The sequence below is a fragment of the Dasypus novemcinctus genome, chromosome 28 (genome assembly GCF_030445035.2).
Source record: "Dasypus novemcinctus isolate mDasNov1 chromosome 28, mDasNov1.1.hap2, whole genome shotgun sequence".
Lineage (NCBI taxonomy): Eukaryota > Metazoa > Chordata > Mammalia > Cingulata > Dasypodidae > Dasypus > Dasypus novemcinctus.
In genome coordinates this window covers 37,468,814-38,022,123 of record NC_080700.1, presented here as the reverse complement: position 1 = coordinate 38,022,123, position 553,310 = coordinate 37,468,814, and the positions used below count along the sequence as shown (strand labels likewise).

The window sequence follows — 553,310 nt, the reverse complement described above, 5'->3', positions numbered from 1 at the left end:
ATTTCTTGCTGTATGGGTTTCCTATGCCTTTGTAGGTAATTTAATGGGAATATATAAAAAGCTACTGCAGAGGCTGTTAGTCCTTCACTAGTTTTTCAATTATAAACAAAAAAGAGTTTTAAAATCTAAGAAAAATGAGAGAATGAAGCACCATCAGATATTAAAATATTCAATTATAAAAATACAGTAAATTTATTAAATGTAAATGGAAAAATACAATTTTCAGCTTTATTAACTAGACTGCATTGAGTGAGACACAAGTACTTTTTTGGTAAGACAAACCTCTATCTTCAAACCTAATCTGTCAGATGCATTTTCTCTGTACCTAGATGGTAACACAAGCAGATCTCATGGCTTCTAGGTAACTTTCAGATATTGATGAACAATCCCACTTTTAGATATTAAGAAGTCAAGTCTGATCTACATCAAATCTGTCATTCAGCCAATAGCATATAAAAAATAAATCTCTAGTGGGGAAAATGGGTGCTGGTTCTGGCCATTTTTCCCCACAGATTTTCATTACTCCTTTCCTAGGATTTTTTCTTTAATTTATTGAAATATATCACTCATACATGAAGATACATAAACAGATAAACAGTAAGTGTATAAAAGTTGTAAACTTACAAAACAAACATATATAACATCAAACAAACATATATAACATCTCACCCTACCACCAATAACTTGCATTGTTGTTAAACCTTTTAAACTAATGATTTGGTGCTTGTGGCTCCCCTGAGGTTGGTGGAGAGAGAAGCAGAAGAGATAAAGCATTGAGTTGTACACTGGTGTTTAGGTTGTCTGTGCCATTTGATGTAAGGTAACCAAATGTTAGCATTTTCCTCTTGTGGGGCGTGTAGGGGTACTTGGAGATATATCGAGTACTTCATCAACTTTAATAAACCATGGGTACCTAATGCAGGTTGTTGTCTCTGGAAAACTGCCTATTATTTCTCCTAAGCTTCTGCTTCCAAAGGCAAATCCCATGTAGCGTCTCTCTGTTGATATAATTTATGAAGGCATTAAAATCCAATGAACAGGGACTTAAACAGATACTTGTGGCTGAATGTTCGAAGCAACATGATCCACAGAAACCAGAAGATGGAACCAACCCAAGTGGCCGTCAACACATGAGCAGATTTTTTTTTAATTGTGGTTTTTACATACAATGTACTATTAACCTTAAAAAGAAATGAAGTTCTGATACAGGCTAAAATATGGATGAAGCTTGAGACACAAAGAACAATTATTGTATGAACCCACTTATATGAAATATTGATAATAGGAAAACTCATAGAGTCAGAAAATAGACTACAGGTTAATAATTGAACAAAATTTGCAAAACAAAGGATACATAGAAAAAGTACAGTTTTGAAATAATGCAACATGTATACATTCATTTAATACTTGATCTTGAAAAAGAAATTAACAAAAGACTCTGAAAAGTAAACAATAGGACCTGTTTTGGCTACTGAATTCAGATCCATAGTGGGAATGAACACAATTGCAAAGAATTTCAAGAAAGTAGGGAGCAATAAAACCCCAAGAAACAAACAAACTTGGTGTTGTTCTGGCGAGGGGAATGGAGGAGAGGACCTTAAGAGCCAAAGGGTGTAAATCAAATCCAAAGAGCAGATAGTGAGAAAAAGGGACTCCTAATTTTATATATGAGTTTTCATAAGCCTTGAGCTCACTATTGAGCCAGGAACATGCAAACCAAAGGAAAAGAGGGATTAAGACAGCTTCAGGAACTGAACTATGATAGAAACCACTGCCAAGTCCAGGATTAGCTCCTGAGTGGTACAGACACTCGACAAACTCAAACTGTACAGCAAAGACTTTGAAAACTGAAGAGACCCACAGAAGAGGAAACATGTGGTCTGAACCTAACTGGGTGATTATCTGATAAACAAAACAACATACACAACAAAATCAAGATTCTCCAGCAGATTTTAACAGGACCCAGAGTATTACAACATATTATTCAAAATGCCCATATGTAAAAAAATTATTGGACCTAGAAAGAAAGAAAAATATCACCTTTTATCATGGGAAAAGACAATCAATAGATGCCAAGTCAGAGATAGCTCAGATGTTTGAATTATCAAACAAAGACTTTAAAGCAGTCATTATAATCATCCTCATTAAACTAAATGTATATGCTCTTGAAATGTTTGGAAGGATATATTGCAGTTGAAAAATAGAAACTATTAAAGATGGAAATTTTAGAACTGACAAAGACAGTATCTGAAATTTACTAAATAGATTCCATATCATCATGAAATTAGAGTGGAGTCAGTAAAATTGAAGATGGATTATAGAAATTATAAATCTGAAGAATAAACTAAAAATTAATGAAAAAAAAAAGGAACCTCTTAGGGATTTATGGGGGAAATATAAAAAAATGTCTAACACTCTCCCAGAAGTAGAGTAAAAATTGGTGCAGGAAAAGTATTTCAAGAAACAATGTCTGAGAAAGTCTTAAATGTGGTAAAAGATATAAAGTTACAGACTTAAGAAGCATAGTGAGCACCAAACAGAAAAAAAAACAAGGGAAACCATACTCAGACATGTCATAATCAAACATGTTTAAACCAAACAAAATCTTGAAACCAGCTAGAGAAATGTGTCACTTTACGTGTAAGGAAACCCCAAGTCAGATGGGCCATTGGAAACCAAAACTGTGAAGACCAGAATAGAGTGGGGCAATAGTTTTAAAGTGCTAAAATAAAATAACTACCAACCCAGAAACAAAGATATTCTTAGATTAAAGAGTCCTAAGAAAATACGTTACCAGTAGAAATTGTGTAAGAGAAATGTTTAAAGTAATTTCTTCAGACTTAAAGGAAATCTACTAGAGGGAAATTTGTAACATCAGGAATCAAAAGAGAATAATAGAACTATGAAATATAGTACATACATGGATAAATACAACAAACTATATTTCTTCTCAAATTCTTTAAAATGGGCATGACTATTGAAAAATGTATATGCTTATCTTGGGGAGGTTAAATGTATAAAGATGTCACACATGAAAACTACAACATAAAAGGTAAAAGGTAAAAGGATCCATTTAGCTCTAAGTAATCTTTTTATCTTAAAGTGGTAAAAAATTAACAATTATTATAAAATAAATATAAAATATAATTCTTATTAGTCTGTGAAAATGTAGGATTGTATATAATATTCCCTAAAGCAACCATTAAAAATTATGTGAAGATATGTAGACAAAAAGATAGATATATTTTAATGGCATGCTGGAATACATCCCCCTACCAATAGAAGCAGAAACAGAAGAACAAAAAAGAAAAAAGGGACAAATGGAAAACAAATAATAAAATGGTAGACCCAAATCTAGCCAAATCAACAATAACACCAATTTAAAAACTGCAGTTGTCAGATTGGGGGAAAAAAAAGTAAAGTAAAGGGATATTTTTTAAAAAGATATACTATGCAAATGCTATGTATAAGAAAGCTGCTAGAGTTATATTAATATCAAAGTAAATTTCAGTATAAGGGCAATTACCAGGGATATTATATAATGACAAAAGGGTAAGTTCACCCAAAGGACATAAATATCTTAAATGTATATGAAATAAAGAAAAAAGAAGTTCAGCATACATGTAGTGAAACTGATAGAACTGAAGGAGAAATATTCAAACCACAAGTGTACTTGAGAATGTTCAAGTCTTCTCCTTAGTAACTGATTGAACAAGCAGGCAGTCAGCAATTATTTACAAGGCCCAACTCTCAAGCAACTCAGCTTAACTGACCTAGGGCCAGAGGATCCCAGCCAACAACTGCCAACAACTGCAGAATGCACATTCTCTTCCAGTGTACATGGAACAGTCACAAGATATACCATATTCCATATTCTGGGCCATAAAGCAAAACTTAGCATGCTACAAGAAAGAAAATCATAGATGTTCTCCTACCAAAGGTATTAACTAGAAGCCAATACTATTTCCTCATAGCAGTGGAGGCTAGAAGTCTAAAATCAGTGTGACAGGAGGCCATCCTTTCTCCAAAGTCTGTAGCATTCTGGTAGTAGCTGTCACCAGCACATTACTCAATCTCTTCCTCTCTCACAGGGCTGTTGCCTTCTGTCTCCTCCTGCACCAGTGCCCAGTTTCCTCTGCTTGGATTAAGCCCACGCTGATTCATTTGGCCTCTTTGAAGATGGCATTTGCAGATGGGTCACATCCATAGGTCCAGTGGCTAAGACTTGAGCATGTCTTCGTTTTGAGCATGACAATCTATAACGGGCATTTACCCAGGAAAAATGAAGTTATCTTCAAGCAAAAACCACTAAGCAAATATTTATAGCAGCTTTTTTTCTTTTTTTTTTTTTTTGTCATTTTTTAAAAATAACAACTTAATTTTAATATTCAAAACCTGGAAACAACATGAATGCCCATCGATATGGAAATGAATAAATCAATTGTAGCCTATCCATACAATGTATTCCAATAAATACATTGATGCACACAGTTATGTATGAATCTCAAAATAAGTGTGCTGAGGGAAAGAAGTCAGACAAAATTAGTATATGCTATATGTTTCTGTATATTTAAATTTCTAGAAAATGCAAACCAAGCTATAGCAATCAAAAGCAGGTGATAGTTGCTTGGTGATGGGGTAAGGGGCCAAGGAGGGCCAGGAGGGTACCCATAGAAAGGTGCTAGAAAAATCTTTGACATTATGATATATTATCTTGATGTGGTGATGGTTATATGGGTCTTCTATATGTCAAGACCCCTCAAAGTGTTCGTTAAAACATGCAGTTTATTGTGGGTTGGGTACATCTCAATAAATGTAAGGAAAATGAATGTAAAGATGACAAAGACACAAAAGGAATAGGTAAATGGAATTATACTATTATAAGTGTCTTACGTTATTTATAAATGTGGATAGAATCTGCAAGTAGATAACTGATTTTGAAATGAAAAATTGCTTTGAAATTCCTTGAAATCGACAAAGTGGAGTTGCCGGGTTTTTATCCTCTGCTGTATATACGCTGACCAAGCGTTAGTCAGGCTTCTGTCATCACTTGTGGATCTCTTAATCTCTGCTTACCCCCAAGTCAGAGGAAGCACGAGAAAGTGGAACGCGCCCCCCGCCCCATGCCCCATCAGTTTATCCCTAGAATGGAATGATCACAGAGAGACAATTTTCCTGCTAGACCCCACTGGTCTAGCACTGGTCTGCCCGACTTCCTCTTCCTTCCTGCCTACTCCTCTCTAAAAAAGAAAAATCTTTTCTCTTAGATAGTGAGATGCTTGCAGTTCCCCATTTCAGAGCACTCTCCCTATTGCAATAGTTTCTTTGAATAGTTTTCCCGTATATAGGTCTGAATTTGTTTTCACTTGACAAATTTACCCTGGTTAAGGATTTGTGCATATGTCTGTGTGTGTTTTAAATCTCCCTTCCTCAGTCAAGTTACTTTATTTTTCTGACATAATAAATGCTTCTGTGGTCCACAAAACATCCCAAGAGAAAATGAGTTCTCCCTATTAATACTTTAAAGAGACTGACAATTTAACAGGGGTGTTAAAAATGAACACTGAAATAGTCTCAGAAAAGTATGTGTCACGTTTGCCGGTCGGTGTCTCATTGCACTATTGGGTTTCTCTCTGAAGACCACTGGTTGCATAATTCTGATCAAAATGGAATCACTGAATTTCAGAACTGGAAGTTCCTGTGTGTAGTTAGCCACAGAGTTTTCAGAGAAGTTGTCAAGTCTTACAGTTACTTGAGCCAGCATACAATTTTAGTTGAAAATAGTCAATAAGTCTTAGACAATCTTGGTTGTTTTTTTTTAAGAACAAAACAATCTCTGACATTTTCTCTAGCCAACAAGATTTCACTCCTTGCACATTCTTACTATTCATCTCAGCTTTCAGTTATTCTTATCCCATCATGGGGAAGTGTGAATCACCCTTTAAATTTCTCTGTCCTTGGCAATGCAATCAATTACATTGTAACCTTTTTATACTCAGTTTAAATCAAATAGCCTTTGGTTTTTATGTAACATCCCCTTTGTAAAAGTTTCTCTGCCAGGTTTTTTCTCCTGATTCATTGAGGCAAAATTTTGTTTTGATTTTGAAAAAGATACATACTTTTCTTTAGCATTGGCAATTCTTAATTTGCTTTTAGCAATGATGGTTGGCTAAAAGTGTTTGTATCCTTAGACTTTAGCCAGGTGAGTTTGTCCTTTGATCATCTCATGTTACAAACAGTAAGGCCTGAATTCTTCAGTGATTCACCAATATTTTAACTTCAAATCATATTTGGCATTTGCTTAGATTACTTTCTTAAGTGATTCCTCGAGTGGCTTTAGTGACCTCTTTAAATATAGAAGATGTGAAATTTGCCTGATTGTCTCCTAATGCAGGTCCTGATTTTCTATGTGAGTAAATACTCAGCTTGTCTATATTAAATGATAAATAAAGCTCAGTGTAATGCCATTAAAATTGGAGGAATGAGTGATAAGAGAACGTCACTGTAAAAATAATCATATGTCTTAAATATTGTAGCTTGTCATTTTTCTTCAAGGTAAAATTTGAGTCATTGTTAATAAGTTACTTTGTTTCTTTCTTTTCTTCTTTCTCTAAGTTAATTTTCAATAAGCACATTTTTTCCCATCCCAAATGCTCACCTATTATGCCAAACCCTGAATAGATGCAGTAGATTTTTCTTCCAGTTTTGCCATCTTTGTTTGGCCAATTGAATCACACAACTGAAATCATCATCAGAAAACTGCATTACAGTATATGACAAAGCTTTGCTGTTTAAATCTCAGAAATTCCATTTAAAAGCCGTGGATCATTCACCTTCCCTCACTAGTTCTCTAATGTATTTTCGTTTAGTTTATTGGGTCTTATTTTATTCTTTATTGGATTTATTTTATTTTTTATTGAAAAAATTCTTGATTTTAGCTTAGTTTATTGGGTCTTAGATCAAGTATTTAGAATTCCTTCAAATACTAAAAACTATAGTAGTAACAATGAAGGGGAAAGTCTTTGAGTAGATTTCATTGGTCCCACCATTTTCTCCTATAATAGCTTCCTCAGCAACTTTGTGGTTTATTTCTCAAAAGATAGTTATTAGGCTATTTCTATTAGAATCACTTCGGAAGGGAAATGATTTTGTTTAATTAAATATTTCTAGACTATGTCCAACACTGAGCATCATACCCCCAGGGCATATGGCCTAGGGAATATCCCAGAAGGTTCTTTTACACATTAAAGTTTGAGAAACACTAATCACTCTGTTTTTTCATCTCTCTCCCACCTTTTTTCTTTAATATCTTCATGTAGTACCTTGACTGTAAAAATGGCCAAGCTCTTCACCCCTGCCTTTAGGCACTCTGCAATGTGTCTTGGCAGCTCCTCCCCGTCAGTAGGTAAAATCTCTTTCCCACCCCTCAAATTTGACTTGCTTTGACCAATCACATGCTGCAGAAGTGGCCGTGTGCCAGTTTTGAGTCCAGACCTTGAGAGGACATGGGCTATTCTACACATACCCCTGGAACCCTGCTATTACCACGGTGAGAACAAACCTAGGATAGCCTGCTGGAAGATGTAAGACCATATGGAAAGAGACCCTAGTGGTCCCAACTGTCCCAGCTGAGGCCATCCAAGACCCAGCCAGCCATCCACCATTTATTCAGCCAACTGCAGACACATGAGTGAGCCAAACCAAAACCAGAATGATCCTGCTGACCACTAGATCCATGAGCAATAATATGTGTTTACTGTTTAAGCCACTGAATTTTGGGTTGTTTTGTTACACAGCAATAGCTAACTAATACACTTCATATGTCCAAAAGATGAGGCTTATATAATCTAGAAGGCTTTCCAAAGTTTTCATAATCAAAGCCACCTTTTTGCCACTAACTTAAACACATTCATAATTTATGCACTTTTACAACTTGAAATTCTCCTCTGAATTTTTCTAAGCCTACAACTTTTTTGTCATCATGATAATTGTTTACTATACTTACATTAAATACAATTCTTTCTTAAAACTCATTGGACATATACTTTAATTATAAAAGTTTCTCTAAATAATTAAAAATGGGCATATTTTAATTTAATTTCACAAAGCAAAACATAGATCCTAGTAAATATATTTCAGCCCACATTATTAACTGAGAACTCCTTTCCAGTTTGAAATGTTTAAAGTATCTTTGTATGACAATATAATCTACATAATCTTAGAGAGTTTGTTTTCATTAGCTCCAGACTTCTTTGAAGAAACAGACTACTAACAACTGGATCAACATGTTCAATAGGTAAGGATAATATAATTATACAGTATCAGGAAAGAGAGAAATAAATATGGAATTCCCTTCTTGCACATGAGCTTTCCTCTGCCCACACTTTTTGTTCTAACAAATTCAGTCACTTATTTACTTAGCTATTAGGTCTATGTAGATTACTCCAAAATCAATGTGTCCAACCATGGTTTCTCCTTGAAACTTCAAATACACTGCATCAACTACTTGTTAGACATTTAGAATTGGCATAAACAAAATTCATGATTTTGTTTGGGTTTAATAAATTTTAGCTTCATTTTTTTCAAGCTTTTTGTTTAAAGTTTCATTAAAATTACATTTCATGGGTCAATACAGTTTTCTCTCAAACAAAACAAGCACGTCTTTGGCAATATTATAGCTCTAAAGGTGAAATTTTCAAGCCAGAATAAAAAGCAATTTGACAGAAAGAAAATGCTTAGTGATTTTTTTAAATATTGATTCCAATATAATCAACCTATTATTTAAACTATCAGAGTTAAATTTAACGCTTAATAGATTACTGCAACCCTTTTAGTTAACAGACATCCTCTGTTTAGAAACTATGTTTTGTTTTGTTTTCTCTTTTCATGAAAGTAATATGCAACATAGTGTCAGAATAAACAAAAATACTTTTAGGTTTGTGACATTTGCTTCAAATTTTCCTTTTAATTAAATCTGGTTCTCTGCTTAAAGGCTGACTCATATTTCAGATGTCATGTTTTCCTTTTTCAAAGAGAAATTTTCATATACACTTTCTGTACTCAAAAACCAAGATATTTTCAAAATAAAATGAATTCTTTGTTTGCTCCAGCAAACCTCAGATAAACAGTTTGCTGTGGTTTTTGTTACTGTTGGAATTTTCCCTTCTAAATAGCATTACACTTTCAAAGTTTTCTTTTTGTGTATTATTTGAAGGTAAATATTCGTTGAATGAATTAAGAAATATTAAATTTTCCAAAATAAAATCTCTAACATTTCCTCTTTGATAGTACCCAAAATACTCTTTTAGGGAATATCAAATGACCATTGTGATGCTTAGGCTGATATGTCAAATCACCTGGGTAATGGTGTCCAGTTGTCTGGTCAAGCACGCACTGGGCTAACTGTAATACAAGGACATTTCTTGGATTTAATCATCAGTGACTTGATTGTATAAATGGCTGGTTACATCTGCAATCAACTGAGGAGATTGCTATCAGCAATGAGTGACATCTCATCCAATCAGCTGAAGGCCTTAAAAGGGGAAGTGATTTCAACATTCAGAGAGAGAGAATCCCCATGTCTACTTCTGAAAGCCAGCGTCTCCTGGGAACTCACAGAGGATCTGCATCAGAGTCCTTTGTTTGGAGCCTGCCCTGCAGAATTCGAACTTGTGCATCCCTATAGCCATGTGAGAGAATTGTATAAAATCTCACACTATTGACAGATATCTTCTGTTGGTTCTGTTTCTGTAGAGAACCTGATGAATACAACAATTAAAGGCAAGTAACTAGTCACAATAGTTCTATAATAGGTTACCAGTAAGTCCACTCTAATCCATATTTTATTCCTCCATCCTGTGAACCCTGGTTTGATGATGTCCCCTCCACCTCTATATTGAGAAGGGGCTTAGATCCCACATGATTGATGGATGCAATTCTCCTGCTTGGAGTTGTAGGCATTCTCAGTTCCCTGGTGTGGTGGTTGACCATCTTCACCTCACTGTTAGCTGACCTGGGTAAGTCCAATGAACTGGAGAGTAGGAGCTGCAACTCTGCTGAGGCTCAGGGCCCAGCTGCACATGGCCAGTCCAGAGATTCAGGTCTCCTGAGTATACACCAACCCCAGCACCAACCACAGGTTCAGTAAAAGTGACAGACGAGGCATGTGTACAAGGGTCACATCTGAGTCCAACTCCATCACACTCAGGAGCACAAACTCCAAAGTAAGGCCCACTGACAAGGCACTGAACTCCAGAGTCATCTGTCATGACCATAGGACCTGGGTGTCTCTGTAGCCCTCAGGAGCACCAGTACCTGGGGTTGTATCTACTTTGGCTGTCTCTGGGATCCTGCTGAGGGTTGTGTAAGCACGAACCCTCCTATGACCTCCCGACTCTTTTTTGAAGACTCTTAGCCATATAAACTCATTTCTCTTTACCTTTTTCCCCTTTTATTTTGTAGCATTGATCTGGAGAAAGTGTTCATGGTAGTTGCTGAGGGTGGGGAGAGGGAAGAAGAGATATGATGTGGGGGCATTTTCAGGTCTTGGAGTTGCCCTAAATGACATTGCAGGAACAGATGCTGGACATTATATTTACTGCCATAACCCACCTAATGTACTGGGGGTGAGTGTAAGCTACAATGTAAACTATCATCCCTGCTGTACAGCAGTGCTCCAAAATGTAATCACCAAATGCAGTGAATGTGCCAATGAAGAAAGAGGTTGTTGATGTGGGAGGAGTGGGGTGTGTGTGTGTGGGGGGGGGGAGGTATATGGGAACCTCTTGTATTTTTTACTGTAACATTTCTGTGATGTATGTACCTTCAAAAATACAATTAAAAAAGAAATAACAAAAAAAGAAGGAACTATGGATACACGCAACAACATGGGTAAATATAAAATATATGTTGAGTCAAAGAACCATGATATAAAGAGAATATATTATTTCATTTATATTAACAGGTAAACAATTCATGATTATAGAAATCAGAATGGTGGGTATCTCTGGGGGAGGTGCATACACTATGAAGGTGCAAGAGAGAATGTTCTGGCGTGCTGAAAATGGTATATATCTTGATCTAGGTGGTGGTTACACAGGTATATTCACATGTAAAAATTCATGCAGCTATACATTTAAAAATAGTGTCATTTATGCACTTTACTGTTTGTATGCTGACCATCAATTGAAAAGTAATGGGAAAAAAACATACAACTTTTTAAGGACATTTTAGCAGTATCTATCCAAACTTAAATGTGCATGTACCGATCCCAGAAATCCTACTTCTAGCATACTATGCTAGTACCCTAGAATAGAAATACAAAGATTTATGGGCAAGGCCATTCATGGTAACACTTGAATAGTGAAAATCAGAAATAAGTTAAAGGTTCATCAATAACAGACTGGTTAAATAAATGTAGGTTATACATAACATGGAATATTATGGAGCTAATAAAAAATGAGTTGTATCAATATGAAGAAAAAAAAAAGCAAATAACAACAACAACAAAGCCAGGAAGGCACTCCGTGAACATCTTCGAAGATTCCAGCCACTCTTGCAAGTTGGGAACTTCCTAATGCATAATAGTTCCTTGAATTTTATTTTTCAGAAGTGTAAAGTTTCTCTTGGTGATGGCAGAAACCTATGTTTAGGTATCACCTAGACTGCACAATGCCCTCCACGGACTGTGGAGAAGCAGATCTATTCACCCCAGAGGGACCACTCTGCAGATTTGGCAAGGTTGTGCATGATGGTGCCTGCCAGCTGGTCCTAAGTGAGGAAGATCACATGTAATCCGAACATGCCAGCACTGACCAACAAGAACTCAAGTTTGGAGCATTCCATGAGCAGCAAGAGAGCAGAGAGCGATCTTCCTAATCTCAGTATCGGCCCTGATCCAAATGACCCTTTGTTCATGCGTTGAGGTGGCAACAGATGTGGACAGGAGAGCGATATTGAGTTCAGATACTGATACTCAGAGAGACCACCTTTCTGTTGTCTCTTCAATCGGTTAGCCTAATCGTACTTTTGGATAAATGGTTTGATGTTTGTCTATCAATGTTAGCTAGTGTTCCAAGAAGCCCAGTCAGAAATCAACATTCCAGCATAAAATTTGCCTTCGATGGAAATAAACGCTGTCAAGAATGATTACTGTTCATTAGAAAGATTTTATTATTTTGGACAATCTGTATCCGAAGTTTTCATTATCAGCACAAGGAATATTGAAAATTATTTCCACTGGTCAAATGAAATGTGATGGGTGGGGATATTTCTACCACCCACCTAGGGTTTGTGACCAACCATTTATTACCACATGTTTTAGGTTTGGCAGAATATCGTTCAGTGCTGGCTCTCATTATAATCTGTCACCTGTTACCAAGGTTGTAGGGGAAGGACTGCACAATTCTCAGCTGTCTCACCCCTGAACAATATCAATATTTGCACACAAAAAAACCTGACATTTGCTAAATGACTCGGTTAGCTTGGGTCTTATCAAAACAAATATTGATGAGGATTAAAACAGTAGCATGAGCTCGGGCGGCGGGAGGAGAGGTAGCGGCCAGCAGTCCGGTCCCGCAGCACCGCCAAGATGCCCAAGAGGAAGGTCAGCTCGTGGGGGAAGGAGGAAGGAGGAGCCCAAGAGGAGGCCGGCAAGGCTATCCGCCAAACCCGCTCCTGTGAAAGTGGAAGCGAAGCCAAAAAAGACAGCGGGAAAGGATAAACCTTCAGACAAAAAAGTGCAACCAAAAGGAAAAAAAGGGGAGCAAAGGGAAAACAAGCTGAAGTGGCTAACCAAGAAACTAAAGAAGATTTACCTGCAGAAAGTGGAGAAACTAAAAATGAGGAGAGTCCAGCCTCTGATGAGGCAGGAGAGAAAGAAGCCAAGTCTGGTTGATACCATACACCATGTCTTATCGGTGGTCCCTGTTTCCCCCTTCTTGTACAATCCAGAGGAATATTTTTATGAGCTATTTTGTAAATGCAAGTTTTTTAGTAGATCTAGAAGAAACATTTTTAAGAAGGCGATTGGAATCCCACCTCATCCCATTTTTTTAAGTGTAAATGCTTTTTTTTTTTAAGAGGGGAAATCATTTGCTGGTTGTTTATTTTTTGGTATAACCAGAAAATAGTGGGATATTGAATTATGGGAGGCTCTGACTGTCTTGGGCGTCAACATTCCACTGGGGGTGGCAGTTCTTATACCCTTTAATACAATACGTACTAAATGGTGATTTAGAAGCAAAGTTACGCATTTAATATGTGTTGAACATTTTAAATTACTTCTATTCCCATGTTTTTTAGGAGGCATTTTTCTTAAAACCACTCCCTGATCTTGGCTCTCCCTGCCAGCACTCTGTAACATCCTTGGTCTTGGTCGTCTAGTCTTTCTAATAACTGTTAATGTGCTGTAAAAGATTGGAAATGTGAGTATGTAGTGTGTATGGTATTGTGAATTTGTGGGACTTAAAGATATAACAGTTTATCAACGTTTGAAAATATTGGTGCTTGATATTCTCCTAAGGAAAACTTGCCTCCAAATTTTAAGCTGGAAAGTCACTGGAATAACTTTAGAAAAACAACTACATGGCTTTTTAGGGTTTTGGTACGTACATTAAGAATTGTGTACAAATTGTTCATAATGTCTGTGCTGATCTTCAAAACAACCAATAAAAATCTCAATTATGAAAGAAAAAAAAACAGTAACATAACTCTTAGCTCTGCTGTGATAACGTCCTTTCTAGTTCTTGAGCGAAAATGATAGTTTTTAACAACAGATCTTTAAATCGAATAGATTTATCATTGATATTGGTTCTTCTTATGTGTACAGCTGACAATGATGTCTGCATTTACATGTATTTTCATGTATGTATATAAATGCAATTTGTTAAATTGACCTAAACTCTTCCTTTTATGGGGCGATATCCTGGCGTAAGGACATTTATAAGAGAGCAAAGGAAACAAACTCCCAGGTAAGATGTAACAGAAATACAGGGTAAAATCAATTACAATGTTTTGAACAAAGTGTTGTAGGGAAACAGTGTGAGGCACAACTATCCATGCTGGACAATCAAAATCCTTTTCACAGTAAAGACCTAAGGATGGATGTGTATGCTAGTTTTCCTAGCAAAGAAGGAGCTAATGAAAGGGACTTCAAATAAAGGAAACGTCATAGTTTCATGAATGGGCCCCTATATTTCAGGGATGGTAAAAAGTTCAAAGTCAATATAACACTGAAGAAAAGGTTTTAAGATGAGGAAGAAGAGGCAACTAGAAACACATTTTTTAAAATCATATCATTCATAGCTTTGGTTATCAAAGAAAGAAGTGACTATTTTATCTTACAGCAATAGCCAAAGAAGTCTTTTTCCTGGCTATTTTTATGTTTTATTAAAACTTTTATTCTGGTAACATATATAAACCTAAAATTTCCTTTACTACTGTTGTAGCAGTTGAGAGAGGTTCAATTATTTGTGTATAGAAAGGCCAGGACTCAGGAATGATTTTGAGAAGGAAAAATGGTTTACTGACAGCCGGCTGGCCTCAGGAGCTTTCTGTTTCAAACCCGAGTCCCGAACAAGAATTTTGAGTTCCTTTTATACAGAGGAAGGGCTAAATCATTCTTTGTTTCAGTGCTCAATAGGTTTGAATTAGCATATATATCTTCCACATCTTAGGTAAGCTTTTAGCATGGACTTCATACATTCTAGATAAGCTTTTAGCACATAGGGTTTGCATTTCCCCTGAATATATAAAGTTTATAGAGTTTGCATTGATAAACTGTTTCCTGGGACTGGAGCTGTTGCCATGGTTACCAAGGGCAGGGCTGCAGCCTCTCACCATCCCACACCCACAAGTCAGGACAGACAGCTTAGGTTAAGGTTATCTCCCAAGAGACAAAGAGCCCCCCACCCATAGCCCACATTAGTACCACATTCAATCTATGATTCAGTGGAGTTAATTACATTCACTATGTTGTACTACCAACACCATCAACCATTACCAAGACTTTTCCATCACCCCAAAAAGAAACTCCATACTAATTAAGCATTCATTACTCATTCCCTACCCTCACCCTGGCTGTAGTAACCTATATTTTAGCTTATTACTCTATTAATTTGCAAATTCTAATTATTTCATATAAGTGAAATCATAAAGCAGTTGTCCTCTTCTATCTCACTTATTTCACTTAACACGGTATCTTCAAGGTTCATTCATGTTGTCGCATACATGAGAACTCCATTACTTTTCATGGCTGAGTTAATATTCCATTCCATTGGATGTATATGATGCATTTTGTTTTCTACCTATCTGTTGACAGACACTTGAAATGCAATTAGGAATAATGCCATTATGAACATTGGTGTGCAAATATCTCTTCATGTCTCTGCTAAAAGTGGATGACATAATCAAACCAATGTTTATGGTGGCAATGGAGACTGGATTCAGTTGGGGAGAGATGCTGGGAGAGAGATAAGGAAAGAGAATGTTGTCTAATGCATTTTTTTTTCTTTCTGATGTACCAAAGATTAAAAACCAAACAATTCCTGTGGTTTTGAAAAGGACAGCAGCAAACACCAACCAGAAATCTAGTTGCATAAAGATGGTACATGGCAATCAAGCTAAGACGGATAGAACAGACATAAGATCTTCTCTAAAATTTAAGCCAAGGTATCACAAGAAGAGTGAAACAAGAAATTAATCTGAGGTTATCTTTTTCCTTTCAGGGATAGGAAGTTAAAATTCAAGGACCTTCTGATGTACTTTGGAATCTGCCTTTTAACATGCACTTAAGACTCAGCTGATCTTCTCATATGGATGTTGTAAAACCCTTTTTATACATGCTCTCTGTACCCTATGACAAGAATCACTGTGTCTTTGAATATTCATTTTGAATGTCACAGTCATATGCGTTTTGCATAAAATCCTTATGCCTGAGTAAGCATAAAAGCTACCTGAAACATTAATCCACTGAATAACTGTCAAACCCAATGAAAATACAAAATGTATCTGATTCTTAAAGTTCTAGAGCTCGGTATATATATGACCTACACTGAACTGCCATTTTATGTTAAGAATAGATCATAGATAGACCAGAATTTTTTTAAAAGTGTGAGATGCTTTATGTGTGGCTTTGATGTGTGTTTTCTTTGAGGAGCCATGGCTTGAAGCTGTAGGTAGCAATCACGATTTCTAGGGCACTATGACCCTTAGATTTGAACTGGAAACTAAAGCTATGTTCTTGTCATTTTCTATCTGCTGGACTCTCTCTCAAAGGTCATTCTGAATTTTTTATTTATTTTAATTTCACTGTTAATCAGAACATAATTGAATACTCTCCAATTTCCAAGCTGGGAAGTGTGAAACTGACAGTAGCAATTATCAAGACTTCTTATTTCCTTCCAGACCTAAAAAGACTCTAGACTCTGTCCTAGATCTCTAAAACAATAAAAGTCTTAAAAGGATAGGTTTGCTTTTGTCAACAACTTTGAATAGCAGAGTTTCTGCTGCATTGTCTGATATAGAAAATAGCACGTACAAAGTCCACACAGAGTTAATATGCCTTAAAATTGTCCATAGAGGGATACCAAAAAGGAGGACATTGAGCAGGTGTAGGAAGAGCGTGGAGTTATTCTAGATCTATCACAAAGAGCCTTACTTTGTGTCTTCGATCTTGCTGCTTCATCTCTTGTGCTCCAGCAATCTCATTTACAATGCAGGTATAACACCTGGCCTTTGTGTCGTTGATCTTACCCGTCCTCTCTTCTTTCCTTACATATTGTAAAATTGCCTGAAAGATAATATGCAAAATATAAGTGAAAAAACATGCCACTAAAAATAATGTGTTATAGTGTTGCCCTCATTCTACCAAAAAAGAGTTGGTTGAAGGTCCAGAAAGTAAAACAGCAATAGGTAAGGAAAAAGAAAAAAAAAAATAGAGTTCAGTTTCAAGCAATAAAGTGGAACTTCTATCCAAAGGACATTCATCCAGGATAGACTATCCTAAATTACGCAATAAAATATTTCAAAAACTTTCCAAAATATACCGCTGGGCTGGTGCAATAGTAAGAGAAATATTCTGCTACATCTCCCAAAATAAAACAAGAGAAATAAATAAAGAATCTAGGAAGGATTTAGTTTACTATTCTGGATTCTTTATTTGCCCAGGGGCATCTAAACAGCTTCACCTGCCTAGAGTTTGGGCTTAATGGTCCGTTTAAGGGAATCAGAAGAAAAAGCCTATAATAAGTGCACAGTAGAACCTTTCATCCATGAACCCTGCAAAAAGTAGAGACCACTAAAAGCGACAAACTTAATGATAAATTAGGAAAAAACCAATTCTTTAGTAGAAGACCCTGAGAATACTGCCAACCATCAGCAATGACTCTGGATAGAAAGTAAAAATTATTTCCCACCCCCAAATCCTTAAACACAAGTCAAATTTTATTTAAATTGAATAGTTATTAGCTTTGCGAGTGGGGAAAAAAACGAATCAGAAAAGTGCACACAGGTATCTGGAAAATGCAATCGAAGGAATGTCTCTGAAGGACTGCAGTTTAGACTGAGGTTTTAAATAATTCTCACAGATTACATTTAAACGTACATGGCCTCAGAATGAAAATTAACAGAACACACAATCAAAGAATACACCTTGAGGGACAATAAACAACATATTCTAGTCCACAAAAGAGAGCGGATTTTGGAATTATCAGCTAAATACTGCAAAATAACATATTTAACTCCTTAAAGAACGAAAATGGAAAATTAAATGAATGAGAAAGAAATAGGAAGCAATGAAATTTGATGGACTATTTGAGAAAAGAATATAGAATTTTGTGCAGTATGATACAAAGCATTTGAGGTTTGATACTCAGGAAAGGTGTTTAGCAGCAGATTCAAAGACACTTAGCAAAAGAGCATTGACCTGAAGGACTAGCTCAGAATGCATCACAGCGAGGCACAGAGACAGAAATTATCTTTTTTAAAGGCTAAGAAACAGACAAGAAAGTAAGTAATCGTGCTTAATGCAAGCCCAGTAGATTATAATACTTCATCTAAATTCAAGTTTTAAAAAAAATAGAGAAAATGGGAGTGAGCCAGTGATGAAGGAATAATGGCTGTGAATTTTTGAAAACAGATAAAAGATAGGATGGCATAGATGTAAGAACCTCAATGAATACCAAAATGAAAATTAAAGATGGCAGATTTGATAGAGATGATGATAGGTAGATAGATAGGTAGATATAAAAATAGAAATACATAGATAGGAAGACATTTGATAGAACTATAGATCACCAAAATATATTTAAAAGTGGACAGAGTAAAAAGCAATAAGGCAACACTCAGAACAATAGCTAATTCTCCAGTGCAAACACTGGAAAACAGAAAAGAGATAATCAGTACAGAAAAAGAGACAATTAAGTTTTAAAAACTGCATATAAATTCAATGAAACTAGATGACAAAGTCTGCAAACTTTAAATTATAGGCTAATTGGGGGAGGGGGACAAAAACGAAAATAATTGTCCCGGGCATTCGCAAGTTGCCTGGAAGCCACAATGGGGTAGCTGGTGAGCAGGTCATCAGGAAAGAGCTGGGATTGTTGGGCTGTTTATTGATAGCAGAATCAAGAAACTTGAGCAAAACTTCACCCTGAAAACAATGGGTTCGTCCTGAATTAGGAACGTCTATGGAGAAAGTCAAAAGCCCTGGGATGCTGGAGAAAGTACACGGAGGACAGAAGTTCCAGGCCAAAGTCAACACTGGTTCTAAAGCAGGAGACTCCCGTGGACCCCAGGGGCAATGGGCTGTGGAGGCAGTAGTCAAAGCAAAGAGCAGCGAGGAAAGGCTTACTGGTAGAAGCCCCCAGAACAACCCAGGATGGCAGAATCAGAGGAAATGTGACCACAGAAGGCGAGACACATGGCAGAAAGTGGTCCCCAGTGGAAAATGATTCCTGAGATGAGAAACCAGGAAAGGGCCCACCTCCACCCAATCTTGCAGAGAGCCTTTGCTGTTAGCCACCTAGAAAAGCCAATCCATTCAAACGTCCACACCATAAAATGTAAAACTGTAGCATTCGCTGAAAGATACTTTAGAAAACATGAAACACAGATTCTTAAGAGCCCAAGAGATCTCACCAGAAAAATGTCATCAAAAGCAGATTGTAGCACAACACTTCAACTTGGATTTAAAAGAAAAAACCTAGCAGAGCAATTTCATCTGATCAAAACACTGGGAGTCACAACTGAACACTGGGAGAGTGCCATGGGAGCGAACAGAACTCAGGCAAGAACGAAAGAGACAAAAATGTTTTAAAAATGAAAAGTCAGTTATGCAGAGAAGTAGGGGTACAGTCCCACAGGAAAGCGTAGGAAGAGGCCTGAAGAATGGAAATGAAGAAAATGAAACAAATATAAAGATTGAAACTGTAACCGTGATGTGGAGAAAGTGGCCATGGTAGTTGTTGAGGGCAGTGAGAGGGAAGAAGAGATGTGATGTGGGGGCATTTTCAGGACTTGGAGTTGTCCTACATGGTATTGCAGGGACAGATGCTGGGCATGATATATCCTGCCATAACCCACTGAATGGACTGGGGAGAGTGTAAACTATAATGTAAACTATTATCCATGTGGTGCAGCAGTGGCTCCAAAATATATTCACCCAATGCAATGAATGTGCCATGATGATGAAAGAAGTTGTTGATGTGAGAGGGGTGGGGTGGGGTGTGAGCTATATGGGAACCTCTTATATTTTTTAATGTAACATTTTTTTGTGATTTATGTATCTTCAAAAACATACAATTAAAAGAAAGAATAAAAAAATGAAAAAGTTTTTATAAAAGGGGATGGAAGGGAAAGTATTTTCGGCTAGCGTAGTTGGCCTCCTTGCAGAGGCGGATTCCGCCTTGTCACCTGCGGACACAGCTGTTGTCTGCAGGTGTGACAGCTCTAACCTTTTATTCTTGGGAAAACAGCAGCTTCTCTCCTGGAACTGTAGCTGCCTCCGTGCTTTCTTTTGATAGCTTCTGCTCCACACTATCTTCATCTCGTGGCCTTTCATTATCTTTATCATCTCCTGTAAGATTTGGGAGGAGGAGCCCTTGGCTTGTATTCTGTTGACACTTACGTGCCTGCAGAAGCTTCTCTGTGATGGAGGCTTTTGACACTGAGCATGTGGCAGGCAAATGGCACAGATGACCAAAATGTACCCAAGTGATGTAGAAGGCAGCAGGTCCTGGATATCATGGAAAGTCCAAACGTAAGGTGTCAGCATTGTAAGGTGAGTTCTGCCAAACATTCAGGAAGAAAAGTTAAGACTTACAAAAACTCTTTCAGGGACTAGAAAAGAGACAACACTCACTTTCCAACTCTTTTTAGAAGGCAGTGGTACTTTTATTCCAAAACCAGACAAAAGGTGTTCAAAAATGCATTCATAAACATAGATGCAAAATTCTTAAAGCATGTACAATATTAGCAAATGAAACCCAACCATATATACAAATTAATGAATCATTATCAAGTTCAGTTTATTCCAGGAATGAAAAATTTATTTATCATTTGAAAACTTGATATAAATTTTACCATATTAACAGAATAATTATATATTTATATATGTATGGGATCATCTCATTTTACAAACACTTGGACAACATTCAAAATTTACTTATAACCCATACCATGTGTGGCAGTTTGATATTACTTGAGTCCCCCCAAAAAAGAAAAATTATGTTTGTACATGGTCTGTTCCTCTTGGTGTGATACCTTTGTATTAAATTCAAAGGTTTAAATTTTAGTTGATTAAAGAATGGGGCTTTGATTCAACCACATCAGTAGGGCATGACTCTGGGTTGAATCTCTGCCCCTGTGGTGGACTGATATAAGTGGACACTCACTCAAGAAGACCCACAGGGGAAGTGGACGTGGCTCAATGGATAGAGCATCTGCCTACCATATGGAGGGCCCAGGGTTCAATACCCAGGGCCTCCTGACCCATGTGATGAGCTGGCCCATGTGCAGTGCTGCCACGCACAGGGAGTGCCATATCATGCAGGGGAGCCTTGCGCAAGGTATGCACCCCACAAGGAGAGCTGCCCCATGTGAATAAAGCACAGCCTGCCCAGAGTGGTACTGCACACGTGGAGAGCTGATGCAGCAAGATGATGCAACCAAAAGGAGACATAGTTTCCCAGTGCCGCCTGATAGTGCAAGTGGATGCAGAAGAACACACAGCAAATGGACACAGAGAGCAGACAGTAGGGGAAGGGGAGAAAAATAAATAAAATAAGTTCTTAAAAAGAAAAAAAAGATGACACACAGGAAGAGAGAGTTGAACACATAACAGGAGAGACCCTTGTCAGTTTTGATCCTGGAGCCCCCAGGAGAGAAGAGCCATTCACTGTTAGTTTGCAGCTGACGAGAATTGAGCAGCTGAAAAGGCCTGGAAAGAAACAAGCCCTGTGCCAGACTGATGTAGGAATCCTTGAGAGACGAACCCTAAGGTAACCAACAGCTAAAATCAGAAGAAGCTGGGCCCACGGAGCCTTAAGAGGAAGAACGAAGGAGAGACCAGGCAGAGATCACCCGCCATCTTGCTTCAGCTGACTTTGGTGAGAAAGCAGCCTTGAGTTGGACTCTTCAGGGTCTTACAACTCTAAGCTTTTACCCCAAATAAATACCCTTCATAAAAGCCATAAGATTACAATGTATCTTATGAAAACTAGTGTCCCTAACTCCCCCTGCTCCTTCTTAGGCAATTCATCACTCTTCTTGACTCTTTGCTCCTTCAAATACAGTTTTAAATAATCTTGTCAAATTCCAATTAAAACCCTGGTGGAATTTTTAAGCTAAGTGGAGAATCCACTTTTAGCTATATTATTTAACGAAAGCGTATTTATACATGTTTTGGCTATAGACCATATTTCTTTACTTAAATAAAAGCAAACATTTACTAAAAATGCAAATAGGTTAATCTGATGCAAATCAATAGATCAAACAGAACATAGAGAATAAATCATAATGTCCAGTTTTGATGAGATGATAAAACAGCTGTTTATACAAAAGTTTAGAGTACCTAGTATATCTAGGAAACGTCCTAAACCAATATGGTATAGCATGATTAATAATTCAACTTCTAGACAAGGTTACATCTGAAGTTTAACTAGGTTCAAAGGTTTTTAATCATGTTAAATAGTCTACCTGTCAGTCATCTATGGCAAAATAGACATTTAGTAGTATTTACCAAACACTTTTTTATCACTCAAAAATTATATATAACAAATTTTTTGTTCTTCTGCAAAGTCATTTTGCAGTGGTGATAGGTAAAACAAAAAATGACATGATTTTGTAGCCCTCAGGCCCAGGACACTGTTCTTGTAGTACTAGTGTATTAGCTGAATGGCTCTGTCTCTCTCCCTGGAGTTTCTACCATGTCTAAGGAGCCATCTCTCTTCCTCTGTGTTCTAATCTCCTAGCTCAGGTCCTCTCTTCCCAGGGCTTGCTTCTCTTTCCTCTGTGTGCTGATTTCCTGGGGCTCCAGCTTAAGACTTCAGCATCAAACTCCAACATCAAAACTCCAACAATAGAAACCCTCAACTCTGTCCTTTGCCATGCCTTTTATCTTTGAGTCCCCATCCACTAAGGGGTGGGGACTCAATGTTGTAATAATGTAACTGAATCAAAACCCTAATTATAACTCAATCATAATCCATGTACAGACCAGATTGCAAACACAATCTAATATCTATCTTTGGAATTCATAACCACATCCAACTGCCACAACTAATAACCCAGATCTGGGATATTGTCCATATTTCAATGCAAGCACAATGAATTATGACTAATATTATGAATTTTTGAATATTTCAGATATTTGAAATTATTTTAAAGCAAATAGTTGAAAAAGTATCATATCTTAATGAGATTTTTAAAATTTATTTATGGAAGAAATCAATTCTCAGGCCCATGATACTAGGACTCTAGTCCCAGCTCTAGTATTAAATAATTATGCAAATTTGGATGCATAATTTTATCCACATTGGCTTCAGTTTACCTACCTGAAAATTCATTTTGGTGAAATAGCCTATTTACTCCTAATGTTTATTATCTCTGTTGATGAGTAAGGGGTATTGAGATTTTATAACTAACTGTATTTCTGAGTGAAAGCTTTCAACATTATTTGTCCTTTCTCTTGAGGGGAAATCAAGTAGCTCCATTCTGCAATAAACACCAACTACCCACAATTAATGGAATCCTTCATTTCTGAATGGTCCTTCCACTCACAAAAATTCCTTGGGAGCAATGTAATGAAGGGGGCTGGACCCAATTGGGAACTGGATAAAAGCTCACAAAAGAAATGCGGGCAGACAGCCACTGCAGAACATAAGTATAAGAGCTGCATTTTGACAAAATGATACACTACAGCTGAAATCGAAGTGGAATTTTCTCATAATAGGCTTCAGGCCAAACTCTAAATTATGTAGCTCATATTAGCTGTATTACTTTAGGGGCGAATTAGCAATGGTAAGGACATGCTTTCTAAATATCGGTGTAGTCATTCGTTAGGCTTTCTCATTTTTAATTGAATATGGATATAATAAACTACCCAAATAGATATACAGTCAGGATATTATTATACAGCAGAACAGTTGCTCCCATCTGTCTCCTGAATCAATTCCTCTACCTAAAAAATGCATGTGTGTATGTGTGTGCATATGCTGTGGGTGGAAGTGTGTGTGAGGAGGGTCATTTGTGTTTGTGTATGTGCATGGGTGCCTGAAAAGGGCCACCAGCTAAGGAGGAAAGTGTTTCTAGGGTGTTGTACCGTGACCTGCCTCATCCCCCATGGTTCAGAGTGGCATAACTTTCTCTGTCACTATAGTAAATTCTCTTTGATTTGCAGTCCTAAGAACTGGAAATTAAATAAAAACTCAGATTCTGCTCAATGTAGCTCCTATTTCCTAGATAACCTTCTGGATAAATAGCTAGATCTGTAAGAAGTACATGGAAAGCCAAGACAACATAAGAAATAGTGTCCTCACCAGAATAAAGCTTCACACTTAAGCTTAAATCCAGTACATTGAACACATGTTTCCTCTAAAATGTCGTTTAAGAGATTTTTTTAAAGGTAGAAACCAAGAACCAAGAGAATGGTAAAGGAGATAAATACAGACAGAAGCTTAGCAGCTTTAGAACAGAAAAGGGTCTAATGACGTGGCAGAAAAGCTGAAGGCTATGTGTCCCTGGAGTGGGCCACTCAGATAGTCCTTCTATGAAGGTGAATTCCACCCAGCTACAGGAGGGGCTGAGTGTAGACAGCTTGCAACCCTCACTCTGTTTTGGGAACAGCCTCAGCTGAAGAAAGCTCCCTATCCAAGGATGAGCTGCCTTCTCATGGTGCCCACATCCAATGACTGGTTGATGTTGAGATACAAAAGCCCAGCCCCTCCACTCAATTCTGAAGGGCCCCTCCAGCTTCCGGTGGGGACACTGGGCTTTTCATTGGAACTGCAATGCAACTGAACTTCCCCTTTTCTCAGTCCTATTTCCTCCCCTTCCATGATGGATTATCTCAATGGTACCACAGAATAAATTCCCTGCATGCTCCACTCAGAATCCACTTCCTGGGAAACATACCTTGTGATCATTGGTTCCCATCACAATTCAAGAAAATAGATGATAAATATGGAATTTTGGTTTGGATCAGGTGTCCTTGCTTCTGCCCCTGCTCTTTTGGACTCTTTGTGCTTTGTAAGGGACAAGGAGATGAATTGCTCTTCCTTAACTCTTTATTCTGTACAGGTAATAAAGGGATCCTTTGCTGAAATTTCCTGTTGTACCCTAAACCTATAGTCCCATGACCCACTGTATTAGTCACCCAAGGAGTGCTGATGCAAAGTACCAGAAATCTGTTGGCTTTTATAAAGGGTATTTATTTGTGGTAGAAGCTTACAGTTACCAGGCCATAAAGTGTAAGTTACTTCCCTCACCAAAGTCTGTTGCCACGTATTGGAGCAAGATGGCTGCCCATGTTCAGCCTTCCTCTTCCTCTTAAGACTCCATGGTCTCAGCTTCTTCCTATTCCAGCCATAGGCTGGGATAAGTCTCATCTTTCCTGAGGCTCATTTCTCTCAGGGCTCAGCTGCTCTGCTTTCTCCACAAGGCCAGATATAGACTATCAGGCAAACAGCTTGTCTCTCTTCCCATGGCCTCTGCCATGTCTAATGGAGCCTTCTCTCTTTCCTCATGTATTTGCTTCTCTGTGTTCTTCTCCTGTGTCTTTACTTCCTGGGGCTCCAGCCCAAAACTCTAACATTCTCTTCTGCCATGTTGTTTTCTCTGTGACTCCCCGCCTACCAAGGGGTTGGGAACTCAACTTATGTGGCCCAATCAAAGCCTTGTTCATTAGTTAATCATGTAAAAGTGAAACCTCTGAATCCAATCCATTCTAATATGCCCAGAGGAACAGACCAGTTCACAAACATAATCCGGCATCTATTTTTGAATTCATAAAACATATGAAACTGCTACACCAACCATCATATCATCTGGCCTCACACATACTCACTTGGATCCTCTGGCAAGTCTGTACTACAGTTTTTACCCCAGGACTCAGGTTCCTTTCTTTCTTACAGGGTGAGGAGTTCTGGGCAGTCTGGACATCCTGAAAACTCCACACTGGTCCACTATAGCAGTGACATTCTACTAGCTGGGCAACATGGTCAGGATGTGGCTAGCATATGGAGGCCCTGGTAACCACATGAACTCCAGAGTGCAGGAGGTGCCCTCTGTGAGGGCTCAGGGGCTTCAGTAAATGTGGACACATCCAGTGGTTTGGGGTCTCCCGTGATGTGTGTTTCTATGTAAAACAAATGAGTGTGTTGTATACTTTGGATGAGTAAGCAATAGCCCTCTTTGTGTTCTGCAGGCAGCCTATTCCATACCTGAAAATACTGCTCTGACCCACATCCTAAGTGACAAAGAGAAGAGGAAAGGGCTCCTCAGCATTAGGCAGGGTATGCTAGAAAGAGAAGAGACATTGTGAGTGTTCAGGCAGGCTGAAGATCAGTGCGCAGGCTACGCAGCTGAGTGGAGCAAGCATGCAAAATGGTGTGGCCTTTTTTCACTCCTTTGGAATATTCAAAGTACTTTTTAAACATATACTTGTATGGCCCAGAAAACCCACTCCGGGTGTTTATCCTAGAGAAAGGAAACTTACATTCTCAAAAACAACCTAAATGCTAATGTTGATGGCAGTTTTGCTCATAATCACCAAAATCTATAAAGAGCACAAATATCCTTCAATAGGTGAATGGAAAAACAACTATAGTGCATTGATACAAAGGAATACAACCACCAATACAAAGGAACAAAATATTGATATGAGCAGCAATCTGGATGGATCTCAAAACCCTGATGGTCAGGAAAAGAGGCTAGTCTCAAAAATATTTATACTTTATGTTTCCTTTTATATGAAATTCTGGAAAGGACTTAAACAGGTGGCAAGAAGAGAGTCATTGTTTTATGTCTTTGCACATGGCTTAACAGAAGACAGCTGGGTTCTCAGAGCTACTCCACATCTGCTGTGACAGCTCATCTCAAGTACGCTTTGGACAGAATGGGAGAATGAGAGTGAAAAACACAAATAGCATCTTCTTATTTTATAAAAATAACTTTGACCACATGAACCCCCTGAAAAGTGTCTTGGTTCCATTTTGAGAACTGCTGTCCAGTAGAAATACTCCACTTGTTTATGAGGAGACATGTTCAAGAATATTCATTGCAACATTTCCTGAATGAAAGAAAAATCTAAGTAACACAAATATCCATTCATTTGGAATTCAACATACAATTAGTGGTATATTAATAAAATAAATATTATTTAAGAGTAAAAATGAATAACTAGAGATATTTATGTATCCGCATGGATAAATCTCATAATGAGAGAAAAGAAAAATGTTTCATAAGTATTCATACCATGTGATAAAATGAATATAAAATGTTTAAACATATATTTTCTGGGCATACATACATATACCTTAAGATAAAAAATATATATATGGGTATGTATGAGATAGATAAACAACAAATTCAAGGAAGTAATCTTATTTTTGGGTGTTGGGGAGGAAATTGGAGTTGAAGAGGGTACACAGTTGAGATTTACTTTGTTATCTAACTTCTTAAACTTGGTCATTATTTCATGGGCTACCTTATTTTTTTATATTTCTTATACCTTTTTATATGTTTGATACATTGTATACTTCTATTATTGATAATTGTGATAATTACACTGATAGTGATAAAAAAAAGCTATGAATAAGAAATAAGGAAGTGATGCGAGTATAAATTCTTTCTTAGAATTTTAGCTATGAAGGAAAAGAGTGTCACATAGGGATGAAAAGAAGTACAATAATTTCATCAGGGCTGCTATAGCCCAATGCCACCGACTGGTTTGCTTAAACAACAGGAATTTGTGTCTCACAGTTTTAGAGGCTAGAAGTACAAAATCAAGGTGCCAGGAGGCCAAAACTTCTACAAAGTCTGTAGCTTTCTGGTGGTGGCTGCAAGCAAGCTAAGCCTCAGACACATGGCAATCTCCTCAGTTATCACTGGTGCCTTCTGCTTCAGTATTCTATTTTTTTTTTTTTTTATTTGCAATGACTCTGGTACGACCAGGGTAAGGCCCATCCCAATTCAGTTTGGCTCACCTCCACAGGATCTTCAGAGATCCTATTTATGAATGAATTTACACCCACAGAACAAGGGGTTAGGACTTGAGCAGGTCTTTGTGGTGAACATGATTTGATCACCACTTATAAGATTAAAGAACATTTTGCTCTTTTGATGGGACGGATCTGAGAATGGGAAGGACTTGAAGATGGAAAGAAGCTGAAGATACTTGTAAGAAATGAAACAATGGATGGAGCAAGGTCTCTGTATTGGTGAGAGAAGATAGAATCTGTAGTAATATTAGGAATAGGTCTCGGGAAGAGAAGAATAGGTCTTTTTTCAACTGAGACCTCTCACAGATGAGGGAAGTATCAAAGTTATGGTAGACAACTTTGGTAAAAAGTACGACATTTAAGAGAGTTTATGTCTCATGGAATCTGCTTTGTTTTTTTAGATAGTTCTTGCTTTTAGATAAAGAATGAAGCTCTCTACTGCATCAGGTGGGATAGGAGAGACAGATAGGATGGAGTATTTAAAAAAAGGAAGTTAAGTGCTTAAGATAGTCAATTTTGGAACTAAAATATACAGGATTGCTGGTCAGGATTGAGGACTGCGCCAACTTACTTTTTCTTCCCTAATTTTCCATTGAACAACCTGCCCATAATCCTTTCTAAACCAGTCCTTCCATTGGGCAGTGGAACTCAATTTTACCACTCATAGTTATGGCCAAGGTCCCTTGCATTACCATCATTTCCCTTTTTATTATATTATTCCCATAATTACACAAATGTAATATATTATCTCTCATCCCTGACCTCAAAATTTGGTAGTCTTGGGAATCGGATGTGACTCAAGCAGTTGGGCTCCCATCTACCATATTGGAGGTCCAGGGTTTGATTCTTGGGGCCTCCTGGTGAAGGTGAGCTGGCCCGAGAGGAATGCTGGCTGCATGGCAAGCTGGCCTGAGCAGAAAGCTTGGCCCAGCAAGATGACACAACAAAAAGAGACATAGAGGAGAGACAATAAGAGACACAGCAGAGCAGGCAGCTTAGGTGGCACGGAAGATTGATCACCTCTCTCCCACTGCAGAAGGCCCGAGGAACAGTTCCCGGTGCCTCCCAAAGAGAGTAAATAAATAATAAATCTTTAAAAAAAAAAAAACAAGCCCCAATAGTCCTCATTCCTTCCCAGCTGCTCATTATAGCAAACTCCCCAAAAGTGTTGTCAACACTCATTTTCATTCACTCCAATCAAATCTCAACTAAAACAGGTCTTACCAAAGTCATTAATGTCTCTTTATTTTTTTGAATGCACAGGGCTTTCCTTAAACTGCATCTCCTCAAGACATCTGCATTTTCTGACATGGTTAAGCCCAGCTCCTCATTGAGTCTTCCCCTGGCTTTGAGGGCCCATGCACGTGGCTTTCTGGCCTCCCCTTCCTGTCCTTGCTTTGTTTCCTCCTCCTCTTCCCAGTGATAAAAGATTTGAGTGACCCAGATTTAAGTCTTTGGATTTGTTCTCCTCTCTACCTAAGCCCATTCCCTAAGGAATAACACCCAGCTTGAGTGGGACATTTCAGATTTTGATATTTTTTCATCATTGGCTTTTTGCATTCATTTTTATTTTTAAAATGTGAGCAAAATCTTGCTTATCTTGATTCCTAAGGCTTGTGGTACCCCTTTAAATTCTCCATAAGAGGCGAGTGCCTCCCTCACCTTATCCTAGTCCCAGACCTGTTAAATCCCATCTTTATTCTGAAGACTCACATATTTCTATTCTCTCTCCCCTGAACACCAGACTCTTAGATTAAATCATCCCCCTGACTTGCTTGTCAAATACACATATGAGAAACAACATATGCAAATTGACCCTCTTCCTACCACCACCAACTTGCCCCAGTCTTCCCCATTTCAGTTAACATTTCAGTACACCGTCCACATTTGACCAGTTCAGGAACAGTGGGATTCTGCTGGTGGTAAGAGAATGCAGTCTACTGTGTGAGGTTGCACTGGTATTCTCCCACATCCATTCACTTCCCTTTTCCTTGGGCCAGAAGGTGCAGTTGACATAGTTGTCTTTTCCCTTTTTCAAAGCTGAGACTTTCATTCCAGCACTCCACTGATCCTACTCAATGCTCAGTGATATCATCATGATGCCTGCCCCAAACTCCCAGTGCTGAAATGAATCTCAAGATAGGGGACTTAGAAAGGAAATCTCCCCCAAATTCTAGGGATTCCAGATCTACATTATAGCACATCTTGCCATTCTACCCTTATATATTCTTTCTCAAAAAACTAAAGCAATTTTCAACCATTTTTGATCAAATTAATGAATGCTATTTAGATTAATAGGCAATCTTGCATATACAATTAGATTCCTCTTTACAAGTTAGGTAGGACTCGATTGAGTAAGAAAAACAGTATTTTTTTTAAAAAGGTTATAAATCTCTCTTATTAGGAAAGGTGAATTGATCTCTGTAATTTTCTTTCATTTGAATTTTAGTAAGTGTTCTATAAATAGAATAAAAGTGTTCTGGTTTTGAAAACCTCCCTCCCTCATGTCAACCCTGGGAGCAATTTCACACTGTATCATAAATAACACCGACTTATTTAAAAGGACGTGAAAGTAAGCAATGTTATCTGAATTAATCTCTGCCTGCCAGATCCCTGGGATATGTTATTTGTCTTGCAGTGCTATCATTTTACTTTCGAGGCAGAGGTTATAGAATGTCTGATGATAGACTGGCCCAAAACAAATCTTCTGTGTAGTTGCTTACCATGTATACTATGAGTGGCAAGTGGGAAATAAGACAAATCAATGGTTCTTTCATCTGAGAATATATTTCTTAGACCCAAATGCTCTGCATAGCTATGCAGGTGTAGCTGTTTTGACAGTAAGAAGAGTGTTTTTGTAGAGCCAATGTTAACTCCTAATCATGTGAAGAGTTTCACTTTGAGGTATATTGTCTCTAAGAATCTAACATACAATGCAAATATTTTTATCTTCCCTTTGGCTCTTTATTCATTCATTTCAGTTCTCGACTTATGTTAGCTTCCTAGGCGGCTCAAAACCGTACCATGAAATGAGTTTGGCTTAAGGAATGGGAATTTATGCACTTAACAGTTCAAGTTTAGGAAAATGTCCAAATTAAGGCACCATAAAGGTGATGCTTTATTCCCGAACACCAGGAAGAAGCTCATGGCAATGTATTTGGTGGCATCAATTGGTTACTCCCTTCTCTACATGTTTCCTTGATTTCAGCTTCTTGCCTCCCTCCCCTCCCCTCCCTCTCTCTCTCTTCTCCCTCCCTCCCTCTCTCTGTACTCATCCCATTTATAGAGTACTCCACTAAGAGAATTAAGTCCCAAACTGAATGAGGCAGGTCACACCTTAATTGAAGTAGTCTCGTTAAAAGTTCCTCCTTACAGTGGGTTCACAACCACAGGAAAGGATTGAATTTAAGAACGTGCCTTTCTGGGACACATACAGCTTCAAATCACCGCACTGCTTTTTGTGATTCCTCCCCTCAAAATTGCCACCAATGTTTCTCTGATTTACTTTCTTTTACTCTCTCTCTTTTCTATTTACGCCCATTAATCATTTCCACCTGAACAGATTTCACCAGAGCAAAACGATTGGTTACGAACAATGAAAAAGTCACCTGTCACAAGCAAGAGATATAAATTCATTTAATGTAGATAAATGATATGAAAGCAATAGCACAAAAGCAGGTGCAAAGAACTGTGGAAATTGTATCAAACAGGCCACCAAACACAAAGATCCTGCCAGAACACACTGTTGCCCATTTTATCATCTGACAGCATTATAAATTCCCTCAGGTCCTTTGTGAAACTACTAAGTTATTTTCCATGGATCAGCGTCAACCAAAATAGTGAGTATTTGTATTGTCAGCATTTCTATATCATTCACGAAAACCTTTGACTTTGGTAAGTAAATGTAGCTTAGACTTTTGCAGACTTAACATCACCGTCCCAAAGTTCTAAGGAAAATGTTCGGAATATTGTAAATGGAAACATGATTGTTAGACTCCTGGGCACATCTGAATGAATGTCACCTGATGATCAATAACCTACTGGAGATTGTGAATGTTCTAATGAATGCCAATGTTGTAACATATTGACATAACAGTTTCTGACAGAGATAACTCTCAGTCTTCACGCATTCTCAAGGGCATTCACCCTTTTAAATAGCTTTCAGATTTCAGTCTGCCAATGACATTGACAGTATTTTAAGTCCTACCATTCCATTTGAAAGCTCTAAATATTATTCTTTCAAACTGCTAAATCAACAACTCATTCTGGGGTTCAATGACATTAACAAATATGCCAAGCACCTTGCTTGGAACTAGAACTAAAAGAGCAATAAAATACTAAAACATTATTTTTTGCAGGGATTCATAATCTTGAGGCATACAGACATTAAAACCTGAAGAAATGTTTGAGACTTCAAGGCTAAAAAGGGGAGGGTGGGGGAAGTCTCATAAACATCAACCGAAAGTAAGGACAAGATGTGCATGTCAATATATATAATGTATTTTGTTCTGTTTTTAAATTTATGGAAGTAAGAAAACTTCCACAACCATTCCGATAGTAACAAACAACTTACCTACAAAAGAAAATTTAAAAAACTGGATTGGCCATGAGATGATTCAGCCACTCTAATCAATGCTGGAACACATTTTGAGAAGACAATACTTCAATGCAAACATTCAATTTTAATTGAGCTATTATTCATGAGCAAAGACAATCTTAGTTATATTCAGGGATGCAGAAAGTTCCTGTACAGTTTCATAAATAAAACTAATCAATAAAATAATCCAGAGGAAACAGCAATTAATTTAAAAAAATCTAAGCAACAGTGAAAATGTGAAATTTTTTAAAAAAGAGGTGGCTATTGAAATCAATAAAAATGATCTAAAGTCTAAAGTAATTATTTTGGAAGTGATTATAAAATTTAATGCAAATATTAATATAATTCTTGGAGGAAATTCTATTTGTTTTTTTGAGTATCAAGTAATTTTTATTTATGGCAAAGATAGCCTATACACAACCTCATAGCTGAAGGGAACAGCTATAAACACAATCTTAGATGTATAGCAACCAACACTCCCACCCAAGCACCTGATCTCAAATTTCTAGTAACGTGCTGTCATCTGAATGGCCAATTCTAGAACAGACATCTGCTCTAAGGACAAGGGTATCCATATTCACAAAAATGTTTTGTTAATTGTAAAGCAAGTACTATACAAGTGTACCAGGAGTAACTAGTAACTGGCTACTGTTACAGAAAAAAGAAATTAATAATAATGAAAGCGTTCACAGCTATCATTTATGGTTAGTTGTAAAGGACTGGATTATTTAATACATGCAAAGTGCTTAGAGCTCTGAATGACACATAGTAATTACTTAGTAGGCTAAACCATGATGGTGATGATTGATGGTGGTGGTGATGATGAGATGATAGTATCAGTCTTTAAAGCCTAGATTATACCAACAAATCCAGGGTATGAAGTGAAGTGAAGGAAGAGTATTGTACCTCATTGTGAAGATATCCCTCATGCTCAGTCTTAATTAAACCTCAACATTACCAAGTTGACCTTTTCCTTATCCCTAGAAAATTCTGACTTCCCAATGGACTCATACAAAATCTTTAGCCTTAATCCAACAATCTCAGTAAATCCTCCATTACTCTAAAAAATAATATTGATTCCTTCTGCAAAGAGAAAAACATGCAAAAACCACCATTTTGCAACTTGCTTCATTATCTGTACAAAATGCTTGCTTGTATACCCAAGTATTTTTCTTTTCTTCTTATTAAAAAGAAGAGGCAACTCTGCTACTGTGTAAAGTAAATAAAGTAAAGAGTTACCCGAGGATACAAATAAGTATCCGAACCCCAGCCACGGAATAGGTATTATTATGATCCCATTTCACAGACAAAGGAACTGCGTTCTGAGAAGCACTGGGCCCTCAGGCAGGCTGATTAGCTCAGGAGACAACTCTTCTCCTAACTATCCCATTTGATAGATGGGATAGTGATACTAAGTGGAGCGTAAAGATTAGGTAAGGTGGAGGAGCCCTTCCTTTCTAAAGATTTCCTCTTACTACCTAGTTTAGGAGTGGATTTTAGCATCTATTAGTTATACTTATTTCACACATTTTCTATATCTGAATGAGTGCTCTAATTGCCTGACAACCCAGAGCCTGGACATTCCAGGAAAATACCAAAATACCTCTATTTTTATTTTTAATCCAACACCACAGCTGACAAATGTACTACTTCAATTCAAGAAGTAAATTGTCAATAGCCTTTAGAAATCAGTCATGTAATTAGTAAATCTGTGAGTTTTGAGATCTTCCTCCATCTAGGTGAAATAATCATGAAGCGAGACTGTAATCAGACAAAAAGAAGCTTGAAACCTTTGGCACTCTTCTTTATTAATTGATTATTTGGCACTTTATTTTGCTACCATTCTCTGTTTAGACTATAATGTAGTAGACGTCTAGAGAGGTTCAATTATTTGCGTATGAAAAAGCCAAGACTCAGTAATAATTTTGGGAAGGAAAAAGGAATTTATGTACAGTCAGCCAGACTCAGGAGCTTTCTGTTCAAAATCTGAGCCCCGAACGAGATTTTTGAGGAAGAGCTAAATGGTCCTTTGTTTTAGTGTTCAATAAGCTTGAATTAACATATATTTCCCACTTTCTAGATAAGGTTTAGCATGAACTTGACACATTCTAGGTAGGCTTTTAGCATGGACTTCATACATTCCATGTAAGCTTTTAACACATTTGGTTTGCATTTTCCCTGAATATTTAAAGATTATAGAGTTTGCATTGCTAAATTGTTTTTCTAGGCCTGGAGTTGTTGCCATGGTTACCAAGGGCAGGGCTGCAGCTCACACAGCTCAGATTATCTACAAAGAGATGAACAGTCTCCCACCCATAGCCTACATCATTTCACCCCTTTATGCTAGCCTAACTTGCTAAGCTTTGGTATAATTATTGTTGGAGTTATGAGGTGGGTGGCTGTTTGTTGTTTTGATTGATTATCCCACTTATCAATTTCCTAGTGAGAGCCCAAAGACAAAGTTTCTGGGTAACATCCGGGGCTTATCCTGTTTTCAGAAGAAGTTCTCATCCCAGAAGAAGTAGAATCCTGGGGAATATTGGAGCTTACGTGGATTTCTTGTCAGGCTCCAGATCCATCTATTAATTTATTTTACCTTTAGAGAGTTTACACCTTTAATCTTGAAGAGGGGCTGAAGGGAGATGATCTCTTTTCTGTAACTCCTTCCTGCTGGCCATAGGTTGTAGTTCTTACTAAAGAAGGTGTAAAAACTCTGTTATTTTATTTTGACTGGAGGAAGATGGATCTGGTATTCTGGATGAAACTGGATGAAGTTTTCATATGGTTAATAAGATGTTCATTATGAAAGAAACAAACTTAATTAAAATTTTGGAATACCTGTTTTTTTAAAAAGAGGACATTGGATTACAGAGGTAGACAAGGTGAGGTGCCTGTAAAGATTGCACCTTTTTAAAAGTTGGTGGGGAATATATAGACATATATTTATTATTTATTTTCAGAGAGAAATTGTAATAGATAACAGTATTAGCTAAGTATGTTTGTTTTGAAGACACATTTCAGACTGTTTAATGATTGGCACTTAGGTGCTTTGTCAGGTGGTAAACTGGAGGTAAACTGTCAGGTGGTAAACCAGGAGGTAAACTGGCACCTTCTTGGGCAGTTAGTTTCGTTTAGGGTTAGTGCACAAAGTTGGAAATTCTTTTAGCTGTGGGAGTGATCAGAACTACAGAATAAAGTGTTTTTTTTACATTTTGGTTTTAATTAAATAACTTCTGGTAATTGTGACTGTTTAATAGGTGACCCACTACTAGTAAGCAAGCCACATTTTGTTACACAGTAGAGTATAGTAAAGTACTAGGGTGGCTGAGCCTGGTAATAATTAACCAGTTACCTGTAAGCCACTGGAAGCCCCACTGATTTTAGCTAGGATGGCTATTTTATTTTATAGACATGTTTATTAACTATTTAGAAAATGAAGTTTACCAGGAATTTAACATATCTAATGTATTTCTGTACATGATTTAGAATAGAAAAGATAACATTATCATTATTAGGCTTACATTTAGAACAGGATAAAGGAACAGCACTTAATATTAATTAATGTATTACTTAATGCATAAGGATTCTGAGTTGTAATTAATAGTTTTGAGTTTCAGGTTTGTAATACTTTAGATGTTATCTCTCCATGGGAACAGGCCATAATGCCAATTGTGTTTAAGTTTTACTTAGAGTATTCTGGTATTTATTGTTCCACTTCATATGTTCTTCATAGAAGCTGCAGTACCATTGATCCTAGAGAGAAACTAGGGAGTAGATTTTACCAGCTTGGTGCATAGCGCTCTCCGGCATTGTGAAACAATGCCAGTTTGAAGATGATATTCATTGTACATTTGGCTTTCCTTAGCCACCATTGGCTGCTGCAGGAGCTCAAAACTGCAAAGTAATTTCCATCCACTTCAGGAGCACGACCAGAAAGGCAGAAGTTATTTATTGTTTTAAAGATCAATGACTAAATTAGCCAATAACTCATATGGAGAGGCAACCTGCAATGTATTCAAGGCCTGGTTTGAATATACAAGAGAGTTTGACAATGTTAAAGTTTATTCCTTAATTTTATATATTTTTAAACACTTTTAATTCACTACATCATATATTAAATGGCTTTTTTATTTTTACACTTTTGCCATGAAGATATTAGCAGGCATTTTACCTTAGTAATAGAGGGGGAAAAAAATTATTTTTCATTGTTAATATGAAAATGGAAGATTTCTAATGGATTTAAGGTAAACTTTTATTACCATTACTTAAATATGTACCTTGTAGTGGTTTTTAGACAGGTTTCATTACTTCTTGTTATTAATATTAATCCAGGTTTTTAGTTAAGAATGACCTTTTAGAACTAGAATCATTTAAATGCTTCAGTTTGAAAGATGCTTTTACAAACTTGTTACAATTGACCACAATTATAGACTGGCAAATTTATTTTATATTACAATTAGTGACTAATGGAATTTGCCTTATGCATTTAAGAGAGAGCAGTTCTATATTTAATTTAATTTCATTAAACTCGTGCTTGCAGTTCTTATTTTTTTTAATATTTAACACATATAATGTTAACTTATTAACCTGGTATTTATAAACCCAAGAGATAATATTTAAGCTAAACAAGTTGAAATTGTTATTGATTAAACAAAGAATGTTCTTTTCCTTTTTTACAGTGGCTTAATTTGTTTTTGATAATTTTAAAACCGAATAATTTCAAAAGCATACTAACTTTTAGGCTCTGGAATATAAAGCAATTATTTAACCTGTTTTAAATATAATTTAATAAAAATTCCATAGCTTTTTAACAGTTCTGTATTTAGATTTCTTATATAATCTTTTATTCCATTAAGTTTAATTTGGGTTTTAGGAATATATATATTACTTATATAACTGCATATTTAACTTTAACAATTTGGCATGAATAGTTTGATACAGAAACACCATTTAGTTATTTAAAACTTTGTCTTTGCTGGTTAATCAAAATATAATTCCCTCACTGACTTTCCTAGTTACATTGCTGTTTAGAGGGAACCTGGCAAGCATTTGGGCTTCTGTTTAGACTGGAAAGAAACTGTGTAGCTTTTACTATTTTTCCTCTGAGACAGCCTGAACAATGGGGGTTGCTTAGTAAGACCTGATACACTGAGAAGAGTATTGATTACACTTGGAAAATCTGGCAACAGTTATTTTTTATTTCTGGTGAAAATGGTCAATCAGAATTAATTTATATTATTTTAAAGGTCAAGGAAAAAAACAGTTTTTCCTTTGAAAGAATAAAGAGGAAATGAGAAGATCAAAAATATTTAGAATGGCATAAAAGTGATATGCATAAACCCCTTTTTAAAAAAATTTAACTGTGAGTTTTTAAAGTTTAATTATTACGTTGAATTGTTAAGGGGTGGGCCAGATTTGCAGGAATCATAAGCAAAAGCAAATGCGAATGCAGTTTGTAATTACTATTACAATAGTTGAAGACCAGCAGTGAAATTAGTTATAAAATAACTATAGGATAAGTTTGAGTAATAACCACCACTATCACAACCAGACAAACCCAAAGTTTAATATCACCATTACAATAGTCGAAATCCAGGCTACATTTACTACATTGTAATAACTTTAGTTATAAATTTATATATGTATACATAAAGGTACATAAACAATGATTTTAATTTTTAGTTACAGTTTTTTGTATGTTTTTACTATAAGATGACTTCGATATCTTTATTAATTAAGTTACAAGAAACTTATTAGCAACAATTCTGTGAAGCGTTTTTGTTTTTTTTTTTAATTTTTTAATTTAATTTTATTTTTTTGTGAATGCCCATGTTTTATTGCATTGTTCAGCTGATGTTTTGTCATATCAAGAATTTATTTATTTATTTTTTTATTTATTTTGTAAAAATATTACATTAAAAAAATATATATGAGGACCCATTCAACCCCACCCCCCACCACCACCACTCCCCCCCCCCCCCAGCAACACTCATTCCCATCATCATGACACATCCATTGCATTTGGTAAGTACATCTCTGGGCACCTCTGCACCTCATGGTCAATGGTTCACATCATGGCCCATACTCTCCCCATTCCATCCAGTGGGCCCTGTGAGGATTTACAATGTCCGGTGATTGCCCCTGAAGAACCATCCAGGGCAGCTCCAAGGCCCAAAGACGCCTCCACCTCTCATCTCTTCCTGCCTTTCCCCATACCCATTAGCCACCATGTCCACTTTTCCCACTCCAATGCCACCTTTTCTCTGTGGACATTGGATTGGTTGTGTCCATTGTACCTCTATGTCAAGAGGAGGCTCAGATTCCACATGGATGCTGGATGCAATCTTCCCACTTTCAGTTGTAGGCACTCTAGGCTCCATGGTGTGGTGGTTGTCCTTCTTCAACTCCATCTTAGTTGAGTGAGGTGAGTCCAATAAATCAGATTGTAAGTGCTGGAGTCTGTTGAGGCTCAGGGCCTGGCTATCATATTGTCAGTCCAGAGATTCAGATCCCTTAAATATATCTTAAACCCCAACACCAACTACAACTCCAGCACAGTAGCATGAAAGTCTTATGAAGAGAGATACCATCTGAGTCCAGATTCATCACGCATAAACACCAGCTCCAAAGAAGGGCCATCTGACATGGCAGTTAACCCCATCTGCCATGACCATAGCACCCATGGATCGCTTTAGCCCTCAAAGGAACCAATACCTGAGGGTTGTATCTACTTTATCTGTCTCTTAGACTCTGCTCAGTTGTGCATAAGGGCAATCCTTCTGACAGCCTCCAGACTCTTTTTTAGAGACTCGTAGCCATATAAACTCATTTCTCCTTTCCATTTCCCCCTTACATTAGGTCAAACAGCATTTTAAAGTCATGTTATTTTATGTAGACAGGGATATTCTGCTGATCCGCATTGAACCTTCCATTCAAGGTCATTTTCCAGTTGCATCATCAGTTGGTAGTTGATAGTGATCCCTCGGTGCCAAGGAGGCTCATCCCCGGGTGTCATGTCCCACGCTGGGGGGAAGGCATTGCATTTACATGCTGAGTTTGGCTTTGAGACTGGCCACATTTGAGTAACATAAAGGCTGTCAGGAGGAAATTCCCAGGCACAATGCTGCTCTAGGCCTTGTTCTTATTTCAGGCATATCAGCTCACAAGCAAAGTCATTAGCGTCAGGGGCTCACTGTTGGACCCTCATTCCTTCCCGGTCCTTGCTGCTGCACCTGGGAGACTGTCGCTGCTCCCCTAGGGACAACGACAGAGCACCACCAGCCAGGAACCCAGTACCCTCCCAGCTGTAGTTTTAATTGTTGCCACTATGAGTATATCCAAACTTTACCATGCACCCTGGACATACGTCCTGTATAGCTCCCTGTCAGCCATATATCACCTGTCAATAGTATCCTATACCAGTATTCCTCCATTGCCATTGTTGAACCACTCTGTGATCCAGAACTTCCTGAAAATTGAAGCCCAATATAATGTCAGGATCCCTTACTAGCAAAATGGCATATAGCGATGGGTTTAAAGGTTAGATATAGAATACTTGTTGACTTGGAAAAAATTCTACATCCTATCTTTTTCTTTTTTTTTTTCCCCTAATTATTGAACTTCTCTTAACAAGAGCCCTAGACCACAGCAATTCATATATATAATATACAGCACTCCCACACATCCACCACAAAACCTTTTCCCTTCCACAGCGATACTCTTACACCCTATTCACATCATATTTACTTAAAGTGATGTACAGAGTCTGAGACAATAGCTTTCAAACAAGGTGACATCTGTGCTTACATTGTGGTGCATACTTTAGGATACACAGTTTTCTAATTTTTTAGTTATCCTATGTTTTACATTATGGTTTACATTATCAGTCTGTCATCTCCTATATGTTATGGTGTAATATTACATGTTTTTATATCCATCCTTGTGTACTCTCGTGAAACTCCTCTCTTACCCCCATTTACCTTGGTTCCACACATTTAACATCCATTTTCCCATCCACCTTGGTGCCCACAGTGACAGCCAACCTCCATTTCCCGAGGAGCCACGTCCAGAGATAGTTGGAATAGTGTTCAGGGCCTAACTTGCTCAACTGCCCCAATGCCCTGGGAGCCACCCTTTCTCTCGAGAGATACAGTTCCCTCTATTTGATGGCATTAGTCCTCCCCAGGATGTGGGTCCACCCCCACTCTCACTACTTGGGTCTCTACCCATGGTGCCACCCACTCTGGCAAAATGAGCATTCAGACATTCCCCAGGAGCCCGTCCCGCATCGGACCATCCCCTCCAAGCATTCTAAACAGGTAACCCTCTTAATTATATTTTGATACGATTTTCTCGGCATTTTACTCTCCACCAACACCTGACACTCTCCTATGTTTGTATGCTACCCCTCCCTCCCCCCACTTTTGGGCAATATTACCCATCCGCCCATCCCCAGCCACCCTCAAACCCGCAAAGCCCCTCCCAAAGGCAACCCCTTGCCCCCATTTTATCTCTTCTTTGTGTTCATGCTTACCACCAGCTTGTCATAAATTTCACCCCTGCAGACGTCGGCTCACTTCCTTCCTCCACCCTCCGATTTCCTGTAAGCCTATCGTTCAGTTTCTTGCTCTCTGAGGCAGCTTGCTTATTTCATATCATTGAGGTCATGTAGTATTTGTCCTTCAATGCCTGGGTTGCTTCACTCAACATAAGGTTCTCAAGATTCATCCATGTTATCACGTGTGTTTGTAGTGTATTTGTTCTGACAGCCGAGTAGTGTTCCATTGTGTGTATATACCACATTTTATTGATCCATTCTTCTGTTGATGGGCATTTGGGTTGATTCCAACTTTTGGCAATAGTGAACAATGTTGCTATGAACATTGGTGTACATATATCAGTTTGTGTCCTTGTTTTCAGTTCTGCTGGGTATATACCCAGCAGTGGTATTGCTGGGTCATATGGCAAATCTATGGATAGTTTTTTGAGAAACCGCCATACTGTCCTCCAGAATGGTTGGATCCTTCTGCATTCCCACCAGCAGTGGATGAGTGTTCCCCTTTCTTCACATCCTCTCCAGCATTTGTATTCTTCTGCTTTTTTCATAGCTGCCAATCTTATGGGTGTAAGATGGTATCTCATTGTCGTTTTGATTTGCATTTCCCTGATAGCTAGAGATTTGGAGCATTTTTTCATGTGCTTTTTAGCCATTTGTATTTCTTCTTTGGAGAAGTGTCTGTTTAAATCTTTTTCCCATTTTTTAAATGGGTTGTTTATCTTTTATTTTCAAGATATAGGAGTTCTTTATATATGCAAGTTATAAGTCTCTTATCAGATATATGGTTGCCAAACATTTTCTCCCACTGTGTGGGCTCCCTTTTTACTTTCTTGACAAACTCCTTTGAGGTGCAAAAGGCTTTAACTTTGAGGAAGTCCCATTTATCTATTAGTTCTTTTGCTGCTCGTGTTTTTGGTGTGATATTCATGAATCCATTTCCTATTACGAGGTCCTGTAGATGTTTCCCTGCACTGCTTTCTAAGGTTTTTATGGTCTTGGCTCTTATATTTAGGTCTTTGATCCATCTTGAGTTGATCTTTGTATAAGGTGTGAGATGGTAATCCTCTTTCATTCTTCTACATATGGCTATCCAGTTCTCCAGACAGCATTTGTTGAATAGGCCACTCTCTCCCAGTTGAGAGGGTTTGGTGGCTTTATCGAATATTATGTGGCTATATATGTGAGGTTCTATATCAGAGCTTTCAATTCGATTCCATTGGTCTGTGTGTCTCTTCTTATGCTTTTCACCACCGTAGCTTTGTAGTATGTTTTGAAGTCAGGTAGTGTGATTCCTCCAATTTCGTTTTTCTTTTTCAGTATGTCTTTGGCTATTCGGGGTCTCTTTCCTTTCCAAATAAATTTCATAGTTAGGTTTTCTAGTTCCTTAAAGAAGGCTGTGTTGATTTTTATTGGGATTGCATTGAATGTGTAGATCAGTTTTGGTATGATAGACATCTTAATAATATTCAGTCTTCCTATCCATGAACAAGGAATATTCTTCCATTTATTTAGGTCTTCTCTGATTTCCTTGAACAGTCTTGTATAGTTCTCGGTGTATAAGTTTTTTACCTCTTTAGTTAAATTTATTCCTAAGTATTTAATTTTTTTTATTTACTATTGTGAATGGTATTTGTTTCTTGATTTCCTCCTGATCTTGCTCATTATTGGTGTACAGAAATGCTACTGATTTTTGCGCATTGATCTTATAACCTGCGACTTTACTAAACTCATTTATGAGTTCTAGAAGCTTTGTTGTAGATCTCTCAGGGTTTTCTATGTATAGGATCATGTCATCTGCAAATAATGAAATTTTGACTTCTTCCTTTCCAATCTGAATGCCTTTTATATCTGGTTCTTGCCTCAGTGCTCCAGCAAGTACTTCTAAGACAATGTTAAATAGGAGCGGAGACAACGGGCATCCTTGTCTTGTTCCTGAGTTTAGAGGGAAGGATTCTAGGATTTTTCCATTGTAAACAATGTTGGCTTTAGGTTTTTCGTATATACTCTTTATCATGTTCAAAAAATTTCCTTGTATTCCAATCTTTTAGAGTGTTTTTACCAAGAAAGGGTGCTGTATTTTGTCAAATGCTTTTTCTGCATCTATAGATATAATCATGTGATTTTTTTCCTTCAATCTATTTATATGGTGTATTACATTGATTGATTTTCTTATGTTGAACCATCCTTGCATACCTGGGATGAATCCCACTTGGTCATGGTGTATAATTCATTTAATGTGTTGTTGAATACGATTAGCAAGTATTTTGTTAAGTATTTTTGCGTCTAGGTTCATTAGAGAAATTGGTCTGTAATTTTCCTTTCTTGTGGTGTCTTTGTTTGGCTTTGGTACTAGGGTAATGTTGGCATCATAGAAGGAGTTAGGCAATGTTCCTTCTGTTTTGATTTTTTGGAATAGTTTCAGCAGGATTGGTGTTAATTCTTTCCGGAATGTTTTGTAAAATTCACCTGTGAAGCCGTCTGGCCCTGGGCTCTTCTTATTGGGAGATTTTTAATAACTGATTCTATCTCTCTGCTTGTGATTGGTTTGTTAAGATCATCAATTTATTCTTTTGTCATATGGGCTGCTTATGTGTTTCTAGGAATTTGTCCATTTCCTCTAGATTGTCATTTTTGTTGGCATATAGTTTTTCAATGTATCCTCTTATGATAGTCTTTATTTCTGTGGGGTCAGTGGTGATATTGCCTTTCTCATTTCTTATTTTGTGTATTTGCATCTTCTCTCTTTTTTTCTTTGTTAGTCTCACTAAAGGTTTGTCAATTTTGTTGATCTTCTCAAAAAACCAGCTCTTGGTCTTGTTTATCTTTTCAAGTGCTTTCTTATTTTCTATTTCATTTAGTTCTGCTCTTATCTTTGTTATTTCCTTCCTTTTTCTTCCTGTTGGGTTACTTTGTTGTTGTTTTTCTAATTCCTTCAAATGTGCACTTAGCTCTTCAATTTTCCCTCTTTCTTCTTTTTTGATATATGAATTTATGGCTATAAATTTTCCTCTCAGTACTGCTTTTGCTGCATCCCATAAATTTTGGTATGTTGTGTTATCATTATCATTTGATTCAAGGTAGTCATTGATTTCTTTTGAGATTTCCTCTTTGACCCACTGTTTTTCTAAGAGTGTGCTGTTTAATTTCCAAATCGTGGTGTGAAACCTGGGCTTCTGTCCCTTGCAAATTTCCAGCTTGACTCCACTGTGGTCAGAGATATTGTTTTGTATGATTTCAATCTTTCTGAATTCATTCAGCCTTTCTTTGTGGCCTAGCATATGGTCTATCTTGGAGAATGATCCATGTGCGCTTGAGAAAAATGTATATCCTGCTGTGTTTGGGTGTGTGTATATGTCTATTAGATCCAGCTCCTCTAATATACTTTTCAAATGTTTTGTATCTTTAGTGATTCTCTTTTGAGGTGTTCTGTCCAGAGTTGATAGTGGTGTATTAAATCCCCCACTATAATTGTAGATGCATCTATTGTTTCACTTAGTTTTTCCAGTGTTTTCCTCACGTATTTAGAGGCGCCCTTGTTAGGAGCATAAATATTTATGATTGTTCGATCTTCTTGACAGATTTTCTCTTTCACTAAAATGTAGTATCCTTCTTTGTCTCTCACAATTGTTTCACATTTAAAGTCTATTTTGTCTGATATTAATATAGGTACTCCTGCCTTTTTTTGGTTATTGTTTGCTTGTATGATTGTTTTCCAGCCATTCACTTTCAATCTCCATGCGTCTCTGGGTCTAAGATGTGTCTCTTGTAGACAGCATACGGATGGGTCATATTTCCTTATCCAATGTCCCAGTCTGAATCTTTTGATAGGTGAGTTTAATCCGTTGACATTCAGTGTTATTACTTTCAAGGAATTATTTGTGTTAGCCATATTTTGATTGGATTTGTGTTTGTCATATTTTGTTTGTATTTTTTTCCCTTCTCTTTTTGTCTTTTTGTTGTTGTTGTTGTTGCTCTTATACTCTCCTCCAACTTTGCCTGTCCTGTTTTTTCCTTTCTTCCTGCAGAACTCCCTTTAGAATTTCTTGAAGGGGAGGTTTCTTGTTGGTATACTCTTTCAGTTTCTGTTTGTCTGTGAATATTTTGAACTCTCCATCATGCTTGAATGCTAGTTTATCTGGATAGAGTATTCTTGGTTGGAAATTTTTTTTCCTTTAGTACCTTGACTATATCATACCACCGCCTTCTTGCCTCCATGGTTTCAGATGAGAAATCAGCACTTAATCTAATGGAGCTTCCCTTGTATGTGATGGATTTCTTTTCTCTTGCTGCTTTTAGGATTTTCTCTTTGTCTTGAGCATTGGATAATTTGACAAGTATATGTCTTGGGGTGGGCCTGTTGGGGTTTATGACTAGTGGAGTGCGCTGTGCTTCTTGGATATGTACATCTGTCTCTTTCAGTAGATTTGGGAAGTTTTCAGCCATTATTTCCTGCAACACTTCTTCTGACCCCTTTCCCTTCTCTTCTCCTTCTGGAATGCCTATAATACATATGTTTGAGCATTTTGCATTGTCATTCAGGTCCCTAAGTCCTAGCTGGATTTTTTCTATCTTTTTATCGACCCCTTCTACTATCTGTTTGATTTCTGATGTACTGTCTTCCACATCACTAATTCTCTGCTCTGCCTCTTCTAGTCTGCTGATATTTGCTGCAAGTGTATTTTTGATTTCTTGAACTGTGGTGTTCATTCCCCTCATATCTGTTATCTTTTTGCGTATGTCTGCAATTTCCCCTCCAAGTGATGTTTTCATGTTGTTAACCTCTTTCATTACTTCATCAAATTTGTCGGTGATAAATGTTCTGAGATCTTTCATTGCTTGTGCAAAGATCTGCTCTCCTTCCTGATTTTTGGTTTGTTGATTGGATTCAGCCATGTTTTCCTGATTACTGGTTTGGTTTGTAGATTTTTGTTGCTTTCTGGTCATTATTTAATCTTGATGGATTTAATCAGTTCCTTAGCTTCTTTGTTTATTCTTGGAGATTAATTAGTTGTTGTTTTTGCCTAAGTGTTATAGCTTCTCTTTGTCACTTTGTTCTTCTTATTCTAATTTCTTGTTTTTGGTTAGGTTCACTTTAAAGGAAATTATTAGTGCCGGGGAAAGGCAATTGTGTAAGCAAGGGAAAAGTGTAAAGTAGTATTGGTGATATATGTTAACAAAGCAAGAATATGAGGTCTGGGAGGATGGAGGTTAGATTCATGTAAATTGTGTAGAGTTATAGCAGTAGGTAGAGTACCTATTATGAGGTAGATGATTGAATATGGGAGGAATATGGTATGAGCTAAAAAGCTATTGTTTTCGTGAGAGAGGGAAAAAGAAAAGAAAGGTAATAGTTTCAAGAGTGGATAACAGACAGAAAACAAAACAAAGGTATTAGAAATTAAGACTTAGACACTTCATGGATCAAAGAAAGGGAGGTGGGAGGTGGAATATAGGAGAGACAGTAGATGATGGCAGATATCAAGATGTAGGGGAAAGAGGATAGTGTAGGTAGCCTAAATCAGTTCACACAGAAATGAGGCAGTGGAGGATGAGAAAACCCCAGCAAATGTGAGGGTTTTCTGCCGCACCTATTGTATAATTGAGTTAAAATAAAATAAGTAGAAGATGAGAGACATGAGGGAGAGAGAAAACAGAAAAAAAAAGAAAAAAGAAAAAAATTTTTTAAAAAAAGGGGGGAAGAGAAGAAAGGAAGAAATGAAAAGGGGGTGGGCAAAGGGTGGGAAACAGGTAGGGGAAAGAAAAAAAAAACAGATATACACGAACCACTATTAAAACACCAACTACACAACAACAACCACAAAAAAACCCCTAAATAACTGAATAAAAAAAAGACTTTGGGGGATACGCTGTGAGAAAAGACGAGGGGATAATGTGATGTTAGCAATCAGGACATTAAAAAAAGTAAAAAATAAGACAAAATGAAAATAAAAACAAAATAAAATGAAACGATAAAGAAAAAATGCCAACGTTGAAGGCTAGGGCATTCAAGGACCTCAGATGGACCTCAGGGCGTGATGGATTCAGGGGTGGAAAGTCTGAGATATTAAAGACTCAGGAGGTGTGATTCTCTGGGGTGTGGGCCACCAGAGTTTAGGGGATTCAGACCTGGCAACCTCCAGTCTGGTCAACAGGAAGCGTAGGAGCCCCGCAGTGTAACACAGCCCTCAGGGATCCCCACAGCTGGGTGCCAGCCCTATGGGGGAAGTCAGATCCGCAAACTCTATATTATGTCTGAACCCTGCAATTCACTTACTTAGTAGGGCTCATTAATGTGGGTATATCATCACTTCAGCTTTTGGACAGCTCCTGCCCTGTGCTTCCACAACACTGCCACTTGAGGGCGCCTTTACACCGCAGCCACTTTACTGGCACAGATCCGAAGCCCGGCCCATGATGCTGAAAACAGATTCCAAAACCGGAATTCCCAAGCTTCGCAAAATATTCCCTAATCGGCTTCCAGACGTGTCCCCCTCCCTCGCTGCACCCTGAAACAACTTCCCAATTACGTCCCTTTATTGCCTACAGCCTAATTCGGTTGCAGATCGGCAGCCGGGCTTGTGGGAGTGGGGTTTCAGGCGGAAGCGCTATTATTTGTGTCCGCAATAAAAAATTTTCCCCGCTTCACAGCAAAACACCGTCTATCTCCCCAAATTGATCCGGAAAGGTGACCTGTAGCATCAACCTGCCAACAGCCCGCCCAGGACTCACGAATTCCCCAGCACTGCAGAGCCACCAAAAAGCTGAGCTGCTGCACGGCACCGCGGCTCCACCCACCCCCAAGAGGGAGGAACCCATGTGCGGGTCTCACCTCCGGGCAATAGAACCCAAATTATACCTTCTAGAACAATCCTCTCCGTTACCTTTCCACCAAATCGATGTCCAGACACTTCCTGCCCTGCAAAAATCCCAAAAAAGCCCTGCCTTGGAGAACCTCCAGCCGCGCGCAGCCATCTCTTCCCAGGAGAGACCGCAAGTTCACTCAGTGACCATCTTGCTTCTTCTCAGTTTTTTTTTTTTTTTTTAGTAACTGAATAATTTTATCTGTGAGCTATGTATTAATTCACCAGCAAGGCAGCATTGGCATTTAAAGATTCATTTTTAAGTTACCTTTTTACCATGATTTTAGGTACAAACAAACTGACAAAAGCCAAACACAGATTTTAAGGTTGATCACAAGTTAAGTACAGATCAAAACAGAAGAATTTCATAGCATTTTAAGGAACTACCTGACCCTAATTGATGGCACATGTGGTCTTATTTTGATTACTATTAATACCTTTTATAGGCACAATTGAGTTTAAACTGAGAAGTTTGAGGTTTATTTTTTTTTCAACTTTTAAGGAGACATGACATGAGGTCTCTGGGTTTTCAGATTTATCTGTTTGTTTGTTTTCCTGCAGTTTTTCATGACCCTTACTGCTGACTATTTCCAGCCAAACCATTAAAAGGGCTATCGAGTGATTAGAGGTTTATTGTTTCAAGTGATAGCCTCTTCTTCTTTTTTTTTTTTTTTTTGACAAAGGTACTTTACCATATGCAAATATGTTTTTGGCCCTAGGGAAGGAATTTTATTGCATTTGTCCTGATTCTGATTCTGTGTCTCCCTCACTTCCCCCCTTCCAGGTTGATCAGTGATTCGATAGGAATGTGCTTTATGAGTAGAGGCATGGACTCACCGGAAAGGGGTAAGCCACTCCCCCCTTTCCCAGGCTTTCTACTTTTGCTATGAATCCTCCTAAGGGGGGGGGGGGGAGGTAATAGTGGTGAGTTCCAGGCTGCTAAAATGGTTTGAAAAGGACCTTCATGCTTGATGCCTTCCCAGGGACCCCTGCTGTGGCAGGGCTATGATTTAAGTTACTGGCTCCATCAGCTACTCTGACTGGGGCCAGTTTTAATAAACTTGGGTGTGCAGCATGGGCATGGACAATCCCCCGAGTCCCAAATGGGACGGACCCAGAGACGAGACAGTAGAGCATGTGCAAACATTCAGACTCCATGGTTTTGCCTTATAAACTACAATCATCTCACTCCTTTGCCAATGGCAAGGGAGAATTCCAGTTTAACTTAATTTATCACTTTACATAATTACACAATGTAACACCAGCATTTGAGCAGACACAGACAGAAGCACAAAATTTATTAATCTGACTCACAATTTTTACATTTTTCTGGACATAGTTGCCCCTGCAAACAAACTCTAGCAAGACAGAACTTTCAATAGTAAAATTTAACAGGACTTTTTGTTTACCCTGGCTGTTTACAAAGCAAATTTATCTGCAATTCAGCACCAAAGCAAAATACTCTGGATAAATTTTTCTCATTGTTTAACCTTACATTCAGATCATATCAAGCCTCACTGCAAAGCTGATTTATTTTCCTGTAACCAAGATTTCCTAAATCAAGACAAATTTTCAGGATGTTAGGACTCAAACCTATAAACATTCTTTCTTATTATTATCAAGGCTTCACTACCGCAGTGGAGACAAGACCAGAACTAGATCCTGACAACGCAGTTAGCCAAACCCAAACACTAGGCTTTTTTTCCCCTTTCCCTTCAGACCTTGAGAGAATGGTTTTCCCCTGAATTTCTGGGGCTACTGGGGCTGTCTCAGAAGCTGATCAGACTTCCTCTTCTAACATTCAAGGTTAGTTTTTCCTTACTAAGCTCCCCAGGGGAGTCTTACCTTTTCCCGTGTTTGCAGTCTATTTTTCATGCCCAGAATTTTTTTCTAGACCTTCTGTTGCCCTCACTTTTCATCAGGAGGATTCCAGTGGAGCCCACAACTTTCCTGGACTAAATGTAGTCCAGGAGCACCCAGATTTGGGGTTCACCTGAGTCCTCCCGGCTTCCTTGGGGATCCAGAAGGGGTAGTGAAATGCTACTTTCTCTGGCCTTCATTTGCAAATTCTGGATGAGCCCCCAGATGTAGTTGACATTGAGAGAGGTTCAATTATTTGCGTATGATAAGGCCAGGATTCAGTAATAATTTTAGGAAGGAAAAAGGAATTTTTTTATGGCTGGCCAGACTTGGGAGCAGTAAAAATAGAACTGCTCAGAAATAAGTTAGAAAAATATTTAACTTTTTGAGAAACTGCCAAACCCTAAACAAGATTTTCAAGTTCTTTTTATGCAGAGGAAGAGCTAAATGGTCCTTTGTTTTAGTGTTCAATAAGCTTGGATTAACGTATTTCCCACATTCTAGGTAAGCTTTTAGCTTGAACTTGATACAGTCTAGGTAAGCTTTTAGCATGGACTTCATACATTCCATGTAAGCTTTTATCACATTTTGTTGGCATTTTCCCTGAATATTTAAAGTTTATAGAGTTTGCATCGCCAAACTGTTTTCCCAGGACTGGAGTTGTTGCCATGATTACAAGGGCAGGACTGCAGCTCACACAGCTCAGATTATCTATGAAGAGATGAACAGGCTCCTACCCATAGCCTACATCAATAATAGATGTAAAATGCTCTTTTTCTTGTAACAACTTGGCTTATACTAGCTAAACTGTGTAATGAAATTTCTTTCTGCAAAACCTTCTATTAAAAATGAAAATCTAAATTATTTTATTAAAAATCTATGTGTTTGTTTTTATACAGAAACACTCAAAGTAGTTTACATTTTAATGGTAAAATTTTATAAAGATCCTAAGTTTATAAAAATAAGTAAATGCTGAAGTAAATTATAGTATTCCATTCAATGCAGCTGCCATTTAATATCAGATTTACCAAGAAGTTTTAATAACAGCCAGAAGCAGAATGTATATAAACATCACAAACACAACTTTGGATTTGTTTGTTTTCTTTTATGTAAGCACACATAAATAAAAACTAAGTTTGAAAAGAAAAAAAAATTGATGTAGAATGTCTTAGGGCAGATGTAGCATATGTACAGATATTGGTTATGACATGGGTAAGCCCAAAACCATCTAAAATGGCAGCCAGGGGAAGATGTGTTTTAGATGTAGAAAGTGTCTTGAACTAGCATTCCTGTCCACTGGAAAACAATTTTTAGTTGAGGCTCCAATCAGGAAGCCACTCTTTTCTTCAGATCTAGTTAAAATGAATCCTACATTGTCACAATATGAAGAACAAGGCCCCATGGAAAAGAGCTCTCTCCTTAGAAACAGAACATTGGCTGAAAACAAAGAACAGAGAGTGAGGGATATCAAGTGGCTAGGGAGCTCAATAAGAAAAGAAAAAAACAAGAACCAAAGTAAACAAAAATCTTCCTTCTCTGGGGTAATTAGCTATGTGTGCAGCAGCCAACACATTATCAAACAAGGTATAAAGGGAGATCCCAGAAGAGAGCACACAAGTGGCCTGTAAGTACATAAAAAGTTGTTCAACTTCAGGGGTAATTGGGAAAAGACCTTTAAATCACAGATGACAATTAGATAAAGAATCCTAATTAGAACGGTTAGCCTCCTATCCTCTCACCCAATTAGCTCTCTTTCCACAAGGAATAGTTAATATGTTTATTCATCTTGGTCTTTCTTTTTGCAATGTTTTTTCCTTCAAAGTCCAGTAGCCTTTGAGGATCAATCACATTTATGACTGAAATCGTTAGGAGTTTGGGGTAGTTTTGCTTCTGTCTCCTGCCTGCCCAGTAGCCCATCTTCCTGAACAGGAAAGCTGGTTGTGAGCTGTGTGTGCGTGGAAAGCTGGCAGCTGAATGTAAAAGGGCAAGGGCATGCCTTGCCTTGGGGTCCTAGGAAAAAGACCCTTAGATAGGGAATTGCATGCAGAAGGTTTGGTGGAGGGGACTGCTCCCAGGAGACACAGCTGCAAGGGAATAAGCACAGTCAGACTGGACAGAGGTTCACAATGCAGTAGCAGATGAGACCTCAGCTCATCCCACAGGAGCTGGAGAGCTGGGCTGACCCTTCAGTTATCTCAAAGGAAGAGGACCTTGTATATTTGAAATAGCCTGTCCTTAGGCACTGACTGCTCCTGGGAAGGGGTGATATCATGGAAAAGGCAGTTTCCTGCAGCCAAGGGTCATCTCCAGTGAAGGCTCAGCTGTGAGCCATCAGTCCCAGATATTTTTAGCTTTTGAGAGATGGATGTGTCTGTTGCTGAAGAGGTGCTCTGCTTACAGCACCACGATATCCACTTGATCAACCATTTTTATCATTCAATTATATTTGCTTCTTATAGAGTAAGTTCCTTACATTGGAGAACAGATTCTTCAAGATACTGCTAAGAGTGATATCCTGGGGAAAATGTCAGTGGGAAACGTACAGCCTCTGCTGCTTCAGTTTCCCTCTGTTGCCATAGGCAACCTATGTCCCTCTTCACTACTCCCACCTTAGCTGGGGCAGCTGTATTTTGTCCATTCACTGTTAAAATGGAGCAAGGAGCATGAAGAGACAGCTCAATGCATCACCTGAGATTAAAAATGTTCTCACATACTCTGATTGTAAATTAAAAGTACTGGGGGGGGGGGAGACTTGGCCCAGTGGATGGATGGGGCAGCCGTCTACCACGTGGGAGGTCCGCAGTTCAGGCCCCGGGTCTCCTTGACCTGTGTGGAGCTGGCCCATGCATGGTGCTGATGGGCACAGGGGGTGCTGTGCCATGCAGAGGTGTCCCCGTGAGGGGGATCCCCACGTGCAGGGGGTGCACCCTATGGGGAGAACCGCCCAGCATGGGGGAGGGTTCAGCTTGCCTAGGAGTGGCGCCCCATGCTCGGAGAGCTGGCACAGTAAGATGACTCCGCAAAAAGGGGGTGCAGATTCCCGGTGCCACTGACAATAACAGAAGCGGACAGGGAAGAGCGCATAGGGGATGGACATGGAGAGAGGACAACTGGGGGGGGAAGGGGAAAGAAATTAAAAAGTAAAATAAAATAATAAAAAAAATAAAACAAAGGGGATATGAATAAATATTTTTTTAAAAAGTACTGGGGAGCAGTTGTGGCTCGAACAGTTGAATGCCTGCCTCCCACATGGGGGGTCCTGAGTCAGTTCCCAGTGCCTCCTAAGGAAGACAAATAAACAATGAGCAGTCATCAAGCAGAAACAACAAGCAGACAATGAACACAAACAAAAAGCGAAAACAATGAACAAACAGGTAAGGGAGCCATCTCGGGGCTGGAGGTGGGGTGGGTGGAAGGATGAATAAAACTAAAAATTAATAAATAAATAAAAATACTCGCCTTCTCCCGATGATCAACATCAATTACCTCTATGAGGATAGCAGTTTCTTTCCATGCCTGGTGCTCTTTTGGCATGAGGAAATTCCAGTTATCAGGCAGCAGTCATAGCGCCAAGTTAGATGAGGCTCTTAAGCTCTTCCTGTCTGCCCTGGCAGAAGCATGCTGAACTGACCCATCCAGGGCACAAGCATTCTTCCTCCTCTGCTCTAGGTCTTCCTTGTGACCGGAGATGTGAGTTGAGGAGAGGCTACTGCAAGGTGAGTGGCGGACAAGGGGATGCGGGCCACCTGCTCGTGCACCTGCTCACATCCCAGATGCACTGAGTCCATCATAAAATGGATTGCTGTTGCATGTACCCAAATTAGTACCTGGCAGCCTTGGCATGTTGAACAGCTCTGGATTCAGGGGTATTTGACTTCCCATGGACAGAAACACCAGTTTTCCCAGGGTCCAGAAGCTAATTTTTGAATAATACTTGGTTTTCTATTCCCACTAGCAGTGTTTCCTCTCAGGAACTCTAGTCATCTAAAGTGCTAACCTGTGATTTTTTCTACTGGAATGTGCCCTAAACTCTAACTGGCACTGAACAGTCTGAGCACCAGGACACCAGGGCATCTCGTACCACAACCTGGACCTGCTACAGAGACATTTCTGGCTCTGGGACCCACTCAAAGCTGCAGTCGTCTGTTACTTTGCAAATAGGTTGGAGAATATCCCAAATTGTGCAATATGCTGCCTAATGCAGTGTTTCTTTTTAGTCGTGGGAGGAGAGAGATTCAATAATTTTTCCTTAACTTTGGAGGAGCTGTCTTGGCATGTCCCAGACTCCTGAATTCCTGAAAGCTTTTCTGATGTGAACATTTCTAGGCCTCTTCTGGCACTCCCTGGAACATGCATGGTTTTCCAAAGCCTCCAGCACGCTTGCCATTTCTTGCTCCTTTATTCTAACTGATGAGCTTAGGAATGTAAATGGTCCTGATCCATTTGCATTATATTATCATAGAGGATGAGAGATCTGAAGGGAAAAATGTTGTAATTAAGTACTGGTATCTAGCCCACATGGATATGAACTCTTTCTGATTCTCCTTATCATTAAGAACAGAGAGGAATTCAATCACCAACTCAATAGCAGAAGGTGGGTATCTGGCTTATTTGGTCTAGTAAAAACAACACATTAGGCACTGTAGCCACCCACCATGGTTTGTATAGGGGCTAGACTAGTGAATAAATTAAGGATAAAATAGGTACCCCCCCTTCATTCTTTAAGTCTTTGATGATGGTACTAACATCTGACATTCCTTTAAGATGTAATTTTGTTTTGATTTACTGTCTTGGCCAAGGGCACTTGGCCTTATTCACTGTCAGTCTCTATCCCATAGGTCAAGGAGCCAATGTCAGGGTTCTGCCAACTTCCAAGTACATCCATTCCAATTCTATACTCAGGCACTAGTAAACTGAGTACCTGTGAGTTGTGAGTTGACCTAAGCCAAGGGTTCATTTATTAATTACCCTTATCATCACCCCACTCTAAAAGGCGGCCCATAGTGATGTTTTGCATCCTAAGACATCACTGTAAATTCAGAGCCTAGGACTAGTGATCTTCATCATGTCTTGGTATTCCTCTAGTCTTAATATATAGTTGCCTGAGTAAACGGCCAATAGAAACTCTGAAAAAGGACTGGGAGAATTACTACTGAATTCAAATGTGGTATTGTAGGTTATTTTTTCACAGGGGTATAGAACCTCCTTCAGTCCATGGGTTCCGCTTCTGAGAAGTGGACAGGCCTAGAGACTGGATTGTGGACAACAACTTTTATCTGCTGCCTTTAGTGACCTAATTATCCACCTTTATTTTTTCCAGCTTTATTGAGATATAATTGATTACAACAAACCACATATTTAAAATTCACAGCTTAACGAATTTTTGACATATGCATATAGTCATGAAATCGTCATCACAATGAAGATAATGTGTGTGTGTGTCATTCCCTAAAGTTTTCTTGTATACCTTTAAAACCTATTACTTTCTGTTTGTTGGATTCCATAGCATAAGCAACATCCTTTTTGGCTCCCACCTGTTTTGTCTCTAGAAGCACCTGCTTTTAACCCTCTCCAAAGCACTCTGTGGGTCAAGGCCTGTTGGAGACCACTCTAACCTTGTCACCATTGCATTGATTGCCCTACTGTGCTTCTACTGATTAAGAGTCTCCAATACTTTGGACTCCTCTATTCCCCTATTAGAGTCAGGAAGCCCAGTTCTGCAACAGCTTCTACTACCACCATCCCTGTAGTAAGGGATTTACTACTTACTGAGCTTCTCAGTGATGCTGGTGCTCCTCTCACCAGGTCATAAATGGAATGCTCATCGGGCCTTCGCATAGAACATGGTCATCTGATAGATTTTCTGGCCTTATGAAGTATATCCACTCTAGCATATTTGGAGCTCTGAGCCTTTTGATCCCCTACTCCACCATCTTCCTCAGCGTAGCTGGCATTCCTACATCATTTAGTGTGGATAATTACTCTTTCCAAGCTGCCAAGGCCTTCCAGAGGCATAATGGTACCATCTTCCATATCCCTTGCTAAATCCCATATGACAGAAGAGTGCTACCATTTTGAAACTATCTCCCTAATGCATCTCTGTATTTGGTATCCCCTTGATCCAGCACCCTCGATCTTGCCCAAGGTATACTCTCTTGCCTCCTACCTGTACAGTAGTTTTCTCATGCCCCTCACCCAGCTCTAGACAATTATTGATATGATTTATGACACTATGGTTTAGTTTCCTTTTTATAGAATTTTATACAAATGGCACCATATACTATATAATCTTTTTTTGTCTGACTTCTTTTAATCAGCCTAATTATTGCGAGAGTCATCCATGTTGTTGAATATATCAATAGTTCATTCCTTTTTTTGCCAAGTGGTGTTCCATTAAATGGATATAACACAGTTCATCCATTTACCTGTGTTGGAAAATAGAAATGTCTCTAGTATTTGACTATTAAAATAAAGCTATTACAGACATTAAATACAAGTTGACATATCATGTAAGATTTCCTTTCCCCTAAGTAAATATGTAAGAATGGAACTGCTCAGAAATAAGTTAGAAAAATATTTAACTTTTTGAGAAACTGCCAAACTATTTTCCAAAGAGGTTCTATCATATTACATTGCCACCACAATGTATGAGAGTGCCACTAGCTTCTTATCCTTGCCAAGGCTTGATACTGGCAAGCTTTCTAATTTTTGCCATTCTGTTGTGAGTGTAGTGGTATCAATAGTTCATTCCTTTTTTTGCCAAGTGGTGTTCCATTAAATGGATATAACACAGTTCATCCATTTACCTGTGTTGGAAAATAGAAATGTCTCTAGTATTTGACTATTAAAATAAAGCTATTACAGACATTAAATACAAGTTGACATATCATGTAAGATTTCCTTTCCCCTAAGTAAATATGTAAGAATGGAACTGCTCAGAAATAAGTTAGAAAAATATTTAACTTTTTGAGAAACTGCCAAACTATTTTCCAAAGAGGTTCTATCATATTACATTGCCACCACAATGTATGAGAGTGCCACTAGCTTCTTATCCTTGCCAAGGCTTGATACTGGCAAGCTTTCTAATTTTTGCCATTCTGTTGTGAGTGTAGTGGCATCTTATTGAGGTTTTACTTTGCATTTTCATAACATCTAATGATGTTGAACATTTTATTCAGATGTTTATTTGCCATAAACACCTTCTCCTTCTTCTTTTTGGATGAACTATTGATATTTGCTAATATAACATTTCTAGAGGAGACAGGGGAGGCATGCAGGAAAGGTAGGGGAGCCTCATGCACAAGGAGTGCGCCCCATAAGGAGAGCCACCCAGCATGAAAGAAAGTGCAGCCTGCCCAGGAGTGGCGCCACTCCTGGCACACACACAGAGAGCTGACACAGCAAGGTGACGCAACAAAAAAAACACAGATTCTTATGCCGCTGACAACGACAGAAGCGGACGAAGAAGAACACGCAGCAAATAGACACAGAGAACAGACAACTGGGGCAGGAGGGGGGAAAGGAAGAGAAATAAATAAAATAAATCTTTTAAGAAAAACAAAAAAACACACAATGGAAAGTGAAAATTGGATAGACTGACAACTATCTTGACCGTATGGTTCTAATATTAGTTTTCTTTTGCTTTATCATGGATTTTTTAGAAATTTATTAACTTCTGTATATATATTTCTCAACCTTTGACCCTAGGAAACATGTGACAAAATTGTCATGCTCCTTTGAACTTATTCAGAATTGGAAGTAAAAATACCTCATTACAAACACGGACATTTTAAACATAACTATTCACAGCCTATTCCGATGGCTAGGTTTTACAGCAGACTAGATCTTTGACACACTTACTAGGTAAGGCTTGGGACTTACCTCAGAACTAGTGAATGGTAGGGTAGAGTGACAGAATTCGGGAAGCTGGGAAAAGCTTGTAGATTGATTACTTGAAAAATGTAATGGACCCATTTCCAAGGAGAAAGGTCTGGGAGAACCAGGAAGAGATTTCCGAGAGCGAGAGGAGAAAGACTAGAGTAGTTCCTCTGAGGTTGGGGGAATTCCACAAAATGGTAACCTCTGGAGAAGTTTTGAAGAAATTTTGCTGTGAGTTACAGCATAAATTTCTCAATTTGTCATCCTTCTGGAGACTTCAGTAAACACAATTTTTGTTATCACTCTTTGTTTGTTTCACTCTATACTCACAAAGCAAATAATCCCCTTTCTCCTCTCTACCCAAACCCTAGCAACCTCTGCTATTTTGCATCTCTGCAAATGTGCTATTTCTGGATATTTCATATAAGTGGCATCATATTAACACAATGTTTGTCCTTACCTGCCTTGCTTATTTCACTCAGCAAAATGTTTTCAAGGTTCATCTATGTTGCAGCATGTATCAGAATTTTATTCCTTCTATTGCTGAATAATATTCCATTCTGTGTTTGTGCGTATCATATTCCATTTATCCATTCATCTACTGATGGGCACAGGGATGTTTCCACCTTTTGACTATTATGACTATTGAAGCTATGAACATCGGTGTACAAATATCAGCTTGAGTCTCTGTTTTCAATTTCTTTGAGTAGAAACCTAGGAGAGAAAATACCAAGTCCTATAGCAATTCCATATTTAATTTTTTGAGTAATTGGCATACTGCTTTCCATGTGACTGCACCATTTGACATTCCCATCAATGCATCCTCTTCAATACTTTTTATTTTCTGTTTTTTTAGTAATAGCCACCCTCCTGGGTGTGAAGTGATATTGATTCTAGTGGCTAATGATGTTGAACATCTTTCCAAGTGTTTGTTGGTCATTTGTGTATCTTCTTTGAAGAAATGTCTGTTCAAGCCTTTTGCCCATTTTTAAATGGGGTTCTTTATCCTTTTGTTATTCTGATGCAAGAATTCTTTAGATTTTCTTGGATATAAAGTAGTTTGCAATTATTTTCTCACATTCTACATTTGTGTTTTCACATGTCCTTTGATGCTCAAACATTTTTCATTTTGAAGAAGTCAACTTTATTTGTTGTTTCCTTTTTTGCGATGCTATTAGTGTCATATCTAAGAATCCATTGCTGTATCCCAGGACATGAAGAATTTACCCCTATGTTATATTCTAAGATGTTTATGCTTTTAGCTCTTTTGATAAGGCCCTTGATCCACCTTGAGTAAATTTTGTGTGTGTGTGTTCCATTTGGACACACAACCCACCCTATTATTATTATTTTTTATATCATATATACATGAACTTACATAAACAATAAGTGTATAGTAAAAGATGTGAACTTACAAAGCAAACATGCATAATGTCATACAGGGCTCCCGTACATCAACCCACCATTAATATCTTGCATTGTTGTGAGACATGTGTCACAAATTTTGAAAGAATATCATTAAAATCTTACTACTAACTATAGTCCTTATTTTACATTTGGTGTTTTTCCCCCAACACATCCTATTATTATTTGTTAAATGTATTTTTATGACAGAAGTTGCAAACTTGCAAAACAGCCATGCACTTATGCAGAATTCCCATACAACACCCCTCTATCAATACACCACACCATGGTAGAATATTTGTTACAGGTTATGATATAATAGTCTGAGATATCCTCAGACTATTAACAAGTCTATAGTGCACACTTGGCATAATGGGGGGCATACTCCCCCATTATCAACACAGTACATCTTTGGCATAGATGCATGAATAATACATTATGGTTAACCACAAGCCATAAGTCACTCCAGTTGTATTTTTCCCATGCTTCTCCACATTCACATCACCCGGCAATAGTGATGTACATCTGCTCTAGCTCACAAAGAATACTCTTGCATCTGTACCATGAACCACAGTTCTCATCCACCTCTGGGTTTACTGTGCTATTCAGTCCCTAGGTTGTTCTCCAGCTTTCTTTCAAGTGGCATTTACATCCCTAGACTATCCTTATCAGCCACATTCCTATTCATAAACCAGCTGTTACTCACTCTACTGTGTTACCATCAACTCTATACATTTCCACACTTTTACAGAAAAGTTAGTTAAAACTTCTACTTACATTAAACATCAGTAGTCCATCTCAGTTCTCCTTTAATTTCCTTTAAGAATCCACCACCTACCACCAGGTACTGAAGATATTTTCCTACATTTTCTTCTAGAAGCTTTATGGTTTTTGCTTATATATTTAGGTTTTTCTCCATTTTGAGTTAATTTTTGTATAAGATGTGAGGTAGGAGTATTCTTTCCTTCTTTTGAATATGGATATCCAGTTATCCAGCACTATTTGTTGAATACTATTCTCTCTGAGCTGGATGGCCTTGACAGGCTTGTCAAAATCACTTGGCCATAGATGTGGGGGGCTATTTCTGAAGCATCAGTTTGGTTTCATTGGTTTATATGTCTGTCTTTATGCCAGTACCACACTGGGTTTCTTTTTTTTAATTACTGTAGCTAGGTAATATGATTTAAAGCCTGGAAGTGAGAGTCCTCCAACTTTCCTTTTCATTTTTAAGGTGTTTCTGGCTATTCAGGACCCTTTACCCTTCCAAATAAATTTGATGATAATGTTTTTCATGCTGGTAGAATTTTGATCAGGATTGCTTTGAATCTGTGCATCAATTTGTGTACAATTGACATCTTAATGATATTTGGTCTACTAATCCATGGAATGGAATGTTCTTTCAATTATTTTGGTCTTTTTAAAATTTCTTTTAACAATGTGTTGTAGTTTTCTGAATACAAGTGTTTTTACATGGTTGGTTAAGTTTATTTCTAAATATTTTATTCTTTTAGTCATTATTGTAAATGGAATTTTTTTCCTGACTTACTCCACAGATTGTACATTACTAGTATCCTTTAAAGTCTTTTTCATCTAAGTATAGCTACTCCAGCTTTTTTTTTTTTTTTTTTTGGTTATTCCATGTGTGGAATATCTTTTTCCAGTCTTTAATTTTCAGTATATTGGTATCCTTGTGTCTAAGGTCAGTCTCTTAAAGACAGCATATAGATGTCTCATATTTTCTTATCCATTCTTCCCATCTGTGTCTTTTGACTGGGGATTTTAATCCATTAGAGCGCAATGTCATTACTGTAAAGGCAGTTCTTATATCACCCATTTTGACCTTTGGGTTTTATCTGTCATATTTTATTTTGACCATTCTTTTGAGCCTTTTACTTACTTTTGCTGGTAAAATCTTCATTTCTAGATTCTCATCCAAACCTCTCTCTCCTGTCTTTTCTTTTCAGGCTGTAGCACACCCTTTAATATTTCCTGCAAAGCTGGTCTCTTGGTTACAAACTTTCTCAATTTCTGTTTATCTGTGAATGTTCTAAACTCACTCTTAATTTTGAAAGACAATCCTGCCAGATATAAGATTCTTAGCTGTAAGTTTTTCTCTTGTAGTATATTAAATATATCATACCACTGTTGTCTTGCCGCCATGGTTTCTGATGAGAAATCAGCATTTAATCTTTTTGGGTATCCCTTATATGTTATGCATTGCTTTTCTCTTGCTGCTCTCAGAATTCTCTCTTTGTCTTTTGCATTTGACATTCTGTTTCGTATGTGTCTTTGAGTGGGTCTGTTTGGATGGGAGTATGTCATGCTTCTTGGACATGGACATCTATGTCCTTCAATAGGGTTGGGAAATTTTCTACCATTATTTCTTCAGATTTTCCTTCTGCCCCTTTTTCTTTCTCTTCTCCTTCTGGTACACCCATGACATGTATGTTTGCATATCTTTTGCTGTCATTTAGTTCCTTGAGAACTTGTTCAATTTTTTCCATTCTTTTCTTCATCTGTTCTTTTCTATATTCATTTCTTCAAGCTCACCAATCCTTTCTTCTGTCTCATCAAATCTATTATATGAGTGTATTTTTAATTTCATTTATTGCACCTTTCATTCCCATAAGATCTGCTATTTTTCTATGTATGCTTTCAAAATCTTTGTGCTCATCCAATGTTTTCTTAATATTCTTAATCTCTTTAACCATCTCACTGAATTTATTAAGGAAATTTGTTTAAACATCTATGGTTAGTTGTCTCAATTCCTTTATGTCATCTGGAGGCTTATCTTGTTCCTCTAACTGGGCTATATCTTCCAGTTTCTTGGTATGGATTGTACTTTTTTGTTGGTGTCTTGGCATCTGGCTTACTAGAGTATTTATTCTGGGTGCAGTTTTTTCTCTTTAGTTAGGGCTCTCTGCCCTTTCTTCCTTGCTGGTTGTACAGTAGAAGCTAAGGATGCAGTTGGTGCTATAAGCTGTAGAGCCTCAAGCTGCCCTTACTGCCATGAGGACTGATGAAGCTTCTCCCAACTTTCTCCTTTGCTAGGGGTAGGGGCAGAGCCACAACCATGTGTAATAATCCAAGTCATGCAGTCCTAGACTGTAATTGCCCAGAGAGACTGATGAAGCTTCCCACCCCTTCTTTCCCTGCCTGGGGCAGGGATGGAGCTGCAGGTGTGGGCAGCAATCTATTTCATGCAGGTCCAAAATGACTGCAGATGCCTGGTAGAATTCCAGTTATTCCATCTGTGCCAGCCAAATGTACCTGCAGTTACCTAGTTACCTAGAAAGGCTGATGCAAGGCCTGCCAGCTTCTTCCATGTTAGAGGTGGGGCAAAAGCTGAGGCTAGGTCTGCAGGTCAATTTGGGTGAGAGAAGTCAGTCCCTATCTTCACTGTATTTCAGTCAACCCAGCTTCCCTTCATGGCAGGGGCAGAGTCAAAATGATGGCTACTGCCCTCTTTCCAACTTGGACAGGTTCAAATTTTAGCTGTTCTTTTTTTTTTTTTAAGATTTATTTTTTTATTTGTTTCTCCCCCTTCCCCACCTCCTCCCCCCACCCCAAGTTGTCTGCTCTCTGTGTCCATTTGCTCTGTTTTCTTCTGTGTCCACTTGTATCCTTGTCAGCAGCACCCGGAATCTATGTCTCGTTTTTGTTGCATCGTCTTACTGCATCAGCTCTCCATGTGTGCGGCACCATTCCTGGGCTGGCTGCACTTTTTTCACACTGGACAGCTCTCCTTACAGGGTGCATTCCTTGCACATGGGGCTCCCCTGTGCGGGGGACACCCCTGCGTGGCATGGCACTCCTTGTGCACACCAGCACTGCTCGTGGGCCAGCTCCACACGGGTCAGGAGGCCCTGGGTTTGAACCTTGGACCTCCCATGTGGTATGCAGACACCCTATCCATTGGGCTAACTCTGCTTCCCGTTAGCTGTTCTTAGGGTTATATATTAGCCAGCCGAATTTACTAATGTGTAGCTGAAATCGGTGGTGGCCAACTGTCTCTTCCTCCCCTATTTGGGAAATGGAGCTTCCAATTTCAATTCCAGACACAGAACAGCTCCCAAGGCAGCTTGCACCACCTGAGTAGTATGATCACCAGCCTCAATGTCATGGACTGTATTTTCCCTGAGAGGCTGGCACAGGTCCCCCCAGCTTCCTCCCTGCTAGAGGTGGGGCTGGGGATTAGGCTAGAGCTACAATCCAATCTGGATGGAAAGAAGCAGGTCCCTACCAGCACTGTGATTTTCAATCTGGCCCTCTTCCCCTTGTGCCAAGGGTGGAGTTAAAAAGGCAGCTATCGACACCTCTCTGATTTGTGCAGATTCAAACTTCAGCTGTTTTTAGGATTATACTTCAGCCAGCCAGGTTTACTGATCAGTAGCTGAAGTTGGTACCCAACCATCTCTTCCTCTCTGCTCTTGGGAAGTGGAGCTTCCAATTCCAGCTATAGAATAGCTCCTGAGGCAGCTTGTGCCACCAGTGGATGATGGGCATCAGCCTCCAGGGCGTGGAGTACTCTACTTGTGAATCTTCTCTGCAAATGGGCAGTCTCCTCCTTCCATTCCTTCAAGGTTGTTGCAGGATGCTCTTCTGGTCTCCTGGAGCCCCCAAACAGAAGCTTTTGATAGCTCTGGGTGATTACTAACTGCCCTGTAGCATGAGCTGATGCTAGGAGATCCTTACTCTGCTGCCATCTTGCTGGTTGTCCATTTTGAGTTAATTTTTGCATATAGTGTGAGGAAGGAAATCTTACTTTATTCTTCTGCATGTGGATATCCAGTTTTTTCAACACAAATTGTTGGAGAGACTATTCTTTCCCTATTATACGTGTCCTTGTCAAAAATCCATTGGCCATAGATGTCTTCTTTCACACACTGGTTGTTTAAGAACATGCTGTTTAATTTCCACATATTTGTACATTTTCCAGTTTTTCTTCTGTTATTGAATTCTAGTTCAGTCCATTGGAGTCAGAAAAATTACTTGCATGATTTCCACATTTTTATGTTTATTGAGACTTGTCTTCTGTCCTAACATTTGGTCTATCCTGGAGAATGATCTGCGTGATCTTGAGAAGAATGTGTGTTCTACTGTTGGGTTAAAATGTTATATATATGTCTGTTACATCCATATATTTTCTTTAGTGAGGGATATTTGAACCTTTTGCCCATTTTTATTTCATTGCTTATCTTCTTATAACTGAACTGTAAGAGTCTTTTACATCTATTAGATGCAATTTCCTTATTGTCTCTATATTTTGCAAGTATTTCTCCCAGACAGCTTGCCATTTCATTTTCAAAACAAGATCTAAGATCCTCCAAAAGTAAACATTTTTAATTTTGATGAAATCTAATTTATTGGTGTTTTATATAATTTGTGCTTTTTGTGTCATGTTTAAGAAATCTTTGCCAAACCTAGTATCATTTAGTTCTTCGTATTCTCCTATAGAAGTTTTGTATTTTTTAGCCATAATTTTTAGGATAATAATGCATTTTTAGTTTATTTTTGTACATGGTGGGAGGTAAGGTTTGAGAGTCATAATTTACATATGACTATAAACTTTTTCCAGCACCATTTGTTAAAAAAATATTTCTTTCCCACATAGAATTACCTTGCATCTTTCCTGTCTGTTCATGTTTTGGTCATCTTTTTCTTGGATCCCAGACATTTACTGGGTGATGTGTATGTTTTTTATTACTATAAACATTTTTTATCTTTGTTCCAGACTGCAGTTTAGTTATTTGGAAATAGCTTGATCATTTTAAGGCATATTTGAAAGGTTTCTTTGGTAGGACCTAAGCAGCCTTTTGTCCAGGACTAATTTTCCCCATTACTGAAGCGAGAACTTCTGAGTCCTGTACCCATGAATTATGATGTTTTTCTCCTCTGATTTGTGGGAACACAAACTCTTCTTAGCCCTGTGTGAGACCCGTGGATCATTGCTTTTGGTCTTTTCAAGTGTTTCTTTTTATAGTCTCAGGTATTTCCTGAGACATTTCCATATGTGCCGATCTTATGCAGTGAAAGAACTGAGGCAAACCCTTACCATCTCTCTCTCCTCTCTTATACTCTGCCCTATGAATTCTAGTTACTTGATGCTCAGACTCCAACCTCCATCTCTTCCTCTAAGAACGATGACCAGACTCCACTTTGACTTGATCCACTGCTCTCCAGTGTGTAAAATGGGCAGTACCTGGGACTATCACAGGGCTTTCTTCACTACTTCCTCCTCTCTCAGGGATCACTGCCTGATACCCAGTATCTGAAAAATATTGTACAATGTTTTGTTTTTCAGGGGGGGAGGGTAAATATTGACCTTGTTATTCTATTTTGTTCAAAAGTAGAAATCTACCCTAGGTTTTTAATGCATTTTAATGGAAACCTTGCCACTCAAAGATAGAGGGTTCAATGTCTTTAACATGATGTTTCTTACAAGGTAGTAGACAAAGGAAAAATTGCCTGAGAAACTTGTTTAACATGTGTATTCCTCTAGAAATTCAATCCAGTAGCACTGGAGTGTGATCAGAAACCTGAATTTTTAATAAGCCCCTGATGCAAGGAGTTAACAGAACATAGTTTAAGAATTTTCTCTTGGTGATTATTCTTCAGTTTTACTTTGGCAAAAATAATTCAGCAGCATAAATATCATGTGACTGTGACAGTTTTTCTGTTATTAATCCTTTGATTAATTATTGTGATTATATCCCCAGTTTTTTCTCCAACCTTGTAACTGCTGACTACAGCGGTTTTACTTGTAAGTATAGTTATTATTTTGGCTTCTTTCTTTTACTTACTATTGCAGAGCCATCTTACGTTCCCTGAGATTTACAACTTTGTTGTAGCCAGGTGCTTGCCCTTCCATCACAGCTCTTTGTTTAATTTGTTTCCATCTTTTACTTTTTTTTCTCTATTTTTTTAAAATGTTACATTCAAAAAATATGAGGTCCTCATATAACCTCCAGCCCCCTCACCCACATCAACAACCTCTTTCATCATCATGGCACATTCATTGCATTTGGTGAATACATTTGGGTGCACTGCTGTACCACATGGATAATGGTTTACTTTGTAGTTTACACTCTCCCCCAGTCCACCCCGTGGGCCATGGCAGGACATGCAATGTTCCTGTAGTACCACCCAGGACAACTCCAAGTTCTGAAAATGCCCCCACATCATCTCTCTTCTTTCCTCTCCCTGCTCTCAGCAGCTATCGTGGCCACTTTCTCCACATCAATGCTACAGTTTCTTCCATTACTAATCACAATAGTTCCATAGTAGAATATCAGTAAGTCCACTCTAATCCATACTCCATTCCTCCCCCTGCGGACCTTAGGATGGTGATGTCCACTCCACCTTTAGATCAAGAGGGGGCTTAGATTCCACATGGATGATGGATGCAATTCTCCTACTTGCAGTTGCAGGCAATCTTGGCTCCCTGGTGTGGTGGTTGACCTTCTTCACCTCCCTGTTAGCTGGCTGGGGTAGGTCAGTTTTCAAGGGCTTCTCAGACCTGCACTTGCACATTCCCTATTAACCATAACTGAAACATAACTAACCAATATCTGCCAATGTCACTGTCCACCTCCCTTTGCTTAATCCCATAAAAACCCGAAGCTCTTTAGACTTGGAAAGGCAGATTTGAGCTTTATCCTCTATCTCTTTACTTGGCCATCCTGTAATAAAACTCTTTCTTTTCTTGAAATCCTGGTGTCATGGCATTGAATTCTGTGCACATCAGGCAGTGAGCCCTTGCTCGAGAACAACCTGATTGCCTTCTTAACCAGAGCTAGGAGCTCCTCCATAGCTGAGCAGAGGGAAGAAGAGCCCTCAGGAGCACTCTAATCATTCTCTGTGTCTGCTCCAGATTGCTGCCCCATCATGGGATTGTCATTGTGATCCCATCTGATTTCCATCTTCCAGAAATGTTTCAAAGCTGTGGGTCACACTAATGGCCTGTAGCTCATTCTCAGAATAACTATGAATCTATTTCTTTATATAATTTGTCATTTCCACTGGGTTTTTGGGGAGGAATACAGTAATGATAGCCTTGTTTCACTAACAGGAAGACATATGATTTTCAACTAACATTAGAAGTAACATTTTAAATGAGTGTCCTCTTATTACTTGAGCTAAGAATATTTCTATATTTTTCTACCAAGGTGATATTTGTTGTGTTAATAATAATATTTGCATTTTCTGAAGAACCCATTTTCAGAGTCGGAGTTGGCCCAGTGGTTAGGGCATCCGTCTACCAAATGGGAGGTCCATGGTTCAAACCCCGGGCCTCCTTGACCCATGTGGAGCTGACCCGTGCGCAGTGCTGATGCGCGCAAGGAGTGCCCTGCCACACAGGGGTGTCCTCTGCGTAGGGGAGCCCCATGCACAAGGAGTGCTCCCTGGAAGGAGAGTCACCCAGCATGAAAGAAAGTGCAGCCTGCCCAAGAATGGTGACGCACACACGGAGAGCTGACACAAGATGAAGCAACAAAAAGAAACACAGATTCCCGTGCTGCTGACAACAACAGAAGTGGGCAAAGAAGACGACGCAGCAAACAGACACAGAGAACTGACAACCAAAGTGGGGGGTGGGGGGGAAGGGGAGAAAAATAAATAAATAAATCTTTAAAAAAAAAAAAAGAATCCATTTTCCAACATTTTATATTTATTGCTTCATTTTATATTTAAAGTATTCCTCTTACAAGGATTAGCATTTCGGTCTTACTTTACAAAAGTAAGTTAAGTGTTTTATTGAAAGGCACACAGGTCACTAAGGTTTATTTGCGTACTTTTTCTAAATCATGCTAATTTAGCAACATTTACTGATGCTAAAATCCATGTTGTTGTGAAAATTTGAGGGTGAATACAATTAAATAGTTGCTTGATGTTTTATTGATAGTAATAGCTTAGCTTGCTCTCTTAACGTTATTGTATAAGCAAGGTCTTTAAGTGCTTTCCACCATTAGCTCATTTAGTATTCCCAAGAACACTACCAGCTATGGGCTTGATGTTTTTATTCATTCCATTGATAGTAATAGCTTAGCTTGCTCTCTTAAGGTTATTGGGTAAACAAGGTCTTTAAGTGCTTTCCACCATTAGCTCATTTAGTCTCCCCAAGAACACTATGAACTATGGGCTTTACTACTATTAAGATTTACCCATGGAGAGACAGAATAAGTTGGTTTAGGCCACACAGCTAGGAACTGGAAGGAAGCCTGGGCTTTTGACTGTTATACTCTGCTGCCTCTTAAACTGATGAGCTCCTCTGTTTTAAATCTAGAGACTTAATTTTTCGTTAGTTAGCTCAATACTCTACATACTATCAGAGGTCATTTTAAGCAGTCTTCTTCAGAAAAATGCAATTCTACCAAACCTCTGATTGATATCTTCAGTGACTTTAACTGACTTAGACTTCTTTGCAGCCACTGTTCCTTTTAACCATCTTCTGGTTACTGAGATTTAAGTATTAGGTTCAAAAATTAATCTCCATTGCCAGTCAAGAGCAGTTCTCTTAGAACCAAGAGCAGTTCTATTAGCAGTTCTATTAAGGCCCTCCAATAAAACCAAATGTAGACATCCAACTAGAAAATTACTATTTCCACTATTTCATCTCACATCTGTGTTGGTTTTATGACTAGTGTGTCCACTGGAGTAACTAACAGGTGACATAATGAGGAAACGCTTCAAATAATCATTTTAATTTACTAAACGAACCAATGTCATTGATACATATTAATAAAGCATGCATTTCATCTAAAGTATACAATCAATGGTATTTGGTATAATAACATAGTTGTGTGATCATCACTTCAGTCATTATTAGAACATTTTCATTGTTTTGATAATAATAATAATAATAATAAACAAAAATGAGACAAACAATCAAGAAAATTCCTAATCTGTCAATCTCTCTATGCTTCCCTCTCTTTCCATAGCTGCTGTTTCTGCTGTTCTATACAGAGTGTACAATCAATGGCTTTAAGTATAATCACAATGCTGTACACTTATCACCTAAAAAATTTTAGAACAATTTCATTACTCCAAAAAAGAAAGACTACACGCCCCTTATCTTTCCTTCGTCAAATCTACATAATCATTAATCTCACTTCATCTTTATTAAATTGATTTATATTTACATTTTCTATAAATGGAATCATACAGTATGTAGTATTTATGTCTGGTCTCCTTCACTTACCTAATTTTTTTTTGTCTGATTTTAACATTTTGTGGTATTAACTTGCATTTGTTCAGCTTCAAAGAAAAATTGTCTTATGTATGCAAATCTACCCATATTCATATTTCACACAATATATTTATATTTCACATAATACATTTAGTTCAAAATATTTTAATTTAGAGACTCTCATCAAAAGAATGGTTGAAGACACAAATCTTGACATGGATAGATTTGCAGAATTGGCTTAGCAAAGAGTTTACAGATCCGAATTCCATCTTCCGAGTCTCTAGTTAATGAATAAATTGAGAAAAAGGCTGCACCTCATTGACTCTTGAAAGAACCTTACTAGAGGTAGAAATAGCCACAATCATAGAAGAAAAGCAAACTATTAGTATGGTAAACTATATTCAAGATTTTCTGGAGAAAGATGTTTTCTTAAATCACTAAGAATTATAAAACAGACAGGAGCTGAGGGAAGAAATGTTGAAGGAAAAATAAGTGAAAAATGAAATGTTGCCTTACTTTCCTTTTGTACATCAAATATGCCCTGAAGGTCTAGAGATGGCCCATTTGAAGAAGGGCATCATTTATTAAAAGAGAGATATGGAGAAGGAAAACAAGGAGAGGATTGGTGCTCAGGACTGGGAGAGATTTCTCCATATTCCTAAAACATCAGTAGGTTTCTTGGGGTGGATCTACTGTCAGACCCCTACACACTGAGTTTCTTGAGTACATGGATTGTCTTTATTTCTGTATTGCTAGCACCTGGCTTTGTTGGCAGGTACCCAGTATGTGAGAGCAATTCAAAATCATTCGTTGAATAAATAAATTATACTTATCACTAGCTTTAAAATTAAATTCCTATGCTTTTGAAAAGTATAAATAATAAGAATATATATTTTTAAATTTATTACCAGGAATAAAAATATTATTTAAAATGTACTAGTTATTCTTCCTCCTTCCATTTTTATTTCCAATTGTAGGAAAGTAAAATGTTTGTTGTCTCGAGACAGTTATCTTCAAATAGCAACTGCATGTATTTCCACCAGTCTAATTATAAGTAAGATCTAGTAAAAGAGAATGATATCATATTGCATATTTCCAAATTTGCAAGTATGTCCACCTCATTAAACGGGTTCTTAACACAATACAGAAGCATCTGTTTGTCGTTTAATGTTACTTTAACTTGGTTTTGGCAACAGCAAGAAATACTTTTTCTAGTCATTGATGGAAACCTAAATTTATAATATTCTGTCTTTGGTGAAAGAACATAACTCTAAAGAAATATATTTTTTAAAATACTAAGGATAATGCTATTAAAAGGTGTAAGAAATTCAAGAGTTGCAATTTAAATAACTCCTTATTTTTGTATATTTTTGTCTTGTGTTTATTGTTAAATAATCATCTTTGTGTTTGAAATATTTTTTCAAGCATCAGTTAAGTAGAGCACAGACACTCTTCTCTGAGTGAGACAACGTGAATGTCCCCTTAAATTAATTGTCATCAGTAAAATGAAAAAGGAAACTGCATTAGAACATCTCTCACAGCTCTGTAAAGTTGTGGTAACACATTGCCTGATTTATCAGCCAATCGAGTGTGGAAAACAAGGAATAAAATATAAGATGTCAGCATCATATTGTTGTAGAAGAGAGAGAACTGACTTGGGAGTTGTAGACCCATCTCCACACCATACTCATACCCCTGAAAATTCATGTATTGTGCCTGGCCCTCAGTAAAGTGGCCAAATAGTTTTGGCTAGATCTCTCTAAAGTCCCTTCTGACTCTCAAAATTGCATGTTCATAGGATGAATTTAAAGACACTGAGTTTCTCTTCTTTGATAATTTGGACAAAGCTAAATCTTTGGGTAGTTCTAAAATTAGAGGAAGCAGAGTTGTCAATACAATTATAAAACTCTTGAAGCTTGTTTTCTGGATGTTTCCACCGCTTGAGCCATATCCAGCAGATGGCACTATGCCATCGTCGTGGGACCAGCCAGTAAGTGCAGGCACTCATCTCTCAATCAGAAATCTTAATCATTTGCAGTAATTAACACTGTCATGCTTTTCTTTCCCCTTTACGATTATGGGATGAAATTGATACACTCTAATTTGAATAATCATGCCCCAGTTAATTCTCCTCTCTGAATTCAGGTAGATGAGAGCTGAAAAGGAAATTTGCTGGTTCTAAACCTCGGTAAATGCCAAGGGCAACGGTATTGGCATTATTTTTTCTCTGACAGAAAGGGAATTGAATCCAACCTCCCCAGACGACTGGTGGACCAGACGTTGCCACTGTGAATTCCATGAAGACAAAAACCATACCTGATTCATCTTTTTATCTTCATGTTCTAGCTTAAGAGAAGGGTTTTAATGAATATGTTGTTGATTAAAAACATAAAGTATAGGACCATCGACCTCCCATGATTTCCTTTTGACTATGATTGTTTCCAAGGCAATAATGACTAATTTTATTGGTTTGTTTGTCTGGATTATGTCTGGATGAATTAAATGTTGATGAGTTACCAGCATTTTCCATTATTATTTTCCCTTATGAATTTCCTCTTATTATTATTTTTTTCCTTCTCAAAATAAAATACAAAAGCCTTATGGACTACAAGGCTTATAATCACTTAATGTATTATACTTCCATGCCCCTCTCCATCACATTTTTATTTTCACTCTTTCTATAACCATTTGAATTTCTAAATTAAAGTGAATAACTGTAAAACATTGGATGATCAATTTTATATCACTCTTTGCTTGCTACTAATCAGGACAAGGATTTAATGTTCTCACACCCTGCACAGCATCTGTGATAGTTAAGTTGATATGACAGCTTGGCTAGGTTATGGCGTCCAATTCTTTGATGGATATTTCATGGATATAAGTCATTGGTCAGTTCACTGCCTCCATGGCTGATTACATCTATAATCGACCCAGGAAATTGCTTTCAGCAATGAGGGAAGTCTCATCCAGTCAGTTGAAGGCCTTAACGGGAGAACTGCTGATTTTAGCAGTCAAAAGGAATTTCTCTCTCTACTTCAGCCAGCCAGCTTCTCCTGGGACATTCATTTCAACCTTCACTGGAGTTCCTAGATTGGGGCCTGCCCTGTGGAATTTGGATTTGCCAATCCCTACAGCTGCATGAGCCAGTTCCTGCAATAAATCTCATAATATATAGGTACCCTGTCAGATCTGTTTCCCTGGAGAACCCTGATTATTAAACCATCCCTCCTTCCAATATAGCTTATATCGTTAATTTTAATTGCAATTCATTTCTATCCTCTTATGACTCATAACTATTATTTACTGGCAAACATAGTTGGTTCTGTTATTACATTTCCTTTTTTGTACAACTATTTTCCCCAGAAATAATTGTCTATTTTTTATTTTCTATTGCCTAGAACAAATTACTTTTGAACTTCTGAACTCAACTGTAATACTTCAATATAATTTATCATATGGGCATCAGATCATCTATGAGTTCCATATTTTTCCTCGAGACTTCATTCCTGGAGTCTCTGGGTGTCCTGCCACAAACTTCTATTGGCTATTCTCTAAAACTGTGGCACAGCCTTTGAAACACTTTTTACCACTATTCTGGGAATTTCCTTTGTTTATTTTTTATGCTGCTTTTTCTATGAAGACCATGACTTCAGTATGAGGGTCACATTTTCCAATAGCTCTCTAATAAACAATAAATAAAATACAGTAATCCAAAGATTTTACAAATCGGAAAAACACCTCTGTTCATCCCTTATACTTGACTGATTTTTATCATTGCATTTTGAAGACATTATTTCTCTCTCTCTATTTTTTTCTCTTCCCTTATTGCCCCCACCCCCCGCACCCCCACCCCCACTCCCCGCACCCTCACCCCCACCCCAGTTGTCTGTTCTCTGTGTCTATTTCTATTTGCTGAGTGTTCTTCTTTGTCCACTTCTGTTGTAGTCAGCAGCCCGGGAATCTGTTTCTTTTTGTTGCGTCATCTTGTTGTGTCAGCTCTCTGTGTGTGCAGCACCATTCCTGGGCAGGCTGAACTTTCTTTCGCGCTGGGCGGCTCTCCTTATAGGGCACACTCCTTGTGCATGGGGCTCTCTTATGCAGGGACACCCCTGTGTGGCACGGCACTCCTTGCGCGCATCACCACTGTGCGTGGGCCAGCTCCACACAGGTCAAGGAGGCCCAGGGTTTGAACCGCGGACCTCCCATGTGGTAGGCGGATGCCCTAACCACTGGGCCAAGTCTGCTTCCCATCTCTCTCTCTTTTTTTTTTTTCCCATCCAGTGTGGCCCTGGAGAAGTCAAATTGGTTCTGGTCCCTGCTAACCTGTAAGAGACCCATGTTTCCCCTCCTCTGTAAAAGTTTGCCAATTATTTGTTGTGTTTCTGAAATTTGATGATAATATTCAGTACTGGTGTCAATTATTTTTACTCCCTGTACTATGCTTTCAGTGGACCCTTTTAATCTGGTAATTTATTTATGGAGAAATTGCCTTCTTTAAATTAATCAACAAATGTTCATTGATCATTGCTGTAGGCATTTCAGATACATCAGTAAATAAGACAGAATCCTTACTTCATGGAGTTTGTACTCTAGCAGAACACTCAGAAAGTAAACTCTAATCTCAATAAATAAATAATATAATATTTCTAAAGTTGATAAGTCTCCTATGGGGGAAAAATGGGGCAAGATAAGGGACATTGACAGTGGTTACAGGAAGAGGAATTTGCATTTTTATTCAGGGTAAACCTCTATTAGATGTCAGTTAAGCAGACTGAAGACACTGAAAGACTTAACTATGCAAATATGTAGGAGAAACATGTCCCAGGTAGCTGAAAACCTTAAGTGAAAAGGGCTGATTGCTGTGCTGGAGAAATGACTGGAGGCCAGCATGGTTGATGCAGAGAAAACTAGTACTTAGGAGGAAAGGAGACCAGATGGCATGAGCCTTGTAGGGCCTTGTAGGGGGTTGTTGGTCCTTGGAAGATCGTGCATTTTACACTCTTAGAAAGGAGTCATTCCAAGATTTTGAGCCAAGAAGAGATGCCATCTGGCTGCCTTATGGTCACAAGGGTAGAAGGGGAAATAGAAATGAGGGGACCTTGTAGTACTCCAGGAGAGAGTGCATCGTGGCTCTGTCCAATGAGGTAAGGTAGCGGTGCAGGCAGTGAGAAGTGAGATCAGAACCTAAACGTACCTTGGAAGTCAAACCAACAGGATTCGATCAGTGTGGACTTACTGATATTCTATTCATGAACTATTGTGGTTAATAATCGAGAAAAGGTGGAACTGATGTGGAAAAAGTGGCCATGGTGGCTGCTGGGTGTGGGGAAGGGGAGGAAGAAAAGAGATGTGGAGGCATTCTCGGGACTTGGAGTTGTCCTGGGTGGTGCCCCAGGGACAATTGCCGGATGTTATATGTCCTCCCATGGCCCACTGGATGGAATGTGGGAAAGTGTGGGCTATGGAGTGGAACATGGGACATGGGGTGCAGCGATGCCCGGAGATGAACTCACCAGATGCAATGGATGTGACATGATGATGGGGGAGAGTGTTATTGGGGGGGGGGGGGGGGGAATGGGGGCGAATGGGGACCTCATATTTTTTAAATGTAATATCTTTTTAAAAAATGAATAAATTGAGTAGAATTTGGAAAAAAAAAAAACAAGCCAACAGGATTCAATGATGGGTTAGATTTGGACTCAAAGATGACTCTAAGGTTTTGGATTTGAGCTACTTCAAAGGACAGAGGGTGGTTGGCAGAATCCTAAAACTGCTCACTTACAAGCAGATGCTGCCTTTCATGGAAAAGGAAAGGGGAGCCAAGCTCAGGACCCAGAGCAAGGATTATCCCAGGGCTTGGAAAGTAATGGAGCTTGCCCAGTGGGATTTTGAAATTGCCTGACCTGATAACTACTTTTTACTTCCTATTTTTCCACCTTGTTGCAAGAGAATGCCTATAACCATTACACCGTGCCTGTTGTGTCATGTATTTTGGGAGCATTGTCTCTTTAATTTCACTCTTTAAGTCCTCAGATGCCAGGAGCTGTTCTTAATGGGTTAGACCCAGGAGCCTCAGCAGCACCTAATGATAAGATTTTGGACTTTTGAACTTAATGGGTTAGACTCAAGAGCCTCAGCAGTACCTAATGATGAGAGTTGGTGAGACTTTAGACTTTGAATGGATGCTGTAATGGGATGAGACTCTGGAAACAGTGGGTGGGGGTGAATATTTTACATTTGCTATGTTCATAAAGGTTGGGATGGAGACTGTGGAGAGCAGAATTCTAAAGATGCCCCCCCATACACGAGTCCCATCTCTTCGTTAGGCAATTGAATATTAATACAGTTTCTGCTGTGAAGGCACTTTGCACAAGTAGCTTAGGTAGACTTCTTTCTAATCAGTTGATTGTAAAAGAATACCTTTTAATATCCAGGTGGACCCAGTAAAATCACATTTGTCCTTTAAGAGCAGAAGAGGAAGGCAAGAGATTCCAAGTATGAGAGTTTTGACATATCCTCATTGCCATTTAGATGAAGGGGCTGTGAGCCAGTGAAATTGGAAAGCATCTAGAAGCTGATAATGCCCTCAGACAAATACCAGCAGGGAAATCAAGACTTACATCTCACAAGGATACAGAACTGAATAATGTCAAAAACTTGAATGAGCCTGGAAAAAGGATTCCTCCAAGAGCCTCCCAAGAAAGAGCTCAACTGATGAGCACCAACTGAGCCACGCTGTGTCTGGACTATGACCCATGAAATTGCAAGAGAATAAATCGGTGTTGTCTTGAGCTGCAAAGTTTGGGATAATTTGTTATTGTAGAAAATGATTGCAGGAGTTTCCATCAATTGAGAGAGGGAAAGTAGCAGGAGAAATGGATTTGACAGGAATGGGGAGATATCAGTAGATTGATTTTGGATATGCTAAGTCTGAAATGTGTGTTACACATTCAAGAAGAAATGCCAAGGAGAGAGTTGATGTCTTTGGAGTTCAAAAGAAAAGCCTGGACTTGAAATGTGAATCTAGAATACAAGCATATACCATATTTCATTGAATCTAAGATGCCATCAATTTAAGAGATATAATTAGTTCAGCAGTAATTAAGAAATAAATAAAACTTCAATCTAATTAGGACACACCACTAATTTTAAGACCCATCTGGTTTCAAAGACATTAAAATGTGCAAAAGGTACATCTTGGCATCTTAGAATTTATGAAGTACACTAGATCAGCTAACATATGGGTTGGCAAACTTTCTGTAAAGGGCCAGAGAATGAATATTTTAGGCTTTGTAGGTCATATAGTCTCTATCACAAGTATTCAACTCTGCTACTCTAGCATAAACATTATGCAAAGGAATGAGTGTGGCTGTGTTGGAAGAAACTTAATGTGAACACTGAAATTTGAATTTCATGTATAGAAAATATTTTTCTTTTGTTTTATTTTCTCAACCATGTAAAAATATAAAAATCATTCTTAGCTTACAGGCAGTAAACAAAGAGGTGGCAGCTCAGATTTGGTCTTCACACCTTATTTTGCTAACCTTTGATTAAATATATTAGACAGGAAGGCAGAATATGTAGGTACAGATGCCAGGGTACCAATGAATGTGGAGATGATAATCTCTAGAAATTGTCTTCCAAATTCTTTAATTTTTTCAGGAAAGTAGGAGACAAACCATTAGCTGAGAGTGAGGAAGAAGGTGTTAGAAATTCAGAGGGCAGAGAAGTTAGGACATGTCTTCTAAGAGAATGAGGGAGTGAATAAATTATACAAAGTAATATGGTATGATGAGTTAAACTGAAGTTTTGGTCATGAATTTAAATGAGAGCAGTAAATTTGTGAATTTACCTCCAGCTACCTTCAGAGGTGCAGGCATGATTTACACAGGCATTTTGATATAGTCAGGTTGTTATTTTTGCATACACAACCAGATACCAGGATGGAGCCGAGAGAGTCTAGGATATATGCAAAGAAGTGATTGTCATAATTGACTATAGAATTTAAGGTGATTAAAGAGGTGGGAAAACCAAGGGAGTGCCAAAGAATTGGTGTCCTGGTGGGGTTGAGGATTGTTGGAGTACTAGGTGGACTCAAGTGAATGACAGGTAACAGTGGTCAGAGAGCATGCATGACATTGACATTATGAAGAGGTTTGCAGTTTTTGGCCGTGACATGTTCTGGGATGTGACCACTGGTATGGGCTGAAGTAGGATGATAGGCAAAAATTCTGAAGAAGTGTCCTAGAAGTTGAGCGGTCACATTTTCATATTATTATCTTTGCCAAGACCTGAGCTGCCAGGCATGGTGGTAGTCAAGTAAAATGACATACCCAAATTAAAGTAGCAGTCAAGTCTTCAATCATTTGTCATGACAGTATAAACAAGAGGCCAGAAAGAAGGTGCTAGCTCCCACAGAATTCACCTTTTCCATCTAGAATGGCACCCAGCAAGGGTCAGAAGGATCAGCACAGACAGGAGTGTCTCATGAGGGAACTGCAGGGAACAAAAGGCTCCTGCTGCTTTCAGGATGGGGGGCCTGTGAGGAGGGGAGGGGTCAGAGTGAAATGGTACTGCATACTGAGTCCGGGTGGAGAGCGTGTCTTCAAGACCTTCTCATCCTTCCCTTGATAAGGAGGTCTCATTGGAGGCAATGGAGGAAACCTTCAAGTTAGGAATGAGAATTTGTACGGGCAAGTGCACAACTGGCCAGGAGGTCTGAGTCCTAGACTGCAACTCTGGAGACTGAGATGCCCTGGTCTGAACCAAGTCTGGTGTGGGAAGGGCAGCTTTCCCCGGGAGCTCTGCCAGGTAAAGCCTTCATAAACTATCTGTGGGCAGAACCGAAGGGTCATGCCTAGGATTTTGGCCAGCACCCAGACTCCTCAACGTGTACCCTGAAATAAACAGGAAGAAATTCGACTGCAGCGTTAGAAAGAGTGACACTGAACAAAAGTTTAAATCATCAAGAAATAAAGGGAATAACATGGGGCTTCTTAAATGATCCCAACAATGTTAATGCTACAATCTAATTAGGTGACCCTCAAAGACAAAGGATTTTAAGGAGGGTGGAAGGAGAATGGTTTAAAAACAGTACGGAGGGGCAAGGAGGACATTTCCTTAACATAGGCCCAGAGGTACAAAGATGATGCAAGTAGGAGACCCTCTTCCATATATTTGGTTCACTCTTGACTCCTGTTGGAAGCATGATGAGCCAGCGACAGAGCAGGGTTGTTGCCTGGAAGCCAGGTGATGGAGCTGAAACTTTCAAGAAGTCACTTGCTATTCTCTGAGTGTTGGGGCCCCCTATTCAAGGACAACGGGTATAGAAAGGCCAAGATGAGGCAGAGGGTCCTTCCCCAGAACAAAAAGAGTTTCTCTTTCTGGAACTCCTGTTATTGGATGCTGGGCCCTCCTGGGATGATTCTCTAATTTTCTTGTCTTTCTGCTTACTTTCTATATTTACCTGTTCTTCCTGAAAGATTTCCTCAACTTCAGTTTTTCTAGATTTGTAGGGAACATACAGGTGATATTCAAGAGCTCTTTCTTTTTCTCTTTTCCTCGAAAACAGAGTCTCTAGTGATTGTTTCATGGATGCAATTTTTTTCTCCCCAAGGTTGCTATTATTTCTTTTACATGGATCGCCTCTGATTCCTTACTCTTTTTTTTTTTTCCTTTAGGCACTAAAATCTGGTTAAAATCTCTCTGCACTGGGAGTCAGAGTTACCACCTGATGGGATAACCAGAGGAGATGGGGCAAGGGCCAAGATGTTTCCTTGGGGTCCTGATAAAAAGTCATCTCTGTAGAAATTCTTTTGGAGCCATTCTTTTTTTTTTTTTTTTTAAGAGAAGAATCTTTCAATTTCCTTGGAAAGTGAAACAGTGAGAGGAGCCTAAAGTATATAAGTTTCATGTAATTCCACCCTTTACAGTGCTCTTATTCCCGCTAGTTCTAGCTATGAAGAGAGCTAGTGCCTGCCCCTGTGGGAGAGGAAGTCATCTATAAACCAGGGGAAGAAGACCTCCTAATGGGTCTAGGGGCTTTTTATGGAGTGCACAAGGTTTCTCCCAGTTTTCAGCCCCTGTTCCCACAATCTGAGGTTTCTAGAGCTTATAATTCTTTCCTGTAAATTAGCTTGTTTCTAAATAGTGTTGCCTTCTGCTGACCCGGATTTGTGTTTTCTTAGCCCCACTAAGCCTTTTACCTTGAACACATCTGCTTTCCAACATCTGCAAGTCTACTATCGTCTTTGAGTTGCTGGGTCTCCTCTCCTGTGCTCTCTTTTGTTCCTGTAGAGCTATTTCAGCAAGATATATGAAGGAAGCTCAGTTCAACCAATGTGTGAGTCCCCATTGCCCATAAACCCTTTTCCCGGTGTTATGCCAAGACCCTGGCCTGCTGGAGCAAGCATGACCTGGAGTTAATGTCTGTGTGATCATTTAACTAGGGTTGATTTATTATTTGTGGCTGCTCTAGAAATCAAAAGGTAAAACTAGGAGGACAATTCTATGAATTTTGCCATTTTCTCAAAGGAAAGATGATTTCTCTACCTCTCTTATTTATTTCCATGTGATAAATGTCATCGTTGACATTTTACAGAGTTAACTGAGCTGCACACAGGTTACTCTGACAAGGTTGCCAAATGGAGAACAGATTTGTCCCGGGTCTCTGAGCCTATACCAGGCATCCTCTTGGAGGACCTCAAACTTCCCTTGGTTACCTGGTTAGGAGAAATTGTTTGGAAACATACAGTATGTTAGAATCTAGTGAGTTTGCATAAAAATATAGTTACTATATTCTTGTGTCACAAGTTTGCTGAATTACATATAATACGATGCAATGATTCTCGTAACCTATTAAAAGCAAAGTATTATGCAGTGCATCACTCTAATGATTTCAAAATCTTCTGTGTAAAGTCAGCCAAAGAGGTCACCCACTTTCTTGGTGGTGGTCTGGAATGGGAAGGAAGGAAGGAAGCATGTGGACTGCCTCTTCATTGATGACTCCGCCTCAAATCCAGGCACATCATCCTCAACTCACTTTGTGATGAGACACTGAAAATGAATATAAATAACATAGAAGGTAGTCCTCCACTTCAAAAGCATTGACCACCTTAAAACCAACGTAAGTCCTTGAAATATTTGCAAGTGGCTTTTCTAACAGAGTCAAGGCAAATCTGGGGCCATAATTCAGCAGATGAGGGTTAAGAATCTTTGGAGAAACTGCCATTATTCCTTCTACAAATTAGATCTGCATGTTTGTATATTCCATCAAATCTCTCACATCCAATGGCATTTCAAAAACAAATGCTCTTCTTCTAATGAGTTTTACATGTTTCCCTGTCAACATTCTTTCCTCATCAAGGAGGGCAATGTGTTTGTTCTTTCAAATACAAATGTGAATATAAATGTCAGTAGAGAGGTGAACAGTAAATGCCTGGCAAGGTAAATAATTTGATGAGACAGAAAAATAATGAAATTTCAGCTACCTGCACTGGAGCTTGATAGTTTGAGTCCAATAAGGAGTACAGAAAAAGAAAAATAAGCACCAGTGGGTTAAAATTTCAAGAATCATCCTCACTAAAGTAAAAACTAGGATGACTTACTGATGCAAATGGTCATGTTGTGAGCCAGGATACACAGTTCTTTCTGCTGTAATACTAGAAACTGAATTGTGATCTATTTTTGCTGTTGTTGTATAGCTTTTATTTCCAGAGTGTGAAGAATGTGCAGAGGGAACTGTTTCTTATCCCTCAGCCTTAGTGATAAAGATCTTGGCACTTTTAAGAGAGAAACTCCCTTCTGCTGTTATGATGTCCATTTCTCTTTTTGAGTCTCCTTCCAATTTCCTCAACATTTTCAGATTTATCTCAGAGAATCACCTGATTATTTTTAAACAAGGTAGTATGGTAAAGATCCTTCTTTACCATCATCAAATAAAAATATACCAAGTGCATATTTGGGCACTGAGCAAATCTCTTTACATTAATTTTTTGACTTTTAGGAATACTTTTATTTCTACCGAATCACTTTTGAGAGATAAAAGTTAGGCTCAAATAGTTTAAAAACATGCTCAAGGCCACACAACTAAGAAGGGGTTAGGCAAGTCCATCTGAGTATTAATTGCTAATAAAAATCGAAATTGAATTAGCAACAATATACTTTTTCAGGAGAGTCCATTAACTTCAAATCAACTCATAGTGAACTTGGGAAATTTTCTGAAAATTAGCTGACAAGCCAGTTCAAACATCTATAAACTCCACTGTAAATGTTAGCAATTTAGTGAGTTTAATTTGTAATGAATTCGTTACACTTGGAATAAATTATTTCTGTGGAAAAGGTCAACACAATAGCCTGAAGGAAACTAATAATACTTCAAAATTGATCCTTATGGAAAATATGCACTCCCCGGCTCATGGTGGCACAGTTTAAAGAACTCTGTGGACAAAAAAAAAAATATCATATGAACAAATATTTATTTTCCTTTGCTTAACAGATACCTCAGTAGCATATAACTGAATTGGTATTAAATATATTTCTTAGGGCACAGATAAAAATGTTGCAGGCATTCAATAAATAGTGGATTTAGTCACAAAGTTCATTGTATAGAAAAAAAGTTTTAATTCAGTCAGAAAATGGCATGTGTGTTCATAGCCATTTAATTTAGAAGCTATCTCCTCTTACAGAAGACTAGACTTCCAAGGAGAAGAAGCACTTCAAAAAATTGAATCTTTTAATACAATTACAGCTAATGAAACAAAGAAAAACAAACAAAAATACCAGTATTACAAGCTTGAAGGAAAAGCAAGAGTCCATTAATTCCCTCTAATTTTTCCCTTTTCTGAATGTTTGAGTTTGACCAAATCTGAATTCTTTTTGAGTGGCAAATTAAAAGTCCTTTTGAAAACTGCTACGAACATCTATCTGCAAGATTTATACAATATTCAGTGATATGGATGTCATCACTGCCCATACTATGGAAAAGATTAGAAGACAAACAGGATAAACCACAAGTTTTAGAGTAAGCCAAAGCTAGCATGAAAAAACATTTATCTTCATCATTTGTGTATGATTTGGAGGTGAGGAAGATCTCAACCCTTGCAAGTAAAATGTTTCAATGTAAATGAAAGTCCAGCATTCAAATGCCCACACTGCCTGCAGTGTGAGTTCCATCCAGTCTCAACTGTGAAGTCCAGTGGGTCGGCCTGAGAATGTGTTGAGCAGGCCCAAACAGCGCCTTCTAATTTATAAGGATAATGAAATATATCAGAGCAATCCTATTTACTGTTAGGAGCTGTTGTATTCACCGGCAGAGCCCTATGGCCTTATTTTTGCCAGACTTGCTCTATTAAAATCTAATCAGAGAAAAATGTGTCCAGGCAAAACCTTAAATACATTTTGGGCCAATTTTCTTACTTTCAAATGAGTAATGTGTAGTTTCCAAGAAGTAACTTCTAGGCTCATGCCGTGCAGAGATAAATTTATGCACCTTGTGACAAACCTAATGAGCATAATTAACTTAATTAGGAATATTATTTTGCCTGTGTCTATTACTTCTGTTCTAGAACAGGAACAAAAATAAATGCCTGAAAGACTGAGACTTGATTAGAGTCATGAAATGTCTCCAGCAAGATGCCTTACATAAGCAAATCAATCCAGAAACACAAACCATCACTGGTATTAATAAACATTTCTTATTTTCACTATTTGTTATGTGATTTGGAGGTGAGGACGTTCTCGACTCCTGCAAGTAAATGAAAGCTTATGAAATGCTAGATTACTTGTTTTGTGAGAAGAGAAAATTGGTCGTAGTGCTTACTGCTTATGTATTCAAAATCCGCTAAAATAACAGTGACTGTCATCTGAAGGCACTTACCGTGAGCACTGCACTATGAGAGTTTTATTTACAATATTTCACTTCATTTTCACATCACCCAATAAGATAGGAGTTAGCTCCCTACTATATAGGTAAGGAAGCTGAGAGGCTGAGCAAGTTGCCCAAGGTCAAACAAATAGTGAGTGATGGGCCCAGTTAATGAACTAGAGCTACCTGATCCCCAACCTGCCTCTTACCAAGTAGTTGATTCATGGCTAATTATTAATGACATCGTATAGTATGCACCTGCTAAACATAAAAAGCCCTTTCATGTTTTCAAATCCAAGTTTAGACTATCTCCACAAAACACAGTGAACCCATCCTAGGTGGGGTGTCTGGGGTTCTAGGTATAAAGACTGAAGCTCTTCCCTGAATCTCAGCAGAGTTGCAACACCTCCTCTCCAGTTCATCAGACTCACCCAGGACAACTAACAAGGAGCTGATGATGGACAATGCCCATCCCAAGGAACAGAGAGTGTCTGCAACTGCAAGCAGGATAGCTCCATCCATCTGCCCCATGGGATCTAATCTCCCTCTCAGTTAAAAGTGGAGTGGGGATCACCATCTCAAATCCTCAAGACTGGGGAATGAACAATGGATTAAAGTAGACTTATTATTATTCTATTATAGACTTATTAATTTTCTAGCAATGGAAGAACTTCTATCATTGATATACAGGTAGTGGCCACCAGAGGTTCTGAGGGGAGGGAGAGGGAGAGATAGGTGTAATATGGGGGCATTTTCAGGACATTGGAATTGTCCTGCATGACATTGCCGTGATGGATACAGGCCATTGTATATTTTGTCATAACCTACAAAATTATGTGGGACAGAGTATAAAGTATAATGTAAGCTATAGTCCATGGTTAGCAGCAGTACTTAAATATTTGTTCATCAATTGTAACAAATGTACCACACTAATGAAGGATGTTGCTAAATGTAGGAAAGTGTGGGAGGGGGAGGGGTGCGGCATATGGGAATCCCTTATTTTTTTATGTAACATTTATGGAATCTAAAGCTTCTTTAAAAATTTAAATCAAAAATTAAAAAATACAAGATTGAAGCTCTTCCCTTTCTTACTGAAAAGCAGTCACCAGGTGCCAGGTACTCTCTTGGCTCAGCAAATGCCCATGTGATCACTGAAGTACAGTGGCTTTTTCAAGAGGTGTAAAGCACTCCTTCACTTCCTAAGGCATTTAATGTAGGAAGAATGAGCTTGATAGTGATAAGAAAATAACCACAATCAAATAGGAACGGCCATGTTGCACTTCCCAGTCTAATTCTCAGCCCTTGACATCTACTTCTTTTTGCCAGCAATGGCCCATTAGAATACCTCCCAAAATCGATAGTGTTGCCTGATCAAGAAATATTTTCCTGATTTAAATGCTAACAAGTTTGGAACAACACATGTTTTATGGCAATCTTTATTATCATTGTTCAATATACTTTTAATGAATGCTATTTTTCAATGCTGCTCTTGCAACTCCACAATAAGTGATGAAAGGCTTGGAATTCAACTTGTCGTTAATAGTTCCTGCATTTTGTCTTCTTCAGCATTTACTGTGTAATTGCCATGGCATCATTTAAAATTCTTTATCAACAGTTTATCAAATATATTGATGAAAAGCAACGTGAAACACATAACTGAAACAAGTATTAAAGAGCTATTTCTGTTCAGGTTTGCAGATAATTAAAAAAATTATTCAAAGGAAAAATAGAATGGTTTTAAGAAAGGGAGAATTTCTAAAAGACAGGGCAGTGAAACAGTGATATTTTTCAAACTATAATTCTATGAACTTGAGGGTGGGGGGGCTTAAGCAATTTTAAAAGTTTTTCAATACATGGGGAATAAATTAATTGAAAACAGCAGGAACATTAAGAAATAACAAATGTTTGCCAGTTGCTTCCTATTATGTATTGTGATATCGTGATTATTATGAACATTCTTTAGAAGGACAAATTTCATCTCAGAATTTAATTAACTTCTCTTAAATCTTACAGCCAATACATGCTGGACCCAAATACAAATTCAGATGACACAGAAACAGTTAAACAACTTCTTCAGTATCCAGATCTATGGGAAAATTGGAAATATTTAGTTCCCTTTTTGGTACCCATCTCAAAAGAAATTTTGCCACTTCATGGAGCTCTGGGTTATTTCAGAGAAAATTTCCATTAGCTGGAAATAGCAAAAAAAAAAAAAAAAAGTAATCAAGAGAAATCAAACAATGCCATTTTATCCCATTCTGGCCTCTGAGATGATAGATTCCAAAGACCTGAGGGTTTGAAATTCCTACCCTGAGATATGTCAAACTCTACCTGCTTTTGGGTGTCTCCTGCATGAAATTGTATCTCCAGGTCAGAAAGAGACACCTGATACCTCAACAATGAAAACTATAACCACAGATTCATAAATCATCAATATAATGAGATAGTTAGATACACCTGAAACACATTTGTGACTCAACTTGCATGGTAGTTGTGTCCAGAGGAATTAAGAGATGTGTGCTATGTAGAAGGATTGCTCAGTTAGTTCTGGTTTTGTTTCCACTGTGTGTTAGACACATCTCTACTTGAAAATTTCATTCTAGGTCTCCACCATCGGAAATACTGAACTCATTGTTATTTTATTTAAATTAGCCTGGCTAACCACACCAAAGTAAGGGACAAATTTTTTTAAAAGTAAAGAACAGAACAAAAATTTAAACGAGACTGCCATAGAGATACATTTCTCTAGAAAAATAAAATATCTAGGCAGTAGAGAAATTGGCTCCAATAAAAAATAAATGCATGGTGTCTGAAAAAAGTAAAAAGCAAAAGACTAACTTCTGCTTTATGGGAATAAGTTACTATCTTAGTCTGCCAGGCTGCAATGACGAACACCACACAAGGGGTTGGCTTAAGTAGCAAGAATGTAGGAAAACGGACTTGGCCCAGTGGTTAGGGTGTCCGTCTACCGCATGGGAGGTGCGCGGTTCAAACCCCGGACCTCCTTGACCCGTGTGGAGCTGGCCCATGCACAGTGCTGATGCGCGCAAGAAGTGCCCTGCCACACAGGGGTGTCCCACGCGCAAGGAGTGCGCCCCGTAAGGAGAGCCGCCCAGCGCGAAAGAAAGTGCAGCCTGCCCAGGATGGGCGCTGCCCACACTTCCCATGCCGCTGATGACAACAGAGGCGGACAAAGAAACAAGACGCAGCAAATAGACACAGAGAACAGACAACCAGGGGAAGGGCGGGAATTAAAATAAATAAATAAATCTTAAAAAAAAAAAAAAAGAATGTATTGGCTCATGGTTTTTTGATGCCAGAAGACCCAAGCCAAGGCTTCAGCAAAGCCATGCTTTCTCTCAGAGTCTGCGGAGCTCTGGTGATGGCTTGCCACAATCCTTGGGCTCCCTTAACCTGTACCTCTGCCTCCATCACATAGTGATATCCTTGGTCTCCTCCAGTGACTCCACCTTCTGGCTTCTAATCTTATGACTCTCTTTATAAATTTTCCAGTAATATGGATTAAGGTCTACCCTGTTCAGTTTACCACACCCAAATAGGGTATCAGAAGATCCTATTCACACGTATGTCCATATCTTAACCAAAGATGCATCTTCAAAGTGTCCAACTTACAAATGGGTTCACTCCAGAGGAATGTGGGTTTAAGATAAAGAACATGTCTTTTGTTGAGGTCCACAAATTAATCTGCCACAGATATCAAAGCAGCAAACACAGTATTTGTTTTCCACTTGGAATTCTATTAAAATGTTAGTGGAATTATCGTCCTAGATGAGAGAGAAGCTAGAATCACTCTAAACAACTCTAAAATCAGGCAAAGCATATACAGCAGCTGATTCAAGACTTCAGACAGCAGATATCACAGAGCTGGGATCCTTGAGCAAAGGGAAACAATGAATGAGAACATAATCACTCAGGCTTCTGTCTGGAAGCATTTTCCAAATTCAGTGCAGGGAAGAGGACGTCAAACAGCAAGCAACAGTCATTGTGGAAGAAGGAAATGGAGATTGGAGTTTGCACTACTGAAGTGGCTGGAATTTTTAGGTCATGAATCTAGGCATGTGGTTGCTGCACAGGAGTCCTGGAAATCTGCCTCAGAACTCCCCTCTGCTCCTATGCTAAATGCAAAGTTGTACATGGGCATAGAGAGATTCCTTGAGGCCTATCAAAGAATAACTGCTGGTAAGGCTAAAGGACTGAACAGAGATTTCAGGGGTCATACACTAAAGCTCTGACCAAGCTAGAATGGGAGATCCTTGGCAAGTACTGAAGGCATTTGAGACAACAGAAGGAAGTGCAAATGATAACCTAGAAGAACTATGCTCTAAGACTTTTGATCAAAACCAACCAATACTGTGGAAAATGGATCATCTTGGACTCCTGGTAACTTATCCTTTTCAATAGCAATTTCATAACAATGTCTTTGACCATTTTATTCCAAAATAAGTAGATGAAGTTTGGCATAAAATGAGCTGGACCATGGATACGCTATGGAATGCAAGGCAGTTTCTGGATTGCCCATCGCTGATGTTTTATTCTCTGATGAGAAGAATCTAAGGAAGATCATCTCTACATCATCACCTCATGTAAAAACTGTCTTCCTTCACCACGCCCATGCCCAGAGATGCTCAGGAGAAAGGCAGTGAGCAGTTCAGTCCCCAGCTTCCTCTCTGCAGAGATGAGGTTCTGTTCCAAAACATTGTTTCCAGCTGGGGGTGGAAACACTGCTCAGTTGTGAGAAACATAGAGGGAATAAAAACAGAACAATGGAGGGGTAGGAAACTAGAACAATAACCTGAGAGCAACTCCTATTAGGGGTGGGGAATATTAAATCCAGTTCTAGCCGATCCTTCCAAGATACAAAAGAACACAGAGGGAGGAGGTTTCAGAAATGAAGGAGGGAGATGACTGCAGAGGCTGGTGAGGTTGGGTAACAAGGGAATCTGACCAAAGCCAGGTAAGGAAGGAGAGCAGGACCAACCTCTAATAAGTGGGACTGACAGGAATGAGGCAGGAAGCATGTCCCAGCCTGGATAAGTGATCAGGGAAAACTTCTACAATGGTACCAATGTTCTGGGATGGAAGTGGGAAAGAGAAAAACTTTGGGTGAATGAGAATCCCTAATCCGAAGCCAAATAAGTAGTTTTGCCTCATCAAAGGTACAACAGAGCTGGAAAACTCAACACTCCTTAGAGAAGAATAACATAATCCAGAGTTTTTGCAATGTATCACTTAATATGTTCAAAATAAGATAAAAAATTACTCAGCATCTGAAAAAAGTAGCAGAGAAGATGTTGTAATTATCAGATAAGGACTTAAAAATAACAATTACAGGGAAACGGACTTTGGCCCAGTGGTTAGGGCGTCCGTCTACCATATGGGAGGTCTGCGGTTCAAACCCCGGGCCTCCTTGACCCGTGTGGAGCTGGCCATGCGCAGCGCTGATGCGCGCAAGGAGTGCCGTGCTACGCAAGGGTGTCCCCTGCGTGGGGAGCCCCACGCGCAAGGAGTGCGCCCGTGAGGAAAGCCGCCCAGCGTGAAAAGAAAGAGCAGCCTGCCCAGGAATGGCGCCGCCCACACTTCCCGTGCCGCTGACGACAACAGAAGCGGACAAAGAAACAAGACGCAGCAAATAGACACCAAGAACAGACAACCAGGGGAGGGGGGGAAATTAAATAAATAAATAAATCTTTAAAAAATAAATAAATAAATAACAATTACATATATGTTAAGAATGTTAGAAGAAAATAAAATGGGTGAACATGATGGAAATTTTAGCATAGAATAGAATCTATAAGAAAAGAACAACATGCATATTTTAGAATTTTAAAAATTAAATATATTATAAAAAATTCATTGGATCAACCTAACAGAAGTTTAGATACAGCAGAAGAGATCACCACTTAAATCACAACCTGATAATATTCATTCATTTTGTTTACCAACTAAACTCCTTGCAAATAGGGACTCTGTTTTGTTCACTGTTCTACCTCCAGTGCATATACAGTATTTAGTGTTTATTGATGTTCAGTAAATGTTGCTGAAAGAGATAATGAAGAAAGAAACTAAGGAAGTGGAGAACAATGAAAAAATAAATAGTTCTGTGGTAAAATGGTACTCAGGAGAGCCTAAAAAGTCTAACAAGGAAATGGTAGCACAGTGATGGTGGTAATGGTTGCATTTTTATTCTTTTTGTTGTTGTTGTTAAAGATTATTTTTATTTATTTCTCTCTCTTCCCTCCTAACCCCTGCCCCCACTTGTCTGCTCTCTGTGTCTATTCGCTGTGTGTTCTTCTGTGACCGCTTCTATCCTTATCAGTGGCACCGGGAATCTGTGTTTCTTTTTGTTGCGTCATCTTGTTGTGTCAGCTCTCTGTTTTTGCGGCACCATTCCTGGGCAGGCTGCACTTTCTTTCGCGCTGGGCGGCTTTCCTTACAGGGTGCACTCTTTGTGTGTGGGGCTCCCCTACGCAGGGGATACCCCTGCATGGCAGGGCACTCCTTGCGCGCATCAGCACTGTGCATGGGCCAGCTCCACACGGGACAAGGAGGCCCCGGGTTTGAACTGCGGACCTCCCATGTGGTAGACGGACACCCTAACCACTGGGCCAAGTCTGCTTCCCTGCATTTTTATTCTGACAAACAACTGGAGCAATAAATTTCAATGGACAAAATAATCCAAGGACTTTAAAAACAAATTAAAGATTTCTCTATTTTATATGGTCAATCAGGCATACTATAAATAACGTATATACATTAAAATTTTATATAATACCTCTAAACTTTATTTTTAAAGGAGCTTTAGATTACAGAAAAGTTACATTGAAATACAGGGAATTCCTATATACTCCACCTCCTCCCCTCTCACATGTTCCCCATTAATAATATCGCACATGAGTGTGGTACATTTTTTACAATTGATGAACACACATTGAAGCCCTGTTACTAACCATGGTCTGTAGTTTACATTATGGTTTATATTTTGCACCATAAAATTTTATAGGTTTTGACAAAACATATAATGGCCTATATCCATCATAGCAATATCACGCAGACAATTTCCAATGTCCCCAAATTGCCCTATTCTTTCCTCTCCCTCCTCTCAGAACTTCTGTGACCATTGCTTTATATCAATAATACAAGTTCTACCTTGTTCCATAGTTGCATTCTCCTCTTATGATTGTTCTTTCCTCAGCCTTTAGGATTTTGGGATGGTGGTGCCCACTCTTTTTCTGATTGAGAGGAGGCTTAGATCCCGTGAAACAGAGTGGAACTGTCTTGCTTGCAGTTGTAGATACTCTCTGTTTTGGGGGATAGGTGTTGTCCATCATTACAATTTTCTTAGTTGTCCTGGGTGAGTCTGATGATCTAGAGAGTAGGTGTTGGCTGCAACTCTGCTGAGATTCAGAGCTCCACCAGCATATGAACATTCTAATTTTATATAATACCACTTTTATGTAAAGAAGCAATAAGAAATTAATATTTTAAAACAAACAGAAATACTTCATTCAGATTTGTGGTAGTTATGGTTAGGTAATAGGATACAAAGCTAGTGACAATTTCTAAGTGGTTATTTTGTCATTTGTCCTACCACATTATTGACAAGAATGTTCACTAGAAATACATTTGGACACTTATTCAAAGTTTAAATATTTAATTATTTCCTCACCTATACTATTTTTTAAATGTATTAATATGAAAGTCTACAATCTTATTTCCCCCCATATACTATGAATTTGTAGGGCCCATATCACTCTGGTAAGAAAAATCTTACAGACCTTTTCCCATATAGGATAAATGAAAAGATAAATAAAGATCAAGCTTCACCTCATCCATCTTTATTGTTTTTACCCATCTCACCAGTTTTCTCATTTATATTTTACACACTAGCAATTCTAAACTGCCAGTAATTCTCTATCTACACCATGATTCTATACATACATATAAAGTTTCCCACTGCCTGGGATTCCACTCCCCTCTGTCTTTGTCTATTCAGTTAAATTTAGCATCACATAACACTAAATCATTCCAACACTGAAATATTCAGTCTTTGTGTCAATGTAACACTGCTTTGATTACAACCCATAATGTGAATTAAAACACATGTTAAAACTAATATGCAAATATTTATTGGCTTCTTTGGCAGAAAATATGTAAAACACTTTTTTAAAGTTAAAATAAATGTTGTAAAGGACAAATTTGAAGAGCAATCCCAAAAGGCAAAGACAGAGAATATAGCAAATAAGTAACCCTGAAAAAGAAAATTAAGCAAAATCAATAATCATGAAATTGGGTAAACATATTGTTTTTTTTTCCCTCAAATAGGTAAGTTGAATAAAGACAACATTCAACTTAAAAGTCTTATATAAAGTTTGCAAAGACTTTCTTACATTCAAAGTCTCAGACATTATATCATTCACACACTTTATATGGGAACATTTTAAAAGGCAACTCCCAAATCATAGAAGAAATAAAATTAAGTCTCAAATATTGAAATGTTGAATTAAAAAAAAGCTACTTGCAGAGGTACTGGTTAGAGAAAAACTACATAGGAATACATCTGAAGAGACACAATAGTTGAAAAATAGCATGCACTTTTGTATTACTAGGATAACAGACAAGACATTGTAAGGGTTTAAAGTTTTTATAACTCTTTAGGATTGTATATTCTATCAAGAAAAAACAAATGACCCCATTTATCTAGTGCAGCAATTTGATATTGTTTATGAATTCCAAAACTAGGTATTGGATTATGTTTGTGAACTGGTCTTTTCCTCTGGGCATATTAGATTATATTGGATTCAGAAGTTTCATTTTTAGTTGAATAAATGATGATTAAGGCTTTGATTGGGCCATGTCAATAGGAGGTTCAGTCCCTGCTCCCTTGGTGGGCATAACTCACAGAGAAACTGCACTGCAGAGGAGGGAGGTTGGAGTTTTGAGCTGGAGCCTGGGAAGTAAACACACAAGAGAAGAACATAGAGAAATAGAGACAGCTCCACAGACACAAGAGAGGTCCTGTGAAGAGAGATGAGCCATTTTCCTGATAGTCTACAGCTGACATTGTGGAGAGAAGCAAGCCTGAGTCCAGAAAGAATCAAGCCGTGGGGAGAGAGGCAAAGCCTAGAGAGCCTGATGGCCTACAGCTGATATTGGAAGAAGCTGGGACCAGAGAGCCTTAAGAAGAAGAGGAAGGCTGAACCCTGGCAGATGTTGGCAGCCATCTTGCTCCAATACCTGGCAAAAGACTTTGGTAAGTGAAGTAACTTATGCTTTATGGCCTAGTAACTGTAGGCTTCTATCCCAAATAAATACCCTTTATAAAACCAACAGATTTCTGGTATTTTGCATCAGTACTGACTAATACATCTGGTAAGTTCATTTTAACTATCCATGGATTTAACTGTTATCATTCATGCTTTCTTCTTACCTAAACAATCTGTTCTACTAAAATGCATGTTTATATAACATGAATTAGTTCACTCATAATTAGCAAATAAGGGCAACTAAGTAGTAAGTTCAATGCTAAGTAGTAAGCATACCAACATATCTGAATGGAGCATGCTGCATATAAACTTTGCACACAATGTCCATTTACCCCAATTTCTTTCTCTTGGCTTTTGTGAGGTATATCCTCTGTTTTGGAAGCCACATGCTTTTGGTGCTATTCTCTCCAAACTTCATGAAGTTTCCCCTTGGTCCAAAGAGTCAATATCTTAGACTCTCCTTCATATCACTTCCGTAGACCTTCCTTCCTTTGATTTTTATTTATTTGCCTTAAAGTATTTTAATATGTAAATTTTCAAACACTTACAAAAGCATATAATATACTTTAATGAGCCTCTAAGTACCTATTACCTAGCTTCAATGGTTATCAAATCATGGACAATTTTGTTTCATTTATATCCTCACCAACTTCCTCCCACACCCAAGTCATCTTGAAACCAATCCCAAACATCATGTAATTTTATATATATAATACATATTTTAATCTCTAAAAGGTAAAGTCTTGTATTTTAAACATAATACCATTATTAAATATAAAATAATTTATTAATATAATCAAATACCTAATAGGTGATCATTTACCCAAGTACTCTAATATATTTGAATATCCAATTAGTATATTTGAATCAGAATACACCTAAAGTACAAACAATGCATTTCACTGATATTTATTAATATTATTTCCTGTCTTTTATTTTATAGTTTCTCTTCTGTCTTTTATTCTTACAAATTATTTGTCAAAGATTTGAGTCATTTGTCTTGTACGTGTTCCCAAATTCTGTACTTTGCTGATTTTATCTTTAAGAAGTTACCTTGCTCCTGGGTCTCCTGTATTTCTTATACTTTATTAATAGATCTAGAGTCTTGAATATAGTTGACTAGTGTATTTTCACTAGGAGACACGTGATGACCAGTTTTCTTCTTTCTAAAAGGTACATTTCTAAATTTGCTCTAGCAAATTTTAATAAATTTACTATATGTCTTTCTTTGCTGTGATTTTAAGATGTCATTTAATCTGTTCTAGGATATTTTTCAAAATTGTTATTATTTTTTGATAGACCTGTTTTAAAAGTTGCATATAAGTTTTGAGAGGTTTGGTCCCAAACTATTTTTCTCATGAACTCTGGTATTTTAAGTGATTTTTCAAAATGCACCTAACATGTTTGAGAAAAATAATATTTATTTTTTAATCTAAGCTATGAGCATCACTCTAGTAATTGCAAACTTAAATCTTGTATGTTTATCTTAACCCATATTTTTCCATCTTGTTTCTTGATTTTGTTTTTAAACATTTAGGACATGAGTTTTGCTATATAAAGATTTTTAATTTGCTTTATCTGCATATTTGGTTGATTTTTATTTTTATTTTTATTTTTTGGTATTTACAAGTTTATTTCTGAGTTGCAAAGATTATCTCCCCTTCTCCATGTTTTTAGAATTTCCTGTATTCTCCTATTCAATCTTGGCTTCCTCAACTAGCCAGAAAGCACAAGGCCTTTCTTTTTCTTGCATCAGTATTGGACACTTAGCGGCAGACACTCACTGCTCCAGGTCTGTCAGATTTGCTTTCATATTTGGTTTTAAAGGCAGCCTTCCTATACCTCTATTAATGCCAACAGTTAGGTTTTAATAAATATTTCATACTTTAGCCCTCAAAGGAACCAATATCTGGGGGTTGTATCTGCTTTATCTGTCTCTCTGACTCTGCTCAGTTGTGCATGAGGGCAAACCTTCTGCCAGCCTCCAGACTCTTTTTTAGAAACTCGTAGCCATATAAACTCATTTCTCCTTTCCATTTCCCCCTTACTTTAGGTCAAACAGCATTTTAAAGTCATGGTATTTTATGTAGACATGGATATTCTGCTGATCCACTTTGAGGGCTAAAGAGACCCACGGGAGTTATGGTCATGGCCGATGGGGTTAACTACCAGGGCAGATGGCCCCTCTTTGGAAATGGTGTTTATGTGTGATGAATCTGGACTCAGATGGGATCTCCCTTCATAAGACTTTCATGCTAATGTGCTGGAGGTGCAGTTAATGTTGGGGTTTAAGATATATTTAGGGGATTTGAATCTCTGGACTGACAATGTGATAGCCAGATCCTGAGCCTCAACAGACTCTAGCACCTACAATCTAATTTATTGGACTTACCACACTCAGCTAAGATGGAGGTGAAGAAGGACAACCACCACACCATGGAGCCTAGAGTGATTACAACTGAAAATGGGAGGATTGCATCCAGCATCCATGTGGAATCTGAGCCTCCTCTTGACATAAAGGTGCAATGGACACAACCAATCCAGTGTCCACATAGAAGAGGTGGCATTGGATTGGGAAAAGTGGACATAATGGACAAAGGGTATGGGGAAAGGCAGGAAGAGATGAGAGGTGGAGGCGTCTTCGGGACATGGAGCTGCCCTGGATGGTGCTTCAGAGGTAATCACCGGACATTGTAAATCCTCACAGGGCCTACATGATGGAATAGAGGAGAGTATGGGCCATGATGTGAACCAATGTATATGAGGTGCAGAGGTGCCCAAAGATGTACTTACCAAATCCAATGGATGTGTCATGATGATGGGAACGAGTGTTGTTGGGGGGGGGGAGAAGGGGGGTGGGGGGGTGGGGTTGAATGGGACCTCACATATATATTTTTAATGTAATATTATTACAAAGTCAATAAAAAATAAAAAAATTAAAAAAAATAAAAATAAATAAATATTTCATACTTGTTTCTTCAGTTATATCAGGGTGTTATATTCATCAGTTTCATTCACTGCATTTTTTTGTCTGTCTGTCTGCCTGCTAATAATTTGGGAACTTACAAAGTAGTGAAGTTTGTTGCATTTTCACATTTTTAAATTTTCTCTAAAATATGTATGGTGGTTTGGAGCAAAACCCATGTTCTTAAACTTAACCCATTCGTGTGGATATGATCCCATTGCAAGTAGGACGTTTTGATGACGTTGCTTCAACTAGTGTGTGGCCCAGGATGGGTCTTACCCCCATTACTGTGGGTCTTTATAAGCCGAACAAAATTAGTCAGAGAGAGAAAAAAACACAGAAGGAGCAGCCAGAGGCTGAACCCGCAAGTGACGTGAAGGCCTGGAGAGTCCGCCATGTGCATTGCCATGTGACAGAGGAGCCCGGGTCCAAGGACTGCTGGCAGCCAGACCCAGTGCACCAGTCTCTGGGAAGAGAGCATCACCTTGATGACACCTTGATTAAAAATTTAAAATTTTTAATTTTTATGGTTTTATTTCTTAACTTTATTTCATTTGTTATCTAATAAGCTTCTGAATTTAAGTAAGTTTCTAAACTTAAAATTTTAAACTCTAATATACTCTCCTCCCCATGGGACACTTACATCTCAGAAATACTTTGCAGCTGATGTATATAAAATGATGTTTTCATTTATGGTCCCCACATTAGAAAAATTCAGATAATTTTAATTTCCCACAGTAAAATGGACAAAAATGTACAAGGTCAGAGCAAATGGTAAATAATATCATTTTTTGCCTCTTAAGTTGGCAAATATTTTTAAATGTTAATATTGAAGGTTGGTTTGCATATAATGATATGGACTTTCTCATATACTGCTATTGGGGGCTCTAAATTGTTATTTACTTTCTGGGGGCTTATTTGTCAATATGTTTCCAGAGTATTAAATATATTGACTCCCTTGATTCAGTAAATCCTTTTCAAGAAACTTACCACTTGAAAACTGCATCAGATTGACACATTTGAGTGCTCATCAGAATGTTATTTATAACAGCAAAAATAGAAGACAGTACAAAGGCTCCAAACTTGGGGAAAAGTTAAATATATTTTGTATCTTTGAAATCAAATATTATGTAGCTATTAAACTCTATTTTGGAAGAATATTTTATGATAAAAATAATAATATATTAAGTGAAATACAGAATACAAGTCCAATATATAATTGATCCTATGACGGAAAATTATGATAAAAATCAGCAGATAAGTACGATACAAAGGCACGGGCTCAGAATACGCACACTTTTTCAAGATTTGGTTGAATTCAGCTCCGAAGTACCTTCTAAATAAAAGCAAAAGAGATGTCATATCATTTACAAATTCCTTTTCAAACTGATTTTGTTCTTGTATACATGATGAATCAATTTTATAATATATATGCATTCATTCATACATGTTATAGAAAAAACTCTTCTACCTCTTTTCCTCAGCCCTTAGAGAGGCAATGTTTATTCTTTATTACTTTTGACTTATTTTTATATGCAAAATTTCTCCAATGGTTTGATCCTTTTCTGTTTTCTTTTTGGAGTCAGCATCCTTTGCATTATAACTTAGTCAATCTTTTTGAAATATATATAGTTCTACTTTAGTTTCTGATTTATCCACCTGATTGTGGTTCTACTCTCGCCATTTCAAGCTGAATCTGCACTTCCTATTCTTTACCTCCTACTTTCCTGCTGCGATCAGCTCACAATAGGTTGGCTCAAAGGGAAGGCAACACAGAACTTTACGAAATAAAGGACAGAGAGACACACACAGGAGAGGAGATAAAGGTGGGACCAGGGGACTCACAGCTTCTGGAACGAAGAGCCTCGACCCTCGTTTTTGCATCCTATTTATTAGGAACTCCAAAGCAGCTGTTCCTCATCAGCACAGCAACATTTACAGTAATTGGGGACAAGTGCAACAAATAGGGAACAGGAAGGCTAGTTTCCCACAACATTTCCCCCTTTTGTTTCTGTAAACCAACAAAGGCAGATTTGGTGGTTTCTTGCTGCTTCATATCCCGAAAGGCTTGTTGAGTGCTTCTGAGGACTAAGTTCAAAAGAAATAAGGGACAAACAAGCCACGTTTCTCCCAGAACACCTCCTCCTGACTTTCCCCCAAATCATAGGTTTTAGTGACTGGAGTCCATCGGCAATTCTAGCCAGCGTTACATTTTGTAATTTTTCTCCCAAGTTTACAACAGCATTTTATACATAATCCATAACTACAGCAGATTATACAAACTTCCAACTAGCGATGACTTATTCCTTTTGGGTTTAAGATTTCCTACCAGCAAGGCTATATAGGCCAGTACTAGATATTAGGGCTGGCCACATCCAATTCACAGGCTAAGTCATTGCAAACTCCATTAACGTGAGGAAACATTGTATTTATCAATTACAGCAGAGAATATAGTTTTGTATTACCCAACCAAACAACATTTAATAATTTAATAGAGTAGCAGGGACCTTACAGCTTGCCCCAATTATTTGCCTATTCCAGGCCCTTAAAATACCATTGTCTCTGATGTTTCTTTTTTGTAGAGTCACCGGCACAGGTTTCTTCTATGCAGCCAGGTTTATTGCCATCAGGCCAGGGCAAAAATCCTTGAAGGGCAAAAGTCCATTACTGACCTTTTCACACACACACAATTTTTGCACTTTTTGTATTCATTCAAGCTTTCACAAAACACATTATCTCACTGAATGCTACCACAATACTTTTGCAGCTTGCTATATGCATACTAGTTCTGTCCCGCATATCTCCATTTCTGATTTTATAACACTAACCATTTTAAAAATACAACAATATAACATTTCAGTTAGTATTCCCACAAACTTTTTACCTTTTTCAGCATTTGCTTAACTTTTACATCTTTCATTCTTCCTTCCTTTTTCCATCTTTTTCTTTTTTCCTTCCTTTTCTCTCTTCTTTTCTCCTTTCTCTTTTTTTTCTTTCTTCCTTTTACTCCATATCTCTTTTTCTTTTTCCCTTTCTTTTTTTCTCTATCTCTTTTTCTTTTTTCCTTCTTTTCTCTTTCTTTCTGGGCACTCACCCTGCTCTGGGCACTCTTTTTCTTTCTCTTTTTCTTTCTCTTTTTCACACACACTAAAACAATTACAACACACACACTGACAATGAACAAACGACAAACACAAAAGCAGTTTCAAATCTATTAATCTAGAATTTCTTCATTGCTTCATTTTATAATTCAACATTTCTTTTCCAGTTTTCCTCCTCTCAATTTCTTTCTTAATCTCTTTCTGTCCCCAAGTCATACTTGCTTTATGATTCCATGCTTGAAGTTCTGTAGTTTAGATACTTTGATGTAAAGCCATTCTAGTCTTCAGAATGACACCCAGCCATGCAGTTTCCAGTGTTTGTCGTCCATCTGCATGACGAGAGGTTCTGGGTCCCACAGGAACTTTTGTCATCTCTTGGCATTCATGGTATGGCTTTATCTGATGAGCTGGTATCCACACAGGACATTCTCTGTCTCCTGGTGAAATACAAGCAAACCCTCGAAGACTTCAAAGTCTTTTCAAACCATTCGGGGCTCTACCCCGTTACACCAACTCTAGTTTCTCTCGAGGCAATCCTTCCCTTTGCATCGCTGATCTGGCACTAGTTGCTGTGAGCCTTCTTTCCTTCGTGCCCCACGTTGGGCACCAGTTGCTGCAATCAGCTCACAATAGGTGGGATCAAAGGGAAGGCAACGCAGAACTTTATGAAATAAAGGTCAGAGAGAGACACATAAGAGAGGAGATAAAGGTGGGACGAGGGGACTCACTGCTTCTGGAACTGAGAGCCTAGACCCTAGTTCTCACATCCTATTTATTAGGAACTCCAAAGCAGCTGTTCCTCATCAGCAAGGCAACGTTTACAATAACTGGGGACAAGTGCAACAAATAGGGAACAGGCAAGTCACTTTCCCACAACACGTTCCTGTAACTTGAAAAGGCAGCATATTCTCATTTTCTTTGGTCCTTTCTCCCATAAATATCCCCACATGCTTATCTTGCACTTCAATTTAATATTTCTTGCCAATTTTTTCCTTCTTCTTTCATGAGCTTTTAGCTAGAGCAGTAACATTTTTTTCTCTTCCAACACCAGGCTGTTCTCTGAATTGCTAATATCACTTCCTAAATGTTATAAATTTTGTTCATTTCACTACTTTGGTTATGTGTGTTGATTCCCCTCCACCCAATTGCTTGGGTTAGTCTGCAAACATCCTTCACAACATAGCCCCAAATCTTGATAGAATCAACTCCTTACAGAAATTCTCCCCTCCTTACCATTCTACCCCCCAGATCATCACCACTTATTGTATATCACACAATGTTTCCAAATTTCCCTTTAAACTCTTTCCAACATATTTCTGACCCCATAATGTAGAAACTGCTTATCTTCATAGCTAGAATATTATCACCCCCTCCTTAATTACAAGCATGGGAAGGAATACTAATTCTCCAAGGTCAAACAAAAATATTATTTCTTTGATAGATTCTTCACAATCTACCCTTGGCAAAATAGTTAAATCTTCTATGTTCTCACAGCACTTGGCTTCCATCTTAGAATACTGTATTGAAATTTCTGAGTTTGACTTTTCCCAAATGCAAAATGCTCTCTGATGAATTTTGCCACTATGGTTTCCTGCTGGTATTTTCCAATCTCAGTGCCAAACAGATTTGAGTATTTTGTGTGAACTGTGCTAACAACAAAACATCTTGCTCACTAAGGCTCTGCTTCTTCTTTTCACTGCTTCATTCCTACTGAGTATAAATTAGCCCTCTGGGTGGAATTACCAAAATAAATTCTCTCAGCAGTCCTTTTTCTTTGTTTTCCAATACTTTCTCCATAATAAATGCATTTCCCTGCTGATTAAATTGTGTTGAACTTCTCCATATAGGATTTTTTAATTAAGCTCAGCAAGGAAAAATGAAATAAATTTCAATACATAATAATATGAAATAACTGATCTGCAGTTAAGTTACTCATTTCCTTTTAAATAACAGATATTTATATGATTTTCCTACAAAATTACAAATGGAAGTATTTTCTACAAAAAGCATTTTCTTTTCCAGCACAATGGATGATGATGGCATGTCATGAAGTTTTCATATGTAGGCAATGGGAAAATTTCAATGTCTTGTAGTCACAACTGCAATCAAATTGTTAATTATTTAGAACTCTAGGAATTGCTTGCATGTTGCTTCCAGTATTTAAATTTAAGCTAACAATCTCCATTTTCCTCTTCGGTTTTTTACATTAAGAGTTGCTTCAATAGTCTGTGCTTTCCCATTAAAAAGTTCTACAAAATTTGTTGAACTGATTAGGCTTTTATGAATGACTTATAACCTTATTTATAACTATATTTATTTAAATATGACTTTTCTTTATTCTTGGTGTATCTTCTTATTCTTATAATACAAACATCCAGGAATATATCAAAATTTCCCATCCAGCTAGATATTTAATTTCATATGGTTTTAAAGTTGGTTTGGAAGATAAAATATTGATATATTTAAGTAGATTTTAATATTTAATAGCCAATACTACCAAAATAATGCTCCAGCCCTATGTCAGTATATTTCTTATTAAGAGATCTTAAATGTGTCAAAAGATCCATTGGAGAAGAGTTATATTTAGTTGATGTGAATGCTCTGTAATGAAATGATAAAATATCTATTCAAACATGTTCACTTTCTGGCTAGCTTTTTATTTGGTTTCAACTGGTAGCTTAAATGTTTATAAAGAGAATCCGTTAGCATCTGAAGTGTTTTGCTAATATGTCAACTTGACTAAGCTGAAACTATGTTTTCCAGAATCCTTTTTCATGTATGAGCCCATGTGACAGTTGGCTAACACAGAAGTGATGACTCTGTGACACTTACCACAGTTGTGGAGTTGACAGAAGTGATGATTCTGTGACACTTACCACAGTTGTGGAGTTGACAGACAGAAGTGATGATTCTGTGACACTTACCACAGTTGGAGCCAGAGAGCAATGGACGGGAGGCAATTCCAGCTAGTCCTGCCTCCCCCACTCAACATTCAGCTCTCCTTCCAGAGCTAGTTACCACAGTGGCCCAGGCTCCCTCCCAGCATCAGATCTTTCTCATTATCTCCTCTGCCTGGTCCAGGTCTGGCTCCAGGACATTGCTGGCTACAAAAGGGCTGGGTAGTGACTTTTCTCCAATCTCCAAGTCCCCTAAAAGTGAAAAAGACCCTTATGTTCCAGCTCCTCCCATAACTATGTGAGGACTCATGTTCACAATGAATCCTTACTCTGTAATACTGATGAAGGTTCTGCTTCTCCAATAGCACTGACCATTATTGCTACCAGGAGCTGGTCCAGGACAGCAGAACAGTAAAGATGGGAAACTGTAATTAGTTCATAAATAGTGTCCATTTCTGAAAAGCAAATCATATGTTTAAGTAGATAATATGGATAGATAAATGGAAAAACAAAAAACAAAAACAAAACACCGAAATGTTCTTTCTGAGCTCAAGGGAGAAGCCATGGGAGAAGAAAACTCAGAGTCATTAGCATTTAGGTAATATTTAAAATTATATGAACAAATTCGATTCTACAGGGAAAGAATGTAGATGGAGAAGAGAAGCAGGCCTCAGTCAAAGCCCAAGCGGATCCCAAAATACAATTGTCTAGCAGTGGAGGAAGGACAAGACAAAGAGACTGAGATAATCCAGGGCTTTAGAAAGAGGCAAGGGGAGAATGATATCTGAGAAGCCCAGAGTGGAAAGTAGGTAACTATGCTGAGTGCTATTGAGAGGTCAAGTGAGGAAGACAGAGAAGTTGCCTTTGAATTGGACAAGCATAAAGGTCATTGCTGACTCAGTCCTGAGCAGTGTCAATGGAGGGGTGGGTCAGAAGCTCAAATCAAATGGGTCAAGTGTCTATGGTGGACTGAACACATGGATTCCTTCCTTTCCTCGCCAAATCCCACTAAAACGATAGCAAAGAAACTTAAAAGACAAAATGTCACCATATTACACTGTTTGACTTAAGTAAAAAGTGTGATCTAGAAATAGTAGTAAGATAGGGAGATGTAATACAATCATTTTACGCAATGTAAAAGAGCTAAATCATCATCGGTAGGAGCTAGTCCTTAGTTACTATCTATATATTGAAAATTAAACACAGGAATATTAACATTTTAGTTATAAATATGTAACTTAGTAATAAAAATAATTATAGTAATAATTATAAAATATGTGCAATTGGCTAAGCACAGTTCCAATCATATATATGTGATTATATATATATATACACACATACATATATGAACTCATATATGTAAATAAGTAAATTCATTTACTCCTCAAAACAACCCTTTCAGGGTAGGTAAGAGACTTAACCAAGGTCACCCAAACTACAAGGGGCAGAACCTTAAAGCAAACCTTGCAGCCTGTCTTGTTTCTGCCCTAAAGGGCTTAAAGTGGTTGTCTCTTAGAGAGTAGGAATCAAAGTTGAGTAGATTAGGAAGGGGAATACTTTCCTATCCCATTTGTATATGTCCATATATTACCGGATGAAATTATAAATTACATTTTTAAAACATGAAGAGCCTATGCCAAATTTTTAGTTTGATGTCTCTAGGTGGTGACATTACTGGTAGTTTTTATTTTCCTCCTTTTTCTTGACTGTATTCTGACTTTATTACAATTGATTTCTCTTGGTTGTATAATTTTAAAGAATATCTCTAATAAAATAAAAAGCATGGGGAGGTGGGTGTGTCTTGAACGATTGGGCTCCCGTCCACCAGGTAGAAGGTCTGGGGTTCGGTTCCTGGGGCCTCCTGGTGAAGGGTGCTGGTGCACGTCCCTGGCCCATATGGAGAGCTGGTGCAGCACCAGAAAGAGACACAGAGAGGAGATGGTGGGGGGGTGCAACAGACCAGGGAGCTGAGGTGGCACAGGAGGTTGAATGTCTCTCTCCCACACTGGGGGTTCCCGGGATCAGTTCCCAGTGCCACCTAAAGTGAAGACAGGGAGACGTGGAGGAGCATGCTCAGAGATGAGACAATGAACGTGAAACAACGGGGAGGGGGGATAAATAAATAAATCTTAAAAAAAAGAAAGCATGAGTAGAAATTGAAAAAGTGGGGTATAGTGATATCTTTCCAAAAACCTTGCTCTAAAAGGGAGAATAGAAATGGGGTTCAGAGAGAAGTGGACTTGGCCCAGTGGATAGAGTATCCGTCTACCACATGGGAGGTCTGCGGTTCAAACCCCTCCCTGACCCATGTGGAGTTGGCCCATGCACAGTGCTGATGCATGCAAGGAGTGCCCTGCCACACAGGGGTGTCCCCCGCGTAGGGGAGCCCCACGCACAAGGAGTGTGCCCCGTAAGGAGAGCCACCCAGCGCGAAAGAAAGTGCAGCCTGCCCAGGAATGGCGCCACCCACACGGAGAGCTGACACAACAAGATGACACAACCAAAAGAAACACAGATTCCCATGCCGCTGACAACAACAGAAGCAGACAAAGAAGAAGACACAGCAAATGGACACAGAGAACAGACAACTCGGGGGAGGGGAGAAAGGGGAGAGCAATAAATAAAATTAAAAAATGAAAATAAAAGAAATGGGGTTCAGAGAAGTGAAAACAAGAAGGGAAATTCTGAAAAATGCTTAAGTGGTGATAGGAATGATCCAACAATCAGGAAAGTATGAGGTAGAGAGAAAGGGCAGGTGATTGCTAGAGTGAAGTCTCTGAGGAGGTGAGAGAGAATGGGATACAAAGAAGAGGGCTTTCCTGGGAGCATGACATGCCCATCTCATCCATTTTTACAGGAATAAGGTAAAAAGTGTAAATTCAGAAGTAATTGAGTGAATAAATCGGTAGTGGGAAGATAAATAATTTCCATTCTGATAGGCTCTATTTTCCAAATGGCATTTGAAGTCAGCTCACCAGTTAATGGGGAATGAAGAAATGGAAGAATAAGGGAATTCAGAAGAAAAATGGCAAGGTATAAAGGGATTTGCTAACAGACTCATTTGTGAAATAGATTTCTTATCAATGTTATCTGTCTCTTTGAAATATGTGGTCATTAATTTAAGGTGAGGAGAGAAAAACAATTATGATAAAAGTAGGTAAAGTTTATGACACATATAAATGCTAAAATAACGTTGTGTATCATTTCATTATCTTGCCACACCCCTGCGTAAAAATCTCAGGGCCAGGCTAGAGTTCAGAGCCTCTCCAACTGGCTTGTTTCACTCAAATTTTCTGAGACTTGATTCCTTCTAAGTCACCTTCTAGATGTCCATTACTATTTCTGCCTTTTACAGATTTGTAATAGTTTCCTTCTTATCCTCTTTATACAAATATGGGAACAAGGAGAGAAGGCAAACACTTGCTCCATACTGTGTCTGGAGCTGGGGAATAGATGGGCTATTATCTCCCCGGCTATTAGATGGGAGGATTCTGCAGGATTCATTTTCAGTTGCCTCTTGCCATACTATCTGGAAGGATTCTGCAGGATTCATTCTCAGTTGCTCTTGCCACACTGACGACCTTGCATAGCTATACATCTGTTAGCCCTTGGGAAGATAATTCCAGGAGCTCTATCCTTTTGGATAAGAACCCCCTGAATTCCCTGTTCCTTCTGTCCTTTCCCCTGTGGCACCATGGTCTCAGCATCTACTTTGAAAGTCCTTCCAGTTGTCCCCACATGCTAGTGTTTTGTCTCCAGGATCTTAGGTGTGTTGTGTTGAATTCCACTTACCCATCATTTGCACCATCCATTGCACCATGATGTTGAGACCATCCATATAACAAGCTCATCCACAGTGTTCAATGAAGAAGCAGAAGTAGAGTCAGGTGGAGTGTCTTGCCCCAGATAATCAGGCTGACAGACAGCAGGATAGGATTCATGTCTAGTTCAATTGACCTTTTCTGGGACAATGGTTCCCAAATTTTATAAAGCATGAGAATCACCTGGAGGATGGGTTAAAACTTATTTCTGGGCCCCAGTCCCACAAAGGCTGACTCAGCAGGTCTGTGATGGGGTCTGGGAATCTGAATTTCTAACGAGTTCCCAGGTGATGCTGCTTGCTGGTACAGCTCTGCAGAATTAAACAGGTAGCTCTTTCTAGTTCCACTTTCCCAAATGTCACCTCTGACTCCAGGTCCCAGAAACTTACTACTCCACCAAATCTCCCAACCTGTGGATAATCCCTTCAGCTATGAAGATTCTGATCCTGGACTCAGTTTTTGCTATTTCTACAGGTTAGACAGGCACTGGTAGTCTCTCCTTGCAGCAATGTCTTTAAATGCCTAGAAAATTACTCTTTGAAAGGGGCCTGTTAGTACTTCTACATGCATTTTTGTAATGGTATGTAGAATCTCAACTAGGGAATAGCTTCTTTACAGGAAATGAAACTGTTGTCTCTCTTGATATCAAGAATATAAAATCCTGGGTGGCCTTTTCTGTTTTCTTTTGTTGACAGGGCCAAATCCATCCAATACAATGTGAATTGCTCTTTCCTCCACATATCTTTTCAGGCAATGGATATTTTAAAGCCAATCACTTATTCCAAGCAGCATTCAGACTCAGATATGCCTGAAAAACTCAAATTGTTTTTCACAGGCCACAGGGGCATGTAATTAAGTTAATCCCAAGAGAAGCTTATATTTTCTCAAGAAAAATATGCAGCCAAAACTAATCACCTAAAATCCCAGTTTAATCTCATATAAATGCTTTTAATGTGAAAGATGATGCTTTAAATGCAAAATGTCATTTTGAATTTAGTTATTCAGTTACTCATATTTTACAGCTTAGATACTGACAAGATTTTGCACAATATTATAATCAATTCTCAGGAATATAGGTTTTTGGGTTTTTTAAAATTTCATTGCCAATCCAAAAAAAAAAAAATACAGTGGGCGGATTCCTGTAGACAAATGAAATAGTCTGCGGGTAAAATGGACTTTTGCCAAAGATGTATCTGAATGTGTGTTCTGACAATATAAAAGGATATACTTTCACATTAAAACCAGTAGATTTGAAAGTATACTTCGACATGGTACATTATGTGCAAGAAATCTGAAAAGCGTTCAAAGAATCTATGATAGTAACCATTTTTCATTAAATTGTCAAGAAAGATTTCTAAACAATAAAACAAAATTACACCACAAAAATGTCAGACTTGCCATATCAGCTTGAGACATGTATTATGTGATAAGAGATGTGAATTTTAACTAACATCAGAAAGACATTGTTATGCCTTGAAAATATTTCCATAGGTTTGCTAAGTATGAATTTATAAAATGACCATTTCTTTAAATGGCAGTTAAAAGAAAATGTTTAAATTTGTGCACATTGCTTCATGTCTCAATTTTTAATTGTCTCTTTAAATCTGTATTAAGCAGCCCTAGGTAAGTTTGCAAAGAATCAAAGCAAAAGAAATCCCCCAAAATGGAAGTTACCAGATCATTTCTATTGTTTCTATACATGGGAAAACAAAATATTTCATCCAAAGACCAAGCTCTGAAACCTTTCTTCTTGGGTGAAACAGTATTTTTTTTCTGAGTGTTTAGGCTACTCATCAGCTTCACGTTTAAGTCACTCCATCTTTAACACCCCATCTCTAATTTAGCATGTCTGCCTTCCCCTAAACACTTCCTTCCTACTTACATGTTTTCCCCTTATTGATAATGACTCTTTCATTAACAATTCTCATTCTGTGATATTTGTCTTCCTATTTTCCCGAAAACTTCCTAGTCTCTTCAGAATTGGTATTTACTTCCACCAATTCCATGGTAGTGCAGATATATGTGCGCAGTTCTTCCCTGAAAGGAAAGCCTCAACACATAACACCTTTTGGTACAGACCATTACCAGAACTTGACTCCATTTACAAAACTATCACTTCTAAGTAAACATGGAAAGATAGATGAATTTTTTGGAAAAGTGTTATTTTTTTCCCTTAGTTAACCACCTAAATTCCATGTGGATCTCACCATAATGGGCATAAATAATGCTGGTACAAAGCTCCTTAACTTTGGAGGAACTCAGAATTCTCAAATCAGTTCTAAGTACTACTTGGAACAAAAGAAGTAATTGATCTCCATTCTGAAAATACCAAAACAAATGGATGACAATGACATGCTTAGTAATTGTGAGAAGGTTGTGAATAAAGCTGACTTCTTTCAATTTTCCAAGAAGACATTATTGCAAAACAATTCAATGTTAATATTATACACAACATATCTTGACCCCAACTTACAGTATCACTCATGGAAATTCACCTCCTCACAAATCCCTGAAGAACTACATCTTTATCTGTTTGATGAGCAAAATAATACCACTATCTTTAATTTATTAACAATCAGAAAACCACTTCTCCCTCATCCTGAGAATGTCTAGTCATTCCCTGTGATTAGACCAAGAAATCATTCCAAGAACTCAGTCTTCACCATGGAGAAAAAACTAGAAGGTCTTATCTGCCTATTTCAGAGGTCTCTTCTCTTGATAATGCAGCTCCAAGCAGCCCACAATGTCCTTGTCAAATGTTGGGGGTTATAGATTTCGGAGTAAAGTCTTATCACAACCAACTATCTCCACCGTTCTTGACAGTTTGGTTTTGTGATGGTCGTGGCTTGGAGTAGGTAGTGTGGCAGGAACTCCTCTCTGCTAAGAAGTGTTTTTTTTTTCTTCCATCTGGTTGATGTCATGTAATTTCTCTGCTACTGCCGCAATAATTACAGCCAGGTTAAAAAAAAAAAAATATATATATATATATATATATATATATATATATATATATATATATATATATATATATATATATCAGAACTCTTCCCTGCCTCCAGTCCTGCTTCCAGATTGCCAGGAGCAGCCACTGAAAGCACAATTTTTGGGGGGCTGAGCAAGAAAGAGGAAGTCGCTCCCTTCTCAGTTTCCAAGTTGACCTGTATGCCTCTGTAACAACTTCAAGCTAAGATTATTCACCTGAGGTCATCCCTTCATTATGACTCCTAAACAACTTTTGTAACACTAATATTCCATACTACACACTAAAAAACCCATCCTTAATACGTCCCATCTATATGCTGCCTACAAGAGACACATCTTAGACCCAGAGACTCATGGAGGTTGAAAGTGAATGGCTGGAAAACAATCATACAAGCAAACAACAACCAAAAAAAGGCAGGAGTAGCTATATTAATATCAGACAAAATAGACTTTAAATGCGAAACAATTGTGAGAGACAAAGAAGGATACTATATTTTAGTGAAAGGGACAATTTGTCAAGAAGATCGAACAATCATAAATATTTATGCTCCTAACAAGGGTGCCTCTAAATATGTGAGGCAAATGCTGGAAAAACTAAGTGAAAGAATAGATGCATCTACAATTATAGTGGGGGATTTTAATACACCACTATCAACTCTGGACAGAACATCTCAAAAGAGAATCACTAAAGAAACAAAAAATTTGAACAGTATATTAGAAGAGCTGGATCTAATAGACATATATAGATCATTACACCCAAACACAGCAGGATATACATTTTTCTCAAACGCACATGGAACATTCTCCAAGATTGACCATATGCTAGGCCACAAAGAAAGGCTTAATGAATTCAGAAAGATCGAAATCATACAAAACAATATCTCTGACCACAGTGGAGTCAAGCTGGAAATTTGCAAGGGACAGAGACCCAGACTTCACACGACAATTTGGAAATTAAACAGCACACTCTTAGAAAAACAGTGGGTCAAAGAGGAAATCTCAAAAGAAATCAATGACTACCTTGAAACAAATGATAATGATACCACAACATACCAAAATTTATGGGATGCAGCAAAAGCGGTACTGAGAGGGAAATTTATAGCCATAAATTCATATATCAAAAAAGAAGAAAGAGCAGAAATTGAAGAATTAACTGCACATTTGAAGGAATTAGAAAAACAACAACAAAGTAACCCAACAGGAAGAAGAAGGAAGGAAATAACAAAGATAAGAGCAGAACTAAATGAAATAGAAAATAAGAAAGCACTTGAAAAAATAAACAAGACCAAGAGCTGGTTTTTTGAGAAGATCAACAAAATTGACAAACCTTTAGCGAGACTAACAAAGAAAAAAAGAGAAAAGATGCAAATACACAAAATAAGAAATGAGAAAGGTGATATCACCACTGACCCCACAGAAATAAAGACTATCATAAGAGGATACTTTGAAAAACTATATTCCAATAAAAATGACAATTTAGAGGAAATGGACAAATTCCTAGAAATACATAAGCAGCCCTACTGACGAAAGAAGAAATTGATGATCTTAACAAACCAATCACAAGCAAAGAGATAGAATCAGTCATTAAAAATCTCCCAACTAAGAAGAGCCCAGGGCCAGATGGCTTCACAGGTGAATTCTACAAAACATTCCGGAAAGAACTAACACCAATCCTGTTGAAACTATTCCAAAAAATCGAAACAGAAGGAACACTGCCTAATTCCTTCTATGATGCCAACATTACCCTAGTACCAAAGCCAAACAAAGACACCACAAGAAAGGAAAATTACAGACCAATTTCTCTAATGAACCTAGACGCAAAATACTTAACAAAATACTTGCTAATCGTATTCAACAACACATTAAACGAATTATACACCATGACCAAGTGGGATTTATTCCAGGTATGCAAGGATGGTTCAACATAAGAAAATCAATCAATGTAATACACCATATAAACAGATTGAGAGAAAAAAACCACATGATTATATCTATAGATGCAGAAAAGGCATTTGACAAAATACAGCACCCCTTCCTGATAAAAACAATCCAAAAGATCGGAATACAAGGAAACTTTTTGAACATGATAAAGAGTATATATGAAAAACCTAAAGCCAACATTGTTTACAATGGCAAAATCCTGAAATCCTTCCCTCTAAAATCAGGAACAAGACAAGGATGCCCATTGTCTCTGCTCCTATTTAACATTGTCTTGGAAGTACTGGCTCGAGCACTGAGACAAGAACCAGATATAAAAGGCATTCAAATTGGAAGGGAAGAAGTCAAAATTTCATTATTTGCAGATGACATGATCCTATATATAGAAAACCCTGAGAGATCTACAACAAAGCTCCTAGAACTCATAAATGAGTTTAGCAAAGTCGCAGGTTATAAGATCAATGCGCAAAAATCAGTAGCATTTCTATACACCAATAATGAGCAAGATCAGGAGGAAATCAAGAAACAAATACCATTCACAATAGTAAATAAAAAAATCAAATACTTAGGAATAAATTTAACTAAAGAGGTAAAAAATTTATACATCGAGAACTATACAAGATTGTTCAAGGAAATCAAAGAAGACCTAAATAAATGGAAGAATATTCACTGTTCATGGATAGGAAGACTGAATATTATTAAGATGTCTATCATACCAAAACTGATCTACACATTCAATGCAATCCCAATAAAAATCAACACAGCCTTCTTTAAGGAACTAGAAAAACTAACTATGAAATTTATTTGGAATAAAAAGAGGCCCCGAATAGCCAAAGACATATTGAAAAAGAAAAATGAAATAGGAGGAATCACACTTCCTGACTTCAAAACATACTACAAAGCTACAGTAGTGAAAACAGCATGGTACTGGCATAAGGAGAGACACACAGACCAATGGAATCGAATTGAAAGTTCAGATATAGAACCTCATGTATATAGCCATATAATATTCGATAAAGCCACCAAACCCTCACAACTGGGAGAGAATGGCCTATTCAACAAATGGTGCCTGGAGAACTGGATAGCTATATGTAGAAGAATGAAAGAGGATTACCATCTCACACCTTATACAAAGATCAACTCAAGATGGATCAAAGACCTAAATATAAGAGCCAAGACCATAAAGACCTTAGAAAGCAGTGTAGGGAAACATCTACAGGACCTTGTAATAGGAAATGGCTTCATGAATATCACACCAAAAGCACGAGCAGCAAAAGAACAAATAGATAAATGGGACTACCTCAAAATTAAAGCCTTCTGCACCTCAAAGGAGTTTGTCAAAAAAGTAAAAAGGGAACCCACACAATGGGAGAAAATATTTGGCAACCATATATCTGATAAGTGACTTATAACTTGCATATATAAAGAACTCATAGATCTCGAAAACAAAAAGATAAACAACCCATTTAAAAAATGGGAAAAAGATTTAAACAGACACTTCTCCAAAGAAGAAATACAAGTGGCTAAAAAGCACATGAAAAAATGCTCCAAATCCCTAGCTATCAGGGAAATGCAAATCAAAACTACAATGAGATACCACCTTACTCCCATAAGATTGGCAGCCATGAAAAAAACACTAGAATACAAATGCTGGAGAGGATGTGAAGAAAGGGGAACACTCATCCATTGCTGGTGGGAATGCAGAAGGATCCAACCATTCTGGAGGACAGTTTGGCAGTTTCTCAAAAAATTATCCATAGATTTGCCATATGACCCAGCAATACCACTGCTGGGTATATACCCATCAGATCTGAAAACAAGGACACAAACCGATATATGTACACCAATGTTCATAGCAGCATTGTTCACCATCGCCAAAAATTGGAATCAATCCAAAAGTCCATCAACAGATGAGTGGATCAATAAAATGTGGTATATACACACAATGGAATACTACTCAGCTGTAAGAACCAATACACTACAATCGCACGTGATAACATGGATGAACCTTGAGAATCTTATGTTGAGTGAAGCAACCCAGGCATTGAAGGACAAATACTATATGACCTCAATGATATGAAATAAGTTAACTGCCTCAGAGAGCTAGAGTCTGGAAAAGTGGCTTACTGGAAATCGGGGGGTGGAGGAAGGCTGTGAGTTAATGTCTGTAGGGGTGGAATCTGTGATGAGCTGGGGGTAAGTATGAGCACAAAGAAGGGACAAAATGGGGGCAAGGGGTTACCTTCGGGTGGGGTTTTCTGGGTTTGAGGGGGGCTGGGGATGGGAAGAGGGGTAATATGGTCCAAGAAATAGGTGGGAGGGAGGGGCAACATACAAACATGGGAGAGTGCCAGAAGTTCATTGAGAACTAAATGTTGAGTACAACGTATCAAAGTATAAGTAGGAGGGTTACCTGGTTAGGACACTCAGGGGGTATGGTCTGATGCGAGACGGACTCCGGAGGGAATAGCTGAAGGCTCATTTTGCCAAGGTGGGTTCTACCATTGGATGGGGTGGACCCATATCCTGGGGAAGACTAATGCCGTCGAATAGAGAGAACTGTATCTCTCGTGAGAAAGGACGGCTCCCAGGGCATTAGATTGGCAGGCGTTGTGGGCCCTAAGGGGAGGGGAAAATGGACGTGCAATGGATGGAACAAAGGTAAATAAGGGGGCAAAAGAGGAGTTATGTGAGAGTACACGAGGATGAATATAAAACAGCTAATATTACACCAAAAACATATAGGGGACGACAGACTAATAATGAAAACCATAAGACAAAACATAGGATAACTAAAAAATTTAGAAAACTGTACAACCTAAAGTATGGACCACATAGTAAGCACAAATGTTACCTTGTTTGAAAACTATAGTTTCGGAATCTGTACATCAGTTTCAGGAAATATGATATGAATAAGTTAAAAGATTATTGCTGTGGAAGGGAAAAGGTTTTATGGTGGATCTGGGGAAATACTGTATATTGTATATATGAATTTTGGTGATCTAAGACTCTTCTGAAGCTGACATTATGTTGGGATTCACTTTACGGGAAGTTTTGGATCACAGAGTGGTTCAACAATGGCAGCAGAGGAATACTGATATGGGATGTTATTGACAGGATATATATGGTTGACAGGGAGTTATACAGGGCATATGCCCAGGGTATATGGTAATGTCTATATATACTCATAGTGGAAACAATTAAAAACAACAGCTGGGGGGGTACTGGGCTCCTGGCCGGGGGGTCACTGTTGTGGGCCCTGGGAGAGCAGCGGCAATCCTCCAGGTGCAACGGCAAGAACCAGGAAGGAAGGAGGGCCCAACAGTGGGCTCTTGATACTAATGGCTACACTTTTGAGCCTATACACCTGCAATAAGAACAAGGCCTAGAGTAGCATTGTGCCTGGGGGTTTCCTCCTGACAGCCTTCATGTTACTCAAATGTGGCCACTCTCACAGCCAAACTCAGCGTGTAGATGTGATGCATTCCCCCCAGCGTGGGACACGACACCCGGGGATGAGCCTCCCTGGCACCGAGGGATCACTACCACATACCAGCTGAAGAAGCAACTAGAAAATGACCTTGAATTAAAGATTCAATGCGGAACAGCAGAATATACCTGTCTACATATAATAACATGACTTCGGGAAGCGGTTTGACCTAATGTAAGGGGGAAATGGAAAGGAGAAATGAGATTATAAGGCTGTGAGTCTCTAAAAAAGAGTCTGGAGGTTGTCAGAAGGAATACCCCTATGTACAACTGAACAGAGTCTAAGAGACAGATAAGGTAGATACAACCCCAGGTATTGGTTCTTTTGAGGGATAAAGAGACCCACGGGTTCTATGGTCATGGCAGAAGGGGTTCACTGCCATGACAGATGGCCCTTCTTTGGAGCTGATGTTTCTGCGTGATGGAAATGGACTCAGAGGGGATCTCTTTTCACAAGACTTGCATGCTACTTTATTGGAATTGTAGTTGGTGCTGGGTTTAAGATATATGTAGGGGATTTGAATCTCTGGACTGATAATATGACACTCAGGCCCAGAGCCTCAACAGACTTCAGCTCCTACACTTTGACTTATTGGACTTACTCCACTCAGCTAACATGGAGTTGAAGAAGGTCAACCACCACAACATGAAGCCTAGAGTGTCTACAACTAGAAGCGGGAAGAGTGCATCCAGTACCCATGTGCAATCTAAGCCCTCACTTGACATAGGTGTACAATGGACACAACCAATCCAATGTCCACAGAGAAAATGTGGAATGGGTGTGGGAACGGTAGCCATGGGGGCTGCTGGGTGTGGGGAACGGGAGGAAGAGATGAGATGTGGAGGCGTTTTCGGGACGTGGAGTTGTCCTGGATAGTGCTTCACGGACAATTACGGGACACTGTAGATCCCTCCCAGGGCCCACTGGATGGAACGTGAGAGAGTCTGGGCTATGATGTGGACCATTGACTATGGGGTGCAGTGATGCTCAGAGATGAACTTACCAGGTGCAATGGATGTATCACGATGATGGGAGAGAGTGTTGCTGTGGGGGGAGTGGGGGGCGGGGGCAGTGGGGTTGAATGGGACCTCATATATTTTTTTAAATGTAATTAAAAAAAATAAATAAATTAAAAAAAAAAAAAAGAAATATTTTAGGCTTTGTGGACCATACAGTCTCTATCACAATTACTGAACTCTGCTATTGCAGTATGAAAAAGGCCAAATCCAATATGTAAACAATTTATGTGTACCAATAAAATTTCATTTAAAAAAAAAAAAACCCATCCTTAAGAGTGAGGCATGACTGAGTCAAGTTGTAAACACGGAGAATATATGGATTGAAAAGAATAATATCAATTTTAAATGCCCTTGATGAGCACACTAAAAATTTTAAGAATAAGTAAAAGATCTTTCTTTGGTATGTAAATATAACTATCTGCTGAAAATCTTGCAATCATTGGTTTGCCACTTTGAACTCAAAGTACTATAGGATAGAAAAATCTCTAGGCCAAAAGACAAGAGGCCTGGCTTCTGGTCTATGATTTTTACTGATTATCTGTATAAAATCATTTAATTTTATATAAGTCATTACTTCAGGCCCAGTTTCTTCACCCTCATCTCTAAAATTAGGGTTTAGAAATTTATAAAACCTAAAATCCTCCAATTCCTGAAATCCATTTAAAAGAACAAAAGCTCACCAAATCACTAAATTCTTACCCATCATTCTTTAAAAAAAAAATACTTGTACACATACCAGCACTTCATTTACATAAATATTACTGAGCACCTGCATTAAAGATATGTTTCCAGGTACTGTTGGAGATGCAAAACAAAAAAACTTCAAATTTTGGTGCAGCAATAGAACTTAGAAAACTTGTACACAATTACACTAAATTTTTGATAGAGAAACTAAGACCACAGGTGAGCCATGCCACAAGAACCAACAACCTTGACTCTTAGTCCAGTGACCTTATTAGTAATATTATTAGTAATATTTGTGCCACTGAACAAATCACTCTATATTCTTTCCTTCCAAACCACTATCATCTATGAGAGGATGGAGGGAGTTAGTATGAAATGTACAGTTAGCAATGATATGTTAAAAAATGCCTTTAGTTAAACAATATTCAGCCAGATTCCTCATTCATTAATTCATTTCGACTAATGTTTGTGCAAAGCACTACTTTACCAACAAATAGAATCAAAACTTGTCAGTTTTGTGTATTCCCCTTTAAGATCCAATCTAATCATAGAAAATGACCTGAGGATTTTTTAAAAACTACAATATGATAGGAGGCTTAAGGAACTGTTAACACTTACTGAAATATAAACTAGGTTCAGAGAAAGCCCTGAGATGGTCTGTTGAAGAGAATTTAGTTCAGTTTGAAAACCGAGAATGAATGACAGAAATAAACACAAAGCTAAATAAGCATTATGGATAAAGGAAATGTAAAATTAATGAGAGTTAAGAGAAGAAGGTTAGAAAAGGAGGGGTGAATAATGTTCATTTTTTTCTGGAGAACCATTTTAATGGTATAAATAAAGCGCATGCTGTAAACAATATTTGAGCAAGTCAGTCTGCAATTTAAATGAAGCATGGATTTTTTTTTCATTTTTTTATTAAAGTTAATAGGTCACAAGGAACATCACATTAAAAAACATAAGAGGTTCCCATATAACCCACTCCCCACCTCATCATTTTTGTAAATTGTATTTTTTTGAAGATATATACATCACACAAAAAAAGTTACATTAAAAAATATAAGAGGTTCCCATATAACCCCCACTCCTCACCTCACTACTCCCACACCAACAACCTCCCCGATCATTGTGGCACACTCATTGCACTATTTTGGGACACTGCTGCACTACATAGATAATGGTTTACCCTGTAGTTCACACACTTCCGCAGTACATTCTGTGGACTATGGCAGGATATATGAAGTCCAGCATCTGATCCTGAAATATCATTTAGAGCAACTCAAAATCCCAAAAATGCCCCCACATCACATCTCTACTTCCCTCTCCCTGCCCTCAGCAAATACTGTGGCCACTTTCTCCACCTTGATGCTAAAATTTCTTCCATTACTGGTCACAATAGTTTTATAGTACAATATCAGTAAGTCCACTCTAGTCTATATTTTATTTTTTCATTCTGTGGACCCAGGGATGATGATGCCCTCTCCACCTCTACATCAAGAGGGGGCTTAGATTCCACATGGATTATGGATGCAACTCTTCTGCTTGCTGTTATAGGCACTCTTGATTCCCTGGTGTGGTGGTTGACCATCTTCACTGCCCTATTAGCTGACCTGGGTAAGTCCAACGAATCAGAGGGTAGGAGTCGCAACTCTGCTGAGGCTCAGGGCCCAGCTGTCACATGAGCAGTCCAGAGATTCAAGTCCCCTGAGTATGCACCATACCTAGCACCAACCACAGTTTCAATAAAAGTGACACGAGGCGTGTGTAGGAAGTTCACATCTGAGTCCGACTCCATCACACTCAGGAGTACAAATTCCAAAGTAGGGCACTCTGACTTGGCACAGAACTCCAAATCCATCTGCCATGACCATATATCTTGTGGATCTCCGTAGCCTTCGGGAGAACCAGTACCTAGGGTTGTAACTACTTTGGCCTTTTCTGGGCTCCTGCTGAGGTGTGCATAAGAGCAACCCCGCTGATGACCTTCTGACTCTTTTTTGAACACTCTTTGCCATATAAACTCATTTGTCTTTGCCATTTCCCCCTTTTATTCAAGGTCAAAAAGCAGTTTTTAACACTTGATCGTACATGTAGGCTGAGATACTCTGCTGTTCTGAGTTGACCCTTTTATTCAAGGTCTCTTTCTAGTTGCTTAACTAGCAACTAGTAGTGGTTGGTAGTAATCCCTCACACCAGGGAGGCTAATCCCCAGGAGTCATGTCCCACACTGGGGGGAAGGTAATCATTTACATGCTGAGTTTGCCTTAGAAAGTGGTCACATTTGAGCAACATGGATACTCTCAGGAGGTAACTCTTAGGCACCCTGCATCTCTAGGCCTAGTTCATATTTCAGGCACACATGCTCCTAAGCACAGTCATCAGTATCTAGGGCTCATTATTGGACCATCCTTCCTTGTTGATCTTTTCCCTTGATCTTGGGGGATTATTGTTGTTCAGAGTTGGGAATGAGTTACCAATTGAACTGTTGCAAAGTCATGTGTAGGCAATGTAAGTCAGTATTGTGGATTTTAACAAGGGTAGTTATATTAAAAATGTCCAATGATATTCATTCACCAAATAAATTATGGAACATGTAGAGTATTACAATGACTCTAGTAAAAAAACGGATAATTTGTACCAGTCTCTGCCTGTTACAGAGGAAAAAATTAGGATTAGAGGGATGAGTGATATGTCTAAGACTACATAGATTGGTATAAGGTGAAACCAGAATTCAAGTTCATGTTCTCCTGATTCCAGAGTCTATGTTCTGAAATGAATGAACAAATAAAAAAGAATGAATAAATGGTAGAAAAAAATTTTAAATGTAGCATGAGGGTGATAATAAGAAATACAAAAAGAACCTTAGAATTATGGTTGTCCACTGGAAGAAATAAAGCAAGTTGGAAATGAGGAAATAATAAAATATATAGTAAAAAAAAATCTAAGCTGAGTGCTTTAGTCAGGGTTCTCTAGGGAAACAGAATCAACATGAGATATCTGTCAATAGTATGCGATTTTATAAGAGTCTATCGCATGACCATGGGGATGCACAAGTCCAGGTTCCGCAGGCAGGCTGCAACCAGGGGCTCTGATTAAAGTCCGATGAAGGTTCTTGATGAGTTCTAGGAGATGTTGGCTGTTCAAAGGTGAGCTGGGAAATTCTCACTCAAGGCTGGAATCACTTCCCCTTTTAAGGCATTCAACTGATTGAATAAAGTGTCACTCATTGCTGATGGCAATCTCCCTGATTGATGTAATTGTAATCAGCTATCTATGATTTACCACTGCAGTAAAATCAATGGTGACTAAAGTCCATAAATGCCCTTGTATTACAGTTAGCTCAGTGCTTGCTTGACCAAATGACTGGGCACAATTACCTGGCTAAGTTGACACAATATCCTAACCATCACACTGAGTAAAGACAATTCTACGGATCAAAAAGGTACTATGATTTCTAGGCAACAACAATGAAGAAATTCATCTACAGTCAATCATATTTTGGCAATTTGTTTGTATTTAAAGGGTTGAAAACAATCCCATGAGTTCCAATGTAGAAAAAATTAAGATACTTAGAAAAGAATAAGAAGTTTAAAACATTCAGATTTTCTGGGCAATGCTGAATGACCAACAATGATGGAAAAACAATTTAATTGTTCTAAGAAAAAAAAATACTGTTGTGAACCACATATTCTACACCGTGTATATGTTAAATGTATTAGTTGAAGGAGTGCTGATGCAAAATACCAGAAATCTCTAGGCATTTATAAAGGGTATTTATTTGGGGGAGAAGCTTGCAGTCACAAGGCAATAAAGCCCAAGTTACTTCCCTCACCAAAGTCTGTTGCCACATGTTGGAGCAAGATGGCTGCCATACTCTGCAAGGTTTCAGCCTTCCTTTTCCTCCTAAGACTCCATGGCCCAGCTCCTTCATGGATTAGCCTAAGGCTTGTCTCTCTTCCCAGGGTTCATTTCTTTCCAGGTTCAGCTGTTCTGCTCTCTTCACAAGGTCAGCTATAGATTATCAGGCTCATTCTCTTCCTGGGGCCTCTGCTGTGTCTAATAGAGCCTTCTCTCCTCATGTACCTGCTTCTTTGTGTATTTACTTCCTGGGGCTCCAGCATCAAAACTTCAACCCTCTCCTCTGCCATGTTGTTTTCTCTATGAGTCCTTGCCAACCAAGGGGGCAGGGACTCAAAGTCCTACTGATGTGGCCCAATCAAAACCTTAATCATAATTTAATCAAGTAAAAATGAACCCTCTGAATCTAATATAATCTAACATGCCCAGAGGAACAGACCGGTTTACAAACATAATCCAGTATCTATTTTTGGATCAATAAACAATACCAAACTGCCACATTAAATATTTCAAATAGCATATTAATGCACTGATAGTAAGTACTGAATAAATAACTATTATTCCTATTTCACAGATAATAAATCAAAACAGATAGACTGGACACCTTTCCCACTCACACAGCTAATAGACGGTAGAACCATGGCTGAGAGGAGGCAGCCAGAGCCTAGGCTTTACCGCCACATGACACTATGCAGCCATATGTGGCACACTAGGACTATGTCCGTGGAGCAGAAAGACACTATAAAATAAGCAAGGAACCCATCATCATGCTACTCATCTACTGTCCCAGCAGACTCAGAGGAAAATCAAGGACTCAATAGAGTCCTTGGAATTTAGCATACATACAAATGAGTTAATTTGATGAGGTTAGTATAAACAGATGTTATAAAATTGAATGCAAATTTAAATAATATTGCCCTTAAAAATAGTGAGCTTACCTTTCCCAATCTCTGTTTCCAAAGAGTTTGAGAAGACCTGAGTATCCAAAGTACAAGGGGAACAGGTTCGTATTAAGAACCTAAAAAGCACAAGAGGAAAACAGATGTGGCTCAATTGATTGGGCTCCTGTCTACCATATGGGAAGCCCTAGGTTCGTGTCCTGGGGCCTCCTTGTGAAGGCAAACTGGCCCATGCCCATGGAGAGCTGACAGTCCATGCCTGCAGAGAGCTGGCACAGCAAGATGATGCAACAAAGGGAGACAAGCAGACACAGAAGAATGCACAGCGAATGGACACAGACAGCGGACAGCAAGCAAATGGCAAGTGGGGGATAAAGGAATTCTAAAAATAAATAAATAAATAAACAAGTAAATAAATAAAAATTAAAAAGCACAGGAAATATTAAAGAAGAAAACTACCAAATATATTTTATACACCATTATGCCAAAATTGGACTACTGTCCAATTGTACAGTAAATGGGAAAATCTAAGTCAAATGCAGGGGAAAAATAAATAAAATGCACCACATTGATAATGGTCTTAAAAAGTATACATACATTGATTTTCTTCTTTCTAAATTATATTTATGAGAGTAATTTTCATTTTATTATTAATTGTAAATGATTTTATAGTGATACGTTGTAATTTAATTATAGATTTGCTCTATTTGGATTTACTTCAAGTCAACAGCAATTTCAAATGTTCAATGTTAGAATCTATTTTCAATCAATTGTTTTAGAATGAATATATAATTTAGTATACAATAATTATCATTGCCTGTTTGTTCACATGGTGCTGCTCATTTAAATCTATGTTGTTTCTAAGAAAAAATATATTCCTTGATTGATGAGTGTAGATAGCAAACTTGTCTCCATTAGGCTATCATGAAAGTTTCAAAAGCTTTGTCTACTTATTTCTGTAAATGATCTTGCATTGACACTTGAATTTAATGTTCAATCAACAGAATTTTTATGCAGATAGTCATGTCATAAAGTATCTCTACCATTTCTCAAGTTAAATACTTCTTCAAATATTATATAAGAGAGATAAGCAATCAGTGTTTCCAGCTCTATTGGAAAATAATCTCTTCTTAGTTTATGGTAAAATATGATTAAAAAATGGATCAGGGAAGTGGGTGTGGCTCAGGTGGCTGGGCTCCCACCTACCACATGGTAGATTCCTGGTCTGATTCTCAGTGCCTCCTAGAGAAGACAGCAAGCTGGTACAACGGGCAGCCATGGCAAGCTGATACAACAAGATGACACAACAAGTGACACAAGAATAAAAACACAAGTGACACAGCAATGCAGGGAGCAGAGGTGGCTCAAGCAGTTGGGTACCTCCATCCCACATCAGAGGTCCTGGGTTTGGTTTCCAGCACCTCCTAAGGAAACAAGGAAGCTTAACAGACAGAGCAAGTGCAAACAACAAGGGGGTGGGGAGAAATAAATAAAATAAATCTTTAAATATAAATAAGTCAGCATAGAATTGTAGCTTACTTAAAGGGAAACTTGAATACATCTGTAGCAGTTTGATTTGGTTATGAATTCGAAAAACAGATATTGGATTATGTTTGTAATTTGATCTGTACCTGAGCATGATTATGATTGGGGCTTTGATTGGGCCACGTCATTAGGGCAAGGGATGGGGACTCAGATAAAAGGCATGACAAAGGACAGAGTTGAGGGTTTTTGATGTTCGAGTTTGATGCTGAAGCCTTAAGCTGGAGCCCCAGGAAGTAAGCACACAGAGGAAAGAGAAGCCAGCCCCAGGAAAGGAGGAGACCAGGAAGCCTGAACCCTCGCAGACATTGTCAGCCATCTTGCTCCAACTTGTGAAAATAGACTTTGATGAGGGAAGTAACAGGCTTTATGGCCTGGTATCTGTAAGCTCCTACCCCAAATAAATACCCTTTATGAAAACCAACCAACTTCTGGTATTTTGCACCAGCACCCCTTTGGCTGACTAATACAGCATTCCATGTAGACTTTAGTGTTCACGAATGCTTAACTTTTCCCATTCTTCTGGTAAGAACACCCAAATTCTCACTGAGGAAAACCACTGCCCACTCTTTGATTCTGTTGGGGCTGCCAGTCTCGGGACCCTCACCCTGGATGCATGTCAAATATGACCTGTTGGAGGATACTACCCCTCCCCACCCACAACCCCCAGGAGTTGGTTCAGGGACAGATATGTTTTCTAAGCCAAATTTGACTTAAGAATGTTGGAAAAGAAAGGCCCTTTCTTCCTTTTGAGGTTAATGAAGATCTAGATTTATTTTTTTATTATATTTATTTATTTATTTTTAATTCATTTTTTAAAAATATTACATTAAAAAAATATTAGGTCCCCATGTACCCCCCACCCCCCTCACCCCACTACTCCCCCCATAGCAACATTCTCCTCCATCATCATGACACATTCATTGCATTTGGTGAGTACATCTCTGGGCATCGCTGCACCCCATGGCCAATGGTCCACACCATAGCCCACACTCTCCCACGTTCCATCCAGTAGGCCATGGGAGGACATACAATGTCTGGTAATTGTCCCTGCAGCACCATCCAGGACAACTCCACGTCCCGAAAACGCCTCCACATCTCATCTCTTCCTCCCATTCCCCACATCCAGCAGCCACCATGGCCACTTTCTCCACACCAATGCCACATTTTCTTCGATTACTAACCACAATAGTTCATGAATAGAATATCAGTAAGTCCACTCTAATCCATATTCTATTCCTCCATCCTGTGGACCCTGGATTGGTTGTGTCCACTCCACATCTATGTCAAGAGGGGGCTTAGATTCCACATGGATGCTGGATGCACTCCTCCTGCCTTCAGTTGTAGGCACCCTTGGCTCCATGGTGTGGTGGTTGACATTCTTCAACTCCATGTTAGCTGAGTGGGGTAAGTCCAATAAACCAGAGTATAGGAGCTGAAGTCTGTTGAGGCTCAGGACCCAGCTATCATATGGTCAGTCCAGAGATTCAGATCCCCTGGATATACCTTAAACCCCTGCACCAACTACAATTTATGATTGTTAATATCGATATTCTTGCCCATGAAGAGAAATCCTTTTGAAGGAAGCCAACACATTTACAGAAACAAAGCATAGAGATGGAGAGAGAATGAGAGCAAGAAAGAAAGTATCTCCGGGTGTTGTTTACAACCTTGAACCCCATGCTAAAACCGGGTTCACCTCTCTGTTACATAACCAAAATAATTCCATTTTTGATTAACCTAGTATGAACTTGATTACTATCATTGGTTACCAAAGAGTCTGGGTTTATATACACTTTACCTTAATTTAAAATCACTAATACTTGCTCTTCAGCATTTATGGATCAGTAATCTATTTCCGTAATACAGTGGGTAAAATAAAGAGTCCCAGTTAATTTGATAAACCCTTCGATAGTCACCATGTACATTAGCAGCTAATGGTTCTTAGAAGCAACACCTGCTAATGGTTCTTAGAAGGAACACCTGCAACGTCAAGCTTGTTTAACCCAGATTATGATACTGTTATTTGGCACTGAACCCCACATTCCTTTTTCTATTTCTTCCCAGTAAAATTAATAATATGGACACACTCTGGGAATTGCAATGCTATGTTAAAACGCAAAATGGAAATTTTTTTAAAAAAGCATATCCTAATGTGATTTCAAATATGCTGGAGATATTATTGCAACATGACCTTCTGGGAGACAAGTCTACATATAGATGTCAACAAGGATATTTAGGCATTTATAAAAGCCAAAACTACATATGGAAGCAGATGTGGCTTAAACAGTTGAGTACCTGCTTCCATATGGGAGGTCCCTCCCTGGTGCCTTCTAAAAACAAACAAAAATAAACAACAAACCAAATGAAAAAAACAACTCAGGACAGTCAGTGTGGCTGAGTGGTTCAGCTCCAGCTTCCTACATGAGATCCCAGGTTCAATCCCCCAATCCCTGCACCCACTAACTCCAAAAAAAAGAAAAGAAAAGAAAAGAAAGAAAGAAAGAAAGAAAGAAAGAAAGAAAGAAAGAAAGAAAGAAAGAAAGAAAGAAAGAAAGAAAGAAAGAAAGAAAGAAAGAAAGAAAGAAAGAAAGAAAGAAAGACAATAAAAATAAATGTAACTGGTTTCAGCAAAAGGGGAAACCATTGGCTGTCATGAGTGACTTGGACACCTTATGAGCCAGGAATCATACTTTGTCCTTGAGTAACTCATGCTCTCCATTTCTTGGGTTCACCCTACTCTTACATTTTGGCCAAATTATCTGTGCATCTGAAGATACTTCTCATAAAAGGATGGTTGTTAAATGTCAGCCTCAGGTCCATATCCTGTCAGTTCATAATTCAAAAAGAAGGGAGACAAACTATTTCTGTTACTTCAACAGCAAATCTAGCATTACAGTTGCATTTTCCATCTAGTCATTATGGACATTGGGTCCATTATGGACATTGACTGGTCCAGCCTGGTCACATAGTATAGAAGGGAGTAAGGCTGTACCTTGTGGTTACCAATCACAGGAATTACAGGTGCGAGTTTCCAAATGATCCATAAGTGAGTGATGAAGCAAGCGAGGCTGACAAAGTTATAGTTCCCATAGTCTATTCATAATATTTAATACATTTACTCTCAGGGCTATAGAGACACATAACTATGGGCAAATGATAAACTGCTGGAAAGTTCTGAGTGGTTCTTCAGAACACAGTGATATACTACACTACAGAAAATAATTCTGTGCTAAGGCTATGAAACTTGAAAATGATATACTGTATTTCAACATCAACTGCTAGAGAGCCACAGAAAAATATGATGTGTATTTGATATGCCACTAAAAGTCTTGCCTTGACTTTATTTCAATGAAATGAAAACCCATGGAGAAGAAAAATTATTTCCACACTAGCATATTGGGCAAAGATATATTATTATCCATGTCACTTACGACTTAACAACTTGTCTTATAAATACAGTTAGATAGTGAGATCTATAGACTTTGCAAAACTTGAAAAATGAACCACTGAAAAGGGAACAATATTTGGCACTTTTCAAACAATAAAATGAACACCAACTGCAATATATATGTGCAGTTCTAAATTCCTTAAAATGGGAATATGAAAGTAAAACAACAAACTTATGCATTGATGATTGAATTTTTTAAAATCCACAGAACAAAGAAATAAAGGTATTTTGATTTTAAGCTACCAAGATTAAGAAAATAGTTAAAGGTTGAATGATGCATGTAACTTAACTGTAGAATTTAATAACAAGTGCAAATAGGATATCTTGAATTAAGCTTTATCTATCTTTCTTTTTCTCCCCCATTCTCAAACCTCTCTTCTCCCCCCCCCCCCCCCCCGCCATCACATGCCTTTTAAGTATTTTCAGCTCACCTCTACTCTGCTTTATCTACAGAAAGGGAATTAAAGTCAATCAATATTTCTGCAGGGCCAGTAGTAAGGACACCCTTTCCTGATTTCTGATTGTCATTATTTGTATCCTCTCTCTTTTTTTGTCAGTCTACCAAAAGTTTTGTCCATTTTATTGATCTTTTCAAAGGTAATTATTGATTACCTCTATTGATTTTTGTTTTCTATTTACTTATCTCTGTTCTAATCTTTGTTACTCTCTTCTTCTAGTCTCTTCGCATTTAATTTGCTCTTCATTTCCTAGTTCTTTCAGTTTCAAGGTTGTAACTGATTTTAAGTATTTCTCTCTCTCTCTTTTTTTTTTGCCATAAGTATTTAGAGCTATAAATTTCCCTCTCGGCACTACATTCACTGTACCCTATAAATTATGGTATGTTGTATTTTCATTTTCATTCACTTCAAAAGATTTCCTAATTTCACTTGTGATTTCCTCTTTAAACCCATTTGTTGTTTAAGAGTATGTGGCTTATTTTTCATGTATTTGTGAATTTCCCTTTATACCTGTTATTGATTTCTAGTGTCATCCCTTATTGGTAAGAGAATATACATTGTATGATTTCAATCTTTTTTAATTTACTTTTTAATTTACTGAGACTTGTTTTATGGTTTGTCCTAGAGAATGATCCATATGTACTTGAGAAGAATGTATATTCCCTTTTTGTTGGGTGAACTGTTCCATATATGTCTGTCAGGTGTGGTGGTTTACAGTATTGTACAAGTCTTGTATTTCCATATCAATCTTCAGACTAGATGTTCTATCCATTAAAGAAAGTGGTATGTGACGGTCTCCTGCTATTCGTGTAAAACTGTCAATTTCTCCCTTCAATTATGACTGTATTTGCTTCATATATTTCTAAGATGTTCTATTAGGCACATATGTATTCATAATTTTTACATTTTCTTGAATTGTCCCCTGTATCAGTACAAAGGACTGTGAGTGGATGTTATGAACAATAGTAAGCCAATATATTAGATAACCGTGATGAAATGATAAATTCTTAGAAACACTTACCTACACTGACTCAAGAAGAAATAGAAAAACCTAACAAAACAAGTACTAGTGAAGAGATTGAATCAGCAATAAGAAACCTCCCAACAAAGAAAAACACAGGGCCAGATGGCTTCACAGAGTACTTCTACTAAATATTGCAAGAAGACTTAATGCCAAGCCTGCTCAAACTCTTCCAAAAAACTGAAGAGAAGGAGATGTTCCTTAATTCATTCTATAAGACAAACATCACTCTCATAGCAAAGACAGCTAAAGATACCGCAAGAATGGAAACTACAGACCAATCCCTTTTATGGCTATAAATGCAAAAATCCTCAAAAAAATACTAGCAAACCAAGTCCAACAGAATATTGGCGAAGTGGATTTGGCTCAACTGATAGAGCATCCACCTACCATATCAGAGGCGCACGGTTCAAACCCAAGGCCTCCTGACCTGTGGTGAGCTGGCCAACACACAGTCCTGATGCATGCAAGGAGTGCCGTGCCACACAGTGGTGTCCCCTGCATAGGGGAGCCCCATGCTCAAAGAGTGTGCCATGCAAGGAGAGCCGCCCCACACAAAAAAAACACAGCCTGCCAGGAGTAGCACTGCACACACAGAGAGCTGATGCAGCAAGATGATGCAACAAAAAGAGACACAGATTCCCGGTACCACTGACAAGAATGCAAGCAGACACAGAATAACAAACAGCAAATGGACACAGAGCAGACAACAGGGCAGGGGGGGAGTGGAGAGAATAATTTTTTTTTTTAATCTTAAAAAAACACACACACAGACTATTAAAAGAATTATATACCATGATCAAGTGAGATTTATCCCTGGTATGAAAGATTTATAAAACAAAATCAATTGATGCAATGCACCACATTAACACAAGGAAGTGGGAAAAAGCACATGATAATTTCAATTGATGCAGAAGAAGCATTTGACAAAGTCCAGCACAACTTCTTAATAAAAATATTGGAAAACTAGGAATAGAAGGAAACTTCCTCAACATGATAAAAAGCATGTATGAAAAGCCCACAACTCACATCCAACTTTATGTGAAAAACAAAGTTTTCCTAGTAAGATCAGGAACAAGACAAGGATGCCTACTGTTATCCCTATTAATCAACATTGTACTAGGAGTTCTTGCCAGAGCAATTAGGCAAGAAAAAGAAGTAAAAGGCATCCAAATTAGAAAAGAAGAAGTAAAAATTTCTGTATTTGCAGATGACATGATCCTGAATATACCAAGTTCCCAAAAAATAGAGAACAAAGCAATTACAAATACAAATTCAACAAACAAAAAATCAGTAGTATTTTTACACACTAGTAATGAGCAATCTTAGGATGAAATCAAGAAAAAAATTACATTTACAATAGCAACAAAAATAGTCAAGTAACTGGGAATAAATTTATTCAGATACGTAAAGAACTTTCAAACAGAAAACTATAAAACATTGCTGAAAGAAATCAATGAAAATCTAAATAAATGGAAGGGCATTCCATATTTATGGAAAGGAAGACTAAATATCATTAAGATTCAATTTTACCTAAAATGAATTACAGATGCAACATAATTCCAAACAAAATTCCAACACCCTACTTTGCAGAAATGAAAAACCCAATTAACAAATTTATTTGGAAGGTTTGGGGGTCCCAAATAGCTAAAAATATCTTGAAAAAGAATGAAGTTGAAGGAATCACACATCTTGATGTTAAAGCATACTACAAAATGTACAAAACAGCATGTCACTGACACAAGGATAGATATATTGCTCCATGGAATTGATTGAGAGTTCAGAAATAAACCCTCACATCTACGGCAATTTATTTTTGACAATGCTGTCAAGTTTACTCAATTGGGAAAGAATAGTCTCTTCAACAAATGGTGCTGGGAGGACTGGATCTCCACATGCAAAAGACTGAAAAATGGCCTCCCTCTCACACCATATACAAAAATTAACTCAAAATGGATCAAAGACCTAAATGTAAGAACCAGGAAGATGAAACTCCTGGACAAAACGTAGGGGAGCATCTTCAGGAGCCTGTCTTAGGCAATTGTTTCTTAGACCTTATACCCAAAGCACAAGCAATGAAAGAAAAAATAGATAAAGAGTAACCTCCACAAAGTTAAAAGCTTTTGCACATCGAAGGACCTTGCTACAAAAGTGCAAAGACAACTTACTCGATGGGAGAAAATATCTGCAAACTAATATCCAATAAGTGCTTCATATCCAGAACATATAAATAAATCCTATAACTCAACAATAAAACGATAAACAACTCAGTTAAAAAAAAGGGCAAAAGAGTCAAACAGACATTTCTCCAAAGAGGATATACAAACGGCTAAAAGGCACAGGAAAGATGCTCAACATTACCATCTACTAGGGATATTCAAATCAAAACCACAATAAGATATCATTTCACATGCACTAAAATGGCTACTATAAAAAAAAAGAAATTAGAAAATCACAAGTTTTGGAGAGGATATAGAGAAATAGTCACACTCATTCATTGCTGGCAGGAACATAAAATGGTGCAGCCACTGTGGAAGACAGTTTGGCAATTCCTCAGGAAGCTAAGTTTAGAAATACTATATGACCCAGCAATCCCATCATTAGGTATACACCCAGAAGAATGAAAGCAGGGACTCGAAGATTATTTGCATGCCAATGTTTATAGTGGCATTATACACAATTGTCAATAGATGGAATCAACATAAGTGTCCTCAACCAAGGAATGGATAAACAAAATGTGGTATATGCATACAATGGACTATTATTCAGATATTAAAAAAGAATGAAGTCCTGATACGTGCAACAACGTAAATGAAACTTAATGACGTTATGCTGAGTAAATTCAGGCAGACACAAAAAGACAAACATAGTATGATCTCACTGATATCAACTAATTGCAATAAGTACACTCAAGACTTAAAATCTAGATAATCAAGGAATAGACTGGGGGTAGAGAATAGAGAGTTGATGCTTAAATTATACAGAATTTCTATTTAGGTTGATTGTAAAGGTTTGGACATAGATGGTGGTGATGGTAGTACACATTGTGAGTGTAATTAACAGCACTGAATTACATAGGTGAATATGAAACTTTATGTTGTATATGTTACTAGAATAAAAATTAAAAGATAAAATATAAGATTATATAACACAATGAACACAGTCCATTGTAGTCATGCAGTTTTTCATGAATTATTCAAATGTATAACACTAATACAAGGTATTAATAATAGGGTGGAAAAAATATATACCTAAGGTAAACTATGGATGATAGCTAATAGTACTATTTTAATAATTTTTCATCTATTGTGACAAAGGTCACAATTAAAATAAATTAGTGCAATTACAATAATGTGTTATCATCAGTTGTAACAAATGTTCCACACCAATGCAAGGTGTTGGTGGTGGGGTGTTATACGGGAATCCTATATTTTATATATATTGGTTTGTAAACCCACAACTCTAACAAAAAGAAATATTTAAAGAATACACATATTGTAGTTTTGGAATTGATAAGCTATACCACTGTGGAAAACAAGCATACTAATTGACTTCTATATTTGTTTATAGTTATTTTTGTCTTTGGCCTAAGGGTATATTGTTAAAAATCTTAAATCTCTTCTTTCAGTCCCCTCAGTGTGGTTATGTTATTCATTTAAAATATTCTTAGATTCCTTTGTTTCTCTCCTTATTCCATTTTGGATTTCCTCTTATTTGCTGATTTCATTTATTTATTTTGGGAGGAGGATATATTAAATCTTAACATGGTTCTAAAAGTCAGAATTATAGAAAATAATATATTATGTAAATGTCATTTCTTGATTCTTGTCCTCCTTCCAATGTAACGTCCACCACATTCTCACTCAGTCCCCATAGGCAACCAGTATCATTAGTTTCTAGTATGGCTTCCCTAAATTAAATTATTTACAAATGTGCAGGTACCATGAGCATTTTATTGTGTCCCTTTTTTCTACCACAAATGGGAGCATATTATAGATACTCTTCTTTACTTACTTAATGACATATTCTGGACATCATTCCATATCAGTTCATGGAGATCTTCTCCATTCTTTCTCAGGGCTTCATTCCACTGAATTTTTTATTTATAGTTATATAAATAAACAAACATCCTCCTATATATATATATCATTTAGGTTTTTCCAAGAACTTGCAATTACAAACCATGATGCAATGAATAAAACTTGTGCACACATATTATCGTATTATCAGAAGTGGTAAATACGATATATTTCATACAATCATTCATTCAACCAAATATTTATTAAACCTTGGCTCTATGACAAGCTTGCAAGATGAGACAGAAAAAAACATGCCTCTAATGTCATGAAATTTACATTTTAGTTTAGCTATTTGCAGTTTCCAACAATTCTCTTAAATTCATCCAGTTGTAGGTCAGTCCCAGGATCACTGGCTCATTCAACAGTGTTGAACACATGTGTTGAATACGATGACCTACTATAAACCAGACAATGCTTTAGCTGTTTGTAAAGCACAGAGAACTGTACTGGTAGAAGTGAAAACTGCCACCTCAGTCTCCTCATTGGGCTCTCTGATCTTCTATGCCTCTTTTTATGTATCCCTCTGTTTCAGTTTGCTAAAGCTCCTGGAAGCAAAATACCAGAAATGGATTGGTTTTTACAATAGGGATATATTAGAGGAAAAGCTTATGGTTCAGAGGCTGTGAAAATACCCAAATCAAGGTATCATCATAGATGCTGGCTCACTAGAGGTTGGTTTCTGGAGATCCCGGACTCCTGTCATGTGGCAAAGCAAAACGGCGGCCGATCTCTGTTTCATTCTCCAGGCTCACTTTCTTCCAGAGCTCAGTTGGGGGCCATCAGGCATATGGCTCCTCTCTTTCTAGGCCTCCTTGCTTCATCTTCAGCTGCTCTGCTGATTCCAGCCTCTCGGGCGTTCTCTGTCTTCCTGTGGCTGTAGGAGATTGTGGAGTCCTCCCTCACCTGGCAAGCCAAAAATAGCAGCTGAGTTTTTCTATGCATTCCTGCTTTCAGTCCTCAGCTTAGATAAGACCCCACAAGAGGGCAGAGACCCAACCTGAGTCCACAGCTCACTGGAAGTCCAGTCAAGGCCCTAAAGCAATCTCATCAAGTGAACGAATCAATCGTAACTGAATCAAACCAAAAGGCCCCACATAAAATAGGTTTACAAGGGACAGAGAGCAAGATGGTGGCTGAATGAGCTTACTTGATGGTCTCTCCTGCAAAGAAGTGGCTGGGCAGCGTTGGAGGTTCTCCGGGACCAGGCTGTTTCAGGATTTTTGCAGGGCAGGAAGGGTGTGGACATCAATTTGGTGGGAAGGTAACGGAGAGGATTAGTTTATAAGATATAATTGAAATTCTATTGTACAAAGGTAAGAGCTGCCCGGGATGCTCCCTCCTTGGGGAGGGTGGAGGCGCGGAACCAGCACTGCGGTCCCACTTTTTGGAGGCTCTGCAGTACTGGGGAATTCGCAAGCCCTGGGCGGGCTGTTAGGGGGTTGACAGGACAGGATGCCTTTGCAGACTGATTTGGGCAGACAAACGGGGTTTTGTTCCGAAGTGGGGAATTTTTGATTGCGGACACAAGTAATAGCGCTTCTGCCTGGAGCCCCGCCCCCCCCCAAGCCCAGCTGCCGATCTGCAGCGAAATTAGATTGCTGGCAATAAAGGGACATAATTGGGAGGTTGTTATAGGGTGCGGCGAGGGGGTGGATACGTCTGGAAGCCGATTGGGGAATATTTTGCGAAGCTTGGGAATACCGGTTTTGGACTGGGTTGTCGGTGTTTCTGGCTGGAGCCATACCCACAGGCCTGGCTTCTGATCTGCGTCATTAAATTGGCTGCAGTGTAGAGGCACCCTCAGATGGCCATTCTGGGGGCTTACAGAGTGGGAGCTGTCCTGAAGCTGAATTGATGATACATCCACAGAATAGACCCCAGTGAGTGAGTGAATTGCGGGGTTCAGACATAAGATAGACTTTGTGGATCTGACTTCCCCCATAGGGCTGGCACCCAGCTGCGGGATCCCTGAACACTATGTTACACTGTGGTGCTCCCAGGCTCCCTGTTGACCAGATTTGAGGTCGCCAGGTCTGAGTCCCATAAACTCTGGTGGCCCACACCCCAGAGACTCACACCTCTTGAGTCTTCAATATCTCAGACTTTCCATCCCTGAATCCATCACGCCCTGAGGTCCATCTGAGGTCCTTGAATGCCCTAGCCCTCAACGTTTGCGTTTTTTCTTTTTTGTTTCATTTTGTTTTGTTTTTATTTTCATTTTATCTTATTTTTTACTTTTTTTAATGTCCTGATTGCTAACATTGCATTATCCCCTAGTCTTTTCTCCCAGCGTATCCCCCAAAGTCTTTTTTTTTTTCATTTAGGGTTTTTTGTTGGTGGTGGTGGTGTTGCAGTTGTGGTTGGTGTATATCTTTTTTTTCTTTCCCCGACCTGTTCCCTGCCCTTTACCCACCCCCTTTTTCTTTCTTCCTTTCTTCTCTTTTTTTTTTTCTGTTTTTTCTCTCTCTCGTCCCTCATTTTCTTCTTATTTTATTTTATCTTAATTATACAATAGGTGCTGCAGGGAACACCTTCACATTTGCTGGGTTTTCTCATCCTCTACTGCCTCATTTCTGTGTGAATTGATTTTGGCTACCTACACTATCCCATTTCCCCTACATCTTGATATCCTTCATCATCTACTGTCTCTCCTATATTCCACCTCCCTATCTTTGATCCCCAAATTGTCTAACTCTTAATTTCTATACCTTTGTTTTGTTTTCTGTCTGTTATCCACTCTTGAAACTACTACCTTTCTTTTCTCTTTCCCTCTCTCACGAAAATACTAGCTTTTTAATTCATACCATATTCCTCCCATATTCAGTCAACTACCTCATTATAGGTACTATACCTACTGCTATAACTCTATACAACTTACATGAATCTAATATCCATCCTCCCAGATCTCATACTGTTGCTCTGTTAACATTTATCACCAATACTACTTTACACTTTTTCCTTGCTTACACAATTGCCTTTCCCTGGCCCTAATACTTTCCTTTAAAGTGAACTCAACCAGCAATAAGAAATTAGAATAAGAAGAACAAAGTGACAAAGAGAAGATATAACACTTATGCAAAAACTACAGCTAATTAATCCCCAAGACTAGACAAAGAAGCTAAGGAACTGATTAAACCCGTCAAGATAAAATGATGACCAGACAGCAACAAAAGTCTACAAACCAAACCTAATCAGGAAAACATGGCTGAATCCAATGAACAAACTAAAAATCAGGAAGGGGAGCAGAACTTCACACAAGAAATGAAAGATCTCAGAACATTTATCACTGACAAATTTAATGAAGTAAAGGAAGAGGTTAACAACATGAAGACAACACTTGGAGGGGAAATTGCAGACATACGCAAAAAGTTAACAGATATGATGGGAATGAACACCACAGTTCAAGAAATCAAAAATACACTTGCAGCAAATATGAGCAGACTAGAAGAGGCAGAGCAGAGAATTAGTGATGTGGAAGACAGTACATCGGAAATCAAACAGATAGTACAATTGGTCGATAAAAAGATAGAAAAAATCCAGCTAGGACTTAGGGAACTGAATGATAATGCAAAACACTCAAACATACATATTATAGGCATTCCAGAAGGAGAAGAGAAGGGAAAAGGGTCAGAAGGAGTGTTGCAAGAAATAATGGCTGAAAACTTCCCAAATCTACTGAAAGAGACAGATGTACATATCCAAGAAGCACAGTGCACTCCAATTGTCATAAACCCCAACAGGCCCACCCCAAGACATATACTTGTCAAATTACCCAACGCTCAAGACAAAGAGAAAATTCTAAAAGCAACAAGAGAAAAGAAAACCATCACATACAAGAGAAGCTCCATAAGATTAAGTGCTGATTTCTCATCTGAAACCATGGAGGCAAGAAGGCAGTGGTATGATATAGTCAAGGTACTAAAGGAAAAAAATTGCCAACCAAGAATACTCTATCCAGCTAAACTAGCATTCAAATATGATGGAGAGTTTAAAGTATTCACAGATAAACAGAAACTGAAAGAGTATGCCAACAAGAAACCTCCCCTTCAAGAAATTCTAAAGGGAGTACTGCAGGAAGAAAAGAAAAAACAGGACAGGCAGAGTTGGAGGAGAGTGTAAGAGCAACAAAAAAGACAAAAAGAGAAGGGAGAAAACAAAGCAAACAAAATATGACAAACACAACTCCAATCAAAATATGGCTAACACAAATAATTCCTTGAAAGTAAAACACTGAATGTTAATGGATTAAACTCACCTATCAAAAGATTCAGACTGGGACATTGGATAAGGAAATATGACCCATCAATATGCTGTCTACAAGAGACACATCTTAGACCCAGAGACTCATGGAGGTTGAAATTGAATGGTTGGAAAACAATCATACAAGCAAACAATAACCAAAAAAATGCAGGAGTAGCTATATTAATATCAGACAAAATAGACTTTAAATGTGAAACAATTGCGAGAGACAAAGAAGGATACTACATTTTAGTAAAAGGGACAATCTGTCAAGAAGATCGAACAATCATAAATATTTAAGGTCCTAAAAAGGGCGCCTCTAAATACATGAGGCAAACGCTGGAAAAACTAAGTGAAAGAATAGATGCATCTACAATTATAGTGGGGGATTTTAATACACCACTATCAACTCTGGACAGAACATCTCAAAAGAGAATCACTAAAGAAATAAAACATTTGAACAGTATATTAGAGGAGCTGGATCTAATAGACATATATAGATCATTAAACCAAACACAGCAGGATATACATTTTTCTCAAGTGCACATGGATCATTCTCTAAGATAGACCATATGCTAGGCCACAAAGAAAGGCTTAATGAATTCAGAAAGATCGAAATCATACAAAATAATATCTCTGACCACAGTGGAGTGAAGCTGGAAATTTGCAAGGGTCAGAGGCCCAGATTTCACACCACAATTTGGAAGTTAAACAGCACACTCTTAGAAAAACAGTGGGTCAAAGAGGAAATCTCAAAAGAAATCAACGACTACCTTGAAACAAATGATAATGATAACACAACATAACAAAATGTATGGGATGCAGCAAAAGCAGTACTGAGAGGGAAATTTATAGCCATAAATTTATATATCAAAAAAGAAGAAAGAGCAAAAATTGAAGAACTAACTGCACATTTGGAGGAATTAGGAAAAACAACAACAAAGTAATCCAACAGGAAGAAGAAGGAAGGAAATAACAAAAATAAGAGCAGAACAAAATGAAATAGAAAATAAAAAAGCACTTGAAAAGAAAAACAAGACCAGGAGCTGGTTTTTTGAGAAGATCAACAAAATTGACAAACCTTTAGCGAGACTAACAAAGAAAAAAAGAGAAAATATGCAAATACACAAAATTAGAAATGAGAAAGGAGATATCACCACTGACCCCACAGAAATAAAGACTATCATAAGAGGATACTTTGAAAAACTATATTCCAACAAAAATGACAATTCAGAGGAAATGGACAAATTCCTAGAAACACATAAGCAGCCCATATTGACAAAAGAAGAATTTGATGATCTCAACAAACCAATCACAAGTAAAGAGATAGAATCTGTCATTAAAAACCTCCCAACTAAGAAGAGCCCAGGGCCAGACGGCTTCATAGGTGAATTCTTCAAAACATTCCGGAAAGAACTAATGCCAATCCTGCTGAAACTATTCCAAAAAATCAAAACAGAAGGAACATTACCTAACTCATTCTATGATGCCAACATTACCCTAGTACCAAAGCCAAACAAAGACACCACAAGAAAGGAAAATTACAGACCAATTTCTCTAATAAACCTAGACACAAAAATACTTAACAAAATACTTGCCAATCGTATTCAACAACACATTAAACGAATTATACACCACGACCAAGTGGGATTCATTCCAGGTATGCAAGGATGGTTCAACATAAGAAAATCAATCAATGTAATACACCATATAAACAGATTGAAGGGAAAAAATCACATGATTATATCTATAGATGCAGAAAAAGCATTGACAAAATACAGCACCCTTTCTTGATAAAAAACACTCCAAAAGATCGGAATACAAGGAAATTTTTTGAACATGATAAAAAGTATACATGAAAAACTTACAGCCAACATTGTTTACAATGGAGAAATCCTAAAATCCTCCCCTCTGATGTCAGGAACATGACAAGGATGCCCATTGTCTCCCCTTCTATTTAACATTGTCTTAGAAGTACTTGCTCGAGCACTGAGGCAAGAACCAGATATAAAAGGCATTCAAATTGGAAAGGAAGAAGTCAAAATTTCATTATTTGCAGATGACATGATCCCATACATGGAAAACCCTGAGAGATCTACAACAAAGCTTCTAGAACTCATAAATGAGTTTAGTAAAGTCGCAGGTTATAAGAGCAATGCGAAAAAAATCAGTAGCATTTTTGTACACCAATAATGCGCAAGATCAGGAGGAAATCAAGAAACAAATACCATTCACAATAGTAAATAAAAAAATCAAATATTTAGGAATAAATTTAACTAAAGATGTAAAAAACTTATACACTGAGAACTATACAAGACTGTTCAAGGAAATCAAAGAAGACCTAAATAAATGGAAGAATATTCCTTGTTCATGGATGGGAAGACTAAATATTATTAAGATGTCTATCCTACCAAAACTGATCTACATATTCAATGCAATCCCAATAAAAATCAACACAGCCTTCTTGAAGGAACTAGAAAAACTAACTATGAAATTTATTTGGAAAGGAAAGAGGCCCCGAATAGCCAAAGACATATTGAAAAAGAAAAACGAAATTGGAGGAATCACACTACCTGACTTCAAAACATACTACAAAGCTACAGTAGTGAAACAGCACGGTATTGGCATAAGGAGAGACACACAGACCAATGGAATCGAATTGAAAGTTCTGATATAGAACCTCATATATATAGCCATATAATATTCGATAAAGCCACCAAACCCTCTCAACTGGGAGAGAATGGCCTATTCAACAAATGGTGCCTGGAGACCTGGATAGCCATATGTAGAAGAATGAAAGAGGATTACCATCTCACACCTTATACAAAGATCAACTCAAGATGGATCAAAGACCTAAATATAAGAGCCAAAACCATAAAGACCTTGGAAAGCAGTGTAGGGAAACATCTACAGGACCTTGTAATAGGAAATGGCTTCATGAATATCACACCAAAAGCACGAGCAGCAAAAGAACAAATAGATAAATGGGACTTCCTCAAAATTAAAGCCTTCTGCACCTCAAAGGAGTTTGTCAAGAAAGTAAAAATGGAACCTACACAATGGGAGAAAATATTTGGCAACCATATATCCAATAAGAGACTTATAACTTGCATATATAAAGAACGCCTATATCTTGACAATAAAAAGATAAACAACCCATTTAAAAAATGGGAAAAAGATTTAAACAGACACTTCTCCATAGAAGAAATACAAATGGCTAAAAAGCACATGAAAAAATGCTCCAAATCTCTAGCTATCAGGGAAATGCAAATCAAAACTACAATGAGATACCATCTTACTCCCATAAGATTGGCAGCTATGAAAAAAACAGAAGAATACAAATGCTGGAGAGGATGTGAAGAAAGGGGAACACTCATCCACTGCTGGTGGGAATGCAGAAGGATCCAACCATTCTGGAGGACAGTTTGGCGGTTTCTCAAAAAACTAACCATAGATTTGCCATATGACCCAGCAATACCACTGCTGGGTGTATACCCAGCAGAACTGAAAACAAGGACACAAACCGATATATGTACACCAATGTTCATAGCAGCATTGTTCACTATTGCCAAAAGTTGGAATCAACCCAAATGCCCATCAACAGATGAATGGATCAATAAAATGTGGAATATACATACAATGGAATACTACTCGGCTGTAAGAACAAATACACTACAAACACACGTGATAACATGGACGAATCTTGAGAACCTTATGTTGAGCGAAGCAGCTCAGGCATTGAAGGACAATTACTACATGACCTCAATGATATGAAATAAGCAAGCTGCCTCAGAGAGCTAGAGACTGGAAGATAGGCTTACAGGAAATCGGGGGGTGGAGGAAGGATGTGAGCTGATGTCTGCAGGGGTGGAATCTATGATGAGCTGGTGGTAAGTATGAGCACAAAGAAAAGATAAAATGGGGGCAAGGGGTTGCCTTTGGGTGGGGCTTTGCAGGTTTGAGGGGGGCTGGGGATGGGCGGATGGATAATATTGCCCAAAAATTGGGGGGAGGGAGGGGCAACATATGAACATAGGAGAGTGTCAGGTGTTGGTTGAGAGTAAAATGCTGAGAAAATCGTATCAAAATATAATTAGGAGGGTTACCTTTTTAGGATGCTCGGAGGGGATGGTCTGATGCGGTACAGACTCCTGGGGAATGTCTAAATGCCAGACATTTTGCCAGAGTGGGTTGTACCATTGGATAGAGACCCAAGTAGTGAGAGTAGGGGTGGACCCACATCCTGGGGAGGACTAATGCCATCAAATAGAAGGAACTGTATGTCTCGAGAGAAAGGGTGGCTCCCAGGGCATTAGGGCAGTTGAGCAAGTCAGGCCCTGAACACTGTTGCAAGTATCTCTGGACGTGGCTCCTCAGGAAATGGAGGTTGGCTGTCACTGTGGGCCCCAAGGGGAGGGGAAAATGGATGTTGAATGGATGGAACCAAGGTAAATGTGGGGGTTAGAGAGGAGTTTCACGAGAGTACACAAGGATGGATATAAAACATGTAATATTATACCATAAACATATAGAGGATGACAGACTAATAATGTAAACCATAATGTAAAACATAGGATAACTAAAAATTTAGAAAACTGTATATCCTAAAGTATGGACCACAATGTAAGCACAGATGTCACCTTGTTTGAAAGCTATTGTCTCAGAGTCTGTACATCAGTTTAAGTAAATATGATATGAATAAGTTATAAGAATATCGCTGTGGAAGGGAAAAGGTTTTATGGTGGATGTGTGGGAGTACTGTATATTGTATATATGAATTACTGTGATCTAGGGCTCTTGTGAAGAGAAGCTCAATAATTAGGAAAAAAGAAAAGAAAAAGATAGGATGTAGAATTTTTCCAAATCAATATGTATTCTATATCTAACCTTTAAACCCATCGCTATATTCCATTTTACTAGTAAGGGATCCAGACATTATATTGGGCTTCACTTTTCAGGAAGTTTTGGATCACAGAGTGGTTCAACAATGGCAGCGGAGGAATACTGGTATAGGATGTTATTGACAGGTGATATATGATTGACAGGGAGCTATACAGGGCATATGTCCAGGGTGCATGGTAATGTTTGGATATACTCATAGTGGCAATAATTAAAAACTACAGCTGGGGGGGTACTGAGTTCCTGGCCAGGGGTGCTCTGTCGTGGTCCCTAGGGGAGCAGCGGCAGTCCCCCAGGTGCAACGGTAAGGACCAGGAAGGAATGAGGCCCTGATACTAATGACTATGCTTGTGAGCCTATATACCTGAAATAAGAACAAGGCCTAGAGCAGCACTGTGCCTAGGAGTTCCCTCCTGACAGCCTTCATGTTACTCAAATGTGGCCAGTCTCAAAGTCAAACTCAGCATGTAAATGCAGTGCCTTCCCACCAGCGGGGACATGACACCCAGGGATGAGGGATCACTACCAAGTACCAACTGATGATGCAAATAGAAAATGACCTTGAATTAAAGGTTCAACGCGGACCAGCAGAATATCCCTGTCTACAGGAGTTAAAAATGCTGTTTGACCTAAATTAAGGGGGAAATGGAAAAGACAAATGAGTTCATATGGCTATGAGTCTCTAAAAAAGAGTCTGGAAGTTGTCAGAAGGATTGCCCTTATGCACACCTGAGCAGAGTCTCAGAGACAGATAAAGTAGATACAACCCCAGGTATTGGTTCTTTTGAGGGCTAAAGGGACCCACAGGTTCTATGGTCATGGCAGATGGGGTTCACTGCCATGCCAGTTGGCCCTTCTTTGGAGCTGGTGTTTCTGCGTGATGGAGTTGGACACAGATGGGATCTCTTTTCACAAGACTTTCATGCTACTTTACTGGAATTGTAGTTGGTGCTGGGGTTTAAGATATATCTAGGGGATTTGAATCTCTGCACTGAGAATATGATAGCCAGGCCCTGAGCCTCAACAGATTTCAGCTCCTACACTCTGATTTATTGGACTTACCCCACTCACCTAACATGGAGTTGAAGAATGTCAACCACCACACCATGGAGCCTAGAGTGCCTACAACTGAAAGCAGGAGGATTGCATCCAGTATCCATGTGGAATCTAAGCCTCCTCTTGACATAGATGTGGAATGGACACAACCAATCCAAGGTCCACAGAGAAAATGTGGCATTGGTGTGGGAAAAGTGGCCATGGTGACTGATGGGTGCGGGGAATGGGAGGAAGAGATGAGATGTGGAGGTATTTTCGGGACTTGGAATTGTCCTGGGTGGTGCTTCAGGGACAATTACCACACATTGTAGATCCTACTAGGGCCCACTGGATGGAACGTGGGAGAGTATGGGCTATGATGTGGACCATTGACCATGAGGTACATCAATGGCCAGAGATATACTTACCAAATACAATGGATATGGGAGAGAGTGTTGCTGGGGGGGGGGGGGGGGGGAATGGTGTGGTGGGGTGGTGGGGTTGAATGGGACCTCATATTTTTTGAATGTATGATTTTTACAAAATGAATAAAAAAATTTAAAAAAAAAGAAAAAGAAAACATAAATAAAAAATAAACTATATAACCAGGCTAGCTTCAAAAAAATAAAATAAAATAAAATAAAATAGGTTTACACGCACAGGAATGGGTGAGCTTAAGAATATACTTTTCTGGTCAGATGGCCCCTCTTTGGAAATGGTGTTTATATGTGATGAATCTGGACTCAGATGGGATCTCTCTTCATAAGACTTTCATGCTAATGTGCTGGAGGTGCAGTTAGTGTTGGGGTTTAAGATATATTTAGGGGATTTGAATCTCTGGACTGACAATGTGATATCCAGGTCCTGAGCCTCAACAGACTCCAGCACCTACAATCTGATTTATTGGACTTACCACACTCAGCTAAGATGGAGTTGAAGAAGGACAACCACCACACCATGGAGCCTAGAGTAATTACAACTGAAAGTGGGAGGATTGCATCCAGCATCCATGTGGAATCTGAGCCTCCTCTTGACATAGAGGTGCAATGGACACAACCAATCCAATATCCACATAGAAGAGGTGGCATTGGATTGGGAAAAGTGGACATGGTGGCTGATGGGTATGGGGAAAGGCAGGAAGAGATGAGAGGTGAAGGCATCTTTGGGACATGGAGCTGCCCTGGATGGTGCTTCAGGGGCAATCATCGGACATTGTAAATCCTCACAGGGCCCACTGGATGGAATGGAGGAGAGTATGGGCCATGATGTGGACCATTGACCATGAGGTGCAGAGGTGCCCAAAGATGTACTTACCAAATGCAATGGATGTGTCATGATGATGGGAACGAGTGTTGCTGGGGGTGGGGGGGTGGGGTTGAATGGGACCTCATATATATATTTTTAATGTAATATTATTACAAAGTCAATAAAAAAAATAAAAATAAATAAAAAAAAAAAGAATATACTTTTCTGGGGTCCACAAAAGACTCAAACCAGGCACCTTTCTATCCAGTTTCTGGGATCTATTTCTTAGAAATATATTCCTGCACTCTTCCAATTTAACACCTTTAGCGGAGCTCCACTGAAAAGAGTATAAAATTTAGACTCCTTATGATGACATTCCAGGCTCTTCACAACCTCATTGCATCTACCCATTTTCGTTCTTGTCAAATCTAACCTTAACTTAAATACTCATCAAGCACTTTCACACACCTGCCACTTAGGAAATGGCGCTCCCTACACTACGAATACTCTTTCCCTGGCCTGCCTCAACAAACTTTTATTCATCCTTCACTGAGAAAATTTGTTCCAAAGTCTATTCAGATTTCCCAAGACTACAGTTAGTACTTTCTTATCACATGCTCCCCAACACACCCCCTGGTCTTAGAGAGGTTCCCACTCTAGCTTCTCCACCAGCCTGTGAATTTCCCCAGGGCAGAGATCTTTGTGCTGAACCCATAGTTGGATATCAGTAATGGTGTTTCAAATGGATATAAAAGCAATCTTTTTCAGTAAAGGTTTATAAATCTTCATGTATTTTGCTAAGAGCCCCTTTAAGGCAGCTGGCAAAGGTAATATAAATGTTCACTCTTTAAATCAACCTGGCTATTTCCTTTGTAGAATGGAAGGAACAGCTTGGTGCTTAAACAACAAAATTGCTAAAGGTATTTTGCCGGTGGTTTCGCCAGCTATCCCACTAAGGCCTTTTTGGAAGACCTGCAGTTTAGCAGAGGAAAAAGCACCCTATGCATGAAAAAGTTATAAAGAAAATAGTTTTCCAGTGAGTGAGGAATTAATCCGTTTAGACCATTCGATTCTCATAACGGCTTGCTATGAATTCTACAGCTTTGTGGGTGTTCAGCTTTGACAACAGAGTGGATTTGCTTCACATCAAACTGACATTAAGATCTGTGTGTATTTTTGAAACTGAGAAACACACCATGCTTTTATCTGAGAAAGGTATTCACTTTTGAGAAAAATTATATCTTTTGAAGTAGCTCTCAATTTTTATCATTTTTCAGGACTTCTCCAAACTTCCATGTAATTTCATTGAACACAGGTTGTCTGCAGACCTTCGTGAACCTCAGAAGGATAGACAATCCCCAGAAGCTACAAGGTTTTTAGTTGTTTTAGATAGACAACAAATCTATGAATGGGTTTTAGATATTTAGATATTTTGCTTCTCTAGAAATGGGGGGAGATTTCTAGGGCAGCTTAGATCAGTGGTAACTGACACGAAAAGAAAAAATAAACTTTCAGGAGAGAGGACAGATGTGTGAGGAAACAGGCTTGTAAGTGACGGCATGGGTTGTGTGATATAGTTTTGTGGGTATTATCTGTGCATCTGTACGAAATCAGTTTTATAAAGGGAGAATCACATGATCAATCATTTCTGGTCAGTTAATGGGTCCTAGTTTCAAGTACTTATATTGGTTTAAAACTTTAGTATGCATAGAGATGAGATTTTAAATTTTTAAAATATATATACTTTCAGCTGAGGGTTATAGATGCTGAGATAAGCTCAGAGATATGTCAGAATTCTGCAAAACTATGTGCAAAACAAACATATACATATAAGTTTCCTGTTGCTGCTATAACAAATTACTACAAACTCTGTGACTTAAAACACCACAAATCTATTCTCTTGCAGTTCTGTAAATTAGAGGTAATCTCCCTGGGCAAAAATCAAGGTGTGGTAGGGTTGCCTTCCTTCTGGTGGCTCTGGGCAAGAATCCATTTCCTTGCCTTTTGCAGCTTCTAAAGGCCACCTGTGTTTCTTAACTCTTTGCCTCTCCCCCCATCTTCCAAGCCAGTAATCCCATCACTCTGACCTCTGCCTCCCCCATGGCATCTCCGTCTCTTTCCTCGGCCTTCCTTCCATCTTTAAAGGACCCTTGTGATTACACTGGATTACCCAGATGATCCAGAATATTCTCCTTATCTTAAAGTCAGCTGATTGGCAACCTTCACACCACCTGCAGCCTGGTTCCCCCTTGCCATGTAACTTAACATTGTTACAGCTTCCAAGGATTAGGAGGTGGACATCTTTGGGACCCTTATCCTGCCTATCACCTGTATCTGTATATTTTTCCAGGTTGTTTAGAGAAAATAAAGCACATATGAACTGTTGAGGTAGAACCCTAACTTTAGGATGAGGAAATAAAGAAGCAAGCAAATATGGAACTCTGATACTAAAAATTAGAGGTCATGTTAATAATCATACACTCTATAAGTTCATTTATAATATTGCATCTGGAGTTCTGTAGACGCAGAAACTGTTGAAATAAGTAAAACGCAATTTCATGTAATGAGATACTCAATTCCCCAGTGGCTTGCTTTCTTCATGTATTTTATTCAACCATTATTCTAGAGCAGGGAGTCTTAACAAGAGGTCTGTGAGCTTGAATGGAAATGCAAAGAAACATTCTTGCGGGGATGTGTTGGAGCAGGTGTGATCTATTAATTAAATAATACACAGTAGAGTGTGGCTTAGTAAGGGGTCTGTGGATTTCGCCTCACTGGCAAAGGGGTCCGTGGAACAAAAAAGGTTAAGAACCCCTGTTCTAAAGTATCATTATGATCATGTTCCACAGTCTGTAATCAAAGAGTTTCTCATATTTAAACCATTGGGCAACACTGCCTTCACTTTTAAAATAGTCTCTAACTTCAGCAGAAAAAGATTAGGAAGCCAGCCTAGTGACAGGGAAGTGGCCTTTAAATAAAGAATGCAGAAGCCTTTCCATCAATCCACCAGGCTAGCAGACTATAAATTAGAGTAAGGTGTGCCAAGAACACAGTTCACAGAGCATGCAGAGAACAACAGCCTCTACTCAAATTCCCGGCTCTTCTACTTACTATTGGTGTAGGTCAGGGTATTCAAAATGTCTAATCCCGGCTTTCTCACTATAGAAGGCAAGTAATATTTCCAATACCCCAAGATGGTTGTGAAATTTTAATTAGCTAGAGCAGGGGCTCTTTAACTCTTTTTGTTCCACAGACCCCTTTGCCAGTCAGGTGAAAACCAGGGACCCCTTACTAAGTCCATGCTCTACTGTGTATTATCTAATAAATACATCACATCTGCATGAACACGTCCCCACAAGAATGCTGTGCTTTTGAATTTCAAGTCAAGCTCATGAACTCCTTGTTAAGAACCCCAGAGACAGTCTGTAACACAATTAGCACATGATCTGGCATTTGTTCTATGAATGGTAGTGACTGCCCTGCTCCTGTTAGGTGTCCAGAATGGCTTTCAGAGGTGAGCACTTAATGCGAGAAAACCCTGGACTTCGCAGAACAGGTTCATTTGACACGGCAAAGGTTCGAATTGCAGCGGAGGGCACGAAGCGTCTAAGTATTACAGAGAAGATGAGGGATCATGAGTTGAACAAATTACTACTTACTAGGAAAAATAATTTTTAATAGAAAGGAAAAGAAGTATACTGGGATAGGTTTAAGTAGTACATAGCCATGCAATGGAGGGGCTATCACCCAACAAAGTGATTTTTCCAGCAGGGAAGCAAAGATTTTTAAATTGTATCACAGTATTAATAAACTAAGAAAAAAAGATCATTGAATCCAAAAGAGACTTTAGGGGCATGCACTTTTTAAAATGAATAATTTTCAAGAAAATTGAAGATGGTTTTGAAAAACACACATTGAAAGTAAAACATACATATTCAAAAAACTCATAAATGCAACCTAAACCTACAATTTTAAACTGGCAAAGTTAAAGAAGCCTGAGCAGAGAAGGAATTGTTTTATTATATGACGAGGGTATGTAAAATAGCAAATTGTTTTAGATCAGGGTAAAGAGGAAAACTGCAAAAGTAATTGAAGGTGTTAAAGAGGTTCCGAAGTGAAATATACAAAGGACGTGCTTTCTTTCTATAAATGAGGCTGGGACTCAAGCGATCTATGAAAGGTCTTGATTAACATGGTACAAAAGAGAAGGAAGGAACACACTAGGAAAATTCTCACTATAAAATTGTCTTTGAAGTAAAGTCACATTTCGAAATGATAGTAAATTGCTCAAGATGTCCTCAAAGTGAGATATTTGAAAATCTAAATTCAAATAACTAAAAAGATTCCATGCTGTATATGCAAAATTGTTAAAAAGCAATCAGCAATGAAATTACGAAATTGAAAAATTGGACTATGACTTATGCATAAAAGGAGTTCCAAAAATGCCCTGTATATACATGTCTGAATCCTCAAAACATGGTAAAACTTTAGAACTAAAATGTCAGAAGCATCTCGAAGCCAAACTCAGCATGTAAATGCAATGCCTTCCCTCCAGCGTGGGACATGACACCTGGAGATGAGCCTTATCACTACCAAGTACCAGCTGATGATGTAACTAGAAAATGACCTTGAATTAAAGGTTCAACGCAGACCAGCAGAATATCCCTGTTTACATATAATAACAGGAGTTAAAAATGCTGTTTGACCTAAAGTAAGGGGGAAATGGAAAAGACAACTGAGTTATGGCTATGAGTCTCTAAAAAAGAGTCTGGAGGATGTCAGAAGGATTGCCCTTATGCACACCTGAGCAGAGTCTCAGAGACAGATAAAGTAGATACAACCCCAGGTATTGGTTCTTTTGAGGGCTAAAGGGACCCACAGGTTCTATGGTCATGGCAAATGAGGTTCACTGCCATGTCAGTTGGCCCTTCTTTGGAGCTGGTGTTTCTGCGTGATGGAGTTGGACACAGATGGGATCTCTTTTCACAAGACTTTCATGCTACTTTACTGGAATTGTAGTTGGTGCTGGGGTTTAAGATATATCTAGGGGATTTGAATCTCTGCACTGAGAATATGATAGCCAGGTCCTGAGCCTCAACAGACTTCAACTCCTACACTCTGATTTATTGGACTTACCCCACTCAGCTAACATGGAGTCGAAGAATGTCAACCACCACACCATGGAGCCTAGAGTGCCTACAACTGAAAGCAGGAGGATTGCATCCAATATCCATGTGGAATCTAAACCCCCTCTTTGAGGGGAGGCTATCCAGGCGAGCTGCGGTGGGCCAAGGAACCTGGTACGCAGGGGCATGGGCGAGTCCCGCCCTCCCTGTCTGGCGAACGGGCCGCCTGCTCTTCACCGAGGTATGGGCGAGCCACGCCCTCTCAACCGTTCCCACCTAACCGCCAAGCCTGACCTACTGCCTCCCCCTCTTCCCCCTCGCCGGGGCCACGTCATCCAACGACCACTAGCCAATCCCCGCTGGCCAACTCCCACATTGCCTAACTCCCACCAGCTCCAACCGACCAATGCCCCATATGCCACCTCCTGCCTGCCCCGTCCCCTCACCCCACAATATATATTGTCCAGCACTTCCTCAATAAAGCAGACTGCATGTTACCATCATTCGCCGTCTCCGCAGCATTCTTCGCGCCCGCTGTGCGTCCATCTAGCCCCTCGCCTCAAGCAGCCTGGGCAAAGCCAGAGAAACCCCCAACCTCACCTCTTGACATAGATGTGGAATGGACACAACCAAGCCAAGGTCCACAGGAAGGAGGAATACAGTAAGGATCAGAGTGGACTTAATGATATTCTATTCATGAACTATTGTGGTTAATAATCGAGAAAATGTGGCATTGATGTGGAAAAAGTGGCCATGGTGGCTGCTGGGTGCAGGGAAGGGGAGAAAGAGAAGAGATGTGAAGGCATTCTCGGGACTTGGAGTTGTCCTGGGTGGTGTCCCAGGGACAATTGCCGGATGTTGTATGTCCTCCCATGGCCCACTGGATGGAATGTGGGAAAGTGTGGGCTATGGTATGGAACACGGGACATGGGGTGCAGTGATGCCCGGAGATGTACTCACCAGATGCAATGGATGTGACATGATGATGGGGGAGAGTGTTACTGTGGGGAGAGTGGTGGGGTGGGGGCGGTGGGGGCAAATGGGGACCTCATATTTTTTTAATGTAATATCTTTTTAAAAAAATGAATAAATTGAAAAAAAATTAAAAATTTAAAAAAATTAAAAAAAGAAATTACAATATTAAAAAATAAATAAAACCCTTAAATTTTAAAAAATAAAAAAAATTTAAAAATTAAAAAAATAAAATGTCAGAAACAATAAATTCTTAACCAAGTGACCATTTGAGGGAAAATAAAAACATGTTTTCTTAGGAGAATATTCTTAACCAATGTAATTTTATGATCAACTTGAATAATTTGACAAGACTCCAGACTGGCTAATTTATCTTGATTGTCATGATAAGGGGGTAATATCCTAATTCTCTATTCTCTAGACTTATTTATAATCCACATTAGTTCTTTATATTTTGGGGGAAAAAACCCTCTTTGAGGCAGACAAGTATAAGTTTTTCAAAGCAGGGGACCAGGTCTCTTACAATCATATTTGATATTTTCATATATGACATGAAATAGAGCACAGTCCAACAAACTATTAAGCCAAGTAGACATTTTTTTTTTTATCTTCAATGCTATTTTTCAAATATTTAAGGGCTTACTACAACTGAACCCAGCAAAAGAGCTGAGGTCATAGAAATGGGTAAGTCATGGCCTTGTGGGAAAGCAGTGCACACTGCCCATTGAAAGATAACCTCAAAGCAATCATTGGTTCAAGTGAAGGGAGTTACTGGAAGTCAAGCCTCCAGCTTTGCAGATCTCCCTACGCCCTTTCCAAGAGAGAAATCCTAAACATGAGAGAACAAACATGAGACTGTTTAATTTAGCACTGTGTCAAAATAACATCACCTTTTAAAAATCAAGTCACCACAAACAGTTCCCAAGAATATTGTGTTGCTATCTATACTCAATATGCAATCTTGTCCCCCAAATTTAGGGGAAGACAGATGCATAAAGCCCACTGAGTTTCGAAGAAAGAGATTAAAAACTTAGAAAACAATAGGACTTTCTCCAGGGCAAAACAGCATTGCTGCAGACTTCTGGGAAATGGAAGTTGCTTATTTCTGCCTTCTTTAGAACAACTCCTTCAGGGCAATTACAACAGAAGGAGCTCACAGTTTAAATGTTATTCTTTATTTTGAAGCAACAGGGTCTTTGGCTGAGAGACACATTAAAGAAAGGCGAAACCACATGATAGTCATTTTCAAGACTCACCGCTGTCTTCTAAATTCTTTTGGATGTATTTAAAACATCTTCCAACATTTTGTCGTTTTAATTCTGGTTATTATAATCCTTACTGGTACTTTAAAATTTGTATTCCAGACTCGTTTCTTAACTACCAACTGTTTTTTTAAAGATAATTCTTGTCTTTTTTATCAAATGTGTTTCTGAAGATTTTAATCTACCGGTAAAGACTATGTAAAGAGCAATTTCTTTTCAAATTCTTACTATCATGAACCATCTGCTTCTTTGGGTAGATTCTCTCCCTAATAGAGTGACAAACATAATGAAATACGTGTTATCAATCTCCCCAACAGCAAGTAATTGAGTTTATTTTACAAATAAACTGGGAAATGTAATTGATTACAGTGTTAGTGGTATGACCCTTTGCTCTCATAACAACCTCAACATCAACTTCAGGACTGTTAGAAAGAAATCTTTTGGAAGAAAATAAGGCTCACCCAATTGTGGAGAAGAAAAAAAGTTATTTTCAATCTTGTAAGAAGGGGCGCACAACCAGGAAACGTGGCTGGCGTGCCGAACAAAGAAAAATGACACAATTTATTCCCCTAAGCCTAGCACGCAAGCCTTCCTCTGTTTCTCCATAGATAGGATACTTCAGAAGTTACAGCCTATCTGAGAAGATCTAACTTTCCCGCGCAAAAGTTTGTGATGAACCGCTTCCCCCATCACATTCCAATCATTTTAGTTTTTACCTGCTCCCCTTTGCCAAATAAGGAATGGAATTTAGTGCTGAATTGGTATTGGCTTAGCTCTTTCTTGGGCATCTCTTCTATTGCTTATAGGACTGGCTTAAGCTGGTTTCCTTTGTTGCTGTTTAACCCGGGAGTGGGAGACTGAGGCAGTAGACTGCCAGGTTACATTAATTAATATTTTCTTCTTTCATGTGAAAACTAATCTTCGTTTCTTACAGGACCTTGCTAGAGGCTGGGGTAAGACCCAATAACTACCTTCAGCCAACCACCCCACTACTTGAATGTAGACTTCAAAATGAGAGTAGTAGTAAGCTTCAATCCTTAATGAGTTTAAGGTGAATAGAAAGAATAGTAAGTTTTTAAAAGTTTTGTAGCTTACCCTGCATACCTCGTTGGTGGAGTTTTTTTTCTCTTTGCTTCTAAGAAGTGGATTTATCTTTTAGTTTAGTTTCGTTTCCAAACACTATACACCATTGTTACCAGATTTTATTTAGGTTTTTGACTATGCTAGAGAAATGAATTTTAAGAGCACATTGGGTGAGTTAGGCCAGTAATTTACTCAGGTAGGGAGGGAAGAGAAATGGGAGAAAATAATGGAGGAGGGGTTTCAGGTAGTGAGGAAGGGGATGGAAAGAGATGAAGAGGGCTAATTTACAAACTATAATTTCCCATTATAGATTATAAGTCCCCAGGGTTGCTTGCATGGCCACATGGCAGAGGAAATACTGCCGCAGCGGTGTACAGGGGGCAGGACCTTCCACAGGCGGAGAGTAAGGCAAGAGAGTGAGCTCAAGCCTCAAGGTTTGTTTTTAAATTGCTAATTATTCCACCCCTTTGCTAATGGCAGGGGAGGAGATTTTAGCTGTTTGCTGTTTTGATTATTCCACCCATTAATTCCATAGTGACGACCCAATAATAAACATCTGGGCTTTTCCTTGTTTTTAGGAAGAAGTTTTTTTCTAGGTAGCAGAATTCCGGGAATGGGGTTCCTCCAGCAGCCATGTTGGGGGGTTTTGATGTTCACGCAGACTCCTTGTTAGGTTCAAGATCTGTCTATTAATTTTTTATGTTATTAGCCTGCTTCACAATGATATATAAATGTACCAATAACATTGGTAGATAATTTTGAAACTATAAGAGTAGTGGATCCAGATTCAAATTTGTAAAATATTAACACATTTGTGTGAGCAAAGGAATAAAAAGCAGTCTTCCTATAAAATGTATTTATCCTTAATTGTTATAGGTATGAGTGTTACTCAAGAAACTATCATAGGAAAATCTGTTTATTTCAGCTACTATTTTTATGAGGTTGATGATTATCATATCAATTAGCATTTATATTATTACTAAAATATTTTTATAACACTTCAAACAATCTAGAATCTTCCCAAAAATACAACAGGGGCTGGAAGTTAGTCTACGAGCCCTATCGAAGAAATAAGGACGGCCTTACTTTTTTTGTCATAGAGAACAGTCCTCACCAAAAATCTTCCTCCTGCAAAGAGCATTCTTCTTTACGCAAAACCATAGACTTTGCATCTTTGTTACTTTATTTACATTTTGTAAATATGTCTATAGCCTGCTGCCCCTCTGTTTTGTTGGAAAAGAAAATAAGCATTCATTCAGTCAACCAGTTAGTCCATTCATATTTTGTGAGCATCCACTATGCCAATCAGGTACTCTTTGAGTAGATGAAACAATGGACAAAAATCCTGCATTCATAGGTTTTACATTTTAGTAAGATGAAAGAGGATAAAAACTTGACACCAAATAGGCTGTGAAGAGAAGATCAGATCAGATGGGAGTGTTAATTTGGGAATAATCTGCAAAAACAGAGTACTGACTGCAGACATACTAGATGTGATCACCTGGGGAATCCAGGTAATAGAAAAGCAAAGAGAACCAAGCCCAAACTCTAGTGCATTCTAACAGTTAGCAGTTTAGGTGATGAGATGGAGTCCAAGAAGTACCTACAACTGCAAGCAGAGGAATTGCATCCATCAAGCATGTGGAATCTAAGCTTCCTCTCGATATAGAGGTGGAATGGACATCACCATCCCAGGGTCCACAGGCTGGAGGAATAGAGTATGGATTACAGTGGACTTACTGATATTCTACTATGGAACTATTGTGATTAGTAATGGAAGAAAATGTAGCATTGATATGGAGAAAGTGGCCACAGTAGCTGCTGAGCGTAGGGAGAGGGAAGAAGAGGTATGATGTGGGGACATTCTCAGGACTTGGAGTTGTTCTGGGTGGTACTGCAGGGACAGATGCTGGACATTGTATGTCCTGCCATGGCCCACTGGGTGGACTAGAGTAGAGTGTAAACTACAAGGTAAAGCATTATCCATGTGGTGCAGCAGTGCTCCAAAATGTATTCGCCAAATGCAATGAATGTGCAACAATGATGACAGAGGTTGCTGATGTGGGAGGAGTGGGGTGGGGTGTGGGGTATGTGGGAACCTCTTATATGTTTTAATGTAACATTTTTTGTGATCTATGTATCTTTAAAAAAAAGACAATTTAATAAAAATAAAATAAAATAAAATGAATTAAAAAGGAAAAAGAAAAAAGCATGCCACAATGTGGTATGATGTTAAGATTCGATGAAAATTTGAGATATGTATACAGTGGTGAGCATTATGTTATTCTCTATTCTTAAATGTGTTTGAAATATAATAAAATGAAAAAATAGTATATCAATATTAATTGTTTAAAATTAACTCTACATAAGTAAATGAATATTGTATCAAAAAAAATTTTTTTAAAAGAAGTAACCTGTGAGGTAGGTAGGAAAAAAGACAACTGTGGTGTTCTGCAGACAAAGGGGAAAAAGGGTTTTCCAGGAGGCAAAATTGTTCAACTGGGAATTGGAAGACCAAAATTAACCACTGCATATAGCAATTAAAGGCCATTGTAGATGTAGACAAGAGCAATTTTAGTAAAGTGGTGGTAGGAAAGAGGAGAAGAAAAGAATCTAACACTGATATGAAATAAGTAAACCAAGCTATCTCAGAGAGCTAGGGACTGGATGATAGGCTTAAAGGAAATTGGACCTATATGATAAGCTGATCCCTGTACAAATAAGTATTTGGGATAAGCTGATCCCTGTACAAATAAGGGATAAAATGGGGGCATAGGGATACCTTTGGGTGGGGCTTTGTAGGCTTGAGAGGGGCTAGGGATGGGAAGATGGGTCAGATGGCCCAAGAAATTGAGGGGAGGGGAGGGGGACCATTTGAACATAGAAGATTGTCAGGTATGTGGTTGAAACTATAATGTTGAGAAAACTCTTCAGAAAATATAATAAGGAAGGTTACCTGTTTAAGATGCTTAAGGGGGGGGCATCTGACACAGGGCAGGTTTCTAGAGAGTATGTGAGTGCTCATTTTGTCATAGTGAGTTACATCATTGGGTGGAGACCCATACAATGTGAGTGAAGGTATACCCGCATCCTAGGGAGGACTGATGTTCTCAAACAGAGGGAATTGTATCTCTCGAGAGAATTGGTGGCTCCCAATGGGTTAGGGCAGTTGAGCATGGCAAGCCGTCAACATTGTTGCAAGTATCTCTGAATATGGTCCTTCAAGTAATGAAGATTGATTGTCACTGTGGGCCCTGAGGGGAGGGGGAGAGAAGTATTGAATAGATGGAATCAGCGTAACTGGGGGGCAATGGAAGTATTCCACAAGATCATGCAATGAGGGATACAGGACATGTTCAATTACACCAAAAGTGTATAAAAGTCTATAGGCTAAAATGTAAACCATAATGTAGAATGTATGAAAACTAAAAATTTAGAAAATGGTACAATCTAAAATATAAACCATAATGTGAACCAAAATGGAACCATGTTTGAAAGCTATTGTTTCATATCTGTACATGAGCAGCAGTGAATATAATATGAACATGTAAAAAGACCATTGCTGGGGAAGGGACAAAGTGTTTGCTGGTGGATATGTACCCTATATTGTATATGTGAATTACTATGATCTAAACCTTTTGTGAAGACAAACTTAATAATTGAAAAAAAAAAGAATGGCTGCAGACACGAGGAAGAGTGAAAGAAATTGCTTTGCCACTGTACTGCAATAGGTGTAGGGCAACACCTATTGCAATGATGAAAGGCAAAACATCAAAAACAAAACTTTTTCATTTTTTCATTTTTTGATACCCCAATTTATTTTTACTTTATTTAATTTTTCTAAATGTATATGTATCCTATATTTAACCTTTAAACCTATCACTATATTCCATTTTACTATTAATGGAACTTGGCAATATATTAGGCTTCATTTTTTAAGAAGTTTTGGACTACAGAGAGGTTCAACTATGACAGGGGAGGAGCACTGGTGTAGGGGTTATGGATGGGGGGGCACATGGCTGGGAGGGAGTTCTCCAGGGCATGTATACAGGGTGCATAAAAACATTTGGATATTTTCATAGTAGTTACAGTTATAAACGACAACCAAGGGAGTGCTGAGTTCCTAGCCAGGGGAGCTTTGTCACATTCCCCAATGGAACAGCAACAATCCCCTAAGTGCAGTGGCAAAGACTAATAAAGAAGGATGGTGCAACAATGAGTCCTTGATACTGATGACTATGTTTATGAGCCAGTGTGCCTGAAACATGAAGTAGGTCTAGAGCTGCAGGATGCCTAAGAGTTACCTCCTGAGAGCCTCCATGTTGCTCAAATGTGGCCACTCTCTAAGCCAAACTCAGCATGTAAATGCATTACCTTCCTTAACCTACAATTGCTTGCCTCTTTACAAGTAAGCTTTCTTTTTTTTTTTTTATCATTTTTTGTCTTTATTTTTTTAATGTTACGTTAAAAAAAAATGAGATCCCCATATACCCCCCACCCCCCTCACCCCACTCCTCCCATAAGAACAACCTCCTCCATCATCATGGGACATTCATTGCACTTGGTGAATACATCTCTGAGCACCGCTGCACCTCATGGTCAGTGGTCCACATTATAGTTTACACTCTCCTCCAGTCTACCCAGTGGGCCATGGGAGGACATACAATGTCTGGTAACTGTCCCTGCAGTGCCACCCAGGACAGCTCCAAGTCCTGAAAATGCCCCCACATCACATCTCTTCTTCCCTACAAGTAAGCTTTCAGCTGACTCCTAAATCTATTCCTAAATGGCAATAATCCAAAATATATGTGCTAAATATCTATCTAAACCGTTAAAGTTTAACTGCATTTATTGTGCTCAAATATTCCTAACTGTTGCTGATTACTAGTAAAAAAGTGTTTCCAAAAACAAAGTTGCATATTACAAGCAACATTGATTCCAAAAAAATCTTGAAACCAGTCAAATAGCCATACCAAAGGAGTAAGAATTATAAGCCAAATTAATAATCTTTATGTTTCTGTCTAGGTGCTATAACTCTTTTTGTGTTTCTGTTTATTCACTGCCAGTATATATTTTAATACCTCCAGATGGTAATATTAATTCCTACAAGAGCTCTATTCAAAAGGCCAAAAATTAAATGAGTGCTTATATTAATAAATAGGTATGAGTGATGAAAATTTTGTCTTGACTGATAAAATTACTACAAATCGTTTCATGAAAAATGGTTTTTGCCTAAATTAAAATGAAGTTTATTTTTCTCACAGAATGAAATGTAAAATAGTGAAAGAAGTAAAAAGTTTGTAGAGTGCTCACTGAAATTTGATAAGTTTGTTCAAGAAAGTGTGTTTTGTGCTAAGATAAGATGGCTGGTTTTCGTAAAATCAGAATGTAAGTATGTAAGACAAAACTTGAACGCATATGGCAAGTCGTAGAAGGTATTGTGGTAACACAGAGGAAGGGAATGTGTTCTGTGAAGGTGGAGTTTGCCTTGAAATGAAGTAACTATACTCTATGCAGTTATGAATAGTTATAAAAAGTTTGTAAAAGCATTGCTTAAACTGAAATATTCAAATGACTAATTACAAAAAATCATTATTAAACAGAAACTGAATTGATGATTAGAAGCCACCTCAATCTGCATATTACAGTGGTAATAAGGATAAAATAATTTTAATTCCATTAAAAATCTTAAGTTTTCAAAAAATAATGAGAAAAGTAGTTTTTCCGGCACTGCTAGAATAAAATATCTGTTAATTAATATAATCATGATAATTGTATGTTCTAAAAAATTTGTTTTGAGACAGTTTCCAAAAATCATTTTAGGAACTTATACATGTAGGGTGTATGTGTTTTATTGTTAGGGAAAAAGATAATAATTTTGTCCTAAAATAAAACAACTGGTTTATCTTAAGAGCCTGAGATAGGCAAGTGATTAGGACAAGCTACAAAGTCCTGACCATCTGTCACATTCTTAAATGGTGTTTAGTTAAGTAAAACAAAAACTGTACCCTCTCTTGTAACTGATGAAGTATAACGTAACTGATGAAGTATAATACCATTTGAGTTTTAGCCACAATTGCAAGAAGAAACCAAAGTGTAAGACAAGAACAATGAACTGTTGTGAGCTGCCCTCTGTGCAAAAGAGAAATCTGTGGAAGGACATCTGGAGCACCTGCCAGCAGTGACAGGTAACTGCCTGTCATGTCCCTGCCCCCTCCTCTAACATCTCTCTTGGGACTGCTAAGGCAGATGCCCTCGCGAAGATCCAGAGCCATATCATTAAAACCCAAAAGCAGCAGAGTGGATCCACCAAAAAAGCAAATATCATGGATACCAGACCTTGCAGTGCCTAGACCAGCAGTTCCAACTGCCTGTCACTCACCAGCAGCTCATGAACATCACCCACAAGTGTCCGTCGTGCTCACGCCAATGACTGTGACAATTACCTCACTGGTGAGACAAACTGGCCGAGCACAGACTCGAGTAGCACGATGGCAAGTGGGTGACATCGGTCCCCTCCCTCTCTCAGAAGGGGCAAGGTGTGCTTTCAGTGCCGCAGACACTGCAACGGGATGTAACCTTGTAACCGGATCCTTACAACGAAAGACTAAGTCTAAATTACAAGTTAAAGTGCCAGCTGCCCCAAGCCGAAAGGGCGACATAATAAATTGTTGCCTGTGATTCAAACTACATAAACTGGGGGAAATGTGGTCATTTTAATCAGTGTACTGGTCTAGGCAGCTCTGCTGGTTGGGAACCTTAAATCCACGAAAAATCACTCAAAATCACTTATAAAATCAGAGTTAATAATCTAAAGTCTCCTTTCCAGCTAAAACTCTATGTGTACAAGCCCATCAAATCATGTAATTTCAGTCAACTATTATTGCCATTGTTTAATGCCGAATGTATAATCTTACTATTCCTTCTCCTCAGACTCCTGCAAGCGTTAACCTCACCGTCCACTCTAAATTTCCTGATTAATTCTTATCCTTACCACAATTATAACTCTCATTCTCCTCCTATCAGCAGGTCCACACATCTTCCATGCAATAACTCAGTTTATCCAGATAGCTGTCCAAGATGTCACCCATGATCATCGACTTGATCTTCTGCTGCAAAAATACAGTGCCAGGCGCCGAGACAGAAGCCAAAATATCTCAATGCCAAAAAAAGGAATAATAACTAAACCCCACAAAGCCTTCCTGCTGTCCTTCTCCACCCAACCGTATCAAAGAGTTGGGAATTTTAGGTCTCCCCTGCTCCAATACCAGATACCAGATAACCCCAAACCTCCATCCCTGTCCTTAATCCAACAGGATATACTAGACACCTGTGCAATCATAAATAAAACTTGTTGTTTTTACATTAACAGAACTGGTCAAATAAGAAAAAAAATCTTAAAGTCTTGAAAAAAAACAGAAAAGTCATTCAGAAAGCCCGAGGTAATGACTATGGAAATCAGTCATGGCTATCCTCATTCCTTTCTTATTTTTCTTCACCCTTAAAATCAATCCTTTTGCCCATTATAACACCATTACTGATAGTATTGCTGCTGCTTCTTTTTAGTCCTTGTCTCTTCCAGCTTCTTGTCTGATTCATACACTGCATCGCACAGTCAACAACTCAGAAATATGTAAATGGCGTCTTTCTGCTGCATGAACAACAATATCAACCCCTGAAACCACAGCCCACTGGACAGGATGGAAGGGAACTTCTTTTCTCCACCCCTTGACTACAGGAAAGAGCCAGATCCAAGCTGACACCCCAAATTCCCTCACCCTCCCATCCTGCCCAGTACCATATACCCCAATACCCAGGTCCCCATATATATATGTTAGAGACTTGCAATGATCACCAGGTCATAAGGCTATGGCTCCACTCTCATCGACTGAGCAAGCTGCTTCAAAAATGAGCCATATCACGGTGGGAATAGAGCAGATAAGGACCCTCATCCCTTCCGGGCCATTAAACCCTCCTGCATTCCTAGAAAACCCTACCTCCTAGCCCACCACCCCCAAGCCATACACAAGAAGAATTCACTTTTACAACCCTTTATTGACCCAAGACTGTACTCTAGACCCTAACCCCTCCCCACGAACTAACATTTTCCTGCCTATTGATGTGCTGTATAAATTTACATCTGCACCTTCCACGAGTGGGCTGAAGTCTCTCTTCAGACGTCCACCATGCTGATGGGGGGGATGAAGTCTATTCTTCAGACTCCCTCTGCTGGGAGAGCTTCTCAATAAATATATGCCTGTGGTCATATCAGTCTCCTTGTCCCAGTGAGCACCATTTTTCTCCAACAGTTGGTTTGCTTTTTAAGATGGAAAAAAATTGTGTGTTAATATGCTGATGGTGAAGATCCACGTAAGAGGGAACACTTTGTGTTACAAGATTGAGGAAAGGAAACTTTCTGTACAGGTGTCACAGATAACTGGAAAGGATGGTATCTAGTGCACAAGTAGCAAGTTTGGCTCTAGCTAGGAGTATGCACAGTTCATCAAGAATAAGGGAAGGGAAGATAATGTATGAGTTCACGTGGGGATATGTGGGTCTGTACGTCTGTACATAGCAAAATCTCATAGCCATTCTCTTCTGTTGGCTTCCTCTGCCACAAGTCAATGGCAACTATTTTCTATTGCCATTTATCAAGACTTCTGACATGATTGTTTTTAAAAGTATTCTCAATTACTTCAGAGTTTTATTTAGCTCATTAATAAATGAAACAATAGGAAAGACGAGATCTGGGTAAAAGAAGCACAGCCAAATAGTAAAGAAATGTCAAAATAAGCTAAGTTTTATGCTAAACTAGATACATTTCTTCAGAGCAATAAAACCATAACACCTTTAGAAGTTTTCTGTACCAAGCTATAAAATCCCAACAGCTTATACATTTTTATACATTAATCTCTAACTGTAAAGACTGCAAACCATTAATATCTCTACCCCTTATGCATTGTTAGTATATCCAGTGCAACAAGTTTTGTTTTCTAAGATTCTCCAGTGAGAGATGATTTAAGAGCAGGAAAATCTGCTTTTATTTTAAAAAGCTAGTTAGAAAATATTCTAGAATAATATCAAAATTTCAACCAAACATCCCTTTGTCTTTTTCCAATTTCAGATAATATTTTTAAGTTGCGAGGCAAATGAGATTTTTTACAAAATTTATGGTTTTATAGGAGACATTATTAAATACTTAAAAACCCTGAGAAATCTAAATTATAAAGACATACAGTTAGTAAATTATAAATTAACTCACCTTCATATAATAAAACATAACATGCCAAGTAGAGAATAGAAAACAGTTAATTATAAAGACTAACTACATTCCTTTCTCTAGAAAATTCTCTTTTGATTTTAACATCAGTATTTCCACATTTGTATAGGAGGTTAACATATTGGCTTCCTCAAGTGACTCTTTGTCACAAGTCTTGAATTCATATCAACAGCCCTTTCCCTGCCTCTTCACAACCAGTCTCGTATATGGAACTAAAGTTCTAATCTCCTTAGAAAGTACTTTTCTCTAGAGATCTTTTAATATACTGACCACTGAGTCCACAATCCTTTTGTACTATACCTATTAAAGTTTCCCTCTGCCTTTAGTGCTTCTAATTCATTCTTCTCATTCCTCTTAGTGAGAATGATTCCCCAACCCAAATATTTAACTTCTCCAACCCAATTATTTAAGCAATATATGTTTAAAATAGAGTTGATCCACTTGACACATCATAAGGCATAGATATATAACATTCATATCCACAAGCATATTAAATACAAAGATAGAAATGTCCATATTTACATTCAAAATTAAGCATTTATTGATACTCAATCTTATTTTTTAACCTGGGTAAGTACCAACTGTCATTCAGCAGAGAATATTTCTTTAATTTTTCTAAGTAATTCACTGAGAAGCCCATTAGATTGATGTGAGGAAAACAGTAATTTTAAAACAACTAAGTCAATAAAACAGTCTCACAGTCTCAGAGTGAAATCAATTTGGTAATTTGATTATTTTAAATTTACTTTTTTTTTTTCAATTCAGCAAGGCGTCTTTTTTGTTTTTAAATTAACTTCATTGATTATAATGCCCAGAACAAGCATTACACCCCATGTCTTGCCTGTGCTATCTGATTCGCAGAACGGATTGTAAAATTTTAAGAGGACCAGTTTATCCATTTGGCAATATAATAATATTACTCATCAAGGAGCTTACCACTGACTATTAGGCTGCTTATATGCTCTGGATGGATGTTAATCAAGTAGGTGAAACAGTTATTTATCCTAACCATAGAGGATTAAGACGGTCATGGGATAATATTTAATTATAAAAAAGTTTCAACTATAACCTAATGGTCAACCCTTCAGCAATTCTTATTAGAATAATTTTTGCTGCAACAATTATCCAGTTTGAGAAAAAGAAGATTTTGCTAATTTATTTAATCTAGAGCTGAAAGACATTAAAGAATGCTGCCCATACATATTGAAAATCACTGGGTAATAGTAAACTTTGTACACCTAGGCATTTCAATGAACAAAAGTTATTTAATATTTAAATAGATAAATTTACTTCTTTGAATAATGAATTAATTTTGAAAACTCAGTCCTTTTCTCTATTATTAATAGTCCAATTTATGGATTTCTAGCCCTTCGACCAGGGACTTCGTTGCCTTAGAAGTAAATCCCACATGGAATATTTTAGGCTGCATAAAACTTCCTCACCTCCTTCAAACAACAGCCAGGCAAAATTATTCCAGTGTAGGAGAGAGCTAATCTTCACAGGAGTAGATGAAGGGAAGGAAAAAAAAAAAAAAAGGAACTAATATTTAACAAGTCCCTACTATACGTCAATAAAGTAAGGTGTTAGATAAGGATTACAACTATTATACCACTTTGAAAGTGTTTTGTCTTAGATTAAAAGTGTGTTTTTTCTTTCAATATATTCTCCAGTCATCTTTAGCCCACATTAATTACCAAATGCTGCTTTTTAAATAATTTAAGAAAAAAATCCTTAGTGATTTCATAGTAAATCCTCAATCCTTGGCTTCTCTGATATAGTAATAGTTTTTATGAAAAGTTTTATATAGGGAAGCGGACTTGGCCCAGTGGATAGGGCATCCGCCTACCACATGGGAGGTCTGCAGTTCAAACCCCGGGCCTCCTGACCCGTGTGGAGCTGGTCCATGTGCAGTGCTGATGTGCGCAAGGAGTGCCCTGCCACTGCAGGTGTCCCCTGCGTAAGGGAGCCCCCCACACAAGGAGTGTGCCCCGTTAGGAGAGCAGCCCAGTGTGAAGGAAAGTGCAGCCTGCCCAGGAATGGCGCCGCACACACGGAGAGCTGACACAACAAGATGACGCAACAAAAAGAAATACAGATTCCCATGCCACTGACAACAGAAGCGGACAAAAAGAAGAACACGCAGCAAATGGACACAGAGAACAGACAAAACTGGGGCAGGGGTGGGGGTAAGAGGAGAGAAATAAATAAAAATAAATCTTCAAAAAAAAAAGTTTTATATAAAGATGTTTTAAAATGTTTCCTGGAAATTTCATACAAGAAAATGTCATTTTCAACATTTCTCACATCTGTAGTGAAACATAAATTTTTGCAAATTTATGTTTCATGCAGACATGAAAATTTCTCCTATCCTCAGGACACGGATGTAGCTCAAGCAGGTCGGCTCCTCTCTACCATATAGGAGATCTAGGGTTTGATGCCCAGGGCCTTCTGGTGAGGGCAAACTGGCCCGCATGGCAAGCTGGCCCATGCAAGAGTGCCATCCTGCGCAGGAGTGCCAGCTGACATGGAGAGCTGGCTCAATGAGATGACATGACAAAAAGAGACACAGACAAGAGACAATAAGAGATGTAGCAGAATAGGGAGTTGAGGTGGCACAAGAGAATGATTGCCTCTCTCCCATTCCAGAAAGTCCCAGGATCAGTTTCTGGAACCACCTAATGAGAATAAAAGCAGACACAGAAGAACATACAGTGAATGGACATAGAGAGCAAACAACGGGGAGGGGGAGTGGGGAGAAATAAATAATCTTTAAACATATATATCTCTCCTATCCTGAAACTAATTCCATTAAGTACAAATAGTAATAAAATAAAATTAGGTGGTGTGTGAGCTATGTGTCTTTAAAAAAAAAAGATAATAAAAATTGTTTTAAAAAAAGAAATAACCAAAATTTTAAAAAATAAATAAATAGAATTAGATAAAATATTCCAGCTATAGTTGAACTAAGAAAAAATCTGGGGCTTGTGAATAACCCAGAAGTTCCAAATGACCCCTGTGACTTGCTTTGATGCAATTATATGCTGTTTCAAATTCTATCTTCTGCAAAATGTTAAGGTAAACACAGCCCTAAAATATCTCATAACTAACCCAGCAAGGAGACAGATGTCTCTGTCTAGAGCCTCTTCCTTCAGTATCATCTTCAGTCTCAGGGTCAATAGGCAGTATTAAAATCAGTTATCATTTGCAGCCATATTTAACCAGGCAATTCAACACAAGACGTCCAGGTATATTTAAATTTATGGTAAACAATCATGTTTTAGTACAAGCATGGCCCATGTGACAACTGGGACCTACTTATACTAAAACACATTGTTTATCTGAAATTCAAACTTAACTGGGTGTCCTGTGTTATGATTGGCAACTCTAAGGATGCAACCTAAGGAGGAGGTACAGGTGTTTCTAAGGAGTGAACCCCTTATTTAACCCCGATGTGTGCCTCCAAGACAGACTTGAACATGTGCACATGCATGGGCTCACACATTATGGTTCATCCTGGTGAGTATCTACTAGAAAGTGGGAGAAGAAACTCTGAAGTCTACTAATCATCCAGACCTAATTTTCTCCAGTAATAAATCAGAAAATAGCCAAATGGAAGCTTCAACAAGAACTTCTAAATGGAAGCTCCAACGAGAACTTCTTAGAGGTTCTCAGGTGGTGCATGCTGAGAGTTACAGGTGGGAGGGATTGTCCTTTAACTGAGAGTTACAGGTGGGAGGGATTGTCCTTTAATTTCCTTCCACAGTGCTGCTTAGACAGAGTGGCCACATTTTTGAGGGAAGAAAAGGTTAAGGGCATATCTTGAGGGTGATATTTCAATGGAAGCTAAAGCTATGAAGCTGCTAAGCCAAAGCAAAGTCTTCAAAGAGGAGCTGTCTGCAGAGTCTGTGTGCACACCTGAGTGGAGCACACAGGCGTGTGGCATGCGCAACAAATCAGGTATGGCTGAGTATAAGACACATGGATACACAAAAGAAACCTACCATCACCTGCAATCACCCACACCTCTTGTGCTGGGTCACAGAAAACCCAACCCTTTACCTAGTGCCTCACAAGAGACAAAGAAAGGAGTCATAAGGTATTCAATTACTCTATTGCAATATGAAAAGGTTTAAACAGGGCCATATTATCATAAACAAGAAGAATATATGACCTTGCATTGAAATAAATACATTCGGAATGTTGAAAATAGAAAGAAAAATGGGGGAAGTGGATTTGGCTCAACTGATAGGGCATCCACCTACCACATGGGAGGTCCAGGGTTCAAACTCAGGGCCTCCTGACCCAAGTGCATTGCTAATGCATGCAGAGGTGTCCTCCATGTAAGGGAGCCCCATGTGCAAGGAGTGTGCCCCACAAGGAGAGCTGTCCTGTGCAAAAAATGCAGTCTACCCAGGAGTGGTGCCATACACATGGAGAGCTGATGCAGCAAGATGATGCAACAGAAAAAGACACAGATTCCTGGTGCTGCTAAGAATGCGAGAAGACACAAAAGAACACACAGGGAATGGACACAGAGCGCAGACAATGGGGGGGGCATTAAAAAGAAAAAAAATAGAAAGAAAAATGGGAGAAAAGAAGAGAGAAAGCAAGAAATAGATAGGAGGAAGGGAGGAAGGGGGAAACACAAATAGATCAAATTTAAGAAATTTAGTCTGGAAGATAGCAACCAAAAAGAAGAAAACTGGAAAAAAAATAAGTGCTTCATCATATAAAATAGATTAAAGATTAATAAAATGAAACTGCAAAATAGAATGCTATTTTTATAAAAGGAGATGTCAGAGTAAATTAAAATTAAATACCAATACAATAGCATTGCATAAATGATAAACAAATGAGAATCAGTAAGAAACCAAAGAAACAAAGCTGAAAATAAAACTGCATCACAGTAATGCATGAAGTAATCATAAACAATGGAGAGGAAAAAGATAGAAACAATTAAAGCAATTAAGGAGAAGTATGTAGTTATGAAAGACAGATAAAGATAAAAACCATATACGGTTAATTAGTAACCCAACAAATGGAAGAAAAAAGATATCCCAAAATATCAAAAGGAAAATTTCCCTGAAATAAAGAATTCAATCTGAAGATTGAGACTCTAAGTTTGAGAAAATAATGACAAAGGAGGATCATCATTCAGATATTTCCTGACCATTATTGAATTTAAAAGAAAAGGAAATAATTCCTCCATGTTGAAGTTGTGGGGAGCAGATTTCTTACAAGGGGGAGAAAATCAGACAGACTGATTTTCACAGCAGCATTCGGTCAAGAGAAAGTATTGAGATGAAGAATGCATGTATAAAGAACATTGCACTCCATCACTTATTTAAAAAACGAACAGGCCAATATTCCCAATTCTAAAAGAACTTAGAAATACAGCAGCATGAGTTAACTCTTTTTAATCTATTATGGAATTGAGCCAACTGAGATGAGAGAAGAAACCAAGCTAAAAGGACAAGTGGGAAGAGTTGAACTTTTTTTAAAAAGCATTATATCTAAAGAACCACATAAAATACAGTTTAGCAAGTGAATATAAATCTTGAAAATATAAAAATATAATAAAAATTGAAAGCTGAAAAGAAAAAGGAAAAAAAATTGATATAGCCTTCAATATCATCATCAGTCTCAGAGTCAATAGGCAGTATTAAAATCAGATATCAAGAAGCAGAAGGTTGTACCTATAATTTGGAGCTATAAAGGGAATAATATGAAGGAATAAGCCTAAGAAGAATAAAACCAGTCAGTATCCTGAGCCAGAAGGTGAAAAGGAAAATAATTTTCTCATTTGTCCCAGCATTGAGGCACTCTTGTTCATCCACACTAACGAAAGCAATAAAAGTAGTATATTAAATAACAAAAAGGCAAACACTAGAAGAACTAAAAGCGAATTATAAACCTTCCAACTTTCTAGAGGGAAAACATTCATATGACACCACCATAAACTAAGCAATTAAGGCAAGTTCAGAAAAGAACAGAGTTTTCTGGGAGGAATCATAAGAAATTGATAAATGTGGTTTCCCTTGAATAGGATCTCATGTATGTGGGGTGAGTGGGGGATGGAGTAGAAAGTCTTTTAACTTCTACTTTGAATTTTCTAACTGCTTTATACTTCTCTGCATTAAGAAATTCTATTAACTGGTATCTATTAATCATAAGGAAATAGTTCATGTTAAGCTGTATGGTGATCAGCAAATCTCACAAAACTTTAATGTGTACCACAAACACACATTTGTTTCTGCATAATCAATTATAACGTTGGATTTATAATTATATGTGGAGTTTATTGATTCTGCCCTTATACACATATGATTTAGCTTATGCCCCCATGGACAGAGAGAGTGGGGGTGGGGTAGAGGAGGGAGGAAGACAGCACTCAAATATTATACACTATGCTATTTTCAGTTTTCAATTTCCTTTCTTCTTTTTAATTTACTCTTTTTTCCATTAGAACTGGAAAGGAATATGGTCAAATTAGAATCTCTCTGTTCTCTGTATATACTGGGAAGTTTCCTTCATAAAGTGGAAACTGAAAGACGTTGGAGTCACAAAATAGAAAGCACTAGCAGGATTCAGAAGACGAAGCTAGTTTGGAGCTAGAAGGGTAGAAGTATATTCCAAGTTTAGAAAAATAGTGACAGCAAGAGAGTTATTTCCTACATTAAATAAGAAACAGAACTGCGGCTGTTTAAAAAGGAAAATTTTGTGATAAGTTAGGAAGGCTCAAGACTTAATTGTGAATGAGTGTAGAGAACGCATAGTATGGAGAGAAGATAATGAATCAAAATTTAAAATACTCAATACTTTGTTAGTTAATTATTAGGTGTGTATTACTTTAACTAAAGGCACAAATTATACTGATATTCAAGACAGATCCAGTAAATATATTGATGTGGGTCTACACTTTTACAATCTTTGAAGAAAAATAATGTTGCATCAGAAAGAGTGGCATATACCTAAACTATGAGTAAAGAAAACCACTGTATTCTGAAATGAAAAGGCAATGAATCAGTGAAACATGAACTCACCTTTGAATGCACTGCATATCTCCAAATCCTGCAGAACCGGTCTGGAACCTAACTGAATGCATTATCTAAAGTAGAATTGTTTCTCATCCCAAATACAATATAAAAAAGAATCCCACCAAGGCAAAAATCCAATAGTATCCAAAGACCCCCAGAATAGCTTGCCCCAGTTAGCAGCTCCTAAAAGTGGAAACGGATGCCTCAAGCTCTTTTAGCCTAATGCCACAAAATACTAAAATATGTAATTCTGATTCCACATTCACCACACTTCCTTCTAATTATAGCTTGGATTCTCACTTATCTTTTCAGAGAAAGGATGTGTCAGGAAACAATTGTACAATCCTCTTCATGTTTCTAATTCTAATTGTAAATAAATATGTAAATATTTTGATTCCAGCCTTTGAGAGCTTATTTAATTTGAAACCATTCTTGAAAGATAGAACCCTTCTTAGCCATTCTTGGCATAATAAAAAATATTAGCCTTTGAAACTAGACAGAAAGTGAAAGGCATTTTACAAGTGAAAGAGGCAACAGATAATATGTCAGAGGTGGAAAAAGGGCAGGGGTCAGGACGCTTTCTGCTCTTCTAGATGGTCAGCACACCAAGTTCAGAACTTATGCAAATGAATTTCCAAAAGGTTCTTATATATACCAGGAGCTGTGTCTTGAGAAACCATAGGGACTTGGGGTGATTAAAGAAAGTGTTCTAGGTTAAAACAAAACTGGGTTTATGGCTTTAAATAAAGAATCTGAACTTGCTAGCTTATGTGGAAATGAAGTAGTTTCCCTACTTGAACCCTTGCTTATGGTGTCCTTAGAACTTTCTAGAATACTCTACCATGTATGTTATAATTGGGAGGCAGAGCCACCACAAACCCCTTAGACCATACTGTTTTGAATAGGCTTTCAAATCCTTGCCATTCAAAGTTCTTTGGGGTTCTATTTTAGGATATAAAACCTAAAGATTGTAGCACAACAAGGCACCTTTTTAAAGAAATCCTACCTCAGACCCTCACAGAGAATTTTTAAAGTACAACTGAAGGAAGTCTAAGTTCTCCTTCGGCACTTTGGAATTTCACGGATGTGCCCCTTCCCTCAATTTTCTCCCCCAGGGAAAAGCTTTCTTTTCCCAGTATCTTGCAAGCTTATTGCAAATGAGGGATGTAGCAGTTTGATATTATTTATGAATTCCAAAAAAAGATAATAGGTTATGTTCGTAAACTGGTCTGCACTCTTGGGTGTGTTACCTTTGATTGTATTAAAATTTAGAGGTTTCAATTTTACTTTATTAAATCAGTGTTAGGGCTTTGATTCAACTGCGTCCTTAGGGCATGCAGGGGTGAGTCCCTGCCCCCTTGGTGGGGATAAAACTGACACACAGAAGGAAAACACACAGAAGCAGATATGCAGGAAGAGAGTGCTCCACAGACACGGCCAGGGAAGAAAGATAAGCCCGATAGTCTGTAACTGACCTTGTAGAGTGAGCAGAGCAGCTGAGCCCAGACGTAAATGAGCCCTGGGGAAAGAGATGAACCTATGCCAACCTACAGCTGAGATCAGAAGAAGCTGGGCCCACAGAGCCTTAAGAGGAAGAGGAAGTTTGAACCCTTGCAGATGTCACCCACCATCGTGTATCAACACATGACAACAGACTTTGGGGAGAAGGTATCTCTGATGGTACCTTGAGTTGGACTCTTTAGGGCCTGGTAACTGTATGCTTCTACCCCAAAGAAATGCCCTTTATAAAAGCCAACAGAGTTCTGGTATTTTGCATCAGCATGCTTTTGGCTGACTAACACAGTCAACATACCTACAATTTTTAATAGTTCATGGTAGATATGGGGAATATGTTGTTGAACCTGAGACTTTCAATGTCACATTTCTAAATATCTAGGAAATGTGACAAATAGATCTTGCAGGTGTCTCTTCCCTCCTTTGCCCTCTGATTCTCTTCTCAGTCACTTTGCTTCTGAGTTCACACAGCATTACCTCCCTTTCACATGCCACAGAGCTCTAGGGGGCCAAAACTCTAAGGATTCACTGGAACCTCTCTACCTTCTCAATAATTATAATTGCAAATGCATGCAAACTTTATCCCTCCTATAGAAAAGAAGGTCATCCTCTTGTGCTGAAGTTCTAGAAGAGCGGTTAATATGGACAAGAAACTGAAGTCAACTCAGCAATGAAGAGCAACCCATCACAGAACTAAATGTGAGTGTGCCAATCATATTAGACACTTATTTGGGGTTATGCTAGCACTTTATCAAGAAACTGGAAAAATTTCTTGAAGTCACAGTCTCATAATTAGTAGGAAGTCATTAATGACTGTGCCTATAAGATAAAGGAATGGCTCTTTTATGTACTGTCTTTATTTTGCTTGCCATATGCTTGTCTTGTTGTCTGCACTGTCTTTGTGAGTTTATGTCTAGGACAGTGCCTCTCCCAGCTATCCTAGGCATAACCACCACCATGATCTACCACAATATCTCCCTAGAGTTAACCAACAGCATAAAAGAACTCAAGGAAGAATGCTGCTTCCCATCAACTTCAGGAGGAGGCAGCCTCTGAGGGCATCTGGCCTTTCTCACTCTCATGGTCCAGTATGTCATGGCTGGCCACCTTTTGGGGCCTGCTTGCCACCATCTTCTGTATCCTTTTAGTAGAACCATGTGTTTTAATTCTAACTAAGTTTATTTCTTCCAGAATCAACATATTCCAGAACAAGTTATTAGTCACATGGGGATTTCATCCAGTTCCAACCATGGTGCTGGATCCATCTTCCCTCAACCTCGAGTAGCCAGAGGGTTTTATACTCTGACAGGCAGGGCCTTTTTCCCTAACCAGCAGGAAGCAGCTACAGAAGAGTGACCATCATCCTTCGCTCCCCCTTAAGAATAAGGGTGTAAACTCTCTGAGGGCGGAACTGAAGCAGGTTAGCATAGGGAAAGAGGGAAGATGAGTCACACCTGAGACCCAGCAGAGAACATGCCCAGTTGAAAACATGACCAGGATACCCCACCCAAAAAACATCCTGAAGGGAAGACTGATACTAAAAAAACAAAGCTGGAAAGACCCTGTAAGATCCTGGCCACGTCCCATTAGAATTCTTTCTGGGGTAAAGGGGAAGCCCCCTATAAATCCAAACAGGCCTCCCATTGTTCCCCTGAGAGCTAACAGGTGGGGTGAACAATCAGAACAGCAAATAGCTGGGACCCCTCCCCCAAATTAGGAAACGGGAGGAGAAAAGTTCTTTAAAAGGCCTAACCCAAGGCCCCATGGGTGCAACTCATGCTATAGCATGCCTGCAATGCAATTCATGCCTAGGATTGTGTACTCTTTTCTTGTTTCTTAATAAGATCTTTACTCCCTTGTCTTAAAAAAAAAAAAACCCAAATAACTAAGGTCTACAATATTTTCCCTCTCGTAAGTGTGGAAACTTTCCCAGCTCATTTTCAGACCTATAGTTGGCACAGTTCTGAAGAGTGTGTTCTTGCCAAAATTAATATTGTTTTTATCCTGGGTTTTAAAATGATGTCTATTAACCCTTACTGCTCAGGTTCTTGTGGGTGTTAATCAGCCATATATCATGTTATTTAGGTGGAAGAAGAGAATGACTTCCAGGGATCTAAACAAGGTGGTAACTCATGAACCTCTGTTGATTAGAGCAAAGTAGTCCAAGCTAAAGTCCTGTGGAATATGTTTAATGGTAAGAGTGGAAGATGTATGACACAATTTTTCATCTGGCTTCCTACTCAATCATTATAAACACAGACTTGACAGAGCATTTTAAATGTCTGGATACTGAATGTGCTAAACTGGAGATAGCTCCTTCTAGGGAATTGAATTTTGAAAGTGATGTTCAGCCACACAGCTGTTTTGTATGTACTTATTTTCTCTTGTGCATTTGTCTGTGTGCAAATCTATAAATTTACTCATTTTAATAAACTGGAATGATAGAAAAAAATAAACATAGAAATTATGGGGGTAAACAAAATGTGCTACATGCATACAATGGGATATTATTCAACCATAAAAAGGAGTGAAGTTTTGGTACATATGACAACGTGGATGAATCTTGAGGATGTTATACTGAGTGAAATAAGCCAGACACAAAAGGAAAAATACTGCATGGTTTCACTGATATGAATGAATTATAATAAGCAAACTCATAGAATTAGAATTTAGGATAATGGTTATCAGGGGATAGATAGCTGATGTTTAATTTGTACACCATTTCTATTTTGGTTGATTATAAAGGTTTGGAAATGGATGGTGGTGATGAAAACACATTATTATGAATGTAATTAACAGCACTGAATTGTATATGTGAATGTGGTTAAAAGAGGAAATTTTAGGTCATATATATTACTAGAATAAAAATTAAAAGCTAAAAAGAAATTTACTCAGGGTCATAGGAAATTTTTAAAATACCAATTTATTTCAATTTATGTCCATGTTTTATTACTGAGATGTATGATAGAATAAACAAAAATAGGTTTTCAAACATACAACATTATATCTGAATACAGTTGTATGAGGAATGTGGAAAAATAAGTTCAGGAAGAAAATGGGACAATGTAAAATTTCAGTTTATTAAGATATTGTCGTGTATATTTTTAATTGATAATGGTGAGTGGATTTCAAATCTCTTTAGTATTAGATTCAACTGGATATACTTTAAAAAGTGGTAAAACAGTATTCTATAAAATGTTTATAATACATTTCTCCTTATAGCTTCTACAACTAGTGTTGTGGATGGTAAAGTTGTATTAACCAGTTCTCCAAGGGGAAAAAAATCTCTCATTATTAGCATTTCCCAATTTCCATGGTATAAATACTCTCACTATGATTGATTTCAAGCCTGAAGTTTAATAACTGACTGGCAAAATTTCTGAAAATTTAACAATTGGTTCTCACAAGCTAGTACAAGGCAGTTTCAGCATACTGTTTATGATATAATATTGAATATCAAAATAAACATGTGTGAAGATTAAAAAAGAAGAATAACCATTCTCTAACACCACATATTGTTCACATTATTTATTTAGTATTTTTTAAAGACTGAGATACATATCACACATAAAAAGTTTGAAAAATGTATATACACACTTTATTATAAGTTCACTAAGTGGACAACCTTGTAACCAACACACAGATTAAGAAGTAAACATTACACATACCATAAAGGAAACCACTATCCTGATTGTAATAACCATTTTTTGTTTTCTTTCTTTCTTTTGTTAGTTTTACCAATTTGATCCTTACTATTATACATTTTATTTTTGAACTTTGTATGAATAGAATCATACTAAATATACATAATACACACACACACACACATATATACATATTTGACAGCAAGTGTCTTTCCTTCAATATGAGGCTTGTGAAATTCTCAGTGCCAATAGCTTTAGTCCATTTGTTTTCATTGTTCTAGAGTATTCATTTGTATGAATAGACCATAATTTAGTCAACAGTCTACTGTTGAGTGAATTTTGGTTGTTTTCCGCTTTTGACTATTATGTATTGCCTGGCATTAATGTGCATGATTTCTAGGTTGTATTCCTCAGTCTTGAATTTTGGATCCTGGGACAGATATAATATCAGCTTTACTAAAAAATGCCAGGCAATGTACCAAAATATTTGTATCAACTTAGGAATACATTTCCACCAGCAATGCGTGAGAATTCCTTTTGCTGCATATTATTTACTCATGCAATTCACGTGATTAGGCTGCTGCTTTCTCTCATAAAATCATATTTTCATTTCTGGCTCTCTGAGATGGTGCACTATTGATCTTCTGTCCTGATTTGAAAGTTATACTGTCTTCCAGGGTCACTGTTTCAGAGAGCTGTTCCTCTCTATTATTTCCTCCATGGTACTAGTTTATCTAGTAAAGGAGCAATTACAGCAGGGGTTCTTGACCTCTGAACTACTCATATTTTGGACTAGATGGTTTCTTATTGTGGAGCTATGTCCTGTGTAGTTTGGGATATTTCACATCGCCCCTGACTTCTACCCACTAGAGGCTAGTAGCATTCCCTTCCTTCAGTTGTGAAAGCCCAAAATTTCTCCAGGCACCACCAAATGCCCCCTGGAACACGAAATGCCCCCAAATTTAAAACCACAGAATTACAGCACCACCCCATGTCTTGACTCAAGTATTTAGGCTAAAAAGAGTTATAACAAAGCCAGTGATTTGAAAGAAATCACAGTCTCTAAACAAGAATGAGCAAAATTCTTCCTAGATACAAGCTTAAGGTTCTATAAAGCATTTTTTAAAAGATTTATGTATTTATATCTTTATTTATCCCCCCTCCCAGATGGTTGTCTGGTCTGTCTGCTCGTTGTTTGCTCGCCTTCTCTAGGAGGCACCAGGAACTGAAGCCAGGACCTCTCACACGAGAGGCAAGTACCCAACAGCCATAGCCACATGTACTTCCCGTGGGCTGAGGCAAGTGCAGCATCTGCTCGTCTTCTTAAGGAGGCACCAGGACCCAAACCCAGGACCTCCCGTGTGGTAGGTGGGCGCCCAACTGGTTGAGTCACACCCACCTTCCTGTAAAGGGTTTTAAACTTAAACTAAGATGTTCATAAAAAATGGAAAGAGGGGTAATTACAGAAGTATTGGTTTGTGTTTTTGTTGAGCTGGTTGATTTAATCATGTGCAAGAAATATTTCACCTGTCAGCAACTTCTATCAGGGAAAGGAAGCAGTCTGCTAGAGACGGTAGACCATCAACTTCCCGCCAACAAAGGAGTGACACAGAGAAGCCAAGGTGTGCTAGCGACTGATGTGCTGCTTGGAAGATGAAGACGACCTGCTACGTTTTCCTATTCCTTCCGCCTAAGCACAACTAAAAACCCTGGACACAATATATAAAACAAACATAAGACTCTCTGAAAGGTGGAAACGAGGTGGGCAGCCAAGGGTTCCCATGACCCAAGAAATGACATGGTTGTGAGTTCCCTGGTTTCTTTTTGCTTGCAATGGAAGAAGCCAGGAACCTGGAAACATCAATAGATATAGACCAGAAAAGCACTAACTAAACCCTGCTCTCCAAAGGACCAGGAAAGCCAGAAAACTTTTAGACCATAACTGTCCCACTCCCATGAAACACGATGGCTCCATACCTGCTCCTGCCCAACAAAGGTAGAAACTGGGAAAAGGCTACACATTATCTCTGTATTATTTCTTACAAATTCATGTGAGTCTGCAATTATACCAAAATTTTAAAAAGCTTAATTTGTAGTAAAAGTGTATTTGAGGCAAGAGAGGGAATTATTCCTAGTAAGTCCCCACTCCCCATCCAAGAAAGAAGGGGGAAAGCAGACTCTACCAAAAAGTGTTTTGAAATTTGTAAGTGAATACTTTGTCTTTCTTACTTAGTTGCCTTGCATGTTTACTAAATATGTCTTCAGTAGCCACTGTGTGCCTGGCACTGTTCTAGGGACTGGTAGCATACCTTTAGTAACATATGGAAAAATACACGGGCTTATATACTAGTGGGAGAGGTCATTGATAGCACATAAACGTGTGTTAACATGGTGGTAAGTCAGGTGGCCATACAGTCTATGAAGATAAGGAAGTTGAGGGTGACAGACAAGGGGGATTTTCTACGCGGGATAGTCAGGAAGCACTCCATGGAGAAAGAGTTCTTGGAGCAAATACCGAAAGACCACGAAGGAGCCAGCTGTGTAGATGTCTGGAAGGCGCGTCCCAGGCAGGGGGTTGAGGTTGGAGTGTGGTGAGGTTTCGGATTAGTTAAATTGGATGTTATGTTTGGATCCAGGTGGAAGTCAGGTGTGGCACAATGGGAAATCGAGTCCTTAATGCAAGAGAAAAGATAGTTTGTGACTTACAGGTCCTGGGGAGGCGGGCGGGGGTACACAAGGGGTCTTTTTTTTTTTTAAAGATTTATTTTTATTTATTTCTCTCCCTTTCCGCCCACCCACCCCAGTTGTCCGCTCTCTGTGTCCATTAGCTGTGTGTTCTTCTGTGACCGCTTCTATCCTTATCAGCGGCACCTATGTCTCTCTTTGTTGCATCATCTTACTATGTCTGCTCTGTGTGTGTGTGGCACAACTCCTGGGCAGGCTGTGCTTTTTTCGCATGGGGCGGCTCTCCTTATGGGGCGCACTCCTTGCACATGGGGCTCCCCTATGCGGGGGACACCCCTGCGTGGCAGGGCACTCCTTGCGCGCATCAGCACTGCACATGGGCCAGCTCCACACGGGTCAAGGAGGCCCTGGGTTTGAACCCTGGACCTCCCATGTGGTAGGCGGGCGCTCTATCCATTGAGCCAAGTCTGCTTTCCCACAAGGGGGCTTTGAGAAATGTATACACTCAAGTGGCTCAGCCAGCAAGCAGGGGGCACACTAGAGCGGGTGCGGGGGGGGGGGGTCGGTGGCCGGTCGTTTTGTGTGGTCGAGGGGTGGAGGTTAGTAGATTTCCCATAGGAGTCAAGGATTGGTAAGTTGAAAGAAAACACATGGAAAGGGACAGGGGCTGGGGATGCAAGGGCGGTGGACGGAGAGCTTGTCCCTTGGGCGCAGCCGTGTGCTGGGTGAGGTGTGTGGTGGTGGGTGAGGAGCAATTGTGGCAGGAGAGGGAAGTTGGTGATCGCAGTATTGAAGGGTAGGAAGTGAGAATTCTCTGAGAAGGAAGATTTATTACAACTGGCCCGGCCCGGCGGACTTCTGTCCAAAAAACCGAGCCCTGAGTAAGATCCCTAGGTCCTTTTTACCTACAGGATTTAGGAGCGGGGGTCAAGCAGTGCTTTCAGCCCATAAAGAACTTTCTTTGTTAGATCAGGTTTCAGTTTCTTAGGGTCTGGGGGTTTATTTGGAAACCAGGTAAGCTTGAATAAACACAGAGTCCACATTCCGTCTGGATGTGAGTTCGAATACACACAGTCTATATCCTTCCTGAAAACGCAGAGCCTATGGAGTCTGCATCATTTAACTGGCTTTCTGGAAACTGGGCCAACTTGGACACAGAATCAGATTAAGTGTGAATACAAGCACATCCCGTACAGGCTGTGTTACAGCGAGCTCTGACTTTGGTTTAGAAAAGAACAGCTATGCTGGTGTTTGAATGTAAGACAAGGGCATATGCAGGAAAATTCAAAATTCTCATTTTACTCATTCAACCCTATGATGAAGAGATGATATGTTTCGCCTTTTGAACTAAAACCTTTACCCGCTTCATACCCTGAAACGGATACTATTTTTATCTTGGTTAATAATAAAATAAAAGCCAAGACTCTTTAGGAAACCTAGTCATGATTTAGCCTCACCCCCCAGGAATCAATGGCTTGCAGTGTTGCATGGTAACCAAAGGGAAGCAGCAGGAGAAAGTCTCACAGTAAATGGATTTCAATTACAATATAATGTGCTACAGTTATAAAAGTGCTTAAAATGTTGATAAAAAGGCACACAAAACGCCATTTTAATATACATAAGTAAAAATGCAAACTATGATTTAATATCAGCATAAAACTGAGTTACTTGATGTGTAAATTACGGAAATCTGACTTACTCATAATCCGAAACGTGGCTATTCATTTTCTAATTTTTTAGTTACTTGGGGAAACTCTGGAGGGATCCCTGATGCATTGAGGGGATCTCGGGTGGTATCTAATGTGACTACTTGCTGTCACAGACCTGGAATCTCCTTCACAGAAACTGGGTGCCGGGAGCTGGCACCGAAACGTAAACGTCCTCTTGCAGCTCTAGAGCTCATCCTGGTCCTGCTTTGGGGATTGTGCTTTTGTGGCTTGTTAAAATAACGTCAATATATCTAGTCGGTCATCATCCATCCTTAGAGTCCAAATGCAATTCTCAAATCACTTCTTCAAATTAAGAAAAGAGTCCTAAAACACAGATATTTAAACCCTCGAGGATTAGTTTATATTACTCTTAAGCGTTTCCCACCATTTCAACTTTTCTTGTCTGTTATCATAATCTTCCCACAACGCAGTACCTTCTAGTGAACCAAACAACCGTCAGATACGTGTCAAGAGCTTTCTGGTCTTAGTGCCAAAAGTTAAGGATAAGTGTGCATAGAGTTCATGTTGATCTATGTTCTGATAAGGGAATAAAATACCAAGATGTTATAAATCATGATGTCACTACATAAAACAGGAGAATTCAAATATAATAAATGATTATTTGGGCACATTATACTTGGCCCTGAAGTTTTCTCTTGGATTAGGAAAATACAAATACATTAAATCATTATTATACTCATAAAACTATTCAACCTAAGATATAATATAACGTATAAGTTGAATAAAACAAACAACAATGATAATTAGGCTAATTCAATTTTGTTAAAGGCCAATATTTTCAAATTTTATTTGTATTTATAAAAAGAACAACAAGTTGATGATCTGGAAGCCGTCTCACAAACCTTGGTCTTTTGAAAGCTATGTCATAAGAAATTAGCCAAAAAACAAAGACCAGAAAAATTAAGCAGAGAGTCTTTTTTTTAAAATCAGTGGTACTATAGTAAAACAAAGAAAGTTTTATTAAAACTTTGGCAAATAGTTAAGTGGTTATATAACATTTTATTTTTCAGAAAACTATAACTGAAAAATAAAATTTAAATCTCTCTTCATTAGCAACTAGCAATTGTGTTGTTTTATAATATTAACAAAAATGACTGCAGTGCTTGATTGACTATTTTATTAAAATTGTGGATTTTTTTTTTTTGGATTGTCTTATACCAACATTTTCCCATTCTTAATTTTTCCCCCCTGTGGTGGTTGGTAAGAATACAGTGGAAGGCTCTAAAATTGTGAGTGATTTTTGAGGGGATCATTGGTGATGAGTGTAAACAAAATCATATATAATAAATATAGAAGTAGAGACATTAGGATCTCTATCAAGGGTAATATGACAGATATCATTCCTTCTTTATAGATTTCTTTTGCAAGTTCTTAAGAAAGAAATCACTTCATTGAACCTATTTATTTAGTATTTCGATGTCAGTTGTTTTTTTTTTTCCTGCACTTTCTTTTATTTTGTCTAAGGCCAAAAACTCTAATAATAACACTTTATTTTTTTATGTTTTGTAATTTACTTTGTTCTTTAAAAAGTGTTTCTGAAAATGTCCAATAAAATACAGTCATTCCTTGAATAAAAGGGGGAAATGGCAAAGACAAATGAGTTTATATGGCTAAGAGTTTTCAAAAAGGTGTCGGGAGATCATCAGAGGGATCACGCTTATACACACCCCAGCAGGACCCCAGAAAAAGCCAAAGTAGCTACAACCCTTTGTTGTATCTACTGAAGGCTATGGAGACCCACAGAGTATATGGTCATGGCAAATGGATTTGGAGTTCTGTGCCATGTCAGTGGGCCCTACTTTGGAATTTGTGCTCCTGAGTGTAATGGAGCTGAACTTTGATGTGACCTTCCTACACACAACTCATCACTTTTACTGAAACTGTGGTTGCGCTAGGGATGGGATATACTCAGGGGACTTGAATCTCTGGACTGGCCATGTGCCAGCTGGGCCCTGAGCCTCAGCAGAGTTGCAACTACTACTCTCTGGTTCGTTGGACTTACCCAGGTCAGCTAACAGGGAGGTGAAGATGGTCAACCACCACACCAGGGAGCCAAGAGTGCCTACAACTGCAAGCAGGAGAATTGCATCCATCCTCCATGGGAAATCTAAGCCCCCTCTTGATATAGAGGTGGAGCGGACATCACCATTCCAGCATCCACGGAATGGAGGAATAAAATATGGACTAGAGTGGACTTACTGATATTCTACTATAAAATATTGTGACTAGTAATAGAAGAAATTGTGGCATCGAGGCGGAGAAAATTACCACGGTAGTTGCTGAGAGCTGGGAGAGGGAAGAAGAGATGTGATGTGGGGGCATTTTTGGGATTTTGAGTTGTCCTAAATGATACTGCAGATCAGATGCTGGACTTTATATATCCTGCCATAACCTACTGAATGTAGTGTGGGAGAGTGTGAACTACAGGGTAAACTATTATCCTTGTGATGCAACAGTGCCCCAAAATGTGTTCACCAAGTGTGATGAGTGTACCACAATGATGGGGGAGCTTGTTGGTGTGGGAGGAGTAGATTGGGGGGTGGTATACGGGAACCTCTTATGTTTTTTAATGTAACATTTTTTGAGATGTATATATCTTCAAAAAAATACAATTTACAAAAATGATGGGGGTCAGGGGTGGGGAATGGGTTATTTGGGAACCTCATGTTTTTTAAAGTGATGTTCTTTGTGAGCTGTTAACTTTAGTTTTTAAAAAATGCGTCATTAAGAAACAAACTTTGGGGAGTGGATGTAGCTCAGTAGTTGAGCACCTGCTTCCCCTGTACAAGGTCCTGGATTCAATCCCTGGTACCTCCTAAAAATAAGAAACAAATTTAGTGCTACATGTCCACATGGTGAGGAATCAATAGTCACCATGACCTTTCTGTTACTGCTATGGAATGGTGCTCACTGACATGAAGCAATAACATCTCAATTCCAGATAACCACAGAGGATGGAGAACTCAGTTCTACCCCAGGCTGGCAGGCAGCCTGGTTCACATCCACCAGCAGCAGCCCCAACTCTGTTTAAATATGTCCAATGATAGGGCATCAGTTCACATCCCAGTAAGAAATAAGAAATGTTGATTCTGCCCCCAACTCTATAGAGAGTTACCCATAATTTACAACAGAAGCACTCTGTTCTCTGTTGCCTTGCTAGTAAACACATCTGTTAAAAAAGTATCTCGAGTTCTGCCGGACAGGGTATGGTTGAGATTGCCTTCCAGCACACATTTTTCATCTCATGTGAGTCAATCATTCTTTATATTCTAACTCAAGGAGCAGCACGATATAAGAATGCCTACTGAGTGGGGTAAGTCCAATAAACCAGAGTGTAGGAGTTGCAAGGCTGTTGAGGCTCAGGGCCTGGCTATCACATGGTCAGTCCAGAGATTCCAGTCCCCTGGGTATACATTAAACCCCAGCACCAACTACAGTTCTGGTAAAAGTAACAGGAGAGGTTTGTGGACAAAGATCACATCTGAGTCCAGCTCCACCACACAGAAACACAAACTCCAGAGTAGGGCCAACTGACATGGCAGTGAACTCCATCTGCCATGACCATAGAACCTGTGGGTCTCTGTAGCCCTCAGAAGAACCAATACCTGGGGTTGTATCTACTTTATCTGTCTCTGGGACTCTGCTCAGGTCCACAGGATGGAGGAATAGAGTATGGATTAGAGTGGATTTACTGATATTCTATTCATGAACTACTGTGATTAGTAATCGAAGAAAATGTGGCATTGGTGTGGAGAAAGTGGCCCTGGTGGCTGCTGGGGGTAGGGAGTGGGAGGAAGAGATGTGATGTGGGGGCATTTTCAGGACTTGGAGTTATCCTGGGTGGTGCTGTAGGGACAGTTACTGGACATTGTGTGTCCTCCCATGGCCCACTGGGTGGACAATGGGAGAGTGTGGGCTATGGTGTGGACCATTGACCACGAGGTGCAGCGGTGCTCAGAGATGTATTCACCAAATGCAATGAATGTCTCATGATGATGGAGGAGGTTGTTGTTATGGGGGGAGGAGTGGGGTGAGGGGGTTGGGGGGTATATGGGGACCTCATATTTTTTTAATGTAACATTAAAAAAAAAAAATGCCTGCTTTCCTTTAAAACACTTTGGTATTTGTCCTAACATGTAATTTCAAAATCCACCGCTTTCTTGTTTTCCAGGGGAAGAGCATCAGAGAATAAACAAGGGAGTTCTTGTCTTGCCCTGCTTTTTAAAGGTTCATTTCGTCTGCGGGGTGCAGCGGGTCTAAGCATTTGTAAATCGCCCCTGAGCATCTGCCTGGGGAGCCTTCCGTCCTGTCACTCTCTGAACACCCATGGCCAAAGGATTCATCTGAGCAGAGCCTGCAGGTCCACTCTTCCCTTCCGTGGCAGGCCACCACCCCCTAATTGGGGCCATCGAAGGAAGGAGACAAACGGAAGGAAAAGCGTTCTTGAGCTCACCTTGGGAAGAATCCCTCCCGGGGAGCGAAGGAAAACAGAACCTACTGGATCGTCCCCTACAGCCACGCACTCTGACACCTCGCCCCTCGTGGGCGATCAGGGCAGCGGTTCGCTGAGAACAGGCTTTGCGAGCCCCAGCGCGCCGGGCAGGCGGCTCAGCGCAGTGTTTTAGCGCCGTCTTGTGGTGGCGCCCGGAAACGCAGGCGGCGGCGAGCCAGCCCACGGAGCGTGGGACATGTGGACCCAGCCTCATTTTCGCAAAAGAATTTTCCCCTCTGGCTGACAAGTCCACCTTTGCGTAGAAGCGTATTTCTTCATTGCAGAAAGAACATAAAAATCTCAACAGCGGTCTTTTAAATGCGGAATCATTTCATCTTCATCCCGTGTCCTTAATACTTTTCTAGGGGGAAAAGATTTTGAACCAAAACAGGATATAAAACTTACACTCTCTCTCAAAATTCGTCAATTAAGTAAATATGTCGCACACCCCAATTTATTTGAGAGCTCTTTTACATTTCAAGTTTGTGCTATTTTTTTTTTTAGAGAAATATGATCCAACAACAAAAAAGAGATTAGAGTAACCAGAGCTGTTTCACTCATTTTTTTAAAAAAAATATTACTTCCAAGGAGTAACTTCTATCTCATACAAAAGAAAAAGACTCTCAGAAAATCAGCTTTAAAAATAAAACGCGAATTTTGTTAAAAAAACATTCTGAAAGTAGTTTGACTTATACAGAGTTGACTAAATGCCTGAATGGACAAAGGTACACTATGGAAAGGGTGAAATTTTGAAGACATGACCAAGGTCAAGTTAACACTGAATCCAGACAGGTTGGTAAAAAGAGCAAAGCAAACATCTCACAGTGCCGCGAGGTCCATTTAGCAAATGAGTTTTTCCAGGGTGCTGAGGAGCAGCTTTGTAACACCTTCCAAAGAGAGTCATTTACGCAGCATTCAGGTATTGTCAGGGCCAGATCCAAGAAAATAAATCGCAGATCGACATGGAGAGAATTATAAGCAAGCTAGTTTCCCCTGAAAATTATTTTAAAACCTTTCAAGCTACTGGGAGAAAATAACCGATGACAGTAGCACTGTCTAGAATCCGATAAAAAACAAATGTGGGCCACATGAAAAATTGTAATATCCCCACTCCACTAGTATATTAACATTTTTGCCACATAAAATGGGTGTAATGGTACTCATATACCCCCTGCTGTGCATTCAGCGCTTTCTCCAATGAAAGGTTTGCATTTAAATTGAATGTGTTAATTCAGAAGTTAGGAAACAAAAGTTGGAACCTGAAATGTCAAATCTGTTTAGCTAAGTATTGAGTAAAGCTCATTTATAAAAATTTAAGGCATAATTACTTTTCTTTTATTTTTTAAAGATACTTTGATTACATAAATGTTACATTAAAAATGTAGGAGATTCATAATTACTTTTAAGGTGTAATCATCTTATGAAACTGTGCCTTAAACTAGATTCCAGTTTGATGTGACATCTGGTTATCCTATACAGGGATGATCATACGTGAGGTGTACCTGCACCCTGGGTTCCCACTGGCCTTATAAGGCATATCCTTTTCCTCCTCGGTCATTGGCACCTGCTGGCATCCGCTGCTGAAGTCGACAGCCGGTGAACGGAACAGGCTGGCTCTGTCAGCTCAGAGCCTTCTCCTGCTCCCCTCCCTGGCCCAGACAACCACGATTGTGGTCACATCTGCTGCTTGGCCCCGTCCACCCCGTGTGCTGAGGTCACAGTTCTTTCCTGCAGAAGTCCTGCAACAGATCTGCCGTTTCCAGACTCAGCTTCCTCCCCTACCCTCGAGGGAATGTCTAACCCCCTTGGAGACCTCATGGGAGCTTAGGAAGTTTGGGCATTGAGGAAAGTTTCTCCATTCTCTTCTTTGCCTAATCACACTATCCCCACTTCCCAACAACGGTGGTTGCCCTATTGAGAAGTGACCTGATGTTCCCAAAGGTGGAACCAAGTCCGGTCACTTTGATCAGCCCTGGGGATTCCCTCCATCCTCCCATGATTCCCAAAAGATTTTAACATTCTCTTCCTGTCTCTCTCTCTCTCTCAAACACACCTCCCTATCCTTCACCTGGGTCAAAACAGGAAAGTTAGCAAGGAGAGGGAAAAGCACACAAGGTATTTCAAAAGCTTTCTCGAGCCATGGAAGTGCTGCCTCTGTGCTGCTACTATGTGCTCCGTGTGATTCTGGACCCTGAGGGTGCAATAAGGGAAGCCAAGCTGCCAATTTCCATTATTTCATTTCTTTTATTGTTCAAACTCTTCTTTGTAAACGTATTAAAATACCACCTTTGGGGAAGTGGATTTGGTTCAATGGATAGGGCATCTGCCTACTACATGGGAGGTCCAGGGTTCAAACCCCAGGCCTCCTTGACCGGAGTGGAGCTGGCCCATGTGCAGTGCTGATGCAGGCAAGGAGTGCCCTGCCACGCAGGGGTGTCCCCCATGTAGGGGAGCCCCACACACAAGGAATGCACCCCATAAGGAGACCTACCCTGTGCAAAATAAAAAGCTCAGCCTGCCCAGGAGTGGCGCCGCACACACAGAGAGCTGACACAGCAAGATGATGCAACAGAAAGAGACATAGATTCCTGGTGCCACTGACAAGAATGTGAGTGGACACAGAAGAACACACAGTGAATGAACATAGAGAGCAGACAACTGAGGGGGGGAGGGTGCGAAAAGGGAGAGAAATAAACTTTTAAAAATTTTAACAATTAAATTAGATTTTAAAAATACCACCTCTGGTCCTTCCTTTGAATGCCAATGCAAGGACATTTTGCTTCCTTTGAACAAAACATCAGTTTGACTTCTACTTTGGATCAGCACAAGGAATCTGACTGACATTCATAGAAATTGCCCAGCTCTTCTACAGTCTTCAAAATAGATAATGTATTTTCATCATAATACTGCATTTTATTTATTTAGAATTGTTCAAAGTCTACTTCATTCATCGCAGGATAATATTGACCGCCCAGGGTTTACTGCAGATCTGACTATTTCCCCTGGATATACTAAAATGTCTTGTTTTTTAGTGTATTGATCTTATGAAGCCGATGGTCTCTTGGGAGGTCTATTTAAGGACTTGAGTTTAGATAATTAAATGTATTGCTCATTGCCACATTCAGTGCACTATCCTATGCATTATTTCGGTTTAGGAAGACACTGCTGGTTTCAAGATGGAAACCCTCAAGTGGCTCTGAGTAGGCTGGTCTCCTTGCTAAAGATAAGGTCTGCACTTTCTCCTCACAATGCCACCTCCATGCTTCAACTATCTTCAGCAAAATACATGGGTCAGGTGGAACAACTCATGCTGTATTATTTCTGCTGAAACCCGAATCTACTTAACTGGAAGCAGAATCATGTTACTTTTCACCACTGAAAGGTCATGGGGGAATCTCTCCTTGCCTGGCAACAGAATTCAGTATCTCAGTCAAGTTTAGTGACTTTCCTAGATCAGCTCTCTGTAGTCCTTGGACCAGCAACCTTTAATGCAGCTTGGCTTGCACGAGTGATTTTGTCTCTTCATTGGATTCTCTGGCTCTAGCCCATTTCCCCTCCAATGCCTACTCCAATTTCCAGAGTGAGTATTCTAAAATAAAACCCAATTGCCTCAGATCAGTCTCTTCATCCTTTAAGATGGCTAAAAGCTGGTGCATCAGTTCACAGGGCCCGTCATTCTCCACCTCTTCACTTTCACTTACCTTGACATACGCCATTGCCCTGAGCCCATTTGTCTCCATCCTTGCCACTCCTGGTCCAAGGGACAGCAGCATCGACTGAAACCCAGGTCTACTGGATTAGACTCTACATTTTAACAACTTCCTTAAATAATTTGCAGGTATGTTGAAGTTTGCAAAGCACTGGTCTCCATGACATTAACTATCCTGTCAGAAATAAAGTGGCCCCCCAAGACATTTTCTCCCAAATACTTAAAAAAATATATGGGGAAGCAGTTGTGGCTCAAGGGACAGAGCTTCTGCCTTCCAATTTCAATCCCCGAAGCCTCCTGGTGAAAAAGAAGAGAAAGCGTGCCCGTGTGGTGAGCCAGTGCCCTGCGCAAGTGAGTCACGCAGCAAGATGATGATGCATCAAAAGAGAGACAAGGGGAGGGTCAAGGCGAAGCACAGCAGAGACCAGGAACTGAGGTGGCACAACTGACAGGGAACCTCTCTCCCCATCAGAAGTCCTCAGGATCAAATCCCGGTAAATCCTAGAGGAGAGAAAATGAGAAGAGAAGACAGGAAAAAACAAAAACAAAAACAAAAAAAAAACAGCAGGGTGGAAGGAGGGGAAGGGGGAAAATAAATAAATCTTTAAAAATAAATAAATAAATGGATTACCTTTTTAAAAATATATGAGTAAAGTTTTATATGTCTTAGCTTCTAATTACTTTCATATCTGGATTCTGGTTAAATAAATCTTTAAAAATAAATAAATAAATGGATTACCTTTTTAAAAATATATGAGTAAAGTTTTATATGTCTTAGCTTCTAATTACTTTCATATCTGGATTCTGGTTAAAGGGAAGTTCAAAATATTTTTAATGAAAGAAACTGCCACTGGAAAGTAGCCAGCTAAACTTAACATGGGCACATTTTCTTCCTCGTAAAAACTACTTGGTGTCTGCCCCATACAAGATGGTGGCGTGAGCTGCTTTGGAGCTCTGTCTGCTCACAGTGGCTTTGAAAAACCAGCCCAAACCCTGGCAGAAACATCTTTCTCATGGCTTCAGAACACAGTTTGAAGACTGCAGTAACAGGGTGGGTGCTGAAGGAGAACGGCCACTAAAAAGCAAGAGGATCTGCTGGCACCTGGCGGCCCTCCTCCATCTGCTCACTGGCTCAAGCGGGCAGCTCTTCCGGTATAGAAACCTGGTATCAGCGGTGGAGGCGGCAGTGCCACCTTCCTCCTGCACATACTGGGGCAGGTGAGTCTGGCCCCTTCAGTCTGCTCGTGGCTGAGGGATTCATTGACCCAGAACCTGCCATGCCTGTAGAAGGCGGCTCACCCAGCCACCCACAGAATGCTGTCAACTCCAGTTGCCTGGGGCAAGGGATGGCCCCTAGGGACTGCGGGATATAGGGCATATAGCCCAAGTCTGGGACCTGGGGAAACTGCTTCCTGGGAAAGAGGGGCCATTTGTAACCAGATAAGTGGAGGAGTTCCTGGGTCCAAAGCACGCCCCAGACAAGAGGCAGGGCAAAAAGCATCAGGGAAGGCTCCAGGCTTTGGGCCAGAGCTCTTCTCATGCAACCCATAGCTCGGGGAAGCCCCTGAGCAGAGAGCGCTGGCAGAGATCAGTCTGCAAAAGTGTTTTCTTTTTCCTTCTTCTTGTTGCTGGCTAGCTCCTGACTTTCAAAGAAAATGTATCATAATATTTAGCCTGATATAAGCTTAAGGAACAGATGCCACAGAGTTCTGAATTTCGGTGATACGTTAAAATATCAAAATGTCTCGGTTTCAACAAAAGGTTGCAAAACATACAAAGAACAGGATGCAATGGAGATTAGAGCATTAGAAACCAACAACAAGGAGGACAAGACCTGGACTCACTAGACAAATACTTTATAAAAATGGTCTTAGGGAAGCAGTTGTGGCTCAAGTGACAGAGCATCTGCCTACCCTATAGGAGATCCAGGGTTCGTTCCCCAGAGCCTCCTGGCCCATGTGGTGGGCTGGCCCATGTGCAGTGCTGCTGTGCGCAAGGAGTGCCGTGCCACACAGGGGTGCCCCCTGCATAGGGGAGCCCCATGAGCAAGGAGTGTGCTCCACAAGGAGAGGCACCCTGCGTGAGAAAAGCGTGGCCCACCCAGGAGTGGCACTGCATGCACAGAGAGCTGAAGCAGCAAGATGACACAACAAAAAAAGTGACAGTTTCCTGGTGCCGCATGACAAGAATGCAAGCAGACACAGAATAACACACAGTGAATGGACACAGAGAGCAGTCAATGGCGGGGGAGAGAAATAAAAACTTTAAAAAATGTTCCTACAGAGGAGCAGATGTGGGTCAAGCAGTTGAGTGCCCACCTCTCACATGGGACACCCGGGTTTGGTTCCTGGTGCCTCCTAAAGAAAAAAAGAAGAGAAAACTAGCACAAACAATGTGCAGAATCAACAAGTAAAAAACAATGAGCAAATGAATGAGGGAGCCATCTGGGTGTGGGGTTGGTAAATGGTCCTAAATACACTCAAAGAGCTAAAGGAAAACATGAACACATAGCTAAAGGGAATCAGGAAAGCTATAGATGAACACAGAGAGAATATCAATGAAGAGGAGGAAACTGTGAGAAGGAAACAGAGCTGAAGACCAGAGGAACAGAAATTAAAAATTCCCCAGAGGGGTTCAGCAGCAGATTGGAGCTGACAGGAGAAAGAATCCATGAACTCGAAGAACAGACAACTGAAATCATCCAGTCTGTGGAGGAGAAAGAAGAATGAAGAAAAATTAACAGAGCCTGAGCAACCTGTGGGCACCATCAAGTGTTCCATACATGCACTGGGAGTCCCAGAGGAAGAAGAACGAAAGGGGAGGAAAGAATACTCAGGCCAAGAACGGCTGAGAACATGCCACATTTCATGAAGGGACATGAATATACACATCCAAGAGGCTCAAAGAACTCCAAACAGGATAAACCCAAAAAGAACCATGCCATAGCATGTCAAATGCCAAAATAAAGAAAGAATTCTGAAAGCCACAAGAGAGAAGCAATGTGTCATGCACGTGGAAACCTTAATAAGATTAAGTACTTTATTTCAGAAACCATGGTGACGAGAAGGCAGTAGGAAGACATATTTAAAATACTGAAAGTGAAAAATTGCCTAAGAAAAATTCTAAATCTGGCAAAGCTGTCTTTCAAAATGGGGGTGAAATTAAGACATTGCCAGATAAATAAAAGCTGAGGGACTTTGTCACCCCCAAACCTACCTTACAAAAGATGCTAAAGAGAGTTCTGCAAGTTGGAAGGAAAGGACAATGGACAATAGATCGAAGCTGCAGGAATAAATAAAGATTCCCACAGGGTAATGTCATGGGCAAATATGAAGGCCAGTACTATGATATTGTAGTTTTTTGCCTTATACCTCCACCTTTTACTTCCTATAGGCTCTAAAAGGCAAGTGCATAAAATGTCATGATAAATCAGTGGCTTCAGGCTTATCGTTTGTGAACATGTAATTGGTGACAAGATCTACATAAATGTGTCAGGTGGAGAGATAGAGGAACATAGCTCATGTGTGCTGAAATTAAGGTGGTACCTGGCGGTGGACTTGGACCAGTGGTTAGGGCATCCGTCTACCACATGGGAGGTCCGCGGTTCGAACCCTGGGCCTCCTTGACCCGTGTGGAGCTGGCCCATGCGCAGTGCTGATGCGCGCAAGGAGTGCCCTGCCATGCAAGGGGTGTCCCCCGCATAGGGGAGCCCCACACGCAAGGAGTGCACCCTTCGTAAGGAGAGCAGCCCAGCACGAAAGAAAGTGCAGCCTGCCCAGGAGTGGTGCTGCACATACGGAGAGCTAACACAACAAGATGATGCAACAAAAAGGAACAGATCCCCGTGTGCTGATAACAACGGAAGCGGACAAAGAAGATGCAGCAAATAGACACAGAGAACAGACAACCAGGGAGGGGAGAGAAAATAAATAAATAAATAAATATTGAGGGAAAAAAAATAAAAGGTGGTGCCAGAGCATGTGCTCATCACTTATGACAAACGGGCCACACTAATGAAAGATGCGGTTAACGTGGGAAAGTGTGGGAGGGAGAGGGGATGTGCATATGGGAATCCCCTGTATGTTTTATGTAACATTTAGGTCATCTAAAGCTTCCTTAAAAATAAAAATTAAAAATTAAAAAAAATAATATATAGTGTCAATGCAAACAAAATTGCTATAGGTTTAGAAAGTTAATTTTAAGTCCCATGGTCACTACAAAGAAAATACTGAGAATATGCAAGGTTGTAGAGAGAGAAATTAGAGTACAGGTTGCTGGGGGCAGGAATCTAGGGGGAATGGAGTACTAACACATAACGGGTTTTGGTTTGGGGAGACTGGAAAGTCTAAGTCATTAATGGATGGGGAGGATCTTGTGAATACGATTAATCTCATGGAATAGTATGCTTGGCAGAGGTTGAGATGGGAAAGTTTATGTTGTGATGATGTTCTCACATTTTTTAAAAAAAAGAACAAATAAAATGACAGTAACAATTAAATTCAATACATGATCCTGGATCTGATCTAGCAAGGGAAGAGAAAAGGCTCAAAGAGACACTACCAGGGCATAAGAAAATATGTGAATCTAGACTATAAGCTTTATATCAATTTGCCTGGACTTGATAACTGCACTGAAGGTGGTTACATAAATGAATATACTTGTTCTAGAGAAATGCACATGGCAATATGACGCGTTCAAAGGGCAGGATATACACAACCTATATTCAAATGTACAAAAGGTGGATTTATAAAGAGAGGCAGGCAGTCACATAGATGGATAGACATAATGATATGGCAAATGTGGCAAACAGGGAAAATCAGTGGGTCAGGGTGCAGGGTAGTGTAGAGATATGTCGGAGCTCTGTATGCGTGGGGGGTCCTGTAAGTTTTAACATATTTCAGAATAAAAAGTTCAAAAAATAAAAAAGTTGGTGTCTTAGCTTCCTCGGGTTGTTGTAACAAAGTACCACAAACTGGGTAGCTGAAGGTTAGGAGGCCAGAAGTCCGAAATGAAGACATCCAAGGGCATGTGCTCTCTGAAATCTCAGGACTCTGGCAGGGCTGGTCAGCAATTCATGGAGTTCCTTGGCTCGTGGCATAACTCCATCTCTGCCTCCGGCCCGTGGCCACCTTCTCTCTGTCTGTCTGCATCCAAACTTCCTCTTCTTATAAACGCACCTGTCATATTGGATTCAGGGCCCTCCCTGCTTCCTATTTCCACCTGTCATGACCATATCACCAAACAAGGTCATATTTCAAGGTCCTGGGAATTAGAATTTCAATGTTTCTTTTTGTGGGATGCAATTCAATCCATAATATTTCATTATTGGAGGAAATGTACAACAAGCAAGGTTTTATTTTTACCCTTCATCCTCCTTGTGGGTGAATTAGCCTTAGGGTCTCCTAGGAAAGCAGTAGCGAATGGCCCTCACTCCTTTAGAGCAGCATTATCCAGGCCCTCTGACAGTGGCACTTCCCAGCGTCCATGGCAGGTCCATTGAGGGGACACAATGGCCAACTAGGACCACTGAGGGAACACAATGGCCACCTGAGGTGAACACTTGTCCCCAAGTCCTACCTAGGTACCCCTTGTTGACCCCTTCCTCTTTGGGTGCACGTTGTTAGGAGACGCCCTGTCCCTTCGCCAAGGGACCTTGCCCCAGTGTACTCTAGCATGTTACCTGAGGGACCCACACTGGTGCTTTTTCCTGAACTTGGAATCCCGTGGAATGACTTAAGGGCAAGGGAAAATGGTTTGTGGTTACACGGTACTTTGGAGAAATCCGTGGCAGAGCTGGCACGATAACCAGGTGAGTTCTGGGGAACTTTGTTTTGTTCCCTGGCCCCCATTTACCAGCCCATTCCCAAGCCTGGTTTCCCAGCCTCTGGCCAATTTTTTTAAATCCCCAGTTTCTTTCCAATCAGTTCTCTCCTGTTTAAGTTAGCCAAACATTGGAACTGGGCTAGCGAGCAAGAAAACTGGTAATAAACACACGATGAAGAAAGCTGTCATCGGGGCTAGAGACCTCAACTCAGAACCGGGCCATGTGGTCTTTTGGAGAAGGTTATTTCTGGACTGGCATGTGGCTGAGCCTGTAGCTTTCTACAGCCCTGACATGAAGGACCTGTTTCCAGCGGCTAAGCATGGGCAGCTTTTATTCTCGTTGTTACAAATTTAATGTGCATCAAGAAGCTTAACTTAAAAACCAGCAGTCTAGTAAAAAAGATCTATTATCACCGCATAGGGAAGAACAGGGTCCAAAATATATTTTCTTTTAAGTGTATTCCCTGAGCGCATTTATAAAAGTTGCTTGTATATTTTTACTGCCCACACCCAGTAACATTTAGGCATACAACATTTGCACAGCACCGCATCAAAAAAATTAAAACACCTTGTCAGTATCTACACACATTTCCTACCTCTAAAGTGAAGCAGGCTGGTAAGATAGGGAATCAATAGATGGATCTGGAACCCGGCAGAGAGTCCACGTGGACATCAGGAACCCCCAAGATGGCTGCTGGAGGACCCCCACGCCCCGGATTCTGCTCTCCAGAACAAAGACTTCTTCTGGAAGCCAGGAAAAGCCCCAGATGTTCTCTAGGGACTTTATCATTGGGTCCTCACTAGGGGATTGATGGGTGGGGTGATCAATCAAAACAGCAAACAGCTGGAACCCCTCCCCTGCCATTAGCAAAGGGGTGGAATAATTAATAGTTTCTAAAGCAAACCATGAAGCCTGAGCCCTCTCGCCCTGCTCTCTTGCCTCTGGACCCCTGTTCCTGCCCTCTACGTGCTGCTCTTGCCCTTTTCCCCTGCCACGTGGCCATGCAAGTAAACCTGGGGATTTATAATCTGTAATGGGGAATTGTAGCCTGTAAATCAGCCCTCTTTATCCCTTTTCACCCCCTTCCTCTCTACCTGGGACCCCTGCTCTGTTATTTTCTGTTATTTTCTCCCATTTCTCTTCCCTCCCTACCTGAATAAATTACTGACCTAACTCACCTGACGTGCTCTTGAAATTCATTTCTGCAGCATAGCCAAGAACCTAGATAATATCCGGTAACAAAAGTACTCAAGGAGCACTCTGTCAAAGGTGGGTGCAAATAAATGAGCCATTTCCTGGAGGAGCATAAACTCTCTGAAGTTGTTCTTTGCCCATAAAAATCCCACATTGGCCACACATTTGTCTTGAAACTGAGCTTCCCTAAACCATCTTATGTCAGAAAGGAATTTGGTGTGTGTGTTTGCAAAACTCTTGTCAAAGACTCATCCAGGTGCCAAGAGCCACGCCGTGCCCCGAGAAGCTGAGACTTCAAGGGTACAAGCACATCCTCTTTCCCACTGAGAAAATATGGCCAGGTCATCAAGTGCATCCTGGGCATGGCGCAGCTCAGCCGGGAGCCCGGGCACTGCACCAGCTCCTCATGGCACGGGAGCAGAGCGGCGCAGCTGCAGAACTGACCTTGCGTCGCTGTCAAGACTTGAACTTGGGAGCCTGATTCCAAAGCTGCAAGCCCTTTGCCCTTCCATAAAGGGGGTGCTCAGGAAAGCTCTGTCCACAAGACTGCCTTATTCCCAAACCGAAAAAAACTAATTTCTACCTGCTAGGGTTAGTTCATCTTGGGCTCCTTCCAAAAAACACTAAAACCGTTTGTTTGGTTTTTTTTAATTCTCTTCTTAGCATTTTCTCTCTCTAGCACTTTTGTGATTAGATTTGACATTGGTGTTGAATTTAAAACAAGTCTGTACTTTGGGGATTTATTTTAGTTCACGGATCTTTGGAACACAGAGACAAATAATCTAGAAATCTCAAAAACCAATTTGATAAGTGAGTTATTTAACAACAAACACAGAGTGCATATACCTCAACAATTACAACTGGCTATTTATAGAATTATTTAAATGCATGTCACATAAATTTCTGTTACTAAACGAAGAAGATGTAAGTCAGATGTCTATATATTTTTCTGCTATATATTTTGCTTTGGAATTTCAAAAATCAAATGGAATCGTATTCATTGAAATTCTTTTCTTCTCAATTAATGAGTATTTAGATATTACCTGGGCTGAAAATTACTTCAGGTAAGTGCTAAATATTCATTTTCTACACAAAGAAATTGAGAGATTTCACACATAAAACCTGTGTATTAACTATAATAGTATTATCGTGTGGAAAACTAGGGATGTAGGCCTGATTTTTATTTTCTAAAATGTATTTATGTCTGGTACCCTTTTATAAAACAATCATTTGTCTTTAAAATTGATTTGAGTCCGTGCACACACAAAAATGGTGTTTGGTACTGATTCTTAGTACTTTTCCATCATCATCTTCCCCACTCCTTAGTAATTTTGATTTATCTCTTATTTTAGCTCGAAAACATCTTCTGCTTATGTCTTTTAGTAGGTACTTTCAGCTAAAAGATACTAGCAGATACTCAAGAGAGCTAACGTTCCCTTACCAAAACTTTTGAAGATATAAGAGATGTAGTTATTTATTAATATAAATTTTTTTTAGTTATCTGGAGTTTACTTTTGTAGAAGTCTCAGAGAAGCTAATTTGTATTATAAGTTGAATAAACTTTTTTTCTCCCCCCCCCTTTTTTTTTCTATGTTTGTTTGTTTATTTTCTGCTCCAATGTCCTTCTGCTTAATGAGAGATTCCCAAACTTTCCTGGTTCAGGGAGCCTTTAAGTAAGTTAAACATTACTTAGTAACCACCTTTCAATGACTTAATAACCACAATTATTTACTAATGGGAGGTGGGTGCTTGTTGGTCCCTGTGCAACTTGGAAGCAGAGAGGACACAGCCGCCCTCATTTCCTGCCCACATTGATTTTCAGCCTGTCTGGGCTTTTTATCACAGCAAATATATGACCTCATAAAAAGGAATGCAATGCAATCTAAGACTGACATTATAAACTGCCTTAAAACAGCCATTTACACCTTGTCTGAAAGATCGCTACATTTCTCAAAAATTTGGAACACCCTGTTGTGATCTTGAGAGTTTGCTGAAGCCCCCGTGCCACCTCTGCATGTGGCTTAGGAGCCAGGAGTTTAAATGACTCTTTAATCTTGAAATTGTATATTATAAGACAAAATGAAAGCGTTGGTCTCTGGTAATTAAGTATTTTTTGTTGATAGGAGGAGCCACTTTCATCTTCAATATTTGCACGTTTGATATACGCTCTAAATTTATTTTAAAATTTATTGTGTTATTATTTTTGTTATATTTTTCTTAATAAGAAACTATACCCTATAGGTATACGTTGGATCATTTCCACTCCTTTTTGAAATCAATTATTACTCCACATTCTAAGAAAGTTTCCCAAGTTATTCTTCCACGTTACTCTTTCCAATTTCTGTGCTCCAGAAAACTGTGAGTATATTAATTTAAACAAATATTTTCTTCACATCACTCAATCCTTTCTTTTAAAATTTATAGGTGCTCCTTGGCTCCTTTTTCATCACAGGCTGTTATTTTATCACGGCTTCTTTTATTCTTTGAGTGATACAATTCATGTTTTCTTGAATTTAGCTGAAAGAAAGAAAAAATAAAGACACCGGATTTGTGCTATTAAAACTTTTTTCTAAAGAATACCTTTTCTCTGCTGTATTCTTTATCTTTTATGTTTCAGAATCTCTCCATCAAACCCACTCTGTTGGTTATTCTCGCTGCATTCGACTCATTGTTCAGTAAATAGGACCAACAGAAATGAATAAGGATCTGGTGATTTTTTCCATTTTGACTTCTGAGTATGATAATTAGAGTTTATTCCTGAAGTCAGAAATAGTCTTGCTATTTCTCTTTCTAAGAAGTGTGTATAAATAAATAAAACCCCCAGAATGTGCCCCCTCCATGAATTTTCCAGGCCTATCCCTTTTTATCCACTGATTTTATATCTGATGTGCAGTACTTTATTCCAACCACTTCTGTCCCCAAATGCCTTGTACAAGCAGAACTTTAAGTTCCAGAATCCATTCATGAAACAGTTAATCATGTGGGAATAAAGGTAATAAATAGCTATGGCCTGCTTAGACTACAGCTTCTGTTGAGGGGAAATGGCTTCTAATGCTCTGGCAATAAAACACAGCATCTGTAGTGTAGAAATAAGCAATAGCCATCGACAGTTGGAAGATTAAAGCATCTGCCAGTGGTTTCAAATCCACAGGCTCCAAGACTGATCAAATAAATTCACTCTCAGTGAGAAAGCCCACTGCTGGAATATCTCCGGGGCAGCATAAAAAATCATTAGCCTACAAATGCTCTCAGATTTCTTTTTCTATACTCAACCAAAAAATAATTCTCTGCCTTGTCCCATTTTGTCCGCTTCTGGCTACTCTGCTCTCAGGGGCATCCTGCCTTATCAAACCAGTTATTTTGGCTTCGGGTGGGTGGATGGGGATTGGGAAGAAGTCAAGAGGGCATGGAGAAATTATGGGATGCACAAAAGTAACGTTGGAGCAGAGCAGGTGTAGCTCAGTGGTTGAGTCCTTGATTTGCATGTAGGAGGTCCTGCGTTCAATCCTAGTACCTCCTTAAAAAAAAGAAAACGTAACTGTTGGAGAACTTTTGAAGTGATGGGTGTGTTGGACACAAAAGCAGCATTGGCATAAGTAAGGTGGGTAGAAAAGGGAACGAAGGGGATTTTAAGCATCATTGGGGACTAAGTGTTCCCTTCGTTGGGTTATTTTGAAATTACTCTTCTTACAAGGATGCTTTTCTTCAACAATGGGGTTGAGTCACCAGATCAAAGTTTTAAAGCATTATATTTGAAGGCGATAATGGGAGTAATCTGTGGGTTTAGAAGTCAAGGATTGCAGATTTAAATCATTGCTTTTGTTCTGATCTGTCAGAACATTCTCCCCTTGTCTGCCTAAATTCGGTAGAGAGGAATAAAGGAAAAACTTGGACCCAGTGTGAGCACGGGTGGCTTTTGGTCCACCACCAGAAACTAAAAGGGTTCTTACAGAGACCACACTGAGACTGAAATTGGAATTTTGGGGGAAAGACATGATTTGGTACTGGATGTTCCAGGCAAAAAACCAGATTTGTGCAGTGTTATGCCAGTTAACAAAATTCACAAAACATTTTAAACTTCCTAGTGAAAACGGACCAAGAACTGGACTCTTTTTTTTCAAGATTTTTCTTATTTATTTTTTTTATTTCCCCCCACCCCCCCTACTGTTGTTTTTGCTCACTGTCTACTTTGTGTGTCTGTTGTGTGCTCTCTGTGTCTGCTCATCTTCTTTTTAGGAGTCACTGGGCCCTTCTATGTGGTAGGTGGGCACCTAACTGCTTGAGCCACATCCACTTCCCAAGAACCAGACTCTTAAATGGACGTCAAACTTCCAAAAAACAAGATGCCAAGGGCTAATGCAAAGGTTTGGTCTGGCTCCGCCATCCCCAACAGAGGCTGTGTGCGTGGCCATCACCCTCTGAACACTTGCCAAGCTACTTGAGACCAGAATTGGAAACATTCATGGGAAATAATTGGCAGAGTATAGAAAAAGGGACTTCAAGGCAAAGATAAACCGTATCACAGAGATAGTATGTAGATGAAACGTCTTAGACTCCGATAGAAGTTTACAAAGATTTCCTCTCCCTGGATTGAAAGCCATTGAGGTGGCTCTTTCAGTCAAGGTCTGCCCTAGAAAAAGTATATTTCAGGACAACGACCATTCCAATGGGAAGAATTGCTCTGTGCTGTCTGCTAGGAGCCTATCATGAGTTAGGATTAGGTTTGAGTAAACACATAAAAATGTTTAAATTAGTATAACCTTGGCCTTCTCAAGATACAATTTATTTCTCTCTCAGGATTGGTCTTGGTTTCCAGTAAGGATGACCTCATGCTTCTGCTTGTTGGCTGGAGACCGAGCCATCCCATCCTTGAGCAATCTCCATGGTACACACAATGTCTATGCTCCAACCCTTTCCCTTAGCTCTCATTTGGCTAGAGCTTAGTTAAAAGGCCATCTCTAGCTGCAAAGAAAAGCAATAAAACAATGACCTTTTGCTGATAAGTTAGTTTTCACTCCAGATATGATTGGAGTTATGCTAGCTAAAAGGAAAATGAGAGAGAATATTGGGGTAAAAAAAAAACACTGGTAGTTTCTGCCACTGACCATAGAATTAGGGTGCAGGCTCCTAAGAATCTGAATGGATTTTGAATGAGGAAAGCGAACGCCCCCCGTGCAAGCACAACGTCTTACTAAGGGCAGTGCCCTTTTTCTGACTGGTGATGAAGGACCACTGCTAAGAGCTGGGCTCTGACCGCTCACCTCTTCTTGCTGTCCATAGACAGAGCCATTAGCTCTCCATGGAGAACTGCTTGGCAACCTCTGTCCAAGATAAGTATTTTAACCTGGTCACTTTTCCAGGCTCAGTGCTTTTGCAGAAGCAGTCGCCTCATTGCCAAACACCAGATCTCTCCTTCATTTTCCTTGCTTTGAATCTGCAAAATAGTTCAACTTTCTCCAAGTAATATCGGGCATGATAATTTAACCGATGGCAATGCTGAAAGAAGAAATACTCCTTCTGCTGCAGCTTGGAGCTCCACCCCTCACACAACAACAGCAGGAAAAATGATTTTTAAGTCTTTTGTGATGCTGAAGTTGGCACTGAACTTAAACCATTATCTAAAAATCCCTGCTCTCTAGAAGTCTGCAATCTACGATAGACCATCTTGTTACATAGATGAGGAACAGAATAAGAGCAAAATAAAAGGCCATGTCCCCAGAAGAGAAGTAAAATATGGGTGTCATACATAGTTTTTAGTAAAAAGAAGAGTAAGGATTCTCAATCAGATGGAGCTCAGAGAGGGACTAAGTGCTGCAGACAAGCGGAGGTGAGGTCGGCACGCATCTTGCCTGTATTTCCAAAAGATCTGGTCAAATTTCGTGTTGAGAGTGAGATTTCAGAGGCTCTTGAAAGGATGGGATAGAAAGGATTTTCTAGGTTCAGTCACAGAATATTCAAGCACCTTCCTTATCCTACATTGAACTCAAGAACGTAACTTAGACTATACACTTAGTCTCTATCTGCCCTTTCCTTACAGGGTTAGTCCATGAAAAGGAAATACAAAAAAGAACACGCTTAACTGAAAAACTGTGTGAGATCACCAGGATGTATTAGTTGTACGTGAGTAGGTGGGTCCTAATTTAAATCGCTGGTAACACCATCTACGATCTATCTTTACAATTACTTTTCCATCCTGTATCCATTACCTAAATAACTATCAGAAGCCAGTTATGTACACAGAACTATTCTAGGTCTCTTTATAGTGCATTTAAGTGTTTTCAGGTTTCAAATACATTTATTTTTAAATCCAAAAGGATACTTTCATCTCTTTTAACCTCAGATGAAAAGTGCCAACACAGCTAGACACATTGTAAAATATGAATAAATAAAATAATACCAGTGAAGTCCATCTAGAGCTTCTCTGTCCAACACAGTAGTCACGGGCTATATGTATCTATTTAAATTTAAATTTAAATTAGTTAAAATGAAATAACATTTAAAATTCAGTTCCCCAGTCACACTGGCCACATTTCACGAGCTTAGCAGCAGCTTGGCTAGTCACTGGTGGCTTGTAATCTATCATATTGGGCTGTAGGTGAGTATCTCCATCACTGCAGAAAGTTAGGTGTGGATGGTACAAATTGGAGACATTTTAATGTTGGCGCTGAAAGTGTGAGCCCATCCGTGTTTCCACTCAATAAAAGACAGAGTAATCCTAGATTTTTATCTAGTGTTATATGTGCGTAAGGAGAGCTTTAAATAGCAAACAATTACTAATTTCTATAAAGACTTTATTTCTGCAAAAATTTTTAAATAAGACAAAAAATAATTTTTGGATGTAGAAATAGGATGGCAAGGAGAGGTTAAAACTTTGCCAGCAGCTCTGGAGGTGGAAAGGAGGAAGGTAAATCCCTGGGCTCAAACAGTCTTTCTGCTATACCAGCAAAGACAAAAATAAAAATGTAGAAGGGGGAAGATTCTCTTGGTAGAGGCTACATGACATAGCCCAAGATAAAACTACATTCCCATAGGGTTAGCAAAGTTCTAGCTACCAGCAGAGGCTAAGACAATGTTACTCCCCTTCATTCAGAGAGGCACTGAACATTGTTCATTTATTTTGGCTTCTTTCAATAGAATGTGTGGCAGTTCTAGCTGAGAAAATAGAAATAACATAATCATGTCATTATTTTTTATCATCCATGGAAAACGTAAAAGCCCCAGTTTTAAGCAATCACATTTAAAGCCTTTGCCACCACCATTTGGGCACATTTAGAGAGAAAGAGAGGCACAATAACCTCCTTTTAAAAATCACCAGCTTTACTAATCATCTTAAATAATTTTTGTGTTATTTTGCATCATCATAATTCTTTCCACCCTTTGAGACGCTGATACTTTGACTTTTCTTCACCCAGCCATTAAAATCCTTCAGTGCAGTCATACTATAAGTAAAGCACCCTTCAGAGCCTAGAGACAGGAACTTATAAGGTGGTTTCCTTCACAATGGGAATGATTTGAATGCTTTCAGAGGCTCATTTCCCAGCTTCTCCTGTTTCTTCTCTCTTCCTCTCCTGCCATTCCCTACAACTTCACTCACATTTTTTTTCCCCTGGCCTGATGCACATGTTTGGCTACTTATCTTAGGGCTTTTTTGAAATTTATTTATTCAATTTCTTCAAATGTCCTGTGGCAGTCTGAAATTCCTTTATGAAGCCCCAAAAGAGAAAGATTTTCAACTGGGCCATTCCTGCCGGTATGAGACACTTTTTTTGGACGACGTCAATCAGGTGTGACTTATATTGAGTCTTGGCCCTCTTGCTGGGTCTGATATAAACAGAGACACAGAGAGAGACATACACAGGGAGAGGGAGCCGCCATATTGGTCCTGCCTTGTGAGAGAGAGGACTGCAGGAAAGCAGAGAAGACCCAAGAGACTGAGAGAGGTCCCAGAGTCTGGAACCAGCAGGGCACAGAGTCACAAAAAGAGGCCCCCAAAGAGGCTGGGCCTCCAGAGAAGCTCATGGTTGATGAGGCAAGCCCTACGCCTCATCAACCACAGCTGAACTCCATGCAGGTTCTGGAGGGGAAGGCAGAGACCAGCGGCAATCTTCACCACATGGCAGGAGGCTAGGACCAACAGGAGCTGACTTGGGTGAGAAAGCATCTTTGATGGTGCCTTGATTAGGACACTTCACAGCCTTGGATTTGTAAGCTTTTACCCCAAATAAATCCCTCTTATAAAAGCCAGCCCATTTCTGGTACTTTGTATCAGCAGCTCTTTGGCAAACTAAAGCATGTATCATGTTTAAAATCATGAGGTTCACATTTCCTACTACTTCAGAATGCCACTTACCAAGTTCAGTAACCTGAATGGTAGCCCAAAAGATATCAGGTCCTATTCCTTGGAATCTGTAAACATCACCATATTTTGAAAAGAGGTCTTGAAGATGTGATTATGTTAAAGATCTTGAGATGGAGAGACTGTATCGGACCGTCCTGGAGACTATCTAGAGGCCCACTGCTATCGCAAACATCCTTACAAAAGAGAGAAGAGGGGAGATTTCACACACACACACACACACACACACACAGAGGAGAAGGTGGAGTGATGATAGAAGCAGAGATTGGAGGGACCCCACCACAAGTCAAGGAATGCTGCAGGCACAGAAGCTGGAAGAGGTAAGACAAAACCTCTCCCCTTGAGTCTTGAGAGCAAGCATGCACCTACTTGCACCTTGAATTCCAAGTCTGGTCTCCAGAACTGTGAGAGAATAAATATCTGCTGCTTTAAGTGGCCATCTTTGTGATAATTTGTTACAGCAGTCTCAGAAAACTAACGCACCAAGATTAATTAAAAAGTGGAAATATATTTACTTTCAAAATGGCAAGAAATACACATTTTCTCACATGCCAGCTGTCCAAAGATAAGAACATGAGCAGGTTGTAAGTCATTGGAATCTCTTTTTGATGTAGTAGCTACAGCCCTTGTCACAAAGATGTATTGCTAATTCCTCAGACCAGAAATCAGCCCATACTTTTCTCTAAAAAAAAAAGCAATTTCAGCCCATACAAGAGCCTGTGCTTTTTACCAGCCATTAAGACATTCTCTCTACTGGAGATAATGATGACTTCTAAAGCAGGAATGAAAGAATACGGACTCCTCATTATTTCCATAGAAGCCCTTCTCATCTAAGATGAATAGTGTAGCCACTTTACTGTTCTTCTCTGGTTTGCAGACAAGCAGTCTACCTAGGACAAAGCAAATCAGAGAGAGATAAGCCCAAACCTGTTCTTGATGGCGGAAAGGGCTCCATTGTCCTGGGACCAGCTGGACTGGCCTCGACAGAGGGAGCAGCTGTTTGAGAGAGAAGCTGTCCCAGCTGCCAACTGATAATACACGAGAACAAGGTGTGGGTGTCTTCTCCAGACATGTGGCTCATCAAGTGGGTACTAAGCATTTGGAACTTGGGCTAACTGAGCCTGAAAAGAAGAAAAATTAGGATTTACTAGAATGTAACTATACATTTATGTAAGTACGAATGGTATCATGGCAGAGACTGCTTGAGGGAAGTGTGAAACTGAGCATCCTCCTCTAGTGCCATGATAAATGTTAGTCTACGGAAAGGGAGTGTGTAAAATAAATGCCCTAGTGCTGGCTACGGTGCCATATGCATTTCCTACCCACCAGCTTGAGATGGGAGCATCAAAGCTGTGGACTCTATGGACATGGTGCTGTAGTGTGGCTCCTCCTACGTCATCACCTTAAAGAAAATATATCACCACAGCTCCTATAAAAGGAGACATTAAAATCAAGAGGGACAATAGAAAGCGAGAACACTGGGAGACCTTGAATTCCTTTCACTGGGGTCTTTTTTTTTCCCCACACTAATCCATATTTTATTCCTCCATCCTGAGGATCCTGGGATGGCGATGCCCACTCCACCTCTAAATTGAGGGGGTGCTTAGATCCCACATGGCTGCTGGATGGGATTCTCCTGCTTGCAGTTGTAGACTCTCTTGGTTCCTTGGTGTGGTGGTTGGCCATCCTCACCTCCTTATTAGCAGGGTCTTAACAGAAGCCTGCAGAGCACCAGCTCTTGCCTGTGCAGGTATTTCAACTCTATCTACTTTTTAATTTACTTTATAACATATTTCACAAATATGGAGTACATTTTATGTCACAAACACTGTGCTCAGCATTTTATGTCCATTATTTCATGTAATCCCTTACAACAGCCCTGTGAGGTGTAGTTCTCTCACACTCCATGTATTGATGGGCAAACATACAGAGATACTAAATAGCTTTCCCCAAATAATTCCGAGAATAAGTTGAGAAATCAAATTTTGAATCCAGTTCTGTATAATTCCAAAAGCTAGGTTCCATCAGTATATGTCACCAAGATACCTAGGAGAACTAGATGCACCCTGAAAATTCCAGGTAGATGTTTTTTTCCATTACATTGCTATAGAAGAATGCAGAGGAAGTAGCAATGGCCAAGCTCTTTGAAACTGATGAGACGAGGAGCAATTTTCCATGAGATTATAAAAGCGGCTTAATTGTTTTCAGGAATGGACAGACTTAGGCCTACCACTATGACAATATAAGCTGAAACCCCCAACTCCAGTTCTGTTCACCCTCCCCCCAACCTCAAATATGCATATATCACTCCTTTATTAGGAAAGAAAACTGGTACCAGAAGGAAGCTTTTATCCATGGCAGTCCTGTCATCTTTGGTTAAGATATTAAGATGTTCTAATGAAAATGAAACCAGAAAAATAATTATATGTACATATTAAGATCAGCTTTATCTTTTTTTTGCAAGAAAGCTGCACTGCATTAACAGGAAGAATAGGCATTCTTCCCATGAACCAGATCCAGCAGTCTTGGAAAGAAAATTAATTCTTGTGTTGACAAAGTGTGTTTGCCTTTGTGTATTTTAGAAATAAACACCAGCAAAGCATAACAAAAGTGAGAAACCAAATGGGATTAAAAAGCATCTATGGGTCTGGATGAGAGTAGAATTCAAACTGCCCGAAGTCTGCAAAGCCCTACAAGGCCAAGTATAAGAAGACCTCACTGATATTCAGCCCAAGATGGCAGAGAAAAGAGGACCATGTGGATTTCATGTGAATGAACATCATTCACAGTAGGACTAGCAGAAGACTGGAGGTTCAGAAGAAAAGATAACTTAGAGCATTTTGAGTGGAAGGCATCTAACTTTCTGTGGACCTCAATTCCAGCTCCTCCGGAGCCAGGTGAATTTCAGCTTGAAATTTAGTTATCTGCTTCCTTAGGAGAGACTTGAGAGAAAGGAAGAAAATGGGGAGTCTTCAAGCACCCATTTCTTTGCAGGTCAAACAACAACTATTTCATGTGTTTGGTGGGGAAGAGCCGTAAGGAAGAGTGAAGTGACCTATACTGTGGCATTTAAGGACTCGTGAAACACCCGAGAGTGTACAGACAACCAAAAGAGTAAATATGAGTGTGCTGGGCTTTGTTAATTGAATATCTTCATCCTGTCCATGCCCAATTCCTGTGTAGCCACCAGATACTTTGAGTGTTTTGTGATCCCGTTCGAAGCGTCAACACACTGGAGACTTGAAAAAAATTTTCATGGAGTTTTCCTGTGAAAAGTTTCAGAGAAACGCCATTAATGGAGGCTGAGGGTTAAGGGAGGGTTTTCATATTTGTTTTGGACTTGCGAGAAATTTAGAGCACTCATAGGCTGAAAGGAATGACTCAGTGTATAGAAAGAAATTAATGACAACGGGAAGAGACAACTGCAGGGGAAAATCTTTGTCTTCTCTAAAGGGGACAAGTTTTGGAGAGGTGGACAGTCGCTGATTATAAGAAAGAAGAAGGCAGATACCCTAGCAGGTTGCTTGGCAGTTTTAGTGGAGAAATAATATGAAAGGTCTCTTCTGATTGTCTCTGTTTCCTCAGCAAAATATTAGGTGAGAAGGAGGTTGAAGGTATTGAAACATTGAAGAGAGAGAGGAGCATGTGTTACACAGGTTATGGGCAAGTTGACTACAAAACTATCGATGTGTATGTACCTAAAGTACAGCTAAAACTGGAAGAACTTCTATGGGCATTTGACAAATGCACAATCATTAGCAGGAGTTATTGGCTCACCATTCTCAGAAACTGATGGGCCAAGCAGGGAAAATTACTGGGAGTAATGAAGATTTGAGTTCCACTATTAAGTGTGATCCGATAGAACAGGAGTTCTTACAGGGGTCTGTGAGCTGGAATTAAAAATTCAAAAAGACATTATTGTAGGGATGTGTTGGTGCGGATGTGATATATTTTTTAAATAATACACAGTATAGTGTGGACTTAGTATGATTTTTATTTTGATGTACCATGTTCTGAGGGCAGTGGATAACTGCCTGCGCAAAGGTTGGTAAAGATGACGGAGATGGTTTTATGACGCCGTGGGAAAACTCGAATTTCTAAATGCTGAAAATGACTGTCTGAACAGATGTTGAAATGTGTTAGGTTATCAAGTATTGAATTTATGGGAAAGTTATAAAACATAATTTTGAATAATTCTAAAATTTTATTTAAAGACATGCCGATGTTGAGTGTCATAAAACTACCTGCAGCTACATTCTGAGAAGGGGTCTATGGTTTTCACCTAACAAAGGGGTCCATGGAACAAAAATGGTTAAGAACCCCTGCAGAAGAGATATATAAAAAACCTCCTTGCAACCTCCTCTCCCTCCCACTAAATTACAGCAGTCACAGACAAGTAAGAGAGAGCAACCCATCATATAAGAGAGCAAGACTTAATGTATAAGAACCTCTCAAATGTATTTTTGCATCCCACTTGCTAATCTCCTTTTCCTCAAAGCTAAGCCCAGAGTGAGAATGGAAGGGGACTACAATACTTTTGTGCAAAATACAATGTGGATACAGGGTGCCCATTAATAGACATCGTCAATGCCATCAGTCTACCACGTTCTGTGTTCAGAGATGAGAGTTATAGAAAGCAATTTAATATAAAGTAGAGAAAATTCAGTTTACCACCGGCATTGCTTTTTGTTTTATTCCTAGGACATTTATAGTGTATATTCTATTGTGAATGGTATCTCCTTTTCATTTCACTTTTTGACGAGTTTTGTTGAGTATTTTCACTTACCTATGCATTTTGCAATCAAACAACTATTTTTTGGTTTGGCCACTGTCTAAGTTTCTTAGAGCAGCTGTAACAAATTACCACAAACTGGTGGCCTAATGCAACAGAAATTTACTGAGTTGGAGGATAAAAACTCAAACTCATGGTGTCAGGGGTCCATGCAAGGAAGAATTCTCTCCTGCCTCTTCTAGTTTCTGGTGTTGGCTGGAATTTTTGCCACTCCTTGGGTTGGAGCAGCACAACTCTCTCTGGCTCCCACCGCTAGATCTGTGCCTCTTCTCCCGGTTTAATAAGGATACCACTCATTGGTAGGGGCCCATCCTAGCTCCAGTACAACCTCATTTTAACTTAGTAATTCCAACTGCATTGACCCTGCTTCAAAATAAGTCACATTCACAGGAACTTGGAGTTGAGGCTTGTATGCATCTTCTTTGGGGGACATAATTCAACCCATAGCTGCTACTTTATCCTTCCCATCTATGTAGTTACATAATCTGAAAATAACAATACTCATTCTCCTCTTTTCCACTACTTCTTTTGTTTCCTTGTCTAATTCCATGTACTATCACTTGTCAAAGAATTTCTTCTTCCAGATTTGAATCTAACTGCGCCTAACTTTTAAGTGTTAAATATAAGGCTACATAGTGATTTGAAATAGTTATGTCTCATGATGTGGGAGATTTTTTATCCTATATAACAAATGTTTTTGCTAATTCAGAATGCAGTTGCATTTTTATACAATTTGGCATTAATCAAGATGATGAAAAACTGTTCTCATTTAGATATGTATGTGATTAACTATGTTAATAGGCTTATTACTGAATTATTGAAAAACGCTTTACTAGTTTTGAATTATTTATTTAGATTTATTTACTAATACTTAATATATTTGCCTATATTCATTAGTGGGTTATGGTATACTTTTGGGGAAAACTACAAAGGCATTGTAGCAAGATTTGGTGGAAAGATTTCTGTCCACAAACAGTTAAATATTAATAGGATAAAAATTGTGTGCTCCTTTAAAATCTGATGAAGCTCTCCTGTAAAATCTTTTTACCTAGGCTGTAACTATCATAAACCCAATCTAAACTAGATTAAGGATAGCTAGCTAACTAGATAGATAGATAGAAGTAGATAGATGATAGATAGATGATGGTAGATAGTTGATAGGTATGTATGTAGGTAGATAGGAAGAAAGGAAGGACAGAAAAAAGAAAGAAAAGAATGAAAAAAGGAAAGAAGAAAGGAAGAAAGAAGGGGAGGAGAGGGGAGGGGAGGGGAGGGAAGGGAAAGAAGAAAATTGGTTTGTATAACTGGCAAGTATATGGTTACCCAGATTCTGCTGATTCCAGGTTCTCAAATATTACCTTGCAGCCCCTATACCCTTCTTCAAAATTTAGTTCTACTCTTTTTTGTGATTACTTTACTTTTAATCAGACTTATTTCACCTGGTAGAAACTGTGGCCAACAGAAGCTCCATGGTCCTTATGGCTTGACCCTTCTCTCTTTATATCTATACATGTACTCATTCTAACTATATACTTACCATCTGGACTAAACATCTTGGACAAGGAGAGCTATGACAGCCCACTCTCATATCACAAAGCCACCTGTTCATGGGGATTTTAATACATTATGAGTTCGTTGTAAGTGGGCTGCTGCATTATCCTCATGATGAGATTCTTTAGTTGCCACTCTGTAAGTTATTGTACCTGCATTTTACACACTCCTTTAATTTGATAGACCATTAGGTATCTTTAGTGGGAGAAATGAACAAATGCAATTAAGGAAGAACAAACTACTATAGTGGAACTATGAAAAATTAAGGAATTAGAATGCAATAAACAGAGAGGGGATAATCAAGCATATTTTTTAAGCCAGTAATTCATAATGTTCTCATTACTTAAGTAATTCTACTAAACCCCTTATTTGTAATGCATTATCTAGATTTTACATGGGCTAATACATTATCATCAAAAAATAATCAGAATGGTAGAAAATTAATAGCCACATACAGCATGAAAACTCATATAAATGTTTATGTTTCCTCAACAAAATGAAGTTACAGAATTAGAATATAATTTCCTGATCTTCTAAACTTCAATCGCCATTTAAATCCAACAATGATAGAAACAAGGAACCCAAGAATGTTGCCGTTTTCTTATGTAAAAATTATGTAACTGTGCATATATAAGTATCCTAAATACACTAAGTTCAAAAGTATATGATCTATGAACTTAATTATGTCTGCATCCAGACAATCCAATTTTTTAAAAAGATTTATTTATTTATTTTTATTTCTCTCCCCTTACCCCCCCACCCCCGCCCCACCCCAGTTGTCTGTTCTTTCTCTATTTGCTGCATGTTCTTTCTTTGTCTGCTTCTGTTGTTGTCAGCGGCACGGGAATCTGTGTTTCTTTTTGTTGTGTCATCTTGTGTCACCTCTCTGTGTGTGCGGCGCCACTCCTGGGCAAGCTGAACTTTCTTTCACGCTGGGCGGCTCTCCTTACGGGGCACACTCCTTGCGGGTGGGGCTCCCCTACGTGGGGGACACCCCTGCGTGGCACAGTACTCCTTGCACGCATCAGCACGGCACGTGGGCGAGCTCCACATGGGTCAAGGATGCCCGGGGTTTGAACCGCGGACCTCCCATGTGGCAGACGGACGCCCTAACCACTGGGCCAAGTCCGCTTCCCCAGACAATCCAATTTTAACATATTTTCATATAAAAATATATGATCATTTAAAATTTAACACTTTGAACTAGATATAACAAATTGATATAAACCTTGATTGGTGGATGATTGTTCATTTTTACTTCTTTTTTTTATAGTTTTGTCTACTTTCCAAACTTTACATAATAAACATGTATTTCAGTAGCATAAAAAATAATAAAAGTTACATTTAAATACTCTATACTCACTAATATTAAAAATATTATCTTTATTCAAATTTACAATGTAAAAATATAAAATTTTATTATTTATATGTTTAAGAAATTGCTGTATAAATATGACTACAAAAGTAATATTTTAGCTCTGAGTTTATCCTGATTATAATCTTCCAGGTTTTTTTCCTTTGATGGAATTCCTTAATGAATATTCATTGTTTTAGTAAAGCAATTTTTTTTTTTTACCATAAACTAAATGTTGGAAGAAATCCCAAGAGAAACTGGTTCCGGGATCACTTAATTATTTTTGATTGACCAGGGATTCAGAATTAATTGTTAGGACTTTTAATCACTCTTTAATTTGAGTAATTCAGGGCTTTTTTCACAATTATTTGGTAACTATCTCAGGTCCTTAAAACAGTGTTTTCTCAGCTGAACTGCTTTCTTATGTGCATTCTCTTTGCCTAAGTTAATTACTTATCTTTCACAGCTCAGCATAAACATCACAATTTAAAATTTTTTAGGATACATCCCCCTGGTAAATGTTATAACTGAACTCTATAATTTTTCTTCTTAGTATATATCAATGTTTATAATTTTCTATCTTCTATAACACAATCTCCTAGAGTACATAGATTTTGTCTGTTTTATTGTTGTTGTTTGCTCATTTCACTGCTTTATCACCAGCAGATCAAAACAGATGCTGGTGATAAAACAAACACTCAATAAACATTTTTAAATTTGTTGATTAAATGGGTTCAAATATTTGATTTGTGTTTCTCTCCTCTAAACTGTGAATTCAGTCAAGTAGGAGAGTGTCTGTCTGGCCATTCCCATGACCTCAGTTCTATACCCAGCACCTTAACAGAATAAGTATAACATACCTGTTATGAGCAAATCCCAGGAAACATCAGCAAAAGGAATCCAATGCTGATATGGCGATACTGGAGAAGGTTCCAGCAAGCACACCTGCCATGGAGAGTGGGCAAAGCAGATAACAGCTATTCTATAACCCATGATAGAGCTTGGGTCAGCCCAAACTAAGAGGCGAGATGACTGGTCAACCTGAGCAGGTCTTAAATGCACAGATTTTGAGAAGTCTTGAAAGGCATAGGTCTGAATATAGAGGCCAGTTCACTCTGTGACTCTCATTCCAGCCCAGAAAACAACAAAACACAGGTCACCAAAGGTGAGGAGAATGTTTGCTTTGAAATTTTCAGTGTGTGTATAAATAATACAATTATATTGAATATGAGATATTTTTGTGTAAAGAACATTAGCTGGGAACACTCTGTGTACTCAATTACCTGAAGAAATTCATTTAAGAGGTGAATTGACTCAGTTGAAATTGACTACATAGAGTACCACTCTCTTTAACACTATTATATAGCAGAAAACATTTCATTATCATTTGGTTCTAATAATTGAAAATATTTCAATATTTTGTAGCTAGAGAACAAGAAGCTATGACTATACTCTCTCCTTGAGAAATACAAATCCCTGTTGAAATACACTTTGCCCAATCTGGGTCAGGTATTCAACCTCGGTCCAATTGGTGATCATGAGAGAAGAGTGATATATCACCAAATTGACTATAAACTCTGTGACTTAGTGGATGGGTGGGAGAAGATGTGTCCCCAGAGAAAGGTGAACTAGGCACATAGCACCCAAATGCACCAACTTTAATTCAGTATTTTAATTTCTGACATCTTCAGCTTCAATTCTTCACAAGAGAATACTGAAAGCAACTAAGGAAGGTCCCCTGACGTTTCTTTGTATATTTACCAAGGAAGCATCTGGAAGCATATGGACCATGCCAACAAACTCATTAGCATATGGGGAGATGGCCCAAATATTTACTTGTCCAATTTATTTTAGTCTTTATTCACTAATTCCATAAACAAGGTTCCCTTATGCTGAAGTATCAAAGAGCCATCTGAGGGTTCTTTTTTTCCCATGTAATAAATGCTTTTTATAAAGAAGTTTTAGATTGCATGAAAGTCACATCAAAAGTATAAGGGATTACCATATACCCTGCTCTCTCCCCCTCCCATATTTGCTGGCTTTTACTAACATCTTATATCATTGTGGTATAGTTGTTACACTTGATGAACAAATATTGAAGCATTGCTACTAATCAAGGACTATAGTTTACATTATGGCTTATACTTTTCACTAGGCAGTTTTATAGGATTTGACAAAATGTATAATGGCCTGTATCCATCAGTGCAATATTATGCAGAACAATTCTAACGCCCTAAAAATACCCTACGTTCCACCTATTCTTTCCTCCCCCTCCCCACAGAACCTCTGGCAACCACTAGTTTTACATCAATATTAGAAGTTCTTCCATTACTACAATAATGTCTACTTTGGTCCATGGTTGCATTTCCCCCTTATGTTTTTTCATTCCCTCAATTTTGAGGCTTTTGGGATGACGATGCCCACTCTGATTTAGATTAGGAAGGGCTTAGATCTTATGGGGCAGATGGGAGGAACTGTTTTGCTTGAAGTTTTAGATACTCTGTTTTCAGGGGTGGGAGTGTCCATCATCATCATCTTGTTTGTTGTCCTGTGCAAGTCTGATGAACTGGAGAGTAAGTTTGGCTGCAACTCTGCTGAGATTCAGGACTCAACCAGCCTATGAAAAGACCAAAGCTTTAAGTCTCTGGGACATACATTTAGTGTGTAGGATGCTAATTATAGGTTCAAATAAAAGGGGTAGAAGAATCATATGCAGGGAAATTATAAATGAATCTAACTCTGAAGAACATTGAAGAAATAGATTATCATATATTCCAAGGTAAGGCCCACCAATGGGGTGATGATTTCATGGGGTTGTGTACCTTATCTACAGTGCCTGGATATCTCTAGAGCCCTTGGGGGAACCCCTGTTTTGGTTTTGTTTTCTGTGGCCACTAGTGAGATCTGTCTGAAACATGCATAAGTTTAACCTTTGAAATACCCTCCAGACTCACTTTGAAATATCTTAACCATAAAAACTCTTTTGTATTCAACATTTCCTCCTTTAGGTCAAGGTCTTTTTCCAAATGCATTGTTGGTTAGTGTTTGGTATTAATCTGTTGGTGCCTGGGAGGCTCATGCCCAGGTGTCATGTCCCATGCTGGAGGGAAGGTAGTGAGTTTATTTGCTGAGTTTGGCTTAGAGAGAGGCCACATTTGAGTAACAAGGAGCTTTTCAGGAGGTAACCCTTAGGCAGTTATTAGGCTAAGTTTCAATTTTACAAGAATAAATTTCATAAGTACGAACATTAATATCATAGGCTTGACATATTGGTCTGCTTTCCATTTGCCTATTTGAGAATGTAGCAGGACTCCCCAGGATGGGACTAATATTCACATTGAATTTCATGGTTAGAGTTGGAGTATTCTATACTACTTTATGGCCAAATGGCTCTCCTTCACCTACACTGTCATTGTTCAGAGGGAATTATTTAAAAGGACAAAATTTCTTCCCCAGCAAGTATTAGTCAAATACAGTGTCTTACAGTGGATGAACTAGTCCTATTGTAACCTGGTGGTGTGTGCAAATCAGACACCATAGAAATACAGAAACCAGACCTTGAAATGTGAATGCATTTGCAATGGCTCTCACAACAGTTTGAAATAGCACCACAAATAATAAAAATCTTTTCTGGAAATATTGAAAGACTGAGGCATAAAGGCATAGACCTTATTTATAATTTGATACTTATTTATAAGAGATTTGGATTTCAGAGACTGCCTCATATCTAATTCTTTAAGTCAAATTCCAGTCATTCTGAAACATAATCTTGGTACAGGTAGGTTGACCACACAAATATTTGTGTCAAAGCATTTCTGAGCCATGTGGCACAAGAACATAAATATCAGTCCCACCTTAGCCCCTCAACACCCATATAGAATCTGATGAATGTTTATCCCCACAGTCCAATCAATTAGCCCAGACCATGACTTGGATGCCCAGGTCTATATCGTATCAAAATTTCCTTTCCTCATTCAACCACTCCTATTGCTACCAATACAATTTCCAAAAGATTGAATTAAAAATTCAGTTTTTTAAAACTGAAAATTTTGATTTTCTATGAATGCATTATTTATTACAATGATTTTAATATTTTTAAATAAACATTTTATCATGGAAGTAATTGAAACACTATAAAAAATTAGAAAATAGAGAAAGGCAAAAAGAAAGTTATCCCTCAGTTCTTCTACTCAGAGATAACTACAACTATCATGTTAGGGCAGACTCTTACAGATATTTTCTATTAATGAAAATACACACAGTTAATTATGAGCTTCCAGTCAAGCAAATTTGTGGCATAAGATGATCCAGGGTGCATTTCCCCATGGACTCTTTAAACAATAAACAAAAACTGGCAGACCCATCTTCCTCACAATTCTGGGGGGCAGTAGAAGAACCAATTAAGTTAAAGCAGCCTGGGTGAAGGATTACCTGCTTTAAGTCACAAAATAGAGCACTAAGGAGGGGGATAAAGTGTATTACATAAGGAATAGTGGGAACATTGAAATTACTACAAAAGCCCAGGACAAAACACAGGTTCTGAAAATGCAGAGAGGACCCTGTACTTCTCATGTGCCTTAGACTGATCTTCTCAATGGTAGGGTTAAATTCTAAAGAAGAGCATCAGCCAATGCAGAGTCAATTTGCTGACAATGGAAAGTGTTTTTACATTGATTTGTTTTTGTTAGCTTCTGGCAATCAAGGAAATCTCTGTCATATCACTAACTAAATATAAACTTTAGAAAAAGACAGTTCAGGGACTATTTCCCAGAGGTAACACTTTAAAATATTAAAATGTACTGTGTGCACAAAAGGTTACAAGACAAACAAAGGAACAGTAAATGATGCCCCATCCAAAGAAACAAGATAAAAATCCAGAAACTATCCATGAAGAAGGCCGTGTTTTGAACATAGCAGATAAAGACATTTTAAAAAATGATCAATATGCTCAAGGAGATAAAGGCAAACACAGAGTAAGAACTACAGGACACCAAGAAAATAATTAATGAACAATATGAGAAATTCCATAAAAATATAGAAATTATAAAAAGGAAACAAGCAGAAATATTGTGGTTGAAGACCACAATAACTGAAATGCAAAATTCCTTAGAGGGTTTCATTAGTACATTGGAGCTGGCAGAAGAAAGAATCAGTGAACTCAAAGACAAGACAATTAAAACAATTCAGTTTGAAAAGCAGAAAGAACAAAGAATTTTTAAAAAGTGAACAGAGAATAAGAGACCTGTGGTATACCATCGAGCATACCAATATATGCATTATGGGATCCCCAAGGAAGAAGAAATAGAGAAGGTGGCAGAAGAAATATTCAAAGAAATAATGGCAGAAAACTTCCAAATAGTATAAAAACATGAATATGCAATTCAAAATGCACAATAATCCCCAATCAGGATAAATTTAAAGAGAAATATGCACAGATATAGTAGTCGTATGTTTGAATGCCAAGGACAAGGAAACAATTCTGAAAACTGTGAGGGAAAAACAGCTGTTCATTGCAAAAGAGTCCCAAAGGAACCGACTAAAAGTTTTATATCTGGCAAGATTTTCTTTCAAAACTGAGGGAAAGATTAAGACGTTCTCAGGTAAACAAAAGCTGAGGTTATTTCTCAACACTAGACTGTCCCTACAAGCAATGATAAAAGCAGTTCTTCAGACTGAATGTAAAGGACACTAGACAGTGGACTGAAACAGCATAAAGAAATAAAGACCCCCCAGTGGAGGTAATCATAGGGGTAATTATAAATGTCAATATTTATATATTTTTTGGTATGTAACTCACTTTTACTTCCTACAGTTCTATATTGCAAATGCATAAAAATAATGATAAATCTATGGTTTTGGATATAATATGTATAAAGATATAATTTATAACAAGTACAAAAAAGAGGTGGGGGGACAGAGGGTTATAGGAAGAGTGTAGTGAATGCAATTGAAGTTAAGGTGGTATCAAATCAAATGTTACAGATTTAGGATGTTAAATTTACGTTCAATGGTAACCACAAATACATGAAAAATTTCTACAGAAATATGAGAAGGTTTATGTTACAATAAAAAAAAATATGAAAGTAGACACTAACCAAAGAATAAAGGAACAAAAAATGGTGTTTGCAAAGATCAAAAAAGTTTATAACAAAAGAAATTCCTGCATTACCAGTAGTTACTTTAAATGTAGGTAGAGTAAACTCTCCAGAAAAAAAGGCAGATATTGGTAGAATGGACAAAAAAAGCATAACCCAATCTAGAAGTTTGGTATTATTTATGAATTCCAAAAATAGAAATTGGATTATGTTTATGGACTAGTCCTTTCCTCCAGGCATATTAGATTGTATCAGATTCAGAGGTTTCACTCTTACTTGATTGAGTTGTGATTAGGGCTTTAATTGGGCCATGTCAGTGGGACATCAAGTCCCCACCTCATTGGTGGGTGGGGAATTACAAAGAAAAAACATGGCAGAGGAGAAAGTAGGAGTTTTAATGCTGGAGCCACAGGAAGTAAATACGCAGAGAAGCAGATAAGTGAGGAAAGAGAGAAGGCTCCATGAGACATGGTAGATGCCCCAAGAAGACAGACAAGCCATTCACCTGATATTTTACAGCTGGCCTTGTGGAGAGAGCAGAGCAGCTGAGCCTGGAGAGGAACAAGCCCTGGGAGACAAGACTTGTCCCAGCCTGTGGCTGAGACTGAGACTGGAAGAAGCTGGGACCACAGAGCCTTGAGAGGAAGAGGAGGTCTGAACCCTTGGAGACATTGGCAGCCATCTTGCCCCAACACGTGGCAACGGACTTTGGTGAGGAAAGAAACTTACACTTTATGGCCTGGTAACTGTAAACTTCTACCCCAAATAAATACCCTTTATAAAACCCAACAGATTTCTGGTACTTTGCATTAGCACCCCACTGGCTGACTAATATACCAAACCATATGCTATTTAGAAGAGACTCACCTTAAATTCAAAGACACGAGTAAGTTGAAAGTAAAGAGATGGGAAAAAATACCATGAAAATAATAACCAAAAGAGAGTAGGATAGCTATATTAATATCAGATAAAATAAACTCTAAGTCAAAAACTATTGTGAGGACAAGGAGAGTCACTACATATTGAGAAAGGGGTCAATTCAGCAAGAAGACCTAACAATTATAAATATATACACACCTAGTGGCAGAGCTCCAAAATTTGTGAAGCAAATATTAACAAATTTGAAGGGAGAAATAAACAATTCTACATTAATAGTAGGAGACTTCAATACACACTTTCAATAGTGGATAGAACATCTAGGCAAGATCAATAAGGAGAGGAAGCAGGTTGAGCACCTGCTTCTCATGTAGGAGGCCTGGGTTCAATCCCTGATACCTCCTAAAACCAAACCAAACCAAACCAAACCAACAAACATGAAAAAACAACTCCCTAAACTACCATGTAAACTATAATCCACATTTAGTGGCAATGCCACTAGTATGTGTTCATCAATTATAACAAATGCACCATACTAATAAAAGATGTTGTTAATGTGGGAAAGTGTGGGAGGGATAGGAAGTGGGGCATATGGGAATCCCCTATATTTTTATGCAACATTTATGTAATCTAAGTATCCTTTTAAAAAAATTTTAAGTATATATATATATATATATATATATATATATATATATATATGTATGTATGTATATATAACTCTTTGGGGAGCAGATTAGATCAGTGGTTGAGTGCTTGCTTCCCATGTACAAGGTCTTGGGTTCCATTCCCAGTACCTCCTAAAATATATATATCAGTAAGGAAATAGAAGATCTGACCAATTCTCTAGACCTAACAGACTTAAATAGAACTCTTCCCCCAACAATAGCAGAATGCACATACTTCTCTAGTGAACATGGTTTTCTCCCCAGGATAGACAAAATGTTAGGTCATGTTGTGGGAAACTGGCTTACCTGTTTGTTATTGTAAATGTTACACCTGTTAAATGTAACAGTTGTTAGACCTTGCAGTTGTTTCCTGTTATTGTAAATGATGTTGCAGTTCAGATAGCAAATAGCTGCTTGGTAGTTTTCCAATAAATGCAATGGGAAAACTAGGGTTGAGGCTCTCAGTTCCAGAAGCTGAGTCCCCTGGTCCTGGGTTTGTCTCCCCTCTTGTGTCTCTACCCTTATTTCTGCGCTGCCTTCCCTTCGAGCCAACCTATTGTGAGCTGATTGCAGCAAGTGGCGCCCAATGTGGGGCACGAAGGAAAGAAGCCTTGAAGGAAAGACGGCTCGCAGCGACTGGTGCTGGACCAGGGACATAAAGAGAAGAAAAAGTGCCTCGAGCAAAACTAAAGTTGGTGTAAAAGCGCAGGGCCCTGAGAGGTTTGGAAAGTCTTTGAAGTCCTCGAGGGTTGTTTATATTTTTTCCCCAGGAGATGGAAAGCAGAATCTTCACTTTCCTGGCCAGTGCCAGCGGCTGCAGGACTGTGGGGACAACCTTTCCAGACCAGTGGCTGCGAGGAGGCTGCGGGGCCACCAGGCGCACATGCTGTAGCTCAGGAGCATTCTGTGTTGAGGTGCTAGCTATGAAGAGGACTTCCGGAGCTGTTTTGAGAAATGAAAGAACGTCCTGTGTGGGTACCAGCTCGTCGGATAAAACCATACCATGAACACCATGAATGTCAAGAGACGACAAAAGTTCCTATGGGACCCAGAACCTCCAGTCATGCAGATGGAGAGACGGATGCTGGAAACTGCCCAGCTGGGTCTCATTCTGAAGACATCAAAGTATCTTAACTACAGACCTTATTCAAGCATGGCATCATAAAGCAAGTATGACTTGGGGACAGAAAGACAGTAAGAAAGAAAGTGAGAGAACTGGAAAAGAAATGTTGACGCAATGAAGAATTCTAGATTAGTAAATTTAAAACTGCTTTTGTGTTTGTATGGTTGTTCAATGTTAGTATGTGTGCTATAATTGTTCCCAGTGTGAGTGAAAGAAAAAGAAAAAGAGAAGGGCAGGTGCCCCAAGAGGGCGGGAGCCCAGAAAGGTGTTTGTTCAATGTCAATGTGTGTTGTAATTTTTCTGTGTGTGTAGTAATGGCTTTAGTTATATTTTGATATAATGTGATCTAAAAGGCTCTATTCAATTGACCAAAAAATTAAATAAGCACTTATATATTATCTAAGTTTCTTGGTTAATAGAATTCTTGCTTAAATTGATTCATAGGATAAAAGGAAAAATGTAAAATTTAAGTGAATATTGAAAAAGGTAAACGGTTTGTGAGAATGCTAAGTGAAATTTAAGGTGTATTTTGTCTTAAAATAGTTAATATGGAGAAATGTGGGACAGAACTAGTATGCATATATCAGCTGTAAAAGTATTGTAGTAGCATTAAGTGAGATAATGTGTTTTGTAAAAGTAAAATAAGCTCTTTGAATACAAAAAGTGCAAAAACTGTGTGAAAAGGTCAACAAAGGACTTCTGCGGTTTTCAAGGCCTTTCTGCCCTGGCCTGATTGCAATCAATCTGGCTACATAGAAGAAACGTGTGGCAGTGACCCTACTAAGAAACATCAGAGACAATGGTATTTTAAGAGCCTGAAAGAGGCAAACAATTGGGACAAGTTGTAAAGTCCCTGCTACTCTATCTATTAAATACTGTTTGGCTGGGTAAGAGTTTGTATTAATTTAGCCTGTAAATTGGACGTGGCCAGCATTAATATTGAGTACTGGCTTATATAGCCTTGCCAGTCGGAAATTTTAAGCCAATGAAAAATGACAGTCTATTTTGCTAGTTGGAAGTCTTATTGTTTGTTGTTGAAGCTTGGTTTTGCATAAATTTGTCAAAAACAAAAAGGGGGAAATGTTGTGGGAAATTGGCTTACCTGTTTTATTGTAAATGTTACACCTGTTAAACGTAGCAGTTGTTAGATGTTGCAGTTGTTCCGTTATTGTAAATGATGTTACAGTTCAGATAGTGAACAGCTGCTTGGTAGTTTTCCAATAAATGCAATGGGAAAACTAGGGTTGAGGCTCTCAGTTCCAGAAGCCGTGAGTCCCCTGGTCCCAGGTTTGACTCCCCTCTTGTGTCTCTACCTTTATTTCTGCATTGCCTTCCCTTTGAACCAAGCTATTGTGAGCTGGTTGCAGGGAGGTCATAAAATAAGTCTCAATAAATTTAAAAATATTGAAATCATACAATGTATCTTCTTCGACAACAATGGATAAAGTTAGAAATCAATAAGAGAGAGAGAACTGGAAATTAACCAATACACTCTTATACAGCCAATGGGCCAAAGAAGAATTCACAAGGGAAATGAAAATGAAAACCCAACATATCAAAACTCATGGCATGCAGGAAAGGTAGTAATAAGAGGGAAACGTATATCTCTAAATGTTTGCATTTAAAAAGAAGAACGATCTCAAATTGGAGATAACCTCATAATTGGAGGATTTAGCAAAAGAAGAGCAAACTAAAGACAAACTGAGAAAATAGAAGGAACTAACAAGGATTAATGGAGATAAAATAGAAAGTTTAAAATCAATTGAATCAATGTTACAAAAAGTTGTCTCTTTGAAAGGGCCAATATAATTGACAAACCCTCAGCTAGGTTGAGGAAGAAAAAGAGAGGATGCAAATAAGTAAAATCAGAAATAAAAGGGAGGCATCACCACCAACTCTTCAGAAATAAAAAGGATTATAAGAGGAAACTAGGAACAACTGTACACCAACAAATTGATAACCTTGATGAAATGGACAAATTCCTAGAAATACATAAACTATCTGCACTGACTCAAAAGCAAATACAAGAGCGCAGCAGAATAATAACAAGTAGATTGAATCAGTAATCAAAAACCTCTCAACAAAGGAAAGCACAGTACCAAATTTCTTTGCTGATGAATTTTACAAAACTTTCTAAGAATGAATACCAATCTTGCTCCAACTCTCCCAAAAATTGAAGAGGAAAGAACACTTCCTAACTCATTCTATGAGGCCAACATCATTCTAATACAAAACACAATACTACCAAACCTCATCTAACAACACAGTAAATGAATTATACACCATAATCGAGGGTTTATCCCAGCTACGCAAGGGTGGTTCAACATAAGAAAATCAATTACTGAAATACAACACATTAGTAAAATGAAGGACAAAAACCACATGATCTACTCAGCCACCCCAGAAAAGGCTTTTGACAAAATACAGCACCCCCTCAATGACGAAATACTGAAAGCTTTTCCTCTAAGATTAGGAACAAGACAAACAAGCCTACAATCACCACTGTTATTCAGCATTGTACTGGAAGTTCTAGCTAGAGTAATCACACAAGAGAAAGAAATAAAAGGCATCTAAATTGGAAGGGAAGGGAGGGTGGGGCAACATACGAACATAGGAGATTGTCAGGTGTTCGTTGAGAGTATAATGCTGAGAAAATCTTTTCAAAAATATAATAAGGAAAGTTACCTGTTTAAGATACTTAAAGGGGATAATCTGACACAGGACAGACTCCTAGGGAATATGTGAATGCTCATTTTGCCAGAGTGGGCTATATCATTGGGTAGAGACCCACATAATGAGAGTGAATGTATACACACATCCTGGGGAGGACTGAGGCCATCAAATAGAGGGAACTGTATCTCTCAAGAGTAATGGTGGCTCCCAGGGCATTAGGGCAGTTGAGCAAGTCAAGCCCTCAACACTGTTGCAAGTATCTCTGAACATGGCTCTTCAAGAAATGAAGATTGACTGTAACTTGGGCCCAAGGGGAGGGGGAAATAAGTATTGAATAGATGGTACCAATGTAACTGTGTGGGTAATAGAAGTGTTTAACAAGAGTATGCAAGGATGGATATAAGACATGTAAAATTACAACAAAAATATATAGGGGCTGATAGGCTAAAATGTAAATCATAATGTAAAACATAAGATAACTAAAAATTTAGAAAATTGTATAGTCTAAAATATAAACCACAATGTAAACACAAATGTTACCTTGTTTGAAAGCTATTGTCTCAATATCTGTACATCAGTTTCAGTAAATATGATATGAATATGTTAAAAGATTATTGCTGTGGAAGGGAAAAGGTTTTATGTTGGATATGTGGGAGTACTGTATATTGTATATATGAATTACTGTGATCTAAGACTCTCGTGAAGATAAGCTTAATAATTAGAAAAAAGAAAAGAAAAAGATAGGATGTAGAATTTTTCCAAATTAATATGTATTCTATATCTAACCTTTAAGCTCATTGCTATATTCCAGTTTACTATTAAGGGAACCTGGCAATATATTGGGCTTCACTTTTCAGGAAGTTTTGGATCACAGAGAGGTTCAACAAGGGCAGCAGAGAAATACTAGTGTGGGATGTTATTGACAGAGGACACATGGTTGACAGGGAGTTCTACAGGGCATATATCCAGGGTACATAAAAATGTTTGGATATTTTCATAGTGGAAATAATTAAAAACAACAACAGAGGGAGTGCTGAGATTCTAGCCAGGGGAATCTCCCTGTGCAATGGCAAAGACCAAAAAAGAATGAAGGTCCAACAATGAGCCCTTGATACTAATGGCTATGCTTGTGAGCCTGTGCACCTGAAATAAGAACAAGACCTAGAGCAGCAGTGTGCCTAAGAGTTACCTCCTGAGAGCCTCTGTGTTGCTCAAATGTGGCCAGTCTCAAAGCCAAACTCAGCATGTAAATTCGTTGCCTTCCCCCCACCGTGGGACATAACTCCCAGGGATGAGTCTCCCTAGCACTGAGGACTCAATACCAAGTACCAGCTGATGACGTACCTAGAAAATGACCTTGAATAAAAGGTTCAACTCGGACCAGCAGAATATCTCTGTCTACATGTAATAACAGCAGTTAAAAATGTTTTTTGACCTAAATCAAGGGGGGAAATGGAAAGGACAAATGAGTTTATATGGCTATGAGTCTCTAAAAAAGAGCCAGGAGGTTATCAGAGGGGTTGCCTTTATGCCCAGCTGAGCAGAGTCCCAGAGACAGATAAAGTAGATACAACCCGAGGTATTGGTTCTTCTGAGGGCTACAGAGACCCACAGGTTCTATGGTCATGGCAGATGGAGTTCGGTGCCATGTGAGTTGGCCCTTCTTTGGAGTTGGTGTTTCTGTGTGATGGAGCTGGACTCAGGTGTGATCTCTTTTCACAAGCCTTTCCTGTTACTTTACCAGAATTGTAGTTGGTGCTGGGGTTTAAGATATACCCAGGGGATCTGAATCTCTGGACTGACCATATGATAGCCAGATCCTGAGCCTCAACAGACTTCAGCTCCTACACTCTGGTTTATTGGGCTTACCCCACTCAGCTAACATGGAGTTGAAGAATATCAACCACCACACCATGGAGCCAAGAGTGCCTACAATTGAAAGCAGGAGGATTGCATCCAGCATCCATGTGGAATCTAAGCCCCCTCTTGACATAGATGTGGAATGGACACAACCAATCCAAGGTTCACAGGATGGAGGAAGAGAATATGGATTAGAGTGGACATACTGATATTCTATTCATGAACTATTGTGGTTAGTAATTGAAGAAAATATGGCATTGGTGTGGAGAAAGTGGCCATGGTGGCTGCTGGGTGTGGGGAATGGGAGGAAGAGATGAGATGTGGAAGCATTTTCAGGACTTGGAGTTGTCCTGGGTGGTGCTGCAGGGACAATTACCGGACAGTGTAGGTCCTCCCATGGCCCGCTGGATGGAACATGGGAGAGTGTGGGCTATGATGTGGACCATTGACCATGAGGTGCAGCGATGCTCAGAGATGTATTCACCAAATGCAATGAATGTCTCATGATGATGGAGGAGAATGTTGCTATGGGGGGAGTAGTGGGGTGAGCGGGGTGGGGGTACATGGGGACCTCATATTTTTTTAATGTAATATTTAAAAAAATGAATTAAAAAAAATAAACTGGAAGGGAAGAAGTGAAATGTTCCCTACTTGCAGATGATATGATCCTACAAAAAAACTGCTAGAAATACTAAACAAATTCAGGGTAGTGTCAGAGTGCAAGGTTAAAATGCAAAAATCAGTAGTGTTTAAGTTTGCTAAAAGCTGTTGGGGACAATACACCAGACATGGGTTGGCTTTTACAAGGGGGATTTATCAGGTTAAAGGCTTACAGTTCAGAGGTCATGAAGGTGTCCAAATTAAGGCATCATCCGGAGAGCCTGATTCCCTGAGCTGTAGCTATGGGCAACCAGGCACATAGCAGGGCACAAAGGAGGTGTCCGCTCACCTTTCCCTCTCTTCTGGACCTTAGTGCTTTCAGCTTCTGGCTAAAATGGCTTCCTCTCAGCTTCTAGCTCCTGGATCCTTTTCTTTCTGCTTCTGGGCTCCTCTCTATGTCTGTCCAGCTTTTTTCTATGTCTGTGGCTCTTTATTCCTCCTTTTATAAAGGACTCCAGTAAGAGGATTAAGACTTACCCAGGGCCATGCAATCTAATCAAAGGCCCTTAAGCAAAAGTGTTGTTTACACCCACAGGAATGGATTAGCCTGTATGCACAGGATTTTCTGGGGTCCACGAAAGCTTCATACTGCCACAAAATGAAATGAAATATTATTCAGCCATGAAAAGAAGTGAAGTTCTGGTTCATGTGACAACATACACAAACCTTGAAGTTATCTGTTTTCTTTTTTCTTTTTCTTTTTTTTTTTTTTAAAGATTTATTTATTTATTTTAATTTCCCCCCCTCCCCTGGTTGTCTGTTCTTGGTGTCTATTTGCTGCGTCTTGTTTCTTTGTCCGCTTCTGTTGTCGTCAGCGGCACGGGAAGTGTGGGCGGCGCCATTCCTGGGCAGGCTGCTCTTTCTTTTTACGCTGGGCGGCTTTCCTCACGGGCGCACTCCTTGCACGTGGGGCTCCCCCCACGTGGGGGACACCCCTGCGTGGCACGGCACTCCTTGTGTGCATCAGCACTGCGTATGGCCAGCTCCACACGGGTCAAGGAGGCCCGGGGTTTGAACCGCGGACCTCCCATATGGTAGACGGACGCCCTAACCACTGGGCCAAAGTCCGTTTCCCTCTGTTTTCTTTTTAAGATTTATTTATTTATTTTCCCCCTTCCCCTCCTCCCGTCCTGTTGTTTTTACTATCTGTTTTTCTTTTCTTCTCATTTTCTCTCCTCCAGGATTCACTGGGATTCAATCCTGGAGACCCCTGATGGGGAGAGAGGTTCCCTGTCAATTGCGCTGCCACCTCAGTTCCTGATCTCTGCTGCACTTCACCTTGACTGTCTCTCTTTTGATGTGTCATCATCTTGATGTGTGACTCACTTGCACAAGGCACTGGCTCACCATGCCGGCACTTACACAGGCACTGGTTTCTGCACAGGCATGCTTTCTCTTTGAAGTTATCATTTTGAGTAAAATGAGGCAGACAGAAAAAGGCAAATACTGTATGAGCTCAATGATATGAAATAATGAGAACAACCAAATTCATAGAGTTAGAAACTAACATACAGTTTAGTAGAGGTGAAAATATGAATAGGGAAGGGGGGGTTAATGCCAAATTGGTACAGAGCTTCTTTTGGGTCATGGAAACTTTTAGAATGGCTGGTGGTCATGGTAGCACAATGTTGGAATTGTAATTAGCATGATAGAATTATAGACTTGAATGTGGCTAAAATGGAACTGTTTAGGCTGTATGAATATTATTAGAATTAAAATTTTAAAAACCCAGAAGACTAAAACTCAGTGAGTCCTCTTACAAACTATGGACAGTAGTTAATAGTGGAATTATAATTACATTCTTTCATTAATTGTAACAAAGGTTAACACTAATGTAAAGTGTTCACAATAGGGAAAACTCTGTAATATGGAAACTAGTTTCTGTGTCATTTTTCTATAGATGGTTCTTTTCAATTATGTTATTTCTGAAGTCATTTTCAGATTTTCTGTTATCTGTTATCTGAAAATATACACCATTATTTTCATTTTGATCCCAATTTCACTTTCCACCTTGCTTTTAGGATGTATGATCTATTTGAGTTATCCAGTTACAGGTTCTTTAAAAAGATCTTCCACGAAATTTCACAACTTGTGTTAGTAATTCAGTCCTCTCTGCTAATCAAGAATCTGCCCAACCTTGGCCTGGACTTAGAGTAAAATTTCCAGCACTTCTCAAACTTTAATTTGAGTAGAATTCACCAGAAGATCTTGTTAAAATGAAAACACTTATTTGATTGTTCTGGGATGGAACCTGAGATTCTGTATTTCTAACAAGTTCCATGACGGTGTTGGTGCAGTGCTGATTTGTGTGACTACACTTTGAAAACAAAGGAATAAACACACAAAACGTGTTGTGCTAGAGCTTGGTCTTTCCAGTTTATGGAAACCAATTGTTAAATGTAGAAGAATTTTGCAGGCCAGTTAAACCTAGCTATTATTAAAAAATAAATAATATAAACTTGCAATTCAATGAAATACATTAAAATAAAGGAAATACATATCTAAAACTCATCACTTCCTAATTATTCTAGGGCATTTTACTTTTATCTCTGAGCTTGAGGTTATTGATGTCTAATATATCTTTACAGCGGAAATACTATGTAACAATGGCTATTGCACATCTCTTCCCAACTCTGCTTTCAGTGATGTCACATTGGTAACTTGACATGACCATAGAAAGACTATTTATAATGTAGAAATTGGAAAAAATACTACAAATCAGCCCTTCCTTTCTTCCCCCAAAGATTCTATTGTTAAACATTTACCAGCACATCCCCTGGTCCTTAAGCACGACCTTGATCCTTTAACTGAAGACATTGACCAAAGGGTAAACCAGATAGACTCCACTGCTCTGGAACTGTACCCAAATTCTAAAGGAGAAGGAAGTAGGCACCACTTTATTTCTTCCTATTTGAAGTGAACTGCATTCTTGGCACTGAAATGCCCATTGAGTGTGAAGAAAACAAAAGGATACATTTAGGGTTAAATGAAATTTGTAGCGAAGAACATATGTTCAATCCACCTGAATTCTAAGAGTAGCTCAGAACTCAGCATAAATTCTTTGATGATTGTATCATTTCTGCCTTTACAACTTAAAGAACGCATTTGCATTTGTTATGTGTGATGATGCCCTTGTCACATTTTAATAAGTCAATGTGTTCTTGGAATATTTTTCTGAAATCTTTGGCTCTTTTGCTATACAAAGGACATAGTGTTTTAATTCAGAGACTCTTTTGAAGTGAAATATTTATGATTACATGGGTTAAAATGCATGCAGATTTAATGAACCCTTATTGATACTCAAAAGCTTTTTTTTTAATTAATTAATTTATTTTTTGTTACATTCAGAAAATATGAGGTCCCCATATACCCCACACCCCCTCACTCTACTCCTCCCCCCATAGCAACAATCTCCTCCATCATCATGAGACATTCATTGCATTGCTACTCAAAAGCTTTGAAGCAAGGGAAATGGATGTGATTCCAGCAATTGAGCTCCCACCTACTACATAGGAGGGTCTGGGTTCAGTTCCCAGTGCCTCCTGGAGAAGATGAGCAAGACAGCAAGCTGGCATGATGGGCAGGTGTGGTGAGCTGATGCAACAAGATGACACAACAAGGACACACAAAGAGGAAAGAGATGAGAGACACAAGAAAGCAGGGAGCTGAGGTGGCTCCAGTGATTGAGTGCCTCTTTCCCATTTGGAAGGTCCCAGGTTTGGTTCCTGGTACCTCCTAAAGAGAAGTTGAACAGAAACAGAGCACACAGCAAAAGGGCACAGAGAGCAGACAGCAAGCACAAACAATGAGGCACAAACAAAGAAGCTTTGAAGCAAACTAAAGAACCCTCTGGAATGAGAAAACTCGACAGTTGCTAGCTCTATTTACACTTTAATCAATATTGATACACATGTGTTTACCTTCCAGGGAATTTTTCAGCTTCTATTTTTGTTTTACATATGCATTTAGCCTTGATATAAAGTAGGAATACTTGGGTGAAACTAATATCTGGTAATTAGTTAAAATATATATATATATATAAATTATTCTTCCACCTGTAAACAATCCACTCATGTAAGTTCAGTTCAAATATTTCTCCATTCCATTTATCTCCATTGACCACAATAGTTAGAAATATCACTCTCACCATGCTTCTGAATTCCTGTAGCATTTCCAGCTTTGGAAAGAAATTCAAGAACACCATTCCCTAAGACTTTATTCAAAAATTTTTTGGTTTGTCTATGCATATAAAAGTTATGTTTCTATTACACTGTAGTCTATTAAATGTGCAATAGCATTATGTCAAAAAAAAAAAACAATGCGCGTACCTTAATTAAAATGTGAAACAGACATGATATGAGTACATGCTGTTGGAAAATGGTGCCAGTAGAATTGCCCAACACAGGGTTGCTGAAAATTTTCAATTTGTAAAAAATACAGTATCTTCAAATCACAATAAAACGAAGCATAATAAAAAAAAAAAAGACTTTATTCAAAACTGTCAGGCATGAGAAGGCTCTGAAGGAGTGAGGGACAATTCTATCTTGAGGAAAGAAAGCGGAATGTTTTATTGAGTGTTAGCAGGAGGTGGGTGGAAGTTCAGTCAGTTCCGGAAATGGGAGGAGAAGGAATCTTCCAGTGGATTATCAGCCTTTGTTTTGCAGCCTGGAGTTTATCAAGAAGGTGAAGCGGAACAGTTAGGAACCATTGTAAGAGTGGGTGGAACAGCTGCCAGGGACAAGGGTGTGTAAAGTCAAAACGGAAAATTCTAAGGTCTCAAATCCTTCCAGTTCTCTCATATACTTCCATTACTCATTTGACATTTTTATGTACATTATAATTAGGTTAACGAGAGCAAAAAAAAAAAATGCTAGTAATAAATATACTGGGAAAATAGGAACAAACCTATGGCCATCCTACAATCAGCAATTTTTATCACATATTTTTTGTTTGTTTACTCTACTCAACTAGAGTTTTAAGTTTTCATACGATACAACACAGTACCAAAGAAATAGAAAACAAAAACAAAAAACTCCTGACTGACTGCAGTAAAACCCACAGAGAAGATGCACTAATTTTAGCTGCAAATCCCTTTGGATAATTTAATTCAGTTCATTTTTAGCGTACTCTTCCCTGGGTATGTCATCAATTGATAATTGATATAATTATCAATGTGTATGTAAAGAGGAAGGTTTTATATGGGTTACTTAGAAATGGTTATGAAACATAAGAGAAGAAAATACAAAATTAGACCAAATATCTTGAACACATGAATAGTCAAGTTGGTAAATTTAAAAAGATACAAAATTAAAACACCAACATCCAACATGTATTATTTTATTGGATGATTTAATTAATCACTTACTCTTTCTACAAGTTTCCATCTCCATAATTAAACAGGAATAAATTCATTAAATTCAACACATTTTTAATAAGTTAGCAATATGTGAATGGCACTTCTCTAGTTAGGCATTTGTTTTTCAAATATTAATAATATATGACCTATAATTAAAGAACTTACAGTCTATACGACAAAGACAAATATTAACAAATAAATCCAAGAAATAATCTATTTTAGATGTTATTGGAGACATGTGCGAAGAGGACAGTAGATGACAGAGAACAACAAATACTTATACCTGGGGAATGAGAAATAATTTGAATTAGAAAAATATTCAGGTGATTCAAGATAACGAAAAAAATTCCAAAGTTATTTTCCTTTAAACATTGGATAAGTATTTTTAAATCTCATTTTATTATAAAATTGAATTATGGTGACAGGTAATTATGGAAATACCTAAAACAGCAAAAAATTTTTAAAAATTCATAATTCTAGCACACTTTTTAAAATCTTCATAAGTATACCCTAAAAATAGAATCTAAGTAATAAAAAATTACCTGCTCTTTTTATTTAACATTATACCATGGGGATTTTCTATATCATTAAATATATTTCACAAACATAACTTCTAATGGCTGCAAAGTCTTCTACCTTAAGATTTGTCTTTATTAAAATACAATAGGAAAAACATCTTTTTTTTTCTGGCTAGCATAAATACATGTGATGAACTCTTTTATAACACATTGTTACATGAATAAATGTTTTTTTCCCTAGAATAAATTCCCAGAAATGAAATTACTGAATCAAAGGAAATGAATATTTTAAGGCTTTTGGTACAAGTTACCAAATTGCCTTCAAGAAAGATTGGTAATTTACATGCTCATCAACAATGCACGAGAATTTTCAATTACCTAAACTCAAAGTAGCTGTTATTATTTTAAAAACAAAAAGACAAAAAACCCACTCTTGTCAGTTTGATAGGTGAAAAATAGTCATGATTTTATCTTGCATTGCTTTACCTCTAGCTGTGTTCAATTTTTAAAATATTTATCTGTTGTTTCCATTTCCTTTTTTTCAAATAAAGATTTATTTTTTTATTTATTTCTCTCCCCCCTCCCCAGTTGTCTGCTCTCTGTGTCCATTCACTGTGCGTTCTTCTGTGACTGCTTCTATCCTTATCAGGGGCACCGTAATCTGTGTTTCTTTTTGTTGCGTCATCTTGTGTCAGCTCTCCATGTGCGCAGCGCCATTCCTGGGCAGGCTGCACTTTCTTTCGTGCTGGGCAGCTTTCCTTACAGGGCACATTTCTTGTGTGTGGGGCTCCCCTACACAGGGACACCCCTGCGTGGCAGGGCACTCCTTGCGTGCATCAGCACTGCGCGTGGGCCAGCTCCACACGGGTCCAGGAGGCCCGGGGTTTGAACCGTGGACCTCCCATGTGATAGGTGGACGCCCTATCCATTGGGCCAAGTCCGCTTTCCCCATTTCTCTTCTTGTTTGCCTCATTTTATGATCTACCCATTTTTCTGTAGTGTTGTTCAATTCTTTCTATTGCTTTTAAGAGGTTTTCCAATATTAAAAACTTTAATCTTTTGTCTGTCATAAATATTGCAAATATTTCAAAATCGTTTCTTTTTCTTTTTTTTTAGTCTCACATAGCTGCTTTTATCAGCCTCAGTTCAGTTTCCACCTGAAGATTCCATTCCAGTTTCTTGGTCAATTCTTTCAGTCTTGGCTATCCACATCACAGAGCTTTGAATCTTTTTTTTTTATTAAATTGTCTTTTTTTTATAAGATACATAAATCACAAAAAATGCCACACTAAAAAATATAAGAGGTCCCCACACGCTCCACACCCCACTCCCCCACTCCTCCCATATCAACAACCTCCCCCATCATCGTGGCACATTCACTGCATTTGGTGAATACATTTTGGAGCACTGCTGCACCACATGGATGATAGTTTACATTGTAGTTTACACTCTCACCCAGTACATTCAGTGGGTTATGGCAGGGTATATAACAGTTCTCTAACATGTCCTCATACTGGTGATAAGAAACAGTTCATTCTTTTCTATCTTTCTCCCCACCACCATTTTAATTCCTTTTGTGTGTATAATGCAGTGCTATTTATTACATTCCCAGTGTTGTGCTGTCATCACCACCATCTACTACCAAAATTTTTCATCACCTCAAACAGACACTGCACCCATTAAGCAAAAGCCACCCATTCCTTTTGCTCCACCCCATCCCACTCCGTTGGATCCTCATAACCTTTAAACAACTTTCTCTCTATGAATTTGCTTATTCTAGATATTTCATATCATTTGTCCTATTGTGTCTGGATTATGTCACTCAATATGATGTTTTTGGGTGGCAGACTTGGCCCAGTGGTTAGGGCGTATGTCTACCACATGGGAGGTCCACGGTTCAAACCCCGGGCCTCCTTGACCCGTGTGCAGCTGGCCCATGCACAGTGCTGATGCGCGCAAGGAGTACCGTGCCACGTAGGGGTGTCCCCCGCGTAGGGGAGCCCCATGCGCAAGGAGTGCGCCCCATAAGGAGAGCCGCCCAGCATGAAAGAAAGTGCAGCCTGCCCAGGAATGATACCGCACAAATGGAGAACTGACACAACAAGATGACGCAACAAAATGAAACACAGATTCCCATGCTGCTGACAACAACAGAAGCGGACAAAGACACAGCAAATAGACACAGAGAACAGACAACCGGGGTGTGGGGGAAGGGGAGAGAAATAAATAAATAACCAAATCTTTAAAAAAAAAAAGATGTTTTCAGGGTTCATACATTTGTCACATTTATAAGCACTTCATTCCTTTTTACAGCTGAATAATATTCCATTGTACGTACATATCCCATTTAGTTGATCCATTCTTCTGCTGATGGCCATTTGGGTTGCTTCCACCTTTTGGGTATTGTAAATAATGGTACTATAAACATTGATGTGCAAATACCTGTTACTATATTGCCTTTTAACCTACTATTGATTTATTTACATGCTTTGCTTTGGGGGAATAAGGAGAAGGTTGGAATTTTTTTGAACCTTTGAGATCTATGTGTTTTTCCTTCATGGTTTTTGTTTTTGTGGCATTTACAAAGTCCTTGTCCACAGCAACATAATAACTGACTTAAAATTTATTTCAAATTTTACTTTACATTTTTATCTTTACATTTTAAGTCTTGAATTTTTCTGTGCCCCACTTAATGCTTTCCAGCCATTTAACAATTTTTACTTGGAATTCTATATATCTGCTGCTAACATTTGTAACCTCTCTATTTGTCAGATTAAAAAAAAAGTTGCCTGTTCTTCTATTTTGAAATCCTTCTGCAGTTTTTTGGGGGTGGGACTCTCTCTCAATAAATTTGATTTTTGCTTTTAACTCACCAAAGAGCTCTACCTTTAAATTAAAACAGCCACCTTGAATTATTTTCATATGCTATTAGAATTCATGTCTTTTTACTCGTGATTTGAAAAAGCCACACACTATACCTAGAGTAGGTTCTTTGTAATGATGTCACTTACATGGCTGATTCCTCTCAAAGAACTCGCCAACATCTCTTTTCTCAGCTCAGTTATACCTGGTATGTTTGGTCTGCTTGTGTTATCTTGCTGTATATCCCTGCCCTTTTCTTTCTTTTCTTTACCATGTGGACATTTAAAACATATTATTTTTAGACAATGTAGGCAGGGCAGACAATCCCAGGAATTCCATACCCTGTCAGTGGGCCTTATCTTGGAAAACATGATAACCTATCACCCCAATATATCAGAGTCAGGCTCATTTATAATTTTCCTACATGTAGCTCCATGGCCCCTTTTATTTGAACCTATAATTAGCACTATACTTATTAAATATGTGTCCCTGAGATTTAAATCTTCTAGCTGTTCATGTGCAATTTGAGTCCTGAATCTCAGCAAAGTCGCAGCCAACACCGCCTCTCCAGTTCATAAGACTCACCCAGGACAAGTAACGAAAGAAGAATAATGGAGGATGGCCATCCCAAAAACCAGAGTATCTACAAACTGCAGGCAAGACAGTTCCATCCATCTGCTCCATGGGATCTATGACCCTCTCAGTCCAAAGCGGAATGGGCACCACCCTCCCAAAATCCTCAAGAGTGAGGAATGAACAAACACAAGGGGAGAATGCAGCCATGAACTAAAGTAGACTTATTATTATTCTAGTAATGGAAGAGTTTGTAACATTGATATAAAGGCAGTTGTCACCAGAGGTTCTGAGGGAGAGAGAGGGAAGAAGAGGTCTAACATGGGGCATTTTGGGGACATTGGAATTGTTCTGCATGACATTGCAATGACAGACACAGGCCATTATACATTTTGTCAAAACCTACAAAATTGTGTGGTGCGAAATATAAACCATAATGTAAGCTATAGACCATGTTAGCAGCAATGCTTCATCACATGTAACAATGTACCACACTAATGAAAGACCTTGTTAACGGTGGAAAGTATGGGAGATGGAGGAGGTGGGTATATGGGGAAACCCCTATATTTCTGATGTAACATTTATGTCATGAAAAGCTTCTTTAAAAATAAGATGTTAAAAATATATATTATTTTACTTTTTGATCTGCAGAACTTTAGAAATCATACTCTATTCTACCAGTGCTAACCTTTTTCAAGATTTTCTCACACGCTGGTCTTTGTTAATACCATCTGAGGTACCACATGGGAACTGTTCTTCTATAATTTTAATATTATATATTTTAAATGTCTTAATTTTCATTTTTTATAGACAATAGTTCAACTTTATTCCACATAAAACTCTTTTTGATGTTCCTCACCATTCCACTTAATTACATTATTACCAATTTTTTCCTTTTTCATCTCCTCAGTCTATCACAGCTTCTGTTCACCTCTGTCAACTGAAGTGCAACATCCCGTGATTTTTTTCAAGAGTATCTATCACAGAGGTGACACATTTTACCAGCCATTTCTGTATTTGAAAACACTTCCTATCTGCCTTCACAAGCAAAGGGCAAATTGGCCAATTATACAATTGTTAGATGGAATTAAAATTTTGCCCAATGTTCTCCACGTCTTTGGCATTTAGGACTGCATTACACCTCTTAGTAGGTAGGTGGTATCTTTGCCTTTGTGTGGATGTTTATAAGGAGTTTATGGTAGAAGATGGGGTCTCTTGTTTGATTTTTTATTGTTTATTTTTTCAAACTCAAGAAGCTGTGATTCTTGTTGCCTGAAATGTGAGCCCTTTGATCTGCATGTGCAAAGTAGTTTTAAGCAATACCTGCCTTTCATTATTGTTTCTCTTCTATTCTTTTTTAAAGTATTTTTTTATTCAGCAATAACATCAGTTCTTTTATGTCCATCTTTGTCATCTACCTCTGCTTTCTCAAAGAATTTCTGAATCTTACCCTGCAAATCACTAATTCTGTTTTCCACTATTTAATTCTGACCTATAGGCCACCCTGGGAACAATTCTGCTATTTTCCTTCTAGTTACCTCACAGTCCAGCTGTGTCTGTGATAACTCATCTCTCGTCACATCTTATGGTATTGCAACGCCTTGTCTCCCTTTTGGGCTCTCTCATCTTTTTTCACAGGAATGATGTCTTTTTGCATTCTATTAAGAATTTTTTTTAAATCTCCCTGAGGTTTTCTTTTCAATCATTTAGGGACCATTTCCAGATTTACCTTTCAATCTGTCTTCGGGATGATGTACCTTTCCTTTGCCTTACACTGATTTTTCAAAAGATTTGAGGCAGAAGACACAGAGGTGGGTAGTGTCAACAGGTCTGCTGCACAATTTGCTCATGGTACTGCTTGTCCTATATGGTCCATGGCTCGTTTGCTTTCTCAGGTTTACAGTCAGAAAGCACTTGACTATACCAATATCAAGGCCAATATCTAGTTTCAGTGGTACTTTACATGGTGCAGGGGTTTTTTTGTGGCTTTTTTTTTTCACTGAGTTTGATTCTTTTCTAGTTCCTCTGAACCAAAAAACCCCATATCCAGCACCACCTGCTACCAAGCTCTGCTAGGATTTCTTTTGTGTCTTCTACTCCTCTTTGTCTTGTTTTATTTTGCTGTGTGAGTTTTCACGCTTGCCCGGGTCTTCAAAGATATTGGTGGAAATTTGGGAAAGGTTAAATCTGTAGCCGCTAAGTAGCAGTTATTTGAAACTTAGAAGTAAACCCCCACACTCTGACCCCTAAGAGTGCCTTTCTCATGAACACAAACTCTTACCCCCAATGAGTGTCTTTCTCATCAATGCATAATTCCTGACTCATCTAGTTTCATATCAAACGGTACTTCTTTACTCCATTTACTCTCCCACGTTGATAGATGACTGTTTCATGCACTCCTCTCCTCCTTCAGCCTTCTACCATCCTTCCTCTGACTGGATGATGGTGACTTTTAGTTCACTGGGAAAATAGAAGCCATCGGAGGAGAACATCCAGACACCCACTACTGCTTTTACCCCAAAACATATATGGCACACATATAGAAGAAATACGGAACATTGAGAACCTCTTAGAACTTTGCATGTGCTATTTCCACTGCTGGAATGTTCTTCCCCAAGATATCCGCATGGCTAACTTACCCTCCCTCCAAGTCATTGCTCCAATGGCACCTTCTTCTTCAGCTCTGGGTATGTCCAGTGCACTGCCCAACCCCCAACTCACACTTAGGCTGATTTTTTTTTTCCCACTGCACCTTCTAATATTCTGTAGAACTTGTGGATGTATTACATTTCTTGCTTATTACCTGTCATCAGATGATTAGCCCCAAGAGTGTAAGGATACAGGTCCATTTGTTCACTCAAATATCTCAAGCCCCGGGACAATATCTGGTGCAGAACAGCTGCTGAATGAGTATTTGTTAAATTAGTTAATGAACTGGAGAACATCCAACAATAACAACTCTTCTGAACTCAACCCTCCAGTTTTGTTTGTGGCATACTGCCAAAAAGAGAAAAAGAGAAAATACAAAGATTTGACTTGGGCCACGTAGTAGGGGTGAAAGGTCCACGAGTGTTCCCAACACATTCATCAATCCTGACTGTCTTAGGACAATGAATACTGGTCTGCTATTTATAGCACCTTCCTCACTAAGCAGGAAGAGCCTTTGTCTGCTCTCTATGCCCAAGAGAGAAAAGTCCTCTTTCTTTACTGGTTTGCAGGCAGTTCTTTGAACCTGTCCACTACAGCTCCGCTGCTGCACCTGCCAGCCCAATTCCCCAAGGTGGACCCTGTTCTATCTCCTTGTGACTACTTGAACTTCTCTGGTATGAGGCACAGGACTTGGAGACAAGAAGCCTCAGTCTGGTCCTTGCTGTCCATTTCCTGGATCCCGTACCTCGTCTCACCTGCAGCCTCCTCACCCACACAGTGGGTCTAAGGACAGTGCTTATTGTATAGACATTTGTGTGGATTGAAATAGTAATAGATGTCGCATGCAAACTATTTAGTAGAGGATTTGCAAGTTGTAAGCACCAAGATGCCATCTATTGCTACTGTTGTAGTTTATTATAATTATGGATCTGTCATCCACCTGATACCAAGAACAACTTTTTCTTCGAAGCTCTTGTGGAAACTGTTCTCTTTAAGCTGGCATCAGTCACACGAGACATTTAATTTCTTTATTTCCTTGTATATACTAACTTGGGCGGCAGATGGCAGATAGATTTGTAAGTAAAATTAATTTCTACCTAGCCCTGCCCTACACGGAACCTGGCTTGCTCCATGCCATTTGGAGCTCCTGGCATGCTGCATGGATTTGTTTGCCTGGGTTATCACAGTCCTTCCCTGGAAATGTCTGGCTGCCCAGCACCTCATTCGCCCAAGAGAAAGATTTCCTGATGGTACGTACCATGGACAGTCCTATGTCTAGGAAGGACACCAGGTATCTGTCTGCATCTGCATTCTAATCTCTGGTGTCAGCTTGTAGATATATTTATACAAAAATTTCCTGACTTTCATAAACTCTTTCCCACTTAAGCTATATTGTGCACTAATAGAAATTAATAAGCTACAACATGGATTTATTTTATATTCATAAATACATTTCTAATAAAATATAATTTTTATTATATAATAATATGAACTATAGAAATTATATAGCGTTATATAGTAAAAATTGTAGTAATAAAAATATGTGGTAATAACATCAAGTCATGGAAACTAGTTTTCCCAATGCCACCCATTGTATGATACATCATTCAATAAAATTTTACTGATTCCCTTTTATGTGCCAGTCCTGAACAAAGCAATCATTGTTCCTGCTTCAGCGTTTTACAGTACAATAGGGGAAGTAGATCTTAAACAAATAAACTCCCAAATCAACAAGGCAATGAATGAAATCGCCTGAGATATAGCACAACAGGTTATAGGTTTTATTGTGTCAAAATAAAGCTACTTTGCCAAGTATAAATGTTTGTTACAATCAAAGAATGCTTAGTTGTTTAGTAACCATTTCAGTGAAATGTGTTAAATGACTTCTTTATAATCAACAAAATATGTAAAAGAACAAACATCTAACCTTTATTAAGAGTTCCTGATGGGAAATTCTTGTACATGGCCAGCATTTGATAAATCCATTTAAAATGAACCTACTTATCTATACCTATTCTTTAATTAGAAAGAAAGGAAATTTATGAATAATGGCTCAACTCTGGCACTTGGCAACATACCCATTTTGATATAACCTGACAATTTACCAGGAAAATTTCACGTTCAACCCTAGATTTATGGAGTGTTTGATCCAGAAACAACTCAGTACGTTGAAGAGTCTCCTTCCAGTACCTTTGGCTCTTTGCCCAGTTTCAATCAAAGCAACATTTTTATTATCAAGTGGTTCCTTTCTGTCCCTTTGATGTAGCGTTAGCTCGTTAAATGCTTGCTTAGTTCATTCCTCCCCATGAAACATTTTTCAGATTGATTTCTAAAGGTAGACAGCATTTTAAAATCCTGCTTGTCTAACTCTTTTCACTTGCCTTATCAAATCCCAGAATTACAGGCAGGCATTCAGATAAACATTAGGTTGGAGAAGGAGACTGCATGATTTGATCAAAGTCCAATACATTGATGATGAAATCAATTAGACTGAACCAGTTGTCACATTTCCATTTCCTCAGCTGGAAATGAAATGAAGTATATGTCCCCCATCAAAATGCCTTGGTGCTAATAAGAGCTCAAAAAAAAAAAAAAATTAACTGTAGTTTCCCTGCTCAAAATCTGGGGAGCCCACCTGATTGGTACAGTAAAATTGCTGAGAATATTGTGTCAAAGAGATAAGTTTCGACTCATGGTTAAGACTGCCAACATGCTCATTAAGGCATTTACTTTATTAATGCCAATATTTGCATCTGCAAAATCTCATCAACTTCTTAATTATAATTGGTATGTAAAAATGCATTAGCCATGGCAGAAGCTGTTGACGTAATTCTGAAGTGGTTTGGCTCTAGCTAGAGCTTAGGAAAGAGCACTGACTCTTTAGTTGGCTGTATTCATGTTAGACCGTAATCTCTCTCTTTATAAACAGAAACCAAGTTTGAACTTTCTCCCACTAGATCCCTAGAATACTCATAGGCACCAGCTTAATGGTTGCGTAATAAATATTTGTGGGAAACCAGATGGATGATTCCGTAAATGAACAGACAAATCAGCTCTCAAGGAATGAGTTTCAATTCTTGACCCCAAACCTCGGCAGTCCTGGAATCGTGACATCTGCAGCCGGATGGCTCATTAATACTCACCTTCCTGCGCTATCAATTTTGCACCTGAGTCCTGCAAATTCCCATTTGTTAGAGACCTTTGAGCTCCCACTTACTTTAAACTTTGTGTTTCTGAAACCCGGCTTCCTCCTTTATACCTTGTAAACACAATTGGGAGCCTAAGCTCTCCTCTTAATTCACTTTCAAATGAAGGACTACTCCCCCAGGCTTGTCAAAATCTCAGAATCTTCCCAGTAGGGAAGCCGAAGAAGCTGAGTCCTAAAGATTTCCAATGAAGGTTTTCTTTAAGATTTCCTCAATTATCTCACCCCGCCCCCACAATGGACAATCAGCTATCAAGCACACAAAAACAACCACAATATTGCATCATGAATTATATCAGAATTCACTAGAGCATGAAATGTCTCTCTTACTCTGATCAACAGGAAACTTTCAGTGATTCATTTGACAGAGAAAACTGATGCATTGGTTATATCAGATTAGGATCTAGCTCGATATACTTGATGAATAATATTAAAAATGTAAGTAGCTTCATGCATATTTCAAAGCATTTTCTATATATAGCAACTTAATTTCTCTTCTTTTTAATTTGAAGGAAGTGTGTGAAATCTTTCCAAAGAGGGGTTGGGAGGTATATGGGAACCTCTCATATTTTTTTAATGTAACATTTTTTTGTGATCTATGTATCTTCAAAAAAATACAATTAAAAAATTGATGGGGGTGGGGGGTAGGGAGTGGGGTATATGGGAACCTCTTATGTTTCTTAATGTAACGTTTTATGTGAGCTATTAACTTTTTTAAAGAGATAATTTTTTTAAAAAGCCATTGTTGATTTTCCAATTCAAGAATACAGACAAGAATACAAACAAGTGTTTACTTCCAATCCTTCCAATACCCCAATAAAGTGATAATACCAAAATAAACCCAATACGCAGAGGGAATGGTCCTGCCAAAGATAAGAGATTTTCAACAAATTTCTGAAAGACAGAAACAGACTGACAACATGTTGACAGATCACACACAGAAGTGCAAAATATTCAGACCAGGAAGATGAACAGCAGAAAGTTAATCTTCCAAACCAGACTCCAAAGAGGTTCCACTCTAACCAGCAGGTCCAAAGCAGGACGAAAGAGAAGGAGGACAAGACAGAACTGATGTTTCAATCCTACTTGCAATCCCTTCTTTCCCCAACCATGATTTACAAAGCAGCCCAGGTTTTAGCCTAGCCAACCCGAGAACTCCAAATAAACTTACCAAACTATCATGCGCTAAGACAGGGGTTCTTAACAAGGGGTCCATGAGCTTGAATTGAAATTCAAAAAACGCATTATGTAAAACATAAGGTAACTAAAAATTTAGAAAACTGTACAGTCTAAAATATAAACCATAATGTAAACCAAAATGGAACCATGTTTGAAAGCTGTGTTTCAATATCTGCACAACAGCTGCAGCAAATATAACAGGAACATGTAAAAAGATTACTGCTGGGGAAGGGGGAAAAGGGTTTGAGGTTGGATGTATGGGAATCCCCTATATTGTATATGTGAATTACTGTGATCTAAAACTTTAGTAAAAACAAAATTAAAAATTAGAAAAAAAAGGAAGCAAGGATATAGACACTGAAGATGAAATGAAAGAAATTGCCTTGCCACTGTACATACGGGGTAACACCTATTGCAGTGATGAAATGCAAGAAGTCAAAGACAAATCTTTATAATATTTTTCATTTTTTAATACCCCAATTTATTTTGACTCTAGTTTCGTTTTTCTAAATTAGTATGTATTCTATTTCTAATTTTTAAACCCATCACTATATTTCATTTTCCTATTAATTGAATTTGGCAATATCTTAGGCTTCATTTTTGAAGAAGTTTTGGACCAAAGAGAGGTTCAACTATGGCAGGGAAGGAATGCTGATGTGGGGTGTTATTGATGGGGGCACATGGTTGGGAGGGAGTTCTCCAGAGCATGTATATAGGTTACATAAAAATGTTTGGACATATGTTGGGTATTTTCATAGTAGTTATGAAAGACAACCAAGGGGGTGCTGTGTTCCTAGACAGGGGAGCGCTATCTCATTCCCCAGTGGAACAGCAACAATTCCCCAAGTGCTATGGCAAAGACCAGCAAAGAAAGGTGGTCCAACAATGAGTCCTTGATACTGATAACTATGCTTATGAGTCTGTTTGCCTGAAATATGAATTAGGCCTAGAGCAGCAGGGTGTCTAATAGTTACTTCCTGAGAGCCTCCATGTTGCTCAAATGTGGCCACTCTCTAAGGCAAACTCAGCATGTAAATACATTACCTTCCCTCCAGCGTGGGACATGACTCCCGGGGATGAGTCTCCCTGGTGCCAAGGGATTGCTACCAAGCACCAGCTGGTAATGTAACTAGAAAAAGACCTTGAATAAAAGGGTCAACTCATACCAGCAGACTATCTCAGCCTACATGTAGAATCATGTATTAAAAACTGCTTTTTGACCTTGACTAAAAGGGGAAAATGGCAAAGACAAATGAGTTTATATGGCTAAGAGTCTTCAAAAAAGAGTCGGAAGGTCATCAGAGGGGCCTCAGTAGGACCCCAGAGAGAGCCAAAGTAAATACAACCCCAGGTACTAGGTGTCCTGAGGGCTATGGAGACCCACAGGTACTTTGGTTATGGCAAATGGCTCTGGAATTCAGTGCCATGTCAGTTGGCCCTATTTTGGAATTTGTGTTCCTGAGTATGATGGAGATGGACTCAGAGGTGACCTTTCCACACATGCCTCTTCTGTCACTTTTACTGAACCTGTGGTTAGCACTAGGGTTGGTGTATACTCAGTAGACTTGAATCTCTGGACTGTCCATGTGCCAGCTGGGCCCTGAGCCTCAGCAGTCTTGCAACTCCTATCCTCTTGTTCACTGGACTTACCCAGGCCAGCTAACAGGGAGGTGAAGAAGGTCAACCACCACACCAGGGAACCGAGAGTGCCTAGAACTGCAAGCAAGAGAATTGCATCCATCATCCATGTGGAATCTAAGCCCCTTCTTGATATAGAGGTGGAGTGGACATAACCATCCCAAGGTCCACAAGATGGAGGAATAAAATATGGATTAGCGTAGACTTACTGATATTCTACTATGGAACTATTGTGACTAGTAATGGAAGAAATTTTAGCATTGATGTGGAGAAAGTGGCCATGGTAGTTGCTGGGGGAAGGGAGAGGGAAAAAGAAATGTGATGTGGGAGCATTTTTGGAACTTGGATTTATTCTGAATGATGTTGCAGGGACAGATGCTGGATCCTGCCATAACCCACTGAATGGACTTGGGGAGAGTGTAAACTACGAAGTGGAATGTTACCCGTGTGGTGCGGCAATGCTCTAGGGTATGTTTGCCAACTGCAAGAGTGTGCCATGGTGGTGGTGGGGGGTTGTTGATGTGGGAGGAGTGAGGTTGAGGAGGGGTGGGGGTTATATGGGAACCTCTTATATTTTTTGAATATAACCTTAAAAAGAAGGAAGGAAGGAAGGAAGGGAGGAAGGAAGGGCCAACAAAAAACAAAACAAAATACATTATCCTTTGGGAACATGTTGGTGCTGGTGTGATACATTTATTAAATAATGCACAGTATAGTGTGACCTTAGTAAGGGGTCCATGGTTTTCACTTGACTGACAAAGAAGTCTATGGAACAAAAAAGGGTAATAACCCCTGCACTAAGGGCTATGGGATGGCACCTGGAACTCCTGAGCAAATCCATCACCTTCTGGCATAAATCCTAAAGGGAAGCCAGTTGATAATCCCTTTCTGATACACAGGGCTCACAGTTACATTTCCTGTTCATTGGAAAAAGCAAGTAGGAAAAAGACCCACACAAAACACTAGAATTTAAAGGACAACTTCCTTCAAGTTCAACCATGCCTTGATGTTTAACCATGAATAAGCAACTAAAGATCACCAGCTGTAGAAAGAAAAATGTCAACATTAAAGAAAATGGCCAAGAGCACAAATAGAAGACTTCCTGGTGTGTTTTTAACTTTGAGAAATTAACCTTTGTAAACCTGTAAAGTATCACTGTGGTTATAGAATGTAATATAAATGTTACAACCTTGACAATGTAAAAATAAAGGTGAAGAAGAACAGGCTGGGGTAGTAGCTCATCATTTTTCAAGGTAACAGGGTTGTCAAGAGATATTGCTTGAAGTTGATAGAATAAGTAGAATATATCATTTTTATTACTTTTTTATGACTAATTTTTAAAATTTTATTTTTAAAGAAGCTTTAGATTACATAAAAGATACATCAAAAGTATAGAGGATTCCCACATACCCCACCCCTTCCCCAGTTTCCCCAATTAACAACATCTCTCATTAGTGTGGTACATTCCTTACAATGGATGAACACATATTGAAGCACTGCTGCTAACCATGGTCTGTAGTTTACATTATGGTTTACATTTTGCTCTGAACATTTTTATAGGTTTTGACAAAATGTAGAATGGCCTGTATCCGTCATTGCAATGTCAATAAGAACAATTCCAATGTTCCAAAAAAGCCCCATCTTCCACCTTTTCTTCCCTCTCCCTCCCCTCAGAACCTCTGGTGACCACTGCCTTTATATCACTGTTACAAATTCTTTCATTGCTAGAATAATAAATCTACTTCAGCCCATAGTTGCTTTCCCACCTTACGTTTGTTCATTCCTCCATCTTGAGGATTTTAGGATGGTGATGTCCCACTCTGCTTCTGATTGAGAGTGGGGGGCTCAGACCTCATGGGCAGAATAGACATTTTAAAGCATGAATGGCCCCACAGAAAATCTATATCAAAAAATTGTAAGAGGATGGGGAAAGAGAATGTAGCATTAGATCAGTAAATCAACTGATATAAAAGTAATCACCAGAAAGTGTAAAATTAGAAACTATTTACATTAGTTTACTCTAGAAAATGGAATGAGGGATAATGAGGGTATAGAGAGAACTATTCTTTTTCATGATAAGCCTCTCTGCTCCATTTCATTTTTTTAATCGTATGCATAAATAACTTCAATTAGACAAATTAAAGCTGAGGATTAGCAGAAAAGGGAATTGCTTCCTCACATTCTTGAAGAGTTCATGCCAACAGTCCCTGAGGTTCATGCATTGACACAACCCTGATAGTTCAGGTTAAGGAAATATCACCCAGCCAGGAACTGGGCAATTCAAATTCATAGCAGTCATCATTCTCTGGAGGGTGCTTCAAGGGCTTCCCTCTCTTCATACCGTATTCTATAAATATTTTTCCCTAGAGTCTACCGTTAACTAGTTAAACCACTGTTCATTTTACCTATTGTTTTCGCTTCCTTGGCTGCTCACGTAAATACCATGCAAGGGGTTGGAATGGGAATGTGTTTGCCTGCAGTGTTGAGGCTAAGACAAAGACAGATCAAGGTGCATTAGGCCTATGCTTTCTCCTTGAAGACTGGCATTTGCAGTTGGCTGCTGGAGATCCTTGGTCCTGGACAGCTCTGTCACATGGCAATGCACATGGCGGCCTCTTCTCCCTTCTCTTTCAGGTTCCACTGACCTTCAGCTTCTGGCTGCTCCCTCTGTGGCTTTCTTTCTCTATGTCTGAATTTCATTCCTGTTATAAAGGACTCCAGTAATAGGATTTAGACCCACTGAGATTGAGGTGGACCACATCTTAACTGAAGTAACCTCATCAAAAAGTCTTACCATGGGTTCACATCCACAGAATAGATTAAGTGTAACAACACGTTTTCCTGGGGTACAGATAGCTCCAAACCAAACTAAGTACTGTAAAATATTCATTTTACACTTCACCACTAAATCTTAATTGCACACCATACAATTTATTCTGAAATGTATTATATTTATATTGAGCTTTGCACAACAGAGAAGACTCCAAGTAAACAGAAGACATCATGATGATAATAATATCGGGCAGGGCATTAACCAATGAAAGTGCCAAAATTATTCTTATTAAATATCTTGGTATCTGTAACAGTTTAATATTGATGAATTCTAAAAAGAAATAGTGGATTATGCTCATAATCTAATCTGTACCTGGGCACCACTGAGTTATGATTAGGGCATTGAGTCCCCATCCCTTGGTGGGTAGACACAGATAAAAGGCATGGCAAAGAACAGAGTTGAGGGTTTTTGAGAGAGCTGTATAAACAAAACCACTGTCAGCCTGGAATAAAAATGACATGGAAAGGAGAGATTGAAGGAGAAAGAGCTTTAAGAGGAAAACCATGGAAACTGAGATCTTGAATTAGGACATCATCTTGGGCCAAGAGAGGAACCCCACCAGTGTGCACAGAGAGGGTGAGTTTGCTCCAGCAGTTGAAGAGGGTGGACGTTCCTGTCCAATGTTCTGGGAGAGTTTTGCTGCCCCAGGGTACAGAGAAGGTGGAGCACATTCTCCAAGGATTAGGGTAGTTAAGGTCAGCACCCTAAGGTCTGAGAGGGGTGGGCCAGTCCTCCAAAGGTTAGGGAAGGCCAGGTAGTGAGCTCGTTGCTCTGAGAGGGTTGAGCCTGTGTGCCAAAGGTTAGGGGGAATGTTGTCTTCACGTCACTGTACTAGGGGAGTTAAGACTTAACCCAAAGTTTGGGTAAGGTGTGGCAATCACCCCAACACTCTTGGAGGGAGAGTTCTGGAGCTTGGTCCACACCTAGATGCTTGATGAAGGTGGAACCAAGAAAATGGCTGTTGGGCAAGCCAGTGGAAAGGGTGGGTCCCCATATGGACCCAGGGAGAAGAAACCATCTTCTTAAGAATGACTCTCAGACTTTGAAATCGAATGGAGGATGCCCTGCAGGTTTACTGAACTGTAGAGGACCCATGACTCATGTTTCGCTCCCAATTTCTCCTTATTGTGATAAAAACGTTTATCTATGTCTGTACATTTGTACATTGGTAACAGATAAATTGTTTTGTAAGTTTCAGAGGTCTATAGCAGACAGGACTTTGCCCCAAGACAAACCGTATTTCTTTAAATTGATTGTGATAATGATTTAGTACTTGCAGTGTAACTGATTTAAGGTTTTTTAAAAAATATTGTATTGTAATGTCTTTTTGGAATTCAAAGGGTTGAGTGTAGCAGTTTAATATTGATGACTTCCAAAAAGAAATATTGGATTATGTTTGTAATCTGATCTGTATCTGGGCATCATTGATTTATGGTTAGGGCATTGAGTCCCCACACCTCGGTGGGTGGGGACTCACAGATAAAAGGCAAAGGACAGAGTTGAGGGTTTTTGATGTTAAGAGTTTTGATGTTGGAGTTTGATGCTTAAGACTTAAGCTGGAACCCCAGGATGTAAGCTCACAAAGGAAAGAGAAGCCAACCCCAGGAAGGAAGGAACCTTGAAACCAGAGAAAAGCCAAGTCCCAGGAATGTAGGAACTCAGGAAGCCTGAACCCTCACAGACATCGGCAGCCATCTTGCTCCAAATAGACTTTGGTAAGGAAGTAACTTATGCTCTATGGCCTGGTATCTGTAAGCTCCTACCCCAAATAAATACCCTTTATAAAAACCAACCCATTTCTGGTATTTTGCTTCAGCACCCCTTTGGCTGACTAATACAGTATCCAATTGCATTATATTGCACAAAAGAACACCTTCCATTTGAATTCCAAAAAAACTGTCAAACTCTTTATCAGATAAAAGTATCCACCTTTTCATACATTTAACAAAATTCAAAGTCAGTATTTTAAAGGAAGAGTTTCCACAGATTAATTATAGTCACAGTTGCTCAGACATCTTGTGGGAGTTAATACATGTTGAATTCCTTCTCCACTACTCACTAGCCTCTGAGAACTTGAGCAAGACTCACAACCCTTCTGAGCCTCCCTTTCTTAAACACAAATGGAGATGTACTTGTCAGTTTTTGTTTACAAACAGCAGAGACCAAGTCAGGCTAATTGAAACAGAAAAGGAATTTGCGAGAATACTGGATTGCTCAAAGCCTGAAAGCAGCCCCATCTTAGGTTCAAAATATCAGAAATCAGGAAAGTGACCTCTGGTACAGGAACAGTACCTTTAAGAAAATATTCCTGGTGCCTGCGCCAGTGATATCTCAGATGCAGAGAATCATTGGAAACAAATCCCCTGCTTCTTTACATCATTATCCAGGCAAGAATATCTGAGGAACCCTATACTCCAACCATCTTGGGAGTTACTGGAAATAAAAATAATAGCTGTTATTTTTATTGCACTTACCACACATCTACTACTGTTCTGAACCCACATACCTGATGATTCATTTAATTGTCACAGTCACCATAGAAGATAGGTGCTATGATAACCACCATTTCACAAATTAGGAAACCGAGGCACAGAGTTGTTAAGTAACTTCCCAAAGGTCACACAGCTAGTAAGTAGCAGTGCTAGAATTCGAACTTGCTCTTTACACCAGTTTGTGTGTCCTCCCTGGTGATTTGTATACCAACCCCCTTGGCTTGATTGGGTACCTGGCACAGAATATGTGCTCAAGAAATAGATGACACAGGAGGCAGATGTGGGTCAAGCGACTGAGCTCCCACCTACCACATGGGAGGTCCGTGGTTTGGTTCCAGTCCCTCCTAAAGAAGACAGCAAGCTAGTATGATGGGCAGATGTGGCAAGCTGACACAAGAGACACAAGAAGGAAAACATAATGAGAGATACAATAAAGCGGGGGGCAGAGGTTTCCAGTGCCTTCTAAAAGAGAACAGGTGCGACAGCGAGCTGGCACGATGGGAAGACACAGCGAGGTGACACAACAAGATGATACAATAAGAGACACAAGAGGTAAAACAAAATAAGAGACATAACAAAGCCGGGAATGGAGGTGGCGTAAGCAATTGGATGCCTCCCTGCCATATCAGAGGTCCCAGGGTCAGTTCCCACTGCCTCCTAAAAACAAAGAAGGGAAGAGGATGCGACTCAAGTGATAGAGCTTCCACCTACCATTTAGGAGGACCTGGGTTTGATCCCTGGGCCTTCCTGGTGAAAAAGAAGAGAAAGCATGCCCGTGTGGCAAGCCAGTGCCCACGCAAGTGCCCGCATGGTGAGCCAGTGCCTGTGCAAGTGAGTCACGCAGCAAGACGACGATGCATCAAAAGAGCGACAAGGGGAGAGTCAAGGTGAAGCGCAGCAGAGACCAGGAACTGAGGTGGCGCCATTGACAGGGAACCTCTCTCCCCATCAGAGGTCTCCAGGATCGAATCCCGGTGAATCCTAGAGGAAAGAAAATGAAAAGAGAAGACAACACAGACAGCAAAAAACAGCAGGGTGGGAGGAGGGGAAGGGGGGTAGGAATAAATAAATAAATAAATAAATCTTTAAAACAAACAAGAAAGAAGACAAACAAACACAGCAAGTGCAGACAATGAGGGGGTGGGGAGTGATAGAGGTAAATAAAATAAATCTTAAAAAAAAAAAAAGAAATAGGTGGCAATGTTCATTTCCCCTCAAGACTTCATTTCCATTTAAAAAAAAAACCATTGGTACTAATATTTTTATAAAGGTTTTCTATCATTATTTACATCTTAGAAATATAGACAGGGTTCCTACATTGCACGTGGGAATTAGGAAACACGCTGGTATCTGTGGATTAAACTCCACAGAAGATGGGGAAAGACACTGACAATCAAATCAAGAGTACCTTAACCTAGTGCTGCCCACCCATGTACATTGTGACATTCAGAGGAAAAGGTAGTCTTTGTACAGCACCTGAACGAAGCAGGCAGGGATGGCTGCAGCAGGAGCTGCCCATGGCCCCGCCTGGCCTCTCCTGAGAACAATGGCTTCAGTGACCCCAGGAGCTCACTCACAACCCTTCACACACGGCCTCATGGGGGATAAGCAGCACTATCTGCCTTAGAGAAGGTCCTCAGATACCAGACGCTAATAATTGAGATTATGTTTCCATAAACTGTTCTATTTACTCTTTTACAAAACCATTCAAAGTTAACTAACCAAACTCAGATCTTCTACTTATCTTCAAATCCATGCATCCAGTGTCTCTGTAGTAGGGGAGGCAATAGGCCTGAAAATTTAACATGGATTAAAAAGAAAGCCATGTTTGGGTCACGCTGCCATAACGCCGTGCAGCAAATCGGACAGCTTCAGAGACTTATTATCTCACAGTCCTGGAGGCTGGAAGCCCGAAACCAAGTGACCACATGGCTGTGCCCTTCTAAGTCTTCTAAGCAGTGACTTGAATATTTGTTACAGTCAATAAAACAACATCTAAATATTGCTACGAACGATAGCCTGTAGTTTACATGAGGTGTATTTTTCCCATAAGCCCCCCTATTATGGACACCGTGTATTAATGTTGTACATTTGTTCTAATTCATCTCAGAATGTTCGCATATGTGTTCTGTCAACCATAATCCATCATCCGCCACAGGGTTGATGATGTTAGGTCATGCCCTGGGCAGTCCATCCCAATGCACACTCAGTGGCTCTCATTTTATCACGGAATTGTGCTGTCATCACTTCAGCCAACTTTAGAGTGTTTTCATTACCCAAGAAAGAAAAATCCCTTACCCCATCTGTCCCCCTATCGTTAAATCTTAGGATCAGTTCAGCACCTTCATTTCCCAGGAGACCAAGGCTACCTGGAAAACTGTCTTGCCTGAGAATTTCCTCCCCCCATCACTCTGTTGGACATTTAAAGGATGTTTTTAAGAGCAGAGTCCTTGCCATGATGGAATAAAGTGGAAGCCAGAAAAATTAAGCTGTTCAATAAAATAACTTTTAAGAGGATCAACCGCACATAAAGAGACTGGTGCATGCCAAAATCAAATCATTTTGTTCACAATTGAAAGTATGGGGGAGAAAAATCGAAAGAAGCCTGGTGGCTTAAAAAATACATCTTTCCCATGAGATCGGATATTTTTTGGCAAAACACTTAATGGAACTCTCTCAGAAGCTTCTCTTCATGAAACACAGTAAGAAAACCAGTAGGACAAATAACTATATGCTAGTCTTGAGAGCTTTGTGGCCATAAGGGAGAGGGAAGATTAGTCTGTAGGACGAAGCCAGCCATACCCAGAGAATTCTAAAATCATGTAAACATACAAATTAAAATCCAATAGCCTCCAAAGGAAAAAACGCTGCTTTATTAGAGCCTCAACCACCCTAACACAATACCAATGACCTAAAGGTAAGACATTTCTTCTCTCAAAGTAAGAGAGCACTATTAATCATGCACCAGGGACAATTCTCTGGACAGTGCAGGGTTTGAAGGTAAAGTTCCTGTTACTTGTCTTAGTCAGGATTAGTCAGGATTCTCCAGAGAAACAGAACCTATATATATAAATTTATTATAGGAATTGGCTTACATGACCATAAGGATTGGCAGGTCTGAATTTCACAGGGCAGGTGGCATACTGGAAACTCCAATGAATCCAATGAAGGTGACATTGAATTTCCCAGGAGAGGTGGCTGGCTGAAGCAGAGGCAGGAATTCTTCTTGCTGACTTCTCAAATCCTCAGTTCTGGCTTTTGAGACCTCCAGTTGATTGGTTTTGGAGACTCCCCTCATTGCTGAGGGCAATCACCTTTGTTGATTGTAGATATAATCAGCCATAGCTACAATCAGCTAGAGATACCAACAACCACTGATACACTTGACTTATCACAGACACTAATGCATCTACAAAATACCCCCACAGTAACAATCTAGCTAATGCTTCCTTGACCAAACAACTGGACCACCATAACCTAGCCAATTAGACACATGAAATGAACCATCACAACTTAGCTACCCCTGAAGCACTTTGCATTTACAGCCTCACACTTCCCAACACATCATAGCTGTTCCACTGAGGTTTTGCTAGAGTCTCTCACGTGTTATCACAGAACAGGTTGGAGACTCTACCAGTGGAGATTCTACCAGTGGAAAACCATACATCAAGCAGAGCCTCCTAGGAGGACCACTTCAGCAAGTTCATCCTTCATGCACATGTGCCCAGAGGGACACTGCCCTTAGTGCAAGAGAAAGTCTGAATAAGCAGTATTAATTTGGTGGATTACTTTTACACCTTTAATCGGTGCTTGAAGGAATCCCATCCTGATGAGACATAATATTTTTAAGAGGAAAAATAAACTCAATGCCTGAAAGCATTTTCTGTTCTGGACCACCTCTACCAAAATTCTGGAATTTTCTGCCTTAATTTCTCCAGCAGTGTCCCCAGTCTTATACCTCTCCTGCTGCAGCCATGGTCTCTGTAGTCCCTCACTACCATGAGGCTTCTCCCCCTGGTGGGACCTCCATTCCTTATTACTTCCTCTACACCGGAGCCAGGCATGAGGCTGCGGCCACCTGAGCCCCATGCCTTACTCACCATATGCAGCTTAGCATCCTAGAAAAGCTCAGTTGATGATGCAGCCATGTTTTTAAAGGTGGGCTAGTTTCTATTGCCTTTGCCTCATTGCTCTCTGAATACTGTGTATAGAGCAGGTAAAGTAGCCTAAGTAGTTTGTTGTCAAACGAAGTTGTGCACCTTTTAGTTCTAAAGGAGCCAAGTGGACCCACCAATGGATTATCTGGCTTTATAGGAGAATCTCTATCACAGTTGATATAGAGGTAGAAATAGAGAATATGTGTGTGACCATGACACAATGACACCAAGTCAACACATTTCATTAAAAGCATTCTAATTCCTGCCCGGCGTCTTTCTGTAGATGTCGACATGCTGTGGACTGGATCATGTCCCCACAGGGACATGTTCAAGTCCTAATCCCCAATCCGATGGGCATGGACTTGTTTGTAAATAGGATCTTCAAAGATTCTATAAAGATGAGGCCAAACCAAATCAGGGTGGTCCTTAATCCAATAAGGCGGGAGTCTCTATAATGAGAGGAAATTAGGACACAGGAGAAGGACAGGGGGCCATGTGATGGAGGCAGAGACTGAGTTATGATTGCTGGCAAGCCACGACCAGAGCACAACAGACTTCAGAGGAAGCTGAGACCTTGATCTTGGATTCTAGCCTCCAGAAGTGTGAGAAATTAAGTCTTACTGTTTAAGCCAACCAGTCTGCAGTACTTCATTGCCGCAGCCCTGACACACTAAGACTCTGTGTGTGAGCATAGACACACACTCTGTGTGTGAGCATAGACACACACATCCTTTAGATTCTACCTCTCCTGTCTGTCACTATGAAGTCTTTCTGGCAATGCAAGACATATTTACAACTTTGGTTATTAACTGTAAAAGATGACACTCAACTTGGTCTTATCTCTAGCCCAGCCACTGCCTCTGAGTGAGCTCTGGCCCTGTATCTATATATCTATTTGATATATTGTCAAACTCAGGGTTTCCAAGCTAAACACATATAGTGTTCTCATCCCTGGAGCAGGATGGGATTAAGGGATTAAAAGCTTTGGTCCTCTCCAGGTGTTTTCCATTGTACCATCATCCACTGTGTAGTATAAAACAGAAAGCTAAAAGTTACATTTCCCCTTCCTTTCCCTTCACCCTGAATATCCAATTGATTACTGTTTATTTTATCAATAATTTTTCCAATCTAATACATCATCTCCATCTCCTTTAACACCATTATGGTTAAAGCCATATAGGATAATGAATAAGATAGTTCCTGCCCAAGAAGGAGCTAAGGTGGCACTATATAGTAAAAATTATACTACATTCTAAAAAGCCAAGAAAAATATTTGGGGGCCAGTATTTCCTCAAGGTTTATTAAGAAGTGTCCTGTTCAGCTGGATCCCCCAGCCACCATCCAACTATCTACTTCCAATCAAGATAAGTAGATGAGAAGAGAGAGAATGCAAGGAGAACAGTAGAAGTCATGACTGGAGAAGAGTCTGTAGTTTTATGATCCACTCCTCACCCCATCAACACCATTCTCAAGTCAAGGGAAGAGGGCTACAGGAGACTGGAGGGTGACTTCTGATGGGCTTCCCTTTTTTAGTAGACTTGTCCCCCTGCTTGCTACCTGTGACTATTGTTCGAAGAGACAAAGAATTGGAAAGAGATATGAATTCAGAGATGCAGCCAAGTAATAGCCTGAATTTCTGCATTTGCTTGGGTATGGATGAATAAGTGTCCCACGGGTCCAGGAAACATCACAGGTGTGAGTCAGCCAGTCAGGATCTCCTACAGGAGGGCTGACTTCTGGGCAAGGAGAGTCAGCAAGCGGCCGTGGGAGGGATAGAGGAGTGGGAGTAAGCACGGTGAAGCGACTAGACATTGGGAAAATCCCACAGATGTTCCACCAATGACCGTGGCATTTGGAAAGGTGCCTCACAAAGGACATCATCAGCCCGTTGTAATCACCAAGGAAACAATGGTGGCCAACAGAGGCTAGCCTCATCATCCACTAAAAGAAAAGATATTTTCCTCCTTTTCAATATCTTCTCCAGAAGCATCTCAACACATCAAAGGATGAAGGTCAATAGCAGGAGTTCTCTGTGTGAAAGTACAGACAGCACTGCCCACCACAAAGTCTGGATGGTGTTGAGAGGAAGGAAGGAGGTCAGGAAAGTACGTGCAAGATTAAAATTTGAAATGGGCCAACAAGAACTAGACAAAATGACCAACAGCACCTCTTAGGTATGGGTCTGCTCCAGAGGCCACTAAGATACAGGAAAGGGAGAGCCAACATGATTTTTTTGAAGGAAGTAGGTGGAGAAAGCAAAGTGGTTTAATTTAGGATTAATGCTTAATGGAGCATGGTAGACCTTTTAATAAACTAGATCACTGAAATAAACTGTTGATTGGTCTGCCACCATCCACTTTGGTCTCTCTCCAATGTGATCTTCTATAAAAAGTATGTATATCTAACCATGTCAGCATCCCACACTTAATTAAAACCCTTCCATTTTAGGACCCATGAGTTTTAAGACTAAGACAAAATGCCTTCCCTTGAGCTGTTAAGACCTAACAACTCAGTATCACCTTCCATGGTTTCTTCTTTCTCTATTTGCTCCAGCCTTCTTGCAGCCTCTTCTACTTACCATGCTCTCTCCTGCCACAGGACATTTGCACATGTTCTTCCCATGACTTTCCTCCCTAGTTAACTTTAGTGATCCTTTAGATCTCAGCTCAAACATTGCCTCCGAACACCACTAACGAGGTGACAGCCCACGATTAAAACTCTCAAAATACTGTGGACCACTCCTTCCAGTGTTTGTCACAGAGGCAATTATTTAAAGTCTGTCTCTACACTCCCCCAACCCTGCCTGCCAACATTAAGCTCTGTGATGGCAAAACCCAGGTCCATTACTAATCATTTTCATATCCCCACTGTCTAATACAGTGTCTTGCATATGTAATAAGTCCATGTTTGTTGACTAAATGAAGTAAAAAAACTCATGTATGGTGATCATAAAAATAATGATTACAAAAACTAGAAATCCTGGAGTTTGTCAGTAGTTTTTCTATTATTTAATCAAAAGTAATGATCTTCACTAGGCCAAAAAGCATCAGTTTCTTGGTCAGTTGGTCAAAGCTTGGAAAGTTGCCACTGACAAATCAGATCTCAAGTTATAAGCCTCTGATTGTGTGTCCCAAACCACAGGGATATTATACCCTAATTTTTTCAAAGCACTTGGATAAATCCATTAGGGGAGAAAAGATAAAGAGCAGAATACAAAACTGCACAGAACCACTAACCAGACCTACTTACAAAATAGAGGGGAAATTGTACTGGCAAAAGCACTACAACAGTGGGTACCTAAAAATTCCCCAGTAAGTGTTGGAGAATTACTATGATTATCTACGCAGAGCATTTTTGTTTGCCAATACATTTTGATCATGTACACAATTCACTTGCAAGTTCTTTCCTGCTTAAGTTTTTCAAATATTTCAATATTTTAAAAATTCTGGCTGAGCTATATTTTTTACCCTTTAATAGCAGTTTTATAAAATTATTGCCAGAAGGTCTAACTTCCAGGAATATTTTTCTTATGTTTTTAATAAATTAGTGGTACATTGTTTTATTAGAATTCAGAGACAGCATTAAATTGGTTTAACTCATTTTATCTTTCAATCTGGAAAAGACTGAATCTTATAGACATATAGCAACCAACCTGCCCAGTATCAGTTGGCACATGAAAAAATCACTCAGATTTCTTCAAAATCGTTGGCTAAATGGAAACTGCCATGGCTCAGTTGTACTTTGCAGTTCTGATACTGAAGCAATGTCAGTCCTAGATGAAGTTATTCTTAGTATAAAATTGGCTGTTCACCTCTGGGAATACCTCTAATATTTGAAAAAATAATCTAATGTGTTTAAGGTTATTCTTAGCATGATTAATTTCCAACTGGCTGGTCTAGGCTAGAGGATTTTCTTTCTAGAAAGAGCTTCACCATTTTTTCAACCTCAGAATGTCACCTCCATCTACAAAATAGATCATAAACTAAAATATTCAAGTAAAAACCCTACCTTATATGTACATCGCAGGTTCAGTCTATGTCAGAGTGTGATGAGCTTTAAAAAGAAAAGGAAGGAAAAAGCCAGACCTCTTTGGAATATGAGTTCTCTAACATTTTACTAGAAACTTTTTGCTTTAAGTATGTGGTCTGATCACTGTAGGCACAGTGTTGCCATGTAATTAAAAATACCTTTCAGGCAAGTGTTCCTAAAAACGGTTTTATGCAATCATCTGTCCTGATCTTTAAAAAAGTGTACCTGATTTCACTTTAAATATTAGACATCATGATAAAAACCATGGTTTAGAGATGGCAGCGATAAAACTAGAAGCTAAAAGCTTTAAAAATGAACTGTCATTGAAATTAACAAGGTAAATAATTAGGATTTAGCTTAAATGAGGATGGCTGATTGTTTCTCAGTTGTTGTTTTTTCTCAAATTTCCAGGGCAAGTAATAATCCAAAATGATTATTCCCATGTTGTGATTCATGATTCTAATATTTCATGACTTTACAGGATCATTTGTAAAAATGTTAAGAATTATGTTTCCGTAGCTACGACTATATAAGGCCATTAACCACTCAGGAAAGCAAAACCTAAGGATAAAAATGGCAAGCTTTTATGCCAATATTCCACCACCGAGGCTTGCAAATTTATCCAAAGGATATCGGAGGCAGAGGATGGGTGCGGAGGAGAGAAATGGCAGACACCACTGCTTTTTGTAGAGAGCAGGATGTTTGTTACTCACTGTCAGGAAACCAAGCTCTTTAAGTGTCAATAGTGGAGATGATTTTTTCCTGAGTCACCCACTCTCTTGCCCCGATGTTTCAGTCACTAAGCCCTTAATTTCCAATCAATGCAACCCAGCAACACAAACATATAGCACTAGATGTTTATATTAATTTATAAATGTTTATAAGAATCAACAAACTACCCAATTACTGGCTAAGCCGACTTTTATAGATATGTCTATTGATTGAGCTCATCAATATTTTTCAGCACTAGTGGCCAAAGACTCTCTGACTTCCAGTGACTCAGCAGGGAGGACAATTTACATTACCAGTCGCTGGGGTCATTTTACTGCTATTTCCAATCTTACAAAGGTCACCCAATCCTTTTCTTCGCTCTGTCCTACAAGCTAGGAGGCCGAAAGGATTTTTCCAACTTGGCTGCCCACGTGGAGAGAGTACGCACGCATGAGAAATCATTCTCAACCTATCAGGCCGCATGGTTCCTGTCCAAGAATTTGGGTCACAATCATGAATCATTTTTCACTTGTACTGTGGCCACAGCCTTGTTGGCAGTCTGCTCTAACCAATGAAGCTAAGTGATTAATTTGAAAAAGAATCCCAGGCTTAAAATCCATGCTTCTATGTCATGAACATTCTTATCATTATAATGATGCTTCAGATCCAACACCAACCCCATTTCCTTATAAGTGTAAAAAGAAATATAAACTGAGGCAGCAGGGTCAGGTTTGGGGACCGAGGTCTAAGAATACAAAACCAGGGTGTATCTTTGTGGAAATCTGCAGTATTAGGTAAGGTTAAACCACACAATTTTTTGAAGGACTGTTGCAACCAAAGAGGGCGGTTCCTTTCCAAAATAAGCACCCTGGGGTAGCCCTAGCTCCACCCAATCTCTATGGATCTCACAATTAGTGAAGAGAACCCCAAAAACTCTAGAAGGAAAAAGTAAAAAACAGCAGACATGGAAAAACCAAGTGGATCATTTCAGAAATTAGGATGTTGCAAGAAGCCTGGTATAAATTTCAGTAGGTTTACTAGAGACCCTTCACAGGGCTTACTAAGATGAGAAAGCTCACTTGTTTTTCGTTAAAATTGAACCTCGGGAGATACAACAAGGAATCCTTCTAAAATGCAAAAGCTTCTCTCTTGTCTTGTTCTATTTACATTGATTGTCCAATAAATAGAGACCGCATAAGGCAGAAATCATGAAATTGCTATTATAGTTAATACTCATAATGGATTTATAGTAACTTGCCCATATATCTGACCACATATCTAATAACCTTAGAACCAAGAAGCTTAATTTGGGGGCAAAAAAGGGTTCGGTTTAGAACAGCAGATACATCATGGAATGACCTCTCTTTCCACTGCTTTCTTACTATATTATACAGAATGCATAATGTTAATATGCCATAGTAGGGATTCAGATAAGTACTTTTGAACAGTGGACATTACCTCATGTACATTTTGAGGAATTATTTGGGGGAGCAACATAGAGGGTGCCTTTAAACTTGGAGTACACACCATCAATTAAAAGGCTGTTTAACTCTTGTTAAAAATTGTTAATACTCCTGAACAGGGTAAGTTGATGGAAAGAGGGAAGGCAGCCCAGGACTAGATTTTGGAGTGAAACCTGCAGTTGGAGGATGGAGGTGGTTGATTTCAGCAGTGAGCCCTTTAATGGAGGCAGCATGGTGAGCCTGACCTCGGCTGCTGGAGGAGAAGAAGCTCTCAAGGAAGCAACAAGCCAAGTTTGAAAATGATGGTACAGGTAAGCAGCGATGCAGGCTGAAAGAATCCTCCCATATGGGGGTGGAGCAGGAACCACGAGTTTGTGTAAATGGTAAACTTTTCACTACAAAGCACAGAGCCAAGAAAACTCTGCAAGCAAGTGTGGAATGGGAAAGCTGGGCGCCTTTCCCATTATTTTATATTTAAGGTTAATCAATCCCAGGTCATTAGACCCACCAATATCCAAATGAGACTTCAAAAACACGGTCTAAAATCAATGAAAGTTGATTTCCGAATTATCGTCCGTTTGGGATTCCCTGCTCCATCACCTCCTCCAATTAGGTAGATAAATTGGAATGAACTAAACTTGTCTTTCAGTCCTTTCTTGTTTTCATAGTTCATTAATTTTCAAACAGTCACAATGCACTAAACATGCAGGAATTCATTTTACCACATGAATATTCTAATATTAATTTTTGAAGCTCCCTAAAACCAGGCTCGGTGGATATACATTCTCACTATGATTTATTCTCTGTTATAAGAATACCTTGAGCACAGCTTTAGAGACACACACTTTAGTTTCATGTGTAAATCTATACTTAGATAGAATACAGTTAAATATCTCAAAGGAACTTGCAAGCATCCTTACATGTAAGGATCATGTAGGAAAGTGTCACCACATACAAAGGAAAATATTTGCTTTACAGGAAATTCAACTTCAATTGGTATCATCCCTTGTCTTTTACCCCTACATTCCTTGTTTTGTTTTCCCCTTTGCTGAAAATTAACATTTACCAAAAAAAAACAATAATATGAAAACTCATTTTCCTATAGAATGCTTCAATATTTGAATTTAAATATAAAAGTACTCAATTTATTTGTAAAGGGCACCTTTATTAAAATAATTACTACTAATTACTGTGGTTCTAAATGTTTATTTCTGATCTTTTATTTTCTAAGGTGTATCAAGATTTTAAAATGTTTTATAAGAAAGAATAAATACTAACATTTATTCTATTTATAATACATTCTAGAACAAAAAGTCAGCAATGTTTTGATCAAGCATGTAGTTCTAATTTTTAAAAGAGTGGTATAAATATGTATGGAGAATTTGAAACAAAACTGAGAGCAGCAGAGTATACATTAAATATCCAGATATTATCAAATGCTTTAATATAAGCTTCAGAGTCACTTAATATTAAATAATATTTAATACTGTTCTAGTTCTATAACAGACCAAGGTTATACAAAGGACTTTTTCTGTTTTCTCTTCTTGATCCAAACGATGTCCTTGCTTATAACAAAATGTAGTTTTAATTTAAAACAATTTAAGAATATCATCTAATCCATATGGCTTTGTAAGACACAAATAAAAATATTTATCATTCTTCAAACTTAGTCCCCTTTTCAATTCATTCCTCTTTTCATATTCCTATTGTATTTTTCTCAAAGGGTAAGAATTGGAATTTGTCTTTTAAGGGCTGTTGTGCATGACAAAAGTAGACATAATAATCATACTTTAAATATAAACAAAGTGATTCATAGATAACTTGGTAATTAATCCATAATCCAGTGGTCTGAAAACATTAAATTCTATACTCTATATAGAAGGATGCAGATTACTTATTTCTAACAGTTAAGATAAAGAGCCTTCCAAAATATTTTTTGTTGTTTTCATGGTTTATTATCCATAAATATATACATTGATTTTGTATCTCCTTTCCTAATTTATATTAGTATTAAGAGAGGAATGAGTATTGGATAATCATGCTATGACACAATTTTATTCAATAACCCAATGACTATTAAACAAATACTTCTCATATCTTAATGGTATGCCATTGAAAGTTCTAAAATAAGGAGAGATGGAAGCCCTTCCATTTTCTCTCTTTAAAATGGAAGTAATTTTGGATTGCCAATTTATCTGTACGTTCTTTCTCTTATCTGTTTCCAGCAGCCATGCCCACCAACAAACCTCTCCCACTCAAAAGTATTGAAATAGACATGCTGAAATTGTGAAAAGGATATATGTCTGTGATAGGAAAACAGGAGTGGGCTGCTTCACTTCCATCTCCTTCTGGAGGATTAAACTGATACTAATCCTGAAAAGTACACAGAGAAAATCTCCTTCTCCCAAACACATACTCCCATACAAATGTCTTGAGTAATAGTCGGGGCAAGGGCAGGGCTTCACCAGCCATAACTCTGAAACAGAAGAGATTGATTTTTACTTATTTAAAACATAAGTGATTATTGGTATATTGTCAATGTATGAGGTCCAGAAGACCCAATAACTTTCCTTACTAACAATCAATTTTTCGAGCAATAGTGGGAGTCATTTATAGAGCATTTGCCAAAAGGACATAAGAACAGGTAGGAAAAGCTGACCTAGAAATCTAAAGCTGGCAAGTGATTTTCTCCAGTCCCAACCAGACATGGTTCTACCAACGAGGAGAAAATACATCTTGACAGCCTGTAAACTGCTTGAGCCCGTGGGTGGAAAGTGTAGTCTTAGTAGCAGCAATAAAAAGGAACACAAACAACAACCAGCAGAGTCCTGCCCTGCTGCTAAAGCGATGAACAAATCCCATCTGGAGCCGACCAACTTCACCATCCAAGGGAAGGGAGAACAAAGTAACGCCTTCAGCATTGTCATAAGGTCCAAGTACAGAAAATACCCAGTAGCGCGCACCTAACTGTGTCCAAGAGATCTGAAACAACTAATTGCCCCCATAGGCTTAGGAAAGGCTGTGCCGCTGGGGAAGCTCCACCCCATTCAAGATAAAACAAAAAAACAAAAAAGAGGACCACAATCTCCAGAGCCAAAGCAAAAGCTCTCAAGCAAGTGCTTTTCACTCACTTCCTGACTCTTCATTGCAAAGGAGGGAGGACATTTAAGTCATTAAAGCATTTCTGCTCTTAGCCAAGTGAGGGGAGCCCCTGAAAAATCCTAAGGAATATGTGGGCACACCCACCCACCCACCCACCCTTCAAAAAGCATAGCTCAAAGTGACTGAGATAGTCAGTGCACCAACTCAATGTTTAAGTCATTCTCTAACAAATGGGAGTGCTTGGGTTTTCAAAAAATTACTCATAGTACATCCCCTGGAATTCTCATTTGCCATAAGTAGAGGGCATAAGGGTGTTTCTAAACATTAATCCTACACATATATTTCTATTTTCTTTTGATAAATTCATATAGATATCTCAACCAGACATTTGCCTAAATGTATTTGTGTTTTTGGTATAATAACATATATGGTAATGAGTGTACTAAACTGTATCTTTTATTTTATCCTGTTTAAATTTATATTTCATATATAATTTATTGCATATAAATTTCCCTGGACTTAATATTCAAGGATTTACTGTAATCCATCTTCTACAATTTTAGGACAGAAGAGCCTCTTCTTTAATATATAAATAAAAATTGCCAAGACTTTTTTGTTGTTGTTGTTCTCATTAGGACAGGAAATTGGATGTTTTGCCCGGAAATTCACAGCCTAATGGGAACTTAACAAGAAACACCTCATATATTCCTCTTTGTGGTCAGTTTTCAACTAAGATGGCTCCTTATTCACAGCTCTAAGTTTCCACTCTCAAAAGAACTTTTTCCAGAATCTTGTATCTCAAGTATGCATAAACACCTTTCTTAATTGCTCAATACACGGTTAAAATAAGACTGTGAAGATTAACAAAACTTTGCTGATTTGATTCTTTAGCAAAGCCAGTGATCCCCCAAACTAAGAGAAGAATGACTCGGAGAACACTAAATAAATGCTAATAACCATCCAAAATTGTATTAGAGTTTGTGCTGACATAGCCTTCCCTCTGGGTCTAGGTGAGATAAGGGAATATTCCTAGACCTCTGTCCTTACTGAAGGATAAATGAACAGAAAATAACAGCATGTTGTCTACAAACACCATCGTCATCTACTCGATTTATGACATCTTGCTGATAGGACTTAGTGAGCATGTCCTCAAGGCCTTGGTAAGAAATTTGTATGGCAGCAGATGGATGATAGAACAGGAAAATTCAGGGACCTGCCACCACAACAACGTTTCTACATATCCAAAGTTTGCAATATTCCCTACAGGTCCAAATGAAATAGGCACTGCTTTATCTTGCACCCTGTACCATTAAGAGAGTGGAATACTTTGTGTTGGTGTCTTCTTTGGAAAGAGCATACACTGTGTTTGGAGATTCTGTTCTGGTACATTTATTGAGTCATCCATAAGGCTGACAGTGTGAAGTGGGGTCAATCCAAGTGAAGCCCCAGAACTGGGTCCGGCTGGGTCAGGTTTCAGTGTAAGGAGCTACACTAACTGGTCCTTTTGAGCCAGCACCCAGTAATCATCTATCTTACCATAACATACCACCCCAAAATTATACTCACTTCAAGTCACAACAATCTTTTATTTATTCTTGAATTTAATTTTGAGACAGGCTCAGTGGAGATGACTCGTGTCTCTTCTGCAATGTCTGGGCCTCAGCTGACTGAGGTCTGGAAGAATTGAAGGCTGGCCAAGTGTTTTCCAAGTGGCCTCTTCATATGGTCTGCGCATGTAGCTTGAGCTTCCTCACAGTATGGAGCTCTGGAGTAATGAGGTTTCTTACACACAGCTGCTCAGAGGGAAAAATGGAAGCTGCGAGTTCTTGGAAGAGGCTCGGCTCAGAACTGGCTGAGCATTGCTCATGCGGTACTTTGTTGGTCATGCAAGTTCAGAAGCCAACCCATATTTAAGCGGAGAGAAATCAGTGTACCTTTTAATGGCAGTAGTAAAGAATGGGCAGCCATCTTTAATTTACGCCAGTCAATGAAACCAAAAGGGCGCCAATTACCTGTGACTAAACAGACTGCTCTAAGAATCCCATAGCAGACCCTGAAACTAAAATTCCAGCAGGAGCTGTGGACAAAGCCATGCCTTCCTTAACAAGTAACATTTTGAGAAACAGTTCTTGGCTTCTGTTAAGTTCTGATAGAGACTGAACACAAGACCAAGGGACAAGTAATCAAGGGACCTGAATGAAACACCCTCAAGAGAAGGGATGTTATCTGACCAACTAATAAAGACAAGCATGTCCTACAACCCTCCCTTTCGAAGTGGACTAGGTAACTAGGTTGGACTTGGGCAGGTCCTGAACCATGCTTGGGAACATGGGTGAGGGCTCTCCTATTCCCAGGATGCCCATCCCTGCTGTGGACAACTTACCCCTCACCTCATTCAGAATTTCCTCTGACGCACTGATTGAGAAGGAATAATCTCAAGCCTGGTTTATATATAGATGATTTTTCTTGATATCCTGACACCAGTCAAAATTGGATTGAGAGTTCAGGTTTTTGTTACTGTAACAGTTTAACTCTAACCTGGCTGATATGCCACTCAGCCTGGTTTAACCAGTGTCTCCATCCCAGTTAATGGAAACTCCAACCTTCCAAATGGTGGAATGAGAACAATGAGTGAAGCCGGGGAAGGGACTCATGGGCTCAAACTTGCATGGATGTGGGAGAATACTGAAATAGATGTGATGGTTCAATAAAATCTTCAATAAGATCTCAAAAATATCCAGAAAACCCCACCTTCCAAAGGTACATAGCTTGTCCTACTGGAAACAAAAATCAAATTGAGTAAGAAAGCAAGCTTGTGAATGAAAGAATGAGAGACTGTTCAAAAGGCTGAGAAAAAGGAAGTCCAAGGAGGTATTCTAAGACCAAAATGCAAAGCCTAATACTGAAAACACAGCCATGGGACAGAGGACCTGAAGGCAGAGAAATAAACCAGTGCCCATCTCAGAGAAGCCATGCCTCGAATCCTTCCTGCTACCAGCAGAGGAAGAAATTCTTAAACTGTGATACAGAGAAGCCACCTGGCCTGACAACCCATGAAATCCCATCTTATTTTGTTCCTTATTCAAACATAGGGAACAACAAAAGAATATATTCTAACACCCTATAAAGTTATTACAGTGAAAAGATATCATTAAGAGAATTCACCAGAAAAAATTCACCAGAAAAAAATGGAATCATCAGAAAAAGAGAATTCACCAGAAAAAATGGAATCACAGAGCAGATGAAACAACAACGTAATATTTTAATATTAGAAAACAGGTGCAGTTTTTTTTAAAAGAAGAAATATAAAAGCCAAGAACAAATTTATAGATATCAAGAAAGGATTAAGGGGAAAAAAGAAAAGACTGTTTCATAAAGGAAGATTAAATGAGAAAAGCACACACAAAAAAAGACCATAAAAATCACAGTAAAGGTTAGAGGGACAAGAAAGAAGAAAACAGAAGCAAATGAAATAGAAATGAAGAAAAGAGAAAAAGGATTTGAGAAAAATATAAGTGGTAGACAAAATAATAGCCCCCCAAGGTATCCACATCTTACTCTCGGATACTTGTGAATATGTTGCTTTACCAGGCAAAAGGGTCTTTGCAGATGCAATTAAATTAAGGATGATGAAATGGGGAGAATATCCTGGATTATCTTTGTGCATGCAATGGAAAAAAGGTGCTTATTAAGGGGGGTCAGGAGGGTGACAGTAGGAGAAGGAGAAGCCACAACAGAAGCAGAGTTCGGAGCGACGTGGGGCTATGAGCCAAAGAATGCAGGAAGTTTCTAGAAGCTGGAAAAGGCAAATAAGCTGATTTCCCCCTACAGCCTCCAGAAGCAAGGCAGCCCTGTTGATGCATGTCACATCTCTTTCTTCCAGACCTGTAAGATAATAAATCTATGATGTTTCAAGTAACTGACTTTATGTAATTTGTAACAGCAGCAATAGAAACTAATACAAGGTGACACAGAAGACAGGAAAGCAAGAGCCAATGTACAAATAATTAAAGTCTGCCAAGAAAAAAAATAAATAAAGTAATGGAAAAGAACACATATTTAAAACACTGTAATTGAAAAGAACTCCTGACACAACAAAAATCACATGGCTCCGGAGCTGGTGTACCTCAGTGGTTGAATGCCAACCTCGCATGTACGAGGTCCCAGATTCAATCCCCAGTACCTCCTAAAAAAAATTTTTTTTAATTACATGGCAGGACAGTGTGTGTCTGGGAAAACTGCAAAATTGGCCAACATCAAGCCATATTCTAAAATAATTTATAAGGTAAAGACAATCACAGTGATACGAAAATTGTCAAAAGCAACAGTTTATGCTAGAAAAAAAAACTTTTTAAAAAGATTTTAAAGGAAAGGCAAAGTAAGAAAAGAACCTTATGTCCACCAAAATTTTCCTTCAAAATAAAAGCCATAAACAAAAGTTATAATATACAAGCTTGAAGAAATATTTCCAGGACTACTTCTTGATGTAGGAGCTTCAAAAGGTACAATGTTTATAGACGGCTAAGCAAATATTAACTTAGCGGACTAAGGCTAAAATATGGAACTATGGAAACAGGGATAAAAATAATTAATTTTAAATGTTCAGACATTAGCCTAAACAAAATAATATCATATAGAAATAATGGAGAGTGGAATAAGCTTTACAATTACTTCATATGAACTAACCAGGAATAAAATAATATTACTTGAAACTAACAAATGAATAGCGGCATAACTATATTTCAGACTTGAAGTATATCTAAGACTTAAAAATATATTTTAGATTAATAAATGAAGTAATAGAAGCTTAAGTATTTTAAGACTTCAACTTTAATGTTAGTGTTTAAACTTAGAAGGTAGGGCAAAAGAGAGAGGTGAACTTTAATCTCATTTGTGGTTGGAAACCAATGAATAGTATCTAAAGAAAGAAGTGATTGAGAATAGTATTAAAAATATGAGAATAAACCAACCTACTAAATCTAAAAAGTCAGAACTTCCTAAATACCGGAAGAAATACCAATAGAAAATATCAAAAAAGGTAAGCATATTGGAAAAATTAGACTAGAGATATGGAAAATATATTCTAAAACAAGATATCAGACCTGAAACCAAAAGTATTAATTGCTAAGGGGATGTAAATGAGCTGAAATCATCAAATAAACATTTCATAGTGAGGTAGGCTTCAGTCAAAGCGATTCAACAAGTCAAATAAGGGTCATTTTATAATGCTAAAAGTTACATTTCAAAATAGGCTATTACCAATGCTAAGGGTCAGTAATGGGGTGGTATAAGGAATACGAGATTTTTCCTTTTGGAGTACAAGTCTGTGATGAAACTAAGAGCCACTGACTGAGAATACACTTAGGATGAGCTGTACAAGGGCTGTATAACACAGTGAACCCCATGGTAATGATGGACTGGGGTTAACCATACAAATATAAGAAAGTTATCTCATGAACTATAAAAAATATACAGTACTAATACATGGTGCTAATAATAGGATGGTGTGTGGGCAAAATACACCAAGTATGGGAAGCAGCTGTGGCTCAACCAATTGGGCTCCCGTCGACCATATGGGAGGCCCTGGGGTTCGCGTCCCGGGGCCTCCTTGTGAAGGCGAGCTGGCGGTGCCCATGGAGAGCTGACAGCCTGCACCCGCAGAGAGCTGGTGCCGCAAGATGACACATCAAAGGGAGAGAAGCAGACACAGAAGAACGCACAGCAAATGGACACAGAGCAGACAGCAAGCAAGCAGCAAGTGGGCAGGAATAAATAAATAAAATAAATCTTAAAAAAAAATACACCAAATATAAGCTATGGACTATATAGAATAGTAAATTGTGAAGTGCTTTTTTTTGCCGTTTATAACAAATGTGTCATGAACAATGTAAAGGGTTGGTGGTGGGGCAATACATAGGAATCCTGTATGGTATGTGTGATTTTTCTATTAAAAAATTGAAATAAAAAGGAAACAAAATAGGCTATTATACATTAATATCCATCAAAAAACACAAGAGCCAAATCTCCCTACTCACCCCAGACTCAATGACTCTTCTGATTTTTATCACCATAGATAGGGTTACCTCTTCTTGAAATTACTATAAAAAGAATCATTCAGGTCTGGCTTCTTTTGCTCAATATAATGTTTTTATATTTATATTCTTGTTGTTGTGTGTATATATTTTATTCCTGAAAAGTGTATTAGTCTATTATATACCATAATTTGTTTATCCACTCTTCTGTGAGAAAAATCTTTTTTGACATTTTTTTCAGCTTGCAATTGTTATGAATAATGCTGTTATGAATGTTTGTAAGCCTTCTTGTAGATACATTCTTTTATTTATCTTGGGTAAATACCTAATAAGGAATTGTTGGACCACAAATAATAAGAATATTTAACTTTATAAAGAAGTATCAGTTTTCCAACTTGTTTGAACCATTTTACACACCAGCAATGTATGAGAGTTCCAGTTTCTTAAAATCACCTAAAACAATTGATACTGTCAGACTGTAATTTTAGTCTGTCTAATGGTAGTGTAATGGTATTTGTATTTCTCAGATAACTAATGACAATACATTCATTTTCACACACTGACTGGTCATTTATATATCTTTCCTTGTGAAGATTCTGTTCAAATATTTTGTCCGTTATTAATTGCTGTTTCTTTCTATTATTGATTTATTTTTTGATGTTTTAAATGGATTCTAGATACATTCATAGGAGGTATGACTATTTTCTTCCCATCGGGGCTTGAATTTTCATTTTTAGAACTACTAGTACTAGAACTACTAGTAGTTTATAATAAAACATTAAAAGAATGAGTAAATACATAAAAAATCTCAACAAATAAATTGAAACTTCAAAAAATATCTAAATAGAAATTTTAAAGCAGAAAAATATAATATCTTAAATTTTTAAAATTAGGGGAAGCAGATTTGGCCCAACTGATAGAGCGTCCACCTACCACATAGGAGGTCCAGGGTTCAAACCCCGGGCCTCCTTGACCCGTGTGGAGCTGGCCCATGCACAGTGCTGATGCACGCAAGGAGTGCCAGGCCATGCAGGGGTATCCCCCACATAGGGGCAAGGAGTGCACCCCACAAGGAGAGCCACCCCGAGCAAAAAAAGTGCAGCCCTCCCAGGAGTGGCGCCGCACACACGGAGAGCTGACACAGCAAAATGCTGCAACAAAAGAGACACAGATTCCTGGTGCCACTGACAAGAATGTAGGTGAGCACAGAAGAACACAGAGCAAATGGACACAGAGAGCAGACAACGGGGGGCAGTGGTGGGTGGGGAGGAGGGAAATTTTAAAAAATAAAATAAAATCTTTAAAAAAATTTTCTTTTACTTGGATAGGTTTAACAGTCTAATGATCACTGTGAAAAAAATGTAGCAGTGAACTTCTAGGAAAAATAGAGGAAATAAAAAGTAGTTTAAAACTTAACAGAAACATATAAGATAATACTGAATAGTTTCGCATACATGTAATTGGATTTCTAGAAGAAGTGTTGAAAGAAAATGGAATAGAAAAGGGTTAAAAAAATAACTGTGGAAGGTTCACATATTAGAGGCTAGGGAATAACCTGGATTCCCAACAGTCTCGGTGAAACCCAAATAATATAAATACAAAGAAAACAACATGGTGGCATAAGGCAACCCCTGAAAATGCCTCCCCAGAGATTTCATGAATAGAAGGATATGAACTCCGGAGGATGGTAGAAATTGGAGAAGGACTCCACAAATGCTGAATCAAAGAAAAATAAAAATATCAGGGAAGGAAATTCCATCTTGGGCTGCTGGTGGGTTCCCATTCCCCTCCATTCTCCGGGTCCCACTGAGCTTGGGAGTTGCACAGCACACCTCTGGTCCTTCCCCCCACAAACAGAGGCTACAGAAGGATTCACAGTAGCAAGTCCGGGAGTTAGAACATCATAGGTATCCAGGCACAGGGACCTAAGTCTGCAGAGGTCCAGGCAGAACACAAGCCAATGAGGCTGATGCCTACAAGAGGGCCCCCTAGGAGGGAAAAAGAAAGAAAATGGAAGCACCAATAGGACTGCTGGCAAGAACTGGTGATCCCTCACTCAATTCAGCTAAATCGCAAAATGGGTTTTCCCGAAGTGACCCACTTTCCTGGATTAACCTTGTCCAGCTCCCCAGGGAGGGATACCCTAATGAGGAAGAAGCTGGAGGCAGAAAAGCTTCATGGGAAAAGAGGGGGATTAAACGGAAATGCTGCAAGATAGGACAGCTCCCACAACAGAAAAGTATAAGGAAAATGGGGCACAGAATAAGGGAGAGAATTTAAACAAGTCATAGGCACTAGTGAGAAAATTCTGCATGAAATCAAACAGAACAGATTAAGATTCCCAGAGGAGAAAGAGAAGAAAAGGTTAAGTACCTTATGACATGTAGGTAAATTTTTGCCTACATATCAGCAAAAATTTACAAGCTGTACTGTGAAACAGGAAGATATGGCTCCACCAAGGGAACAAATTATAACTTTAGGGGAAGACTCAGAAGTTGGAACAACTAATCAAAGATATTCAAATAAATTTCCTAAATCAATTCAAGAAGGTGAAGGAAAATATGGATAAGAACTAAAGGATATTAAGAAGAGAATGTGTGAGCATAAAGAATAATTTGAAAGTATAAAAGAAACATAACAGAAATTAGGGGGATAAAAGACACAATAGGGAAGCAGATGTGGGTCAAGTGATCAGCCCTTCACTTACCATATGGCAGGACTTGGGTTCAATCGCTGGGGCCTCCTGGTGAAAAATAAGATGGGAAAACATGCCTGCATAGCAAGCCAGTGCCCGTGCAGTGAGCTGAGTACCAGTGCAGTGAGCCAAGTGCGCATGTGGTGAGATGAGTGCCCACATGGCAAACTGAGTGCCTGCATAGCAAGCCAGTGCTCGTGCAGTGAGCTGAGTACCAGCACAGTGAGCTGAGTGCTTGCGTGATGAGCTGAGTGCCTGCATGGCAAACTGAGTGCCTGCACAGCAAGCTGAGTGTCCACACAGTGAGCTGAGTGCTTGTGCAATGAGCTGAGGGCCCGCGTGATGAGCCGGTGCCTGTTCAAGTGAGTCATGAGCAAGATGATGATACAACAAAAGAGAGACAAAGTGGAGAGTCAAGGTGAAGCACAGCAGAAACCAGGAACTGAGGTGGCACAATTGACAGGGAACTTCTCTCCACATCAGAGGTCCCCAGTATCAAATCTCGGTGAAAGAGGAGAAAGATAAAAAGAGAAACAGGTACAGATCACACAGCAAATGGACACAGACTGCAAAAACAGCAGGGCAGGGGAAGGGGAGGGGAAGAAAAAAAGTCATTAAAAAAAAGCCATAGTAGAAGAGATTAAAAATACACTAGAGGTATACAACAGTGGATTTGAACAGAAAGAAGAAAAATCAGTGTACTTGAAGATAAGGCAATTGAAATCAAGAGTCAGAATAAAAAATAGAAAAAGGAATAGAAAAAATTGAGCAGTGTTTCAGGGATTTGAGTAACAACACAAAGCATACATATGTATGTGTCATGGGTGTCCCACAAGGAGAAGAGAAGGGAAAAGGGGCAGAAAGAATATTTGAGGAAATAATGGCCAAGAATTTCCCAACTCTTATGAAAGACATAAATAAACATATCCAGGAAGCACAGTGTACTCCAAATAGAATAAATCCTAACAGACCTACTCTGAGACACATACTAATCAGAATTCAAATGTGAAAGATAAAGAGAATTATGAGAGCAGCAAGAGAAAAGTGTTTCATCACAGACAAGGGATCCTCACTAAGACTAAGTACCCATTTCTTATCAGAAATGTAGGCAAGAAGGTAGGGGTATGATATATTTAAGGTACTGAAAGAGAAAAACCTCCAGCCCAAAATTCTTTATCTAGCAAAACTGGCCTAAAAATGAGGTAGAGCTTAAGATGTTCATAGATGAACAGAAACTGAGAGAGTTCATCAGCAAGAGACCTGCACTATAAGAATAACTAAAGGAATTCCACAGGTTGAAAAGAAAAGACAGGAGAGAGTGGCAAGGAGCAGTGTGAAAAAAATGAAGATTAAAGGTAAGGGTAACTAAAAGGGTAAATGTAAAACCCAATAGTACTATACACTCAATGTACAACTCTACTCTTTAATTCCTATAAGAGTCAGAATACAACAAGGCGTATTTCCTGATAACAGAAGTGCAAAATATAAAGTGGTAAAGTGGGACATAAACAACATAAAGAGGAGAAAGAGAGGGATATGGGATCAGAGAATGTGGATGCTATTGAAGGTAGGTTGGTATCTTTTCAAATTAGTGTGTTATAGAGGTAGGTTGTGTCATATAAACCCCAGGGTAACCACAAAGTATTTTTAAAATATATATAGGAACAGAAATGAGAAAGGGAGCAGTCAGATACATCACAAAACATCAACTCTACAGAAAAGGAGGTTGCAATAAAGGAAATGAGAAACAAAGAAAACATGACATGTAAAAACTAAAGGACCAAATTGGCTGAAGTACTGCCTTTCAGTAATAACACTGAATCTTTTTTTTTTTTTCTGTGAATTATTATTATTTTTTTTTATTGACTTTGTAATAATATTACATTAAAAATATATATGTGAGGTCCCATTCAACCCCACCCCCCCACCCCCCCTCTCCCCCCCCCAACAACACTCGTTCCCATCATCATGACACATCGATTGGATTTGGTAAGTACATCTTTGGGCACCTCTGCACCTCATAGACAATGGTCCACATCATGGCCCATACTCTCCTCCATTCCATCCAGTGGGCCCTGTGAGGATCCACGATGTCCGGTGATCACCCCCGAGGCGCCATCCAGGGCAGCTCCACGTCCCAAATACGCCCCCACCTCTCATCTCTTCCTGCCCTTCCCCATACCCATCGTCCACCATGTCCACTTTTCCCAATCCAATGCCACCTCTTCTATGTGGACATTGGATTGGTTGTGTCCATTGCACCTCTATGTCAAGAGGAGGCTCAGATTCCACATGGATGCTGGCTGCCATCCTCCCATTTTCAGTTGTAATCACTCTAGGCTCCATGGTGTGGTGATTGTCCTTCTTAATGAACTAAATTCCCCAATCGAAAGACAGAGATTGAAAGAAGAGAAAAAAGCTGATCCAAGTATATGTTGTTTAAAGGAGACTCACCTCAGACCCAAAGACAAATAGGTTGAAAGCAAAAGGAAGGAAAAAGATATTCCATACAAATACTAACCATGAAAGAACAGGGTAGTGATACGAAACCAAGAAAAATAGACCTTAAGTCAAAAGCTGTTATAGAGAGACAAGGAAGGACACCAAATGTTAATAAAATGGGCAAACCACTAAGAAGAAATAATCATATTTATGCACGTGTCCCATAGTACATGAGACAAACACTGGCAAACTGCAGGGAAAAATAGACACCTCTACAATAATAATTGGAGACATCAACATGCCACTCTCATCAACAGATAGAATATCTAGACAGAATATCAATAAGGAGAGAGAAAACCAAATATGATACATAACCTAGGTCTAATAGACATATACAGAACATTGCACCCCAAAGCAGATGGAATATTCTCCAGGATAGACCATAAATTGGGTCACAAAACAAGTCTCAATAAACTTGGGAAGACTTAGATCTTCTAAGGCGGACTGTGTTTAACAGGACAAATATGAGAACATTTCCTCCTGGATGATAGCAAATATATAATATTAATAAAGGGTGTTAATAATTGGGTGGGTTGGGGGAAAGATACACCAAATGTAAAAAATGGACTATAATTAGTAATATTTTGATGATGCTCTTTCATAGTTTGTAACAAATGTTTCAGAACAGCGCAAGGGGCTGGTGATAGGGAAATGTATGGGAGTTTTGTAAGATGATATGCATATTTGTTGTGTAAATTCACAAACTTTATTATATATTTATTGTTTATATTTATGTATGAATGCTATACTTCAATAAAGTTTTATTTTTAAAAAACTGTATAGATATGTATGTATAGAAAAATGGGAAGAATACATTCCAAAATATAAATACTTATAACCTCCCAACGAATGCCCAAAAATGGGATTAATACAAAATCCAGAATCAGTGTGCACTCAGGGACTACAGAGATACTGGGAAATATATCATTTCTTGAATTTTTTTTTCTTGTCTGTCTGATTTTTAGCATTCTTCAGTCTGTGCATATATACTATATTTTACATGTAAAAATAATTTTAAAGACTAAAGCAACAAGTATGGGTACAAGCTATAAGACAACCCATACCTTCAGTGTCCTGAATGGACATCACGCTTAGGTGGTAAATTTGCTGAGTGCCCCATGACTGACAGATGTCAGGATAGAGTGTAGGGATGGCAGGTATAGCAGGATTGTGTGAATTTCTCATCAGTGAGTGGACATAATGAAACTTACCTGTGTTAGAACCAATTTGCTGGAGCCTCAGGTCAAGAAGTCTGTCTACTGAGTGAGAAGACCTGAGCAACAAGAGTTTGTGGCAGGAATTGGTGGGAGAGGGCTGATGGATGTGATGAAACAGCAGCTGGGAACTGTACAGTGGGAGTCCCTCTGTGGCCCTCCAAAAACCCAAGCACATGCTCACAGCCCATAGAGAGCCAACATCTGGACACCTGCCACACAAATGAAAATGCCAGCCCATTTACATGTCTGCAAGGCCCAAATGGCCAATAAGGAAGAATTGTGGCCAAGACCAGTGAAGTAAACAGACATGTGCCCTTTCCTCTACATCTCTGCTGCCTGGCTCTCCCTGACTCAGTGAAGCTGGATCCTAGGGGACATGGCCAAAGTGGTGAAAGAGCTGAGCATGTCTTCTTTTTACTCCAAGTCCTTGTCCAAGCCTGTATTTTTCAAAAAGTTAGATTAAAATATTTAACTGGGCTAGACTCCATTTAATGATGGAAACTGACCACATAATTATAGAATATGCCCAAGATATTACTAAGAAATAGGAAAAAGGGATTTGGCACAGAAAGGTTTAAGGCTGTAATCAGAAAAAAGAAAACTGTCAACTTGGTAGTCTACCAAAAAAAAAAAAGTTACATGGATTTTTATGGGTAAACAAGAAAGGGTCATAGAGCCCATCTGAAGAGCAGCGTGTAATGTTCAAATTCAAAGATGGTGGAACTGTAAACTTCATCATCTCAAGCAATTTATCTGAGCCTTAGTTTTCTCATCTACAAAATTCAGAATAAATCTTTTTTAAAAAAATTATATCATTCTGCTCAGTTGTTTTAAAAAGGATAATAATAGTGCCTGTTTTATAGGGTTGTTGTGAGGATTAAATAAAATAATAAACTAAAACTGATCACCAGAGGCTGAACACATAGTATGGACCTGCTTAATGTTAACTACAAGGATTGGCTGAGGTTAGGGAACTGGTAAAAAGAAAATTTTCCTGGAGATGTGGATCACAGCATGAGCCAGAGTTAGCCAAGAGAAAGAATGTTAGCCATGTTGGTGATGGGAGGAAGGGGACCTTCTGGCCAGTGGGAACGCATAAGCAAAGACATAAAGCAAGAGACAGAGCATTGTGATGTTCAGGGGGTGGGAATGGGAGAGGTCCATAAACTCTAGTGTTGCTGTAGCACAAATTGTTAGTCATTGAGAAAAGTCTGAAGAGGGAGGGAAGGACTAGAGTATGGAAAACCTCATATATGCTACTTCATATCCTTCCATGCTCTGCATCCCAGAAAAAAGTCCAAACTCCTTAAGTAGCATATATGTGAGGTCTCTTTTGATCTGGCTCCTGCCCACCTTTCAAAATCCAAAATCTCATGAAACTGATAAACCTATATCTTAAGAGTCCAGCACTACTTGAGATTTCTTGGGCACATTAAAAGGTTCCATATCCTATTGGGCCATTTTCAGGACTTGGAGTTGTCCAGAATGATATTGCAGGGACAGATGCAGGACATTATATATCCTGCCATCACTCACTGAATGGACTGGGAGAGAGGGTAAACTACAACATGAACTATAATCCATGCTGTGTAGCAGTGTTCCAAAATGTACTCTTCAAATGCAATGCATCTACCACACTAATGAAAGAAGTTCATGCCAATGTGGGAGGAGTGGGGGGTGTGGGGAGTGGGGTATATGGGAATCTCTTATATTTTTTTATTGTAACATTTTGTGTGATTTGTGTACCTTTAAAAAAAAAAGATTAAAAAAAGGTCCCATATCATGATGCACTGTTCCTGCTGTGCATGATGTCTGGAAGAGTCCTCCTCCTCCCTGCATCTATCCAATTCTTTCTGTAAAATATAATTCAATTGGCACCTCCACTAGGAAGCCGTGTCATTCATTAGTTTTTTAATTCAAGAAATATTTATTGGTAATATTTTTCAGACACATAATTTTAATGTATTATTCTTCCTCTCATGGCAGCTTTCAAGACATAAGTTTTGTATTGACAGGCACTGCACAGTGAAATTTGGCCATGTATCAATAATTGTGTTGAGCTGATTAATAAAGATATTATCAAATGTATTGCTAAAAAAAAAAAGAGAAATATTTATTCGGCACCTCTTCATACTTGGCACTGCGCAAGATGCTGGGGCTATACAAGTGAAGTCCCTGCTCACAAAAGTCTTATGAAGGGGATGGTTAAATATATAAGCAATTACTAAACAATGTTATGGCTGAGCTCAGGACAGGGTGCTAAGAGAGGTCTGGTCTCCAAACCTGGGATCAGGTAAGATTTCCCCCACGCCACAGATTTTCTTCCTGTGTTCCTATTGCACCCATTTAGAATGCTAAGAGAAGGATAAGGAAGAGGAGGGAGAAGGAGGAGAAAACAAAAAGAAGGAGGAGGAAAAGAAGAAAAAGAGGATGAGTGGAAAAAAAGAATGAGCTAAAATTTAATTGACTCAGTGTATGTCAGAGGCTATGATAAAGCACTTTCCATGAATATCTTGCTTTATTCTCCCAACAACCCTGCAAGGTAGTTACCATTATTATTCCCAAAGATGAAAAAACTGAAGGAACAGAGCTTAACTCACTTGGCAATGTCACCCAGCTAGTAAATGGAAGAGACAAAGCTCCATCCTTGGTCAGATTAACTGCTATCCCATGTTGTAAAACACTCTCTGTATTGTAACATCGTAGTTTCCTGGCTGCTATCACAAATACCACATGTTGGGTTAAATAATGGAAATGTTTTGGCTCACAGTTTAAGGCTAGAAGGCTTGCTTCCTCTCAGAGTTGGTAACATTTGGGTTGGCCAGCAATTCTTGGGTTCCTTGACTTTTGCATCACATGCTGAGGTCCTCTCCTTTCTCTTCCAGATACTTGCTGACTTCTTGCTTCTGGCTCCTCCCAACAGCTTTCTCTCTCTGTTTCTGAATTTCTTCTGCTTACAAGGGACTCCAGTAACCTGGATTAAGGCCCACCCTCTTTCAGTTGGGCCACACCTTCACTAAATATAGCATCTCCAAGGGATCTTGTGTACAGTGGGTTCATGCCCACGGGAATGTGGGTTATGACCAAGAACATGTCTAAATATGGAGTGCATAACTCAAGCCACCACAAATAGCCAAATGCCGCCATTTTGTAAAGGGAATTTATAGACTGAAGGCAGCTTTCACAATTCACTGTAAATGTTCACTCATTTGTCTCTCTCGTCAGTCCTCCTAGACTCTAGAAAATTCCTAAGGACCTAGAGAATAGAGCTTACATATTATTCACCTTTCCTCAAGAGTCCCCAACAGATGGATGACTCAGACAATGTAAGTAGGCAGTCTGTTCATTTAGATGGATTAATACTTGAATGAATGAATAGTCCTTGAGTGAAGGAACTAATCCAAGGGCTGATAAGAACTGAATACATGGGAAGAGCGAGAGAACTTTAAGGGCTCGTGACAGCCAGGGGCAAAATGGTCCAGGCCAATATGTCAAGAAGTCAACATCAAAAAAGCCCGGCTATAAGAAGCAGGCAGATGTCCTGGTCATTCGGTGCCAATGCATTTGGCAGTAGGAAATGGATGGAGAATGAGGCAGGCTGGTGGTTGGCATCAAGGATTTGGAAGCAGGTAGCCAGGAATGGAGACTAAGTAAGATCTTCAGTTTATTTGAAGACTTGAACAATGGAGATGGAGGGGAGCAAAGTGGCACTCCTCTCTCACATAACAAAAGTGGGCATTCAGGCACAGTATACAAGCTCTCTGCCTTTCCTCTGACTGGAATCCCTCCTGCTCTTTGGACCAAGGGGGAACTGCAGGGACAGTTAAGCCTGTTTATAATAATTTATTGGTCTCAGCTGTGGTAGAGGGAGGGCTTGGGGAACAGTAAGTCAAGCACATCTTTATTAAAGGAAAGTTTCTGTAATCAGGTCAAAGACTCTGGGGTCATCCTTGATTCCTCGAATTCTTTTATACCACACAACCAAACAGTGAGCAAAGACTATACTCTGAACTATACTCTCCAAACGCTCCAGTATCTGACCGTTCTTGGACGTTTCCCACTGCTGCCATCCTGGTCGCTGCTCTCGCCATCCTGCACCTGATCTACTGAGACATCCTCCTCACTGCCGTCCCTGCTTCTGCTCTCACCCTGCTCAGTCTGTCCTCAGCACAAGAGCCTGAGTGACCCTATTCTCATCCTACCTCATTTTCCATTGGGTTGTTGCCTCTTCCTTATTGGTATTTAGCAGTTCTTTGTAAAACTGTGTTAGGAATGCATTGTAGATATCTGCTCTGAGCTACCGCTCATTTCTCATGGCACACCTTGCTCACACCCTCTGATGCCTGTTCAGCTTTCTCAAAAGGTAAGCCAATGTCCTGAGCTACCAGAGGGGCCAGGCTACCCCCCTTCCTCTCTAACCTCAGTTCTTATAACCCTCCTGTTGGTCCGTTACTGTTTCATGACCATGACTGACTTACACTTACCTCAGGGCCTTTGCACCTGCTGTTCCTTCTGCCCAGAAGGCTCTTTCTCCAGATAGCCACTAACCCAGTCCCCTCCTTCCTCCAGATCTTGGCTCATATCATCTTTTCAGCAAGGCCTTCTTTGCTGCCCTGTGGGTAATTTCAGAACCCCTTTTGACACACATTCACACCTACTACTCTGATTTACTTTTCCCCCTTAGCACCTAAAATGATCTCACTTACTACATATCTTTTTAATTTATCATGATTTTTGGCTGTCCCCTTCACTAGAAGACAAGCCCCACATGGACAGGGATTTTTGTTGTTTCATTCCTGCCCTATCTCCAGTGATTGTAATAGTACCCACCACATATAAAGGCTCAGTATATGTTGGTTGAACAAATTAAGAAAAACAAGGGTCAAATAGAGAAGATCCTGATTATGAGTAATTAAAGTTAATGTTAAGTTTAGATTATAGAATCAATAAAATTGAGGAGATCCTTCATACCAATTACAAGATGATGCAAAAGTTATCATACCAAATTTGACTTGATCTCCTTCACAATAATGAAAATAAGCTATTTAGTTAGGATTATATATATATATATACACACACACACATATATGTGTGTACACATGCATATATACATATGAAAATGTATATACATATTATATACACATATACATGCAGACGTATATATTATAAACATGTAGAATGGGTGGGTGTGGGTGTGTCTATGTGTGGGTTTACTTATGTGGGTACATGAAAGGGGGCTTTCTCATATATTTATTAGCCATTTTGCTTTTTTAATCATGAAACTTTTCAGACACTTTCATATGCCAATGTATTTATCAAAATCCCAAGAAAAAGATGTATATATAGTTGGACCAAATCTCATTTACTAAGTGAATTCATTGTTCTCAGAGTACCAATTATGGAAGGGAAGCAATAGCTTGGGAGTTCTTCAAGACCTATCATCCTGATATATATGACTCCCCTTTTCCAAAATCTCTTGGCTTGCATTTGACTAGAACAGAGATCTCAAATACCAGGCATATGTCCCAGCAGCATATGAAACATTGCTAAGAATCATAATACTCTTCATTGATAAATCCCAGACAAGGCCACAGAATTCTATTCAACACAGTACTATGAGCAATTCATTAGAGTCAGTATGGAAATGAAACATTTTTTCACACCTGAGATCTGAATGCACTCCCCCCACCACAATGTGGCCTCAATCTACTTTTAATCCTTTATAACTTTATGTAACTGAAAGTTCTGACTAAGGCATAGGAATTAGTTTTCCTGTGCATAGCTTGTCATTCTCATTGAACCAACACACATTGATGATAGTATATTGGGGCTTTGTTTTAGTTTTCTGACTATGAAAGCAAATACCATGTAATAGGTTGGCTTAAACAATGGGAATTTATTGGTTCACAGTTTTGAGGCTAGGAAAAGTCCAAATTAAGGTGTCACTGAGGTGATGCTTTCTCCCAGAAGACTGGAACTCTGGGGTTCGCTCCTAGGGAACCTTGGTCCTTGGCTCCTCTGCCACATGGCAAGGTACATGGTGGCCTCCCTGCTGCTCTGTTCTCTTCTAGGTTCTGTTGACCTTCAGCTCTTGCTTCCTGTGGTGTTTTCCCTCAATCTTTGGAATTCCACACTGCTTATAAAAGATGCCAGTAATAGGATGATGGCTGAGTTGGGCCACACCTTAACTGAAGTAACCTCATCAAAAGGTTGTACTTGCAATGGGTTCACACCCAGAGGAGCGGACTAAGTTTAAGAACATGATTTTCTGGGGTAAAAACTCCAAACCAACACAGACTTTCAACCCAAATGCCCTTCCATGCATCTTGACATTTGCAAATTGTATCCGTCTCTATCGCTTGTCAGAGTCCCAACCACCTATGCCCACTGAGCTGAGAGTGAACTCTCTAGATTCTGTTACTCACCATCTTATTCCTTATCTCTGATTCATCTATGCAACCCTCACAGAGCCCTGCAAGATGCCTTGCATCTTAAAGGTGCTTAATAAATATTTTCTAAGTGGCTGTCAACCAAAAGATGAAGTAAGTTCTTATTTTTAAATATCTTACATCTAAATTATTCCTTCTTTGATTTCCTATTGTATTTACAATTCTTCAAAGTCATTCAAAACTAGTTCAAGGAAGTTCTCAGTGTGTTATTTTAATAACCACTTTGATCCTTTGTAATTTCTATCCTGAGCAGTGGAGAGTCCTGATTATAAAACACACAATCCTTTTTCACCATTTTCTGGCCCATCTCCTGGAAAGAAAAGATAATGCCAACTTATCTCAAGTCTTCCATTGTTATTTTCTGGTTACTTCATATATGTAGAGCCAAGCTCACCTGATTATAAATCCTCAAGGATAGGGACATTATTTCTCACTGTATTTCTGTTTTCCATAATACCAGGACAGATGTTTTTTTAAGTGCTTTTATATCAGTGAGTGAATGAATGGATGGATGGATGAGACCTGAAAGGCATTTATAAAACATTAGGTAAATTCTCCTCATACTCCAACATGAAGAATTAGGCAAGACTATGTAAAGGATTTTCCTGTACTACTTAAATATATTTTACACTGTGAAACTAATTCACAGAAAAACCAGGAAACCAAGGGACCCTTAACAATACGTTTACAATGTGAGTAGAAAGCTTCTGATTTGCAAGCTACATGTATTTCAAAATGGAACTAAAAACCTAGTCACCTGGGCCCTTCTAGATAGTAGACCTCTTCAGCAATTGACCCCTTCTCACATACATAAACACAAAGATCTGCATCAACTTTGCACATCTCTGAACTTGCTTTGCCATGAACCAAAACTTGAGTGGAATCAAACCACTGCTGCTCTCCATCCTTCCCTCCACCAGGCCTCAGAAGTAGATCTGGCAGAGCAGACGACTGCTCCACAAGGAGCAAACATCAACTACCAACCTCCATAAAGTCCCAAGGCAACAGAACATTGACCATTAAATCCATGTTTGTTTCTTCATCCACACGAATCTGATTGTAGTCATTGAATGCTCTGTAGGTGAGACAAGCATTTTGCTATTTTTTTCCATGAGAGAGCAAAGGACTGATGTCCAGCATTATGGGAAATATCTGTTGAACCAAATATCAGCCTCCACCTAATGGGTTATTTTAGAAAGCTTTTAGGATGACTCAAAAACAATTCTATTTTATCAAGTCATCATAGGAATTTGTGACAGACAAAATCAGGCATGACTGATAAATGATAGATGAAGGCTTTTATATCTACTTCCGTGGACTCACCCAATTAACTTAAGATGTAAATTTACTAGTGTTATTCTGAAAGAGTAATATTGAGCCTTTTAAGTTCAATGTCAGTAAGTTAAATAATTAAGGGAACATTAATAACTAATGATTGATACAAAAAAAAGATATGAAACTCTAATTATATCTCATTACTTGGGAAGCAGACTCCCTTTCTTTCCTTTCTCTCATCCCCTTCAAATAAATATTGATCAAGAAACACAAGTATTTTCCATCTACATAAGTTCCCTGATAAAGGAATATCTCTAAGATTTTATTAAATCCAGTTGAGGAAACTTGAAAAGCCCTGTTTGCTAAAAGTAAAATAAGTAAATAAATAAATAAAATATATGTATTTAAGCAGCCATATTACTATCCTTCCAAATATTCCACCCGATAGAAATTTGCATGGCTTTATCAATCAGAGTCTCCTAGATTTAATTAAACAATTTATTCCTCTTCCCTCAGCTTTTCAAAGGTAAAACAGTTGATTTTAAATAAACAAGCATATGGAAAAAGAGAATGAAGTTTAAAGAGGCAATATATTAATAGTTTCCTTCTGGAATAGACTTTGAAGGGTACCAAACTCACAGAAGTAGATTCCAGGTATCCTAATGATGACAAATAACTGTAATTATCAGTAAATGCACTGCAAATATTTTGATGCTCTGTCCTTTTCCCATATCTTCTGTCTGCAAATCATCTGTCTGCCTTACTATGAAGGCATTATCCCATAATCTCTTTACTTGAAAAACACATTCAGAAAGGCATGGAAATGATCATGATCAAGTGCTGCTTTTTTTGTGGTTATCACATGGCTGTTTAAAGATCAAAACCCCAAAGCTCAGAAGTTCTGTATAAAGACAAGTAATCCCTCTGGGCAATAGGAACTAAAATCCATTTCTCAATCATATATAATACTTTTATACAACATTTATATTTTTGCAAAAATCTTAAAGATACCATGCCAGCTACATAATGGATATTTATGAAGTTTGTTGAACTGCATTCTCAACCTAGTGATAATTTCACGTGAAATGATGTTACAGATACTTCTTAAGGTCAAGACATACACACGGAGACTGCAAGCTAAAGATCATTAAAGTCGTAGTTGGTTCCATCCATCTGTTCAACTCTCAGATCATAGGAAACACATTCGGTTCTTGGAACACTATCATTAAAGATTCTTGCTGATGCATAACGGATTACACAACCAACCACAACTGCATACAAAGTCACCCAGAGATTACTTTTGGCTTTATTGAGTAAATCCCTGGCAGGATATCCACATTGTCTTAGGCAAAAATTGCCCAAAGAGTCATTGCATCTTGGGGAAGCTCACAACAGTAAGGATCGTTTTTATTGAGTATATTTGCTTTCAAGTTGGCTAGACTTTGACTTCTAGTTTAGATGTGTATCAATTTGATAGGGTGGGCAGAGGAAACTGAACTTCTGGGAAACAAGAGATTCTGAGAGGCAACAATGAAGATCCAAGAAGAAGAAGCAGCATCAACAAAACATAGTGAACGCATTTTCTAAGTTTGTTTTCATTCATTCATTCATTTATTCATTCATTCATTCATTCAATATTTGCTTAATATGTACTATGTGCCAAGCTTCTTTTTCTCACTGAATATAAAATAGTGTAAAGTGCAGGCAAAAACTCTTAAAATACTTTATTCTAAAGGGAGAACAGACAATAAACCAGTAAACAAATAAATGCAAGATGATTTCAGCGAGTGAAAAGAGGGCTGAAGAAATTAAAACAAGGGACTGGACAGAGAAGAACTCTTTGGGGCAGTGTAAGTTGGGTGGTCAGGGAAGTCTTTTTTGAGGAGCTGATGTCTGAGCAGAGACCTATATTATCTTAAAGAACTGCTATGTAAAGATCTGGGAACAGAGGATTCCAGACAGAAAGAACAACAAGTACTATGAGCTAGACTTAGCCAAGAAAGTAAAAGAAGTAGGTCCACAGTGGCTCAGCACAGAGAGCTCTGCTCTGTGGAAGCATGGCATGAGATGAAGTTAAAGAAGTAGACTGGAAAACAAGATCACATAGGACCTTCTAGGCTGTGATAAGGGTTATGGATTGCTATTTAAAGAACAAGGAGAATTCATGCACTAGCGTATGTTTTTAAGTGATCACTCAGCTGCTCTTTGGAGAATATGTTCTTTTTGGGTTGAGGTAGATGGAAACAGGGAGACAAAATAGGAGGCTTTGGAGTAGTCCAGGTGAGAGTTGATAGAGGCTTGGACTAAGGTTGTATTCATTCATTCGTTCATTCATTCATTCAGTATTTACTAAATATGTACTAATGGAGTTGGAGAGAAGTGGGTAAATTGGGATCTATTTTGGAGGTGAAGGCAATATGATTTGCTGGTTTATCAGGTGTGGGGGTGAAAGAAAGAGACAAAACAGGAATGACCTTTAAATTTTTGGCTTGCACAACTGGGTGGAACAATTTGAAGAGGAATGGGTTTGGAGGAGGTTACTAGGGATTGAATCATGCCCTGGTCCAGTGGGTGTGACCCCATTTGTAAACAGGACCTTTGAAGATGTTATTAGTGAAGGCGTGCTCAAACTGAACGAGAGTGGACCTTAATCCAATATGGCTGACGTCCTTATAAGCAAAGGAAATGGGACAGAGAAGAGAGAAGCCAGTAGGAGCAGCCAGAAGCTGGAAGTCAACAGGCTCTGGAAGAGAAAAAAGAAATTCTAGCTCTACTTCAGCAGCCAGCTTCTCTTGGGGAATTCCTTGAAACCTTCATTAGAGTTCCCAACTTGCCACCTATGCAATTTGGACTTGCCATTCCCCATGGTCATGTGAGCCAATTCCTATAGTAAATTTCATAATATTTACATATATAGATCTTCAGTCCTGCCAGTTCTGTTTCTCTTGAGTACCCTGTCTTATACAGGAATAGTTACCAAGTTCTGCTTCTCAGATTAGACATAATAATAGCCTGCTTTATAGGGTTGTTGTGGGAAGAGACTAAGAAAGACAAGTAAGGCATTTAGAACAGTACCTAGCACAAAGTAATTGTTCAATAAATATTAACTATTATAATTATTTGTCAAGTGCAGAGGTAAAGGAAGTTGAAGACTTAGCACTCTGTGATAGGCCAAGACTAAAGATATAAATCTGGAATTTATTATATAGAATTCAGTGCTGCTCAAACTATTCTGGGCAAAGGACCTTTATTTAATTTTATTTTTTTTTCAATCCATCACGGACCATTATTTTTGTAAAATCCAATATAAATGAATTACTTGAAAAATAAAATTAAAAAGAAAGTTCTAAAACAGAGACATGAAAAATACTTAAAAAAAAAAAAAAGACATCCAAGCACGATGTACTACGGACTTAGATGCCACCACAATGTCAAATTGTTCTAAGAGTTTCCACATCTTAATCTCAATTTCTGTACTTACCTCTCTCTCATTATAGACCAGTAAGGAACAGTTTGCAAGCCAGCATAGACCAGGCAGGACTAGCATTAGTGCCGAAAGCCCTGGATGTAGCAAGACAAGAATTAAGGTCCTGAGCCAACACTGACAGGGGTTTAATTATTTTGGCAGGGGTGGAGGTGGGGTGCTCAGTAAAGTGGCTCTGAACTCGCAAACAATGGTAAAGCATATACAGTTACAAGGAATCGGTTTTAAACAGAGTTAAGAAGAAAAACCTAATCATCCCTGCCAAGAACTCGCTGCTTCCCACAGATGTCATAGCTAGAAAGACCCCGTTTCCCTAATTCACCCTCTCAAGCCCTTGAATCTAATCATCCAAGATACAGTCTAGCGCTCCTGATGCATGACTTATCGGAAAGCTCCTTCACTACCAAGCCCGGCTAGGTTTGTGAATAATCAAAACTTACAGCTTCACCCTAAGGACGCCGCAGGCCCAGAGGACACCAATGGCTCTCTGTTCAGGACTCACCTGATTCTTGCTTTGCTATCAATCGGCTTTTCTCCCTCAAAACTCTAGCCCCAGTGGACCAGATGCCTTAGACGGGGGCTCTAGAGCAGAGAGAGCACACTGAACTACCTGAAATAATTCTTAGGGGAAAGATTCATGTTTCTGGGTGAAGAAGTCAAGCAAGCCAAGGACTCTTAAATCAAGTCTAGTCCTTTGATAAGAAAAACTTGTTCCACTTCACACTTTCTCGAGCTCCCAAACCCCGACAGCTTCTCCTGGAACCCACTGCTGCGGCGTTCGTTGGACCCGCAGAGATCGGCTCTGGTTTCACGCCTTCTCGGGAACACCAGGAGAAGAGAACGTGGGCAGCGGATGCAGGTGGAGCTGCAGGGACCTCTCCAAGCCCGGGGACCCGCGCTTGGCTCGGGAGGGCACCCGCGCAGCCCCAGCGCGCGCCCCCGCAGAGCCCAGCGCCCGGGCCGAGCCCCTGCGCGCAGCGGGCGCCCAGCGCGGGCGAGCAGACCCCGGGCCGGGCCCCCGGGAGGGGCGGGGCCGCGGGGCGGGCGGGGCGCTGGGCGGCCGGCGGGGCGCATGCGCGGCGCGCCCGCCCCCGCCCCGCGGTCCTCGCCTGGCTCGCTCTCTCCGCGCCGCCCGGGTGCTGAAGTTGGGCTGATGGCAGCGAGCCCGCGCGCCTAGGGGACCCCGCCGCCAGCCTCGCGCCCCCGACCGCTTGGTGCGCTGCCCCCCCTCGCGGCGACGGGGTAAGATGCTGCCCGGAACGCCCGCGGGGCCGGGGAAATGCCCTCAAAATGTCTGCTTTCTGCCGATGGAGGGGTTTTTAAAACCCGGGGGTGGGGGCGAGGGGTTGGGGAAGGAGGGCACCCCGCGACGCCGCGCTGCGGGTGCGGGAAGTTGCACCCCGCGTCGCGGCCACGTCCCGTGCAGCCCGCTGCCCTCCCGCGGCGTGGCCGCTCGGGGTTCCCGGCGGGGACCTCGGCGCCTCGGCGGAATGAATGGCTGGGGCGGGGGCGACCCTGCGGGGGCGCGAGGTCCCAGGGCTGCGCGGCTGGAGAGCCCAAGGGGCCGTCGGCAGTTTCTAGCCGCCCGGATCCCCCCGGGGTGGTGCCCCCTGCCTCCTCTGCCTTTACCTTGGGGGGACACGCTCGGCGCAGGTGGAGAGGGGGCAAGCCACTGGGCTTGCACCAAACCTCACCTTTGGCAGCGCTGGCAGATCTGGGGGGGCGGCGTGCCCAGGGTGGGGGGCTCCGCCTTGGTTTCTCGCCCTCCCCTTTGGCCAAGAAGAGGGAGTTGGGTGCCGGGCACCGGGTGGCTTTCCCAGCCCCGCGGGGCCGAGCCCGAGGAACGCCCACCACGCCTGGGGCGCGCTGGCGGGGGGCGTCGCCGAGCCGCCCCGGCTGTGGGGGCGGGTGGCGCCTGCACGCTGGCGGGGATCGCGGGCTGCCAGCCGCGGGCTCGCCAGCCTCCTTCGCTTGCCCGTCTTTGTGCCGCGGCCGCGGCTGGCGGGGCCCGCGCTGGGCGCCCTTCCCCTCGGCTCGCCACCTCCCCGCCTCGGTGGAAAATGTCCGCGGCCTGGGAGGTGGCGGGGGGACCGCGCCGGCCCGGGAAGCCGCGGGCTGGGGAGCTAGGTGCTCCCTGCGAGCCGAGGCTGGTGCTTCCCGGGCGGCCTCCGGGGACCCCGGGCTCCGCGCGCCCCAGCAGGAGTGGCCGCGCGAAGGGGCTGCCCGCGCTGCGCCCTGCGCCCCGCGCCGCCGTGGGGAGCCCGGTCCCCCGCTCACCTGGGACGAGCTAGTCGCTCCGGAGGGCTGCTCCTGGCTCCCGACCTAGGAGCCCTCAGCTCTCCGATCCCTCAAGAAATGCTTTCTTCTTTGAAAGAGTCCCCGGAAGGTTGGTCTGGAGAACTTTGCAAGCTCCCCCTGGTCGCTGGTTGTGGTGCTATTCGCGTATTGTTTCAGCTCGGCGTTCTTTGCAGCTCGGGATGGCTGTCAAGGATAAGAGAAATGTTATCGCTGCATTTCCATCTAGAATAAGCATTTCTGAGGCTGGATGCCATCAGCACTTCCGGCGGTTCATACATTCTGGTTTTCAGGGCGGTGAACACTTCTGAAAAGCGGCCAACTGGAGAAATGATAACTTACTCTTGTCATGGAAAAAGGATGCTTTTTCTCTTGGATTCGTCGCTGCTAGACACTTAGGTGTATTCAATGATTTTGAGCACTGCGAGGCATTCGAAGTCAATTGTATTTGTGGTAAAGTCTTCTGTAGTAGGAGTAGCAGGTATCCATGAAATGCCCATCAGGGCACTGATGTCTGCTGAAAAGGCGATGTGTATACTCATTAATTTAGATGAATGAGAAGTTTGACCTCCTACAGTTCAGTTTTCATTATTAAGCTATTTCTTCTGTTAGCATGAACCAAATCAGTAATTAGCACATTTATGGGACAGTAGGTCTACTCACTATTTTTTTTTTTTCTAATCTTATTTAGTTAGCCATGGGAGAGTGGTTTACTGGCATCTCTGGAGATGATTAAACAAGTGTCTGTTATTGCAAAGAGATGGGGAGATATCACTTCTTAAATAAGACGAATCCTTAATGCATTGACACCCGATCCCAGGGCCATGATCACTCAACCTTCTTCCTGAAATCGTAGGCTAAAAATAAAATAAAATAAAACCCAACATTTATTTACAGAACAAACAGCATAAAGTGTCTGAGGCCAATGTCACCTGTTTTTGCTCTGCTTCCTCAACTATCACTTAGCGTTTAGTCCCCACAGAAGGGAATTTGCTATCCCTGTTCGGTTCTAAGGTGTCCAGCTTTTCCTTCTCAGTTAGGTATCTCTTTAGCATTAAGGAATCTTCTCCCGGGTGTCCTAATTTATTTGAACTCATAATGTTGTAGGTCTAATGCTATTATCATTTCTCTGGGCTTCCTATACTTTCTTGTAAAAATTTTTAAAGCCTTCCTTACCATTTCCTACCACTAGGGAGCTTTGAAGAAAAGGAGAAATATGCATATTTTTATTCATTTGGCCTTATTATAACAGCCAAATAAAGTGAATGATTCAAATCTAAATTGGGGGAAACAGATGTGACTCAAGCATTTGGGCTCCTGTCTTCCATATAAGAGGTCCAGGGTTCGATACCCAGGGCCTCCTGGTGAAGGCAAAAGCTGGCCCATGTGGTGAGCTGGACCACATGGAGTGCCGCCTGGAGCAGGAGTGCTGGCCCAAGTGGATAGCTGACTCAGCAAGATGACACAACAAAAAGAGACACAGAGGAGACACAATAAGAGATGCAACAGACTAGGCAGCTGAGGTGGCTCAAGAGAATGATCACCTCTCTCCCACTCTGGAAAGTCCCAGGATGGGTTCCCAGAGTCACCTATTGAGAAAACAAGCAGACACAGCAGAACACACAGCGAATGGACACAGAGAGCAGATAATGGAGGGAGGGGGGGAGAAATAAATAAATAAATCTTTTTAAAAAGCAAATCTAAATTGATAAAATTCTGGTTGAATCATAGAATAAAGAGTAAAAAAGCATTTACCTGTTCATCTACAGCTGTAGAGAGAATGGTCTTTAGATTAGAAGTCCATTTGCTGAAGTACTTGGGCTTTTCTGGAGAAGTAGAAGGTGGGCATGGGGCTTTGAAGCTAAGGGGGATGTGAATCTATCCGACTACATTTCTGCTGAGAATCCTTTGCCTGATAGTCCAACTTCACTTACTTGACAGTGATGATATTGCATGACCTGAAAGGACAAAAGTGAGGGCCACTGTCAACCCAGAGGATGAGAATAATGTTCTGTGACATTGAAAGCATTTTCTTTCCTCTGACTACTATTGTTAGAGATAGAGTGCAAGCACGGATGCATTGCAGATGCATAAAAAATGTAGAACATTTCTGGGAGGGGGGCTGTCCTGTATCCTCAGAAATACATTTCTATGGAAAGTTTTAAACAAACCAACCGACCTTTGGTATAAGTAGCCAGGCGTTCTAATGTTAGATTAATGTGTGCTCCCGTCTTCTCTTGTCACTCCCCATCACCACTGCTTCTCCAAAGGACACTTTCCTAACTGCCAAGGAAAGTCATTTTGATGCCATTCATGCTATTGAACCATTACCTAGGCAAGTGTTAAATAGCTATTTCTTAAATGAAGAGATTTTGAAAAATTGACATGGCCCATAAAAGTCTTTCAAGAGGCAGGATTGCACTTTTTAAAAGACCTCTCATGTACTTCACCAAGTACATTAGTTTGAGATCCTCAAGATCACATTCTTGGTCTTATATCTTTAGAGGAAGGAACTCTTAGAATTGCCCCTTTGTGAGTATATGTTTTTAATACAACATTTGCATTGTTGATTTGTTTCCAAATTATAAAAGCAATTTATGTTTATTTTGGGTAATCCAGAAAACAGAGAAAAATGTGAAGCAGAAAATGAAAATTACCTGTGGGCAGGCATGAACATGAACTTTGGGTCAAGCTGACTTCAACTTGTGTCCTGGATCTTTCATTTAATGACTGTCATTTTGGACAAGTTACTTACTGGCCCAGACCTCAATTTCCACAGATATGCAATAGGTAGAAAAAAATCTACCTCCAGGGGAAGCGGACTTGGCCCAGTGGTTAGGGCGTCCGTCTACCACATGGGAGGTCCGCGGTTCAAACCCCAGGCCTCCTTGACCCGTGTGCAGCTGGCCCATGCACAGTGCTGATGCACGCAAGGAGTGCCGTGCCACGTAGGGGTGTCCCCCACGTAGGGGAACCTCACGCACAAGGCGTGCACCCTGTAAGGAGAGCCGCCCAGTGCGAAAGAAAGTGCAGCCTGCCCAGGAATGATGCCGCACACACGGAGAGCTGACACAGCAAGATGATGCAACAAAAAGAAACACAGATTCCCGTGCCACTGACAACAACTGAAGCGGACAAAGAAGATGACGCAGCAAATGGACACAGAGAACAGACAACTGGGGGAGGAGGGGAGAGAAATAAATAAATAAAATCTTAAAAAAAATCTACCTCCAGGGCTATGAAGGAGTACTAATGCTTAATGTATGTAGAAGTTTTCATTAACTTGATTGTAAACGTGTGGGAATGGGCAGAGTTGATGGTAACACATTATAGTGAGTAGCAACGGGTTCATAAATGGGATCGTGGCTGAAAAGAGTAGCCTGGGGATGTAAATGTCAATTGAAAGAAAGTTAGAGAATAATCTAGGGCCCGAATGACAAAGTGAACACAGAGGTGAATGAGAACTGTGCATGCAAGGATATCCTTCTGTGATCAAGCAGGAATATATGTCACTATTGCAGGGTGGTGGGAATGTGGAAACCCATGGGAAAAATACAATTAATGTAACCTATGGATTATAGTTAACAGCAATACTGTAATATTCTTACATCAATGCCAAAGATGTACAGTGGTAATAATAGGGGGATATGGAAATAAATATGCCAAACATACGCTATGGACCATAGTTAGTGGTAATAGTCTGATGATATTATCTCATAATCTGTAACAAATGTTCCATCACAGTGTGGTGTCTTGGTGAAGGGATGTTGTATGGGAATTCTACACATGGGCGTGATTGTTTTGTAAGTTTACAACTTCTGTAATAAAAATATATATTTTTAAAATCTACCTCCTAGTGTAGTTGCAAGCATAAATATGGAGCAATGAATATAAAATGCAGAACAGGAGTACCTGGCATATACTGAGAAGTCATAATTTTCCCAATGTCAAAAAATTGATATTAAGAACATAGAGCACTTTACCACCAGTCCATTTCCTACACATAAATGGACTATTTCTAAAAAGAATTGAAAGCATATTGTAGATCTTCATCCTAACTTTTTAAAATTAACATTACTTTGTTGCTATTTCTCAAGAAATTAAGATTAATATTTAACACAATTTAGTGACTGAAAAGTAGTTCGGTTTATGGATATATCTTTATTTAGACATTCCTTTATTTTTGGACTTTTAGGTTATTTACAATATTTTGCTGTTTTAACTGATGTACATCCTTATGCCTAGATTTTTGTATGCATATGTGTATGTATTTTTTTCCTTTAGGCCAGATGCTTCGAACATCTCATTCGCACCAACGTGATGTGAATTTTTTAAAAAGATCTTTAAATCTTTGCTAACCTGATGTGTGAAAATGATATATTCCAAACTTTCATTTCTTTGGTTACTAGTAAGGCGAATTAATTTTTTACTTGCTTGTAGGCACTTTTTTTGTCCTTGAGAATGGCTTTTTCTGGTCTTTTGCCCATTTTCCATCATTATTCTGGTGGGTTTTTGTTATTTAGTTGAGTGCTTTATTTAAAAAATAAAAGGCAATTCAAGACAAGAAAAGGAAGGGCTTAGTGGCAAAGACTTTAGTGAAATACCGTGGGGCCAGGTTCAAGCTCTGCTGTCACAGTGTCCATGGGACACAGCCATCCTACCTGGACTTTCAAACCTGCCCAGAATCAGTAGACAATTGGGGATCTGTCACTTTTCTGTTTGAGCTCTGTGCACACAAAACCTTATTATGAGAAGTTTGTTTCATGGATCGTACTGGGTGATCATTATTGACTGCCAATGTTACAGGAAGGCTTGTGGATTTTCAAGGTATAAATGGAATTGAAAGGAAAGAGAGAAGTGGATAGAAGTCCTACAGGGCATTAATTGAAATTTTCATCAGATTGAAATGAATTAAATTTAATTATAAAATCGTATCAATATGTCCTGCCATAACCTACAGAATTGGGTGGGAGAGAGTATAAACTACAATGTAAACTCTAATCCCTGCTTAGTGGCAATGCTCCAAACGTGTTCATCAATTGCAATGAATATACCACACTAATGAAAGAAGTTGTTAAAGTGGGGAAAAGTGGGAGATATGGGGAGGCGGGCATATGGGAATCCCTTATGTATTTTTTAATGTAACATTTTATGTAAACTAAGTATCTTTTAAAAATAAATTAAAATATATATATTTTTTAAAACCTGTATCATATAAGAATTCTCTTCTATCTCATGTTTTTAAGCCATAGATGAGATTTTGATATTCAAGAGATGAGAATCTAATCTATTTTCTTAATGGGTTCTGATTTGTAATGTTTCATTTCATAAGATTCTGTGGTTTTTAAGTTTAAGTACCTGGTTTTGGCTTTTTAAATTCAATGACTTTTGAAACATTAGTAGTCAAAAGCATAAGTATTTAGTTTGGAAAAATCTATAAAGTTCTTTAAATATTAAACTACTTAGAAAGTATAAACTTTAATCATTATTGGTGGTTCATCTTTATCAAATATAGCAAAATCTCTGTAATTCAAAATCAATCTACCTAGAATCCAGAATGAACCTGTGGTGGGAAATATGATCTTGTTTCAAAGCGAACTGGATTCAGATTCTTACTCTAGTATTTACTAGATGTGTGGATTTTCCATCAAATTCTAAAAGTACATCATGCACATAATTCTAGCTCGAGTGATAAAAATCTAAAATCTCTCTGAATTTCTTTAATATTGTGTGTGAGATTTTTAAAATATCCTGGTGTCAATAAATAAAATTTTATGATAGACAATGAGTGTGGTTCACGAAGCAAATATTTACTTCCTTATATTGGGTTACAGGCATTTCACAGTACTGCTCATTGACTATTGAAACACACACATTATAAATCTAGGGCTGTGGTGTTACAATAAAACAGAAACAACCCCTGGGGATATTATGGCATAAATGAAATGAGTAGGTGTTTATTTCATTTCTTCAATTATCTCAGGTTGTCCTTCATGCATAGTGAATCAAATCCAGGGAAAATTCCTTTGTGAAATTTGATGATATTTTCTGCACTTATTTATAGTCTCAATGAAAGGCATGCTTTTTTGTATACTATGAAAGCTTATTTAATCCAGAGATTTTATGAGTTTATTTTAACTCGAGGAAGATCCTACCATGTCCACTGCATCCTGTTTCCCCAACTTTTCTATTTTTCTCAGGCTTCAGTTAATCAGTATCAACAAGTTTGCTATAGGAAAGGCAACCTTCTATATGATTTAATTTAGAGGGTGTGGAAAATGCATGTGGCAAATTGTCCTTAAAAGAAAGAGACTTTAAAAGCCAAGAATGTAATTTGGTAAACAGTGCCCAAGTTTTAGATTCAAATAACCAGGGATTTGCCCTAGACTCTTTGACCCTTAGTATCATTATCTGTAAAATTGAAGACAGTAAGTATGTATCAGCCCATTGTAGGATTACATGAAATTATGTCCATGGAAATGCTTCATAAATTGGCAGTCACTATGCAAGTATACCTACTGTGCTACATTAAATAATTAAAATAACTACAAGAAAACTTGTACAGATGATTGTGCTTGAAGGCCTTTTCATTTCTCACCAGTAGTTGTCTTAACTTGGGTCCTTATAGATGTGGAAGTTGGTTCTCATGAGTTTGCTCTGAGGGTTGTCCTTTCCTAAGCAGCCTGTTTAAAGAACCATGTAGGTGAATATTTGTCCATTCACAAACATTTTTGAGCACCTACTGTGTACCAGGCTCTCCAGTAGGATTTTTGAATACAAAGATTAACCAAGCATTATCCCCTTTCCATAAGAAGTTCACATATAAACCTCTTCAACTTATTGTGTTGCCTTTATCTGGTGAGCAATGGGCATTCTAAGTTTATAAGTCAGAATGAAATACAATGTGGAGCAAGGAGCAAGGATCTCCTTAGGGTTTAGCCGTTTTGGCGAATGGACCTCACAGTTTAGAGTCTTCTACCAAGTGCAGATAAACTGCTAAGCAGAGGCTCAGAGATAAGGGGACAGGAAAAACAGAAAAGTGGCTCTGGTTGTGGGTAATTTTACCACCACAGCAAAACAAGAAAAGGTTTGAGGATTAGCCCTCTTTTTCAACGCACCCAGCCCCCCACCATTTCTCCATTATTACACTAAAGAAAATGTCAACATCCGTCTGTCCTCTCCTCTTTTCCCCCCACTTGAAGCCTCCCTTGTGTGGTCAACAAGGTAATGTAATTTAAGGTATATTAAAAAGTTGGTGTGCAGAGGGTGAGCACAAAGAGACAGAGTGATATGACCACACTTCCACAGGATCCACATTTTCCAGGCAATAACTTACTATTATACATTTCTCACTTGACTTATAATAACCTTTTGTAATATAGCATATTCACCAGAAATCCAGAATATTTGTTTTCAGATTAAAGAAAAATTTGATTTTGGAGAAACAAAACTGTCTTCATCATTGGTCCGTTGAAATCACTAAGGCAATTTGGTTTCTAAGTCTAGAAGCCAGGTTTATTCCGGTCTAGGGAGATTTGATACCATTTATAAAATAAAGGTAAAGACTTCAAATTCTTCCTAGCAAAATGTCTTTAATATAGTCAATTTGCCTATCTACAGTAATGAAAGACATTGACATTATGAATGAATTAGCTTGGACTAAGCTAAACCCTCATTTAAGACACTAAATTTAACTTGCTTGTCATTCAGTCTTTAACTGGGCTGTTAATAAGTAACCATATGTGCTAATTTGAGTTTTGAACCTATTTCTTTCTCAATTTACTTCTACTTGGCCCTACCATATGGCATTTTACCTGTGACCAGGAAGATTAGTATCATCAAGGCTCACCAGATAAAAGCAAAGGAAAAAGGAGTAGCTTATATGAGGGCACTAATGCATGGACATTCTATAAAGCAATAAAATGACCTATATAATTTACAGGCTGTTATGACTAAATGAATGCCATATTGTGAACTGGAGTACAAAATGTAAATACTCCAGTGTGAATTGGAGTAAAATCTTCCCCACCTACTGTTTGGGTGAAGCTTGACATTTGATTTTCCTCTATTATTATTATTATTATTATTATTATCATTATTATCAATTGAGGAGGTAGGAGTATCAATTATTTTCGTACACCTAACACCTTACAGAAAAATAGATGTTTACTGTTATTTTTGCCTGAAATTTAAAAACATATCAAGAACTCGCATGTTAAATCTCTCAGAGAAAACCCTGCTGTTTTATTTGCTTCTGGTAGTCAGGGATAAATTGGCCTGACTCATATTTTTGTGCTAGTCTATAAGTAAATAATACTGGTAATTTTGACTCAGGCTATTAGAGCTCATGCTTTCTTCACCTGCTCATGTCCAGTAATCTCAATTTTACTGTTGTAGAAACAGTTTAGGCTAAATTACCTCTAGTAAATCCACTTTGATTCATATAAATGATAGGTTTGGTTGAAAGATATATTTATATATCATTTTTACTACTGAAAACCAAGAGATGGAGAAATCCTTATATGTTGGAATTGTTTCCAATTTTAATATATTAAAAATATGATTGTGTGTATTTCCCTTTTTCATTTGTGGTTTGTAGTGGGAAACTGACATGAAAAGATACAAGGGAATTACCAATGCAATAAGAAGGAAAAGAAAGGAAAAACCAGGAGGCTAGGATAGAAAAACAATAATATTAGCTAAAAACTTGTTATATCTTAAAGTATAATACCACAGAATACATTATTATATAACTGTGCTGTGTTATGTAACTACCTCTAGCTCTGTGAATTCATGTGACCTAATCTTGAGAAGGTAATTTTTTTTCATTAATTCAGTAATTTCATTGAATTTCTGAGTAATGCAAGTGGTATTTCATGAGATACAATTTCATTACATAAATGTGAATTCCAGGGGGAAAAATAACCACTTTTTTTTGGCTGATATAGGTTATTTAAATAATTAAAAATTCTTGTAGATGATACCAAAATTCAATCACATTGCTATAAATCTGCTCCAGATTTTTCTCAAGTACAAATACTCCTAAGTCCATCAATTATATTTTTGTTATATAAAGATTTTTTGTTTTGCTTTAAAATATCAGCAATGAATAAATGCAACACAGGCTAAAGGTTTTTGTGAAGTTTTTTTTTTTTTTTTTTTCCTAACAACAGACCAGTGCAATGACCTAATGTCTAAAATACTTAAGACTTCAGGAAGTGACAAGGGTGCTTGGAAAAGCTTGTCTGCTCATTGCCATGGGAGTATCTTGAAGGGAATGTGGGTTTATGGTTTAGCAGAATCACTAAAAGCAGTTATTCCATGAAACAGCCTATTATAACCAAAAATCAGCTTTGGCTCCCAAATGTGCTTGCAGCTGATCACCAACCCCAAGAGAGTTCTAGTCTGGGAAGAGCTCAGGGAAAAAGAAGGAGGTTGAATTGTGTAACCCAAAAAGACATGTTGGAGTCGTAAGCCCAGGTCCTAAGCTGATCTAACTGGTACCCTTGAAAAAATGAGGGAATTTGGACAGAGAGGGAAAGAAGACGGGCCATGTGACTGACAACTGAGGCGGGGGTGAAGCGCAAGGATTTGGTGACCACCAGTAGAAGCCAGAGAGCGGCAAGGGGCAGATTCTTCCCTGCAGGCTTTGGAGGGAGCAGGGCTCTGCCAGGGTCTTCCGGCTTCCCAGCCTCCAGAACCATGCAGGAATAAATTCTGTTGTTTGAAGCCACCCGGTTTGTGGTGCTGAGCCTTGGGAGACTAAGGCAGAAGTCATGTACTTGAGACTAGAGCTCAGCGGTGAATGCTGAAAAGCTGAGTTAGAGACAGGCAGACATCATGGGAACAGAGAGATTTTGGTGCATCAGTACATATGGCCTGTGTGGGTCTGAGTTTCCAAGGGTCTGCTTTAGATTAGGGTCAGCCAGTTAGCACTGTCACCGCTGTGTTCCCTGCCTCCTTGTTCTTAAATAGTGCACCGTGTAGTTGGATCTCTCCTCTCTAACTAGGAATAGGAAAATTAAATAAGCCATAATCTCTGCTCAGGGAACCTACAGGTTGGTTAGAAAGAGAAGGTACATACGTAAATGTCTATGACCATTAGAATCTAGGAGAGAAATAAAATGCTGTGGGGACATGGGAGCTTGGCAATCACTGTAGATGGCCAGACTGGGATTTGGCAAAAGTTTTGTAGGGGTGGTGACATTTTTTACACAGTACACGTAGGAAATCTCAGGACGATTAAGCCAGAAAGGAAGGTGTTCATACCAAAGGAACAAGTTTGAATTTTCCCTCGATAGACAAAGAGGCATTATTGAAGCTATCTAAATGGAAGAGTTACAGGCTGAGAGCCATGCTTTGGAATGGAACACGATCAGGTCTACGCAGTGGAGAGGAGAAAGGAAGTAGAAGCGTGACTTCAGCTGTCTAGGTGACAGAAAACACAGCCTGAATTGGGAAACAATTCAAGGACCCCCTAAGCCAATGGAATGATGTGAGAACATGTTAGACTCACGGCCTCTCGACTTGGTCACCAATGGGATTTAGAAGGAGTAAAAGGAGCTTTAGAGCTGATGTAAAGGCTTTGAGTCCGTGTGCCTGGGAACCATTAAGACATGGAGAAACCAAAATGAGGAAGAGGTAGGAAGGAAATAAATTGAGCTCAGTTCAAGAAATAATTATCTGACATATCTCTCAGATGTTTAGCAGGCAGTTGATTAAAAAATCCTCAGGGATACAAAATGGATCCAAGGCCTAAACTTAAGAGGTAAAACCATAAAACCTAGAAGAAAACATAGGGGAAAATCTGTATGATTTGGCACTCGTTTCTTAATTATGACACTAAAATTACAGGCAACAAAAAAGAAATAGATAAAATTGACTTCATTAAAATTAAATACTTTTGCACATCTAAGAACACTATCAAGAGAGTGAAAAAACAATGCCCAGAATGGGAGGAAACATTTGGTGAAAGGACAACCCCCAGAATGGGTGGAAATATTTGTAAATCATGTATCTGATAAAGGTTTAATATTCAAAATATATAAAGAACTCTTACAACTCAACAACAAAAAGACAACTCAATTTTTAAAATGAGCAAAGGACTTGAATAGACATTTCCCCAGAGGACATATACAAATGGCCAATAAACTTATCAAAAGATGCTCAACATCAGTAGTCATTAGGGAAATGCAAATCAAATCAAAACCATAATGGTATACAATTTCTCACTTACTAGAATGGCTGTAATGAGGAAAAAATGGAAAATAACAAGGACTTGGAGAAATTGGAACCCTCATGCATAGCTAGTAGGAATGTAAAATGGTACGGCTGCTATATGGTAGTACCTGAAAAAGTTAAACATACAGCTAACATATATCCCAGCAATTCACTTCTAGGTATATACCCAAAGAAATTGAAAGCAGGAACTCAAACAGATACTAGTATCCCAGTGTTGACAGCAGCATTATTCACAATAGACGTAGATGGAAACAACCCAACTGTCCATGAACAGATGAATGGCAAAACAAAATATGGTATACCCATACAATGGAATATTATTCATTCATAAAAAGGAATGAGGTTCTCATTCAAGCTACTACATGGATGAACCTTGAAGATATCATGTTGACTGAAATACATCAGGCACAAAAGGACCAATATTGTATGACAATATTTATGTAAATATGGAGAATGAGCAAATTCACAAAGACAGAAAGCTAAGTTAGAGATTACTGGGAGATGGAGGGATTAGGAATGGGGAGTTAATGCTTAGTGGATGCAGAGTTTCTGTTTGGGTTGATGAAAACTTTTGGAAATAGATAGTGGTAGTAGATGTACATCTTTGTGAATGTAATTCATTCTACTGACTTGTACCATTAAAAATGGTTAAAATGACAAGTTTTGTGTTACAGATTAAAAAAAAAAGCCTCAAGGATATTAGATGATTCATTAGGAAGCAATAAGTATGATCTTAAGCTATGTCATTAGAGGCATACGGTATCTAGAATGAGGTTGGTGACAGTTCTATTCTGAATATTCAAATCACAACTGGAATGTTATTTTGGATTCAGTTCTGGACACTATAGTTAGCAATATGTATGGTGAAATTAACTTACAAAAATAAGATTAACTCAGGTGAGAAGTGATTGGAGGGATTCGTTATCTGGAATGAAGAAGATTCCCCTGGAGAATATTTGTGTTTCATCATTTGGAGAAGAGCCATATGAAGTGATAAGACTAATTATAATTGTCCCAATGATGTAATGGAAATAATGAACCCAATCACGTGGCAGGGTTGTAAAGAGATAATATGTGCAAAGCCCTGGCACGCATTTGGCATTCATGCATCTGAACCTTTATTGTTCCTCTTAGGAACAGGATTAGAACCAGTGGACACATGTCATATGAGAGATTTTGCCATTCTATTGGAAATAACTTAGTAGCAGTCAAGACTGGCAATAGAAAGATGGATTACTTTGAGAGGTGGTGAGTTTCCTTTCACTGGGAGAGTATAAGATGGACATACAATTGGCAGAGATGCTTCAGAGAAGATTTTAAGATTGGAAGGGTAAAATGAACTGTAAGGATTCATTCTAACTATGAGATTTAAATCCAGGTCCTGGCAGTTTGGAATACAAACTCAGGAAAAGACCTGGAGCTAGAAATAAAATTTGGAAATCTTTTACACAGAGGTGACAATGGGAGAGGATTATCAAAGGAAAAATGCAGAGAGTGGATGAAACTTTAGAAGAGATTTGTGAGTATACCTGCATTTAATGGGCTTGTAGGAAAAGAAGGAAACTAAAATAAAAGGATGAAAATAAAGTGTTAAAAAGAGAGTGAACATACTTTAGTATTCCATGAAACCAAAGAAGTCGAGATGTTTTTAACAAATTTCATTCATATTTATATTGCTCTTTGAAACAGGGTGGGCAGAGAGAGACAGGCTTAAGAAGGAAGAGCAGCTGTGCTGTGCCGTGAAGCAGAGAAGAAGAGGACCAAGAAGATGCACTAGATTTTGCAATGAGGGAGTTCCTTGTGATTGTCTAGAAAGCACTTGTGATTAAAGATTTATACTTAACCTATATCCAAAAGGTTTGAGGCAGCTTCAACTGAAGTAGTTTCACACAAGGCAATGAAGAGGAAACAAAATAAAAATAAGAAACCACAAGCCCCTACAGGTCAAGTGTGTAGGTCAAGATGAGGTCTACAAAAGCCAGTAGGGCAGAGATACTTCTTGTGGGCAGGGACTGGTTGGACATCTGAATACCCCTGAGTCTGAACGGATCAGCATGGGAGAGCAAAAGGGAGGAGGATATACATGAGGGAAATAACAGGGACCTTCTGGGAACAAAGGGAAAGAGGGTACCTACCTCCTCATAGCCTCAGATCCCTAGCACTTCCTGTTTCCTCTTCCTCGAAAGCACACACTCTCTCTCTGATCTTTCTCATCATTCATGTTTCAGTGCAAATGTCACATTTTCAGAGAGACCATAGCTGGCCTTCCTTCCTAATGCCCCTTCTTTGTCCCTCCCATCGTCGGACACACTAATCTGTTCTATTTAATTCATGCCATTTACTGCTGTTGATTCTCTTATTATCACTCGCTCTCCCCCTGCAAGCTAGTGCTTAGAACAATGCTAGCAGCAGTAGGTGTGCACTGCGTTGAAGGAATGCATGCTTTGCACGTGGGAAGGACTCAGCTCAGTGCTGATGTGATAACTCAATGCCATGGCAGTACTGGAAATGGAGTAAGTTCTCCTTACAGTGTAGGCTCAGAAGATGATGACGATGACGACGATGATGACAGCAACACAATTTTTTCCTGGGAAATTTAAGAACACTGGGGTTTGAGAGAAGAACACAGGTCCTCTGTACATTTTTCTGTCTACCCATAAGGATCCAGGGTATTTACTAAATTGTGGTGGCTTGAGGCTTTTATGGACCCTTGGAAAATCATGTCCTTAAAGCTAATCCTTTCCTGTGGGTGTGAACCTATTGCATGTTGGACCTTTTGATTAAATTAGTTCTGTAGGGCATGCTGCAGGGTGGATCTTAATCCTTTTACTGGAGTCCTTTTTAAACTGGATGTATATGGAGAGAGAGAGAGACAGAGAGAAACCCACAGAAGCAGAGAGAAACCTACAGAAGCTGAGGGAGACCGCCACAGAAGCAGAAAAGAAGGCAGAGCCCAGCAGGCACCGCCATGTGCCCTGCCATGTGACAGAGGAGCCCAGGAGCACCAGCAGCTCGTCTTCTGGGATAAAGCATCACCTGGTGGTACCTTGATTCGGAAACCTTCCTCAGCCTCGGAACTGTAAGCTTGCAAGCAAATAAATTTCCACTGTCAAAGCAAACCTATTTTTGGTATATTGCTTTTGGCAGCCTCTAGCAAACTAAAATATATATGAACGGCAAGGTCATAGGTATTCCTTGATTCATGTTTCTCGGGTGGAGCCGAAATAGGAAGAATAAAAAGAACCCGACACTGTGGCAAGCTCCTGATAAGATCGTTTATTATCACCTACTTAAATTTTGGAGACTATCTTTCCAAAAAATATCTTACACTATTTTAGCATAAATGATGTTGCAGGATCTTTCTAAGAGTAGAGGTGGAGTGGACATCACCATCCCAGGGTCCTCAGGATGGAGGGATAAAATATGGATTAGAGTGGACTTGCTGGTATTCTACTATAGACTATTGTGACTCTAGCAATGGAAGAAATTGTGTCATTGATGTGGAGACAGTGGCCATGGGAGTTGCTGAGGGCAGGGAGAGGGAAGAAGAGGGGTGAGGTGGGGAACATTTTTGGGACTTGGATTTGTCCTGAATGATATTGCAGGGACAGTTGCAGGACATTGTACATCCTGCCATAACCCACTGAATGGACTTGGGGAGAGTGTAAACTACAATGTAAACTATAATCCATGTGGTGCAGCAGTGCTCCAACATGTATTCACCAAATGCAATGAATGTACCATACTAATGAAAGAAGCTGTTGATGTGGGAAGGAGGAGTGGGGGTGGGTGGGGAGTGGGGCATGTGGGAACCTCTTATATTTTTTCATGTAACATTTTGTGTGATCCATGTATCTTAATTGTGATCTATGTATCTTTAGAAAAAGACAATTTAATAAAAATAAATAAATTTTAAAAATGTAATGAGAATTTTATACATCTTAATTTTTTAAAAAATGGTTTGTGGGATCCATTTATCTTTAAAAAAAAGACAATAAAAAATAGAAATTAAAAAAGAGTATTTAGCCAATAGGTATATCTCTTTTTATGACTACTCCTGATATCTGACAGTAAAACCCCTATTGTGTTAAGATGTGTGTATGTGTTGGCAGTAGTAATGCACCAAGATTGTCTAAAGCAGGCATTCTTGATCTTTTTTATTCCACGGATCCCTTTGCCAGTCAGGTGAAAACCACAGACCCCTTCTCCGAATGTAGCGGCAGATAGTTTTACAGCACTCAACATCGGAGATCAGAGGAAATAAAGATTATAAGTTGATTTTTTTCAATTCAAGCTCATGGACCCCTCGAAATCTTGGGTCCGTGGACCCCTGGTTAAGAACCCCTGGTCTAAGATAGAAGCCACGTCACTTACATACCTGTCGAAAAGGAGAGGTGCCAGGGGAGAGATACTCAGTAGAGCTGGAGAGGAACTGGGACCCAGGTAGCGAGAGCGAGAGAGAGGCAGATTAGGAGTCCAAACAGATTGTGCTCTGAACAGAGATGAGTCCAATTGGTAAATAAAGGAGAGGTCACAGCAGCCTGAGGGGGGTAGCAGAACCAAGGGAAGCTTTCTTTAAACATTTATTTAGGGTTTAGAGGGAACGGAACTTGGCAGTGAGAAGCAAATCATCCCAGGAGAAGGTTCAGGGGGAAAATGCCACGTTATTTCCTGGAGCACCAATTTTACTCATTTATGATACATTTCAAAATAGTTATCTATCAAAATGAAGAAAGATATTTGGGAACAGTATATAATATTTATGTTTTGGATTTTTTGTTTGTTTATTTTTTAGGTTAGATGTGGTGTTTGGAAGAAAGTTTAACGAGTCACCATTTGGGACTTTGCCTTCAGGCTCCTGGGTGCAATTGTGGAAGTCGGGGAGACAGTGGATTTTCCCCCAGCTTGTGACCTGAGAAGGGATTGTAGAATCAAGGAGCGAAATAAGCTCAAAAGACACCTACAAACTGAGTTCACAAAAATAATGGGTTCTCTTTTCCCTCATATCCTCACCTCTGTTATTTAACTCATAGACAGGCAAACGTTACAAATTAGTTTTCTCTAACCGCTTCCTGTGAAGCAACTGAAATGACTAAAAGTATGTTCACTTTAGAGGAAGACAGAATAAAAAAAAAATTCAATGGAGTCTTCCTTGTATGCTGAATGAGGAGTTTTGATCCTAACACTAGCTGTATTACTTAATTAGCCAAACGTTGGGCTTTTTTAAAAAAAGTAAACAAAGACTTTCCTAATTATAATTTGTTAAATTGTTCCACAAAGCAATGTCTCGTCTAATATATGCTGCCTTTGTGCAGTGAGCATAAGCAAATAACCATATTTTCTAAGAGGTGAGAAAGTACTCTTAAAAACTGGAAATGAACACTGAAAGAAAAAATAACCGTCTCAGGACCTCACTGGGAAAGCACTCCTTCTATGCAAATACAAAGCAAGGTTCTTTGTTCATATTTCTCATTCTCTTATTTGGCCTTCATATAAGTGAATTGTCGTTCAAAAGTAGGAAGCTACACTGGAAATTGAAGTTCACATAATAAAAATGAAAGGAAGAAATTGATGTTAAAACTGACTCTAAATCTCTTAAGCCCCGAAACATGAACTAACTCCATCTTGTGTAATGTTTTCCGGTTACTGTTGTTTGTCTGTTTCTAATGTTCCGCAGCTTTTGGCTTTTAGAAGAATTGACCGGGAATGAGAGGCAAATGATTTTGGAGAAAAATTGTGGATAAAAGGCTTTTATGATGAAAATCTTGTGTCTGGCTTATGTAATGAACTTAACGAATATTTATTGAGCACCTACTATATGCTGGGCACGAATTTTAGCAGGTTCAGATTTATCATCTGAACAAAACAACAAAACCTCCTTGATGCTTATATGGTTGGTCTTTGATTTTTAGGGCTGTGGAACTGCATTTGGGATCCTTTGCAAAGCAGACGCTATCAAGTTTCACCAAATACATATATCTTGTGCTATTTTAGCATAAATGATGAACCATTAAAAATTGTTTATGTATATAAATGGCCTTTCACTCGTACATGAAGTTAAGATAAATGAGACTAAATGAGGGGAGTAACAAAGGCCTGGTGACTACATCCAATTAAAATGTCATGGGAATTTCAACCACCATATCTGGGAGCCAAGAGTGCCTACAACTGCAAGCAGGAGAATTGCATCCATCAACCATGTGGGATCTAAGCCCCCTCTCGATATAGAGGTGGAGTGAACATCACCAATCCAGGGTCCACAGGATGGAGGAATAAAATATGGATTAAAATGAACTTACTGGTATTCTACTATAGAACTGTTGTGACTAGTAATAGAAGAAACTATAGTATTGATCTGGAGAAAGTGGACAGTAGTTGCTGAGGGCAGGGAAGGGAAAAAAGAGATGTGATGTGGGGGCATTTTTGGGACTTGGAGCTGTCCTAAATGATATTGCAGGGACAGATGCTGGACACTGGGGGAGAGTGTAAACTACAATGTAAACTATAATCCATGTGGTGCAGCAGTGCTCCAAAATGTGTTCACCCAATGCAATGAATGTGGCACAATGATGAAAGAGGTTGTTGATGGGGCGGGTATGTGGGAACCTCATATTTTTTAATGTAGCATTTTTTTGTGTGATCTATGTATCTTTAGAAAAAGACAATTTAATAAAAAAATAATAAATTTTAAAAATGTAATGGGAATTTTATACATCTTAATTTTTTAAAAAATGGTTTGTGGGATCCTTTTATCTTTAAAAGAGACAATAAAAAAAGAAAAAAATTGATATATCTTTATATCAGTCCATATCAAACCAATATATTATAGTATTACAAGTTTATTCATTGCAGCACAGAAACTATTGGAATGAGAGGCCAAAGGAAAGAGGTTCCACCTTGTCTTTTCTCATTCAAGGAAATCTATAGCTGATAGTAGTCCAAGGGTAAAAGTGAGCTCACTTTACTGAGACTAGAAATCTGACTTCCCTCCAGGAATTTCCCAGGAATGAGCTGCCTGTTTTATTTTCATCCCTTAGCTGTTTCGTCCATTTGCCTGCCAAGCTTACTTCCTAGTGTGCCAGGCTGTGAGGTTCATTTCAGAGAATATATAACATAATTAACTGAAGAAGAAGAATTCTGAGGTATATCAGAAAAACTTTGATCACATCAAACAGAGGTAGAAAATCAAAAGGAATAGGTTCCTGAAATAGATATTTAGGCAATAGGATAGGAGTACAGTTTAATTTTGCCCAGCTTTGGGGAAAATGATCCTTGGAGGCTATGTGATGTGCAGAGCCAAAATGAGAGTGAAATGGATAAAATTGTAAAAGAGAGAGGCAAAGTTATCTTATAATTACAAAGAAGGATGCAATACATTTTTCGAACAGATATCTAGCACAGTGTCCTATACAGACATGCACTCAGTGTTTCAAATGTATATCGGAGAAGTTCATTTCCCGAAAAAGCTCATTTGGAGCAATTCAAGCTTCCCTTTTACCTGTGATTTGTCTTGGTTCATAATGACATATACAGAATAACATGAGGGCTCTGTTTTTAAGGATGGCATTGAAGCAAGATACGATGAATTATCAAGAGCTGTTAGGCATTTGATTGCTGCCAAGGGGAAATGAAGGAAAATAATTTTTATCTTTTCCAGGAAAGCCAGAAATTAGCTAATTGTCTAGTTGGTATTGTATGTGTTTTGAAATGATGAATTTGGAAAAGACATTGCAAATTCTCAACCACCATTTGCAATCATTTAAGGCTAAACAGAACAAGTGATATTTTTTGTGGCTACGGCTTTTAAAAATATTTTTTAAAACGTTATGTGTTATTTGGATGGAAGTGGAACTTGGTTACCAATGTGCCTGATATGAAATAAAACGTAATATAGATTTTTAGTAGCTTACTTTGTCCCTTTAAGTTAAACTAACTAGATTCTGCCACAGCTGTAGTCCCTCTAGGGTCCAAAACTTCTTCAAATATGAAGCCAAGAATATCACCAAATACAGTTAATAGAAAAATGAAATAATAATGATAGGTTTAAACATAAGAAATAAAATATGCAATAACTTAGAAAAACTAAAACAAAAATAAAATTTTAAAATTGGGGTATTAAAAAATAATGAAAAATATTAAAAAAAATTTTTTTTGACCTTTTGCCTTTCATCACTGTAATATCTGTCATCCTGTAGTACAGTGACATTTTTCTCCCTTTTCTTCCTTTTTTTCATTTTGTCTTTAAAGAAATTTTAGGCACAGCAAAGTCACATACAGAACACAGGGTTAAGAAGCTTACTTTGTTGGTGAAACTTTTATACAAACATTAATTATGCGATCTATTTGGTTTAACTTAAAGGAACAAGTAAAGTCTTCACGGTGAAATGAAAACAAATTTAAATGAAAGCGGTGTAGAAAAATTTATTAATTGGTGTCTTAGTTTGCCAAGCATGCTATGATATACCATACAACGAGTTGGCTTAAACAAGCATTTATTGTCTCAAAGGTTTGAAGGCTACAGTGCAAAATCAAGATGTTGGCAAAACTGTGCTTTCTTCTGGGATAATAGCATCCTTTTTTTAAGATTTATTTTATATCTTTATTTCCACCCTCCCTTGTTGTTCGTGCTTCTTCTCTGCTCTTGGTGTCTGCTCTATGTGTCTGCTCATCTTCTTTTTAGGAGGCACCGGGAACCGAACCTGGGACCTCCCATGTGGGAGGGAGGTACCCAATCACTCCCTGCTTGTTGAGTCTCTCATTGTGTTTCCTTATTGTATCTCCTTGTTGCATCATCTAGTTGCATCAGCTTGCCATGCCAGCCCATTGTGTCAGCTTGCTGTCTTGCTCATTCTTTTTAAGAGGCACCAGGAACCAAACCTGGGACCTGCCATGTGACAGGCAGGTACCCAACAGCTTGAGCCACATCTGCTTCCCAGTAATAGCATTCTGATGATGGCAGACCTCTGTCACATGTCGGTCCCACTCTCCTTCTGTCCTCTCTTCTGATTTCCTCTGGATTCTGGCTTCTTCCTTTGACTTTCTGTGACTACCTGCGTCTGAATTCCCTTTCATTATGAATCTTCCAGTCAGGGGGATTTAGACCTACCTTGAGTTAATTTGGACCCTTAAGTAACAATAACATCTTCAAATGGTCTTATTTACAAACAGACTCACACCACTGGGACACTGATTAAGATTTGAACTTGTCTTTTGTGGGACACATGACTCAATCCCCAACAGTTAGTCAAGCACTGTTGTTGTTTTTTTGTTTTGGGTTTTTTTTTCTATTTTCAACCATTTTATTTTAATTTTTTAAAGATACATAGATCACACAAAATGTTACATGAAAAAATATAAGAGGTTCCCATATACCCCACTCCCCACACCCCCCACTTCTCCCACATCAACTTCTTTCATTGCATTTGATGAATACATTTTAGAGCACTGCTACAAAGTATGGATTATAGTTTACATATCCATTCCATTCAGTGGGTCATGGCAGGATATGCATCTGTCCCTGCAATATCATTCAGGACAACTCCAAGTCCCTAAAATGCCCCCATATCACACCTCTTTTTCTCCTCTCCCTGCCTTCAGCAACTCCTGTGGCCACACCAATGATATAATTTCCTCCATTTCTAGAGTCACAATAATTCTATAGTAGAATACCAGTAAATTCACTCTAATCCATATTTTATTCCTCCATCCTGAGGACCCTGGGATGGCAGTGCCCACTCCACCTCTAAATGGAGAGGAGACTTAGATCCCCCCTGGCTGATGAATGGGATTCTCCTGCTTGCAGTGGTAGACTCTCTCAGTTCCTCGGTGTGGTGGTTGACAATCCTCACCTTGTTAGCTGACCTGGCTAAGTCCAATGAACTGGAGAGTAGGTGTTGTACCTCTTCTGAGGCTCAAGGCCCAGCTGGCACATGGACAATCCAGAGATTCAAGTCTCCTGGGCATATACCAGCTAGTGATGTACCTAGAAAAAGACCTTGAATAAAAGGGGGAAATGATAAAGACAAATGAGTTTTTATGGCTAAGAGACTTCAAAATGAGTCAGGAGGTCACGCTTATGCACTTAGCAGGATCTCAGAGAAAGCCAAAGTAGATACAACCTCAAGTAGTGGTGCTCCTGAGGGCTATGGAGACAGGCAGGTCCTATGGTCATGGCAGATGGCTAGAGTTCAGTGTGGGCCCTACTTTGGAATTAGTGCTCCTGAGTGAAATGGAGTTGGATTCAGATGTGACTTCTCTACACTTGCCTCTTCTGTCCTTTTTACTGAACCTGTGGTTGGCGCTGGGCTTGGTGAATGCCCACGAGACTTGAATCTCTAGAGCACTGTTCTGATACTTCACACATAGGTATGATTCTAGGTGTTTGGAGAAACATAGCCCCGTGGTTATAAACATTAAACCGCAATGCATTTGTTTAATCCTGTGATGGGACTGTGGAGAACTGAGTTCTAGCTATAGCAATACATCTGCTAGGGGAACTCATGAATCCTAGAATGACAAAGAATTGTAATATTAGATGAGATGACCATCAGTTAGCATCATCAGGTCATTTATGATGACTACCATTGGTTATCTAGGATTTCTGTTCAGTAGTGGCCGGGATGCCTTACAAAACAGTGACTTGCCTCTCCCTGAAGGGAAACTCCATATCATTCAAGGACCAACCTCTTCATCTCCTTCCTTCACCATGTGCCTGGTTGCAGAGCTCAATGTCGTGACCTCCAGAAGTCGCTTCTACTTCACCACTTCTGCTCCTTTGCTCGTCCTGTTTTCTCTCTGGGATGCTCTGGTTTCCTTTCCTTTTCTAAACCCTAACCACTTTGTAAGGTCTACGCTAAATTCCTATCACCTTCCTGCCTCCGTGTCTGACCGCCTCATAGTGACCACCCCCTCCACTGAAATGACACTTGTACTTTTGTCTTCCCCTTCACCAAACCCTTTTCCTTCCCATATTCTTATCAAGTGGGAGCGTCCACACAGGCACCCAAGCTGGAACACCAGCTCCCACTCACAGCCTTCTCAGATCTATGCTGTGCCTGTGCTACCTCTTACCTCTCTTCCACTTTCTCCATTTCTCTGCTGCAGTCCACCATCAGCATCTTGCCTGGACTGTTACCTCCGGGCCTCCATTCTCACTTCACTACACTTGTCTTCCACAGCCGTGCTAAAGGGGTCAGACACGGGAATCCTGATGGCTGCCATACGCTCAGAATTCACGCGCTGTTGCCCCATCCCCTGTAAGATAAAACCCCAAAACTTGGCATGGTATGCCCTTTCCCTGTCCTCCCAGCCTGTCTGTCCCCAGTTGCTGCCACTTCTCAGGTACCTTTAGCCCAGCCACACTGAAAGGATGAATGGGTGTCTTAAAAAGAAGCCATGCTACTTCAGGCCTCCTTGGTTTTGCTCTCAGTATTCCCTCTGGGATGCTTTTCCTACCATTATCCGCCTGGATATCCATCTCACCTCATATATTGCTTTCCGTAAGCAATGCCTGGCCACCCCTGACTTAACTGGGAGCTGGCTTTCCCACAAACGAACACTTGATGTAGACTTTTATGATTTCTTGGCTAAGTTATAGGCTCACTGAGAGTAGGGACTAAGTTTTCAGTTTTTATTTTTTGCTTTGCTTAAAATGCCCAGCACAGATAGTAGGTCCCTGATAAATATTTATTTACCGGCTATCTACGGAGCTGGAAGCTTACTGCCCCCGCTCTCTGGATTAGGCCATGCTTTATGACACAATGATAAAACTTAGACACAGAGTCGTGTTTGCTGGGCAGCCCAAGATTAAATTAGACGTGCTTGGGATGCTAGGACAAGATTCACTGATACTGACTGGATTCCGTGAGGCTGCTCTCCCTGAAGTTATCACTTTGCTCTGATATCCCAAAGCATTTCCCTTGGTCCCCAAGGCTGTATGTGATCTCCCTTCAACTCCAAACCCCTCTAAACTCATGGTCCTCCACTCTCCTTTGCTTACTTATTCCACCCTAGCCCCATGGCCTCTCTGCTGTTTGAGCAGCCCAACCCAGGCCTTCTGTTCATTCTTCTGGAATGTTCTTTCTATCGATGTCCATGTAGTTTATTTCCTCATCTCCTTTATCTTTTCTCAAATGTCACCATTTCAAGAATGCCTTCCTTGAACACCATTTAAAATTGCAAACCCCCACCCTGACTCTGTTTCTCTCCATAGCACTTAGAAGTTCCATGTGATTTTTTTTTTAAGATTTATTTATTTTATTTCTCTCCTCTTCCCCTGCCCCCACCCCGGTTGTCTGTTCTCTGTGTCTATTTGCTGTGTCTTCTTTGTCCGCTTCTGTTGTTGTCAGCGGCACGGGAATCTGTATTTCTTTTTTGTTGCGTCATCTTGTGTCAGCTCTCCGTGTGTGCGGCGCCATTCCTGGGCAGGCTGCACTTTGTTTCACGCTGGGCGGCTCTCCTTACGGGGCGCACTCCTTGTATGTGGGGCTCCCCTATGCGGGGACAGCCCTGCGTGGCAGGGCACGCCTTGTGTTCATCAGCGCTGCACATGGGCCAGCTCCACACGGGTCAAGGAGGCCCGGGGTTTGAACCATGGACCTCCCATGTGGTAGACGGACGCCCTAACCACTGGGCCAAATCCACTGCCTCCATGTGATTTTTATTTCTTCTGTTCACTCCTGTGTCCTAGGTACTTAAAGAGCCCAGTCCAGGGTAGCCATTCACCAAATACTGGTTCAATAAAGCAGTGATTCTATGTGACATTTGCAGCAGCTCTTCTCATATCTCCAACAGACGTATTTCTCTTTGAATAATCTTTATGTCCATGATCTAATTTCAGATCTAGTACTTGGTTAATGTCTGACCTTCGTCAAACATGCTCTAGTCTTGGCTTTTACTCCTGGCTCAGCCCCTTTCTAACCATGTGGTCTCGAGCAAGTCATCCAGTCTTCCTGGGCCCAGCTTTTCTCATTTGTAAATCAGGGCTAATGGTAGCTGGTGAGTTACCTTGAGCATGGCAAACACTTCAACAACTATGAAGTTCTATACAAATGTTAGCTGGCCTCTACTGCTTCGTATTATCAATGAGAGGCTCTGTGGAGGTGGCAGGGAAAATGGGGAGCTTGGGGGCAAGAGTCAAACTTGGATTTCAGTCCTGACTCTGCCCCCTGTCAGCAGAGTGACTGACACACTCTGTTTGCAGCCTCTTCTGTAAATATAGAAGATATTTTATCGCAGAATTGATTGAAATATTGACTGAGGTAACAGACGATGTTTCAACAATTCTGAGATAGTCATTTTGTTTCCATTTCAGAAATCAGCATGCACCTCACAATCATTAGTGCCTTTGATTTAGTGAAATGTGGTATCTGCTTCAGAGCTTTTATGTATGAAACAGGATGGTAATTATAGTTCAAAATCTTTCAGGTTGCTGATTTTAAGATAGTAAAATATGCTGATTTTAAGATATTTGCCTCTCTTCTAGGGGAAAACTAGCTTTTAATGAATCCTGGTAAAGTGATGAATTTTCTTTTAAATATTTAATAACCAATATTTTGAGGGTTGTCTTTAAAATTTATTTTTCAGATTTTACCGGGAAGAAATGAAACTAGAAATGTACTTAAAGCATTAGTCATGAATTATTTGCTCAATTGATGCTCTTTGAATAAGAGTAGGACCCTGTTTTTTTCTGGTCCTTCTGCCTGTGTCTTGTTTGGTTCATACTTCCTCTTTCCTTTGGTTTGGTCAGGGAGGACAAAAATAGAAGAATATCCTGACAACCTCAGCAACTGTGCTTTAACATAATATGGTTGCTAGGAGAAAAGATAGTAGCCACCCGTAGAGGCACACGTGGCCGTCTCTCCACCCCCTTTCTGCTCAATGGCGTGGAAATACAACTAATGACATTCTGTCTTGCTCTCAGTCAACTGGTGCTAATATTTTATGGCATATTTTAAACAAAAAATGAACACAAAGGGAATTTTAAAAGTTACTCCTAAAGATGCCATTGTAAAGAGAAGTGATTGTTCAGCCCATTATTCATCAAACTCACTCCTATGAAATTGAAAGTACTAGCTCTGTGTTATAATCTAGCAGTAAATTAGTCCTCAAAAGTTGTCTTCCCCCGCACATCTTGTGGTTTTGTGGTCATGCCCTGGGTGTTCAATGAACAGAATTGGAAAAGAATAGCTGAAGAGAGCCATATGGGTGATTGTCGGAATTCCACACGCATCAGCCATATTCTTTGTTCACTGAACTGGCAAAATTCGGCAATGGAGGTAGTATACTTCCATAATGATTTTCAAAGGCTCATCTTACAATTCATTTTATTCATTCAGCAATTATTGTTGAGACTCTGCCAAGTGCTAGCATATGAGGGCAGTGGCTAAAAATAAATATTTTAAGACCAACTGCATAAAACAAGACACATACACAATGAAAACAGAAGGCCTGATGATCTTATTGTACTTTTCCTTTATCTGAGGAGGGTTTAGCCCTTATTAGCATTTGGCTTATTAGCTTTGGGCTTAGCCCTTATTAGCATTTGAAAGAACATAATATTCATCCAAAGGAAAAGTTGATGCATCCACAGAGGCCACTCCTTTGGCCACGGTGATTAGATTCCTCCACATGTGAAGAGGAGTCTGGGGGAACTCTAAGGACCTTCTCTGACTGTCATCGATGGTGTTGCAGTCCCCTGGAGAGAGATGAGCCGGAAAATGTCCGAGAACTCTCCCTGGATGACTCTACGAAAACTCAGGTAGCTACCGGACCCTACCTGAGTAGCTTCATGTTTTCATCATGCACTGGATGGACCCTGGACATATCTGTGATTCAGGGCTACCTGTATTTCATTCTATCTGCATTTCTCAGAAAAGTAATGTGATTCGGTTCATCTACTTGCAAGACCTACATAATTCAGCTACCCTCATTTTCACTTTTCTAAGGAAATGATTAACTAGATTGTCATGTAAAAAATTCCAAACTCATGAGCCTTATGCCACCTGATTCTTTGATTCTTTTCCCCCCTGTGATCTGAATATTAAAAATGAGATAGTTAGCTGCTGTTTGAGTATGCTTCCCTCCGAAATCAAAATAGAAATAGGCTACAGAGTGATGGGGATGTGCCTTGAGTAAGAACTTAAAAACTTTGCTCTCTTGACCTGTAAAGACGAAAGATGTACACAAAAGCAAGAGTTTCAGTACAGTTAATTATTCCACTCATTCAGAGCCCAAATCACATCTCTAGGAATGTAACAACTCTAGAACTCATCTCTCAATGCGTTCGTGCACGTACATATACACACTATATTTGTAATTATACTTGATTTGTAAGGTGCTAGTTTTTCCAGTGTTATCCATAAAAACAGCCAGAGAAAGTATGTCTTTCTGCCATTTACATTTCCTGTGCTCCCTCTGGGTGTCCCATCAGCCTCTCATACAATATCATCTAGTGTCAGGCTGTTGGGACTTAATGAAAGCGTGAGGTGGTAATAACTTAGGCACAAAATCCCTCCAAAGTACCAAGGCAGGTGTCAATGACAGAACGTCAGACAGTGAGTTTGACATCTTGTTGGGAGGTACTACTTCGTGATCCCCTAACCTTGGTAGCCACCTACGGTAGCATGTATTGTTAATCTAAGGCCAGTACTACCTGTCTCCAATTCTGTTTTATGAAGGAATTCTGCTGTATATAGAAATGGCTTCTGCCATTACCTTTAGGCCAATAATATGTGAAACAGTCATTAATAAGAGTATATAATAGAGTGGGCATGACTTTCATGTCTAACAACAGACTAAAAGAAGTGGACATGCCTCAACTGATAAGAGCATCCACCTACAATATGGAGGGTCCAGGGTTCTATACCCAGGGCCTCCTGACCCATGTGGTGAGCTGGCCCATGCGCAGTGCTGATGCGTGCCAGGAGTGCTGTGCCACGCAGGGGTGTCCCCCATGAAGGGGAGCCCCATGTGCAAGGAGAGCGCCCTACAAGAAGAGCCGCCCAATGTGAAAAAAGTGCAGCCCGCCCAGGAGTAGCGCCGCATGTGGAGAGCTGATGCAGCAAGATAACGCAACAAAAAAGAGATGCAGTTTCCCAATGCCGCCTGACAATGCAAGCAAATGCAGAAGAACACAATGCGAATGGACACAGAGAGCAGACAATGAGGGAGGGGAGGGGAGAGAAATAAATAAAATAAATTAAAAAACAAAACAACAGACTAAGTTCAGATTTGTAATTCCATTGGTTAGAACATGGCCAAATTGCATAATTTTTTTCAAGACTCAGGTTTGTCATTTGTAAAGTGAAGAGAACATTTATCTGATAGGTAAATTTGGTCAAAATAAACCATCTAGCATTAATGCCCACTATATATTAGCACTTAGAATATTATCCCCATTCCTTTCACCATCTGACTTCCATTTTGAACATTTGATATTTAGTAATGGTTGACATGGAAAATTATTTCAGGATGTAAACAAGTATCTAAGAGAATAACACATACCTGGAAGAAAGAACAGATAAATGAAGACCTCTAAAACACAAAAGGTATAATAGAGTCAAGAAAAATATGGCAGGGTTTGGCACAAATAAAACCATTTCTGTCTTTACCATGAATGGCCTGATAATATCCTCACATAAAATTTTGATTAATGAGAATATTCAGGGGATGAAGCCTTACTTAATGCTAAGTTAATTAAAGCTTTAATGAGCCTTCTTTAATTTCTTGTGAAAAACTCCTGTCAAATTGAAAAGTGTATTAATTTACCTTGCTGCCCCAACAAGGAGGATGTCCTGAATTCAGTCTTTGATATTGGAACAACTCAAAAATCTCGTTATGAAAACCAGTTCTCATTTAAAGGACTACAGATTTACAGGGAAGCAGTGAGAAGTGGAATAGGCAAGTACCATTTGGGAGAGTAAGTGCTCGGTGCTCTAAGTCCTCTCGTGCATACTTTTCAGTTAATCCTCATAAGCGCTCTGTGGAGTGTTATTTCCCTTGTGGAATAACAATTGTACAGATAAGGAAACTGCCACGTAGAGAATTTAGCTAATATGCTTAAGAGTATAGAACTAATGATGGTGCAGTCAGAAATTTCCTGTTCCTTGCAAAGCCACTCATAAAAGACAAAGGCCCTCAGATCCCAGAAGGAGAGGAACTTGGTTTGAGCAGAATGCATCCTTCCTCCAGGACAGATACTTAGAGATTGCCTTTCTGCTTTCTGAATACCTTTTAGGAGAGGTTTTATCATAGTTACACTTTTCTAATAATAGCAGGGCGGAAAAACAATTCAAATTAAGTCAACTGTACTTACCTGAACTTCATTTTATTCCCAGGAGGTATTTAAAATGTAGTCCAAATCTTCTGTACTAAATCTTTAAAAAAGGATTAATTAAAAGTCCTGCCAAGTACCTAAATATAAATGAATAAAGTGGCAAAGATTAAAAATAAAGGGGCAGAGTTACATTTCTCTGAACTCTCCACTAGGAGAGACAGAGAAGGAAAGGCGAGCAAGTGATCTAAAAAGAGTGTGTGCAAGGAGGTGAGCGGATTGCATTGTCATCTTGACGGAAGGCCCTGTGGATGGATGGATGTGTACTGTGCCGATGTGTGCTCATTTCATTCTGCAATCCACTGCATCGAGAGAGATCCCCCAAGTCGGTTTCATTTTAGAAAGTGAAAAGGGGTGCTGGCAGCAATCACATTGGGTCAAGAGATGTGACTGTGAGCTGTTCCAGGCGAACCAGCCTGAACAGCCACTGAACAGGGGGCACTCTCTTCTCCCATCCTCATCAGTCCACTCCCTGTAATTATTCCTAAAGCACTAAGTGCCACTCTGGCAACTTTTCTCATTTATCAAGTTAATTCCATCTCTTAAGCTTTGCCCACTGGTGAACTAAGACATTGGATTAAACCTTTGTCTACTCTCAACACTTTTTGGTTCCTCGCAAGTACCCCATCCTTGAAGTTTGTAACTCAGGGAAACTTCCCTGGGGAGAGCTGCTCATCAGTGGGGGACACGAGACCACAGAAACCACACCAGGGAAGATGGCACGGTACACAGAGGGGGAAAGCAAAGTGCCAAGCAAAACCAGGTACGTTGTGATGCTCCTTAGAACCAATCAATACATTGAATGTGTATTTTTTAGGGATGGGTGTGTTAAAATCTGAAATAAAGTCTTCAAAAAACAAACTGAGTCAGAAATCTAAAAGTAGTGGTCCCCCATGCGTCATCAGTAGAGACTTAAACTGTTCACTTCCGTTTTACGTGTCACCACAAGAAGCCTTGCCCTGTGTAGGTCACCCCTTCATCCACACTGTATCTCTAAATGAGGCTGTATTTCCCTATTTTATTTCCTTCGCCTGCTCCTCCCCAATTCCTGATATGCTCTCTGCTCATCAGCAACATCTGTCATCAGCAACATCCCCTAGATGGTCAGCCTCTTCCCTGCTCTCTCCTTTCCGTTTCTTTCCAGGAGGTCACTGCTTCCTGGCAGCCCTTGCCTAGGGCAGCTTTCCCCCATCCTACTACTGGCCAAGAGGTGGGCTAGGCAGTCCTCTGTGTTTGCCATTGCCCCTTCCAAACTAGTCTCTTTCCCTCCCTCCTAAGACTCTCCCAGTTTGAATGTCATCAGATTCTATCTCTTCTGCCTGTCTCTATCTCCTCTGCCTGTCCTTATCTCCTCTGCCTGTCATTGCTTCTTCCACCTGTTTACCCCGCCCGTGGCACTGTCTTTCAGCCCTTGCCCACTTCAGCTCCTGGTACCCTGTCACTCTCCCCAACAATACTCCTATCCCTAATAATTTCAGAAGTCCTTCCCAGAGCTCCTTGACCTCTTTTCTCCCAGGCCTCCACCCTGTGCTAGACCTTCCATGTCATTCCTGCTAAGATGGAAACCATGGTAAGCAACTGCAACCCTCAGGACTGGACACCCTGTTCTCTGACCCCTACACGTGGGTGACTAGCACACCCCTCTCCCAGGCTTTTTTTTTCTCTCCCCTTCCCTCCATCCCCCCACCCCACCCCACCCCAGTTGTCTGTTCTCTGTGTCCATTTGCTGTGTGTTCTTCTGTATCCACTTGTATTCTTCTCAGCAGCACTGGGAATCTGTATCTTTTTTGTTGCGTCATCTTGCTGCATCAGCTCTCCGTGTGTGCAGCACCCCTCCTAGGCAGGCTGCACATTCTTTTGCACTGGGCGGCTCTCCTTACCGGGCTCATTCCTTGCAAATGGGGCTCCCCTACGCGGGGGACACCCCTGCATGGCATGGCACTCCTTGCACACATCAGCACTGAGTGTGGGCCAGCTCATCACATGGATCAGGAGGCCCTGGGTTTGAACCCTGGACCTCCCATGTGGTAGGCAGACGCTCTATCCATTGAGCCAAATCTGCTTCCCCCCGCCCCCCCCCAGACTTTTAACAGTCCTTTGACCATGCAGGGACCTAAAATCTATTCATTCTCTGTGTTCCATCCCTTCACATCCTCTCCGTCCTCCTGACTCAGCTTATGGCTGTAATCCATCATTATGTTCGCTCCTTGGCATAACTCAATAACTTTGACCTTCTTTCACTTCCTCTGATTCGCTTGGCAAAACCTCTCCCCTGGTTGCCTCCAGCTCACTGCACAGGCACAACTGTGCTGGTTGGAGGCACTGTAAGTCCATGCCTCCAAATTCAAGTTTGTCCTTGTGCTCCCTTGGCAAACCCAGCAGATTTCCCTTCTTTTCACTCTCCCAGCAACCATTTCACAACTTCAGCTCCTTTTGCACCAAACTCCACTGTCATACCTCAGTGAAAATCAGCACAGTCTGAGGAGAACTTCCACAGGCCCCACGATCACATCTCCTGACCCATCAGCACCTCCTTCCCATCTGCTCCCGTAGAAGAACCCCCTGTGTCCTCATGCAGGGCTGGCTCCTCCACTCGTGGGCTGGCTCTTCTCCTACTCACCTACTTGAGGACATCTTATTTGTACTTTTCCCCTCTCTCTTCTGCATCATTTATTTTACTTACTTGGTGGGTCATACCCTCCAGTGTGCAAGTATGCTGTTACTTCTAGTATCTAAGAGAAGGAAAAACACAAAAACTTCCCTGGATGCCTCCCCTAGGTCCACTCCATTTATTTGTCTCTTTGGCAGCAAAAGTTCTTGATAGTTGCCTTACTGCCAGTTGCCAATTTCCCCTTGAGCCCACTCTGCAGGTTAGAGCCTCCACTCCTCTGCTGATACTGCACTCATCCAGCACACCAAAATCCATCTGCTGTTAAATCCAGTGGTCAATTCTCAGCCTCTTGGTGGATCTGCCTGCCGCATTTCACCTCCTCCTCCTTGAAATCTTCATCTGCAGCCCGAGTAGACAAGGCATTTCGACACTTGCAAGCTTGTTTATCTGGAATGGAACCCCTGGATTTTCCAAACCAGTATGCTTCATCTAAAGCCTTCTCTGTTTCAGTTGGCAGGAACTTCACCCCTTTTTTTTTTAAAAGATATATTTATTTCTCCACCCACCTCCCCCCTTGTCTGTTCTCTGTGTCTACTCACTGTGTGTTCTTCCGTGTTCACTTGTATTCTCATCAGGCGGCACTGGGGATCTGTATCTCCTTTTGTTGTGTCATCTTGCTGTGTCAGCTCTCTGTGTGTGCAGCACCACTCCTAGGCCGGCTGCGGTTTCACGCGGTGGGGGGGGCTTTCCTTGTGCAGGGGCTACTCCTTGCGCTGGGGGCACCCTTACATGGGGACATCCCTGCATGGGCCAGCACTCCTTGTGCATGTGGGCCAGCTCACCGTACGAGCCAGGAGGCCCTGGGTATCGAACTCTTGGACCTCCTGTATGGTAGGCGGATGCTCTATCTGTTGAGCCACATCCGCTTCCGAAACTTCACCCTTTCAGTTGCTCAAGTCACCCCTGAGTCCTTTCATTCTCTCCCACCCCACAACCAATCCATTTGGATGTCCTGTTGGCTTCCCCTCCTGAAGCCTGCCTTTTCTCAGGCTCTCGCCTACCGCCACTCTGAGCCAAGCCCCCTTCATCTCTCACCTGGATACCCTCCGCAGCCTCCACACGGAGGCTTCCCGCGTGCACCTTGGCCCGTGGTCTGTTTGCATCCAGACTCAGCTCTGTCCAGCTCCCCTGAGGCCTCCCATACCACTCAGTGAAAGCCAGACTCTTGACAGAGGCCACTGGCCCTACAGTAACGGGAGCCTTAATTCAGTTCTGAAATCTCCTTCACTCCTTCCCACTGTGCTCTCTCCCTGCAGCTGTGCTGGCCTGCTTGCTCTGTTGGAATTCTCCAGGCCTGCTGCTGTATTAAGACCTTTGCGCCTGCTTCATCCTTTATCTGGAAAACGCTTCCCTCGGGTATCCACGTGGCTGACTTACTCACCTCATCCAGGGCTTTGCTGAAAGATCATGTTCTCGTTGGGGCCTACCCTGACCAGCCTATTGGAAATTACAGCTCCTATCGCCTCCACCCTGCCACTCTCAAGCCTCTTCACCCTGCATCAATTTTTCCCAAAGCTCCTATTTTCCTCAAACATAAAATATAATTTAGCTGTTTATTCTTTCTCTTCCTTTTTTTCTTTTTTTCTTTTTCTTTTTTTCTTTTTCTTTCTTTCTTTCTTTCTTTTTCTTTCTTTCTTATTGTCTTTTCTTTTCTTTTTTATGTATGCATGTATGAATGTTTGTGTGTATGTTTGTGTGTTCCTAAACGATCCCTGTTGATCCTGGTCTCCCCTATTGCATTGAAAATCTCTAAAATTGTTTCCTTCCTTTCTATCTCTGCTGCCCCATCTTAAATTAGATTACCTGGCCTCTTATCTAGATATTTGAAATATTTTTAATTGCATTATTTAACAAGTGTAGCAGTTTGATATAACTGATGAGTTCCAAAAAGAAATATTGGATTATGCCTATAATCTGATCTATACCCGGGCATGATTGAGTTATGATTAGGGCGTTGAGTCCCCACCCCTTGGTGGGTGGGCACTCCCAGATAAAAGGCATGGCAAAGGACAGAGTTGAGGGTTTCTGATGTTGGAGTTTGATGCTGAAGACTTAAGCTGGAGCCCCAGGAAGGAGGCTCACAGAGGAAAGAGAAGCCAGCCCCAGGAAGGAAGGAACCTTGAACCCAGAGAAAAGCAAGCCCCAGGAACATAGGAACCCAGGAAGCCTGAACCCTTGTGGATGTTCAGCAGCCATCTTATTCCAAATAGACTTTGGTGAGGGAAGTAACTTATGCTTATGGCCTGGTATCTGTAAGCTCCTACCCCAAATAAATACCCCTTATAAAAACCAACCAATTTCTGGTGTTTTGCATCAGCACCCCTTTGGCTGACTAATAGAACAAGTAGTGCATCTATAATTTTAAAGGCCAAACAACACTGCAATAGTTATTTCAAAAAAAATAAAATGGGCGGCCATCCTTCCCCATCAGTTGAATCCGTTTCCCACAGGCAAATACTTTCAACCATTTTGGCTGTTTCTCTGGTAATAAATGCATATTTCTCACTGCAATTCTTCTACTTTTGATCTTTCAAGTTAACTTTTTATCTATGGGCTTCCTACTATAGAAGATTAGGATTTAATCTTCCACACACCATTCATATACACTTTTCTTCCAATATAAATAGAAATAGTTTTTGTCTAAATAGATATTCAGTATTTATATTATAGGTATAATTATATAATTATGTTTAATTCTTTTTTTAAAATGTCTCCCCCAGCCCGAGATGGCACCCTCATCTGTTTTGCTTGTTTTTGTTTTTTTTTTCTCACTGTTTTTGCTCATTGTCTGCCTGTTGTTTTGGGGTTTTTTGCTTGTTGTCTGTTTTTTCTTTAGGAAACACAGGGAACCGAATTCAGGACCTCCCATGTTGAATGCGGTTTCTCAACTGTTTAAGCCACATCCATTTCCCCAATTCTTTTATAAGTTTTTGTTTCTCCTGGAGATAATATTTTCATGAACTCATTCTTTTGTGCATTATCAATAGTTTCCCCAGAGAACTGAAAATCACCTGTAGGGATGGGCAAGCATTGGTTATCTCTTGAGATGTTTTCCCTGAGGTACAGCAGCTGCCCCAGGAGTTCTTTTCATCATCAATTTGGTAATTCTGTTTGCCTTTCTCCTATGTCGGATAACTTTCTAGATACTTTTTTTTTTTCTGCTTTCTTGGTTTACTGCATAAATTTTCTGGAGCACATTCCTCTACCTAATGATACACGTTTTCAAGAATAGCCCCCAGAGCTGACCACCCAGCTTATTTTGGTCCATAACAGCTCAGCTTGATAGGGCATGATGCTCCAATATCAGCACTTCCTTCTGAATCTGGCGCCGTGTAACTTCATTTCTGTAACCTGTTCTTTCACTGCGGAGCTCTATAGAGTTGGCTTAAACCCCTTCCATTTGCCAGCTCTTCAAAGGGGACAATTTTAAATGTTCTTCTCTGCCTAAATAATATGCAAGTTACATACTCACATTTCCTTCAAGTATTTCTCCAGGGTTTTCTGGGCATTGTTGTTTTTGTTTTTGTTTTTGTATTTTTCCTTCCAAAATCCATCCCAAAATGTAATACTCAGAATTGCACAACATACTCCAGATGTGAATTTCTGGACAATCTGTAGCAACACGGAGGGACATTCTTTCCTGATTTGAATATGTTACTCTTCTCAACACGGGAGACACAGGATGGGTTTGGGGAATGTTTATGTGCATGTGAGTTTTTAGCCACGTCTAGTGGATACTGTAGTCAATCTCCACCCATCTGTTTTCACAAAAATTGCCTTTAAACAGGTCATTCTATATCTGTGTATATATAGAATATTTGTGTTGTGTCATTATACTTAACCCTCTTAAAATTCACACTTAGTTTCAGACCTTTATTCTGGTCTTTGAGATGTTTCTGAATCTTGACTCAATCATTTCATTTACTTCCTGACCCTCCCATGAGGGCCCTATAGGTAGTAATGAGATAATATATGTAAAAATGGTGCAGTGGTTAAGAACACGGGCTTAATGGACAGGCAAACTGTAGCTTGACTCTCGCTTCTACCTCATTCTAGCTCCTTGATCATGAGCAAATTATTTAACATTTCTAAACTTGTTTCCTCATCTGCAAAATCCCTTCTCGTGGGGCCTTGGTGAGAAACATCATGTTGACTATAAGGAGTGTAATAAATAGAGCATTTCAGATATTATGGCATGAAAGCAATTATTGTCATATTAAAGTGATCGAAATTCTTTAAAGTATTTTTATACTTTCAAGTACTGGTAATTTATTGATGCAACACATGCTAGTTTTGTAGTGGGTTATACAAGTTACAGATTTTCTGTGATGCACAGACTGTTTCTTGTTTCCCACAAGAAGTGGGAAAGTCATGTAATTTTAAAAAATATGTTACAAGTCAGATTTAATGCCATTTAATCTAAAATTTCAATTTCAAAAAGATAGTAACATTATTTTACTGGAAATTGGGCAATTCTTCAGGCAGAAATTTGGCTGAATTCTGGTAATACATGGTCACTGTCATGGCCCACTCGATATTTAATAGGAAGTTCATCAATGCAGGCTGTTTCACACCTCCTAACTCTTGCCCTTGACGTTCTCCTGTCTGGAAGTCTTGTGCCTTCACATTAGCGTTCACAGCTTTCATCATCATTCACCATGTTGAGCACTCCCTGGTCCCCTCCCGGACCACTCAAGCTGACCACTCCCCATCCACTCCATGCCATCTATGGTCCATCTATCCCAAAAACGTGGACTTTCCTCCTCAGTCTCTTGAGTGCTGAAGCAGTTTATAACTTCATCACAGGAGCGCTGTTGCCTAAACCTATCAAGTATATAATAGTTATTCCATAAGTGCTTGTTGAATCCCAAGAAGGAAAAATGTATGGATTGGACATTTAAAGCCACAAGTCATTTTTTCCTTGCTTTTGCTGTTAAGAAATACTTGAGGGAAGCGGACTTGGACCAGTGGTTAGGGTGTCCGTCTACCACATGGGAGGTTCATGGTTGAAACCCCAGGCCTCCTTGACCCCTGTGGAGCTGGCCCACACGCAGTGCTGATGTGCACAAAGAGTGCCGTGCCATGCAGGGGTATCCCTGCGTGGGGGAGCCCCACGCGCAAGGAGTGTGCCCCGTAAGGAGAGCCGCCCAGTGTGAAAGAAAGTGCAGCCTGCCCAAGAATGGTGCTGCACACACGGAGAACTGACACAACAAGATGATGCAACAAAAAGAAACACAGATTCCTGTGCCGCTGTCAACAACAGAAGCGGACAAAGAAGAACACGCAACAAACAGACACAGAGAGCAGAAATACTTGACTATTTTCTCATACAGTTATAACACGTATTTTATCAAAAGCCATACATCACAGTTGACTTGTTCACTGTTTTTTCCATGATGAATCAAGGAACAAATTGGTTAAATTGCCTGTTAGGCTATTTCATTTCATTCTTCAGTTACAATCCAACAAGATACCTAGTTGAAACAGATACAAAACAAAGAGATTCTGGGTGATTCTTTTATCACCGACATGATATTTAGAGGAAAAGTCCCTGTTTTAAAGAAGGAGCAGCCTCTACCTTTGGCCACGTGTGTCAGATGCTCTCTGTCATCTTCCTGAAATCCTTCCAGGAAAGTTAATGTATCTGAATTCAACGTGAAAGGCAGAGGTTTTCTGTTTAAATAAATCATCGAGCTGCAGTTTGCTCCAATCTGTTGTAGCTGATGCTTATTGTGTGCTTAAGGGTGGAGCAGATACTTAGCAAAGCATTTTATTTTATTATTTATTTATTATATTTATTTGGCTTTTAACAATGGGAATTCATTAGTTTACAAGCTTACAGTATTTTTTTCCATTAGTGTGATATATTCATTGCAATTGATGGACACATTTAGAGCATTGCCATAAAGCACAGATTATAGTTTACATTGTATTAGTAGTTTACATTCTCTCCCACTCAGTTCTGTAGGTTATGGTAGGATATATAATGGCCAGTGTCTGTCGTTGCAGTGTCATTCAAGACAAGTCCAAGTCCTGAAAATGCCCCTATGTTATACCTCTTTTGCCTTTCCTTTCAGCACCTCCAGCAGCCACTGTATCCACATCAATGATATAATTTCTTCCATTTCTAGAATCACAGTAAGTCTATAGTAGAATTTCAGTAAATCCACTCTGGTCTATAGTTTATTCCCCAATCCTGAGGATTCTGGGATGGTGATGCCTACTCCACCTCTAATTGAGAGGGGGCCTCAATCTCATATGGCTGAGGGATAAGACTCTCTTGCTTTCAGTTGTAGACTCTCTTGGTTCCTTGGTATGGTGGTTGTCCATCCTCACCACCTTGTTAGTTGTCTTGGGTGAGTCCAGTGAATAGAGAGTAGGTGTTGCAGCTCCACTGAGACTCAGGGCCCCTCTGGCACATGGACAGCCCAAAGACTCAAGTCCCTTGGATGTACACCTACCAACTCCAGCACTAACTGTAGGTTCAAATATAAGGGACAGAAGAGGCACATGTAAAGAATTCACAACCGAGTCTAACTCTGTCATACTTGGGAGTACAAACTCCAAAGGAGGACCCACTGGCAAGGCACCAAACTCCAGAACTATCTGCCATGACTGTAGGACCTGGGTATGTACAGAACCCTTAGTTGCCCCATTATTTGGGATAGTATCTACTTTGGCAGTCTATGAGATCCTGCTGAGACATGCATAAGCATTAGCTTTGACCTGACTTACTTTGAAGTCTCTTAGCCACATAAACCCATTTGCCTTTACATTTTCCCCCTTTTATTCAAGGCCTTTTTCTAGTCGCATTGCTAGTTGGTGCTTGGCAGTAATCCCTCGGTGCCAGGGAGGCTCATCCCCAGGAGCCATGTCCCACACTGGAGGGGAGGTAATAGGCAAAGCATTTTACATGCATGACAGAATATCCTGAAATGAGGAAACAGCCCCAGAGAGGTTGAATAATGCTTCCATATCACACAGCAAGTTGGCAACAGAGCCAGACCCCAACCTCCTTGAGCTCACCCTTCCCTAACTCTCACTGCCCTTTCCTACTCTGTGCCTTTGCACATGATGGCTTTTCTCCTGACCTGTCTGTTGAGCCTAGTTCAGTAATCCTTTCCACCCAGATGAAAAGTCACTACTTAGGAAGCCACTGCAGAGCTCTTCTGGGTTCCAGTAGCAGCACTTTGTTCAGGTTTCTATTAAATCCATTACCATCATAGCATGATAAATGATCTAATTAGCCGTCATTCTTCCCCTTCAGGCTGCCAGCTCCTTAAAAACTGTCTTCTTTTTTTTCTTAAATCATTTGGACCATAGAAAATGACTAGTGAATGTTAGTTGGTTCACTGTTAAGAGGATACCAGAGACAAACTATCTCTAAACACCTAAGGCTAACAAGTTTTAAAGGCTGAAAACTGTTTGGATCCTAAATATTGTTCGTAGATATTTGTACATCATGCTATAAATAATATTTATAGCCTCTAAGTAATCAATTTCCTTCCCTTATGGAGTGTTATGCATCCCTTTTACAACTCAGTAAATATGAATAATATATGTATAATTGTATCTTTTTTCAAAATCTGTGGGTGAAATTGGAGAAATGAGATTCTGGTAACCTGACCAAGATACTGCCTCTGTTTTTTTTTTTTTGTTTTTTTTTTAAGATTTATTTTTATTTATTCAATTCCCCTCCCCTCCCCCGGTTGTCTGTTTTCTGTGTCTTTTTGCTGCGTCTTGTTTCTTTGTCCGCTTCTGTTGTCCTCAGCGGCACGGGAAGTGTGGGCGGCGCCATTCCTCGGCAGGCTGCTCCCTCCTTCGCGCTGGGCGGCTCTCCCTATGGGTGCACTCCTTGCACGTGGGGCTCCACGACGCGGGGGGACACCCCTGCGTGGCAGGGCACTCCTTGCGCGCATCAGCACTGCGCATGGGCCAGCTCCACACGGGTCACGGAGGCCCGGGGCTTGAACCGCGGACCTCCCATGTGGTAGACGGACGCCCTAACCACTGGGCCAAAGTCCGTTTCCCTGACATAGAGTTTTAAAATTAAGTTGAAGCTAAACTTTTTCCTAGCAACATAGTCAACCTCCTTAAAAGTGTCTAGTGCACGGAATTTTCTATATTTCATTTTCAAAGAGTAAGTATTATGATAAAAATATGGACACTGGGTAGAGAAAAGCAGAGGTGCAAAGACTAGAAGTTGTTCTTAATACAATGGAGTTTTGTTTTTCTAATCATCAACTTTCTTTTTTTAAGATTTATTTTATTTCTCTCCCCCTCGCCCCCCATTGTCTGCTCTCTGTGTCCACTTGCTGTGTGTTCTTCTGCATCCGTTTGCATTATCTGGCAGCACTGGGAAACTGCATCTCTTTTTTGTTGCACCATCTTGCTGCGTCAGCTCTCCATGTGTGCAGTGCCACTCCTGGGTGGGCTGTTCTTTTTTCACATGGGGCAGCTCTCCTTGTGGGGCGTACTCCTTGCGTGTGGGGCACCCCTACATGGGGGTGCCCCTGTGTGGCACGGCACTCCTTGTGTGCGGCAGCACTGCACATGGGCCAGTTTAGCACAGGGTCAGGAGGCCCTGGGGATCGAACCCTGGACCCTCCATATGGTAGATGGATGCTCTATTAGTTGAGCCACATCTGCTTCCCTCTAATCATCAACTTTAAAAGTGCATCACCTAAATAGTTCTATATACCTACCTTAAATCATGGGTGTGTGTAATATATTTTTGAAGAACACATATAGAAAACTTCCTTCCTTGATGATGCTAGATATAATATTTATGTAGTGCACGTTTATAAACATTGTGACATTTTTTAAACCCGAGAACAACCTGTGAGATACTAGCAAATAGCAATTTGCCCCTGTTTCACAGACGGGGAAACCAAGGCTCAGTAAATTTCAGTGATTTGACAGAGGTTGCCCAGGGATTTAGGGTAGGTAGAGCTAAAGCCCAAGTCTTCTGACTTCAAGGCCACTGATTTTTTTTTTTTAAAGCAAGAGTTTATTTCTATTTAAACGATGCTCAAGGGACTTTTCAATGGTAAACCAGCCCAAAACTATCCATGTTATAATTTTAATATTATAGCCAGGTGATGTTGCTGCTTTGGGTTCGACTGTGGTCTCCCAATACGCAGTATGTTCCTGGGCAATTTTGCAGCTCACTAATTCTTCCAGTCCAAGCGTGGGGAGTGGGGATTTCCTCTGAGTTCTGATATAATTTATTCAAGGTTCCAGGAACGAAGACAAAAGCAATGCCAAAAGCAAGCACTGCCATTATGAGTAGGAAAGGTAAATAATCAGAGAAGAGAGCCCCACACCAACTGCAAGAAACAAAGTTATTAATGCACAGTAGAATAAAGAGAAGCATTTGCAGAATCAACATGAAAGCAGTGTGTTACTGTCTGCAACCAGGTCCTTAAATCAGGAGTTTTGAGGAGCCGAGATCATGATGAGTTTTAACTGGAATTAAATACAGCTCTTTCCCAACAGAAACAGCCAATCGATGGGAAGCTGATGTGGCTCAAGCAATTGGGCTCCTGTCTAACATATGGGAGGTCCAGGGTTTGATCCCCAGCGTCTCCTGGTGAGGGCAAGCTGGAACTGTGTGGTGAGCTGGCCTGAGCGGAGAGCTGGCCCATAAGAGCACTGGTCGAATGGAATGCTGGCCCGTGTGGAGAGCTGGTGCAACTAGATGACCCAACAAAAAGGGACATAGAGGAGAGACAATAAGAGATGCAGCAGACCAGGGAGCTGAGGTGGCACAAGGGACTGAACACTTCTCTCCCATTCCGGAAGGTCCCAGGATCGGTTCCCGGAGCCACCTAAAGAGAAGACGAGGAGACACAGAAGAAGAAGACACAGAGAATGGACTCAGAAAGCAGACAACAAGGGGTGGGGGGAACACAAATAAATCTTAAAAAAAAAAAAAACAGCCAAACACCCTTCCAGATGAAAACCAATGATCTTTTCACTAGACCACTTGGAGTCTCCAGAAAGATGTGCATGAAAATGCATTGTACATGTATCCCCTTCTCTTCCGGGTCAGGGACTGTGTGGCTTAGGTGCCCTTCTCTACGTCTGTGGACTCTGTAAAGTGAAGACACTGTTTATTCTAGCCTTTAATAGCCTTTCCCACATGTGCTGTAGTATCCCCACCACTTGTCCCTTCGTTACTCTTCCCCCTTGGAGAAAAGCCAAGAAGGATCATTATCTGGTGCTTTGCCTGATGGTTAAGGTGAGGTTTTTCCCAGCTGAAAAAAAAAAAAATTTAACCAAACCCATAGTGGAGTCACAAGTGCTCTAAGTGCTCTAAGGTCCCCCTATGGGTGCCAGTGAGAAGTCACCTTTGGGGAACAGGGGGTTTCAGAGATAGAGAATCATGTCAGATCACCGTGAAATCTGAAAATGCAGTTCATCTGCCTTTAAGCATGGAAGCACGCCCATTGCTTCAGGACACCGATTCAAAGGCTGGGTTCGAATGAGACACTAGATCAGCAATACTTAAAAAAACATGTTCAGGTACTGTTATTGATAATACTGTTTTCTAAGCAACATCTTCACATTTCTTGTTTTTTTCAAGTTACTTTTAATCATAGGGCTCTCTCCCCTGATACTGGGAGAGTAAAAACTTAGTACTCTGAAGCTCTAATCATGTCAGGAAGTAGTCAGTCCATTTCCCCCCATTTATTGGTTTTCTAATGAAAGCAAATCAAAGAGGGAAATTGAAGCCATACTGCTTCTGTAACACATTGTTCCTCAGGGGTGCTTGGACTAAAAAGAATGCCCGATAGCAAAACGCGTTTAAGGTACAAGTATATGAGTCATCGACCACTGTTTGTACAGTGCTAAAACATTCATAAGCTAAATTGTCCTGGGATAATTTGCAAACAGTGACCTCTAGCATTTCCATCTCTCACTCGACTCTGCAGCTTGAGGTATTTTCAAAGTGGACTGTGCCCTTTTATTTTTTGATATCCCAAGCATGTGCACCAACCCATGCATCATTGTACAGTTTTATTCAAAAGGCAGAATGAGTAAAGATGGGATTGGAGGAAGTGAAGACAAAAGACCATTTCCAACAAAACAACCAAATTAATATGGAGTTACTTCAGAATCTTGGTACCAAAACCCTGTCGCTTCCCTAGGGAGTCCTTAACAAAGCAGGTATTGATTTTAAAAAGCTTCAGTGTCAAGGCCAAACAGCAAAAACTCCTTTGAGCCTCCTAAAGAAATGTGACCTGAGTCTTTGAAAATCGCACCTAGGATTTAGGGTATAGCAGCATTTTCTTCAGAGAAGGAAGAAGTAGCCAAAAAGTGGGCAGTCCCTCATACGTTGTAAAATTCTAGCAGTTTAGTCAAGGTGGGTTAAAAGATGTTAGATCGTGTCTAGATTTTTTTAAATTAAAAGATACAAAAAGGGAGTCCGGTAATCTTCTGAAAATGTTAAATGATTGACTTAATTTGTTAAGATATTCATGGAGTAGTAATATCAGTCTTGGGATATTTCCAACTAAATCTGGCCATCACATTTCTACCAGTTTTCCCAAGGTGTTCTTTCATTTTCATCTGAAAATTTTGTGGCTTGCTCTTATGATGGTCTGGTCTAATACTGACTGAAAATTGAGATTCGTTGTTTTAAAATCAAGTATGTGTATTAGAATCTTTATATCATGGAGTTAAAGTGGTGTATCTTTGCATAACATGTCATTATTGGGGAATTAACTCAACAACACTTAATGAAAATATTTTTTTAAATATTCATGGATTTGTACCTGACAAAATCATATGAGGCAGTTCTCCAAACTAGCCAGGAATGGAATGCGGTATCTTAGTACACCAATAGAATGCATATTTTAGAGCCGGTTGTGCTCGTAAATAGTATTTCTAGGCAACCACAATGTGTATAGATCATTCTGCAGTAAGATTATAGTAGGATCTATTCAAGTCACACTGTTTCTAAACCAAACTCTTTTTTTATTATATATAACTACCTGGTCTATCAAAATGAATGATTATAGATATTAAAATTTTCTTTTGCATAGATATATTAATAGATAAATATAGATTTTTAAATTAAATTGTCTCTTTTTTATCAAATTGTCTTTTTTTTAAAGGTACATATATCACAAAAAGTGTTACATTAAAAAATATAAGAAGTTCTCACATACCCCACCTCCTACCCCCCACTCCACCCACATCAACAACCTCTTTGATCATTGTGGCACATTCATTGCATTTGGTGAACATGTTTTGGAGCACTGCTGCACCACATGGCTTATAATTTACACTCTCCCCCTGTCCTTTCAGTGGGTTATGGCAGGATATATAATGTCCAGCATCTGTCCCTGCAATATCATTTAGGACAACTCCAAGTCCCAAAAATGCCTCCACATTTCATCTCTACTTCCCTCTCCCTGCTCTCAGCAACTGGTTGGCCACTTTCTCCAGATCAATGCTACAGTTTCTTCCGTCACTAGTCACAATAGTTCTATAGTAGACTACCAGTAAGTTCACTCTAATCCATATTTTATTCCTCCATCCCGTGGACCCTGGATTGGTGATGTCCACTTCACCTCTATATCGAGAGGGGGCTTAGATGCCACATGGCTGATGGATGCGATTCTCCTGCTCACAGTTGTAGGCACTCTCGGTTCCCTGGTATGGTGGTTGACCATCTTCACCTCCCTATTAGCTGACCTGTGCAAACCCAACAAAGCAGAGAGTAGGAGATGCAACTCTCCTGAGGCTCAGGGCCCAGCTGGCACATGGCCAGTCTAGAGATTGAAGTCTCCTGAGTATACGCCAACCCCAGGACCAACCACAGGTTCAGTAAAAGTGATAAAAGAAGCATGTGGAGAAAGGTCACATCTGGGTCCAACTCCATCACACTCAGGAACACAAATTCCAAAGTAGGGCCCACTGACAAGGTACTGAACTCCAGAGCCATCTGCCATGACCATAGAACCTGTGGGTCACTGTAGCCCTCCAGAGAACCAGTACCTGGAATTGTATCTACTTTGGCTGCTACTGGGATCCTGCTGAGGCTATAGGAGTCCCCTATATTGTATATGTGACTCTACTGTGATCTGAAACTTTTTTGAAGACAAAATTAAAAATTAGGAAAAAAAAGGATATAGACACTGAGAAAGAAATGACAGAAATTGCCATGCCACTGTACGTACAGGACAACACCTATTAGAGTGATGAAAGACACAACATCAAAAACTAAATTTTATGATATTTTTCATTTTTTAATACCCCAATTTATTTTTACTCTATTTTAGTTTTTCTAAATTAGTATGTATTCTATTTCTAATCTTTAAACCTATATTCCTATTTCATTTTCCTATTAATTGAATTTGTTGATATATTAGGCTTCAGTTTTGGAGGAGTTTTGGACCACAGAGGGGTTCAGCTATGGCAGGGGAGGAACGCTGGCATGGCATGTTATTGATGGGGAACACGTGGTTAGAAGGGAGTTCTCCAGGGCATGTACGTAGGATACATAAAAACATTTGAATATATGTTGGGTATTTTCATAGTAGTTACAGTTACAAATGACAACTGAGGGAGTGCTGAGTTCCCAGCCAGGGGAGCTCTGTCACATTCCCCAGTGGAACAGCAACAATCCCCCAAGTGCAAGGGCAAAGACCAGTGAAGAAGGATGGTCCAATGATGAGCCCTTGATTCTGATGACTATGCTTATGAGCCTGTGTGCCTGAAATTTCAACTAGACCTAGTGCCTAAGAGTTACTTCCTGAGAGCCTCCATGTTGCTCAAATGTAGATGTGTTTTAGTTATTTCATTCTTGCCTAAATCTTTGATTTATTTGTTAAGTGGGTTTATTGTAGGCATTAGCCTCTAGAGGGCAGAATTTTACCTCTACCTACTGTAAGCCTCCTTGCGACTTCTGCCCCAAAGGCAGCTTAATACACCTACCCACATGCACATTTTAATTAGAGGAGTTGTGGGTTTACAAAACACTTTCAACACTTCTTTTTGTTGACCTCACTTTCTCATGGAAGTGAGCAAACACACTTTGTAACAAAGAAGATAATAGCTTCCCAATTGGTTCTTTTAAATAAATCAGTTAAAATTTCCTTTTACCTAAATTGATATGTTTCTCTGACATCAGAGAGCAGATAACATTTATGGAAAGGAAAAATTAAACAAGAATAAAAAAGTTTCCACAAATTTCACACACTGTTCAATTCTGAAGTTACAAAAGGAAAGAGAAACAGGTTAAGGGTAAAAAGGTGCTCCCAAGAGAATCATCTATTAAACCTAAAATAAGAACAAGGCCTAGAGCAACATTGTGCCTGGGAATTCCCTCCTGTCAGCCTTCATGTTACTCAAATGTGGCCAGTCTCGAAGCCAAACTCAGCATGTAAATGCAATGCCTTTCCCCCAGTGTGGGACATGACACCCGGGGATGAGCCTCCCTGGCAACGAGGGACCACTATCAACTACCAACTGATGATGCAACTGGAAAATGACCTTATACGGAAGGTTCAATGCGGAGCAGCAGAATATCCATGTCTACATAAAATACCATGACTTTAAAATGCTGTTTGACCTAAAGTAAGGGGGAAATGGAAAGGAGAAATGAGTTTATATGGCTACGAGTTTCTAAAAAAGAGTCTGGAGGCTGGCAGAAGGATTGCCCTCATGCACAACTGAGCAGAGTCAGAGAGATAGATAAAGCAGATACAACCCCCAGATATTGGTTCCTGTGAGGGCTAAAGAGACCCATGGGAGTTATGGTCATGGCCAATGGGGTTAACTACCAGGGCAGATGGCCCCTCTTTGGAAATGGTGTTTATGTGTGATGAATCTGGACTCAGATGGGATCTCCCTTCATAAGACTTTCATGCTAATGTGCTGGAGGTGCAGTTAATGTTGGGGTTTAAGATATATTTAGGGGATTTGAATCTCTGGACTGACAATGTGATAGCCAGGTCCTGAGCCTCAACAGACTCCAGCACCTACAATCTGATCTATTGGACTTACCACACTCAGCTAAGATGGAGTTGAAGAAGGACAACCACCACACCATGGAGCCTAGAGTGATTACAACTGAAAATGGGAGGATTGCATCCAGCATCCATGTGGAATCTGAGCCTCCTCTTGACATAGAGGTGCAATGGACACAACCAATCCAATGTCCACATAGAAGAGGTGGCATTGGATTGGGAAAAGTGGACATGGTGGACGATGGGTATGGGGAAAGGCAGGAAGAGATGAGAGGTGGAGGCGTCTTTGGGACATGGAGCTGCCCTGGATGGTGCTTCAGAGGTAATCACCGGACATTGTAAATCCTCACAGGGCCCACTGGATGGAATGGAGGAGAGTATGGGCCATGATGTGGACCATTGACTATGAGGTGCAGAGGTACCCAAAGATGTACTTACCAAATCCAATGGATGTGTCATGATGATGGGAACGAGTGTTGTTGGGGGGGAGAGGGGGGGTGGGGGGTGGGGCTGAATGGGACCTCACATATATATTTTTAATGTAATATTATTACAAAGTCAATAAAAAAAAATCAAAAAAAAAAAAAGAGAATCATCTATTACAGATATGTGCACTATTTAATGATGATTTATTAGCACTTTATTATTTTGGGAAAATGTTTTTAATAACATATTAAAATGATTTAGCCTAGACATATTAATCAGCATGATATAAAAATCATAAAATAAATTTTAATAAGAAAAATTTACATTACATGTATTATTTTGTGTTATTTAAAAAATTAAAGCACCATCTTTCTCTTTTCCCTCTACCCATCATCTAAAATGCTAGGAGACATATTTCTTTTGCAGGCAGTAAAATTAAGGGATAAAAATCAATTCCAAATCAAGTAGTGGGAGAAAGATCAACTCCAAAGAAGTCATTAATATGGCTAATTGCCCTGAGAAAATAAGTTTGTGTAATCATCTGTATCAATTTCAGAATTAGTTTTTCTAAACATCTACTCAAATTTTCAAAATATCATCTTCTTATACCTAAAGTGCCATGCCTCCTTAATGTGCAACATTAATAAATAAGTGGATTACTTCCTGTTTAACTACTTACTCATCAGGTAATTTACCAATGTTGCAGCTGATTTAGATCCATTGTTTACAATTTATTAAAAATAGACTCCCTTCTAGATCAAGTCTTACTTAGAGTTCTAATTTCAATAATATGAATGCATTTTACTTATTAGATAAAATTGGGAGAATGTATATATGTGTTTGTTCCCTCTATTTTATTTATATTTAGGAAAAGTAAATATGTGTTCATGATACATCTTAACAAAAGTGAATGAAATAAAAAGAGAGTACCATTGGCTGATCAAGATTTTAAAGCATTCCTGTAGTTAATTGAGAGCCATTCTGTAGTGGTGAATTCCTTTATATTTTAATTCTCATTAATTTCACTCTCAGAGTTTTGAGTTGCTTTGTAGTGAACTCTCATGTGCTGATTGAAAACAACTTAGCTGCACTTCCTAAATTACTTTTTACAGACTCAGTCACTTAGGCATTGGTGGATCTTCTTCCTCCATCAACCTCGCCACTGCTACCATTTTTGTTTGCACATTGCATTACAAAAGAAAAGGTGAATAAGAGCAAAATGGGTGCTAGATCATTAGCATTTTAATGTTACTTTAGACCAGTGCTGTCCAATAGAACTTTCTGCAATAGTGAATAGGTTCCACTTCTGCACTGCCAATATGGTAGCCATAGCCAACTGAAATGTAGCTAGTGGTTATATGTTCTCGGAGCTAAATTTTAAAGAGTGTTTGTTTTGTTTTTTACATTTTTTAAATTAAAGTTAATACATCACAAAGAATGTTACATTAAAAAGTTTAAAAAAACATAAAAAGCATAAGAGGTTCCCATATAACTTGCTCCCCACCCCATCAATTTTGTAAATTGTATTTTTTGAAGATACATACATCACACAAAAAAATGTTACATTAAAAAATATAAAAGGTTCCCGTTTACCCCCCACCTCCACCTCACTCCTCCCACACCAACAACCTCCTCCATCATTGTGGCACACTCATCACACTCAGTGAACACATTCTGGAGTGCTGCTGCACCACATAGATAATAGTTTACCCTGTAGTTCACACTCTCCCCCAGTACATGCAGTAGGTTAAGGCAGGATATATAAAGTCCATAATCTGACCCTGCAATATCATTTAGGACAACTCAAAGTTCCAAAAATGCCCCCACATCACATCTCTTCTTCCCTCTCCCTGCCCTCAACAACTACTGTGGTCATTTTCTCCCCCTCAATGCTACAATTTCTTCTATTACTTGTCACAAGAGTTTTATAGTAGAATATCAGTACTCTAATCCATATTCTATTCCTCCATCCTGTGGACCCTGGGATGGTTATGTCCACTCCACCTCTATATCGAGAGAGGAGGCTTAGATTCCACATGGATGATGGATGCAATTCTCCAGCTTGCTGTTGTAGGCACTCTCAGCTCCCTGGTGTGGTGGTTGACATTCTTCACCTCCCTGTTAGATGACCTGGGCAAGTCCAAATTAGCCAGAGAGTAAGAGTCACAACTTTGCTGAGGCTCAGGGTCCAGCTGGTACATGGACAGTCCAGACACTCAAGTCTCCTGAGTATGGAACTTCCCTAGCACCAACCACAGGTTCAGGAAAAGTGACAGAAGAGGCATGTGTAGGATTGTCACATCTGAGTCCAGCTTCATCACACTCAGGAGCACAGATTCCAAAGCAGGGCCCTCTGACATGGCACAGAACTCCAAATCCATCTGCCATGACCATATACTCTGTGGATCTCCATAGCCTTCAGGAGAACCAGCAACTAAGGTTGTATCTACTGGCTCTCTCTGAGGTCCTGCTGAGGTGTGCGTAAGTGTGACCCCTATGATGACCTTCCGACTCTTTTTGGAAGACTCTTAACCATATAAACTCATTTGTCTTTGCCATTTCCCCCTTTTATTCAAGGTCAAAAAGCAATTTTTAACACTTGATCCAATATGTAGGTTAAGCAATGTAAATTTAAATTGCCACATATAGCTTGTAGCTAACGTGTTTAGACAACTTAGATGACTGAGATGGAAAGAAGAGTAGAAAGTGCTTAATGAACCTTCCAGGTCACGTCAGGAATAAGCATTGGGATACATTTAGATAGTGGCTAAGAGAACAGGCTCCTGGACCTGAATCATTGGTTCACCTTGGGTATTTAGTATATTTAGTGTAGGGCATGTTGTATTATCACCCACTCTGTGTTTCAATTTCCTGCATTGTATGATGGGGTCAAATATTAGTTGCCCACCTCTTAAGGTGTTTGTGACAATTAAATGACTTAATATATTCAGTGCACGTACTTAAACTATTACTTAACTGCATTAAGAGTAGCAATAGTAATGGCTAAGAATTCTGAACTGAAAGCAGATAACCTATGCTAGAAGGGGCATTGTAGGTGTTGGGGTTTTCCTTTAGGGTAGCTGTGGTAGTTTGAAGCTGTATGTGCTCCACAAAAAACATGTCCTTAAATCCAGTCCATTCCTGTGGTTGTGAACCTGTTGTGAGTAGGACCTTTTGATGAGGCTACTTCAGTTAAGGTGTGACCTACCTCAATCAGAATAGGTCTTAATCCTCTTACTGGAGTCCTTTATAAGAGAATAAAATTCAGACGGAAAGACAGAAAGCCACAGAAGCAAGAAGCTGAATCAACAAAACTTGAAAGTGAAGGGAGAGACCACCCAGGCTGCCATGTGCCTAGCCATGTGATAGAGCAGCCAGTCTTCTGGAAGAAAGTGTCACCTTGATGATGACTTGATTTAGACGATTTCTTTGCCTCAAACTGTAAACTAATAAATTCCCATCATTTAAGCCAACCCATTTTATGGTATTTGCTAGGAGCAACCTGGGAAACTAAAACAATAGCTCTATGTTATCCATCATTGCAACTGTAGCATCACTTTTCCCTCTGGAGAGCTTTAAAAACAAGCTAGATACGTTCTCTTCAACATAATTGATATCTAGCCATTATAAAGTGAGATATGAAATCAATGAGCACTGATATTCTATTTTTACCCTGGTGGGAAAATTCAATAGTAATTTTTTTCTCATGCTTAGAATTAACCTTCAGATAATCTGTGAGTTACAGAATATATTTTAAGGCACTATATCCAAACTTGTCATTAGTTCTGAAAATCAATTCAGACTATGATGAATCACTGCATCATGTCATCCCACATTATTTTTAGTACTGTCATTTTCTCCTGTTTGGAAAAGATAACAGAATGGGATTACCATGGTTCATTGAGTGACCAAATCCATAAAAGAATTTTTGAAGCAATTATTTTCGTAGTAGTTAGGGGAAGAGCTAAAGCTCATGAGTTAGTCAGGATGTCGTTATCCTTCCAGATTCAGTTTCTCAGATATACAGAGAGGAAAAATGGACCCCAAGACCTCTGCTGAATTAGCAGACAATAAAATCGACCAAGTTAAACAGGACAGCCTGCCTCTTCTCTCTGCACTCGATTTTCATGTGTGAATCTCCTTAAATAAAGCCACGTGACCTGCACAAAAAGTACATCTTACTCATACTTGCAGCCCGGGCATGTGCACTTTATTTTCAAAAGGTCAGTCTCTTGGGCACTTCTTTGATTTTGTTAAGGAAAAAAAAAAAAATAATAAGAGTAATGAAATAAATGTGGCTATGAAGCTTCAGCATGGTATTTACTCATGCCTTTCCTAGGTACAGAGCGAGCCAGGCATTTTGCAAGTGATTTTTCTTTCAATTACAGTGGGACTGCTCAACATTGTCTGCAGACTAATGTTGTTCTGTGAACTGATAGTTACTGATCAGCAACGCACTATCATCAGTGCACTCTCAGCTTGTTCTTCTGCAAGCCCCTTATCTCCGTAGAGGTGGGAATAACATTTTGCAGGCTGGCACTTTGAGAAGCACTGAACTAGAGTGTAGCGATTCAGATCGGTTCTGTTCTCCTGCCCTCTGTCTGTCCACGTCGCAGCACAGAAGACTGGTCTTGACTCCGCTGCCCATTTGCTCTATGCCCTTCGTCTTCTCTTTTATGGGAAGAGGATGTGGCACCTGGTAATTCCCAAGATCCTTTCCAGAGCTGTCATTCAAATTTATACTATGATTGAGTTTAGGCGTAGCCATGGCTAGCAATAAAGGAAAGGCTAAGCAAATTATGGAAATGAAATACTGTGCTATGAAATGATGGGTATAGGGAGCAGATGTGGCTCAAGTGATTGAGCTCCTGCTTCCCCCATGGGAGGTCCTGGGTTTGGTTCCCTGAACCTCCTAAAAAACAACAGAAACAACAACAACAACAAGCAAACAAACCAAAAAAAACCCACTCAGAGGGAGCCAATGTGGCTCGGTGTTTGAGCACTGGCTTCCCACACACAAGGTTCCAGGTATAATCCCTGACCCCAGTACCTTAAAAAAAAAACAAAAACCGGGAGTATTGTATAACACAGAAACACAATTATGATATGTGAAACAAACATAATGACATTACGACACATTACACATATACCCTATTACAACTATGCAAAAGTACATGTATTAAAAAGGTTGGATATAAATAGGAAAATGCAGTTTTTGAAAGTGTGTTCCTTAGCATTGTGTACCTATGGGGCTTGCATTGTTTCCTGATTGATCTGTTCCCTAACTTTTTGTAGCATGCTGATACTGTTCACAAATATAAATGAATAAATAGCATACAAACATTCAATTAAACATAATATGCCTATGCTCTCGAGTATTTTTCTATGTACCTTAATGGTTGGAACTGCCCTGTTTTCACCATTTAGAATTTCCTGTGGCATCTACAGTTCCTTGTTCTTGCAAATATTTGCATACTTCCTGCCACTCTGGAGCCACAGAAGCCCTGCACAGGACAGTGCCTCATGGCCTATTACACTAAAGAAGTATATGGTTCATTGTGGCCAAGGCCCCACCTCCACCTGTTCTTTTAGATTTTATTCCCATTAGCTCAGGAACCTTACTTGCATTATAAATTATCCTACCCTGTGATGAATGTCCAACTGTGCCACTCAACTCTTATTAACATTTGCTCAAGACCCATCCATACTTAAAAATAAGCATTCCAGGAAGCAGACTTGGCCCAGTGGTTAGGGCGTCTGTCTACCACATGGGAGGTCTGCGGTTCAAACCCTGGGCCTCCTTGACCCGTGTGGAGCTGGCCCATGCGCAGTGCTGATGCGCGCAAGGAGTGCCACGCCCTGCAGAGGTGTCCCCGCATAGGGGAGCCCCACGCGCAAGGAATGCGCCCTGTAAGGAGAGTCACCCAGCGCGAAAGAAGGTGCAGCCTACCCAGGAGTGGTGCCGCACACATGGAGAGCTGACACAACAAGATGACGCAACAAAAAGAGACACATATTCCCGTGCCGCTGACAACTACAGAAGCAGACAAAGAAGAACAAGCAGCAAATAGACACAGACATCAGACAACTGAGGGGAGAGGAGGAAGGAGAGAGAAATGAATAAAATAAATAAATCTTTAAAAATAAATAAGTAAAAAATAAATAAACATTCCCTCCCTTGATCCTCTCCTTGTCCAGGCGGTCTCTGCCACTCCTTTTCCCCTTCACAACCAAACCTTTCAAGATTTGTTTAAGTAGCTGGTTCCCTTTTCTTGCCTCTCATTTGTGCTTCAACCCAAACAGTCTACCATCCAATGACTATGTTAACCAACCATTCCTGACCCTTATGTCAGTGAAATATAATGTCTTGAGTTATGTCAGGCATGATGTAGAATCTATTCGAGAATAAAATGAAACAAATCTGTTACAGGATTTTAGGGAACAGTCCCTAAGAGGGCTAGGTGGCCAGGCTCTGTAGCTAAATATCCAGGAGCACTACCCAGCTGGGGCTGCTTTAAAGAAACCCCTCTGCCACTTCCATCATCACAGATAAAACTCCAGGCTCTAGGATAGAAGCTCTGCTACTCCCGATTTTGAGTAACCAAACCATTCTACCATCTTGCATGCCAGAAGATTAATTCTCTCTGATGGGGCTGTCTCTTCTCTCTGCCAAATAAATGGATTAGTCATTCATCCAAATTCCAACTAGTTATACATCATTACATTCTGGCAACTCCAGGTCATGTCCAAATGCTACTTATCAATACTGTCAACGTCCCTATTTCATGACAATTAAGCCTTACAATGATGCTTTCAATGTATGTGTGGTTTTAATGCATGTGCATTTTCAACGATAAACCCTTTATCTGTAAAGCTATATTACAACTTTTTTTTTCTTATCTCTCTTCCCCACCCCCATTGTCTGCTCTCTGTGTCCATTTGCTGTGTGTTCTTCTGTGTCTGTTGTATTCTCATTAGGTGGCTCCGGGAACCCATCCTGGGACCTTCTAGAGTGGGAGAGAGGCAATCATTCTCTTCCTCGACCTCAGCTGCCTAGTTCACTCATCTCATATTGTCTCTTCTCCATGTCTCTTTGTTGTATCATCTCTCTGTGTGGGCGGCACCACTCTTGGGCAGGCTGCACTCCTGTGTGGGGCGGCTTTCCCTGGGCAGGGGGGCACCCCTGTGTGCAGTAGCTCTCTATGGGGCCAGCATTCCACATGGGACAGCTCACCACACAGGCCAGGAGGCCCTGGGTATCAAGCCCTGGACCTCCTATGTGGTAGGCGGATGCTGTATCCATTGACCCACATCCGCTTCCCTATAGTACAACTTTTTTTTTAATACTTATTTTTTACTTATTTCTCTCCTCTTCCCGCCCCCCCCCCCCCACTGTTGTCTGCTTTCTGTATCCATTCGCTGTGTGCTCTTCTGTGTCTGCTTGTATTCTTGTCAGCAGCACTGGAAATCTGGGTCTCTTTTTTGTTGCGTTATCTTGCTGCGTCAGCTCTCTTTGTGTGCAGCCCCACTCCTGGGCAGGCTGCACTTTTTTCATGCAGGGCAGCTCTCTGTACAGGGTGCACTCCTTGCACATGGGGCTCCCCTATGTGGGGGACACCCCTGCATGGCAGAGCACTCCTTGTGTGCATCAGCACTGCGTGTGGGCCAGCTCCACACAGGTCGGGAGACCCTGGGTTTGAACTTTGGCCCTCCCATGTGGTAGGTGGATGCTCTATCCATTGAGCCAAATCCGCTTCCCTATTAAAACTTTTAATGTAATAAAATTGGCATTGTCTGCTCAAGATGAACAAACCATTTTATAGTTTGCAATATCAACAAATTCAAACAAGTTTAGCTAGTCATCTTAGATGTTTCTTTGTTAAAATAAAGCTCTGTGGGTTTAAATTTAATTCACATTTCAATTTCAAGATCTAAGCCATGGGGTAATATTTACTGATTCCGTTTCTTGTTTGTTTCTTCTGTTCACCTTCCCCACCAATATTTTCCAGAAATTAATGAGTTGCATCCATCAAAGGTTAATATTAATTTCTTTATTTCCATAAAAATAGACTCACCACTCTGCCAGTTTCTCCTTCTGCAAGCTTGCCTGTAGGAAATGATCCATTAGTTAAAATTAAAAAGAAATTAGAAAATGTTTGTCTCCCATAAATCAGGCAGTGGCATAGACCTTAATATGATTTTCAGCATTTTCCCAAAAGAGACCATTTTTTAAAAATCCATGATGACAGCTATGATAGCTATTTTCTTTCATTTGTTCCCTAAAAACAAATGAAGAAAACTAACTCTCTTATGAAGTGCTATAATATTTAAATATAGACTGACATAAATTAAATTTAACTGGGAAAGAAAAGAAAGTGGTATCACATATGAGCCAATATCCCCATACACACACACACACACAAATGTTCAATCGAAAAAAAGGAAGAAAGAGGAGAAAATGGCAAAAGGAGTGATGGAGCAGAAATAAAACAAATAGAAAATAAATAGGCTTAAAATTTACCATATAAATAATAACTTAAATAATAAGTGATCTAAACACTCCAACTAGAAGAAAGATGCAGCCAGGCTGCATAAAAACACAAGACCCAGCTATATATTACTACCAAAAAAACCTTCAATTTAACTATAAAGATACAAGTAGGTAAAGAGTAAGAAGACATAACAATGAAAAATGTGTATACACACAATAAGAAAATTTCAAAACACCCAAAAGAGAAACTAACAATTAAGGAGACAGAAAAATTGGCAACAATAATTGGAGGTTTCTTAGTACTTGGTAGAATAAGTAGAAAATCAGCAAGGATATAGAAGGCTCAAATAGAGGTGTCAACCAATTCAAACTAGCTGATATTTTCAAAACATTTTACCCAAATACAACAGAATACATATTGCTTTCAAGCACACGTGAAACATTTACCATTTAGACCACATAGTGATTAATAAAATCAGTTATTAAATTTTAAAAAGGCTTTCTGGTAGAAATCAGCAAGTTGATTCTTAAAATGCATAGGGATTGTCATTTTAACTTTTCATGATATAGTCCTTTAAGGCACAAAAGTTATTTAATTTTGATGAGGTCCCATTTATCTATTTTTTCTTTTGTTCCTGTGCTTTGGGTGTGAAGTCTAAGAAACCATTGCCTAACACCGGGTCCTGAAGATGCTTCCCTACGTTTTCTTCTAGAAGTTTCATAGTTTTGGCTCTTATATAAGTCTTTGATCTTTGAGTTGATTTTTATATAATGTGTGAAGTAGGGGGTGCTCCTTTTTTTTTTTTTTCAAATGGAGATCCAGTTTTCCCAGAGCTATTTGCTGAAAAGACTGTTCTTTCCCACTTGAATGGACTTTGTCCCCTTATCAAAAATCAGTTGGTTATAAATATGAGGATTGGTTTCTGAGCTCTCAATTCTATTCCCTTGGCCTGTATGTCTCTCTTTTGTGCCGGGATGATGATGGTTTGATTTCCGGGCTTTGGAATAAGTTTTAAGATCAGGAAGTGTCCTTCAACTTCATTCTTCTTTTGCAAAATGGCTTTTTCTATCTGGGGCCCCTTACCCTTCCATATAAATTTATTTTTTTTTAATTAGAAAAGTTGTAGCCTTAGAGAAAAAGCATATAAAAAAAAAATACAGCATTCCCATATACCCCCTTACTGTTAAAACTTTGTGTTAGTGCTGTACCTTTGTTACAATTGATGAAAGAATACTGAAAGTGTCATATAAACTATAGTCCAAAAATACACCTTTAGGGTGTATTTTTTTTTTTAATTTTTTTATTGACTTTGTAATAATATTACATTAAAAATATATATGTGAGGTCCCATTCAACCCCACCCCCCCACCCCCCCTCTCCCCCCCCCCCAACAACACTCGTTCCCATCATCATGACATATCCATTGGATTTGGTAAGTACATCTTTGGGCACCTCTGCACCTCATATACATTGGTTCACATCATGGCCCATACTCTCCTCTATTCCATCAAGTAGGCCCTGTGAGGATTTACAATGTCTGGTGATTACCTCTGAAGCACCATCCAGGGCAGCTCCATGTCCCGAAGACGCCTCCACCTCTCATCTCTTCCTGCCTTTCCCCATACCCTTTGTCCATTATGTCCCCTTTTCCCAATCCAATGCCACCTCTTCTGTGTGGACACTGGATTGGTTGTGTCCATTGCACCTTTATGTCAAGAGGAGGCTCAGATTCCACCTGGATGCTGGATGCAATCCTCCCATTTTCAGTTGTAATCACTCTAGGCTCCATGGTGTGGTGGTTGTCCTTCTTCACCTCCATCTTAGCTGAGTGTGGTAAGTCCAATAAATCAGATTGTAGGTGCTGGAGTCTGTTGAGGCTCAGGATCTGGCTATCACATTGTCAGTCCAGAGATTCAAATCCTTTAGGGTGTATTTTTATTCCCATATACCACCCTATAATTAGCACCTTGCTTTAGTGTGGTACCTTTGCTATAATTCATGAAGAACATTTTTTAAATTGTGCCATTAATGATATTCCATCAGTTACACTAGAGTTCACTGTATTGTGCAGTTTATTGTATCCTGTTTTATACTTTAGTTTTTATTCTAGTAATATATATATGACCTAAAGCTTCCCCTTTTAATCACATTCACATATATAATTCAGTGCTGTTAATTATGCTCTAGTACTGTGCTACCATCACCTCCATTTCCAAAACTTTACAATCAACCTAAATAGAAATTCTCTACTAATTAAGCATTACCTCCACATTCCCTACTCCCAGCTGAGCCCCGTGGTAACCTATATTCTAGATTCTAACTCTGAGAGTTTGTTTATTCTAACTATTTCATATCAGTGAGATCAGAGAACATTTGCCCTTTTCTGCCTGGCTTATTTCACTCAGCATAAAGTTTTCAAGGTTCATCCTTATTGTTGCAGGTATCAGGATTACATTCCTTTTTCTGGCTGAATAATAATCCATTGTATGTATATACTACATTTTGTTTATCCATTCATTGGTTGATGGACACTTGGGTTGCTTCTATCTTTTGGCAATTGTGAATAATGCTGCTATGAACATCAGTGTGCAAATATCTGTTAGAGCCCCTGCTTTCAATTCTTCTGGTTATATACCTGATAGTGGCATTTCCAAGTCATAAGGTAATTCTACATTTAGCTTTCTGAGGAACTGCCAAACTGCCTTCCACAGATGCTGCACCATTTTACATTCCTACCAGAAATGAATGTTTCTGATTTCTCCACATCCTCTCCAATACTTGTAATTTTGTGTTTTTTTCCATAGTAGTCATTGTAGAGGCTATGAGAAAATATCTCATTGTGATTTTGATGTACATTTCCGTGATGGCTAATGATAATGCGCATATTTTCATATGCATTTACCATTTATATATCCTCCTTGAGAAATGTCTGTTCAAGTCTTTTGCCTATTTTTTAATTCGTTGTTAGTCTTTTTATTATTGAGTTGTGGGATTTCTTTATATATTCTGGATATTAAGCCTTTGTTGGATGTGTCGTTTCCAAATATTTTCTCCCATTAAGTAGGTTGTATTTTCATATATGTGACAAAGTCCTTTGATACACAAAAGATTTTAATTTTGATGAGGTCCCATCTATCTTTTTTTTCTCTTTTTGTTGCTTGTGCTTTAGGGTGAAGTCTAAGAAACCATAACCTAATACAAGATCCTAAAGATGCTTTCCTGTGTTTTCTTCTAGGGGTTTTATATTCTTGTTTCTTATATTTAGTTCCTTGATCCATTTTTGAGTTAATTTTTGTATATGTATGAGGTAGGGATCCTCCTTCATTCTTTTGCATATGGATATCCAGTTCTCCCAACACCATTTGTTAAACAGACTATTCTTTCCCAATTGAGTGGACTTGGGAACCTATCAAAATTCAAAAGACTATATATGTAAGGATCTATTTCTGTGTTCTCCATTGGTCTATATATCTTTGTTTGTGCCAGTACTGTGTAGTTTTGTTTTGTTTTTTTAACCACTGTAGCTTTTTAAATGATCTTTAAAATCAGGGATTGTGAGTCCTCCAACTTTGTTTTCTTTTTCAAGATGTCTTTGGCTGTTCAGGGCCACTTACCCTTCCAAATAACTTTGATAATGGACTTTTCCATTTCTGCAAATTAGACTGTTTGAAATTTTATTGGAATTGTGTTGAATCTGTAATTGTTTTGGGTAGAATTGACATGTTTACAATATTTAGTCTTTCAATCCATTACTATGGAGTGTCCTTTAATTTATTTAGATCTTCTTTGATTTCTTTTAACAAACTTGTGTAGTTTTCCCTATACGACCCCTTTACATCCTTGAATAAATTTATTCTTAGATATTTTACTCTTTTAGTTGCTATTGTAAGTGGATTTTTTCCTTGATTTCCTCCTCAGAATGCTCATGACTAGTGTATAGAAACACTGCTGATTTTTGAGTGTTGACCTAGTTCCCCGCCACTTTGCTGAATTTGTTTCTTAGCTCTAAGAGTTTTGTTGTAGAGTTTTCAGGACTTTTTATATATAGGATCATGTCATTTGCAAACAGTGAAAATTTCACTTCTTCCTTTCAAATGCGAATACCCTTTATTTATTTTCCCTGCTTAACTGCTCTGGTGAGAACTTCCAGTACAATGTTGAGTAACAGTGGTGACCGTGGGCATCCTTGTGTTATTCCTGATCTTTGAAGGAAAGCTTTATCATAAAAGCAAAATGACAACTTACACCACGGGAGAAAATATTTGGAAACCACATACCTGATAAAGGGTTAATATCCAGAATGTATAAAGAAATCCTTCAACATAACAACACAAGGACAAACAACCCAATTTTAAAAATGGGCAAAAGACTTTAATAGACATCTCTCCAAACAAGATATGCAAATTGCCAGAGAGCACATAAAAAGAAGGTAAACATAATTAACTGTCAGGGAAATGCAAATCAACACCACAATGAATTACCATTTTACAACCATTAGATAGGCTCCTACTTTAAAAAAAGAAAGAAAAGAAAAATAACAAGTGTTGGAGAGGATAAAGTAAAATAGGAACATTCATTCGTTGCTGGTAAGAATGTAAAATGATGCAGCAGCTGTAGAGAACAGTTTAGTGATTCCTCCAAATCTAAATACAGAACTATCATATGACCCAGCAACCCCACTGCTAGGTGTATACCCAAAATAACTGAAAGCAGGCGGCAGACTTGGCCCAGTGGTTAAGGCGTCCGTCTACCACATGGGAGGTCCGCGGTTCAAACCCCGGGCCTCCTTGACCCATGTGCAGCTGGCCCATGCACAGTGCTGATGTGCGCAAGGAGTGCCGTGCCACGCAGGGGCGTCCCCCGCGTAGGGGAGCCCCACACGCAAGGAGTGCGCCCCGCCAGGAGAGCTGCCCAGCGCGAAAGAAAGTACAGCCTGCCCAGGAATGGTACCACACACACGGAGAGATGACACAGCAAGATGACGCAACAAAAAGAAACACAGATTCCCATGCCGCTGACAATGACAGAAGCGGACAAAGAAGACGCAGCAAACAGACACAGAGAACAGACAATCAGGGTGGGATAGGGGGAGGGGAGAGAAATAAATAAATAAATAAATCTTTAAAAAAAAAAAGAATTGAAAGCAGGAACTGGAACAGATATTTGCACTTCGACGTTCGTAGCAGCATTATTCACAATTGCCAAAAGATGGAAGCAGCCCAAATTCCCATCAACAGATAAATGGATAAACAAAATGTGGTATATGCATAGAGTAGAATATTATTCAACCATAAGAAATGAATGAAGTCCTGGTACATACATTAACATGGATGAACCCAAAGACATCATATTTGAGTGATATAAGCCAGACATAAAAGGACAAATACTGTACAATCTGACTGATCTGAAATAATTATTATATGGAAATTCATAGAGTTAGAATCTAGAATATGGGTAACCAGGAGACTGAGTGGGAATAGCAAATGGAAAGTTAAGGCTAAAAATGTACAGGTTTCCTAATTTGAATAATGGAAATGTTTTCATAATGGTTGGTGGTGATGGTAGTAATACATCATGAACATAATTCACAGCACTGAAATATATATGTGAATGTGACTAAAAGTGGAAAGCTTTTATATACAACAAAATAAAATTTTCAAAAATGCATGTAACTAAATTATACAAACAATGAACCTAAGTTAAACTATGGACTATAGTCAATAGGACAATTGTAAAAATTGCAACATGTCCCACACCAATGAAAGATGTTAATATAGTAGTATATGGGATTGTGTATTTTATGCATGATTGTCTTATAAACCCACAACTTCCATAATAAAGAAAAAATGTATATGGAAATGCAAAACATAAAAAAATAGTGAAAACAATTTTGAAATAGAAGTACAAAGTAGGGAAATTTATATGAATAAATTATAGACTTACTAAAAAGCTATTATAAAGCAATTGTACATATTAAAAAGTCCAGAAGTAGACCCACACATAAATGGTCAATTATTTTCAAAGGTACAATGGCAAGCCAATGAGTAAAAGATAGGATTTTCACCAAATGGTGCTGAAACAATTGGATATCTATATTGAAAAAAATGAAAGAACCTTTACTTTCATATGATTTCATGAACCAACATTAATTCAAAAATAGATCTTATACTTAAAGGTAAAATTTTAAATCATAAAACTCATAGAAGAAACACAAAATTTTCATGACCTTGTGGTAAGCACAGACTTCTTAGGATACAAAAAACATGAGCCATTAGGGGGAAAAATGATAAATTCAACTTCATTATAATTAAAATCTTCTGCCTTTTGAAAGAAACTATTAACAAAATGAAGAGGCAAGTCACAGATTATATTCACAACACATGAATCTGACAAAGGACTTGTTCCCGGAATATATAAAGTACTCTTACAATTTAACAAGAAGACAACCCAAGATAAAAAATGGGCACAGAACAGAGACAACAAAATAAGATATAGTAACAACAACAACAACAAGACACACACACAACAAAACAAAACAAAAACCCGCACATGAAGTGCTCAATGTCATCATCAGTTATCAGAGAAATGCAAATACATGAATTCTCATATAACCCTAACCTTTTCTCAGTGAATTAAGTACCATTTATGGATAATAAATACCTCATTCAAGGTCATAGCAGTCTGATCCAAAGCCAATGCTCTTGGTCAACGTTCTTGGTCATGCCTCTTTTAAAAGTCAGGCCAACTCTCTAAGCCAAACTCAGCATATAGATGCATTGCCTTCCCCCCAGCATGGACATGACTCCCAGGGATGAGCCTCCCTGGCACCAAGGGATTACTACCAAGCACCAGCTGATGATGTAACTACAAAAAGACCATGAACAAAGAGGTCAACTCAAACCGGCAGAATGTCTCCGCCTACATGTAATATCAGGTGTTAAAAACTGCTTTTTGACTTTAGATAAAAAGGGGGAAATGGAAAGGACAAGTGAGTTTATATGGCTAAGAGTCTCCACAAAGAGTTGGGAGGTCATCAGGCAGTGATGCTTATGCATGCCTCAGCAGGGTACCAGAGAAAGCCCAGGTAGATGGAAACCCAGGTACTGATTCTCCTGAGGGCTGCAGCGACCCACAGGTTCTATGGTTAAGGCAGATGTCTCTGGAGTTCAGGGCCATGTCAGTTGGCCCTACTTTGAAGTTTGTGTTCCTAAGTGTGATGGAGTTGGACTCAGATATAACATTTCTACACATGGCCTCTTCTGTTACTTTTACCAGACCTGTGGTTGGCATTTGGGTTGGTGTATACTCAGGATACCTGAATATCTGAACTGTCCATGTGACGGCCAGGCCCTGGGCCTTAGCAGACTTGCAGCTCCTACCCTCTGCTTTCTTGGACTTACCCTGGCCAGCTAACAGGGAGGTAAAGAGGGTCAACCACCGCACCAGGGAGCCAAGAGTGCCTACAGCTGCAAGCAGGAGAATTGCATCCATCATCCATGTGGAATCTAAACCCCATCTTTGATGTAGAGGGGAACTGGACATAGCCATCCCAAGTCCACAAGATGGAGGAATAGAGTATGGATTAGAGTGGACTTACTGGTGTTCTGCTGGGGAACTATTGTGATTAGTAAAGGAAGAAATAGTAATAATGATGTGGAGAGGGTGGCCATGGTGGCTGCTGATGGTTGGGAGAGGGAAGAAGAGATATGGTGTGGGGGCATTTTCAGAATTTGGAGTTGTCCTAGGTGGTGTTGCAGGGGCAGATGCTGGACATTGTGTGTCCTGTCATGGCCCACTCGATGGATTGGGGGAGAGTGTGGACTACAATATGGACCACTGTTCATGTAGTGCAGCAGTGCTCCAGAATGTACTCACCAGGTACAGTGGATGTACTGCAATGATGGAAGAGTTTGTTGATGTGGGATGGGTGGGGTGGGGAGGGTGGGGGGTATATGGGGGTATATTTTTTTAATGTAACATTTAAAAGAAAATAAAGAAGAAGAAAAAAGAATTACTGTTAGGACAAATAAACTGTGGAGTAGAAGAAATAACATAAAAAATAAAAAATAAAAGAATAAAAGTCAGGCCAGGCTGACCCCTCTTCAAGCCTGAAGATACTCACTGGACAAAAGAAACTTGACTAGGAGATAGGTGTAGCTCCACAGCAGAAGGTGCAAGAAAGAAATCCTAACAGTACCTAGGTGAAGTGTGAAGGGTGGGCAGAGAAAAATCTATGTATGTTCTTTACACAACAATGTCAAATATAGTTTGTTTTCAGTAATCAGCCATATGAAAAAAAAAAAAAATCCAGCAGAAGGTCTAAGGAAAGAATTCTCTCTCTTTTTTGTTCACTCTCCTCTAATTCTTACACACACACATACGCACACACAAAGATCAATATAGCACTGAAATATCTGAGATATACATCTTTGTAAAGAATCTAGGTTCTGTTTTAAGAATTCAAGAAAATGAATTTGCAAAACAGGAAATGAAGGAAGAGATGAGAACAAAATAGACTAAGTTGACAAATTGAAAGGAAGGAAAAAATAAAAATGGAGCTAGATAAGGTGAAAACATCTTTAAGAAATATGAAAATATAATAAGAATAAGTAAGCTCTAGAAGTACTAAAGTGTAGGAATAAGGCTACAGGTAATTGAATCAGGGATGTGAAAGTCAAATTGATTGATGTTTCTAAATAAAAAATGGACAAAGATGAAAACAAAGGAAGATTTCAAGGATAAAAGGAGACAGAAAATAGAGATCAAAATATCTATAATTGTATTCCTGTGGAATAGCTAGAACAAATGGTACAAAGGAGTAATACAAGATTTAATAATAAGAAAACTTTCCTGACTCAAGAGCTTGAAAGCTTGAGTTTGCAGATTACAAGGGTTTCTCAAGAGCAAAGCAAGATTGAAAAGTAAAGGGTTTTCCAGATCAACAGAATCAACATATATAATATTGGGAATTGGCTGATGTGATTGTGGGGACTGACAAGTCCAAATTCCGTAGGGTAAGCTGGAAGTTGGAAGCAGCAATGAAGGTGAAGTTGAATTCCCCAGGGGAAGCTGGCTAACTGAAGTAGAAGCAGAAATTCTTCTTTCTGACTTTGGAAATCCTCGGTTCTGGATTACAAGACCTCCAGCTGATGGGATGAGGAGACACCCACATTGCTGAAGGCAATCTCCTTCATTGACTGTAGATGCAATCAACTGACTAATGATATAAATCCATCTGTGAAATACCCTCACAGTCCAATCAGGCTAGTGCTTGCTTGACCAAACAACAGGCCACCATAACCGAGCCAAGGTGACACACGAAATCGACCATGATAAGAAGAAAATACACAAAAAACCTTATGGAATTTTTAATTTCAAAGAAAAAAGAATCCTTCACGTATCCTGTGAAAAGGGGGAAACTGGATGCTTAGCAAAGAACAAAGAATCAGATTGGGCTCAAATTCTGATCTAAAGTTTATTCCAGAAATAAAAAGCCAGGAGGCAGGTAGATTAATCTCCCCTGGGGTTTAAGAGACAGAATACTGTGAGCTCAGTATTCTGTTCCTAGCTAAAGCTCTGCTCATGTGTGAAAGCAAAAAAAAAACAAAAACAAAAACAAAACAACTCTACAGATAGACATCCTGACTCTGAAAATACTTACTTAGTGGAGCCATATCTGAAAATGACTTGAGGATATACTCCAGTCAACTGAGCTAATTCAAGAATGGATAAATCATTAAATGTAGGAATGGTTCCAGATTATTTTAGTAAATATGCTCACCGACCATAATGCAAGCACACATAAAATTGCCTAAAAACACAATACAAGTGATTACATGGATTTTAAGACTGTATGTTCAATACTAGATCATACTACCAAAACCCAGGAAACTTAAGGGAAAAGGAGTGGTGGGAAGAAACTGGCCACAGTTTCCTTCCCTCTTTAAATAAAAAGGGAATTAGTAAATAACTGTTTTTTTTTCATTTCATGAAATATGTTTCTGGAGACTTAAAATCAATATGAGAAAATTCTTTCCAAACCATGACAGGGAAAATTCTATATGTTTCTCTAGTTTCTAAATTTTAAAAATAAGTATGCATTAAATTAAAAACAATATAATTACCTTTAACCAAAAAAGTAAATGATATCATTCTACCCAGTGTACCCTGGAAAGAAAGGAAGGACTCAACTATATGTGAGATATGGCATATGTAGCAGATTTTTTAAAATAATGGGTAAATTTTTATAAACTGGTAGAGGAGATTATACTTTGGTGCACACTTTTCTCCTAAACAGTGCATCTTATCATGGGTATTTAGTAAACAATGCAGATGATATATACAATATTCCTCTAAAGATCAGTGGAAAGTGGTTCCCAAAAATACGGTTAAATATTTTGCTCATGAATTCACCCTCCACATAACCAAACTATTTTATGTAATTGGGAAATTAGAGTGAAAGATATTTTAAAATTCTGAACACTGAATTCTGAATACTGTAAGTTAATACCATTCCAATGTCAACTAATGATTATTCTAGATAATGGAATTTTATAGGTTACTCAAAAACAAACCCACATTAGACTATTTATTTTCTTCTGTCTTCCTAAGTGATCCTTTGGCTTTAATTTGGCAAAAACATGCAAAATAGTCCCTATTATGAATGTAAAGAGTAAACTTATTTTTAATTACCTACAATTTAATTTTTCTTTTTAGTGATATTTATCTTCTCTTTTTTTCCCCAACTTTTTATTATGAAAATTTTCAAACATACAGAAAAATGTAACATAAAGGGCTGCAGATATCATGAAAAGTTACCTCTAAGGTTGTCAGCAGATATCTCCTAAAAATAAAGTCAGTCTTTAACCTTATCACAATACTATTATCATGCCTAATTAAGCTAACGCTAATTTATATAATGCCATCTAATATCCAGAGCATATTTAAATGTCCCCAGTTATCCCAAGTATTTTTTACAGTTGATTTTTCCCCAAACAAAATCCAATTCATAATTCACAACACATTTGGTAAGTATCTCTAGCCCCTTTTAAAGTAGAATAATCCCCCCTGCATTTTCTCCATGGCAATGATTTTGTGAAAGAGCCTAGGAGAGTTGTATTTTGTAATAATTTGGATTAGCCCTATTGTTTCTTCCTTGAGTTGTTAATTTTTTTCCTCTTTTTCCTGTTTTTCTATACCTGAAAGTTAAGTCTAGAGACTCACTTATATTCATATTATGTATATTTTACAAGAGCAGTAGATAGCTGAATACTTCTGATTACATCAGTTACAAGGCACACCAAAAGATGGTCCCCAGTTGCCAAGATTGATGACAACATCTCTGTGTTATGGGGCACAATTGGCAAATAATTGTGATGTTTTGGACCCATGCAAAGATCTTGTTCCCAAACCATCTTCCATGTTGTGGTCTTAGCGTCCTTGGATGAATCAATTACTTTATGGCAGAAATGATGATTTTCTAATCCTGTTCTTCCTACTACATTTGCTAGCAGGCATTCTTCTGTTAAAAGGGGCTTTATACCATACTTGGTTTTAGTATTACTATGGACCTTAATTTTTGTTTATTCAGGTTTTTATTTATGTTTATATTCAATTACATACAATATTTCCTAGACACTTATCTTATTCTAACTTTGATCAATGGGAGCCTCTTAAAACAGGCTCCCTTTGTTTTTCATATAAACCCATTGCTCTTTAAGCATTTCCTTCCTTCCTGGCTCAAGGCGTCCCTAGCTTCCTTTATGAATTCCGTACATCAGATATGGACTCATCCTGTCTCCAGGGAGCCATGGTTCCTTTTGGGGGGGAAGGAAAGCTATTAGAACCCAGGATCTGATGTTACACCATTCATTGCCTCTGGGATGTCACTGCTGTGACACTTCTCAGTGGACAGAGCAAGGAAATACTGCTTTAAAATCATAAGTCCTTGTGAATAATTCTAATTCAGCTGGAATATTACAATTCTCCTTACCTTTTATTTTTCTCTCTTATATTGAAAATACTACTGCTTAATAATAATACATTCACTTTTTTACTGATGTATGATAGTTTCATGATGATAATACCAGTATGAGTTGCTAGCAAAAAAAAGCCTGAGGGAAGTTTTTAAATCTTTTTTAAAAAAAAAAGAAAGAAAGAAAGATTTCTTTGCTAATTCCCCAGCAAGTGTATATAGTCAGAGTATGGTGTTCAAAACGCACTCAAATGAATTCTTAATGCTAACTTATCACTTGGTGTGTTTGTGTTCATGCTCGAATTTAGAGTTTTTCTCTTCGATTTAAGTTTTGAGTATGAAAAAACCTGGTTCAGAAGTCAAAACCATGTAAAGAGTTACACCCTGAGCGGTCTCACTGCCACGTGCCCTGTTCCCTCCACGGCATTCCTACCGTCTGCTGTAGGTAACCACTGACAACGCCCACTATACAGCCCCTCTGCATTGCTTTCTATAAAAGTAGAAAATGTTAAAAGTAGAAAATACACAGCAAGGGGACCCTCCGTCCATTTCTTTCCTCATTGAACATGTAGGCTGGTAATCCCTCCATATCAGTTCATAGAGATCTTTCTCAATTTTCACAGCTGCATAGTTGTCCATTTTATGGACATGTAGTGTCCCCGGGGCAGTTTCCTTAGGTGATCCTAAGACTCACAAGACTGGCAGACTTCCAGAGGGACAAAGGGATGGGGGGACCAGAGCAACATCAGCAGGAGACCTTGTGGCATTCGGTGCAGGAGACAGCCGACCGGGCAGTTGAGGAGCTCTTCGTTCCAGGCAACATATTTCAGGTGCAGGGAGACGGGGCAGGGGCCTGGAGGCAACCGGGTGCCCACGGGAGCCCGTGTCTCATGTCATAATTCCAGAGCCATAGTTTTCGGAGACCTCACAAGGAATGGGCCCAGTTACAGAAGTCACCATCTAAAATAAAAAAACAAAATAATTTTTAAAAGTCACCCTCTGCAGTGACGGCATTTATAATTTATTTGCAGTTCCTCCCAGTCCAGATCAAATTGACCCATCGGGGGTCATTTGTATTGCAGATAATGTTGTTAGCCATGTAGTTGACACTCTGCTTTTATCAAGCTTCCGGGGCTCCAGAGTTACTTAAACAAAAGTTAGAGTTCTCATGGAGCAGGTGAAAAGGTTTAACACTTTACCGCAGGATTTATTATAGTTCATTCAAATAGCCCCCATACTGATGGACATTTCTGGTTGTTATTATCTTTTTTTTAAACAACAAATAATGGTAGGATGTATAACCATGTGATGTGTTGCTTCAAATTTGTAGTGATGAAATCTCATGGTGTATTCCTGGAAGTGGGATTAGATGGATAAAAGGGTAAATATATATGTAATTCTGTAAGATGTTGCCAAATTCCCCTACATGAAGGTCAAACAATTTTTTCCCCTTCTGTAGTATATGAGAGTGGCTCTTTTTCCACAGCTTTGCTGACAAGATGTGCTGTCAAGCTTTTTATTCCTATATCAGATATTTGGTGGTATGTCAGTGTAGTATAATTTGTATTTATTTTATTAGGAATGAAGTTGAACTTTTTTCATAAGTCTAAGTGCAATTACATATTTCTTCTGTGAATCATTTGCATCTATCTTTTGTCCATCTAATAGGTTTTTGGTCTTTTTCTTCTTTTTAAAAGAGCACTTTACTTCTCTGGAAATTAGCTCTTAGTGCTATAAATTGCAAATATTTTCTCCCAATTTGTCATTTGTCTGTTGTTTATACTTACAGTGCTTTCTTGCCTTTTATTTTTATTTATTTATCTATCTTTATCTTTTCCTGAATTTGAGTATTGTTTTAAAGGCTTTCCTCTCTTTTGTTATTAATGAATTCACCTATGTTTTCTTGTAGTACTTGTGTATTTTCAATTTTCTCATCTGTATCTGCAATATATTTAGAGTATATTCTGGTATATAGTTTGATGTTTTGATCCTTCCAAATGGCTATTTATTAGTACATACCATTTAATCATCATTTTCCTCTTTATTCTAAACTGAATTTCTAAATTTTTGGCAAATATTATTCAATATTTGAACAAGGTTTACCTGTGAGTGACAAATAAGAATGGCCTTTTATATAACAATAAATCAAATTATTTTCAGTGTCGTTAAAGCTAGGTTGCCAAATTTGACCTATGCAAATAATTTTTGAATACAGCACAAGTAAAAATGCATGAGCTCATTTATTTACAGCGTTACTTATTCATCATTATATAAATGTATCTATTTGAAGTTACCAGTCTAGTGTTCCCTTCCACTTTGATCAGCATCCAGGGACGGGTGGCTCATGGGTTCATGATGAATTGCACTACCACAGGACAGCAAATGGTGGTTCCTACCTCACTAAGCTTCTTCTCTCTCCATATTGTATTTCAAAAGGAAAGAACAAAAAAAATGGTTTCTAATTCATTTTCCAACCTGATAATTCCATATGGAAGGCAAACAAGAGATAGAGAAAGATATACAAATGAGCAAATGAATGAACAATACATAGGTAGATATGAACAGAAAATAATGATAGATGGATAGATCCATTGATACCAGCCATGGGCTTCTGTATAAGCAGAAGTTCTTTTTAAAATACTATTAATTCAATGACTGATGAATGAATATAAATATGCTGAAAACATCCAGTGTTAATATTATCCAATAATAAGCTGTATCCTGTTGTTATCATCTATGTACTTGGCAACTGGGTAGGTAGCCTTTCTCCTGACAATTACAGAATTAAGGAAACATTTGCTTTTTCATTCTACTCCACAGTCTATTTAATATGGGAACTAGGGAGTTACAACTATTCCTGACACCCATTCTACTGAATCAAGGAGTTTTTAGTGAGCAAGCTGTTGAAAATGAGTCACGTTCTTAATCACATATTTTATATGACTATTAAAAACAAGGATGCAGAGCTAAATGAAATGAAGGGGACATGTTTTTGAAAGACTCCTCATTTTTATTTTGCCTGCCTTTTAGACCTGGAAACACTGAATTGGAATAAAATAGAATACTGCTGACTTTTGGCAGTGCCAACTATGCGTGAATGAACAGACAAAAATGTAAATTAGGGAAGCAGACTTGGCCCAGTGGTTAGGGCGTCCATCTACCATATGGGAGGTACGCAATTCAAACCCCAGGCCTCCTTGACCCATGTGGAGCTGGCCCACATGCAGTGCTGATGTGTGTAAGGAGTGCCCTGCCATGCAGGGTTGTCCCCCACATAGGGGAGCCCTGCACGCAAGGAGTGCGCCCTTTAAGGAGAGCCGCCCAGCGCAAAAGGAAGTGCAGCCTGCCCAGGAATGGTGCAGCACACATGGAGAACTGACACAACAAGATGATGCAACAAAAAGAAACACAGATTCTTGCACCGCTGACAACAGAAGCGGACAAAGAAGATGATGCAGCAAATGGACACAGAGAACAGACAACTGGGGTGGGGAGAAGGGGAGAGAAATAAATAAAAATAAATCTTTAAAAAAATGTAAATTAAATGTTATACAAGCTACTGAAAACACTATCAATTTTGGAGGTGTAAGAAATTATGCAAGTTTGTCTCACAAGTAGGGACAGTTCTTTTCTTGGGGATAGTGGGGTTCATTTCCACCTCAAGAATTTTTTAAGCGCTGATAAAAATTCCTCCGATTTATATTATGATGGCATGAACACACTGTATAGTACTTAAATACCTCTGGATTCTAGTTCATATCTTGAGCAGATCTGAGTTTGTCATCCCTCTTATTTTGAGTCTGGACATCACACTTTCCAACAAAGGTAAGGATAATTGAAACTCAGGGCTTTTGTCATCAGTCAGTCAATACACAAAGCACACATAAAAATGGGCTGACAGTGTAGCACTCAGGGCTGAATAACCACCAGGTGCCGCTCCAGATTCCTCTCCTCTCTGCCCTCTTCTGCTTCAGGAGATTGATTTCTCTGAGCCACATCATTGGGGTTCACCAAAGCCGAGATCAAAGGAAGGGCAGGGGGACATGGTTGGGGCGTTTATTTCCTGCACTATGGGCTTGGACTGCAAGTTCACCATTTCTCTTTACCTTCTTAAGGTCCAAGTTTTGGCCATAAGGGCCTCTTGCCGTCTCTAGAATCTGGCACCTGCTTTCTCTCCTTGTGCCTAGAGGGATAGCACCATGAGGACTCAGGAGTACTACATTGTCCCTTGGGGTTTCCCTACATCTGACTTTTTAAACAGCCCACCCTGAAACCCTCTTCAGATTCAATGGGGCAGTTTGATTCTTGTTGGGTCACTGACCACTAAACCCTCTTTGAAGATTTCACAGACTAGCCTCATGCTACCCAGGGCACACCTGTGGCCCCTCAAGCTGAGTCTGGAAGAGGGGGAGATGCTGATAAGACTTTCTCAAGTGAAGCAAGCCCATTTGGAGCAAAAGATAGAAACTGCCTCTCTCGGGCTGGGGTTGAAGAGGGGCAAGAAGAGAAGATGGTGCAGAGTTGGGATGGTTGCACAGATGAGTGATGCATTTCTTTCCAGCCTTCCTTTCTGCTGGCTTCTTTTTCTTGTCCTCCTGATAGGTAAGGTCCCATCCCCACACAATCATGCACAAAATACAATACCTACTCCCCTCTCCCACTCCATTTAAAGCTACAGTACTTTCTTTTTGAGCATCTTACTGTGGCGTAGATTTCCCTACCTAAGGTTGATTAAGGGGGCTGAAATTCCCAGCAAGATGAGAACTTCACAAATTTCTTTACTTAGTTTGTTTATATTACAACAGTAACCATATGACACTAAGTTGTCCAGCTTGGGAGTCAGGCAGCACTGGATTGCACTGAGCATGAGGCCGTAGCAATTACCAAAGCCCCCGGCTTCCATGCCTGAGTTTTCACTGCTGTAAAAAGAAATTGCCTTCTGAAAAGCAATTCACGATTAAATATCAGTTTTTAATTTTTCTAAACTATGTGACCTGTTTACTTGTTCTATAACTACCCTATGAAGGTACACAAGTTACAAGTGACTTCAGTTTATCCTGGGTCCAAGTAATTGTTGTTGGACATTTTCCAGGATTGCACTTTGAAAATCATTACCATCATTCATTTTATTTTAGGTGTAAAGTAAATATTCTAGACCTAACATCACTCTTGACCCAAAGTCTATGATGATTTAGAGCCTACTAGGATTTGTGTCGCCATGCTCCTCAACAACATAATCGGATTTTTGTTGTTTTTTTAAATTCTGCCCCCCTTTGCAGCTTGCTTGCTGTCTGTTCTCTGTGTCCATTCACTGTGCGTTCTTCTATGTCTGCTTGTCTCCCTTTGTTGCATCATCTTGCTATGCCAGCTCTCCACAAGCGCAGGCCAGCTTGCCTTCACAAGGAGGCCCTGGGATGTGAACCCAGGGCCTGCCATAGGGTAGACAGGAGCCCAGTCAGGTGAGCCACAACCACTTCCCCATAATCTGTTTTTACTGAAATAAAATCTAATATTTTGTGTTTGGTACTTAGAATGGCATAATTTCAAAAACAAACCACTCCACATTATTGTGTAATTTCAAGAATGACTCTTTAGAATATGAGTTAAGATCTTATATCATCTTTCCTTATGATAATTCTAGTGAAATAACATTTACACATAGATTTTGAAATATTTTTTAAAACCCTGGGAGATTTATTTGCAAGAAGGGGACAACATCAAGTTGCAAATCAACTTAATAAAAACTGAAGGGTCATTGAGATAAAAAAAAAAAAAAAAGAGAGAGAGAGAGAGAGAGACTGTCTTTGACCTGATATGAACTAGTTACAGTGTGATCTTTTTTATTAAAGATTTATTTTTTAATTTATTTCTCTCCCCTCCCCCCCAGTTGTCTGCTCTCTGTGTCCATTCACTGTGTGTTCTTCTGTGTCCACTTGTATTCTTGTCAGTGGCATCAGGAATCTGTGTCTCTCTTTGTTGCATCATCTTGCTGTGTCGGCTGTTCATGTGTGTGGCACCACTCCTGGGCAGGCTGCACTTTTTTCACGTGGAGCAACTCTCCTTATGGGGTGTACTCCTTATGTGAGGGGCTCCCCTATGTGGGGGACACCCCTGCGTGGCACGGCACTCCTTGCGTTCATCAGCACTGCACGTGGGCCAGCTCATCACACAGGTCAGGAGGCCTTGGGTTTGAACCCTGAACTTCTCATGTGGTAGGCAGACACTCTATCCATTGAGCCAAATCCACTTCCCCATGGACTACATGTTTTTAATTTTAGATGACCTATTTCATATATAAAATGAAACCAAGTAAATTTGTTTGTATAGTTAACTACCAACAGATATTTAAATAAATGCCGACTCTTTCACAGGTTTCCTGGTTGGAAAAAATACTTTATCTCTTGTGATTCCATGATATTATGGAAAGGCATAGAAGCTGAGAGCATCCAGAGAGACTCACAAATTCACACTGAATTGATGGACTCACCCACTGGGCCTTCCAATGGCACCTTGGATATGCCCTCTGTCTAGCAGAGATATTTGCACAAGGGCTCTTACTTCAGGCTATTCTCAGGTCCTGGGCCCTATACATCTAGAAATCTGGGCTAGACCATGTTGGAATTATTCACAGGGACAGAAGGAACATAGACTCTGAAGATGGACAAGCTCAGGCTTACACTGTAGTTGGATGATAGGTGGCTATCCTGTTGCAAGACCATCTCTCTGACTTCAGTTTCCTTGTTTATAAAATGGCAATGCCTATCTCACAGGGTTGTTCTGAGAGTTGACTGAGAATAAACTGTTCAATACAAAAATCATTATCTGCATCTCACTTTCTTCCCAACTCAGTAACAGTGTCAGAAGCCCTTATTTCATGAGGCTGAATTTTGTGAGACCTATGGTAATTGCAGTGTGGTTGACTTTTTTAGCATTTTAGTGGCTTAGGCAGTAATGTGGAATAGAGAGATGCATTGACTTTTTAATTGTTGTGAATCCCATATACTTTCTCATACTGTTGACAAATAAAAAGCATAACCTTGCAGAAAAAATATCTAACAAGCCACTCCTGCCCTACTTCTGTAAATTAGCCCATGAGAACATGACTTTGCAGGAGAATATCAAACAAACCACTCCTGCCCCCTGCTTCTGTAAGTCAACCTGCGAAAGCATGACCTTGCACCTGCCTTCTGCTTCTGTAACCCACTTGCAGAATTTTGCCTAGCAACACGTTAGCCAATGAGCAAAAGTCATGCTGATCCCACATAAAATCCTATATAAATCTATGAAAACTGAAAAACAGGGCTCAGAATTTGGAGATTAACTCTCTTCGGAGCCCACACATAATAAATCTGTTCCTCCACCTCTCCGAGTGCCATTTGGGTTTTTCTGCCACTCAGAACTCCTGGCTTTGCTGCGACATTTGGTCAGTGTCGCAACCACACTGACCCTTTGAGCCTCCGGTTTGGGACTGGTGGGTGCGGCAGGTGGAGATCTCCACACTAATGAGGTGGCACCACCTGTCCCCTTGATGGGGCCTCCTTTGGGGGAAGGATCCCTGGGTGCCACATCCTCTACCCCGGCCTGACTCAGTGGAGAGGTGGGTTGAACAACATCAGAAGACGACAGAAAGTTAAGACCCTGGGGTTCTGAGTCCCAGGCTGGCCCATCTCTGGATGGAAGGGGAGACTAATCACCTCCCAAAATCTTGAGATTTGAGATTCCAGGATAGGGTAGTCCCTTGGGTGGGACTGTGTAACCTCTGAGTGATTGAATGAGTGAATGGGGACTGCAGAGGCCTCTGCTGATCCAGTCTGTGGCTCCACAGCCTATGCTACGGAGTCTCAGTGCGCCCCAACCTGCACTCTGTGGCTATGTCATACAACATAATGGCTAATCCGGACTCTACACGGACACCTTAGCTAAGACGAGCCTAAATTTTTGCTAGAGCCATGGACGGCGGGCTTCTGAGTGACCTCGTGAGAGGCCCCCCTTCTTTTGTCCTGCAACACCGGTTCAGGGATGGGATCATCACAATCCAAACTCACAGTCTTAAATTGTATGTTAAAAAAAACTTCAAAAAAGGTTTTTCCAGGGATTACAGTGTCCGTTTGTCCCCCAGAACTCTCCAGACTCTGTGTAGATCAGAGTGGCCTAAGTTTGGTGTTAACTGGCCCTCAGTGAGAACCCTAGATGTAACCAAGGTTTGTGCAGTTTGATGTGTAGTCACTGGGACCCCCGAACCCCCTGATCAGTTTCCCTACATCAATTCCTGGTTAGAAATTGCCCAAAGCCTGCCCCCTTAGGTTCAATTCTGTGTTGGAAGGAAGGGTCAGAGTAGGGTCCTAGTAACTCAAATGGTGGGACCTTGAAAACCTATTATTCTACAAAAATCTCTGGAAGAAGACCCACTACTCATGCCGTTCCAGCCTTTCCAGGACATCTCCCTGCCCTGGAGCCTCCACAGGCAGATCTCCCAGAAACTCCTCCACCTTCAGTCTCCCCAGGCCTGTCAACCCCCGCTCCAAGGGAGATCCTGCAACCCCTTTGATAAGGATACTTTGGTCAGTGCAACATGTGCCTCAGATGCCCCTCCATGAAACACAGGGTCCAGCCCAGATCAGTGCAGGCGGAACAGTCCAACCCAGAAAGCCAATCCTGTTTCATCAGCCCTTCACAACTGCAGATCTCTTAAACTGGAAGCACCACACCCCTTCATATTCAGAAAAGCCTCTGGCTCTTATCGACCTCATGGAGTCCATTTTCCACAACCACCGCCCCACTTGGAATAATTGCTGTGAACTTCTCCTAACCCTGTTCAATACAGAAGAGAAACACCGGATCTTCATGGAAGCCAGAAAGTGGTTGTGAAAACAGGCCCCCGCAGGTGTCTTGAAGCCAGAGGAATGGGCCCAAGAAGTGGCTCAACCGGCCTGGGTCTTTAACACAGATCAGGGACGGGCTGCCCTTCAGTGGCATCGAAGACCCCTCCCCAGGGGGGTGTGGGAAAAAACAAGGCAGCCCACAGACATGTCCGAAATGGCCTCCATCACTCAAAAGCCTGAAAAACCTCCAGGAGATCTTTATGAGCAACTCTGCAAAGCCTTCAAGATCTACATGCCCTTCAACCCTGAAGGCCTGGAATGTCAGGGAAGGGTCAACGCAGCTTTCATCACCCAGGCGGCACCGGACTTCAAACAAAAACTTCAGAAGCTAAATGGGTTCGCAGAGATAAACATCTCCCAGCTCCTCAAAGTCACAAAAAGTGTTTGTCAGTTGGAACAGAACTGCCGAGGGGGAAGCAAAAAGCAAATAAAATAGCAGGTCTCCCTGTTAGCAGCACCCTTAAAGAATCCAGACCCAACCAATTGAGGAAAGCCACCCCAAAAAGGGGAGAATGCTTCACCCTGAAACACTCGGCTGCTGCCAGTAAAATCCCTAGCAGGACCCCCGGTTCCTAACCCATACACCCGGGGCCACCTGGCTTACGTGTCTGGATTTAAAGGACACTTTTTTCCTGCCTGCGGGTAGCTCACTGGAGCCAGTCTTTATTTGCTTTTGAATGGGAGAATCCCAGGACTCAACAAAAAAACTCAATTAACTTGGACTCAGCTTCCATAGGGCTTCAAAGTTCCCCCTCCCCCCCCCCAGCTTTTCAGAGGAGCCCTGGCAGTGGGTCTGGGTCTGGCTTCCTGCTCATGGAAAAACTTAAATTGTACTCTCCTTCAGTACATAGGTAACCTCTTGTTGGCTAGCAAAATGGAAAAAATTATGCCAGCCACCCCCACCTCCAGAACAGGCCACTTCTTTGCCCAGATCAAACCCTATTCACAAACGGCAACAGTTTTACCAGAAATGGAGAGAGGCTTGCTAAATACACAGTCACCAAGGCTAAACAAGTAGTAAAAGCAGCTCCCCTCCCTAAAGGGTGGTCTGCACAGCAAGCAGAACTCTGAGCACTAATTCCAGCCCTACAACTGGCTGCCATGCAAACAGTAAACATTTACACTAATTCTAAGTATGCGTTCACTACTGTGCATAACCATAAAGCAATTTGTAAAGAAAGGAAACTCCTAACTGCAGGGGGAAAAGAAATAAAAAATAAAGAGAAAAGGCTTCAACTACTGGAGGCAGTCTGGAAGTCAAGCAGGGTTGCCATCATCCATTGTAGGGGACATCAGGAGAAAATGGATGCAGTTATTAAAAAAATACACTAGCTGATGAAGCAGCTCCACAAGCAGCCAAAAGCCCTCAAACTTCAGGCCCCGCTGCCAGTGCCTCACCTGTCCTTTCTAGGACAACGCATTAAAAAACTAAACTATACCCAGGAAAAACAGGAGTGAGCAAAGAGAAAAAACAAATGCACCAGACGCCAGAGAAATGCTGGCTACTCCCGAATAGCAAGCCTTCATCCCAAAGAGGGGTGCCTACACCCTTGTTCAACAGTACCACCAGCTCACCCACCTGGGGGAAAAAACTGCTTTAAAAGCCCTGCTCAGAAAATAGTACTACATTGCCTGAATGGCCTCGCTCTGCACCACCATTAGCAGCCGATGCCAGACCTGTGCTAAAAACAGCCCCTCCCAAGGTCCCCAGGCATCGGCCGGCATCCAACACACAGGAACTGCCCCTTTTAAAAACTTAATAGACTTTACAGAGATAAAACCAAATCAAGGGTATGGGTACTTATTAGAAATAATATGCACCCTCTTGGGCTGGGTCAAGGCCTTTCCCACCTGCACTAAAAAAACAAAAAAAGTAACTAAAGCTTTGCTCCAAGAAATAGTTACCCAGCACGGGATACCCTTATCCACAGGCAGCAACAATAACCTGGCTTTCATGACAGCCATCATCCAAGAGCTAGCAACAATGTTAGGAATTAAGTGGAAGCTCCACACAGCATATAGGCCCCAGAACTGAGGGAAAGTAAAACGCATAAATCAAACCCTCAAAACCACCCTAGCCAAGTTCTGTGAAAACAACAACAACAACAACAACAACAAACTGACCTCCTATAAGTAAATCTGCTCCCATTCACCCTCCTTAAAGTCAGATGCACCCCCGGGCCCTCAGGCTTTTCATCTTTTAAAATTCTGTTTGAACAAACACCCCAATTATTCAAACCTTCAAGGGATATCTGAGGCTCCTAGGAAAAACTGGCTAGAATTCTACCCTCCAGCAGTTGAAAAAACCCTAGCCCAAATACACAAAACTATCCTGTCTTGGGATCCCACAGCATTAAGCCACCCAGTGCACCCACACTTGCCTGGAGACCTAGTTTGGGTAAAAGACTAAAAGAAAGAGTCCCTCCAGTCCACCTGGATGGGCCCACATACTATTATCCTTGTAACCCCCAATGCTTTCAAAGTTTCAGGTATAGCCCCTTGGACTCATCATACCAGAGTTAAAAGGACCCACTTCAGTGAAAAACAAAACAACTGGACAATTCACCCTGTACCTGACTGTCCCTTGAAAATCTGAATTGCCCGGAACCACTGAAAATTGCCGTAACCTGACTAGATAGACTCCTGTTCCCTGTAGTTCCTGCTCCTCTTCAAACTGCTTACTGTTTGGGACTGAACTAACAACTACAGCTCCCCAAAACTGGAATGTAGTTATAAAAATACTAATCTTAATAATGTACTTGTGTTTTGTAAAATGCTTTACTACCTTAAGTTGTTTTCCTACTTAGTTCAAGTAACGCTCTATAAAAATTATAAGGGCATTAAAGGGGAGAAATATTGAGAAATAAAGAGCATAAACTTGCAGAAAAAATATCTAACGAGCCACTCCTGCCCCCACTACTCTAAATCAGCCCGTGAGAACATGCGCTTGCAGGAGAATATCAAATAAACGACTCCTGGCCCATGCTTCTGTAATCTAACAAACCACTCCTGCCCCCCACTTCTATAAATCAACCCATGAAAGCATGACCTTGCACCTGTCTTCTGCGTCTGTAACTCCGCTTGCAAAATTTCGCCTAGCAATGCGTTAGCCAATGAGCAAAAGTCACGCTGATCCCACATAAAATCCTATATAAACCTATGAAAACTGAAAAACGGGGCTCAAAATTTGGAGATTAATTCTCCTCTGAGCCCGTGCATAATAAATCTCTTCCTCTGTCTGAGTGCCATTTGGGTTTTTCTGCCACTCAGAACTCCTGGCTTTGCTGCAACAATACCCCTAATCACAGAAATATTTCTGTTTCTATATCACAAATCATCACCAACATTAATTGAGCAGCTAGTGACATATAGTGCTCTGCCTTTCATGTTGGGGATACAAGTGATAATTTTCTAGATCCCTTATCTTCAAGACAAGAGAAGGGACAAAAGCAAAAAAAAATCTATCTATCTATCTATCTATCTATCTATCTATATGTGTGTATATATATATATATATATATATATATATATATATATATAGTGGTAATTAATATGAATTGAGGGCTCACCAAGTACCTGACTAAGAATTTTTACCAAGGATTTTCTATTTAACCCTCACCACAACCTGATGAAGTAAGCACTGCTAGTATGTTGCTCTTACAGTTCCATATCCCAGGGCTCATCAGGATTCAGTTACTTCCCCAACAGTAATAGGTGAAGTCACATGTGGCTGGCTCTAAGTACCCCAGTGACCTCCTGTGCAATGCCAGTTCCAATATGTGGTACAGACAGTAAGTGCTAGAACAGTGCTACTAAAAGTGTGATCCATGAACAGTGCTGATTTGCCAGGTGTTTGTTCTGGGTCTGCAAAATAGTGATAAAATGGAGAGTGAGCATTTAGGAACTTTTATAACAATTTGACCCAGTCATTTTATGGTGGTTGACTATAGTAGTAAAAACTAAGTGAGGCTTGTATTTTTATGGGGTTTTTTTTTCAACTTATTACTCATTTTTGGCTCATTGGAAATTAAACAAAAACAAAAAACACCTGGTCCTTCCCCAAAGCCAATGTGAGTGTCTCTCTCTTCTCATCCAGAGGATTAGTGAAGTGGGAAGGTGTCAAGGATGAAGTAGGGATTATGATGACAATATGACTAGCTAATGACAGCTAAGCCCCTCATTGTGCTTAGTGCTTTTTAAATGCCATTGTCATTGAATCCCTACAATAACCCAACAACTTTACAGAGGAAGTAGTTATTATATTTACAGGATTACGTTCTGGACTTGCTGTCAATATCCACTTCTCCCCTGGAGATATTGCTGTCAATATCCACTTCTCCTCCTCTGAATCAAAAGGGGCTCCTTTCATTACCAACAAGGCTATGAGGCCTCTGTCAGAAAAGATCAAGTGTAAGTCCATGTGCAGAGCATACTTCATGGGAAAAGCGGACATTTTCCTCCAGGTGTCTAGACAATATAGAACCTGATGAGCAGACTCCTATGGTGATTTTTTTTTTTCAATTTTCTTGTCTGTGAGCTCAGTAGAACCATGGAGGAGGAAACCTTAGTCATTATTCCCACTCAATGGCCAAATATAACACACTGTCCTTCATAACAGACTGATTAGAATTTTCTTAATAGGCAGGATGGGTATCGTGTATGCTAGTGGGACATGAAACCTAATCTTGGGTGAAGTAGTGTTTCCTTTTCACCTCTCTTTCTCTGTCTCTCTCCCATTGATAATTCCATTGGTGACTTATTTATTTGTCAGTGCACATTGAATGCTCAGAGAGTGGAGTTAGTTCACAACAGTTTGAACCGCAATAGAGAACTGTATTTATAGGGCTCCTTACTTCCTGCTTTCTGCTACCAAATCAAAAACTACTCACTACTCCATCTCCTCAGCATAACCTTCTTGCCTCTTACTGCCCAATGTAGACTCTATTAAAAAAAGTTTGTATAAACTTTCCCCTCTACTCTTTCAATCACAAACCTTCGACTTTGTCCCCTCAAAAATTCTAACATGTTCACTTAAAACTAACTGCATCAGGGGAACAGATGTAGCTCAAAGAGTTGGGTGCGCACCTCCTACCTGGGAAGTCTTGGGATTGGTTCCTGGTGCCTCCTATAGAAGACAAACCAACAACAAGAAGAACAGGAGCAGACAACGAGCAGACAATGAACAAAACAACAACAAAACAATGAGCAGACAACAAACAAAAACAACAAGCAAGACAATGAGCAAAAACAAATGATCAGGGAAGCAACTGTGGCTCAATCAGTTGGGCTCCCGGTCTACCATCTGAGAGGGCCTGGGTTCGTGTCCCACCCTCCTTGTAAATGCAGGCTCACCTGCATGCTGTGGAGAGCTGCCCAGCCCACAAGCATTGCAGAGTGCCACCCAGCCCGCAGATGCCACAGAGCACTGCCCGGCCCGCAAGTGCTGCAGAGAGTCAAGTCAGCATGGTGACACAACAAAAAAAGGGAGACAAGCCAAAAAATACAGAAGAGCATGCAGCAAATGGGCACAGAGAACAGACAACAAGCAAGCCACAAGGGGGAAGGGGAAATTAAATAAATACAGACACAGCAGAACACACAGTAAATGGACATAGAAAGCAGACAGCACGTAAAAAGCCATGGCGGGGGGCAGATGAAAAACAAAACAAAACAAATGAGCAGAGACTGGATGTGGCTCCAACAGTTGAGTGCCAGCCTCCTACATGGGAGGTCCTGGGTTCGATTTCCAGTACCCACTAAAGTAAAAACAAACAACGAGCAAAAAACAAAAAGGAAAACAGTGAGCAAACAGACAAGGGAGTCATCCTCGGAGCAGGGAAGGGAACTAATTGCGATGTATCAAAATGTTAGGACAAGGGAAGGTGGAGAAGGAATTTTGGAGAGAGTGCATTGATTCTTTGCTTCCAGGATTCACCTAGACCTCAGGCCCATCCAGGTACAGGTTTCCTAGATAAGAAAAAAAAAAATGAGTGTTATCTGAAAATTGTAAGGATGCCTTAAATGAAAGAGTTTTAGACAGTCGACTGTTTAGAAGGGAGGGCTAGAAACTGAAATGCTGGAGAATGAGTCTGTAACAGAAGATTACATTTATCTTTCTATTAAAATAGTACATGTCATTGTAAGAAGGGAAAAATGAAGCATAAAGAAAAATAACTCAAAATCTTATCCACCCAGCCAAGGTAACTGCTCGTAAAAGATCACCTGAGGGGAAGTGGATGTAGCCCAACTGATAGAGTGTCCACCTACCACATAGGAGGTCCAGAGTTCGAACCCAGGGCCTCCTGACCTATGTGGTGAGCTCGCCCATGTGTAGTGCTACCGCATGCAAGGAGTGCCGTGCCACTCAGGTGCGCTCCTCTGTAGGAGTGCACCCTACAAAGAGAGCCACCCGCACAAAAAGCACAGCCCCACACAAAAAGCACAGCCTGCCCAGGAGTGGTGCCACACACACAGCAAGCTGAAGCAGCAAGGTGACGCAACAAAAAGAGACACAGGTTCCTGGGGCCACCTGACAAGAATACAAGCAGATGCAGAAGAACACACAGCAAATGGACGCAGAGAGCAGACAACAATGGGGGCCTGGGGGAGGGAGAAAAATGAATAAAATAAATCTTTAAAAAAAAAATTGCCTGTGGATCTTATTAAAATGCAGATTCCAGTGCAGGTCTAGCTGGTGCCTGACAGTCTCATTTCTAACCACCTCCCCAGTGATGCTGAAGCTCATGCCCCAGAGACTGTGCTTGGAAGAGCAAAGGGCCAAATTTTAACTCCTTGTCTGAGAACCGTATCAATTACCCAATACATCTTGCACGATTGCAGAAATATTTAAAACCAGTCCTGAGGTTTTGAAGTAACATCATCAGGTATTTTTGTCAATATGAAGACAGAATCCTTGTCTGGGAGTAATAATAACAGCCGTCATTATTAGGATAGTGATCTCAAATGTTCTTGTTGTTTGGCGATCTGCTAAGGATGATGATAATAATAATGGCAACATACATGTTTTCTTCTATTCCTAACCACTTCTGAGTGAAGTCAATATCATTTCCCCATTTTACAAATAAAGGCGGAGGTTAATATTTTGCTGTGTCCTCCAAGTTTCTTTTTTTTTTTTCATTATACGTGTTTCCATGTGCAAAAGAAATCATGTATATGTCAGAATATGACATTCATATTCATCTTCTGGATAATAGGATTATATATGTGTGTGTTCCAGCTGCTGCTTTTCGACATATCATTATTTTTTTTAATTATTTTAATGTGCACTAATATAATGTTGAAGTGGTCACTGATGAATACAGATCTTTGTTCATATTTATAATTATTTCTCCAGAATCCTAAAAATGAACACACCCAGTTAAAGGTGTAGATTTTCTTAATACTCTTGAAAGCTATTGCCAACCATTTTTGCTCTAAATACATATCAATGTATTACCTACCAACAGCAAATAATGTGCCTATATTGCTCAAAACGAATAAAGTGGGCATTATTATTTTTTTTAATGTTTCCTTATTTCTAGAGAACAAATTAAATGTTATTTTTTGTTATTAGTGAGGTTACATTTGCATGTTATGGACCATTTGTAGCCTGTGAATTGTTTGGACCCAAGGAGCCAAATAGGGCTCAAAATACTTGCTTATTTAATGGAGAACAATAACTCTTAGAGTACTAGTTTCCTAGGGAAACTGGATTTGAAAATGCACATAGAGCAAAAGTCTAATCTCTATCTTAGCATCTGCCAGAAAAGAGGCTTGGGTGTCAGAGCAGAAGCAAGTACACTTCCCAGATAGCTGGGAATTATGGGGAATTATGACAGGTCTCACAAAGCCATCACGATAAAGAGTCAGAGCCAGAGCAAGCCAATGACAAGCTAAGGTCACCTTTTCAATGTCATGAGCTTGAGTCTTTTAAATATGGTCCAGTGGATGTCAGGCTTTCACCAGAATTTCCAGCTGGGTAAAAAAGTCATGCCTCTTGCCGGGTGGATGAGTGGGTGAAGGGAGAGACCAGAAGGGCTTCTTTGCAGCTTTACTCTTGTTGGGCGGGGAGCAAAAGTCCATGACCTTCCACGGATTCCTGAGGATAGGGAATAATCATGCTTTTCCTCACCCTAAAAATATTGTCATTTTTCTTCTTATTGTTTGCCCTGTATTTCAGGTGGGAGGTTGAGAAATTGTGTCATGGGCTGGTAGGAGAGGCTTTGTAGCATCCTTCCATACAGACCCATTCCATCAGCTGCTACCCACTCTTCCTGGAATGAGGAAAATGGTTTTGCCGTGGGAGTGAAGAGTACTCATTTAATGTATTCCTTCATTTGTGCAATTCCTGGAAGTTGGTATGTTTATTTATTTATTTTCAATAAAAGAGTTCCTATGAATTTTATAACCCAGACCAGTTTTCTGAAAACACATTACATTAAAGGCAAAATGATGGGAAATCATTACTTTGATGAGAAGAACATAAGAAATAATGTGTTGGAGAGGAGGAAAACTGGAAAGGCTCCTCAACTAGTATCTTTTTACCTTGCTGAATGAGTAGAACACAGACTTTTGAATCAGAGCTAGATCCCCAGGGAAAGAGACAGAGCCGTTCAACTGATAGTTTATTGGCTACCTGATTGTATCTTAAAGGCTCTTTTAAAATGGATTGATATATACACACCCAGAATGTAGTATTGGAAAGAATAGTTAATAAACTTCCTCATATCCTGACTGTATCTGAGGAGGTGGCAAGATGAAGCTGTTCTTCAGTTAGAAGGTGAAAGGAAGTTCAAGAGATAATCAGAAATGGCCTCCATTGGTTCAGTTTTAGAAACAAAATTTGAATGGCATGTAGCAATGTTGCATTAAACACAAAAATAAATGGGATAATATATTTTGTGTGTTTTAGCTGTTTCTGGGGATACTTCCATATATTACTAGGCACTTTATTTTCATTGAACATGTTTCTATAAACATTGCTCTATATTGGATGTCCACAGCAATTAACACTGATTTTGTAACTCTTATATGAATAATAACTATAGCAGTTTGATATGGTTATGAATTCCGAAGAATAGATATTGGATTATGTTTGTAATCTGATCTGTACCTGGGCGTGATTGAGTTATGCTTAGGGCTTTGATTGGGCCACGTCATTAGGGCGTTGCATGGCAAGGGACAGAGTTGAGGGGTTCTTAATGTTGGAGTTTTGATGCTAGAGTTTGATGCTGAAGTCTTAAGCTAGATCCCCAGGGAAAGAGACAGAGCCGTTCAACTGATAGTCTACAGCTGACCTTGTGGAGCGAGGCGACGCTTAGAGAGCCTCACAGTCTACAGCTGACCGTGTGGAAAAAACAGAGGAGCTGAGCCCAGAGGAACCCAGGAAGCCTGAACCCTTGCAGACATTGGCAGCCACCTTGCTCCAAATAGACTTTGGTGAGGGAAGTAACTTAGGCTTTATGGCCTGGTATCTGTAAGCTCCTACCCCAAGTAAATACCCTTTATAAAAACCAACCAGTTTCTGGTATTTTGCATGAGCACTGCCTTGGCTGACTAATATAATAACTTTTAGGGGAAACAGTCTCTCACCCACCATTTTTCAAATGTTTGGGGTTTTGTTTTGCCTATTGAATTGTTTTCTTTCATATTTTAAGTGGGTTTTTTTCTTTCCTTCTTTTAAAATTGCTTATCTTCTTCATGTGAATTTATACAATGAGCATACATGCTTTTTGAAAAGCAATTTGATTAGTCTCAAAATGAACATGTCATGTGGCTAAAAGTGGTGTTAGTACTTTCCCAAGTAAACACATTATGATGCTATAGTAATCACTGATACCTTTTCGAATGGCACAATAAATGGAATAGGGCCGTGCTAAAGACTCTCCTTGTCACCAGGCAGTGTTTATGACAAAGTTTGCTCTTACTGAAATGTATTATTGGCCCCATTTCGAAAAGGATTTTCTCTAAATTAATGCTGACATTCCAAACTGAAGCAAAGCCTAAGTCAGATAAAAATCAGATTTTTAAAAGCTTTTTATCTGCATTGATCTTCTAGACTTTCCAAAATTGCTAAGTCACAGAATGACATCCCCCTTCCCTTTAACTATGCAAATCGTCTATTTGCATAGTGATAGAGGCTAACCATCTGCTCACCCACTCTGAAAGGTCCTCTCCTTCCCTTGCTTCACTCAGGAGCCACATGACTGAGCTTCCGGGCACTCAACTTGATCATGTGCCAGAGTTCCTGGAAGGCACGGTGCTTTATACCACATATATTTTAATAATAATAGCATCAAAATGAAATTAAATGCTGACTTAAATTAGATTCCCAAGTGTACAAGCATTAGTAGTTCCCAAATTTTTAAGGAGAAAAAAAAAACAGGAGAAAATTAATGAGAGACCTTTCTCTTGTGAACTTAATTTTTCTTCCTCTGAGCAAAATCAAGGGATGGGTCTATATGAAGGGGTATAACTTCCTGCAGCTCCCGGGAGAGCTGTTTTTGCTGGAGCTTTGCTGAGACATAATTTTCCTTCGCATGGACCTTCCTTCCTTGTTCTTAAAGAGCTTGTAGTATAGTAGGAACAAGTGGCAAATGCCAATGTAGAACCAGAGGCCGGAGGAGACAGCTAGGTGGCATCCTTCCTGCTGGCTGGGATGGGGACTGCAAAACTTCCCTGAAGTACCGCCACTAGGGGCTGGGGTTACCAAAAAGATAGGGCCATCTAGGATGTCAAAGTCTAGTAAGAGAAGCAAACGTGGGCACACTTTGCCGCTCAAAGTGACAGGTGGATAATTCTGTGCCAACACAGAGAGAGGGAAGCACCTACTTCTGCCCAAGTGGGAAAAAGGAAGATGGAGAGAGGGTGACAAGTGCCCTGAGTGCTGGGAGGTGATGAGGTCAGCAAGCCCTTTATAGTCTGTCCTCCCCCGTGATGCTTCATGAAAAAAGCAGGCCATGTACACACACCTCTTCCGCCCTGCCCATCACAATCCCTGCTGCATGAGACCCTCGGGCTCCCGACTTAGTGGGGCCTGAGCCAGGGCTTCCCCCAACCTTGATGGAAATATCAGCCGTCCGGGGATCTGTGAAAAGGCAGGCTCCGAAGCCTTAGGTCTAGGCTGGGGCCACGGAGTCTCATTTCTAACAACCTCCCCAGGGAAGCTACTGACCCGGGGACTGTGCTTTGAAGGGCAAAGGCTCAAATTTTAACTCCCTGTGTGAGACCCTTGTCCGTTACCAAATAAGTTGATCAACATTGCAGTAATATTTAAAACCAGGCCTAACCACCACACCAAGAAACCGGGAGTGTCTAAAGCTGCGGACACGAGAGTCGCATCCACCAGCCATGTGGGATCGAAGCCCCTTTCAACTGAGAGGTGGAGGGGGCATCGCCACCCTGGGGTCCTCAGAATGGAGGAATAAAATATGGACTAGAGTGGACTTACTGGTATTCTACCATAGAATCATTATGACTCTAGCAATGGAAGTAATTATATCATTGATGTGGAGACAGTGGCCACGGGAGATGCTGAAGGCAGGGAGAAGGAAGAAGAGGTATGATGTGGGGGCATTTTTCGGACTTGGAGTTGTCCAGAATGACATTGCAGGGAGAGATACAGGACATTATATATCCTGCCACAACCCACTGAATGGACTGGGAAAGAGTATAAACTATAATCCACACTGTGTGGCAATGTTCCAAAATGTATTCATCAAAGGCAATGAAGGTACCATACTAATGAAAGAAGTTGTTGATGTGGGAAAAGTGGGGGGTGTGGGGAGTGGAGTATATGGGAATCCCCTATATATTTTTAAATGTGACATTTTTGTGTTATCTTTGTGTCTTTTAAAAATAAATTTTAAAATATGTTAAAAAAATGAAATAAAATAAAACCAGTCCTGCAGATTTGAAGAAAAACCATCAAGTATTTTTTGTCACTAGGAAGACAGAATCCTTGTCTAGGAGTAGTGATAACAACAGGGGTCATTATTGCGATAGTGATTTCAAGTGTTGAGTTCTCATTGCTGGGCAATCTGCTAAGGAAAACCGTAATTGTACCTAATATGCTTTCTTCTAATCCTTACCACTACTGAGTGAAGTCAATATCATTTCCCCATTTTACAAATAAAGGCAGAGGTTAGATAGTTTACCCAATTGCCACATAGCCAGTATGAGGCAAGTCTTTGTGATTCAATTGCAGATCTTTCTTATTCCAAAGCCAGTAGATATAAAATGCATAATTTACACAGAAAGAAAGAAAAACCCTAAGAGGAGAAATTGTGATGAAGTTGCGTGGAATAGAAATGGCCAAAAATCAGCAGCTGAGCTTCATAAGGTGCCTTAACAAATAACCGTATCAGCTAATGTTTCAAATGTGCTCAAAAGATAAACATTAATCAAAACTGGGGAAGAGACTGATGCTCAACTGACTCTGTAACTTAAAGATAGAGGGAAGCACAGGAGCAACTAATTTTTGGTCCTGATATATATTTATAAATATATATGTAGATATAATGAAGAAAGAGAAATGTTGACTAAAGACTCACCCATAAAACCACATTTTAGCAAGCATTATGTATCAAATAAAAAAGGAAATGCATGGACATATTTACTGATGGGGCCAGATTCTAACCAGCCAAAGAATAGACTGGAAAAAAATGTTCTTATTGATTATCCACTCTCAATGTACAGTATTCACTTCTTGAACTTTTCGGTATTTTAATGTAATCATAAAAAGGGGGAGTGGGTGTAACTCAGTGGTTGAGCATTGCTTCCCATGAAATCAAAGAAAACAGAAACTAGTTTGGAGACTGCTCTTTACAAAATAATGTCAAAAAAAGAAATGATATTGAGAGTATGCTGAATTACATTGCTTGCCTGGCTTAAGGAGGGTAGTTATCAGAAACTTTAAATTGAGGAACAAGTTCTTTTTCTTCACAGGGAAAAGACGTCATAAGTAAGAATAAATATCTGCATGGTGATCTGCTTCCTGTCCATCTCGGTGATAAAGAGGACCCTACAAGTTTGGCTTGTTTAGCAAATACCTTTTTGGTGATAAACATTGAATTGACAATTGTAAGGCAAAACTGAATGCTGGGAAGTGGATGTGGCTCTTGCAGTTGAGTGCCTGCTTATCACATGGGAGGTCCCGGGTTTGGTGCCCAGTGCTTCCTGAAAAGAAGATGAGCACACAATGAACAGACACTGAGAGCAGACAGCTAGTGCAAACAATGAGGGGAGGAGAAATGAATAAATAAATAAAATAAATCTTTAAAAAAAAAACTGAATGCTTCCACTAAACATGGCAGGATGGCTGCAATTAGAAAAAAGCTTTGTTGTTGGATAACAAATTGATTGTGGGTACTATGAGTCACTTGAGACTCACTTCATTTACATGTGATAAAAATCACAGTGCTGGTGGCTAAATAAAAAACCAAACTGTTACTCTTCTTTCTTCACTGAATAAGCCTTTGGGTCGAACCCTGAGATAGGAAGATTCTAACCAGTGAATACAAAAAACTTAGAGCCTACCATGTAAGAAGTGAAATGAACTCTCAGCAAGTAGGTACTAATGATCTATTTGTCTTAAAAAAAAAAAAAAAAAAAAAGATGGTACTAAGGGAAATCTCCAGTATCTGGAGCCTGAAAACATTGCCCCATGCCAACTTTTTAGCAGCCTTATCAATAATTGTCTTCAGTATTATCTTGACAGAGATGTATTTTTGAGAGCTTACTCTATGTACAAAGATTTGTCCCAAGTATTTTATATGTTGAATTCATTGATCTTTAAAATAGTACTTGTGTGTTCTATTATTAGCTATCATCATTACATATGAGGGAATTGAGAGATAGGGAGGTTAAGTAACTAACCAAAGATCATCCAATTGAGAGTGATAGGAGGATTTGAACTCAGACAGCCTGACTCCAGAGCCTGTCTCTCTAATTACCATACTCTAGTGCAACTTGCGGGATGGGTGAAGGATCCCACCATTTTTATTTGTGTAAGATTGAGTTCTCAGAATATTGTGTTACCAAGAGTATGATGAAAAATCACTAATTTTGATGTGCAGCCTCAGTTCTTTTTTCAACTCAACCCAATTTTTTGAAAATTGATCATGTCACTACAGCAGCAGTGGATCATCAGGAAGGATGTAGGAGGGAGCAGATGTGGCTCAAGCAGTTGGGCATCGGCCTGCCATATGGGAGGTCCCGGGTTCAGTTCCTGGTACCTCCTAAAGAAGACAAACAATGAACAGACAATGAGCAGACATCGAGCAAAAACAGTGAGCAAACAAAACAAAACAAAAATGAGCAGACAATGCACAAAAAGAATGAGCAAGACAAGCAAAAAAAAAATGAGCAGGGAGTGGATGTGACTCAAGTAGTTGAGTGTCCACCTCCCACATGGGAGGTTCAGGTTCAGTTCCCAGTGCCTCCCAAAGAAAAAAACAGACAACAAGCAAAAAACAATAGCAGACATCGAGTGCAAAAAACAAGCAAAAAACAGCAAGCAAACATGAGGGAGCCGTGTGTGTGTGTGTGTGCATATATATATATATATATATATTTTAAAAGATAGCTATAGGAACATTATTTTTCTTCCAAAGTTAGGAAGTATAAACTTATTATTCTTAAATTAATATATAGATATATCCAATTTCCAAGAAAATTTTACATATGAATTTCTAAGAGAAAATCTGAGTCTTTATATTGCAACAAGCCAATCAGGGCCTCAGTTCTCTACACTTTCTGGATATCTTCCATTAGGGATACTTTGACAGTGTGCTTTAGGGCTATAAGAATTGTGTGTCCAAATCTCTGCCTCGGGGAATCTTAAATAATCAGAAGAATCTTTCATATTAATCAAAATCAATAACCAATATTTATTGTACATATATTATAGACCAAAAAAAAACCCACTGCTAGATTCCAGGAAAACCAACACAGGTAGGTAGGTAGGTAATAGATATAGGTAGGTAGGTAGATAGATAGATAGATAGATAGATAGATAGATAGATAGATAGATAGATAGAAGATAGACAGACTGACCACCAATCTCTTAAGGTTTTTACAGTCCTATTGGGAAATAAGAGATAAGCTGTAGCAGTTTGGTATTGTTTATGAATTCCAAAAATAGATATCAGATTGTGTTTGTAAACTGGTCTGTTCCTCTGGGCATATTAGATTGCATTAAATTCAGAGGTTTCACTTTTACTTGATTAAATTATGTTTAGGGCTTTGATTTGGCCACCTCAGTAGAATATTTAGTCCTTGCCCCCTTGGTGGGCGGGGACTCACAGAGAAAACAACATGGCAGAGGAGAGAGTTTTATTTTAGTTTTTTATGCTGGAGCCCTGGGAAGTAAACACACAGAGAAGCAGATACATGAGGAAGGAGAGAAGACTCCATTAGATACAGCAGAGGCCCTGGAAAGAGAGATGAGCCTGAGAGTCTACAGCTGGCCTTGTGAAGAGAGCAGAGCAGCTGAGCCTGGAAAGAAACGAGCACCAGGGAGAGGGTCAAACCTTTTGCTAACCTACAATGCTATCAGAAGGAGCTGGGACCAGGAGCCTTGGGAGGAAGAGAAAGCCTGAGTCCTGGCCGCCATCGGCAGCCATCTTGCTCCAACAAGTGGCAACAGACTTTGGTGAGGGAAGTAACTTCCACTTTATGGCCTGGTTTAACTGTGAAATTCTACCCCAAATAAATGCCTTTGCTAAATGCCAACAGATTTCTGGTACTTTGCTCCAGCACCCCTTGGTCTGACTACTTCATAAACAAAAAGATAAAAAATGTTAGCATATGCTCAAAGATTGACAGTATCATCTATAAGAGTGTAGTAATTGATAGAACATGGGCTCCCTGTTTCCCTCCCGGCTGTAATTTGAAGAGAGGAATTACCTCGGGCAGCCCATTTCAAGAACAATCAACCCGGGGTTAGTCATCTGTGTGACTTTGAGGACCTATACATCAACTTCTTATAAAGACTTGCCTAACCTGGGCTTGTATGCTGAAGAAAAGACGATCGAACCTTATAGGTAAATTAAGATCTTATCCAAGCATCGGACAAGTGGTCCTTATTTCAGACCAAGAGTCTATAGCTTCTATTCATCAAATCAGTTCTAACATTTGGGACTTCACAAAGCAAATCTATATCCTCATCTCCGTGGCCTCACTTCAAATATTAGAAAATCATGATCCCAATTATCTGTGTTTTCTCTTCTTTAGACACTTTCGTTCTTGAAGTAATGGTCTTAAGAGGTGGTTTCTACGGTTTTTTAGTTCTCCCCCTTCTATTCTTCTGGGTATATTTCAATTTCTTCTTTAAATTGTGTTGACCAGAATTGAACAGTCATTAGCCAGCCTGGAGAAGACGATCCCCAACTTGTTTTAGATAACATGCTTCTATTAATGCATTCTAAATTTCCATTAACTATTCTGTTACATTACACTGTTGGATACTGAATGTACTTGTCTAGTAAATTACCTATGATTTTTTTTGTATACTCCTGCTATGCCATGCTTCCCCCATCCTAGACTTAGACAGTTGTTTTATAGACCTAAGTGCCTATCCTTATATTTATCCTTCCCAATTTTATCTTGTTTTATCAACCTGTACAAATGATTTTGACCATTGCGTCTGATCCTGGAGGAGAAGAAGAGGAAGCAATAGGGAGTAAAACTGTATCCAGCTGGAAGTGAGATGAGGATTTCCTCTGCATGTCTTGGAAGCTTTAAGTAATGCACAACAGAGAAAGAGCCTTCTCTGATTTATGCGTTTTCCCTGTGAATAGCTTTTCTGGACAGATTACCTTCCATCCCTCGCAGCATTTGCAGCCCTTCACTATAAGACTCAAATGCAGTTTGGTAAAGGTGGTCAGCGGGAGATGACCAGTGTGGGATGCCCACCACACACACTGCCAGCCTGCTCTGCCCTCCAGGCCCTGGACCCTTCAGGGGGTCTCCAGTTCAAAGGATTCAAAGTCCCAGTTTTGCGCGCGAGTATGTACCTCTTTGCAAAGGAGAGCTGAATCCCTCCTGCCTCGTTCTCCACTACCCCATGAAATTAAACGGTCTCCTGACAGTCTTTCTCCACAGGGAGTGGGGTGGTTTGAAACCATGTGTACCCCCAGAAAAACATGCTCTTGAACCGTATCCTTTCCTGTGGGTGTGGACCCACTGTAATGGATGAGGCTGCTTCAGTTAAGGTGTCCCGCCTCATCAGGATGGGTCTTCATCGAATTACTGGAGGTCCTTGGAAACCGAATGAAATTCAGACACAGAGAGAGAAAGTCACAGAGGGAGCAGCTGAAGCTGAACATCAGCAGAACCTGGAAGAGAAGGGAGAGGCCAGGAGGTGCCGCCACGTGCCCTGCCGTGGGACAAGCTAGGACCAAGGCCCGCTGGCGGCCGTCCCCAGCTGGATGCATCTTCAGGGAGAAGGCATCGGCTTGCTGATGACTTGATCTGGACATTTCCCTGGCCTCGAAACCAGGAGCTAATAAATTCCCGTTATGTAACCCACCCCATTTCATGGTATTTGCTTGAGCAGCCGAGGAAACTGAAAGAGGGAGTAAGGGAGGAGAGAAAAGTATTCGCCTCCCCATATTCAAATGCATTTAAGAGTTTCAGTCCTTGGCTGCACACAGTTTTACAAAACTTTTTTTTTTTCTCATTTATAACATGAAGAAAATCCGTGTTGCTTCAAAGGTAAAAATCCGTGCGCCCTAGAAAACAAAGTGCAAGTTATACAGATTTTCCCTTTTTTGTTTAATGATGAGCCCTAACCTTGATCACCATCGTTTACAGTAGCACACTGTATGTAGATGCAGATAAAGGCAAAACTGTAGGTAGATGCAGACAGGGGTTGCAGGATGTAGCCAGCCAGCCCCTAAGGCCCTGCACTATCTGCCACGCTTAATTCCTCAGTACCTTCCTGTCATTAAGCGGCTCTCTGAGAGCATTTTCCCCCAGCTCTGTCTATCTAATTCTTTGCGTGATGCAGCTATGTAGCAAAATATGACAGTAGACTGCTTTTCCTATGCCTAGCTGTATGCCAGGCAGCCTAGGAAAAACTTGAAACGCAGATGAGATGCTGAACGACTGGTATTCTTGAACATTTATAAATCTGTCAGAAAAATAGAAGCAACCTGCTCCAAAGAGTATAGGAACCTCTACCAGAAGAATGAGTGAGTGGGAATTTCTTTGCAGAAGGATGATATTTATGGCACGACATGCACAATTTCCTGAGAAGAACACGAAGAAAGCATTCACCTGTGATTCTTTCTAGTGAGCCAAAAGACCCAGAAGAGAGCGACACCCTACAAATCTATTGAATACTATTTGGACCTTATCTAAAATTATTTCAAACCATAACATTTCTAGAGATTGCATGAAAAGAAGGGCAACCAAGATGGCATTTCCCCCTGACTTTTTTAGAAATGAGAATTTAACGGTGAGGTAACCAAAGTATTCGGTTCTCAAAAAAGCTACTGTTCTTTCTGCAAATTTCTGGAACATAGATCTGGCATAAAGCTATATTGTATTTATAACTGTCATGCTTGTGTACCTGTGTGTGTTTCTAAAAAAACATTAAGATAGGCACAAAGGTAATAAAACAAATTTCTCCTACACCAAAAAACCCAATTAACAGATATTAATATTTTGTTTTTGCTTAAGAGCTTCTTAAAAGAAGTGGTTTGATAAAATTTAAATCCTTTCTTCTCCAATCACATTTCCATCCCTACCCTCTGAAAACCACCAAAGTCATGGATTCAGTTCATGTTTATAACTTTGCTAAGATTTTGTGTGTGTTTTTTGAGAAACATGTTAATGATACAAATCTGTATTTAATATTTTGCATATATTTTTTCCATTCGATATTGTTTTGCAATCTACCCAAGTTGATTCATTTGGATCTAAGTTGTTCATTTCAACTGCTTCTAATAGATCATCCTATATCGCCATTTTCTCATGCATTCTCAAAACGATGAATATATGAGTCGTTTCCAATTTAGAATATTTTTAAAACTATTGCCATTAATGTTTTCATATACATGTGTGAGAGTTTCTTTAATATATGAACATGAAAGTAGAATTTGTCATAGATAATGCTTATCATTAACTAGCTACATACAGTCAGCATTGTTGTCCAAAGTGATTCTACCAATTTGCATTCCTGACATTAGGATTTGCGAGTTTTCATTTATCCAAATGGAAGAGGATAAATCCAAATTTATCCTCTTCCAGAATTAGCATAGCGTGAGTTTTTAAAGGTAAAAAATTTGATTGTGAAATAATGTTTTAGATTTAATTTCTCTGATTATAATTTGAGCATCTATTTTGGAACCTTTACATTTTCTTTCTCTGTGAACTGCCTGCATATTTCCTTTGCCCATTTTTCTATTAGCTGATTTGTATTTTATTTTTGCTGTGCAGGTATATGTTAATCCTTTGTATCTTTCAGTCTAGTTCTTTTCTTTTTACTTTATGTTTCCTTACTTGTTTAAAAGTTTTGATAAATTGGAGTATATCAAAAATAGTCTTCATATTTTTCATTTTTGGTTGGTCTTATAGCACAAAATCCCTGTTCTACCCTGAAGCCATAAATATATTTTTCTAAATTTTCTTATAATAGTTTTATAATTTGTCTGTGACATCTCTCTTTAATTCACCTGGAGTTTATTTTATGTGTATTATCATGTGGAAATGTAGATATTTTTTCAAATCAGAATCTAACGGTCTCAACATCACTTATTGAGTAGTCTATCATTTCTGAATGATATAGAAGTATCATTAATATAAACCATGAACGCATGTATGCCTGAGTATTTGTCTCAGCACTCTATTGATCTACTTATGCCATTACCATAGGATCTTAGTTATTTTAATTTTATATTATTGAAATACGGTAGGACAAGCACCCCCACTTATTTGATTTTCAGAACTATCTTGGCTATTCTTTGCCCTTAATTTTCCCTTATATATTTTAGAATCCATTTGTTAGTCTCCATGAATAATTCAATTTGAATTTTTATTAGAGTTACATCGAATTTATAAAATAATATGGGGGCATTTAACATTTTAAAGACATTTGACCTTCCCATTTGAGAAAATGACCTAGCTCTGTATTCAGGTCTTCTTTTATGTCCTTCATGAAGTTTTGTAATATTTTCATAGTTCTTGCACCTTTTATTAGCAATATTACAAAGTTACTTTATTGTTTTTGTTATTTGTTTGAATTATGTCTTTCTTCCTTTCATATATTCTAATTGGTTATTGCTAGTATATAAGAAATATATTGAATTTTGAATCTTGATTTTATCCCCTTCTTGAATTATCTCTAATAGCGTATCTGTTGACTCTTTTGGAAATTCTGTTTAGAGAACCATATCACATGTAAATAGTGAACAATATTTGTCTTCCCTTCCAAGATGTACTAAGTTTTCTTCTTTCATTGTACTGGCGAGAAAATTAATTATTTCAAATGATGGCTGTGATAGACTCCATTGTCATTTTCTTGCCAGTGGTGAGGAAGCTTGTAAAATCCACCATTTAACAAATATTTCTGAGAACCTGCTTTGTTCTCATTGTTAGACATTGTTAGGTGCTGGGGTTACGAGAATGGACAAAACAAACAAATACCTGCCTTCAAGGAGCTTATTTTAATAGTTGGTTATACAAATAAGCAAAACCTGTAGTATTACCAAAGATGATAAGTGAAGTTAAGCAGAAAAGTGTGGTAGGTTATGCTTGAGGTAGCACGAGGGAAGCATCGCTTTAAATAACATTGAACTAAAGACTTGGAAGAAGCCCTGACACAAGATTGTACCAGGCCTGGTAAAAGAGTAGCAGGGAAGTGATGGTAATGGGTGGTGGTGATGGTAGCTCAGCATTGCAAATGGAGTCAACAGCACTGAATTATATATCTAAATGTGATTAAAAGGGGAAATGTTGGATTGTATATATGGTAACAAAAGAAAAAAATTTTAAAAGTCCATGGAATTGCACGACACAGTGAACCCTAAAAAAATTTTTTTATTAGGAGGTACTAGGGATTGAATATGGGACCTCATGCATGTGAAGCAGGTGCTCAACCACTAGCTTTCCGTGCTCCGAACCCTAAATTAAAACATGGATTATAGTGAATAGTACAATTATACAAATGTGCCACCATCAAGTGTAACAAATATTCCACATCAAAGCGAGTTGTTAATAATAGGGTGGTATTTTATGCATGATTGTTCTGTTATCCCACAACTCCTCTAATAATTTTTTAAAAAAGGAAAAAAAAGCAAACAAAGAGGAGAAGAAAGGCGAGGTAATGAAGGATCAGACTTGGTCTTGTCGACCACTGCAAGAACTGTGGCTTTTACACTAAGCAAGATGGGGAGCTGTTGGAAGATTCTGAGTGGGTTTAGAGAGAAAGAGTCTTTGCTGAAGTAATTTGACTTATGGTTTAAAAGACTCGCTTTGGCTGCTGTGTTGACAATAGAATGGAAGGGAAGAGAATGGGGAGAGGAAGAGGAAGAGAGAGGAGAAACGGGCAGTGATAGAAACAGAGTAATAGCGAAGAGGTCTCACACTCCTGCTATACTGATGGGGGGTCAGAGGGAAAGAGAAGGGCCAAGGGTGACTCCAGTATTGTTTGGTCTGAACAAGTAGGAGGATGAGATTTTCTCATTTATGGAGAAGGGGGAAATTGTGGGATTTTTTGGAGGGAAGATAAGTAGGTCAGACTTGAACATAATAATAAGTGTGAGGTACCCATCAGAAAGCCAAGTAGAGATGATAAGTAGGCAGTTGGCTACGTGAGACATAAATTTGGAAAAATCATCTCTACTGTCATACATTTGGGGATTTTGAGGAGAAAATAATTGGTGTGTTAAGAAGTCTCAAAGAAGTGATGGAAAGGAGTTTTAAAGATACACAACTGTGGCCATCCATGTTTTGGAAGTCAGGGAAACAACAAAAAGGAAACAAGAAAAGAGATCAAGAATAAGTGACTGGTTTGTTTTGTTTTGTTTTTGTCTTTATTTTTTAATGTTACATTCAAAAAATATGAGGTCCCCATATACCCCCCAGCCCCCTCACCCCACTCCTCCCCCCATAACAACAACCTCCTCCATCATCATGAGACATTCATTGTACTTGGTGAATACATCTCTGAGCACCGCTGCACCTCATGATCAATGGTCCATCCCATAGCCCACACTCTCCCAGAGTCCACCCAGTGGGCCATGGCAGGATATACAATGTCCAGTAACTGTCCCTGCAGCACCACCCAGGACAACTCCAACCCCCGAAAATGCCCCCACATCACATCACTTCCTCCCACTCCCTACCTTCAGCAGCCACCTTGGCCACTTTCTCCACACCAATGCCACATTTTCTTCGATTACTAATCACAATAGTTCATGAATAGATTATCAGCAAGTCCACTCTAATCCATACTCTATTCCTCCATCCTGCGGGCCTTAGAATGGTTGTGTCCACTCCACATCTATGTCAAGAGTGGGTTTAGATTCCACGTGGATGCTGGATGCAATTCTCCTGCTTTCAGTTGCAGGCACTCTTGGCTCCCTGGAGTGGTGGTTGACCTTCTTCACCTCCATGTTAGCTGAATGGGGTGTTGAAATTGAAAGGTGAGTGGTGCTGAGGAAGACAAGAGAAGAACTTTGCATGTCAAAGAGGACGGAGGGAACACTGTGTCAAATGCTGCTGATCAGCCTAGAAGAAAATGGCGGAATGACTCTTGTATTTAACTGTATGGGGGATATTGTGATGCATACAAAAGAGTTTCAGTGGAAGGGTAAGGCAGACCTCCCCTCTTCTAGTTTATGCAGTCAAATTTAATTCTAGATTGTTTTTAAAAAAAGAAACATAGCGATTAATTTTAGCCAACTATCACTTAAGTTCAGCACCATACTTTACTAGCTTCAGTGTTTGTTTCTTACGTTCAACTCCTTTCCTCTGGTTTTGTTTTCTTTTGACTAAAGTAGATCCCGAGAAGGCCTTGAGTAATAAAATCAGCTTATTTGTCATAAATAACCTCCACTCTTACAAGTGAATATGAATATGAAGTTGTAGGATGATCATTTATCTTCCTCAACACTAAGAAAATATTTTTCCATTGTCCATTGTCTTCTGGCTTCTAATGCTCCTCATGAAAAGTCTACTGTCAGTCAAATTGTTTCTTTCTGTACATAATTCATCTTTTTAAAAAAATCTTTGTGTGTTCTGTCATTTCATTATAATGTGTGTAAGTGTGGGTTATTCTTGTTTTATTCACCGTACTAACATATGGTATGCTCTTTAAGTGTGAAGTATATTTTGTTTTTGTTTTCAATTCTGGAACATTCTCAGTCAATATCCCTTAAAAATTGCTTCCCTAACAATTCATTAATTCTCTTCATATGACAAAAGTCTTGTTGGATGCATATGGAGCCTTTCAGTGTTACTGCTCTACTTGTTTCAGTTCTTATGTTTCATCTCTTTATCTCTCTTTCCTGAATTCTCAGCACATCCTGTGGCACCATCCATAACTCTTTTTTTTTAAGATTTATTTTTATTTATTTCTCTCCCTTTCTCCCCCCACCCCCAAGTTGTCTGTTCTCTGTGTCCATTTGCTGTGTGTTCTTGTTTTTGTCTGCTTCTGTTGTCAGCAGCACGGGAATCTGTGTTTCTTTTTGTTGCATCATCTTGCTGCATCAACTCTCCGTGTGTGCGGCGCCATTCCTGGGCAGGCTGCACTTTCTTTCGTGCTGGGCACTCTCCTTACAGGGCACACTCCTTGCACGTGGGGCTCCCCTACGCCGGGGACACCCCTGCGTGGCACGGCACTCCTTGCGCGCATCAGCACTGCACATGGGCCAGCTCCACATAGGTCAAGGAGGCCCGGGGTTTGAACCGTGGACCTCCCATGTGGTAGACGGACACCCTATCCACTGGGCCAAGTCCACTTCCCCATAATTCTCTTATGGATTGCTTTAGTAGGAGATCATATCCCCAATAGCCATATCTTATGTATTTGTACTGCTACTCTTCTATTCATCATTCTTTCAATTTTTGTTTCATATTTGCTTATATTTTTACTTCATCTTTTATTTGAATAGTTTTCCTTCCTTTATCACTTCTTTTATCATAAATATCCTAAGTGCTTATTAAAATAATTTTAGGTGATTCCATTATTTGCATTTGATCAGGAATGTACTTATCTCCTGATGGTTGAGTTGGCTGGTTATTCAGGTAATTGGGAACATTTCCTTGCAGACAACACATTAAGTGAGAGGTATTTCCTACTCTATCTTACTCTTCATAATCTAGTGCTTTGCCTTTGCCTCTGCTTGTACCTCAAGACCCTCAGTCATGACGCAGGCCATTCATCAGCATCTCCAGATCCCCTCCCACCACTGATGATGGTGGGATCTCCCTGAGCCAGTCCCTGAGCCTCTGAGCTGCTTGACCACAGTCCTATCTGCTTGGCTTTCTCCACATCCTCTCACTCCTGCAGCCAGATACCACTGGATGGTGGTCATAGTATTCCCAGGACTCTTTTTTGAGTGACAAGAGCCATAACTCCTGTTTTTAACCAGGTGGCCTAGGATCTGGTCTCAGCTCCTCCCAGTAAAGTGCTTCATACCTCATTAGAGTGGACTTCCTTTGCCCCTTTCTGTTTCCATCGCTGATTAACAAATTTCCTGTGGCATTAGTCCCCATTTATCTTCTACTTTGGTTTTCTGTTCCATTTTCAGTCTTAAAAGACGTTTATTTTGTTTTCAAGAACACAACATTTTTTAAAGTATCTATTGTATTCAGAGCTGAAAATACACTTTTCAAAGTATGAACTCACAATGCCAACTTAAAGTACTTTATATTTGTAATCAGCATTGCTTTTGGCCACATATATTACAATATAGATATATGATTTACATGCACTGCATATTTACGGTAAATGCCGGTTAGCCGAATTCATTCTGTGTTCTAAGAGGTCATGCCAACTTTGATATTATCCTACTAGAACAAAGCTTTATTTCTTTTTCCTCAACAAAGCCCTAAATCAGTTTCAGTCCTATAAATAGTGGGTAACTTGTTTGACCTGATTTGCAAGGTCTCAGGTAAGACATCCTGTACCCCAGTGTTTTCCTTATCTGCTGTGCCATATAAATTCCCACCAATGTAATTCCCCTGGAATTTGACGACATTTTATCTTTCCACAATTCTCTATTAAAATGAACATAAATTTGGGGAAGTGGGGGGATGAGAAGTGATATCTTTGCCCACCAGAGAATAAGGCACTTCGACAGTATTATCAAATTGGGCACTTGGAGGGTGAGTCCAAAATGCCAAAGAGGAGACGGAGTGTTTTATTTTTATTTATTTATTTTTAAAGATTTATTTCTCTCTGCTCCCCCCCCCCCGCCGTTGTCTGCTCTCTGTGTCCATTCGCTGTGTGCTCTTCTGTGTCTGCTTGTGTTCTCATAAGGTGGCACTGGGAATCTATGTCTCTTTTTGTTGCATCATCTTGCTGCGTCAGCTCTCCCTGTGTGCGGCACCACTCCTGGGCAGGATGCACTTTTTTCCACATGGGGCAGCTCTCCTTGAGGGGCATACTGCTTGCACGTGGGGCTCCCTGACATGAGGGACACCCCTGCGTGGCACGGCACTCCTTGCATGCATCAGCACTGCACGTGGGCCAGCTCACCACATGGGTCAGGAGGCCCTGGGTTTAAACCCTGGACCTCCTATGTGGTAGGTGGACGCTCTATTAGTTGAGCTAAATCCACTTCCCTGGAGTATTTTCAAGGAAGGTGAAAAAGTGCCAAAAATGAACATGATCTCCCTCATAGTTTTAAACCTTGCCGAAATAATTTGTAAAACTCAATTAACCTTACCGTAAGCATCAGTGGAGAAAAGAGTTGTGCACATCCCCTGTAATCATTTAAAGGTCTTCCTAAAGGAAAGCAGCTTTACTAACTCTTAACTAAAGAAGCAAGTTAAAAGCAAATATTTACCCGAGCAACTGATTTTGATCACATGGAAACATCATTCCTACAATTCTGTCCAGCAGAGAATAGAAGTTTGTTCCCAAAATTTCTAGAATAGTCTCTAAGACATTTTACTGAGAACTTTCCATGTGATGCTAAAGCTTGTTTTATTTCTTTTCCTAAACTCTTCCCCCTTCTTAATTAAATGATGCTTCCTTCAGTATAGGCAATTTATATTCATGTTTACCCCGCATTCTTTTCTTGCTTCTTCCAGCCGATTGGGTCCTGAAGTGGCTGAAATGAGAAAAAGGCAGCAGGTACAAAATGAAGGAGCACCCGCTGTGTCTCAAGCTCCAGGAAACCAGAGGCCCAACAACACCTGCTGCTTTTGCTGGTGCTGCTGCTGCAGCTGCTCCTGGTATGTGCCGTTGTGTGTGATGCCGCACCTGCACTGGGTGGCACAGGCGGCCACGCCTGCACTGGGTGACATAGGGGGCCACACCTGCACTAGATGATACAGAGGGGCCACACCTGCACTGGGTGATACAGAGGGGTCACACCTGCACTGCGTGACATAGGGGGCCACACCTGTACTAGGTGATACAGAGGGGTCACACCTGCACTGGGTGATACAGAGGGGTCACACCTGCACTGGGTGACATAGGGGGCCACACCTGCACTAGGTGATACAGAGGAGTCACACCTGCACTAGGTGATACAGAGGGGTCACACCTGCACTAGGTGATACAGGGGGCCACACCTGCACTAGGTGGTACAGAGGGGTCACACCTGCACTGGGTGATACAGAGGGGTCACACCTGTACTAGGTGATACAGAGGGGTCACACCTGCACTGGGTGACATAGGGGGCCACACCTGCACTAGGTGATACAGAGGAGTCACACCTGCACTAGGTGATACAGAGGGGTCACAGCTGCACTGGGTGACACAGGGGGTCACACCTGCACTAGATGAGACTGAGGGGGACCACACCTGCTTTGGGTGATACAGAGGGGCCACACCTTCACTAGGTGATACAGAGGGGGGCCATATTGCACTAGGTGATACAGAGAGGGGCTACACCTGCAAAGGTAATACAGAGGGGGGCCACACCTGTACTAGGTACTGCAGAGGGGTGCCCCTCCTGCACACAGTAACACAGAGGGAACTTTTATGGGTTTGGGGGATCCGAGAACCGTCTCAACATGTCTTTTTTTTTCCTTTGCAAGTAGGAATTATTGAAGACTATCACTGGTTTAATGCAAAGGGTTCCACAAGCAAAATATTTTTCCTCAGCATCTACATTTAAATTGATAGTAAGGTAAAGAATGAAAACATGTTTTATATCATGTTCTTCTCCATCCACGCTTATTCAAGATATGGATAAAAATACAATCACGGGCATATATGTAGTTAACAATAAACAATCCTCCCCGGAGTTACAGGCTATACGAGAACATTAGATCATATCTGGAAGGTCGTTTTCCAGCTGTGGGCTCTTTCACGGGTGTTGACCCCTCACGCATGCAGCCTGGTGACTGTGGGTCAGAGGGCAAGCTCAGCCCCAGAATCCTCCCAGGAAGCACAGAGAGAAAGGACCGCAGACTCACAGACCAAAATCAAGGAGGAGAGGGCTATGCCTGGTTTGTAGGGCAACTCAGTTCATGAAAAGTTCTGAAATTAGAGCCCAAGAGCCTACTTTTTCCCTCAGTTTTATCACTGACAGGCAGTGGGACACTGCAAAGTCTTAACCCCTGGGGTTTCCTCGCTCGCAAAATAGTAAAGAGTTGGCCGAGCTGATTTCCAAGGTCCTTTCTAGAGCTGTGATTCGGGCACCTCCAAGTACTGCTCCAGTTCTAAATTCCCAAAATGCCTTTCAATAAGAAAGCAGGTAGGTCCCAGCTCCCCAAGATTTACGCAGGTGAGATTCCCCAGGGGGTTGCTGGACTTAATAGAACTTCCCTACAGCTTTCCTAGAATTCACCATACATTCTCCGTAGAGGATCTTCTGGACTAGCCAGAGGTCTTTTGGATCTCCCCGACCTCTTTCAAGACCTTAAAGAAAGGCCCTGAGGCATGAATCATCTTCTTGTGTATGACCCCGACAGTTTCCTAACATCTATGGGGTTTTTTTTATGTTATGGTGGCATAATGTTGTATCATCATGGCCAAAATAGAAGAAGACGTGGTGTGTCATCATGCCATCCTCGCTGATGGACAAGCTCTAGTCCCCTCTAGAAAACTACATCTCCAGAAAGCCATCAGGTGCTGTCATTATACAGAAGGGCTTATAAATACCAGCATTGCCTCCCGGTTGAGTCTTTGTTAGGGAAAGTCATGCATGATGATTCATTTTCTTTCATTCTTAAACCATAGCCGTTACAGATGGAGGAAATGGAGTTCTAGAGGAGGCAACTACTTCCTCCAGCGTTGCGTAGCTTTCATGTATCTCTCCTCAAGGGATCATCAAGCTCTTGGTCTTAATCCATGTAAAGTGCGGTGGCGTAATGCAGTGCTTCTGGAGTCAGACCGCCTGGACCTGCCACTACCTGTGTGACCTTGAGCAAGTTACTTGACTTCTGTGGTCCTCCATGTCCTCATCTGTCAAATGACAATAAAGCCCTACTTCATGAGGTTGTTGTAAAGATTAAACGTGATAATACACATAAAGAGCTAAAAACATTAAAGCACTTAAAAAGAATTAAGCCACTGGGCTCTGGAACATCTTGTAGCGGAAAAATAAAATCTCTTTAGAGAGAAGCAGACTTGAAATGACATACAAAAAGACCAGCTTTCAGTTATAGTACAAAAATTTCCTCGGGAAGAATGCTATGTTTTAAAATTTCTGTATAAATCATGGCAAATCCACAAGGGTTAGGCTTCTATTTCTTACTTGCTCTATGCTGTGTTCCAGTAATCAACAGAGGATCTTATTTACCTGCTTATTTCTGAATTTCTTCTGGATTAAGACATCAAAATAGGCAGAACACGGAAGTTTTTGTTGCACTATACTTGCTTGATAGATATTGTTGAGACTTGCTTTTATTGGTTTTAAAAATATGCATAAAAAACATTGAACATTAGCTTATAAGCATCAGATTATCACAGAATACAGACTACGAACTGAGCACAAAATAGATTTTGGGGGAGCGGGTGTGGTTTAAGTGGATGAGCGCTCACCTCCCCCGGTGCCTCCTGAAAAAGACAAAAATAAACAACAACAATGAAAAACCCAACTCATGAGAGCCGATGTGGCTCAGTGGCTGAGTGCCAGCTTCCCACACACAAGGTCCTGGGTTCAGTCCTCAACCCTGGTACCTCAAAAAAACAAAACAAAACAGATTTTGGAACCTGCGATAAGTCTCCATGCTGCTAGGATGACATATGTCTTGAGCCCTAAGTGCATGGTGCTTTAGTATTCTATTAATTCTAAACTCGTTGTCAGGAACAGCATTTATTAGCATCAAGTGATGGATGCCCGAGCCTTGGCCGTAAAATGTACAGTTTATAAATTTACAATTCTTCCCATGTAGGTTAAATAATAGGTGATACCTAGGATAAACAACAGCTAAAAAAGGATGAGAGTAAAATCATCTTGAACTATAGATTTTAATTGACTGTGTTTTCTCACTGCAGATAAAAATGTCCTTTATACATGCATTTTTTTTAAGGAGGCATCAGAGATTGAACCCAGGACCTCACACATGGGAAGCAAGTGCTCAACCACTGAGCCACACCTGCTCCCTACACACGCATTTTTAAAATAACATTATTTTTACACTTTGGGTTTAAGAAAAAATATATTTGTAAGGCTTATGGAATGAAAAGGAAAGGAAGAAATGTTCTTCAAAATTTCCAGGCTAGGTCAAAGGAGCAGAACAAAAAGAAGCACTAAAAAATGTGATTTATGGACTAAAAAATGAGAATCCAAGTATGAAGTAGGAGCAGTTGTTATGTGTTCATATTTCCATTTAAGGAAATGGGGCACTAGCCAAATTATTTTTTGTATCTAGTAATAAATATAAAAACCTCACCTCAACTTCATATTATGGGTATGAGATGGAAAAATTTTTATTCAATTTTATTAAAACATATTCATAAACCATACAATCCATCTAAAATGTAAGGCATTTGGTATAATCACCGAGCTGGGCATTCATCAGAGCAATCAATATTAGAGCATGTTCATTACCCCAAAAAGAAACACCTGCTACCCCTTAGCAGTCACTGCTCAATCCCTCTCTTTCCCCTGCTGTACATAATTGTTCATCTATTTCGCCTCTATAAATTTGTTTCCATTTTATACAGATGGAGTCAAACAATATAGTTCTTTGTCTCTTTTCTTTCATACGATATACTTCCTTTTATGAAAAAAATTTAAACCAAATAATATCCCCCAGTTTTGTGTTTCTGATTCATATTTCATTGTCAGCTCTTCTCCTAGTTTTCAGTTATTCCTGTCTTTATAAAATGTCCATTGCTCATTATTTTGTGGAAAGAAAGTGTACATATTTCCACAGAGTTCTTCACAAATCTAAAACGTTTGGATATGTTGCACAAAGACCAGTTAGACTGTTAGGAGCCTCTTCCTTCCCCAAATCAGTCTCCCATTGCCTGCCTCTCCTCTCCGCCCTCCACTTCTCCACTTCAAAAAGAGAAAACAAGAGCAGGAGGTGTAGCCCTGTTCACTTGTCTTCCATCAACAGACAGCTCGGCTGTTCTCACCAGGCAAAGAGAGGGTTTGGTCAGGGCCGTTTGTGCACAGGTTAATAGTCCTCTCCCATCCAGATTCAAATTGAATGCCTTGGCTCTTCAGGGAGCAGCCTTCTTCCCTTCTCCAGAGAAAGGAACCTCTCGAGAAGAATGCAGGTTTCTCACCGATGGCCGTGGACTGGGACAAAATGGTCAGAGAGCTGGCTCCAGGGCTCGTAGCTGTGTTCTCACAAGCATGAGGCATGTCAGAAGGAAATAAGAAAGCAGAGCTTCCACCGTGTATCTTGATCTGGAAGCTCATGTCCAAATTGCCCACTAACTCTCACGTAGCATCAGAGGTAACATTAAAAGAACCCAGAATATTTTTTCAGATGAAATCTTTAGGTGTTGATCATTTTCTTTCTTTCTTTTTTTTTTTTAAGATTCATTTTATTTATTTCTCTCTCCTTCCCCTCCATTGTCTGTTCTCTGTGTCCATTTGCTGTGTATTCTTCTGCATCCAGTTGTATTATGAGGTGGCACAGGGAAACTACATTTCTTTTTTGCTGTGTCATCTTGCCGCGTCAGCTCTCCGTGTGTGCAGCGCCACTCCTGGGCGGGCTGCGCTTATTTCACACGGGGCGGCTCTCCTTGCGGGGTGCACCCCTTGCGCATGGGGCACCCCTACTCAGGGGCGCCCCTGTGTGGCATGGCACTCCTTGCGCACGTGGGCCAGCTTACCACATGGGTCAGGAGGCCCTGGATATCGAACCCTGGACCCTCCATATGGTAGGCGGACAGTCTATCAGTTGAGTCACGTCTGCTTCCCTCATTTTTTTTTTGAGCTACCAGGAGCAGGAGATTGAACTCAGGACCTCGTATGTGGGAAGCTGGTGCTCAGCCACTGAGCCACATCGGCTCCCCTGAGTTGGTCTTTTTGTTTGTTTTGCTTGTTGTTTGTTTTGTTTTTCAGGAAGCGTCAGGAACTGAACCCAGAACCTCCCGAGTGGGAGGCAGGTGCTCAACCACTTGAGCCTCATCTGCTCCGCTGATCCTTCCTTTAATACCCGGAGGCCTCTAGCAGTCTCCTTTCACATAAGACAGGTTTATGTTTAGTCATAAAGTGAGCACTTGAGAGACCTCAGTCATCACCTCTCCAAAAAGTTCACCTTGGCCCCTGCTTGGGACTGGGTGGTGGGAAGTGTTGGTTGTGGGTTGAAGGACAGAATATCACCGGCCACAGCTCTGGGCTGTCCATGTGCAATTCCAGATGAATGGTCTGTCTTTAGATTTTTTTACATCTTAGACTTAGGTATAAGTTTTTGTAGGAAGAAAAAAAAAATTGACCTTGCTAAAAAAAAAACTTTGGGAAAAGCTATTTCTAATTTTCCGAATGAGGAAACTGGCTTTCCAACTGCCCGTAGGCTCATTAGCCATCAAGGAAGGGCTAAAATGCAAGTCTCTCAATTTCCAGTTCATGGTTGCTTCTACTTTAGCATGAAACTGCCAACTTTTCCTTTCCAGGTTAGAGAAGACCCATTTATGAAGCTTCCTAGTTTGCAAACTCTTCAAAACATATATCAAATATAACTTCTCAGATTGAATTCACAGTCACGTGTCCTTCTGGGCGTTTCCTACAAGCTTGGGCCCGTTGCACTGGGCTCTTTGTTCTTCTCAGGAAAGATTGGTCAGGGCTGAATTCAGTAAAGGCACTGGACCTCTGAAAGATAAAGTCGTCTACCTTTTGAACCCACTGGTTCTCGGGGTTCCCAGGCCATCACCCAGGGCTAAGTAAATGCTAGGCATTTCATAAACATGTTTCTTTTGTCCTTGTCCCCATGTTTAACAGGTACCACAACATCTATAATTCAAAACCATTGAAAAATAACATCCTGGGAGTGGAGGTGGCTCAAGTGGGTGAGCTCCCACTTCCCACATGGGAGGTCCTGGGTTCAGTTCCCAGTGCCTCCTAAAAACAAACAGTCAACAAGCAAAACAAACGGAAAATCCAGCTCAGGGAGCCAATGCGGTGCAGTGGTTGAGCGCCGGCTTCCCACACATGAGGTTCCGGGTTCAATCCCCAGCCTGGTACCACAAAAAAAAACAAAAAATTTAAAAAATAACATACTACTTTACACTATCAGACACCAGCGACCAGTCCATGGAGATACTAAGAAGTCCTCTTTAAAAATCAAAGAACATTTTTTGAAAAGGAAAACAAAAGAAAATTCATGTGTATGGCGAAGAAGCCATACCGGAAAATGAAAACTGCTCATACATGCCAGGCGAACCGTTTCACCTGAGACCCTCTGAATAAATAACGTTTTCTGTACCTGTCAGCCTCAGACAGCTGTTTCACCTCACGTGGTAGCATCAGGCATTTCTGTGGAGAAACTTGACTCTGCACGGGATTTCCAAAGGATCTGTGATCAGAGCATCATAAATATCACCAAGAATTCCAGCCTCGAAATTTCATCTCGCCGTGGCGTGGGCAACATTTTCGATGAAGAATATGAATGTTGGCACTCACATGATGGAAAGACACCTGCCCAAATGAACCCTGATTTTCCAGGCCATAGTCCCAGACACAAAGGGTAGGCACGAGTGGAGCCGGTGTAGCGTGGTGGTTGAGCACCTGCTTCACATGTACAGGGTCCTGGGTTCGATCTCCGGCACCTCCAAAAAAAAAAAGTAAAAAAAATAATAAGATTAGGTCCTAGGACCGTGGACCTACTATAAGCCATTCATTCATTCTCCCATTGAATGCGTTACGTGCCTTGTGGTTGTGCGCCATCAGTTTTGGCAGGTTCTTCCCTCCTCAACAATGACAGGGAAGAAAGTTTCCACAAGCAGTTGGAATCTGGATGTGAGCACTTCGCTTTACCCGCGCCCCGGTCACCCTCTAGATGAGCTTATCTGCCCCTGCCAAATGTTTGTTACCTATGAGTAGAGTGCTATAGGTTTTGAATTTGCCCCAGTCTGAACTGCCCTTTTCCATGGAAAGCGTTTCCATAGGTACCTTTTTTGACCCTGTTTACTGTAAAGGTGCATTTTTCTAAGAGTAATTTTACAGTTAAATAGATCATCCATGGAAAGAAGGCTGGGAAGGAGACAAAATAAATCTGATGAACTGTGATGCCCAGTTTTAGTTTGGCACTGGGAAGAAGAACAGTGAAGCAGAAAGGAGCAGGAGAGAGAAGGCCAAGTTAGGTCAGAGGAGGTGTGTGCCAGCCCGGCACGTAGGGCCACTCGCTGCCGGTGGCCGCGAGCTCAGCAGCCCATTCTGCTGGATGTACGGGGCCACCTGTGGTACGATCCCCCTGAGGCAGAGGGCAAGAGGGAGGGGAAGGGTCCACATTGCAAAAGGCCTGGCGAGGAAGCACAGAGCATACGAGGGCAAGGGGAGGCAGAGGAGGGAAGGTCAGATGGCCAAGCTGCAGTGGAAGCAGAGGAGAAAGGCAATCCCCCGGTCCTGTGATGGCAGTGGAAGGGACAGCCTCTGTGAGCGCAGCCCTGAAGGAACAGTGCCCGGGAGAACGGGGGGGGGCCCGTTACTACTGGCCATGGAGAAGGAAACAGCCGAGTGCCTCAGAGCGGGAGGGTCTGTGCAAGGGAAGCCTCGCTGTGCTGAAGAAGCCTGGGCAGTGCATTCTGGGAAGGGCCCTGCAAGAGGCTGGACATGGCGGCCCCTGGGCCCAGACCCTCAGTCAGCTCTGAGGAGTTCAGGCTGACTCATCTGCACGTGGATGGGGCAGAGCTTTGGGAACCATGGGACAATGGGATGGTGCTATTCACACCCAGTGACCACACCTCCCTCTGTTGGACAGAGCTGGACGCACGGAAGGTCAGAGGTCAACTGCTGACCCGCTGCACTGGATCTCATGCTGACCAGCTCTCCTCCTATGTGGCGCATCGTCTTCCCCCAGGTTAACCTCAGTGTGTGGGTTTTATAGGTGAAGTCACAGAAGTTCCTGTTGGTCAGTTACCCCTAGGTCTTTTCCCCAACACATACTCAAGTTTCGTGCTTTCGCAGCGTCGTAAGGATCTTTTGGCTCCTGTGTATTTTTTTGGCCCATAGTAGGTGTCCGATTAACATTTGTTGAATGGATGAATGAATTGCTCATGGAGCAGATGTTCCAAAATATGGAAATTTGGGTCACAAAAATTCTCTTCAGGATTAGAGGCACTTTTCCCAGGCATTGAGAGAATTATGAGGCACCACCTCAAAATGCTTATTAAGGCACCGCCAGATTTCTTTTAATGTATCATCTTCCTGCATGCTCCCAGGTATGTGTAATAGTGTTAGAAATTAATAGTACTAGTAATCGCAGTAGTAGTTAAGAGTCAAGGGCAAGGATTCAGTGAGGGAGCATTAAAATTATTTAATATTGCTGGAATGTAAAGTCAAAATAGAAAACTAGAGAGATAAGCAATAACAAATAATGAAATGCCTTTTATGCTGTATCAGGATTTAGGACTTTCCACTCCTTTTAGGAGATAGGTCATGGTAAGGATTATTACGCAGGGAAGGAAAAAGTCCATTTTATGTTTTAAGTATCTCCCTCTGAAGGCAGTGGAAGGATGTATTGGAGAAGGATGAGAGGAAATGCAAAGGGGGATGTTAGACTTTTTAATAGCCTCAGTGAGAGATATTGGGGCCCCAGATTAAAGAGATGGTAAAAGGAATGCAGAGAATGACAGAGTCAAGAAAATATTAGGAATGTACCAGCAAGAATTAGCCATAGATGAGAGCGAGGAGGGAAAGATAGCTCCACGTTGCTGGCTTGAGGGACTGGGTTGATGGCGACCCCATCAAACCAGAGGATACTAGACTAGGAGATTGTTCAGGCCAAGAACAAGATGATGTGCTCCATCTTCTCTTGCTGTGTTTGAGGCACTCAAGAGTTCCTTGTGTCACTGAGCTTGATGCTTGCAGGGCAAGTTTAGAGAAATATGCCCATCTGGAGTCACTGCTTTCAGGGACAGCCGAAAGGAAGAGGCGAGCAGAGCGGGCTGGAGAACACTCAGTGAGGAGCAGGTAGCTGAAGGCTGAAGCCACCGGAAAGAGCAGGACTTGAAGGAGGAGGAATGGAAGAGTGCAAACATGGACGCGGAGAAGACTCTCCGTCTGAGCCAGAATGTGCAAAACTCAGTAGTGAGTGTCTCAGAAGGTGAGAGAATAGAGTTGTACGAAGAGGAGCGGATAACTGTTGTGAATGCACCATGGAGGCCCAATACAATAGGAATGGGGAAATGTCTCGTGGGCGAGTCAGCTAGGAGGCCATTGGTGAACTGTTTCTCCTTAATGTGCACACGGAGGAGGAACTTGGAGATAAAGAAAAGCTGCTGAAGGAGAATCTGAGCGAGGCCCTATTCAAAGATGCGGAGATGACGATCTTTCTCGGTGACAGTCCAAATTGAGCAATTATTCAATTTCTAAGACAACTTCCAAACCCAGGTTAAATTTATTAGCTACACAGACACGTTTTAGAGCTTCTCCCCAAATCCCTAATAACCATGCCAAAAAATAGTTATGACATTTTTGCTACCCCTGCCCTGACCCATAAAATGTCAGTTGTGTTCTCTCTGAATGAAATTAGTATTAACTGTTTATTTTTGTCCCTCATATTAAAAATTCTTCATAACTTCTTGGGCCTGGCCTATTTTCTCTCAGGGTTTAGGTGTGATGGACTTACTACAACCTACACTATTTTCAAGCATTCCTTTTCCTTTGTTAGATAGGGAAGAGCCAGTTCCAAAGATGAGGTTACTGAGAGCGATTGATGGTCTACTTCCAATGGATTGTATGGTGTGTGAATAAAACTGATTTTTTTAAAAAAGGAAAAAAATTTAAAAAGTAAATCCTGAAATTTGGTCATGTGTATCAACTACCTTAAAATTCTGAAGACCTACCCAGCCAATCCAGGAAATTTTTCCAAGGAAATAATAATAAATGGATATAAACATTTTTTAAAAATCCGTTTTTTGGGGAATAGGAAGTTGATTATATAATGATTCTGCTTGATTGGATGTTATAAATATTGTCATTTCCAATGCTATGAAAGGCATGTATTTGTTTCAAATTTTAATATGTTATATATTAATGTACATGAGAGCATCAGTCTCTAAGTAGAAAGTAAATCTCTACCATTCATATTTTTTTAATATAAAGCAACAGAGACAGTTTAAAGGTAGAGAACCATTTTAATTAACCATTTCCATAAGGAATAGTGGAATAATAACCCCATGTGTTTCATCCTAAACCATTTAGTCCTGCCATATTTAAGGATAATGGCATGTCTTCCTCATTTGAAACCTAATTTCAAGAGGCAGTAGGGGGCAGGGAAAAACAATGGCCCTGGAGTTGGACAAACCCGGGTGTTTCAATCTCCTAACATCTAACTGGGCAACCTTTGGCAAGTTACTTCATCTCTCTGAGCCTCAGTTTCTTCACTGGTAAACTGTGGTCTAGTTTCACATTAAAAGTTGCATGTTCAGTACATTCTAGGGACCCCCTGAATAATCCTTTATTGAGGGGTATTATTTCTGATCCCTCTTTGCAAGTCTCAGGTTAAAAGGAGTTGACAAGACTTTGTAGGATTTGACCACTGTAGGCTTGGCAATGCTCTCTTTCCAAGTTATGTGGTCAGGTCACATAAGGACCTGTTTCTGCATTCTGAATCACCGCGCCTATGTCTTTGAGCTTCCTTCCCCAACTCAGCACAGGTATAAATCAAAGCATTTCTTGAAATTCACCTCACAGTCATAGGAATCCTGGACAGTTGTAGATTCAATATATACAGGGGTTCATTTTCCCTGCAGATAAGTTTGTTGCCTTCAATCCTATTTTTTCTCAAAGATGACCCCTCTCTCATTGCATATATATTCATACAGTAAATGGGAAGTACCAGGGCATGGATGGGTGGGTGGATGGATGGATGGATGAGTAAAGCTGGTGGCGATCATACATACGTAGGAATGGCAATTGCTAGAGTTCTAACATTTTTCATTCTTTTTTATGATAGGGACACAAATTAACCAAAATCAGAAGCTTGAGCTCCAGTGTAACTGATTCATTTAAAGACTCTGCTGATTACATGCCATCCACTAACTTAATTTTGACTTACAGGGGAAATTACAGGGGGTTAAAGAAAGGGCTTAAAATAGAATTTCAAGGGAAGCAGACATGGCTCAACTGATAGAGCGTCCATCTACCATATGGAGGGTCCAGGGTTCGATACCCAGGGCCTCCTGACCCATGTGGTGAACTGATCTATGCGCAGTGCTGCCACATGCAAGGAGTGCCATGCCACACAAGGGCACCCCTTTGTAGGGGAACTCCACGTGCAAGGAGTGCGCCCCTCAAGGAGAGCTGCGCAACGTGAAGAAAGCGCAACCCACCCAGGATGGTGTTGCATACATGGAGAGCTGACGCAGCAAGATGATGCAACAAAAAAGAGATGCAGTTTCCCAGTGCCACCTGACAATGCAAGCAGATGCAGAAAAACACACAGCACTGAAAACTCAAGTAAAAGATTCTAATGATTAGCATATAGAGTATAGATAAAATACAGCTAAACATTCAGTCCTGTCATTATCTTCCCTTTAAGGAAAAAAACAAACATGTTTATGCCAAATAAGAAGCTTTGGATATTTAACTAAATGGAAAATCTTTTCTAATTAATTTGTTCTGAGAATGAATGTATATCTTAAGGTACATATTACCCCAAGAGATACTAGAATGCAAAGCAGCTTGTTATTGGAAAGGATAACTACAATGTTAATAGGATTATGCCTGCCTTTTTTAAGACTAAAATATTCCTAAATCAAATCACTTTCGGTCAGAGAGTATCCAGAACATTTTCTAAATACCAGAAAGGAAAAGTGGGTGCAAGTATGTGCACCTCCCAAGATTAAATGTCCCGCCTTCATGTTTACTTATTATATGCACGGAGAAGCTGAATGGCTCTTTTCAAATTCCTTAGAAGGATATAATTACCAAAATTCCATACATGTAAGAATCAATTTTGTCCAAGTTATGTGTAATTACTCCCAGAAGCTTTTTGAGTTTACTTTATTCTGATTTGAGTGCAACAATGTTTTTCAAAAAGGCAGCACAGCCCTCTAGTGGACAGATTTTTAAGAGCTAATTATTTCTCTCCAGAAGTTTAAAAAGTTTATGAAATAAAAGCTTAAGCTAAATAAAATACTTGTTTTATGACATATGAATGCCTAGCTATAAAATGTAAGGGAAGGCTTTTGGGGGAATGTTTCTTTTTAGACAAGAATTACGTAACATTTCAGGACATAAATGTCCAACCAACATTCCCGTCCACACATACCCCACCCAAAGCCAAGTGTATCCAAAAACAGAAAATGGAAAGAAATGAGATTCAAGCCATAGGCTTGATTAAACCTGAGTACTTATGTGTCTGAAAGTCTAGAAGTTCCAGGATTACTGCCCTACCTTCTGGTGCCTCTTTCTCCTCTTTTCTAAACGAGGCATCTGTTGGGTTTTTCTCTTCCTCTCTTCACTCCCCTCTCCCCACGTTAGCTTTGCTTCCCCTCAGTACACGGTTTGACACAGGAGGTTCACCTCTTCCAAACAGTTAAGAGCTGTGCATTTTTGTAAACCACGGAAAAGGTGAAAATACAACATTAACTCTTTTAAAATTCGCTTCACTCCCTACGTACAGAGCAGCGGCATTGCATAGGGAAAATGAGCGTGAGAGGAGAAGCCAAGAGATCTCTGTGCAGTCCTAGCCCTGATACATTTTAGTCCTGGGTATGATGTGATTGTTTCCTCATAAATAAAGTGGGAATGATTAATAACAAACCCCTTGCTTACTTTACAGGGCGGTTGTGAGGAAGAAAGTAGGAAGGTCACGTACGAGCCAGCGGTTTATAATAGTGGCAAAGTACAATGGTCTCCGCTTCCTCAGGTTGAAAATCAAAGCTCTTTGGTAAACTTGGAGTTGTTGTTTTTAATATGCAACCCATTTGCCCTACATCAAATGAAGCATTTGTTGTCATTTGCCTTTTGGTCTCATTCTTGCTTTGTGTCCCGGCTGGATAAGTCACTCCCATTATCCACAATCCTAATGGAGCAAATAAAGCATGGGAAGACCGAGTAAATGGCCAAAGTCATTTTAACGGAGGGACATTCTGCATTTGGAGTTCGCCTGATTGTTTTCTTGGCCTCTTCCATGCTATACACCTCACCGCCCGTTCTGATTTCCTGTTCCCACCCTGAAAAATCTGATCTGCCCATTCTGTCCTGCGGTGATTCCATGCCTTTTTACAAATCCCAGCCTCTACATTTTTTTTTTCCCTCTGCTTGGAATTCCCTTTGTCCAGCTGTCCATCTGGCAAACACCTGCTCATTTTCAACCCCGTTAATCATTATCTTCTCCGCAAAGCCTTCCTCTATTCTCCTGTGCAGAAGCAGAGATGCTGCGACTAAGCAACACCAGGTGCATGCCTCTATTTTCATTCTCATAATGCCATGTGACATGTATTTACCTGGCTGAGCTCCTCAGAAGCAGACCTTTTGCCTTATTCATCTTGTATCTTCAACCCAGGCAACATTGTATAAACCAGGTGTTCAATACATATTTATAAATTGCCATTGACTTCTGAACAAAGCTGTAGGGTTTTACCGTGATGTTTTGAAAGACAGTTGCGAAACGTTTGAAGAATAACCTGCCAACTCTTTTTCAGAACCTGAAGGATATTGATTTCATTTTTGCACGGGGAAATTTGAAGTAGAAGCTGTTAATTAAAAAGGAAAGATTGATGTCACAATGTGAGAATATTAACATATTGAATGGTATCAGCCTTTACCAGTGCAGTGGTTTGCTCGTGGAGTCCTGATGTCATACTGTATTAAATTTAAGCATCTTATTGGATCCTCGGTTGAGTTTTGTGTAAATATATATGATTTTATGATCTGCCTCTTTTGCAGAGTTGCCATGGCCACTGCAAAACAGTTTCAATGTTTCTTTCTAAGAACCAGTGGTGTTTTTTTTTTATAAACGTAGACTATCTTCCCAAATAAGCCACACTTGTTTTCCATGATAATAAGTTATTAGGAAAACTCTATAATTGGCAGCAGGTGATGTTCTCCCCACCCCATTATGCAAAGCCCCCTGTAAACAAACAAACAAACAAAAGATCCATGCCCACACACATATATTGCACATGTCCTTAGTCTGAAATGTACCAAATGTGTTTCCCATTTCAAATTCACCCTTCTAGATCATCTCTAAGAAGATCTTAAAAACTTATGACAGCAGAGATGATTGGCATTTTCTCCATAAAATATGTAAGCTTTGATCAAGATTCCTTCAATGAGCATTGCAGATGTTTTCTGTTCTCTGTGGCTTTTGTTGTTTAAGACAGGGAAATAGTCGTCAAAAATGGTAAAATAAGAAAAGTGAAAACCCCATGTCTCCACCCCACCCCACACTGCTGACAGGTTTGGTGTTTTCCTTCTTAGCACTTTTCTCAAACATATAAGATATGTTCATCTAGAACAAATATTTTCAATAATTCATGACCTTGAAAAAACAAAAACCCTTCTTCCTTAGAGTAGGGCCAAGGGAACTGGGGACCAGCATTAATCATTCCTAAGACACAACTGGCAAACGGTGTAGTGTCAATTCTCCTTGTCTATTTTCTTCATTTCTCTTCATCTCAAAATGGCATTCCTTGTCACTGGATCTTGATACCTGAAGCCACAGCTGAAACCTTGAAACCATCTTTTAAGAACAATACTAAAGGACAATTGTCTACAGGAATGTTGGTCAAATGTGAAAGCTCAATTTCTTTCTACAGGGCAAAGTTATGTCCAATATTAGATCAAAGATCAGGTCAAGGAATGGAACAAACGGTGAACAGTTAAGCATTTATGGACTGTCTCCTATAAGTGGTTTTAATACAAATGTGTGTCCATGTTTTACCCAGCTGTAGGAATGAAACATGTAAATACAATCCAATATTTCATAATGATCATTCTAACTAATATGGTGGCATTTGGGATGTTTGCAAATATTACAGAAACAGATATAAGAGCCAGGATTCATGTTCAGAAAATTGTGATTCATGCATGTGAATTCCAAATCCATTGCCTCTACAGCAAAGGCATAATGGAGAGCAGATTTTTCAAAGCTAGTGCATAAATGACGTATACTAGTATTTTGTGTGGGGGCAGTTTGTGGAACAGTGTGGAAAACAAGGAAAGTCTCAAGGAGTTTATTATTTAATCAGAGGACAACTTTTTCTAGTTTCTTTATAGTACCTTACATGTGAGTGTGTACACACATATACACAAACACACACACTTGGTAGAGCTTGGCAGAATGAACATTAACTCCCTATTTCAATAAGATCTTTTTAGGATTTACCAAAAAAATCACATATTTTATACATTTAGCATCATTAATTTCTCCCTGGAAATTTCACAGAATATTGTACTTTCCCATAATGACTAGAAATATATCAGATTCCAGAGAAGCACTCTTACTCAGAGATACTGTCAGAAATTAAAGCATCTCTTCTAAAACACGTAAGTGCGTAGCAAATTAGAAGACTGAGGTTTCCCAGGCTACCCCAAGGTACAAACACACCCCAAGGTCCACAGCACCCACCTGCGGAAACCGAAAACCTTGAGCTGCTCTCTGAGAATCCGTCCTCACTGTTCTCCCCACTGCTTCCCGCGCTGGACGCCATGCCTGCTCCAGCCATGGAGGTGCTGCTCTCTGCAGGGCACCAGTGAGTGCACTGGGTATTGGAGTAACAATCAGCTCTTAGTTTCTGCTTCCCACAACCCTTTGGGTGACACCATGTCTGTGAGCAGTTTTCCCCTTTCTCTCCAAGGTCTACATCAAGAAACCTGGCACTGCCTCCAGAAATGGGTAGAGGGGACTTCAGTTTATTTCACTATTAAATTATGTTTTTTCCTTTGAAGCATCCTGAGTAGAGAACCCTTTGCAATTCCTATGGAGCACTCTTTTCTCCACTTAGTCCACTTTCTTGAGGAAATTTTCCTAGCCCGTCTCACTTTATGTTTCCTTTCCAATCTCATCAGGCCCACTTCCTTAAACTCTTCCCTCTGCTACATTACCTTCCATCCCCACCCTTGCACCTGAGAATGAAAGAATGAATTAATGCAGTTGTCTGGGCTTCTCTTTACCAGACTTTCCATATTAAGAATAACTACTTATTGGAATTCTCTCTACCACACCCATGGTTTCTGCATTCACATAAGTATATTGCCTCAGTGCCTATCAGAGTACCTGCTTCATAGTGGACATCCAACAGAACATCCAACAGAAATGGGTTCAAATTCCCACCAAACCACATATTAGGTGTCAGGCTTTGGGCCAACATACCAGACCACTCTGTGCCTCACTTTGCTCAACTTTAAAGTGGAAAGAGCAAAAAGTAAAGATCAAAGAACATTGCTTGGCACATACTAGGCACTGAAAAAATAAGAACCTTCATTGCCTCTTTTGGAATGGGTAAATGAATAAGAAAGAACAAATGGAAGCGATGTAATCTGAGCTTCTCTTCCTACTCTAGCAGGCTCTCCTGAGTCTTCTGGGCTTCAAGCAGAAATCACTTCGCTCATTCAGAAACTCAAGTCTTTCAAGTTCCCCAACTCATCTTTCCCACCCTTTCTACTGTGGCCCCAAAACTTCCCCATTATTATTTTTTTTTTCATGAGACATTCATTGCATTTGGTGAATACATCTCTGAGCACCGCTGCACCTCATGGTCAATGGTCCACATCATAGCCCACACTCTCCCACGTTCCATCCAGTGGGCCATGATTTCTAGCCTACCCCTAGAACTTTGGGTTTTCTACCCTGGTCAGCTAGAGTTTACTAAAATCAGGCAATTCTTATTCTTGTCTGGGTGACAGAATCCCATGGGATCAGCCTAGCTCCCCGAATCCTGCAGAATCCCCAAGCCTGTGTTCCAGAGAGTTCCCCCAAGGCTCTCACATCTGTACCCTCAGAATGGCTGGCCTATTCCTCTCAATACATTGTCTAATAACAACATAGAGAACTTGGAGATTGATGAAATGGGGTGAAAGGACAAAGATGAAGTCAAATATAAAACCAGGATTTTGAATTTGAGTGCATGGAGGAATCTCAGAAAACCTGGTTTGCACAGAAGGATGATGTAAATATAGTGCATTCTGCATTAGATTCTGATATTTTACCTTCTTAGCTATCAATGGGGAAGAATAAATGGGAAATAACTCTAATTAGAACTACCTAAAAGTCAAGATGACTTTCCATTATATTTTTAATGTAGCATGTTTTTGTGATCTATGTACCTTAAAAAAAAAGACAATTTAATTTTAAAAAGTGTAAAATAAATAAATAAATAAATAAACTAATGGGATTATTAAAAAAAGATGACTTTCCATTTAAAAAAGAGTAACATAATGACATCAATATTAAAACGCATAATCCCGTATCTCTGGAAGTTGAAGGTAATTCCAATGAGGTAAGGATGAAGCCAGAATGTAGAATAATATCCATTTTCAAGACTATGAATTGTTTTGCTACTTTATTAAATAACTATTCTCTTTCCTTTAGTTCACTTGGGTGTACCCATCAGTTAAAAATGTTATTCCTTTTTCCGTACTTGAAATATTTTCCCATATTTGAAAATAGAATTCTTCTGTGAACTATTTCTCCTGCCACCTGTCTTCTTTTCTTTGACTAATTTATTTCACGTGACAAAATAAAGTGTTATGCTACATTACAGCCTCACTGTTAGGAATGAAGAAAGAGGGGAGACCGCTGCAAGGCCGGCACATGCGGCAAAAATGGAGAGCATCCAGGTCATAGAGGAATGGTAAGGGAAAGTAGCCACAGTTATTTCTCGTGCTGATGAGCTATTCATATCCACGCATGCTTATGTGTTTTACTTTCTTTTTTTAAAGATTTATTTTATTTATTTATTCCCCCCCCTTGCTGCTTACACTTGCTCTTCTCTGTGTCCATTTGCTGCGTTCTTCTGTGTCTGCTTGGCCTCCTTTGTTGTGTCATCTTGCTGCACCAGTTCTCCCCCCACCAGCTCCCAGAGGTGTGGGCCAACTGGCCTTCACCAGGAGGCCCTGGGAACCGAACCCGGGGCCTCCCCTATGATAGGCGGGAGCCCAATCGCTTTGGCACATCCGCTTCCCTGTGTGTTTTCTTGTACTCTGCAAAGTGGTTTTGTAAATGATTGCCTATGCTGTCTGGGAGATCTTAATTTGTGATTACAATGGCTTTTCATCACTTTTTTCTGACTATTAGCTCTGTTACCACCTAAAACATTGCCCAAATTTATCTCTTTCAAAAAAATAAAATTAGCCCCCAAAATTACCCTAATTCTTTACTTTTTTTTCCCTGAGAATTTGTAATTTCTTTTTATAAGGGAAGAGTCTAAAGTGGAAAGAAAAATATTGGAATTACTCTAATCAGATGACTCTGGATTCTATTTCCATCAGAACAGACTCTAACCAAACATTTTCACTAAAATGAAGGGTTAAAAATGAAATAGTCAACAGGAAGAAATCAAAAGACAAGTAGACCATTTGTACAATTATGTTAGTAATGGTGCTTAATAGTAATTTTCCCCTTTTAAAATTTTTTAAGTGCAAAGGAAGTTCAAACATTATGGAATAGTAACAAATCTATTTAAAATACTTGGTTAGAAAAGATTGGTAAGAAAAAAAGTTCCATCATATAAGTACTTTTTAAACCAAATGTATTTTAGGTTTGAAGATTTTTAAATGGACCGATGGATGGAGAAGCAAGATAGGATGACTTTAACCATAAAAAGTACCAAGCTTTGCTCTTCCACTTCTTTGATGTACTAGCAAATGGAGTAGTCAATGAAAACTTGTATGGAAATATCTACAAAGTCCCTAGTGCCTTTATAAAGCCCTCGTGTTTTTAAACTATGATAACTACATTTATGGGTCACAATTTGTTCATACCATTTAACTGAAAATTCTTAAAATTTAGGAAAATATGAGACAATTGCACATAATGTATTCTTATTTTAGATTCAGTGGCAAATGAAAAAAAAAAATTGGCTACCAGAAATGAAAAGATAAACTGTATCTTATGGCTGGAAAATGTAAATCCCTATCCTATACAAGAAGAAAATTTAGTTTGTCTTCCACAGGAATTTTTAGACCATTTCTACCACTTGCACACACTGTTAATGCTTGAACATTTCCAAGCTTCATCAGGAATTTACAATGACTTTGTGTATAGTGTGTACAGCCCTTGCTCTTTCACCACTTGTATCCCTTACAAACAGCTCGTGCCTACATGAATTTTTGTCAAGTGACCTGACCTGGCAGGTATTTGCCAGTTCAGTACAGCCATGGGAGTCAAAGACAAGAAATGCAGGGGGTGAATGTGCAAAGATTTGTCCTGGTAACAATCATTATTTCGTGACTGTTTTTGAGTATGACATCAGAAAGAATTACAACCCTCTATATAACAATAAGGAGGTATATTATGTTAATGATGATATCTCATTAATTAAGAAAAAGGAAGATATCAGCACCTCTATAAATTAAATGTAGCTTCTTCTGAATAGAAGACATTGTTTTTAGCCTAGCACCAATACTTACTGGACCCATGGGAGGTCCACAGTCCACAGCTGGGAACTATTGTCCTATTTTATACAGTGATTTTTGGCTTTGAAATAATTTCAGACTAACAGAAAAATTTGCAAAAGTAGTAAAAATTCAGGTACAAACATTACAATGTTAGGATCACATTTGTGCTCTGGCTCACTCTCTCCATAAATAAGGTTTTTCTTAGCCAATTGAGTAAGTTGCAGACATAATGTTTCTGTACCCTTCAATTCTTCAGTGTGTATTTCCTAAAATAAAACACATTCTCTTAAGGAATCACAACACATTCATCAAAATCAAGAAATTAACTTTGAAATTACCCAGACTATTATCCAGTCTACACACCTCATTCTTAGTTTACCAGATGTCTGCTAATGTCCAATTCAGGATCACAGATTGCATTCAGCTGCTGAATCTCTTTAGCTCACCGTGGAACAGGTCTCCACCTTCATTTGTCTATCTTGACCTTAATGTTTTTGCAGAGGACAGGCCAGTTCTTCTGTGGCTTGCCCTTCAAATTGGGGTTTGACTGATGCTTCTTCATGATTAGATTCATATTATTCATTTTTCACAGGCATGCCAGTGCAGTGATGTTGTGTACTTCTCCATGCATCATACCATGATTACTCAGTGTCTCCATTGTGAAATCTGTTTCCCCCTTTGTAAATACTAAGTGCCTTGTGTGGAGATGTTTTGAAACTCTGCAGTTGTCCTGTTTCTCATCACACTTTCACCCTCTAGTTTTAGCATCCATTTACTGATCTTGCCTTGAAGGTTACTAAACAGTAATTTTTCTAGTTCCACTATCCTTTCTACATTTATTAGAATTCCATTGTTAGAAACCATTTTACTTTCTCCCCCATTTAGTTTTCATTATTTTACAAATTTATATCAGTTGTGGATTTCTACTTTCTTCTATGTGACGTAATCTATTACTAGTACTATTTATTTTCATGCTCTGATTCTCCTAGATTTTGCCAGTGGGAGCCATTTGCACTGGCCCATCACTCCTTTAGCACAGCTTTGCCTCCTGGCCCAACAAGATATTCTAGTCTCATCTTTACTTTTCCAGGCCCAGCCTGCAATCAGCCATCTCTTCAAGGAGCCGTGATTCCCCTTAGTGGAGAATGGTATTTCAAAACCAAGATAACAGAGTGCTCTGTGTACTTCCTGCAGCACGGGTCTCATTGCTTCTAGACCTTCAGGGTGTACAAGGCTAGGAAAGCCACCCACATGCACACACCTGTTTCCGCATCTATTGCTCTATCTATATTAAAAACCACAGGTTCATAATGATACATCCGATGCCAGCCCCAACCACAGCGTGCATTCCAGTCTACTCCTTTTCCATCCTAGAAACCCTCCTCCCAACAGTGAGATTACTGGCTCTCATTACCCACAATATATTGACTTACCGCTTAATCCTAAATACACACTAAGTAGTTTCAAAATTGTTAAACCATATCATTTTTAAAACTAACCTTCTAACTAGAGTTCAGCACTTGTTTATGGTGCTTTTTTAATTTAGCTTGAGGGAAAATAGGTCAGGAGTTGATGGGGTGACACCGCCCCCAACCCTTCAGTATGGTTATGGCATTTATTTCAAATACAGTGAGGTTCATGTCTTTGGTTGTATTCAATTTTAAGGTTGGTGACTTTACTTATTTTCATGATTTTTAATATATGAAACATAATGTGGATCACTGAGAAGTGACTTTTGACTTGCTTTTTAGGAATTTGTATTCTATATTTCTTTATTCATATTAGAAGATCAAATACCAATATCCTTTAAAAATACAGAAAAGCAACCTCAAGAATACCTAAATATTCAATGTCTGATGGAAGAGGTGACATTCGATACCTGCACTCAAAATATTCTAATTTTAGTCGCCCCACTGATGTAAAATCACAGTTTCTAAGAGCTGGAAAAAATCTTATTGATTAGTAAAATATTAGGATACAGAAACTTAGAGGGGTTATGTGGCTTGCCCAGAGCCACACAGTTTCTTGTCAATTTAACAGTACTGGGTGAACCTGGTTCAGTTTATAGTACCACCCAGAGAAACTGTACTTCAGCCAGGCCACGTAAATGGAAATGATCTGACACTAGTGGGGAATTGAAAAGGAACTAAATAAATAAACAGTAAAGTGCAAACGACTAACAAGAGTTTAATGGATTACAGAGGGCAATCCCTTCACTTAGAAGTTGGCCACTATAATGGTGGCAGGGTCTGCTCGTTGGCAGGCGAGGGGGAGGAGAATTCAGGTGGGGGGGTTCTGTGGGGAAGGAGGGCAGAGAGCTTCCTGGATTTTTTTGTTGTTGTTTTGTTTTGTTTTGGGGGGGGATTCTTTAGTTTTTATTTTTTTTAATAAAATTGTATTGAAGTATATCATTCCTACATGAATATACATAAACAGAGTAAAAGTTGTGAACTCACAAAAACAAACATGCAAGTCATCATACAAGGCTCCCCTATGTCACCCCTTCACCAACACCTTGCATTGTCATGAAACATGTTATAAACTATAGAAAAGCACCATCAAAATGCTACTTTTAACTATCGCCCATATGTTACATTCGGTGTATTTTTCCCCACACTCACATGATTTACACCCTGTATTAGTATTACGTATTTGTTATCATTCATGAGAGAATATGCTCATATTTGTCCCTGTTAGCCATAGTCCAATTTTCACCACTGGATCCTCTGTGTTAGACAGTCCCATGCTTCCTACAATCCAATAAAAAGTGTGCATTCAGTGGCTCTCACTTTCATCACAGAACCATTTCCAAGAGGAACACTCCCACCTGCCCTGCTTAGAAATTGCGCGGGCCTGACCACTGGATGGCAGCAGGTGCACAGCCTTTGGGTCTGTTCCTCGGGTTAGACCTTTGATATTTGCCCCGTTCTTTCTCTGCAGCCAAAACCCCACCTCAGAAGAAGTCCTGTCCTGGTCTCAGAATTTCGACAAGATGATGAAGGCCCCAGCAGGCAGAAACCTGTTCCGAGAGTTCCTCCGCACGGAGTACAGCGAAGAGAACCTACTTTTCTGGCTTGCCTGTGAAGACTTAAAGAAAGAGCAGAACAAAAAAGTAATTGAAGAAAAGGCCCGAATGATATATGAAGATTACATTTCTATACTCTCGCCCAAAGAGGTAAAAATCTGGAGAACACTGAGGGGGCTTCCTAAACCCTGAGGGACCGGTATCCAAATCGGTGTGGACAGGTTAGAAGGTTTCAGGGGCAGGTAATTTAGCTTCCATTCTGAGAAGCAGCCTGAGCAGGGACGCAGGCCTTGGAGAGCTATTAGAGCTTTCCGCCTCCTGCCTTGGTCAGTTATCCCCCGATGATTTGCGGAGCGGTCCGCTTGTTTTTCAGAATGAACACTAAGAAGCCTATTTAAGCACGATTTACTATGACAAACGTAAGTGGGGAGGAAGAATTGACTTTAGGGCAGTGTTTTCCCAAGTGTGGCCCCTAAATCTACCCTGAGTCACCTGGAGCATTGTTTAAAAAGAAAATTCTTACAGTCCATGCAGGACTTCTGAGTGTGAATTTTTGGAAGTACAGCTCAGGAATCTGCACTTTTAACACGCTTTCCCTGGGCATTACTAGTTTGAAAACCTCTGATCTAGGGGCTCCAAAAAAAAAAAACCAAAAAACAAAAAAAACCCAACCCAGAGAAAATATCATGGTTTTTGTGCTTATGTTTGAATTTCTGTTGAACTGAAGAAGGGGCTTTGCTTAGGGGAGGGCTGGAGAATGGCAATTACTTTACTTGTTCTAATGTTCCTGTTATTGAAAAGGCAAGGCATTTTCCCCTTTGTTGCAATGTACACCAAGTCAGTAACAACTTACTGCGCCATCGAACAGCACTTTTCCATGAACGTTTTAAGAAGTAATTTGCTCCTGAGAAATGTTCCAAGGTATGGAAGTGAAAACCTTCGGGCGAGGGAAGGGTTAACAGTCCGCCAGGCCCCTGGAGCGCTGAGTGTCAGGGCTCCGAGAACCACTCCGCTTACCCACCCCTCTGCCCTTTTGTCTCTCCTCGCTGGCTCTGGGTCTACACCACTATGACTTTTACCTTTGCACCTAAATATCCAGCCAGGTACTTCCTGGTCCCAGGTACTTCCTGGTCCCAGAGCCCGGCCTCCAGCCCCCTCTGCCCTGGCTCCACGGAGTGCCCTAGAGCTGGGCCTTGTCCATCATGGGATGTGGTCCCACCCTGCCTTGTGCTCTTTACCTTGAAATCCATACAGTGAATTGGTGTCCACTTTATCAAAGGCTATCATTCCCAAGTTTGGAATGCTATACCAACTATTTTACTAATGAAAAATACCTTTTTTTTTTCTTTTTAATTTTGTGAGATGGGTAAAATGTGACATTCCTATTCCATGGCCCTCCAGTAGCATTTTCTCTACAAAATGAGGTGCTTTCTTGGATTGGATGTATAAAAGATTTAGTTTTTATTTCCTAAAATAACATAGAAAAAATTGTTCATAGAAACCAGCTGGTGACAATTTTATCTTTGTGTTTGATACATGTCACCTTGAATTTTTGATACTGTCAAAATTCCCCATCCTAAAAATACATTCTTCAGGTTTCTGATCCACCTGAAACCTCCACATTCAACTAACCAATTGACTTGGATTTGGTTAATGTAAAAAAATTTATTTTCATTTCTTTTAATGTTCCATTACTCAGCACATGTTCCAGAAAATTCAAATGTGCCCTAAGATGTGTTTGTCCATAAGTCTATAAGTACAGACAGTTAAGGAATCTCTGGGAATATTATTTAGTCCATCTCTCTCCCCAAAATATGTCACATGCATCATCTTAAAATGACAGCTGTCTAGATTACCTAACCCATTTCTTTGTATTGCCATTTTAAAATGATGATTTCCATTTAAAAGTAATGTTCGGTAAAAAGGTATTCTCTATATTAAATAGATATGGTCCCTTTAACAGTCTCCATTTTTAGTTTTTATGGAAAACATTTTCCCATTGTTCTCACAGCTTCTGTTTTCCAGATGTTACTGATTGATGGAGTTTTTGAAAAGTTAATTTTCAAAAAGTCACTTCATCTTTTGGCCTTTGTTTAAAATCTCATCATCATTGATTATCGAAATTTAAATTACTGAGTCTTCAATCTTTAAGCTAAAGTATTGGAGGGGTTTTTTTGTGTTTTTTTTAATGTAATTTCTTTATTTTGAACATGAGTATCACCAAAAGCCATTAGAACATTATTTCATGATCAAGAACATGACCCTTCCTAAATTAAATTGGCATATTTCGTGTAATAGCCATACTGTTTTCTCCTTTATTTTTCCTAATGTCTACATTCTGGCCATTTCCTGCTATTTAATATCCTCAAAAGCACTACAAAGAGATAGATGAAATTCAAATTGTATTATTTTGCTACTTGTCTGCTGATTTATAAAAACTCTTGATATAGAATCTAAATGATTGGACCGTATGAAGTGCCTTTATTTCTCTCCTAACACAGTAATTCAATTTGGTTATTATTTAGCAGAAAAAATAGAATAACCAAAAGTAATTATTATAAAAGATAATTATTTAAAAGCTAGAGACATTTTTACCCTTGAATCATGTCAAGGGTAAATATGACTCATTGGTATACCACATGGTACCTGCTTTCTAGCTATCCCAGAGTGCTTTCCGATCTACTCTATTTCATGGGCTATGGGTGCAGAGACTTGTCAATTACTAATTGGCCACAATACATTAGTGATTGTTGATGATGCTGAGTAGTGGCTCTTCAAATTTTGCTTTCTAGTATTTGTAGGAAGAGCACTGGAGTAATAATCAGGTGCCCAGCATTTAGTCCTAGTTCTTCTACAATCTAGTTCCTAGTGGCCTCAGAAAAAGTCACCTCTCTGGGCTTCAGTATTCAGTTAATTTGTTTAGAAAAAGAAATGGGCACAGAGACTAGTAAAGCACATCCAGAATGGCAGCTATGAGACCCTGGTGCTACCACTTCATCCTCCCCACAAATGACCCAGTGAATCACTCATGGTGCTCCCAACTGCTGGACCCAGATTCAACCTCAGAGTCTTTCTCAACACAGTTCACAAGACAATCACTACAAACCAATCACAGTTGGCATCTAGTCCCTATTTTGGGCTATATAATCTAGCCTTTCTACCTCTGACATTCATAACTGTTTCTACTTAGAATGTTTTTATAGCACATGCACCATTTAAATATTTTATAAAGTGGTAATGACCAAATAACTGAAAATTATTGGGATTATTTTCTTGGCCAGGGCATCACTTTCTTCACTAGACTTTCATTTTACCTTAATTTGGTTAGGTTATCATGTTCTTTATTAAGTATAGAAAAAAGTCTACATTCATTACATGATTTATATAAACATGGCTTTTTCCTTAATGAAAACATTGAAGCCAGTGTTTGTTTCAAGAGCATGTCTTATGCATTTTTATAATTTTAGCATTATGTTACAAAGAACTACCATTTCTTGGCATAGAACAAACTTCAAGAGGGAAAAGGGTCAAATTTTAAGTAAAATAATATAAGGAAATAGCATCAATTTCATAAGAAAATTTCCTTTTTTTATGCTGTTCTCAAGACAAAAACAGATTGAGGTAATAAAGAGGAATTAAATACTAATATTAGCCTTGTTGCATATAACAGATTCTGGTGCAGCTTATATCTATTAAGACTTGAAAAACCCAGCAGAACAAATAATTTTAATAAAAAGTCATTTTAAAAACTATTTCCAACTCAAAAACATAATGAGTTATTGAGAGATGAAACCCTTGTAAATCCTTCAACAAATACGAGACTTTTATCTGAATCAAGGAAAACTGTATGTGCTCAGCTTTCCACAATTCCTGCCTGTTACTAACTCTGGCACTAAGCAGCTCACTTCAGAGCCCTGGAGCCACAACTTCCTTATGCTAAGGAATGAACAAGGCTGTGGAGAAAACTCTGAAATCCACTCATTTTCTCTCATTTTCAGGTTCTGCCACATGGTAATTTCAATTGTAGCAGAAACCGTTTCTTCTGATTTCACCCTACATGTCCAGTTACCATCTGGGGGGAAAAAAACAGCAATAAATCTAAATACCATAGTTTCCTAAAAATAATGCCGAAGCGATAGACGTGTGAATTCTGTTATGTGTATGTGTCTTCAAGGAAAACCGTGTGAATGTAGCACTTCCACCGATTTAAATGCACTTTTTCCTAAGTTGAACTCATTTGTCTGTATTCTCCTAGAATCATCTGTTCGTGAATGTATGTTATCATTCAAAACCTATTTTTTGAGGGTTTCCCATGAGCCAGGCACCGGATACAACGGTGAATTAGACAGGTGCTAACCTATCCTTTATGGTGCTTAAATTTTAGGAAGACGGACAAACATGTTGAAAACAAATAACTACAAATTGTGATGAACCTTATGATGGGGGCGGAGGTCGCCTAATGTAGTTTAGACTAAGGGTAGCCAGGTGAGGCCACTCTGAGAGCGTGAGGCTCAAGTTGATACAGAGGCCAAAGGCTTTGGGTTTGAACAGAGAGATGTGACTTTAACTGCGAGCAATTATTAGCGTTATTAATTTGTGTTGGGCATAAACTTGGTTGCTCGCAAAGCAGCCCTCCGTATGTTATTACAGTATGAGTCCCACAACAATCCTTCGGGCACTAGGAGAGATGTCCCCATTTTACAGCAGAGGAAACTGAGTCTTGAAGTAGAGTGGCTTGTACAAGGACAGTAGACTTATATCCGGGAGTGCTAGCATGCGAGCCCAATGGATGTGGGGCTCTCCCGGCGGCTGATTCGTTATTCCGGCGCCGCATGTTTTCTGGTGGCATTACTTAGATGTCTGTAAACCCAGAAATGGGACACAGCCACCTTAGCCACAGACTTGAACCCTCCCGAAACCAGCAGGATGTGCTTTCCCATCATTTGGACCCTACCGTGAATGTGGTTACTCCACTTTATCCCAACAACAACCCTGGCTCTAAGAAGTAAATTCAAACCATCAATCTTATTTGCAATTTATAATTCCTGTATCCACACAAAATAATCCTCCCAATGACTAAAAGTGTATATGGTAAAAAATGTATTAAAATGGAAAGAAAAATCAGATAGTTTTGGTCTATAAAATTTAATGGGAAAACAAAATTTAGTTAACATTAAAGCCACAAAAGAAAATCTCCAGTGACAGAAATTATCATTGGTTACTGCAATAAGGACCTAAAAAGGAAAAAAAATTTTTTTTTCAATTAGGTTTTACTTGGAAGAGAATCTTAAATAAACATCAGTAAAATTAAAAATAAAATCTACAAAAGTTTTTAAGAAGTATTAATTGCGATATAGAAAAAATTATTCATGGAATTAAGTTAGTTGACTTACAGGAAACAAAAAAAAAACTTCCAAAAAACAAAAACAAAAAAACTTCCAGTGAAAATTCATCATTGTAGGTATAATTTTGCCCAGAATGTCCACAGGGTCAAAATTGCCATTGTGTCTTGATGGCTAGAACAAAAAGGCAGGATCAAATGTTGTGTAGTCCCTTTCAGCAGTGTTAATCCATTTCAGTATTTTCTATAGTAGGTAGGAAATCCAGTCAGATTAACCACAGTATGAGCTCATTTTCCCCCAGGTTTTCCAAGTCACAATGGCAAGATTTCTGTCCGCCTTCTCTCCACTTTACCTCCACACACTCTTGTTGAATCTATAGCTCTCATTACATTTTCCTCTCCAACTAGTTCATGGAATTGCAAGCAGGCAGGTTATTTTTAAGACTTATTTTGTTTGTCTTCATTTATTCCCGCCCCCCCCCCCCTCATGGTTCTATCATCTGTCTGCTTATTGTTTGCTCGCCTTCTCCAGGAGGCACCAGGAACCGAATCCAGGACCTCCTCCAACAGCCTGAGCCATATCTGCTCCCTGTAGGCTGCGGCAACTGCTGGCTTGTGGCATCAGCTCGTCTTCTTTTAGGAGGCACCGGAACCCTAACTTGGGACCTCCTATGTGGTAGGCGGGTGCCCAACTGGTTGAGCCACATCCACTTCCCAGCAGGCAGGCAGTTTTACTGCTTGCAAGCCCCTTGCTTCTCTCCTGCCCCGTCTCCTGCTCCCTGTGGAAATGAATGCTTCTAAGTCCGCTGGGGTCTATCTCAGAGCCACTCGTGCCTTTTTAAAGCTGCAGCCGCCACATCTCAGCAATGCCAAAGTTGCCAGCATGGCTAAAGCTGCCCGTTAAATGTCACCAAACCTGCCAGTGCTGTCTTGTGCTCTAACTGCCCCCACAGTAGTAGTCCTTCTTTCAACTGTCATTGCTGCAATCCCTCCCTCCAACCAGGAGTAAGTCTACCAGACTAGGAGAAGAACTTTACTTTGCCAGAAGAGAGTCCTTGTCTGGTGCTATTCAACTCTCTCCTTCCCTAGGCTAGTTCTTGCCAGGAAACTCCTCAGTGCCGCAGGCAGTGGAAGCCCGGACAAGCCTGACTCCGGAAGTCAGTGACTCAGGCCCAAGCTAGGATCCACCCCCACTATCTTGTATTCTAGATGTTCCATGTTCTGCAGCTCAAAGAAGCCACAAGGTGAAACTATAGATTGTTACACCCATGGGGTTCATCCTTGTTATCTGACCTCTCTACCCTGCTTTTGACTGGACAACACCCTTTTCAAGTAAACAGCCAGATCTTAAGTTAAATGCTTTATTTTTTAAATGGAAAAAGCAAATTTTTTTTGTTACACATAACTAAATGTTGAATATCACTACTTTTCTACCTTATATCTATCCTATTTATAATTTGCAAAAAAAAAAAAAATTAAATGAGGCCTTGACATTTAGCAATTCAAGTTATTTTATTTCTCTCTTACAATAACTAATATGATTCCAACTACTGATAGGAAAGCATTATACCATATTTAATTATAACATTTTTTAAAAATTAAATGGCCCTCTCATAACTCATATAACCTTTCCTTCTCCAACGGAACAAATTCTCTCAAGCTTGAGCATAAGAACACCCCTTACAAAAACACTGGAGTGTGTTAAGACCTTACCAGGCCGTAATGCCACATTTCAGAATAAGATGAATCAGTTTAAACTCTAGTGTTGACAGTTTCCTGTTGAGTGGAAACATGGGAAGATATGCTTAGATAAAATGAAAACCTTAGGAAAAAAATTCTGTTCTTTTTAAAATTTTGTACTTGGCCAACTCATATGGCAATAGCAGAAAATAAAGCAAAAATGATGTTTCCAGAACATCCTTACATTCTGCCTCTTAAAAAAAAAAAAAAAAGAATTCCTGACAAGAATATAGTTGAGCAGAGAACTGTTTACTTGTTTCTATATACGAGTTGGTCTAGCTAAACCACAGACATTCCTCCTGGCTCTCGGGTCCCTGACAAATCCCACCATGGCACAGCATCAACCCACCCAAGCCCCCTGGTCTGTGGAGCTTAGGAATCGAGACACAACAGAGTGCGGGCGGCTTCCAGCACGCGGGCTGTTTCAGAGCCCAGAGCTAGCCCAAACAGTGGGCAGGAAATGGAGCCAGAACAAGAAGGGTGTTTGCAAGAATGCTTATGACAAAACGTTGAGACGTAAATCTGAAAGGTTTGCATGGATACGAGTGTATCATGAGACAAGTAACTGGGGCACGATGTCCTGGTCCTTGTTTAATAGTGAAGATTTAGGAAACCAAGGACTCTTGAGTGATTGTTGGCCTCTTGTAGGGTTTTCCTAATATGCCATTTCAGGCAGAGCTTTAGTCTTATCTCCCTGCTATTTATTTACTTTTAGGTGCCAGGGCCAGGGAGTGAATCTGGGAAGTGAATCTGTGGGAAACAGGCACTCAACCATTGAGCTGTATTGGCTCCCCCCGAGTTGGTTTTTTCATTTGTTTTGTTTTTAGGAAGTACTGGGGAGCAAACCTGGGACCTTGTATGTGGGAAGCAGGCTCTCAACTGCTTGAGCTACATCTGCTCCCCTATTTTTCCCCACTGCCTTTTCTAACAATTCCTACCAATCCCAGCAGGATTTTGCATTTATTGGGGAAAAAAATTACTGAATCATTGCAGAATGTAATTTTTGTTCACTTTTCAAATAACATGCATTGATTATTCTAATGGATATTCTCAATTCCTATTTACATTTCTCATTTCAAAAATTTCCCTTCAAGCAGTTATTTGTTGTAACATCAGGACCGAGATCTTTGGATGTGTTTCTACAGGATGACGACCCAAGAAATGAAGAATGGCCCTTGTGGAGCTTCCACATTATCAGTTTCCCTTTCCTCCTTTTGTCACAATAGAATTTGTTGGAGATAACATTATCTGGAATTAGCATTTGATAAACATGTTAATTTTGCTAGAGAATTCCTCTTTGCCAGTAGATTTTCACTTGTCCTGATCGAGTCACCACCACTTAGGAGAAGGCAGTGAGTTCATGTTCTAATCAGGGAATTCTCTGGTACCTCAACGATGATGAGAAATTGTCAAACTCCTGAGGGAACGAAAGAGAAGATAAACCCAAGTAAGGCAAGGTGTCTGTGAAGTAAATTTCCAGCTTAAAAAACAAATTTTTTGTTTGGTTTAATTCAACCTGTGAGGAAGAAAGTATAGAGGGTTTTGTAACCTTTGAAAGTATGACATCAAGGGTTTAGGTACTTGCGCTTACTCTCTGAAGTTTCTCTGAAGTGTCACAAACCTATTGCTACTCAAATGAGATCCTGAAAAAACCTTATTTAATGTATCTGCTCTTATTTCTTTTTAGGTCAGTCTCGATTCTCGAGTTAGAGAAGGGATCAATAGAAATCTCTTGGACCCTAATTCTCACATGTATGAAGACGCTCAACTTCAGATATATACCTTAATGCACAGAGATTCTTTCCCAAGGTTTTTGAACTCTCAGATATACAAGTCACTTGTTGAAAGTACTACAGGCTCTACTTCTGAATCTTAATTTTCTTTTAGCAAAAAAATAAATAAATGATTTCAGAGGGCTGAGAAAGTAGTTAAATAACATCAGAAACTGAGTTCCTGGAGAACTACAGTTTAGCATTCCTCAGGCTACTGTGAAAACAATACACCATTATGGTCTTTGTCTCCATTTGGTTAAGTTTGGAGAAAATACCACATAAAACAAAAGTATTGCCAAATTAAGTCTGTTTTATTCAACATTAATTCTACTTGCAAGCAAACTGTATTTGTAGTCCTATGAACAGTCTCCTAATATAACTGCAGACACTGCATGTGCAAAGTAAAACTGCTTCGTTTGCCGCGTAGTTGCAATATTTAATCCAATGGCTTAACTTTTATCTGTATTTAAGGACTTTTGTGCAATATGGTCTTATAGAAATAATTGCCAAAAATGGGCTGTGGTTTGCATTTTTTTAGATAATCTGACAGAAAAAAAAGCCACTTTTTAAAAAATGTAACAATAGTATTCAACATGCTATATACTGTGTTCAGTACACTAATTTTGAAGCCAATATTTCTGTACATGAAAAAAAGAGCTATTTATCACTGTTTGCTGGAAAATCCTAGTGAAAGGATTCCTCTGGTTGCTCACTGCCAAAACTGTGGCATTTTCATTATGGAAGAGTTTGCTATGTAAAAAAAAGGACAAACAAAAAGCACAAACAATTTGAAGATATCCTATCTCAATGACAAATCAATGAGTGACAGTGTTTTTAATTGTAATAGAAAAAAAAGAATCTATGTATATATCGGATGTCCAAAACTGTTATTAACTTATTAAAGAATGGCTCTCCAGTTCTAAAACAGTTGTGTAAAGTTATGTATTTAATCAAGAAAAAAAAAAACGTAAGCCTGATAACTTGGCTTTGGAATATAAAGGATTTAATAAAGGAATGCCTACATGTAGCATTATAAAATATTTTAATGAATAGTACCTGTCCTTTGGCATATTTTCCTTGATAGTGAAATCTAATGAGAAGCTAAGTTTTTAACCAAGAAAAGTTTTATAAGGATTATGAAGAAGATAATTCTCTACTTTAGACCTTAATTGTTTTTACATAGTATGAGAATGACTTAATTTTTAAATGGTTAAAACCAAACTATCAATTCTCATCCATAATTAAAAGGCAGTACAGTGCTCAAATCTTATAGCTGCCATATTATTTTTATAAGTATCATTAAAACTTTAACACAAAATACTTGCCTAATATCGGCATGTACTTTTGACATTCAAGAAAACAGTATCCTGTCATGTACAAAAATAAAAAAATAATCAATGTCGTATTTATATCAAGGTGTTACATTTGAATATGAATATCCCCTGGAGGCTATTTTTTTAATCTTAAACTGAATGAATATAACACTGAAGTAACCTAAAATGAAAGTTTTAAAAATATTTATATCAACTGAGAACACTGGCCTTATATTAAGGATGATATTAAAATTATAGGTTTTCTTTGTCATTTTTAACTACCTCTCATTTTTTAATTTATTAAACATGTTTTTTAAAAAAAACAAGTTTGGGGTTTTCTTTTTCAATTTATTTTACTTGAAGGCTGGCATTGTAAGTTTCTTTTCCATAATCTTAAAACATTTAAAGAATTGATTTTTTAAGTGAATTTGATTTTCTAATTTATATAGAATTCAGGAGATATGATTAAAAGGGCTATTACCTATTCCCTATGCAAATATTTTAACTGTTGCAGTTTGACAAAATGGGATTTTAAAAAAGTTTGCAGAGTAGAAAACATGTTCTGTTTACACTGGCGTTGCTGACTATCCTACCATATTCAGCACTTTTAAATACATTATTTATGAAAATGTAGTGAAAACGCTATCAAGATAGAAAATATTTATAATTTCTTTTAATAAATGCCTGTTTTGTCTGAAAGTGTTACTGTGTTGAAACGTACTTTATCCATGTCCATTAGATATTTACTATTTGAATAATTGTTTTCAGTAATACGTTGAAAAAGATAGCTATGAAGATGTTTACAGTCATATTTTTTCCTAGAGTGAAGAAAAATACCTAGAATCATCACTTCTATTGTGAAGTTCTATTGTTCCTGAAATTATTTAACTTTTTGATTAGAATTGAGTTTATTGTGCTACTATGATGTATACACATATATGGTGTAATATACTCGTTTCTGTGATTGAGGCACAATAAATGGGTGCACATGACTAAAAAATATGTAATATACAATGATATACCGCATGCATCGATCTTTTTAAAGGTAGACTTTATATTCTTGTTGTTACTATATGATGATGACCTGCTAGTCATAAGTTATCTTTATAAGATACTTTGGACTCTTAGATGAATTGTCTGTCTGACAATATCTTCAATATTTTACCAAATGTAAAGGATAAGGGCACTTATAAGAGTCCTAATCTCTAACTTGGGCATTTGTAGAGTACAGATTTTGAAACTGGTGTATCCTTTTGAAACCTAATTAGGAAGTTGTCTTGAGGATGATTCTAAAGCAAATTTACACGTCAGATGTTGGTAGCCATGCTATGTGAGCATTTCTGAGTTAAACTCCTATTTTCGGGGACTGGGTAGTTCTCAATTAATTTCAAAATGTTTAAAGTTTATCTAGGAGTGTGTCTGTATATTTGCCAATCTACCAATTTTTGAAATAGGGCATACTTTCTTCTATTTAAGTTATGGAGCTATAATAAACAAACAAAAAGCCCTCAACTGGTGTCTATGCTACCATTCTAAGAGCACAATATTTACTTTATTAGATTTGTTCCGAGTAGATTACTCTCTGAGGAAAAATGAGCACTTTAGGAGGAGCGCTTTGCATTTTAGATTGCCAAGATATCTTTGTATAATGTTAGAATCTGCTCTTGCACCCAGAAAGAGGGTCATGCACTTTCCAATGTGCAAACCTTCAGAGGTATGTATAATAGAAAGCAGAGGACCCATAATTTATGAAGTGGAGAGCAAGATTTCTTCAGAGATTGATCCTGTAAACAGACCACAGGGAATAATGGGTGACACTTCACTATGGATAGCTGTTATGTTACCCAAGGGCAGTATAGATGATCTGACAGTGTTGTAGGGGCAGCTTGAAGCACATTAGGTGGTGACCTGGCATATGAACAAGAGCAAAACAATTTTGTTATCAAAGTTATGAAGTGCAAAAATCGAGACCATAACGTGGTCCTTTTATTTTTTAAATCACAATCTGTACATAGAATGACCAGCTCTGATACTCGATCATGGTGCACGGGATGTTTATTACTATTTTTTAATCCTTTAATGTTGCCTAGATCCTAATTTACAGAATGAAATGTATAATTTTACCTGATAGTTCAGTTTTGCAAAGGGACTACAGAAATAGGTAAATGTTTATTTATTAAGGGGGAAATACATTTTCACCCCCATTAAACTGCTTTAAAAATATCTGATTATTACTTTTGAGTATATCCATTTTTTCTATATACCTTTAGTTTATGCTGAAAAATTGATATAATTATGACAAGTTACATTTGCAAAGGATACATATCAGATGGTCTCGGAACAAAAAGGGTAGTTTAAAATACAATCAGAAAATAAAATAAAATACAATCAGAAAACTGGAAAATAAAAGCCATTTTGAAAATGACCTAAAATCTCCTAGGGAGATCTGAAATGCCCATAGACAGAACCTTATCAAATGTGTTTGATAAGATATACTGGCAAATTATTTTAAAAGGTCATCAAGATTTTCCAGGAAAAACTTCTTGCCAGTGTTTTTACTTTTACAATTTATGATCCTAACGCTCCAAATTTATTTTGCAAACACATATTTTTTTCAATTCTTTTTAAATTTATCAGTAGAAAATATTGCTGTGCTGAAAAACCAGTATTCAATCTGTAAAACTGTCAGTCATCCCTATCTACAATTGCAAAACTGGTATCAAAACCTTGTTTCAGAGCTTTCCCGCAACACTCTTAAAATACTCTTGCAACACACAATAGTGCACGGTGATAAGTATTTTTTCAAAATAACAAGGTCTAATTTATGAGTATTTCAGAAATTGTTGCTTTCACAGGTGTTGTCCCCTCCCACACAAAGTGGCATCTTTTCAGATTAGTTCAAGGAGAAAATAAACATTTTTAATGAAAACACTCTGAAAGGGAGAGTGCCACCCTAACAGATGGCAGATCCAGTTCTGAGAACTAATTTTATTCCTATAATGAACCCTCTAAGATGAAAAGGGAAATGGAGTTATTAAGCACTCATGACAATGACCAAATATAATTTTTTTTTCACATGATGTTCAACAGCAGAATTTCATTTCTCTATTTCTCATATTAAGTCCCTTTTTGTTTCAGAAATTTCAGGATTTTAAAGCTGTTGACTTACACCTGTTGTCACAGCATTTGTTTTCAAATAGAAATAAATATTTTGGAATAGTTAAATTGTGTTTTTCTTCTGGGCTTTGATACATTTTCTTTGTAAAGATCTAGTTGCTATTGCTCTATTAAATTGTTAAACATAAAATGCTTACTTATGGTAATGTCCACAAATTCATAAGTGGAGTATAGTGTAAAGAACATTGGAAATATTAAGAACTTCCCATTTTTCAAGAATGTATTAAACATCATCGTAATGTACTTTTTCCCTTGTTTTTCAAACTGTACTTTAAAAATCTGGCTTAATTTTTCATCATGTGATACAAACCCACTGTTTTCTGTCACCAACATGACATGGAATCTATAGTCTAGAAATAATACATCTTTAAATAGTTACTGTAAATTGAGAGCTTGAAAATAAAGTTTAAATAAGAGAATTCTTTGAATATTTTCAAAGGAAATTAAAAAAACATTCTCTAGGATAAGAATATATATATAAATATCAAGTCATTTATGAAATAGATGGGGGGGCGGGAGTGTGGAGCTAAAACCAAACTATATGAGATGGACTATTAGGCAGCAGTGCTACTGGCATAGAACCAAAAGCAGATTTTTAAGGATTAGGGTAGAATGATTTCATTTCGTACTTTTCAACAGGAAATACAAAAAGAATGAAGATGATTATGTTTTCAAATAAACTTTATTAAACTTTTACAACAATTTTAGATTTACAGAGAAATTGCAGAGGTCCCCCACCCATTTTCCCTATTAACATTTTACATTATGACAAGCCATTGGTGCCATTATTAAGTTCATCATTTATTCCTATTTCCCTAGTTTTTACTTAAAGTCCTTTTATCGTTCCAGGATCCTATCCAGGATACCGATATTACATTTAGTTGTCACATCTCCGTAGGATCCTCTTACCTGTGAGATTCTCACTTTCCTTATGTTTGATGACCTTGACAGTTTTGAGGATTACTAGTCAGGTATTCTGTAAAATGCCCCTCAATTGGGATTTGTCTGATGTTTCTCATAATTATACTGGGGTTATGGGTTTTTGGAAGGAAGGCAAGAGAAGTGTCATTCTCGTCACATATCAAGGGTTCATATTATCAATGTCAAGTAATGTCACTTTCGATGCTGACTTTGATCATATTTGTTAGTTTTCTCCCCTGTAAAGTTACCCTTAGTACTATTTTTTTCCCCTTAAGAAGTTATGTTGGAAGTAAATTTCCTGGGCATTTACAATGAGTAACAATTCTGAGATTCCTCAACACTATTATGTTCCATTAAATTATTACTAACAAATGGTAGGAACAAATATTATAAACTAGAAAGTGAAATGGAAAAACAGAACTACCAAAGTGTTAGCTTGCATATACGCTTAATGGAGGTAGTAAAACTCTTTAAGACTTAGTAAATGTCGTAAAAGGTAATTTAAATCCATAACCATTTTACAGAGAGCTTTTCTATATTGCCCTCCACTGAAAAATGAAAAATATTGAAATCATGTAAAAGACATATACTTTTTCTTTAGCTTTAACCTGTTAGTCACATGTAATGTTTCTTGTATATGATTTCAGGATGTTTGCTAAATATTAAAAAGAATTTCAATGTGTTTGGTTCTGTATAAATTATCATATTGAATGTCTATATCCATACTTTGGACTCTACTGCTATGGATTAATAGACCATAAGGAAGTTTTGAATGAAGGAACACAACTTCAGAAGCACTGTGCTTGGTTATTTTGCAATTCTAAAATAACTAGGTATTCATAGATGGATTAGACGATCCAGATTATTTTTCCTCCAGTATAAAGTGTTGTGGGCTTCCCTCCCCCTTCCTTGATTCTTTTTCATCATTTTACCTATGTATAATTGACTTCTTGAAATGCTAGATTTTTCAACATGTAGAATTTGAGCATGATAATAATGTAAGAAAATTCAGAAGTCTCTAAGTATATTCCTTTGCATTTTCAAAGCAAATCAAACTACAGCTGTTCTCATTTGATTATATCGTGTGAACTGATGGATATTATTGTAAAATGCATTTGCATTACACTTTCTTAAAATGTTCTGAATTAATAGAGAATTCACCCATGTATCCATAGAGAAGTTACTGTTTTCTCATTGGTGTAACACTATAGGAATAAAAGGTAGCACTTAATAGTGTTAAATTGCTTATGCAATGAGGGAAAAAAATTGCGTATGCTTATGAGGGAAAAAAATAAATTTTGGTTGGATTCTTTACATTGTTCTATGAGGTTACTGCTATAAAAAGTTGCACCTTTGGTAAATAATAAAGTATTATTCTTGAAATGCCTTATGTTTTTACTATTCAGCCAAGAGAGATTTTTCACATCCAGTTCAAATGAAATAGTGTTCCAAACGAAAGGTAAACAACCTGACCAGTCCTAAGATCGGAGTTAAATGAGCTTCAACCACTAGGTTAAGGCAAAACTATTTCATGAAGCAGTGTGGTTTGAATGCACATTCAAAGTGAAGCAAAGAACTGAGATAATTAGTTGTAGATTTTAAGTATCAAAAGCTATCTTTGCTTTATATTATTTGGAGAGTCATTTCGTTCGTCACTTCACTTGGCATTTTTGTATTTAGCGTGAAGGGATAAAAAGAGGCAAAGCAAACTCATTTTCTAAGGATTATTTTAAACTTAACCTTAATAGTTTTTATTAGATACTTACAGGTGTTTTAACCTTGCAAGGGCTCTCATTTTTTTTTTGTTGCTGGATCTTTCAACTGTGTGAACACTCACCACTTAGGAGACACTGTCGGAGCGAGTTAGATAACCGGAGTTCCCAGATAAGTGTTCAACCCTTGCGTGGCCCGGTCGTGTCTTGGCTGTATTTATTCCCTAGTATCCATTCCTCTGGAAAAGATTACACCAAAAAACTGCAGGAGTCCTGGCACCGATCTGCTAGCTGCAGCTTTCGGGGGAGACGTGGGAGATGAGCTACGGGAAAAGGCTTTGCTGCGCTGTAGTTTGAATCGCTCAACCTCAGGGAAGACGGTCGGGCAGGAGGCCCACAGAGGTAGCAGGTTCTCTCAGCAAGTAAGTTACACAGCAGGTACAGGGCAGTAAAACAGGCTTTGTGAAATCTCTCCGTCGCTACACCTGGTGTCACGTCCTCACGAACAGGAACATGACCCACGTTTTAAAAGAGAGGCTTCAGCAGCGAAAAAAGGGAGAGATGGGGGGGCGGTAAGGAGAAAACACACACACACACACACACACAAACACACACCCCTCCACCCCCAGTAACGGCCATACCACGCTCGGCTCTGGGAGAGGGAAGGCCAGGCTGGTCCTGTAGGTGCCTTCCGGGCTGTGGCCTCGATCCCCTTGGTGGAGTCTACACAACCCCCGCCGCAGACCTGAGACCCCGCTCCGGGGGAGTAAATCCGCGTCGCCACGGTCGGCGTAAAGGATCCCAGACCCAGCGCCAAGACCGGGGGCCGACGTCCTCCACACCACCCCCGCGCTTTCCGTTCCGCCTGCTCAGCTTCCGGCCTCGGCGACGACCCGCAAGAGACTCGTGCTCCGCCCAAAAAGTCCCCTCCGGGCTTCCGGGAAGGCGCCAGGCAAGTTCCGCTCGCGCCCCGAGCCCCACGTCCCGCACTCTCTCGCGAGAGTTGGGCTGTCCGGCTCTTTTGGCCGCGCCAGGTGTCCCCCGCTCGGCCTAGCGATGCGGCCCCGGCTCCTCTGGGGCGTCGCGCGGCGTCTGTGGGCCCGCGGGGTCCCTGGCCCGGGCCGCCGGGCCGCCAGCTCCGGAAGCCCGCCGCTGGAGGCCCTCTTTGCCCGCGGAGGGCCCCTGCGCGCTTTCCTCGAGCGTCAGGCAGGGGCGGGAGCCGGGCTGCAGGGCAGGGGGCCCGAACTGCTGGCGGCGGCCACGCTGCTGGACGCGAAGGAGCAGGAGCTGCGGGAGACCGAGAGCCTGCTGCACGGTAGGGCAGCGCAGACGCCGGCCTCCTCGCTGGCCTTGGCCCGGGAGCCGCAGGCCCGGTGGCGGCACGCTGCCCGCCTCCGAGACTCTTGCATCAGGTGTCGGAGGTCCAGGCGGCAGCGCGTGCGTTCTCGTCTCCCCGCCCCCCATTTACAGGCGTCAGAAGGTGACGCCTCTTGGCTTCGTCCCCTCTGCCAGGAGCTCATTAGCTCACCCAGGACACAACGTGTGCCAGAGCCGTGCTTCTCTGAGTGTGAGAAGGAGACCACCTGCAGGAGAGATGACTGTTGAAACCAGATTAATGGCTCAGAATCTGAGACCTAGGAATATGCATTTATAACAAGTTTCCCCGGTGATTCGTGTGCATACGAATCAGGGATGGGGCCTTAGTTTGTGCATGTCTGCAAGCTCCCAAGGGATGCCCACCTGCTTCTGCATGGACCACATTTCAAGTACAAAGGCTCTAGAAAGGGTGGCAGTCTGTTGGGGAAGACAGACTTATTTATAGCTGACAAGAACAGACAGATGAATAGCAACCTAGAGAGAGAACAAGGACAACTTGTTGGGAAGGCCTCTCGAAGGGATAAAAAATACAATATCCTTAAAAGATTTAGTAATGGGTTTACCTTTATTGCTTCCTCACGGATCTCCAGGCTTTGCTGAGTATGCTTTATTCACTAACTCATCCAATTCACATTATCAAACTATATGGTAGGTACTTTTAGTCCCACTGGACATGTGAGGAACCTGAGGCATGGAGAGGTAAAATAACTCTGCTCAGGGGTCAACAGCTTGTAAGGATTGGAGGTTGTATTTGACTGACTCCAGATTTCATATTCTTGAGCACTGCACTCTTTGTTAACCAAGGAAAAGGAGAGGTTCTGAGGAGTGGCAGGTTGGAACTATTTCATTAGGGGCATCAAATACTAATCTAAAGAGGTTAATTTTTTCCTCTTGGACAAGGGAGTAGCAGAAGCTTTCAGATTCGTGAATGCTATACTTTGGGAAGCTTGATTTGTGAAGTCAACCAGAAATGGGGATCAAAAATGCCATGGAAACCATCTTAGGAGGTTAATGCAGAAGTCTTAAGAGAGGGGTAAGGAAAATCTGCATTACGTGATTTAAGAGAAAGGGAAGATGCCTAGAATGTAATGGAAGGATATTTTGGAAATACAATTTTTGGCGAAAGCTACAGAACTACCTTTTAGGAGCTCATAGTTTTAGTGAGAGAGAGAGATGTTTTAAAAAGTTAAGGAGGGAGAATTGTGTAGCTCAGTGGTTGAGCACCTGCTTTGCATGTATGAGATCCTGGGTTCAATCCCTGGTATCTTCTTAAAAAAAAATAAGGAAAATTATAAGTGGATAAGAGTTTATTTTGTTTTAATCTCTCCAACAAAGCAGAATATTATGAAAGCAAAGGCTGGCATTTGAAATGGATCTGGAATGGGAAGCAGAAGGTTGCCAGGTGTTGTAAGAGAAGGGAATTGAAGGCAAGGGTGACCAGTAAGGATAAAAGTTCCAGCTTGGGAAATACAATGTGGGAGGTGGTTATAGTAAGTGTGGGAGGTGATAGTGTAATAGAAAACTGGAACCAGAAAGTTAAGAATCTTGGGTGACAAAAATTTTGGATTTTTCATGTAGACAATGGGACGTCAACAGAAGTTTTTAAGCAAAGAGGTAACATCGTTCTGAAGACAGTTTAACATTGGCACAAGTTTCAAGAATGAATTGGCATACTGAGGCCCTGATAGCTGAAAGGCCAAAGAGGCAGTGATGTCTGCAAGGATTTGGCCTTCCTCTTCCCTCCTTTTTTTAAAAGATTTATTTATTTTTCTCCCCACCCCCCGTTGTCTGTTCTCTGTGTCTATTTGCTGCATCTTCTTCGTCCGCTTCTGTTGTTGTCAGTGGCACGGGAATCTATGTTTCTTTTTGTTGCGTCATCTTGCTGTGTCAGCTCTTTGTGTATGTGGCGCCATTCCTGGGCAGGCTGCACTTTCTTTCTCGCTGGGCGGCTCTCCTTACGGGGCACACTCCTTGCGCGTGGGGCTCCCCTATGCGGGGGACACCCCTGCGTGCAGGGCACTGCTTGCGCACATCAACGCTGCGCGTGGGCCAGCTCCACACGGGTCACGGAAGCCTGGGTTTGAACCGTGGACCTCCCATGTGGTAGATGGACGCCCTAACCACTGGGCCAAGTCCACCGTCCTCATCCTCCTCTTCCCTCTTAAGGCTCCATGAGGCCAGCTTCTTCCATTCTCAGCCATAGGCTAGCATAGGGCTCATCTCTCTTTCTGGGTCCCATTTCTTTTCGGGCTTAGTGCTCTGGTCTTCACAAGGTCAGCGGCAGACTATCAGGTGATTGGCTCATCTCTCTTCCCAAGCCCTCTGCTGTGTTTATGGAGCTGTTTCTCTTCCTCTGTGTATCCTCTCTGTGTATCTACTGTCGTCTTGATAGAGTGTCCGTTTATATAGCCCACCAAGGAGGTGGGGACCCAACCCTGCATGCCGGATGATGGCTGAATCAAAGCCCTAATCTTGATTTAATCAAGTAAACGTAAAGCCTGTGAGTTCAAATCAATCGAAGGATATCATGCCCAGAGGAACAGAACAGCTTACAAACATAATTGGAATTCATAAATAATTTCAAACTGCCACACTTACGGAAGTCTAGTGTATAAAATACTACTTTTAATTAATTGCATATGATTAAAAGGGCCAGATTGACATTTTATTTTTCCCTGCAGCAACAATAACAATAAAACTATTGTCTTGAAATCTGTTGACAATTTAACAGTAATTAAGGAAAACTTAAAACTGCTGCCTTTTTTTCTTAGATGAGAATGAAGACTTAAGGAAACTTGCCGAGAATGAAATAACTTTGTGTCAAACAGAAATAACTCAATTGAAGCATCAGGTGTGGTATTTCTGCTATTTCTGCTATTCTAATGCATTTTATTAGAGGTTTATAAAAACAACTCAAGAAATAAATAGCTGAGGGGAACTCTGGGAAGATGATGGAATAGGAAGCTCCGGGCATCGTCCACCAAAACAACTATTAAACAAGCAGGAAGTGTCTGAATCAACTATGTTGATATTCTAGAATCCAGTAGAACTCTGTACAGCAGGAGGGAGAAGCAGGAGGGAGAAGCTGGTAAATTACAGTACCAGTAAGTTGCTCTCCCTGGGTGCGTGGTTAGCAGTGCCTGCCAAGCACCCACCCAGAAGGAGCAGTGAGGTCCAACCCCCGGGGTAGCCTGCTGGTGCCAGAAAGGGATGCCAAAACCAACCTCCCCGACATCTGGGGAGGGCTGGGGCTGGGCCGGCCTCTCTCTGACCACTGCTTTCGATTGCTAAGTCCTGTCACTGGAGGCCCAGCTCTGAGGACAGCCATTGTTCCAGCCCGCTGGGCGACCGAGGAGGAGACGGTAGGACAGAACGCTCCCTCAGGACAGCTGAAGGCCTGCATTCGCTGAGTAGGGGCAGAGTCAAGAAGGCAGAGCCTTGGGGAGCATGGAAGAAACTCACGGTACCCATCCTGACCCTTCCTTTCTCCCCTCCCCAGGGCAGTTTAGAGCGGGTCAGAGCTCCTTTTGTGGGTCCTTGGCCTTGTTCCAGCCTGCTCCCTTAGCCCCTAGAATTTGTCCTAAGGCAAGAGCAGCCGGAGTAAAAAATGCAGTGTAAGAAACAATTGCCTTCATGGTCTGGGGCAAAGGCTTAGCTGCTGAGAGGAAAACCCAGGGGAGGGGGAAGGTCTGTTTCCTAGAAAGTAGAGGGAGCACTCCGAGTCCTGTAAACAGGAATCCCTAAAGCCACCAGCAAGCAAGCACAAGCCCAGGAGAAGACACAGGCCCAGCAAAGACCAGGAGTTCCTTGCACTTTGCATTTGCCTTAAGCTGACCTTACTGATAGGAAGCCTGAACCCTGGTGAGAGCACAAGCCAATGTAAAGTCAGATCGTAAAGATGGTGAAAGGTGTTACTAGATTTAAAATTTTAGTAAGAGTCCACGGAACTGCACAACACAGTGAACACTCTAAGTTAAACCGTGGAATATAGTTAATAGTAATATTATAAAAATATGCTTTCAACAATTGTAACAAATGCACCACACAATGCAAGGTGTTAGGAATAGGGTATATGGGAACCCTGTATTTTATGCATTATTTTTATGTAAACCTACAATTTCTCTATTAAAAAAAATAATTAGATTCTACTATTTAGAATAAACCGGTCTTTAGATCAGGAAAAAGCATACTTCTTGTGGTTTATTGTACTAACAATTGTAGAGCTCTGAAAAAAAGGTGAATATCACTTTAATAACATTTTCTGAAAAGGCAGTGATTTTGGATTATATTTCCCCTCTTTTTCTTATTTTTTTTTATGGGGTGGGGACTGGGGTGTGGGTTGATGTTGGATATTAGAGGTTATAGAATGATGAGTGTGAGCTCCTCAGAGGCACGAATATTTCTTTATCTTCATGTCTTTGTCACTAGAGAAGGCCCTCAGATTTTTATTTGGTTTTACATCTAGGAGATTTGTGGGGGGAATATGTAAAAATTATATGAAGAATAATCACATGAAATTAGAAGCATACTTTGCTCTCAGATAAATCGTAAAACAGACTTAAAGGTGTACAGTGTTTATCTCTGAGGATATAAGGGAAAGAGTATGTTCATAAGGAAGGAACTGAGAAGGCAGGCTTAATTTAGAGATTCTACCTCTTCTCTAGCCATGCGTGGAACTTACCAAAAATTAACATTCGCATCATCTCTAAAGGAAAAGTTCCAGTATAAGGTAAAAATTCCAGTGTAGCTTGCCATATACCCATATTCTCAAATTTTCCTGAAATAAAAGGCAGTGCATATTAAAAGTTTCTGTTTATTGGCTAGTAATCAACAAACCAAAGTCTACCATTTGTTAGTTCCATATTTGAATGATCACGTTGTTTAGGCAGAGGCTAGAGTAATATAAAAATAGTAACAGGCATAGCTCTCGACCAGTGTGAAGTGTGATAGTTCCAAACTCAGGTAAATTTAGGTTCAAATTCTAGCTCTTCCACTTTGTAGTACTGAGCAACTGGATTCAACCTCTCTAAAATTTTCATATCATAAGGTAGAGCTGTTAATAGTACCTATTAGGATTTTAAAGTATGAAAAGTGCTTAGCACCGTTATTAGGCATATATTAAGGAACCGGTGGCTTTTCTTTTTAGTTCACCCATGTTGTAAGAAGTCTTTATTTGATAACTTATAACTAGCACATACCTAAGTGTGAAACATATTATTTATAATGGAAGGAGGACTGATTGAGGTGTCGTATGACTTCATTTCTTGTGCCTGCCTGCCATTTACTGCACTTTGCCCTCTAAAGGTTATATGATTTCTGTAAACTGCATTTCTTTTAATGAAAAATAAAGCAGTTAGAACAGATCATCTCTTGGGCCCTTTGAGTTCCAAAATTGCAAGTTTCTCTTCCAAATTAAGGAGGCTTAGTAGAAAAGTACAAATGCAATTTGAGTGCTTTTGATTTTCTGTCCAGCTAGGCCTTAAATTTCAAGAGGGTAGAGCTAGAATATTCTGTTTTTCATTCTACAGACAATATAATGTCCTACTCATAGTAATCTTGTAACTAAATAAGAAAGTATATAAAGCATATATGAACTCCAAAAAGAAATAAAAATAAGCCTATAACTTTTAAGTGAACCTTAAAGCATTTGTAATATATTTGTAAAATATTCCTTTAATGGTCTGTGAAAATTTGGACAGTTTTACAGTTTATGCAGTTCTAATTGACAGGATGGTTGAACAATTCTCAATAATATTAAATTATTTCAAGGAAACTTAACTAAGTTAAATACCAAAAATACCTGTATCTTATTTAGCTTTTTTTTTTTTTTTAAGTTGTAAATGTAAGTAGTTCTTAATTATAGGAGGGGTGGCATTTTTGTATTTACAGATTTTCTTACTTTTGGTTCCCTCAGAAGAAACAGATGAAAATGATTTGGTCCTGGAGGTAACTGCAGGTGTTGGGGGTCAGGAAGCCATGTTGTTTACTTCAGAGATATTTGATATGTATCAGCAATATGCTGCATTTAAAAGGTGGCATTTTGAGACCCTGGAATATATTCCAAGTGAAATAGGTCAGTAAACTGTTTAATTGCTTTTGAGTAAAGTATACATTTAATTTATTTACCTGTATGTGTGCTAGGAAAATTAAAGCCATTGCTAGGCTTTAGAATTTATTTACAGTGATGCTAAAGTAGTTTTATTCTAATTTAATAATTTTGAATAAAATGTACCAATTTTGATACAGCATGTTATTCATTCATACTAATCTTGATTAATGGTCTTTTTTTTTTCTTTTTTTTTGTGGGTATATGTATTTAGAATCTTTTTTTTCTTTTTTTAGATTTATTTTATTTATTTCTCTCCCCCCCCCCCCCAGTTGTCAACTCTCCGTGTGTGCGGCGCCATTCCTGGGCAGGCTGCACTTTCCTTTGCGCTGGGCGGCTCTCCTTACGGGGCGCACTCCTTGCGTGTGGGACTCCCCTACGCGGGGGGCACCCCGGCATGGCATGGTAGGGCACTCCTTGCGCACATCAGCGCTGCGCATGGGCCAGCTCCACACGGGCCAAGGAGGCCCAGGGTTTGAACCGCGGACCTCCCATATGGTAGGCAGACGCCCTAACCACTGGGCCAAGTCTGCTTCCCGACTAATGGTCTTTTAAAAGTGGCCTTTTACATCTGTTATTGAATGTGTTTATTAGCAGTATAAATGCTTTATGTTTAATAACTAAGTATTGAAGATATTAAAAATTGAAAGTATGGATATCACAGACTTGCTGAAGGTTTTTAAGGAGTGTTTTACAGTCTGTAGGCTTATATGATAGTATTTTGTGACTTTAAAATATATTTCAAGATGGTAGAAGTCATTATCAATTATTTAGAAGTGGCAGGAATAATAAAAGAATTATATTTTCCCTATGTTTTCAAGGTGGCCTTAGACATGCATCTGCCAGCATTGGGGGTTCAGAAGCCTATAAGCATATGAAATTTGAAGGAGGTGTGCACAGAGTACAAAGGGTGCCGAAGACGGAGAAGCAAGGCCGCATCCATACAAGCACCATGACTGTAGCAATATTACCCCAGCCTACTGAAGTAAGGCATAATAATCCCCTCTCTCCTTGCAATCCTCGGGCTGGCACAGGAGCCTGCCTCCAGAATAACACTCACGAGTTTACTGTCAGTCTAAAATGTATGACTTTACAATAGGTGATAAGAATTAAGGATCTGTAAACAACCCAACCTCACATTGTCTATTAATTTTTCTCTACCACTAACTTTTAGATATTGTGAGATCATCTCTTTAGGTGAAACAATGTTAACTTTCCTTGCTAAAAGAACGAGATTTTACTCTACTCTGAATAAAATCTAAGACTGATTGCCTTCCTGATGACGTATGCCTTCCTGCGGTATTAAAAGCAAGAACCCTGTTTTAACAAAGGTTAACTACAGAATTGCTATTTTATAACTCAGCTACATTAAAATGGAAGTATATTGTTAACAGTGTTCAGAATGAGTGTACTTTTATTCTCACAAAGCAAATTCTTAATCTCTTGTTATATTCATAAAACACCTTAATTAGGAAGTTCTGTTATGCTTATATCCCTTCTGCTGAAAAACTCCATTTATAGAAATATCTGACCTGTTTTTTCAGGATTAAGTATGGGTTATTTGAGGTGGGTTTAATTGGTGAAATCTGTTTATTAATCTTTGGAAGCAGTGCTGTTTGACTCTATGGTTAATTGAGTTCCTCTCTAGATATATTTATTTGTGTAAAGGCCAGATGAGGAAAAGAACAGTTAATGGGAAGATTGAGAACTGAATAAAGAGGAGGAGCTACATCAAGATACTAGTCACTTTGGTTTAAGCTTCGTGGGGACAGAAGATGTTTTCAGGAAAAGATACAGACCGAGGTTCATATATCATCTCAACCTAATTGTTCTAGCATCCCTACGAGTGAGCCAAACAGGAGACATGAAGGGCCTATGGAATGGGTGGATTCCTACTGCCAATTTGTGGACACGTCCACTGAGTGGTTCACAAAACAGAGCTTTTTAAATCTGGTGCTTTTAATGGCAATTCCTTTGACAGAGGGTTATCCTGATATTAGATCCCAGTGCAGGCATGAATTAAATCCATACCCTTGACGTCATACCCTTTACTCTTTCCATTTGCCTTACCTTTTCCTCCAGATAGGTTTAAGCCCTTTATTTAAGAGTAAACAAAATAAACCCTTCCCATAGTCCCCAAACTAGCATTGCTTTTTCCTCTGCTAAATTTTTTTTGAAATCCGAAATATTCCACAAAATTTGTTAGCCCATATATTCACGTTGCTAACAGTAGCTAAGTTCTTCTGTTCATGTGGTAAGAAGAGGGTAATTTACAGAGAAGATGAGTTTTTGAGGATTAAGGAGGGTTTGTTTTTGTTTTGTAATATATTTTTATCCCCTATTCTTCCACAAAAAATAAAGTTTAAAAATGGCATCCTCCCAACTACTTAGTTTTAAATTCTATCTTCTAAATCTTAGAAGTTCTGTGGGTGTCTTATATTTATATTTATAAATGGATAGTTTTTGCCTTTGAACAATTGCTATATCTAATATTTTTTAATCCCAACTTTTCTTGCTTATATGTAGATTAATCTGGTGATTAATCCTAAAGATTTGAGAATTGATACTAAGCGAGCCAGTGGAGCTGGTGGGCAGCATGTGAATACCACAGATAGTGCCGTCCGCATAGTTCATCTGCCAACAGGTATGCATTTATGTCTTCAGTGTCACTTGGATTTTCTTTCCAGGTAGCTTTCTGAAGTTTATACTAAGTTTTCACTATTAAAAAAACCTTCACAGTGAACTAATTATTAAGGGTTCTTCTTTATCAGAAAACGCTCTGAACACTAGGACACGGAAGTTCTTTTCATTATGTTCATCCACTGACCTCTAGGGGCTCAGGATCTATATAGATAGGCAGCTGGGCTATACCTGAATTTTTCTTAAGCCTTCAGTATCTGTCAATTAGGGAGATTAAATATGTTTTGCAAGTATTATTACCATGACTTACATGTAGAAACACATGGATAACAAACCTCAGTTATCTTTAGAGAAAAGAAGAATCTCAATATGACATCTCAGTTTGGTATAATTTCTATTGATTGGTAATGCTTGGTGGGAGAGTTGGATTAATGTGTTTTTGTTTTTTTGTATTATGCCTTCAATAAGGAAATGTGCTATAGATCAAACTTAAATTTTCAATTTTCTGATAAATACTATAAAAATTAATTGTTAAGTTTATACAGTCTTCCTTTTATATTAGAGTCATATAGGAAGAAGAAAAAGGATAAGAAAGAAAAGGAATGTTCCTTGATAAGAAATACAGAAGATTTTTCTATTAAAACTCTTTAATCCTCATAACACTATTCAGGTATTGTCTCTGAATGCCAACAAGAGAGATCGCAACTGAGAAATAGAGAGATGGCTATGAAAAAGTTACGTGCAAAACTTTACAGCATGCACCTAGAAGAAGAAACAAATAAAAGATACAATGCTAGAAGGATTCAGGTAAAACAATTATAAAAATGCTTCTAAAGGACAAATATTTTTAGGTAACCCAGTTTTGTTTTTTTTCCAAATTCTACTCAATTTATTCATTTTTTAAAAAATATTACATTCAAAAAATATGAGGTCCCCATTCACCCCCACCACCCCCACCCCACCACTCCCCCACCTTGTTTCATAGTAATCTTACTATTATTGATGTTACTAGGACATTTTTCCCAGACTTTTAACTATGGGTACCTAAAAAAAACTATACTGAGTTCCCATTCTTTTTTGTTGTTGTTGTGATAACATATATATAACATAACATTTCTCATTTTAAACACTTTCAAGTATCCATTAACAAAACTTTTCCATTGCCCCAAAGAGAAACTGTATCATTAGAAGCATTAATTCCCCATTCTCTTTCCCACCCAGCCCCTGGTACCCTGTAATCTACTTTCTTTCTCTATGAATTTGCTTTTCTAACATTTCATGGAAGTGGGATTGTACATATCTATCTTTTTTCCTCTGGTTTTATTTCACTTAACATTTTCAAGGTTTATCCATGTTATCTTACGTATCAGAAGTTCATTCCTGTTTTTTGGCTGAATAATATTCCATTATATGTATATACCATATTTTTATAGTTTAAACATTCATTGGTTGATGGACACTTAGGTTGCTTCCATTTTTTGGCTATTGTAATACCACTATGAATACTGGTGTACAAATATTTGTTCAAGTCCCTACCTTCTATGTTCATCTTTCTAGGGGAACTGCCAGACTGACTTCTATAGTAGCTGTACCTTTTCACCCTTATTTTTCTTTTTTCCAGTAGGTACCAGGGATTGAACCCAGAACCTTGTACATGGGAAGCAGGCACTCAGCCACTGAGCCACATCCACTTCCCAATGACAGTTTTTTCATTTATTCTGTTTTTAGGTGGTACTGGGGATCAAACCTGGGACCTTGTATATGGGAAGGTGGCGTTCAGTCACTTGAGCTATATCTGCTCCCTGACATTCCCTTTTTATCCTTGTAAAATTATGGAAGCAAGAAAATTGGAAAGCTAACCGAATTTGTTTTCTTCCTGTTTGGTATTTAATTTTATAAACTATTAAGCCCTGTTAAGGGTTCCTCAGCATGGGAAGTTCATTATCTTGTCACCACTGCAAATGATGAGATTCATAAAGATTATATATATTTAGCTACCATTTGAATATCAACTATGTGCCAGGCTCACTGTGTACATCATCACTGTGGTATCCCTGTTTTAAAGAAGGAGTAACTAAGGTTTAGAGTTGAAGTCACAGAGCTTGAATTGTGAGTTGGCAGGTGGGGTTTAAATACTAATTTTTCTGACTTTAAACCCTATATTCTTTTTTCTATATCATTTTCTATATTATTTGGGGATTCAGAATGTTTAAGACTTGGTCCTTACATTGTGTTTCACATTATAAATCAAGAACTTAATTTCCAGATAAGTTAAATATATAGGTTTAAATTGCCATGTTTCTTAACTACATCTCAAATTATATCTTTTTTCTCTCTTTTAATAGGTTGGAACTAAAGGAAGATCAGAGAAAATAAGGACATATAATTTCCCACAGAACCGGGTCACAGATCACAGAATAAACAAGACCCTGCATGACCTTGAAACTTTTATGCAAGGAGAGTACCTACTAGATGATCTTGTACAGTCATTGAAGGACTATGCTGATTATGAATCTGTAATAGAAAATATTTCTTAAAAAGTTTGATTTGTAAATTGAAGCCTTTTATAGCTTAGGAAAAGGCAGCAAATCACATTGTTTTGTGTAAAAACAAAGAATGTCTCTTAGAAAACTTGGGTTATTAACACACTTGAAAATAATACGCATATTCTTAAGTGACAATTTCTATAAATTTGTTGATGTAGTAGTAAAAAACATACAAGATAGTAATGACTATGGTTGTAAATCTTGGGTTCTTCCTTACAATAAGCAGACAAAAGAGAAAAGTCCTTTGTATAATATATATTTCATGGATGATCAAAAGCTTGGTTTATTTAACTTTTAATTATGAGAAAGTTCAAAGAAAATAGAAACATAACAGTGAATTCTTGTATTAGGATCTAGTCAGGAGAAAGAAACCATGTATCAGCAATTCAAACAAGGATTATTTTAATATAAAAAACTTTCAAGTGATTGTAGAATTTGCTGTGAAGAGGGAATATAAAGAAACAATACACTAGGAGTAAGAGAGCAAACTGAATTCAAATATTAAAGAAAGAACAAACTTGGAAGGGGCTCCCCTTTCCCAGGTGGAGAGTCGGGCCTCACTGGGTAGAGTGTGGCTGTAGCCCACTTGGTGGAAAAGTTCCCTGGGTGGCCTTTGGCCAGAGCTGGTCTTCAGCTGGTGGGTCAGGCTTTGCAAACAGAGAACCTCAGACCTTCAGGGACCTGCAAGCAAGACGACTGCTACTGTGTCATTAAAACTTGGCTGTATGGGAAGCGGACTTGGCCCAATGGATAGGGCGTCCATCTACCACATGGGAGGTCCATGGCTTAAATCCCAGGCCTCCCTGACCCGTGTGGAGTTGGCCCTTGCGCAGTGAGTGCCCTGTCACGCAGGGGTGTCCCCCGCGTAGGGGAGCCCCACAAACAAGGAGTGCGCCCCATAAGGAGAGCCACGCAGCACGAAAGAAAGTGCAGCCTGCCCAGGAGTGGCACCGCACACATGGAGAGCTGACGCAGCAAGATGATACAACAAAAAGAGACAGATTCTCGTGCTGCTGACAACAACAAAAGCGGACAAAAGAACGCAGCAAATCAACACAGAGAACAGACAACTGGGGTGGGGGAGGGGGGAGGGAAGGGGAGAGAAATAAATTAAAAATCTTAAAAAAAAAAAAAAAAAACTTGGCTGTAAGAACTACTAGGTGTCCAAAAGCATCCCTGGCAATTGTGTAAGCAAGAGGAAAGGGGGCACATTAGTGCCAAGAAGAGAATTTTCACCCACCAGTGTTCCTCTACCACCCTCTATTGAAAAGCTTAACATAGCAGCAAGCTTTTTTAATTGAAAGCGAAATATTTTATAGGTTACTAAATATTACTACAGTGTACTGTTACTTTACCTATTCAAAAAGTAATAATTGCAAAAGTAAGGTTGGTATTGTGAATGGTCTTCAATATTGGGTTTCATTTTATAAATGAGGGCGAGATATTAAAGTTTACTTCCTAACTTCTACCATTTACCCCCATCCACCCCCCAAACTATGGGGAAGCAAGGTGTGAGAACTGTACTGATTAAGCTGGAAAAGAATACTTGCTCAATTTTTAAGTTTCTAGTCCATCGGAACATCATAGTTGGTTAGGAAAAAATAACAATACCTGGTGGATTTTAACAAGAATATAAACTTAAAATATATATCAGTAGGTGTGTTATGAATACATACAGAGTAATTGATAAGTCCTCATTTTTTAACTCCTATGGCTTCTATTTCGTTAATCTAAATTAGGTATTCCAGACAATCAAATGTAAATTTTGAAGTCCAGGAAAAGATAAGGATAATGCACCATTATTTCTGGCATGAGGCCTACTGGGACCCTAAGCCTAACAATTTAAGGGTCATGACATTTTGTCAATGCTTGCACCAACAACTATCTTAATTATAAACCATGCACTGTCAATCCTCCCTGCCTTTCCTCATACTGCCTAGAAAACATTTACTCCATATGCCTCTGCAGACAGTTCAAGGTCCAATCTAAAAGGCACTTTATCCCCTAAGCAGAATTAATTGCTCCTTAATTTGTATTCCCGTAGTACTTTATCATACCATATGACAACCCAGTGAAGTGAACTTACTAATTTACACCTGTTTCAAGACTGCAGTTTAATAAAGGAATGAGAAGGGGGTAGGTTAGAGAATTGAACAAGTATTGATACACCTCTCAATATTGTCTCATTAATAGACAAGACTGTGTTTTCTTAATTCTTGTCTCTTCAGGACATAATGTTGTGCTATAACAGGCACTAAATAGATGACTGAACAGCAGTTCTAAGCATTGGTCTAGAAATCTGGTATATTGTTCAGAAAGAACCAAAACAATTTAATTTCAAATAGGCCTACAGAACCAAAACTAATCAAGTAGAATGGCAATTTTGAAGATGTATAAACAGTTACTGTGTTTAAAATGAAATGTGTCATATCCTCAAAAATCTGTTTTCTCATTTTGGGATCTCAGTTTCTTCAATGGCACTCCCATTTTCCCTCTCAATTTTAAAATATAGTCATTTCTGGTTCCTCTTTTCTCACATAAAATTTGTTGCTAAATCCTTTCCCACTACAGACATTCTAATCCTCTATAAAACCATTGTTACAATTCTTGTCCAGAATTACTTCTCCTCTGGATAACTTTAATAGTCCCCTTTACTTTTCTGCCTGTGTTCTCTCTGTTCCCATATTAATAACTGCCTATTAATCTCTCTAAAAACAAGACTGATCTTGTCACTCCATTGCTCAACTTACAGGCTTTCATTGCCTTCCAAATAAAATGCTTAGCTGTGTATTCAGTACATCCATGATCTGTATCCAGCCTTATTTCTCTTTTTTTTTTTTTCAGCTGCATTTGCTAGTTCACATAAATATTTGAAAACAAATTCATCCCTCTTTCCTTTCTGTATCCTTGGCACAATTTTTATACTTGTTAATAAACAAACTAGTGTGAATATTCATGTTGGAGGAATGAATTTTAAAACATGAAACAGGTCAATAAATAGCCAAGTATGGCAACCACTGAAAGGAGTCATCTAGTTTCTTCTTTAAGCCAGTGATTTGCAACTTCTATTAAATTTCATCTATAAAACAAGTTTAATTTACAACTTGATTTCAACTCGAATTTCTTTGACAGTTGAATTTTTACATGAAAAATGGCAAAATTTCAACCAAAGAACAAAGAAAACATTCAAGACACAGGTTTACACGTTAAAAATGATAGCCTCTACTTCAACATAAAAAGAATGCTGCCCATCAATTCACGTTTGTCTTGTGGTCCAGAATACATTTGCCATTTAAAACGTTTTTAATCAATCTTCTGTACGGCACGGGTAGCTTCTAATGGGAATCAGTATTTAGTCTGTTCTTGAGGAAAACACTAGACACATGTTGCTGCATGCCTGGGTAATGCTGAATGTGACAAAACCAGCGAGACACATTAAGATATTTCTCCTTTTCTTGAACTGTCAGGTCAACTACAAAGCGATGCAGTCCATAGTACAGTAGGATATCTGCTAAGGGGAAGTTAAAACCTGTAAGGTAGACTTTATCTTCAAGATATGAATTAAGATCCTTTAACAGTGCAGATATCATCTTTACTGGAGTGGCCTTTGACTTGAGTTCTGTTTTCTAACCACTGTGGCACCAAAGCTTTTTTTCTGCGGTACTCCCAAGCAAATACTCTTTGTTGGCTTGCTTGACTAGGTGGGCTGCTCTAGTAGTCAATCCTGTTAGACTGGGACCACGGTTGGTTTGAAGAACTGGAACCCGTCGCTCGCCCTGGGCGCTATATTTATCCCCTTTGCTCAGCCCCAGCGACTTCTCCAGCAGCGCCAATTCCGTGGCCGCCGCCGTCTTCCAGCCCCTGCTCCTGACCTCCAGCATTATTTCTTAACCCATTTCACATACCACCGCCCTTACGCCACATCAGATTAACTCCTGCTGATAAATGCACCCTGCATTTATGCTTTCCCTCATTTTGTTCCTGATTCCTTGGAAGGCCTCGTTCCCCACTTCCTCAAAAGACATCCCCTAGAGCAGTGGATCTCAACCTATGGGCAGTGTTGTTGTCCCACAGGGGACATCTGAAAATGGCTGGAGTGTTAGCAGATAGTTGTGGTCCAAAACTGGGAGAGGAGTGTGCTACAGGCGCCTATTGGTTAAAGGTAAGGAATGCTGCTAAACACCCTAAAATGGAAAGGCAGCCCAACACAACAAAGAATTATCTGTCCCAAACTGTCAAGCACGCAAGTTTGAGAAACCCTGTCCTACAGCACATTCCCTTATTCTCACATATAGAAGCAATTACTCAGTTCTATAAAAATCTCCACTGTAACTCTGGATGTATTTGACCACTTTAATATTCCATTATATTCATATATTATACACTTCACCTGGTCCTCCAGCTATTCCTTTATTCAAAAATTACTTACTGAGCATCTATTAGGTCTTTTGGGGGGCAGTCACACAGTGTATGGTAAGCACAAGGGCAGCTACCATGTTCCAATTATTTTCATATACTCCATAACATCTTGCATATTACAGTAAATGTGCAATAAGAACTTGATGCAATTTGCTTAGCACTTCATTTTGCACCTAAAACGCAATAATTCTGATACTGATTTGCAAGAAGAAAGGGGTATACTATCTGAGGACATCTAGTAAAATTCTGAATGTTGCATTCTAATTAGTTTCTCACTAAAGATGAAATCAACAGGTGTTCATAAACCTGCTAAAAGAGTTGCCACTTAAGAATTATTTCACTATAAATAAAAGCTCAAACATCATTTAAAGCCAATGATTAAAAAGCCTAATAAACCAAAACACTGATAAACTACTCCATCATGGAACACAGCATGCTTGGCTCTATATTACATTATATTTCTAAAGTAATTTTGATTTTTCCAGTGTAAGCCTTTTTCTGAAGAAAAAATAAAACCACTGTAGAATGCCTTTTGTGTTATGGTTAAAATGCAAAGATTACAGGCATGCAACTATTTAATATGACACAAGCCCCTGCTCACATTTCATATTCCCATCCACATCTGAAAATAAAAGAGGTGAAATAAAGATGAACTCTAAGGTCAAAAAAAGGTATTGATATAAAAGTGTGTGGGAAACAAAGGCATGTTGTTTCCATAATAGCAAGTTACTTCCTTGACAACTGAGTCATGCTATTCCTAGAGGTGCATGTGTAGGGAGATGTAACATCCTGACAGAACCAGGACTTGATAGCACAGATGTAACATCCTGGCGAGACCAGGACTTGATAGCACGGAACGACTTGGGCAACAAGATTCATAAGTATATTTGTTTCAATAACATAATAGATTATTGTGAGCTTTGGTCACTATCTAATCCACTGTATTCTTAAGAATAAGATAAAGGTAATAGTTATCTAGAATAGCTCCTGTTAGTGGTAATAGTTACCTAGGATAGTTCCTGCTTCTCACGACCTATTGGGGTATATAAGCAAGCCCCTGAGACTAATACATTTGTCTGATGAGCTTGAGAAATCAATGCTCTCAGACCCCCTGATCCCAATCTCTCTTTATCTTTCATTCCAGATACCCTTCGGGTCCGCGACTCTGACAAAAGAGTACTATAAACTATCAGGATTCCAGCAAATATTACTACCCAGCTTAACAGGGGAAAGTATATGGAATTTAGAGTCCTACATCCTGGGGTTGGATTTTTCACCTACTGTGTAGTTGTGTGGGAATTAATTTACACTTCTAAGTACAATCATCATAAAATCAAAATAATCCCTGGGGTTCTGAAGTTTGGGGGTATGGGAAGTGGGGTACATGGGAACCTCTTATTTTTTAAAGTAACATTTTGTGTGATCAATGTATCTTTAAAAAAAAAAAGATAAAACTTCAAATTCTGTCTTGCAGGCAAAGTTCTGTAGGATCTGGCTTCTGCCTTCCTCTGACCTCATCCTTGCTCACTGCTCCTCGTCAGTCATTCTGATATGCCTTCAACATGCTAAACACCTTTTAGCCTATTACGCAGATCTTTTCATTGCAGCTCACTAATCAGATCTTAATTCAAGGTCTGAGAAACCTTGGCCACCCAAAGCACTTAACCTATGTCCCCACTCTCCACTGTCTACACCATTACATTGTTTTATTTTTCAAATAATTTATACGGTTTTAGTATGTAAACTCCCCGAAGGGGACTTTGTCTTTTCAATCCTGTATTTTCAGGACCTAGCGGGACAGTCAGACTAGGTTGAGGTGAGTGATGCACATGTCTCAAGCACAAAATTTCAAGAGGGGCCAAAAGTTGCAGTAATCAGGATAAATAATATTTGAGTGCAATTTTTTAAAAACTACCAAAAAATCCATGATGAACTAGATATCATAATTTTGCCTAAAGGCTCAATCCATCCTGTATTTACACAACATGCACAGATCCCAGCCTTGCCTTCGAAATCCCCGCCCTGCCTCGCACAGGATTTGCCCCCAACTGAGTTGAAATCGAATTCAATATAAACCAAGCACCAACTCTCCCCGAGGATGCAGAAGAGCAAATAGCAAGGCAGAAAACAACAGGATACAAGGAACGACTCAGGCTTTTGGCAGTTTGGGTTCTATGACTTCACTGCACTGTGGCCAAAAGTTGAGTGGAGGGAATGCACTGCCACTGGGTCATCCACAACCAGCGAAAAGATCAGCATGACTAACAATACTATATGACATGGCCATCACTTAACTGACATCTATTCCTCCACCACAAGAAACACAGCACTTGAATTTTTTTTTTTTTTGGTAGAAGGGCTGCTATCTCTTGAGAATAGCTCAGGCAGCGCGGGGCGAAGCGGCCCCACCCACCAGCGCCTGCCCGTCTTCCCTCCCAGGAGAAACGCGGGGGACCCCAGTGCGCAAGCGCCGACCCGCCAAATGGGCACCCACCGCCCAGCAAAGGAGCCTGCGCAGAAGCAGGGCAGGGGCGGAGCCAAATTAGGAGGGAGCCGGGAGTGCGCGCGTAAATCCTAAAGAGGCGGGGTAAGGAGGCTTGGGGGAGGGCTCGTCTTCCGGAAAGCTTGGATTCCCGGCCGCCCAGCGTTGCTGCTCACCAAACCACCCCTTGGGCCATGATGGAAGAAAGTCGGCTTTTCTTTCCACCCGTCGGAGATCTCCAGACAGAGACCGGAGCTGGCTTGAGGCTGCAATCAAGACTCTCCAGAGGGCCGGCCCAGAGACGGCAGATGGCAGCGTGGAGGCTGTGCGCATGCGCGGCAGGCCGCCTCCACGTGCGGCGGGCGGCGGCCTCCCAGCTCCGAGGCCCCACCCTGCCCCGCCCCTGGCCTGAGCATCTTTCCGGACGTGAGGAGCCGGCTCGGCCGGGGAGGCGGGGCTTGGCGGCTCGGCCCCGCCTCCGGCGCCGCGCATTGGGTGCGGGCGCGGGCGTCTCCTCCTACCGCCTTGCTATTGGCGCGCGCGAGCGAGCGGCGCGCCCCCATTGGCCCGCGGAGATTTGGGCACCAAATTCAAAGATTTTAAAAGTACCAGCTGGCGCCTTTTGCAGACTCGCGAATCGGTCGGCCGGCTTCACGGCGCGCACCGGCGGTCCTTCCCTGGAGGCAGACCCCCCGGCCCTGGTATGAGCCAGCGGCCGTGCAGCTGCTCGCCGCGACCCCTCTCCTTGACAGCCGCCGGGCGCCCGCGGGCCTCGGGCGGTGAGTGAGGGGAGAGTGCGGGGGGCTGCGGGAGAGCAGGGGGTGAGGGCAGAGGGTGCGGGACGGTGGGCGCTGGGAGGGCCTGGGGGGGGCCAGCGAGCCCGAGTCCAGGCCCCCTGGAGCCCGAGCGTGCAGCCCGCACTGCTCCCGGGGCGGGCGGCAGCTGCGGGATGCGGGGCGCGGGGCCCGGTGTGCTGAGTCGGGGTGCGGCCCAGGCTCCCTCGTGCCACGCCAACCTGAGCCCGGCGCCCCGCGAGGGGAGGTCGCGGCCTCCTGGGCGCTCTTTACCTTCCCGCAAGACCACGCTCCCCAATCCCCTAAAGAGGCGCCAAACGCCCCCTCCCCTCCCCCACGCGGCCTCCCGCCCTGTCAGCCCCGAACCTGGGGCCCGCAGGTGGCCCCAGTGCCCGACCCCCTCCCCCCTCCGAGCCCCCTTTCCCTCTCTGCCCCGCACCCCCAGATCCCGAGGTGAATTGCCCCAATTTTGCGCCTCAGCCTTTGCAGGCGGGCGCGGGAGATCGCGCCGCGGTTATCTCCCGCCTCTGCCCGTCCCGCGCCCTGAGGGGCCAGCCCTCCGACCCCTCAGGATCTCCAGGCTACCTCCCCACTCCCGCCAAATGGAGGGACCCCCCCATCGGACCAAGCTCAAGTGGGTCGCCCAAACAAAAACTTTAAATCTCTTTTTCCCCCCCCTCTCTGCCCAATAACTCAGCCTCAAGGCGTGGAGTCGAAAGGGCAGGGGAGAAAATTCCCATTTTAATACAAAATCTTGAATTTGCCCATATTGCGCTGGTTTTGTAAGAACTGAAGAATTGGGTTTTTTTCCCCCTGTGCCCCTGAATAATTAGATGTCTCTTTGACTCCAAAACTTGGATACACTGAAAGGCACTGAAATAAACTCTTATTTTTATCCTACCATCTCTAAAAGAGATCTAGAATTTCGTTTAGTAGTAATTCGGTTTTGTAATAGTTAAACCCTGAAAGATGTCCCTTTCATTAGAAAAGGAATCTAGAAGACTCAAGAGAGAAAAATAATACTTAATTTGAATGGGTTGGGTTAAGTGTCTTTATAGAAGATCCTGAGTCATGTCTCCCTGTGAAAGTCTGAAGCTTGATGGTTTTATAAAACTCCACTAGTATTTATTACCTTGCTACTCAGCAGTGTCTTGGATTTTTTTCCCTTCCCGGTTAACAGGTTTGGAAAAATGAAATAATTGCACCCAAATATTTTTGAAGGTACACTTTTCTAGCAGCTTTCTCTTACAGTTTATGGCTGATTTGGCCACATGCCATATGGCCTCTCTTCAAATTCTTAGTGGAAGGAATGGACAGGCATGAAGTTGGGCAGTGTAGATATTGGAGAAGGTAGAATATAATTAACATTAGAAAGGAGTTAGGAAGGTTTTGAAGCCAGTTTTTGACTATAGTTTTTTATATGGTGTATCCTGTCTACATTGAAAATTTACATAGAAGGTAAAACTTTGAACAGTTAATTATAATACCACTTTTCACGATTGTTCTGTGAAGTTGGTAACTGATAGGTCTAAAAAGTGCACTGTGGTCAGTCTTCACAACAACTTCTCTGAGATAGCTAATAGTATGTATGTATCTCCTTTGTAGAGAAAAGGAGACCAATGGAATGTTCCAGGGTGCCTTAGCCAAAGCTAAGGCAAAAGATTATCATTTGCATTTGGATGAGTCTGCATCCTAAATGCATGCTTTCTAATGGGGAAGTATAATATTTTGAAATGTATACTTCTGTGTGGACTGTATTGTCCTCCTTTTTTCTTCATTTCCACTACAGTCATCCTATTCCAAGCTACCCAACTCTGTCAGGAGTCCTATGATAAACATTCCTAGCTGACGACCTCCCTGCTTCCACTTTTTATCTTCTTACAGTCCAGTCTTCATAACTGCTGATGATCTTTTTTTAAAATTTAAACCAAATTTCTCTCCCCTGCTTACAACCCCAAAGGCTCTTTATTGCACATTGACTAAAATCCAGCCTACCCCACCAATCCTATAGACTTACTTTTCAACCCTTCTCTCCCTAGGCCACTAGTTACAGACATTCTCTTTTCCTTGCTCCTTGCATTTCCCTCTTTCTGACACTCTCTTTCACCAGAATTCCATAAGACTCTCAGATCTCAGAATGCCACCTCTAGAAGATCATACCTGACTAACATCTTCCCCTTCCCCCACCCTGTTAGTAATTGGGCATTGGATCAATGAGTACGTGGCAGAACTAGACTCTCAGACCTCTTCCATGTAGTTGAAGACTTCTTGAAATCATGTAATATTTTTTTTGAAGTAATATCAGATCAACTATATGAATTCTTATATTTCCCAGATGGTTTAAAAAAATGACTTGGAAATTGGAAAGCATTAAACCAATTAAGAGACATAATAGACTCAAGCCTGTTTGTCTGCTTCAGCCACCTCTTTAAAAGTAGTACTTTAACTCACCATGCAGTATTGAGGAGATCAAAAGTATATAACATTCATTTCACATTTTAAAACTAAACTTATAACCAAGCTCCAGATTGTGATTTCTAATACCATTCTCTAATAAAAGGAAACCAGCACTGGAAAAGGGAAAATGCAGGATGAACCTGGAGCATCTCATAATGCCAGAAATAAAGAATGGTTTAAAATAAAAAAGTTGACAGAGGGACCCCAGGACCAACTGAAAAGCTCACAATGGTGAAGGCTGGAAATTATTACATTAAATTAATTGATCTCTCTGCCTTCAATAAGTCTTTGTCTTTCTTGAAGCTTAAGGTGTTTTTTTTTTTTTAGTAGATGGCAGAAATTGAACCTAGGAACTCATACATGGGAAGCAGGTGCTCAACCACTGAACTACACCCCTTCCCCAATGAGATTTGGTGGTTTTTTTTTGTTTCTTTCTTTTGTGTTTTTAGGAGGTACCAGAGATCAAACCTGGGACCTCATACATGGTAAGCAGGTGTCAACCACTTCAGCTGCATCTACTCCCTGAAGCTTAAGTTTTAATGAATAATTATGAATTCTCATGAGTAATATCAATAAATGCATAATTTGTGGATAGTCATAACTTATTTTTCCCTTTTATCCTACTTATATGTACCAATTACATTTTTTATCAGAGCCCAGCATGCATGTTTATATTTAATTTACAGACTCCCAAGTATTGAAAACTTAAAACCTTCTTGCAATTTATTCTCAAATTATTTTAAACATTTGAATGGTAGCTCTCATTTGCTGCCCTACCACCCTCACATGCTTATATTTGATTTTGTACTGTTTGGAGTGTTATCTTTATTTACCATATTTTCTTATTGGTAGCTGAACCATTGATTCTCATGATTTTGGTTAATTGGTTGGTGATGAAAAATCTTTGTTCAATAACAAAGATTTCTAACACATACTAACTAGGCAAGGTATAAGACAACGATGCCCTTGTACATGAGTTTACTGGTAGCAAAACACCTTAAAAACATCAGACTATCACCTAGAGCACTAATAAGACTAAAACTTGGAGTGCGAGGTGTTTAAATGTATTGTTTTAATCCTTTTCTCCAAGCTACTTTACAGATTTCTAAACTATTTAAAGGCTTTCAGTAAATGTTTAAATGATTTGTAACATGCTTCTACCCCACTGGTCTTAATATTAAGACAAATTAGTCAAAGATAATTATAGTGCCATTTCAAGTCTAGGGTAGAAACACTGATTCTAGGAGTATTTGTGGTTAACTATAAGGACAACTTTGACCTCAGAACTTAGTCTTTTGATGCATCACATTTTCTCCTTTGTTCTTTAAGGACAAATATTCTCTTTTTCCACTACTTTCTAATTAGACTAATTAGATATAGTCCTTAGTAGTTGTATTGTTACACAGATCCAAAAGCAGTCTGTTTTGACATACCTTTTTAAGATAAGACATACATACTTATAGGTAAGTAATGTTTTATCATGTTACAGTCACATCTCATTTAAACTTAGGTAATTAGCTGTATAGGCTAATGCAGGTGTTAATAGAATATTAAGTACTTAAATCTATGCTCCAATTTAAGAAGTAGAGATGTGTGGAAATTGTGCTATTAAGAAGTAAATGTTATGTTCTTTTTGTAGGTTATAAAGAAGAAAATACCACTCTTTCTGTCAAAATGAAGTGCGATTTTAAGTGTAACCATGTTCATTCTGGACTTAAACCAGTAAAACCTGATGGTGATGAAAGACTAGGCTCCTATATTCCTGCATGTTTGGAATATTCTTGTAAAGACTACATTAAAGACTACGAAAGATTATCATGTATTGGATCACCAATTGTGAGCCCCAAGACTGTAGAACTTGAAACGGAAAGCAAACCCTTACATAACAAGGAAAACCAGCATGTGCAACAAATGCTTAATAGTTCAAATGAAATAGAAGAGTTAGAGACCAGTAGACTTTATGAAGACAGTGGCTATTCCTCATTTTCTCAACAGAATATCCTTAGTGACCATGAAGAGGGTAGCCTCTCCCTGGTGGAAAACTACAGTGAGAGTCCATATTCCTGCCTATTACAGACACAAAGCCCAGACCAGTATCCCAACAAAAACTTGCTGCCAGTTCTTCATTTTGAAAAAGTGGTTTGTTCAACACTGAAAAAGACTGCCAAGCGAAATCCTAAGGTAGATCGAGAAATTTTGAAGAGAATTATATGCAGTGGAAATTTTAGGCTACAGAATATAATTGGCAGAAAAATGGGCCTAGAATGTGTAGATATTCTCAGTGAATTATTTCGAAGAGGACTCAGACATCTCTTAGCAAATATTTTAGCACAGCTCAGTGATATGGACTTAATCAAGTAAGTATCATTGCTTTGAGTATGTTAGTATAATCCACTGAACATTTTTGTTAGATGGCTTAGCACCATCAGCTCACGCAAAGGCTGGTGTAGAGTAGACTTCTATCATTTGATTGAGGTATGCCTAATTGGTATTTTACCATCTGTATGCCACTAGATGAAAAATACATTTTAAAATATGCATTTAATCCAGTCATTTCAAACTTCATACCTCTACTAGTGAAAATTTATATTTCTTTTAGATTGACATCTTTGTTCTTTTAGTATTGAGATTTTTATATGTAAGCTACATCTTTTTTAGGCTTAGCTATAAAACAGTGGCCTACAGGTCTGATATGCATTACAGTTTTTGTCATACCTGAAAGTATAAAGAACTTTTTAGGACTTTTTGGATGTAGGACTCTCATAGGCTTGGCAATGATTGATTAAACCATAGAGACTCACAAGCAGAGATCTGTTGCTTAGGAAACTTATCCTTTATCTCTCTTCCTAATTCTACCAAGGAAAATCAGGTCTGAGGTACCATGAGAATTAAGAGGACCACACATTATTGGCTTAGATGGGTTAAACTCACCTGGGTTCATTTTTGGCTTGTTGAAAAGTTATTTACTGGTTCCCTTTGCAAGTGTGACTTTACACTTACCTTTATGAAACATAGCTAAAATTAAAATGTAGTAAATATTTATATTGTTCCCTGGCTTCTTGAGGGATGATCATCACAGCTACTTTTTCTGTTAACTAACATGGATTTTTTAAAACTGATTTCTGCGTGTAACTTAAGTACTTTGAAATTTGTCTTCAACTTTACCAAATATACTGCTCACATGGTATATATTCAATGGAAGCTACTTATTTGAGGTTTGCAGTTATTATAAAAAAATATTAAGTACAAAGCAGTGGTTCTTAAGCCTAGATGCACTTAGAATTGCTTGCTGAAAAGCTCTTTAAAAATATAGAACCCTAGGCCCCATTTTAGACCGGTTAAATCAAAACGACAAGGCATGGGGAATATTTAATTCTTAAATGCTCCAAGCAATTCTAATGTCCAGCCAGATATAAGAACCATTGCTGATAGAAATTTCCTTTCTGTGCACTGGTAATGTTTCTTGAATGTGTTCATCTTAGCTCTTTGTAATGCTTAATTGTTTCCTTTAAACCATTTACTTTTCCTAGTGTGGCTAAAGTGAGCACAACTTGGAAGAAGATTCTAGAAGATGATAAAAGGGCATTCCAGTTGTATAATAAAGCAATTCAAAGAGTTACTGTAAGTCTTTGCAGTTGATGTTTCGATTTAGAATATATTGCTAATGCTCTATTATCTTTAGAAATGTCCAAAAGTAACAATGGGAAAATTACTCAATTCTTGGGTAGCAAGAGTTGACCATATAGCCCATCTTGGTTGCTGTTTGTGTATATGTGTTTTCTAACCTTTGGAAATACTGTTTTACTTGTATTTCTAAGTTATAAAGAAATAGGGGGTATATAAAATATTTGCATCTGCCAAAGAAACAGTAAATTATCAACACATTGAAGAGCTTCAGTAAGAGAGAGTGTATTTTCTTTCCAAAATACTTAACTTCGGAGGTATTTCTGAGAATCAAAGTCAATACATAATTAAAAGTTCAGGTCATATGTGGTCATTAGCCAGAACCATGAAGAAGACTGAAAGGGAAAAGGTTGGCAAGTTAAAGTCAACCAAGATAATGAAGCATTTTAGTAAATTATTACTGGGTCCAGGTTAGAAGGATTGGTGAATGTTTTCTTTTAGGAAAACAAAAGAATCCTTGATTATATTCGTTACAGTGCATCACAAGAATAGGATGCTTTAGTCTTAGGATTTAATATTTTTCCCTGTTAACAAACTAAAACATCCTTAATATCTTGGGCCAGAATGTATACAGCATTTTTAGAGCTACATTAGCCTTCTCTTACTCATCTGTGTAATCAAGGGCAGTTTCACATTAATCCTAGAAATCATCTAATGAAGTCAGTTCTCTGAATGTATAAATTACTTCCTATGAGAATAAAATTATTTTTGAGTTTAAAAAAAAGTTCACACCTTGGAATTTGACAAACTGAAGAAGTTTTAGTGCTGCTACTCAAAAGCTGTGTAATTTTAGGCGAGTAGTGCCAAAATTCTCCCAAGTTCACTGATAAACTGGTATTAATGAAGAATCTTCTAATCTGAAAGCTTTTTAAGAAATCTGTTGATAACACTGGGGTGGCACTTAAGAGTGACTACTGCCATCTACTGGCAGTGAGAATGACCTTTTGTTGTCAGTAGTACATTTATAAATCATGTGTTAGGTGTAAACTAAACATTTAAAGTGCTTTTCCACAGTTTCTAGCTCACAATTTCTCTTAATAAGTGTTCGTTATTAGGTTAAAATGTCTTAGTTGTGTGTGTCTGTTAAAGCAAGTTTGTCCTTTTTGTATATATAAACAATACAAAAGCCTGATTATTGAAAATATACGAATGAAAGTATTTTTAAGTCCTGCTAAAACTTTTTTTTCCTAATTAGAAAAACAACATTAAGTTTTCACCACATGCTTCAACCAGAGAATATGTTATGTTCAGAACACCTTTAGCTTCTGTTCAAAAATCAGCAGTCCAGACTCTCCCTAAAAAAGATACTCAGACCAACTTACCCAGTGAAGGTGATCAGGAACGTTCTACGTACAGTCGACACAATGAGTTCTCTGAGGTAATTTTTTGTTTTATCAATGAATTAGAAATATATGAGTCATTTATTAAAAGGATTTTGCAAGGTCAACTTACTAGGAAATTGTTAATGGTGCTCATAACCTCTCTGGCCCCCTCATTCTACTCAAAATGTAGGGAACCAAGTGTGTTTAGAACCCAACTAATCAAATTAGGAAAGTACTCGAATGTCTTTCTATGCCAAGAATAATAGAGACCATTTGGCATTGTTTATGAAAGTTCATTGGTGTTGAGATCTAACTTGGAAACACTAAGAAGATAATAAAAAACAACCTTGATTTTGAAACATCTATAATTTAAAACTTAATCTATAATTGAAAATTTAATCTAAAACTGCTCAGTACTATATTTTGCAGATGCTTCCTTTATAACTGAGAAAGGACTAAACAGAAAAAAGCCAGCTTTCAGAAATTAAAGCAGTGGATGGTGTAAACTATAATAAAATATAGTTTCTTAAATATTCATGATATATTGATTATGCCAAATTATTTTTCAAGCATTTCTTGAACATCTGCTATGTGTACATAGGTAAGAAAAAGTGGCCTTTGTTACTTTACAGTCTGGAATATAATGTGATAAATGTTTCAAAAGAGAACTAGAGGATGGGGAGCAGACTTGGCCCAATGGATAGGGCATCCGCCTACCACATGGGAAGTCCGTGGTTCAAACCCTAGGCCTCTTTGACCCATGTGGAACTGGCCCACGCACAGTGCTGATGCACGCAAGAAGTGCCATGCCACACAGGGGTGTCCCCCATGTAGGGGAGCCCCACGCGCAAGGAGTGCACCCTGTAAGGAGAGCCGCCCAGCGCAAAAGAAAGTGCAACCTGCCCAAGAATGGCATTGCACACATGGAGAGCTGACACAGCAAGATGATGCAACAAAAAGAAACACAGATTCCCAGTGCCGCTGATAAGGATAGAAGCGGTCACAGAAGAGAACACACAGTGAATGGACACAGAGAGAGCAGACAACTGGGAGGGGGGCGGGGGGGGAGAGATAAAAAATCTTTAGGGGGAAAAAAAGAGGTGAAAGAACAACCAACTTATTGAGATTGGGAGAACTGAAGAAAAACTGACGGGTTAAGTCAGGCATTGGCGCATATGTAGCATTCATGAAGTAAAAGAGAGTATTTGAAAATATATTGAAAGTTCCTGAGGGGGGCAGGACTTGTTTTATGTTTAACATTAGTACTTTCATATTTCTTTCTTCATGGCATCGGTATGGCCTTCTTGGTTTGATTAACCAGATGACATTCAGTACTTACTCAAGTTTGTGTTTTTTTTTTTTTCCTAGGTGGCTAAAACTTTGAAAAAAAATGAAAGCCTCAAAGCCTGTATTCGCTGTAATTCACCTGCAAAATATGATTGCTATTTACAACGGGCAACCTGCAAACGGGAGAGTTGTGGATTTGATTATTGTACAAAATGTCTGTGTAATTATCATACCACCAAAGACTGTTCTAATGGCAAACCCCAAAAAGCCAGCTCTAAAACGGGACCTCTGCCTGGCACTAAAAAAAGCAAACAGAATTTAAGAAGATTGTAATCTTATTAAATCAATTGGAACTGGCCATGAAGGTTAGATATTAGGTTTTAATTTTTTAAAAATATTAAATAAAAATAAATGTATTGTTATTTTCAGTTTTATGTTGAAATCAATGTATTGTGGGATTTTTTGACCTCTTTATAAAGGGCACACAATATCTTAAAGTATTTTATAATTTAATGTGAAAAATGTAAAATTGTCCCTATAAATCAGAGAAATTAATATTTTAAGGAAAAAGGAAAACTAGGAAATTATCTGATATTTGTAATTAAGAAGATAAAATATAATTGATTCAATTTTAAGGTACAGAAAGGGCATGTAATTTTACCTACAAAATCTTAAATTTAGATCTTGATTACTGTCATTTGGGACATTTTATTTGCCTTGCCAAATTAATACCAATTGAAATATCAACTTCTGGAATCTGTTAATTTAAATGTTGTGTCACCTTTCTTAAATTTCTTTTTGAGTGTATGTTTCCAAAAAAATAGCCTTTGAAATTTTGCTTGTTTTATTTCTGGTGTCTTGTCTGTTTTAATATTTTTGTGTATATGTCGATATTCTGAATCTTTATGTGTCAATGTTAGGAAATAAATGTCTTTTGTATATATATGTATAAAAATAAATTTTTGTTACAAATAAAATGTCTAAAAACTTCAATAAATAATATATTGTTTTTGGTAAACATCTTAATCTTGGAAACAGCTGAATTGGGATGCTATAGTAGACTTCATTTGTATCTGTGTGGGCATCGAATGAATTTTTTTTTTACTGTGTATTAATATATCACATCCACACCAACATATCCCCACAAGAATAACGTTTTTGAATACATAAAATTACAAAGGAAATCAACAACACATATTGAAATACAATTACTAAAATAAAAAACACACTATAATACTATACATACATGTTTCTTAGCATTAAATAATACATCAAAAACCCAGGAAAGTTAAGGTTAAATTTTATTTTTTTAAAGAGATATCAATGTGCAGACAGTTTATTTTGAATAAGAACATAACTGGTGTATTTGACAAGGCAACATGCATATCATATTGGACATCTAATTGAGTTGGTTTTTTCAATTCAAGCTCATGGAATCCCTTGAAATCTGCATGGACTCTCAAGGGGTCCATGGACCCCAGTGATGAATCTCTGGTCTAAAGGTCCTGAATATGCTTCCCTAATGCTGTCTTTTGTGAGTTTTATAGTTTTGCTTCTTAAATTTAGGTCTTTGATCCATTTTGAGTTAATTATTGTATATGGTGTGTTTTAGTTTCCTTGACTTTTAAAACAAATACCACACAATGGGTTGACTTAAATAATGAGAATGTATTTGCTTATAGTTCTGAGGATGAGAAAGACCAAATCAAGGCATTATCAAGGTGGTGATTTCTTCCCAAAGACTGGCATTCTGGGTCAGGCTGCTAGCAATCCTCTGTCCTGGGCTACCATAACATGACAATGTATATGGTGGTCTCCTGGCCTTTCTGTTTTTTCCTTCCTGGTTCAGTTGAATTCCAGCTTGTTTCCCGTGACTTTCTGTCTGAATTTCATTCCACTAATAAAGGACTCCAGTAATAGGATTTTGAACCAAACTACTTTGAGGTGGGCCACGTCTTAACTGGAGGAACCTCATCAAAAGATCCTATTTATGGTGGTTTCACACCGACATTGAATGGATTTTGCTCCTCAGAGAGCTTTGGTCCAAGTTTTCTCTCCATTCCCATTATCTTAATTCAGTAGTTGTGGAGTACCTTCTTGAAATAATCCTCAAGATTATACAATATAGAAAGACCACAAAATACACTTAAAGAAAAATACTGATAAACTTTAATTCATCCATCACTAAACAAGTCAGATTAGCCTCCCCTCCCCGCCCCCCGAAAAATACTAGGAAGACTAAATATGTGTATAGTCCAGTGTTTTTGGCTGCAGTCAGCATTTGTAATAGCAAGAGTCCAGTAAAAGAACAATTAAATAAATGAAATCCTTAATTCCAAAGTTGAATGGTTTGGTTTGAATTACGAGTATTGAAAGTTAAAGAGTTGGGTCTAATGCCCTCACAGAAGGGTGTTGTCCTTCAACCCTCAATAGAAGATACAGATTTAGAGCAAAGGGATTTATGGGTGTGACTTTTGTGTAATGGAGTAAGCACCAGTAAGAGGAGACCTACTCAAGTGCATTTATCTTGTATGCTTATAGTAGCTTTATTGAGGTAAAAGTGACCAAAAAAAATACATCTTCAAAGTACATCGTTGGATAAGTTTTGACATTAATATATCCATGAAATTACCAAAATTAAGGTAAATATGGACCTATCACTCCAAGTTTTTCCCTGCCCTTTTGTAACCCTTCTTTTGTTCCCCAAGCAATTAATGCTTTCTGTCATAGGATTGCCTTTTCTGGAATTTTATATAAATAGAATCATAAAGTATGTACTCTTTCACTACTTTAACTGAACATCATTTTGAGATTCATGTGTGTATGCATCAATGGTTCATTCTCTTATTTAGTGTGTCGTTAGATATGTCTATTCATTCACCTGTTGATGAACACTTGACTTTTTTTCCCAGTGTTTGCTATTACAAATAGACATCCTCTGAACATTTGTATACAAGTCTTTGTAAGGACTTATGCCAAAATGCTTTCCAAAGTGGTTGTACTGTTTTACATTCCTACCAGCCATGTGTGAGACTTCCATTTCCTTCATAATGTCATCAATACTTAGTATGGTCTTTGTAATTCTATCCATTCTAATAGGTATGTAGTGGTTTTTTATTGTGGTTTCAATTTATATCTCCCTAAGAACTAATGACATTGAAGACCTAGTCCTATAAGCCCTTTAATTATTTTCTTTAGTGAAGGACATTTTCAGATGATTTTTTGAATTTTTTTTAACTAGGTTGTTTTTCTTATTGAAATCTGAAGGAATGTATTCTGCATGCAAGTCCTTTATCAGTGTGTATCTTGTCTTTTTCCTTTTCTTGACAATGTCTTCGGAAAAGAAGTTTTTAATTTTGGTGAAGTTCAAATTACTGACAATTTTTTCTTATGGATCATGCTGTTGGTGTTGCATCTAATAAATCTTTGCCTAGTCCAATGTCATAAAGATTTCTTTTATGTTTTCCTCTAAGCTTTTATAGTTCTCAATTTTACATTTAGGGCTATGATCCATTTGTAGTTAAATTTTAAAAATTTGGGAGGAATGGATGGATCAGAGTTAAAATTTTTATTTATTTATTTTTGCATATGGATATCCACTTGTTCCAACACCTTTGTTGACAAGACTGTCCTCTATTGAAATACCATTGCACCTTGGTCAAAAATTAGTTTTACCATAAAAATGTAAGACTATTACAGGACTCTATTTAACTGATCTGTTTGTCCCTCAACGGCACACTTAGATTTATAAGAAGTCTTGAAATCAGGTGGTGTCAGTTCTTTACTCCTTTTCTTTTTAAAAGAAAGAAAGAGATTGTATTATTTTCTTTCTAAGTTCTGTCTAGTTTATGTCCTTCGCATTGCTACATGAATTGTATAATCAGCTTGTCATTTTCCACAAAAACACCCAAAGGGATTTTGATTGGGATTGCAATGAATCAATAGATCAATTTGGATAGAATGGATATCTTAATAACATTGAGTTTTAACAAAGTATTTCTATTTATTTATATATTTTTAAATTTCTTGACAATTTTTTTTTCTTTTTGGTATGCAAATCTTATATATCTTGCACTATTTTTATCCCATTTCAGTGCTACTGTAAAGGTCACTTAAAAATTTTAACTTTCTGTTACTCATTGCCAATATATTGAATTACAATTGATTTTTGTATGTTGATCTTGTTTCCTGCAACCTTGATAAATTCAGGATATTATGATTACTTTTTTGTAGTCTAACGGGTTTTCTATGTATATGATATCTTCTGCTAATCATGATGGTTTTATTTCTTCCAATCCAATCTATGTCTTTTATTTCTTTTTCTTGTCTTAGTGCACTGTCTGAAACCTCCCTTGCAATGGTCAATAGAAATGCTGAGATGAAATATCCTCACATTGTTCCAGATATTAGGGGAAAAACATGCAGAATGATATTACTGTAGGGTTTTTTTTTTGTAGGCCCCCTTTATCAGGTTGAGGAAGTACCTTTCTATTCCTAGTTTACTGACAACTTTTATCAGGAATAGATGTTGAATTGTGTCATATGCTTTTCTCCACTTCATCTATTGAGATGATCATATCATTCTTTTTGCTTGTTAATATGATGAACTACATTGCTTGATTTCAAATGATAAAGCAACCTTACATTCCTGAGGTAAGCTCTACTTGGTCATAATATTTTATCCTTTATTATATATTGTTGGAATCCATTTGTTAAATATTTGTTAAAATTTTTTGCATTTATATTCATGACGAATATTGGTCTGCAGTTTTATTTTATTGCAATGTCTTTGCAATATATTCTTTCCTATTCAATTTTCTGAAAGTGTTTGTGTAGTACTGGTATTATTTCTTCCTTTACTGTTGGCCAGAATTCCTCAGGGAAGCTATCTGGATCTGGAATTTTCTTTGCAAGAAGATGTTTAACTGAAAAACAAAATCTCCAGCAGATACAGAGCTATTCCAGTTATCGGCTTCTTTTTGAGTGAGATTTAGTAGTTTGTCTTTCAAAGAATCTGTCCTTTTCATTAGGTCACAGTAATAAATTGGCTATAGTATTCTCATATTCAGGTTATTAGGGCCAAGGGTGATAGTAAAGAATGGGGAATTAATGCTTAACTGGTGCAGAATTTATGTTTGGGGTTGATGGAAAATTTTTGATAATGGATGGTGGTAATAGTAGTATATATTCACTGAATTATATATTTGAATGTGGTTAAAAGGTGAAATTTAGGTTGCATACGTTAGAATAATTTTTTTTTAAAGAAGACCCATGGAACTGTAATACACAAATGGTGAATCCTCATGTAAACTATAGACTATAATTAACAGTACATGAAAGAATATTAATATTCTTTAATCAGTTCTAACAAAAGCGGCACATTAATGCAAAGTGTTAATGAAGGGCATATTGAAATTAATATTTCTTGCATGATTTTTTCTGTAAACCTACATCTTCTCTAATAAAAAATTATTTTAAAAATCAACAACAAAAGTATGGTCAACAAAATACTAGTGAACTGAATTCCTGATCCTGTAAGAGGGAAAAGATGGGATTTATCCCAGGAATGGAAGAATGGTTTAACATGAAAACCAGTCAATGTAATATACCATATTAATAGAATAATGGAAAATAACCACATGTTCATCACAAAAGACACAGCAAAAGGATTTGACAAAATTCAATGCCCTCTCATGATAAAATACTCAACAAGCCAGCAACAGAAGGACTCTTTCTCATCCTGATAAAGGATATCTGTGAGACAACCACAGCTTCATTATATTTATTGGTGAATGATTGAAAGCCTTCCCCTAAGACAGGGGTTCTTAACAAGTGGTCTGTGAGCTCGAATTGTAATTCAAAATAAAAACATTGTTCTTGTAGGGATCATGTCATCTGCAAACAGGGAAAGTTTTACTTCATTCCAATTTGGATGCTTTCTGTTTGTTCTTGCCTAATTTGTGTGGCTAGAACTTCCAATTCAATGTTGAATCATAGTTGTGAAAATGGGCATCCTTGTCTTGTTCCTGATCTTATAAGGAAAGTTTTCAGTCTTTCACATAGCTAAATGTATGAGTCTTCTAATTAGTGGATCCACGAGGTCCAATCAATTCTTCATACAACTTTAGTCCACCCTGACATCCTGAGTAAGCCATCCAGCTATACTGTTCCCAAATTCCTGATTCTCCAAACTGAGATAATACATATTTGTTGATTTATGCCCTAAAGTTTTGAGATGATTTGTTATGCAGTAATAGATAACTAGTACAGAGTATGCACACCCTTCTAGCAACATTGAGCAAGAGAAAGATAAGAAGTCTTTCCTCACACCCTCCAATCAGCTACACTAATTAATATTAAGAAGATTTGGTCTTCTTGGAACCCTGAGACATGCAATTGCTTGGCCGAGAATCAAACAGGTTTAGGTATATGATGAATATCATTGTAGCTATGTAGAGTTTTCCCTAAAAAATGAATTCACAGTCCTAGGCCAAAATGATTGGCATGATCCATAAAAATAGGTTATTATTAAGCCTCCTATATATTGGAAAATGAATAATTTATAGATAGTATTTTCAGGTTATTATAGTATTTATGGTATTTAAAAATTATTCAGGAAGAGACTTCCAGGAAGATGGCATTGACATAAGTCAGCAGAACTCTCTTACAAAAACAGTGGAGGAAGAGCAAAAAGCTGTTTGAAGGAGCTGCGTTGGGGATTTGCAGACCAGGAGAGTTCTGTGCGTCATCAAGGAGGAAGAGGGACAGAGAAATGAAGAGGCCAAAAAAAAAAACTGTGCATTACCCTGGCAGCTAGGAATTGCACCCATGCCCCACCCACAAGATAAGAAGTCTCAGTAAAAGCCATAAATCACTGTGACCAACTGCGCTGGAAGAACAGGGGGCTTCCCCCCTGGGAAGAAGGAGAATGCAATGGAGGGTGGAGAGTGGTTTCTGTTCAGTGAGTTTGACCAGCAGAGCCTGCTGTAAATCTTGGCCCTAGCCAGCACAGCAAGTGGAAGTTGAAAGAGACACCTCCCTGGAAAGAGTCACTAAAGAGCACCACTTGCTGGCAGGCCAGGAAATAACAACAAGAAAAAAAGCTTTCTGGAGTCTCTCATGTCTCAAGACCATTGGATCTGGTCTGCACCCCATTAGTGTATGGATCCCTGTTTTGTTAACTTAAGATGGGCAATTTTAAAGATTTAGAATGAGATGAACCAAAAATCAAAGAAGAGCTGTGAAACAAAACCACCATCAGAGTAAATTCACCAGCATAATCAGATGTCTAGATATGAGGAAAAAATTAGAAGTCATACTAAGAAACAGGAAGATATGACCCAGCAAAAGGAACAAATAAAAAATCTGGATAAGCACAGGATTTAAAGCAAATAATCAGTGATGTTCACACAAATCTAAATCAATTCAAGGAGTTGAAGGAAAATATAGCTAAAGAGATAAAGGATATTAAGAATACACTGGGTGAGGATAATGAACAGTTCGAAGGCCTGCAAAGGAATTTAACATAGTTTATGGGAATGAAAGACATAATGGATGAGATTAAAAATACATAGAGGCAGATTTGAATTTACTGAGGGCAGAATTAGTGAATTAGAAGATGGAGCTCCTGAACTTGAAAACACAGGAAAACAGAAAGAGAAGAGAATGGAAAAAAAAGGAATGATAATGCAAAATGCACAAACATATGCATCATGGGTATTCCAGAAGAAGAGAACAGAATGGGGCAGAAAGAATATTTGAGGGAATAATGACTGAAAATTTCCCAACCCTTATGAAAGACATAAATTTCAATATACAAGAAGAAAAATGCCTCCCAAATAGAATAAGAGTAGCTCAATAAGAGTAGGGGCTGATATCTCATCAGAAACCATGGAGGTGAGAAGGTAGTGGTATGATTGATATAATTAAGATACTGAAAGAGAATACTGCCAACCAAGAATTCTTTATTTGAAAAAACTGTTCTTTTAAAATGAGGGTGAGTTTAAAGTCTTCACAGACAAGCAAAACTGGGAATTTATTGCCAAAAGAACAGATTTACAAGAGATACTAAAGGGAGTGCTGCAGCCTGAAAGGAAAAGACAAGGGGAAGAGACTTGGGGAAAAGTGTAGAAATGAAAATTATTAGTAAGGGTAATTAAAAGGGTAAACAGGGAAACGGACTTGGCCCAGTGGTTAGGGCGTCTGTCTACCACATGGGAGGTCCACGCGGTTCAAACCCCGGGCCTCCTTGACCCGTGTGGAGCTGGCCCTTGCGCAGTGCTGATGCGTGCAAGGAGTGCCGTGCCACACAGGGTGTCCCCCATGTAGGGGAGCCCCATGTGCAAGGAGTGCGCCCCGTAAGGAGAGCCGCCCAGCGCGAAAGAAAGTGCAGCCTGCCCAGGAATGGTGCCACCCACACTTCCCGTGCCACTGACAACAACAGAAGCAGACAAAGAAACAAGATGCAGCAAATAGACACAGAGAATAGACAACGGGGCGGGGGGGGGGGGAGATTAAATAAATAAATAAATCTTTAAAAAAAAAAGGGTAAACAGACAGGGAATAGTAAAATATGACAACAGAAAGTCAGAAGATAAAATTAATGAAGTAAGGAATGCCTTTAAAATAATAACATTGAATGTTAATGGATCAAACTCCCCAACCAAAAGACATAGATTGATTGACAGTATGGATTAAAAAAAAAAAAGATGGACTATCTCTATGCTGTCTACAAGACTAACCTTAGATGTAAAGACACAGCAAGGTTGAACGTGAAAGTTTGGAAAAAGATATTCGAAGCAAATAGTAACAAGAAAAGATCTGGAGTAGTGATACTCATATAGGACAAAATAGATTTTAAATGCAAAACTGTTATAAGGGAAGAAGTCCATCATCTATTAATAAAAGGAGCAATTCAACAAGAAGAAATAACTGTGATAAATATGTACCTAACCTGGGTGCCCCAAAATGCATAAGGCACATACTGGCAAAACTGAAGGGGGAAATAGACTTCTCTACAATAATAGTTGGAGACTTCAATACACTACTCTTGGCATTGGAGAGAATATCTGCACAGTGGATAAATAAGGAAAAAGAGAACTTGGATAATATGATAAATGAAAGACCTAGCAGATATTTATAGGGCCTTACACCCCAAAACAGCAGAATATACATTCTTCTCAAGTGGATCCTTCTTCAGGAGACCATATGTTGGGGTTACAAATTTCAATAAATTTAGAAAGATTGAAATTATACAAAGTACTTTCTCTGATCATAACAGAATGAAGCTGGAAATTAATAAAGATGGAAAAAAGGAAAATTCACAAATATATGGAGATTAAACAACACCATTTTAAATAATCAGTGGATCAAAGAAGAAATTGCGAGGGAAATCAGTAAATATATCAAGACGAATGAAAACAAAGACATATCAAAATCTGTGGGATACAGCAAAGGCAGTGCTGAGAGGGAAATTTATAGCCCTCAATGCTTACATTAAAAAAGAAAGAATTAAAATTGAAGACCTAACTGCACACCTGTAAGAACTAGAAAAAGAACAGCAAACTAATCCTAAAGCATGCGCAAGGAAAGAAATAACAAAGATTAGCACAGAAATAAATGAAATTCTAAACAAAACAAAAACAATAGAAAGAATCAATAAAAACCAAAAGTTGGTTCTTTGAGAAGATCAACAAAATTGAAAGACCTTTAGGGGAAGTAGACTTGGCCCAATGGATAGGGCATCCACCTACCACATGGGAGGTCCGCAGTTCAAACCCTGGGCCTCCTTGACCCATGTGGAGCTGGCCTATGTGCAGTACTGATGCACGCAAGGAGTGCCCTGCCATGCAGGGGTGTCCCCCACATAGGGGAGCTCCACACACGAGGAGTGCGCCCCGTAAGGAGAACCGCCCAGCGCAGAAGAAAGTGCAGCCTGCCCAAGAATGGCATCGCACACACGGAGAGTTGACCCAACAAGATGACGCAACAAAAAGAAACACAGATTGCCAGTGCTGCTGATAAGGATAGAAGCAGTCACAGAAGAACACACAACGAATGGACACAGAGAGCAGACAATGGGGTGGGGAGAGGGAAGGGGAGAGAAATAAGTAAAAAATAAATAGAAAATCTTAAAAAAAAAAAGAAAAAAGGAAGACCCTTAGCTAACCTGATGGGGGAAAAAAAGAGAAAGAGAGAGAGAAGATGCAAAAAATAAAATCAGTAATGGGGGGGGGAGCATTACCACTGACCCCACAGAAATAAAAGTGATTATAAGAGTGATTATAAGAGGATACTAGAACAACTGTACACTAACAAAATAGACAACATAGATAAATGGAGAAATTCCTAGAAAAACACAAGCAAACGTCACGGACCCTAGAAGAAAAAGAAACCCTCAACAAACCAATCACAAATAAAGAAAAAGAAACCATCATTAAAAATCTCCCCAAAATGAAAAGCCCTGGACCAGATGGCTTTATAGGTGCATTCTACCAATCATTCAAAGAAGATCTAACACCAACCTTGCTCAAACTCTTCCAAAATATTGAACAGTTGGGAATGTTACCAAACTCATTCTATTAAGCCAACATCACATGAATACCAAAGCCAGATAAAGATATTGCAAACAAAGAAAATTACAGACCCATTTTGTTAAAGGATACAGAAACAAAAATCCTTAACAAAATACTTGCTAACCAAATAAAAAACACACTACAAAATTATAGATCACAAAAAGTGGGTTTTATCTATAGTATACAAGTGTGGTTCAACACAAGAAAATAAATTTAGTGTAATATACCACATTTATAAATTGAAAAAGAAAAATCACATCATCATCTCGATTGGTGCAGAAAAGGCATTCAGCAAGATACAGCATCCTTTTTGATAAAAACACGCCAAAAGATAGGAATAGAAGGAAACTTTCTCAACATGATAAATGTCATATATGAGAAACCCACAGCCAACATTGTACTCCAAGGTGAAAGACCGAAAGCTTTCCACTGAGATTGGGGAAAAGACAAGGATGCCCCTGTCACCACTGTTATTCATTATTGTGCTAGATGTTTTAGCTAGAGCAATTGGACAAGAAACAGAAATAAAACGCACCCAAATAAGAAAGGAAGAAGTAAAATTTTCCCAATTCATTGATGGTATGGTCCTATACCTAGAAAATCTAAAAAAAAATCCACAACAAAGCTGCTAGAACTAATAGATGAGTTTAGCAAAATGGTGGGATACAAGATGATATGCAAAAATCAATAGTATTTCTATACACAACTAAAGAGCAAGATGAGGAGGAAGTCAGAAAAAAAAAATCCCATTTACGATAGTGATTAAAATAATCCAATGTTTAGGAATAAACTTAACCAAAGACATAAAGGACCTGTATTCAGAAACCTGTAAAACATTGCTAAAAGAAACCAAAGGAAGTCTAATCTAAATAAATGGAAAGACCTTCTGTGTTCAAGGATTGGAAGTCTAACTATTGTTGTCAATTCTACTCAAACTGAGTTACAGATTCAACGTATTCCAAATAAAAATTTCCATAACTTTTTTTTTTTCAAAAGTGGAAAAGTCAATTATGAAATTTATTTGGAAGAGTAAGGGGACTGAATAGTCAAAAAATGTCTTTAAAAAAAGAATGAAGCTGGAGAACTCTCATTTACCTGACTTTAAACCACATCACTTATCTACATGGTAAAAACAACATGGTATTGTCATAAAGATAAACATATTGACCAATGGAAAAGAAGAGAGAATTCATAAAAACACCCTTACATCTACGGTCAAGTGATTTTTGACAAGGCTGTCAAAGCCACTCAGCTGGGTTAAAACAGTCTATTCAACAAATGGTGTGGGAAGAACTGGATCTCTATTTCCAAAAAAAAGAGCACCCCTCTCTCATATTATGTATAATTTTTATACGAAAGTTACCTCAAAATGGATCCAATACCTCAAATACAGCTATAAGTGTAAAACTCCTAGAAGAAAATGTAGGGAAACATTTTCAAGATCTTGTAGTAGGTGGTAGTTTCTTAAACCTTATACCCAAAGCACGAGCAATGAAAGAAAAAATAGATATAAGGACCTCCTTAAAATCAAACACTTCTGTGCTTCAAATGATTTTGTTAAGAATGTGAAAAGGGGAAGCGGACTTGGCTCAACAGATAGGGCATCTGCCTACCACGTGGGAGGTCCACGGTTCAAACCAGGGCCTCCTTGACCTATGTGGAGCTGGCCCACACACAGTGCTGATGTGCACAAGGAGTGCTGTGCCACGCAGGGGTGTCCCCCACATAGGGGAACCCCACACGCAAGGAGTGCGCCCTGTAAGGAGAGCTGCCCAGCGCAAAAGAAAGTTCAGCCTGTCTAGGAGTGGCACAGTGGCACGGAGAGCTGACGCAGCAAGATGATGCAACAAAAAAGAGACAGATTCCTGGTGCTGCTGACAAGAATAGAAGCAGACACAGAAAAAAACACACAGTGAATGGACACAGAGAACAGACAACTGAGGGGGGGTGGGGAGAGGAGAGAAATAAACAAAAATAAATCTGTGAAGAAAAAAAAAGAAGGTGAAAAAGCATTAGGGGAAAAGTTTAGGAAACCACATATCAGACAAGGGTTTGTTATATAAAGAGGTTATACAACTCAATGATAAAAAGACAAGAACCCAACGTAAAAATGGGCAAAAGATTTCAACAGGCAATTTTCCAGAAAAGAAATACAAATGGCCAAAAGCACATTAGAAGATGCTCAACATCACTAGCTATTAGGGAAATGCAGATCAAAGCTACAATGTGATATCATTTCATGCCTTAAAAAATGGCCATTAATTAAAAAAACAAAAACAAAAACAAAAAAACACCCAGAAACTACAAGTGTTGGAGAGGATATAAAGAAAGAAGAGCACACCTTCACTTTTGGTTGGAATTTAGAATGGGGCAACCTCTGTAGAAGACAGTTGGGAGGTTCCTCAGAAACCTGAATATATAACTGCCATACGGTGCGGCAATCTCGCTGCTAGGAATATCTTCCTGAAAGCAAGGAAGTGAATAGACATTTGCACACCAGTATTCATAGTGGCATTATTCACAATTACTAAAAGATGAAAACAACCCAAGTGTCCATCAACCAATGAATGGATTTTAAAAATGTATTATATACATACAATGGAATATTATTCAGCTGTAAGAAGAAATGAAGTCGGTATGCACATGACAATATGGGTGCGCTTTTAGGACATTATGTTGCATGAAATAAGCCAGGCACTAAAGGACAAGTATTGTATGAACTCACTAAAACAAACTAAATGAGTAAACTAATCGCGTTAAACTATATAGCACAGATTTCCAGGAGATAGAATATGGGTTGAGAAGGGGGAGCTGATGCTAAATGTACGTAGAAGGCTTAATAAGGTGGATTGTAAATGTGTGGAAATGGATAGAATTGATGTTAACGTATTATAGCGAGTATAACTAACACTGCTGATTTATAAATGAGAATGTGGCTGAAAGGGTTAGCCTAGGGAGGTTAATGTCAATTGAAAGAAAGCTAAAGGATAAGCTAAGGACTATACAGTGATTTCGGTGGTGGTTGATGATTGTGGTTAATAGTACAAATACCAGAATGTTCCTCTTTTACAAGGTGTTATGAATATGGAGGTACATGGGAAAAATACAACTAACGTAATGTATAGACTAAAGTTAACAGTAGTATTGTAATGTTTTTACAATGGTAAAGAAGGCAAGTCTTCAGGCCAATATCAGAGCTAAGGTTCAAAAATGGGAAGAGGTAAAAGGGGTATGGGATTTTTCCTTTTGGAGCCCTAAGGGTCAAAAATAGGGAGAGGTATAAGGGGATGTAGGATTATTTCCCTTTCGGAGAAATGGACTGAGCTAATGACACAGAACGCTGTGATGAAACTGAGAGCCACTGAGTGTACACTTTAGATGGAACGTACAAAGCAGAGGATCATGTAACACCGTAAACCCCGTGGTGAATGATGGACTGTGGTTAATAGTACAAATATAAGAACATTCTCTCATGAACTACAACACATATATAATATTAAGTTATGGTATTAATAATAGGATGGTTTGTGGGGAAAATACAACAAATATAAGCTATGGACTATAGATAGCATAAAATTGTGATGATGTTCTTTCATCATTTGTAAAAAATGTGTCACAAGGATATAAGGTGTTGGTGGTGGGGTGATGTGTGGGAATCCGGTATGGAATGCATGACTGTTCTTTAAAAATTTGAAACTAAAATAATTGTTAATTTTTATAGAAAACCAGAGTAGTGGCTAAAGCTTCCAGAGCATTCTCCATTTATATTCTGGTCTCCATGGAGACCATATTTGTTTTATTAAATCTAAACAAAGTATATTTCAAAAGGTTCCTTAGACAGTTCGTATTGTGGCAATTATACATGACTCTCTTGGCCAAAAATAGTCTGAGCTAGAAGTTACTCCAACTACGGCTTCCTTTACATGACTCCTCTGGTCCAGCCAGCGAGCCATCTCTATTTGCACATGGTCATTCCTGGCCACCTTAGTATGGTGATGGGAACAACTAGTATTATTGATTAGTTGGAGCAACGATTTAATGGTAAATGTTTCCTCATTAGACTTTGATTCTAATGAAGAAAGTTCAGGTTTGGCAGCCCTGAAGGCATTCGGTTGTCACTTATGGATGGTGAGTTTACATTTTAATTGTTTCTGCCAGAGTGCAATGGCTTATGCCATTGTTCTTTTGTCGATGTTCCCAGTGTCAGCCTCACACATTTCACTGAAGCAAATACTGTATTAGTGCATCACCGTAGAAGCCTAATTTGCCGCTAGACAAGGATCACATTGGAGTGCTATCTGTTACCAGAGATTAGCATTTCCATGTCTTCCGGCCTATTAATTTATCATGCCCAAGTTCATACAATTTGAGGACCTGACAGAAAACACAGCATATAAGAGAAAACAATATTTCCTCTACTAAAGTAATGCCATAGTTATAATCCTACTCTGATTGGCATTGTTCCCATTTAATACATCAGATTCTGCTTCCACAATGGAAACACCACAAACCACAAGATGGTGCTCTTAGAACATCATACTTTTGAGTTGGCTCATTCATATGAAATTTAATATAAAAATGGATGAAACAATATTACTGCTTTTCTATTCAATTTGTGCTGTGAGATTACAAAATTAAGTCCACAGTGTAGAGCTGAACTAGAGTAGGTACATTTAAAATGATTTTAAATCTACAAGTCTTGCTTACCTTCAACATTTTATCCATTGTTTACATTCTAAGTCTAGATCTGCACTTTTTGATGTAGTCACAGCATGTGAATATTGAACACTTAAAATGCAGCTCATCCAAATTCAGTTGTGTGGTAAGCATAAAATATACAGCAGTTATCAAAGACTTTGTATGAATAATAATAAAATCTCATTGATAATTTTTATATTGGCTATATGTTGAAACAATTATCTTTTTGGTTTATTAGGTTAAATACAATACCATGAAAATTAATTTTCTCTGTTTCTTTTTACTTTTTTTAAATGTGGAAACTAAAAACTAAATTTTCATATGTGGCTCTCATTATATTTCTATTGGTCAGGGTAAGTCTAAGATTGTACAACGAATACGTATTAGAGGAGTCCTTTCTGATTCCATAACCTAATTATGTCTCACAATAGTACACTAATTCCCAGACCTTCTAAGCTTTGTAAAACTAAGTCAGGTTCTCAATATGGAAATGATAGGGCGGTTGCTAGAAAAATAAAGGACTAGAGGTTATCTAAATTGTCTTGGATACTTTTCTTTGAAACCCTCACCACTCATTATTTTGCAGTAACTCCTTACTCCGTCTGGCCCCTCACCTGACCTTTGCTCCCATCCTTACTTTCAAGCTGATAGTAGCTGCTGTTACCAACACAGGTCCTCAAGTCCTTGTATTCCCATCATCTAAAAAGTGCTTAATAAATATCTGTGGAATGAATGAATGAAAGAACAGCTGGTTGGATTCAGGCTGACCCCTTCTCTGGGAGTCAGTGGAGTACCACTGAACTTGAGCTTCAACTTCCCATCAGCAGTAGAACTTGCTGTGACCCTTTACACAATTCTTCTCCACTCAGTTTCGGGGGAGTAAACTTTCTCTTTCTCCCTGAGCTTTAAGCACCAAAGAGATCCTACAATTTGAGGTTTGCAAAATACCACTTTGCTAATGCCTTTTTTTGTTTTGGTTATTAAGTTTTACTTTTTGGTTAAATGTTCCTTTACATATTGAAGATAGATGGGAAAGAAATTAATAATCTAAGAATCCAGCTGCCCTTTGTCAACTTGAAGACTTTCAAAAGGCTTGGTCTTTATAATCATGTGGGAGAGGATCATAAAATAGACAGGGTTAAAGAAAAGTTGCTGGTCATTATGATGAAATCGAAGAGGAAGGAACCATCTACCTCCTTCTTTTAAGCACGTCTGATAAATCTCCATTACATTTTATGAATGTAATTCTTTCTATGATACCAGTGTGGAAAAAATAACTCTACCCATAGTCATTTCTAGATAAAACTAAATTTTATTTGTCCAAAGTACCTGTGGAATAGTAGTGGTCCAAAATGGAAAGAGCATCACTTTTCTGGTTTGGAACCTTGATTTTCCCATTTACTATTTAACCGTGGGTAAGATTAGATTTCAATGCCTATGAGTCTCAGTTTACAAATTTACAAATAGCAGCTGATATTATTAGAATAATGATTAAATAAAAAATATAGGTAAAGTGCTAATGCAATAACTGACAATTGTAGTGATCGTAAATCTTTATTAAGGCCAAAATGTTAATGCTTGCAAATACATGGATGTTTATTATGGTCTAAATACAGAAGCCCTTTTCCAAATTCTATAATTTTGATAAGGCAAGAATAATTTCAAGTTAAATTTTCCATCAGCTCTGCTATTTACTCCTGAGGAATTTAGTGCTCTCTTTGTCCTCAGCAAAGAAAGTAACTTATTAGTAGACAATAGTTGCATTAAAGCATGGGTTGAATTAACTTTCAAATAACTTCAAAGCTCATCCTTAGACATTTACAGTTATTCATTTATCAGTTTATTAAAAGAAAACAAAAAACCACTTACTGAGTTGCTTCTATGTATAATTCAATGAACCCTACAATGACAAATGCAGTCTTTCTTAATCAGGGTTCCAGGACAGAACTGTATTAGGATTCCAAAGGTATCCATTATATGTAATGAGTTCATGTTCCTCCTTGGCACCTATTTATTACTAGTTATGAACTTTCTTTGAAGAAATTCAGAAAATGGGTGCTCCAATAATGTTTTGTATTCTGTGGTTCAGAAAAGAAGCCCAACTGAGAAAATCTATGGGGTGGGAAAAAAGAGAAAAAGAAATACAAAATTCACTGTAAGAGAAGACAGAATGAAATAAAGCAAAGTAAACAAAATATTATAACAATAGAATCGAAGGAAAATTAATTCTAAGAAGAGGCTTATAATAAAGGAAATAGTGAAGGGAATCTTGAATGATGAGAAGAATTATCCCTTTTTTTTTGCTTCTTCCCCTTTCCCTTTTCCAAATGTGCAAAAATATGCCCTGTGATGAATTCAGAGACCAATTGGTCTGTACCTGCAAAGAATTTATGCTGTTTCTGAAGAATTGGTAAGTGTAACAGAAGACGTACATCAGCAAATTACTGAGTGAATCACAGTAAGAATGCTGATGTCCTCAGAAGATCCTTTCCTACTGTGAAGAAAGAAATTCTCACCATCCATTTTCTTCACATGATAGGGAAAAAGTAGTATCTATTTTACCAGAAGCCCATCAAAAACCAAATTTTAAAGACTGAAGTATAGGGTAGCAAAAAAAGAAATTTTGCAGTGATATTAGAATTATGATGACTCAAAGACAAACTTGCATTGTTGACCCACCTTCTGAGCACATATACGCTGTTATCTATTTTTGATAATTAAGAACTAATTTTCTAGTTCCAGAAGATGAGTTGAGATCACTCTAAATGGGTGGAGGATGGACTATAGGAGGTTAAGAATAGATGAAGCGACGTTAACAGATCAGCCTTCAGAAAGATCAATGTTCTAGTCCCAGTGCATAGTACAGCATGTTCTTTCTCTCTAGATAAGTGAATATTTTCATAAAGTCACAACCATCCTCACTGCCATTGCCTTGTGCCTGCAGGATCCAGTGAGGAAAGAGGGAGAATCTTCCAAAAGAGGGTGACAGTTTCTCACCACTCCTGGGAATGGGAATAGTTGACCAAGTCTTTCTGAGGCATCTGTTCTCCTGGAAACAAGGAGCTTATCCCTCCTAGGAAGGAGGGGAAGGAGGAATAGGAACTTGAGAGAGTAACCCTCCCAAAACTTCCTCAGCTGCCTGAACACAGGAAAAGCTTCAAAGACACTGTGGGTGACTTCGTATAAAATGCTGCATAATTGCCACCTTGCCCCAGTCAGCTTACACTTAAGACCTATAGGACTTAACTACTGGAGTGGATAGCCTGATGAGTAAATAAATAAGGATTTACTCCACATCGGCATTTGCTAGGGAGTGTAGAAGAATGGAGAACATGGAATCCTGAACATTCTAGCTGTCCAAAGAAGAGAGTGTTTCATTTTCTGTCAACGCTTCATTCCCAAGAGGTATCGGAGAACAGGTTTGTTACCAGGCACGCTGACAAAACTTTTGGGAAGTTGCATGGCAGAAGCTGGTGCTCAACTCCTGAGCCACACTGGCTCCCCTGAGTTGGTTTTTTAGTTGTTGTTGTTGTTGTTGTTTTAATTAATTAATTATTTATTTCTCTCCCCTTCCCCCCCACCCCCCGCCCCGATTGTCTGTTCTCTGTTTCTATTTGCTGCGTCTTCTTCTTTGTCCGCTTCTGTTGTTGTGAGCGGCATGGGAATCTGTGTTTCTTTTTGTTGCATCATCTTGTTGTGTCAGCTCTCCGTGTGGGTGGCGCCATTCCTGGGCAGGCTGCACTTTCTTTCGCGCTGGGCGGCTCTCCTTACAGGGCACAATCCTTGCGCGTGGGGCTCCCCTACACGGGGGACACCCCTGCCTGGCACGGCACTCCTTGCGCGCATCAGCACTGCGCATGGGCCAGCTCCACACGGGTCAAGGAGGCCTGGGGTTTGAACCGCGAACCTCCCGTGTGGTAGACGGACGCCCTAACCACTAGGCCAAGTCCGCTTCCCTTGTTGTTTTTTTTCTTCACTTGTTGTCCGTTTCTGTTTTTTCTAGGAGGCACTGGGAACTGAACCTGGGACCTCCCATGTGGGAAGCGGGTGCTGGACCACTTAAGCCACAGCCGCTCCCCCAAAACTTCTTAAATGAAATTATTTCTGGTAAAGTAAGTAATTCTGATACTTGTCCCTTGGGATTTTGAGGTAAAACCTTGAGGTTGGAGTCGGTTTCCTCTGCACAGTTGTCACCCTGAGGTGAGAGTCAGCGTGAGAGGGACCTACCTCGTGTGGACTCTGAGTCTTGTTGGGTGTTTTTCTCTCTTGTTCCTGGAGGAGCTCCCTGCCGTTTTCCTCAGGCTGAGAACTTCTCCGAACCCCAGAAGGTCATGAAACCTGCTTCTTTCTCTGTCCTGCTTCAGTTTTCCGCCAGAGGGCATCATCGACCTAGCCAATGCACACTCGGCCTTGACATTTTCTTCCACCCCTGAAGTGAAGCTGGACTTGTTCAAAATGGCTCACAGGTTATCACTCCACAGTGTCTGGTGAAGGGTTGGGCCTCTGAAGCCACACTGGGTGCAGATCCCGGCTCTGCTCCTTACCAGCGCCACGTGGCCTTGGCAACTTGCTTAATCTCTGAGCATCCGTGTTCTCATTCTTGTAAAATTAGGTTGTTGTCAGGATCATGAGTTCGTCGATACACATACATATATATACATCTATACATCTATACATATACATACATGTATATAAAGCACTTGGAAGCACGCCTGGCATGTAATTGGCCCATGTAGTGAGAGCTGCTATAGTGGTTTCTGAGAACCAGCCTTCTACTTACGTGGGAGGTACCTGAAAGCTACTAAGTTAAGCTCGTTGCACCCATTTTTCAGTGCCAGGGATGTGCCAGGCCCTCCTTCGATGCATTTCCCCAGAACAGACACGGAGGGAGAGGTTTATATCCTTTTGCTCATTGATCCATCGCAGGTGCTGGAAAAGGGCCTAGTACATCGTAGGTGTTCAATAAACAGGTTTCAAATGAATATAAGATAGTTTTTATTAACCCATGTTTACAGATAAAGTAGAAGCTCAGGGAGTTGCTGTGACTCTCCTAGGATCAAATAAGTGGATTATGTTCTTAACCTAAATCTAAATCCATGTCTCTCTGATTCCAAACCTATCATTTCCCACCGTGTTTTCTTACCTTGAAAAAAAAGGTTGAAAAGGTTTAAGGGCTGAAGGAAATGAACTTTTGGTTGACTCTCATAACTGTATTGCTGGGTCCAGTGTTTATACTGTTAACAGGCAGAATAAGAGAGACGTCAGAAAGTGCAGCCTGCCCAGGAATGGTGCTGCACTCACGAAGAGCTGACACAACAAGATGACACAACAAAAAGAAACACAGATTCCCATGCCGCTGATAACAACAGAAGAGGACAAAGAAGACGACGCAGCAAACAGACACAGAGAACAGACAACTGGGGCGGGGGGAGAGAAATAAATAAATAAATGTTTAAAAAAAAATAATAACTTGATGAAGATGGTTTCCCAGGACTTAGTATGGTACTTAGCCCTATAGCTAACACTCCCTATAGCTTTGTTAGATTAATGAGTGAATTAATTAATCACTCTCAAGCTAACCTAGGAAATATTCCTAATTCCTCTTTTTCTTACGACCTTTGGCAACCTAATGGAATCAGAAAATTATAAAGAAAAAACAACTTCTAAAATCTGTTTATTTTAGGTGCAATGGACACAACCAATCCAGTGTCCACATAGAAGAGGTGGCATTGGATTGGGAAAAGTGGACATAATGGACAAAGGGTATGGGGAAAGGCAGGAAGAGATGAGAGGTGGAGGCGTCTTCGGGACATGGAGCTGCCCTGGATGGTGCTTCAGAGGTAATCACCGGACATTGTAAATCCTCACAGGGCCTACATGATGGAATAGAGGAGAGTATGGGCCATGATGTGAACCAATGTATATGAGGTGCAGAGGTGCCCAAAGATGTACTTACCAAATCCAATGGATGTGTCATGATGATGGGAACGAGTGTTGTTGGGGGGGGGGGAGAGGGGGGGTGGGGGGTGGGGTTGAATGGGACCTCACATATATATTTTTAATGTAATATTATTACAAAGTCAATAAAAAATAAAAAATAAAATAAAATAAAATAAAATCTGTTTATTTTAAATTCACATTTTTGGATGCATAGTGGCTGATTCACAGGGAGTGTTCAGTGTGTGTTGTTGAATGCCTGTGTGTGAAAGGGAGTGCAAAACATGTCTGTGGCTGAAGTAATCCTAGTCCGTTGGTCTACAACCTGCAGTTCACTGACCAGAGGCATGGCATCATCTAGAAGCTTCTTAGAAATGCATAGTCTCATCCCAGACCATTGAACAGAATGGACAGTTTAGTAGGATCCCCAGGTGATTTGCACACACGCTAAGGTTTGAGCAGGCCTGCTCCAGCCGATAGAGCTAACTGTGGAAAACAAATGATTGATTGTCATTAATGAATTAATCACCCTTTATTCAGCATGTTTCACAAAGCAAGGAACTGAAAGAAAAGTTATGCTAGACACCATAAAACTCCAAAATATTTACTGAGAAAAAAATCCCTCTGTGTGAATATGTTAATAAATGGAAACCACAAACTTACTTATTTTTTCTTTTTTGGGGACTTGCACTCATCCTGCCAATTTAGGACAGGTTTCCACAATTTTACAAAATGATTTCTTGCGTGGCTTACTTGTGTGAAAGGTTTGATTTTCTTGTATTTATGGGTTTATATAGCCTGAAGTCATTTTATTGTCAGTGCTACCCTTACACTATACTTATGAATCACCAAAATGCGTCCTTAAATCCAAGCTGGAGGTGGGTAGTCAAGCTGAAATTTATGGAATTGTCATTTTCTGTGACTGATGTTTCATGTTAGGTTATAAAACTTATTGCCTATGAAAAGGCAAAGAAATCTGCAGGGATATATATAGGTTTCAGTTACATGGAAATGTTGTAAAAATGACTGTTAAATATACCATATACTATATAAATATACATATATATTCACACATTGTATATGTATACATTTGTAGATATCATTTAGTGATATTTTATATGCAACACCAGGAAATATGAATTGTTTTTATACATAATGTCTTCTAATATTTTTTCAAAAGTTTGTACTTACCACAATATAAGAATTTGCTGTCGCAAAAGTGGGTTTATCTTTTGTAAATAATTAAAATAATTATGACACAGTAGCAGCACTGCAATATGTTTATAAATTCATTTTTTCTTTTTAGCACTATACCACAGTACTGTATAATACAGTATTATTAAAATTATTAATAACCTAGGTATAATAATAGTAATAAGGCAGTTTCCACCACTAATTAACAAATTTTATCTACATAGATTCTTTTCATGTGTAAGATTGAATCCTTTCTTTTTAAAAATATGAACCTGATTATTGTCTTTAGATAAGTCACTTGTGCCTCTCTGACTTGAAATTAATGAATATGTAATGTGAAATATTTTGATTAGATTATCTCCAAAATTCTCTAGAATTCAAAACCAAAATGGTACTGTTTCTTTTCCTTTAAATCTCCAGGACTTTGCACAGAATCAGAGATTTTCTATATCTAGTGTTTTGTCCTTGCTTCAAAATCTAATTGAATAAGGCAGCAGCAGCATTAGTTAGCTCCATTGTACGTTTGAGAACTCTTTCTCTTCTTCCAAATAAAAGGGAAGGCAACAAAATGTCATTATCAGCTGCTGCAGTGTGTTCACCTGAAAAATACTGAGCCGTAACCTTCTATTTCACATTTCTTCCAAAAAGTGGGGCCTTTAATCTGCTGGAAATAGTTTTGTACTTGGTTGTGAAGACAGTTGCGGTCACTTGCTCTTTCTCCCTTCCTCTTGTTTACACGATTAAAGGTGATGAGTCCACAGAAACGAAAAAGACAGCATGGCAGCCTTTTAGTGATTGTTGAAGCTATTTGGAAATGCAAACTGATGAATTCCCCAAATAGCAAGAGTTTAGATCATTTTCAATGGAAAATTTTATGATGCCTAATCTCTGTTGTTTCTTGATATAGTCCTGTGTTGTTTTATTTTAAAAATAGTTTCAGAGCATTATGGAATTCACTGTCAAGTTCCTAATTTTACGACACATTATCTGTAAGGAAAAGGAAAAGCAAACACAAGGAAAGGCATGCTGAGATGTTTTTGCCAGTTAAAGGCATTCTGTGGGAATGTGCTCTCTGAGGATTTTCACAGTAATTTTGAGTGACAAATATTTCATGATGCTCAAATCCTCAGTGTTGCAATATCAGTGTTTTCATGAACAGCAAGGCCATGTCAACAGCTACTTAACTGGACTCCTTGCTTCTGCTCCCATTCGATCTTTCCCCAGTACAAGAGTGAAATTTTTTTTAAAAAATTTTGAATTTATATTTTCATTGTGGTAACATAAAATTTGCCAGTTATAACCGTTTTTAATTCAGTGCCCTCCAGCAACCTTCATTACATTTATTTACTCTTAAAACGATTTATTTATTTATTTATTTATTTATTTATTTATTTATCCCTCCCCCCATTGTCGGCTCTCTGTGTCCATTCGCTGTGTGTTCTTCTGTGTCTGCTTGCATTCTTGTCAGACAGCACTGGGAATCTGTGTTCTCCTTTTGTTGCATTATCTTCTTGCTGTGTCAGCTCTGTGTTTGTGTGGCACCAGTCCTGGGCAGGCTGTACTTTATTCGCGCAGGATGGTTCTCCTTGCGGGGGCCCTCCTTGAGCGGGGGGCATCCCTACGACACGGCACTCATTGTGCATGGTAGCACTACGCATGGGCCAGCTCACCACACGGGCCAGGAGGCCCTTGGTATCAAACTCTGGACCTCCCATATGGTAGGCAGACGCTCTACCTGTTGAGCCACATCTGTTTCCCCTTCATTACATTTAAACTGCTGTGGTAAGCGGACTTGGCCCAGTGGTTAGGGCATCCGCCTACCACAGGGGAGGTCCACGGTTCAAACCCCGGGCCTCCTTGACCCGTATGGAACTGGCCCACGTGCAGTGCTGATGCACTCAAGGAGTGTTGTGCCACATAGGGCTGTCCCCTGTGTAGGGGAGCCCCATGTGCAAAGAGAATGCCCTGTAAGGAGAGCTGACCAGTGTGAAAGAAAGTGTAGCCTGACCAGGAGTGGTGCCGCACACATGGAGAGCTGATGCAGCAAGATGATGCAACAAAAAGAGACAAGGATTCTGGGTGCTGCTGACAAGAATACAAGTAGACACAGAAGAACACACAGAGAATGGACACAGAGAGCAGACAACTGCGGGTGGGACTAGGGGAAAGAAATAAATAAAAATAAATAAACCTTAAAAAAAAATGCTGTGCTACCATCACCCCACTGTCTATTATCAAAACTCTTTCATCACCCAAAACAGAAACTCTGTTTGCATTAAGCAATAACTCTACATTCTCTGCCCTTGGACTCTGATAACCTCTACTACGTTTCTATCTCTATGAATTTGCCCATTCTCCGTATTTCTTATAAGTAGAATCATATAATATTTGTCCTTTTGGGTCTGGCCTGTGTCATTTAGCCTAATGTTTTCAAGATTCACCTGTGTCATAGCATGTATTAGAATGTCATTCCTTTCATGGCTGAGTAATATTCCATTGTATGTCTTTTCCACATTTTGTTTATCCATGCATTTGGTGATGGACATTTGGGTCGCTTCCACTTTTTGGCTATTGTGAATAATGCTGCTATGAACACTGGTGTACCAATATCTGTTTGAGACCCTGCTTTTAATTCTTTTGACTATGTAACCTAGGAGTGGAATTGCTGGGTCATGTAATTCTGTATTTAAATTTTTGGAGAACCTCTGAACTATTTTCCACGGTGTCTGTACCATTTTATAGTCCCACCAGCGAGGCACAAGTGTTCCAATTTCTATGCATCCTTGCCGACACTTGTTATTTGCCATTTTAAAATAATAGTCATTCTAGGGTGTGGGAGGTGGTAGGTATTTCACTGTGGTTTGGATTTATATTTCCCTTATAACTAACGATGTTGAGCATCTTTTCATAAACTTATTGGCCATTCAAATTTCTCTTTTTAGAAATGTTTATTTAAGTCTTTGCCAATTTAATAATTGGGTTGTCTTTTTGTTGTTGAGTTATAGTAGTTTTTTAAAAATAAATTCTGGATATCAAACCGTTATCCAATATATGAATTGCAACAATTTTCTCCCAGTCTATAAGCTTTCTTTTCACTTTCTTGATAATGTTCCTTGATGCACAAAAGTTATTACTTTTGGTGCAGTTCAATTTATCTATTGTTCCTTTTGGGGCTGTTACTTTGAGTATATAGTCGAAGAATCCACTGCATTATACCAGGTCCTGAAGATACTTCCTGTATTTTCTTCTATGAGTTTTATAGTTTTAATACTTAAATTTAGGTCATTGATCCATTGTGAGTTAATTTTTGTATTTGGCATGAGGTAGGGGTCCAATTTCATATTTTTGCACATGAATATGCAGTGTTCCTAGCACCATTTGTTAAAGAGACTATTCTTTCCCTCTTTAATGTATTTGGCATCCCTGTCAAAAATCATTTGGACAATTTGGGTCAGTGACCATGTTGGAATCTTTTATTACCAGGTGACTGCACCTTCCCCATTCACCATCGGCATCACTGACTAGCCACCTCAGGGTTTTCCTTCATTGTAAATAGCAGAAAAATGGCCACAGGAACCCAGAGCGTCAGGAGAGAGGTTCTCGTGGCCTTTGGGGATGTGGATGTGGATTTCACCCAGGAGTGGGGGCTGTTGAGCCCTGATCAGAGAAGCCTCTACAGAGAGGTGATTTTGGAGAACTACAGCACACTAATCTCACTGGTAGGCATTCCCTCTTCCAAACCAGAACCCATCATGCAGCAGGAGAGGAAATGTCGACTGGACCTCTGTTGGGCATGTGGATGTAAATTCTAAGAAACCATTGCCTAATGGTCCTGATGATGCTTCCCTACATTTTCTTTTAGGAACATGATAGTCCCAGTTCTCACAATTAAGCCTTTGATTCATTTTGAGTTAATTTTTGTATATGGTGTGAGGTAGGGATCCTCCCTCATTCTTTTGCATAGGATATCTAGTTCACACAGCACCATTTGTTGAAAAAACTATTCTCTGCCAATTGAATGAACCGGGCAGCTTTTCAAAAATCACTTGGCCAGACTGGCTGCTCAGAAAAGCCACCTTGGCCTTATTCCTGGGCAGACTCCCCTGCCTCCTCAGCCACCTCTCCCATGTGCCCCAGACACCGGCAGCTTTACCACGAGTCCCCAGTCTCTCACTTTCTTTTTAATCCTTTGCATCAGACCACCAGCCTGCCCCACCATGTCAGACGGCTGTGGATACCAGCTCCTAAATCCCCACCAAGGACTTAAAGGAGAAGAAGAAAGTTGTGGAGGAGGCATAGAACGGAAGAGATGCCCCTGCTAAAGGGAATGCTGAGAACAAGGAAAACTGGGAACAGGAAGCTGACCATGAGGTAAAGGAAGAAGAGGGAGAAGGTGGGAAGGATGAGGAGGAGAAGGAAGCTGGAGATGGTGAGGAGGAGGATGGAGATGAAGATGAGTAGGCTGGGGCAGCAATGGGCAAATGGGCAGCTGAAGATAACAAGGATGATGTGGACATCAAGAGACAGGAGACGGTGAGGATGACTAGATAGCAAAAAAGGAAACGCTAAACTTAAAAAAAAAATGAAGGCCTCCAGGTGACCTATTCACCCTCCACGTCCCGTCTCAGAATCTAAACATGGTTGCCTGCTAGTCACCATGCTGAGGACGCGCACTCTCCACCACCCAACAAAGAGTGGTGGGTTTTGTCAAGACTAGAGTGAACCAGTGGAAAAGTACCAGGGGATGTTAAAAGGTCAAGCAATGGGGTGTATTGATCACATAAGGTTAGTTATCTCTTGAGTTTACTCTTAAGGCCAAGAGTACCATGCTGTTTTGACCACTATAGCTTGTAATAAGCTCTAAAGTCAGGAAGTGAGTACTGCAATTTCATTCTTTTTCAAGATGGTTTTGACTCTTCAGGACCCCTTACCCTTCCAAATACATTTTATTATTGGCTATTCCATTTCTGAAAAAAAAAATCATTTGGGCATAAATATGTGCATTTGTTTCTGGACTCGTAATTCTACTCCATTGGTCTATAGGTTTATCCTGTGCCAATACCACACCCTTTTGATGACTGTGGCTTTGAAATAAGTTTTGAAGTTAGAAGTGTGAGTCCTCAAAATTTGTTCTTCTTTTTAAGATTATTTTAGCTACTTGGGGCTCTTTGTTATTCCATATGAATTTGAGGATTGGCTTTTCCATTTCTACAAAAAAGGCTGCTAGAATTTTGATAAGAATTGTTTTATATCTGTAGATCACTTTGGGTAATGTTGCTATTTTAACAATATTAAGTCTTCCCATCTTTGAACACGGACCTTTCCAAGAGGGATATTTTTAAAAAATTAATCAGATTAGGCTAGATGCTGCCAAGGAACAAAATTCTAAGGGAACATGTCCCCATCCTCAAGAATATTTCCATTTATTGATCTTCTTGGGAGAAACTATACTCAGGGCCAACATTTCCATAAGATTCTGCATTCAAAAGGATCCTGTGCTTAATGCTCTGCTGCCATCCCATTGAAATCCTTAATAATTTTATCTTTGAACTTGTGTTTTGTCAGTGTAGCCTGATGGGACAACGGCCTCATATTTTATTTAAACAGATTATTTTTAAGGAGGTACTGGGAATTGAACTCAGGACCTCACACATGGGAAGCACACTCTCAGCCACTGAGCTATATCTTCTCCCCAATGAGAGCTTTTTTGTTTGTTTTTAGGAGGTACCAGGGATCAAACCCAGGACATAGGTAGCAGGTGCTCAACAACTTTAGCTACATCCACACCCCTAAGTGGTTTTTTAAAAATATATTTTTATTTATTTTTAAAAGATACATAGATTACATTATATGTTACATAAAAAAATATAGAAGGTTCCTATATACCCGACTCCCCATACCTCCCACTTTTACCAAACTAACAGCTTCCTTCATTAGTGTGTTATGTTCATTGCAATTGATGAACACATTTTGGAGCATTGCCACACAGCACGGATTAAAGTTTACCTTGTAGTTTATACTCTCTCCCACTCCATTCTGTAGGTTATGACGGGATATATGATGGCCTGTATTTGTCACTGCAATGTCATTCAGGACCTAAACAGATTTTTGAAAGCTATATTTTCGGTACCTTTTCTAGTTCTTTACAGCAAGAGGGCAGATTTGAAGTACTAGTTTGCCACAACTTGAAGTTGAAATCCTCATGGGCAGATGCTTAGAGTTCAGATTTGGTTTCATATGTAGCTATATAAATGTTCCTGCTTATTTCTTTTGCGCTGATTTTAATGATTTGTATTTTCACTTATTTTAAAATTTTGGCATGAAGGAATTTAAAACAGGCGTTTTTGTTCTTTTAATCTTTATGTACACTTACTTTACCTTTTTGGTCCCAATATCATCTTGCAAACATACAGAGGGAGGGAGAGAAAGACACATTATAAGACAAACAGTATAAGCAATAAGACAAAATACTGACTTCTCAAGAGAAGTAATGGAAACCAGAAGAAAATGGAATGAAATCTTCAAAGGCCTGAACTCAAATAAATGTCAACCTAGAAGTATTGCCCAGTGAAAATATCCTTCATAAATGAAATGAAATGAAAATATTTTGAAACATATTTCAAATGATGTTTCAAAAACAAGCATTTTGCTAGAAGGCCCAGACTAAAAGGCAGTGCTTCAGTGAGAAGAAAAATTACCTGAAATACAAGATTGATAAGTTTAGAAAAAATGAAGAGCATATGAAAGAATAAATATCTGGGTAAATCAATTCAAATAGTTTAAAAGTTTATGTGTAATTATAATGTATGTGTGATTAAAATATATGACAAAGCTAGTGAAAGAGGTATAAATAGAGTTCTAAGGCAGGGTCTGAACTAAGGTTAGGCAAGTGAGACCTGTAAACTTGAGAGTGTCTCCTTCAACTTTGCACCCCATGCACTTTATTCTTAAGGAGATTTTCTAATTATCTCTTGCTGTTATCTTCTCACTCAATTCTAAAACATTCTCTGTATAAGTTTAATCCTTTGTAATTTTTTTCAGTATATAGTCTATTTTAGTGAATATTCTGTGTCTGTCTGATAAATTATGTTTTTCATGAATATGAATATATCAATTTCATTTTAATATTCAATTTTTTTGGCCTAAAAGTGTTTAACCAAAATACTTATGATCATTTTTTTACTGTATTTATGATCATGGAAATTTATTCCCGATATTGTACCATTTTCCTTTAACTCTTTCTTTTGGTACAGTTTTGTTAGGTGTTGTCAATTTTCAGCCTTTTGAACAGTCAATCATTAGGTCTGGCGATGTTTTTCCTTTGTAAATTTTTTCTGCTCTTATATATATATATATATATATATATATATATATATATATATATATATATATATACTTTTTTAAAAGATTTATTTTTTATTTATTTCTCTCCCCTTCCCCACCCTCCCCCCTCTAGTTGTCTGCACTCTGTGTCCATTTGCAGTGGGTCCTTCTATGTCCACTTATATTCTTGTCAACTGCACTGGGAATCTGTGTCTCTTTTTGCTGCATCAGCTCTCCATGCGTGTGGACCACTCCTGGGCAGGCTGAGCTTTTTTTGCACTGAGCGGCTGTCCTTAGAGGGCACACTCCTTGCACATGGGGCTCCCCTATGTGGGGGACACCCCTGAATGGCATGGCACTCCTTGCGCACATCAGCACCGCACGTGAGCCAGCTCACCACATGGGTCAGGAGGCCCATGGGTTTGAACTGTTGACCTCCCATGTGGTAGGCGAACACTTTATCCATTGAGCCAAATCTGCTTCCCTCTTCTTATATTTTCATTATCCTTGGTTTTGATTTATTTTTTAAATATAACTTATGGAGATGAAAGATTAAATAATTGGTTTTAAACCTTTCTTCTTGTATAATATATTCCTTTAAAAGTGTAAATAATTCACCAAAAAGACTTTAACAGCATCCCACAAAATCTTATATTCTTTACTTTAATTCTCATTCAGTTATATATTTATTCTAATTTCCATTGTGATTTATTTTCATTATTTAGAAATGTATTTCTTAATTTAAAAACATGATATTCTAGTCATGTTTATTATTAACTTATAAATCATCTACATGGTAGTTAAAGAACATACAATGCTATGATCCCAATCCTCTGAAATTCCTTAAGATTTACTTTATGGCTTAGTTTATATATTGAAAAATACATATGCTACACTTACTGGATGCACTGTTATATATGTGTCAATTATGTCAATTTTATTAACTTAATTTTTTCCTTTTACTTTATTCTGGCAGTTATTGTAATGTGTATGTAAAATCTATCATTTATTTTTTTCAGTTATGTCAATTTTTCATTAATGTATTTTGAAGGTATATTATTCAGTGCATACAAAATTTAAATTATCTTTCTGATGAATTGAAACTTTTAGCAATATAAAATGTTTTGCTTTATCACTATTAGCAGTTTTTGCTTCAGGTCTACCTTGATATTAATATTTCAATTCTAACAGAAATGTAACCACACTGATTTTTAAAAAGATTTTAAAAATGTATTTATCCCCCCCTCCCCACTTTTTGTGCTGTCTTCTCTCTGTGTCTGTTGGTTGTGTGCTCATCTTCCTTTTAGGAGGCACTGGAAATTGAACCCAGGACCTCCTCTGTGGGAGGAAGACACCCAATGGCTTGAGCCACTTCCACTCCTCCTTGTTGTGTCTTTCATTGTGTTTCCTTGTTGTGTCTCTTTCTCACATCATCATGTTGCATCAGCTCACTCTCTTGCTTATCTTCTTTAGGAGGCACTGGGAACTGAATTTGGGACTTCTTATGTGGTAGGCAGGTGCCCAATTGCTTGAGCCACATTTACTTCCCATAAATTTTCTTTTGGTCAGTGTTTGCATGATATCATTCTTTCACCAGTTTGTTTTCAAGTTTTTGTTTTCTTTATATCTAACATATGCATTTATAAGCAGCAAGTTTAGTTGTTTTTGTTTTTTTCTCAAATGTGACAATCTTTGTCTTTAATTACAACATCTAATGCATTTACATTTTTCTTTATTTTCTTATTAGGCTATTTTTGGTATTTTCTATCTTTTTATGTATTTGTGATTCATCCTGAATATTTTCTTCAGACCCACTTCAGATTTACAAGTTTTCATTTCAGCTATGTCATTGTTACACCCACATACTGAATATGTCATTTAAAGAGTAGTGTTTTCATATAATTTAAATTAATGGTGTTTTTTTTTTCATTACTAAAACTTTGCATTTTGTTTATTTTCCAGTTCTGTGTTGAAAGTTTCAGTACTGTCCCTTTTTCCCTGTTACATAGTAAATGTAACTTTTGGAAGCTGTTAATAGCTCTTATTTAGCTCTTTTGTGAGTCTATTTCTACTATCTATTGTTTCTATTTTTATCACCTAGTCTCATTTTCTTTTATGATTATTTATGTTTAATGTAATTTTGCAGTGGGATGAAAAATATTTCATTTGAAGCCTAGGGTGATTTTATCTTCCTACAGAGAAGATATACATCTGGCAAGCAGCAGAGGCATTCACAAATTGTATCATTTTATGTTCCTCAGGTTTTGGCATGAGAAGTAGGGTTTCAGCTGCTATTAGTTCTGGTCTATATCTAATTTATCTTTCCTTCTAGGATTTAGGTCTCAAAACTCTAGGAGTCCCAAACTGGCAATCTCTGAACACCAATTGTTGTCCCTGGGTCTCTGCTCAGGATTTCAATCTCTCATAAACCTCTTCTGGGTTCAGTAGATATAAATAGAATTACATCAAAGGTCCCCTGACTCTCATTCTATCCTGAAGCCCTTTCATAACCTCAAAGGACAAAATGTATGTTTGCTACCAATATGAAAGCTTTCTTAGTTACATCCAAACAGTGGAAAATTCTGTATGTGCAAGGATAAAATCTAGATATTAGATATTAGGATTTATTTAAAAGTACATAACTCCAACCTTCACCAATTCTTTGTTTACTTACTTGGGGTGAAAAAGAAAGCTTCTATAATTGAGAATCTCTTGATATTTAAATAGGGCTTGGGAATATTTTTTTTTAAATTTTAAGAAAATCAAGGGTTTATTATTATTATTAAGTATGAAATGCTGCAAATAGTAACCTTGTGTTCATAGTGCTAATGACAGCTCTTTAGAAAGATTCTTGCTCTAAGTAAGTCACTACCATCTTGTTCTTAAGGGTGTCTCCACTTAGTTGGGATAAGTGCAGGAGAAATGTAGAGGCAGCTATAGCAATCCAGGAAGAGCTAGGTCAGGGGATCCTAACCAGGGGTCCATGAGCTTGAATTGAAATTCAAAAACACGTTATTCTTGTGGGACGTGTTGGTGTGGGTGCGATATATCTATTAAATAAGACACAGTATAGTGTGAGCTTAATAAGGGGCCCATGGTTTTCACCTGACTGGCAAAGGGTCTGTGGAACAAAACAGGTTAAGAACACCTGAGCTATGTGAAAAGAATAGAGAGAGTCAGAAATGCCTGGCTATGGAATCTGATAGTCAATGAGCCAAAATCTGAGCAAAACAAGTATTTCAGACCTTACTATAATTCCCTACATCACAGGATCAAATTAAGTTGTATCCAAGAGGAATAAAACAAAAAGTTGGCTATCAAATGAATATAATCTTGTGTAAATTAGAGTTAATTAATGAATTAATTTTAATATACTTTTTTAAAAAAAGATACTTAGAATACATAAATTTACGAAAAACATATATAGGATTCCCACATGTCCCATTCTCTACCCCTTCCATATTTTCCCACGTTAACAACATCCTTCATTAGTGTGGTACATTCATTGCAATAGAGTTAATTTAAAATTCTATGTAAACTACAGTTCTTTTTCAGCAACCGATTTCTCTTATTCTTTCATCCTGTTGCATTAGTGAAGGCAAGTAGTAATTCCTGGTTTTGGGATTTGGGCTGAGGAAGAGGGTGAGAGACACAACAGACTTTCTTGGTCTATTTTGGCTTCAAGTTATTTCGGCCTATGGAGTAAAGCAGTAGTGGACTTGCATGTGGCTGTGTTAACTTAATAAAAGTGTGAACGGAGTTTGGGAAATCAAAACACATCTAAAGAGGGGAAGTGGATGTAGCTGAAGTGGTTGAGCGCCCACCTCCCACATGGGAGGTCCCGGGTTTGGTTCCAGTGCCTCCCGAAAATAAGACAAATGAGCAAAACAAATGAAAAAAATCACAGCTTAGGGAAGCCAATGTGGCTCAGTGGTTGAGCACTGGCTTTGGACATATGAGGTCCTGGGTTCAACCTCCAGCCCCCCAGTACCGCAAAACAAAGAAACAAACAAAAAGACACAACTAAAGGTCAACTATGGTTTGTTTCTCTTTCACGTGTATTTGTTTTCTTGAGGAGAGTAGGGTGTGAAAGTTTCCATTTCACTTGAAAAAAATAAACTGAACTAGGTACTCTTTTCCTTAGCTATTATGTTTGTTCCAGGTAGGAAAACCTTCTTAAGAAACCAAGGTATTATCAGAAGGGTCTTGGGACTATTTTAAGTTTGGTATCAGGCTATGAAAGCATGATTCACACTTTTCTACTATTGAGAAGTAGGGTGCCCCTTTCACTGAACTTGCTGGAAATACCCCATCATCCAATTCTTGTTGTTAGGGTATTTTCTCATAATTCAGGTAGACTCTCCTGACCCAACTGACTGGTCACAGATCGGAGCTTACCTCATGGGTGACACCTCCCGACAGGCTATCTGAGGAAGCTATACACGAACAGGCATCTCTAAAAGAGAATTAATTTTTCCTTCTCTCAGTGTCATGCATACTTAGGTTGTTTGAAGATTTCATCCCCCACTATCCTAACCACAATTTAGGATTCATTCAATTACATAGCGTTATTCCTGTGAATTCATTAATGAATGTATCCAAAGCTGGAATATTCTGCCCGCTATTCTGTTATTCTGTACCAGGTTGTCAAACATTTAACTTGTACTGCACTGAATTGTCGCTGAGAATAAAACCCCTGTGGGTTTGTGTGGGAGATCAGAGCAAATGCTTTCCCTTTCTCCCCAGAAGAACTGCCTCCTGATTCTCTCAACAGCGGTATCCTAAGATAGTTGAGCACATCATCAAAGAGCCAGACTGATGCAACCTTAAATGGCCTCTTCTCTAACCTTCCATCATGATTTTCCTAGGCACACTGCCATGTGTATCTGATTTATCAGCCATGAGAACTTTTCTGTTTGACTTTCAGAAATGAGAAGAGTCATGGCCACTAGGTAATAAGCTGATCACTTACAGTTAGAAGCTTGTTGAACTCATTGAATCCTCTGTTCCTGCCCCCTTCCCCCAACAGAAACAAAAACGATCCTCTAAGTTAGGTGATATTTTGGCTCTCATTTTACAGGGAGTCACTTAAGTAACTTAAGACCAGGTCTATCTCCCTCCTGGGACCGTACCTTCAGGCTTGGATGTACACTTCTCTCACCCAGTTCCTCCCCAGGATTTTCATACCCAGCTCCCCCTCTTCCCTGCCTTTTCACCCACAAAATCCTTCAGTCCTGAATAGCTCTGCAATTAAATATTACTGTAGATTTAAGTCAAAGTGTTATGCCTTCGGAGAATTCATATTTTTGGACTTACGCCTAACAGAAGTAAAAGATGACATCTTAAGGACTAAGTTTCAGAATTGGTAAGAAGATATTTGGGAAGGAAACTTGCCTGAAGTTACACTCCACTGATGTCTACCTACTTTATCTATGACTAAGATTGACCTTTACGGGGACTATTGGTTTCTTGGCTTTGCACTCCTGGAGCTATGATTGCCATCTCTGCTGAGGAAAAAACAAACGCAGAATTAAGGCTACATATGACGTAGAAATGAGTCATATGAAGACAATAATAACGTATCTTTTCCCAGATGAGAATTATATTTAGGATAATCCACCTTTCACCCAACACAAGCTGTGGACAGAGAATTATATTCTTCCCACTTTTTCAAAATCACGTTCTTCAACATACTTCAGAACTCCAAAAAAAAAATAAGATAGCTTTGTAACAACCTTATAAGAGAAACAAACAGATCAGACAGATAAAATGATATTTTAAATGTGATTTAGCATTGGCCTATATATTGGTAATTCTCTTTTGTATGTTTACATATAAGCACTATGTGTCGACTTAGGGAAAGTAATGTTATTTCTCATTTTTCCTCTGGTTTTCATTTTATACCAAGTTTAACTTGTTACTTATAACTGCTTTACTTATTGCTCTTTAAATTCACTCAACATGTGCTTAGAATAATCTTTTGCTGTGTGACACCATTGATTTAATAGCTTTTACAGGTCAAAACAGTACTTGCTGGAAATTACTGATGATTTTGAAATATTGAACACATTATTAAAAGTGACAGATTTACTCAGGCATATCAAACAATGAAATCATGAATGATATCTGTGTACATCATTATGAGATTATATTACTCTGAATAATTAAACCCTTGGCTATCATCGGAGCCGAAAGAAAAATAACATTACTTATAAATCTTATTAAACTTCTAATTAGTCTGATATTCTTTTATATTATAAGATAATACTAAAATATATTAATTCAATAATTTCATTTATTATTTTAATGTTCTCAAGATCTTATAACTAATAACAAAATGAGAATTTGGAACTACTAAATAGGTGAATAGATCAAATGTTATCAATAGGTATTATGCAAAGCAGATGGGCAATAATCTGCCAAATAATCTGCCAAATATGTTTTTCTCTATTTATGAATTATGAGGTACATTTATTTATTTTTATAATATGATACCTTTGTTTTATTTTTTGATGCTTTATTTTTAAAGTATACATTTCCAGTTATTAGAAGCTACTAAATACTTCACTTTTAAAAATGTTGTAATAATATTTAAATGATTTAAAAAGAGTCAGACCACAATAGGCATGAATATATTTATAGTACTAGAGACTACTAGTGATGGTTTTCAGGATGATCACCTTCATGCAAATTAACCTTTTCAAAATATTTGGCTTCAAAATACAGAGGGTTATGAAAAAAGTGGACAAAAGGGAGGTTGGAAATATGCTGTCACCATGAAACCACAGGTCATTCATTCACTCAAATACTTATTTTATGCAGGCTGAAAGACTACGTTAGGTATAGGGAATTCATCTGAGAAGAAGGCAGAAAGGGTCCTTCCTCCCACAGCACCTGCAGGACAGAGTCTAGCGGGGGAAAGCAGAAAATAAAACGTAAGAGCCAAGTATGAAGGATTTTGTAGATCCTTATATCCCCACCAGACGCGATCATGAGTAGACGTATGAGGGAGACCTGACATAGAGTAAGGGGTCGAGAAAGGACTTCCGTTCAGCTGAGACTGAAGAGAGTGTTGGAGTAAGCTAAGTGAAAAAGAAGACAAGTGGTCGAGGCAGGGGAAGTCGGATCCAAGGTCCAGAGGCCAGGGAAAGCACGGTGGTAGGAGGAATTAAGAGAGCCGTGGTAGTGAAGTTCACAACCTTTACTATTCACTTACTGTTTTCGTATGTTCATGGATGAACGATATACTTCAATAAAAGTTTTTAAAATGAAAAAAGGAAAAGAGAGCGCTGGGAGGGGAGATGGACCTCAGCCTCCCTCTTGGTACCTCTACAAGCCAGGTATGGGCTGCATCCAAATGCCAATGACAAACAATAACAGAAAAGTTTAAATAGGGCAAAGTCATATTTGGGGTTTTGTTTTGTTTCATTTTGTTTTTTTTGGTAGATAGCCCTGCTCTGTGTTGAACAAATTGGATTTTTTTCCCCCTATTGTGAAAATAAGGATAAAAGAAGCCAGAAGAAGACTAGATCACAAAGACCTCTTCCAAGAAGAAATACGCCTGGATCCTGTTTCTAGGAGGATTAAAAGCTAGATTAACTTCTTGTTGTTCTTGTTCTTTGGAGAGTGGGGGTGGAAGTTAGAATAGGCCCTCCCAAAAAACAACTCTAGGTTGTGAGTAACCAGGAGCTATATATAAAACCTAAACTTGTAACCAATGAACTATGAGAACAAAATGAAGAGAACTCTAATTGCATTAATTAATGATTTTTAAGAGTTGATAACGTATTTAACAAATATTTATTGAACGTCTTCTCTGCACCGAGCATTGTGCTGGACATTGGATACAGAGTGAACAAAACAGATTTGGAATCTGTCCTCATGGAATCTGTAGTCTCTACATTCTGAATCAAGATGTTGATAACATTTAAAGTTTGAACTCAACTGAGTAGGGCTGTGTTTATTGGAATGGCCAGCCTAACTTTTCGTCCTTCACCGTCCTATAATTCCTGGCCTCTAAGCCCATTTAACTTCAAACTCTGTGCCTGCATTTCCTCCTGCCCACAGGGTCAACCTTGCACATGTTATGGAGGTTCCTAATGCTGGCAGTAAGCATCTCGGTGCCAACAATACTCTGACTCAGTTATGTCTTGAGGTAGCTCTTGCTCTGGCGGTAGGACAAAGAGTCCAGCTGACTGAGGGGTTTGTGCTTGAGTGGTGGGATTCTGACCCTGACCCTGACTCTGACTCAACATCCCTTCCCTCCCCAAGGTCTTGGACCTCTGTCAGTAGTCTGCTGCACACCACTTAGACACAATGGTTGGTTGATGATAGTGAGGATGTTGATGATGATGATGGCCATGATGTCAATGATGAAACAAACTAATATTTATCAAATGCTATTCTGTTTGCTCAAACCTTGGATCACATCCCTTATGGTTTAACTGGTCTTTTATCCTTGAGTACATCTCCTCGTCATTCTGGGTCTGCCTTCCAGAGCTGTGGCTGCACATATCTAGCTCTGGAGCAATAGCACCATAGACTCAAGTTATTGACTGATTAAATGACAACTATAACTTTATTTTTAATTTGGGTTGAGTTTTTTTTTTCATTTGTTTTGTCTTAGTTTCAAATGCTTTTTTTTTAATTTGAAAGAATTTTAAAAGTTTTATTTAGTGGAATGTGAACGTTATTTCAGTAATTTCACATTTCCTAAGGTTTCAAAAATATTAACTAAATTTTAGTAAGAAAATAGCTAGCACTGATTCAGTATCAACAGTATCAACAGTTTAAAGAGTACAAAATACATTAACTGAATAATTCACTCAACGATTATTTTGTAAACAACTACCCTGGGCCAGGCCCTGCATTGCATCTGGTGGAATATGTAAAGAAGACACAATCCCTAATAGTGAGGAATGAAATCTGTCTTCTCATCTGTGAGAACCAAGCAAGCTATGCACTATTGTTGGCAGGTTCCATAAATCCCTTGGAGAGCCTGTTTATACCATTGACTAAATGTTTCCAAACAGGTAAATAGAGCATAGTGGCCTTGTAAATACTTCCAAAAGTCTTAAGTCCTCAAAATTGCTATTTAGCCTTCTATATTTTGCATTTTACCATGTCTTTGTCTGTAATGCTGCTCCCTTCCTATCCATAGCATTGTTTGCCACTTCTTTTCACGACTTAGAACATAAATATTGACCTGTAACAAATCAATCAACAGAAGCATTTCTTTACCACTGACTCTATGTTTGGTGGCTCAGGGATTTGAGAGGCACTTGAGGGATTTGAGAGGCCATGTGCCATAACTGTATTAATTGATCTGGGAGAGGAAAAAAAATTAAGACATGGTGGGTTTTGTTGTTGTTGTTTGTTTATTTATTTTTCAGGAGGCACTACCTGGGACCTTGTACATGTGAAGTAGGTGCTCAACTACTGAGCTATACCCTCTCCTCAAGACAATTTTGATTTTTAGGTGCTTATAACTAAATTTTAATGATATGAGTAGTATGTATGAAATAATTAGCAAACAGCAGGCAATGTTGTACTTAAATTCCGAATGTCAAACTTCTTTGAGATTCCAAGAAGAGGAACGCTGGTGGGGACTTCAGGTTAGGTAATCAGTAGGAGAAAGGATGGAAACAAGCAAAGTTTTCACTGGTTGAAAGGTACTTTCATTTGGAATGTGATGGGTAAAGGAAGGGAAGATTCTCCAGGCAGGCAGGTAAGGGCTCAAACGACAGCAGAAGGCGTAAAGTGTGTACAGAGGAATGACAACTTAAGGGAGTAGCCCACTACTGGAGAGTACATGTTAGGGGTTCTTGGAAAATTTAGTTGGATATTGTAAGGCCAAATTCTGAATGAATTTGAAAGCCAATAAATGCTTTAAAAGAGCTACAAAGAGCATGCAAGCAAAAAATGGACAGACAGACATTGACGGCAGTGTGCAAGGTAGTCGAACCATGCACTGGTAATCCAAATAAATAGAGCCAGAGAGACTGGGGCTGGAGGCCAGGTCTCTCTTCTAATGTGAATCTACTCAGAGGGCAGTGGATGTAGCTCAGTGGTTAAGCACCTGCTCCCATGTACGAGGTCCTGAGTTCAATCCCTGGTACCTCCTGAAAAAAAAAAAAAAAAAAAAGAATGAATCTACTCAGATATCCTGGGCATACACAGCCTCCATCTGACAAAGAAAGTCAAAGAAACCACGAAGACATCATTAACTAATTCAATATTAAGGTACCTCAGTGACTCATTTTATGCATATTGGAAAAATTTTTTCCTCTTGGCAAAGGGACAGATGTGCACTTTGATAGCTGATTTACATGCAAGTTTTTTATCCATAAATTTTCAGATTCTGGTTGCTGAAAAAGTTTCATCCAGTAAGGACTTGAATAAAAGGATAAAAAACAGTACAGACTTTCATTTTCAGGAAAAATCATAGGATGGATGTGCTACCATTCTCAGAGAACCCTTCATTCTTTTCTATAAATCCATCGACTATCGGAAGGACTATAGCTAATATCAGAGGACTTATTGCTATATGATTGCATTCTTTCTACATGCAGAGCAAATACCTTTCTAACCATATTCATGAAATGGGACCTGATGTCCTTTGGATTTTCTAAAAGACTGTGCTTCACAGCTAATGTGGAGTCTTGCATGCCATGAGCAGCTCTTCAATGTCAAATGTCTTTGATTGAATTTGTGCAGCCCAGATGTCAGAGGCCCCCCAACAAATTGAGCATAATATCTTTGAAATTGATGACAAAGGGGGAAGGACAAAAAGGGATTAATTGTCAATTAGGATTTTAAGGAAACATTTGTTTATGCTTATTTGCATTTGAAAGGTTATGTAGCTATATTTTGAAAGTCTGTAAACATTAAATCATTTTTGTTTCATTTCAGAAATGACGAAAATAAGAAATTATGACTGTAAGGGCTATAACTTTAATATTAATACACGCATGTGTACTATAGTAATAAAATTTTAATTGTCACTAGGAAAAAAACAAATCTGTCTTAGCCATCAGTCTACCCCTTTGTGTGTTAAATGATGATTCATAGCTTTCAACACTGATTTGAACCTTATTCGTAGAATGGCTACTTTTACAAGCTTCTAAAATTTTGTGTGAGGAGGAAAACTTGAATAGATTTCGGCGGAGAAACAGTCATCCATTGTTAGAATATGAATGCATAATACTCAAGAAAGAAGACTAAAGGAACAGAAATTACTTAGCCTGGGAGAAAAAAATTCAAATATGTGATGCTATTCTAAGAAGAAAAGAAAAAGACAAACAAGAGCATTAGATGAAAGATAAGGAATTGGGGTAGATATAAGAAACCATCCTCAGTAGTAGTTCAACTAGGCAATTAAAATGTTACCCTTCTTTGGAGATCCTTTAAAATAGAAGAGAATCATGTTCATTCATTCATTTATTCATTAATGGATTCAGCAAGTATTTATTGGGCAGCAACTATGTACAAAAAACAGACAAGTCCTGGTCTCTTAGATCGTACACTATAGTAGGGGAATTACACAATAAATAAATACATTACTGTGGCAGTTTGATTTTGAAGAATTCTAAGAAGACATTGATTATGGTTGTAAACTGTTCTGTTCCTCCGGGTGTGATAGCCTTTGATTGTTTTTTTTTTTTAAGATTTATTTTTTATTTATTTCTCTCCTCTGTTCCCCCGCCACCAGTTGTCTGCTGTGTCCATTCACTGTGTGTTCTTCTGTGTCCGCTTCTATCCTTGTCAGCGGCACCCGGAATCTGTGTTTCTTTTTGTTGTGTCATCTTGTTGTGTCAGCTCTCTGTGTGTCAGTGCCGTTCCTGGGCAGGCTGTGCTTTCTTTCCTGCTGGGTGGCTCTCCTTACGGGGCGCACTCCTTGCACGTGGGGCTCCCCTACGCGGGGGACACCCCTGCGTGGCAGGGCACTCCTTGTTGCACATGGGCCAGCTCATCACACGGGTCAGGGAGGCCCGGGGTTTGAACTGCAGACCTCCCATGTGGTAGGTGGATGTCCCATCCCTTGGGCCAAGTCTGCTTCCCACTTTGATTGTATTAAATTCAGAGGTTTCCCTTTTACTTGGTTAAATTAAGACTAGGGCTTTGATTTGGCCGTATCAATAGGATGTTGAGTCCCCACCGCCTTGGTGGGCAGACACACACGGAAAAAGGTATGGCAGAGTCTCTGGGAAGAGGGAGGAGCCTCATGATCTACAGCTGACCTTGTGAAGAGAACAGAGCAGCTGAGCCTGGAAAGAAACCAGCCCCAGGAGAGAGAAGAGCCAGAAGGCTCAGCCTAGAGCTGAGATTGGAAGAAGCTGCGCCCATTGAGCCTTAAGAGGGAAGAGGAAGCCTGAACCTTCCCGGATATCAGCAGCCATCTAATGTCAACACGTGGGAACAGACTTCGGGTGGGAAAGCACCTCTTACAGTACCTTGAGTTGGAGTCTTTAGGGCATTGTAACTGTAAGCTTCTACCCCAAATAAATACCCTTTATAAAAGCCAACAGAGTTCTGGTACTTTGCAACAGCGCCTCTTTTGACTAATACAATTACTACGATAAGAATTTCAGAGATCAATAGATGCTATGAAGAAAACAAAACGAGGCAACAGGAAAGATAGTGAACAGGTTGAGGGTGTAAATGGTAAACTGGGAGATGAAGGAAATCTCTTTTGAGGTGGCATCATTGGTGCTGAAACTTGAATGACGTACTGGAAACGGCAACGTGAAGTTTAGGGGAAAAGCATCATGGGTAGGGTAACAAACATGTGCGCAGACCCTAAACTGAGCTTGAAGTCAGAGGCTCCTGAAAGACCAGAGGACCAGGGTTCCAGAGAATTAGGCAGAGAGGGAGAGAGGTATGGGAGATGAGAGGCCTGGGCTTTTCACACCGTGGCTAGGACTTGGATTTTATTCCAAGTCAAGTGGGAAGCTCCTGGGTGATTGAATATAAAGCAGAGAATTCGGATAGGTGGGTTTTACATTTTGCTCCACCTCTATGATTTGACAACAATAACCAAAATGTTTATTCAAAAGAGTGTTTTCTTCCATAGACTAGGATGTATTCTAAATATGAAATAAGTTTCCAAAGAACTTAGATTAATAACCATGTTTGAAAGCCTGAAAACCATGTGAGTTTTAAGTTTAATAAGTTTTTTTTTTTTGGTGCCAAAAAAGACCACAGGAAGAGGGCTATTTTATGAGTGTATGTAAATCTGGTCCCTTTTGAATACCATTCAAGGCAGCATTTCCTGTCTCTTCACTGTTTCAAAATAAGGAAATATTATTTTGACACCAAAAATTAGCCCTATGAATGATACTAACCATTAAATTAACTAAAATTGCTATATTTGTTTTATATTCAGTGTAAACCTATTTACTAGCTTAATGTTATAGAATTCTAACCTCCTATATGGGAAAGTACAGAAAGTACAGATATGAAAAACTGTTTTCCTATCCAGTAAAGTAGAGAAATAAGAAGACTAGTAAATAGTAGTTCTTACTACAGCCCTCGTCCTCTACCTAGCGTTTGATACAAAGTACCAAGGAAAAATGACCATGTCAGGGTTAGAGAGGGAGTATGCACTCGAATTCAGGAATCCTGAGTTCCCGATTACCTTTCTAGAACATTCTGGGATGGGTCAAACCTGGTGCCTGAATAAAATGGCTTTCTGCACAATACAGACCTTCAGAGTGTGTTAATTTTGGCTTTGATTCCTTGGCCTCTTACTATCAAGATGAGTTTCTTTAAAAGGAACACTATAGAAAATAGATTTGTGCTGCTACTGCACCTTCACCTACATCGACCTAAATGACATTGATTTCAATGGCTCCTTCTGGTGTTTAAAGACATTCCTTTAAAAGACAGACTGGTGACATAATCGTATTCACTACCATTCCCCTAAGTGATCGTACTTCCAAGAAGAACAGAGAATTGGGCCCAATTAATAGGATTGTAATAGGATAAATATCTTTTTCACTATCCTTTAAGTTCCACGAAGTCAGGGTCTATTCCTGCCATATTCACCATTTTCCCCCTGTACTAACAATAGTGTTCTACGAGTAGATGCTTGGAACGTTTTGTTGAGAGAATGAATCTATACTGGCAATGCTTAGTGTTCTTTATGAAATTCATATTTATACCAATAGCACAGGAAGTCATCTTTTACTATAAGAAAGATTAAATGATATATTCTATTCTAATGTCAAGAGGTACTGACATGTTTCCAGATATCTGACTTGAAATGACTATTTATGGGCAAGTGGATGTGGCTCAAGCATTCGGGTGCCCACCTACCACATGGGAGGTCATGGCTTCAGTTTCTGGTGCCTCCCAGAAAAGATGAGCAAAACAGCCAGCTGACCTAATGGGTTGGCATAGCGAGATGACACAACAAGACGAAGCAACAAGGAGACACAAAGAGGAAACACAATGAGAGATATAGCAGGGCAGGGAGAGGAGGTAACTCAAGCAATTGAGCACCACTCTCCCACATGGGAGGTTCCCGGTGCGTTCTAAAGATAAGACGAGCAGACACAGAGAGTGCAATGAATGGATACAGAGAGTAGACAGCGAGAAGAAACAATGAGGAAGGGAGCAATAAATTAAATAAATCTTTTAAAAAATTACTATTTATATTTTTATCTTGCTATCTTAGTTTCCTAGCAGCTTAAACAAATACCATACAATAGCTTGGCTTACATGATGGGAATTTATTGACTTACGGTTCAGAGGCTAAGAGAAGCTCAAAATTGAGGTGTCAGCAAGGCGATGCTTTCTCCTCAAAGACTTTGGTGTTCTGGGGCTGGCTGCTGGCAAAGCTTGGGGTTCCTTGGCCAAGCACGTGGCAGCCCCTTCTCCTTTCTCTTTCTGGTTCCGTTGACTTTCATCTTCTTGCTTCTTCCCTTCTTTTTTCTGTCTGACTTTACTTTCACTCTGCCAATAAAGGGCTCCAGTAATCTGGATTAAAGCCTGTTCCGAAGTAGGCTGTATTTTTTTTTTTTAGATTTACCTATTTTTTTACTTCATTTATTTTAATTATTTATTTTAATTTATCCCCTACCCTTCCCCAGATGGTCCTGTGGTCTGTCTGCTCGTTGTTTGCTTGCCTTCTCCAGGAGGCACCAGGAACCGAACCGGGACTTCCCACATGGGAGCCAAGTGCCCAATGGCTTGAGCCACACCCACTCCCTATGGGCTATGGTGTCTGCTGGCTTGTGGCTTCTGCTCGTTCCTGCAGGGTGCAGCTTGTTGCTCTCATTGTGGCTGGTGTGGGTGTCTGACCATCCTCTCCAGGAGGTGCCAGAACCCTACCCCAGGACTTCCCATGTGGTAGGTGGGAGCTTAATCACTTGAGCCATATCTGCTTCCCTAGGCTGGATTTTTTTTTTTAATATATTTTTTATTTTTAAAAAGATACTTAAATTACCCAAAATGTTACACAAAAAAAACACATGCCCCACTCCCCACACCTCCCACACTTCCCCACATTAACAAACTTCTTTCGTTATTGTGGTATGTTCAGTGCAATTGATGAACACATTTGGAGCATTGCCATTAAGCATGGATTATAGTTTACATTGTAGTTTACACTCCCACTCAATTCTGTAGGTTATGGAAGAATACATAATGTCCTGTATCTGTCATTGTAATATCATTCAGGACAATTCCAAGTCTCAAATATGCTCCCACATTACACCTCTTTTTCCCTCTCCCTGCCTTCATCACCTCCAGAGGCCACTGTCTCCACATTAATGATATAATTTCTTCCATTGCTAGAATACCAATAAATCTATAGTAGAATACCAGTAAGTCCACTCTAGTCCATATTTTATTCCCCAGTCCTGAGGATTCTGGGATGGTAATGCTCACTCCACCTCTAATTAATAGGGGGGCCTCAATCCCATGTGGCTGATGGATAGGATTCTCTTGCTTGCAGTTGTAGACTCTCTCGATTCCTTGATGTGGTGGTTTTCCAGCCTCACCTCCTTGCTAGTTGTCCTGGGTGAGTCCAATGAACTGAAGAGTAGGTGTTGCAACTCTGCTGAGGCTCAGGGTCCAGCTGGCACATGGACAGCCCAAAGATTCAAGTCTCTTGGATGTACACCTACCTACTCCAACACCAACTATAGGTTCAAACAGAAGGGCCAGAAGAGGCATGTGTAGAGAAGTCACAACTGAGTCTAACTCTGTCACACCTCAGGAGAACAAACTCCAAGGCAGGGCAAACTGGCAAGGCACCAAACTCCAGAACTATCTGCCATGACCTAGGTTGGATAAATTTAGGTCTGGATGAAGCTCAGGTGGGATGCATTGGGAAACCGAGGCCATAATGCATGAGAAAAGATAATTTGCTACTCACAGGTCCCAGAGAGAGAAGGGAGCCATGAGGGATCTTCAGGAATCGTGATGGGCTTGAGTAGTTCAAGAGCAGGTGGGGAGCACACAGGCAGAGCGAGTGGGACCCCTGAGCTGGTGACTTCAGTATGGCGCAAGGGTGAAGGTTGGTAATTTCCCGTGGGTCAAGGATTGATTAGTTTAAAGCAGGCACAGGCCAAAGGGAGAAGGGACTGAGGACCCAGGGGTGTTGGGGATGATCATATCATTTGGGACCAGCTGTGGGTTCTGGGTGAGGTGTGTGGGAGGCAGGAATGGTGCCAGAGATGTGGGCTTGGGTTCTGGGGGTGTTTATGTCCCAGCGCTGGAAAGCTGCTTACCATCTAGGCCAAAGTTCAGGGTTAAGGCAAGTGGCTTGCCAGGGCAGTACACAAAAAATGTTGATAGTTGTAATAAAGCCAGACCTATTCAGTTGTACTACAGCTTAACCGAAGTAACAGCTTGAAGAGCTCTTAATTAGAGTGGGTCTGCACCCACCAGAATTTGGACCAAGACCAAAAACATGCCCAAACTGGGGTGCACAATGCAATCCACCACACTAACTGACAATAGTTCAATGAAGCAAATCAGCAAAAATATACTGCTATCTCCTATGTACTGTGCAATGTGATGTGGATATGAAAATGGATGCCACATGTTCTCTCTACCCAAGAAACTCATTATCTAGTGGAGACTAGCAATTATCTACAATATATGTTGTTAGTCCTACAGTGGTGATATGAGCAAAGTGCTCTAATGCAATAAGAAAAGACAAATGCAATAACACCACAAAATCACTGTGCTTCTGTTAAAAGAACAAGAGTCCTTCTTTGGATGGGGGCAGATATAAAAAGAAAATCTGGACAAAGAAAAAGACTACAGTAATTGAGCTCTCATCTAATAAGGGGAATCACTTTATTTTTATAGCACTAAATCCATCATTTGTCTTTGAGTGCAATGAACCACAAAATTGGCACTATGTTCAGGAGTAGTTATCCAAAAACATACACAAATTTTAATAGTTTCTCTTTCTTACATCAATATTTGACAATGGCTCATTACACAAGTCTACTGGCACATCTGTGAACATATTCCTGTGGGTAATAAAGTGTAATCAGTTTGAGAGGGTTTTTTGTTTGTTTGTTTATTTTTGGTTTAATTCAGAAGTTCTAGACAGGTACTGTAGAGAGACTATTCCACATTCCAGTTGGACAGCAGCTGGGAAACTAAGACAGTATTCCTCTTTTTTAATAGTCTTAATTTTTGTATTCTTAATAGCCTATTTTTAGCCTTTGGCTCTTAATATTGAAGAAATACTTTAAAAATTGAGTTTCTAAGTTCTAATCTTAAATTTTCTAACACTGTGATGAATATTTTACCTTTTCAAAGATCAAAAACAATGATGTGAAGGAAGCAGCTGTGGCACAATCAACTGGGCTCCCGTCCACCATATGGGAGGCCCTGGGTTCACATCCTGGAGCCTCCTTGTGAAGGCAGGCTCGCCCGCACACTGAGGAGCCCTGCCCTGCCCACAGGTGCCTGGAGAGCTGACTCAGCAAGGTGACTCAACAAAAGGGAGACATGGAAAAACACAGAAGAGCACACAATGAATGGACACAGAGAGCAGACAGCAAGCAAGCCGCAAGGGGGGAGGGGAAATAAAATAAATAAATACAGACACAGAAGAACTGTGCCTGTGTCCAACAGAAGATGGACACAGAACGCAGACAGCATGCAAAAAAACCACAAGGGGGGGATAAAAAAATGATGTGATGTTTTTCATTTAGTAAATGTAAATTACGTTTTTGATATATGAAACCATTCATATTCAAAATTTAATAATTTAAATTATGTCTGCATATATTTGACATTGAAGACCTTGTGTAGTAAATGTATAGTCCCTTATTCAAAGTAGGTATGATCTAGTCAGAAAGAAAAGATGTGTGCAGGGCTGTCATAGCAAAGTGCCATGAAGGTGGCGTCTTAAAGGAAATTTATCCTGTCACAGTTCTGGAGGGTAGAAGTCCATGATGAAGGCTGCGGCAGGGCCAGCTGCCTCTGAAGGCTCAGGGGTTGGGTGGTGGGCATGTAATCTGTTCATGTCTTTCTCCTAATTCCTGGCGGTTTCTGGCAATCCTTGGTACTCCTTTGCTTATAGATGCATTATTCCAGTCCCTGACTCCATCTTTACATGGCCTTCTCCCTGTGTGTTTCCGGGTCCAAATTTTCCTGTGTGTCAGGACACCAGATTTTGGATTAGGATCCATCATAACTTTATTATATCTGCAAAGATTCCATTTCTAAAAGAGTCCATATGCACAGGTACTGGGGTGTATAAGTCAGCCAATGGGGTGCTGATGCAAAATACAAGAACTCTGTTGGCTTTTATAAAGGGTATTTATTTGGGCTAGATGCTTACAGTCACAAGGCCCTAAAGAGTCCAACTCAAGGTATCAAAGAGGTACTTTCTCACCAAGTCTGTTGCCACATGTTGATGCAAAATGGCGGGTGATGTCTGCCAGGGTTCAGTGTTCCTCCTCCTCCGAAGACTCTGTGATCTGAGCTTCTTCCAATCTCAGCCCTAAGCTGGGATAAATCTAGTCTCTTTCCTGGAGCTCATTCCTCTCCAGACTCAGCTGCTCTGGTCTCTCCACAATGTCAGCTGTAGACTATCAGGCTCTCTCACTTCTTGGGGTCTCTGCCATGTCTATGAAGCCATCTCTGTCCCTCTATGTTCTTCTCCTGGGTGTTTACTTCCTGGGACTCCAGCTCAAAATCTCTAACGTCCCTTCTCTTCAGTGTGTTCCCAATCACAGTCTTATTCATTATTTAATCAACTAAAAGTGAAACCTCTGAATCCAATATAACCTAACATGGCCAGAGGAAAAACTGGTTCACAAACATAATCCAATATCTACTTTTGGAATTCATAAACAGTATCAAACTGCTACATGGGATTTAGGACTTGAGTATGTAATTTGGGTGCACACAATAAACCCACAACAATATGTGCATTAGAAAAAACATGAAATAAAAATTTAATGAAATACATGTGCAAGACTGTATATACAAGCTACAGGGATTAAAAACAAAGAAAGATCTGATGCTGGTTTTAGCGTAGGATTTTCTATGTATACATAGAATACATAGTATACAGTGTGAGCTCTGGTGAGAGGTCAGGGACAGGAAGATAAAGCTTTGGAACTGAATAGTATAGGGAACTAAATCTATTAGAATAGATACAGTCAACTAGAGATAGTATAGAATGAAAAGACCTTCTAAACTAGTAGAGGGGGAAATGGCAAGAAATGTCAAAAAAAAAAAAAGAGAGAAAAATATTTAGATTGGGTAAGAAAGTAATAAAGTAAAAATAAGATGGCATTTATATCAAATAATTCAATAATTATGTTAAATATAAATGGACTAAATGCTCCATTTACATGACAAAGTTTGTCATACATGATAAAACATCCAATTATATACTTGTTATGAAAAAAATCTCAAACATATAAATAGAGTAAAATTATACAGAGATTAGAAAAGATACACTAGGCATTTCTATTCTAAAACAAAAACCTGATAGAGCTTTATTAGTCAAAATAGGGAAGTGGACTTGGCCCAGTGGTTAGGGCATCTGTCTACCACATGGGAGGTTCATGGTTCAAACCCCGGGCCTCCTTGTCCCGTGTGCAGCTGGCCCATGTGGAGTGCTGATGTGCGCAAGAGAGTGCCATGCCACACAGGCGTGTCCCCCGTGTAGAGGAGTGCCACGCACAAGGAGTGCGCCCCGTAAGGAGAGCTGCCTAGGAATGGTACTGCACACATGGAGAGCTGACACAACAAGATAATGCAACAAAAAGAAACACAGATTCCCGGGCCGCTGACAACAACAGAAGTGGACAAAGAAGACGCAGCAAACAGACACAGAGAACAGACAACTGGGGTGAGGGGAGGGGGAGGGAGGAGAAATAAATAAATAAATCTTTCTAAAAAATTAGTCAAAATAAATTTTAAGGCAAAAATATTACCTGAGATAATGAGAGACATCATAATGATAGAAGATTCAATTCACAAGGAAGATAATTAAACTCAAAAGTACCTGGTAATATAATCTCAAACTTTAAGTAGCAAAAATTGACAGGATTACAAGGAATATTGGCCAAATCTATATTTATAATGAGAAATTTAATATCTTCCCCAATAAGTGATTGAACCAGTTTTTTTTTAAAAAAGCTTAGAGGAAATTTGAAAAGTATGACTAACAAAAACTGCGTAACACACATTTGTTTCAAGAACACATGATAATTATAAAAATACTGGCTCATAAGGCAAAGTTTCAACAAGTTTTAAAAGTTAGAAATAGGAAGCAGGTGTGGCTCAGTGATTGACTACCTGCTTCCCATTGACAAGGTCCTGGATTCAATCCCTAGTATCTCCCACCCCTCAAAAAAACATTACAAATATACTATGATCTCTCATCACAATGCAATTTAGACATCAATAACAAATCGTCTCTTTGCCTCAAATTTAAGAAACACACTTGCAAATATCCCATGGGAAATTAGGCATTATTTGGATTTGAATGATAATGAAAAATCTTACATATCAGTTAATGCAAGATTCAAGGGAAAATGTGTTGCCTTAACTGCTTAAACTAAAAAAGGAGAGCTGAAAATGAATGAGCTAAATAACCACCTCAATTGTTTTGTTTCTAAAAAGCAAAATTTATCCAGTGAGTGGAAGGAAGGCAATAAAAAGGATAATAGCAGAATTTAATAACATAGAAAGCAGTCACATGGTAGAGCAAACCAACAAAGCAAATGTTTGTTCTTTAAAGTGACTAACAAAAGAGTTTCATGGGGGGGGTGTGTTATGATAGAGATTAGCAATATAGGAAGTCCAGGCATGCAAGTAAGTCAGCTGTTGATGTCAGGGCTTTCCTCTCCTCAAGGCAGGTCAACAGACATTACCCTTATTGGCTAGCCCCAGTATGGTAGGATTTACTGCTTTCTGCATGGCTTTACAAATCCTTAGACTCTGCCTATGGTGATTCTTAGCTCTTTTGCAGTAATTACATTACAGACTCCTTGAGGACAGGGATTACATCAATAATAATCCATTGTATCATTAAGGTAATGCTAACTGCTATGAAAAACAAACCCTCAGATCTCAGATTATCAGGCAGATCACCTCCATGTGATGATTTAGGGACCCAGACTTCCCCTATACTGCCACTGCCATGCCTAAGATCATCAAAGAAAGGGAAGGAGATTGGAGGAGCTGGTGGGGGAAGATTTAATGACCAGGCTGGAAATGGTATACCTCAAGTCTGCCCACAGTCCAGGCCCATACCACATCTAGCTGCGAAGAGACTGGGAAAATTTATGCAGCTCTGTGCTCAGAGAGAAGAAAAAAGTAGTGTCATGAATAGCTAGTGTGCCTCTGCCACACACATCTTTTTAAAATTTTTTAAAAGTTTTTTATTCTACTGACATACATACAAACTAAAAATTTCCCCTTTTAACTATATTCAAACATATAATTTGGCAGTGTTATTTACATTCAGAATGTTGTTCTATTACTACCAACACCCATTACCAAACTTTTCCATCATCCTACCCAGAAACTGTACCAAATAAACATAACTCCCCAATCTCCTACCCCTCCCTGGCCCCCGATATCATATATTCAGTTTCTGACACTATAAATTTGTTTATTCTAATTATTTCTTATCAGTGAAATAATACAATGTTTGTCCTCTAGTGTCTGGCTTATTTCACTTAATGTAATGTCTTCAATGTTCAACCCTACTGTAGAATCAGAACTCCATTTTACAGGTGAATAATAGTCCATTATGTATATACACCACACTTTGTTTATCCACTCATCTGTAGATGGGCATTTGGGTTGCCTTCACTTTTGGCAATCATGAATAATGCTGCAATGAACATTTGTGTGAAAATATCTATTCAAGTCTGCTTTCAATTCTTTTGGGTATATACCCAGAAGTGTAATTGCTGTGTCATATGGTAGTTCTATACTTAAATTACTGAGGAACCGCCAAAGTGTTTTTCACAGCAGCTATACCATCTTACATTCCTACCAACAATAAATGAGGGTTCTTAACTCTTCAATATATATAATTTTCCATTTTCTAATAGTAGCTTTTCTAGCGGATATGACATGGTACCTCATTGTGGTTTTGATATGCATTTCCTGTGGCATATGACATTGAACATCTTTTTGTATGCTTATTGGGCATTTGTATATCTTCTTTGGAGAAATGTCTATTCAAGTCTTTTTGCCCATTTTTAAATGGGGTTGATTGTCTTTTTGTTGTTGAGTTGTAGGATTTCTTTTTATATTGTGTACATAAATCCCTTATCAGATTTGTGGTTTCCAAATATCTTCTCCCATTCTGTAGGCTGTCTTTCCATTTTCTTGATGAAGTCCTTTCATGCACAAAATTTTAAATTTTGGTGAGGTCTCATTTACCTATTACTTTTGCTGGAGCTTTTTTTTTTTTTTAAGATTTATTTATTTATTTATTTCTCTCCCATTCCCCCCTCCCCACCCCGGTTGTCTGTTCTCTGTGTCTATTTGCTGCTTCTTCTTTGTCCGCTTCTGTTGTTGTCAGCAGCACGGGAATCTGTGTTTCTCTTTGTTGTGTCATCTTGTTGTGTCAATTCTCTGTGTGTGCGGTCCCATTCCTGGGCAGTTTGTAGTTTCTTTCGCGCTGGGCAGCTCTTCTTATGGGGCGCACTCTTTGCGCCTACTCAGGGGACACCCTTGCATGGCACGGCGCTCCTTGCACGCATCAGCACTGCACATGGCTGCTGGAGCTATTTTATGTAAAGTCTAAGAATCCATTGCCTAACACAAAACCCAGAAGATGTTTTCCTCTTTTCTTCTAGGAGTTTTATAGTTTTTGATGTCATAATTATGTCTTTGATTTGTTTTGAGTTAATTTTTATATATGGCATGAGGTAAAGTTCCATCTTCATTCTTTTGCATATGGATATCCAGTTTTCCCAGCACCATTAACTGAAGAGACTATTCTTTCCCCATTGAGTGGACTTGCCACCTTTGTCAAAAACCAATTATCCATGGACATGAAGGTTAATTTCTGAACTCTGAATTCAATTCCATTGGTCTATAAGTCTGTACCATGCTGTTTTGATTACTGTAGAATTGTAATAAATTTTAAAATTGGGAAATGTGAATCCTCCAATTTTATTCTTCTGCTTCAAGATGGTTTTGGGTATTTGTGGTCCCTTACCCTTCCATATAAATTTGATGATTGGCTTTTCCATTTTTGCAAAGAAGACTGTTGGAATTTTAGTCTCAATTATGTTGACCCTTAAATCACTTTGGGTAGAATTGATATCTTAACAATATTTAGTCTTCCAAGCCATGTACACAAAATGTTCTTCCACTTATTTAGTGGAATAAATGATTTTGCTTTTTCATCGAGCACTATGATGGGTGTTTTTCATGTGCCCTTCAACATGTTAAGGCTGTTTTCTTCTGTTTCTGGTTTTCTGAGTGTTTTTATCATGAAGGGGTGCTGAATTTTGTCAGACACTTTTTCTGCATTAATGGAGATGATCAGTTTTTTTTCTTTGTTTTATTAAGGTGGTATATTGCATTAATTGATTTTTTTAGCCTTGCATACCTGGGATAAATCCCATTTGATCGTGGTGTATAATTCCTTTAAGGTTTTGTTGGGTACAGTTTGCTAAAATTTTGTTGAGGATTTTTGCTCTCTATTCATGAAGGCTGCTGGTCTGTATTTGGCTATAAACGCTCTCAATTTTTTTTTCTCTGTGAATGTCTAAAACTTACCCTCATTATTGGAGAAAAGTTATGGTGGGTATAGAATTCTTGGCTCACAGCTTTTCTCTTTCACTACCTTTAATATAACATACCACTGCCTTCTTGCCTCCATGGTTTCTGATGAGAAATTGGCACTTAATCTGCTGAGTTATCCCTTGCATGTGACAAATTGCTTTTCTCTTTCTGCTTCCAAAATTTTCTGTTTATCTTTGGCATTTGAAATTTTGATTAGTATGTGTCTGAAGTAAGTCTATTACAGTTTTTGGGGATTGGATCATGTTCAGGTCTCTATCCCTGGTACTGTGGGTATAAACTCATTTGTCAAGAGGACCTTTTAAATGTTATTAATTAAGGTGTATCCAAACTGAATGAGGGTGGGCCTTAATCCAATATTGCTATAGTCCATATAAGCCAAGGAAATTGGACACAGAAGAAGCTGCAGGGAGTAGCCAGAAGCTGGAAGTCAATGGAATCCAGGAGAGAAAAGAGGAGATGCTGCCATGTACATTGCCTTGTGCTGGAAATGCCAAGGAACCCCAAAGACTGCCAGAAAACTAGAAAATACTGACTCTAGCAGGAAGCAAGCCATCTAGCCTCTAAAACTGTGAGCTAATAAATTCCTTTTGTTAAAGCAACCCACTGTATGTTATTTATTTTAGTAGCCAGGATACCAAAACTTTTTTTTCTTGTATCAGAAATTGGGGTAGTGCTATGACAAATACATGGAAATATTGGAAATGGGTAATGTGTTGAGGCTCCAGGAATTGTGAGGCACTTGATAGAAAAAGCCTACATGACTTTGAAGAAGAAATATGCAGAAATAATGGTACTTCTGATGAGGACTAAGAAGTAAATGATGAATGCATTATTGGAAACTGAAAGAAAGTGATTCTTGTTATAAAGTGGCAGAGGACTTAGTGAAATTGAGTTCCAAGTTTGGATACCAGACAGAACTCATAAGCAATGAATTTGGATATTTAAGTGAGGAGGAGATTTCCAAACTAAGTGTGAAAGATAAAGCCTAGTTTTTCCTTGTAGCTTATAGAGAATTGAGAGAGGAAAGAGATAAGCTGAGGATTAAACTCCTATTTGTAAAGAAACCAGAAAATCATGGTTTGGAAAACTCTGAGCCTATCCAGATAGTGTGCTCTGAGACTAGGGCTGACGTAGGCTATGGGTGGGAGGCTGTTCATCGCCTCGAGATAAGCTGAGCTGTACGTATCCTGAGCTATGCATTTGGGACAGTGAGAACTGCAGCCCTGCCCTTGGTAACCATGACAACAACTCCAGTCCCGGAGAAACAGTTGAGCCATGCAAACTCTATAAACTTTAAATATTCAGGGAAAATGCAAACCATTTTCTAGATAAATTAAAAGCTTATCTGGAATGTATGAAATCCATGCTAAAAGCTTACCTAGGATGTGGAAGATATATGTTAATTCAAGCTTGTTGAGCACTGAAACAAAACACCATTTGACCCTTCCTCTGAATAAAAATAACTCAAAAAGCTTGTTCGGGGTTCAGATTTTGAATGAGAAGCTCCGAGCCCAGCCAGTCATAAATAAATCCTTTTTCCTTCCCAAAATTATTTTTGAATCCTGGCCTTTCTATACACAAATAATTGAAAATCTCTCTACTTCTACAACAAAGCCAGGAGCAGCTCATCAGAAACCTTCCTGAGCTTTTGGGAAGTGAGTGTCCAGAGGACAGGGCTCCATGTGATGGCTTAAAATGTTGTGGCTAATTATGGATCCAGTCATCCATTTCTGTGGAAGTCAAGAATGGAAATGAAGTTATCCAGCAGGGGCTTTTAAAAAGATCTATTGTTTGGTAGTTTGGATCCCCTTGAACTGCACACAAGGCTAACAAATTTTTTGCAAAATTTGTCTGAGCAGAGTCACTGCCAACCTGGACTGAAAGGGGCAGAAAAAGGACAAAATTGAAGGAATAATGACTTCAAGGGCAGAGCCATGAAAGCAAAAGTCTGGACCAAAATCATCTGCTCTGGTCAAGAGAGCAGGACAACCCATGTGTGTAGAAAGGGTGGGTCAGGCAACGGACTTGGCCCAGTGGTTAGGACGTCCGTCTACCATATGGGAGGTCCGCAGTTCAAACCCTGGGCCTCCTTCACCTGTGTGGAGCTGGCCCACGCGCAGTGCTAATGTGTGCAAGGAGTGCCGTGTCACATGGGGTGTCCCACACGTAGGGGAGCCCCACGTGCAAGGAGTGCACCCCGTAAGGAGAGCCGCCCAGTGCGAAAGAAAGTGCAGCCTGCCCAGGAACGGCGCCACACACACGGAGAGCTGACACAACAAAAAGAAACACAGATTCCCATGCCGCTGACAACAGAAGTGGACAAGAAAGAAGATGCAGCAAATAGACACAAAGAACAGACAACGGGGGTGGGAGAGGGAAGGGGAAATAAATAAATAAATAAATCTTTAAAAAAAGAAAGGCTGGGTCAGCCCCTGAGCTTGGAGGGGGCCTGTCATCTAACTTGGTTCTTAAAGGGGATAGGAACATGGCCTCAGCAAAAACACTTGGAAGGGGTGGGGTTGCCATCTAAGAGGCCTAGGGCACAAAGCATCAATACATAAATAACTCTCAGACCTAACGGAGTTTACCCTGCTGGTTTCCAGGCTTGTTTGGGGACAGTGGCCCCTGTTTCTTCCCCCAGTTTCTCCCTTCAAGAATGGAAATTTTTATCCTATGATTGTCCCTCCATCATGTGTTTAAACCAGATAACTTGTTTTCTAGCTTTCAGAGGTCCATCAAACAGAGAGAGGAATTTTGCCCTAGGACAGACCATGCCCATAGCTGATTTTTATGAGACTTTGTACTTAGCATTATTCTAAAATGTCTTAAGGTTTTTGGGGTGTTTGAATGGAATGGATGAATTTTGCATTTGGGAAGAACATGTGTTTTGAGGGTCCAGAGGGCAGAATGTTGAAACAGCAAAAGGAATGTTCAGGTCCCAACCCCTGGTCCTGCAGTGCGAACTCATTTGTAAATAAGACCTTTGAAGATGTTATTAATTAAGGTATGCCCAAACTTAATGAGGGTGGGCTTCATCTAATATTTCTAAAGTCTTTACAAGCCATGGAAACTGGACACAGAAAAGGAAGCTATGGGGAGCAGCCAGAAACTGGAAGTCAATGGAATCTGAAGGAGATAGGAGAACACACTGCCAAGTGCATTGCCATGTGATGGAAATGCCAAGGAACCACAAAGATTGCTGGTCAACCAGAAGATGTGGATCCTTGGAGGAAACAAGCCATCTAGCCTCTGAAACAGTGAACCAATGAATTCCTGTTGTTAAGCCAATCCATTGTATGGCATTTGTTTTATCAGCTGGGAAGCTAAAACAAGGTTTATTCTATTTGGAGTTAGTTTGTTGCAGCAAACCCAAATGACCTGAGCGGCAGAGAAACCCAAATGGCACTTGGAGAGGTGGAGGAACAATTTTATTATGTGTAGGCCCAGAGGAGAATCAATCTCTGAATTCTGAGCCCCATTTTTACAGTTTTTACAGAATTAGTATGGCTTTCACTTATTAGCTAATGTGTTGCTGGGCTGGAGGGCAAATTTTCTACTGTAATATGCAAGTGGGGTTACAGAAGCAGAAAGCAAGAGTGGTCAATTAGATAGTTTCTACAAGGTCATGTTTTGCAAGGAAATTACAGAAGCAGAAGGCAGGAGTGGTCCATTAGATAGTCTCCTGCAAGGTCATGCTCTCCTACTTCTCAACATCCTCCCCTTTGATGCACTTATAGTTTTTATAGGGCATCACTTGTGCTAGTGGCTTATATTCTCTTACGGCCAGAACTCATGCTGTTGCTCTCTGAGTTACTGTTGTTTCAATGAACCTGATAAGGGCATTGACTATGCAGGGGCCAAATGTGACTAACATGAGTGAAGTGATCAGGGGACCTGCTAGGGGCAGGAGCCAAGAAGATCATTGTCCCAGATTCCAGCTCCATGACTCCTCTAACTTCCTTTTTCTTTTCTGGATCAGGTCTTTCAGCTCTTTTACTTTGGTATAAACTATTCCTGATTGGTTGATGTAGTAATAGCATTCTTCCCCGAGGAAGATGCATGTTCCTCCTTTTTCTGCTGTCAATAGGTCTAGGGCACTCCTGTTTTGCATGGCTACTGTGGCTAGTGTGTTGTTGACTTAGCTCTGGAGGGAGACTAAGGAGTCAGCAACTCATTCTATGTCCTCATTTAGTTCTTGGGAGAGTTTGTAATAAAAGTCAAAGGAAGAACTCAGTCCTCCCAGTCCAGTTCCTATTCCCATGACTATGCCTGCTCCTATAAGGGTTGTGATGAGCAGAGCTCATCTGGCCTGCTCTTGGTGCAGGCTTAGGACTTGCTCTAGCTCATTTTCAGTGTATACTGATACTTCTGGTGTTAAGAATACCATGAGGCAACTCCCTGTCCAATTAGCTTCTAAGCATCTATATGCAGTGCTTCCACATAGGAAGAACAATCCTGGGAGGCTACTCCAGGTCAGGTTGTTTGCTAGGGTTTTATTGGCAGTACATAGTTTTGCAGAGATGGTCTTGACTGATTACGATTTTAGACTGGAGTTTTCACTCAAAATAGCAGGTTATATTGTTTTATTGCCTTCTGAGAGACCTAGCTGGATGTTGAGGGCCATGGAGCCAATAGGGGCAATTTCATTTTTAATTTTAGTTAAGGTTTGGTTGGGGGTCCACCCTGGAGAAGATGGGGTCCCTATAAATGTTTTCCTCAAGAGGGGCAGGCACAACCAACAGATGTTGGCATCTGGGTGAGCATTAAGGAGGAGGGTATAAGTGGTGTTGACTAGCCACCCAACCTGCCAAATGGGTCTATGAGCTGAGTAAGCTGGTGGAGTCCTGTGAAGTTTACCTGCTTATATTTGGGGCCCTCACTTAGTCAGACAAGGTTGGTGCAGACTAGCTTTAATGCTTTCTCTTGGTCCTGTGCCGCTCCCCATTGGACATGTTTATCCATGGGAGATAGGACCAGCATACGGCCTCTCCTGGGTTACCCCAGTTTTTGCAGTTGTTCCAGTATTTTATTGTGTCCATTCAGAACTTTTGCCCATTTTTCAAACATAGGGTAACAGTTTGGATATTATAACATTTTCCTGGCAAATAGGTGTAATAGTTAAAGGAAGGGATAAGAGACCATCATCTCTGGAGCTGCTTTAGCCTCTGTAGGGTGGTGGATATGATGACCTTGTAACATCTCATACAGCAGGGGTAGGAGTTGGCAATGGCCCCAAACCAAGTGAGGAAAACAACGCAAGGTAGCAAAGCACCCTATGAGACACAGGTACGTTATTAAGATTATTATCCCTTCAACTACACTCTAGTCTCTGGGAGTTGTAGCTGCTACTACAGTCCCAAACAGTAAGCCAAGCAGTCCAAAGAGGAGCAGGAACCACAGGGAGCAGGAGTCCATCTAGTCAGGTGACGGCGATTCTCAGCGGCTTTGTGTAATTTGGATTTTCAAGGCACAGCCGGGTACAGGGTGGGTTATCCAGTTGTCTTGTTTTTCAATGGAGTGTGTCCTTTTAACTTTGGTATGATGAATCCAAGGGACTATACCTGAAACTTTGAAAGCAGTGGGGGTTACAAGGATAACAGTATGTGGGCCTGTCCAGGTGAGCTGGGGAGGCTCCTTTTTCCAGTCTTTTACCCAAACTAGATTTCCAGGTAAGTGTGTGTGTACTGGGTGGCCTAATGGATTGGGATCCTGAGACAGGACAGTTTTGTGTATTTGGGCTAGGATTTTTCCTAGTTGCTGCAGGGTAGAACTTTGACTAGTTTCTCCTAGGAGTCTGAGATTTCCTTTGTAGGTCTGAATAATTGGGGGTGGTTGCCCAAATAGGATTTCAAAAGGTGAATAGCCCGAGGGCCTGGGGGCACATCTGACTCTAAGGAGGGCTAATGGGAGCAGATCCATCCATGGGAGGCCAGTTTCTTGACAGAACTTCCTAGGGTGGTTTTGAAGGTTTGATTTATGTGTTCCACTTTTCCTGAGCTCTGGGGCTTTTTGCTAGCTTTTAGATGATGGCTGTTACAAAAGCTGGCCACTGTCACTGCCTATGGATAAGGGTATTCCATGCCAGGGCATTATAGAACTTTAGTTACTTCTCTCACTTTTTCAGTGCAAGTGGGAAAGGATTTAATCCAGCCCAAGAAGGTGCACATTATTACTAGTAAGTACCTATAACCTTGACTTGGTTTTATTTTTGTAAAGCCCATTGTTAACTCTTCAAATGGGGCAGTTCCTGTGTCTTGGATGCCAGCTGGAGCCTGGGGACCTTAGGAGAGGTTGTTTTTAGCATAGGTCTGGCATTGGCTGCTAACAGTGGTGCAGAGTGAGGCTATCCAGGCAATATAGCAATATTTCCCAAGCAGAGCTCCTAAAGCAGTCTTTCCCAGGTGGGTGAGCTGGTGGTATGGTTGAACAAGGGTGTAGGTGGCCCCCTTTGGGATGAGGATTCAGCCATCTGGGAGTAGCCAGTTTCCCTCTGGGGTCTGGTGCCCTCCTTCTCTCTTTGCTCCCTCTGGTTCCTCCCAGGTATAGTTTAGTTTTTCACCTGCCCTAAAAGGGACAGATGAGGCGCCAGTGACCACGCCTGCAGTTTGAGGGCTCTCTTGGCTGCCTGTCAAGCCACTTCATTGGCTAGTGTATTTCCTTTAGTAACTGCATCTGTTCCCTTCTGATGTCCCTGACAGTGGATGACGGTGACCCTGCTTGACTTCCAGACTGCCTCCAGTAGTTGAAGGATTTTCTCTTTATTTTTTATTTCTTTTCCCCCTGCAGTTAGGAGTTTCCTTTCCTTATAAATTGCTTTACAGATATGCACAGTAGCAAATGCATATTTAGAATCAGTGTAAATGTTTACCATTTGCTTTGCAGCCAGTTGTAGGGCTGGAATTAGCGCCCAGAGTTCTGTTCGCTGTGCAGACCACCCTTTAGGTAGGGGAGCTGCTTCCACTACTTGTCCACCTGTGGTCACTGTGTATCCAGCAAGCCTCTCTCCATCTCTGATAAAACAGCTCCCATCTGTGAATAGGGTTTGATCTGGGCAAGGAAGTGGCCTACTCTGGAGGTCAGGGCAACTGCCATATACCTCTTCTGTTACTTCTGCACAGTCATGTTTAGGTGTTCCTCTTTTGATTGGCAGGAAAGTGGCAGGATTCAGGGTGTGCACAGTTTCTACTGTTATTCTGGGGTTTTCGCAAAGCAGGCCTTGGTAACGAGTAAGCCTGGGGATGGATAGCCAACGGTGACCATGTGAGTTCATTAAGGTGTGACAGTTTGCGGTCCCATAACATGAATGGCTTGCCCAAGAGTGAGCTTGTTGGCTTCTTTGACAAAGGCTACTGTTGCTGCTAAACCCTCAGGCAGCTACAGGATCTAACTGTTTTGATAGATAGGCAATAGGTCCCTGCCAGGGGCTGACTGTTTGAGTGAGGACTCTAGGGCCACCTTGTTTTTCTCCCACACAAACAGGTTAAAGTTCCGAGATACATCTGGAAGTCCTAGGGCAGGAGCCTGGCTGAGCTGTTTTTTAATTTCTTCAAAGGCTTTTTGTTAGGCTATACTCCAGACAAGGGATTCTTTTTCTGGACCCACGAGAATTTTGTAAAGGGGTTTAGCCATAGCCACAAAACCGAGGATCCAGATGTGACAGAATCTTGCTGCTCCCAAAAATCCATGGAGCTTTCTTTCAGTGGTAGGTGTTGGGATAGCGCAAATTACCTTTTTTTGATTCCAGTTTGAGTGTTCAGTGCCCTTTTGAGATGATAAACCCTAGATACCTAACTTGTTGCTGGCAAATCTGAGCCTTTTTCCAGGACACTTTATAGCTAGTTTATGTTAGAAGTTGTAGAAGGGCCCAAGTTCCCTCCCAGCAATTTTCTTCTGTCTTGCTAGCCAGCAAGAGGTCATCTATGTACTGAAAGAGAGTACTTTTTAAGTCTTCCTGTGGGTAGGAGGCTAGGTCCGCCGCTGCCAGGGCCTCTCTGAAGAGGGTGGGAGAGCTCTTGAAGCCCAGCGGGAGCTGAGTCCAAGTTAATTGAATCTTCTGTTGAGTCTTGGGATTCTTCCATTCAAAAGCAAACAGAGACTGGCTCTGGGGAGCTGCCTGCAGGTAGAAAAAGGCATGCTTTAAGTCCAGACATTTAAACCAGGAGGCCCCAGGCAGTAATTGCCCACTAAGGTGTATGGTTTAGGAATGACTGGGTGCAGGGTGATGGTGGCATTGATGGCCCACAAGTCTTGGATGGGTCAATATCCCGGCCCATCAGGCTTCTTTACTGGCAGCAGCAGAGTGTTCCAGGGTGACTGGCATTTGATTAAGATCCCTTCTTTTCTTAGGTGGTTTATGTCTTCAACCACGCCCAATTGCGCCTCATGGGGGATCAGGTATTGCCTTTGTCAGACTTAGGTGGACCCAGGTTTTAGGTCTATGATGAGAGGGGCATGGTTCCAGGCCATTCCTGGGGAATTTCTTTCAGCCCAGACCCTAGGGTACAGTTCTAATAACCTCTCTGGATTTTGACTTGAGGTTTCCTCTTTGTGCAGTTTCCATTCCTTGCTCCAGGGAACAGTGACAAGGGGGGTGAGGCCTGTCCTGAGGCTTAAACTTGTTCACCCCTCAGGTCTAAAGGTGATCTAGGCTCCCAGTTTAGTTAGAAAGTCCCTGCCCAGCAGGGGAACTGAACATTCAGGTAGATACAGAAATTCGTGGGTTACTTCGTGGCCACCCAACTGGCAGGTTCTGGATTGGCAGAAAGGCTGCTGGCTAGACTGATTTCCAGTTGCCCCATGATGTTGGCTGATTTTTCACTAAAGGGAGCAACTGGTGTGGTCACTACTGAATATTTGGCTCTAGTATCTACCATGAAAGTCATTGTTTGGCCCCCGATGTTTATTCTGTCTGTGGGCTCATGGGGGCCAAGTTCTAGTGAGCCTGGTCACCCCTATTCAGAGTTGAGTCCTGCTAACCCAGTCAGGAAGTCTTGGGGTTTGGGCTGGTATTGTCCTCTGGGAGCATTTCCCTTGTTAGTCCATCCTTTTTTGCACACAATTCATTCTTCCAGGATCCAGTTTCTTTACAGTAGGCACATTGATCTCTCACCAGGGCTGCTTTCTTGTAGGTATTCCCTCTTTTTCAGGGTGGCCCTCCTGATTGGTTGGGTATGGATTCCCTAAGGCTGCTGCTAAGAGGGAGACCTGCTGTTTCCTTCACTTTTTCGCTTCTCTCTCAGCAGTTTTGTCCCAATTGATGAATACTTTTTTTGCAACTTCAAGGAGCTGGGGGATGTGCAAACCTGTCTGGCTTCTGATGTTTCTGTATGAAGTCTGGTGCCACCTGGGCTATGAAAGCTGCATTGACCATCCTCTGGCTTTCCACGGCCTCTGGGTCAAAGGGGGTATAGATCCTGAAGGCCTCGCAGAGTCACTCATAGAAATCTCCCAAAGGTTCTTCAGGTTTTGAGTGATGGAGGCTGTTTTGGACATGTTTATGGTCTGCCTTGCTCCTTTCTGTACCTCTCTGAGGAGGGCTTCTTGATACCACTGAAGAACAGTTCATCCCTGATCTGTGTTAAAGTTCCAGGCCATTTGGGCTTCAGGTGCTGCCTCTTGGGCCCATTCCTCTGGCTCCAAGACACCTGCGGGGGCCTATTTTCACCACCACTTTCCGGCCTTCATGAGGATCTAGTGTCTCTCTTCTGCATTGAACAGACTCAGGAGAAGTTGTTGGCAATCATCCCAAGTGTGGTGGTGGATTTGGAAAATGGACTCCATGAGGTGAATAAGAGCCTGAGGCTCTTCTGAATATGAAAGGGTGTGATGCTTTCAGTTTAAGAGACCTGTAGTTGTGAAGGGCTAATAAAACAGGATTGGCCTCCCGGGTTGGACTGTCCTGTCTGGACCAATCTGGGTTGGACTCTGTGTTTCATGGAGGGGCATCTGGAGTGCATGCTGCACTGACCAAAGTCTTCTCACCAAAGGGGTCACAGGGGGACTGAAAGGCCTATGGAGACTGAAGGCAGAGGAGTCTCTGGGAGATCTGCTTGTGGCAGCTCCAGGGCAAGGAGATGTCCTGGAATGGCTGGAATATACAGTGGGCATAATGTGTTTTCCTCCAGAGATCCTTGCAGAATAATAGGTTTTCTAGGTCCAGCTATTTGAGCTACTAGGACCCTACCCCTACTCTGATCCTTCCTTCTGACACAGAATCAAACCCAAGGGGGCAGTTTGGGCAATTTCTAACCAGGAATCGATGCAGGGAAACTGATCAGTGTGGCTGGGGGTCCCAGTGACTACACAAACTTCATGAACCTTGTTTACATCTAGGGCCCTTCTGAGGGCCAGTCAACACCAAACATGGGCCACTCCAACTTGCACAAGGTCTGGAGAGTTCTAGGAGACATACAGACACCATCATTCCTGGAAAAGCCTTTCTTGAAGTTTTTTAACATACAATCTAAGACTGTGAGTTTGGATTGTGATGATCCCATCCCTGAACTGATGTCACAGGACAAACAAAGGAGGGCTGCCTCTCACGAGGACACTTGGATGCCCTCCTGCCCACATCTCTAGTGAGAACTTAGTCTCATCTTAGCTAAGGTGTCCATGTAGAGTCCAGATTAGCTGTTACATCATATGATGAAGCTGAGGAGTACAGGTTGGGGTCCACTCAGACTCTGTAGCACAAGCTGTGGAGCCACAAATGGGATCAGCAGAGATAAGCCTCTGCAGTCCCCATTCATTCACTCAATCACTCAGAGGTTACATAGTTCCACCCAAGGGACTACCCTATCCAAGAATCTCTAATCTTGAGATTTGGGGAGGTGACTAGTCTCCCCTTCTATCCAGAGATGGGCCTGACTGGGACTCAGAACCCTGGGGTCTTACCTTTCCAATGTCTTCTTATGTTTTTCAATCCACCTCTCCATTGAGTCAGGCTGGGTCGGAAGACATGGCCCACAGTGATCCTTTCCCTGAAGGAGGCCCTGTCAAGGGGACAGGTGGTGCAGTCTCATTCATGTGGAGATCTCTGCTGCTATGCCCACCAATCCCAAACTGGAAGCTCAAAGGTCCTGCTTGGTTGGATTTCCTGGTCAGGGAACCAAACTTTGTGAAACCTAGATGACCTGAGTGGCAGAGAAACCTAAACAGCACTTGGAGAGGCGGAGGAACAATTTCATTATGTGTGGACTCAGAGGAGAATCAGTCTTTGAATTCTGAGCCCTGTCTTACAGTTTTTACAGTTTATATAGGGTTTTATGTAGAATTAGCATGGCTCTCACCTTTTGACTAATGTGTTGCTGGGCTGGCAGGCAAATTTTCTACTGTAATATGTAAGCAGGGTTACAAAAGTGGAAAGCAAGAGTATTCAATTAGATAGTTTCTTGCAAGGTCATGTTTTGCAAGGGAGTTATAGAAGCAGAAGGCAGGAGTGGTCCGTTAGATAGTTTCCTGCAAGGTCATGCTCTCATGGGTGGATTTACAGAAGCAGGAGGCAGGAATGCCTGTTAGATAGTCTCCAGTAAGGTCATGCTCTCACGGGTGGATTTACAGAAGCAGGAGGCAGAAGTAGTCAATTAGATAGTCTCTTGCAAGGTCATGTTCTCCTATTTCTGAACAAGTTGAGCTTCTTACACATGTATATTCTTGACTTTGATCAGATTTGGGAAATTTTGGGCCATTATTTCCTCAAATATTCCTTCTGCCTATTTTTCCTTTTTCTCTCCTTCAGGAGCTCCAATATTGCCTGTATTGGTGCACTTCATGTTGTCCCACAGGTCCCTTAGTCTCTGTTCACCTTTTTCATTCTTTTCTATAACTGTGCTTCAGACTATTTGACTTTGATTGTCCTGTCTTCTAGTTTGCTGATTCTTTCTCAAGCCTGTTCAAAAATCTGCTCTGAAAACCTCATGCATTTTAAAAATCTCCCCTCTAGTGTATTTTTTTAAATCTACATTATTATGTTTCTCCTACCCATAATTCTGTTATGATCCTTTTTATACTTCTTAATTCTTTCTGTTCACACATCTTCTTGATATCCTTTAGTTCCATATCAATATTTTCCCTCAACTCATTGGACTGATGTAGGAGATTTGACTAAATGTCTGGTTAGTTGTTCCAATGTTTGTGCTTCCTCTTGTTTTCCTTTTTTCCCTTTTATGGACCATCTCTTCCCATTTCTCTGTATGACTTGTGATCTTTTTTGATTTATGGACATTTGATTATTTTGATGAGCTAACTCTGGAAGTCAGTTTCTCTCTCTTGCCTATGGTTTTAGTGTAGATTGGCTGTGTGTTAAGGCTCTTCTTTAATGTTTGGACCATTTTATATATTGAACTTTTAGCCCATGGTTAAGAGTTAGGCTTTTCTCAGATCTTTCTGTATCTAGGCATGTGCAGGAATTTTTAAGGTTACCCTAATATTTGCAATTGTTTCTCCTCCAGGAGGGGATTTCCTTTCCTCTATTCCTCACCTGGGAATCCTGGGTTGTTTTCTTTCTTTTTTTTTTTAAGATTTATTTATTTCCTCCCCCCCCCCCCACATTGTCTGCTCTCTGTGTCCATTTGCTGTGTGTTCTTCTGTGTCCACTCATATTCTAATCAGGTAGTACTGGGGATCTGTGTCTCTTTTTGTTGTGTCATCTTGCTGTGTCAATTCTCCATGTGTGTGGCACCACTCCTGGAGGGCTGTGGTTTTGCATGGGGCAGCTCTCCTTGAGCAGGGGCCACTCTTTGTGCCGGGAGCACCCTTACATGGGGACATTCCTGTGTGGGCTGGCATTCCTTATGCACAGTAGCACTCCTCATGGGCCAGCTCACCACATGAGCCAGGAGGTCCTGGGTATTGAACCCTTGGACCTCCTATATGGTACATGGACACTATCTGTTGAGTCACATCCACTTCCTTCTTTGTTTTTATACAAAATTTTCCTGCCAATAGTTATGATTTGCTCCACTTCTCTCCCATGCTATGGATCACCCTATCACTCCAACTTTTAGCCCTGAGTCTGAACTGCCATACAGTGGCTCATTTCTCCTTTTAATGCTGTTTTCTGCCTCCAGTAACTTCCATGTAGGGAATCCCAACCCAGGGAGCCAGATGGAGTCAATATTCAAAGACATTCAATTTTTTTTTTCATTTAGGTGCACCAGAAATTAGGGTCTGGGCTTGGAGTATGTACAGCTTGACAAGGTTTCTTTCATGGGTTTCTAAGGGGCTGATTTCAACACATGCATGGACAGGCACTAGGGCTTCACTGTGGATCAGTGTGGCCTTGGGTTCCTGTGGGGGATGTAATCTGGTGCTGTGAATGTCTCTGTGGTCAGCGACCATGGAATCAGGTGCCCAGGCTAGAGAACTGCTGCTGTGTGTCTCTTATATTGTGTGGACCTGAGCCTGGGGAGGGATATGGACTGGCAAGTCTATCTCACTGCTTTCCTACTTTTTTAGGTGTTTTTTTCCCCTTTCAATTAAAAATGTATAGAATCATTTTCCAGAATTGATTATCCTCCAGAGTACTTAGAGTGTCAAATCTTCCCCTTTATTTTTCTCTCTCTAAGGGATAATGTTCCTACACTGTTAGATGATATCACTCTTTGATTATATTGCCCTTTGTCTTGAAAAGTTTCTAAGAAGAATTATGTACAAATTCTTACCTTTCTTCTTCTGTATATAATGTCTTTTTTTTTTTCCGTGGTTGCTTTTAATATTTTCTTTTTATGATTGGTATTCAGAAATTTGATTCTTATGCTGCTTGGTCTGATGTTCTTTGTGTTATCCTCTTTGATGTTTGTGAAGTCACTTGATCTGTGGATTTAAAGATTCCATCCAATCTTGAAATTTGGGGTTATTATTTCTTCACATATTTTTTCTGCTATCTCCTTCTCTTTTTCTGGAATCCAATTACAAGTATGTTAGACTTCTTGATATTATCCTACAGTTTACCCAAACTCCATTTTTTAGACTTTTCCACCCTCTATGCTTCATTTTACATGGTTCCTATTGCTTTGTCTACAAATTCATTTCTCTTTTCTTCTGCAGTGTCTAAGGTAACTCCCTCCTCTTCAGAACTCTGCCCTGCAAATTCCAGTTGTTTTAAACTACCTCAAGGGAAGTGGATTTGGTTCAGTGGATAGAGTGTCCGCCTACCACATGGGAAGTCCAAGGTTCAAACCCAGGGCTTCCTGACCCATGTGATGGGCTGGCCCATGTGCAGTGCTGATGCACACAAGGAGTTCCCTGCCATGCAGGGGTGTCCACCTTGTAGGGGAACCCCACGCACAAGAAGTGTGCCCTGTAAGTAGAGCCACCCCACGTGAAAAAGGGCAATCTGCCCATGAGTGGTGCTGCACACACAGAAAGCTGATGCAGTAAGATGACACACAAAAAAGAGACACAGATTCCTGGTGCTGCCGACAAGAATACAAGAGGACACAGAAGAACATGCAGTGATGGACACAGAGAGCAGACAACTAGGGGGTGCATGGGGAAGGGGAGAGAAATAAATAAAAAATAAATCTTAAAAAAATAAAATAAAATAAACTATCTCGATTCTAGTTTCTGTTCTTGAACTCAGCAAAGAGCACCTGTGGGCTATGAGGGGTCTCCCCCCCTGCTCTGTGGTCAGTAATGTTCATCATGGATGGACTAATCTCAATCGTTTCTCATCCCTTGGGTATCCAAATCCTGTGTTACCTACTGTCCAGTGTTTGAAAGCAGTTGTGTTATATACATTGTCCAGTGTTCTATTTGTGCAAGCTTTCAGGATAAACCCAGCCATTATTATTACCTAATGGCTAAGTATTTCATAGTTTGAATATTTTTTCAAAACAGCAGTTTTCCCCTGAGATCTTAGCTAAAAGAGTTAGAAGTTCCTTGTTCTGAAATTCTGAATTTTTTTTTTGTTTTATAATGGCTTTTTTCTATGACTACTGTTATTTCCATATTTTAAAAAATATAAAACCATTCTTCCTCTGTAAAGCTTATTTTGGAAATTCCATTCACATACTTAGAATTTATTGTTCATACAACATCTGCTTACCAGAAACTAGAAATCTATCGTAAACTGATTCTTGTTGAAAGGAATAATGCTAGAAGATGGGTAGGCATATAAAATTCCATTCTCTCTCCTTTATATTAAATTCATGATTCTTTATTGTGTTAGAAGCCACTGTGTGTAATTAAAGTTTACATTAACTTTAGTATAGAACATAATCACAGTTTATGGATGTGAAAACTTTCATTTCCACGGAAATTTTCAGTTTTTTACAGTTAAAAAATATATACTGCCATAACTCCTTTTAATTTTTAAGAAGTTTTAGAGATTAGTTGATACCTTTTATTTTTCAAATAAATTCCAAAATGAATCAATTTTTTGACTATTGTTAGCCACATATTTCCTGATGCTCTTTAGGAATAATAACTTTGGTTTGATCATATGAAATTCTGGAGAAATATTGCAAAATATATTGACCCTAATGTCAGGGGAATGCTAATCTAGAACTGAAAACTTTGCAGACTCCTCTTTAGTAATCCTGAGTCAATCCATATATCGCCTGGAGTATGGATTCTTTAGCATTGAAAAGCTCAGCTTTGGGGAAGTGGATTTGGCCCAATGGATAGAGCGTCCGCCTACCACATGGGAAATCCAAGGTGCAAACCCAGGGCCTCCTGACCCATGTGATGAGCTGGCCCACACACAGTGCTGATGCGCACAAGGAGTGCCGTGCCATGCAGGAGCGTCCCCTGCGTAGGGGAGCCCCACACGCAAGGAGTGTGCCCCTTAAGGAGGGCCACATAGCGTGAAAAAAATTGCAGCCTGCCCAGGAGTGGCACTGAACACATGGAGAGCTGACACAGCAAGATGATGCAACAAAATGAGACACAGATTCTAAGGGTGCTGCTGACATAGGCAGACACAGAAGAACACATAGTGAATGGACACAGAGAACAGACAACTGGGGGCGGGGGGTTGGGGAAGGGGAGAGAAATAAATAAAAAATCTTAAAAGAAAGTGATTAAGAAAAAAAGCTCACCTTTGAATGAAAAAATTAGAATAGAGGAAGAATTTTTATGAAAGATACTTGGGAGCAATCTGTTTTCAGAAGGAGGGAATGTTATGAGGCAGAAAATAATAGACATTTACTAAAGAAAGGAAATGGAAGACAGGCACAAAATAAAATTTAAAGGAAAAAATATATCACACAATGCAGAAATAGCAGAATAGAGTTTATAAAGAGAGGTATACATGTTCAAATTTAAGAAAGTATTTTAGGCAAAAGAGGCACATCTAATAAACACAAATTAATTCTAATCAAGTGCAAATAAATACAATGATATTCTCTCCATGTATATATATATATATATACACACACACACATATGTGGATGTTTGTGTGTAAAAATATTTCAACATTTTCTTAGAAAATCCTTCGTATAGTTATAGAAGCTATTTGAAGAAAAGTATAAAACTATTGTGAGGGTCATTAAAGAACACTTAAATATCTGGAGAAACGTATTTTTAAATGCCAATTTTCCCAATAAATTTATGGATATAATTATAATTCAAATGCCAATGGAATTTTCTTTTACATTTAATGTGAATATACATTTTGTGATAAGGGAAGCAATAAAAATTAGTGTTGAAGTATAAAGGTAAATTACATATTGCTATATTTTACAATCTAGAATTATCAATTCAATGATATTGATATACACGCTTCTGTACTTATACTTTAGTTATTGTAGCTTTAAGACATCCTTTTAGAGTTCTGGTTTTTTGACCCCAATATTTGAAGCTATTTCTTTCTGCTTCTTTTTCCATATACATTTTGTAACCATATTGTCAAGCTCCATATCAGTTCATTGAAATATTAAGATTATAATAATTACATAAAATGAAAAGGAAAGACAAGATGATACATCCTAAATCTTCTCATCCAAAAATATAATAGGCATTTTTCTACTTACTAAAATTGTTGAAGAAAATGTTTCCTGATATAATTTTGTAATTTCTATCATTTAGGAGTCCTATATATCTTGGATTATATCTGTACATTTTAAGTAGTTTTGTGATATAAAAAACAGAACATTATACATTATATATTGATGGCATCTAGAAGAGCTATGGATTTTGTAATAATAAAACTGTTATTTTGGGGGTAATTATCATGAGTCAAATACCATGTATAAGGGGTTTATAAGTAGTAATGTTATGAGGTAAGTATTTTTAGTTCCTTTTTTGCATATAATAAAACAAAAACAAAATAAGGCAATCAATACCTTAATACTACAGTGCTAAAACTTGACTGAGCTGGTTTCCAATTCAGGATGTCTGTCTTAGAGCCTACACATTAAACTATTACATGTATGAAAATATGTCCTCCAGTTCAGTGAAAAGTCTGGGTGCTCATTATTCCCTTATATTTTTGCCAGTTCACTTAGTAACTTCTGTTACTTGTACCTAACTATATCCCATATGTTTCATTTCGTAAACCAAAGTTTTTATTTTTTAACTCAGTTAAGGTTGCTTTTATTATAATATGGTGTGTAGTATGAGGCTATCAAAAACTTCTTCCACTTCAAACAATGGCTTCTGACACCAGCTGAACTGGTATCAGAAACTTCAATCAGCAGCTGCAATAGCTGCCCCGTCAGTCAGTGCCTTCGTTGACACTACGGGTTAAGAGCAATCCCTCTACATGCTTGTCTTTCTGGTATTAGTCACAATTTTGGGGCCCAGGTCACAGATTCAGGAGTTCCAACACCTCCTTTCATTTGATAATTTACTAGAACATCTCATAAAACTCACTGAAAGCACTATCCTTATGACTATAATTCTATTACAGTTAAAAAGGATACAAAGAAGAAGATGCCAAAAGAGGAGATACACAGGACGAGGTCTGGGAGGGTCTCCAATGCAAGCTTCTACATCCTTTCCATGGGCACTGCAGTGATATGTTTTCTCAGTCATGGAACCTTGTTGGAGCTTCAAGTGCCCTGAGTTTCTATAGGGTCTCATTAGGTAGGCACTGACCGAATCAGTGTCCACGTGGCTGAACTCAATCTGCAGCCCTCCTTCCCTCCCAGTAGTTGGGGAGATGGGCTGACATTATGTGGCTCAAAGCCCCTTTATCCCATGGTTGGTTTTTGTGACAGAGCTGAACCCTATCTTAAGGTTACAGGTGTGGCTGTAATGTTAGCAAATGAACTATCAGGTAGGACTTTGGGCCCACCATTTGAAGAACAAAAGACAGTCCTATCATGGGAAATTCCATGGATTCAAAGGTTGCTTCTCTAGGCACTGAAGACAAAGAAGGAGCCAAGTTTTTGATTCACCACAGGCCACTCCCTGGCCTCTGCCATAGTCCATTTACCTCGATCAGTCTTTAATACAATCCAGTCCAACATTGCATGGTATGACCCAGGGTGAGGCTACTCAGGTTTCCAGATTTCCAGTCAATCTTGTTAGGTTCCAAAAGCAGGAGTGGTCTCAGCAATATATGATTTCACCCTTCCAGGCATCTGGTATAATTGAGCTAAGATTCATTATCATCTTCTTACTCTGAGCCTCTAGTAAGGAACTGATATAATATCAGATTCCATATCCTGTTTATTGATGTCTTGACCCCCAGCTATTATTACTCCTCTCTGTTCTCTGTTATTTATTTTTATCCAAGGTTTTCCACCTTTGGAGGGGACTTTGGGTTTGGCCATTGTGCTGGTGCAGATTGCTAGCAGCAATTCTAGTCAAGCAAGTGTCTCCCCTTCAGTCCACTCTCATTCATAAAAAGTAGGGTGACACAGGCTTTGAACAGGTAGGCTAACTCAACCAATAGACAGTGCAGCAGCATTCATTCTCAACACCAATTTGTCAGATGGGATGGAGACACCATCTGCCCCCAAGTCCAATCATGCACCTAGAAAAACTAATATGAACCTTTAAAAGTAGTTACAGATTTTGCTTAAGAGTCATCCTTGCTTCCAGCACTTGTAGTTGTAGCCCTGGTCCTAGGACCATTGCAACAGGTAGGAAAAAGGAAAGTTGGGATCAAATGGGAAAGAATTGTACAATATACCAACATCCTTCCTCCATTAGAAGAAATGTACAGTCATATCAGCAACCTCCCCCACTCCTTTTCTCCCAGGTCACCTCAAAGTGGAGGAATCTATCCAGTCTGAAACTTCCCTTGGCCCACCTCATGTTGAGTGTAAGCACACACTGGTGAAGTTGTGTAAGCCAGTCCTTCATGCCTTTATGTCTCCCCTACCTGTGTTTTAGACAAGCAATGTTTCAATCATGCACTCCAGTTGTTCTCTATTGAACCACGACTCTGAGGATAAAAGTGTGTTCCTTAGTCTGAATGAATGGCTCTGTGGTCCAAATTGGTGCAATATCTTCTGTTCCAGTTTTTTTACAGTATTCTGGGCATTTGCATCTACCAGTCCAGAGTAAGTTTCTATTCTCAGGAGCCATTTGTGGCCCCCTGTTGCTACAGATCTTAGTCTGACTTGCCAGCTATGTGCAGTGCCTCTTCCCTGCAGATCCTACCTCATAACCATCTGAAGTCTCCCTCTCTGGTTGGCAGAGAGAACAGTTCTTATTGGCATTTTGTGCAGGAAGAATTTGTCTAAATTCAGCTCACCCCTGTACTGCTGCAGCACCCCCCTCCACTGTCCACTCATTTCACAGACCCGGGTGTCCACCTCAATCAAGCATACCAGGATACTCACTTGCAGTCAACTCAGTGTAGTCTTGGAAGATGAGTATCGGCATATCCTACTTTAATGCAACCTTCCAATCAGAGTAATTTTCATAAGACTGTGCCCCATACGGGCATCCCTTTAATAGGCCAGTTTTCCATTGCCCTTCTGCCTGACCTTATGGCCAGGCCAATGGCCATTGACAATTGCTTGGTAAAAACCTAAGCATACAGGCACATGGCATTCAATTCAGTGAACTGAGCTGATTGGGTTTTACCTTCTTTGATCAGAGTCTTTTCATTCATTTATCTCAATGCCATGACTTCCAAACAGGTAGCTGTCCAGTCACCTGGGAACTGCCATCCATACGTCACACTACTCTTTCTTAATCAGCCAACAGCCGGTCAGCTGTTCACAGGCATCGCCCAGTTGTCAAAAGGGTCTGGCAGCAACTCCCTCAGGTGTTTCCAAAGTTGGTCTCAGGGGAACAGAGGCTCCCTGCCCTTGAGAACCTCCTTCTAGTCCCCATTAGCAAGTTCTTCTTAACTCATTTCCCATTTTATTATGGAACGCATTGCTCTTCTTGTTAGGGCATTTCTCTGACATCATCCAAGATATTACGAGTAATTCAGGTTTCAAGATTATTTTATGTACTCCAATCATAGGGGCAGTCTTAATCAAAGCCCACTACTGGTTAGTAATCTCTCAAAAAGAAATTTTCTTGTCCAAAGTTCTAGCAGTCATCACTGGGAGACCCTCACAAGCTCTCTCTCTCTCCCTCTCTCTTTTATTCCCCCCTGACAAGCTCTTGCCATAATCCTCTCTGTATTCCACAGAGGGCGATTGTCCTGGGAATTTACTGGTGACAGCACTCCAGCTTCAGTTCTATACTGTTTGAAGCTGGTGATCTGTGTGAGTTCAGGCAGTGCTATCCATTCCCATTTAGCATTTCCAATTAATATAGACAGGAGGGTGGATTTACATGCCTTCTGTTTTATAACACCAGGCAGGGGAAACACTTCCCAGGCAGATAGAACATTCATGCCCATTAATGCATTCAAGTGAGGGAGACTCTACTACTCCACAGAAAGTCTGTTCAAACATTCCGGGTCTCACCTTATTCCCATTGACTGTTGCATTCCTATGTTTTCCCAATCTAATTGTAGCTCCCATTAAGAATGCACCAACAGTGTTTGGTTTTACACTACTTGGTTGGGAAATTGCTCCCCAGTGAGACATAATATCCAGCCCTATAAAACACCCAGGTGAAGGAGACACAACCAGTCCCCACAGAGCCCATTCAAACATACCAATGTCCAAAATCCCATCAACCAGTGGAAGTCTATATCCTCCCCCACCTAGCCATACCCCCTGTGGGGGCTTCACCAGCAGGTTTAGGCATAACAGTGCATGGAGTTTCTGCATCAAGGAGTCCCAGTGACTTCTCTCCACCCCCTGACCATTTTGTCCTCTCATGAGCATGTGGTCTTGAGTCCTCAATGGAAGTTGGTCAAGGAACCCTGGTCCTTCTGTCAATCTTTATCTTGATTAACATGCTGGACCACCCTCCCAAGTGATTCCAAGTTGGGTTTCTCATTGCTATCTTTACTTTCTGGCTTTTAAAATTCCTTCTAACTGGGGTAAATAAAGAGGACTTTATTTAAATCTCTTTAATGCTGGGCACAAAGACCCTAAACAAGTCTCCTGTACTCAGTTCATTATCATTGTATCTCATCAGTTTTTCCCCTTTTCCATTCAATTCTTGAAGAGTTTACACCTTTGTTTTTTTTGATCACTGATTTCATTTTTGCAGGGTCACTTATAAAAACTACTCGCCCCATCCTGAAATGGCTCCCTCATCTGTTTGCTTGTTGTTTCCACTCATTGTCTGCTCACTGTGTCTGTTTGTTGTGTCTGTTCTTTGTGTCCACTCACCTTCTTTAGGAAGCACCAGGAACTGAAGCCAGGACTTCCCATGTGGGAGGCAGGCACTCAACTGCTTGAGTCCCAACTCCTCCCCCAAAACTACTGTTTTAATTCTTCTTTCACATTTTGGATTTTCTGAAATTCTTTTCTTATTTTAGTCAAGTCACTCTTACTTTTTGACTTTATCTCAGACTTTCTCCTTATGGTTTTCTGTTTCTGTCTTCACTGCATCTTTTTGTAACTTACCAAAGAAATCTTTTCTAAAACCTTCCCCTGGTTCCTATTGAAAATGGTATTTAGAGATATTTCTTTTCTGTGTGGTTTTTCTTTCTGTCCATGAGCATTAAGATTTTAAACAACATATGAAGGATGCCATTGGTTCTTCTTATAACAGTATTAGGTGCTGGCCCATCTTCTTCCTCAGATCTGGACCAGAATTACCAGTTGATTGCACAAAATAAAGAAGAGTTGTTACTTTTTAGTAAGTATTCATCTCATGTTAGTGTAACTAATATGAGATTTTGTATGCTCTTACTATTGGGTAATTGTAATGTTCCAGAGAAACAGCTGTAGTCCTAGTTGTTATTTTCAGTGAGCCATACATTGTCCACCATCTGTTCCTATGTGTTTACCTCTGCTTTCACCTATATAGGTTTTTAAAAATTTTTTTTTTTAAATTTTTTTACCTATATAGCTTTTAATCTACATGTTCCCTGAAGCTAGCTGTTACTGTGCCTGTCATATGTTAGCCTATGGACTAAGTGCTGTAGTGTCTGGAAGGATTGAAAAATACAGGAGAGGAAGGTAGAAATGGGAGTGGGCTGGGTGTGAAAGGGTATATCTCTATCCTCATGGAGAGTATCCTCCTCGGGTTGGAAGTCTGTTTTTCTGGGCAAGGTTTCATTTTGAAGTTATTGGCAAATCCTTTAAAGTTCAGTTTCACAGAAGAAAGTGTCAGTCTTGAAACAGTTTGACAGAGACAAAGGTAGGATTTTCTCAAGGTGTTTCATAGAATTAAAATAGTTAACATAAGGAAGTGGACTTGGCCCAATGGATAGGGTGTCCGTCTACCACATGGGAGGTCCGCGGTTCAAACCCCGGGCCTCCTTGACCCGTGTGGAACTGGCTATGTGCAGTGCTGATGCACAGCATGCAAGGAGTGTTGTGCCACACAAGGGTGCCCCCCACGTAGGGGAGCCCCACGTGCAAGGAGTGCATGCCGTAAGGAGAACTGCCCAGCGCGAAAGAAAGTACAGCCTGCCCAGGAATGGCACCACACACACGGAGAACTGATGCAGCAAGATGATGCAACAAAAAGAGACACAGATTCCCATGTCACTGACAACAACAGAAGCAGACAAAGAAGAACACACAGCAAAATAGACACAGAGAACAGACAACTGGGGGGGGGCGGAAGGGGACAGAAATAAATAAAAATAAATCTTTAAAAAAAATTGTTAACATAGAAAATTTGATTTTCTAGGACCCCAAAAGCCAATTGCTTTCATTTAAATAGAAAGCTGTGGTGGGCACTGTTATGCATCAGTTCAGCCTTCCTTTGTTTCACAGCCAAGGCCCTACCTGGGAGTAGCCCCTGCTGCAGAGAGCGGCCTTACCTGAGGTTTGTCCTCATCTCAGAGCCTGACAGCTTCAATGGTTGGTAACACTGAGTAGGAAAGCCGAGCCTCCTTGTTCTCATTCAGAGCCTTTGACGGGATCAACTGAGCCCTTTTGTAACGGGATTTTGTCTAGGTTCTCGACTATGCTGCAGAAATGAATTTCAAGAGCATGTCGGGTGAGTCAGGCCAGTAATTTATTCAGATAGGGAGGGAAGAGAAATGGGAGAAAATAAGAGATCATGGGTCCCAGGTAGAGAGGAAGAGGCTGAAAAGTGATAAAGTGGGCTGATTTATCGACTACAATTGCCCATTACAAATTATAGATGCCCAGGTTTTACTTGCACGGCCACATGGCAGGGGAAAACAGTGACAGCAGTGTGCAGAGGGCAGGACCAAGCACACGGACCGGCTCCAGGACAGGCACTTGGACAGGGTAAAGGCAAGAGAGAAAGGTAGCAAGAAGTCTTCATGGTTGCCTTTTTTTTTTTTATTAATTAATTAATTTATTTCTCTTCCCCCACCCCGCACCCCAGTTGTCTGTTCTCTTTGTCTATTTGCGGCGTCTTGTTTCTTTGTCTGCTTCTGTTGTTAGCAGCACGGGAATCTGTGTCTCCTTTTGTTGCATCATCTTGCTGTGTCAGCTCTCCGTGTGTGCAGCACCATTCCTGGGCAGGCTGCACTTTCTTTCGCTCTGGGAGGCTCTCCTTACGGGGCGCACTCCTTGCGCCTGGGGCTCCCCTGAGTGGGGACACCCCTGCATGGCATGGCACTCCTTGCGTGCATCAGCACTGCGCATGGATCAGCTCCACACCGGTCAAGGAGGCCCGGGGTTTGAACCGCAGACCTCCCATGTGGTAGACGGACGCCCTAACCACTGGGCCAAGTCCGTTTCCCTTCATGCTTGCTTTTTAAACCATTAATTATACCACCCCTTTGCTAATAGCATGGGAGGAGTTCCAGCTGTTTGCTATTTTGATTGATTACCCCACCCACCAATCCCCCAGGAGGGCCCAATGAGAAGGCCCCTGGAGAATATCCGGCGGTTCTCCTGGCTTCCAGAGGAAATCTCACTCCAGATGGCAGAGTCTCATGCGAGTCTTGGGGATACTGAACGACACGTGGTCTTGCAGGTTCCAGATCCATCTGATTCCCTCTTACTAGCCTGCTTCTCCCTGTTGCAAGGGCATCACAGTTCAACTTTTGCCTCTCTCCACCCAAGCTTCCCTCTCGCAGGTGTTGCTCTCAAGAAGAAATTTTTCTTGTGGATCAGTAGCCATTGTTTGTGCAATTTTAATTTTATCAAAAAAGTAGAAAGGAACAGTTAGAGAAGAGGTAGGGAAAATCAGTTGTGGGGGGCAGGGTCACTTTAGGGCTACAATGGAACATTTTTAGCACTTTGGAGTCTCTTCGAGTGAGGACAAGGATTTATCCTCAAGGTAGGAAAGTCATAACCATAATAGATTAAGATATTTTTTGAATGTAATGTTAAAAAATAAATAAAGACAAAAAATAGTTAAAGAGTTTTAGAATATGTAGATGGAATTAAAAATGTTTATTTAAACTTTTTAGAGGAAAAAAAACCAAACTGTCAACATGAGATTAAAATATTGATCAGCACAGCTTTGGACATTTACTTTAGTTTTTCTAAGTGCCTGGTTGAAACAATCAACTGGAGGCATCTTAGAAAGATGAACACGGATTTCTCCTTATTTAAATAAGTGGGTCCCTAAGTAAGGAAGAGAGTTTGAGGAAGACAGTTTGTTTAAATCATTCCTATCACAATTTATTAAATTAGAGAACCCAAGAAAATCCCTAACACAATTAGTGATGATAAAAATTGGTCAGTTTTTTTTTTTTCCATCTTTCTTTTATCCTTTTTGTTCCTTCCTAGGTTACCTTTGTTATTTGCCACCTGCTTTTCATGGGGAAGATAAGTTGAGTAGGAAATGAAATGCAGCAATGGGTGAGGTCAGGGCAGAAAGAGAGCAAGGAAGCCACTGTTCAGGAAAACACCATGCAGGACCAGGAAAGAGCAGTCCCACTAATTATTCTTCTCCTTCCTGTGCTGACAAGGTGTGTGCTAGGATACCTGAAATCAACTTTAGGAGAAACGCCCACTTACATGAGAACATTATTAGTGGACATTGGACATGTATCCCATCAAAGTCAGTAGCAATGCTGGTGGGAACTCCAATGCTCGTGAAACCATTTGGGATTTGGTTGACTGGAGGTGAAAACTGACTTTCCACTTGACATATTTTGTAAATCCCTGACTTAACAACAGTGAATAAATTATATTCTAAAGCACAAGTTTTTCTATGATTCCTCCTTCGTTGCCTTTTAACCTAGCTTTGTGTGCATGTGTAAAGCCAAGCGTGTGTGCATTAGTTCGTTTGTTTTATAGGTTGTCAGGGCATTGCATTTAGTACTGTTAAACTCTTGAAAGCAAACTGGAGAGAGATCTATTTATTTGTAAATGAAAGAGACAAATAAGCCTCCTGGGCTTTCTTTTTATTTTAATTCTAAGAACTCATAAATCCATCTTAGAAATTCCTTCTTCTATTATTGGTCAGCTGAGGTGCCTTGTGATGTAGGGAGTGGAAATGCAGAGTGAAGTACTTGGGAAGAGCTTGCTTTTTCCTAACTTACTCTTCCACTGTTAACATCCTACTGCTCTAGTGAATGTCTCCTACCCTACTAATCATCCCTTTTGAGACTGCTTTCTCCTCTTTCTTTTTTTTATCCTCACTTCTTTCTGTCTTTTCCTTAGTTCATGCCTTAATCTCTTCTCATCTCATTCATCTGCAATCACTCCAAATTGGCCCCAAATTCTTACTAGTTTACCTTAATTTTCAGGACAAAAGACAGGTAATAAGATTGGCCCAGATTTGAAAGAGCCATCCTTATTCTCTGCTCTCATTTCACATTAGTATTTGCTCCAATTACACCAAAAAGTACCTTAACTGCATTCTGCTGATTCATACCACACTGATTTAAATGTGCTGTTGCCTCAGCCTGGAACTTTCTGCCTACTGCAAATAGTTGACTCTGCTTAGCTTTTAAAACTCAGCTTAAATATTGCCTTCTCTAGGAAGTCTTCTCTGACCTACAAGCCCAGTTTGGATGCCCCTTCTCTCTGCAGTTCATCATCCATTCAGTAAATATTTAATTAGTGTCTGCGGTGTGTGATGTCTAGAGCAACGTATGATGACATGGTGGGAAAATATAAATGAAGCGCTCTGTCTCAACTGTCACATGTAGTAGTTGTACATTTATTTGCTTGTCTTTTCCTACAGTCTTCAATTCTCCGAGAGAAAGGAGGTCATGTCTTAATTACCTTTGTATTTCTAGAACTAAGCCCAAACATGGTGTATATACTATGTGAAGCAGGCTAATAAGATAGGGAATTAATAGACGGATCTGGAACCTGGCAAAAAGTCCACATAGACATCAGTAACCCCCAAGATGGCTGCTGGAGGACCCCCTACCCCAGGATGTTGCTATCCAGAACAAAGACTTCTTCTGGGAGCCAGGAAAAGCCCAGGATATTCCCCAAGGACTTTATCATTGGGGCCTCATGGGGGATTGATGGGTGGGGTGATCAACCAAAACAGCAAACAGCTGGAGCCCTTCCCCTGCCATTTGCAAAGGGGTGGAATAATTAATAGTTTATAAAGCAAACCGTGAGGTCTGAGCATGCTCTCGCGCCCTGCTCTCTTGCCTCTGGACCCGTTCTTGCCTTCTGTGCACTGCTCTCACCATTTCTCCTCAGCCATGTGGTCACATAAGTAAACCTGGGCATTTATAACCTATAATGGAAAATAGTAACCTGTAAATCAGCCCTCTTTAATCACTTTTCAGCACCTTCCTCTCTACCTGGGACCTCTGATCTGTTATTTTCTCCCATTTCTCTTCCCGCCCTACCTGAATAAATGACTGGCCTGACTCACCCGGCATGCTTTTGATATTCATTTCTGCAGCATAACCAAGAACCTAGAAAAAATCCAGTAACATATTTAGTGAGCCAGTCCAGGAGTTTATTGGTGAGTGAAACTATGGCCTACAGCCTGTTTAATGCCTTCCTTGGGTTCTCTATTTTAAACGGGTTTGCCTCTGAGACCCCAAAGGTTGTAATCCCAGCAGGGGAGGGGCTGGGGTTCGGAAATTCTCTGAACTCATGCGCCTAGGCTTATGAAATCTAACCCCAGTCAGGATGGCTGGGTCGTAGGGCAGTGGCTTAAATCATGGCTCTGCCAGGACAGAGGTCCCCCGGGAGAGTGCCAGGTCCTGCGAAGCTTCTTCAAGCCATTTTAGCAGCCAGTCTTTGTCCTTGGGCTTGCCTGCCATTGCCTTCTTCTGCCCTCTTCCCTAGGGGGTGCACGGCAATGGTGAGAGCCAAGGGCTTACCCCTCCCACTGGGTCCATGCCTTAGCAACAGCTTCCCATCTGACCATACCCAGCTACCTGGGGGAATAAAGTAGGAGGGCGGAGGGCAAAGCCAAAATGGATGCTGTGGGAGCTCCTTTCCCCAGGGTGGTCCCAGCCCAGGATACCCTTGCAATTTCTAACCTTTACCCATGTTTTACCTTTTTACTTCTTACTACTGAATTTCTCTTTGCAGTCTTGTGTTAGGATGCTTTGGAATATTTTAAAAACTGTGAAACTGGGAAACCATCTTTGTCTAGCAAGGAGGCTATTGCCTCAGGGCCCCAAAGCCTGTTAGCCAGAACAATTAACCTCTAATCATTTAATGGCCTTTCGATGACTTGGTTTTACTGGGAAACTATCAGACAGTAAAGTCATAGAACTAAGACTGAGTCTAAAACTTCTGGAAGGGGAGGAGGAAGAAGCACAGTTCGGCTGGGCAGCTTCAGGTTGAAATCTAGTCAGCAGGACTGCCCCAGGAATGCCTGGCAGCGGGGGCTCTAGGATTCCCTGGGGTGGCGGGAATCAGAGAGCAGCCAAATATTTCCTGAGATTTAACTCAGGAACTTCTGTTTGGGTCAGTCAGTCTCGGACCCTGGAAAGTAGGAGTGCTGAGAACCAGAGCAGGAAACTGAATGACTCTCATTCCTTGGGCCCATCCATTCAAAGGGCAGCCAAAGATCTCCTGGACAGACTTCTCAGGTGCTTTGATTTGGGACCACTGCTCAGGCCTCCCACCAATTCAGCTTGGGCTCATTGATCTGATCGCCAGAGGAAGCATCAGATATCCCCCAGGCTGTAAATGTTTTAGTCAGACTGGGACTCTGGGACACCAGAACAGTCAATTAAAAGGTGCTTTTTCATTCTTCCTAGAGTAATGAGTGCAGTCTCTAGCCTACCAGCAAACTCCCCATAGGAATCTCTTAGGAATCAGGAAATTCTGCCTACTGCTAGTCCACATGGCCACTGTATAGCCAAGAGCAGCCTCTGTATAAAACCCTGAATTCCAGTTAAACCAGTGTAAAAAAAAAAAAAGAAAACAGATAAATCTGAGACCCAGAAACCTCATGTCATGTTTCCTTGAAGAAATGAGGAAATAAACCTCAAACTTCCATTAGTTTAAACTTGGTTGTGCCTATAAAATGTGCCATCAATTAAGGTCAAAGAGTTCCTTAAAATGCTAAAGGTATAAAATTCTCTCTTCTGTTTTAATTTGTGATTAACCTTGTGTTCAACTTTGAAATCCATTTAACTTTGTCAGTTTGCTTGTAACTAGGAAATCAGATTTGGGGTTTATCTGTTACAAATTGGATAATGGTGAAAGGTAACCTGAAAATAAGTCTTTATAAGTCAATACTGCCTTGCTAGTAAATTTAATGTATAAATCACGGGTGGATTTATTTAACTGCTAGAAAGGGTGGAGAAATTTCACAAAGTTGTTTAAGAGATAAACTTCAGCATTGCCAAATTCTCTTGTGCATTCAAACAAAGCCTTCAATACATTGCAGGTTGCCTCTTCATATGAGTTATTGGCTGGGTTGATCACTGACCCCTAAAACAATAAAGGGTATCTACTACATCTTTGGTTGTTCTCCTGAAGTCAATGGAAACTACATTGCAGTTTCAAACCCCTACAGCAGCTAACAGTGGTTCGAGATAGCCAAAGGTACAATGGATATCACCTCCAGACTGGCACTGTTCCATAGTGCCAAAGAGCTCTATGCACCGGGTCAGTGGAATACTGGAAACTACTTTCCTAGTCTCTCTCTAGGATCAACAGTACTTCAGCTTACTCACTGTGTAAAGAACACATCAAATGGAGCAATAATCACCACAGTACTGTGAGTAGAACTTAAACACAATTGGCATTATGACCTGCTCCCATGGAGAGATAACATGTAAGGTATTACAAACCTAAAACTTAAACCTATTTATTACAGCTCAAAGAGAAACTCATGCATTGAGCAGTACATTAATTAGTATTAAGTACTGTACCTATATCCTGATCTAGATATATGTCTGATGATTATGGTAATATTTCTATTAGATCATATGCAGAAGGACATTTAAAATGTTAAAAGTCCTGGTAAACTTCATTTTCCAAATAGTTAATAAATGTGCTTAACCCAGGTCTTCCTCCCAGCCCTTACTAAAGTTAAAGGAATGTCTAACTTGGTGCACTAATCCCTAATGAAGCCAGCTGCCCAAGAAAGTGCCAACTCACCAGAAGCACCTGACAGAATGTACAAATGCCAGTCATTGGACAGCCTGAAAAACCTCTGCAAGAGAAGAAGCTAAGTAGTGCCTATGTCAAAGTCAACTATTCCTTCTAACTCTAGCCTAAATGACTATTGCTAGGGGGAGAGCAAATGAAACACCACATTAAAAAAACCTTGTCTGTTTTCATCTCCTTCAGCTTAGCTGAAAAGGGCAATGCCTCTTCCCATTCAACTGAAAGAAAAACACTCTTTCCTACCAACTTTTGAAAAATGCAGCCTTTGAAGGCACCTAACCTTTTCCACTCCTATGGTCCTGTATCTTCTTAGTAAACTCATATATTACCAAAATTCTAATTAAGTTTATTTCTTCCAGAATCAACATCTTGTTAGCCATATGGGGACTTCATCCAGCTTCACACAAGATGCCAGATCTGTCTTTTTCCAATCAAGATAAAATAGCAGGGTTTTACACTTTGTCAGGTAGGGTCTACAGACCCTAACCTGCAGGAAGTAGCTATAGAAGAAAGATAATCTCTCTTCAGCACCCCTGTAAGATTAAAAGTGTAAACTCTCTGAGGGGGGAATGAAGCAGGCTAGTATGATAGGGAATTAATAGATCTGGAACCTGGCAAAATGTCCATGTGGATATCAGTAACCCCAAGATGGCTGCTGGAAGACCTCCACCGCCAGGATTCTGCTCTCCAGAACAAAGACTTCTTCTGGGAGCCAGGAAAAGCCCAGGATATTCCTCGAGGACTTTATCATTGGGCCTTCACTGGGGGTGGGGTAATCAACCAAACAGCAAACAGCTGGAACCCCTCCCCTGCCATTAGCAAAGGGGTGGAATAATTAGTAGTTTATAAATCAAACCGTGAGGCCTGAGCACACTGTTGTGTGCCCTGCTTTCTTGCCTCTGGATCTGTTCCTGCCCTCTGTGCACTGCTCTCACCATTTTTCCTCTGCCACATGGTCACACAACTAAACCCGGCATTTATTACCAATAATGGGGAATTGTAGTCTGTAAATCAGCCCTCTTTATCACTTTTCAGTGCCTTCCTCTCTACCTGGGACCCCTGCTCTATTATTTTCTCCCATTTGTCTTCCCTCCCTACCTGAATAAATGACTGGCCTAACTCACTCGGTGTGCTCTTGAAATTCATTTCTACAGCTTAGCCAAGAACCTAGAAAACATCCGGTAACACTATGTACTCAGGAAATACCTGTGGAAGGCAAGAGTTAATGGAGGAAAGAAGACAGATGGAGGCACCAAGAGGAGGAGTAGTGCAGTAGATGTTTTCAGACTTCTCTGAGAAACTTATGACGCAGTACTCACACCTGCACAACACATTTCCTTGTGTCCAAGGTTGTGTCCAATCCAATTTTGCTCATTAAACTCCATCCCTCCTTTTGCTACTGACACTGCCTACAAGCCCCCTTGTCTTACTTCCGAGACCACGCCCCTTGCTTATCCTAACCACACCCTGGTAGTGCCCCAACAGTCACCCCAGCCCTCCAGAATGCCTTACTCACCCAGTTCCTGTTTTTTCACTTCTACCTTATTGACCGGTTCAAACTGGACAAAATCAGAAAAGTGGCTACCCTTACCTGCAACAAAATTCTAATCTAAACTTACCTATACCTAATTAGGTATCATAATTATGATGCTAACTCTTCACCCTTCGGCATGCTAAGGCCACCATTTTTGATCAGGCAACATATGAGCAGGCATGAACTTCCACTGCGCATGCTCCACTTAACCTGGCCTCTAGACCTACGTCATCCCGTCTTACATCACCTCATTCCACCTCCCTAAACCAACCCCTTCCAAATCATATAAAAATCCTATACCCTTTCACCTCAGGGAGACAGATCTGAATTTTTCTCTTGTCTCCTTGTGTGCTGCCTTGCAATGAACCCTCTCTCCCCATGAAATCCTGGTGTCATCGAATTGACTTCTCCGTGCATCCGCAGCAAGCCCACTTGCTCAGTAACACTACTAGAGAGAAGGTACATTAGAATTCAAGTGGGGTGGAGGACTTGGCCCAGTGGTTAGGGCATCCATCTACCACATGGGAGGTCCACGGTTCAAACCCCGGGCCTCCTTGACCCATGTGGAGCTGGCCCAGGCACAGTGCTGATGTGCACAAGGTGTGCCGTGCCACGCAGGGGTGTCCCTGTGCAGGGGAGCCCCATGTGCAAGGAGGGTGCCCCGTAAGGAGAGCCACCCAGCGCAAAAGAAAGTGCAACCTGCCCAGGAATGGTGCTGCACACAAGGAGAGCTGATGCAGCAAGATGGCGCAACAAAAAGAAACACAGATTCCCGTGCCACTGACAACAACAGAAGAGGGCAAAGAAGATGCAGCAAATAGACACAGAGAACAGACAACCGGGGTAGGGGGGATGGGGGAGTGGGGGGAGAAGGGGAGAGAAATAAATACATAAATCTTTAAAAATAAATAAATAAAAAAGAATTCAAGGGGATTGAAAGTATAGTTACTCTACCCTAATTTATAAAAATGTGAGTCATTTACACACATTCATATTTAACCATGATTAGCAAAAGATTATTTGCTATGCCAGCAAAGATAAATGGAGGGAAAGAGGAAATTTTAAGATTAGCTTAAAATGTACATTACTGTTTCATCTATGCAGCAGGTTATTATAGGGATAGCGGGAAGACTGAGTCATAAAGTGGGACCCTGCCGTGAAACCCCACCAAATATCCCCCTGAGGGAACCCTGCTACTAAGAACAAAGCTGGCCAGGGGCCACTGGAGATGCCGAGGGCAGGGAGAGTGAAACAGAGGTGTGATATAGGGGCATTTTCGGGACTTGGAGTTGTCCTGAATGATATTGCAGGGACAGATGCAGGACACTGTATATCCTGCCATAACCCACTGAATGGACTGGGGGAAAATGTAATCTACAATGTAAACTATAATCTATATGGTGCAGCAGTGCTCCAAAATGTATACATCAAATGCAGTGAATGCGCCACAATGATGAAAGAGGTTGTTGGTGTGGGAGGATATGAGAACTTCTTGTATTTTTTAATGTAACATTTTGTGTGATTTGTATATCGTAAGAAAAAAAAAAGATTTAAAAAAAGAGATAACAAAGCTGAAAAGACCCCACCGAGACCCTGGCCATCATGAGGTCCCATTAGGAACTCTTTCCGGGTCAAGGAGAAGCCCTGGATAACTCCAAACAGGCCTCCCATTGGTCCCCTGAGAGCTAACAGGTGGGGCAACCTATCAGAACAGCAAATAGCTGAGGCCCCTCTCCAACCTTAGGAACGGGGAGGAAGAAAGACTTTAAAAGGCCTAACCTGGGGCCCCAGACACACATCTCACCCTGCAGCACCCCTGCAACCCGTCTAGGGCTGTGCACTGTTTTCCTTTTCTTGTTTCTTAGTAAACTCTGTGCTCCCTTGTCTACCTTATGGCATGCCCCCTTTTTTTTTTAATGGCATGTCCTTTATTTATTTATTTATTTATTTTTATTCATTTTTAAAAAATATTACATTAAAAAAATATGAGGTCCCCATGTACCCCCCACCCCCCTCACCCCACTACGGCATGTCCTTAATTTATTTTATGCGACATAACCAAGAACCTAGAAGCCCAGAACCCAGAGCGTTCTGCCAACACCTCTTTACTATAAAAATAAAGGGAGGGAAAATGAGGAATTGTGTAGATAAATCCTTTTGTGTATAAGGTACATGTGCAACTGCAGTAGCCTCAGATGAGCACTTTAATTTCTTCAGTCTTCCATTCTTCAAAGGTCATCCTGCATCAGTCATAGTAACGAAGAATGTCAATGTTATAATATTCACTTGTTTCTCCTGGAAACAGATTACTTGTGCAAACACAGTACAAATATTTTTAAAAATGATTTGAATTATGCCTGAAAGAAGAGTAATAGAACATGTGGACAGCATGTGTGCCTAGTGGAGGAATATGGATAATTTCTTCGGATATTTTTTGATTTCTTGTTCTTTATTTTATGCAGTACCGGGGATTGAACCAGGGACAGCGTACATGGGAAGCAGGTGCTCAGCTACTGAGCTATACCCACTTCCCTATTTTTTTAAATTTCTAAATGCTGTATAATGACATGTATAATGATTATAGTCATAATTATATTAACACTTTAACCATGAAAATTGTTAATTCAATGAATTTCTAGATTATTTTCCCTAATTCTGAGGGCTGGGAAAAATAAGCACACATAGAATTGTTTTTCCCCAGCCGAGAGCTTGCTCTATTTTGGCAACATAAGACATCCAGTTCTAAAGAGCAGCTGCTGAAGAGTAAAACAGTCATTAACTGGGTTGGACTTACTCTTCCTGACTTCCACGTGATCTTGAAGACACTCTTTTTTATATCCAATATAGCATCTGGAGTCATGCCTCTGTATTTTGTCATTTTCCATGCAGATATGTAGTAGTAGCAGATCACTGAGTTCTAATTACGTAGTTTAACGATGGTGCAAATAAAGCGTTTTCTTGAGTTTCTTTTTCGGTTGTTTACAAATTTTAGCATTGTGTCACGTGAAGAGATGGAACTTTGGTAGGATGTAAGATTTAAAACAGCATTTTGAAAAATGATATCCTGAAAAATTGTTGGATGGCATAGATGTAATTTACTCCTGCATTTGGATTGTTAGTTATTCATTTCTGAAAATGGATGCAAGACTTGGGCTGGAGGATGTGTCAAACTACTTTTAGATCAAGCTTTCACCCACAGTCCTGAGATATGCACTCCATGGAGATATGCACTCCATCCACAGTGGGTTAGAAACCTTCCTTAAGAAGAAGAAAAATGAACTAAAATCCACCTCTGACCTTTTTTTGCCCAGCCGACAAGGGAAAAGGACATGCCCTTTGTCTAGATAAGACACCAGTTTTTGGAATTCCTTATAGGGATTTTATATTAGGGTCTTCTGAGGTGGAGAGGGGAGAAGGAAGATGGGTTTCAATATGTGATGCTCTGGATTGCTTCATTTTTTTGAACTTTGTGGAAAACATTTGTCTTTGGAAAGACTTCTACCCCTAGAAGAGCACAGAAGGCATTTCATATGCACGTTTTATTCACTTGGAGATCTCTTCTGTGACGTTCTCTCTAGGTTCCTCTGCAGGCACTATGTTAGGATTACAAACATAAAAAATGGTTTCAACTATTCTGAGTATCATCAGCTACCTCCTATATGCTTTCCACATGCTTATTCCATACCTGAATCAATACTAATTAGATATAGTCACTGTACTAAATATTGCTATATATCAAGATTGTCATTTTATTATTTCACTTTAATTCATCTATTGAGTGACTGTTATGTGCAGAGCATTGCAACTTATAAAAAAGAGGAATAAAACTCTGCCTAAGACTTTGGGAGATCTATTACTCTAATCAAGTATGAAAAAACAATTATAAAAAAAACTTAAAGATCCTTCTATGTAATGTACATTAAAGGTAAACTTGAAAAAAAGTCACAAAAATATAGTCAACTTTTGCTTACTTCTCCAAAGGGGAGAGAAAGAAATCTTGGAAAAAATTGAAAATGGTGAAAATTTTATAAATTTTACTTTCCTAATTTCAGCTTTATTATCACTACATGTTTAGATGACTGATCAGTAAATTGAAAAAAATTTTTTATCTCTCCCTTCTCCCTCATTATTTGCACTTGCTGTATCTGTTCATCTTCTTTGTTTCTTTAGGAAGCATTGGGAACCAAACCCGGGATCTCTGATGTGGGAGGGAGGAGCCTAATTGCTTTAGCCATCTCTGTTCCCTGCTTTGTTGTGTCTCTCGTTATGTTTTTTAACTCTTGTGTCTCTTGCTGAGTCATCTTGTCACATCAGCTCACAGCACCTGCCTGTTGCACCACCTCGCTGTCCCACTTGTCCTCTTTAGAAGGCACCAGAAACTACTGCTCGCTGCTTTGTTGTGTCTCTCATTATATATATTTTTTCTTCTTGTGTCTCTTGTTGCATCATCTTATTGTGTCAGCTTGCTGTGTCTGCCTGTCATGCCAGCTCGCTGTCTTCTTTAGAAGGCACCAGGAATGAAACCATGGACCTCCCATATTGTGGGTGGGAGCCCAGTTGCTTGAGCCACATCTGCTTCCCTTATTGGTAAATTTTTAAAAAGTTTTTGTTCCTTTTTCTCACTCCAGATCTTATCAAACTGAGAGATTCCAATATGTATTGGAATGAATCCTAAGAATGTTGGATTGGGCTAAAAGGAATTTAATGTCTTCTTGGACTGAATTTTATTGATATGGGTTCACTAAGCATAAATTCTATAGCCTGGGTTTTAGCTGGAGCAGCTGTCTGTGTTTCCAGCTCTTTCCTTAGTCAGTAGAATTAAACCTGCACTTAAAGGTGACCTATATTGAATGGGTTGCGATGCCAGAACTTTCTTGGAATATTGTATAGAAAGGAACCTAAAAGGTTCAGGTAAAAGGATTGTTGGAAGATGGCAGAGTAGGGGCTCTAGGAATCAGCCCCTCCACCAGAGTAACTATTGAACTGGCAAAACTATCTGAATCAACCACTTTGAAACTCTGGAGTCTAGAGGAGCACTGCACAGCATCGAGGGAGGAGGAAGAGGAAGAGGCTGGTAAACTGGGATAAAGATCAGTGAGTCTCACCTCCCTGCAGCAGCTGCAATCTCCCTTCCCCCAGCCTCATGGCAGGCAGCAGTGAGGACTGGACCTCTGGCTTCTGGAGCAGTTTGCTGGTATCAGGATGGGACATAAAGAACTAATCCTCCAAACTCCAGGGAAGTGTGGTCTTATTCCAGACCTCTACCTTTGATCAGTGTATTAGTCAGGGTTCTCTAGAGAAACAAAATCAATAAGAGATATCTGTCAATAGTATGTGATTCTATGAGTCCCTCATGCAGCCATGGGGATGCACAAGTCCAGGTTCTGCAGGCAGGCTGCAACCAGGGGCTGTAATGAAAGTCCAGTGAAAGTTCTTGAGGGGTTCTGGGAGATGTTGGATGTCCAAGGACGAGCTGGGAAATTCTCTCTCAATGCTGGAATCACTTCCCCTTTTAAGTCATTCAGGTGATTGGGTTAAGTGTCACTCATTGCTTACGGCAATCTCCCTGATTGATGTAATTATAACCAGCTATGATTTACCACTGCAGTAAAGTCAATGGTGACTAAAATCCAAAAATGCCCTTGTATAAGTTAGCCCAGTGCTTGCTTGACCAAACAACTGGGAGCAATTATCTGGCCGAGTTGACACAATAGCCTAACCATCACAATCAGGTACTTCAGGTCACTGGGTGGTGCTCTGAGGCAACCATTGTTTCAAACCCACCCGGCAAAGGCAGCAGAGGAATCTTAAAGACCATAACATTCCTCAGTGAACGGGCTGCATTAACCAGGCAAGCACCGAATTAAGAAGACACAGCTAGGGATGCGGGCTTGGCCCAATGGATAGGGCATCCGCCTACCACATGGGAGGTCCACGGTTCAAACCCCGGGCCTCCTTGACCCATGTGGAGCTGGCCCATGTGCAGGCTGATGCGCGCAAGGAGTGCCGAGCCATGCAGGGGTGTCCCCACGTAGGGAAGCCCCATGCGCAAGAAGGGCACCCCATAAGGTGAGCTGCCCAGTGTGAAAGAAAGTGCAGCCTGCCCAGGAGTGGCACCACACACACGGAGAGGTGACACAGAAGATGACGCAACAGAGAGGAGCACAGATTCCCATGCCGCTGATAAGGATAGAAGCAGCCACAGAAACACACAGTGAATGGACACAGAGAGCAGACAACTGGGGGGACAGGGAAGGGGAGAGAAATAAATAAATTAAAAAAAAGAAGACACAGCTAAAAAGTCATAGAAGCATCAGAATCAAGGGCCCATCATTGGACCATCCTTCTTCACTGGTCTTTGCTCTTGCACGTGAGGGATGCCACTGTTCCATTGGGGAATGTGACAGAGCTCTCCAGGACAGGAACTCAGCACTCCCTCAGTTGTCATATGTAACTCTATCCACTATGACAATACCCAACAAACATCTGAACATCTCTATATACCCTATATGCATGCCCTGGAGAACTCCCTCCCACCTGTGCATCCCCTATCAATGATACCCCACACCAGTGCTCCTCCCCTGCCATAGTTGAACCCCTCTGTGATCCAAAACTTCTTCAAGAATGAAGCCTAATATATTGCCAAATTCAATTCACAGGAAAATGAAATAGTATTGACAGGTTTAAAGATTAGAAATAGAATACATAATAATTTAGAAAAATTAAAATAAAGTAAAAAATAAATCATTGATATGGAGACGGTGGCCACAGGAGTTGCTGAGGGCAGAGGGAGGAAGAGGTTTGACAGGGGGCATTTTAGGGACTTGGAGTTGTCCTGAATGATACTGCAGGGACAGATGCAGAACACTGTTTATCCTGCCATAACCCACTGGATGGATTGGGGGAGAGTGTGAACTACAACGTAAACTATGGTACACATGCAGTGGCAGTGCTCCAGGGTATATTCACCAAATGCATGAACATACCTCACTGATGAAAGGGGATGTTGATGTGGGAGGAGCAGGAGGATGGGGGTGGGGAGTGGGGTGTTTGGGAATCACTTATGTTTTTTAATGTAACGTTTTGTGTGATCTATTTATCTTTTTTAAAAAGACAATAAAAAAAGAAAAAAAAGCTGTAGAAGAAGCTTTGGGGCACTTGCTGACCTCTCCCACACTCACCCCACAACAAAGTAGAACCAGATTGCACTCCTGTTGTGGATCCCTTGTTCCAGGGAGAGTAGAATGGCCCCTGTGTGCATATTGGTGTACATGTATGTCAATGCCAATCTATCAGTGGAAATCTGAGAGTCCAATTCAGGGAATTTGTCTTGAACGCATCCCACCAGAGTTTATCCTGAGAACAGAGAAGCACCTTACAGAAAGCTGGGACAGTGTGAGAAGCAACTAAGTTGAAATGGCCTGGGACAAAGAACTACCCCCATTAAGTCACACAAGAGAGCACCCAGGATGGGGAGGAAGTCTCTTTCAAGGCAGAAGAGGGGAGCATTCATTAAAACTCCTGTAAACTGTAAATGGGAATTGCTAAAGCCTTTAGCAAGCACAAGCCCAGGAGAAGGAAAAGGGTCCTCAGCTATGGTGGCTCCAGACATACTCAGAAAAGATGTAGATGCACTTCCCATTTGCCTTGGGCTGCTCTTCTGGATAGGAGGGCTAAGATGTGAAGAAGACAATCAACCAAAGCAGAGCTAATTTGCAAAGAAAAGAAAATGAAAGGTGTTTTTTTTTCTTTGCCTTGGTTTGTTTGTTTTGATTAGCTCCTGGCATTCAAGAAAATCTCTGTCATATCATTAGCTGGACACAAACTTAAAGGACAACCCAGGGACTAAATCCCAGAGCTAACACTTTAAAATATTAACAATGTTCAACTGTGAAACAAAAGATTACAAACTAAGACAAGACAAACTAAGAAACAGAAATGATGGCCCATCCAAAGGAACAAGATAAAAATCCAGAAATGTTCAGTGAAGAGGAAAAGACTTTGGATTTACTGGCTAGAGATTTTAGAATAATGATCTTCAATATTCTCAAGAGATAAAGGAAAACATGGAGAAATAATTAAAGGATATGAAAAAAAACAATGAATATACAATATGGGAATCTGTCCAGAGAAATACTGGAGATGAAGAATACAATAACTGAATGGTTTCAATAGCATATTGGAAGGAACCAAAGAAAGAATCAGTGAACTTGAAGACAAGACAACTGAAGTGATTCAGGCTGAAGAGCAGAAAGATAAAAGAATAGAAAAGAATGAACAGTACCTATGAGATCTATGGGACACCACCAACTGTATTTAATATACACATTATGGGAGTATTAGGAGAAGAAGGGGAGAAGGGGCAGAAGGATTATTCAAAGAAATAATGGTAGAAAACTTCCTAAATCTAATATAAGATATGAATATGTATATTTAAGAAGCCCATTTACCCGAAAAAGATAAACTCAAAGAGAACCTCACTCAGGCACATAGTAATCAAATTTTCCAATGCTAAGACAAGGTGAGTTCTGAAAACTGCAAGAGACAATCAGTGTATTATGTATAAGGGAATCTCAATAAGATTAAGTCCCAATTTCTCATTAGGAACCATGAGGGCAAGAAGGCAGTGGTAGGAAATATTTAAAGTGCTGAAATAAAACAACTGCAACCAAGACTTTTATATCTGACAAGACTTTCTTTAAAAAATGAGGGAGAGATTAATATATTTACAGGTAAACAGAAGTGGAGCAAATATGTCACCAGTAGACCTACCCTACAAGCAATGATAAAGGAAGTTCTTCAGATATAAAGGAAAGGACTATCGACAGTGGATCAAGGCTGCACAAAAGAATAAAGACTGCCAATAAAGGTAACCTATGGACAATTATAAACTGCTAGTACTATTGTATTTTCATGCTTAATACAGGTGCTAAAGTGCAAATGCATAAAAAGTTTGATAAATTGATTATTTTAGACATACAATGTAAAAAGGTGTAATTTGTAGAAAGTACAGAAAAAGTGGGGGAATAGGAAAAATGTGTATGCTATATTGAAGATAAGTTGATATAAAAACAAATATGATTGTTATTGATTTAGGATGTTAAATTTTAACCCTATGATGATCTCAAAGAAAATACATGAAAAATATATTCAGAAAGAAATGAAAAGTGCCTCAAAGTGGTACAATACAAAAAGTCAAATAATTATTGAAGTAGGAATTAAAAGAGGAATTGAAGATAAAAAAGCATAAGATTTACAAATACAAATTAGCAAAATGGCAGAAGAAAGTCCTGCATTATCAGTAGTTTTGAAAAAATATATAAATGCATTAGACTCCCCAGACAAAAGGTCTAGATTTTATCCAAAATGGATTAAAAAGCATGACCTAATGTTTTAGATTGCTGAAGGCTGCTAATTCAAAAATATTAGAAATGGGTTGTCTTTTATAGTGGGAATTTACTAGGGTAAAATATTAGAGTTTTGAAGCTGTGAAAATTTCTAGATTAAGGCATCATGAGAGATGCTGTCTCACCAAAACTCAGCTGCTGGCATATCCTGGATTCCTGCCATGTGACAAGGCAAGATGGTGGCTAGATTCTTCCTTCTCTTCCAGGCTCACTTTCCCCCTGAGCTCAGCTGTGAGTGATCTGACATTTGGCTTGTCTCTCCCTTGGCCTCGTCTTTTCAGCTTCAGGCTGCTTTGCTTATTCCACCTTCTATCCTCTCTTAGCCTCTTGGGATTTTTTTATATTTCTGTTGCTGTAGGTGATCCTGGAGTCTTCTTTCACATAGTAGGTTAAAAATGCCAGCTCTCTTCCTTTGTGTGTTTCACAGAAAGTTCTCAGTTTATACAAGACTCAAGTAAGAAGATTAGGATCTACCCTGAACCCACAATCTAATCAAAGGCCTTTAACTAAAGCAATCTAATAAAAAGATCCTACATGCAATTGGTTTACACATACAGGAATGGGTTAGCTTAAGAACATAATTCTCTGGGGTCCACAAAAATTCAAACCAGGACACCCACCCATATGCTACTTACATGAGATTCACCTTAAATTCAAAGACATAAGTAGGGTGAAAGTGAAAGGATGGAAGAATATATACCATGCAAGAAGTGACCAAAAGAGGGTTGGAGTATCTGTATTAGTATCATAAAATAGACTTTAAGTAAAAACCTGTTATGAGGGGTAAAGCTGGTCATTACATATTGATAAAGGGGTAAGTCAACAGAAAGATGTAACAATTATAAATATATATGCAGCAGAGCCCAAAATATATGACATGTAGAGACAGATTGAGAGAAATTGATGGTTCTACATCAATATTAGGAAACTTTAATATACTACTCTCAATAATGGATAGAATATCCAGTCAGAAGATCAGTAAGGAAATAGAAGATTCGAATGCTATCTAAACCAATTACACCTAAGAGATACATAGAACATTTCACCTAACAGCAGCAGAATACACATTCTTCTGTAGTGTACATGGATAATTCTCCAGGTTAGACCATATATTAAGTCACAGAACAAACCTCAGTAAATTAAAAAAAAATATTGAAATCATACAATGTATCTTCTCTGACCACAATGGAATGAAGCTAATAATTAACAGAGGAAGACATGGAAAATTCACAAATACATGGAATTTAAACAACATGCTCAGATAACCTATGAGTCAAAGAATAACTCAGAAGGGAAATTAGGAAATACCATGAGGCAAATAAAAATGGAAACCTAACATACCAAAACTTATGGGATACAGGAAAGACATGACTTAGAGGGAAATGTATAGCTTACATTAAAAAAGAAGAGGGAAACGGACTTGGCCCAGTGGTTAGGGCATCTGTCTACCACATGGGAGGTCCGCGGTTCAAACCCCAGGCCTCCTTGACCCGTGTGGAGCTGGCCCATGCACAGTGCTGATGCGCGCAAGGAGTGCTGTGCCACGCAGGGGTGTCCCCTGCATGGGGAGCCCCACGCGCAGGAGTGCGCCCAGCATGAAAGAAATTGCAGCCTGCCCGGGAATGGCGCCGCCCACACTTCCCGTGCCGTTGACGACAACAGAAGCGGACAAAGAAACAAGACGCAGCAAATAGACACAGAGAACAGACAACCGGGGGAGGGGGGAATTAAATAAATAAATAAATCTTTAAAAAAACAAAAAAGAAGAAGAAATTGCTCAAATCAGAGACCTTACCTCAAAACTGGAGAATCTAAAAAGAGCAAGCTAAACCCAAAGCAAGCGTAAGGGAGGAAATAATAAAGATTAGAGTAGAGCTAAATGAGAAAGAGAATTAAAAAACAATAAAGAGAATCAATCAAACAATACATTGGTTCTTTAAAAAGATTTAAAAAAAACAAACTTTAGCTAGATTGCTAAAGAAAAAAGAGAGATAACACAAATAACTAAAATCAGAAATGAAAATGGAACATTACAACTGACCCCACAAAAATAAAAAGGACCTTTAAAGGATACTGTCAACAACTGTGCACCAACAGATTTGATAACCTAGATGAAATGGATAACTTCCTAGAAACACACAAACTACTTAAAAAGACTCCAGAAGAAATAAGATCTCAACAAACCAATAGCTAGTAAATAGATTCAAATCAGTTAAAAGAAACCTCTGAAAAAAGAAAAGCCCAGGACCATATGGCTTCTCAGATGAATTTTATGAAACATTCCAAGAAGAATTAATACCTATCCTGCTCAAAATCTTCCAAAAAGTTGAAGAAAAGGGAACACTTCCTAACTCATTCTATGCGTCCAACATTACCCTCATACTAAAGTCAGATAAAGATACCACAAGTATAAATGTGTTATGTACATACAGCGGAATATTATTAGTTGCAAAATGGAATAAATTCCCAATTCATGTGACAACACAGATGAGCCTTTAAGACATTATCCGAGTGAAATAAGCCAGACACAATGGACAAATATTGGATGATCTTTCTGATAGGAAATAATTAGAATAAGCAAATTCATAGAATTAGACTCTAGAATATAGGTTACCAGGGATGGGTTGGGAGTAGGGAAATGAGGAGTTAATGCTTAATTAGTATTGAATTTCTGTTTAGGTTGGTGGTAAAGTTTTGGGAATGGATGGTGGTGATGGTCACACAATGTTGCAAGTGTAATTAACAGCACTGAATTGTATATGTGAATGTGGTTAAAAGTAAACGTTTTAGGTGGTATTTATGTTATTAGAATAAAAATTAATAGATAGAACATAGAATTGTACTACATATTCAACCCTAGTATAAATGATAGAATATTAACTATATTATATACTATATATATATAATTATATTCTATAATTATAAAAATGTTCCTTTGTGAATTACAACAAATGTACCATACTAATACAAGGTGTTAGTTATAGAGTGGTATATGAGAATAAAAATTCATACTAACACAAACTATGGACTATATTTAATAGTACACTTCTAATATTCTTTATCAAATGTAACTATGAGTTAACAATAGGGGTTATATGAGAATACTGTAATTTTTATATGATTTTTCTGTAAACCAACAACTTCTCCAATATAAAAATGTTTTGAAAAAAAAGTTCCTTTCATGGATTGTAAAAAATGTACTAATGCAAGCTGTTTTTAATGAAATTGTATTTAGGAATTCTATATTTTATGTATGATTTTTCTGTAAACCTACAAAATGGGGAAAAAAAAAACTTTCGGGACTATGATGCCAGAGCTTTATTATGTAATACCTACAGGCTAACTATGTTCCCCAACAGAATTCAGAGGATTCGCTTTTACCAAAGCTGTGAGAAATACCTTAGTAAGAGGAGCACTGGCACCTAGGAAGGCTCTGTAGTGGCTGTTTTACTCTCTGTGGACAGGAATGAGGAGGGGCAGTTGAAGCCATTGAAATTGCATTTCTGAATTCAAAGGGGATGATGGGACTTAGTAGGGGCGGAGGCTAAGTGTAGGCTTTTAATTCAGAGACAAGGTGAGTGTGGTTTCCATAAAGGGTAAAACGATTTGACCAGTTGAGGTATTTAGTGATGGGTATTTAATCGTGGTGCCCTGAGGACCAAAACAGTTATGCTGACTTCTAGACTCTTAGTTGATCTCTATATGCAGAAAAGCTCTATATCTGACTAGAATAACCACACTTGAGTCATGTTTCCTCAACCAACCCCAGTCTTGAGCCAGGTCACAACCCAAAACCTTCCCCGTCCTTCCCCTCACCATGACTCCCTCATCGGCTTGCCTGTTGTTGGGGTTTTTTTTTTTCTCATTGTCTTCTTGTTGTTATTTTGCTCTTTGTCTGCTTGACCTCCCATGTGGGAGGCAGGTATCC

The 553,310-nt window shown here is 39.5% G+C and overlaps 3 protein-coding genes, 1 long non-coding RNA gene and 1 pseudogene across 7 annotated transcripts; 3 read left to right on the top strand and 2 right to left on the bottom strand.

Moving 5' to 3' along the window:
• Positions 1-193,558: 193,558 nt before the first annotated feature.
• On the bottom strand, positions 193,559-299,831 carry LOC139437807 (uncharacterized). 2 transcript variants are annotated; one of them, XR_011647725.1, is made up of 6 exons: positions 299,726-299,831; positions 285,862-286,064; positions 284,449-284,623; positions 284,089-284,292; positions 200,669-200,862; positions 193,559-193,902 (listed from the first exon to the last, which is right to left on the bottom strand). It is a non-coding gene; the product is annotated as an uncharacterized lncRNA (long non-coding RNA). The 2 variants fall into 2 exon arrangements; XR_011647726.1 differs by lacking the exon at positions 200,669-200,862.
• On the top strand, positions 282,866-425,096 carry RGS17 (regulator of G protein signaling 17). Of its 2 annotated transcripts, XM_058289700.1 has the most exons (5): positions 282,888-283,053; positions 386,371-386,514; positions 404,570-404,659; positions 409,365-409,599; positions 418,218-425,096. In XM_058289700.1, exons 2-5 carry the CDS (start codon positions 386,396-386,398, stop codon positions 418,404-418,406), a joined length of 633 nt encoding a protein of 210 aa, XP_058145683.1. In that variant the 5' UTR covers positions 282,888-283,053; positions 386,371-386,395; the 3' UTR covers positions 418,407-425,096. The 2 variants fall into 2 exon arrangements, with proteins under 2 accessions (XP_071068645.1, XP_058145683.1); XM_071212544.1 differs by lacking the exon at positions 404,570-404,659 and having other exon boundaries at positions 282,866-283,053.
• A 1,307-nt stretch (positions 425,097-426,403) lies between these two features.
• On the top strand, positions 426,404-441,117 carry MTRF1L (mitochondrial translation release factor 1 like). Of its 2 annotated transcripts, none has more exons than XR_011647724.1 (7): positions 426,404-426,740; positions 429,574-429,653; positions 432,692-432,875; positions 433,730-433,893; positions 435,435-435,552; positions 436,111-436,355; positions 437,894-441,117. XR_011647724.1 is itself a non-coding variant. In XM_058289698.2 (7 exons), the coding sequence occupies exons 1-7, from the start codon at positions 426,482-426,484 to the stop codon at positions 438,083-438,085; spliced, it is 1,134 nt and encodes a 377-aa protein (XP_058145681.1). In that variant the 5' UTR covers positions 426,419-426,481; the 3' UTR covers positions 438,086-441,117. The 2 variants fall into 2 exon arrangements, 1 of the variants encoding a protein (XP_058145681.1); XM_058289698.2 differs by having other exon boundaries at positions 426,419-426,740; positions 436,219-436,355.
• A 255-nt stretch (positions 441,118-441,372) lies between these two features.
• Positions 441,373-441,993, bottom strand: LOC101430284 (eukaryotic translation elongation factor 1 epsilon-1 pseudogene; annotated as a pseudogene).
• Positions 441,994-445,474: 3,481 nt separating this feature from the next.
• Positions 445,475-455,506, top strand: FBXO5 (F-box protein 5). Its single transcript, XM_004483058.4, has 5 exons — positions 445,475-445,774; positions 449,886-450,603; positions 451,777-451,867; positions 453,126-453,308; positions 454,621-455,506. The coding sequence occupies exons 1-5, from the start codon at positions 445,699-445,701 to the stop codon at positions 454,870-454,872; spliced, it is 1,320 nt and encodes a 439-aa protein (XP_004483115.1). The 5' UTR covers positions 445,475-445,698; the 3' UTR covers positions 454,873-455,506.
• Positions 455,507-553,310: the final 97,804 nt, after the last annotated feature.

What these genes read in the sequence shown, in the direction of transcription:
- RGS17 (XM_058289700.1), top strand. Translation starts at nt 386,396, where the DNA reads ATGAGAAAAAGGCAGCAGGTACAAAATGAAGGAGCACCCGCTGTGTCT. An exon ending in TGCTGCTGCAGCTGCTCCTG is followed by an intron (nt 386,515 to 404,569) that starts GTATGTGCCGTT and finishes GCTACATTACAG; the next exon opens with CCTCACTGTTAGGAATGAAG. An exon ending in CTATACTCTCGCCCAAAGAG is followed by an intron (nt 409,600 to 418,217) that starts GTAAAAATCTGG and finishes ATTTCTTTTTAG; the next exon opens with GTCAGTCTCGATTCTCGAGT.
- MTRF1L (XM_058289698.2), top strand. Translation starts at nt 426,482, where the DNA reads ATGCGGCCCCGGCTCCTCTGGGGCGTCGCGCGGCGTCTGTGGGCCCGC. An exon ending in TAACTCAATTGAAGCATCAG is followed by an intron (nt 429,654 to 432,691) that starts GTGTGGTATTTC and finishes TTGTATTTACAG; the next exon opens with ATTTTCTTACTTTTGGTTCC. An exon ending in ATATATTCCAAGTGAAATAG is followed by an intron (nt 432,876 to 433,729) that starts GTCAGTAAACTG and finishes TATGTTTTCAAG; the next exon opens with GTGGCCTTAGACATGCATCT.
- FBXO5 (XM_004483058.4), top strand. Translation starts at nt 445,699, where the DNA reads ATGAGCCAGCGGCCGTGCAGCTGCTCGCCGCGACCCCTCTCCTTGACA. An exon ending in GCGCCCGCGGGCCTCGGGCG is followed by an intron (nt 445,775 to 449,885) that starts GTGAGTGAGGGG and finishes TTCTTTTTGTAG; the next exon opens with GTTATAAAGAAGAAAATACC. An exon ending in AAGCAATTCAAAGAGTTACT is followed by an intron (nt 451,868 to 453,125) that starts GTAAGTCTTTGC and finishes TTTCCTAATTAG; the next exon opens with AAAAACAACATTAAGTTTTC.